The following is a 558,553-nucleotide window of genomic DNA, read 5'->3' on the forward strand; positions in this document are numbered from 1 at the left end:
GTAGCATTCACATATTGCCCGTATTGTTCGCGGGACGTATTTTTCGCGAATTCTTGGCGATTCGCGAAATTCGCAAAAATTAGATACCCGCGAAAATTTAGTCGTTTACAGTATATATATATATATATATATATATATATATATATATATATATATATATATATATATATATATATATATATATATATATATGCATACTGTCGGAGTTACTAATACGAAGATTATTACGACGTTTCGAGCAGAGACCGCTCTTCATCAGGTCCCTGCTCGAAACGTCGTAATAAACTTTGTATTAGTAACTCCGACAGTACGCATCTTGGACTTGTTAACTTTTCCCGGTTCAGTGTTTTATGTTTACTCCACTTCACCTATATACACGTGTGTATATATATATATATTGTTAGGAAAGACGACGACGTGGCGCGAGTGGCGCGCTGTTTGACATTAACCCCGGAAAGTTGCCGCAAACTTCGCTTATAGAGCACCGAATTGATACTGGCGATTCATCACCCGTTCGAAGCCGACCGTACAGAGTTTCCCCAGCCGAACGCCGAGTAATTCAGACACACATAGATGATATGCTCCAAAAGAAAGTAATCGAACCATCTTCTAGTCCATGGTCTTCACCCGTTGTTCTTGTTAAGAAGAAAGACGGCTCTTGGCGTTTCTGCATTGATTACCGCAAACTAAACAAAGTCACAAAAAAGGATGTTTATCCACTGCCCAGAATTGACGACACTCTTGATACGCTCCAAGGGTCTTCATATTTCTCTTCCATGGACCTCCGAAGTGGTTACTGGCAAATTCCTGTCGCCAGTCACGACAAGCCCAAAACCGCATTCACTACTTCAAATGGCCTGTATCACTTTAATGTGATGCCATTTGGACTTTGCAACGCTCCAGCCACCTTTGAGCGTATGATGGACTCTCTACTACGCGGCCTTACGTGGAACATCTGTCTGTGCTACCTCGACGACGTCGTCGTGTTCGCCCCGACTTTCGACGAGCACCTACACCGGCTGCGTATGGTCCTGCAGTGTTTCCGAGCCGCCGGTCTACAACTTAATTCCAAGAAATGTACGTTTGCGGCTCCACAAATCAAAGTACTGGGTCATCTCGTCAGTGCTTCCGGCATCAGCCCAGACCCCGACAAACTCCGAGCTGTGGCTGAATTTCCTGTACCACTGAAAGTGAAAGATGTCCGGGTCTTCCTAGGATTATGCACTTATTTTCGAAAATTTATTTGTGGTTTCTCTGACAGCGCGGAGCCTCTCAATAATTTACTAAGGAATGGTGTACGCTTTCAGTGGACCAAGGAACAGCAGGACTCGTTCGAGTCCTTAAAAATAGCGTTGACCTCTGCCCCCATTCTCGGACATTTCGTCGAAGGCGCAGATACAGAAATAAGAACAGACGCCAGCGGTCACGGTGTGGGAGCGGTTTTGGCCCAGACCATTCGAAATGAGCAGCGAGTAATAGCATATGCCAGTAGAACTTTGACTACCTCTGAACGAAATTTCTCAACGACTGAAAAAGAATGTTTAGCGGCTATATGGGCAATTACAAAGTTCCGCCCCTACCTATATGGTTCACCATTCCGCATTGTGACTGACCACCATGCCCTCTGCTGGCTAGCAAGCCTCAAAGATCCAATGGGCCGTCTTGGACGGTGGTCATTAAAGCTTCAACACTACACTTTCACGGTTGTCTACAAATCAGGTAAACGCCATCTCGACGCTGACGGTTTGTCCCGATGTCCACTTCCCACCGATCCTATACTCCCATCACGCATCGGCACAGCAGACCCAGCAGCAGTCCTCGGCAATGTCGACATACGATCGGCACAGCTGTCCGATGCGTTCTTGAAACCTATTATTGACACCCTCCACGGCACTCTGCGATTCCCAACCCGTCGTACAGAGCGCCGCGCCCGCCTATTCACTCTTCGTGAGGGTGTTCTTTACAGACGCAACTATGATCCCCAAGGACGACCGTGGCTGCTCGTCGTGCCACGTCATCTTTTGAAAGAACTCATTCGAATCCACCACGACGACCCTACAGCCGGACACCTCGGGTTCTCCAAAACATATTTCAAAATTCGGGGAAAATACTTCTGGAACGGAATGCAACGCACCATCACGCGATATGTTCGCGCGTGTCACCTATGCCAGACCAAGAAAAAGCCTACAACAAAACCGGCAGGAGCACTACGGCCCATCCCTCCGCCTAACCGCCCGTTCGAACGCATTGGTATTGACTTTCTTGGCCCATTTCCACTCTCGACCTCAAATAACCGTTGGGTAATCGTCGTCGTCGACTACTTCACACGCTATGCCGAAACAAAAGCCGTGCAAGCCGCCACAGCCTGCGAAGTAGCTACCTTCTTTCTGCACTCCATCGTGCTTCGTCACGGTGCCCCTCGGTACATAGTCACAGACCGCGGTACTCCATTCTTAGCTCACTTGCTTCAAGAACTCCTTCATCTCACTAAGTCCGTGCACAACATCACGAGTGCGTATCATCCACAAACAAATGGCCTCACCGAACGTTTCAATCAGACTCTAGCTCACATGATCTCCATGTACGTCGCAGACGATCACAAAAATTGGGACGCGTCATTCTTCCATACGTCACGTACGCCTATAACACCAGCCGCCAAGCCACCACAGAATACTCCCCTTTCTACCTCTTATACGCAAGAGAGCCACTCTCAACCTTGGATACCGTTCTACCCTATGTTGATGACACGGCACATGACGACCACACCGACGAAGTTCTTTACCGCGCAGAGGAAGCTAGACAACTGTCCAGGATTCATACACTACAGACGCAGCAACATCAAACCCTTCGTCATGCCGAAACCCACACTGATGTCGCGTACCAAGTAGGCGACGAAGTTCTTCTCTGGACGCCTCTACGATCTCCTGGGAAGAGCGAGAAACTTCAAAAACGCTTCACTGGCCCCTTCAAGATCTTACGACGCCTCTCGTCCACCAACTACGAAGTTGCTCCAGTTTCGGCCCCTCGTGATCAGCGTTCAAGATCAACCGACATAGTGCACGTCGCACGCATCAAGCCCTACTACCGCCAAGCACCATGAACACACGTGCCGGCGGTCCGGCACTTTCCTCACCGGGAGGGTAACTGTTAGGAAAGACGACGACGTGGCGCGAGTGGCGCGCTCAAGTGTCGGCCGCAGAGTGCCCACGCGATTCGATTCAGACTGACTTCGCCTGGCTGCGCTGCGGCACTGACCGTCATCTACAATCCTCCGATCATCTCATTAAACCTGCACATCGTTGCCTCACAATATATATATATATATACAGAGAGAGAGAGAGAAAACGTAGTGCGCGCAGGATGCCGAAAAGTATTGCCGAAAAGTATAAACGGCAGGAAAACGTACTTGAGACGATTGTTTGCAGTTTTATAACATATTATTCGTAAAGTCAGTCGACTTTTCGGCCTGAGACAGAACCTTTCCAAGTCTTGAAAAAGCTCTGTCTCAGGCCAAAACGTCGACTGACTGTACGAATAATATGTTAAATAAACTCCACACAACCGTCTCAAGTATATTTTTCTGTCGTATATATCTATATAAATGTATATATTTGTACACAATTTATCAAGACGAACACTCGCGTTTAGATCCCTACATAGAAGAGTGCACAGGAGAGTCCCCAAGTACTCAATTTCAAAGGAAACCTCTCAATAAATGACTAATAAAAAATAGAAAAAGTTACAATGGACAAAGATTTGAACATAACATAGGAAATAAAAGGTTCTGGGATATAAAGCAAATTCGACAGTGCAAGTGAATAACTTTCGTCTGTTTTCCCACTGCAGGCGCGTTCGTACAGCAAATTAACTTTTTAAAAATTGAGCTTCTCCTGATATTCTTTGCAATATTCATAATTTGAAGAATTACATTTACACGAGCTCGTTTACAAATGACGCACCAGTTTAAACAAAGGACGAGGATGTCTCTCCTCTCCCGAAGGAGCCGTTTGTGCTTGATACGTGATGATGGGAAGCTGAGAGCAGTAGTTGTTGCTGATGTTTATTTCTTTTTAAAAAAGTTGTCTGACATCAACCTGACTGGCTTACTTCATTTTCACAACATCGGAAGGTACCGGTGCACGTGGAGCATGAATTTACAGTCATTTGTCAAGCACAATGATTAAACAATGTGAAAGTCAGTCCTTGCACTCAACATGCGTGTAGATGTTATCCCTATCGAGCCTCCCGACCAGAGGATATCCCTCCCTCGCTCCCACCCCCCTTCCAATAAACAACTGTTGCAGAGTGTGCTCGAGCTGTCGCTTATATTTATTTATTTTTTCTCATTATTTTGCAAGAAAGGTCCTCTTTTCCTTCTTCTTAAAGTTCTGCAGGGGCACGATAGCTTTGTGTATTTTTTTTTTGTTTTGTTTTTACTTCCTGTATAAAAACTTGTTCTGTAGCGTTGTGCTGGGCTGACCCAGTCCTTAAAGCTCACTGGAAAAGTGCGCGGTACGAGTTCTTCCTTTCTCGTAACTTGGAAAATAGGTCGAAGGCTACGGCCTCAGCCAGCCAATCAGAGCGTTTAAAAACGACACATGTGACAGCGTAATGTATGAATGTGCTGCTCCTGTGCAGGTTTGGCACATACTTAGCTCTTTCGCTCAGATTGGTTCACCGGGGCCGTAACTTATGCTTTTTGTCAAGTTAAGCTGTGACTGAATTGAAAGACGAGGAAACTGTCGAAACATCCGCAATCTCGGGGCGTTATAACCTGCATCTCTGGATGCCGAGGTCAGGTCTTCAAGCCTTCTTACTTTTGCAATGCCATGTGCCGAGCCTCCCGCTACCTGCGAGCTTTCGGGCACTAATCTGGTTCTGTTTTGGGATAACCTTCAAGCCAGTCGAACATATATTCCGTCTCACTAAAACCGTGCAGTGCAGCCAAAGCTACAGGGGAGGGAGCATATGCCAACCTGTCCAAGAGGAGGGAAAGGAGGAACAGGAGAGAGAAGCTGGGAATCCCAGCCTCTCCTGTTCTTCCTTTTCCTCCTCTTGAAAAGGGTGGGACACGCCCTCTCCCTTGTGGCTTTGGCTGTACTGCACGGTTTTAGTGAGACGGAGTATGGGTCTCCCGTTTGGATCGCGTTATCTTTGGCATTTGAGTCAAAGCGTCTAGACTCTAAACGCGTGGAGGTTGACTGGTTTCGAAGAAGCTACGAGCCGAGGTATGGACAAAATAGCGAACGCCCCCCCCCCAAAAAAAAAATAAGCAGCGGCGGCGGGTGTCGGGCGGAGGATTGGGGGGGGGAGGCATGCAGTAAAAATGATGGGGGGGGGGGGGGGGTTCTGACACCTGAACCCCCCCCCCCCCCTCCCCCTCCCTGGCTATAACCCAGTACATGCTCCGCCTCGAGCGCAAGCTTTCTGCCTTTGATATCGCATCGCGCCTGGGCCAGTGCTTCAATCCTAGCATCCAGTGCCTGAATGTTAGGATTGGTGCTTCAAAGAAGTCAATCAGTGTAGGATATTTGTCTTCCTCATCTGGAAGCCCATTGGTAAAAACAATGTTGGAATGTGCAAATGATATGTCGAGTGTTTTTGGTGTGATGATGAGCGTAGCTCATTATTTCTAATGCACAGTAGTCTCAGATGATGGGCTATCTTTTTTTATAAATATGATGCGTGAACCGTGCTGTGATAATTTATTGTGCCCGATGAGAAGTCGCTTGTTAGTTGAAGCACAGTAGAACCTATGTAGAAGGACTTGTTTTATTCTGAGAAGTTGTTACAAGTACTGTGACCCTCCAGTAAATGTGATTTGATCACAGAATAAAACTATTCAGTGAGTTTCAATCCTATACAGCAGACTCTCATTAATTCAAACTCCAGGAAGCCACGAATTTAATTCGAGTTATCAAAAATCCATCTAAATATGAAGCAAGATAAAATTATGATTTGCTATATAAATGCCCACACATACAAAGATATTTTATTTCCTCTACATAGGCCTACTGATCATAAGCAGATGTGCCACACGTGAAACGTTTATGAAATATAGGACATAAGTTTATATTAACTCTCAAAAATGTTGTTTATCGTGGGCTGTTTACAGCACATGGCCACTCGGAACCAAATTAAAGGGCAACTCCACTCCATTTTTACAATTTTCGGGTTATGATCTGTTTAGTCGAAGCCGGCGACCCTGAATCACGAGATATAATTTGTTTTTCGGTAGTGTGTATAGTTTTGTAGATATCGCGAATGCAAGAATCGGTCCGGCGGCACGGCGAAACCGAAACTACCGGTTGAAGCAGCTTGGCAACACTGATACTAGTGGCGCGTCGTCGGCATGACATAGTTCTAGTCCCGCGCTTCTGAGCCGACGCGCCGACAAGGTCGGCTCAGTCGCAGGTGGAGTTTCAAAACAAAAGGTTAGATGCACATTTTCTTGTTTTACCGCTTCACTTTGTTAACATGCACCAAATGTAGTAATTTTTAGTGTGTATTTATAAATTTGCCGGCCGAAAAGCGAATTCGACTGCTATAAATATGACGCGGTCGGTGCCGGTGCAGCGTGACTGTATTTGTTTCTTGCGCGCGGACTGAGAAAACGAAATAATGGGAGTATATGGACAGATCTATCCACAAGTGGTCTAAGTTGTTAAAGCCAAGGTGCCTTTCTGTGCACGCTATACTTTGTCTCATCCTACGATGGACTAAAGGCCAAAGCCACGGGCCGCCAGGTCCAATCACGTTCCACGCTAATCTATAACATGCCTAACATTGATTAGGGGTAGACGAATAATGCTCTGAATCAAAGAGCGCTGCATCATTTCTATAGCTTCGGCACTGTAAAGAGCCTGTATATCGTGGCTTTCTCCGCAATGTAAAACTGATGAGTCACTCAGTGCTATTTGATAATAACCACAGTACGCCCATATCTCTCAGTGATGCACCGATACGTGCATCGAAGCGAAATACCGGGCGATTAAGTGACTCATGATTGGATCGGGCGGTTCGTAGCTTCTGCCTTTAGTCCAACGTAGGGTGAGACGAAGTATAGTTAGATCATCCGCGACATGCTGCGTCCGGCCGATCGTGCTGGAGCATCCGGCGGACGGTACGCGAACAGCGACGGCACCGCATCGTTCTTCAAAGACGCCTGTTTCGTGGTGAAACCCGCAACAGTCAGCAGCCGCAGATCCCGTGTGTAGGTGTCTGACGTAAAGTGCTGGGAGCAGAGCTTCGCATTGGAGCTCGGAGTCGACGGTCTTCCGAAGTCTATCCGGCGAACGGCACCGACCCACACCTTGTGCCTCTTCCGGTCTCTTGGGAACTGGTAGAACCGCAGCTCCGGGTTGCGCACCGGGTTGTTGGTGCAACCCACAGCACTATAAATCCTGCTCGTCATTGCCCAACGCGAGACCGGCAAATCTCTCCGGCTCCACGACGCGCGCGTGAGCGAGCAGCACCGCTTCGCTCTCTTCCGCGCTGTCGCGGAAGCAATGCGGGAATTAAAGGAACTGCCTGGACGCTAATAAAAATAGGAGAACACAGGATAATCTGGTAAACACCTCGTGCCGTCAGCAGAATCGCAGGATGCCACGGGAAACGAAGCGTTCGCGGCGTCCGTACGAGAGCGTAGGACTAGACCTACGTCATTGCCCAGTGTTGCTTCACTAGCTCACCCGGTGCCAGCGTTGCTCACCCGCTTTCGGGCCGCTAACCGAGCCGGGAGAACATTTTTAATATTGGTTTTAATCGGTAACGCGGCGTCGGTTTGACGTGATATTTTGGGTATGACCGCATTTTGACCTCCTAAAGCGATATCAGTCATTTCGATAGGGTCGACTTTTTGAGTGGAGTTGCCCTTTAAGTTTGTTCATCAGGCCAAAAAGTTGTCTAATGTGGACTATTAAGCAGGGTGCAGATGAGCGATGCGAGCGTGCACCGCGCGGCAGTTTTCATAGCAACTTGCGCGGACGCTGTGACGTACGTGGACCTAGGCATGCCGCCACGTCACAGCGTCCGCTCAAGTTGCTATGGAAATTGTTGCGTAGTGGGGTGCCCGTTTTTATAGCGCATATGTGCCCTGCCTGAGGCCTGTTGAGTGCGATTCTCACCGAGCACCGGTGCGCCACGGAAAAGAACCTCCTGCAGAAGCAAGTTCCGCGGGTGTTTCCTCTCTGCAGTGCACCGGCGCTCAGAAAGAAGCGCATTCTACGTGGCCGCGAGAACAAAATAATGAATTACTCGAAAACGCCGTTCGTATTCAGCGGCTTATCAATACATCAAAAACATAGCAGGACAACCAAAATTTGAAATTTGTTTGAATTAACCCGAAGTACGAAATACCATGGTTTGAATTATCGCGAGCCTACTGTAACTATTGTTGTATGTCAATACATTTGTTTCATTGGCGGTTTATTGTTGCCTCTTATTAATATTAGAAGTGTCAGAGGTCTCATAGTATGTTACTAATTCCTGAGCTTGCTATCAAAAAAGTCTTATATATCGGCAATTGACAATTAAAGCTGTTGTGAGAGTGACAGGATGCACAGCCAGTGGATGAATTAACATGACCATCTTATTATTCATTCCATAAACTATGAAGTGTCTGGCATTGTAACAATGGAGCATGTGGAGGGACATCACAAATGCAAAGAAGCTGTGTTCAGAGTTTTCTGTGTTCTGTCTTTCCCTGTCCTTCAGGGTTACAATGTCTGTTCTCAACCAGCTTGCTTGCATACTCCAGTGATGGAAGCGGCATTTGACCTTTTGGAGCAGGTTCTGTAGCAGGCAAAACATTGGCTTAGAGAGCAGCCACGGACACTTTTGGAGCAGATGCCAAAATCTGTTACCACATCACTTGAAAAAAAAAAAATAATTGCATCGTCAAGCGAGCTTACTAGGATAATGACACATGGCTCCTCTCTGACACTGGAGCATTACGCCTATTGTAATAATAGCAGAAAGGGTACAAAGGAACATGGGGCTTGACAAAAACCTCGAGACTGCGGTTCAAAACATCCCATACATTAAAAGATCCTTTTAGCATATGCCATTTTTTATTCCTTTTAGTGTCTTTGTTTTTTTTTTTTTTTTTTTTTTGTATGTGTCGTTTCTACCCGCAGTCTGGGGGATTTTGTTATGCTTAATAGAGAGTTTTAGAATAGGGGCCCCCAAAGCTTGGGGGCCCCAAAGAAATAGGGGCTCACCACTGCGCATGCGCAGAACCCAAAATCTGTTTGGGGCTTTGGGTTGACGCTTGGGGTCGGGTTGCGCCGGCAAACATGGCGGCGCCCTTTCTGCTCGCTTCGGAGCAAATTCGTCATGGTCGCTGCAGTATTAGCCTATTTAAATGCCAGTGAATAGTGCTACCGGCTTTCGCTTTGCTTGATCTGGCTCAAATCACAAAGAATGAGCGGTGGGCTCGCCCCATTTTAAAGATCGTCCCCGATTTTGGCCGTTTCTAAGCCTAAACATACGCGGTAACCGTTGACATGGCAACGTATTGCTACTCGGTGGCACGATACCTGCATCTTGAAAACAAGTATTTCAAGGCTTCAAAGTCGCTCCAGCTCAGATCTAAATAGTGCAACTGCCCGCAGAGTATGCGCGCTCGCGTTCGTCTCAGTCTCGGCATAGTTGAAGGCCAAAATATTTGGCTGCATATGGTCAAAGCGCACACCCAAAAATATCGAGAACGAGCCATACCTAAAACAGCGCGCAGGCAAAGGAGGAAGAAAATAGAACACAAGAAAGAGCGCTGACTCCCAACTTATATATTGTGAAAGAAAGAGAAAGAGGAAGCTTCAGACATGAAGCCCACGCGCACTAACAAGGTATAAAGAAGAAAGAATAAAAACATATAAATTACTAAATTGCAGTATAAAAGGAGAAAACTGACATTATAAGGTCACGAAGAAAAAAAAGATGAGAAAAAAGAAGAAAGAAAAACAACGTGGGCTTCATATCTAAAGCTTCCTCTTTCTTTTTCTTTCACAATACATAAGTTGGGAGTCAGCGCCCCTTCCTGTGTTTTGTTATCTTCCTTCTGTACTTGTGCGCTGTTTTAGGTATGTCTTCTATGTACAAGCTAGCTCAACTCTCTATGTTACTACCAGAACAAGCGCCAAATTAGAGCGCTACGGATTGGATTGTTTCGGCTACACCCGAAATGGGATGGCCGAACGAGTCGAAGCCGATCCAAGGCCAAAAGAAAATGGAGAAAGAGAAGGCTCCCGCGCGCGTTCGCTTCTCGATCGACGATGACATTTATGTGCTACGCGAAGTGTATGCCACTAACTCATTCCAGACTTCCAGGAGATGGACTTGAATGGCCGAAAGGGTCCCCGAAGCAATCGGAAGAAATTTCCCCACGCGGGCCATCCGCGACCGGGTCGACCTGCTGCTGGCACAGTTTAACACGAAGCACAGATTTCCCGGTTACTTTTCGTAACTTAACGTGAAAAAAAAAAAAAAAGAAAAAGAAAGAAACGGGTCTGTGTGAACGAGCCTTTAGCCGCGGAGTAGCAATACGTCACCATGTCAACAGTTACGACGTATGTTTAGGCTTAGGAACGGCCAGAATCAGGTACGATCTTTAAAATGGGGCGAGCCCACCGCTCATTCTTTGTGACTTGAGCGAGATTAAGCAAAGCGAAAGCCGGTTGCATTATTCATTGGCAATGAAATTGGCTAATACTGCAGCGACCATGACGAATTTGCACCGAAGCGAGCGAAAAGGGCGCCGCCATGTTTGCCGATATACAACCCGGCCCCAAGCAATTGGGGGCCCCACGTTATTTCTCGAATTTCACGTTGGGGGCGCGAGCCAACCCAAAACCCCAAACAGAGTTTGGGTTCTACGCATGCGCAGTGCTGAGCCCCTATTTCTTTGGGGCCCCAAAGCTTTGGGACCCCCGATTATAGAACTCTCTATAACTGTCTTGCTGCTTCAGCTACAGGATGAGCTAACAGCAAGCTACACCTACCAGCGTCGTGCCTGTGACCGGGGAATGGCCCGTCCAGTTCTCAGATAATTCCATTGGCTCACACGATAGCCTGGTGTTTGAGGGCGTGCACTCTCTTGTTGACCAGAGAAGTAAATCTTCTGATTCAGAGACGGTCGGCAGATGGGCCTTGCTATGCCGCTCCAACTGGTGTTACCCTCCCTATTATTTGAACCGCAAGCCACAATAAAGTGTCGTTTCGGCGGAAATGTTTTGCGTTTTAATAATTTTTTACTGTTAAGAAGTTCGTTCGTTGTCCACAATGGCGCTGCATGCGAAAAAGGCGAGCGTGCCGCGTTGCGTCGTCACAAACCCTATTCTATAAGCACGCTGCGTGAGGTGTCGTTGCGTTGGGTAACCCAAAGCTTTGGGTTACCCAAAGCGTTGGGGCCCCCTATTCTAAAACTCTCTAATATTCACCAGCTCGTTTGTACCCTTACACTGTTCATTTAAAGGGGTATTCACACGAGGGAGAAATCCCGGGGATTTCCCCTCGGCACGCGCATCCCACGACGAAAACGTCAGGCTTTGCGATGTGCAAAAGCCTCGCGTTTTCATCTCGTGATGCGCGCGTGCCGGGGAGAAATCCCCGGGATTTCTCCCTCGTGTGAATACCCCTTAATGTTCATTAAGCATTTTAATTTTCATTAAAAAGGGTCATTAAAAATGAGATGCGTTTACAAATCTGTAATGCGAAACTAGAGCGCAGCTCTTGAGGAGGAGGAGGGGAGGGTATGTCCCTCCTCTTTCCCTTCCTCCTTTCATCCGCTCCGCTGACCAAAGGTTCGCGGAGCGCACCTTCGGTCAGCGGGGAAATGATTTCACGTGACACGAAGTCATGTGACGTGATTTTCCCCGCTAAATTTAGCGGGGAAACTGAATTCGTGGAGTTCACGTGACGTAAATTTCCCTGCTAAATTTAGCGGGGAAAATCTGCCAAATCCAAATCTGCGATCGGGCACTCATGGCTCCGTCGTCGAACTGCCGGGCTTTGTCTGTATAGAGGAGGCTATGGTTAAGCGAACAGACAGGTCGTCCGTGTCTGTTGTGTTTTCTATTCTACATGACTGCGCTTTAAATATTCAAGATTATATCGACAAACTCTCCTGTTTAGTTTCAGAGGTGTTTTACAAACCTCGTTTACCGACACATGATCAAGTGTATAGAAATCGCCGCAAAGCAATGAGACTGTTTTCTGGCTTTCCAAGGTAAAATTATATATATATATATATATATATATATATATATATATATATATATATATATATATATATATATATATATATATATATATATGACATTAAAACGACGGATCTGTGGTACTTTCAGCTTTTGTTGTTCACTGTTAACCATACGCATCTTTAAATATAGTTGGTGGCGTAGATTATTAAAACTCAACTTTTAGCCTTGCTTAACAGCTTTGGTCTCGCGCACATACATTGAGCTGCTTGCGCTTCAAGAAAAACGCAAACCGACACTACAACGTGCATACCAAAAAAAAAAAAAAAAAAAAAATGTTCAGAAACAAATTTGGTACCATTTCGTGAAAAGATTAGGGCCCAGTTCAATAGTTGTAAATGGCTTCACGCCGCGCGATAACCTCCTCGTGCTTCTTTGCGTTATCCCCGATTGTTTTTGTCAAAAGCTGCGTCTCAAGTAAATAAAAATAAGAAAAAATTGTGAACCCGTTTCACGTTTGCGTGCACATCACGCACGAAGTGAAGGTTTATCGCTGCATCCGCAACGGAACGCAGCAACGCGTTGTATCGCATCTCTTGCACGAAGCGCTGTCGCTTGTTTACGTGGGTTCTTTGCCGATCGGGTCACTTGTTCCCTTTTCTCGCCGCTACCAAGATGGCGGACGTATTTCTCGGCGCGATACTAGATGGCGCTCTACCTTTCGCATATGGACTGCCACGGCATCGTTGCGATTGAGGCCATACATGGAGACATCGGGTGGTCGACGTTCGAGGCACGAGAGGCAACAAGCAAGCTAGCCTACCGGGGACGACTTCTCCATATAGACAGGCACCGGTGGGCCAGGCGAATGTTCGACTACATCAGTGTTAACTGCGTGCCGAGCCAGTGGACGAAGCGGATTAACCAGCTCCGTAAGAAGTACGGATTCTTCACAGAGCCAGTCATGGAGGCGACTGCGAGCAAGTGGGCAAGCGAGGTGAGGCAACGGGTCAAAGAGGCGGAGACGACCCATTGGGGTTGAGGAGGCGAACAAGAAATCCTCACTCCAAATATATACGCTCTCAAGGACACAATTTGACCGGAGGTCTACTATGATAAGTCTAGGCAGCCGTCTCCTTTTTGAGGCCCGAGCAGGAGCTCTGCGCACACGACTATATCGGCAGCGGTTCGATCCGGCAGTAGATTTAGTGCAGTGCAGGGCCTGCTGTCAGGAGAACGAAACCATCGCTCACCTAGTCCTGCACTGCACCGGCCTGACGCCAAAATGGGATGAGGCGCGGCGCGTGCACAACCAGGGGCCTAGCCAAAACAACAGGAGCCGGACCAGACAAACTGCCTGAATGCCCCGAGGATGTGCTGGCTGGTGTAGAGCGGGAACCAGCATCACTGGGAAGTCATAAGGACGCAAGCGCAGGTGCACCGCTACCTGACACATCGCTTATCCTGACAGAAGGCATAGCTCACACTGGGTTGCTCGACGACTGTGAAACGGGGTGTCCTAGGACCCCAGACCTACCATACGCAGTGTGCTATCGAGGTGAGCCAAGACAAGCTTTTTCTCACCGCTCCGGAGTCGACGACTGCGACGGTTCCTCTCGTTCGGCCAGCAGATGTAGACATCGACCAGAATATGAGAAGCGCTATCGAGACGATCACTGATTTGGAGGTCAAAGCGAACAGAGGTGATACAATAAATGACGCAGTAAACAGGACGTATGCGCAAAAATGAGAGGAACTAGAGAAAAGCATGAACGAAAGGATACAGCGGCTTGAAGACTGAGGAAGAAGGGATGACCCGAATCTGCGGGAGGAATCGTGTGTTCTTCGAGACAAGATAGGTGAGCTATAACTATGTACGGGTAGAAAAACCGGAGCAAATGTCGAGAAGCCCTATCGCTGAGATGGGGCTCAGCCAGCCTGCGGTCGAAGCAATATATGAGATCAGAAATTCTACAGATGCGGGGAAAGAAAGAGAAGATGAAGTTTCTGAGGGAATTCACACCGACTCAACTCATTAAGAATGGAATCCTCTCCGCACTCAAGAACACTGTGATACAGTGCAGCAATGACCGCACCCAAGAAAGCCCTCGAAATCCCGAAGCTTTCAGAGACGGCACGGTCAAGTTCGGCCCGGAGAAACATGTCCCCGGAGAAGAGAATGGACAGCATACAGCCGACAAATAAAGAACAGATAAGACCTCCGCTGAGGATACAACGAGAAATAATTATCACCGGAGATGGCAATGTCGCACAGATTGCTAGGGCGCTCATTGAAAAGATTAAAGCCCCCACTAAGCTTGGAGTTTGTAATGAGGAGATCCGCCACGACCACGGTGGCCACGACGCAAGTGCACGTGCATGAGCTGCTCGAGACGTATGAAGAACAGGCTAGGAACGTGCCACGTCTGTATATACTACATGTAGGCGCAAATGACATACTGAGGGGTGAACAACCGGACGCAATAGTGGAGCGTCTGAGGATGAAATAGACCAACCACGAGGCATCTTTGGCGATATGTTCAGTGCCGGAGAGCGACAGGAGAGGCAAACGAATACATGCGGCGACCATGCTACTGAACGCCAGGCTGAAGCAACTATGCAAGAGCATCAAAGCAACGTTAAATCGACCTAAGCCGTGAGCTGACAAGCAGTGGAGCAATGCAAACGCACGGACTCCAATATGGCGAAGAAGGTATCCGGGTGGTGACAGAACGACTATGGGGTTGTGGCAAGCCGTTTTTGAGTCTCACAAGTAGGGACAAAGTCGGACGCTAGTATCAGCGATCCGTGGAGATATGGGAACTATCCACGAATGGGACGCACAAAAATGTTGCCCAAAAAGCGCGTCACTTTTGACATCCCAGGGATGACTGTAGGACTCCCCCCCCCCCCCCCCCCCACACACACACACACACACACACACACACACACTATTGGAGAGCCTCACGTCAGGAATCTACGACTACAGATCGAGGTGAATGGACACCAACCTCCGCTGAGCAACCAACCGGAGTATAAAGCGAACACTGTCCCAGGTCCCTACATTTTTCCGAAATACGGGTACCCCCTGTTCCTGCACAACAGAGCGGTGGGATGACAGGGCCGAGGGTGGCCATGCAAGACAGAGAGAGTTCTCCAATGGCAATAATGAGTATGGGTCTACCTGCATACCAGGAGTCACACTTTTTCCCAGGCTACGTTCAGCACAGTTCATACGGAAATAATAAAAACACAGAATATATACAGACACACACAGTTCTTTCAACGAGCAACTAAATTTAAATGATGACCATTACACTATGATGAACCAGTCACAGAGAAAATTAAGTGAAGACGAAAATACTGAAAAGGAAGAAAAAGAAGAACCTGGAGGAAATGTGTTCTATGACAGCTCCGGCGCTAGGAAATCCATCTCTGATGTCGATAACGACATCGAGGGCTCGGGAACGCTGTCTGTGGCAGTTTTGATCTTAAATGCTTCGATTATCTTTCGGCCATACTTGTCCTTGTGTGAGCCTAGCACCGTAGTGTTTTCATAGCTAGGAGTGCAATCTTGGCAGGTGCGGGCACGGACAACAATCGGATGGTAGGAGTCGGATGACGCCTTGTTGACTTCGAGAAAGTGTTCCCTAAGGCGAACGTTCATTCATCGTCCCGTCTGGCCGATGTATTGGCTGCCACAACTGAGCGGAGTAGAATAAATTGGCTTCTCTTGGGATTTGCTTTGGTAGTTGCTCGTTGAAAGAACTGTGTATGTCTGTCCCTCGTATATATTCTGTGTTTTTATTCTTTCCATGTGAACTGTACTCCATCCAACGCGCTTTGCTACGCGTAAGTTCAGCATCATGCATGCATGACGCCGCTGGAGCTCGCGCAAATGTTGAATCGCATAGTCCGCCAACAATTGGGGGAAGGCAGTGTTAGGCGGTATGGGTAACAGGCAAACCGGGACTCCCGAACTACCGCTGCCTTCTGGTCAAACGAGACAAAAAGCTAATGTTATCGTTGGGTTTTTAATACCCCTGTCAGACGGGCTAGTTTAGTGTCACTACAAGCGAGTGCACTTAGACCCGTCGAAACACACTCCAAGTGTGTTGGTGCTACACGGGAGAACTTAGTGTCACTACGAAATGATGGCAATAACGATGGGTAAGTAATGGGCACGCAAAATATTACAGTGCATACACATTTCTTAATAAATAACTTCGTCGTCTTATTAGAAACACGTTACCACATATTGTTGCGATAAATTACGAGCATTAATCAAAAATTAAATCCAATTTGATCATTACGATCAGTCATTACAAGCCAGTGATACACGTCCGCACGCCGGTGCGATACTCTGTTTCACGATGTACTGCAGAAAAGGCTACAAGCGCGAGCTCCTTGCTCTAGGGCACATCAAGGCGGCACAAGCTCTCGTGCGTTAAGAGTAGCTCCCAACGCTATGAGCTCGCGCATCTAGCCTTGTCTGCGGTACAACATATGGTGAAACGGAGTACAGATCGAAACGAGCAGAAGTAGGGATTGAACCTAGGATTCCTGGGTTCTGCAGCGCGAGCTTTCGCTCCGCGTGCTCCGAGCTGGCGTGCGCGAGCCCACTCGCCACTCGCCACATTGAAACATCATGAAGTGTGTGGAGGACGAGCTGGAGGTCTAGTACACTGTACTGGAGGGCGATATCCGCGATGTTGGACAGTGGAGGCGCATGGTTGGGGCACTTTTCTCCCGTGAGAGCCCAACGCCTTTCAGATAAGAGGCAGCTGGACCTGGATGCCGACGCACAGACAAGAATTTCAAGTGACATCGATCAGCAGCTGCAGGCCAATGCCTTCACCATAGCCGCTCTCATGACCGACAACCTACCCGTGATCAGTCGACAACGGTGGACTTTTCAGAGGAACGAACGGTGGTTCGAAGACCTGTACCTTGCCCCATTTGGACGAGTTCTACTTCAAGCAAGCCTTTCGCGTCTTTCCTGCCACCTTCAGATTCCTGGTGGAGTCGTGCAGGTGCCTCCTGCAGCCGTCGCTGGCCGTCGCGCACGGGCCAAGGCTGGAAACTAGATTAGCCGCTTTTTTTTCCCACAATGCACTACTTTACTGACAACAGAAAACAAGCGCGCATCTAATATTACTCCTATCAAAATAATACTAATTTTACGCAGCGTTAATTTCTTCTATTATTTTAACTCCTTGAACACTGCTATCGAGATTACACACTTGGTCTACCGGAGCGAGCGCAGTGTGCTCCCCGAACTCACTTCATTGGAAGTGTGTTCTTCGGGCAGGGCTGGGGATTGAGCTCCTTCTCGAGCGCGAGCTTTCTCTCCACGTACTCCGATTAGGTGGGCGCTATACTCCGCGACAAATTTTCTTGGCAATGCAGTGGAAGGTACAGGCCCGCGTCCCCCCTTCCATTTTGAGTGTACGCAGGCTCTCCTCCTCCCCCATTTCCAAGGAGAGGAGGAGAGCCCGCGCACACTCAAAATGGGAGAGGGGACGCGGGCCTGTACCTTCCACAGCTTTGCCAAGAAAAGTTGTCGCGGAGTATAGCCCACTCGGCTTCGATACCCCTAATAAAGACACGTTAAAAAATTTGAAGTTTTTTTTGCAGCTTTTGAGGAGGGAGGAAGGGTGCGAAGGGGAGGGTATGCCAGCTGCTCCCCCACCGTACCCTCCCATCCCCTTCTCCTGTTCCCATCCCACTTAGCGTAAAAATTTCGCGAAATTTCCCGCTAAATTTAGTTGGGAAATTTTCCCGCTGAATTGACGTGTGACGTCACATAACACGCCATCTGAAATTTTAAGTGTGACGTCGCGTGACGTCACACGGGTAAAATGTTTCCTCTAAATTTAGCGGAAAGATTTTCCGCCAAACTTAGCAAAAACTTTTACCGCAAAATTTAGCGGGAAAATGTTACCCCCGTGACGTCACACGTGACGACACACGTGACGTCGCGTGTGACGTCATTTTGGGAAACAGCCCTTAATGCAACGCGCGGTTACGCCGACGCCGCTCAACCCAGAAACAGGTGCCTAGGAGCTGTGCTCTAAAATAACGTTACATTAATGAACGATTTTTATGCAAATTGGATGATTCTGATCGATCATCGCAAGCCAAGATAAAGAACGAAGCATATCCAACTTTGGCGTTCCGCTTCGTTCCACGGAAGTCTACGAGGAAGCCCTGACACTGCCTAATCATATCATATCGTGTTGTCTCGAATAGTTACATGCTGAAACAAAAGTAGGCTCTGTCATTCGCTGCTAACCAAGACAGCCATGAATGACTGACTTTGTCGTCGTCTTTTATCAATTCAGCGCTCCGCTAATCTTGATTCAGATCAACCTAAACTCCAAATCCACCCCACTATTTTTTTTTTTTTTTTTGCAATGCCACTCTTTTACATGTTGTCGCTTTTACGAATTTCTTTTTCTTTATAAAATAAAACTTACGCCACTCTTTTGGTTTCTGTGTTGTTACGGTCTACTGTTGAAACACTCCTATTGATGCTACGCACTCGATCGAGCGAAGTGAGTTCGTGAAACTCACTCGAAGCCAAGTGTGTTCCTCAGGAAGCAGCTGTGTGGCACACTACAGAAATGACACTAAGGGCGAAGTGCACTCGCTTGTAGTGACACTAAACTAGCCCGTCTGACAGGGGTATAAATGTGAATGGCGCAAGACGTCAATGGAAGCGGAATAAGTTATATATAATGCTCAATGAATAACAATTATCTTTGTTTGGGGTTGCTGAGACTCACTTGCGTGACGTTGAAGAGCCCCCAGTGGACCCTCCATGGTTCTGGGCTGGGTGAAACAGGGTTGAAGGCAACCGACGGGGAGGAGGTGTGGGCCTACTATGGCCTTGGGAAGGGCAAGCATGGCTCAGGAATTTAGAAACGTGTCGAGAGCACGGGTGCCAGGACAAGTCGGGAACGCACCGGTAGCGGTATGCGCCGTTTATCTTTCGGTGGGTAATAACAGGCAAGATGAAAACAAGGTCAAGCTGCGTTCGACACAATGTGCAAAGTTTGGACCGAAGCCATTCAGTGCTACTGATGGGAGACTTCAGTGGTCACCTGGTTGAGCTGGACAGGCGCGAAGACAAGAATGAACAAATGTTGAGACAACTCGCAGAATATTTGGAGCTGGAGGTTCTAAACGTCAGAGAAGAGTGCGAAGGAAAGCACGCATGGATAGTGCGGGGCAGAAAGACCTGCGTCGATTACGCCCTCGCCTCCAAGAGGCTGTCAAACTGCCTTCAAAAAATAGTTGTGGACGACATTGGTGAGCGGAGCGTTGTCAGCGATCATTGTACCGTACTACCACACTCTTAGAACTAGGGGGTGTATAGGGGTACATTCCTTGTCCCATATGTAACGCCCCAAAACTACATTTGGACGTTCAGTCCACCGACGTCGAGCTGGAGATACCAACTTTTACGAGCGGCTTGAGAGCTGTTGGATATAAGTTCATATGACGTACTAAATAGCCAAATTGCGTAAAAAAAGGTTTTTGCAGCAAAGCCAGAAAAAAACAAAACAAAAAAAAAAAAACGTAAATTAGTTATTTTAATAAGTTGTATCGGTCGACTATCAAGTCGCTCTTGAAAGTTGGTATCGTCGGTTCGACATCTGTGGACTGAACGTCGAATTATTGTCTTGGTGTGTTACCATAGCCTCCTCTATACGGAGAAAGCCTGGCACATCGACGACAAAGCCATAGGGCGCGCGGCCGCAGGAAAAAGGAGAGGAGGAGCGCGCCGAACGGTGACCAATATGGTAGCGCAGAGCAGAAAGGGCAGACCTAGACAGCGAGCGCTTGGGTTATGAGCGGCCGCTCCCCATACCACGCTTGTTTTTGTGTTTTCGTCACCGTCGTTTTCGTACTCCGGGAGAAACGGGTGCGGCGATTCGAAAGGGCGCAGGGAGAAACGGGAAAGGGTGGACGTTGAGTTTCTCCTCTCCACGATAGCGACAAGAAAAGAGAGAGAGAAAAAAAAAAGATTGTTTCTGCGTTTGGCCGTTCGCTCTTTTGTGGCGCTAGCAGGCAAGGTTCTCTCCGCTCCCGTTTCTCCGCCCCTCGTTTCCCATTTACGGCGGCCGTCTTTTCCCGCGACGCGCCAGGCTTTCTCCGTATAGAGGAGGCTATGGTGTTACATACGGGACAATGGGCGTACGGGCCCATTGTCCCGTACGCCCATTACCTCCTATTTCTTAAGTGTGCAATCCGGAGCAATCCGACGGCATTGCAGTCGGCCAAAGCGCGCTTTGACGTTTCGGCTGCGCGAGGGGGATATCGAGGCTGTATGCCAAGACTTCGAAGAAAGTGAACAACGTATGAACGCTCTAACGTATGAAGAATAGGCCACGGAACTCAGGCAGGCTGTTGCCAAGCGTTTGGTGGCAAGGAGCACGCAAGGAAAAGACGGCTTGTCCCGTGGTGGGACGCGGAAATCGGGAGAGCGATTCGGTGCAGACAGTACATAGACCGAGAACATACCAAGCACTAAAGTCGTTTTGGAAAAGTTCCAGAGACCTTGCAACTTTGGGAGGAGTGCCAAAGACGGCAATGCGCTAACACAAGCTATTAAAAAAAAAAAAAAAAAAGCGAGCTTATGATTGCAAGGGGATGGCAGACAAAAGGAAGGGCGGAAAAAAAGCCGGAGAGAAGTTTTGACACTGGATCACCAACCAACAGCAGAGGGAACGCGCCGAAGAGCTTCTTCAAGCGAGCATTCAAGGCCCTAACGGGAGCGTCATTAGCTTTGTCGAAGGTGTTCTTCAACTCAGCAACCGCGCCGATCCTCATGCCTCCGAAGCGAAGAAGCTGAGAATCTTGATGCGAGGTGTGAAGGAGAAACTTTTGGAGGCCTGGTGCGATGTCCTCTAGCTGCCACCGTCGAAACGTTTGTAACGAAGGCGACCAACTTTGAACGGGCCCTGCAAGCACGAGCCGCCCACTACCATCGAGTTCCTGGCGTCGCTGCATCAACGCCGTCCAGCTGCGCCCTTAGCCCCAATATCCCGGGGATGCGTTAAATCATCAGGGACATCGTCCATAAAGAACTGAAGAAGCTGGTACCTGTCGCCGAACGTCCAGCTTCACTCTCGATCGCCGAGATTGTTTGAGAGGAGGTCCAGCAAGCGTCCAGTCAGACGTTCTCGCCAGCGCCGCTCCGGAACCACCAACTTTAACCTACGCCGCTGTTGTTCGTCGTCCGCAGCCTCCTGTTCTTGGACATTTCGATCAGGATGCGGAAACCGAGATTCACATGGACACAAGTAACGCAGGACTTGGCGCGGTACTGGTACAAGTGCAAGAAGGCACCGAGCAAGTCATCGCCTACGCAAGTCGGACACTGTCCAAGGCGGAGAAAAATTACTCCACGACTGAGAAAGAATGCCTGGCGGTCGTCTGGGCAATTACGAAATTTCGTCCGTACTTGTATGGGAGCCCGCTCCGCGTAGTCACGGACCACCACTCGCCCTGCTGGCTTGCGAACCTCAAGGACCCGTCAGGACGCCTCGCTCGATGGAGTCTCCGACTACAAGAGTTCAACATTACTGTGGTCTACAAGTCAGGCCGCAAGCACAGTGACGCCGACTGCCTGCTTCGAGCGACCGTCGAAATACCTTCCGGCAGCAGCATCGACGACGATGACGGCAAGTGCTCCCTATAGCGCAGTGAACACCGACGGCATGGCACGACGTCAGCGAGACGATCCTGAGCTGCGCGCACTAATAGAGCACCTGAAAGGGCGCGGAAGTACCATGCCACGTGTCTCCTCACGAGCCCTGCCGACCCTCGCTAAGCGACAAGGTGTACTTTACAAAGAGAACTTCGGGGTCAACAGTTCGTTGTGGCTGCTGGTAATCCCGACCGACATTCGAGAGGAGATCATTCAAGCCTGCCACGATGACCCGACCTCCAGACACCTTGGTTACAGCCGGACGCTGGCCCGTAATTGTGAAGAGTATGCTCTTCAAAACCGGCGACGCAAGCAACCTTCGACGAGGCCAGCCGGACTCCTGCAGTCAATTCCTCCGCCAACTGCACCCTTCCAGCAGATCGAAATGAATCTACTTGGCCCTTTTCCGCCGTCGACGTTGAGAAACCGCTGGATCATCGTCGCCACAGATTATCTCACGCAGCACGCCGAAACGAAAGCCGTTCCTTCAGGGACCGCTGTGGACAGTGGAAGTCGCCAAGTTTTTCATCGAATCCATATCCTCCGGTACGGCGCTCCCGCAGTCGTGATCTCAGACCGTGGATCATCGTTCATGGCCCAGCTGACACAAGCTCTTCTCCTCTAGCCGTACATACGCGTGATAAGATGGTGAACTGTTTTCCCGTGCAACGCTTGATAAGACTGTGTTTTGCCAGACTCCGTATTTTCCTATTATTTTGTTTGCTTTGCTCTGTTTTTTTTTTTTTTTTTTTCACGTGGCATCGAGACGATGTTCTTTTTAAAGGGGGGGGGGGGGTGGGGGGAGTAATGCCACGCGCGTCGGCGAGCGAGCGCGTGCGTGGCCGAGTGGTTACCGCGCTTGACTTTCGTTCGGAGGCCCATGGTTCGATTCCTGGGAGTTACGCGTATTTTATTTATTATGACATGGATGAAGAAAGAATAAAACAATTAAAACAGGGACAGCACAAACCACATCCTTCAACCAGCAACAGACGAGTAAACTTTCAACAGCGAGCAGCCGACTATACCCAAGAGGAGAAGGGGGGGAGAAGGAAAGATAAGAAACGCGAAGTGCAAGTCAGGGTGGTGGGCTTATCTCAGATTTAAAAAAAATTCAACCTCAGTTTTCGTCAGCAGGAGGGAAGGATTTGACACGTTGTTTTTTTGCTGTGGTCAAGGTTATTCTTTCAGTTCACTGTTCCGGGAGAATTCGAGAACATTGTTGTTTATTCTAGGTCCGCATGTTCTAGGCGTCGAACCTTCTACGCCGATTATTCCAGAAGCCCACGCGTGTACATAAGGGGCTTCGCGTGGCGAGCCAGTCAGATTCGCCCCAGCGTTCGATCTCGCTCTTTCGCCGATATCGACGCCTGCGACGCTAACGTTCTTCTAGTTTATTTTGGACACAAGTTCGCCCCATTAAACGTTTAGTTTCTCCAGTTAACTCATTGCCTCACCCTTTGTCATTCGTGACAATAGATGCTCACATTTTAGAGTTATTTTGCACACCGCTTGTAACTTGATATGTACCCGTAACTTAAAATCCAGACGTCTCTAGAGAACACATTTGCGCCGCTAATTATCATCTGACGAACAAGCTTCATCTAATATTATAACTTACACAATTTGAAAAGGTTGGACGTCATTAGAGTAAATAGTTAGTGCGCCTCCAATCGACGCTCCAGTACCCTAGGCCTGGTAGTATCCACGTTTGAAAACAACTATAACCATGTACGACACATTGTCAACTTTAAAGGAAAAGAAACTCGATATTTATTACGAGAACGAACGAAGGACGTCCAATACGCCCGTCAAGTATGTCATATCTCAATCTCTGCGCAAGAAACAGACGAACTGCTCGCCGCATACCCCCGAGTTCATCAGTGTCATTCAATCGCATTATCTTCCAGCGTTACGCGTGCATAAAGTGTCCGATAGCCGTAACGTTAATGGCAGCGTTCCATACCACTCGAAAAGAAAGAAGAAAAACCCTAGAAAAAAAAAAGGTCTTTACACAAACAAGAAAAACTCGGTATCGGTGACAATTAACCGTGCATTGTTGCTTCCTAAGCCTCTCGCATCACAACACGAACGGTGCCCTATGTGCTACTACCCTCTCGGCCAATAATGTATGCGAGCGTGGCTCACTTCACTGTACTGCCTAGTAATCGTTTTCTTTTTTTTTTTTTTTTAATTCTGTCTTTACGCGGCACAGAGGGAGCGTCAGTCGGGGCCAATTTATGCCCCCATTGCTGCGGCTCCGATGTCCACTTAGAGCGGGCCCCATAACGACTTTACGCGGGCCCCAAACGGGAAAGCCCCGAGAGCCCGGCGGGGAGCCGGCGACGAGGGCCAGATTTACAGCCGCGGCAAACGGGATTTCATTCCGTCCTCTCCACTCGAGATGGTCGGTCGCCCTCCCTTCGCTACCATCGGAAATGAAGTGCGCCACCGCACAAAGAACTATGCTCCGTTTCACCTCACGCATGCATGGACCGCAGAGGACGTCAAGAACCGTATCCAAGCCAATCCAAAGTCGTGTGAGCGTTACGTGACCTTCGCGAGGGGCGAAGGTAAAGTTACGTGCCGGACCAACAAAGGCACCGGGCGCGTCCCGGCGAAAGACCGAGGATTCATTTCAACTACCGGTTTTCTTCTGGACGGGTAACCGAAATCTCGATTATACGGCGCGTTCTCCGCATTAATTAAGCCTCCAAAAAATGGCCAGTACCTCGTCCGGGACTCGAACCTTTACCAACTGGGGATTCGTAGGCCGGCGCTTTTACCTCGGAGTCACCGAGGCGGCTGAAGGATTCCTCTACTTCGTATCTGCTTAAAAGTACAGACGCAGCCGACCCTACCAGCTAATGGGACGAATCAGGCAGCTTGAAAAGTGCAAGTCACTGGGCCGTTTTCTGTTTCTGATTGCTTCAGCGATGATAAAACACGTACACAAACATGACGGTGCGCTTTTGACGCTGTCTGATTGGTCCCATCAGCTCGAAGAGTTGGCTGCGTCTGCAGGGTGCGTAGTCACGTGACTAGCTGGGACGTAGCCTTTGCTGCGGTCCAGCCTAAGGTTAAACGGAGTAAGTCCTCTGTCAACGTCCGAGAGCTTGGTTTCGGCAACGCATTCGTTCTTCCATTCCGCGCCGCCAGTTTTGATTGGAAGGGACATCGGGTCGACAGAAGATTATGGAGGGATTGGCGGCGTACCTCCGCCGAATTTTTCAGATTTGTCGGAATGGGCCGGTCACGTGTAAGCCGACTTGCCCTGGTATGACAGTGTGCGAGGGGTCCTTGCTTCAGGGGGCCCAACCGGAAAATTGTTTGAAAAGATTCGAGCTCGTGTAGTTTTGCTATAAAGGCAGGTTCACACATATGCGACTGCTTATAACTGATCGCATTAAAGTAATTAAAGCCTCTCATGATCTCTCACGACGAGGAAACCCTCTGGCGCCATCTATCGGTAGCCGTGAAACACTTGTGATTTTTGTGTATTTCCTACTTCGTTTTTCCTTTGTGCACATCACTCTTTTTTTTATTGGTCTAAAAACTGACAATGTTTTAAAGAACTATTTCTCATAGATAATAATAACATTTGATCTCGCAAATAATGCAAAACTGTCGCCCTAGCGAAATGCAGTTTCAGGGCCACACCATAGATGCCACCAGCGTGTCAGTGGAGACTCGGGTCGTAACTCGGGAACGCCGACAGAACAGCACGCGACAAAACAGCTTGTGTTAGAACGGTACGCGACAAAACAGCACGGTTTTAAAACAGTAGAGTGATAGAAGAGCACATGCAAGAACTGTACAGCAACAAAACAGCACGCACGTAAATGCAAACTGTTTTTTTTTTCGCTGTGACATTATTAGCAGCTCGCACCCAAATTAAAGGGGCCATGAAACGATTTTCCTACTTCCTCCTTAGCTTTAATCCTCAACTCAAACGCCAATTGTGAAATCACGTCGTCGTGACATTCTTTGGCACCGGTGCGATGACTCCTAGCTTCCACCGTGCTTTTTATGCACACCTCAGAACTTGTCATTCGCCAGTGACGATACGTTTCATCAGGGCACTCATTGGTCACGAACGCGAATCCAAATATTTATCGACCGATCGATTGTTGACGAGCGCATACGTCCCAGTGACGCAGTTCTCGTGTCCAATGCCTGAGCTGGGCTCGGCTGACGTCAGGTTGGCACCGATGAAGTGCTTTGGGAACAGCGGATGTATCATAGTGAAAAGGCGGAGAGCTTTCAAAGGAAAGGAGGTACAAAATAGTCCGCTATGTGTTCAAATGTTCGTACCGAAAAGCTGGCTTTTGACTTTCTAGCCTCTTCCTTTTGGCCAACTAAACGATATGCGATTAGTAAAGTCCCAATTTAAAATAATTTATGCCAGCCCAAAATTCGTTCCATGGCCCCTTTAAGTACTTGCTCCTAACTAAAGTCACAGGATCCTGGGAAAGTAGCGCCATTGCCTTCCCTGCCTGCTAGCCGAACACAAACAGATATTAACATACAGACTACCAAAACCTCGCAAGGCGATTGGCTAATGGTCTCAGTTGCCATGACAATCGCCATTTCAGTCGCTTCAAATCTTCAAAAGCTTCCAGAGGGTTGTTCCAACCTAGTCGCACCAAGATCACCATGGAGCATCATCGTACTGAAGGCGTTCCTCGCCGATAGAAGCGTCTTTGGCACTGTGCAAGCAATCAACTAATGAATCATGCCCATTCGCACGCATCTCTTACAATTATATTTTACTTGCGTATTTCAAAGCAGGGAAATTATTTTTCAATGCTACCAAGTCCCAACACCGCGTGTGGTGGCGGTACAAATATGCGCGCTTGTTTCGCCGGTGTGTGGATACCAAAATCTCGGTGTACAAGAAACGTGTCTATAAAGCTACCGTCACCAAAAACTTTAGGTCGGCTCCCCAAAAATGGAGGGGTCAATGAGAAATTGTTCATTTCAAGGTCCAAAATGGCGACCATACGTGGAGCTCGGCGCTACTTTCCCACGATCCAGTTACTTTACTGCTAGCGTGTTCCACAGAACACGTGTATTGCCGTAACGTTTCATTTTCTATTATTATATGACTTCATATTATGACCGGCGTCTTAATTTCTTTTTTACCTACTTATAACTTTCTGTGCATGTTCAGTCATATAAAACCTTTCCACCGAAAGTCTGAAGCTAAATTTCTTATCTTTTTGTAATGACTGATTGACTGTTAATCTGCAGTGTTTTATATCGATACAAACGCTACAACATATTTACCCAATTGAAGAATGAACATCACAATTGACGAGTTTGGTGAAACTGCTAAAGAAATAGTTTCTTTGACATACATTCTTGAATTAGCTTACGTGCAGTAAGGAAAGCGACAGCCCAAAAGAGTGTCAGTGAGAGTCCGTGTGCCATAATGTGACAGGACGTTCATTTGCCTTTGCGGAATTCTTGCGTATGGCTTTGAACTCGATAGGATTCAATTCAGGGATCTCAAACACGCGGCCCGCGAGCTACATGCGGCTCTTGACTTGCTGGGACGCGCCGCCCACAGGAAACCGAGTCCCTGTTTCCATGTCTCGAGCGCTAGAAATGGCATGCGCCGTCGTGATCTTATCTCGCCGATTCATTTTCGCTCGAAAAGTGGCTCTGCTCATTTAACCCATTCACATATTTTATACTTATCCGTGTTCATTTGCCCTTTGTTTCTCTTATTATTATTATTTTTTTTTAATGTATAACAATTTTGCTATTAGGCTGCTAGCGTGAGCGAGTTCTTCGTTCAAGGATGCATCTTGGCTGTTCGAACTCTCGAACAGCAGGAGAAACTGCCAAAGATAAAGTTACAACCTCTGGATTTTTGCCTTCAAAATATTTCACCATTAAATAACAAATATTATGGTGTGTGCGTCATAATCTATTTCAAACACTTGTCTTTATCTAAACAGTCAGGTTCTGCTCAGTTTATAGAGAACTCTAATAAATGAACTATTTTCTTAATTTTAGAACCAAAAGTTCATCTTCATCTTGTGCGCATTGCTTACAATAGATGACTGACGAGGCGCGTTTATTTGCCTACGAACACCCTCCCTACTAATGCTATATAATCCGCACATTGTCGTTGTCTCAGAAACGTGGCTCAACGCAGTCATAAAAGACGAGGAAATGCTACCACATGCTTACAAGATGGTACGAAAACACCGCCCAACGCGCGGGGGGGGGGGGGGGGGGGGGGCGGTGTTGCTGTAATTCTTAAAAATATCAGTCGTGTGTCTTGTGATTCCAGATACCGAAAGTGTGAGGGGCAAAATTACTTTCTGTGACAAAAAGTATGTAATAGGAGCTGTCTACAGAGCTCCTGATTCCCCACTGTCCACGATGGAAATAATTTACGATTTCACAATTGCTAACTTCAGTAACGAAGATAACTTTATACTTGCTGGTGATTTCAATCTGGCCAAAATAAATTGGAGCAACCTTGAGCTTGGCAACGTAGACGTTAAATCATCTGAATTGCTCCTTGGTATGATGTTTAACCTGAACCTAACACAAGTCGTAAATGAGGCTACCCGAGCGGAAAAAACTGCAAGCTACGTATTAATATTTGGTACAAATTTGAGTGACAGTTTTGTGTCTTTGCACGAGGGTATTTCAGACCATAAATTAGTCCTGATGTCTTGCAATGTTGTATCATCAATGGCGACCTCTAAGCGTCCGGTAGTCTATGTGAATGACTTTAACAACGCCGACGACATCGATATCTTGGATTATCTAGAATCATCGTTATCTAGATTCGATGACGCAAAGGAAGTAGATGACCTGTGGTGCCGTTTCAAAGACATTATCAACCACTGCTTAGAAAGATTTGTTCCTAAGGGGAAAAAAAACGTGTTTGTAGGCAACGTCCGTGGATTACAAGGGACATTATTCAATTACAGCGTAGAATAAAAAGAAGGCGAAAGCAAAAATGTACAAACCAAGGTGACTCTTCCCGTCTTTCAGGTGAATTAAAATGCAAATTAAATCGGTCTAGAAAGCATTATTTTACTTCCGTTTTACCACAGTTTCTGAGGACGGCACCACTGAAATTCTGGCGATACCTCGCACCTTCAAAAGTTAAAATAGAGTATATTACCTAAAATGGTAAAAAAACATTTCAGACCCGAACAGAACAGCCAGACGGTTCAACGAATATTTTGGCTCTGTATTTGTTGAAGCGAATATCACCGCGGATTTGAGCACGGGAGGTACCGACTCGCTTCGATCTATGCCGGTCATCACTATCACCGAATAAGGAGTATTTTCATTATTACTAAATATTGATTCCAAAAAGTCACCTGGACCGGACAATATTCGTAATGAATTTTTAAACGATATGCAGAGTGGATTTCTAAATACTTGACAATTATATTTCGGGTCTCTTTAGAACAGCACAGCGTTCCCAGGGATTGGTTGTGTGCCAAGGTTGTTCCAGTTCACGAATCGGGAGATAAGCGTAACAAACTACTGACCTATTTCATTAACATGCACTTCCTGTAAGCTTTTTGAGCACATAATTTCCAGAAGCCTTTACGACGTTTTTGAAAGTTTGAAAGTTTTTTTTTTGTAAAAGCCAACATGGATTTCGACGAGGATTGTCCATAGTAACGCAGCTGCTTGAAACGTTTCATGATTTTTCGTGCTCGTCAAACGAAAGAGGACAAATAGACGCTAGACTTATCAAATGATTCGATCGGGTATCTCCTGAAGGACTTATATAAAAACTAACTAGTTACAGGGGTAATTATCACGTCACTCAGTGGATGAGCGCATATCTTAGAAATAGGAAACAGTTTGTAGTTATTGATGGTGTTGCGTCGTCTGTCTGTCGGGTGCCGTCGGGAGTCCCCCAAGGGTCAGTTTTGGGACCAGTGTTATTGTTATGCTACGTCAACGATTTGACGGAAACAGTAAACTCCAATATTACACTTAGGTTATTCGCAGACGACTGCCTGCTCTACACTAAAGTTCGTAGCCCTGTAGACCAAGAAAACTTAAACTTGTCGCTCGCCTCACCAAAAAAAACTGGTGTCAAAAATGGGGAATGAAGCTGAACCCAGAAAATGAACATTCTTTCTTACAATTATAAAATAAGAGATGTGTCTTTAATAGTAGCTGATCATTTAAAGTACTTAAGGGTAACGATAGTCTCAGATTTAAGATGGAAACAGCACGTAGATAGTTTGTATCGTAAGGCTATAAAAAAAAGTTGTGGTTCTTGAAGCGCAATCTAAGGCATGCTCCGTTTAATGTAAAATTATCCGCATACACAACCCTGGTAAGGCCAACTCTGGAATACGCCTGTGCTGTGTGGGATCCGCATAGGAAGAACCAAATTCATAAGTTAGAAAAAATACAAAGATTGGCAGCCCGCTTTATTTGTTCGAGGTATGGTCGAACTGACTCGGTGGCGTCAATGCTCAAAGAACTAAACATCCCTTTATTGTCAAGTCGCAGAGAAATTGCCAGACTTAAGCTTCTTTTTAAGCTCTCTCGAAACGAGCTGAACATTGACACCTCCCTTTACTTGCTACCACGCTCGACTCGGCCATTGCGGGGTGCGCATAACAAGGCCTTTGAAATACAACGGGTAAACAATGACATTTTTAAGCATTCGTTTTTTGTTAGAACTGTTAAACAATGGAACGATCTACCAGAGGATACTGTAAATATAGAACATATTGTTGCCTTTGAGGAAGCGCTGGAGAAGCGAAGTTGTTTGGCGCTCTGAGTGTGTCTTCAAACCTTTCCAGAAAGTGTGTTAAAACTTGTGTGCTTGTATCCGCGTGGTTGTACTGTATACTCTCTTATACACTGTGAAATATATTGGTATGTCATTTTCTTCCACTCCGGTAACCGCCCTGAAAAAAAGGGGTGAACGATATTAATTTAATAAATAAAATAAAATCAAAATCAAAACAATGCTTCGGGTGATATACGTTTCGAACCCACGAATGGCATCTGGGATGTCTGCATGAAGGAGATCGAAATAGCTTAACCACCTTGATATTATATTTCCCAACTCTTTGTCCAAGATTACCTGCTCCAGGGTTCACTTCGTGTCTGTCAAACAAATGGAGGTATTTGCGAAGCTTCAGACCCCATCGTGCTTCAGACCGAAGAGTTACCGAATCCTCGCGAGGGTTCGGTTAAAAATCCGGATTATCCTTCCGCAGGGCCCAACGCGACAGGACACTAAGTCCCCTAAACGTGTCAGATGAATGTCCCGTGCACGCGGAAACCAAACAGTAATAGAAATCCAAAGTCGTTCATCTTCATAGCAGCTCAAGACAAGGGTGCCTAGCAGTGTTGCGGAGTTACCACTCCGGAGTTGGAATGATTCCGGAATCATTCCGCATTTTCGCGACCCCGGAATGGAATGGGAATGGAATGGCGGCAACGTTCAGGGGAATGGAATGGGAATGGAATTAGATGCCTTTTGCCCGGAATGGAATGGGAATAGAATGGGTCAGGTTCTTTATATTTTATTTATTTATTTATTTATTTATTTATTTATTTATTTATTTATTATGTTCAGCTATACCGAGCCAGTCAGGGAGTCGGTTGTTCAGAAATAAAACGAGCAGGAAACTGCGAACCCGCGTAAGGCCCTAGCAGACTTATGCGCAAAAGAAAAAGATGCAATACAAAAAACAAGTGTCAAAGCAAAGAACAGAGGGGGGGGGGGGGGAGGCGGCGGTGGCGCCTTTCACCAGTGAAGTTCAACACATATCTGAATGCGTCTGCGCCTGGCCTGTAATATTGCACGGCTGGTAGGTCATCAGCCGACGTGAACGTGACCTGCTGCTCTGGTGATCCGATACCCAGGAAGGAGGCCAGACGTGGCCTCGCTGTGCGGACCCAGACTTCGTACACTTTCGACTCGTCTCGAGCGCGCTGTTTCTCGAAGAGCTCGCACCTGTGCCGGCCATCTCAGGTCGCAATCCACGAGGTCTCTGTTTGAGTGATGCTAGGCGAAACTTGAAGACTGCCATTAATGCGTTGGAGGCGGAGAGTCGGCAGGAAGGATCGTCACAACAGGAATGCCACCATATCGATTTTTCAACCGTAACAGAAGATAATACATGTGCTTCAGGATGCTTCAGGTGGTCCACTTTTCTCGAAAATTCCAAATGCAACTTCCTGCATAGTCTTCAACGAGATCAGCGACCACGAAAGTATGCATTGTCTTTTGATACAGCAGCGTGGGTAAAGTTTCATGTTCAAGGCAACACCTACAGATTCAAGAATACTAGTTTATCCCACCGTGATGTCATGTGATCAGTGCTGACAGGGGCGCCCTTATTGGACAGGGAAGTGGTGATGTCTTGATGGAATTTATTTTAGAGGTCGAAGTCTTTTCGCATCACTGGGTCAGTCAGACAGGATGCCGGGGAAGGGGCCGCGGTCAATCCTTGATGGAACGTTTTTTAAACCCATTTAGGACTCTTGTCCGGAACCACTACCTTCAAAGCGAAGTGCCAAGCCTGCGGAAAAGTAATTTCGGGACGAAAAAAAATAAAGAAAGAAACTTCCACTTCAAACTTAAAGCCTCATTTCAGTTGGCGTCTCAAAGAAATTTGAAAAATGTATTGTATTATCAGTATTTGTATTTCTGCCCTCCCTAAAATGTATTCTTGTATTTGTATTTCCAAAGACTCTTTGCCTCTTTTTGAGATGTATTTCCGATACGTATCACGATACATTTTTATAGATATATTTGAGACTTGAGTATCAGTATCTTAGCAACTATTTTCATCTATCCCAGTATTTGTATTTCTAAATACATTTCTGAATATTTCTGCCCAACCCTGTAACGTAATGCAGCTGTCAAATTACACTTTTAGCGTTTAGGAATTGGAGGAATGGAATGGAGCGACTCAGCCATTCCAGGAGTGGGAATGGGCCCCGTGCCCCCATTCCTAGGAGTTGAAAGGAATTGAATTCTCGAAAACTCCAATTCCCCGGAATGGAATTGGAATGGAATGGGGGTGCCCATTCCGCAACACTGGTGCCTAGATCTGAGAGCGTTTCCGACATCTCGATCGGTGTCACAGGGTTTATGCTCCGAGTTTGTAGTACAAAGCAGACATGTACAAGTTACTCAAAAAAAGTAGTTAAGTTACTGAGTATTGACGTCAAAAGTAATTTGAGTAGAGTAGAAGTTACTCAGAGATAGTAATTGAGTAAATTACTAACTACCCTGACAAAGTAGCGAATTACTTTTGAAGTTACTTTTACATGTTTTCTTATGGTAAAAGAAAGTACAGACGTTTTGATACGTTAGCGAAATTGTGCTAGCCAAACATGAATTGGCTTTTTTTTTTTTTCACAGAAATGTTTAAATAGCTGGTTCTGCTTCTGCGTGCCTAATTGTTTTGTACCTTCTTGTTTGTTTGGTCAATGATGTACTGCGAATGTGTCCTTTCTACTTTGAGGTTTAGCACTGCCTGAGCTTGATTTTTTAGACAGTGCATGCTTGTTTACAGTGTTGCGTGAAGTACATCTTAAAATTACTTGAAGTAAAGTACAAAGTAAATGCGACGTTATGTACTTCAAGTAAAGCAGTAAGTACGCCGGGTGCAATGTACTTGAAGTAACGTACTATAAATACAATATATTTCAAGATAAAGTACAATCACTTTTAACACAATCTTTCATGATGCCCTTTCATTCCCTATACAGTCAGTGTTTTTTTAACTGGTATGGATTGCTCCGGGGGTAATCGGAGGTGCAACAGTTTTTTACGGAAATGGCAGCAAATATTGTATAAGGTCAAGTCGCCGCAGAGTAGTTGCTTTACTCTCGCTTGCAAACTATTTGACACAATCAAATTATAGGGCAGTTATTTCCATCGGTCTTACAGCCGCCATTACTTCACTCAGAGGAATGACCAGATGACGTCTCGAAAGAGCGCGTTTTCACACGACGGTTCCGCCATTTTTTGTTTTCAAATTCGGGGAATGTACATTGAAGTCGGGAGTTTTACTTTCCTCGAAAAATACCAAGTACATGTTCAAAGAATTCACTTCAAGTAAAGTAAAAATGTTCTAAACAGTAATACCTTAAGTACCATGTACTTAGAGTACTTCCCTACACTGCTTGTTTATTATTTCCCTACACTGCTTGTTTATTATTTCCCTACACTGCTTGTTTATTATTTTTTATATAAAAACGTTTGGGGAATTACTACAGGTTTCTCAAACGAATCTTTGATGATCTGCATATTCTGAGTTTTGGGAGGAAAGGCAACGTCAAAAAGGTAATCTTTGCGTTGCCCTTTAGCACGCGATTCTTTGAGTACAGCGCGAACTACGGATGGGTTTCAAAGCAGGTGCTACATGTTGCTTCTTTTGAGTGAGGATGCAGTGCCTGCACCTCCTGTAGTGGGCGAGAGTTTCTACGTTCGGGCAGAAGCAGGGACCAGCCCTTTCTTTAATTGGGTCAAGCCTCCTTGAGCTTCGGGACACAGATACAGTCTTCGGCGCTGATCCCGCAGTTACTCGGCCTCTCCCCCCGCGCCTCGTAGCAGTGTTGTGTCAGGGGGAAGGGGGGGGGGGGGGGGGGGGGTCTTGTGAAAATTATTTTTTTTAAATAATTTTCCAAACCATTGATTTTCAATGGTTTGGAGAATCCAAACCATTGAAAATGGTTTGGATTCTCCAGATCATTTTCTTGCCCCCCTTTCCTACGTCGCATACTTCCCCCTCTTTGCAAATACCAGCTGATCTTCCAACATCTTATCTCCTTTGTGCAGGAGTGTTTGTAGATAGGCAGAACAACCACTAAAATTCGAAAGTAATTTGTGACTTGAGTAGAAGTTACTCAAAAAAGTAATTAAACCACTAATTGCCGAAAAGAAAATGTAAATGAAAGTTACTAAACTACTCAGAAAAGTAGTTAAACTACAGTACCTTGAGTAGAGTAGTTGAACTACGTAGAAGTCTGGTACAAAGAACGAAGATGAGGTGAGAGCGTCGATCGTCTGGAAGCGTCTCCGCCTGTCCACCCGCTACCCTCGATGCCACGCGACGACTCATGCAATAGTTGTGACTCGTGAGCAACCTCGTTGCTCGTGAGTGGCAATCTCTCTCAAATCTAGGCTCTCTAGTCCAAAACACCGTCGCGTGGCGCCGTCTGGCGACGTATCGACACACCCAGGCCTTCCAGAGCGGACGCGCGCCGGTCGAGTGCGAGGCGAGGGGGTGCAGCCCCCCGAAAGGCGGGCGTTCCGAAAGCGACCGCCAGTCGTTGCCCGGCACGCGCGGACGACGATCGGAGAGGGCCCCACGCATGGCCGAGACGTCGGCGCCGAACCGTACCGCGATGACCACGCGCTCCTGAGCACCTCGCCTGCGCCGGCGGACCAGACGGAGCTTACCAGTCATGGGCACCTCGGACGTTCAGCTACCGTCGTCGAAGACGTCTCCGAGGTCGTCCTGGACGGCCAAGTCGACGTTGCATTTGGGACGCGACATGTCTCCGCCGCCGTTTCCTCCGCAGTCGTCGTACTCGGCGTGGAGCCGCGCGTCCAAAGTGGCCGCCCTGGCGGTGCAGTGGTTCCTCATGGCCGGCCTAGTGACAGTGACCGTGTTGTGCGTGGTGAGGCTGCACCGCCTCGAAGACAGAGTGAGCGTGCTCGAGGAAAAGCTCCGGGCGATGGATGACACGGCGCCCGCCCAGCAACAGGTGAGGTCCCGACCCCGGTGTCCACGCGGTGGAGTTGTCCGATGCGCGCTTGGTGTCTCCGTGATACCAGGCTGATTCTCGATCTTGTTAGCCCTGGCATACGTCACTGAATAGACCCCTTTCGAAAGTCACGTGCCGATTATTGGAATGTGGGAACCACTGCACAATGGTGGAGCAGCTGACTTCGTGGAACGTGCAAGTCATTCTATACACAGAGAACGCCGAAGCGCGGCCAATGCAAGGAGCCGACGAGCCAGTCAGACAGCGCCGATAGTTTAACGTCACTGCGCGCATCACCTTTTTCTGTGGGTGTGTCTTGCCTTCCATTCCAACCAAACGCAACAAGTGTGCCGTGACGTTGAGGTCTTAGCCCGCTATTGTGTAGGGATTCCACAGCTGCCGATACAGAGCAGTCTTTCGAAAAAAGGTCTATTGGTCACGATGCTACACCATATCTTCATGCATGAAGGCGGAGGGGAGACGTTGCGTCTTCTATACTCCGGACATTTGTTCTTCATAGCACGACCCCAAATTAACGCCCCCCCCCCCCCCCCCCCCCATCCCCCTGGTCGCGCCGTCATCTTCCAAACGCTTGTGATGACACTTATGCCGAAAATGCGATTACATATATATATCCATCTCCTGACGAAGCCGACCCTCTCCGCGAAAGTGTCGTAATACATACAATAAACTCCTAGCATACCAACTCTGAAAGTACGGATCTTTGACTTAATATATATATATATATATATCTTGAAGAAAGAAATCGCAGCCCTGGAATAAATGTTACACCTACTTCTAACGACCTCTTGGTGCCTTACCTGATTTTTGTCCGACCACGCTGACGCTTTTGCGTAAGTGCTATCAATTGTCTGTGTCTGAACGCTCGTCAGCGTTCACAACACTGGCAACGAGTTGTGTCGGCTCTGCCCACTTGAGCAGCCAATTGTCATTTTGTGCGTGCTTTCAACAAGTTGCAGTCAGCTGATCATATATCGACATGGTAGTCGCGGTGATCTAGATAAGTAAATAGAAGTAGATTGTCTGCAAAGCTCTACGTATACCCAAGTTTCTACAAAGGGGCACATTTAGAAGACCCTGACTCGCTGAACACATTATTGCTAAGCTTTGAAAAACAGTATACTAAAGATCATAAATAGTTACAGCACTTTCAGTAAGCGTGTGAAGTGCCTAAAACAAAACGTGAGGTTCTTGTCATAGAGGCACGCTTTGACCCGACTCAGTGTAACACTTTCAAAGATGTGGTTGTGTTGTCCCAGCGTTAATCGTTTATTCTTTCTTTATCTATAACAGCGAAGTCGAACCAAAAAGTAATATATATGAGAGTCTGGCATTCGCACCTGTCTACAATGCTACTGGAAACGTGTGCAGAGATGAAAACGTGCTCTATATATACAAATACACAATACAGATACACTAGACGGGGTAGCCTTGACGCTTCTGTCACACTATAATCGCGGACAGCAGGCTCGGATTAAAGTTAAGGCTGTTAGTTGAGCCGGGTGACATCGAATCCTCAAGAAACGATGACTCCGCACGTTCAGGTGCGGTGTTTTGCCACTATAGCTCTTGTTCCCTCTCGAACTTGAAACGAAGTGCCTACATCACATGCCGTCTTCGTTTATGCTTCGCTCTGAAACCTTTCGGCACAGCATTACGAAACTAATGAGGAGAAAAGGTTTATCGTGGAGAGCAAATATTCGCCACGCCAGTTACAATTTCTGCAACGAGAAGGCAATCCAGCTCAAAATAGCGTGAACCAAAACACGTGGAGCACACCAGCCGCCTCCGGCCGGGAACAAAAAAGTAAGATTATTTGTGCTATGCTCGCTCTATGGCTAAGCATTTTGAAGAAACTCCCCTTACGGCTTACCGGACAAGCCGTCCTCATGTATTCCATGATTATGTTCCTGGCCAATTTCACGTAGAAGATCGGTGTCTTTCATCTGAGCAAGAACTTCTGGGTTTCAACTACCTGGGTAATGGAACTGAAGGTTACTTTTTGTCTTTGCTTTTATTTTTTAGAGTTTAGAGACTCGAATTTATTTCGAAATATAAGACGCCAGCTGCTTAGCAGCGGGAGCCCGAGGTTTCTGGGACGTCTGGCATCATTTCGGCCTTTTCATATGTGTGCTAATTAATAGGATAGCTTACCACGTTGTATTAGTTTAAGAAGAACGTTCCACGTGATAAGAACTTGTACGCAATATTATAGAAATCCAAAGTGGCCGTTTTTTAGACTTTGCAATTGTTTTAGTAAATTTTTATTTAGTTTGAATATGGGCCCAATTGAGGCTGGCATTTTATGTTTGTTGCGCCTGCTTTTGCTTAACTCCCAAAGCTTTCTAGTTCCTAAATGTTAATGTATATATATATATATATATATATATATATATATATATATATATATATATATATATATATATATATATATATATATATATTCTCGTTGCTGCTTTGTTTATGTCCACCTTTGTTTTTATTTCATTTGCCTACTTCCCTTCTCCTTAAACGTTTTACAAGACAGTTGCAGAGTTAACTTGGCTCAAAACAAACATCCGCAAGGTATTCGCATCCAGACATGCGCGAACGGACTTCCACAAAACATACTGCTCGAGCAAAAAAAAAAAAAAAAAAGAAGAAAAAAAAAGAATTACCTTGGGCGTTTTTTGTGCCGCAGCTTCAAAGGGGCAAGCCGTGAATCCTGATTAAATTTTAAGGGGATAGCGCGGGCAATAAACGCAAATTAAATGAAAGCAGCATCGCTTTCTTTCAACACCGGCGAGCGTTAAACGAAACCCGACGGGCATCAAAATCTGATTACAAGGCTCACGTATCTATCCTGATTATTAGAGCGTTTTATTATGTATATATATATATATATATATATATATATATATATATATATATTTGTGTGTGTGTGTTTGTGTCTGCGCGTGCGTGCGTGTGTGTGTGCGTGCAATAAAGCTTAAAGACCTGCAACCAAAGACGCGGCAGCTATATACGCTTGATCCCTCGTTTGAAAAATTTGCGCGTTTCACGGCTGGCCTGCAACCGCGCTTCTCCGAAAAAGAAATTGCGCCAATGAATTACTTTAACACGTTTTTGGCGGCCGGCTTCGGTACGCCCTAATTAACGGTTCTTCTCACGCGTACCTATGCCCACTTTTTTAAATATTTTTTTATAAGTGTTATTTTTTATCAAAGGAAACAATAAACGAGATATTTAGTAACGTGCGACGGTTACTCCGTCTTGAATCATGCTCCTCTGGAGAATGTTCGTCCTGTTTTTTGTTTTCTGCCTTCGGCCTTGTCTTCTTGTGCCATTTTTATTTTGTCTGGCACTTCTTTTAGAGCAAGCTTCGCGCATGCTAACCGTGTTTTCGCGGTGGTTCTTTTGGTGAGGAAATAAAACGCGAACGCCAAGACGTGCAGGTGATTCAACTTTTTCGAGAAAGCGCTATAAAAGGAGTTCGGCTTCGCGTTTCCCATTAGAGTCTTTGTTAAGTAGTGCACGCACGAGCAATTACATTTGATTAAAATAAAGAAGAACGAGACAGGAATGCGCATAATGTAATAACCTGGCGGACCTCTTCTCTTGTAGCTTTAAATATTTAACAACGCACCTGCCTTCCTCCCGACGAAAACGTGGCGTTCTTGTATTTCTTTTTTACCAAATCGCAGCTACCATGTCTTTTAAGTAGTGTTGGCGGGAACGCGTTACAAGTAACGGTCTTACGGGCAGCGAGTTACTTTTTTTCGGTTATGTAGTAACGTGCATGTTACTTTTTCAAAACATAAAACGGGTAACGTACTTACGTTACTTATTTCAAGTGACGTGTAACGTAGTTACGTCACTCGTTACTTCTTCCAAATACGTAAAAAAGTTGCACTTATTTTTTTTTTTAGGCGCTTTCTGAGTTTTGGGGCTTTCTGAGTTTTCGGTGTTTTTTTTTTTTTTTTTTTTTTGCGCACTCGTAAGTATTTAGGTGAAGCTTTAGAAAAAAGAAAGTAATCTTTCTGCATGAACATAATGTTTATTGATCGCTTATGCATACCTGTACCGTCTAAACAGTAAAGCGTGGTAGTTGATAATTAAAACAAGTAACACAAAAGTAACGTGCGTTACTTTTTATTGTTAACAGTAATGATAACGCGTTCCTTTTTTTTTTATAGGTAACGTAAGTCCGTAACGCGTCACTTTTATTTGCAAGTAACGCTTAACGTATTTTGTTACTTTTTTCGGTAACGCCTAAAATACTGTTTTTAAGTTCCCGGACTTGTATAATATATAAACCAAAATTTTTTTTTTAATGTTATCTTACCTGAGGTGCTCTAAGAACATATACCTTGAATGTCTCTTCAAGTAACTGAAAACACCTAAACAAGTGTCGTAATATTATAGTATCAATATAATATATTCCCTTTCAAGACTGCATACAAATAATTCATTGATCTGATATTTTATCAGAAGTATAATTTATTAAAAAGAAATTAGATTACGATCCGTATAGTGTACGTATGAGATAGAACAGAGCGTTTTCGATGATAAGTTATGCTCAAACCGCAGCACCTGAGATGGGACAAAACAAATCCTATCAGGCAACATTGTCGGACCCCACGTTTTTGGCTTCGCTTCCAGCGCGAACGTGTGATTGGTCCCGAGTCCGCGACGAACGCTGACTCAATACTCGCGTCCAATACGTGCTCGCCGTGCCCCCTCAAGAGATAACTTTCGCAGCAGCTATTAGATGACAATAGGTGCAGTACACACTCTCGTAAACAGACTATTAGTTAACCTTGGAGAAACACGGGTCAAACTACTGTCATCGTGTAGAGTTTTAACTTCATACGGTTAGCTACTGCCCTGATGTTTCTAATTTGCTTCGTGTACTAATTTCGTTCTATTTGGCATGGCACACTGTCGTTTAAAAAGGTTATTTGAATGTTACCCGACGAATCCGAGCTACAGGCTGTGATACAATTATATAATCAAAATGAAAGTTTTTTTTTTTTTCGGTACGTGATCTTTTTGCGTTTTTAAAACAGTATATCAGGAGATGGGTACATAAAGAGAAGTAATGAGCGCGCATGGTGAATACGACGCAGGAAATAGCGAGGATGGAAACTGGCTCCTATCCCTCGCGGTACGATCAAAAAATGATGAGTGGCAGTGAGTGACAGGTTCAAGAGTGACTCAATAAACTCATAAACACTCACCTCGTATAAAATTAGATTGTATATTAAAACGTGTGTGTTTTACCATCAACCGAAAGGTAAGTATTTGGGAACTTATCTGGTTGTTTGCGGAGCGAAATGTATTAACCACTCACGCAGTCCCAAGTTTAACCTCACTTTACCGCTAAGCGGCGCAGACATTAAATATCCGGACAGTCTAGTTTTATGTATTTTTTGTCTTTAATGTTTACGTTCTGCAGTCGCAGTCAATTGCTATCGATTTTTTTTTCCCCTTCGTTTAATGTTGACATTACGTAGATCCGATGGCTGTTCACCTTAGTTTCTTGAGCCCGAATGTATATTCAGCGGCTCACAGCAGCCGTGGGGTCTGGTGAAGAACGGAGAGAGACCCAACGAAAAACTAAGAACTAAAGCTGGCGACAATCTCTCTTTCTTCGAATTTCTCCGACGGCCAGCCGCTCGGCCAATTAACCCTTTCCTCGCGGTGCCCGGAGGAGCCGGCCGCAGGGTCCGGACACTCTCGGCACGTTCCTGGACCAAACGAATAGCCTCCGTCCGAAATGAGAGACCAGGATCAAACAAACTACAGCGTCTCACCTAGAGAAAACAAACAAACAAACCGGGTTTTTCTTTTTGTTGCAAAAATAAAGGACGCACCGCCGAACGTTCAGTCTTCGCCCATATGTAGCGCAAGCGGTTCGGACCAGATGTCAAAGTTGTTTCAGAGTTTTCTGTTAACTAAATCAAAAAAGTTAAAAGCCATTTTCAGAAATTCTTCAACGCGAAAAGGCAATCCAAAAAAATCCCATAAAAAAAAAAGAAAGAAAGCGTGGGGTATAGCGGGAACAGGTTTCCCATTTTCCCATTGAAACATTCAAAAATCCTTTTTTTTTTTAATCTTTCGAATAAGAGAACGGCCATTTTTGAAACTTTGGCATCTGGTCCGGAACGCTATCGCTACGTTTGGGCAGAGACTGAGCGCGCGGCGGTCAATACATGTATATTCGCGGTAACTTTTTTGCTTATTTTTTTTAAGGAGACGTTGTACGGCAAATCACGTACGCGGACTATTTGTTGATTTTTTTTTTTAATTTTTTTTAAAGCATTATGTAGTCTGAAAACTCCGGTTGATATGATGAAAACACAATAATGGCTGCCGTAGAGTAAATATGTGTACCTTTTTTTTTCTGTCCGTCTTGGTTTGGGTTATATTTGTGCGGAAACCTTTGTACAGTTATAAATATGAAACTTGTAGCCGTATAGTGGGTATGGGACGCGTCTCTAACATAACCCCCCCCCCCCCCCCCCACACACACACACACACACACACACACTATTTACGAAGCCCATCCAGCGATCTGTTTCAGGTACCCTACACCCGCGTATGGCAATTGTGTGTAACTGCTTGCATAGAGGTTGAACTGTCCCGCGGGTCTAGATTTTCGAAGCCGTATCTAAACCGTTTAACTAACATTAGAAAAAAAATAATGTAAAAAAATAACGAGCAAATATTGCCTCCCCCCCGTCTGTTTCTTCTTTTGTTTAGCAACACCCTCAGCAGCGCCATCTTTCGGTTAGCCCCGGCAGTCTTCCGGTCCGCGTATATTTCCTAGTTTCTTGCTCTTCGTGCTTTCACCGTAAGAGTGAATTACGTCTTACATTGCTAGAAGCGACCATTCCCATAAGAGGGCGCGTAGATTGGAGTCCGAAAATGCTGCAAAAAGCCGCCGTCTAGTTCGGAACCGGAAGTGTACGCGAGAAAGGGCGAATACCAGAGGTTGAGCCACATTCGTAGTATTCATCAACGCCTTTCGGACGACCTGCTCTCACTTTTACATACAGTATTCTTCGTTCACTGAACCGCTCTATACACTCTTGAGTTTCCCTGGAGAAGCAGTTACTTCCGGTAGTGATGCAAAACTATCGAAAAATTGACTGTCGATACTATCGATAGGTGTTTCCGAAACTATCGATAGTTGGCTATCAATAGTACCATCGAAAGTATTATTGATAGTTTACTATCGATAGTACCATCGATAGTATTATCGATAATTGACTATCAATAGTACTTGCGATGGTGCAATCGATAGTTGGCTTTTAGCCGACTATCCATACTATCGAAAGTCAGTCATCCAAAAATGGAATGACGACGGATATGTAGGGGCAGACAACGCGTGGTTTTGGGAGAAACATGAAACTGAAAGGGAACCAAACATAGTCGCATTCGGTCTCCTAGTTTTCTTGCGAACATATTTTGCATATTCATGGGGTTCAGGTGAAAACACACTTTAGTACGCCCGCATTTGTAAAACTATTAAGTATATTCAGAATTTTTATTTTCGTCTTGGAGCTAAGGAAAACACTCGCTGAAGACATTTAGCATGAGGGTGTTCACATGTTTGTTTCACGCTTGTGTGACCAAAACCGCCTTGTCAGTCAGGTGGCTTTGGTCGCCTTTTGCGCCAGCATTCCGGACTTCTAGTCTAAAAGAAGAAACAGTAAACAATGATTCAGTGATATATATTCCTTTTCATAGCCTTGACCTCTGACAGGTGAAAATGAGTACTCTGCTGGGGATCATAATTAGTTTGTCTTCTGATTACGATTTTTAGCGAATTTCCGAAAATCGGAAATTAGCTGTTCACGAAAGCACTTACGTTGTATGCCATGATATGTTGCCACTCTTTGTTTGGTTCTATTTGGGCAAAGTTTATTAACAATGGCGCAAATATTTACCTGTTGGTATAAGAAAAAAATACAGAAGCCGTCACTTAATCTATAAATAAATATATTTGAATCAACAAATATAACGTAGATTTTTTGTGCAGACTTCAAATTGAACATTAGCAGATAAAACGCTTATATATATAAAAAAAAACATAGTTACTTATGCTTTTAGTTTTTCCATTCTTTAAATACTAACTTTGGGAACATAACGTTAACTGGATCAAAAATAAACGAAAAATAATTCTTGGGATCTAAGTAACGATATTGCTGGCAATGAGGCATTATTTCAGTGAAGAAGGCTTGCGAATCCGAAAGGCAATATTGTTTCTTTTCTTTCTCGCAACCTCTTTGTTTCGAACATACGCCACACCTATCTTTTTCTCGGGGTAAAAGTCATGTCCCCCATACTTGCGCTTTCGATCACCATCGCCACCATTACATTCAAGCAGGGTTATGGATTTATGCAAGACATATATAGTTCACTAATCAGGCACGACAGGGAAATCCATTTTTTTTAATTGAGCTCTTAGAAAGCAAAAAGCACATCTAAAAAAAAAAAAAAAAACATATAAAAAGTTTGTGAATGTATTGAGTTGATATCTTTTATTCATAGTTTTTTAATAACATACAATAAATATTTTAAATAGTTTACTGTCAATAGTTTTTCAGGAAGATTTCTACCGTTTTGTAATTGTTTTCCAATAGGTCGACTGTTCCTCGATCATTCCTTAACTGCAGTTGCGTTTTTCTCCGAGCTACACGACATTTCCTAGGCGTTCTTCGTACGTCACCTAATAAAACCCCATTGATAGCACTACGATAGTTGGATAATAGCAACTCCAACGGCCCCATAGATGGCGGGGCGGTAGTTTCAAAATGGCGGAAGAGACGGGGATTGATTCTCCAGGATTTCCCATGCCTACTCGCTGACGCCGGTCAGTGCGCTAAAAATAATTTATTTGCCTACAGATGCGAAATGGTCAGGGCAGAAGCGTATTAAGGGTGACGGAGATGTTGATATGCGTTAGGAAAACGAGCATGATATTTAAAAGTTGCCGTAAGCCTCAACTTGTGTAAGCTTTCTGGAAAGCGAGCGCGTTTCGGGCACCGGTCACGTCACTGTTTGTGGCGAATATTTTTGAGGGTGATGAAGACATCGGTGACGTTTGCGCTTTGTCTGGCCATTAGTGCTCTAAAGGTGAGCCGCGCATGTTGACCGTCCAGCGTGACCGTTCAGCTCCAGAAGAGCAGCGTTTACAGTATTGATGTCTTCTTGTCACAGGTTTACAAGTCGCTGTTCACCGTCGCGACGGTTTTTAGTGTATTGCAACACGACTGCGCTATGGTTACTAATAGGAAGTTTGAGGATAGCGTGACAGCAGGCTACCGTACGGTGCAGCATTGCAGCCGGAAGCTCGCGCTGCGCCTTTGAAGCATAATTTTCATCGCGCGCCAGGAGTGTTGCCGTGCTCACGGTAGCCTGAGGTAACGCTATGCTAAAACTGCCTATTAACGTCATCGGCGTGTTAAAGGGTTTTATTTATTGGTCTATTAAAATAAATACTTTAATATACTGTACATTTGTGTACCGTGTTGTTTGCAACGTTACGACCCACCTCGCCAAAACTGCTCGTTCTAAGTTCTCTTCACGGACGGCTGGCTAACACAGACGCGCTTAAAATGCTTCGAGCATTTCTTCATTTCCTTTTGCAGTTACCTGAAAGCAAGTACGCGGATTTCGTCTTTCCAAAGTGCTCGGAGGAAATGGTTATGTTCCTTGTAACGGCCTTAAAACGCGAACACATTCCCGATGTCTAATGCTGGACACACCGTTGCGCGACCAGTTTTCTTCTACTTAGGGCAAAGGATAGACCTTTCGTAGACTGTGCGCTAGAGCTCTACACTACTAGCGGGAGCGTGTGCCTTAACAGATTGCGCTGGCGACCACAAGATCCAGAAATCCTCAGCATATGCGATATACGAAAAGTCCCTAATGAAATTAGACATTCCGGTCCCTTCGTACAACGCTTTTGCGAGGCGAAACACAACAGTACCTATCTTAGCACACTCACTTTTTTTCATTAAAACTGCTTCACGCACGAGCACGCCGACGAGAGCCATGCGGTAATAGCAACACCGAGGCGCCAAGGTCGAAAATCCCTGCCACCGTCTCTGCGTCGCCGCCGCCGCCCATCCCGGCTCCTCTGGTTCTTTTTTCGTCCGCGAGAGGGCTAGCGGTGGGCTGGAGTTCCGAATAAACAATTTTGCGAAAGTCGGCTATTGATAGAACGCTATCGAGTTTCACGATAGTCGATTATCGATAGTTTTACGATATTGATTTTAGTATTGATTGTCTCAATAGCGCTATCGATAGTTAAATTTTGCTTCCCCTATATATCTATAGTTTTGCATCACTAACTTCCGGTGAAATACGCGTCTCTCTCCTTATTCTTTAATGTTGTTAAATAGTATACAGCACCTGACCGTTCTAGCCCACGGAAATCTCCCAAACCTGATTATATGCTTATTTATGAACTGTCTCTAGTTATAGTCTGCCGTGGCGGCCACTTCTTTCTTGCGAATTGCAATTCTTCCGTACGTACCGAAATGTTCGCACCCAGAAAAGCTTGGTCTGGTCCACGTACCCCGACATATGCATTTGCGAAGGCAACAATGGAAAATAGCAATAATTGTGCTGTATGTATGTTGACAGAGCCGGAAGCTAGTCAGCCCCAACGGGCGTCTGGTGTCGCGGCTGTAGATGATACATTTAGCCAGTGCAGGACAACCGGCAGCCTGGGGTTTTTAACGTGGTCCGCGCAGTAGCGACACACGACCTCACGCCGGCTGGTACGATGCTCATCCAGGTCGAAACGGGCAGGTGTACGGATTGAGCACAGGATCCCTGCGTTCTGCAGTACGAGCTTTCGCTACGCTTGCTCCGAGCTGAGGTGCGTTAACCCTTCCGACCACCGATGCACTAATGGACACATTTGTTCATTCATTCAGGCGAAAAAGGCCGACGTGATGTGATGTCCCCAAATCGCGTGAGTTTGTTCGACATGCCCGTCCAATTTACTCGGCCCGTCTGCGAGTGTGTGTGTGTGTGTGAATGTACGCGAGAGTGGAGAGAGAGGGGGGACAGGGGCGGGGGGGGGGGGGGGGGGGCGATTACGCTTCGCCAGTTCCCAAATTCAGACTGCGCCTGGCGCATGCAAATTGGTCTGTGGGACCGCGTCGTTTTAATGCAAAGCACGTTTCGCGGGGACTTCCCCAAATCCGTCGCTCACTACGGACCCTGACCAGGCACCCGAGTCGTCGCCCGACCGCACGGCGCTGCAGAAGTACGCCAGACGGCGGGAACTGTACTAATGGCCATACATACGATGCGGGAGTTCTGCGTTTAGTTTTATTATTTTTTTTTTCGTTTTATCCGTGTGTCATTTTGCAGGAACAATTGCAGTCCCGTTTGTGGTATATCGTAGCCAGGAGGTCGCCTATTGTTTAAGCGGTAACGCTATTCAGCCCCACCCCGCTCTCGCGCGCGAGTTGGGAGGAGACGGTTTCGGGATTTAAATTTCGTTCGCGATAAAGAGAACGAGTTTGGCCGCGATTCCGCGGGACGAGACGGATTCTTTAGGCCTTCCCTTTCACCTGACGGTGGACCGCAGCTGACGCCCTACGAGCCATCCAGTCGATCCAGTGCTGTGGGTGCATAGCACGTGACGACGCTTCCCGCTCGTCGCCGTGCCCTTCCCGTTGGGCACGTGACACTCACGCGGCATGGGATTGGCCTCGATGACTCGTATACGTCCTCTGCTGTTCATCGTAAGCTGGTGGCGAAGCGTAGGCGAGAAGACGCTGGTGATTTGAAGGCGTCTGTTCGCGCGTAAATCTTCCAATTATTCAAATGCTTTCGCAGAGTTCGAATAGTGCCGACCTCCGCGAGCGCCGAGAGCCACCCTTCTTCCTTTTGTCGTGGGTTTTATCTCGCTTTCTCGTCGGTGAATGTGCCCTCTTCCTATCGCAAAGGGAAGAAGCTCACCAAGCCACGGAACGCGGAAGGGCATAAAGACTTTCGCCGCGGCATCCGTTTACTGAACAAATGTAAGCGTTTTCTTCGAAGCTTCTCACAGTGGTGTTGCGATGAATCCTTTCTGTCTTCATTCTGGTCTCGCGTAATTTGATGACGTCTTTGAAGTGCCCTCCTCCGTCGCACAGAAAATGCTAACTTTCCTTTCCCGCTTGGTGGCTTAATGTTGAACCACTCCAATATGGTGAAACTCGATAGTTTGTTGACGAAGCCAATTTTCTGCATAAGACATTACACGAGGAACTGCCATTTGCATTCGAATGGAGTTCATGTTTCGCCTTCCATTAGTGTTCTTTCTTTTAGCAGCTTTTTTGGGCTCACTTTTTTTTTTTTTTTTTTTATATGCGGAGCATCTCTTGCTCGGGCCTATGTCCCGCGGCGTCGTAGTTCGCACTCACACTACGCATGCGCAACTCTCCTCCTTCCCTCTCTCCTACAGCTGCGCGTTACCCTCTCCGCTCTCTCTTTCTACCAGCTGCGTGCACTTCGCGTGCGTTCGCTTATATTTACACCGCGCGCGCGCATGCGCAACTCTCCTCCCCTAGTCTCCTCTCCTTCAAGTGTGAATATAGGCAGCGGTAGCGCGCTGCGCGCGTTCAGTTCACCGCTGTTGACTCCACTTCACTCCGTTCTTCCGATGAAGTGTGATGGAAGCAACAGTCCCGTCAGTTAGTGGGTTGGCGCAAGCAAGCGTCAGAACCACCCCACAAACTAACAGGAACGCTACGTCCACTGAAGACAAAGCTGCGCAGCGAAGGGCACGCGACGCTGAGCGCAAACGCTTGAGGCGAGCGGCAGACCCTGAACTACGACAACGTGAAGCAGCGGCGGTTCGAGAACGTCGAGCAGCAGAACCTGAGGTTCGGGACCGTGAAGTTCAACAACGTTACTAACACCGTTAATAACACCGTTAGTAACGATCCGCGATGCTCCGCATCACCTTACGGTTCCCCTCGGGAAGATGGTGTAATTTTTTTTCTGATCACTTTCTTATTTCTGAATGCTTCTCACTCCTGTACCTTCCCTCTCACACATTTGGATCACCTCCCTTTCGAACGTGCAACGAGCGGAGCCATATATTTTTTTTTCTCAGACATTTTTATTTTCTCTATAGCCTCGGTGTTTAGGACAGGTGGAATTCCTACCATGCAAAAGGTCGTCGTGGTACGTCAACCTTTAACGTCGACTCCCGGAATACAATTTTCTTTTATGTAAAAGCTACAGATACGCCGAGGCGCCTTCCCTCTGACAGCGACCCGTCACCGCACTCTTTCAAACTCGGTATGCCAATACCAAAAAAGCGAACTCGCGCGCCAAAGAAGACAAAATCCCACTCAAAAGACAAAAACAAACCCCATGGAACGTTGTAAATGTCGACCCGCGCAGTAGTCGCGTAATTTAGCCAGTGCTGTACTACTGCCCGGGGGTCTTTAGCACGCATCACCCAGGATAGCCGTTATACCACCGAAAGCCCGATGCTCATCCATATGGGCGAGACCACAGCCATTCGTCCTCTCGTGCCTCGGCGCTCTCTCTCCGAGGCAAGGCAGGAAGTCGGGGTTCTTGTGAATGGCCCTCGCGATGAATGGTCGCCGTCCACGAACTTCGCCATCGGGCCGAGGGGCTTTCATCATCATCCCCCGCGTCGGAAGCGAGGCTCCGTCTGCGCGTGAGACTCCAACCCGGCCACAAAGGAGGACCACGTGACAAGCGGGCTCTTCATTAGGGCCCCGCTGCGATTGGTCCTCGGACCCCAACGTCCCGGAAACCAATTGACTCCCGACGACGAGTCGATCATATAGGTCTTCGGTGACGGGAGACGCGATTGAAGTGTCCCGCAGGGGCTGGGGAAATATTGGTCGCGATGGTGGGGGTTTGAAGGGGTCGTCCGCGAACGTGTCGCCGCCGCTGGTTCGTCGTGGCCGTGGGAATTCTTTCCGCGCAGCTGATAGACTTGGGCTCTGTCAATCCGCCGCGGTTATGTTCCATCTCTTTTTTTTTGTCGCGCGAGGAAATAATGTGAGGTGCTTGGGTCATTGAGCAGGAGTCGCAGGACCTGGGCCGTCTTCAACGACCGCTTTCTTTGGTCGCGAGACGGGACCCGGCTTCTTCGAGTCTGTCTATCGAGATTGGACAGCTTCCAATTTTCCAAACTTCTGAATCGAAAAGTAAAAATAGTATACGTATCGGTTCTTTCACTACAAATTGAGAAGCAGAACCCGTCGTATTAGTTCTAGCGAGAAAAACACTTAAAAAAGAATATGCTTTTTTTATTTTATTTTTATGCCAGTTTTTTTTGTTGTGTTTTGTTGTTTAGAGAACACATTTTTGCGTTTAAGAAGCGTATAAGCGTAATTCTGACTTGTTTTTACAAGAGCTGTTTGTAAAAACGTGCCTGTCCGTGTTTTTCTTTTCTTTTTTTTTTGTAGAAAAGTGATTTATGTGGCTAAGGGACGGCTAATCTGCTCAGTCACGTTAGCGGAGGCTGAAGACATAGGGGTCGTACGCCTCAGAAGAAGCAAAATTGAAAAAGAGAAAAACAAATACCGCTGCAGCCAATAGCAGCCTCGCAACCGAATGTAGTCAAGAAAAATCCTGTAATGCCCTAGCTAAAATCATTAAAAAAAGTTTTGTTTTACATATTACAATTTTTTTTTTTGTATTGGTTTTCTTCATAATGAATTGGCCGGAGGAAGTTCCGAGGAATAAATATATTCGGACTTTTTTTTAAATACAGATTGTGTCAAATGGCTGGCATCTAACCGTATTACCCATATCCAGTATCCGTGCAACCAGTGACGGAAGTCGAAAGGCCGACTGCCGCCCGAGCGCTGAGGTAGCGCTCATCTCATTGATTCTGCACCTTGGCAACCGAACCCCTACCTCGAATGCCTCCGTGTTACCCCTGGCGAGAGGAAAACTCCACGTGTTTATACATATATAGCGGCGCTTTGCTTCGTAAAACGCGCGCACTCCGGCCTTCCCCAGAAAAAGAGCGCAAAAGAGAACGACAGAAAAGCAGAAACAACAAAAACCTTAGGCCATATGCTTAAGGCCCTCTCACACACTTGTGACTTCTTAGGACCGTGCGCTTTGAAACCTCTTAAAGGGGCCCTGCAAGGACTTTTTTACGGAGCCTGAGCGCACTGAACGTAGTAACCTAATGAAACTTGTATTTTCTCGAATTTCGCTTTATTTTAAAAGTTATTGTCAAATTAAAATTACAAAAACAGGCAAAAAATAACCTCCTTCATGACGTCCTTGATCGCTCGAGTGGCCGTGAACTAGAAGATTGGTAGTGAGCTCAGCGAGCGCTCACGGCTGCCGGACTCCGTGTCGACGGCTCGACAGGGCGCCACTAAAGCATGTTCTGGATCGGCTGTATGAAGCGGGCAGCCCGGGCGTCTCGCATTGCATTTGCTGCGCGATTAAACACTAATTCGGCATGACACTTCATTGGCCACAAACGACCGCAAACACGGGGTAAAGTTCAGTTCATAACGGGAGCCACTTCGCGTTGCCATACCGCCAAACGGCCAAACCGCAAGCCAAACGCTCGCCGAAGGCCTTCGGAACGCTCGGAACCGGTCAGATCCTCGAGCCCATATACGACTGCAGCGCCGCCACGTACATCGGGGACCTTTCTACGCTCGCCGCTTGTCGGTGCCTGATACCACTACCCCTTTCTAGCCTTTTCTACCGCTTGGTGGCGGGTATGTCGACGGGTCATTTCTTGTTTCTGTACTTTATAAACTGCATTTGTTTCTTTTCTGATCTAAAATACTGAACATAAACTACTTTCATAAATAACTGAAACGGTTTGCGCCACTTATATTTTGTATTTCGACTAAAAAGAAGCTTTTAGCAGCTCTGACCAGTAGTAAGCGCACGACCAAAGACTTCACATATCGCGCACTTTCGGCACTGCGGGTCGCCCCCGTAGGTGAAGGAGGTTTCCCCGTCGTCCGGTGAAAATATGACGCACTGATATTTAGTTACTCTCTCCGTGCCTGCTGGCTTGCTCGAACCCCAAGAGACGTGGAAACCGCAAAAAAGTAGACGCTTAAATATGATTGCAGGGCCCCTTTAAAATCTCTTACGACGCGACCAGAGCCATATATAGGGGAAGAGCCTGGACGTCTACTGTCTTGGGTGATCTCTGGGAGCACCTTCGCTCCTTCAAGAGTCCGTTTTTTAGAACCGACGTCAGGCCTAGCAACCGCCTAACAACTGAAAACACCGCGGGAATTAACGGCGCGGGCCTGTACACCATTACCGACCCCAGGACATCGCGGGCGCAAGCTGGATCGCATGGTATCCTGCATACAGACCCCTGTTTGTAGGTTTTCTGATGAGCAAATGGTCGGTTGTTATGTGGTTGGATGTTCCGATGACAGCTGTCACGGTTTTCGTTTTTTTTTTTTTTATTATTCTAAAAAAAAAAAAAAAAGGCGCAAAATATGTTTGAATAAAATCAAGCTCGACAATTGTGGACGCCCACGGAAGGCTCCCGTCTTTGTGAAGCCCATACATTTCACTGTCATCATAACCGCGAATGGAGGTCTGTGACGTCATTTTTGTTGCGTGTGCTCGCGCACATCGGCGGCTGCTGGCTGGGGGAAAGAACGTGCGCCACTTATTATGGACACTAAATTCCTTGGTTCAGTTAACAGCGCCGCTGTTAGATTTATAAACGACCATACCTCAAAGTACGTACACCCGTGAGCAAAATGAAGGTGAAAAACCCTCTTCTTGTTTCTGACGCTCCTGCAAGTTTTGGAACAAGCTCTGTTCCAGAAGAGGGCTAGAACGCAAAGTTTAAACCCCACGCCACGTACCATTTCAGACGTTGAGAGTTAATATAACTTTAGGGAGCCGCAAAACAGGCAAGAAACCAGGTAGGTGTTCACCTTCATATTGCCGGCGGGTGAACATCTGACCTCGCAAATACCGCGAAAACCTTCGCTCGAGTGAAATGCAGTTCCAGTATCACCGCATAGATGGCGCCAGCATGCCAGTCTATTCTCTCGTCGGAAGAAATTTAAAGGGGTTTAAAGGCACTCGGTCCTACGGAGTTACAAGTGTGGGAACGGACCTTTAGGCGTACTCAGTTTTGCGCGCTTCTCCACTAGGCGCCGTAAAGCACCTTGATTTAAGAAAGGGAGCAACTAAAACTAGAGAGAAAGAGGGGGAGAGAGAGAGAGAGAGTGTGAAAAAGAGAGAGATTGCAATTTCATGGCGGATGCCTCCTGAAATTCCTGGGCAAATTGCCGCAAGCGCGCATGCGTTGCATTGTCATGGGTCAAGGAGAAAAGCGGGCGAAGAGACAGAGACGCATGCTGACGATCATCAACGCTTTCATCCTCTTTACGCAGCTCATATTGCCAACACGGTCCACAAATAACGTGACCATGATCGAGGAGTTGGAAGAACTCTGCAACCCATAGGCACACCACGGCGATGCCGGGTTCTCATTGTTTGCTGCTTTCCTCACGCTCGGTCTATACTGCGTCTCACAGTCCGACATCCCCGGAGAACTTCGCATTTACGGAGTCACTGCAGAGGATCACACTCACAAATAAGACATCCACGAGCGCTCACGCGCTTATTGTTCACGACAAGAAGGCTGCGAGGTCAGCCGTTGGGGTGGCAGAGGAGTCATCTTCGAGTGCCGCTTGCGGCCGCGTCCACAACAACCCCCGGGCCGTCTACCTCGGCGGCCCTGCATAGTCCGTCCCAAACCGCAAACAAAGAGCCAACAATCGCGCGTCCACCTCAGCCAGGCAAGGTGCCGCTCTGAACGGGTGGAAGGATAGCAGGCACGACGCCGCTCGCGGACCGCGTTCTACGACTTCGGCCAGACTGATGCGGATAATACTTGCGTCATCAAGTCTCCACATATGTACACAGTTTCTACACACTAGCACGTCACATTTTGTGTTACCACTGCCTTTGCCACGCAAGTACTGAAACGGGGCTATATATATTTTAGTTATACTTAAAAAAGAAGGCACCGCCCCTCCCCCCCTACCATGGCCACCTGCCATTGCGGTCTCTCTAGAATCGCTTGGATGAAGAAATATTGTTTAGAAACATTACTTTCTAGTTATCTCTTCCTCCCTACATAAAATTCCTGATAAATTATATCACAGCCATTTTACCTTTTAGAATGGTTGACGTGATATTACGATAAAAAGTGTCACCAATAATGCAACGTACAAAAACTGTAGCACATACTTCGTTATAGATCGAGAACCCCATTTATGTGAAACATAATCGACAAGACTAGAAAAAACGGGAGCTTTTTTTTTTTTAACTTTCGTACGGACCTAATCAAGATGTAGGGCGCAAATTAATAGTCTTCCTTTGTTGAAAAGACGTCTACGCGGTGCAGGGTAAGAAACGGGTAGTCTTTCTTGTCCCTCAGAGTTCTTAACAAAACAAAGTCGATAAATATGAACCGTCCACAACTCTCAATTTTAAGAGAAATATTAACTGAGCATCGAGCGGACCCATTACGAATCCAGCTATAACGTCTTTAGACGAATGTTCCACTCCGAATGTGATCATTCGAACAAACGATATCCTCCAAAGCGCTCTGCACAAATGAAGTGACTTTCCCACGTGTATGCGGGCGCGTGCACTTATCTCGGTTGTCTCGATCGTTTCGCCATTCCGTGCCCGCGTCCCCGCCCCACCCTGCGATGGTACAGCCGTGAGAGATAGTCGGGTCTGCGGACAAGACGAACTCGAGGAGGGAGTGTGCAGCCGCGATGGAGCGAGCACCACTGAGAGCGGCTAACGACCGTCGACGAGATATCAAGCGCCCATCTCCGTGTAGTGTCACGAGAAGCGGGAGGCGCACAATGGCAGTTTTAGAGATTGGGTTATAAATCCTGGCCCGGGGTCCCGATAAGGAAGCGGGCTCAGACAATTTGGCCGAGGTGGACGGAGTTCTTGGGGGCGCGCGGGTGCTCAGGCGCTCGGCAGTCACACTTAGGGAGACCATTTCGGTCCACGATGGCGGTTCGTTAGGGTTTCTCCTGCATGGACGGCGATTAAGTTTCGTCCGATGATCTCTTTGGGAGGCAGTAATACGATTGGCAGTACCCGATTTCTACGACCACGGAATGAGAAACAAGGGGCGGTTATAACCTGACCGTGCTTTTTATGGAAGAAAAATGGATCATTATTTCTTAGTAGTTTCTCTTTATGCTGTCTGAAGTTTAACATGATTGGTAGGAGGGCACCTGATTATGTACATTAGCTCAAGACTTACGTGCTCTTTTTGCGCGAGTGTTCCTTTTTTTTTTTCCAGGCACCTTGAATGTATGCTTAAGCTCAAGACTTAACGTGTTTTCTTTAAGCCAGTTTTTCTCCGAGTAAAATACTCCGCTGACCTGTTGTATCGCACCCTCGAATTTGATAGCACAACGAATACCTTGAGCTTTCCACCTCAATTCTAGTGCTGCTACTTAGTATATAAAAAGAGGGGCCCATTATGGAAGCATTAACCGCCATTTCTCACTATTAAAAATGTCGTCCTGAATATAATAGGGTTCTTTGACCATACCTTTTATTCATCCAATAACAGCGTTTCATTATTTAATTTAAAAAAAAAGATTACTTTCTTGCAACTCTAGCTTCGATTCTTTCGCCATAGCGTTGTCACTTGCAGATCAGCACGCACCACACCAGGGGAGTAGCCGGGAAGGGGGGGGGGGGGCTTATCGGGATTCAGCCCCCCCTCCTTCCCGAAATCCAGCCGACCCTATAATATACACATGCGTTTTGACCCACCCCCTCTCCCTCTCCGCGCGCCAAGTCATGAACATCCCTGCCACCCCCCCCCCCCCCCTCAAAAAAAAAAAAAAATAATAATAATTTCTGGCTACGCCACTGCGCCCGAGTTCATTACATATCTAAATAGTTCTTCTCGGCGTATGAGAGTTTATTCAACTCAGAGCTTCTCATAATTACGACGTAGGCTTTAATTTAGTTCTTAGTATTTATTTCTACTCATACTGACAGCTTAAAAGCGACGGTGAGAAATGCTCTTTCAGTTGTTGCAGCTCAGGTAGGGGCTTTCTATTCCGGTTTATTCTGCGGCTTCGGCCGGAGGGTTACGCAGGATCGCGATACAAATGTATCGCGATACTGTTTTAGAAATACGTTTGGTATTTATATTTCTTTGGCGCGATACAATTTTTCGTGTTTATTTTGTATTTCTGTATTGAAACACATTTTCGGGTGTATTCCTGGTGTCGCGATACTATCAGGAGCCGATGTACCTCGTTAGCTTTTTCAATGAATCGTTGCCTTCCAATCAAAAGTTCAAACTCGCACTCTTTTTCATGAGCGGGGGAAGGGTGGTGTGAAGGAGACGCTGAGGCTTTAGATTGAGGAAACCAATGTTCGCAAAGAAAGTTTTGTCCCCGACTATACTGACTCGCTTGCGGATTGTTCAAATATAGCAAATGTTTTTTTTTTTTTTTTTAATTTGTTAAAAGACTGTTTGCTTTCTGATTGCTACGCAAAACGGGAAATGTTAATTCTGCGAGAAATCTATTTCGAGCGCAAAAACGTTAACGACGATATTCAGGCTGAACCTTGCAGCGAGTGCTCGTTCGTGGGTTTCAAAGATCTACCTTATTATCCTGAGAGATAGCTCACCTAGAATGGAAAGCAAAGCGGGGGAAATAAAGAGTAGGCTAACGTTTAGTGTGCGATAAAGAAAAGTTTAAAAGATGCTAGTTTTAGATTTTGTGAGCTGCGAAACTTCTGACTTGAGATCGCAGAGAGGGGCATTGAATCAAAGACGACTGTCCTTCTTAGTCAGCAATGTTTGCTTATATCCTGCCATGGCTATGTAACACCATTTCTGTCGAGGTCATCAATCGCTAGGACCCTGCAATTACTAGAAGTAATTGCGCGTTTAAAAAAAAAATAGCAAATCATGTCAAAAATGGGGGTAGGTTATCTTTCGGGCGTTATCTCTCGGGATATTACGGTAGTATAATTATTTAAAGTAGTGTGGATCATATATGTATGTTTTAAGTATACATTAGCGGGCGCACACAACAAGTTCTACGAAGTCAAATAGCATCGAAAATAGCAATTTTGTTAAAATATTTATTTCAGTATCTGTACTTCTGTCCCACCAGAATATATTTCTGTATTTGTATTTCCTAATACACTCTTAATTTTAGAATTATTCCTGGTAGATATCACGATACCTTATTATAAATGTATTTCAGTATCAGTATTTCAGCTTTCTTTATCAAGTATCCCTGCATTTGTACGTCCAAATACTTTTCAAAGTCTCTTCCCTACCCTGTTCGGCTGCAGTTTCAGTGTGCAGATGGGGTCAAGACATTGGATGCCATGATCGATAAGTTTCTTGCGTTTTTCCAGCGCTTTTTACTTTTCTAAAAGGGCGTGTGCAGTCTAAGATACCTTTTACCTAATCTATAATTGCAAGGTAGCACTTAGCACTAGGGAGGCAGATGTCAGGTGAATTGAGAAGTAAAAATATAATCCTAGCGATAAAGCTGGATAACTTGCATACAGACAACATTTTAGACCGTCGACACAATCAGAGTATGAAATAGGTGTTATAATTTGTTTTAAGCTGCTGTAATATGTAATCTGTGTTATAATGTTTGTTAAAATGTCATGTACATGTTAAGCGTAAATTCATGTAGGATTGGTAGTATGAAACCAAATGCAACTTGCGAGTTCATTTCATTAGGTGACCAACTAACAGGCTTACATTTTCAATACTCATATTTTCGGCATAGCATATTTTATAACTGGTGGAAAATAGTCTGCTATTGTAGAAAATCCTTAAAAGTATGGGAAGTTGGGCCAGTTGGTACAATAGCATAATGTAGGAAGTGAAAAAAGACAACGGAGGAGGAACATGAACTGATCGACCAAGCGCATACTATCAAGTGAATGTTCATCAGAAAGTCTATAACCCTGCTGGATCTAGCATAGAGGGCGCTTGAGGTCGAAAGTGTTTGTTTTGTATTGTGGAAAATTGGAATAGCCAATTGGTCAGAACAGGAGGGACGCGTTTTGTTTTTCTTATAGACATTCATTTGATAGTCAGCCCTTTGTCCTGTCAGTTCTCGTTTTTCGCCCGTTGTCTTTTCGCGCTGTCTTACATTATAGGAGACTTTGTTTTCATTTTGATTATGCTCTGTTTTGTTCAACGGAGAATAGACCAAAGACAAAAAGAATACTGATCTCTTCACGAACACGGCGAAATCTTGAGATCTTTATTTTTCCGTGTCCTGACAAACCAACTTCATGTTAAAAAAAATATATATATAAAAAAATTAAGAAAATAAAGAACGTTACACAGGGCATAAAAAAATTGAAAGACGCTCACAAATCTCTGTAATTCGAAATTAGAGTGCAGCTCTTAAGGTATTTTGATTTTGCAATATACCTTGCTAAAGAATTTGAGGAAGAAATATCTATATGTACAAGTATAGGCATATTACTCTTGCGTACATAATATAAATTATATATATTATATATAAACATATAAATTAATTATTTGATATAATAATATTTATACAAGGAGGAAGAGGGGAGGGTATGAATGAGGAGGAGAAGAAGGGGAAGGTACGGAGGACCCTTTCCCTCCACCTCCTCCATACCCTCCCCTTCTCCCACAGTTTCCAGAGCTAAATTTAACTAAAAAATTGACGCCACGTCACCGCAGCACCAATTCAGTTTCCCCGCTATATTTGACGGGGAAAATGACGTCACATGACTTCGTGTCACGTCACCTATAGGAACAAATTCAATTTCTCCGCTACATTTAGTGGGAAAATGGACGTCACGTGACCTAAACACCAATTCAATTTCCCGCTAAATTTATGGGAGAAAGTGAATTGGTGTTGAGGTCATGTGACGTAAATTTTACCGCTAAATTTAGTGGGGAAACTGAATGCGCAGTGTTGCAAGATGGGACGTCACAGACCTACAAACCAACTCAGTTTCTTCACTAAATTTAGCGGGGAACTGAATTGGTGTATAGGTGTGTGACGTCCCATAAGGCAACGTGCGCGGTTACGCCGACGGCGACGGCGACGCCGCGAAACACGAGGTTAACGAGCGCCTAAGAGCTGCGTTCTAAAAAATAACCTAATTTGACAATTTTAAAAATTGCCAAAAAATACAACGCTATTATTTATGCGCAAGAGCTCAAGCTACTTGGTGCGCCATACCTCATCAACTTCCACTTCTCCTTTTCCCGAGGTGTCTCGCGAAGCTTGCGTCTTGAAGGCACGATCAAAACGAATAGCCTTCAAGCTTCGAAAACCGGGATGAATATTTCCAAATTATTCATACAACTGCCTCGTTATATACTCGTACAAGCGAGCTCAAATGTACTCCCAAGGCCCCGAGGTGATAATTACCGGGATCAAGTTTCACCTGCCGCGAATGGTCCTCCAAGTGCCTGCCCACCGACGTCTTCCTGCCCAAAGTGAGAACGGCAGGAACAGTAAGAATGCCGAAGTTGGACCGGAGGAAGAGTACTGCACTCCGCGAATTCAGACACACGCCAAGGTTGTAGTCAGGGAGACAAAACTTCAGCAACGCAGTGTACAAAGTAAAAAAAGAAAAAAAAAAGAGTTGGCGTTGAATTTATATATTTTAAATGCATATGTCTAGCGCTGATGCTGCCACGCCCGAAGTGCGCCCTAAAAGAATGAGCGGTTTTGGCGATCCCCGCATTTCCCTTGGGTGAATGTACGCGGGCACCTATGAGGACCGTCTTTTGTAGATGGCCGAATTTAGAATGGGATTACCATTGGGGCGTACTCAACTGGCACCATTTGCAACAAGTGCATGGATCCTCCGGAGAAGTAACGGGGTTTGTGGTTTACGGGGTGTCCCTTTTAAAGCTCCGATTTGATGTTTTCTTTTCTTTAGTTGGGAAAATAAATGAGCAACCCATCGAAAAAAAAAAAAATGCGGGAGTACTCGCAACGAAAATAGACAACCTAAATTGGAGCTTTTTCGCATTTATTTTGACGAGGATATGTATTACTGTAGGGGGCCGGAGACTCGTCAAGCTGTTCTTTTCCAGCATTTTTCTCCGGCCTCTCCTTCATCATTGATGAGAAATAAAACTATTATTATTATTATTATTATAAGTCTGAGTACGCATTCAACTCTGCTCCGTTTCAAACTTGTGATGGACCGCAGCTGACGCTACGAGCCGTCCCAGCCAATCCAGTGCTGGTAATGTTTCAAATGACTACGTGTCTCGCGCGTGTATGCGTCGCTGCGCACCTACGGAAGGTCACGTGACACAGGACTGGACCTGTTTCGATGGCTCGTAGCGTTCTCTCCGGCTCACCGCAAAGGGGTACGTAATGTTGAGTTTATTAAAACACACACCCTCCCCCTCACACACACACCCACCCACACGCACGCATTAAGTTTTGATACGTGCGGTTCGTGGTTTGCATAAACAAAACATTGGCGAAATTGGCCCATCAGCTTTGGATGAGATGTCGAAACACAGGAGATGTAAGCTCACCATCTAAGGCCATTTCTATACACCTTTTTCACAAGGGCGCCGCCATCTTGGATTGTGGTCGCTTCCAGTATGGACGAAAACATTGTTTTGCCTTTGCCACGCCGATAGAAGACATTTGGGATATAAGCGTAACCGTCACCCATTCTCGTTTTGCCTCCCCACTATTTTTTTTTTTCCCTATTGACCCGTTGAAAACCTTTTATTATTTTTTGATGTCGCCCATACCGGCTATTCCTATTACGTGGCTGGAGACCCAATATTCCCGATGTTACTCCATGCGGAGACACAACTTGGAAACTGAAATAAGGGTACTAGCGCAGGCTAGCTGGTGTACCGTTGTACTTATAAAACCCCGAGACAAAAAGGGGATGACACAACGACGTCACAAAATTTGTTTTAATGCCCCTTTCTCTTTTACTTTTTTGTTTTGTTTTTCGTTTTGTGGCTTTATAAGTCTGACCTTTGGTCAGCGGGATCCGGCCAACTTGTTGAAAGTCAACTCGCCGACTGCCAACTCGTCAACCGCCTACTCGTCGACGGCCAATTTGTCGAGTAGGCCAATTTGTAATAGGGCAATTCGTCGGAGGGCAACTTGTCGAAAGGGCAATCTGTCAAAGGGCGATTCGTCGAATGAGTTGAGTGACGCTCCGAGGAGGAAGTTTGTGGTTTCTTTATCTTTTGACCTACATTTTTATTTCTGTTTTGACTAGGGACAGTGCCCTGGTTAGGTTACAAGACTGAAAGAAAAATCACAAGAGGGTGGAGACAAGACAGAACCTCGAGACAAGTTATGAAATGTGTCATCTCAGGATCGTCCTTTTGCTCGTTTTCTTTATTACATTTTGTAATAAGCCGCAGCAGACTGTCGCTGCGAAACGGTGTGAGCTACAGTTCCTTTATAGGTTCCCTACGGGAGCCAGAGTTGTGCGTCTGTTTTCCACGTGCCGCCGCGTCGCTATTCGCCGAAATCCGATGACGTGAAGAGCCGGACCAAGTGCTGTGCAGGTATGTAGACGTTGCACGCGCCCCGCCGTACGTATCCCTGCTTTTGAGCGCGCCGCGCGCCTCGAACGCGCAGCGCTGCTATTCGCCGAATCCCGTCACGTGAGGAGCAGGATCAAAATGCTGTGCAGGAAAGACGGCGTTACGAGAATGAACGCGCAACTCTGGCTTCCGTAGGAAGCTTGTACAGGAACTCTAGTGTGAGCGGGTGGGCCAGGTGGGTTAAGATCTTTCGTAATGAGCCGCCGCAGACTGTCGCCCCGAAGCGTCGTGAACGGGTGGGCCAGGTGGGTTAACATATTTTGTAATGAGCCGCCGCAGACAGTCGCTGTGAAGCGGTGTGAGCGGGTACGTCGGGGTTAACACGCGTCCCAGTGATACACGCGCGACGTAGTGACCGTCCTTTAGTGCACAGAGAGAGCGTCGGGAGCGGCAAGTTGTAATCTTCGACAAGAAACATCACACTGTAGGTCAATTACCGTACGGCGATTTTACAAATTACTATAGGTTTTAAGGATTAATATTATTATTGTCCAATTTTCTTTATTATTTTTTTTCTTCTAATTGATTTGGGGTTTTATAAGCATGAAAGCTTAGAAACACACTGCGGACGTGAAAACCAGCTGGAGATACGCGACAGGTAAGTTCGGCTATGTAGTTAGGCTTACTACAACTACTGCGTGTTAGTAAAAAAACAACAAAGGAAACGTACCTTAATCCTAAGGTTCCAGTCGGCAGAGACAAAATGTTCGGCGTGTTTTGACGTCATTAATTATTTGAGTTTTGAATTGATGTAGTTACACACCAATTCAATTCCCTAGCTAACTTAATGGGGAAAGAGCTTCCCTTTTTAATGTAGCCGAAACACATCCTTAATTCGGTGCATAATTAAACACCAATTCTATTTTCCCGCTAAATTTAGCGGGGAATTTGTATGTTACACGTTTGCGTTACATATCCGCTACGCGATTTCATTCGGGAGTTTTCGTTGCCCTTTTTTTTTCTCGCTCTCTCTTGCGCTACGCTCTTCGCCACGGAGACACTGCACAGCGCACGCGCGCTCTGTACCTCGTTTCGCTTAAAGTCCAGACGCAGACGACGCTACGAGCTCATGGGACCAATCAGACAGCACCAAAAAGGCACCATCATAGTGTCGTGTTTCTGCCCGTGTTCTATCATCGCTGAACATATCATAAACTGAAAAGGCCAAGTGACTTGACCTTTTGACGCTGCTCTGATTGGTCCCGTTAGCCAGCAGCGTCTGGACTTACGCTGAAACGAACTATAGCCTTGTCTGCATTGTTCCGTATCTCCTAGAGGGTAGGGGAGAGCAGGCTGGGAAGAAGGAAACGTCCTACGAAACTTCCGCATCCTCCACTTCATTTTTTTTTAACAAAGAGTTGCACATAAAAGACTATTTCGTGAAAAAATGTATGCGATCAACGCGCTCCGATAAAAGAAAAAAAAAGACAGTACCTATTTTATTTACACACTTTCCTAAAAGCGTTCGCTATGCTTTTGTTTGACTTTCTTGTGTGAAACCCTTGCCCTATACGCATACTGTATATATATATATATAAAAAAAAACGCTATACACGAACAAATAATTTAAAACAAAAACGCGTTTTTTTTTTTGTTTTTTTTTTTAATGCACTGTGAGCGAGTAGCATTCGGAGTGTCGACGAAGAATCCAACAGAACTGCCGGAGAACTCTTGGGAGATCAGCCCACGACTTTTGGGTGAACACGCAATGGAGGGACCGGCTCCCTTGCGCACCCTGCGAGGGCGAGAGAAGTTAATAGCGAAGAGGATTATATAAGAACCCCAAATACAAGTGAAGAAGAGCAGGTGCGCTCTTTGACTCAAGGGTAGAGGGGCACGCTAACAAGGCGGCCCACTATTATCCCATCCGCCGCCGCCAATTACTATCGCTACAAAGGTGGTCATTAAGAAGAATCGAACATTCGATAACTAAGCGACGCAGCGGTGCGGGGAGGAAGCAAGGGTCGGAAGTGGGAAGAAATTCGCTATTCATCTAGGCGGCCTGTCAACACCCCGCTACCGGATAACTTGCTCACGGCGGGATAATGGAATCGCAATTTCTTTGCGCCGGCGATTCTATTTTATATATATTTCTGTGTGTGTGTGTGGGGGGGGGGGGGGGGGGGGTTCAGGGGGGTTGGTGGAGTGAAAAGAATATTATAAGGTCATTGAAAGTCTTACTTTTTCAGCATTCTTGGCAACGCAACTGAATTTCTGAAATTTGTCGTGGCTGCGAAATACCACCGCGATTTCAGAGCTAGATTAAGCTTGCGCACACTGGTCGTTAACGCTTAGTGTCGCTGCATTCTTATCAGTCAGTGGGTCGCTTTATTTTAATAAAAAAAAGCACTGCCTAAATGTTTTTTCACGCTTTTAAACTTTTTTTTTGTATTTTTTATCAGGTATCCCCACCATTTAACCGCGGGGCGCATGAGTTTTGATGGCCGCATTTTATGTTTGAGATTTTGTTTCATTAAATCTAGACATGTCTGAACTTTTAAATAGGACGCGTTGCCTTTCGTGCAGTATATGTCATAACTAGGGTTCCGTGTTTTCCGCCAAATACTGATAAACCCCGATAAACAAACCCCAAAGTATATTTCTCAGAATCGAAAAAAAAACCCTAATTGGAGCTGCCCCTGAACAGTGAAATCCCCGGTTTTCAGGGGAAAAAATATTTATCTGCAGAATTTTGTTTTTGTGGTTGTTTAGCAGCATCTTGTCTCAGCCCTTCTATTATCAGAATCTACTTAATTTTTCAGGTTTGACCGAGTTAAAATTTATTCGAGAGAGTGGTTACCTAATATTTTTGTCCAAGTTCTTGCATGCATGCATAATATGACTGTTGAATTATCATATCTCACATCCCGATTTACGTTCCTGTGAGACATTTTCGCAGATTCTCCATTTACCCCATATATTGTTTGTCCCCGCTAGTTCGCATTCAGAACTTCTTTAATCATCTTGACGCATCGTTTGTTGACATTCACAGTGTGTTTTTGCAGATTTGTTTACTGAATATTTTTTGTGCACTACCGTAATAAGCTTCCCATGGCTGTTTGTAGGCAAAATAAGCAAATAAATGAATAAATAAATTTTGTGACCCTGAACACATGCTGTACTAAGTGTCGTTTTCGCTTCTTTCTTTAGTAACCACGTCCTTTTACCTCTATTTTCGCTACCGAGATGACGTTTCATAAACCGTAAAAGAAAACAACAATAACAAAAAAAAAAAAAAAAACTGAGGGTTTTTTTTTTTTTTTTTTGGCGGGGGGGTGGTTGGTGGAATAAGATTGACACATTTATATATATGCCGTCGTTTTATGACATTAAGCCCCTATAAACCCGGATTCCTTGCCCGTCTCTAGAAATAGACACATAAAAACACCGATTCTGGAAAAACAATAGTACCCGAAGAAACACTCCCGCATTTGAAGAAAAATAAGCCTTGAAAACTCGGAACCCCAGTCATAACGTACAAACGTTTGAAGAAGAAAAAAAAAAAAAATACGTATCAATTATCGTATCTCATAAACTCGAAGACGCAGAGTATATGTTGCGAATGCGCTGAAACAGACGCTGTGTATTGTGACGTCGTGCGATCACGTGACGTCGTGATGGCACGCGCGGTCACGGTGTCACGTGTATTTGACATTGTGTGACGTGACGTGACTTTGTGACCCCAAGGGACATGACGTCACGAGAGGTAACGAAATCACGTAAATATGTGACCCCACGTGACGTCATGGCGCATGATGTCACCTGACATCCGTGAAGCCACGTAACACCGTGACGTCACGTAACGTAACAAAGTGGGTGACCTCGCGAAGTCACATGTCTCTTTGTAACGCTGATACGTAACGCTGCAACATGGCGTTTTTGTTTTTCTCATGAAATTCGCATGATAAGACGCGTCTGCTTTAAAAATACGAATGTACCACATGTCTGAAATCCGAACAAAACCACCCGCCCTTACTTTTTGCGCCCTTACTTTTTGTTCAAAACCACCCCACTACTCCTAAAAAAAAAAAAAAAAAAAAAAAAAAAAAACTCTTTAGATGATTAGAACCCCTGAAGAAACAGGGCTACTCCCGCTTGAGCTTCGCTAAGTGAAAACGCCGACGGAAGAGGGGGTACAATGATTGAACCCCGTACCTCGTGACAGCCGCAGCTAGGCCCATAGATCCCGGCCAGTTAGCGAACGACAGGAACACAAGCCAGCAGCACTCGGAGGCTCTCGAGTTTCACGACCTCTTTCCCTCGTCAGTCAAGCGTCCTCCCCGCTCTTTCTTTCCGCGGCGTGGGTGGCGAACGTGTTTATTTGCTTCTGACGCGAGATATTAAGTCCGCCGGAGATTTTCGCAGCACGTCGGCGTCGCGTCCGATACCAGGCTGGAAAGAGAACTTTTACGCGTCGTGCTGCGTGGGCCGTGACAGCATGCGAGGATCTCGTGAATGACCTTCTTGGATCGACGCCGTTTTTTTTGACCCCGTTCGGAAAAATAAAAGAGGGCTTTCCTTCCATCGCACATGATAGCAATTTGAGCGGATCTTTCCCACAATCTCTACAGTCACTGACAGCTTTGGACATACGGGACGTGGCGATTTCCCGGCGTCTTATTCTCGCTCTGCGGCCAACGCTTTTGGGGAATTCGCCGATAAGAACGCCGAGGGACGGATCGCGAATCAAAAAGCGGGACCTAATAGGTCACGCGCCTGCGTTTCTGAAGCCTCGCTATAACTTTAGATATTCGTGTTTCAAGCAATAGGTGCTGTGTTTTTGTTTCCGGTATGAATTTGAACAGGAACACAACTCTACCAAAACGCAATTCTCAAGGACGCCAAGTCGGATTGTCATTCTTTGGACAAGTCACTGCTGTGGTCGGTGTCACAGCTGAAACTTACGGTACGCATAAAAGAGGCTCGAAAGTAATTTTAATCAATGCGAATAGTTAATACTTATAATAGCGGTAAACGTAACTCTTTCAAAGTAACTTATCCGCGGCTGCACAACATTGACTCCCGAAGCCGGTTTTCTTATTAAGTCGCATACCGTTGCGCTCCGTTGGATCACAGAGGTGTTGCGGGAGTGTGTAGCCTTGACTAGAACATGACTCTGCGAAGAAACAATTTTTTTTTCTATACAATGACGACAAGTCGGACTGTCATTATGTAAGACAAATAAAAAAATGTGCACCGATTTACTTGCGATAATAATTAGCACGAGTCTTCCGCAAAACCTCTACTGCACGTCTGATGCACGTTTTCTTACTTGTTTTTTTCTCTGATCAGGAAAACCCGAACAACCAACAGAAAAATAAGTCGTTCTTATGATTTCGAGTTCGTTGTGATAAATAAAATACAAACTTGTGCATGTCCTCTTTAGTCATTCCAAGAACAGGTGCTTCCTTTCGGCTTCTCGTGCGTTTACTTTGCGTTGTCGAGTGAGGATTGAGGTCGCCCTGTCAAGTACTTTTCGTGTTTTTAGTTCTCTCTCGCACAGCGGTTCCCTCACTGAACAAACCGAGAATCTGCCCCACGTGTTTTGGCTAAGAGAAGGTCGCTGATTCCTGGAAGACGCTGCATGCTGTTTACAGTTGGAGCTGTTTCCTAAGCTCGTTTCGGCGGAAAAAGGCGGGCAGATGTATTTGGAATCTTGCCATAGGTCTTGTCTTGTGTTTCTCTGCCTAGGAGACAACTACCAACGCTTCCATTCATTGTCTGGGCGCCTGCCAAAGGGTATCGTAGACGTACCGAGAATCGTTGCCGAAGAGTCATCGGCATCATCAGCGTATCTGAATAAGGCCGATCGGTGCGAAACTGCAATGAACGAACCGGCCGTTAAATTAAAGGTGAAAAATATATTGCCTGTTTTCTATCCAGTGAAATTGGATAACTGAAGTTTAAGGGTGTAATGCTAAAAAGCGGCGGGCTAGAAATAAATAATCAATACAAACGCCTCCTAATTATTATTCGTGCTACCAAGGAATAAACGATAACTGGAAGTGTTCTTTCTTCACTCTGAAGTAATACTCTGAATCTCTGCGAGATTCCTACTGTACTGCACAGCCTGTATACTGTGCTTTCGCCCTCAAAATGCTTGATCGGGTTCACTCCTCGGTCCTTATTTTTTTGCGTCGCTTCGTGTATAGGTTCCCCCCATCTTTGGTGCAATAGAATCCCAATTTTATATTTATCGGTGTTGTTCATTTTCTGCCTTGCTGGTTAAGAACTAACAAAAAAAAACAGGGTGCAAAAAAAAAAAAAAAAAACAGGGACAAAGTAGAAGAAAAGCACACAGGACAAGCGCTTGTTCATGTGTCACTTCTACTTCGCCGCGGTTTTTTAGAGCGCAGCTCTTAGGCCCCCCGTTTCGCGTATAACGGCGTCGGCGTCGCCGTCACCATCGGCGGCGGCTTAACCGCGTGCCGTGTATTGTGGGACGTCACGGACCTATACACCAATTCTATTCTTCGCTAAATTTAGCGAATAAACTGAATTGGTATGTAGGTCTGTGACGTCCCATAATGTAACACTGCGCATTCAGTTTCCCCGCTACATTTAGCGGCAAAACTGACGTTACATGACCTCAACACCAATTCAGTTTCCCCGCTAAATTAAGCGGGGAATTGAATTGGTGTTGAGGTCACGTGGCGTCAATTTTCCCGCTAAATCTAACGGGGAAACTTAATTTGTTCATGGGTGACGTGACTCAAAGTCGTGACGCCATTTTCCTTGCTAAACTTAGCGGGGAAACTAAATTGATGTTGAGGTCACGTGACGTCAATTTTTCAGCTAAATTTAGCGGGGAAACTGTCACGTCATGTGATGTCACAGGCCATGGCTTCACCGATATCAGGAGCAACTAGCCAAAAACGTTTCACCATGAAACAAACACCGCGTGCGTTGCATTAAGGGGCTCCCACCGTATCCTCCTTGCCCTCTCTGCCGCCCCTCAAACAAAGCAAAAAAAAAATATAAATATATGTAAACGAACATATGCAGATGAACGAACCGTATCTAATCCAATTAATCAAAGAATCAAAGTTTTACAAACCCACCGAAAGCCAAAATAAACGGCGGAGCCCAGGATGTTATATATATATATATATATATATATAGATCTATTTCTTTCTGAAATTCTCCACAACGGTATATCACAAAATCAACATACCTCAAGAGGTGCGCTCTAATTTTGCTTTCCAGAGAAGCGTAAACTTATTAATATATTTTTGGAGCGCTGTTTGCTTTTTTTGTTAACACGAACCAACGTATACCTCACACAGCGCCACCCTACTTGAAAACTATAGTCGGTGCCTCATTCAAGGAGGCGAATTCCTCCGAAATACCGGCTGTTCTTTTGCCGTTTCTTTCTCTCCCTCTCTCCTGTGTGGGACTTATTCTCAGACTGGGCGCGTGAGAAAAACAGAGTGCGGTCAATTATTTTCACGCCCCTCGCTTCGATGTTAGTTCTTCGGCGCTATATCGATAAATGCGGAAAACTTATTGGCTGCGGATAAATTGTAAGATTCCCCGGGCTTACCAAGCCCTGCGTTTCGTAGAGCTCACAATAGACAGTTTTAGTATAGCGTTGCTGGATCTTACGTACGCAATACGCAATAGTATAGCGTACGCTAAAAATGACCTGCTCGGACCGAATTTAGTTGTGCGTTATGTTTGCGAGTGAACACCGCGCATGTTCTTGGTTAGATTTGCTAGATCTGCAGAATTCTGCGTGCTTATAGCGCAACCATGCTCCTTGAAAGAAATATAGAAAATGAAAACGTGTCCAATCATTTTATTTCAAATTAAACCAAGCAGCATCTGCCTCGTCAAGCGCGCTCTTCTGCGGGGTATCAGAGGCTACGAGTAAAGGCCGGTTCGGACACTTGCGTTTGAGTGCGTTTGACTGCGTTGCGTCGAGAACCGAAAGCGAGTCACCGGCACATCTGTGCTCCGTATGAAGCGTGCAATACAATTCAAAGAATCATCTTAGCACGCAATATAAGTAGCAGAGATGTCCTGGTTTCTCGCTGCTGCAACGCAGTCAAACGCAGTCAAACGCAACTGTCTGAACCAGGCTTAAGAGTGCTTAGCCAAATTCGATCGCGGAGCCTCCGTCAATCTTCCCTTTGAAACGGCACCTTTTATCAATGCTATCGCGGAATGAAATTCATGACCTACTGATGTCTAGTACATAGCGAGAACTTCGGCGATTTCTTTCAGAGTCGCTCGTCCGTCGGCGATGAACTGTGCGAATAGGCTTAGCGTTGAGCAGATCGCAGCGTTGACGCGCATTCCAAGCGGCGAACATTTTCACTGTGCACTCCTTCAGCTGCACGGCGATCTGATTCGACCGCCGTAGGTCCCGGAAAGAATTGCAGAGCTGAACACCACGCAATTTCACGTAACACAGAACTTCGAAAACACCACGTCGCCTTTGCTGCGCCAGTCGAGGTAACCGCCATCTTGAAACTGGCGCTCTCGTTGGGTCCGAGATCTCTCGAGAACGTCCCGCAGAGCCCGCTAGCCCGCCACGCAAAATCCCCAGCGTTGCGTGCGTACGCAATACGCTAGCTCTTCTATTGCGTTCTGCGCACGCGCACTCCCGACCCGCAATTTTATTGCGTACGCAAGGCTTTAGCGTACGATCCACTAAAACTGTCTAATGACTACAGCGTACGGAATGACAGGTACTTAACTTTCCCTGACGTTGCCTTGATGAAGATTCCTCGGTTTTCTGCCAGGCAAATGGCGCGTGACATAATTTGAATACGTTAGGTCTTCTCCAAGTTGTGAAAAAGGGGCCGCTGGTGGCAGATCTCACGATCACTTCATAATATCAGAATACGGACTGTCAAAACAAGGAATCCCCGTCCTGTAAATGCAGGAGAGGCGTATATACAATGGGATTTAGCGGTCCTCCGGATATTGAATTTCTACCACTTGCGGTTAAAAGATGCGAACAAATGAAATCCTACACCACTGAGACGGCTCGGGAAAAAAAACGCAGTTTTCGCGCAAACGGACGTGGAACTTGCCATAAGTGGGAAATGCACTCTGAATTTTCGTGATCAGTGGTGAAAGTGTTGCGTTTGCGCCGAATTGCGCTATGAACGGATGTCTGCTAGATCTTGCGCTAAATGTTCATTTGTGCTAAGAACTGCACCTGCACCGTGATAAGCTAATGCGAAGCAAGAAATAAAAAAAAAAGTCGGCTTATTATTGGTAGACCTTCATATTCAGATAAGTAGGAGGAAAGGGAAACGGTACAAATGAATATTTCGCAGCGTTTAAGAAGTGAAAGCTCTCTTCCACCTCTTCCCATTTTAGCAGAGCGAACACTTTGAACCTGTCACCAACTATAGTTTGTTTCTCAGGTGAGATCATAGTGGAAGACTCGAACACATCAAACCAAGAACGCACATACTAAAAGCGCAAGTCACAGCTAGGACATAGCTGCGCTTGAGGAAGATGGACGAATGCCATGATTTCGCGCTTTGATCGCTGTTTGGTTGACCCCATTGACTCGTCGCACCGGCCGCGCTTTTAAGGTCAAACAAAGTATTAAGAGTATACTTGTCAACCGGCGTGCTGGCCGATTGATGCTCTGGAGGGTTGATTGCCGACATTGTCTAAATTTTCACACGATTTCGGCGATGTCATGAGCAAAAAGTCGAGAGAAAACAGTAGAAAATGGTAGGATGGCGGCTACTGTGATAAGACAAACCAGGGTCTTGTACTTCCGATGCACAAGCACTCGGTTATCTTGTCTGCCGCATGTCTCTGTGCCGCCTCTCACCAGCGCGTGCGCGTCGAGCTTCTCCGCTTTGCACCACGGAGTGCTAAGAGCAGCGGCTGACAGGGGTGAGTGACTGGGCTAGCGCGATAGGCTCGGAAATTACGCTCAGTATTATTCCAGGTTTACCTTTATGGTTTTGATTGTAGGCTGATCTCCAGTTCTGAAAAGCTCCACCGAAAGAGAGAGAGAGATAGAAACCACTGGTATATATTTGAAGAGATACGGAAGTCAAGGTTGTTCCCGCGCAGCTGTCGATCTCAAGATTACCGAACTTTGACTTCTCTCTGGTTCCTTCGCCGCTGTAGAGCAGTGCCAGTTTCAAAGCACAAACTTTTAGGGTACTTGTGGGTGATCCTTTTCGCAGTTTATAATATTAGAGTTTTCAGTTTTGGTAGGTTCACAAAACTTGGGGGACACATTTTTATTGATAGACGTATTAGCGGATATGCAGGTTTTTGCTGGCGTTTTACAGAAATTATATCTACGGGCTAAATAAACTACCGGGTGTAAAAGTAGGAGGGGAGAAAGGATTTATATCAACTGAAGTGTGACGCTATGGTTAATTTTCAGCCATTTTTTAGTAACCATTGTAAATGGAAACTACTCTGAGAATCTATTTACATTTGCGAGCTACCTCCAAAAAGAAGGTTCTGTGTTCCTTTCGCACCCTATCCATCATTACAAAAGGTAAAAAGTAATATGCTCCAATATCGAAGAGGAACCCTCAATCATTATCAGGGATGAATGCATGTAGCGATGCAGTCACTTTTTTTCATTTTCAAGTGATGTCCTATAGACCATAGTGTGCTGCCAAAGTTGCAAGCACGAGCTAGCCCGCACTCCCGGCTGTGAAACGTGCCGTTCTAGCACGAGAGCTCACCCTGCGGAAGAACGTTTCAAAGCCGCGATCGTGTGCTTGTTGCATTAGTCTCAGTCTTCCCTTCAGCGCGAGCTCGCTGGCTTCCGCAATGCTCTGGTTGCGCGTGCCTGCGCGTTGACACTTGTGTTAGCGAGGGCAGAAAGCTCGCGCTGAAGGCGGAGCTTTTAGTCTCAACGTAAGGGTGAATGGAGTATAGCAGATGTTGGCATCTGCTCCAAAAATGTCAGTGGCTCCCCCAAACCAATATTTTGCCTGTTACAGAGCTGCTACAAAAGGTCAGATGCCGGTTCCACCACTGCGTGCCGAGAGGACGGTACGCTAATAATGATAGTGCAGTAGCCCCTGAAGATGTTCAGTGCCCGAACTGATCGCTTCACAAGTTTACTGTGCTAGGTCCAAATTAGCGTTTCTAGCGTCTCCTACTCTCCTCGTGTATCACCGAGGAAACTAAACCTTTCAAGACTAGTAATTAAAAATGTACGTAGGGTCTATGTTGGTGAGAAGACCACTGTGGTGCCTTGAAATGCGACTGGCCACATTTCGTGGGACCTTGAGTTAACTGAGGGAAATAAAGTGGCGGCGAAAATGGCAAAGCAGTCAAAACTGACTTCATGCAGAGCTGATCAAAGGTGTCTGCGAATCACGTAAAATGACAAGTTTTCCTGATGAGCCATTAAGAAATCATAAGTCATACGGTCATTTTGTTTAAAAAGGTAAGTAGTGTGGTATAATGCATAAGCGTTTTCAAGCAGTTTGGTCTTATAGTACGCGTGCATCATGGTCGTACACAACTTCTTGTCTTGTTCTTCACACCAAAAAGCTCTCTTAAAAAGGGAAAGCATTGTGGAAGATTTTTTTTCTCGTTCTTGTATTTCTTTTTAACTCCACAACACTTTTCGCGCAATCGTTACCTTGATGCACAAAGGCTACGCAGAAATAAAAAAAATTGTACGTCTAGGAAAGCAGGAACTCTCGCTCAAATTCCTATTTAACAACGTACGAGCTGTTGGCAATTACCAAACTGATCCTATCCTCCCTTTCTATTTCATGTTCTCACTGCAAGCGTCGTTCCAAGACGCACACAATGGAGTCCTATCTCGTTGCGAAACTTTCCATAACAGTGCTTACAGTCGATAAGTTTAATTTTGCTATTTCTTTCTTTTTTCTACAATTTCTAACACTTTAGTCTTCGTAACTGAAGGAAGGAATGAGCTAAGCGCGAAACAAAGACATTCCTAATCCCAGCTCTTTCCGTATTTTTTATTCACTCATCTTGATCCGCGCGCAAGGAAGCTTTACGTACTGAACGTACAGTGAGAAGAAAAAAAAAAAAGAAAAACGGTAAAAGCACAACTTGCCACATCTCAAAGTCGAGGTTCGGCGGACCCCTCCGATAATTACTCGAGGGTTTCTCCTTTACGCAACGGAGCGCCTCGCGCCACAGGATGAGCGTCTCCTACCCACACAGCTACCCGTCGCCCTTCCTACGTTCTGTTCACCCCCTATGCCGACAGTGCCGTGGAAGCTACATGTTCGTTGGAGCCAGTCAGACGTCCATCTTTTTCCACGTGACCACGCTCCTAACTCTACACACGCGCAGAGAAAGCGGAGTCAGGTGAGGAAAGGGGGGGCGGTCGACTGGTCCCGGCGAACGCGTAGCTCCCATTGCACTGTCAGCTTAAGCGGGCGGCGAGGCTTCAGGGGTACGAGAGGAAGGCTATTACTGGACTCGTTACTCAGGGAGCGAGATCCCCCACTCGCCTAATATCTGGCTCGCCTCGCACCCCGTAAGGGCCGGCTGCTTAGCTATCGATGGATGCGGGATCTCAAGAGCTGTCCTCATCGTGACCCCTCCCCTCCGTCGCTTTGAGTGACAACATCCTGATAAAGTCTCGTTAGGTGGAGGGGAGAAACCTCCTCCCCTCCTTCCACCCTCTTTTAGTCTATATGGCTCTCCCTCACCCTTTGTCTCTTTTCTCTTCCGTTGGTCTCGCTAAAGGGTCAATATCCGCCCCCAATGTTCGGAGCCGTCTGGCCGCACTTGGACGGGTAGCGCCCGCCCGTGTGTGTACCATGCAGTGCTCTCAGGTGGTGGAAGTTGTCACCAGAGTTTGGAGATCTGGTGAAATAAACTTTTGGTGTCCTGGTTACGGACCTACGTTGGCCGCGCTGGGGCGGGTAGCGCACTTGCGTGTGTCCCGTGCAGTGTTGCCAGATAGCGAACTTCGTCACCAGATTTTGAAAACCTGGTGAAATTCGGAAGCCCTTGATGTCCTGGTCATTAAACCATGCCTGGTTTCACCTGGACAGGTACCGCGCCCGCGTTTGTCCCGAGCAGTGTGGCCAGATGGTGAATTTGTCACAAGACTTCGAAAATCTGATAAAATTCTTGAGCCTTCGGTGTCCTGTTTACTGAACCACGTCTGGATGCACTTGGACAGTTAGCGCACTCGTGTCTGCTCTTGCGATGTTCCCAGATGGTGAAATTTATCACCAGATTTGGGAAATCTGATGATTTCTTGGACCTTTGATGTCTGGGTCACTGAACCGCGTCTGGATGAACTTGAACGGTTAGCACGCCCGCGGGTGTACTGCGCAGTGTTGCCAGATGATAAAATTCGACACCGGATTTTTTAAATCTGGTGAAACTCTTCAGCCGTAATGTCCTGGTCACTGAACCACGCCTGGCCGCACATGGATGAGTAGCGCGCCCGCGTGTATTTTGTGCAGTGTCCGCCAGATTGTGAAATCACCAGATTTCCGAAATATGGTGAAATTCTTGAGCCTTCGTTGTCTTGGTCACTGAACCGCGTCTGGATGTACTTGGACGTGTAGTGTTGCCAGATGGTGAAATTCTTGAGCCTTTGGTGTCTTAGTCACTGACCCACGTTTGAATGCACTTGGACGGTTAGCGCGCCCGCGCGTTTTCCCTTGCGGTGTCCCCAGATGGTAAAGTTAGTCACTAGAATTTGGAAATCTGGTGAAATTCTTGGGCCGTTGATGTCTTGTCACTGAACCTCGTCTGGCCGTGCTTTGACGGGTAGCGCGCCCGCTTGTGTCCCGTGCAGTGTATCCAGATGGTAAAATTCTTCGCCAGATTTTGGAAATCTGGTGCAGTTCTTGAGCTTTTGGTGCCCTGGTTAGTGAACCTAGACACAAGACAAAATCTTATCATACTTAGGGGAAAATGACTTGTGTCACAAGACAATTAAATACGCGAGTGCTGCCGCGTTCAGGTAGCCATCGCTTGGTGGCACAAACCGCTGCTTGATTGAAGTAGAGCCATAGAGACACACACTGAGGAAGCCAGACTAAGATGAATAGTTTGCCTGGAAGATATCTTCAAGGGAGTACACATGATGGTCATTTGTTTTGTTTTTTTTTTTCATAAAAACGCACATGTTTCAATCCCAAGAAAGTATTTTTGTGCCCCTGACCACCGGAATTTGCTCCCCAGTCACAATTTTAGGGGTGTATAAATTATGCACAAAGCTTGTTTTCTTTTTTTTTTCCCCTTTTCTTGGCAGTCCATTTTGTGGTTGAAAATGTCTTTAATGTTTCATTGTCTAAAAATGTCTTGTTGCAATGCTGTGCCCTTGCAACGAACACAATGGCATTCGCACTCCGTAGTTTAGTTTTGTTTTACGGTAGCTTTCGTTTCATAGTGAACACGCTGGGAAATAAGCATATGCATTCCTGAAACTAATTCGGTTAGTGTGCGTTCTTCCTAAAACATGTTCAGAATTCGTAGGCTCAATCCTTTTTTTTTTTTTTTTTTTAACGTCAGTTTTGTTTGGTGAAGTTGGCAAAGTTTCAGAGTTCGGTGTCGCGACCACTTTTCCATTTGGCAACGCTGGTCCCGTGGGTTGTCAGCTCGAGACTGGCTGTGGCATTAGCTGTGGCTGCTCGCGCCGGCAAATCGTAGGTAGAGGGCCTAGATTTGAGAGAAAGAGACAGAGAGAGAGAGAGAGAGAAAGCAACTGAAATCGTGGTGTGCATTTGCAATTTAATGGTGGACGACTCCTGGGCAGACTACTTTTGGGCCGCAAGCTGCCAGGAGTCGTCTGCCCAGAAACTGCCTCGCGTGCCGAAAAAAAAAAAAAAAAAAAAGGGGGGGGGGGGGTTTAAAACACATGTAAGCAAGAAGCGCGTCGTGTCGCCAAGCGTCGTAACCATAGGAACGCTGTGACGTGTTCCAATGCCGTGCCGTCCCGTGATAGCGTCTCCGCGACGGTTGCTAGTGTCGCGCTGCTTGGCGGCGCGATGCGACGGGATTTTCGCTTATACGTGTTTCAGGCTTCAAAAGGAGGAGACGCTTCGAGACGATCAACGGTTTCGTCACCTCTTCGAAGGTCGTACTGTAAACGCGTCCCATAAACCACGTGACCAAGAGCGAGCAGTTGTAAAGCCTTTGAAACCTAGGCACACTCGTCGTAGGCCTTCCCTGCAGATCTCTGCTGGGAAACATCTGTCTGCCGACGGGTTCGGACTGCGCCAAAGTGTAGGAAAAAAAATACGGACGATTTGAAACAAAAGGAGTAGCGTATAAGACAAAAGCGGAAAGAAAGAAGCGGAATTCCGCGTGGCAAATATTGATCCATCGTATTGGATTGCCGATGTCGGTGAGAGTTCCGTTTTTTCTTTTTATTGTCTTCAAATGAATTTTACATTTGAAGAGAGCTTTTCGAGTCATAACGACGACGACGACGACCCTTGTCGCAAAAAAAAAAAAAAGAAAACAAGAACAAAAAAAAAAAAAAAAAGAACGAGCTCGCCGGCACTCTTTCCTTTTTTTTTCTTCGTTTTAGAAGATTCTATTTTCTTCTATTTTTTTTTTCTTTGTCGGAATCTCTTAAATTCGGCCTATTTGAATCGGTTACAACAGACAATGTACGGAGCGAATGCCTGCCTTTGCATGGATGCGATCGTAGCGTATCGAATCGAGATTTGGCGACAATGGTTAGGTGGAAGAGGAAGAGGGAGAAAGAAGACTTCGGCGCACACGATTGGTCCCCTTTCATTTCGATGCGCTTCGGTTGCATGTATGGATTTACATGGATGCGACCGTAGCGCATCGAATCTAGATTTGGTTATTTTAATTGGCAGTAGATGGATGGACGACGAAGAAGTAGAGAGACAGGGTGCGTGTGATTGGACCCTGCTCGATACGATGCTCTTCAATTGCATTCATGTAAACCCAACCTATGTAAACGTAGACAATGTCAAGTTTAGTTAGTGGTCTTCGCACTCGGTGTTTCACGCGCAACCCATGTTATAATATCTGTGTGTTTGCTCATCACCCGCTTCATCATGGGAAGTACGCAGTGACCGCGTACATAATAAGATTTTTTTCTATTCTTTTTTTTTGTTTTGCACATGATGGCATGTCATAATGTTTGTTATTGCTGTGGAATGGGCTCATTCTACGCACCCCTTAGATACCAAAATGTTGTATTTTCTTAATATTGTATCAATAAAATACGTAAAGGTTCCTATGTCGTGTTTGTGCTAGCTAACTGTGTCGCTCAGTGCACATGTTGAAATCAGCCTTCGGTTAAAGGCAACTCACAGCGTCGCGCAGCACAAGAACTCAACAAACTAAAGAAATAAGAAAGGAAATGTGATAGACAACAATAAAAAATAGAAATATTTGCTACCTCTCGCACGGTTGAAGCATGCGTATAACTAAAACTTTGACAATAGAAAGGAAAACACGAAAACCTAAAAACTTTCACAGTAGAGAGAAAGCCACGAAAACAGACCACATCAGCGATCGAATATGACAGTATGGCGTCACAAGTAAGAAACAAGTTTAAAAGTACACTGTGAGAGACCATGCACGGTTCTTTGACTCACAAAAGGGAATGCAGCAAGAACAAAAACACGTACAAAAATCTGTGAGGAACGCTAGAGCGTTAGAAGAATTGAAGGTTTGACTCACTCAATGATAAATTTTGAGTTAACAAAAACATGTACGACAATTGGACCTGACAAAAAAAAAAAATTATAACATATCATTATGATGATGCACGAGAGTTTTCATAGGTGATCTATCTTGGCCTGGCCTATTGCTGGAGTTCATGTTACCTGTCAAAGAAAACTATACTTGTCCTTTTGCTTGTGCGAGCCAATAACCGTTTTACAGGTTACAGACCCACGCTGGTCACTCCGGAGCAGTGGCCGTGCGAATTGTGAGAAAAAGTTGGATAGACTCAGTTCACACCTAAGCTGGCAGTGCGGTGGAAGGCACGTGCTGGTTGGAGCAGTGATACGTCTGTATTTCTCCACGTGACCCCGCTTCCACCCATACCCACGCGCCAATAGCACGGTCACGTGATGAAAGGAAAGCGGTTGATTGGTACGGCGAATGCACAGCCCCACCACACTCTCAGCCTGGAGGTGAATGGAGTACACTCTAAAAAAGTCCGTGAGTCTGCTTTCCCGTACAACACTCGGAGAACCAATCACCGCAACTTACGGAGGCAGCTCAGCGAATGACAATGCCAAAACATATGTTTAGACCGAAAAACGCAGTCTGAGTTGTGACATTAGGCAATGCAAAACGTCACGCTTGCATTGCCTAATGCCACAACTCAGACTGCGTATTTTGGTCTAAACATATGTTTCAGCACTGTCATTCGTTGAGCTGCCTCCGTAAGTTGCGGTGATTGGCTCTCCGAGTGTTGTGCGGGAAATCAGACTCACGGGCTTTTTTTTTTGGGTGTATAGCTCTGACAAGTTGTAAATAAATGCATACGTGCAAAAAAAAAAAAAAAAAAAAAATGTAGGCAGGAATAAATGAAGAAAAAGCGTATCTCTCTTCGCTGTCAACCGCCCCACCGAGCAGAGGATATTACGTACATACGCGCAAGACATCAAGTGCACGGGAAATGATCACGTCAAACGGGCGCACGTTTTAACCCGGTGCAGACTTGGGCCAGACAGTTATCGAGTCAGCTAGGGAATGCGTCGCCTGCTCGCGACTTTCGAGACCAGCAAATCAGATCTTCCAAGTCCCAGGCGCTCCAGCAATTCGATCAACGACGCCTTCGCGTTGCCTTATCGCATTACGTCGATACGGCGACTGCTGCGGAACAACTACTAGAAAGCTAGAAAAACTGAAGAGCTAATTCGACTGCGATATCTCCAACGGATTACTGAGAAAAAAAAAAAAAAAAAAAAACGCACACTGCAATTTTTGTGGCAGCTAAGAGGCAAACGGAGCAGGCCAATTATTTCCACGATGGAACAATAGGGACTCCGGGTGAAGGTGCATGCATAAAACGAAGAGCAGTTCGAAAAATGTCTGGTACGCGAACGAATATGAGGCGAAGTACGGAATTTAAAAGAAAAATATTAGCACGTTACAAATCAGGTAAAGTGAATTATCGCCAATAAAGCCCCCCCCCCCCCCCCCCCCCCCCCCGCTCTCCTCCTCCTTTACGTCTTAGTAAGAGTAGGCATGCAGAGCTCTTTTCCCTATAGGCTCGTATCTTCAGGCTTTCAGTTGACAGCTGCATCCTTTGGCTGCCGAGACATGCATACACATGGCCGATTAAAAACAAGAGCAAGGCTCTCGATTTACAGCTTTCTATTTCACATTTTTGGCGCTTTCGCTGGGCTACTTGTCCATAAACTGGTCAACAAGTTGAGGTTTAGCATGGTCAAGACCGGGTGTTTGATGAAGCCGAATCAACTGCGGCTATCACCTTTACCTGAAACTCCGGAGCAGGGGCACCTTAGCGATTAGTAAAGTTAGCTTTTTCTTCTCCTCTATTGTCTTCAGCGAACGCTAGGCAATGAATATGTCAATCCCAGCGGGCGGCGATTTACTGCGTCTGAAGAGATAAAATATTAATGGTGACCACCGCTGATCATAGCTGATCACATCACGTCCACCGGAGTGGACAATACTGAGTTTATTGAAGCTCAAATCATACTGATGAGTATGATTGGAGGGTGCTTCCAGCACCCTCCCTCTAAAAAACAAACAAAAAAAACACGGATGTCTTTGTTTTTGTTTTTTGCAAAGCATTTAGAAGACCCAGTTGCTGCAATTTACGGAGGCAAACAACGAGGCTGACAACCCGCTGAGACCTGAAGCCGGGGTGACACTGCTCATACATCACACAAAAGACAGTCGGCAAACACGAGTTACCGTAACATCCCTGGTTCCAATGCCCGCTCGCCAAGTTTTCTCCTTGAACTCGTTGCCACGCGGGATTGGCGGGAAAGTGAACGCGCCAGACTTCCTCAAGAGTGTAACTTCGATTGAAAATTTGGTACGTTTCTTCCTGACTTCTCGGTTTCCTAAGATGCCGCGCCAGGTTCAATCAACGACAGGGAACCGGCCATGCAGCTTTAGGCGGGAATGGAAGCCGTCGAGAATATAACGGAGGCTTCCCTCGTGCGACTGTCAGGTTAAAATAACAAGCCTCCTGTCGCCAAGCATCGGCCGCAGGTCGTTCCCCCCGCCGCCCGGGTTGCTCGTGGCGTCTCCGCGGCTGTCTGCCACTTGGCTGGCTGGCTGTCGGCTGTTTTGTCGGGTTCCATGAGAAGTTGGAACAACGGGTGCTGTCAGGCTTGGCGTCGCTGGTGCTCGCCCCCTCCCTCTATACGTGTGTGTGCACACTCCCTTGCACCGCCGACGACTCTGGGGGCAGAAACGAACAAGAGGAGATTGTTCTCGACGAGTCACGCTGACACCGAGGTTTAAAGTGGGAGCTTCGCTCGGCCCATTGTCCTTTTTAAATTCCCGCGTGTGGTCCTGAAGGAACGCGGCTGCAGGCTGCGATGAGCGCGACCGGAATTAATGGCGGCTATAAAAACTTCGTAAAATATTAGCCCCCCCCCCCTTTTTTTCCCCCCAAGATTTAGTGTTTTCTTTTTGTTTGTTTTAGTCTTAAAATAATTTTGAGATGGCTGGTCTTGTTTTTAAGAGCGTATTCACAACGAGCTCTTCACGATTGCCTATTTGGGGATAGGAGTTTATTCCAGAAATATAGTTTTGGCACTTATTTATGCTGTGACTCTGGTGTACGTAGACACAACTGAAATATCTAAAAATATAAAGGGCTCAAGAAACCGCTAGCACCGAAATAAAATAAAAAAATATTATAGGAAATTGGGGGCCACATCCCAGCAGTTAACGGGTCCCTACTGCGAACTCTTGTCTACCGGAGGCATTTATTCGATTGACCACTAATCAAGAGGTTTCTTTTTTTTTTTTTATATCAGAAAGGAAGACGGACCAAAAAAAAGAAAGACGTTTACAATTCTTTGTAATGCGAAATCGGAGCGCTGCTCTTGAGTAAGGGGAGGGCAGGGTACGGAAGGAAGGGTACGCCCCTCCTCTCCTTGCGTCCCCTCCCCTCCTCCTCTCCTCCCTTCCTCCCATTTAGCGGAAAATTTTCGTTCAATTTCCCGCTAAATTTTTCGTTAAATATAAAGGGAAATTTAGCCAAAATTTCCCTGATAAATTTAGCTGGTTAAGTTTTCCCGCTAAATTGACGTCACGTGATCTCGACACCGATTCAGTTTCCCCGCTAAATTTAACGGGGAAACTGACGTCCCAGCAACACGCGCGGTTACACCGATGCCGACGCCATTCTTCTCCATTTTTTTAAAACTAAACCCTAAAAAAAAAAAAAGAAATCTTTTGACATTGTCGCTTCAGAATGCTGCAGCTTACTTCTATTTTCAATCGAATACGAGCTGGACTCTGACTAGGTTCATTCAGCAGCCTGCGCTAACCAGCAAATTGCAGTGCGTATGTTTACACAGCCGGAAGTTAGTCTGCCTCGGTGGGCGTCTGGTGTCTCAGCTGTAGATGAGCAATTTAGCCAGTGCGGTACAACCGCTAGCCTGGGGTCTTTAACGTGGACCACGCAGTATATTTGACCGCCAGTACATTTGACGCGTTTGACGAGAACATATACGGGAGGAGCATTCAACAGTAGCTCTAGTCGAGCAGCCTCGTGTTTTTTCTCGATTTAAATCAATACGCGGGGGTGCAAAGACTAAAATAGCCGACACTTCCGCTAGTTCGCTGCCGCTTCGCGCTTCTGGTTCATCTCTTTTTTCTGTCTTTTTTTCTTTTCCCTCTTTTCTCGTGATGTAGCAGCTAGGCGTAACCTGCGGCAGCTGCACCGTTTTACCCCTTTGTACACAGTATATCACATTCTCCCGACACGATGTAACTTCTCAAACAAACACGCCTCTTCAATTTCGTGTATTTGGCGTATCGCGTTTGTCCGTGGGGTTCTTCGAGGGCCCGAGCGAAATCGCCTCAGTCCGCTTCTTTTTAGTAAATAGCTCTCTTGGGCGGTCGGAGGGGGTGAGCGGCTCACGACCCCAGAGCCGACGCACACGGCAGCAGGAGCAGCAGCACCCCAAAAACGGACTCGCAAGCAGCGCGGCTTCAAACCGCTTGCCACCAGAAAGAGCGAGGATTGAAGGAAAACACGAATGCCTTTCGCTCTTCCACTTGTTTTCTGCGGATTATCTTTTTTTTTTTTCCTTTCTTCTTGTTTGATTGTCGTCGTTGCGAAGTGCGGAGCGAGCGCGAGAAACGAGCCGGTCCTATTTATTTCTTCTTCGCTCTCATTTTGGGGGGGTCTCTCGTAGGAGAGGAAACCACTCTCGGTGTCGGGGAGTGAACTAAGGGCTAGGGTTCGCACCGCGTATTTGCACACACACGCACGCACAGACACACACTGGCCGAAGGATGCTAAACTGGGCTGTTTGTTTGGCTCGCGGTGGAGTTCTCTCGTTGCAACGAGTTTCTTCCCAGACACGCGCTCGCCGCCTATATTTCGTCCATCGATCTTCGGATCCCTGGAATGCTTTTAAGAAAGACAGCGTCGGCAATCGGGGTTGCAATCCATGTGTGCCGTATTTATTGGAAATAGGGACCTTTAGCAAACCGTTGTCGTGCTCCGCGTATACCGCACTACAGGAGCCTCTGAAGCATGCTTTTAAGCGCGCGGCCGGGTGGTACCGTGACCACGGGGTGCGCGCTTCAAAGCAAGCTTCGAAGGCTCCGGTAATGCGAAACGCGGAGCACGGTAACGGTTTGCTAGAGGTCCCTGTTGTCTCCTATAATCCGATAAAACTTGCTGCGTACACGGTTAGTCGGGCACATGGAAATCGATGACTACTCAAGAAACGCAGGGCGCGACAAGTCCTGACCATATCATTATCGCTTCCTCCCCCCCCCCCCCCCCCCCCCCCCCCCCGCTCATCCAACGGCATTCGGTATCAGACTATGCGGAGCGCAATTAAGTTCGTCTGCTTCTTGCGCTGGGGGCTGCAGTGACGTCAGAACGACGCCGAGCTCTGATTGGCTCCCATTGGAAGGATAGTGGGTAGACCTCGAGGCAGCTAGCATTGAGGTCTACCCACTATCCTTCCAATCAGAAGCATTCAGAGATTGGCGACGTCCTGACGTCATCGGAACGCCCCGCGCGATAAGCAGACGGACTTGCGCTCCGCATAAGGAAAGCCGCAGCACGAATCACGAAGTGAGAAGCGCCGAGAACAAGTCTCGTCTTGCGTTCCTTATATATGCAGGCAGTGACCAACTATGCACTCTAAAATATCCACTGCGTTTACTTTCTCGTAAGTCACTTGGGAGCTAGCCATTCGCGCTAAGTGCAATCTACGGAGGACGCTCGGCGAAGGACGAGAGCCTAAAAATGTGTATAAAACGAAGAAAAAAAAAGTGTCAGTTTGCACTGGGACACTTCCCGTGGTGTTCCACGTGCTTACATCGTATTCAAATTCACAACGCAAACAGCTTTTTTTTTTTTTAATTTTTATCATATTTCTTATTTCGTCGTTCGCCGAACTTATTTCGTATAGATCACAGCGAAGGAGTCTCCCAATTCATTCGCAAGAAAGTATAGACGTGGTGTTTTTTTGTTTTTTTTTGTTTTTTTTTTGTTTTTTTAGAGTCTATAGATGGAGCACACCAGAATGCGAAAATGAAAGCGAGATTATCGATCTTTTTTTTTTATCCTGAAAATCTAAGACAGGGAAACAGTCATCTATATAACTAACTGCAAAGAAAAAGGGACGAAACTTTTTTTTTATTATCCCAGTCTGTTTTCTTTACTTCGTGTCGTATACGAGCGTGACAGATCTGCGTTCTGTGTACTTTGGTGCGTCGTTCCGTACCATGTATGACGTATTGTGTAGTACAATGAAACCATACACGACGTAGAAGTACACTTACAGCGAGAGTGTGTACAGTGTGACCGGGTTTCCACGCCGGCTATCCAACTGAATCTATATAGATCGAGAGCCTTCTCCATATCACTTCCCGTCTGAGCAATCGCTCAAACAGGCTCAATCGCCGAAAATCTTTCCCGACTGTTCCGGCATTCCGCGCACGTTTCCGAGATTCGGTCCAGCCCCCGAAACGGGTGGCCGTTGTAACTCACTCAACTTCTATCGGTTTTCCGTTCTTCCCGCAAAAGCTTGTCTCGCGAGCGCCCCGACACAATTTCCTCCAGCCTCCCCTCCGCCTTTACCGGTGCGTCTATACTCCGTTTCACCTCACGAAGGAGCGCAGTGGACGCTACGAGCCATTCTAACCAATCCAACGTCGCGAACGTGTCACGTGACTGGGCACTGCACCCGTCGTTGTGCCCCTCCCGAACATCAGGTGGCACTCACGCGGCGTTGGATTAGCTTCGGTGGCCCGTAGGGTCCGCTTCGGTCCATCCCGAGGTGAAACCGCGTACAGATATCATCGCATCTCGTCTCCACGCCGAAACGTGCGCGATGCCGCCACCTTATATAGCTTGTGAAATCCTCTCAACTACAAATCTCGGAGGGGGTCTTGGCGTTCTGGAGCTACAGCCGCCTGCCCGTGAGGATCTGTGTACGACTAGCTCTGACCGGTACGACTCTATGGCTACTTCGTTCTTGCTGCGCTACTACTTATTTATAGTGTTCTCCTTCGAAGGAGCGCTCACCGCCTGCTACGCGGCTATCCCCTTGTTATCTCGGGGGCGCGTATTTGCCATTAAGAGCTTCGCTCGGATTTTATGGGCTGCTGAGTGGACAAGGCCATTCAGTGGACGGAGGCTTTCTTCTAATGGTCCAGATGGCACGGTGTGATGTACGGCCGCGGCTGCCGGCGGCCCTCCTCGCGGACGAGCTGAAGAATGGGATTCCAGAAGAGACGACCTGTTTTCATCCGTCTTGTCTCCATCCCTGTGCCGTATCACTCGCATCCTCTTCTTCGTCTTCTTTTTTCTTTTTTTTTTTTCTCCTTCGAGGAATGTGGATTAATATTTAGGTGAAAACAGATCAAAATCTTCGTGAGGCCCTTTTGTTCTTGAAAGCTTCTATAAGCGAGAGCATGATTGAATGCTTGAGATCTGGGAATCTAAATTTGTGAGGTATGTAATGGGCGACAGGTTTCATGCGCTCTGGGGCTCAAGGGAAAAGCAGATTAATAAAAAGAGACGTCGTTTTTTTTGTTTTTTTTTCGCTAGGGTTATTTTTTGGGACAAATCAGTGTCGTTTAAACTTGACTTCGATGGGTCCACGTGCGTAAGGTTTACAAGACTATGATTTTAAGGCGCCCCATGTTATCAACACCGTTCTATTTCGAAATGTCAATGTAACTGGCCCTGGTAAATAAAAAAACGGGAAATCCGTCAATTTATTAAAAAAAAAAAAAATGTCGGTTCAGTGGATTACAGCTCCGAAGTCTGTTTTACACGCACTTTTTTTTGTTTGTTCTATTTATTTACTTTTAATTACGCTCACGTTATAGTTAAGTATCACCTAAAATGTTAACCTCCGAGCCTTGAAGTCATACATATATTATCGTACCCATCTCTATGACCAGCTAGCTACAACGTTTTATCAGTCCGTTAGAGTTTCAATATTATTATTGTTTATCACTTCACAGCGGGCCATGCATAAAGCTCGTAAGGTACAGCCAATGAACTGAACCTTACCTGAGAGTCACCGAATCAACATCGACTTTGAGGTGACGCTCTGACAGCTGCTCGTTCTATGCGCGGGTGTGCAATCCCGTGAGATTTTCATTTGACCGAAGTTGCCTTCGCATGCTGATTTTACACATGAGGCACTAAGGTCGCAATTCAAGTGATGTGATTGCTGCGCCATTTGCTCCAAACTTCGCCGAGGGGCTTACCCTGCTACATCCTGCTACATTTAGCCCAAATGTGAGGGACTTGCGCCAACATTGCGCCAACTTTCACTTTATGAAATACTGAAAATGAAATGGCTGAGGCCCCGCTACAGATCCGGATCGTTATGGTGGGCTTGTTCGACTTTTCAGAACTTTCGATTTTAGCCGCAAACAACGTGCTATCGTATGTGATCTTTCTATGAGTTTCAAACGCTTACAGTGCTCGGAACTTTCGCAATATTTCTTACGTTCCATCTGCCTTGGCGTGTAGGCTAGCGTTGTTAAGTGCGCTTCTCACCAAGCTCTTGTGTACTGCAGGGAAGCGGTAACCGATAAGTGAGCATCGCGATTTCCCCCCAGAGCAGGACGTAGACCACGCAAGCGTCGGGTATATTAAAACAATAGAACTTCGTGAGCATAATGTAACAGCTCTTAGTTGTAGTGAAAATTTCTTAATTATACTGGGGCTATTATTTATTATAGGCTGCGGTATTCTGGCAATATCTTTTTTTTTTTTTCAGATTCGTGATTTAACTCGCAAGAAAATATATATGAATTGCTCTACAGGTTTGGTCTCACTTGAACTTCGTTCTTTAGTTGTCACCTTTATATATGTTTTATCAGCTCGAGGTACAGTTCATAGAATAAAGTAAAACTGAATTAGGTGAAGCAGTAGAAGGAAGCTTGGGAGTAACCTGCACAACTCTGGCTGGATTGTTTAAAGAAGGCATACTTGTCTTTCGCATGGTGATCGTTGTTATTATGAGGTTCTACATGAAAAAAATATCATTAATTTCCATAATTTATTTTCAAAAGTATTATTATTCTTTGCCTAAATCTGATTTTAAATCTGAATTAAGAATTCCTGATTTATTATAACCTTCAGAACTTAAATGAAACATCAATTTGCATGCTCAAGATTATTTTAACATTAATTTAGTAGAATATACTACTTGTACTACATTTTAGTCTGTACCTAAAATGACCATTCACGGCAGTCCATACCGTCCTTCATCTATTAGCATCTTGTTACCAAGTATAGTACTTCTATGTGAAACTAAACAGCTAGTTTTGTATATAAGGAAATCAAACCTGCCGTTGCACAGAAGTGTGAAGGCAAATCATGCACGTCTCTTTAGTTGGACAGGCCAACACACATATTTATTTATAGTGCCATTAATAAAAATGAAGTGTGTGCTTGTGCTCCAAAAGTACTTTTCTGTTGCTGCTCCATAATTGACTTTTGGCTGCTTCGAAAGGTGCTACAAAATGACTCGGGTCAATTGCATCACTGCAATTCAATATTGCAGTGCCACGGAGTTACTGTCACAGAACCTCCAACACTTCCGTACTGTAATGACGGCTATCGAAGTACTGTTCCTCGGAAACAATGCACCGTCAAAATCGTAAACCAACAATTTTCTTTCATGTAAGGACTGTGTCTCCTCAACGCATAAATGTGTGCAGCGAACTTTTCATGCCGCCATGAGTGCCAGTCGTCCAGCTCTGAACAACCTAGCTAGAGCAACTTCAAAATGAGGACCTACTGTAACCTAAACAGAACACTTTGGCGAGAGAAAGAATAGAGTATATAATTACAAGCGCTTCTTTCGCTTTCTCGTGGCTTCCTTTTTTTGTCCCCGTTGATATAACTTCACTCCCGCATGACTAAACTTTTTTTTTTCATGAAATATAAAATCTCTTTCGGGTTTGGCACGGTACATCGGTACAACAATAAACTACAACGCCCCCCCCCCCCCCCCTGTCCCCACAAATAAATTTAAAAAAAAAACACAAAAAAAACATAAAACAAATCGCAGTAACAGTCATCTTAAAAGATTGGATAGTTGCGGTAGTTCACGAAAATTCATCGTGGAAACACCGCAAAAACACGAGCATGTAGAAGAAACACACGGGACGAGCGCTATCAACTGACGAAGTTTGTTATGATGACACACGAAAACGACCCTTCATTCTATGGCAGTGCGATTTCGCGCAAGCGCATTACTTGGCTATTTTCAAAAACCGAAAGACAGGGATTAAAACAACAATTTTGTTTTGCCTTTTATCTCCTCTTATTACGCTTCTAGTAACAATCCTGTAATTCGCTCGCGCGGGATCGCACTGCCCTAGAATGAAGGGTCGTTTCTGTCAGCGCTCCTCGCGTGCGTTTTTTCTACGTCCCCATGTTTTTGCGCTGTTTCCACGATGAGTTATCTCACTCAAAAGTTGTAAGGGATCTTCTGAAACTTTCAGGGGGAAAAATGAGGCCGTTCCCGGGTGGTTGATGCCATTCATCCCCGTGTATCCGACGGCTTCGCCGGCCACCATTTTTCTAACAAAAAGACTCGGAACTCAGTTGCAAGCTTTAAACCAGATAACGGCAAGCACTGACACTTCCCCATCTCGCCCAGACCGCTAGCGTATATATTTATGCGGAAAAAGAGCATTCGGCGATCCGCAAGAAATTTTTGGGGTGAAGAAAACACCTTTTGGGGGACACTCCTTTCATATCTTATCAGGTACCTGCGCCACATACTAAGCCTACTGCCTACAGATCTCCTACAGCTCAGGTCACGGCCTGTCTGTTATAGCAAAGCTGATCTGGGGGCAGACCCATAGTCGCGGTATGGTAATCGAGTGACCTGAAAGCCTTACGAATCCCGCATTGGCGCAGTCAGTAATCAAAGGGGCGACTGCGAGCGCGTCGTCGACGTCTTCGTGGGCGGCTCGTCGGCGCTGCTCTGCGGGGTGCCGCCGGCGCCGTTGAGTGCGCGAACTCGGCGGTCGCTTGTTCAACGGAACCGTCCTGATACCGGAGACCCTAGCGTTGCGTAGATGGAAAAGACGTGTCCATGTATACGCAAACGCAGGCTGGTCGACCTACGCTGGAAACACGGGCAACGAACCTACAAACGTGTGTGGGAATAACGTATTATGTTGGTGAGTTTTTTTTTTGGCCATTTAGTAGACTTGTTCGCGCGGTGACCTCGGTCCGTACTTCTCTATCCAACAATCAATGTGCAGCGGTATCGACAGAAGGTGGTGGACTTTGTTAATTCTCGTCTTTATTTCTTTTTATTTCGTTTTTGCGTTTATTTTTTTGCTTAAATTTTTGCGGTAAGCTTTTACTCGCTAAATCTAGCAGGGAGGTTGATTGGGTAGTTAATTGTACAATAATTCCTGTTTTGCCGCTCAATCTAAAGGGGAAAATTACGTATTACGTTTTTGCGTTACACTTTTTAAAATTGTTTTGATAAAATTCGAACTTTAAACAGTATTTTTATAAAAAAAAAGATATTTAAAATATGGTGAGTATTGCACGTGATATAAAGCACAATAAATATCTGACCCAGTGCATTTTAACAAACCTCTATTCGCCCCTTCGAGTAAACGCGGAAAAAAACAATTATTAGCTAGAACAAAGAAAAGAAGAAGAAAAAAAAAAAAGAAAACACCAGTCAAAAGTATTGATACGAAACAAAACATATTTCTATTTTAAAAGGAATCTTGCCTCCATGACTGAACGTTAGTATCATGTAATATAGAAGCAAAATTAAATTGTCTTTCTTAAGACGGAAAAAAAGACAAGACAAAAAAAAGGTGAGAAAGGTGTGGTCTCAGATTAATTATATTTTATGATGTGCAACGCGAAACAGCAAGACAGGCACGATGAGAATTTTGGGGCGGTTTCCAACCCACTACCCATAAACCCCAGTTCGTATACCCTGCCTGAAAATTGACCGTAAGGGCCATACGATACGACCTTTCAACCACTTAAGAGGATGTGTTGGCACAGCATTTACAAAATCAAAATCTAGGACGCAGAAGGGAGAGGAACAGACGTACTGATCTTTCTAATTGCAAATATCCTCGGAGACGCAAAAACCGAGCTGTCTCTAGGTGTCTGCCATTGTTCGCTAGAGAGCGAACCATCCGCGAACACTACCCAACCTTCTCTGGTCTTCTCGCCTTGGTCGAAAGCCCTCGACGAAGAACGGGTCTACGGCTGCGGGGACTCCCCGGGGGTTTGCCGCTTCGCTCTTCCTCGAACGAGGACCCCAAACTACGCGGTATCAGATGCAGGTCCACGGGGGCAGATAATTCCGAGGCACTGGAGGAAAACAACGCCTCGATCGATACCCCGACCGGGGGAAGATAACCCCTTCGGGGAGACCGGGTGCGCACTGTCCGAAGAGCATGCAGCATTCCCAGAGGCCGTCTTGGGCCGTTGCTCGGAGGGGTAGCGAGGGTCCGGCTACGACGTGTTACTCGCGCACTAAGTGGAGACCCTTGACCGGGAGGGGAGAATGAACGGGGGATTACGGAAGGCATCCGACTCTTTTCGGGAGATCTACGGCCATTGAACGGCGGAGAAAATTGACCTGTATACGATTTCACGATTGTATACTCAAATTTCTTCTTCCCTTTGTTTACTGCATTTGTATATGTTTTTGGTTAGATGACGATTGGGAGTTTAGCTCAGCTAGATGGAATTCCTCGCATCTTACGCAGGCAACTGTGATCGGAAAATGTATAGAGGCGGCGGATCAGGGTTGCTTATTATATTGGCAGAGAGTATTTCTACCACCATGAATGATTGCTTCATCGGTTTTCATTGCATAAGCTGTCGGTGAGGATACAGTACAGGGATTTTATATTTTTGCACGAAGTAGTTTGCGGAAAGTGAATTCGACGGATACAATTATTATTATTTTCATGTTTCGACACATGTCAGCCGGAACAAGTAAAATGTTTACCCAGCTTTTACGTTCTACGCGTCACTTTTAGCGAGGGTAGAACTGGCATTTAATGGTGTTCCTGGACTTAACTTAGAATTTTTTTTTTAATTTCCCATGGGGATTTTATTTAACATGTACTCGAATGGATGTCTTCCTTATAAACGTCACGCTTATAACGAGTGTATACACCTAGTTATTTACTTCTTTGCTTTTTTTTTTTTTTTTGGTCTGAGACTTGTTAATGCCCCGTATATGTTGTATTTTTATATGTATTCATTCCAGTTTGTTTTGTGCACCACTCAGTACTAGACCTCGAGATTGGTTGTGGGCGCAGAACAAAATAAAGCTTAGTATTTATTTGGTACGTTCACATATCTCGCTCTGTGATTTGCCCTTCAGCCTTCCAATCAGCCGCAGTCTGATCGGCTGCGAGGCAATATTAAGATGTTGGGGACTCGTCACGCCCTGCGTTTCTTAAGTTGTCGGCGACTATGAGGTAAGCAAGATACACCGCGCAAATAACGAAGCATGGGGAATGAAGCCTCTCAGCCCTTTTCCGCGGGGTGAAGATTCCCGAAGCAGATCAGGTCACTTAGCATGTGCATGAAGGACGGCGGCCGCACAGGGCATGATGTAACATCTAGCAACCCCGGTGCAGTGGTGGACAGCGGGGATAGGGCGTACTTGGGACGTCGGCGGGGCGCCGCGAAGCGCGGCGTGTACGGGTGGCCAAGGGGGGTTTAATATTTTGTAATGGGGAGCCATCCGCTGACTGTCGCCGCGAAGCGGCCTGATCGGAGAGGCCGGGGTTGGTTAACGCCGTACCCAACTGCGCGTCGCCGAAATTGACGAAGGGGGACGTTGCCGGCGATCTTCGGTTGCTACGTGTTACGTCACGGCGTCGCTCCCTATAACCGGCCAATCCAGTGCGGCCTCCGTTGCTATGCATGGTAACGCCGGTGGGGCTGTGGCGCCATCCCGTGGCTGCGTTGCGAACTTTACATACGTGTGCTCCAAGCCAGTCCAAGGTCAGAACATGTATAGGGGCACTGGAGCCGGGGGTCACACTGCTTATACATCATACAAAAGGCAGTCTGCGAGTCACCGCGAGGTCCGTGCTTCGAGTGCCGCATGGCATTGAGTTTAATGAGGAAACTTGGCACGCGGCATTCGAACCACGGGTGTTGCGGTGACCCTTGTTTGTAGACTGTCTTTCGTACGATTCGTGAGCAGTGTGATCCCGGCTGAATATCACGCATTACAACAAAAACATTCAGGTCAACGTGCACTCACATTGCAGAAAACCGCGATTTTTAAAAGATACTCAGATATACACAGAAAAGGTCCGCTTTCCCGAAACCCCGAGCTGTCGAGAGGGTTTCCCACGATTGCTCGCGATGATAGGAACAAGAGAGGCCTTCGATTGTCTTTGTCGAAGACGAATGAAAGACCTCTTTTCTCCTCGCGGACTGGCCTTCCCTTTCTCTCAGTCGAGTATCTGTCGTCGCAACCCCCGAATAGAGCCGACTCTCCTCGTATGTTTATTTCATGAGCACACGCGAAGCGGATCAATCGCTTCCTATACCACTCCACCTCTCCGCGGCGTGGTACAGTGCCGGGTCTTTTTCATTCCGACCAGGGCGGGTTTATTGACCAAGGGAGAAGCTGTTTGCTGCCCTAAATTAACTGGAGAAATCGGGAAGGAAGGACGGACCGGACTTAGCGGGATCCTTCCTTGGCTCCAGTTTTGAGGTACCCAAGTCCAGGAGGGGTCTCCAAGGGGTCCGACGGAAGGGTCGAGAGCTTGGACTTAGACCTCCGTGTACACCTTTCATCCGCGCTTAGACTGCTATAGTACATCGTACAAAATACAGCCCGCAGACACTGTCTGAGCTGTGCCTCTCCCTCGTATGCCGTTTCTGTTACATTGGTCGTACTTAAACATTCGACTGGAAGCTTGGAACATGCGTTGACGCGTGTCCTCAGATGCCATCGAGTCCGCAGCGCACACCGCGTGTCTACTGTATTATGTACGAGCGGCGTGACTGCGGCGCCAAAAATCTAGAGGGTCTACTTTCTCGCAAAGCACGCGGGAGAGCCAATCGCTGCCATCTACGGAGGGGGGCCTCGGCCAATCACGAGACTGGAAATATGTTTGAGACGCACGATATATGAACAAGGCGTGCGCTATACACTTGTAATCTGTATCGCGGCAATTAAGCTGAAATAATTTTCACTCCCAGTGATATATTTTCTTTTAAGTTTTAATGCCAAATATGTTATTCAATGTGTCTACGATGAAAACATCAAAATTGACTGCAGCAGAACTCAATGAAGCAAACCAAAAGAACAAACACTGAATCTTTTTCGGCTTGTTTCCTGTGGATGCTTACTTGTAAAAACATGCTCTTACATAAATTTAGAATCCTATCTTTTCGTTTTTTCGACAGTTGCGAGTTGTAGGCTTTTTTCCTGGTATAACTTGTTTCACAAGAAAAAAAAAAAAAAACATTCACAGCAATTTTTTTTTTTGCATTGACACAGTTTGATTTGAAAATAATTACACTAATTTATTTTTCAGCTTTTGGCAATCAATATTATCTTGCAATACTTTTGCAACAAGGCGAGACGCACAACGGTGCATGCGCGTCGTTTCTCCTGCTGCAACGACGGTCGCTTCCCGCAATGCTAGGTTAGAAAATGGCGTACCGTTGGGATTCACACCATTAGCAGCGACCTCCACGCTTTCCCGTGCTCTGTTGTTCGGCAGCGCCATGATTTAAATTTTGAATTTTTCGACAGTGTGAAATGCGGGACATATTAAAAAAAAGAAAAAAAAAAGAAAACGTTTGTATATTTTGCGGGACGCGGTACACAAACCCTCAATGTGGGCAGTCCCGCGAGTCGAGAAACGGGTGGTGACCCTCGGTCAACTTGACCCGGGCAGTAAAAGCACCCGAATCAGTTCGTGTCGCGCACAATGCTTTCCACGTATTTTAACAATTGCGTTCCTTCGGTAAGCGGATGGCATTCTGCTGACCAACAAAGTTACTACCTCTAAAAAAAAAAAAAGGCTACGTGTGACATCTTTTCTGCAAATATTAAAAAAATAAGTTAAAAATATACCCGCGATGTTCATATTTGATTTGCAAGTACACAAATATACGTTCGATGCAAAGGTAAATCTGCAAAGGCTCTGCGCACTGAAACATTAGTGAACTTATGGTAATGGCAGCGTCCCGGCCCTCACTCTTTCATACTTTAACCGTCTTTTATTCGGAACCGCGTTTATTACAACCGTAAATCGACGACACTTTTCAGCTGTAAACGCAAAGCGACCACTGCTGGGGCGATGAGTGAACACCATCTGTGGACTCGAGTTAATACGATTTAATTTTCGTTCCTTTTAAATATTCGTATTTTCGTTATTTAACGTGTCTCGTGACATACAGCATTCCGATGCGCTTTAGGAGTGCGAGAGATCATTTGTGACAGATTCCCTTCATCTGCAGAGAGAGTTGAAAGCCGAGTTGGTCTCAGGACTATGTGTGATACAAGTCAACAGAAGTGGCTTGAAACAGGAAACACCGTTTAATTAAACGCTTCACTTGACGCTTGGGAGACATCTTCCTCGATGGAAAGGAAGATGCCTCCGGAACGCGAAATAAAACCGCGAAGTTTAGGAAATGACGAGACTGGTAGAGCACAGTTTAACGTTTGCGTTTTTCTTTTACGCTGGTGGAACAATTTACGAAGATTAAATATGTGGTAATACAAAAACCTATTTACAATCTCCTAGTTTTCTTTCTTTTTTTCTTTTTCAAAAATATATTTTATCAAATGAAAGCTTGGGGAGTTAGGGGAACCGTGACAACTTTTATTTGAATACGCGGGGATACCGGTAAATTATACGCATGTTTAACTAATCGTCCCATCATGCTTTCCCGTACAGTCACCGAGAACTTCAGAAACACGAGGTGTGGCCTATTATGATCAACACTTTTTTCTTTGTCACTCGCTCTCCAACGTTTTTTTTTATTATTATTGATTGTTGAGTAATAGTACGATGTTCCACCCTCGCCGCGCCTTCTGTTCATAATGCTCCCAGCGACTGTGTAGCCCCTCAAAGTGGTACCGAAGTGGCAACAAATGACGTCAGAAAAACTGGGGTGCCACGCTGTCGGATGTCGCGATCCTGGTGGTTGGTTCTAGAAGTTCCGGCAAATAGCAGGAGCGAACTAGAGTGTCGCTCTTGTTGCGACATCACGACTCCTGGCTGCCGAAGCTTCCGTCGTCTGACAACCTGAAGAGCGACCTTCGGGAGAACAGTCGTCTGCCGCATCCACCACCGCTGCTGTGACACCGCCAGGATCGCGGCCGTCGACAGCGACTTCTATGACGTCACGAGGAAAAAATTAAGGGACCACTTTTTTTGGAACGCGATAGACAGACCAGTTGGAGAAGCGTTCCAGCCACCGTTGTATCGTGGAAGAGCTAACAAATAACGACACACTGTCGTTTTTTTTTCTTTTTCTACGCGGAACCGTTTACTGTTAATGCCTACTTGGTTCACCAGCATATGTAAACAAGGTAACGCTGGAGCGAGACGCCAAAAATGGACGGGAAGACTCGAAGCTCCGAAAATGTAAACTGCTGCAGCTGCAAAAGTCGTACTCGTAGGTAAAATAACGAAACGAAACAAAAAATTGCACCTTGCAATTTGTTATATTCTTCTTCCGTTGGCAGCGCTGATGGGCTCTTCGCGCGCGCGCTGAGACTTAGGCGCAGTTTTTTAGATGATGCATGTAATCACGAAGTGTGAAGCTCCTACCGATCAAATCAGCCTTATTATTTATCCGCCAGGAAGTAGAAATAAAGGACAAGGAGAAGGCGTACCTGCTTGATGAACCGCTTCCTATACGCATCACTTCCGCAAATGAGGCCAGGTACGTGCGCGTTCTTCTGATTTAGTGTTCATTTAGAATAGTGAAAAGAGTAAAAAGCGGCGTCCCGCAAAGCAATCTCGTTAGAGTTCCGAGGTACGCGGCAGTAGCGTATATTCGTGGGCACCCTGACTTCTATGCAGCCACGCTTCTATATGCTGATAAATTGAAGTAAATTGGACAGACATTGGCGTGAATTTAATCTATGAGCCTTCATACCCGCGCGGTGAAATCAGACTCCTTTTTCTTTCCTACCAGTTTCTACGATATCAGACGCATTTTTTACTTATATTCTTTAGGCCCGCGAAGCCCTGTGCACGCAGTTGTCATATTGTTTACCTTTCTTTTTTTCTTTTTTTTTTTTTTTTGCGGGGGGGGGGGGGGGGGGGGGGGGGGAGTGTAGACAAATATAAGTTTTTATTCTTACTTCCGAGAAGATTTTAAGAACAGACTCACAAAGTGACCCCATGGGGTTCCTCAAGAACTAACTAATGTATAGAGCAGACCAACACGCGGCGAGGCTCTGTTTATCAAGACGGCCGGAAGTCCGCGCATGCGCTGAAGCTATATGGGCAGAAGCGACCAGGCTCTCCATGTTTTCGCCATTGTTGTTGTGAGGCGTGAGCTCGCTGTTGACGTTGCAGAGACACTTTTAGCTTTATTTGCGCGTCGTATTCCCTAGCAACATATGCCGTATGTTATGCCCGACTATTTGAGCTCGCTACCCAAGCCTGAACGGCAGTGGTATCGAGACAGACTGTGCCTGGACGGCGTTGCTTTCGACGATCCATACGCCGCAAACAACGCCTGCTGGAGTTCCGACGTGAAGTTGCTGGCACCGACGTCGATGGCTCACGTCGTCGTTTATTTAGTTTTCTTGCCAAGCCAGTTTACTGCCGACACGGTGCAGGCGTACAAGTCTCTCGTTGCGGTTTCCGCGCTGCCGGCGGGATCAGCTGACTGTGGGTCTGCGGAAGTGTGTTTATTAATTGATTAAATACACACAGCGTCCTTCAACGCCAAGGTAGGGCGTCTTTCGTACCCTTTACAAAGCAGAACGAGCGGTATCGTTTTACCGCCGATCTCCTTCCACTTGGTAGCACGGCCGAGGGTATAACCACCGACGAGCGCTTGGCCGGTGCTTTGTGCGCGAACACCGTGGGGAAAAAATCTGCGCAGCCTCGATCAGACGACGGTTTTCCTGCACATAAGCAAGCCTAGGGACAGAGATTGAAATGGAGGCCGCACTTGCCTTCAAGAAAGTGCTTGCCGCACAAACAGTTGTCCGCGCTAGATGACCATTCTTTTCGATCCACGGACACTATCCAACTTCTGCGCCTCTCGAATTCCCCCCGGAACTTGGGGAAACTCAATCCGCTATGTTCGCTGTACTTTCCGGTGCAATTAACGGCTGCACAGCTTTGCGGCATGCTAAAATTCTGTGACACCCATGCAAAACGTGCGCCCTTCTGCCCACACCAGCCGGCTCCGGCGCGATCGCAGCGCCGCGACATCAAGCCCGCCGTGTCGGTCTATATATCTATAAAAAAATTATAGATGCCGTTACAGTTCATCTTGAGGCGATTGGTTAAATGCGAATAATTAAGGCTCGGTTTCAAAAGAAGCCACGGTGTGACCGCCTCGAGCTCCGATGATAGCGTCATGCATAGAATACAAACATGACACCGTGACACGTTGCAACTAATATCTGCAGGGAGAGGAAGCTCGATGAGGGATATGTCCAGCAGAAGTTATGGCGATGATTTCTTGTACACGACAAATCTTGCAAGTTAAGTTTTTGTCCGGGGAGCGAAATTCGCGTATTGTGCCTTTAAACGTAATAACTCGTGCTGCCTACAAAAACTATATATATCATTATTTTTTTTTGTAATATGTTTTTGTAGCGTGAGCTACACTGGCCGAGGTTGAGCAGTTTCGCGTGGCTGTCAGAGTCGTGCTGTGCAAGCGCAAGGAGCAGTGACGTCACACGGCGCACAGCTGGCGCGCCGGAACCGCCGCCCCCGCGCGCTCCGCCGCCGCCGCGCACACCTCGCCGGTCTGCGCAAGCGTGAGGAGCAGTGAAGTCACACGGCGCACAGCTAGCGTGCCGGAGCCGCTGCCGCCGCGCGCTCCGCCGCCACCGCGCTTCAGAGCCGTATATGTAGAGAGTTTGGCCATTCGTTGGGAAGTATAGGAGACAAATCAGGAGGTGCCATTGGCCGAAAGTGGGCTGGGCGTGTTCCAGGGCGTCTTCAGAAATTCGAATGTGACCAACCAGAATCCGGAAATAATACCCTGGCGGTGGTCGCGAGAAACAAACCTGATAACTGCATCAGAGTAACTCTCGGTGACTGAAAATATGGTACACGTGATGTTTCAACCACGCTCATCCAGAATTATGGTGGAAGAGTGCGACTAGCGGAACGATCGACATAATCCGTACGCCAAGCGCCGAGGGCCGGAATCTGCCGTCCGAGCGGTCACACTCTGTCCGAGCAAAACAGAGTTGAGTGGCGCATTCGTTTCTTACATCTTTCTGCATGATCGTGATCAAAAACAACACGTGCATCATATTTTCAACCACGAAGAGTTACTGCACTTCACTCTTACGCGCTTATTAAAACCATATACGAACATATACCTTTGATTAGAACTGTTTCTCGCTACCACCGCTAGGGATTCTTTTCGGCTTCTGGTTGGTCATGAGGGCATGCCAAGCCCTCTTTCAGAGTCTGACGCACGCCCTAGCTCTGCCCGCGCCTCCCATTGACCAAACTCTCTGTAACACGGCTCTGCCGCGCGCGCCTCGCCGCTCTGCGCATTCCAGATAGTTTTACGTCATAGCCGCGGCGGACGCACTGGCGCCGCCGCGTGCCCAGCTGTGCGCCTCCGTTGCGCAGTAGCCAAGTCTGACGCTGCACCGGAGCCGCTTGATAGCGCCTCTCCATTTGTGCGCATAAGCTCACGCTACGTATATCCTGGCATAGCCGAGCTAAGCCACCGCATTTTTTTTTTTTTTTTTAGATTTTGTTTTTTACGTTTAATAGGTTCTCATCCTTGGCTGGGCTGGTCGCGTACGCGCCATAAATTTGAGTCCTATACCTGGTCACGATATAAAGAATCACGTACTAGTGAACAAATAAACGAACCAAGAATCCACCCCGTTTCACTTCGAGCGCAGCCGACGGTATAATAGAGCTTCGTTAAAATCGCCTTCTGTGCGCTGTCATCTTTGTCTGCTGGGCTGTGGAACGCCTTCTGAGCGTGCGCTGCTGCTCTGCTGTGCGGCATATTAGACACTGCGCATGCGTCCACAGCTCAGTGACTCGCCATTTTTCGTCCGGGTGCTAAGTGAGGCCGAGGTTTATTGGGCAGGAGATCGAACTATAGGAGGCGCTCTGGCCCGTTTGTTTTCCCCACGCTCGGTGTTTACTCAACACAAGGCCTGTGCACATGCCGACAGGCCTTGTGGGCATGTCCATGTCATTCTCTACAATAGAGCGCGGGGCACAGTTTAATGTAAAGAAAATGCTGGAAATCGACGAAGCGACGTTAAGTGCCAGATCTATCCTCAGAGAATGCGAGCTTGACCCACTTCAGCTTTTGTGCTGAGCTGGGACCGTGCATGCTGCATTGTTCATGCAGGCCGTAGTGGAAACAAAAGAGCCCCTCCTCCCTCTCACTGGAGAACACGAACTCCAGCCGAACGCTGACGCCGCGTTCGGTTATGTCGGCCGAGCGCTGAGTCATTGTATTTGTTTTCCCCATCCGTGCAGTTGTAAAGTTAAAGGGGCACTCAAGTGCTTTTTGGAGAAGCTTGTTTTTCGAAGCATATTGTTTGTTGGGCTTCAGTCAATAAAAATGACCAGTTCTAAATGGCAAGGCGCCCTAGTAAACTCACAGCAATAGAAATACACAGGCACTATGTCCTCTTGCGGGGTCCATCCCGTGTCTCCACCACCTCCATAGAATTCGACCAATAGAAATAGCGAACTCCGAAAAGATTGCTAAAGTTATTATTATTGCTCTTTTTAGGCACATGCACATTATATTTTGACAACAACGCCAAATCTTTGGCTGTAGGGGATGTAATACAGCTATTATTGTTTGAAAAAGAGCGAACTACGTTTTCTCCTCGCCTTGTTACGCGGGAGTGATGTGCCCACGCACATCACTCCCGGGTGTGCTACAGGCCAGCTGTAGCACACCCGGATCGAGGCACAGCCCCTCGAAATCCGGGTGGCTTGTCACGCAGCTCTGCCGGCCCTGCTGCTTGCGAACGGCGGCCGGGTAGTCACGGCAGCAGACACACTCTGCGACGGTTTCCATCGGCACGCAGCAACTGCATTGGCACCTTAAAACAGAAAACCAGCATCAGCTATACATATGAGAGGTATAATAAACAGCTCATCACCTACCAGTTGGTGTTCCCAAGCCGCTGGGTTGCGTCGTCGGTTTCGTCGTCTTCCTCCGGTGTCGACATTGAGCATCGCGAACTGTCGTCCGAGTCCGTCGCGTTCGAGGCATCGGCGTCGCGCGTAGGAGTGGCGTCGTAGGAGATTGAACTGATATCTGCCGTCCGCCGAAGAATTTCCACCTCCAACGGTGTTAGATTTGGCAGGTCCATCTCCGCACGATGCAAGACCCGAAGTAAACAAAATAAGTCCCAACGAGAATCCATCAAATACGCGCACATTCGGAAGATCACTCCGCCGGTTCCAAGGATCAATCCGCCGGGAAGCCGTCACTCGTGATTGGATGGCGCACGCCCTTCCCTGCTGCCTTCCCGTCCGACAGCGCCCCTGACGGCGTGCGCCTAGGCGCAGAACAGCAATCTTTGATTGGATTTTTAATAGGGAAATCGGCCGCCCTTGAATGTAATTTTGGGATTTCTAGGATGCTTAGAGCCCGCAGATTGAGTTATGATAATAAATAGACGATCTCAGAATCCACTTGAGTGCCCCTTTAACCGCTTGGGGCCGTCACGGTCTGTCCTCCTCCCCATACAATACCAAAAGTGCATTGTCACGGCGCTCCTTGTTTTCTAGCTTGGCTACCAACAGCTGAGCCAATCATGGGCTTGCTGTTTTCGGTTGCTGACCTTGCTGTACGAATGTTGTCAGGGAAGCAAGGTAAAACCTTCCAGGCGTGACCAATGTAGTGATATGTCCGGCTCATGTCATTACACTTAGTTAAAAGATGAGCTCCGTCAATCACAAGAAGGAAACTTTGTGCCGCTTTATTCGGTAAGGTAAAGCCCGATCAACGAAACATGATGCCATACGGCCGGGAACATGCTACATGTCACCGCTAACTTGGACTGCGCCCCGTTTACCGATACGCAGACGGGTGCCGATGGAAGCTGTTCTCGTTCGACAAGTCAGTCATCGGTCTCGCTACACGCGACGTTGTGTTAGAGTTACCGAAACGAAGTTACGATATAGACCCCTTTCGAAATTCGCGTGCCGATTATTCGAAGGTCGGAACCCCTGCACAATGGCGGAACAGCTGACATCGTGGAACGCGCAAGTCATTCCATGAGATAGCGAATGTCGGAGGGCCGCCAACGCTAAAAGCCGACGAGCCACTCAAATTCCGTCGAAAGTGCAACGTCACTGCGTTCATCACCTTTTTTTGTGGGTGTGTTTTTTCTTCTATTCCAACCCAACATTGTGCAGGGATTCCACAACTGCCAACAGACGGCAGTATTTCGAAAAGGGTCTATACTTCACTGGTTACTTGCGTGTGAAAGGAAAGCGTTACAGGCGTACGCCGCCTCAAGGTAAGAGTAACGCGTTATATTAACCTTTAACGACAAAAGGTCACACGTACTTTGCCATTACTTTTACAGGAAGATGGTCCGTGTGTGTAGGAACGTTCGTACTGATTACGGTTTTATTGTAGTGCCGGCTAGGAGTTCACATCATTACGTTGATTGAGCACGCATAGCGCATTTTATGCTCTTTCCTTCATCATAGTATACCTTGGTGTTACGAACAAAGCGGCTTCCATGAACGATTTGCCATTGAACCTTCTATCTGTACTTCTTTCACGAGTTATTTTATTACGCTTACCGGCGCGCTCGCCAAACTAATTTTACCCCTTTCCCCCTTTTCCTCACCTTCCCAATACATTTTGTCTCGATTAGATATGTTCACAAGGTTGGCATTTCATTGCGTAGAACTAATTTGTCCATTGAGTAATGTTTTCTCACCCGCATCGGAAGAGTGGAATTACCTTAACACATTTAGAGTATCGAACAAAAATATCACCTTCAAGAACCCTGTAGTTAATATTGTATAATCTGGAGCAATTTTACTATACTAATAATAACGGCACTTCGTTAATTTATTAGCGGAGTTTGTAACCACTCCCATCTTTAATGCCGTAGGCCCTGGGGGTACGCCGCAAAATACAGAAAATATATAAACGGAATTTGATGAATGACTGCACAAACTTAGTCGTACACAGAGCTCATCGAAAGAGACTACTTTGTCCTGAATAAGAGGCGCCAAAGGTCAGCTCACTTTGATACAGATGACCAACGCGGTTCTTAACATAATGTCCAACCGCAAAATTTACTACTTGTTCGATTTGCAGTGGCTCGGAGGTCGGAGGTCAATCTCTCCGGCGCAATCTGCGAGCAAACACCGCGCTCAGGCCAGACGTGACGGCAGTTCAAACGAAGGATGATCGATGGCCACTACACCGGAATTCGCCTTGCGGGGTGCGCTTATTTGGGGCAATTTTAGTCGCGTGCTCCGTCACCGAGTATAAAGTAAGAAAATATGAATACTGATGATATATATATATATAATAATAAGTGAGAAATACGCAATGCTCGGTTTGCTGAACAAGACAACTGTAAAAACTTCAGCCTTTACTTTTTTATTATTTTTTCTAGATACACAGAGTGGGGCTTTCAGTATTTACCGAAAACCATCGATAAATTTTCGCCTATTATTATTCCTGAGGGATCGGCGTAGTCAAATACCAACCTAAACGTAAATTTACCGTCCATGTTTTTTTTAGATACCATTTCTTTTTTTATATAGTGAACGCTAGTGGATTGATGTTAATGATCCCTTATGCCAACACCGCCTTCCTGCGATTTACTGTTCCGGCTTGAGCGACCGAATAAATGAGAGTGTATTTATCACGTTTTATTGCGCTGCACTTTCACTGTTCACTTCCTCCTTTTACCTCGCATGTTAAAGAAACCTCGCAAGTTGTTGATGCTGGTACGAAGAAATTGAAAACAAACCTGTAGGAAGCCTCAGAGTGGCAGCAGCCGACGTAAAAAGTTTAGTGTCTTCAGTTATATTTTCTAGCTGAAGAAGCTGAATAACGCTGCCAATCTAAAATTAACGCAAGATTTCTTTTTAGATTTACTGTTTTCCTGTTTAATTACTTTCTTAATACTTATGTTTTTAATTGTATGATTGTATTGAGGATCCTGCAGGAATTATGTAACCTAGTCCTTTTCACTTCCTCATATCAACTCCGCCCTAAAGAAAAATGGTTTGTTTCACCATCACATATATTATAACCACACGATAGATACCAATTAACTACTTTACGAAATGAATTATTTTTATAAGGTGTTGACATTCATGCAATGACTGTGGCAGAGATACGAGCAGTATTTTATGGTTTTCTTAGGTACGGCTAAGGCATACGGATCACTGTACCATTTTATACCAGAATGAATGTATTAATTTAAATTTTTTCTCTTGTTTTTGTTTGATCTGTGGTCTGTACATTTAAAATAGTGTTTTTTCTCTCAATGTAGCTATTTTTATTCGTTTCTGAAATTGCTTGGGAATCGCCTGCTGTAAAGGGGGCCAGGACCACCGTCAAGCTGCCGCAGCAGCTTTTTGCCTTGGTCTCCCGTTTCAGTGATGAAACAAAATAAAGATTTATTATCAATACAGGCTAGATACAGACAAAGGCCCATTAATATGACTAAAACGAAGCGCCGATTTAAAATACAGAATTTAACGCGAAATGAACGCCAAAAGTCAAAACGTACGGTTACATGCCACCATGACATCGACCTGTAGGCGCTATTGTTTTATGCTCTATACAGGATCTACCCAACTATTAAAAAAAAAAAATATATATATATATATAAAATCAATTTTTTGATTTTATATATACCCTCAACCCTCAATTTTTTTTTGTATTTTCGGGCACGAACACGTTTGATGTCTATGGCTCAAAACACGAATAGGCCTTGTTAACTGGTCAGCGTATACATCACCGCCTCAACGCTGTATTTTAAAAGGTAGAATTATTATGTTGGTTAGTGTGCTGATGCAGCAGAGTTTGATAATCTTCTACTAACCCATTTAAGCTATAGGTACGTGTATAATTTCTGCTTCTTTATATTCGCATTTTTTTTTCTTACTGTTATGTGTCACTATCTCATTGTTCGATATAATGTCATCCCCCCCCCCCCTTTTTTTCGCGTTATGTAAGGCCCTAACCTGGCCTTTCAGGGTGAACGAAATCAAATGAAATAAGTGGTTAATAGCTCACCGCCTTTCTCTGGCGTTCATTAGGGACTTTCAGCAAACCGTTACCGTGTTCCGCGTACCGCCTTTAAGCATGCTTGTAAGTGCGTGCCCGGATGATACCGTGACCGCGAGCTGTACGCGGAACACGGTAACGGTTTGCCAAACGTCCCCATTACCGTTGTACGAACGTATGAATTGAATGAATGAATGGTAGAAACACCCGCGCTCTTTGTAGTGAGCCATTGCGGTGGAGTGATGTTTAAATAAAATATACAAAGTAAGCTGTAATGAAGGGACAACAAGCTAAAATGTTACAGGTCGTTTATATGTACACACTAAAGAAACTTTGGAGAACGTCGAAAAGTGAATGCAGTGTATTTTTTTTCTTGCTTAGTGCTTTACCTTTGAAGCTGCAGGATAATGTGGCATTTCCTTCTATTAAACTACAGTCCCTCTGTAAAAATTGTAACTGTCTCAATTAAAAAAATAAGAACCGTATGGACCCCAAGAACGCATAAAACAAGTTTCTTGCGAAAGACAAAACAAAAGCGAAGGACCACAAAATTGGAGTATAAACGAAGCAAACTGGAAATTCCTTCGATAATTGTGTATTTCATTTAAATTATTCTCACAAAAAAAAAAAAATGAAGAATGAGCTAACAAAGCGATGAAGGTTAAAAATACTACCGCCAGTGCCAGAGCAGGCATCGGTCATTGTTTGATACGCACTACATGCATGCAAAGAGTCGCATCAATAAGATCCAACATCAAATTATCTCAAAGGCTCTCGAATGAGAAATTTGTATTCTTATTATCACTTTGTTTGCCTTAATATATATATATAGACAACCAGCGTTAAGCCCGGCCTTATTTGCTATGATTACGCTGAATCAAAATTTATATTTTGGTGTAGTTTTTCGACTCTAACTATTTCATGACTGAAAACTTTGTAAACCCACTCGAGCGGACGCATATTGCAGAAATCTTGCGGGTTGCGACTAACAGTCGCAACCCGCAAGATATATAGGGATCACCATACCATTGTATGGTATGGTGGTATGGTTATATATATATATATATATTGTTAGGGTGATGCTGTCGGCAGCAGAAGGGACAGGACAGTACACGATGATAGAACACACGAAGGATTTTTGGAGGCCGAGCCGGCCCGTGAGGCCTGGCGCGAGATGGTCGTGCGCGCCACTGCCCCGTCGTCGTCTTCACCTTCCTGACAGTACTCCCTCCGACGAAAACGGCCGACCCGGCCGGTGAATAAATGAAAGCATAAAGCACACTTACAAAACCACACACACAGAAGGACAAAGGACGGCTGCCGACAGCGAGGGTGACGATGAAGATGGAAACGTTGAATTTGGGCCTCCTCCGCAGCGTCACAAACCTCTGCACCAGCCACACGACGGCACGGTCCGGGCTGGGGGACTCATGTCACTTAGAAGCGTCGGAGCGTCGGGGGCTGGGGATAGGGGCGGGGGATAGTCTGTCGGCTTCGTCTGATGCGGCTTCGTCCGATTCGGCTTGTCATGGCGTCTGGGCGGGGGCTGGGCGACGGAGCATGGGCTGGTGCTTGGTCTGCTGCTGCGGATGACTGCCTCAACGAGGCGGGTTCATAGGATCACAGCGACGCCGATGTTGAATGAAGGAGATGAGGATGGCTCCGCACCTCCACCATACTGTTAGGGTGATGCTGTCGGCAGCAGAAGGGACAGGACAGTACACGATGATAGAACACACGAAGGATTTTTGGAGGCCGAGCCGGCCCGTGAGGCCTGGCGCGAGATGGTCGTGCGCGCCACTGCCCCGTCGTCGTCTTCACCTTCCTGACAATATATATATATATATATATATATATATATATTTCTAAAGTTCAAGCTGATATAACTACACACATATATATATATATATATATATATATATATGTGTGTGTGTGTGTGTGTGTGTGTGTGTGTGTGTGTGTGTGTGTGTGTGTGTGTGTGTGTGTGTGTGTGTGTGTGTAAACGAAGAGGGGAGGCAGTGATTATTGAATTTATTGCAGTAAAGTTGGGAGGAAAAAAAAAACTGTCGAAAAAAAATATTTCTATATACCATACTTTTTTTTTCTTCCTCGCAGCGCGATTTACATTTTAAGTCGAACTGCTCGACACCGTTAGCGCAAACACAGCTACGGCTCTTTTTTCCCGTTTTACTTTAGAAGCGTACTGGCTGGTATTACGATTCATCGCTTAGGTTTGCGCTTAAAATTAGCATTTTTCATCAGATTCGCAGTTTTGATGACAGCCTTTACGTTCTAAAAAAAATACAAAAAACGTCGATTGTTTGTTTCCACTAACAGTAGCGCGCAATGAGCGTACCGGTATATGTTAGGCATAGACACACTTCAGCGCCCACCTCAAACCGTCCAAAAGGCAAGAAAAAAGAACCCCAAATTACTGCGCTTCACGACTGACAACCAGAAATTGCGGAAGAGTCCCTAAATTTTTTAATCTTTTGTCTTTTTTGCCGTTCGTTTCCCCAAGGGGAAGTGCGGTCTGCTCCATTATTTCTCCGCGATGCGCGCGTCAGTTTTCATTTGAATATTTGACACTTTTGATGCCGCGTACTTGAGGCGATTACTCCATTTTTTTTTTCATTCATCCCTTTGCAACAGTTAGGGCTTCCTGTACTTTTTTGTGTTATTTTTGCAGCTTACACACGCAAAAGAAGGAACTATGCTAAAGTATTTAAATAACATGTAGAAGTACAAAATAACAATATGGGGGTGCAATATAATATTGTTTCGCGCCACATTTTATAGCGCGACAATGATGATAAAAGACAGGCAATACGGTGACCGTCAAGCCGGTTGGCTTTTGGTATTTTGTTTGGTCACGCTCGAGCAAATTTTTAACGACAGGCACAAAAAATAAGTAAAAGCCATCAACGTCAATCAGAATTTTCGCAACCGCACTCCGCGTGCTTCCATGGAAGTTTGTTCATCCCATTCTTGTTTCGCCTTTAGGGACAGCCAACCCTACCTTGTAAATACTAAATGAGCATCCATTTAAGCTATACATATTAATAAATATGAAATGTGGTTGCGATGAAAAGGACACGCCGTTGCTTCCAATTACCCATCAACCATTTTGCGGCCTTATGACGAAAATATATCTATTTCGTCAGGAACGAAACGTGATGCGCTGCGTTCGAAGAACAGTAACCCTAAAACAGCGGACGTACGTCTCTTAGTCATGTCGTTCAAGACTTCGTGTACGAACTGTAAGTCAGACCAGTTAATGTTCGTTTTTTCTTAAGCATACGCAGTAGTTTTGGGACAATGAGGAAAAGGAGATGGCGCACACCGGCTTGAAGCACGTGAAGCGAAAGCTCGCGCTGCAGAACCCAGGGATCCTGGCTTCAAACCCCATCCCTTCCTGTTTCGATCTGGATGAGATGAGCATCGTACCGTCGTGCGGTCGTGCATCACTACTGTGTATAGTGCACGTTAAAGGCCTCAGGCTAGCGGTTGTACCGCACTGGCTAAATTGCTCATCTACAGCCGAGACAACAGACGCCTATCGGAGCTGTATAAACATACACAAAACACAATATATTTCTATATATTTTGTATTACTACCGATTTGTAGAAATCAGTCAGTAATCTCAAATAAGATCATAACCAGAATTGCGAGGCATTTTGTTTTAGCTTCATGGCCAGGCCTGACGAGGCGTCTGAACGTTCATGGTGTTACTAACGCCATATTCGATCGGCACTTTGATCCTTTGTTAAGGTTGTTTGGTCTCAATGGGTCGGTGTACACGGCAGTGGTAACTTTACGGGGGCTATAACACTGTTGTTAACACGAAAAGGTTGCTAAGAAATGAAAAGTATTCATAGGATTCGTGGAAATGGAGCGTGCTGGTTAAATTGCGGTGTGTTACGGTGTGTCGTCCGGTTTTCGTTCTTTATATTATTCTCTAACATTCCTCTATTTATAGAATTAGAGGAATTTTCATTTTGGTACGTGCTGTGAATCTCATCCGAATAAAAGGCACGGGAACATCACGTTTCTTTAATATTGTTACGAAGGTGTGCGGCCGGCAGCCAACGACAATTTCGCGTCCACTCAACGAGATAGAAAGGACTTTATGGAAGCCGGGCCGTGAGTGCGGAGCTTGGCTCGTGATGGTCAGGCACGCCACTGCCCCAGCGTCATCGTCTCTTCATCACATTTCCCCCTTTTTTAAAGAGGACGACCCGGCCGATGAATGAAGGAAACACAAGAGTGTAGTAAAAACACCTGCGAAGACATAGAAGACAAAGCCAAAGACACGTGGATAGACGAATGACTGCTGCCGGCCGCGTAAAACGAAAATGTTCTTGAACCTTCAGCCAAACTCTTCTTCAGCCTCTCTCCACAGCATTGCCGACCCCTGTGCCAGCCACAGCACCACGACGTCACGATCCGGGCTGGGGAATTGACGATTTTCCAAAAAGCTGCTGCGCATGCGCGAGCAGAGTGTGTTGTTGCCAGCGCCCCCTGCTCGGTTGGAAAACAAATGGGCGTGACGGCTATTCCTAGGCGGCAACAGCGCGGAAGCGGGTACGATTAGTTTGTCGCCATGCCAGCCCACTGTGTTGCGCCGACACGACGTACACACCGCTCTTCATGGACGGTGCACACGTCGCTCGCACAAGACCGAGCTCCTTGTCTGCGGTGTCGAGGTTGAGCATGACGTTCTGAACGTATCCCTCTTCCTTGAACGCCCAACCACGATGTGCCTGACGGACTATATGTGTGACCGAGTTCAGGTAGCTCCAGACGCTATCACTTGAGATGCTACAGGGCGACACGTTTGACACCCAGCCCGTGGCCCGAAACGGGACACTGTCATTTTCCATCATTTCGAAGCACCGGGAAATGGAGAAGAGGAAGCACGGAGGACAGCTTGCGTGCACGAGCGCTAAGGCAAACCAAAACCATGCAGCACGAATTGTTTTCCAACCACCTTCTAGCCTCGCACCCAAGTTTCCGGCGTTGCGCGATAGGTGGCGCGCACTTTTTTGCAAATCGTCAATTCATCTAACCGTTATTAATGCAGACGGGGCTGGGGACAGGGCAGAGGAATATAAGCTTGCGTATGTCTCTCGATTTCGTCCCACCACGGCCTCACATCGCGTGTGAGGATGAAAATGTATGTGTATTTAATGAGGTGATGTATAGACCGACACCCTGTTTACAAACAAGCCCGCGTTTGCCCACACCAGGTGTGGGCACTTCGCTTGCGCAGAAACTTAATTCAGGAGAAGTTAAGCGTTTGCGCATGCGCAGTGCCGTCGGCAGCGCCACCGCAGCTTCGTGACGTCAGGGCCGCGTGTTGGTCTATAGACGCTTTGCAGCAGCTGTGCATGGACGCCGCCATAACTGACCTTCAGTTTTTGTTCCCTCTTATTTTGTCTATTTCACTCCATCATTACCATAGCAGGCCAGGTTATTGCCACATTAGATTCAACTGTGTCCTTTTCTAAAGCATCGGCCTTTGTAGAGGATCGTCAACTACTGTTTCAGTTGCTCGGCATTTCGGTAAGACAAGAGAAGGTCAGCAATGGCGGCTGTAATTTGGCGCGTGCGTAAAGCGTGTATAAATAAAATGCTGTGCCACCGTTATCAATGTTCTACGGGGAACAGACTGCGCGCGCCCGTTCTACTTGCGTGAGACTTCTTTGTCTTCCATTTCTTTGCCAACAGTAGGGAGTATTCACTGGACGCCATCTTTGTGGGTACTGTTTAGAGCGCATCCTCAGAACGAGCTCACATCTATAGGCTGCTTAGACCGGCAATCTTGATGGATGGTACACAGGTATGGCTGCCAGTATTCACTGGCGGCCATACCTGTGTGCGCGAATGCTGAGCGCGTGCTGACGGCGAGCTTCCACGGTTCTTTTGCAACGTGCATTCCGAACCATCACGCATGCCGATCTTAGCAGCCAATTAATATTAGCTCGTTCTGAGCATGCGCTTTAAACAGCACCCACAAATATGGCGCCCAGTGAATACGTCCTATATGGTGGGCAATAATTTAAAGTTTTTTCTAAAGTGATCTATTCGCGACTTCAGGGAACTATAGAGGGCGCGCTGCTCAGGCAAGATGGCGGACAAAAGGAGGTCGTTTTCGTCGTTCTGCACGCGGACCACCACAAATTCCTGCAGTGCAGCGTAAAATCACTGTTACATTCGAAAGCAAAGCGATTTTTCGACGATAGAAACCTTCTTCTAGTCAGTGCGTAGGAATGGCACCGGCGGAAGCATAAAATAATTACTGGAGACGATGTTTGTTTCTGTGCTGTCTACGAGAACCAAGCCGCGATAGCAGACGACAGAGTCGAACCGACCTCCTCTTCTGAGTTTCTAGGCGCTGCCGCTACGCGGCGTCGATTTTGCTGGAGTCGCGAATAGGGCCCATTGCGAACAAATATGTCAGACCTCGGACTAAAAAATATGAATTCACGAGTATCCAATTAGTATTAATTAATGTTTTTTTTTAAGTCTTGTCTTTTGTGATTCTTCCAAAGAATATTACGATTTTTTTTTTCGTTTATTTCTTACAGTTTTGTCTGATAACTTTTGAGGGAGAGCGCTAGGAACCAATGTACCAGAATTTTGGGGTTGGCAAAGTGAAAATTTCAAATTCACGGAGTGTGCTTCATATTTATAACTGCGCGTGTTCGTATTACACGCAATGAATTTATTTTACACGTAGGCAAGATGCGCGGTTTGATATTGCGCAGCAGCTAGAAACGGTCATGAATTTCGAATATAAGCATAATAAGGCTTCAGCCTTTTTCCATGTTACATCTAACATAAATAACTAGCCCAAAAGAAAAAAAGAAAATGCTATCATGAATGCATAAGGCTTCCAGGCATACTCCCGCTCCACCGACATTCGTGTGACAGAGAGATAACACGAGGCAGCCCCCTCGCGCCCGCACCTTTCATCGAATGTTTCAGCAAATCCGAAGCAAAACGAAGTAGCATGCCTGAAACTTTTCCGCTTGCGATTGTGCTGTCCAAACGACAACAGGAGAAACAATACTTCAAAGCTCGCCTGTCCCTGCCCCCTCCCCCCCTCCCCGGGGTAGAAAAAAAAAAAATAACACGTTAAAAAAAAAAAAAAAAAAAAAAAAAAACATACCGTGACGTGGCTTCCAACACAGCTCAAAGTACAGCTGTCTTTAGAACTACTTTGTATTTGTTTCACCCCTTAGAAAACCCTCAGTTTCGGGTAGATCCACCATGAGTAATCTATTGCAATCATGGAAAACGAATATTCGCGTGACCTCAAACACACCTCTGAGCACAGCTGTCTTAAAGGCATCTCTGTGTTTGTGTGCCTCATGTAAGCCGTGGTCAAACTGCTAATACAACATACACAATGCAGTGTGCAGACTCTGTCTGAGGCATGTGCTTCTGCTCCTTTGTATGACGGTCAAATTAGTCATGCAAATAACTGCCTTGTATACCGAGCATATTCACTCGAGGCCAACATGCTTTGAACATGCATGAGGCGTGCCCGCAGATAAATCTGTCATCATGTCTGCAGAAAAACTCTGCGTCTTTTATATTTTACTTGACGTATACCTCAAGTCGCCTGGTTGGGGCGACGTGATGTATGTGATTTGTATTTCTTCATTATTAACACTAATTAATGAGCGTTAAATATGTACGAGCAGTGTGACTGCGAATTTATAGACCGACACGCTGTTAGCAGACAAGCCCGCGTTTGCCCACACCAGGTGTGGGCACTGCGCATGCGCAGAAACCGAATTCGAGGGAACTGAAGCTTCTGCGCATGCGCAGTGCCGTCGACAGCGCCACCGCAGCTGCGTGACGCTGCAGGGACGCGGGTTGGTCTATAGATAATCTCAGTCTCCGGTAAAATTCATTGTGTGTGACCTGGTATTGCACTTTTTTTCTTCTTTTGCTCGAGAAAACAACGATTACGATTCGTGACAGCACAGCGGTCATGAGATCATGAGGCCAGAAGCTCAAAACCCTGCACCAAAAATATGAAAAACAAAAACAAAACAGAAAAGTAAAAGTAAAAAAACAGACTACGAATGCAAGTTTTCTAAGTTCACACAGCCCCGTTCGGCACAGAGAAGCCGCAGTCGTACATCCACCGCGGCAGGCGCCGTGCCTGACGCAACCAATTCTCGCCGCGTGACGTGCCATGTCACATCTTGCATCGCGGGTACGCGGGCACGTCTTCGGCGTGCGAGCCGTCTTTTAGCGGCTCTGACGGCTCGACGATTCGGGGGCTTGGAGGTCAAGGCAGCGCGTCGTCCTTAGCAGCAGACGCCTTCAGACATTCGGGGTCAGCTCGCCTCGTCGAGTGGCACGCTGCAGACGAAGAGGGCTTCTCGCCGCCTTTCACACGCCCTCCGTCTATCTTTTCCTACCACCGCGAAACGAGTGTCCACAACTCTTTTTCGCTGAAGCTCGAGATACCGGAGTGTATACCGCGAACGGACCGAGTTCTCGCGCCTGCAAGGAGCAAAGGGAGGCTTGCTCTCTCGACGCCGATTTTACGATAGGGGGTTTTCGCCCTCCGGAGTCTGAAAGGAAACCTGGTTGCTCCTGAATAATAATTGCGAGAAAATATAAAGAAAGAAAATAAATCGTATGGAACTACTTCTTTAGTGAAGAACATGGAGAGGCCAAAAAAAAAAAAACCTTTCCAAAGGTGCGCGTGGTTTATGTGGTATTTGAGAATACATATGGTAGCAGTCAAAGACCAGGACACCTTTCCAGAGGTGCCCGTGGTCTATCTGGTATTTGAGAATACATATGGTAGCAGTCAAAGACCAGGACAAAAGGAGAACATAGCTTCATAAACACACGCGTTTTTTGCTTAAGTATATCTCAGCCATTTCGCCCAATGGTTTCTTATTTTTATTTTTTATTTTAAGGTATTTTGAAGTGCGCGAAATTTTGTATGACTATAGCTGAGCGCGTAGCATTGGCTGATGCTTAGACACATTTCACCGCATAAGTCACGCACTGAGTGCACGACCGTATCATGCTCTGGCCCGTTCGCGGAACACAGAATGTCTTCACCCTGAGGCAGACAGACGTGTAGGCCTACTTAGTGCAAAGGCCCGTTCACGCATGCAGTGGAGCGCTAAGCGCTGACCTCGTCCTAAGCGCGTGCTGACGGGTGCGTTCACCAGCTTTGTATCGCACCGTCGTCAAAGCGTTTGCTCATGGCAGAGGATAAGTAGCTGACGACACGTGAGCAGCGCTACGTCAGCGCTTCGCTGCGTGTGAGAACGGGCCTCAAAACTCTGTCAAAACAGCTGGCACGAGCTTAGGGTTTGATCTCGCGGATCGTTTGCGCCCGCACTCGCGCGAACAAAACCAGGAAGGAAGCCACGCGCTCGCTCCAGTAGCTTTGACAGCGTTGTATACTAAGTATGAAACGGAGGGGTTCGAGCCCCACCCCTGCCCGTTTCGATCTGGATGAGCATCGTACCGGCATGCGGTCGTGTATCACTACTGCGTGATGCACGTTAAAGACCCCAGGCTAGCGGCTGTACCGCACTGGCTAAATTGCTCATCTACAGCTGGGAGACTCGTCGCCCCTGTGAGGCAGACCAAGTTCTAGGCTGTATAAACACACACACAACCCAATTTATTTATTTATGAAACGGAGCAAGGAACTCGACAGAGCCTTTTGGAACCGGACAGAACCGTTTTTATACTGAGAGAGTTTGGCCCATGGGCGGAGCTTGTTGCCCGCTAGAACCAGCGGATTTCGCGATAACGCAAAATGGTGTTACTTATTTCCCCGCTTTATTCCCAAGAAATCGCATAGAATTCCTACGAGTCAGAGCCTCAAAATGGCGGGCGAAAGTGGACATGCCCCGGTTGTCAGACTATACGCTTCTGTGGTTGCCAGACTGTCAATATGTTCTTAATAAGGCCAAACCCTTTCAGTATAAACGGGTCACCGGGACACCACTGTCCGCCATCTAGTATATCGCTGCTGAGCCAATTATTTGAATCCTCAAGTGTTTGGGCACTCGGAACGTATTGGGCACGTGGGCTACGTCAGGGTACGACGTGTGAACCCGGCTTGGCTCGCATCAAGGACGACCGCTGCTTCCGAGTTCGGCGAAGAATCGGACCACGCTTAAAGCCTAGTTCACATGCAGCGGTTTTGGCCCTAGAGCGGCGCGATTTCTGCCGTCGCGGCGCTCTGGCCAGCACCAGCAATTCTGCGGCACGAGCGCCGCGACGGCAGAAATCGCGCCGCTTTAAGCCTAGTTCACATGCAGCGGTTTTGGCCCTAGAGCGACGCGATTTCTGCCGTCGCGGCGCTCGTGCCGCTCAACCGCTGGTGCTGGCCAGAGCGCCGCGACGGCAGAAATCGCGCCGCTCTAGGGCCAAAACCGCTGCATGTGAACTAGGCTTTAAGGGCCAAAATCGTTGCATGTGAAACCCGCTTTAGGTCTAAAAAGTGACCGCCAACGTTGCTTGACGGGGTTTTGAAAGAGGGTCTATTCGGAAGCTTAAAGGAGCGGTGCAACGATATTCAATTGGAATGTTATTCACTTTACACGAGCTTACTGGCACTAGTGGGACTCGAGGATACTCGCACGTAACGCCACTGGCCAAGAAACGCCTTTGTTGCGGTGTAATTTCAAGGACAAAAGCGATCATTTTCGTTCAATCTCTCGTTTGCAAAGTTTGATGACGTAACGTGGGGATCGCAGTACACCCAAGTGACGATATTTGAATGCGGTTCATAGATTGGACCCGAGCGTTGCGTGGGCACTCGATTTGGGCTCGTAATAATCGATAGCTCGAGAAGCATTCGGGTAGTCGCCCGTGTCCAATCGCTGCAACGACGACAATAGCCGAGCTATAACAATGTCTGGAACTCAGCGCGCGTCCAGTGCACGCCAACCCCGGCGCGTGGCTATGATGAACATTGGCGGCATATAATCGGCTCCAGATCATGCGGCCGCTTGTTCTGGCTGCGAGTTGAGGGGGTGAACGCTGCTCGTTTTTTCTATAATTTTTTTTCTGTGACTTCTAATGCGTGGGGTGAGAAACGAACGCGTGTTTCATAGGTCGTTAACATCAGGGATCCGTTCTAAGCGGTATATGCGCAAAGTACAAAAATTGTTGCATCGCCCCTTTAATACGCTAAGCATGAAACAAAACAAGAATAAGCAAGACAACTTTAGCTGCTCGATCGTCTTCCTTTTTCTTCTGTGACGATGACGCAGACGGGCCCTGCAGTATAGTTGGAAGTTGGAAGGGAAGTCAGCCGCGAAGCTTATTTGCATGGTAGTTTTGATGTCAAGCAGTACAGAGCGGAGCTACGTGTGCATGATGAAATGGCTTTGAAAGGCGTTTCAAGTTTCCACTCAATGCGCGCTTGGGCGGAGGAAGCGCAGGCTAAAATTTCGCGCGCGTTCTTTGCAGTCGTGTGTTATGCACGTGGAAAAAAGGGTTGGAGAAGTTGTTATATTCAGACAGTTTTCTTACTAGACGGGTCTTTTTTTTTGTTTTTTTGACTAAATAGTGTGGTGGTGTTTACTCATCAGTTACCTATAGCTCCTCTGAAACACTTCGCAGATTAATTTTTCAGTATTTACTTACACGGTACATCAGCTGCCAAATGCAGTCGGCGCGCACAGCGCATTGCTGGCACAAAAAACACGCTGTTCACAGAAATTTAAAGCAATGTCTAGATACGTTAACTACATTGCAGTGAAATGAAAATTCACCTAAGTATATTTTCTCGTTCTATGAAATTACACTGTATTTAGGGGCCGAAGGTTGTTGGAATTGAAAGCATTAAAACTATTAGAGTTGCATTTGATATGTACTGCTTTGACCAAAGTCCATCCAAACTCTCAGATTGGGCGTGACACAAGCGGCTTGCTCGCAGATATTTGTTTTACTATTTTGAAAAGTAGAACTTCATAAAAAAAAAAAAGCAATACGTTCCCACCCTGACTCAATCTAACAAGAGAAGTGTGCATGCTGGAAGTACAGTGACTTCGGCGCTTTTTCTCATTTTACTTCAAAATGTACTCTGCCTGACATCGAAACTTACCGCTTAGGTTAGTACCTCAACTGAGCAATTTTCTACATCATAGTATCTTAATGACAGTCTTCCAACACTGAAAAAAAAAAAAACATAAAGAAAAAGAAAACTGGCAATATCTTGTTCGCGCTGACAGTTTCCCAAAGCAATACCCGAAAGAAAAAGAAAAAGGAAAAAAAGGGACGCGGTTACACGAAATCACTTTTTAAATGGTTCATATACTCTGAAGAAATCACAACCAGCCTACAGCGGGGGAAAAAAAAATAAGGAAGAAACCTCAAATTGAACTTAGCGTCTTCCGGGCTATTACCGACTACAAACTCGAAATGTATAGGCAGCAGCGGGAACCGAAGAAGATTAATTGACCGGCCCGCAGCGCCCTGATTTCTGCTGGTCCAAGCTTGTTCTCGATGAACTTTTTTTTTTTTTTTCTTGTTAGTTAGATGTAACGAGAAATAGTCGGTGTAATGGAATATTCGTGTTTCTTCTCACCGTTTATTCGATCCGTCGAAAGAGTACGGAATCGCGTTCGAAAACTGCGGCGACATTCCTCTTAATGTTCTTTCAACCCTTGCTGAACACCGTGGCAGCGCGGTAATAACGGCGCAGCAGAGCTTCTATATTGACGGAGTTTCTGTAAAAAGCCGCCGCGTCACGCCGCGAATACATCACACAAGAGCCAGCCAGTAGACGCTGCCTGGGGCATCTTACTTTCCGGTCTCGTCACATTCGTCGTAGAAAAGCTTTCTCCAGAGATGTTCGAAGCGTACACATGTGCGAAGCTTCGAAAAATTCTCGAGGCGTTTCCGCACATAATGCTCTCTTTGTGTCCGCAGTGCGAACACCGCGTCTTTTTGTAGGATGTATACGAGCAGAGTTGCTGCGGTTTAAAACTACACTCTAAAAAAAGCCCGTGCGTCTGCTTTCCCGCACAACACTCGGAGAGCCAATCACCGCAACTTACGGAGGAAGCTCAGAGAATAACGATGCCGAAACATATGTTTAGTCCAAAGAACGCAGTCTGAGTCGTGACATTAAGCGATGCAAGAGTGACGTTTTGCATTACTTAATGCCACAACCCAGACTGCGTTTTTGTGTATAAACATATGTTAATTCGTCATTTGCTGAGCTGCCTCCGTAAGTTGCGGTGATTGGCTCTCCGAGTGTTGTGCGGGAAAGCAGACGCACGGGCTTTTCTGAAGTGCGGAAAAGAGGAAAATAAATATGACTATTGTGTTCATCTTTCCCGCTTTGTGATTCGCTCTCGGGCGTCCTTATAGGCGAACGCCGATCTCTCATTGGCCGCGGAGCGACAATAAGGTGTTCAATACTCGCTATACCTGCCCTGCGTTTCATAGGTTGTCAGTGTCTCTTTCCCACCCCAAGAACCGCAGTAAAAGAAAAAGTCCTGCTCCTCGCCGAGCATTACTAGTTTCCACTTTTATGTATAAAATTGAGACGTCCGCCAGCCTGTTTTAGATTAGATCTGTGTTATCTTATCAACACGCACTTCAAACGCAAAAAGGGGCATCGCTTTTTCCTTCGTCAACCAAATGTTGTAAGAACTACTTAGCGCGGAGCATGAACAATGCGTAAACCTTACTTTTTTTCTTGAGTGAACAACAAATATAGTTGCTTGCTCTTTTTTTTTTTTTTTTTTTTCGGTAACGAAATAGCGATCTAGTTACTTTTTTGTTTTTGTTTTTGTTTACGAGAACAAGCAAGTGTTTTTTTTTTTTTTTTGCTACTTTTTGATAAAGCAACGAGTAACGACGTTTAGTTACTTCTGGAGGGCAACGCCTAAGCAACTCAAGTACACCCCAGCTCGAGTCTGTAATTTGTACGGCGAGAAAATGCTAGATAGACAAGAAAAAGATATGCACAAGGTATGTCAGTATAGCCACAGTTATCCCCGAATGAACGTGTTAAGAAAACTAGAATTTATTATCGACCACAAATATTGTAAGCGGCTACTTATTCATAAAAAAAAAAAAAAGAAACTCGACACATTCGGAGAAACGAGAAAATAACGCGTTATACTTTCAAGCGGAGCTGACGCGCTTCTTATGAGTAGCAGTAACGAGTAACGTACTTAGTTATATTGCGAGTAAAGAACGGGTAACTTTATCTCTTTACTCTATTTCGGTAACGTACGTGTACATGTCTGCTATCGGAGTTGTATTTATGTGAGAAATCGTCATATAGCCGTTGGTGGCCGCTGTGATAACTTCCTTTGCTTTCAATGCGAGATTCCACGTTTAAAGTTACCGTATACTTCCCTAGCTTACAGGACCGCGCAGACAGACCACGGGGGCGTTGACGCCGCTAAGCGGGTGCACGCAGAGCCCGTCTATCCTCCGTTTCTGTCTTCCCGATCAATCTATCGAAGCCACCAAAGTTACAGCAGCATGAACACAGCAAACCGCGGGGAGCCAGAGACTAAAACACAAGTGGGAACCGAGTCAACCAGTCCCGCTTTCGTTTTCCATACACGTCAACAGAAGCGAGTACCGCACCAACAGCCATATTTCCGCCCCCTTCCCCCTATGAGTGCCAATGCGGATAATGTTTCACTCTTTTTTTTTTTTTTTTTGCAGTCTGCTTCACGTCGTACGGTATAGCAATCTTCCGATTGGAAGCCTCTCTCAAAAAGAAATGTCGGGAAAAACAGGCACAAAAGCTTTGCATCGGCGGCGTCTACAAACAAAAGCTGTTTGTCGAAACGCAGCCCGTTTTCTCGTGTTCCCGAGCGACAGCCTAGGCATGCCTCCGGTTTGGTCTTTTTTTTTTATTTTATTTTTTTCTTCTGACAAACGAGCTTGGTGTAGGCGCCAGTACCGGCACTCCAATTAATCTTCGAGGCCTTCTTCATTAATCCACTACACGGGACCCGATTGCGTGAAACCAGCGCCGCCTTGTGATTTACGCGCTCGGCGTACGCCAGACGTGTACTGTGTCAGAGAACGTAAACAGCGAAACAAAACCGTCGTCTACTGCCGCGCCGAATGTAGCCTGTTGCGGCGACGTGCGCAATTGAAAGCGTTGCTGTGGTCGGCCTTCCGCGATTGGCCGATTGCTGACTATGACGTCAGCGAAGGTTTTCTCGTCGACGGAAATAAGAGTTATGGAAGAGCTTCAATTTTTTACGAGGTTGGCAGTGTTGGTTTCAAAGCGCTATGATTTCAAGCTTCCACCGTGCTCATTACAAACACCATCGAACTCGTTGTCCGCGAGGTATTCACGTCACGAGAGGGAACCGTAGGAGGGTGCCACCAAAATATTTGCTCTGGTATTCACTGGATTCCATATTTGAGGGCGATGTTCAGACCGCATCCTCAAAACGAGCTGATATTATTAAGCTGCTATGACCTTCAATGTTGATGGTGCGGAATGCACGTTACAACAGAACTACGGAAGCTCACCGTCCTCACGCGCTCGGCAGTCGCCCCCATCTCTAAAGCCGCATTGAGAATGGTCATAAGTCATATACAAGAGATACGGTGAGCGCTGCAGCCATCATGAAAGCGTTATCGGCGGACCCGCCTCACGCATCTTCGAATTATGCTTGCTTCATGCATATATGTCTCTTTCGAATTTGTTTGCGGACAGTGTTTGTATGACCAGTGTGACAGGTCGTCATACAAGGAACAAGCACGTCTCAGACCGTGCCTGCAGGCTGTCTTTTGGGTGATGTATTGGCAGTGTGACCGTAGCTTAAGAATCTCGCGGACCTGCATAAGTTCGAGTTCGATCAGGTTCGGGTATTTCAAACCTTGAATGGATGAAGCTCACCAAACATTCTACTGAAGCTCGGTTTGTGCGCTTGCGCGGAAAACCGTAAACACGAGCTGGCGCCACCTGGTGGAGGAGGGGAGCAATATTTTCGGGGTGTCTCGCTTCCAACGAGGTAGAGGGGCTTAGTTGGTATTCTGTTCATCAGGCAAAAGTGCCCGCCCCCCTCTCCCTGGCTGCCGCCATGTGAAGTACAATTTTGACCACTATAGACACGTGACCGTACCCAATCTTGAGGCTTTTTCGCAAAACTGAGATGAGACTTGTATTGCGATCACTGTAAAAAAACTTGATAAACTATTTTTTAGTACCGTTAGCCCCAGATATCAGTGTCTAGCTCCGATCAAAACCCAGAATACGGCACCGCGGCTGACGGCATGTTGCGGAGCCATTGCGAAGCTGCCCGAGTTTTTATTGTGAAAGCACATTTTGGGCTTAGAACAAACGAAACATAACTTATCTCGGTGTTATTATTAGTAAAGATCAATAAGCAACTATTTGTGCGCGGTACTTCGTTAAAATCTAGACGTAAAACTATAAGGCCACGTGTCTAGTGGCCGAAAATATTCATCATGGCGGCGGCCGGGTGGGGGTCACTTTCAGCTGCCAGTTTATCACTCTAAGCCCCTCAACCTTGTTACTCGCTTCGCATTAACGAACTAAGTAAGTCATGAAAAGTTTACATGTTTGCTTTATATTGTGTAAAATTTGAAACAAGACTACCCTAAAATATAATTCTCTGACAGTGAAATCTCATGAGTAGAGGTCGGACGACACTGTTCGAAAGTTGAACTTCGTCGTATTTTGCCAAACGTCCTAAAGTTCGCCGAACCAGTCAAACTTTGAGCTTTCGACGTCGAGCCTCAGGTTTTGGCTGAAGTCGATCACTTCTGATACTGAGGAACGTGTGAGGACACCGTCTCGCATTATCATAGACTGCGGCAACGGATACAAGCGCAAGCAGGTAGCTTTGGTTGGGGTTCAGACTGCACGTGCTTTCGTTCAAACTTATCCAGGATCAAGTGGCTTTCGTTAAGGGGCCATGAAATGAATTTTGGACTGGGATAAATGATTTTAGATTAGAATTTTACTAATCGCATATCGTTTTGTAGGTCAAAGGAAAGAGGACAGAAAATCAGAAGCCTGCTTTCGGTACGAAAATCTGAACATATAGCGGACTATTTCGTACCACCTTTCCTTCGAAAAAAATTCTTGCGGGTATTTTTATACAGCCGGAAGTCAGTGTCCCTTAGTGGGCGTCTGGTGTCTCAGCTGTAGAGGATAAATTTAGCCAGTGGAGTACAACCGCTAGCCTGGGGTCTTTAACGTGCACCACGCAGTAGTGGTACACGACCACACGCCGGTACGATGCTCATCCAGATCGAAACGGGCAGGTGTAGGGGCAGGGTCGATACCTCTCCGACTTTTCACTGTTACACATCCGCGGTACTGAAAGCGCGTCATCCGATCCCAGTTTACGCATTGGACACGAGCTCTACGTCACACCGACGTTTGCGCTTTCTCAGCAATCAATCCGTCGACAAGTATTTGGATTAACGTTCGTGGCCAATGTGTGCCGTGACGGCAGTTATCATCACTTGCGAATGGCAAGCTACATGGTGTTGTCACGTAGGTCGTGATTGAGAGATGTTAAGTAATCACACGGAGACAATTTGGATGCGTTATATAAGCTTTACTGGTCAACGAAAGAAAACTAAATAAAGAGAATATGTACAATCTTAATTACGTGAGAGTTATTCGGGCACAAAAAGTCTTACTTTACGCGCACGTACTGTCGTTGATTGGTAGAGGGATCAGACAGTCGTGCGTCAGCGAGATGGTCGGGTGGTCAGAGATTCGGAGGGCAGTCGGTCAGTCATTCGAGTCGAGCAGTCAGTCACTTGGGTAGCCGGGTGGTCAGCGAGTCGGACGGAGTCCGGGGCTTGAGGGTTCCGATTGTTGTCGCCGGTTGCTTTCCGCGCAGCTGAGTCAACCTCGTATACGCTCCGGCGGCTCGAGCGCTTGGAAGCAGCGCAATCGTATCTCTCGGGGTCTGGGCACACCGCCGGAGGTCGCTGCTGTGTCCTCGAGTCTCGGCCGATGCTTCACCTCTCATAGCCTGGGAACCCCGACGGAGGTCGATGGTGCTCGTCCCAGATGGTCTGCGACTCGACTTCGATTCTCCCGAGCCCTGCGATTCGCACCCTTTCACGAGCTGCTCATCCTCTTTTTTCTTCCCTTCCGTCCTGTTTTTCCTCTTCACTCTCTGTCCGCAATTACCATGACAGTGTGCTTAAAAAGGACAGTGGAAGCTTGGAGTCATCGTGCCGGTGCCCAAGCCTGCCACATCGACGTGATTTCTCAATTCGCTTTTGCATTGAGGATTAGATTTAAGGAACAAGTTGAAAAGTCATTTCATGGTCTCTTCAAGTCGAGGAGGATTGAGAAACACTACGGCAGTACTGAAGCCCCGTTATTGTCAGTTTCCAAGCTGCTTCTCACAGTGTTTTGTTAATTATATTTTTCCATTTTAATTTTGATTATTTTTTTATTCGGCGAAATCAAACGCACTCCAAGATTGTCTTCCTAAGTCCTACCACACATGCTTCTCAAGTATAAAGTACAACCTCACTAGTGCTTAAGATAACTTACGCCTGGAATGAGTCCCTTCTATGATTAAAATTGTTCCTTCTCCACCCACCACTGGAACGTACTGGCGTACTTCTACCCTTAGAAATGTCTGTTGTTTAGCCCTCATAGTACAACCGTAACTATCGTCTAAGCAATCGTATAGCCGCATCCGTGGCTAGCTCTCTTTTTGTTATCGTTACCCAAGAAAAATCAGTTCAGCATCCCTGCCAGAATAACCTTTCCCTTTTCTTCGCAATACCCCAACCCACCCCGACTTCGTCAGTAAGAAATATATTTTTTTTTTCATTCAAGTTTCGGTTTTGGGGCACCCACGTGACAAAGCCAGGCTTCATCTCGTTACAATGTAGAAAAAAACGTCGTCATTCTTTTTAGCGAGAGCATCACAGAACCTAAACTGCGATCGTAGTTAACGAGTCCTCGCACTCATAAAAATGGAGCAGGGGCGTTAAACTAAAGAGACAGCAGTGTAGCGGCGGTCGTTTGGGGCAGATCAAATCGGCTCGCGGAATGATCAAGAGAAAGAAGCCCCCGAACGTTTCTAATCAAGCGACGAGACCGAAGAGTGCTTTCGAGGCGGCGCTTAATCAGTCCCCAGAATAATGAGAAAAAAAGTAAGCGATGCAATGAGAAAAGGGAAACATAATCGTGCGGAACAAATCAGAGTGATGCTAGAGAAGCAGGGAGCAATAATGAAACCGCACCGCGTACGTGTCTCGCTCCCGCTTTCGCCACAAACCAAAACGACACTCAGCCGTGACATGAGCCCGTGACACGCCCCCAACATCCCAGCCACGCGGCGCGGCCCGGTTGGCTAGGATTTACTCGGCGAAAAAACAGCAACTTTACCACAACAAAAAAATATCGGGACAAAAAAAAAAAAAATTGGCTCTGACGTTTGCCTTTTTTTGTTGTGTAATCACCTCGTTTTATGTTGTGTGCGCTTGTGTGTGTGTGTGTGTGTGTGTGTGTGTGTGTGTGTGTGTGTGTGTGTGTGTGTGTGTGTGTGTGTGTGTGAGTGTGTGTGTGTGTGTGTGTGTGTGTTTGCTTTTCCGTTATGCGTGGAAAATTAATGTAACGTCGGAGGCTGTATCGATCAATGTACACAACTTTAAGAACGACTTCCGAGCTGAAGCACCGGATCGTCTCAAATAACCTGACGAAAATTACTATCCTTCCCTTGAGCAGATCTCTAAAATGTTGCAAACGACGAAACTTCTCGTCTAGTAAAGCACCGGACGTCGTGGATTTGATTTCTCGAAACGAAACGATCGTAAAGAAAGCAAGTTTTACTGCGGAACACACAAGAGGCAAACCCGGCGCTGGCAAGGTTCAGCTTTATAGCAAACCAGTTCTTATCGTTTCTTTTTTTTGCCTTCGCTGCCGGTCATATCCTTTCAAACGCTTGCCGCCCCCTCACCGGTGTTCCCCGTTCTCCAAGTCCCGTTTCAATATATCTGTCTCCGCGTTCGGATGTTCCTAGCGGAATCGAGCACTCCGTTATACACCAACCACCAGGTCCCATCCAGGCTGTGACTGCAAAGACATCCAATGAAACGACTGTAAGAGCCGACCCATCGGGACGGCAGCCTCGGCGTAGAAGATACAAATTGAACCAATACAAAACTAAAAAAAGAAAACGAAAAAAGAAAACGCTAGCAGAAAACTGTATTCGGCGTATGCTCGTGAACCGAGTTGCGAGCGAACGGCCTTTTTAGCGCCGCCCCTGACAACGGCACGGGGGTGGACAAACGAAAAAGTAAATATCAAAAGGGCGGCTTCGAATCTATTACAGATGCCGCAGATAAAAGGAAGATGGTCCCTATTATTTTCGAACCCACGCGTTTGGAGAACGCCAGCACGGGTCTGAAGCATAGTGGAAGGCTGGCCCAGCCCGTATGATCATGGGTATAAGGGGCGGACGCTATTGCGCGCCTACATGTTTGCTTGCTTGCTGCCTCGCCGGCATTCGGTCGCGGCGCGCGTTGCGGAGCATATGATAAACGAGATGGGTTTCGCAACAATCCTGGGACAACAGAGAGTCAATTGATCTAAGGACAAGAGTTCGAGGGAGTCAGGTTGCTCAGGTTGCTCTTCGTAGTCGTTAAGGTGCATCGCGGATGTTCTTGTCAATTCTATTGTTTGCCGGTTCCTAAATATCTGCCGCGAAAAATTAAATAAAAAAGGGGAAAAAATGACCAAAGACCGGCTTCTCGAGTGGGTTATGAGAGCAGAAACCCAGATTCGACAAAACGGTGGAATCGGGTATTTTCTTACTTGTTTCTTCAGATGAATATCGCAGCAACCCGTGAAATTTAACGTCTACCGCGAATTCCGGGAAGGAAATGTGTTGTCGTAACTTAATTTATTTTCTCTTCGAGAATATATACGAGAAAGCCCTGAGATTGCGAGAAAGGCGAAAGGTACTGCTGCGTGACCAGCTTCGAGGGAGAACAGCTCCATTTTAATTGTATGAAAATACGAGCATCGCCTGCTGTGTAAGCACTAAAAAGCATAAAAGTCCCTGCCCACAGAGATGAGTGTGGCGCCACTCGCGGTAGTAGTAGTAGTAAGTGGTGAGGGTAGCAGAAAGCCGGGAACATGTTGGATCACCACTCGCGGTAAATCTCAGAAATGTGATATGTTTCAAGGCATAGCCTCCGAGATTTTCCGCGCGCTGGCTGCGCGCCTCAGGCCATTGCATTCGCACGGCAGGAACAACGTTGGCTAGAGGCTGTTACTGCCGGGCGCTTGGTGGAGCTCGCAACCCAACCAAACAACACAAATAAATAACCGCGAATTATCAGCATCGCCATTATCGTCGGTCTACGGGATTCAGGAGCAGCGTAAAGTGTGCTATTCGCCTCTCGCCGCAACGCACAGACCTTTGGCATGGAAAAAGTTGATCGAAACTTGAAGGTTCATCTTTTCGAAGCTCAAAAGGTGTAGAACAAATTCCCACGATGTTGTTTTCAAACAAGCTGCGCATATAATCATTTCAGTAAAAAACAGAAAGTTGAACCAATCGAAATCAGGAAGGAGAGTCAGTATATAGATTCGCAGTAAACAGGGATAATGATAGCGATTTATTTCGGCTCAGGAGAGCCCCAGCGCCGCAGAAAGTCAAGTCGCCCCGACCATGAAGGCCCACGGCGCCGCGTCCAACGATGATGGCATGGTAACACACAGAGACATTTTTAAAAGAAATGATGATGATGGTTTAAATGGAACTTGTGAACGAGGGTGAGGGGTTGCGGTCAAAGAGGGTGGAGAGCGTGAGGCTTGCGGGGGTCTTCGCAACGGTAGTCTTTGTAGGGCTGCCATGGGCTGCTGACTTCTAGCAGGCTGGTCTGGAGCGCCTGCCGAGGACTCTCTGCGTGCACGGCTTGCAGACGAGCCGCCCGAACTTCCGGCAACGCAGGGAGTCCAGCATCCTGAGTGGCGGGTAGCAGGCGCACCCGCGTTCGGGCTCTAACCTTTCTGCACAGCCTTGCACGCCATCGAGGATAACAACTTTGTATGCAAATACAAAATGTTACTGCACAAGTGTTATGCCCTCGTTTAACCAGGGCATAAGACTTGTGCAGTAAGTCAAGCGGATTTTATTTTTCATTTCAGTGGTGAGCACGATACCGGTGCACTCCACCCGGGGGCAGCTTTGCATGGCGTACGTGAAGAAATAAAGACGGTACGCGCATAGGTTTGATCGGTACCCAGGGTGCGCGAGCTCAAGTACACCCATAGCTTTGACCGCATGTCCGAAAAACGATGTCCCTGAGTATCAGGAACCGGTTTATGCCGATTCTTAGTTTTATCATCACTTCACTTTATTGCGCCACCATTCTTTTAAACGTATTTATTACCGTCAACTTTTGTCACCAGGGTATTCTTCAGTCAAGCTCCGGTAACACGGTACGAGTTCCCGGTATGCTATAGCACTCTAAAAAAAACCCGTGCGTCTACTTTCCCGCACAACAGTCGAAGAGCCAATCAGCGCAACTTACGGAGGCAGCTCAGCGAATCACGATGCCGAACTATATGTTTAGACCAAAAAAACGCAGTCTGAGTTGTGACATTAAGCAATGCAAGCGTGACGTTTTGCATTGCTAAATGTCACAACTCAGACTGCGTTTTTTGGTCTAAACATATGTTTCGGCATCGTCATTCGCTGAGCTGCCTCCGTAAGTTGCGCTGATTGGCTCTCCGAGTGTTGTGCGGGAAAGTACACGCACGGGCTTTTTTTAGAGCGATAAAATACCTAAAACTTTACAAGATTTGAATGGTACGCGGTCGCGCATGCGCAGTCTGGCCCACGGTAACGGTGGTACGGTAGTGGTTTGCTAAAAGTCCCTAATGACGACGGACGAAAGTACTGGGTCAAGATGTGCACGTGACTCTTTTGGAGGCTTTTCTTTCATACTTCGTCTCACCCTACGATGGACTAAAGGCAAGAGCTACGGACCGCCAGATCCAATCACGAGCCACTCAGAAATTGTGCGGTATTTCGCTTCGATGCACCTATCGGTGCTCGCGTCTCGGATCACTGATGAGGGGACGAGTGGACAGTGGTTCGAATCGAAGAGCACTGAGTGACTCAACAATTTTACATCGCAAAGAAAGCCACGACATATAGGCTCTTTGCAGCGTCGAAGCTATAGAAATGATGCAGCGGTTTTGGATTCGAGCATTATATTCGTCCTCCCCTAATCAGTGTTAAGCGTGTCATAGTACAGCGCGGAACGTGATTGGACCTGGGCGGCCCGTGGCTTTGGCCTTTAGTCCATCGTAGAAAATCTCCTGCCCACAGCGGTGCCATCTGCGCACGCTTGTTGACAGCTTAACGAAACGCGGGACTCATTATAGGAATGCTTCGTGATTCGTTTTTCGACTTGCTTGCATGCTACAGTATGATTGGCTGCGGAGAGATAATTAGATGCCCAGTTTCTGCGCACGCGCAGTGCCCACATCTGTTGTGGGCAAACGCGGGCTCGTTTTGTACAGACTGCACATTGGTGCATTATAGGAGCACACCACGGACTGGGCGGAAGTCACGGGCGTCCTGAACAACGACGAACGTCGCTCGTAGAGACCACACGCATACGTCTACTCTAGCTATCTCGTACAACAAAATATGAAGAAAGAAAAAAAAAACTAAAAAAGGGGCTTGCAGTTTGGATTATAATTCACCTAGAAAATATTAAAATAACAAGAATTGTTTCAGTCGGTATTTTCATTTTGTTTTGGGTAAGCTGCGCAAACTTGGAAACGTTGTAGGGTGGCTTTGCACATTTTTGTCTGCGAAGTGTGCACACGAGGACGGTTCCTACTTTACAAATTGCTTCAACTGCGCCAATGCTCGCGCTAAGTGCGATGCATCTCAAACTTGCCTTCGCGTGACGAAGCACCTTTCATATCATGTACTGTCAAAGTGTCATTCAAGATGCGAAACACGAAAGAAACGAAAAAAAAAAAAAAAAGGCCCATAGGATTTGTAAGTTTACGCACACTGAATGGCGAGCCACGCAGTTCCAAATGTGAGTGCTTTCCGAAGATTCGGTTTGCAACATTCTGAGCTTGACAGAACGTGACTCTGAGCGCCGTAACATGTTAGGTGACGTAAAAGGGCAACGAAGAATACACTCATTGATTTCAAAACGTCCACGCTGTTTGTCGAAACGCCGTCTTCCCGGCGTTATTTCATCTCTTTCCACGCCTCCCAGAACTCTCCACACGCAAGAAAAACAACAAAATTAAAATTAAAATATAGAGAGAAAAAGAGCGCGACAAAAGACGGTGTCAAAATGTCGCGTCGAAGAGAGGCTGCGAAAACGTGAGTCAGGAATCCGTACTGAAGCAAACAAGAACGCAGCTTGACGCTTCTCAGAGCCCCCGGAGCCCCCCGCAAAATAGAGAATTCGACACCGGAGATGAGGGAGGAGGGGGACCGGGAAAGGTTCGCGCGAAGCTCGAGAGCGGGCAGACGAACAAACGTTCTCGACAGACGGGACACGCCGAGATACGGCTGGTGCGCGAAACTCCGACAATGATCCTTGGACAAAAGTGCAATTGCGCTGTCTATTCTCAAAGTGTCAGGCCGCTGTCTGCTGCCCACCCTCTTTCCGCCGCTCCTCCTCTGTTCCCAGCCTTCTTCCTACGTTTACCCCTAAGCTGACAATGCGGTTGAAGCTACGTGCTCGCAGGACCAATCAGCTGCATCCATTTCGTCACCTGACCCCGTTCTCTGCGTTTGGGTACGGGCGGGAGAGTGATGGCGTGGCGAAAGATAGGCGTACGATTGGTCCAGCGAGTACTGTGTGGCTTACACCGCAGTGTTGGCTTATGGGTGGTCGGAGTATAGCATCTCCTTCGCGAGTTTCGGAGGGAATTCAGGCTGGGATTCATGCAACCAACCTTGGTTGAGCGAAACCACATCAACTGCAGTCTTCGTGTTTCTATAAGAGATGAAGCAAAAAGAAAAAAATTAAATGTACCAGTCCTAGAGATAACGTCGGGAGACACGACGTGTGCAGCGCGTTGTGAGCGGCGCTAGGTGTTTATTAAACTTTGTGAAGTTCGGAGTGAGCGTAATTTGGCGGGCGAAGTCTCACCCGCCGATTTTAACGCCCGCATCGCTGTTTATTATATATTTTCTCTTTGCGTGCCGTCCTATGGTTACCCTCATCTAATAAAAACCAGCCCTGTTAGTTACCACGTTCTGCGTTTAAATTATGCGAGCATCGATATATTTAACATTGTAAACATAAATGGTCTTCACCTAGTGTGTAAGGTCACAAACAATGCCCTATGCTCCCTCGCCAGCGGTGGATAAGCAAAGCCGCGTCTCTATGCTACAGACTGTGTCGTGCGAGGTCATTATTAATGCAGAATTGCATTCCTATACTGAAGCAAACTCCCATCTAGCCGTGCAAAGAAGAGTGCCACGGTCGAATAGAGTTGGCCGGCTGCCAACTACCTGCGCCATGAGGCTATGCCGGCCACGCAACTCAGCCGCGAAAACACGCACACACGCACACGCACGCACGCGCGCACAAGTAAAACAAACAAAAAAAAAAAAGCAGGAGAGAGAATTTAGAGACGCTTTGAGAAGAATTCGGTGCAAAAGGAGGACGTGACGTAGCTTGACACGGCGTCGTGTGCCTGGAAGTCTGAGACTTGAGTTAGCGTCCTCTTCGTTCCTCGTAAAACGGAATTGTGCATATGACGGTTTCATCGACAAACCTAAATACAACTGCGAATTCTTCAGATATTGCTCCTTCGTATGTACAAACTGTGGCCATTGATGTTTAGCTTTTGTTTTCGTTAAATAGGCGTACAAAGGGTTATGTGTCCTACTGAGATCTAAAACAATGTCAGCGCAGGCCGCCCTCATATACACATGACCTGAGTGCTTTTTTACCTCGCCGCTGAACATGTATGTGGCATTCAGGCCCTCCTCGGATATCATTTCCAGCGCATGCTCCCGGCGGCCGCACCCGCTGCCTTAGCCTTCGGACGGGGTTACCGCGTGTCCATTCGCGACTCCAGCGAACTATAGAGGTCGCGCTGGTCAGCTAAAATGGCGGACGAAAGGGGGTCGTATTCCTCGTTCAGCACGAGGACCAGCACAAATTCCTGCACTGCAGCGTAAAATTTGTGTAACATATGAAAGCAAAGCGATTTTTGGACAGTAGAAACCTCCTTCTAGTCAGTGCGTAGGAATGACACGGCGGAATCATAAAAATAATTACTGGAGACGATGTTTGTTTCTATGCTGCCCACGAGAACCAAGCAGCGATAGCAGACGACAGAGCCGAAACGACCTCCTCTCCTGAGCTTCTCTGCGCTGCCGCTACGGGGCGTCGATTTCGCTGGAGTCGCGAATAGCTAACATCACTGTGCTGGTCATACCAAAAAGACAGCGACAGCCGTGACGATGCACTTTTAGCGCTAATTGATCGGCTCCATCCTATCGTATAGCGTCGGTTGCGGTCGTACTTAAAGGGCGCAGAGCCATCCTCCTCTATATTCACGAAGCCGCGCAGTTCAACGATGGAGCTATAGGGTGTCCCGTCGCAGATTTGGAGCGCGAAGATCTGGTAGCACAGAGCATCAAAGAGACATTTCTCGGGGAACCTGGACGTCAGCGCGCAGCTTTTGCAGCGGCGAGGACCCGAAACACGCTCTATAGGGTCCTCGCCCCTCGCCGCAGCGTCTCGCGGCAGTGGCGAGACGCTGCTTTTCCACGTCTCGCCGCAGCTGGGCGCCAGTCACGTGGCTCTCCTCTCATCCATTGTCTGCCGCTCCACCTTTTTTTCATTTCGGCGTCCGCTTCTCGTGGCGATCTGCCAGGCTTTTTCAGTATATAGGAGGATATGGCTGAGCAAATCTTGAAAACGCTTGAAGGCGATCGACGCTTTCGTACTTTCCTCGCACCTTGTCTCGCAAACGCGGCTCGTGAACCGCGCGACTCCGACCGTATAGTTGCACACACTCTTAGTTCGAGACACACCAAGAACAGGATCTGAATGTTCCCAGAGTACCGAAACTCCCAAGCTTCGTTTCAGAACCGAGTCGAGGCGCAGCAGTCGCGATTCCCATTATGGCGTTACCCTGTGCGGGAAGCGCGTACACTGTAGCTTTCGTTCTCACGTGAGCTTTTGAATTGACGTTTCTGGCCCTTAGAGACACTGTTTTTTTTTAGAGCGCAGCTCTTAGGGGCCCGTTTCCAGCCTGAGCGGCGTCGGCGTCGGCGTCGCCGTCGGCGTAACCGGGGGGGTCACGTGACCCCCCGTTCCGAGGTCACGTGACCCCCCCCTCGAGGTCACGTGACCCCTCGAGGTCACGTGATCCCCCAGGTCACGCGACCCCCCAGGTCACGTGACACCCCCCCCCCCCCCCCGAGGTCACGTGACCCCCCCTTCCCCGAGATCACGTGACCCCCCGGGGTCACGTGACTACCCGCAGGTAACGTGACCCCCGTCAGTACCCTTCCCTACTCCTCCTCAAGAGCTGCGCTCCAATTCGGCGTTACAGGGATTTGTAAACGGCTTTCATTTTTCTTTTTTTTTATTGAAAATTTTTCTTTGTTTTGAGCTGTGCGTGACTTTCTCCTCGCTGTCTCGTCTCTGTCTCTTTCACCTCGAAGCACATCGAAGTCGAGTGTGAGACTTAGCGTCTGCGGCGTACGCTATGAAACGCAGCTCCAGCGCCACCGGACCGATCAAACGAGCCGGCAATCTTTTTTTGGCAAACCAAACTAGCGACTACTTGATCTAAAAATAAGAAAAAATAAAAAATCTGGAGGAAATTAACGCATTTTCTGTTCGGTTCCTAATTCATCAATGTCCAGAGCTCCCACCGCGCGTACCCGCCGTAGCCACGCGGATACGTTTTATATACGTTTTCTCTCCTTTTTTCTTTTTCTGGCCGGGGGGGGGGGGGGGGGGGGGGGCGGAGGGGGGGGGGGGTTGATTCACAAAATGGCCGACTGATAATTTCCGCCACGGGCTCAACCAGTCAATCAGAACTGGATTCTGCGGGATTGACTTTCCGGTAAGTGGACGGAATGAAATTCGGTACTCTGGAAACATTCGGTGACTTGTGAGGCGCATGACAGCCACACCAGGCTCAAAGTTGTGTGGCCGTCACGCGCTTTGTAGCCTCGGCAAGACGTGTTCATTGAGCCACGGTTAGCGCGGACCATTAGAACGATGATGGCCACGCGCGAGAGACCGGTTTCTGACTTGCGCATGGTCAAGAGGGCTCGCGCAACAGGTCCGTGGTGAACGCGTTTGAAGCCATCAATTTACCCGGGGTTCGCATTATTTTCGTCCGACGTGTTAACGACCACACCGTGCTCACAGACGCGCGAACACTGCGGTGGCGAGCCCCGCAGCCACTCGATCTCCTTTTGGTGCAACCAGCCGTACATCACCCTGCGGTGGCGGCGGCGGTTTGTCGTGGTGGCGAGTAAGGCGAGTTCAGCATACGCTATGGAGCTTGTTGCCCTCGTTCACTAGGGAGGGAGAGTTCCAGTCGCATAACGTGAAAAAGAAAACGTGTTGGAAGCGTTGTTCTGGAGCATCGATAAAACTTAAACGTCTCGGTGCGCTGTAAAGTGTTTGTCCCCCCCCCCCCCCCCCCCCCCCCCCCCGCAAAGTACAAACGCCCTCGCGCTTGCTTTTTTTCTGAAGTGATTGTGTTGTTTGTATATATGTTTATGCAGGAGAAAGTTAATCAGGCGCAATGGGTACCTGGTGTCTCCGCTCCGCTGTAGATGAGAAACGTTGCCAGTGAAATACGAGGGCTATAGCCCAGCATCTTCAACGTGTATCACAGAGTAGTGATCACAGGACCACAGGCCGGTGTGGTGCTCATGCAGGTCGAAAAAAGCAGGGGTGGTGATAGAATCCAGGATCCCTTGGTACTGTGGCGCGAGCTTTAGATGCTTGTGGTGTTTTTCCAAATAGGGAGTATCACTGCTGGCCATAGCTGTGTCCGTGGCTGCTGAGCGCGTGCTGACCGCCCAGCTCCCGCAGTTCTTTTGCTACGTGCATTCCACACCATGCATCAAGATTGCCGGTCTTATTAAGCTATTAATGTGAGCGCGTTCTGAGCATGCGCTCTAAACATCGCCCTGAAATATGTCGTCCAGTGGATACCCCCTTTGCGGAGCGTGAGTACGTCTGCTTCTTGTACAAGGGTTGCATGCTGTCAGAACGCCGAGCTCTTATTGGCTGATTGGAAATAACTTGGGGAACGCTTAAGCTTCGCCTTTAGAGCCCCGTTCGCAACTTTGCGAGAAGGCTTTCCGAACTGGCCCCGTTCGCTAAGCCTTTTTATAAAAACCCGCGCTCGTTCCCAAGCCGTGCAAGCGTGTGTGCGTAGTCTAGTCGGTTGCGTCGCATGCCACGTGACGTCACATGACGTCAAGTGTGACGTCATGCAACGTGACGCGTGACGTCACAGTGGCTGTGACGTCATGACCCAGCGACCGGCAATATTTACCGCAAACTTTTCCGCTAAATTTGGCTGGTAAATTGTACGCTAAATTCGGCGGTAAAATTTTCCGGCCAAAGTTAGCGGATCAATAGGGTCATGACGTCACAGGCAGGTGTGACGTCACGCGTGGCTGCGCGCCTTGCATTATAGAATGTTTTGGTCTCCCCGACGCCGGCGCCGTATTTTCTATTGCACGAGCTTCTAAACGCTATCGCGTTAAAATAGTGGGTAAGACATCTAGCATTGAGGTCTACCCAGCATCCTTTCAATCAAAGCCAGTCACAGCTCGGCGTCAATCACCGTAGCCCCTGCGCAAAAGGCAGACGATTTGCTCTCCGCAGTGAGAACAGGACGACAGCCGACAGCAACTGAGTCCACATGTCGCGTGAGCGCGCAGAATGGTTTGCACTGACACCCAATTCAGAAATTATTACGACTGACGGAGGAAACCTTTGTGAATGACGACTCAGTAACCTTTCTTTCTCTAAAATCGCTATCTAATCTGGCCCACTAAGGGCCGGTTGCACCAACGTCGCTTAGCGCAAAGCGGAGCTTAGCCGGGAACTTAAGCTTAGTTTCGGTTTCGTTCGGTTGCACCAAACTCGCTTATCGCTAAACCTAGCACTAAACTACGCTTAACTTAAGCGCTCAACATTGGGCGCTTTGCTTCTGGTTGTTTCTTAATCCTGGATTAAAAGCATGGCGGCTGGTTTGTCACGGTCGACGCGGTGGACGAAATTGGTTGTGCAAAGTGTTTTAGGCTACATCAGCGTGAAAGTCTCGACAAAATGACTTTCGATTGTGACAAGGATGCAAAATATTGCCGTGTGAAGTGTTTATCGACCCCTGTTTTCAAGTTGGCTCTCCACTTTCAGGGCGTGTTAGCCCTAACCGAGAAACGTACGGAGCTGTGGGGCTCACGTCTGCATTCCCGTTGGTTCTTCTGTCAACGAGCTTATTCGTATGTACTTACTTATTTTTGCATAGCTGTAACGTATTGTTATTTACCACCTTGTTTATTTACACTTGCAGCGCGTATCCTTCAATCTGATCAGCGCGTTGAATAGTGGCAGTACATGATCTCGGCGATCAGCTGATTGTCGACACCTCTGCCGTTTGCATTAGATTGCGGCGCTTTTAAGTAATAAAACAGCGAAAATTCAATTTCTTTCGTTTTCTGAGTTTTGAGACGATCTTCAGTGAATTTTCCTTATCTCGCGAGTAGAATCTTGGCTTCAGAAAACTGTATCGTTCCATAACTGTAACTTTTTTGGTGATCGCATTTTTTTTTATATACTTTGCTTAATATCTTTCATTCGTTTCCCGAGAACGAGATACTGTTGTTTCCGAGTTGTGCTCTGTGATGGTGTTTTCCCTTTACTTTTGTCGTTTGTTGTCATTGTGACGATGGTTGAGACTATATACCGGAACACGTTTTCAATAAAATTCAGTTGAAAGTTGCGCCTTGTTGTGTCCTCCGTAACTTTTTTGGTGATCGCGATTTTTTAGGAATATTTTGCTTTATATCTTTCATTCCTGGTGACGACAAATCGTAACGACTACTAGGTTAGATTCGTTCATTGCTGTATCGGGGCAGGCTGGGGCAGGTGATGCGAAGAGACGACCGTTCTTATCGGCACGATGTGATGTACTAGTGGGAGTTTTTTTTTTTTTTTTTTTTTTTCTGAACTCGACAGTGTGAAACTGAAGTCCGTTTGAGGCTGCAGCGGATGTTCAACGACGGTACAGTGCAGTTCTGTCACCTTGCTGATAGCAACGAGTACCGTCGATGCAAGGACTCTTGACCTGACCTCTCGACGACTTCTATTCGAAGATTTCCGGGCATTTTCGCAGCTGCCGTGGCGAGTTCGTCACTGTTTTGAACTTCATCGGTCTCAGGCTTGACTTAGTTTTAGTGGTCATCTTACCTGCCTACTTATATCCATCATGTTTTGTCTTCAGCGATGTAGCGAGTAGAGTGTCCTTCTCGCGTTCGGTGAGATTTGGGGCCCCCGATGGCTCCTTCGCCTCAAAATGTGAGCACGAAAACTACTGCCACTGTCAAAATATCCTGTTATCAACCGATATTAAACACACAATCAAAGATGTGAAGAGCATTCGTGTTTATTTGAAGCTTTGACTTCTGTTATTGAAAGTTAAACGAAAAAATGATTGAATTTGGAGGCCTTTAATTTGTTACTCACCGAAGAAATACAGCGAAAAGCAGACGCCGACGACGACGACTACTACGGCAGTTTTTCTTTTTTTTTTTTTTTTGTTTACATCACGTGATTCCTCTCCGCCAATCGTATTCGTCGCTCTGAGCGTTCCCTAGTTTGCTCTGTTTGTCCCTAGATTCCCTACGCAAATCCAGCGTTTAGCTAGGGGCGCGTCTGTAAAGCCGGCTTAACGTTGGTGCAACCGGAATTTAAACCCGTGCTTACCTAAGCTCGGTTTAGGGCGCTAAGCCGGCTTAGAAAAGCGCCGCTTTGGGTTAAGGTAAGCGGCGTTGGTGCAACCGGCCCTAAGTGTGTAAAGCGTAGCAGTGGAGATCGCATTTATGTTATTAGGGAGTTTTAGCGAGTCGTTTTTGGAGAACATGGTTTCGAAATCATGGACGGTGCAGCTGGTCCGTCCTGTCAAACCGTGCATGAACTTTAACGCGTTTTCGAAAATCGTAAGACTGGCGCAAACCGTGTAAACGATGATGATGATTGCGTTCGACCGGCAGCGCCGTCTTCTAGTAAATATGGGAAACATTCTCGTTTTTCTGCCGTACGACGGATGTAAACGAGACGACCGACGTATCATTTACCGGTCGGAATTTTCAAGACCTGCGAAGCTAGATACAGCAAAAAGTGTCTGAACGACCGCAAAGGTAGGTGGTGTGTCTCCTTCATGGGGAATTTGAACGATAGTTCATGTTGTGTTCTGTCGAACCAAATAATTTCTTCTACTCGTGGTCGCCACAACAGCTAATCGACCCGCAGATCGCAAAAAAAAAAAAAAAAAAACTAATTTGCGTATTTTATAGCTTATGATTATAATGCAATTAAATGCAAAGGTGCAAGTGAGCTGGACAGTAATGATGAAAATAATCCCCGGAGAAGGGGAACAAGAGGGACAAAGGACAAGCACAAATCTCCAAACGCAGCTAGGTGACTGGTGCGTGACCGAAAAAATCCGCCTGGTCCGGGTATCGAACCCGGGACCTCTCCATTACAGGTGGAGCGCTCTACCAACTGAGCTAACCAGGGGTTAGACGTCAGTAGAGCAAACGGGTCTTATCAGCCCCACCAGTCTAACAACAACAAGGTTGAAGCTCGTTTTGGCTTCAACCCTTCAACTGCAAGCGAAACGGCCGCGTAACACCAGGAAAGGGGGGGGGGGGGGGGGGGGGGGAGGTGCACCCTCCTCAGAATTTACGGCGCTCCTTGGTGGCCGCCATATTAAAACTTTATACCAGTGTTGCTGCATCTGTAGGTCACCTTTAAGTTAGAATGACAAAGCAAATCTGGCCACGGCGCAACGCCGATGTACGCTGGAAGCTAGAGCCGGTTTGCTTTCGTTGTTTTTGTTTGACCGGAGAAAATCTGGCAACAACCAAGGGCGGGTCCAAGGGGGGAAGGGGGGGGGGGGGGCGACGGGAGCGACGGGGGCGGCCGCCCCAACCCCCCCCCCCCCCCCCTCAAACACAGTCGACCCTCCCCCTTCCCCCCTTCTCAGAGGGCAATTTGACATTGGTGGACCCCCCGGTGCACACGAAAGAATGGGAGAATATTATCCCGACAAATTTTCCGCCCCCCCCCCCCCCAAAAAAAAAAAAAAAACGGAGTTCTGGATCTGCCCCTGGCAAAAACGCATGTTTACCATGGCGCCGCTATTGTTTTGGTTTGACGGGACACGAGATGCTCCGCAGTTTGCGAGCACATAGCGAAGACGTGACCGGAGAAGTGCCCCTGTGATGTTCCCGGAAGAAGGAAAGTATCATTCGTAAACGTCGTTTGTGCTTTAAAAGCGAAGGGAGTCACAGGGTCCACGAGTGCGCAACCACAAGCCAAGGTTCACGACAGCGCTGCGTTCACTTCAGCGATCTCGTTCTGTTTGGTGCAATACGGGGATGCAACAAAGAGCCGAAACGTTCGTGGTGTGTGGTGCGGTGCCCCTTGGAGATAGAAACCCACACTAACACGGAGCTGAAATTGGTTGTAGGCTTGAGGTTCAAGGGGGTTCAGTCCCGTCGTCGTTAGCTGATCCGGTGCAGCTGATCCGGGAGGACGCAGCGAGCGCTTTTATAATTAAATCTTCCTTCGTTCCGTTTCAAAATGTTAAAGATTCCCGACGCATACCGGGAGTAAAAAGCTGCGGGCGTTCTCAACCAAATTACGTCGTTTTAATTGAACTATGGACTCCGGATTGTTGTCCTAAATCTGCCGTTTTTATGCTTCGTGTTGTTGGACTGTGTTTGCACAGCGACGTGTTTGCACAGCGACGCACACCGCTCGAGTAAATGATTCGGTCCTGCAAACGACCGGTTATGCAGAATTTCAGGGAAACTTAAGTCTTCACCGATATTTTCCTGTAAATCTCGTGTAAGTTTCTTGCGCTCATCATGCGGTGTTAATAAATTAGGGTAAGATTTCCTACCTGCCCACGGACGCATGAACTGGGACCATTCCTTTTTTACGTAGTGAACATGCATAGAGCTTTTTTTTTATTTTGGAAGGAGGCGTTGGTTTATTTATTATGGTACAATGCCTTGAGAGTTGAGAAATTGGGGAGGGCGAGCAAGCCTTCCCAATTTCGTCCCTTTTCTCTCTGGCACTGCCCCTAGTTTAAAGTTTCAGTTTCAGTAGGCATACCTACTAGCAGGTAAAAGGCAGGGGAGGTCAGGACGGTGCGGATTCCGAGTTTCGCAATTTTCGCAAGGTGACTGAGTAAATGCTTTTGCGAGGTATGCGGAATATGCAAACGATTTTGTTATGTCCGTCGTTTGCGTCTCCAGCAAAACGAACATGATCTACAAAGGCACAATCAGAAGCCAAGATTTACGATAACAGTGCGTTTGCTTCGGTGGTCCGTGTAGTTGTATTTTACCCTGCTCTCTGCAACACCGTGTAATGACGAAGAGCTGGAATGGTCATGGTTTGTGCTGGGCTACCGGTTGACAGAAACCCGTATCGCCCGCATTGGCACCGAGTGCACTCGGGCTGTTGATGCTCAAGCCTTTAATCCGCGGCTTGTCGCCAGCTGATCCTGCTGCTCGACGGTGAGGAAGCGGCAAGAGTGACCTCTGAAGTAAATGCAAATCCTCGTTTATCCAGTTATCCGATGTCAAAGTGTGGAAGATGTCCAACGTGTACTGAGGGCGGGAACTACGAGCGTTTTGCCTTGCTTTTATAACCGAAACCAGAGCAGCGAGATAACTGCCTTGCGTACTCCAAAATGACGGAAGCAATAACAGGTCGAGTACGTCACCGGTGATGTAGGCGAGACAGTGCACACTGTTTAAGCGCTTGCAGTATTCACGAGTGGTACCAGAAAAATGACGTCAACAGAGAAGGAGCTTGCGATTCAGCATAATTAAATGTCACGGGCCCGTGAATTTTCAGAGTTCACACGCACACACACACACACACACACACGCGCACACACACACGCACACGCACGCACACACACACACACACACACACACACACACACACACACACACACACACACACACACACACACACACACACACACACACACACACACACACACACACACACACATCAGCGTCACATATGTTATTACGAATGACACCGGTCACAAACTCCCAAGCCCCACCGCTCTACTCGGCACCGGCACGACATACGACAACAAACTGCATCAAAACGCCCCAAAAGTTAACGCTTCTGCTCCCGTACGCGTACTGCAACTAGCGGAAGTGAATTAAGTGTTGGGCGGATGTCCATCACAAGAATATACGAAAAATGCTTTGCGCAAGGCACACTTCCATTGAGCATGGAATACATAATGATGAAATCCCAATAACTTGTTTTTCTATCTGATTCAAGCTAGTCGGACTGCTCATAACACTGGTTGAGCATGAAAATAACAGAACTTTGAACTTCTTCATGCCGATTTAAGATTCATTGTTAATGCATCTTTATTTTTCGCAACGGACTAAGATTATAAATTTCGCCTTCATACTTTTAAATGCAAACAGTTCTTATATACGGCTGTCCATTTTGCCATGTTTTGTGTCTTCTTCTATAAATCTGTAACGGTCAACACCCAAATAGCTCACCCGCACATGTCAAGCTTATATGCGCCGCGGGGAGAAAAGTATGTTGAGTAGGAAGTGTTGGGCGCAGTGGTTGTTGTTGTGCTTGCGTATATGTCAGTGTCGGTGCTGTGTAATACACCACGTATTACACGTGGTGTATTACACATGGTGTGTGCGGTGTATGCAGGGTTGCTGTCTACTCGTGATCGTTCTCACACACTCCTGTTTTTTTTTCACGGGCTGCTAGAAATCTCACTAGATGGCGCAAGTTACCGCCCGATTCCAAATAGTGTGCTCGAGTTATTTATTCGTGTAAGTTCGGCATTCGTTTTTCCGTCTAGCGGTTCCGTCGTAGCTACCGATGCCACGGACCGCCGACGACGCACGTACGTACCTTTGCACGTAGCTGCGTCCGCCGCTTGGATACTGTTTACTTACACAGTAAACAGTATCCAAGCGGCGGACGCAGCTACGTGCAAAGGTACGTACGTGCGTCGTCGGCGAGAAGAAACGCGTCCTGTATGCTTTCAATTCGGCTGAAAGGCGCGCGGCTCGCTGGGTTCGTCTCTCGCCTGTTCTCGGCTGCTGGCCGCCATGTTACATAAGGAACACATTCAACCGTGTTTCGCGGAAGGCCGACACGGTGTAGCGTGTTAAGGTTACACGGCACTTCGTGTGTAGACGAATAAGGGTCCCTATCATTTCGTCGAAACTCGTTTCGTAGAATTACCTTTCGTGGACAACTTTTCGTGGACACATGTTTCATGGACACACGTTTCGTCGACAGTGTGACGTTTCGTCGACAATCGTTTCGTCGACAGCACCACCGTAAAACGTTTAGTCGACAAATTTTTTTTTTTTTTTTTTGCGGTTTTGAAAGGAAAGACGATGCCTAGCGCAGCTGCTCTCCATGGTGAGCAACTACGCTATCCTCTCGCTCTCACCCGTGTCAGATGGATAAGCAAGAGCGCGCAGGACTTCGCGCGCGGCCTATTCGGATATTTGCAAGTTCCAATGCCCGTTTATAGAACCGAAAGTTACTGGAAGAAGAAAAGCGGTGGAGAAAAATATGCGTAGGGACAAAGCTGCGGAAAGGGGCGTAAACACTGTTTTTTTCTTCTTCATATCGGTTATTTTTAAACAAAAATAAGCTTGCAGTCTTTTATTGCAACATTACAACCCTAATATTTCAATTGAAATTAAGCAAAAAGAAAAGTGATGCAGTGTTCTACTGGCTACTGCGGCTTATACGCGAAGAAACTGTTTAGTCACACTCGTTTCATCATCATCTATCCTTAAGGGCCGATTAAAAAGGACATTACACAATAAGGGGGCTGTAAACAATGTCAAATAAAAATAAATAACAAAAGCACGAAAACCAATAACACTCGCACTACCGGGAGCACGCTGTCCGCAAGTAAACCTAAAAAAAAACAAAAAAACTACATATTAATGCAGAAAATAAATAAATAAACACGAGAATTGGTAACAGATAAATAAAACAGTACACCAAGTTTAGTCGCATTACACAAAGTAAACCATAGTTGATATCGAATGTGCATCTTAATGCATTATATAGCTTCTCTCGAGCAGCCGCCACATGCAAGGCCTCGGAGGCGGTAGTACCACTAGACGAAATCTGTCGGCAGCAGCCGACTGGTCCTCACACGCGACATTAAATTGTTCTTTTATCGATGCCAGCAGACAGATACCTGGGGCAAGTTCGTAGCTCTTTTCATAAAAGAGCGGCTTCCAAATCTAATGTTCTTTGGTCACATATTGGTTCATCTGCTTGCAAAATTTCAGTACAGGCATAACACATGCAGAACTATTGTTTTATTCATTATCCAGAAGCTAAATATGCTAAAGACTAAAAATCGTATGCGGTCTGGTAAGTACAGTACGTTGAATAAATACCCAGTGTTTGGAAAAGAAAACAACCGTGTTTTATTACCGTTAAAGTGAACCACGCGCAGGAAAATGCTCAGTCTCCTTCAAAGTTTATTGCTAGTGGCTAAGACCAGATGCCAATTAGCTTGAAAACCGATTTTATGCCATTTTCAACGGAAGGAAGGCTCTCGAGGATTCTGCCAAAAGACGCGACGCGCGGAAAGATTCGCTTGCTCTGGAAATGACCCAGCCACTTTTTCAAAACAGTCGGAGTGCCGGCGGCCAGCTCGCGAAGGGTTGCATTCGATGACGTACAGACACCTTGATCACGTATGCTGCCGAATGCGTAGCCCTCAAGAGCAGCGCATATTGTTGAATGTTTTAAAAATCTAATTGAAAATTTGAAAAAGGACACTGGTCGATAACAAAACTTCCCGGCTTTGACAACGCTTCCCCAAAAGTTCGGGCAAAGACACGAGCGAAACCATTCAAATCGTAAGTTCCGAAATCAGTGCAATCAGCGAGCCCCCCCCCCCCCCCCCCATCCCCCCCGAAAAAACAAACAAAAAACAATTGCGATAGTTTAATCAATGATATTGAAGAGTGCGCAGGCGAGCTGGTGGAAATTAACCATTCTGATGTTAGCCTGAGACTGAGGCAGGAAAAGAGGAAGTTTCAAAGTAGAAAAAAAAAAGGAACAGTCGAGGATACGTCTCTAACATAGCTCTAACATAACATAGAGCTATGTTAGAGACGTACCCTCGACTGTTCCTTTTTTTTTCTTCTACTTTGAAACTTCCTCTTTTCCTGCCTCAGTCTCAGGCTAACATCAGAATGGTTGCGATAGTTTAAGTTGGTGAGGCAAGATGGCTGCGCACTGGTTCGCCATACTTGGCCCAGTCGGCCATCTTTCATCCATCCATCCATCCAACACAAGGCCGCGCGCCGCGCAGGCGCAGAGTTCGCGAGGAGGTGCAGCTGGCGGAGCCAGGAGCTGGCAGAGCGAGCTGTCGACGAAACGTCGCAACATCTGTCGATGAAACGAGCGGGTGCTCGTTTCCACGAAACGATCTGTCGATGAAACATCGCAGTGTCGACGAAACGATTTGTCCATGAAACGTGGTTCGACGAACTGATTGCCACCGGACGAATAACACTCATGGCTGCGTGTAAAACGAACAGGTTTTGACGTGTCTGCTATGAGACAACGGTTTACACGTCTGGGCGTGTTATTTTTTGCTAACAGCGTACGATAGAACGTTATAAGAATATCAGAGGGGATATAGGGGCTGTTACAAGCTCCAATATGCAAAACGAGAAAGCCCCATCCCCTCGCTCGATTCCCCGAGCGGAGTTTCGAGGGAGCTGTCACATCCTACGAATTCATGCCAGAGAATGTATACTACCGGCATCATTGCAGTATATAAGTCCGTTGCAACTCTAGAAGGTAGCGCCAGGGGAAGGAAGGCCGAGGAGGAGGAAGCAGACCGAACGTTGGAGAGGAGAAGGGGAAACCTCCTCCTCTCTCCAGCGTTCTGCCTGCTTCCTCTTTCCCGGCCTTCCTTTCCCTCTCCCTACCTTCTTGAGTCGCAACGAACTATAGAATGTCGCAAGTTTCGTTGTATTTGGAGTATATTGCGAAGACGTACCCATACGGAGCTTGCGAAAAGAATGAGAAATGACATCCGAGTCGCTTCCTTCTGCAAGTTGTTTTAGTCATCACCATCACGACGCATTTGAGCTGTATTAGCGGGCCAAAACCACATTGAGGTCCCCGATAGTGGGAAGGAACGCCATTTTCGGGTTCCCAGTTTGCTCTGATAGCCGGCAATTTTGACGGGTAGACAGCGACAGAAGTGAAAACCTCGGCAGCAGGAAAGCACAAGTTTCCTTCCGATGGCCAACACACAAACAACACCACACCGATTTTTCTCCCTTCCCCAAGCCGCCCAGGGGGAGAAGAAAAGAGGCACCCAAGATGGGGAAAGTCGGAAGGCCGCGAGGCGATGAGGCGAACCAACTTTCGGAAATCGGATCCGTGATCGCTCGTTTTCTCCCCACCACCGCCACCGGTCGAGATGAGATAGCGGGCTCTCGGTCCCCCACACAAAAGAACCGAACGCCCCCCCCCCCCCCCCCCCTGCAATCCACCAATCTCCAACCTGTAAACAAACAAACAAACGCGTACATAGTCTCACGCACCCTGCATTCCGAACGGGACGAATGCACCTACATCGAAAGACAACAAAACAAGCAGTAGGTAACTATGGCAGGAGGACTGCGAGATGCCTTGGAGTGGGCGTCGTGCAAACAAGAAGCCAGAAATGAAACCGCCACCTCGCACGTAGACTGGGGCCACCATTTTCACTCCCTCCTCTCTCCCCTCCTTTCGCTTTATTCTCCCGTTTAAACGTGCCACACCAGCCGATCCAGTGCTCTGAACATGTCACGTGATCACGCACCCTGCGTGTTGCTGCGCCAATCCTAAAGGTCAAGTGACCCCCACGCTTCATTGGATAGACTGGAATGGCTAGTATAGCGTCTGCTGCGGTCCATCACACACGGTGAAACGGGGTAGCGTGGTTCCCCCACCTTGGAGGCGAGAGAGCGTGCACCTTCGGCGGCGCCTGGCGGCATCGCGGCCAAGTGTTCCCACGGGAGGCCACACCTTTCATTCGGCGGCCTGTTGTGCGGCCCCGTAGCCCGTGTGCGAGCGCCTATAAGCACCAACGTGGTAAAGAGGCTTAAAGCGATAAACTTGGCAGCCGCCATGTTGTACAATTTTGACCACTAAACACGTGACCGTACCAAAGTGTGAGGCTTTAGCGGAAAACTGAGCCGAGATTTGTATTGCAATCACTATAGGAAACACGATGAACATTTTTTTTAATACTGTTAACCCCAAAGACGAGTGTCGAGCTCCGATAAAAACACAAAATACAGCACCTCGGCTGACGGCATCTAGTGGAGGCATCGCGAAGCTGCTCGTGTTTTTGTCGCAAGACCACATTTGGAACTTAAAACAAACGAAACATAACTTATTACGTCGGTATTGTAACTAAAGATCAATAAGCAATTATTTGTGCGCGGTACTTAGTTGAAATCTAGACGTAAAACTATCAGGTCACGGGCCTAGCGGTCAAAAATGTTTAACACGGTGGCGGCCAATTATTTGTGCGCGGTACTTAGTTAGAATCTAGACATAAAACTATCAGGTCATGTGCCTAGTGGTCAAAATAGTTCCACACGGCGGTGGCGGCCAACCACTTTCAGTTACCAGTTTATCTCTCTAAGCACCGATAAGCACCGACGAGACTGACCGCTCGAAAGACCGTTTCTTTTTGCCCTGCTACCTTCTTCACCGAATATGACGCGGCGCTGACGTCAAGCTGCTGCAGTGGCACTGCTAATGGCAGGGCGCATGCGCAGTAGCTCTACGCGAATCTAGTTCCTGCGCACGCGCAGTGCCCGTCACGTGACATTTCGGGTGGATCGCAGCGATGCCTGGGACGCGCGGTCACGTGATACGCTAACAGTGCTGGATAGGCGATGATGGCTGGTATAGAGCGCCCCCTGTTGTTAATCATAAGGCGAAACGGAGTATTGCGAGCGGATTCTGCGGGAGTTAGTCGCCTCAGTCATGCAGCGGCGATAAGAATAGGAGCAGAGGCTATACACGAACGGTGACCTGCATACCTCGAGAGTGGAAAAAGCTCGCTCGAAGTCCCTCCATGGCTTCTTCCTCGAACACGTTGCTTCAAATCGCATGCTGCGGAAGAAAAAACAAAGTGCATTTTTGGGATTGGGTTTTTCTTGCCTCTATAAAAACGTGCCGACGAATCACTTCAAGTGCACTTCAAGAAACGTTGAAATCAGCGCCCTAACCCGTGAGCTCTGTCGGTCTGTGACAGGCTTAGAGTGCAGAATGCTGCAGCAGCACGCCTTCGTTGCCTTCCTCCTGGCTTTGGCTGCGCATGCGCCGAAACCCCGTCCAAGGTATATAAAAAGCTCGCGTTCAGGGCGGAAAATCTGCTACATTCCTAACCTCTCAACGACTATACATACAGTCTCTGTATACTGGTGCGTTCGGCATGTGTACCATCTCGCTTCCCGTAGTGATAAGCTCCTGCAGATTTCACGGCCACGCGCGATTTATGAAATTGCAAAACGTATGCTTTTGTTCAGTTGGCGTGTGCACGTAGCGGCACGGTTAGGGGCCCGCGTTGGAGTCCTGGGTCGTTAGTGGACCGCACAAAACTCGAATTCCCTATCAACGCTGTGTCAGCGCGCTCCTGTCGTTCCGCTGTGTGGCATGTCAGAGCTGAGGATTACCTGTCTATATTTTTATTTTATTTTCTACCGAAGCGCAGGCACGTAAGTATTGTGCGCAATACATTTAAAGAACGGAAGTCTAATCTGATTTACCTTAGCTCGGGGCAAACCGAAAACGGCGGACGGGAGGTAAAATGTTCGAAAGGGGCTTATCCCATGCGGCGACCCGCAACGCAGGATTAACTTCCAAAGCCAAGCGCTCGAGTCCCAAAGTCCGTAGCGTGCGTACGCGTGTATTGTATGTTCGTTTGTGTCCTCGTTCATGTAAAGAGAACCCCGTGCTCACCCACCAAGCGAAAATCAGATATCCACACTACTGGAATTTATGGTGAACAGCGCGAGCTCTTCTTTTTTTTCCCCCTCCTTAGTCTATGCAACAAAATCACGCAAAAAAAAACACAAAAAAACAGAGGTACAGGTGCAATACACACTGCACCCGAATTTGCAGATTTCTGCCTGATCAGGAGCAAAAAGTGAGCTAAGAAGAACACTCGGAGATTTTATCCTCACACTGTCACATTTATTGTCCCACTTTATTCAAATAGGGAGTATATCCGAAACATTATCGATAGTCGTGAGTATAGTTTCTCTGGGACTCGTGTTCAACCAGTGAGAACTTGATTACCGACAGAAAACGCGGCGCTCGTTTTGTACCACGCTTTGGCCTCTAGTAGATGACGTAACGAATTCAGTACTAAGGCCTTGTTACCTATGGACCCGATGGAGCCAATCATGCGGCGCCAAAAGTGCATCGTCAAGGTCAACGAGGTAGAGGGGCTTTGAGCGATAAACTGGTACCCCGCTCACCAGGCAAAAGTGACCCCCACTTGGCTGCCATTATCTTGTACAATTTTGACCACTAGACACGTGACCGTACCAAATCCTGGGACTTTTAAGCAAAAACTGAGCCGAGATTTGTATTGCAATCGCTGTAACAAGCATGATAAACTATTTTTTTCAATGCTGTCAGCTTCAGAGATAAGTGGCTAAGTACTATAAAAAAACAATATACAGCACCGCGGCTGGTGGCATCTAGCGAAGGCATTGCGAAGCTGCCCGAGTTTTTGTTGTAAAAGCACATTTTGGACTTAAAACGAACGAAACATAACTTATCTCGTCGGCACTGTTATTGAAGATCAATAAACAATTATTCGTGCGCGGTACTTCGTTAAAATCTAGAAGTAAAACCATAAGGTCACGTGTCTAGTGGTCAACAATGTGCAACATGGTGGCGGCCAATCGCGGGTCACTTCCAGCTGCCAATTTATCGCACTTAGCCCTCTACCTCGTCGGTCACGGTCAGAGTGTCGAACCGAAATTTTTATCGGTTCGGTTCCGGTTCGGGTTCACGAATTTCGGTTCAGCTCCGGTTCAGTTCCGCGGAGCGAAAAATGACGGTTCGAACCGGTTTGAACCGGTTCAAACCGGTTCGAACCGCTAAACTGAGAATATATTTTCCGCGTTCCTTTGGCTATAGGCACTTTTCAGGAGTGAAACGAGTAACTATATAGCTTTTTTTTTTCATTTGTTCAAGCCACATTTATTTTCAGGTACCAAAAATAAATTGTGTTGTTTCATTTCGATGAAAGAGTAAATGAAAAGCTAGATTAACGTATATGACTGAACATCTATTTCTGTTTACCTGAGTCGCATATATTTTACCCGAATCTAAAGGTTATCAGTCTGGTGTGTCGCCTAAAATGCACGTGATCAGTAGACCTTTGCGTAGTCCTACTGTGCACTTGTAATTAAAAGTTAATTACAGTGCATACAATCATGAAATGGGCACCGTTCTTGCCATATATATCCTGAAATCTAGATTATAAAATATGTTTCACAATATATATGATGACGAAACAACTAAGCTAAACGAATAATATTTTCAACATGTCAGGAAAGTTTTAGGACAAACCCTCTCAGTCTACCTCTTATAGACACACTGAGCGGCAAGCACAACGCTTGCTTTCTTGAATAATATTGTTTTCACTCAGCACCATGATGCAGGCGAATAATCATGCAGAAAAGAGTGACCTTCGTATTCAGTTCGGATCTGGCCTAAAATAGAGCGCATTGAAGTACATATTTTCGACATAGCTTGGCGTTTGATGATTGTTCTTGACAAGATGCCGGTCAATTCAATTTGTAAATAAGCATCACCCATACTAATTAGTGATTTGTTGTTAAATAAAACAAAGTAGTATTTCATAGTCTACTCGACATTACAGCTACTTAATTGGTCACTTTCTGACGGTCGGCGTGCGCAATCGTCATAGTGCCGCCACGCGCCACTGTGTACTTTTTCATCCAGTCCACAGACACATAAAATCGTTGTTCATCAAATAAAAGAAGGAACAGACTTCTTTTTTGTTTGCGAAGTTGAATACTCGTTAGGAACACATGTTATTTAAATCAACTTCAAAATGAAAAAGAAAAGGCTTAAGTTTCTCTAAAATAACTTATGCAAGTGCCCCTCGAGGATAAAAACGCCGGAAAAGATTTTCAAAGCCTATTTCAGTTAATGTGTGGGTGCATTAACTTATGATGTCTATCTTTGGGGTGATCGGCCCTCTATCTATGTTGTTAAGTCTCCAGGTAGTGTATAAATATTTGTTATTGTCATCAATCAATTTGACTGTATGCAGTTCACATAACCGCTTGAGACCGACACGGGAGGACGATACTCATGGCAGTGTGAAACACCGGGTCGCGGGGTATGCCAAAAAGATTTGTGTGCTTACGTTATAGATTTGAAGCCAAATACACAAATTGGGAAGAAATAGAGATAATAAAGGATATTCTTCTAAATACTGCCATTCACGACGCCTTACTGTAATATATATATATATATATATATATATATATAGGAATGCATGTTTTAAACGTAAACACGTCTGGTTGGGTCAAAACGTTGAGAAATACAGACCTTCACAAACCAAGTCGTAAACATTTAGTGGCCCGACGTTTCAATAGGTCGGGCTCAATAGGTCAAAAGCCGCTTAACCCTCGGCGTGTGTCAACGGACTAGGGCACTTGAAGAAGAAGTGAAGCAAACGGCACACCGTAGATAGAAAAGGAGCTGCTGCTCTCCACGTGCAAATAGTCGTGCACTTGTTTTGGGGCCTAATTTTCCAACTCCGTGCTTTATCAGTCATGCGCGCTCTAACATTTTATTAGGCTGCACAACTTTACAATTTGGACGTCCCCTTTTGCTATACTTTGTTTCAGCTTGAAGGGGCAATGCAAAGGGACGAAGAAAACCAAATGATGCTTCGAACGGCGTGACTATCAGTGTCAAACACGAACGTTCAGTGCCGACATTGGCCTAGGACGTCGAATAATGATGACGTAGAATTCTAGAGGTAGGACTCGCTGAATAGGCGCAAGAGATCCCTTCTGATCCTTTCAAGCACGTGACTCTCACTCAAATATTTGCTTGGGACAACCGTAAATTGGTTTGGCGCTCACATCTTCATAACTGGATGTTAATTCTCAACACTTAGGAAGATCGCGTATGGTTGTGGCACGCTCTTGTCGTTTCGGTTTTCTCTTGGTTCAGACCAAGGACGTCATCAACAAAAGAAAATTTGCTCAAAATTCTGAATCTCTTTAACCTATTATGCTCCAAATACGCTAGATTTATTGTTTATTCTATATTTAATGTGTTGCTAGGGTCCAAGTCACTAATTCGAACGAAAGCAATGTAAATTAAAAAAAAAGGCCAAAAACGCTTTGCATGGCCTCTTCAAGTATAGATGCAGCCTATGCTACAAGCGCGAGCCTTTGGTCCCGAGCACTTGCACTGCAGGAACGCGCATGCTTGCGCTCTGCCAACCCGGAGCTCGCTTTTTCAGCTTCTGATGTACTTACACTTAAAGTGAAACGGAGTGTTGTGTTGAGAACATCACATTTCAACAGAAAACTGGACTGTTTAACATGGTTTGCATTTTGTAGAGAAAATCAAATCCCGAGGTGCAAAATGCACGCTGCAAAAAGGTTCGCGCTCAGCGCTTCCCATGTATTCAGAAATTGAAAATTTTTCTTCCTTGGCACAGCGTCGTGAGGAACGGCGCGAGCGTCTGGCACCCCGAAAACGCGCTTTCTGGCAGGAGTGATTTCGCGAACGAAGTATGTTTGTAGGATCACGCTGTCTGCTCTGTGCCGAAGATGCGGAGCAGAGGATCCTGTACAACACAGTAGGTTTTTAACCCCCCCTCCCCCCCCCCCCCCCCTTTTTTTTTTCATTTGATGGTGCTCTTCCACAGAATACTTTTTAGTTCTTAGACTCCCTCCTTTGTTTGGGAGTGCCAAGTCGACAATTATATTTCTGTCATTTGTTTGCAGTAATTCTCCATTTATTTTATTTTGCACCCAAAAACTGTGAAGTTTAAACAAAACTGCGAGAATCTGAGCTAGTGCCGACGTTTGGCTGTCCCTCAAAGGACACTAGAATCTTTCTTTTCAAGTATCCCTGCCGTACACACTTGTAGTTCTATTTATCGTCAGATTAATAAGTCATATTTAGTCCTTTCAATCCTTCTATTCTCGGGGACAACTTTCTGGGATTGTTCAGCAACAACGAAAACATGTCTGAGTGCCTCAATGATGTGAACATGTAGAATGATTCATGCAACAATTTTTGCACTTTCAGTAAATGCTGCTAAGAGGTAATCTCTGACGTTGATAGCTTGCAGAAACACCCATTAGTTTCAATCTCTGCTCAATGGCAGACGCGGAAAAAATAAAGAAAAGAACAGCTTTCCCTTCCTCACCTCGCAGTTGGAACAAGCGGCGATGTGATCTGACGCTAATTGTATACCGCCAGTGTTCATCATAGTCATGCTGGGGTTGGCAAGGAATAAAGCATGGGTTGGGCTTTAGGCATTATTAGAGTTCGGCTAGTCTTATCTTTGATTGAACACGAGGCAAAAAGAATGTTTGGCGATGCTGATTGTCAAAAACCCGAGCACTCGGCTCGGGCTCATTACTACCGAGTACGTCACGGTGTCGCATGACTCGCGGTGAGAAGTCGTGATGGCATGTGACGTCACGGTGTCAACAACGCTAATACATCTATATTTTTCTGCAACTCAAGAAGGTAGGGCGAGGGAAAGGAAGGCCGGGGAGGAAAAAGCATACGAAACGTTGTAGAAGAGAGGGGTAATTGACGTTCTGAATTTAAGTCGACTTGACGCGATGAGTCATGCGACCACGCCACGGAACCTCGTGACGTGACATTATTTGACAGCATGTCTTGAAACCATGACATCACGTGACCACGTGACACACGATTAATTGTAGTGCCAATACAAAAGCGCCACGAAAACCCGCAATTTCTTATACATTGCAATTCGGTAGATGACAATTTGATCACTACATAGAAATGCCAGCTGCCAATATTTACTTCTCCAACACTCACTTTGTAATACAAAAAAAATTACCGTGAACCGTTTTGAACCGGTTACCGTTATATTTTTTTTCGGTTCAGTTCCGGTTCAGTTCCAAGATGGCGGCGAAGATTTCGGTTCGGTTCAGTTCCGGTTCGGCTAAAAATAACGGTTCTGTTCCGGTTTTCGGTTCGGTTCGGTTCCGGTTCGACACTCTGGTCACGGTGCTCCTTGTCCTTGAGAGTTGGATATCACCGGCTAAATCAATCACGCACAAAGAAAAAAAAATGCGGGATTGCGGGCGGCGCATTTACCGTGAGATATAGGTTGCCCGTCGCTAAAGATCACGTGACACTCGCGCGGCATTGGATTGGCTCCGATGACTCGTAGCGTCCCTGGCGGTCCATCGTCTAAGTGAAACGGTGTATACATGGCGTGGTCCGCGCGCAAATCAAAAAGGGAAGTCGAGCCAGCGAGCTGCAGGGCCACTCGTATATACACGAGGCGGGTAAGGACGACCCTGTAATACAAAAAGTGAGGGGTCATTAAGTCATTATTTCAGAGTCGCACGCTGAGACCTGTACCGGTGGCCTCTTTTGTGTCTGTGCGGGCATCAGCTTGTATCCCGCGGACCGCAACAGATATACTTGGTCTAGCCTTACGTTGGACAGCGATGGACGTACTAAGTCGTATAAGCCAGTCTAATGCTGTGTGAATGTCACGTGAGCTTGGGGAGGGGGGCAGGGACGCGGGCGGCGCGCGTGTAGTTACGTGACAAGTTCGTAGCGTCGGATTGGCCCTTTATGGCTCGAAACGTTCGCTGCGGTCCGTCGTGAGGTCGGACGAACTGTAGAACGCGTACAGGGCCCGTAATTGCGTACGGAGAGATGACTCCAGAACGATTCCGGGCGGAGGGCGGTACTTGGGAGCCGCGCAGTGGACGAAACGCGAGCCGAAAATGTGTATCATTACGTTTGAAGAGGGTCGCCGACCAAGATGGACAGCATAATCCCGGCGCGAGCGAATTCCTGTCCGTGGATCAAACTTGCGGCCACAGAGGGACTCGCTGGCTAGAGGAGGTTTTTCGCTGAGCTCCTAAATGTACGAGTTTAGCGGTCGGACGGGTTTGTAGGGCGGTTGGGGTTTGTGGATGTGTACATTGCGGTCACGTCTTGTTGTAAGGTTCTTTTTTTTTTTTTTTTTTTTTCATGTTCGAAGGAGCATAGTGTGCGGGTCAATGACACCTACAATTCAGCTGCCGGAACACATCTTCGAGGAGGCATCTGTTTCCTGGGCCCATGCCCGCATTTCGTGTAGCGAAACATCAATCTGCCTTCAAGAAATAACGTCGCAGCTTCAGTGCTTGGAGGCCCAATTGAGCCGGGGCTGACCTTGTGATGACCTAAAGCCGAGGTGACACTGCTGATGCATGGTAAAAAAGACAGCCCTTGGACGCTGTTTGAGGCGTGTGTCTTCCTTTCACGACAGCCCTCTCACATTGGTCATAAAGAAACTGTCCGCAGAAATGTTCGAAGCTTACATAGATGTAAAAAAATACTTTCTTCGAACGTGTTTGAGGCCCGTCCGTAGATGTTTCTGTCATAAATGTCTGCGGAGGACTCCGTGTCTTATGTATGATGTATAAGCAGCTTCATGCATTCACAGTGAAAAAAAAAAAACAAAAAAAAAACATATCAAAGCAAATGTTTCCCCTTTTTGGTTATCCTCGACAGATTCTTGGGCGTAGATTAAGTTGTGAGGTCGTTAATGTCGGTGCGAACGTGCTAATGTCGAGATTTAATGTGGACCACAGTGGAAGATATACATCTAGGTGATCACTCTGGCCGCTGTTCCCGCGGGGAGCGAGCGACCACATCTGTGTTCGGAGCTAGCCTCGAACCAGGAGTAGTTTAGTAGCACCATGGGTATGAGGTCCCTCCTCGGCGGCCATGGTGTCGGCGGCGTAGCGAGCTCGCCTTTTTCGCGGTGTGGTGGTCTGGTGGTGGTTTGCAGCCAGTGGCTGGCTTCGTGTTTTGCTTTGGTGCTGTGTCGATGACAGGTGCCACCCTCGTGCACGAAGGTGAGCCTTAACCCGAACAAGAAGTTATGCTATGCTATAAGAATGGGAAAGACGTCCTTCGTTCGCAACTGCAATTCTGGGTATTTCTTCCACCTTGTAAATTTTCTCTATCCTGAAGCCTCCGAAGCTCGGCAACTGTAGAGTAGTTGAAGGGGAGAAGTCATTACTTGACTTGTCAGATCTCAGAGCCCTGATCAGAACGGATGATGAAAGCCCGTTGTCTCCTCATCTCGTTGACCAAGTGAAGAACAAGCTTGACCGTCTAATTTCTGTCAAAGACTGGGAATACGAAGATCTCTGGACAGAAAAGGTTGAAGGAGCCAAGACTGTGGACTGGATACTATATTATGTAACTGGGTTTTTGAGAGTGAAAATGAAAAAAAAAAGCTACAAACTGCCTTGTATGCCGATCCGCTTTCAGCATCGACAAGAACACTTATGCTGAAGCACCACTGACAAACGTGAAGCACAGAGGAGGTCTTAAGCACCCCAACAGGAACCTTTTCCAGCTACACACACACAGACAAAAAAAAAGAAACTGTTATTTGTGGGAAATAAAAGCTACCAGACTTTCTACTGGGACACAATGGACAGTGTTCTTGACACATGCAGAATAACGTTTCCATGCGCTGAACACAAAGAAGATATAATAGCCCAGTTGCTTCACCACTACATCAGCATGCGAATGCCACAACACTGTCAGCATATTACCACGAGTAGAGACTAACAAGCTCCAGAAAAGAAATCAGCGAAGCAGTGCTCGTCTTAGTTTAAGAGCGTGGGTGAGAAACACGGGATGTAGGAAATTGCGTTCTTTGATGGTATGCAGTGAATTCAGGCTTTGTGTACATTCTAAAGCAAAATATTTGTTGGGTATTTTTTTTGTGTAAAATGGGGTGCCACCATATTGTGAGCATATAGATGAAAAGTGATTGATGTCCTATAAAATGTCATCATAAATAAAAATGTTTTTTACTCACATGGTTTCTATATACCACAGTACCAGTTGACATTGTCTGTATATACCACTTGTAATGTTCATGCCGTTTTGCGCAGGTAAAGAATTATTTAGGCCCCACTATGAAACATTATTAGAATTTATTGTTTCAATAAGAAGGCAGGAGCAGGGTAGAAAAAAAATCCCCCGACCCCGATAAAGCCACGCAATGTGTGTAAACAATTTGCGGAACTGTTACCAAATATTGTCGGACAAAACATGCGAGCACGACCCAGCTGTTTAACGGAATTATTTTAAATTACTCTGAATTATTAAAACCCCAGCAGATTGCGTCGGGAAGCTTTATATTTATGCTAGTATTTTTGCCACGTTGAGTCACCATCGGAAGGTTCTCGTTTAAAAGAACTGCAACCGCATGGGGGAAAAGGCAATCAGTGCCAATTCGCCGACATAAATCCACCATTTCACCACTCAGTACACAGGGACCGAGTAAAGAATGCGTAATTTCCTTCACAGGCCCTCATGGAAGCCTTCACGAGCCCCTTTATACTTGAGCGCCATCTATCCCCGTGCGAGTGAAGCGCGCTCGGTGCGATCACCTAAGTGTATTTCTTCCACCGCGGTTTGACCTCATACTGCAGAACGTGACGGAATCCACGGGACGTCGTCACGTGACACGTCACGCTGCACAAAAGTCATGTCAAAAGACATGGCAGACGTGGCACAGGGTCACGCGGCGCTGATGAAGAGACACTATGCTCCGTTCGCCGTTAAGCTGAGTCTAGAAGCTTTGCCTTCAGCGCGAGCTTTCTGCCCTTGCTAACACAAATGTGAACGCGCACGCACGCGCAATTAAAGCGCTGCGGAAGTCAGCGAGCTCGCGCTGAAGGCGGAGCTTCTAGTCTCAGCTTAAGGGTGAACGAAGTACAGATGCTCCGCTTCGAGCGCAAGCTTCCTTTTTTTCTTTTCTTCTTCTTCTTCATAACCTCTCCTATATCATGTAATATATACGTTGAAATGCAGAAAATTTAGCGGTGTTTGCATCTTCAACCCACGCCCAGAACGAGCGGCCACTGCCACGCGTTCCGGTCAGTGGGCGCCGACACCGCGCTGGTGTTGAACCGGTGAGCCGCGGACCAGCTGCGATCTCTTCATATCGCAGTTCAATTCAAGATTTTCGCTCACCGTGTGGCATATCGCGAGCGTCACGTTCAGATAAACCTCTCATCAGTGAATTGATGCCTCGATTTTCAAATGTGAAATCCCCTCGCCCCCTTTCCCGCTCACTCAAACGCCCACAAAGAACCCGTGTCCTTCCATCCTTGCGGATGGCTTCGATAATAGTGTTTCTAGATTTACATCTTTTATTGCCTGACATTCAAGTTATGACTTCCTAATGATTCACCATAGCCACAACCTCCGTTTGTCAAGTCGCTTCCAAGTGCCATCGCACTTCGCTCGAGGACGAGACAGCCCACCGTCCCCTCGTCTCAAAACATCACCATCCCAACTCGGAGATTCTCAGATGACCGTCCTTCTCGGGCCCCGCCATCAACTCGGAGCAGGCGAGGTCAGAGGCGCCTATACATCGCGGCCGCACACCACTCATGTTGCGCAAACAATAAAGGAGACTCGACGGCGTGCGGCACCTGGGCTATCAAAATAGCGCCTCGGCACTTGTCTTATTTTTTTCCTTCCTCCGAATGATCCGTGAGACCCTATTCTTCACAGCGCGTTGGTATAAAGGTTCTCCCGGGGTGGCCGACCAGAAACAGTCGTTAAAAAGCACTTTCTACCGCGTGGGGCGGTCTATACAGTTGAGGGCGGCACCGTGTAACCTTTTGTGATCCGAGGAGGGCAGGCATGCAGTCCGGAAAAGAGAAGCGCTTCTTCACGAAGCCATTACGGCTTTGGCACCTCTTCTCGGGTCTCAGGTCCTTCGGCGACCGCGGGCTCCCTCCCGGTGTGGTGCTCACTGGTCATTTTAGTGCGGTGTGCGTCGTCCTTTATGTGACGGTTTATTAGTCGCTTCTTGTGGATCGGGGCGGCAGGGAGGAACCCCGCCGCGAGAGAGGGATGGACGAAACTGGAATCCCACGGTTTGACGCGTGCGTGGGACCGGCCTCGTGAGGCTCGTCGTGTGTATATGTGCATGGCGATTTGAAGGAACTTGACCTTTGGTTCGGTCGCTTCCTTCTCCCTTATTTTTTGAGTCGCTGCTGTGTTTTAGAAGTCACGAAGTGTGGCAGAGACGTGCGTGCTTTCTTTCTTGTTAACTGTTCGCATATAGTCAGCTATGCGGAGCGCTAGAGTTCGTCTGCTTCTTTTGCAGGGGTTGTGATGACGTCAGAGTGCCGAGCTCTGATTGGACCTCAAAGCAAGCTGCCTTGAGGTCTACCCACTATATCCTTCAATCGGAGCCAATCAGAGGTCGGTGTTCTGACGTCACCACAACCCCTGCAAAAGAAGAAGACGACGCTCCGCTCCGCATTAATATAGGATATTTTGTTTGAAAGAGAAAGAGAGTGAGAAAGAAATGTGAGTGCGGGTTGACAACTTCCAGCTGGAGAAAGGACAGAGTGGTCAGAATAATAGAGAACCTAAACAAAGGTCTGTGCACCTGCTTCCTATATAACACACTCGTTGAGCCGTTCACTTTGATCTTGGAAGGATACTTGGCTTTAGAGTAGTTGAAGGGTTTTGGTCTGAAATGCAGTCTACGTTGTTACAGTGAGCATTTGAGACGCCAGCCTCAATGTAGCAACCGAGGCCTTGCAAGAATGGCCATCAGACTGGTTGTAAAACAATTTAGACAGAAATAGGTGAAACGAATACGGCACGCAAATGCCAACGGTAGGTGTTGTACATGCCGTCTCGTTGACGTATAGAGAAGGTCTTTAGGGCATGACGGGAGTAGATGTATTTCCGAATGGCCCCAAAGCCATATATATATCATAAAAGGGAAATTGCCAGAATGCTTCATTCTACTAAGACGTAGAATGAATTGAGTGATGTGATTGCTGCGTCATTTGCGTCAAACTGCGCCATCGTGCTTACCCTGCTACATCTTGCTACATTTCATCACAGTCTGAGGAATTTGCGCCAACATTGAACCAAAACTTAATTTCAGCTTAGTTACTGAAAATATAATTGCTTAGGCCTCGCAGCTTGGCCGGAGTGTTACAATAGGATTGTGAAAATTTCCAGACCTTTAGATTATCGCGTCAAATAACGTACTATTCGATCTGATTTCGCACCAAACACTGACAGTACTCGGGAGTTATGCAATAATTCTCATGCTCGCGTTCTGTTCTGGCGGGTTTAGTTTCGCTTAGTGCGCTTCTCCCCGCACACTGGTGTATTGCAGTCGAGCGACTACCATGACGTAATCCATCGCGATCTCCACCCATAATTATTTATTCAAATGATTATGGGAGGAGATGTACCCAATAATTAGCAGCTAAGTAAAATGGTGTTGGCGGGCACTGCATTTTACCGCTTAGGTTCAGTGTTCCGAATGCGCACTTCAAGGTACACTAGTAGTTTTGATTACAGCTTTTTGATTTTAAAAGAAAACCATGAAAAATAAATACGAGCGACTGCTTGTTCACGCTAAGAGAGCCGCAGTGTGTGCGTGCATGCAAGTGGGGGAACAAAAGAGAGAGAGAGAAAGAGAGAATGTGTGTGTATGCGTGTGTGCGTGTGTGTGTGTGTGTGTGTGAGTGCGTATGTGTTTTTTTTTTTTTTTGCCCGATCCCCCGAAAGGTTATTCTGGTGATATCCCACATTGCCTGGTGATCGATAGGGGGAGAAAGTTTGCTTAGAAGAGCGTGAGGGATCACGTGTTTGTTTTTCTAGACTTAGGCTAGGTGGCGCACGCTACCGCGCGTTACAAAGGGTGTAGCCATTAACATCCATTCATCCATCCATCCTTCATAGCATGCTTCGGCGCAGCGCACCGGTGTTATAACTGGAAAACTTTTCTCCTGGGCGGGACGTGACAGTTTTTGAATAAAACTTAGGCTTGTTTATACGATAGGCTGACTGCGATACCTTGGTAATGTTTTTTTTTTCGAATTCTAGATTCAGCAAGGTTCGGTAAGGATATTGCGGTATGGCAAAATTATTTATATTGACTGTTCTTTAGGTTTATGTTTTATGTCAACTTTTTAGAGCACAACTCTTAGGCGTTCGTTTCCGGCTTGAGCGCAGTCGATGCATTATGGACGTCTCCCATAATGACGTCACGTGTGACGTCACGAGGGTAACTAGGGTCACGAGTGACGTCACAAAGGTCACTCGTAAAGGTCACGACCTTCACAGTGAAGGTTACGTGAATGTCACGACCTTCACAAGGCTTTCACGAGTGACGTAACGACGGTCACGAGTGACGTCACGTGGGAGGAGGTAGGGCGGGAGAGAGGGAGGGAAGGATGAGGAGGTGGGGAAGAGAATGGGAGGAAAAGGAGGGGGAGAGGAAGGAGGAGGGGAGGAGGACAAGGAGAGAAAGAGTAAGGAGGAGGAGGGGCATACCCTCCTCTCCGTACCTTCCTCTCCTCCTCAAGAGCTGCGCTCTAATTCGGCATTGCAGGGAATTGTAAACGTCTTTAATTTTTCGTTTAGTTGTCCCTTTTATGTAGGTGTAAGTAAATTACAACTAAATTAGCAGTAGTGGGTGCAAGCTAGGGAAGAATCTTAACACGTTTGGCGGGAGAGTTTTTAAGAAGGCGTATTAATCGTTCACAAACCAATTTTTTTTAGGAAGTTCTCTATATCAAACATACTTGATGTTTCATAATCAAACGAAAAGAGTTTTTTTTTTCTGAATTAAGAACTGCAGTTTTATTACAACCTCTAGAACTTGAAATAAATAAATTTAGGTACTCAATATTATTGTATTCCAAAATTATTTCACTGCCATTCCGTACCTACAAGAACCATTCACCGCAGTTCGTGCTGTCCTACATCAGACATCTTGTTACCGTGTCTGATGCTTCTACATGGAACTAAAAGGCTAGTTTGGTGTTTGAGGAAATCGATCCTGCTCTGCGATCGATGATAACAAAAAGTTTCACGTAAATGAGAAGGCAAGGTAGACACTGCCTAGTTGGACAGGTCAAGATATGAAGCTCAACGAAATATTAGCAGTGTTACGAATGCAAATGAAATGTGCGCGCATGTTCGAAAAGGTATTTTGCTGCTTCAAAATCGACTTTAGGCTGCTCCAAAACGACTCAGACCAATCACATTACTGCGAGTTACAAGTGACGGATTACTTGTAATGAATTGCATTTTATTGTGACTTTTTTAACTCTTCAATTACTTTTTTTCTGCGGTAACGTTCACTATAATTTAATTATTATTTTTCTGTAATCAATTAGAACTAATCAATTAAATGTTTCCTAAAGAGCTCAAATTATTCAGTCGAGTTTTTTACGTGAAAAATGGCTCTGTTTGCCCGTGCGTCACTCGTCTATTTCACCAACATTGGACGCTTAATTTTTTACCCCTAAACAACTATAGGAAAAGATAACAAGATACCAGAAGGAAGAGAATGTCAACGCGCTCAACGACGTTTTTGACTGTCCAGCTGTCGAAAGTGCCTCGTTTCCGCTTTGAACATAATATCCATTTTTGATTTCGTGATAAAAGCTTTAAACAAGTAACGTCAAAAGTAGTCAGTTACTTTATGGTAAGTTTTAATTACTTTTGAGAGGCAGTAATTGAATACTGTAATCAGTTACATTTAAATAAGTAATTGTAATTAAAATCGGTTACTTTTTGCAGGAACGCGTACACGACTAACTCTACACCACTTAAGTTTCTAATATATATATATATATATATATATATATATATATATATATATATATATATATATATATATATATATATATATATATATATATATATGTGCATGCAGAGCCTTTATACAATGATCTTAACAATAGAGCAGTTCTCATTTTCGACATTGAATGGGGTTAGCCCGACTGCTTACAATAGCCGTTTGGTTTTGACAAGCAATTCGTCAAGATCCCACTACTAAGTGCAGAGAATCAGTCAAGTTGCTACCAGTTTCTTTTTTTACCGGAAAAAGCGAAGGTGTTTATCTCCTGCGCCAAAGGTTAGTTTTCTTTTTTTTTACTGCAATTTTTATGCATTAAATGCAAATCGCACGGATTTACGTCGCTTTTAGAAGTCAGTGCATTAAACGGCCTCCTCTAAAACGACAAAAAAAAAAAAAAAAAGAAAGGGCGATTACCTCTCAACTACCGGGACCGACGTCAAAGGCGTCAATGGCGCCCCCCAGAAGAAGAATCTAATCTAAGTCCTACATCGCTCCTCCACCGCTTTCGTATAAATTTGGAGTTTGTCGAATATCGTCTCCTCAGCACATCACAATCGATGCCCCACAAGCAACCGAACAAAAAAAAAAAGAGTCCCTCATGCCAATAACTGCGGGAAAGTTCAACACACACACAAAAAAAAAAAAGAAACCTTCAAGCGCCTTCTGTCTCTCGACTCCCACCCAAGACCTTTCTCCCGGCAGAGGTCCTCCCGTATAATCCCTTTTTCAAGAACTCATACGGAGCACCGGCCGTTCTACAGCACCGCACCGCCCCAAAGACCCACCGGCGTTTCCTATACGAGGAATAGGGCGGGAACGCAGCTCGAAGAGAGAGAGAGAGGAGGAGAGAGGGGCGAAGTTTATTACATTACAGTACACGTGATCCATCGCATCCGCTGTCAGATTGCCTGTCAGACTTGGCTAACCCCGCTCCAACTTCCTCTATCCGCGCTTGAGGATCGGAACTCCCTTCGCCGGCGACTGCAGCGGTAATACCACCGCGTCTCCGCGCTTGGGCCTTCCCGATTTGCGAGGCAAGGCTCACCGGTGCTATCGCCTTGGCTGGGGGACTCGGGCGGCTGCCCGCGGTGTCCGCCGTCGCTTGCTGCCCGAGGGCTGAGCTCTTCTTGTCCGACGCCTGACGAGCTGTCGGGGTACGGAGTGCCTTCGGCTGTCTTTTATGCATGTCCGCCTCGGTCTCTCCGAACTCCGTGATGATGACCAGCGCTCTTTCTTTTCGTGACATATAGCTCGGACTTTTGGCTCGGGTTATGGTATATAGGCTGTAGACTTTTTGCTATTTTAGCCGAAAAACGCCGATGGAACATCCGTCCGTGTCAAAAATTCAAAATTGGTTAAAACGAAAAAAATACAAATAAGCGTCTAATGGTGTAAAAAAAATTAAGGTTGAAAAAACATTCATTTGCTGTAATTTTAACTCCAGCTAAATAAACGCCTTTTTGTCGGTCAGAATGTTTTTTAAAACTTTTTCGAATTAAATTTTTAATTTTTCATTAGATTTTTCTTTCCTTCACAAATATTTACTGTTTTTGTTTTTAGCGTCCGTCCGAAACAATTCGCGAAAATACACCATACTTAAAAAAAAGAAATTAAAGACCGAAAAAGATTTTCCAATTTTTTTTATAAATAAAAACCGGAAAACCTTGGTAGTACGTACGGGATGACTTTCCGCGGACCGAGTTCGGAGGCAAAAGCGAGAAAGTTGACTGGACTACGCCTCTTTGCTTCCATTCCAAGGCGAGTGGTGGGGCAAGAAATGAAATGAGAAGCCGGTGGCGTTTTGACACGGCGTGAGCGAAGACACCACCGTCTGCTCGCGCCCATGAAGGGGATTATTGGATTGTGGAGATATTAAAGAGGACGAAGAGAATGAAAAAAATATATCCCAGATCGGTCGCTTTGACCGTATATAACGTACGCACGCAAGGAAAGAGCGAGACAGATTTGTGTGAACGGCGGTCGAGGCCAGCAAATTGTTCGTGCGCGTGCCTTTTCAGTAATGAAAAGATGTGAAGTGTCCAGATTAAATTAGAACCTGATCCAAAATAATATGTTGCGAGCGCCGGATCTTTTAATCTGCCTTTTTACTTTCCTTTTTTTTTTCTTCCTTAGGAAATGGTATTTTAATCCGAAGGCGCTGAACCAGTAAGAAAATCACTAGAGAATATTTTCTTTATTAGAAACCAAACCACAGTGAAAAACACTGAGCATCATTATAACCAAAACACATACGAAGGTCGTATTAACAAAACCAATTTACCCCAGTTTTTTCGTTGTATTTTATTTGAACCTTGACAACCGCGTTATCCACTCATATACCTTCTTTCTTCCGCCACTACAGAAGCGTAACAGTTTGTGCATTGTAATGGACGGCTGCGAGCAGAATCGTCTGGCAAATGTCTCAGGCTGCCGCCTGCGCAGGAGGAATGCGGTACTTATCAAAGCTACGCTCCCGGAACCATGCTTTAGACTCGCAGCTAGGAAGTTTGTGAAATGGTATAGGTGTGTAGCGAGCGCACCATATTTCAATCTCGCCGGCCGCCTGCCTGACGCAGCAATGAAGGTCCGCAAGTCCCAGCGCATACAAAGGTCTCTCCGAGTTGCGCACACGCACGAGTAGACGGAACGCTTGTGCACACTCAAACGGAATCCAGACAGTTTTTTTTTTAAATACATGTATAACCCATTCATTGAATTACTATACTTCGTTTCATACTTGGTGTACAACCCTGTCAAAGCTGCTGGCGAGTACGCGCGGCTTCATCCTCTGTCTTTTTGGTGGCACTGCAGCTCTTGTGAACCATACATAAAGAAAGAACAAACAAACCTTGTTCTGTCAGTATTTTTTTTTTTTTTTGCTATACTTTTACTACTTGTCCACAACCATTCTCTGGAGGCTGGAAGCCCCGCTCGTGCTTCTTCATTTTGATTCGACGCTATGCGTTCGTGCATTACGTTCTCGCTCTGAACGGCGTGCGCGATGCATGGAGTGGCCAGGCCAACGTGCCTCGCACTCGATTCCTTTCCTTAGCCGTTACAGTCTACAGATACGCACATGTGAAAGCGCGCTTACATCAACCAATCGTTTGTTGCAGCCCCCCTCGAGGACTTACTTTGGCTTCCGACGCTTTGAAGAACCTTTTTAGCGAGCACACTGTGCTTGCGTTACCTGACGGTTCTTCGGGAACCTATTTAACGGTCGCCGCAGGAACGTATTGGGGAAGGAAGCTGTGTAGTGTGCTCAGGTACTAAGTGAATATTTGAAAGCGATCGGCGACTGAACAACTCAAGTTTAAACTCTATTTTAGTTTTCTTTCCTAATATTAGACTTCTAGTCAACATCTCGTGTCACTCACACGCATGGAGGGACGGAAAGTATATCAGTCCCATCACTTTCTTTTTTTTTTCTAGCATTGTGGCTTTTGGAATATTGGTCAATATTTTCGTAACAAAAACCCGCGTGTGGGTTGGCCACAGAGCAGGTGGAAAGCCAGATTTGTGGTCTGCTGGCACGAGAAAATTTGCAGGTCAAAAACATAAGCAAGAGACGACCTGTAATTGTGTTTCGTATGAAGAAAGGTTTCTTTCTTTTTTTTCTTGTCTTTTTTAGCGGGAGACACACATTCGTGGCTTTACTATTTCATGGTTTCTTCACAACGCTTGGCAGTGCCGCCCTGGAAATCAACCCAGCAGGCTAATAACAAGCGGTGTTTATCGCCGTTCCAGCAAATGCAGCAAGTTGGTTACAACGTCTTTGTAAAACAGTATATTAAAGCAAGAAATGCTTCGAACGATCTCCCCAATGCCAAAAATTTGTCCGTCTGTCCCTCCGACCGTCCTCCCGTTCATTTCCCCGCTAAAGTTAGCGGCAAATTGACATCACATCAATTTAGTTTCCCAGCTAAATCAGACAGGGTAATTGTCGTGATACTGCCTATGGACTCAGTCAGTTTCCTCCCTAAATGGGGCGGTGAAATCGATAACAATTTACGTCACTCTAAACAATATCTCCCTATTACCGCGATCTATTATTATAGGACTTTAGTACACCAATTATATTCTCTATCAATAGCTAACACTATACACCGCAACCTCGCTTCTCTTCATCCAGCGTGCCCCTCTAAATAATGCAGGTGAAAGCCGATTCCATCTTTTCTTCGGCTCTTCACCTTCACGCCGACACACTCAAAGGCGCCGCCTTTTGTCTACTTTCGTGGCACCTAAAAGCTTCGCAACGAAAGCCCATCTCCAGGTCATTAACGTAACACTAGGAGCACGTGAGGCCGCGCGGCGGCGTATTACCGGGAAACTTTCACTCTCGCTGCCGCCCCAACGAGTAGAGAAAGAAACCCATCTCCGGTTGCGGGGAGCCAGTTTTCTAAAAAACGCCGGCAGAGGAACTCTATACGGTAAAGCAAGAGACGAAACCCAACTAACCCAGCGGCCCCCGGTGTGCTGGGCAGTACTTAGAAGTGCCCATTAACGGTGGCCTCTCCGAAACACTTTCGCGCAGAGAGAGACGGAGGGAGAGAGACAAAAGATCGAAGGGCATGGCAGCGCTGCCCGACCGTCGTACGTGATCTTTGTCGGAATGAGTCCATCTCAACGCCGCGGCATGCCCCGCAGAGCCGGTGGGCGAGCAATGGTCGGATTAACGGGAGATGGGAGGAACCGACGTCTCAAGGAGGACGCGAGCGCGACGGACCGAGAACAATGCTTCAGATGGAGGGAAACGGGTGGGGAAGGGGCAGGGGGGTAGTTAGGTTGGGAATTAATTTGCGACGGAAGGAGGTGATGAGGCACTCCTCACCTCGTACAATTTAATCTGGAGCTTTCCCGTGGCCTCATTGCAGCGGGGATGAAGTTTGAGGAGTGGGAGCGGTGCGACGCCGGACAAATCCGTTCGAGAAAGTTGGCTTCGCGCACTTAACGATAATGTCATCGGATGCAGCAGGCAGGCGGCTCTTGTTGTATATGCATCGCGGAAGTTGAAAAGGGGGGGGGGGGGGGGGGGGGGGAGAACTGGAAAAGTTTGTCCAGTTTCGCTTTGAGGGGTGAGGACAGAAGTAGGGAGAGAGTAGAATATAAAAAAATACGCTAAATAGAATGACCGTGAAAAAACAAAGCAGTTAAACCAGCTGCGCCTGTACTGTGCCTCATCCTACGACGGACTTCAGCTAAAGCTGTGGGCCTCCAGCTCCAATCAGAAGCAAGTTAGACACCAGGTGGCATATTGCTTCAAAATGCGGTTAGTGCGACTATAGATGCACGTCGGTGCAATACACCACGTGATTTCTAAATGACTCATGATTGGACCAGGTGGCCCGTAGCTTTGGCTGTAGTCCGTCGTAGGGTGAGTGCAAGTTACTGAGGAGGGGATCTAACCGTCGAGCCCCTAAAATGGCTAAGTTTGAGAACTTAACCCACGGAAACAACATCAACGTGAATGATTTGTTTTATCTCTGACGCACCGCTCGGTTGGGTTGGTCTTCAATTAGTGAAGCTCCAATAAAACACGGGTCCCAGCCGAACGCTAAATCAGCTCTCTAGACCTATCTGCGCTCCGCGATCGATGGAGGAAGATGATGTAAAGAATCCAGTCAACAGGCCTTATGTTGGATAAAGCACCGAGCTATGTGGAAACCGTGAAGGACAGAGGGCCCGCCTACAGTTCGGTCTCGTCACCAATTGTTCCAGATGGTCACCTTTGCCACCGATGTCCCGTCTTTATGTATCAACTGCACGCACTGTCAGCCCAGCCGGTTAAATGGCACGATCGCGGTCAGAAGCGCCACGCCAAGCCGCGCCTGCCGCATTGGACCCTGCAACACAGCAGACCGATCATGAGAGCAGAATATGACCGGACCGGTGTCTTCCATTCACGACAGGAGCGCTGCGAATGTTGCTCGTAGTGAACTGGCCGGAACCGGGTGAAAATATTAGGCGTTCAAACCTTCGGCGTCTACCCCTGCCACACAGATATAACCTATCTGTGCGGCAGCGGTAGACGCCAAAGCTTTGAAGTTTGTTTTTAGCGGGATTCCTTTCTTCCCATCCTGTCTCATCTGCTCCGCCAAGACATATTCACGATAAAAAGACAAAAAGAAATCATGTAAATTAAAAACAGTTTTAATTAACCGATGAATTAACGAGCTTGAAGAACCGTTCACACACATGCAACCGAGTAAGACCGAGAGAGACCAGACCGGTTTTTAAGCCTTTTGCGACGTCTTAAAACCAGCTCCGCTGCAGTGTATCCGGTCCTAAGACGTTGCAAGAGGCTTTATTCTTGACAATTGACCTTCTTCCGGAAAAGTGTTTATCCACAATGTTTTTTTTTTTTTTTTGTTTGTTCAGCAGCGGACCGCGGAAGAGTGTTGTTTAGAAAAATAATTTGTAGCCGCTTTAACAACGTTGCATCTTTTTCTTAGGGCGGTAAAAAGAGTCAACAAACGCGTGTCCTTTTTTTTTTCTTTTTTTTTTTTTGATAGACGAGTTTGTAATTGAGTTTAGTAAGCACCTGAAACTTCCATTGTTAACATTGCAGGAGAGAATCCGAAAGGACCATTAACGCGTAAACACAACAACTTTATATTTGTACGAAGTGTGCGCATGTTTGATATTCGCTTTCTCCGTGAGTGTGCGTCTGCGTAAATGTAGCTGTGTGTGTGTGTGTGTGTGCGTGTGTGTGTGTGTGTGTGTGTGTGTGTGTGTGTGTGTGTGTGTGTGTGTGTGTGTGTGTGTGTGTGTGTGTGTGTGTAGGGAGGGGGATAACTAATTAAGATTCGTTGCGCCCTTGTGCTGCTGTACTTTCAGCGTAATTTTAGCCCAATTTTTAACGAACAAAAGCAGAGCTGCGTTGCCGGGTAAGCGTGTGTGCAGGCGCGTGTGTTCGTGTTTATATTGACTATAACGTATGTGTGCGAATGTGGAGAACCGGCGCCTGCACGAAGCAACCTTCTCAAATGCGTATTTTAGTGATAAATATTACCTCGCTAAATCAAAAGGCGTAGCTGCTTCTTCCCTACGAAAAATGAAACCAACTAACGACTCTTGGCGAGCATTGGCACACCTACACATGGCGCAAGGCGGAGAAGAATCTTCCACCCCGCTGCCAGCTTATCACCCCAGATATCGTGACCCCGTCCGAAAGAACAGTTGGTTCCCATAGGCTGCCACCACCCTCCTACGCAGCCTGCAGCCGACACACACGAAGCACTTCCCAGACTTGACTCCGCCAACTGTGTACCGCGAGAAACCCCGGTGCAACGCGGGACTGTCGAACTTCCCTGGAAAACCGCGGGGGATTCGCGTGCGAGCATTGACGCCGCCACCGCGTCCAACGTATAATAGGTACGCGGGCGCTGGGGTCTCGTGCCCGCCAAGAATGCTCACTATGCTGTGGTGGGGGCCACGCTTTTCCGAAAGCAACAGCGCCGGCGACGCGCAGCGTCGATCCGTCACCCTCGTCGGCGGTCTCGGCGCCGACGGTGCAAGACGAATGACACACTCGGTGGCGCGCAGGCTGCCGCCACCCTTTCGGCGTCTTGGGAGACCCAAGGGAGAGACCCCCCGACGACGACACGTTGAGAAGACCGTGACTCACGCTCGCTCGACACGGTGTCGTTGGGCTCTGCGAGCTGCCCGCCGTATATCGACCAACACGCTGTTTACAAACAAATCCGCTTTTGCCCACACCAGGTGTGGGCACTGCGCGTGCGCAGAAACCGAATTCGCGTTAAGCGAAGCGTCTGCGCATGCGCAGTGCCGTCGACAGCGCCACCGCAGCTGCGTGACGTCAGGGCCGCGTGTCGGTCTATACTCCGTTCACCTTCCGACGGACCGCGGAGGACGCTACGAGCCCCGCGAGCCAATCAAATGACGCGTGAGTGTCACGTGACCTTCATCGAGCGCCGCCAAAAGTGCGCCGTCATATCGCGCTCGTTGTCTTCTGGGGGTTCGCCATCGCCGACTATTTCGTCGTACGTCCGAGCGCTGTCGACGGCATTCGATCACCTATCACCACGAAGACGGCAGTAAGCACGAGTCACTCGGCCTTCCCTGCGCATGACCTTGCACCATGACGTTGCACTTTTGACGCTGCTTGGTTGGCCCCACCGGATCGCATATAGCGTTGGTTGTAGTCGGACTCGAAGTGAAACGGACTGTAGTCTCGAGATGCGCCCATCGCGCTGGATTGAGATGGGGTCTATCGCAAGATGAAGCGGAGTTGGACACGGCTGCTTTCGACCGCCATTTCCTGGGGCCTGGCTCGGCACTTTCTTCGGCCGCCGTGCGAATACGTCTCGAGTGACAGTGCCTCTGTTATCGTTGATTTGGTTCTAGTGTGCGTTAAGGGAGTAGCGACACTAATATGTTTGCGCCAACTAGTACCCCCTTTTTTTTCTCGCTAACCCCTCAAGTTTGATTACAGTTCTTAGTATTCTGTTATTTTTGCGTGCATATCTTTTTTTAAATATTAATATGCATGTCCGTTCCCTGGTGCAATACCCCTTGCGGGTCCTCGAGAAAAATAAATAGTGATTATGATGATTAAGAGCATTCTGTAAACGTGAAGTTTTATTTTAAAGATTTATAACTTTATTATTTTTTTCTTCATCTAAGCCGCAAAGTTTGGTGTTAGTACGCTGATGTTATAGCTTTTTAAAAATATATTTCTGGTTAGTTTGTTTAGCATTTTCTTTTTTTAATACGTGCAACTTTACCGCGGTGATCCGTAGAACACAGACTTTCAGGATGCTGCCCGTGTGCGAGCGATCGGGGTACGGCCATTTAGTGAGCTTTATGATGAAGAAATGTAAACGCTGGAGAGTAGATGACTTCCTCTCCAGCGTTCGCTCTGCTAAAGTGAAAAGACGTGAAAGGAGTTTTCCCTGTACTCTTAGCACACTTCGTGTCTTCTGTGATTCCCTTATTTTTTTATTAATAATTCCACTGAGTGACGTTGAATATGCAAAGAGAGAAAACAATTAAACAAAAAAAGGATACAATTATTTTAAACATCGACGCGCTAACTCGCTTTGAGTCCTCGAAAACGGTTTTTGCTGAGATTTCCGGACGGCATGCATGTAGGGGCGTCGCGTACAAAGCGCAAAGCCGGAACGCTGCGTGTCGCAAGAGGAGGGAGTACAAGAGGGAGAGGGTGAACAAATCCCTCAATGCCTGCGAACAATCCCGGAGCGGCGACAAAAGCGGCCCGCCCCTGGGCAGCCCAAACTGCGGATCTAATCAGTCGGGCTGTCACTTGGTTCCGGGTAGCGCACAAACGAGAAACACTTTCTCCTCTTCCCCAATTCCCCGTCCTCCACTTTGCGGAAAACGGTTCGGGACGACAAAGGAAAGCCTAAATGAATTTTCGTGGTGGGAGGAAGAAGCCCTTTGTCGCCCGTTCCTGCTATGATCCTCCCGCGGAACACGTTCACTGACTCTTGGTTCTTTCGGGTATCGTTTTTCTTTCGCCCATCTGGCAGGAAACAGTCGTGCGCGCACGATGGAATCGGAAAGTATCCGATTGCATAAATTTATTGAGAAGTGGTCTATGTATAATATCTCTTTTTTTGTTTTTTTTGTTTTTTGTTTTTTCATTTTGAACAGCAATGTTGCTCTGAGCAGTTATTCGTACTGTCCTTGAGCGAAATAGTACATACTCTGAATGCGCGATTGTGTCTATATTTTGATTTGTATCGAGAAAAACGAAATCTGCGATATTTCGCGGCTTTATAATAATAAAGAAACCCCAAATCTTGAGCCTTTGTATCGTACATTGTTATGGGCTGGGGGACGGACAGGCTGGAGACTGAGTTTCGGCTATAAGATGTTTAATGAGACATGATTTGATGAAAGGGTTCGATAATAAATCATATTCTGCCTCTGCCGCGCGTGTCCGCACGAGTCCCCCTTTTATAGCCGGGATGACGTCGCGATATTGCGTCACCAACGGGATCCTGACGTGATTAGAGATGGCTGTTGGTATCGATGAAAATGAGGTCCAGCAGCCCCTGGCTCGGAGGTTTATGGCTTCGCAGCAACAGCTCCTTCCGACGTTGGACAAAGAGGAAGACGAAGGCCCATTGACGCCGGTGTGACTTCGGCAGATGTTGAAAGGTCTTGGTTCCAGGCCTTCGACAAGTTTTCCTTCGACGAGTTGCCGTATGACGAATTGGCCTATTGGACGAATGGGCCGCCAACGAGTTGGCCGTCGACGAGTTGGCTTTCGACGAGTTGGCTATAGAGCCTTGCGAACCGTCCCTGTACGTGAACCGTTGCACGGCCTCGCCGGGGTTCGAAACATAACAACGTGGGGTCTAGGACATTTCGGTGTAGGACATTTCGGTGTAGGAACTTTCGGTGCGGACTTCTCGGTGTGCGGCCTTTTCGGTGTAGGGACTTTTCGGTGCATGGACATTTCGGTGTATGGATATTTCGGTGCATGGTCGTTGAACACAAAAGGGACACCCAAGATTTGGTTTTCTCGCCCTTGTAGTATTTATCTTTCGCCCCCAAGTTGATACGAAAAAGTAATTCTTCCTCTGTTCAGCTTTGTTTCCTCGAACGCTACAGAGAACGCTTCGGCATTCATAAGAAACTTTTCCCTCCTTTTGGTTCATTCTTTGTAGTTGACAGAACAATGGACCTTTCTGCTTCTCTAACTTTTTGTGTTCTGAAGAGAGCCATCTTTTTTTAGAAACGGGGATAAACGCTAGTCTTATCGCCTCCGACAAAGGTTGATAACCGTGCGCCTCTTTCGGGAAGCCGGGATCGGGGAACTTGTGACGAAAAGGGTCAACAATGCCAGAAACTTGCCTTACCTTAGCCTTACACTTTGAGAACTCGATGTTATATGATAAGCATCTGATATTTGCGTGTCGCCTCGTCGTATACCAACCGGTGTTGGTTAAAACGAACAAGGAGGTGACTTTGTTGGTCTGATTCGCCTTTAGCGGAAAGATGAAACTTTATACGGGCTTCAGGACAAAGCCATGGACGAAGCTCAACACGATGCTTCGAAGAACGGGGCCGCCGCCAGGAGTAGTTATAGGTAGGACTCCGTGTTTTCGGATATATCCGAAAAACTCTGAAAAGCACTCGCCGGCTAAAATTTTCGTTGATTCGGATTTATCTGAAAAACTCCAATATCGAAGTCAAAGCACAAAAAATATTAGTTCTAATATAAAACGGTACCAAGAGCGCTCACCAGTGCCCTTCCAAAACTTGTATAATTGCCAAAAGAGGCTCATCTCGTCAATATGCGTGCCACCAGCGACAATAGCTGACGAAATATGACGGCACCTATTACAGCAAGCTCTGAGATAGAGTTCCTAACAACCGTGATTGCACCAGCTGTAAAGTTCGTGCAATAAAAGTGAATTTCGTTGTCTTCATCCGTCGAAGTGTGAATAGCTTCTTTTTATTTTGTTCACCATTTTCGGAGATCTGGAAATTGACCAGAAATAAAATTCGATAAACTCGTAATTTCTGAGAATTCAGTATTTACCGAAAATAAACGCCGGTAAATGCCAGATTTTTGAGAAAAGAAAACACAAAAAAACCTCCAAATTTGACGAAAGCTAAACTCCGAAAGCATGGAATCCTAGTTATATGGTATTCGCGACTCCAGCGACCTATAGGGGGCGCTACCACCGAACAAACATGGCGGCTGAGTCCAGGTCGCGTCGGCTCGGCCGGGCCACCTGAACAGGTGGCGCGTTCAATTTAACAGATTTTCTTTTGTTTAATGCCCAATTTTATTGGTATTTGAACTGAGACGGTTAAGTGTAGCCGGTGCACATAAACTCGCAGACCATAGTTTTGTTTTCCCGGTGTTTTTTTTTTTGTTCTTTTCATGTCAAACTGCCGTTTCGGAGATTTCGTTCAAAACCGAAACTATATGGGCTCTGGAGAGTCGGTAATATACTAATCAGTTTTGATCATCTAAGAAAAGCGGCAATGACCGCAGAATTCTTCCGCCGACAGTAATTTTCAGCCAATTCGCATACCTCGACCATCCGACTAATCTGTCCGCGAAATCGAGCTTTTGTGCGTATTTGCGTTTAAGAAACAGCTCCCAGTCGTCTGCTCGGTCAACAACTCAGGCTGCACGAAAATTACGAAAATTAAGCAAGCGCTTCTTGAGCCAAGGATCATGTTAACCCGTCGGCACTTCACTAAGCCGCTGATACTCGTATTTCAATTCAGGTTTTGTCGCAATCGAGAAGTCATTTTGACGAGCGGGTATGTATTATATTACGTACTATGGGGGTACCACTGAAGCGGTATTAGTATATTCTTCGGGTTGAATTATGAGCTTAGTCTAGCTATTAGGTGAACTGCTGAATAAAAATATATTTGACAGGCAGAGAGATACTACTTAAACTTAGCCGAATAGTTCTAACCGGCAGCACGGAGACAAACTGAAGAGAGTCTTCACTGGAGTTCACGCAGAACCTCTCCGCATTGAACTTTGCTTCGGATCCTGAACGGAGAAAATAAGTATTTTTTGTGGCCGGTTAACCTGAGCAATGTAGACATATATTGCTGCTGGCTTCGACGGGGGATATAATATTTATATTGGAGGCTTGGTAGATCAAAATGCTGTAACAGCTTCTAACGTTGAGAGACGCGTCCCCCACCTTTTGAAAACAGAAAATTTCCGTCATTCATCATTTTCGGCGAGAAGGTTTTCCTGAATCAAGTAATGACGAAATAAGCCCAACTCCTTCAGTGTGGTCCAGAGGCTTTTTCGACTAAAAGCAGCCAAGATGAATAGCCAACGCACCGACCGGCGTGGGTGGCTCAAACTTGAAGCTAATCGAACACAACCAAACTCAAGAAAAGCAGCTATCGAACCTTCCCATTCACTTGACTGCAACATTGGTGTTCCCTCCAGTGAAAGGCCTCGTCTGTCGTCCTCCCACTGTTCTACATCCTTAGAAAGAAGCCCCTTATCAGTTACCAAGTAGTCGTCACTTTGAATGTGATTTGAGACAGAAAAGAAATCAAAACGTTTTTCCGCGATTCTTCCCCATCCAAGAAATCGAAAGCACGCGACCGTGTGTTGTGGAGTGAACGGGCTTTCAAACACTTGATGGAGAAAACAATGTACTGAGGCTTCACCACACTAATGAACACTTAGGCAAACTTGAGAAATTTTCGGACCTTCGTCAAATTACGTTGTTCGCCAGCACGCCGACAACACGTGTCCGCGAAAGCCACCAGAGACGCGGAGGGGCGCGGAGCGACCTGGACCGGCTGGTTCCCGGTTTTCCCGCTTGGTGGCGTCCGTTTTGCTGGAGTCGCGAATAAGTAGTTTTTGGTCTAAACCGAAAAGATCACTATTTTAGAGCGGGAAGAGTAGGGGCAGGGGAGGGAGGAGGTAAGTCTACCCTTTGTTCGGCTGCTATGTTATGCTCCTGCGGTGTCCAACAATCAACCCAAGATAGCTTGTCCGGATATAGGCTTATCACTGGAATTGCCTTTTGTAAAGCCGTTCCATTCAACAAACCTTTTTTCTCTCCTAGAAGAATTATGGAGAAATTGACAATACGGACAAACAAGGCAGGAATTCGTTTTCTTTTGTTTCGCCTTCAGCGGGTGAGGTGCGAAAAGGGGGGCACCCCTGCATTTGGTCTTATGTCACCAGTTATTTCTGCCCTTTCCAGTTAATTTTTCGCATTCTATCATAAAGGAAGGAAGGTCCAGGAGAGGACATAACGCCGCAGATGTGAAGCGGAGGGAGGGGGGAGAACTTCCGGTTTTAGAGGACACGCCCCTATTGGTGACTCACTTGTGTGTCGCGTCGTCGTATGCCAACCAGTGTTGGTGCAAACTAACTCGTCACTTCCCTGAAATGGCTGTGTACTTGCGAAGTAACCGCGGTGGGCTGAAACTTCTGCACGAAGGCTTCGAGTATGACAAGGAACGTTGCTTCAAAGAAAAGGTGAGCCTTTCACTGAGTTTGCGATTCAAATGCGATCTTTTTTTAATAGTACGAAGATTGTTACGCCGACTCTTCCTGTCTTTAGCTAAGTTATAATTTATAAAAACGCCTATTCCTCGCAGACATACTGGCAATGTAGCCGGAAACTGGAGTGTAAAGCAAGGGCTCACACTATTGACGAAGAAGTTGTCAAGCTGATCAACGAACACAGCCATGCTCCCAGCCGACTGGACCAAGAGGCCAAGTTGGCGTACTCATCAATGAAGGAAAGAGCACGGACGACTGAGGAACCCAATCAAGCCATCGTCGGACACCTGGTGGCCGAGATGACACCGGAAGCTTGCAGTTACTTACCGCCTCAGGACACTGTTAAGAGAACATTAAGGTAAGTGTTATACACGAATGTTACGAATTAACATCTTTGCTACCTTAGCAAAATATATGCCACCTCATATGCTATGGAGATGTCCAGTTTATCATCGGGCTAGCCTAAACATTTTTAAAATTGAAAATATAGTAAAATAATAATGAGTAACCGCCCTATAGTTGAAACGTGACAGCAATAATATTTCCAACTTTTTTGCATGCAGGAGGGCGCGGGCGATGGAGCAACGGCCGATGCCTCTCCCTTCACGCTTAGAAGACGTCGTCATCCCTGCGCAGTACGCGTCGAAGATTGACGGGTCCAGATTCCTGTTGCATGACTCCGGTGTGCAAGACCAGGACCGTTTCCTTATCTTCTGCAGCCCGCAGATGGTTGATGTTCTCCGAACATCTAAGAAGTGGTTCGCCGACGGGACGTTCAAGGTTGCGCCTGAGTTGTTTTACCAGGTTTACAGTCTACACTGCGAAGTGGGCGGCTCCATCCTGCCTGCGGCATACATTTTGCTAACGCGGAAAGACTGTGGGACGTACACGCGAGCCCTGAACACCCTTAACGCCGAGTGTGGGGGAGATTGCGAGCCAAGGACCGTCACAGTGGATTACGAACTGGCGGCTATCAACGCTTTCAGGGCGGTCTTCCCAAGCGCCGACGTGCGCGGGTGTTTTTTTCACCTGTCGCAATGTGTCTACCGCAGACTTCAGTCGGAAGGACTACAGGAGCTGTATGCTTTTGACCCCGACATAAACCTGGAAGCTCGCATGATCCCAGCTCTTGCAATTGTGCCCCAGGACGACGTGGAGGGGGCATTCACCGAGCTTGCGTCCAGCATCCGCGCAGAACTTCTCCCGGTGGTCGACTACTTCGAGGATGTGTTTATTGGGCGGCTAACGGCACGGGGCAGAAGAGATGCGCAGTTTCCAATTAAGCTATGGAACCACCACGACACCGTTCTCCAGGGCGGCTCCAAGACCACGAACTCAGTGGAAGCCTGGCACCGGAGCTTCCAAGCTCATGTTCAGTGCTCGCACCCAACTCTCTGGAGATTCTTGGAGGTGCTACAACGAGAAGACGCCCTGCAACTTCACCGGCTTGGAAGACTCGAGATGGGCCAGCGCTTCAAGCAGGCCTCGAAATACGCGAAGGCTGCAGAACGGTTAAAGACACTTGCTAGAGAATACGACGCTAGTGATGTGCGACGCTTCCTTAGGGGAGTTGCCCGCAACGTGTCGTTCTAGGTCCCGGGCCATGTGCCTTTTGTAAATAAAAGTGGTCCACATTACATTTTGTGTACTATTTTGCTTCTGAATGCATTTGGCTTCGGACTTTTGCTTGATAATGAAACCCACGACTAACCTATGATGTGTATCTTTACCTGTTTCTATAGTATTCAGAAGGCCTATAATCTCGAGCTACTTTCCAGAAAGAGCATTCCATCAGGAATAAAGTCAGACAAGCGAATAAGTTTGTGTTTAGCTATACACCTGCTAGCTAGGAAAATATCCTCGTAGTGTGAAAGAGGAAAGTAATTTAACTTGTTTAAGGTATGTATGTCTTAATAACGAGCAGAATCAACCGTGTTTGAATTGGGACAAGCTTTATGTCTTAATGAATACAACTGTTATATTTTATGCGTGAACATAAAATGTCCGAATAACTGCAAGTAAGTTCAACTTCCCGAACTTCAAATTTACACCGAAATTTCCGTGCACCGAAGCGACCGTACACCGAAAAGTCCGTACACCGAAATATCCGTGCACCGAAATTTCCGTGCACCGAAATGTCCGCACCGAAACGTCCTACACCGAAATGTCCTACACCGAAATGTCCGGATCCCAACAACGTGCTGCTTGAGGCGTCTCCGACTGCGCATGTGCGAACATGCGCAGCAGACATTGGAAAGCTCTCCAATGTCTGCTGTATAAATCTTTAGTTTTATTTTAATTTTGCCCCTCCTCCCCCCCCCCCCCCCCCCCCCCTTAAAAAAAAAGAAATGGAAACTTGTTTTAACAACTCAGTTGTTTCCATGACTTCGTAGTTTATGCGCCACGGCCTCAAGACCTCAAAGAAGCGCACAAAGGCAACTCATTTTCCGAGACGTCCAATTATAGCGCACGGCCTCACTTTTATTCCCTTTGTGACTTGCGCTTTGGCTGGAGTTGCGGATATTCGGCAGTGCATCGGGATCTTTCAATCACTTAGTGATCGTAACAAAACTCTCGTTTTTTTTTTTTTTTTTTTTTTTTTTTTAAGGAAGAGATAACTAAAGAAAAGGAATACCAGACTGAGGGCCAGTAACGCTGTGGAAATAGTTAAGAGGAGGGAAGACACCGAAATCCCAATTCCAGTTGATGTTTTCAGACAGTCCGCCGACCGGCGGCCGATGATAGTCTTCCTGGGGAAAATCTAATAACAACAACAGGAAGCTCGTTCAAACGTCTGTCTAGACCGGTGACGTGGGCCCTGTGTCACTGTCTTCTCTCGCTTTTTTACGCGGCCTTTTTTTTCTAACGAAAAAAATTCATTCGTCCCGACATCCCGTGTATTTTGGTCCCTTCTAAATCACGGCGCACCGAAGGGTCTGCTTTTGAAGACAAGCAGCGTAAGCGCCTCCAACGTTTAACGAGTTTCAAATCGGAAAATACAAGATGAAAAGAAAGTGTCTCCGGAGTATTTTGAGCGAGACGACGAAGGGACAACCGCCTCCAACCTCATACCGACAGACTCTCGCTTTGACTGACTGACGTTCGTGACGCAGTGCATCGTTAAGGCTAAACATATTTTAACTTTCCTTCTTCTTTTTTTTTTTTTTTTTTTTACAAGCGTTTTATCAACGGCAAAGAGGCTCAGGAAGCTAGGGTATACCAACAAAACACTTTAAAGGTAATTTTTCTTGAAAAACAAAATTCAAATTACGTTTAAAAATCCAACCAGCCAAAACGCGCGCACACAACACACACAAAAAAAGTTAATTTTTTTTTTTTTTTATCTGAGCATCTTAATGTTTGTTGGTATGACAAGTGGCGCTGAACTCTGGCAGACCAAGGTCACGCTGTCTGAAAATATAATTACAATTTGTGTTTCGTAATTCAAACAATTGGTACGCAAAATTTTCGGCAAAGAAAAGCGCGAAGCAGTAAATGTCAGCGTTACTTGACATATTTTTTTTTTACTCAGAATTGCATTAGTAATTAATATAGGCTTGCATAGATAAAAGGATGGATCGATGTGGATAGATGGACATGGCTGAAACCTTTTAGTCGGGCGGCTGCTTGCTCCACCCAACCAAAGTTTTTAGTATCAACCATTTACTCCGATTAAAAAAGAAAGCAGCATAATGCTTAATTTTTGCACAGTATATTTAAAAATTCAAAACTAAGGGACCACGGTAAAAAAAAAAAAAAAATAGTCCGATATTGCCGCTAAGCACGAGCGTATTCATGTACCATATTTTCCCTTCGTAACGAGCGTCATCTGGCGGTGCACTATAGAAGCCGCGAGCGTGTGAGCACGTGTCCGAATACGACGACGCGGCTCGGAAATCTTCGCGTATAGGTATCAACGAGGGAAGCAGTTCCGCCTCTTTAAATTCAGCGTAAGCGCGCCTTCAACTTTAGGCTATACGAAATATTTCGACAGCCCGGAGGGGAGCTTTGTTCGCCAGTGACCATCGATGTCATACCAAAAATCGACAAGTTCTTGTTTTGTTTTTGCGCTACGCGGTTCATTTGTTTCGGAGCTTGGCACGACGCTTAAGTGTCTGGGTAGAGACGCAGAGATAGCTTCGCCAGAGCTGCGGGCGCGCGTTCGCAGACAAACAGCGTCATCCTTTATTAATGATCATTATACGAGGCTGCACGTGGGCACGAAGCCATAGCTAACCTTGAAGCTGAGGTCGCACTTTTCATACACCGTGCAAAAGACAGTCTGCAGACAGGTCACACATATGCACGAAGCAAAACATGCTTGGAACACACTTGAGACCTGTCAGCAGAGAATTCTGTCGTCGTGACCCCAGCAAAACAGTGTTTTGTTTTGTTTTTGTGTGATGTATAAGCGGTGTGTCTGAAAAAGTATAGACTCACGAGAATTGTATTTTTGTTTGTTTATAGTGATATAACGGCGTATTTAGTCTATAGTGTGTCCATTATAGGCATTCGCCTTTGGCGCAATGATGACCACTCGAACGTTTTATCTTTCCATTGCTTTTCTTTCTTCTATTTTCGTTCGTTCGTTTTTTTACTTTGAAAATGAGACTATAATTGCGACGTTTTCGGGAACAACTTTTCTTGGCATTTCTAGGAAGAGGAAGAGAAAGAGCGCGCTCACACACACTTTTAATCGTCGCTCCAAACGGGAGAGGACACGGTTGCCCGCACCTTTGACAACATTGCCAAAAACGTTGACCCCGAGTGTGGGGAGCGCAAGTTCGTCTGCTTCTCATTGGACAGGGGCTGCGGTGATGTCAGAATGCCGAGCCCTTATTGACCCCCCCAATCGAAAAAATAAAATAATAACGGGTAGACCTCGAGGCATCTATTATTGAGGTCACCCACTATTCTTTCAGTTAAAGCCGATCGGAACTCGGCGTCTTTCTGACGTCACCGAGACTCCTGCGCAGCTAGCAGACGACTTGCTCTCCGCGTATCTCTGCACTTGTGCGGAGTTCAGAAGGTTGTCTCTTCGGCACGCGCTGGCAGTGCTGAATACAACACAGTTCGTGCTCAGCCCTTAGGCTGACAGATGCACTCGAGAGCCTGTTGAATAGCCCGTCTTCTATTTGAAACTTCAAAAATTGGCTAGCTATGGGCTCCTCACTTTCATATAGCCACACGTGTTGTTCACGTAATGTTCCCATCAAAGAGTGCTCCATCCAAGCTTGCTTGGCTTTGCGCGCGTTACTTTCTCGGATGCATCAGTGAAAAACGTCCTTTGGGTGTGAGATTTAAAAGAAAAGTTCACCAGAGGGCTATTTTTTTTTCGAATCCATCGACAAATTTATAATTGTTGTCCTTCAAAATTACCCGGATTCCGCTCTATAATGCCATCGTTGCAGTTATTAGGAGTTTTCGTGGACCGGCGCTGCCCCCTCCGCTAAGCGTTCCGCGACGAAGAAGTTGCTACTGCGTTTGCGCGCCGATAGCCTTGGCTGTGGAGTTCCCGCTATCGTAACGGGTTGCGGAGGGCCTTGCGGGACGTCGAAAACGATCTACGAAAACTCTTTATTAACTCGCATGGCCCGTTGAGCCGGCTCTTATATGCCATAGTCATGTTCGTTCAAAGGTTTCAACATCCCGCTGATGTCATGACCTTTCTTTTTTAGAGCAGTTGATCGACGCTACTAAGGTTTTGAACCACTCCTTGACTCGCGTCATGTGCAATCTGTCATGAAACGATTGCGCTCACCTACATGCTTGCGACCTTACTCACCCCTCGTTTGCAATATGGCCAACTTACGTAACAAATTAGTATGAAGTTTGCTCACACCGGCTCACTTCGATCGGCACAGTACTACCGAAATGTAAGTAAGCCACTTAATATTATTACTTAAGTGGTTTCTATTGGAATCCAGAGATGCACACACATCAACTTACAGTTGTTACGGGATGTGGTACTTTAATTTGGTTTTGTTTCGAAAATGATTTAGGTATCTTCTCTCTCTCTCTCTCTTTTTTTTGTCTCTCTCAGTATTTGTGTAAAACTAGTCGGTCCGTTTTTTATTGTTGTTTTTTTGCCCCCAGAGAAATATTGATGTTGTTCAGTGCCCGACTACAGTTCATGCGTCTACCACAACAAGCGAGATTGGGTACCGCGTGTCTCGCGTACTAGGAAGAAAATATGCGAATTACAAGAGAAAGAATTCTACCTTTCAATAAGAAAGCGCATTCATTTCCTGGCTTCGCCTTACGATATACAAATATAACTCGTTGGAAATACAAAAAGGGAAAAAAAAAGAAGAGAGGCGAGCTGGTAAACTTTCCATCTCGAGTTAACGTTATTATACCACTCGTACCTATATCTGCGTTGCACCGATAGCGCCAAGACGTATGGAAAAGGCAGCAATAAAAATGTTAAAGAAAGTTTTTATTTTGTAAAAAAAGAAAAAAAAATAGTGTGGTAAATAAAAACGAACGACACAGATCAATACAGCTACCAAATTTTCATGTAACCCCAAAAATGCGATTTTTTTCCTTTTTTTTTTTGCGCGCGAATAAGGTTTGTGCGTTTACTTTCTTGTAGGGTTCGCGAAGATTGAAGATTTAGAAACGAGGCCGGTTGTATACCCAGGATTAGATTACGCTTGTACCCTCGAAATATACCTCAGTTAGGGCAGTATGTTATAGGTAAGCATCCTCACGAGACAACGCTGAGATTGTGCTGTCATGTCCAAACGTAATTCTACGTTTTCTTCTCGTAAGTAAATAGGATTGGCTTTCCCGTGCCCCATATAGGAAAGCATACGCGCATAGAAGACACCTTTATCCACATCAAGGTTTACGATGATTTGCTTTTTTTTTTTTCTTTTCTCTCTCTCTTCAGATGAAGTTTATTTTGACTGCACTTCTTATGCGCATTGGGCGAATAGCGCTACACCAGGCTGTAATCCAACGTTAATAAGGCTTGCAACTCAGACATCGGGAAAGCCCTCTACCAAATACCTTCTATCACTGCATGACAGCTTATAGTGTTCCTGCTTCGTGGTTCCCGCTTCTTAGTTCAGCTAATGCCTCAACCCTAATGGCTGCGGAGCTTCAATAAGATGCACGGGGCTTGCCACGTTCTGCGTGGGTATACGACGTTGGCGACCCTTGCGCAGGTGGCACGCGTTCTTCCCAGAACTGTCCTTGGAGTGAAGGCGCGATTGACGATTAAGTCTGACCCTGTCCGACGATCCGATCCAACGGAGCCAATGGGCGCGTTAACTCCGTGCTCCGGACGGAGCGCGACAGTTTGACGCTCCCTTCACTAAACTTAGAGTTCCTGTATAGTTCCTGCATAGGCTCCCGTAGGCAGCCTATGCAGGAACTTTAACTAAATTAGGACAGGAGCGCCGCCGGCGGCGACTAACACTCGAGCGCGTTCTTTGTGGACGGGAGTATTTCTGGGAGCGCGAGTGACTTCTTCGCGCTCCGTGACGTCACATCCACAAACAAGGTGGCTGCGCCGACCTTGTCGAGACGAAGGGCGCTCCCGGACCGCTGCCCCTTTTCAGTTGAACGGTGCTTCATCCAGCAGGTAGAAACGACTTGATTTGACAGCCAAGACACCAGTTAGCGTTGCGGAAAAGGTTTCTTTATGCATCTCGTCTACAAATTTATCTATCGAATGGTAGCGTGGCGACAGCACAGCGAAAGAAAAGTTGTCGAGATGAGAAGACAGAAAGACCGCTGCCCTTTTTAGAATGCTTAGCCCAGCGAATAAAGATACCTGGATTGGAAAGCCGAAACACTAGTTAGCGTTGCGGAAAAAGTTTGTCCCTGCACCTCGCCTGAAAACGAATTGACGTGCTTTCTATCAAACGGTGATGTGCCCGTATCGGCTCAGCACATCAACGTGTTTTGTCTCGCGCTGCAAGACGGAACCACGGAGCATCTGACAAGTTTGACAGCTTCCTGTGTCGGCGAGCGAGTTCGAGAATGTTGTCTTTCATTTAAACCTCAACAGCATGCATGGTCAATAAATAGATCGGTCGAAGCAACGTTCTGCATATGTACTCGAAACGAGTCTTCAACCCTTTCACGATTATTCAAACATTCGAAATAACTTCCTAACGTCACCGTCTTTTTAATTTTTTTTTCTTTTAGTTTTTACTTTGCCGTTTTGCAGAGGCCTTAATTAATTTATCTTGGAAATAATTTCGACTTCTGCCGCACGTATCCACGAGATGCCGGGTTCGTCATAACCGTGCGGTCGGAAGTGGCTCATCCGGTTTGTCGTTAGTTTCGGCGTGGCGGCACTCGTCGTCGTTTGCGCGTGCGCTATCATCGATTGAAACGATTGCGCGCAAAAAATGCGCAGCAATCCTGCGCTTTTTTTTTTATATTGTGCGTGATCAGAATAGTCGTTGCTATCAAACGCAAAAAAAAAGTCGAGTGCTATGTCAGTGAACTTTTGGTGCACTGACATAGCACTCGACAGTGCACTGCACTTATGTCAGTGCACTGTCTCCGTCGGAAAAAGCGGAGTATGTATAGTTTTCCACGCCTTCGTGAATTCATCGTCCCCAAAAAATGGTTGCTGCTTTCGAAGGTGTTTCAAACTCGCACGATATACCGCAACGCGTTACTATTCGTTTCCAGCTCCGCGTTATATGCACACTCGCGAAGCGATCCGTGTCGAAATCCGATTAACGTTCTGCGTGGCGCGGAAGACTCCTTCCTCCGTTATAGTTGCTGACTCGAGGAAAGCGTTCAAAAGGCGTGAACGGGGTAGAGAGTGCCTCTTGCAACGCTGCAGGGAACGCTCGGTTCGCTTCAAAGTTGGCGCTTTAACCAAATTTTCGCGGATCGCGAAATGACCTCGTTAGTGGTTCGGCGTTCTAACGAGACTCGAAAGCGAGGAGTTGCTGATAGCATCGCGCTTCATTTCCGTAAAAATGCGTCGTCGTAAGGAAGGTTCTGACGAGCTCGAGGAAACGGGCATTCGATTTCGCTCTCTGTATAGTCACTGCTAAGAAACGCTGAGCTTCGCTTTTTCTATGTTGACGCTTTTTCTGATTGGTCCTTCGACGTACTTATCAGTTAATGGCGCTACCCCGTTGGCTGTGAAGCGAGTGCGAGACGATGTACGTACCTTCGCGTGAGGCCTGCCAATTTAATTACTTGTTTTCACGTTTTTGAGGCCACGCAGGCGGAATGTCTCAGCTGCACCGCTTGAGCACCGCCGCGGGCTGTTTTAAGACGATTTCTTTTTATGTTTCGGACGGGCGTTGGCAGATGCGTAGACAGGCGTGTATAGCATACACGACTTAAGTGTTTCTTATCCTGCACCTTTACGTAATATGTACGCGCTCCCAAAAACGTGATATTTTTACTCTTTTCTATATAAAACACTATAGCCTCTTAATACACCGATCTCACTAACCGTTCGGCGGCATGCGTGACGCCGCCATAACTTTTGTTCACAAGAGACCCACTGCCGTGCTTGCGAGGGCTCGTGCCTTATTGTGCTCTACAGAAGCAGAGCTCCAGCGAGGTTGTCGCAGGCATACCTCGGCAAACCTCACTTATGAGGGCCCTCACTCACCCTCATCTTCACGGGTGAGGTGAGGGTGAGTGAGTTTCTGAACCAGGAAAATTCACGAGTGTGAGGGTGAGTGAGGGCCGTGAGGGCTGTGAGGACCGTGAGTGCATGAGGGCCGTGAGGGCGGTGAGTGCGTGAGGGGTGTGAGGGCCATGAGTGCGTGAGGGGCGTGAGGGCGGTGAGTATCGTGAGGGCCATGAGTGCGTGAGGGGTATGAGGGCCGTGAGGGCGGTGAGTGCGTGAGGGCTGTGAGGGCCATGAGTGCGTGAGGGCCGTGAGGGCGGTGAGTGCGTGAGGGGTGTGAGGGCCATGAGTGCGTGAGGGGTATGAGGGCCGTGAGGGCGGTGAGTGCGTGAGGGGTGTGAGGGCCATGAGTGCGTGAGGGCCGTGAGGGCGGTGAGTGCGTGAGGGGTGGGAGGGCCATGAGTGCGTGAGGGGCGTGAGGGCGGTGAGTGCGTGAGGCCCCTTCAGACGGAACAACTTTCTCAGTAATTTGAGTGGTGCTGGCGAGTTGTTCCGTAGATTTTCTCGTGATGCCTCGTCATGGTGATGATGACAACAAAAGAATTGGTTTTGGTCTGAGATTGATCGTTTTTAGAAATAGACTGTTTCAGAAAGATGCATTAGTATTCTCAACGAGATTTAAATGCATAAAAACACGTTTATAGCGCGTAATTGTGTGTCCAAATAGTGCAAGAAAAATTTCACGATGATGGCAAATTGCAACAATTGGGTGCTGCGTGTGAACGCGGGCGGCCCGTGTTGCTGGTGTTGCGACGTCAAGCTTCTAGGCGAAATTGCCCCATCTGAAGCGGGCCTGAGTGGCGTGAGGGCCGTGAGGGGTTTGAGAGCCGTGAGGGCGGTGAATGTGTCAGGGGCGTGAGGGCCATGAGTGAGGGAGTGGCGTGAGGGCGGTGAGTGGCGTGTGGGCCATGAGTGCGTGAAGGGCGTGAGGGGTATGAGTGAGTGAGGGGCGTGAGGGTGGTGACTGGCGTGAGGGTCATGAGTGCGGGGGGGCGTGAGGGGCATGAGTGCGTGAGGGCGGTGAGGGGCGTGAGGGCCATGAGTGCGTGAGGGGCGTGAGGTTCAGTGAGGGTGAGTGAAGGGCTGAAGGCGAGTGTGACTGTGAGGATGAAGGTAAGTGAGGGGCTGAAGGTGAGTGTAGCTGTGAGAGTGAGGGTGAGTGAGGGGCTTAGGTGAGTGTGGCTGTGAGGGTGAGTGAGGGCGACCTAAACTGCCGACCTCTGGAGGTACAGAAATACTCTAAGAAATAGGGGGTGTACAAAAGTACTCTCCTTGCCCGATATGCAACTCCCCAAAACTACATTTCTTCGTTCTCTCCACTGACGTCGAGCTGACATTACCAACTTTTACAGGCGGCTTGATAGCTGTTGGATATAACGTAGTAAATAGCTAATGTGCGTATCGAAGACTACAAAAGAAAATTACTGAGATTTTGCAGCAGGGCCAAAAAAAACCTTGCTTGTCTTAATGTATAATTTAATGAGTACATTACCTATTTTAATAAGTTTTATTGCTGGACTATTAAGCCGCTCGTAAAAGTTGGTATCGCCAGCTTGACGTCAGTGGACAGAACGACAAAATTAAGTTTTGGGAAGTTACTTATGAGACAAGGGGAGTACCCGTGTACACCAGCTATTTCTTAGCGTGGCTGGTGTGATCGGTCTATTGTTTTCAAAAAGTGCAGCTTTTTGTGCTGTAGATTTCGCTCTGTTCCTTTTCTCCTCTAAAGGCCACGATCCGCCAATCTGATGCTTGAGGCCCATTAGTGCGACAAACGGAAACAGCCGACACCGACAAGCCTCAAACACAAGCATCATGTACGCGAGGGTCTCTTTGGCAGGCTTGCAAACACTCGTGCTTAATTCACAAGCACCGAGAGACTGAAAGCCTGCTAAAGGTACCATCGCATGCATGCTGCGCGAACTTGAGGCTTTTTTTTTTTTCGGATGTTTTCTCATTATTTTTTTTATTCGCTCCAGTAAAAATTGGGCATATCTCAGCAGTTTTTTTTTCTCTCTCCTTTGGTGATGGTACAGTGTAGTGATGGTGAGAATTATAGTCACTAAATGAGCTACGCTTAGAGTATCGGCATTCTGTTCCCCAATATTGTTGTGGGCGCCGCCATATTGGTGCTTGTGCAGAGCAGACGCAACTGCCAATCGTCATGATTCAAAAGTACGGCTTCTTCAGCATTTGATTCGATGTTAGGAAGCTCATGTAATATTGCTTTGGTCTGTCGCGAACTGTTTAAACATTCGTGGAGGGCGGAAAAGCGTTTCCTGTGATGTCAGATAAAGCTTCAGATAACTGGCAACCATGATTTTAAGCCACAAGGTGTGTAAGTGTGGTTATTCTGAAGCGTAGCTTATTTAGTGGCACTAGAACGGAAGATGTTAGCGCCAGATTAGGTATACTAATTTTACTATTTTATGACAACTCGGCACAAACAAAAAATAAACAAAAAACCGACACAAAAAGGAAACAAACAAAATAATATATATATATATATATATATATATATATATATATGGTGTTTCACGAAAGGTGGACAAATTCGATATTGCGAAAACTACGCGTCGCAACAAAAAGCGGCTTGTGTCGTTTTAATCCTGGGCCAGGGGCCTATTTAGGAAAATTAATGAAGTCGGGGATAATTAGAGTGTTAATTATTTTTGCGTAATTAACTTTTTTAATATTGTGTTTAAGGGCATGCTTTTAATTAGAAAATTGTTCAGCATCATCGACAAATACTAATTCAGCAAATTGCAGAACGATATACGGCACGCGCAGTTTCTTACGGCTTTCTGAAAAACCGCAAAAATTCGACGGGTTTTTAAGTTTCGGTTTGCTATCGGAACGCATCTCGGCCCCGACGGAACCGCGCCCGATGGAGAAATAGTGCAACCAACCTCTGCTGCACTTCAATTTGAACAGCGGGAATCTCGTGAAATTGTGGCCGCGGCTGGCCATATAGTATCACAATACTTATTTATAATAGCTTAAGGGCCTGGGCATGAGTTACCAACGTCTCCTGTCCAGCAAATAAATACCGCAGCAAACGCAAAAGATCGCACACACGAGCGCTTTTCTTCTTCTTCGTATTAACCTGCTTCGAATTTCATTTATTGATCTTCTTTTTCGATAAAACTTTACTCATCTGTGAAAAAGCGGTTCCTCTAGGTGACGACATCATTGTATTTATTCGCCCTGCGCATATATATAACAGCAACCATTCTAGCTCATAACGCCCCCTACCAACTAAAGAAAGGAATATTCCTCTCCCAAAAGAAGCGCGATTTCCAACGTGCCACAGCAATTACCGGGAGACGTTACCTGAGTAAGGTAATGAGATTTCGAAATATAAATGAGGCATAAAAATGCTGATTAACGCATGAACCAGTGCATTCGATTAAACTCGAGATCCTTTCTTCGCGCTTTCCAGTTTTCTTTTTGTTGCGCTTTTTTTTAAACACCTGTCGTGTTTCTTTGTTTCTGCTTTTTATTCGAATAATTTCGTCGCTGGATACAGGTCGTGCGTTAGCATTCGGCTGAAGCTCGTGTTCAATCAGCCAGAACACTATGTTCCAGCCGGACGTCGGCCCGGTACCTGTGTCCAGGCTGGGCCCTCTTGCCGGCGTTGGCCTTGCCCACCTCAAGTAAAAGTCGAGCGCGTCGGCCTTCTTATCTGGGCAGTGTTGGCGGAGCATGTAAACATCCTCTTTCTCATTCCCTTCTTTTCTTCCTTCACTGTGCTAGCATATGGAGAGATAAGACAGCGTCTGCCTTACAGAACTTGGGGTTTGCACGGCGGCCTTCGCCGAGGAACTCGGTCGGTGTTGTGCGCCACGCAAAAAAAAGTAGTGGCTCGACGGCGATAGGAATGTAATACCCGGCACTGCTGCGCGCCCCTCGCTTTAGCCTCGCGACTCCCAGAGGAGAACGAGATGAATTGAATCGATCCAACTTGCCCTGAACCGCTTGCGCCCTAACGCACTGTCCGGGAGTTAGCGCGAAAGGCATCGTCGTCCTATTACATTTCCGTCGCTCCAACTGCCAGCGCGTCGACTGTGTGTACTTTGCCTTGTCTTCTTCGGTGCGTAGAACTGCGCTGGCGTGGTGGACATCTATAATGGGTATTGGAGGCGGTCATCTACGGCAGAGCCATGCGTGGGCGTTCCGTTTTTTTCTCGTGCTCGAGTCCACTACGTCTATTCTTTTTAGAGTGCTGTAAACTCTATATGATAATAGGATCACGTGTCTTTTCTCGAAACGGGTGTCTGCGTACAAGTTAAGCACTGGAAAGGTTGTAAGATTGTACGCGCATGGTTTTGATGGAGTTATGAAATGTCACGTGTTTTTCAAAGACAATATCAACAATACGGTGCATGCTAACTCGCAAATTGGGTATAACTATTAGAATTAAGCGATAGTTGTTTGCGCCGAATTCTGTCCGACTATGTTTTCTCATTGTCTGATTGGACCGAAACTTCGGTTCTCTTTAGTTTCGTGCAATGGCATTCGTCGCACTCACCGAGGGACCATCTCAGATACGCCCGATAGTTTTTGCGAACCTTGAATTGCCGTCACTCTAGTCGCAGAGGTTATTATAAATTACTTACATACCTCAGAAAAAAATGCATTTATTTACGTTGGAATTATAAGACGCCGCGATACAGAACCTTTAGTGTGCGAATGTCTACATGACCTAATCGAATGCGATACTTTTGCATCAACTTTTTACAGTTGCGTACGTGTAATGAACGATGCTTTTATTTTTATTTCTGGAATTTATTGTATTAACTAAACGTTTGAAGTCTTCCACTGTTAAATCCAATGTTGAAATTCTGTCTCAATCATAGTGTGCGTGTGTTTTTTTTTTTTTTTTTTTTAGTTGACTGCTGCATTTCATATATTTGCTGGATCATCACCGTCGTCTAAATTGTAAAAACTATAATAGTAAAATCTGAATCGAGATGAATTGAATTAGGTTTCATTGGCTCTCGCCAATTACGTACTCCTGACAGAATTTGACCGCGCAATTTTGCTGTGGGCGCGCGTGGATGACCAGTAATTCCTTTCGACGTAGTGCTCTTGGTGAATTGCAAGAACAAAATTAGGTCAGGTTCCTGCGCTGTTCAATGCTGCATATCGTGTTTACGGATCAAAATATTAGGTGTGCTTTGTCATTCGCAAGTGATATATATCTTTCGAAAGCGTTCATTGGCTTTCCCTGTGCTCTGCAAAGATGCACCGCGTTTTTAAGTCCTGCTCTTGAGAACAATTGTGTCGGGCACGGCCCTTCACACGGCATGAGTGTGGGATGTTAGAAATTGCTTCTCCCATTACCCCCCCCCCCCCCCTTGAAAAAAATACTTTTTTTTTAGGTTTTAAATATACAGAAAACCAAAAATTAATCAACCCTAGGACAGCTTTTACAGCAGTACTGATTGCACTTTCGGTCACGATCTGAAATAAAACTCACGTATACAAAAAAAAAAAAAAAAAAAAAGAAATCAATCGCTTTATGCATATGTTTTGACTCACATTCGTCGGGTGCTGCAACTAGCGTGTCCAAACGGGTTAGGCATAGCCAAAAGACAATGAGGACGAGTTCTTTTTTCAGAACGGCATACATTTCCTCCATGGAGAAGTGGTTTCGAGTACAGGCACGCTAGGCGACGCAATTGTCGTGACGATACGCGTCTGAATGGTTGTAGCAACCATTACGCGCATCTATTAGTGAGATCGAAATATGTTTTTCCGCGGAGAAGGCCTTCAATATATGCCTTCGCGAGATGCGCAGCGACGAAACGCAATTAGCGTAATGGGTGACAATGCACCTAATGGGCGCCACGATATCATTTTCCAGGCAACGCATACAATAAAAATGACGGCTAACACTCCGCGCGGAGTGTTAACCATAGAAGAATGGACATATCCTGCAGTCTGTCCCGACAAAAAGCTTAAGATCTACAGTAGCCTTATGGACTATGAGTCTATGTCCATGAGGCGAACCTCTTTCCATATCTACAATTCCTCCTGCTTCTTCCCCCTTTATGCTCCCTCCCGCCCAGCTGGAGAACGGCATGGCACATCTTCTATCCCCTCTTAATAAAACTCTAAAATTAGAAAAGGGCGCGCATGCTAAAAGCGCGAGCTATTTGCTTTTGATAAAGCATCGGCGGCTGCTCGAGCGCTTGTCCAGCGAGTGCCTCCAGCATAGACTCTTCTATACTCACAAACCCGATTTGTCGTCAAATTAATAATTAACATAATTAATTTTACAACAAAAAGCTCTTAAACAAAAAACAACCAACTTCAACCTTTTGCTTCTACGATCCGAAGTTTTGGCAGGGATCTACGGAGCGCACCGCAGCACGGAGCGCTCCGAGCAGGGTTCAACGACAGTGCCTGCCCGGTCGCAGATTTGGAGCGCGAGGATCTGGTAGCACAGAGCATATTTCGGGGAACCTGGTCGTCAGTGCACAGCTTTTGCAGCGGTAAGGACCCGAAACATGGTTTTCAAACCCGACGAGAAAAGAAGCGCGAGGAACGCGAAGAGCACCAGCGGTCATTCCATCGCTCGGGAGAAGTGTGTTTCGGCGTCTCGCCGCAGCGTGGCGCCCGTCACGTGGCTCTCCTCTAGGGAGGCTGTAGTGAGGGTGGGCGCAACTCAAAACCTGGAGAGCGTTTGCAATTTAATGACGGCGCCTGAGGGAGAGGATTCGAGAAAGGATATGCGCCAGTGTTGCCTGCACGAGAGCAGGCGCCCGCTCTGTTGCAACTCTGTTGCTCCATGCGCCTTTCCTCCTCTCGCCTCCTATTGCAAGCAACGAGCGCCTTGGCGCAGCCTCTCTCGCTTCCTTCTCGCTGCGAGAATTGCAAACGTCGAGCGGAGAAAGCAAAGTTGCCAGACAAGCAGCAACGTTCAAGATGGCGGAATTTACCATTTTTCGCGTTAAAAAAATACTTAACCTATCGCAACAAAACTGGTGGCTATGGAAAAGTAATCATTTATACGTTGTGTAAATTATTCAAGCACCTTAATGGGCTTTTATCACCCGAGCTAGGAAAGAAAACGACCCTTTGCCCCATAGACTCCCAGCAAAATTTAGCAATTAAATGGCGTCCATGTCCCGTGATCGCCGAACTAGCAGTTGCACCCACCCTCACTTGAGCCTCCCTACTCTCCTCTCATTGGTTGTCTGCCGCTCTACCTTTTCAATTTCGGCGGCCGCTTTTCGTGGCGATCTGCCCGGCTTTGTCAGTATAGAGGAGGCTTTGTCTCCAGTGAAGGCAGACAATACCTGCTCGCGCTTGCACAGCTTTGCAGTTAGTACATGGTAAGGTGGGACGAAGTATAGTCTGGTGGAACGTGTCCATGCGTAGCACTAACCTAAATAGAAAAGTTTGGCGCCCGTCAATACCCTGTTGAAATAAAACGCAAAAAAAGTCAATGTCGTGTTTGCAATGACAGCGTGCACCGTTAGCACACTGTACAATAATACACACTGCAGTTAGCGCGAACAGCATATTGACGCTTTTTTTTTTGTTGTTGTCTAGATGGCGTCGCTGCAGACCCCCGCTGTCTGCGCGTGGGTATATGGACGGAGGCGTGATCACATCGCGAAAGAGAGACGCGCGACTTGTCCAACGAGCAGTTTCCACCGCGCTGTCAGCTTTCGGGTGGAGGGAGGTCCCTGCCCGTAGGGCCCACGAAAACCGCGACCCGAGGCCGAAACCGCGTACCCTGGGCGGATCAATAGCCGCTGTGGCGTCTGACAAACAACCTGGGAATAGAAGCGGGACCTCTTGACTGCCAACGAGGTCGTCCCGCGAAACGCGATCGTTGGGTCATTGATTTCGGCCGCACCGAAACCAGGCCGCTTTCTCCTCTGCACGCGTGGGCTTGTACTTGGGCGCACACACGCACGCTTCCGATCCCGCGGTCGATTGCACACGTATTGTCGGAGATGACATGCGGACACACGTCAACATGAATGCAGACGCACACTTATATATATATAAACACAGACACACACGCATCCACACACAAACACACGCACACACACGCGCACACACACACACTCTATCTTTCCCCCTCTCTCTCTCCCCCCCCTTTCCATGCACGTACACACTCCGGCCCTCTTAACGTGAACAATCAATCGCTGGTATTTTTTTTTCCATGGTGTTCTCCTAAAATCTAAGAGCTGTAATCAAAACTACTAGTGTAGCTTGAAGTGCTCATTTGGAACAGTGAACCTAAGCGGTAAAATATAGTGCCCGCCGAATACCTTTCCGAAATCAAATGTAAAAATGTGCCAATGTCGTGTTCCCGCTAACAGGGTCACGCAATGTATACCTTCACACAGGCGCCATCGTCTAAGCGCGCGCAGAAGTATGAACACGCACGTGTGCACACACGTGCAGACACACACACGCGCGCGCATGAACACAGAGGCGTACAGGCGCGAACACCCCGTAAAATTTGCGCAGGAAAAAAAAATACTTTGGACGGTGTGAATGTTTCTTTAGCGAAAGGTCGGTCTGCTCTTAAGAGTTTACGACACTGAATCATGCCTATCTTATCATTATCGCGATCATCTTGGTAAGATCATCATACGGTCTTCATTTCCGTGGCCATAAACAGCTTGTTCGCTCTAAAAAAAAGCCTGTGCGTCTCCTTTCCCGCACAACACTCGTAGAGCCAATCACCGAAACTTATAGAGGCAGCTCAGCGAATGACGATGCCGAAACATGTTTAGACCAAAAACGCAGTCTGAGTTGTGACATTAAGCTATGCAAAACGTCACGCTTGCACTGTCTAATGTCACAACTCAGGCTGTGTTTTCTTGGTCTAAACATATCTTTCGGCATCGTCATTCGCTGAGCTGCCTCCGTAAGTCGCGCTGATTGGCTTTCCGAGTGTTGTGCGGAATGGTAGACGCACTGGCTTTTTTAGAGTGTTGTGTGTTATGCACAACCGCATACACACTAATAAATACCTGTGCGACTACTTACCCGCAAAACACTCAAAGAGCCAATCTCTGCGATCTACGAAATCAGCTCATCGAATGATGAGGCGGAACATCTGTTTACATCTCAAAATGCAAGCATGAAGCTTTTGCATAGCGCAATGTTACAGCGCAAACCTCATTTTTAGTTCTAAACGGATGTTCCGCCTCATCATTCGCTGAGCTCATTTCGTAGATCGTAGAGATTAACTCTGAGTATTTGGCGGCTAAGTAGACGCCGCATTTCTTAGAGTGTCCATTTGTAAAACGCGTTGCAGTAGTCTAGTACAACCGCTACACTCCGTTTCCTATTCAGCTGAGACTGCAGCCAATGCACCATGCACGGGAGCTCGAGTTCGCTACTGTAAAGCGTTCTTCCGCAGAACGAACGCTCACGCTAGGAATGCATTGTCTCAAAGCCAGGAGCTCGGTCTAGCATGAAGCCACCCTAGGTCTAGCTTGCGCTTGTAGCTTTAGGCTGCAGTATATCCACTTAAGGGTGAACGGGCCCTTTCTAGTCACGGTAAGCAACGCTAATTGATACAAAAAAAAAACCAAAAAAACCTGCAGACACTGTTTGAGACGTGATTCCTAATCTTATTTGAATGACAATACCGCGACATCATAAGCCGGGGTCCCACACCGCTTATTCATCGTACAAAAGACAGCACACAGATTCGAACACGAGTCACCGCGAGATCCATGCTTCGAATGACGCATGGCAATGAGTTCAAGTGTTTGTCGTACGATGTACGGACACGACCGCACACCGCTATGATGCTGGCCGAAATCGAAACGGGCAATCTCGTCGGCATTTTTCGCTTCGTAACGCGCCACGCAATGCGTTTGCGGCCCCAACAGCGCTTGTCCTTTTCCGCGATCTGGTGGGGCCTTAGGCACGTTCACCCGTTTGCTCGTGCTAAGTTGTCTACCCAACTCGCCCAGCAACTCACTTTTGGCACGTTCACCCGTATGCTCGTGCCACAGCTCCCTGACTGGAAACGTCAAATGAATGTTCTAAACGCGTTTTTTTTTTTTGCTTGTTTTTGTTTGTTTTTTAACGTTGAATACTTTTTTGTGGGCTGATTGGTCCCACGGCGTTCTTTTTGGCTAATACCTGCATATCATTGACTGCTGGACGGTAAAAAGATTTTCAGGACTCGCCACGTGTCTCTTCAGCTGTCAGTCGCCATAGCCACTCTCTTCTTATCTTTATCCCGTATGGTTCGGGTCATGGGATGCTTGCATCTTCTATGGCTCTTAAGCACTCGGGGATAGTAAGTGATATTTATGTATATTGGCCGTTCAGAGGTTTTCCCCGAGTCCCGCCGGTACGATATAGATTTCACTTACGACCGCCGAGCGGCAGTTGATGCTGTCTTTCGTTGGCAGCTGTGAAGAATGTTCGTAGTAGCGTACTGTTTACTGGTGTTGCCTTTGAAGGTACGACTTTTCGGTGAGCCGAGAGGGCTCTTCCTATATATTAGGAATAAGGCAGTGGAAAACATAGAATGTGTTTTTTTGCCCTTGGCCGATTATCGCAGCGATGGTTTTGTGGACGGTTGAATTTTGACGGAAGACACAGGTGAGGAATGAACGAGGACACAGCAATTCAGCTGTCCATATTAACAAGTATGAGCCAACTAGCTCAAATCCGTAACGCAAATCCTGATGGTGTTAAACTTTTTTTTTAAACGTTACCATTGATCTTACCGGAGATTCGTATCAAAAGTGAGGAAGCATCAGTAAATACCAGTTTAGAAATTGCAAAACTAAACAAACTACAATTCTATAGCCAAAACGCCACAATTATGCAGAACTAAGGTAAACTAGAAGCAACATTGCTATAACCAATAATATACTACCTTTATCCACCCCATTCCGAAAACTACCCTGCCAATTTCACTAATATATATATATATATATATATATATATATATATAGTTCACGTGGGCATCATTCACTGTAATGATGGCTGTCGCTGCGAAAAGCACGCTATATCGAGCATGATACACACTAAGAAAAACGTAGATCACAAAAAAAAAATCTTACAACAGACAACTGTAGCGACCTATCTATTGATTCCCTCTCACGACGAGCTGTCACTAAAGACGTCTAGCATGCAACCGGGGGACAACGGAAACAGCATGTCTATAGCGCAAGACGCTAGAGTCGTTAACGGTTTAAGAAACACAGGGCGGGGCTCTTGCCTTGTGATTGGTCCTCTAGTGTTCTCATCTGCTAATGTCGCAGTCTGATTGGCCGAGGAGAGAAAATGAGATGCTCGGAAGTCGCCACTCCCCTGCGTTTCTTCAGCGGTCGGTGACTGCAGCGTACCTTGCACCGTCACCATGCATCCCGCAAGTGATGACCCGGAAGAAGAGACGCGAACAAAGAAAACCGCCTCAAAGCGGCTTCCTTGGGCTCCGGTATGGCTTCTAAACTTTTGACGCGGTCTGTGACGAGTCTAATGGCCTATCGAGACTCTGCCGGGCCCCGTCAGTTCGGATACGCGTCACAAACGAAGTAAGCCGTCAAGTTCACTCAATGCCGCCGCCTTTGTTGGAACACGAACTCTGCCGATCGAAGACCACTGCTGTCGACGTTTCTGGTTTTGCTTGTTGCGAGTATACCTTACAGTATACCGCTTCCGCCGTTAACTTCCTTATTTCGTGTCCTTCATCCTTTTTGTCTCCAACCTTTTTTCCTCACGATAATTCGTAGACGATACAGAACATACCACAGAAAGACTGTTGGGGCTGGTGTTTTACCTCCATGTTTAAAGCAATAAACACAGGCGCTGTACTACGCGTATCTGCTTCCTTTTATTAAAGTTGTCACGCAACGTAGGTTATAAGTATATATACGTTGGAACCTATCCACCTGTGATCGTATACTGCATGCTTTGCTCTACACCTCACATAGGTAACAAAGGAACTTGTTGAATCCGCTTACTTATTGCAGTCTGTGCGTGTGATATTAAATCCGGATAGTTATTGTCGGGCAAAACAAATAATAAGTCGTCACTAGTGTGCCGGGCTCGAAATAAGCGGGACAGGAAACGAGAAATAGTTGAAGAATAATTGCGATAACGGTGCGCGGGAGATAAAAGGTGTATGGTACACCGACTAGAGATCATCAAAGGAGACTGGGACAGAATGTAAGGACGCTATACAGACACGTGGGCTTGACTGACAAGGAAACGGATCTGGCAGTGTGGCAACCACGAAAGAACAAAACCAATAACAACAAAACAGTAAATGCAGTATAGGAAGTACACGTGGTCCTCGTAATCAGGATTATTATCCGATGAAAGCAAACATTAATTCTGAAGGTAGTATTACGAAGACAAATTTCTTTAGCATTCGAAGTGAAGAGTGCGCGTGCACGTCTCTGATCGGTGCCCAGGCGCCTAATAACGACATGAGCGATCAAAAGCGTCGCTGCAGTCGGCCTGCCACGACTGACCGAACGCTGAATAAAATGTCAGCAAAGGATTTCTCATCGACGGAAATAAGAGTGAGGGAGGAATCTCAAACTGGACGTTGTTGGCAGTGTTGCTTTCAGAGCACAATGATTTCAAGCTTCCACCATGCTAATTACAAACACCATCAAACTTGTTGTTCGCAAGGTAATGACGTCACGAGAGGAAACCATAGGAGAGCTCCACCAAAACATCTCGCCGGCAATAGCTTGGACTTCATTCTATACCAAGGAAAGTTTATTTTGCCCGGAGAAATATATTTTTAAAGAACCCGATGGGGGAATTATTGTTTGCTGAGCTAGTGACCAGGTAGGCTCTTTTTTACATTTAAACGCGACTGCGTTGAAGAGATCGGTGTCGAATAAAATCGGTGGCTTGGCAGAAAAGCCAGCGTCGGTGGCATGACGCGAAAATCCTGATTGGTCAATAGGGTTATGACGTCACATCCAGATGACCTCGTGTGGGAATTTGAAACAATTCAGATCGGCTTTGTGAAACGTGACGTCACGCGTGGAATGAGAGTGATTGAAGAGCATGACATGTAATCCGAAATAAAGGTCGCCGCATGTCTCAAACGATTTCACTCTATAAAGTAATTATCTTGCCTTAAAGAAATATTTGAAGAATTTTAGGCGGGACTCGAGCTTACGACCCTTCGGTCGCGAGCGGTACCGACTATAGGCCACGCAAGGCCTTTTGGCAAACTACTCTTGCACGGCTTGGAAACTAGCGGGAGTTTAAATGTTTATATGTTTCGCTATCGCGTTCTACTGTTAAAGGCAAAACTTAAACCTCCTTCAAGTCGTTTTTTTTCATCATTGTATTTATAAGTAATAGTGTTGCATGTATGCTTAGATAACGGGACGTTAGTTTGACTCAGGAAACACTTAGTGGCTCCGCTGTAGATGAGAAGCTTAGCCTGCAGAGTGCGACTGATAGCCTGAGGCCTTCCATCACGCAGTAGGCATACACGAGCTCACAGTGGTGCGATGCTCATGCGGATCGAAACAGGCACTAATGGGGATTGCGGCGAGTTATAGACACAAAGTTTAAAAGCTCGTGCTTTGCAAGCTCTCAATGGTCTGTGTATCGATTCATAAGTTGCCGACATTCCATCGAGGGAATATTCACTACGCAATGCCCTATTTTATTGTGATTATGCTGCGGTCGCTCGAGTGATCGCGACACAAGTGGCAGCTTGGACCTTCAGTTTAATGCTTTGAGGGATGGTCCACAACGCGCAATGCCTTCGCTTGGGCATTTGTGCATCTTGTATTTTGTCTTTCAAGGGACTGTGCAACGATATTGGGTAGGAATATTTTTTACTTTACACCAGCTTCCTAGCACTAGTGGGACTCAAGAATACTCGAACGCAACACCATTGACCAAGAAGCGTCTTCGTCGCGGCGGAATTCAAAGGATGAAAGCGGAGCTTTTCTTTCAGTCTTTCCTTCCAAAGCCGCCTTTTGCTCCTTCGCGAAATTTGATGACGGAGCTGTGGGGACAATGGGAACAGTACGATCCCCGGGAATGCGTCATCGAGCTTTGCGGTGACGATATTCAAATGCTGCTCACACAGTGGACGCGAAAACTGCGTACGCATTCGATCTGGGCTCCTGACAATCGAGGCCTCGGCATGCATTCGGGTAGTGGCCCGTGTCCAATCGCGGCAACGACGACAATAGCCGAGCCATAACAATGTCTGGAACTCAGCGCGTGCCCTGTGCTTTGCCAACCCAAGCGCGTGGCTATGATCTACATTGGCGGCATATAATCGGCTCCAGATCACGTGGCCGCTTGTTCTGGCTGCGAGTTGAGGGGGTGAACGTTGCTCATTTTTCTTTAATTTTTTTCTGGAACTTCTATTGCGTGGGGTGAAAAACGAACGCGTGTTTGACAGGTCATTAACGTCAGGGATCCGTTTTAATTTGCGCAAAGTACAAAAATTGTTGCATCGTCCCTTTAACTCATAAGTACGTAAATGGTAGCCCAAAATTTTGGCAGGAGTTCGCGTCTGTCATTGTCAAGCTTGCTTTCGGAAGTATCGCGATTGAAGTTCTCACAATAACTATTTTATAGCTCATCTCAGAATGGTGCTACTGACGAAATGAAACCGCTTTTTATCTTTTGCTCTTCTCTTCATACGTTATACCAGACTGCTTTTTTCTTCTCTGGTTGTTTAGTTGGTGTAGTCTTTGGTTCGCATAGACAATCGACATTTCTCAATTACTACACAATTTTAAAAAGTCCGCAAAAATAGTTTTTTTTTCCTTTTACAGAACACGTTTTGAGAAAGGCATTACGATTCACAAGATCCCAACGAAAGGTGAAGCACACAAAACATTTAAACTCATAAATGACATTTGCGCAAGTGCACCAAGTACGTAAAACGCGACGGTCGCTGGTGCAACGCAACTTGACAGGACAATGTTCAGAGCCGAAAGTACGCGTTCCACTTGTCCATTCGCAGCCGATCGCGCGGGGCAATCCTTATCCACGTCGCCTCTCTCAACTCGAAAAGAGCCCACTTGCTTCCCGCCCCGCGTGGAATCCATTCAAACGCGGGGACGCATACATTCCACGTCTACCATTTTTTTTCTTATTTTTTTCTAAGTACACCGACACTTTCCGCAGCTGGCAAATGCAAAGCAAAACAACACGAAGTAGAACCCCCTCCTAAAAAGTAAGAGAGTGTCAACTCGTGGGAAAGCCAAGAAGAGCAAACTCAGGCACGCTCACGTATTGCGAGCAAGCAACGGAATGCGCTGTAGCGCGAGGACAACCTACCTCCCCACGACTGAGTGCGAGAGTTCTCCGTGCGTAAGCGTGCGTGCTAAGTCGTGCGTGCCGCTGTTTGGCGGAAAACGAGCCTGCAGCTTGAATGTGCCCCGTTTCAATGTACGACGGTCCGCAGTAGACGCTAAACGAGCCATCTAAGCCAATCCAAAGTCGCATGACTATCACGTGACCCTTGGAGCTGCGACACGCGGAACGCGTAGTGACGTCATCCGTTTCTCAGCGTTGGATTGGCTGGGATTAGCTCGTAGAGTCTTCTGCGCCCCATCGTACGGTGAAATGGAGGATAAAACTGCTGGCGGCTGGCCCCGGCATTGCTGCTGCTGCGCGTCGCTTTCTCGGATGATGCCCAAAAGGCGAGATCGAGAGGGATCTTGAAGTCGTCGCGCGGGGCGGTGGGAGGGAGCGGGCACACGCGACCCCTATAGCTGCCGTGTTTACGATCGCCGAGGCGACCGAGCGATGATTTACAGTCGCCGACGGCCTCCTTTTACGCCATCCGGTGCTCGGCTCGAGCCGTCGCTGAAAAGTCGGAGACTCCGACTTTTCGAGAGAGGGAAAAAGAGAGAGGGGAGAGCAAAAGTGGCCACGCGCTAAGCTTTAAATTACTGAGGAGGGGTGGCTGCCGGCGTGGCCGAACCGCCGCGTCCGCTTTTATTAAGGCCTTCCATCTTGTTCGTTATGTATCGCCGTTTTTAAGCCTCAGCACCTTTTGGGGCAGGAAGCTGATGGAGGTGCCGGATGCGGGCTCTTCTCTTTATTTGTTGATCGCAGTTTTTTGTTTGTTATGCGAAGAAAACAATGTGAAAGCGCGTGAAGTGCTTACCACTACCATCTCGAGCAAAAGTACCGTAAAGTCCCGCTGTCATAAAACAGTGGCCATGAGACTGAACATAGCGGCCGAGTGGGACTTTTTTTTTTTTTTTTATCCGGTGCGCGTTCGGTTGTGTTGAGGAAGGGTAAGTGTGTTGGAGTTTTCGCGAGGGTTGGGCGATCGGCTGGAAATATCAAAGTGGGGTGACGAGAGAACTTCAACCGTGCTGACGGCGGGATGGTGCTCTCAGCTGCATCCACCAGGGGAGGAGATATAGTGACAAACGGACGACACTCTACATCGTGAGGGGATGATAAACTGAGTTATTTCACCCAAGTATCACAGTTGTCACATCAACGACCAAGAAAGGAGGTTCGAACATCAGCACAGCAATACCAACGGCATGCTCAGAAATAACGTATAATCGACAACCCTACATGGTAGCAGCGGTGGGATCTGTCAAGTCCCGGCAACGGAGCGTCGGCGGCACATGACTGAGACGAGGAGGACATCGCATTCGAGCATAAGAGGCCAGAGTGTGGGAACGTGAACGGCACGATTCGAGAACTGAAGAAACCTAAAAGAATCCGAAGGGTGAGCGACAGTTGTTGGCCGGTAATCATCGATGACACAGTAGTAATGGGGCTTCCGGGGCACCGGCATGTACGATTACGCTTGCCGACGAGTCGCTTGCGTCGCCAAGACAGCGGCACGAGTCGCAGACCAGCATCAACATGCTGGAAGGTACGGTGGTCCATCCCCTCGCGAGGGTTCATGTATCGGGGCGAGCCATATAGGAAGGAGGCAAGACGAAAAGCCCGAAGGTGGTAGCGGCACTGTGCAAAGGCGAACTACTCGGTGGAGCGAGAGTCGTCCTGGGGAACTCCCTTTTTTTTTTGGAAACTACGGAAGATTCACCGATCCTATTACCGCTGCCGCTGGAAGGGGGAAAGTGAACGCGTCAAGGGGAGTGTGGCCCGATGGTTAACCGCGGTGAGGTCCATGTGTCAAAAGGTACAGAAGTCGTATCTGGCCTTAGTAAAGCACCCGAGAAGAACTTGATGACAACTCACGGGCAGAGGTGTAAAGACTTAGCACAAGAGGTAGAAGATGAAAAACTAGAAAGACAAGAATAGCTGGCACAGTTGAGACGCAGTACAAGAACAAACGTCAAACGCTGGAAGAGGAGAATAAGAAGTTTACCGCCGGGAAGCTGAAGCGTAATCAAGAGAGCTTCCGGGAGATTCAGCAGAAGAATGCCCTCTGCCTGGAAAGCAAGAAAGCTCTCGAAGCTATGCAGACGAGCAAGAACCAGGGAATCTAAAAACTGAAGGAAATGATTCAGAGGCTGCAGGGACAGCTGACCAGTGCATTGCAGCAGTCGCAGCAAGATCACCAAACCGTTAGCGCCAGCACCATTCAGCAGCTGGAGAAAACAATGACCAAGCTGCAGACAAAGCTGAACAACGCTCCCGCCGAGCTGCTTCAGCAGGCTTTTGCTGAGAAAGTGTCGCTGGAGATACTGCTGCGAGACTCGCGCCAGAAAAGCGACGATTTCGACAAAGAGCGGAAGGCTCTGTTTAGAACGAACGAGGAAATGGCAGGGAAAATAACTTCAATGCAGAACACCATTGATGGTTTAGAAGACGCTTCCGGTAGTAGCACCATTGCTGCTTCCGAAGCAAACAATGTGACTGACAGGAGGAAAGCGCTTGTGGAAGAGATGGAGGCACACCTACTAGAGGAAGAAGAAAATCACCGGCCGGCCCCCGTGAAAATGCTGAGGGAGTTGAAGAGAAACTCCAACTGTCAAACGAAGCACTTATTGTTGAGCAAAAGCGCGCGGCAAAGGCGATAGAAAACGAAGCAGCGCTGCCACTGCACGAGCGTCTGCTGCACTCTCTATGGTAAAGGAGCTGAAGGGGCAGTTCCAGACGAAAATAAGACGAGCAGACAAGCTGCAGGAGAGGCTTTAGGAAGCTCTCCACGACACGAGTCTCGGGAGACCTGACGATCTGATTCAGCCCATTAGCTGCGAGGAGCGCCAGCGGAGCGACTCCAGTGGCATCGGTTCAAGAAGCTCTTTGTCTGGCAACGATTAGAACTACAACAGCATCAAGAACAGCGCGAACAACAGCACACAAAACCATGATCGTCCGTAAAGGTGGAGCCTGTTGCTGCAGGCTTACGATATTAAGGTTGAGTACAAACAGGGCCACCTGCAAGCGAATGCGGATGCTTTGTCTTGTATTTGAGAAAGAGAGTTCGTTGTCTTGACAGACTGTAAAGAAAGGGTTGCGATGTTTTCTTTTTTTTTTTTTGTATTTTCTTAGATGAATAAAAAAGTGAATCTGTGGGTGTGTTTCATTTGGGGGGGTTATATCTGACTTTGCGGTCCTAATATTGTATGACGTAAAATATGCTCATAAAGGATTGTGAAAACTACAAGTGTGGCGTGAGAATTCGGGCGCCAACCTCTTCCGGTATGGTTGTGATTGTGACGTCCGAACATCAGCACACCAATGCCAGCGGCGTGCCCAAGAAAGAACGTATTATCAACGACAACCTTACACCCGCTAGCAGTACGAGCTATTTATGAACAAAGTCTTCAGGTCCACGTTACTACAGATTGTGAGAGGAGCCAATGGGCAAGTGGTGAGGCGAACATTAGAATCATAACCCAGCGTAAATCGCCATTTGGAAGCCACACTCTGTAAAAAAACAGAATGTCGCGAATTTGCTTTCCCGCAGAACACAAACGTAGCCAGCCGCGACGAACAATAGAAATATCCCAACGAATGTTGAAATATAAAATACAATTAAACCTAAAAAAAAAAACAAAAAAAAAAACGACCCGCGCAGGGACAGTACGTTTGCTTCGCTAACTGTTTCTGGCCACATCGAATTTTTCAGATGTAATCGTATTCTGAGCTACGTCATTTGCTGGGATCCTTCTATTATTGCTTGGCTGTCTCCGTGTCTTGCAAAAAAAAATGAATTTTTTTTTTTTTTTTTAGGCTTTAGTTAGAGTGTTTATATTAAAGACACAGAGTTTCTTTGCGGACATGCTGGCAGACTTATCTGCAGACCCACCTCAAGCAAGTTACAAGCATGTTTGCTTCCTGCATGTATGTAAGCTTCGAACATGTCTGCGTAGAGTTTCTGTATGGCCAATGTGACAGGCCAGTCATATACAAGGAAGAAAATCGGCACACACGGTGGTGTCTGCACGCTGTATCTCGTACGATGGACCGCGGCTCCAGAGTGCCGAACACCATCAGCACCTCGTTATCCTCTGTTCTCCTTTTGTAAGCATGACATTCCTTATGCTCGGTGCGACAGGGCAGACTGCTTTTATAAATCTAACCATACGTGCAGCCTCGTGTCACTCGCCGTGCACTGTAGCGATTGGCCCTCCCAAGAGCTTTTGGGGGAAAGTGGATGCTCCAGATTTCTTGGAGAGTCATACACGAGTTCCACCTGTCCCCAAGTGGTCACATTCGCCGGCTATTCGCTCTCTTCGTATTCATGGGCGGTTTATCATTTGCTGCACAAATTATACGAGGAACAAGGTGCTTCTTCGTTTTAATGTCGTGTTTTGGGGAAAGAAGCGAGGACTTCACAGTAAAAGAGAGAGAGAGAGATGTTTACTTAGGGAATTGACATTTTCTTCCCAGTAAGCCTCTGCGCATTTGTACTCCTTCTCCTCTGGCCTTTCTTCACCGCTGTCGCCGTATTTTTGGAGGGCACTTCCCCGCACAACGAACATGCTCTACCCCCTATCTTTGCGCGTAGACCGTCTCTTTTGGCGATTCTTTTCCGAGTATATTTAGGATGGAGCGTGAGAGCAATGAATGTCGATACAACGACACGATGTCGATGTGGTCTGACGGGCGGAGGATTGTTTGTTTTGTTTGTTTCTTTTTGGGGTGACGGGAAAGGTGGACACCAGGAGATTTGTGGGCCTCCGTTTATGGGGCGAATCACTTCCTGGGGGATTAGGGAATTGAATGAAAAGGGCAATAGGAGAGAATAAAGAGAATGCGGGAAGGGGTGATCTTCGAATATCGTGAGTGCTATGCCGTATGCAGAGTGGCTCAAGAAGGGACATGAAAGGTTCAGCGCAGCGCCACCGCGATAACGTCACCGCCCCCGCCACGCCGAAAGCAGACCCTGAATCGCCTGCGAGGAAACGCTCCGGCCAGGAGGCACGTTGGGCTGCCCCTCATACTTTAAAGACATTCCCCCAGACGGCGCTTGTTACTAAAAAGAAAAAGTCCATTGTCTCGCTTGGCTACTCTGCGCAGAGGAATTAAAGGAAATAAAGATGTAGGTAAAGAAGGACAGGTTTAGAGGTAAGAAGGAGGAAAGGAAAAAAAATTGTTTTAACGTCGCTATTTTATTTTAACATCGCTGTAATCTTGCATGATTTCTCGATCAGGAAAGCAAATGTTCCCGGCTTGATTATTTAAGGCTAGCGCGACGTTTGTCTTTACACGGTTGCTCTTCCCCCAACTAAAAGAGTGAACAAAAAAATATATCTGACTGCCAAGCAATTGCCACGCCACACTGCTGATTTGATTTGCCAACAAGTGCAAGCACAATCCGATAACTTCGTTTGCGAGCGCAAGAAGACACAGTTTTTCCAAGCCCGTGTTCCGGAAAGCTGTCGGCGTACTTTGGGGTCTCCTGGGAACCGTGCTGCGGAGCTGAGAATAACAAAAATAACAAAGAAATTAAGCAGCAACGTTTTTCTAGACTGGCAAGGACAAGATAGCAAACAGGGGCTCTCGAAGTTTACCGATCCCAGCTGGCAGCAGATCTCAGCCTGTATATTGAAGCAAGCACCGCTGAATATGTGGGCAAACTTGAGTACACGAGTGAGACTGACGGCCAAACCCCGTATAAATCTTCTTCACATCCTCGGTTTACCAGGTTCCGAGTTACTAGAAACGTTTGAAAGTAGCAACTCTTCCGAGCCTAGTCCGGCCACCCTGGAGGGAAAATGCTTTGTTTGGGCGCCAGTGGGCATGCTCTAGCAATGCTCGAGTATCAGACCATCCACACCTATACCGTCTAGAATAATCAAAGGTTCTGACGTCATCAGTGCGAGATCGAGCGAGGACACAGATATGTACAGAGATTGGGTAATTGGCGTCTTGAAAAGAGTCTCTTGCAGAGCTCTCTCGAACTGGAACTCGGCAACGCACAAAATCCCAGGGAAGCTCTCGCTCGTTAGAAAAGTAGTACAGGTCTTAATATCGGCACCGTTTCGGCAGCCAGCTTGCAAACGGATTCGGCGCACGCACGGCACCGGCCCCCAGCCGCGCGGTACAAGTTACCTCGCCGTCCACAGACAAAGAGGGGGGCCTTCGGCGGGAGCCATAATTCACGCCGGCGGTCTCTGCGGGACTCCCCCAATACGAGGTTCGGATTTATGCCCCGCCGGTAAATAATGGTGTGTCAGCCGCAGCCAGCGTTCGAACACGGGGTCCCTTTCGACAACGTGCGTTCGGGAGGGAGGCCGCCGGAAGCACTCCGTGAACCCGAGTCACGTGACTCGGAAGCTTGCAACGCTGGTGCCCCTGCCTAAAGGCCGTGGAAGACGGCGGGAGAGGGACTGTAAGGGGGAGGGGGGGGGTCACATTTTATGACATCGATTGGGTGAAATCACGAATTCATTGGACGGTGAGACGTGCTTTCGCTTAGTATACGCTGGTTATGTATAGACCGTTTTTTTTTTTTTTTTTTCATATTTTTGTCACTAGTCCTTTATGGTTGGGATATAAAGTATCAGGGACGGTAGAGCGTATTATCGCAACGTTAGCGCAATACCCTTTCCGCTACCGCCGTGCTGGAAACACGGGGCCAGGACTGCAATGTAAACTTGCAAACGAAGGGTTGCGCCATTGACTATAGACAACGCTTTTTTTTCTTTTTGTTTCTGAGACTGAGCGTCACGATTGTCGGATAAAATTCTTCTTTCGTTGTGTTCCCAGCTCGGTTCCGAACCTCTGCTAAAACTTCCTGGTGCTACACGTATTAGGGCGCAGCTCTTAGGCGCTCGTTCCCGTCTTTCACGGAGTCTCCGTCGGCGTCGGCGTAAGCGCAGCGCTAAATTTAGCGGGAAATTGAATGGGTGTTGAGATCACGTGAATTTAATTTTTTCGCAAATCTAGCGAAGAAACTGAATTTGTTCATGGGTGACGTGACACGAAGTCATCTGACGTCATTTACCCCGCTATATTTAGCGGGGAAACTGAATTGCTGTTGAGGTCACGTGGCGTCAATTTTCCAGCTATATTTAGCGGGGACGCTGTGGGAGGAGGGGAGGGTACGGAGGAGGAGGAGGAGGGTGCGCGAGAGGAGGACGGGTGAGTATACAGGTGGAGGTGGAGGGGAGGATATGAAGAAGGAACAGGACACGGAATAGGAGGAGGGTGCAGAACCAGCATGTGAAGAGGATGATCTCTATAGATATATATATATATAAATATATTTCTCAAATTGTTTAGCACGGTATATCGCAATATCAAAATACTTCAAGAGCTGCGCTCTAATGTCGTATTATAGAGATTTGTAAACGTCTTTCATTTTTTTTTATTTATCGGCCAAGAGGAGATGGTAGCTGAATTCTGTATACTATTCACGTGGTGCTTGCTTTCCGCCTCTTACTGCTTTTGTTGTCGTCGCACTGAAATTCTTTATTTTGTTTAAGTTACTCGTATACAAATCACCCTAATGAGGCTGTAATTATAAAAAAAAAAGGCTATTCCATCAGTGAGGTAAGGGTTAGCGCGCACGGATTTGGCTCTCAAACGCGGTTCAGTTTAGCTAACGTTTGCTCTAAAGTGTAGCCTTCTCAAAGGCATACGAACCTTTCTTATCCATAACCACAGCAGCCGCTGGATCACTCTGGTTGCACTACGGTGCCTGCAAATTCCAGAACACCGTCGCAGGACTTTTTCGAAACTTTCGACGATTTGGAGCTGCTGAAAACTGAAAACCCGACCGCCCCTTGTGTATAGAGGGCGGAACAATGTTGCGTTTTACCTGAGCACGAAACACGTTAAAGGTAATTATCGTGGGACCGAGGCACCGAAGGACGCTGCTGTCGCGCAGCGGTGCGTGAAGTGAACACAGAGGACGGCAAAATGTTTTCTTTGCATAATTGAGAAAAGTTTACGCTTTTTTGCTGCGCGAGCGTTTCTAGAGTTTAAGAGCCTCTTTCGACAACGTGCATGCGCGCGTAATGCGACGAGAAATTGAGGGAGAGGAGAGGAAGGGGTGGGGGGGGGGGGGGGGGAAATGTTTTTGGAAAATAAAAAAAAACACAAAAAAACATGCAGCTTGTTTTTATAATGCAAAGTTACCGAGTCTCTCAGTGTCCCATTTGAGATTTCCTAGAGAAGTGACCTCGTAGATAGTGCGAAGATGTGATCTGGGAAATGCAGCGAAACCTTCAGTCTATAGTTCTAATACCCGTGCCACACGGGCAACTCAAATGCCATTTACAACGAATGACATTTGAGCGGACGGCCAATAAGCGCGCGACACTCCGGGCGTAGCGTATTCCACGCGCATCACACAAATGTCATTCGTTGTAAATGGCATTCGAGTTGCCCCTGTGGCACGGGTGTAAGGAAATGGGAAGTGTGCCAGAGCCTCCCGATAGACGGCGCCAGTGTTCCATTGTGTTTTTCAGAGAGCGTGTATTGCAGAGAGTTTTTAACTTTAATCGGCAAGTGGAAGCAACGCAGATCGTTACGATTAGCCCCTTATACTATGTCTCCCTGGCTGTATAAGACCGTATATTTGTGTTTGTTTTTTACTAGGCGAGACAATGAAAGTTAAGGACGGCTCTGCGGTTATTTTGTCTTGTACAACGCATCGGCAGGCCAGTTATCCAGATCACAAACGCTCCTAACTGATTGAGCTCACATCCCCTCGGGGGTTGTCTAGACTAGCGCTGGCCTACACACCAATAAACGCAGCACTCCTGGTGCGTTGCTGTGGTTTATAACTAAAGCGCCCCTGGTCAGTGGTCAGGACCTTCTTCTTTTTTTTTTTTTATTTTTGTTCAATTTCATGTTACGTGCGTCTCGACTGTTTATCATGAAATTTTACTTTCCCAATTCAATTATGTTTTTCGGTGGTAAGTGCGCTTCGCACCCAAAGGCCGTTTGTCGATTCTGCGAGTTTGCGCTCCAACTTTTTGCCGGTCTGTAGCTGATGTAAATGTTTACACATTTGTGTGATGTGTAATGCGATGTGATGTGCAATGATACAAGAATGCGTCGTTCCACCAGCGGGTATGTACAATGCGTTCGTCTCTCCGTTCGTCTTTGGTTCTGGAAAGTTTTCCCTCACCCTGCGCGCAATTTCTATGTTTAGAAGCATCTCGAGAACTTTTAAATGAACGCTATTACCGTTCCGAGCGTGTAAGAAAAGAGGCTATAAAAATAAACAAGGTGCGGTCGTTTTCTCGCGTCGAGGTTAGTAATCTGATTTTTACGAGCTTTACCGAAGCACAGTTGTTATGCAAAGTGCCGAGGGTCGCTGCTGAACCGGTTTCCTGACACGAGGAATCGACGATTACAGTTGAAGTAAAAGAAAAACAAGGGTGCATACATTATGCGTTCGGTCTGTAAATGTCCCGTTAAAAAATTTAAAATGCGATAAATTTTAAACGAAACAGTGAACATTTAAATTTCTTCTTTTTTAGGGCTTCCTTTGCATCGATCAATAAAGAGACTGTTTTGTGGCTAGGATTCTCATCTTCCTGTTTTCTTTGCCCTTCGACCTCTGTGCTTCTTTTTGTATCCAAACATTTCATGTTTTTTACGTATGCAGCCTTAACCCAGGCAGCACGCGTTAGAAAGGACTAACTTCGTGCAAGTTTGGCAATTTTGGGGGCCCAACTGAGACATAATAACGTTTTACACCAAAAGGCGTTAGTTTGTGCCAAAGTACTTTCCTGTACTAAAGTAATTCTGTCAATTGTTTGTCGCTTCAGGCCCTAAAAGTTACGAGGTCAAAACCGAACAACCATCGATTGAGCATAATTTTGGCATTTCCTTGGGAACTGAAGCTCAACGTTGTCAGGTGTCAACCGAACCACCAGGTAGTGAAACCTGGCACTTGTCTGGCAATCCCGGGCCCCTAGATTTCGGCCAAAGAGTATCAAGTTACGTTTATACCTTGGCTTTTGTGGGCTTTTATGGCCCTCATTCCTCAGATTAAAAAAAAAACAACAAATGTTTGGCCGAAATAACTGCGCTACCTGGGTTTGTCTCGGGCAGCAAGGACCTATAACATATTTCACTTAGCAAATCAGCTAATTAACTTTCGTTCTTTAGCAAGCAATGCACAGTCGTGACTCAGATGTGCTAGTCGATTCACATCTCCGTTGTCTTTTAAGTTATATACAATCGTTTCTTGTTATAATATTTATAATGAAAAAGTAATAATATATTTTTATTTCCTATGAACGCATGGTGGGGTTATTATATATATGCTCCATATGGACCACATGTTTTAGGACGAACTGGATAAAACGTACCTTTTTGCCTAGTTACAGCTCACATTATGTGCGATTTGGGAGGAACGGGGGTGCAAATATTAACGAGACATCACTGCATTTATGTCCCCATTTTCTTGGAAACCAAGTGCAGTGAGCTGAACCGGAACCAAAGTTTCTTCATTTCAGGAAGAAGCCCATCACGTCCCAAGCTGAAACGTTCCGAAAAACACCGATCGGTCACCGACCCCTGCTTAACTTCGTCAGGGCGTTTCTCTAAGGCTCTTAAAGAAACGCGGGCCGTCTTTCTTCAAAGAAGGTTTTATTTTGTGTCCTTCGTGTTACCTTCTGCTGTATAACTTTTTGCGTTCCTTGGAAATCCCGGATAACGACTGACCCTTAACTATATTCGTTTTAATTTGGTTGTATTTTGCCCGGCGCTTTAAACTTTGAATGAAAACCGATAGACAAGTTCAACAAATAGACGTGTCATACAAATATAAAAGCGCAAAAGTAAAAAATGAAGAAGAAATGTTTTAACACAGCATATTGCAATTGACGCGCTTCTTTCAATCCGCAGCTGCCGTTGACAGCTTTCTGAGGCGTGATACAAGGGACTCAACTTCCGACGCCAACAAGCAGCAGCAATGTAGCTTCGTGTCGCACTTTTTTTTACTAACAGATAGTTTAGAGCGGCGAAGTGCGGGAGGCTTCAAATTTTGTTTCGACTCAACCGAACTTAGAACACAACATGTCAGTTGATATTAAACACGAAATAAAAAAAAATAAAAAAGTTTTTTCTATGCAGGAAAGGGAGAAGAAAGTTTCAGCTCAACTTTATCGACTTAATATACGCCCCTTCGTCTCCACGTAAGTGTTAAAAGCAGTTGGAGAAGGGCTTGCAAGTAAAATGTGTGAAAGCAAAACGCCCTCTCTCGAGGCTTTCCTTTATAAGACGCCAACGGCACTTGTTGTCTCATACATCGTTGTGTTCACCCTTCAGACGCGAACCAATTTATTAACGCGGCCATTATTGATAACGCACTCTGGAGACATTGCTTTTCGTCTGGTCGAGAGAAAAGGTTATCATGAAATAAGAAAGCGTAACGCGTAGAAAGCCTTTGAATACTTTGGGAGACAAAGTGGATAAGCGAAAATTCCCCGCACCAAAGTGTACACATCTGAGCAATATTAGATCTCCAGTTGCCTTTCTGATGTTTTCCGTGCTTGTCTCGATCGTGACCATCAGTTTGGAGATTCAGCGAGCTCTCTCGTCGTTTACCACAAGCTCGAGCTTTCTTTCAAATTATCACGATCGAAAACAAAACCCCGAGTCGTGCGACATTTCGTTTCTGAAAAGCGAGCCGCGCAATCAACGTGATGCCCAGCTCTTGGGCCTGTTTCTCTTGTCCAGGACTGGTGCGAGTGCGTTCGTAAGACGCGACCATGTATTGCTATGGTGCCTGGAACGCGTCTCCGACTGGTGTGTTTACCACGTCCAAAAAAGTGGTCCCTCGATTACCTCTGATGACGTCATAGGAGTGTCATGTTGCCGCCGGTCGCGATCCTGGTGGCGTCTCAACAGCTGTGGTGTATGTGGCAAGCGCCTGTTGTGGTCGCTCTTCAATTCGATAGCCCACGGAAGCTTCGGCAGCCAGAAGTTGGGACGCCGTGACGACAGCGACACTCGCGTTCGGTTTGGCTACTCGTAGCTTCTCGTTGGCATTCTATGACCAACCGCCAGTATCGCGACATTCAAAAACATGACACTTCGATCACTTTGACGCCGTTTGTTGCCACTTCAGGACCAGTTTTGATGTATGGGCTGCATATAGGACGCTAAACACACCAGTCGAAGACGCGGTCCAGGCACCATAGTAATTCTGGCGTTGAGCATAAAGCGGGAATGCAGCGCTCAGTCATGAACCAGCCACGATCATCTACAAGCACCTGTCATCATCTGTCTACTCGCGGTAACAGAATCGCTGAAAGATCTAAAAAAGGTAATATAAACGCAAGAAAAATGTGTCTTGCACTTTCAGTGTATTAACAAAACGATAAAAAAGTTTTTCTCGTAGGATTTTTTTGTTTGTTTTTTTGTACTTATTATTTTATTTCCCAAATGTATTTACACCAGTGAAATTTTGCCAGCTTAGCTTCTGCGAGCAGCGTGAAAAAGCGTAATGACGTCCAACCTAAACGCGACCGACAAATGTTCGACTTTTCTCACCAGGGACACTGCCCAAACTTGAGAGCTAGAGGCCTATGCCGTTCAACGTGGTTTATAGCAGACTACGGAACCGAAATTGTTTTTCATATTCGATCCTCTGACTTCAAGTTTCGGAGCCACTACCTCGAAGAGTCGATCTTAAGGAGCGCTATTAGAGAAAAACTGAAGCGGTTCTGTATTTGAGTAAGAACACTTAAACCGTCTTCATTTTTCCTCCAAAATCTCAAAGATCGAGTTTTTTTTTTTTTTTTTAATTTGGTGAACGGAGGTTGCAAAACATTATTCTCAGGAGCGTTACATAAAAGGGGTTTTCAGAATCTCCGCTCTCACGCATCTTCAGAGCCTAATAAAGCTATGCACGCACACTCTCGTAATATAAAAAAAAGGGTTAGAAAAGACGTCACGACTTTTGGCAGTGCGGGGGAATATTAGGGAGGAGATCGAACAGTCACGCCTCTAGCGGTGCGCTTCAGCTTTGGGGAGAACAAACCGTATTTTCGTGTTAGCTTTTGATCAGAGAGGTTGAAGATAACGATTCGAAAGCCGGTCTTCGTGCGACCAAATGACTGGTGAGAGCGAAGCGCTCGTGCCCAGACCGTACTAGGCGAAGTTCAATTTCTTCCTTATGCTGTGTTGGTGAACACCGGGCTGTGGGGACAACAAGTAGAGTGCCTTCATACACACGCGCGCTTACAACAAGGTCGATAAAGCGCCCCCTATACAATACCTCGCAAGCCTGCAACTGCACATGCTGCCCACACAAGCGACATGCGCTTAGCGGCTGAAAGATCCTAGTATGACCCAACGACTGTTCTGAGGTTTTTTCGCGTTTTCTCACATCTAGTTATATCTCCGGGGAAAACGAACGTGATATTTGAATTCACGGGATAAAAATACTCTTGAATATCCCCTAACTCGTTTTCCTCAAGAACCTTTTCAGCTTCCCTTTAAAGGCCTGTTCACAGATACAGCGGAGCGCTAAGTTAGCGCTACGTGAGCGCTCCAAGGAGCGCTCATGTGGCGCATCCTCGCGCGTGACTTAGTTCTAACATAGCGCGCGATTAGCGCTTCTGTAGCGCCTTGTTAGCGCTCCAGTAGCGCCTTGTCAGCGCTTCAGTAGCGCCTTGTTAGCGCTTCAGCAGCGCCGTGTTAGCGTTTCAGTAGCGCTTCTTGCACCGCGGTGCTGCGGATTAGCGCGTGCACTGCTGATCCGGTTCTTGTGGTTGGTTGTGCATCAGCAGCACCATGGCGGACATGTGGGATGCAGAAATAGAAATGCGGCAAGTGCTCTTACATACGCGATTAGTGCATATGTGTGTGGACGGCTTAACGCCCAGAAGAGAGCCTTCTGGGTGCGCAGGGTCACGCATCTCGAATAGAAAGCGATGAGGTCGTACCCAATCAATTAGTCGCTCAGAGTCCATGACTCTGGATCGCCTGCCCGACCCCTTGATTGGAGAGCGACTGTTTTACTTCCTCTTCTTTCAATGCCAAAGGAAAAGCAACAACAAAGGAATCACCGTGCACGCGCTGTTCCGCAGCAGCAAGCACGGCACAAGGAGCTTGAGAGCGCTAACAGAGCGCTAACAGAGCGCTGCATAAGCGCTAACGGAGCGCTATATCACGCGCAGGAAGCTAAAGCCCCTCGATATGTTTTCGTTTGTCTTTGCAAGTAGCGCCAAATGAGCGAGCGCACGTGGCCCAGGTCTCGAGCGGCCCTTGGAAGCAAATGGCGGCGCAGCACTGAAATGAGCGGCCCTTGGAAGCGAATGGCGGCGGAGCACCCGCTCGTGGCACGTGTCTTGCGCATTTCCACAACAATGGTTGGCGGTACTTGTGAAAACACCTTTATGAAGGGGCTTTACAGGAAGCGCCACATGAGCGCTCCCTGGAGCGCTCACGTAGCGCTAACTTGGCGGTTCGCTGCATGTGTGAACCGGCCTTAAAGGGGCTGTGCAACGATATTCAATTGTAATGTTTTTCACTTTACACAAGCCTATACTGGCACTAGTGGGACTCAGGATACTCGCACGAAACGCCACTGGCCAAGAAACTCCTTTGTTGCGCTGTAATTTCGGAGACAAAACCGAGCGTTTTCATTCAATCTCTCCTTCGCAAAACCTGATGACATAGCTGGACGGTAGCAGTACCGCCCAGTGACGATATTTGAATGTGGTTCATAGATTGGACCCGAGCATTGCGTGAGCACTCGATTTGGGCTCGTGATAATCGATAGCTCAAGAAACATTCGGGTAGTGTCCTGTGTCCAATCGCTGCAATGACGACAGCAGCCGGACCGTAACAATGTCTGGAACGCAGCGCGTGTCCCGTGCCTTGCCAACCCCAGCGCCCCAGCGCATGGCTATGATCAGCATTGGCGGCATATAGACGCTTTGCAGCAGCTGTGCATGGGCACCGCCATATGCGACTTTCAGTTTTTGTTTCCTCTTATTCCGTTCGCTTCACGTCATCATTGCCACAGTAGAACAAGTTATTGCGACTTTAGGTGCTACTGCGTCCTTTTCCCCAGCATAGACCTCTGTGGAGGCTCATAAACTCCCGCTTAGGTGGCTCAGCATCTCGGTAAAACAGGAGAAGGTCGCCTATGGCGGCTCAATCTGGCGCGTGTGCAAAGCGTCTATAATCGGCTCCAGATCACGTGGCCGCTTGTTCTGGCTGCGAGTTGAGGGGGTGAACGCTGCTCGTTTTCCTTAATTTTTTTCTGCGACTTCGATTGCGTGTGGTGAAAAACGAACGGATATTTTACAGGTCATTAACGTCAGGGATCCGTTCTAAGCGGTATTTTCGCAAAATACTAAAATCGTTGCATCGCCCCTTTAAAGCTAATGGGCCAAAAACTACACTGGACCATCCAATGCTCACCCGGACAAATCTATACCCCAACTTAGTATTTACGTAACAAATGTCCATCTAAAACTCGTAAACTTCATGTACGCTTAGAACCCCCAATCATTGAATGACACTTTAAAAATGTCCAGAATCTACGCGTGAAACTATTCGTCTCTGCGGAATTTAATGTGAAAGGAAATAATGCCATTAGAGTGTTACAAGCGGCAATACAGAGATGCAACTATCTTGATCTATTTGCGCGAGCGAACTTTACAAAATAATTGACTAGGCTTGTTCGACTCACCTCTCTTTTTCTTCGACTTTGATAATTGCGTCGATGTCCCTGACAGTGCATGATGTCTATATGGTTACGGACGCCGACCCGATTCTCCATGTCGCGCTATATATATATATATATATATATATTGTTTGGAACTTTTAGAACGTCCTTGTACGAGTGTTACGTATTATGAAGGTGTATGACGTTCGCAACCTACGTTTGAAGGTGAGAAGATTCCAGGGGCTAATGGCACGCCAAAACTTCTCAACTCAAATTAGGTGTTATTCTAGAAAGATACGCTAATTCAGAGAATATTCTAGGACGTAACTAATAATAATAATAATCTTCACTGGCTCAGGAGAGCCGAGGCACCGCGGAAAGGCGATTAAAAATATCTAAAAGAAACTTTCTACACGAGTCGCGCACAACCCACCCAAAGCAGATACTTCTAAAACTTTTTTTGTTTTAATACAGGATGCGGAGGTTTATGTCTTGGGAGAGGAAGCGAAGTCGTGAAGCAGTTTTAGTGGCTGATAAAGCAAGCATAATTGGTTTACATTATCGACTGTCTCGCTTCCTCGGGATTGAGAGGATCATCGCAGTGATGGGATTGGTCCGAGTCATTTTGGAGCAGTTCTCGAAGCCGTCAAAAGCCAACTTTGGAGCAGCAAAAAAGAGGTTTTGGAGCACAAGCGCGCACTTTTCTTTTATTGATACCACTGCAAATATTATATTTAGGTTCACGCGTTGGCCTGTCCAGCTAAAAGACGGCGTCTACTTTGCCGTCTCGGTTATGTGTACCCTTTTGTTTGCGTCGATTGCACAGCAGGGGCGATTCCTTCAAAAACGGAACTAGCGTTTAGTAGCGCCTAGAAGCACCAGACGCGGTAGCAAGATGACTGATGAAGTACGACACAAAGCGGCCGTTAACGGTTATTTTAGGTACGAAATCCCACTGAAATGACGTTAAAATATGATAGCTTTAAGCAACTAAATTTATGTTTTTTTCGAGCACTTGAGGTTGTAATAAAACTGCAATTCTTAATCAGATAATACCAAAGCATAAAAATAAACTTACGGAAGAGTCCATATGAATCTCCTCGCAATACCGAAGCACCCTTGCGACATCTTGAATGAAAAAAATGGAGAAGATGCTGCCAGGATATTGCAGTCTATCGTATGGGAGTATTCGCTGGCAGCCATAGCTGTGTGCACGACTGCTGAATGCATGCCCACGGTGGGCATCCACAATCATTTTGCCACGTGCATTCCAACTCATCAAGATTGCCGGTCTTAGCAGCCTATTAATATGAGCTCATTCTGAGCATCCGCTAAAAATAGCGTATTCAAATATGTGGCGTTCAGACCGTTCCCATAAAGAGCTTCAGGGAGGCGCCATCTTCGGAGTTTGTGCGAATGGCGCGCGTTTTCCTCACTTTCCAAAAACGCGATCCCATGCCTGCAGGGCTGTGAAGATCGTACGTTGAGTTGTGGATTTGTATTCATCAAAAAGGTGTAGTATATAAGTAGAAGTTTTATTTTTAGAAATTGCGCCACGGTCTCGGTTTGGAGGAGTGCTTGCCCCTTTGCACCCGGGTGCGCTACGGCGACGCGAGACAGACAGAACCGCAATGCCCACATTACGGTTGCCGCTTCTCTGCTGTACAGCTGTGCGCGGTGAGAGGCGCACTCAACGAAACTAGCTAACCTGCCAGAATAGACCACGAACGTGAGAATTATTGTGGAACATTCGAGTCCTGTCAGTCTTTGACATGAAATGCAATCGAATAGTAATATTATTTGAGGCGATAATCAAAAGTTCTGCAAACTCGCGTAAGCCTATCGTAATTATCTGGCCGTGTAGCGAGGCCTAGTTTAGCTATTGTATTTTCGGAATTAATTGAAATGAAATTAAGTTTTGGTGCAGTGTTGGCGCAGATTCCTCGCATTATTTTAAAATGTAGCAGGGTAACCACTATGGCGCAGCTTGGCACTAATGGTACAGCAATCACATCACTGTCATTGTATTCACTAGGCGCTATACTTGAGAACGCTGTGGTAAAGGTCACGCCAAAAATGCAAAAAAAAAAAAAATGAAGCTTGTTTGCCACCACGCGCTCACCTGAGAGGAACTCAGCTATGAGGGTCTTCGTGTACCACTTACAGGGATACGCTTTTCGTTTTATTATACGGCTAGGTACTAGAACTTACCACTCTCCTGTATACGGTCGCAAAAACCGCTATTTATCAATGCGTTTTTTTTTTTTTTTTATGCCTTTATGTTTGCAAAATTGATGTAGTAGTCTAGAGAAGCGGGTGCATCTCGTTTGAGCAACCTCGGTTTTTGTTCATTTTAAACAAAACTTTGCTCTTTTAGTTTCGAAAGCAATTGTTCGCCCCAATCTTGCAATCTCGTACGTTCTTCTTGGTCCTTGAACTCTTGCGATTTTTTTTCACCGCCGAAACCCTGCTAGACAATCAGAAAATGAAAACAAGCGACAGCGAGATTTCAACCAAAGACGCCAGAACATGATGGAAAGCACAGACCGACGTTTCGTAATTTTTTTTTTTTTGACCCAAGACCGAGGACTGGCACATCAATCATTAGGAGTAACGCACAAATGCAGACCGAGGCATTCTATTAAACCCCGCAGTCAGTTGAGAAGACTGTCCGACAACAAAGATAGTTTGCTCCCTAGAGCTCGTGTCTGGATGTAGTACGTGCGTGCGTGGCTGTGCGTTTGTCTTTAACCTTCGAAGCGGTATAGTTATGAGATCCAATTGAATAATCGGAATATCTTTTGAGCCCTGACAAAATGATCTCGTTTTTATTACTAGGGCTTAGATGTTTCTCTATTCACTCGTATTCCTTGTTTTTTTCCTTTTCCTTCTTGCTTGAATTTTGGTGTAAAAAAAACCGTGAAAACTACACTTATGCGGTTTGTACGTGTGATATGGCAAGGGGGGCATAGTTAGGGGGACTATCGCAACGATCGGACGGCTAATTAAGTAAAACGTGTTCATTAACTTTTTAATTATTAGAAATAGACATATGGCTTCAATTAGAAACTTGCTGAGAGTTATCCAAAAGTACTGAACCATTTCATTTTAGAAAAATATAAGGGAGGGGTAGCATTTTACGGCGTTCCGTAAAAACGCTCACTTTGGACCCGTTTCTAGGTTTCGAGTTTTTATCGTAGCGCATCTCTGCGCCCGTAATCCTCCTCTCCAGTAGCCGAGACGAGCAACACACGTGCGCCATTCTTCCCTCCATCCTTCGTGGGAGGCGAGGCGGTGACTTTGCACCGCGGCCACCAGGGAGCAGGACCGCGGGCGCAAAGATGAGCTCCGATAAGAAACCGATACCTAGAAACGCGTCCAAACTGAGCGTTGATTTAGGACGCCATAAAATGCTGGCCCTGCCTTATATCTTTCTAAAAAAAAAGAAAGTTGATTTTGTAATTTTTGATGACGCTCAGTAAGTTACTAATGGGAGCCATATGTCTATTGTCACTATTTAAAATCAGTTAACAAATTTTACTTAAAAAGCGGACTGGAAGTTACGATTAGCCCTTTATACTATCTCCCCCTGGCCTTATACCTCACGTGCACAAACCGCATAAAGCGCGAAACACATGTTCGACGAAACCGTCCGATCCGACGTCCGATCAGGCAATACGACGGTCGGAGACGAGGGTTTTCAACGCTTTACGGTGCTACGAAAACCCTCGCCCGCAAGGTCATTCCGGCAGTTCGCACGTCGGATCGGACGGTTTCGTCGTGTGTGTGTTTCGCGCTTAACTGTAGCCTTCACTGTTTTTTTTAACACATCATTACAGTTTAAAAAACAAGAAAAAACACCCGGATCGGTATTTCCCTTAGCTTGGCGATGATGAAATCGGCGTGCATGGCTGCAGCTTCTAGAAACTGAAGCAATAAAAAAGAAACATATTTACCAGGCTTATTTTATCCTGATGCTACCGAAATGTTTATCATGGTCTATCTTTCTCGTGCCGAAATACAAACCGAGGAACAGTTCAAAGAGATTTGCTAAAGATTTACACACAAAAACAAAGTTGTGTAGTATATAAAAGTAAAACATATTCTCGGAATACTATAGTGTATACACCAGCACGGCTAATTCAGGTCTAAAAATTATACGTTAATCTTCAGAGGATATTCATAAAAATTCCCTGTTTTCTCTCATATGCATGTGTGCTGTCGTCGCCAAAACCGCTCCCATGAAATGTAAAAAAAAAAAAGAAACAGGAAAAAAGCTCACTCTGAGAAGAAATTTGGATTTAGTATGATCTTACTCTACGATTTTCAGTTATCCCCGATGAAATAACGCAAAACTTTGACTGAACAGTTTCTCATTTTTGACAGCCGATTACCTTTGTTTTAATGACGACGAAATTCCCCTCCCCCCTTCCCTCGCCCCCAACAAAAGCAATATGGACCGAGGTTTCTATGAGTGACTGTGAAGCAGAGCGCAAGGCATAAAAGTGGCGTCCTTTTTGTCGATACTTAATATGAAGTTCCGTCTTACAGTTACGGCGCGATAAGAGCTTGCGCACGCTTGATAAAAATAAAAATAATGAATAAAAAATGCTTACTAATTTGCGTTAACAATTCTCTCGCGCCACTGAACGCTGGCTCCTGCGATACCCTCGAGCGAATGCTTGCTTGCGATCAGACGCGGGAGGTGTGAACGCTGTCGTTTTGTATATGGCGCGCCCACAATGAACCGCTTCGGTGAACTGGCGGTGATCGCGGAACTCCGAGGCCTCTATTTTAGTTCATTCTAGCAAACATTCGTTCTTTCGATAAGCATGAGCCCCGTATTACATAAGCCACAGCGAAGCGAAAAAGAGGAAACAAAGACGTGTGTGCCCTAGTACCCAAAGTTCTATCTAAAAACAAAACAATGTGCAAAAAACACGGGTGCGCAGCGGCGTGAGAGCGTTTTGCAGCTTGTATTTTTCTTTAGTTTTTTTCTGAACTGTGAAAAAAGAGGGGAAGGGGGGTACTAACCGAAGCCATATTCGGCGTTCATGCGTGTGATGCGTTTTCTTGCTCGCTTTTTATTAAGCGATGAACTCACGCGTGCTTATAGAAACTGTCAAAGTGAGCAATACGTTTCCACGCCTGACTGTGGATCGGCAATTTAAAGTCCGGTGTATAAGTCCGGTCAGAATGCTACTATAGCGAAACATTCCCTATCTGCTTTCGCAGTTGCACGTTTTTACTTACAAAGACATTTTTTTTCTCTCACTTGCTTTACACCTATTTTAACATTAAAAAAAAAGTGTTTTTTTTTTTAATTTGAGATGTCGCAGCTTTGTGCAAGCCACCGCGCTAAAATGTTAAAGTCTGTACGGACGCTTAGACTGCGCCACAACTTCAAAGCCCCTCGTTGTCATTACTCAAACATCTTACAACATGGTTGCAGGAAGTTGCGCTTGACTGGCATATTTTTCGTGTCTCGACCTTGCGAGACAATATTTTTTTGCACAAACTGAGAACATTCTCTGGACACATTTGCATCGTGTCATTCTCTGCGCCTGCGCCGCGCACACAGCTTTTGTGTGCCGCAGACTTGTACGGTATACTCATTAGAAGTAATCAAATTACTGGTAATCGGTTACTGTTTGGAGTAACGTTGCAATCGTTTGAGTAGATTTATTAGGAAGTAATCACGAGAGTAATCCTATTAATTTTGGAAGTACTAAAATTACCCGTGACATTTACTATTTTTCTCTTCCCTTCCTAGTGGTACCTTTTGCTTGTACGAGTTTTCTACGAAGGAATCCTCTAACCAAGTCTCCGACAACAGGATGGGTTACCGAAATGAAAGAGTTTTAGGGAGTCGTTTTTACACATCCGATAGAGTATGGTGGGCCGTCCGGAACGAACTGCGCACGTGAGAGACTTCTGCTGTGGCGCATGCGCAATTTATACCGGAGGGCTCGTCGTACCATTTTGGATGTGCGAACACGGTTCTCTAAAACTTCCTATTGGTGGACTAAGAAGATAATGAGTTTCTAGTACAGCGATTCTAATCCAATCATGGACAGTCCGAACAACTCGGTCTTCGAACCGGCAGAAAAAAAAAAAAAAAATCGGTCGTTTTTGAAGATTTTAAAAAGGGAGAATGAACCGAAATTTGGAACTTACAGTGCTGGAGCAATAGGCAGGACGCTGCGAAACCTCAAAACACCACTCATACAGCGATATCTTTAGCGAATATCTGTTGTTTTGGAAAAGAAGTGCGCGACCGTACACGGCCGACGAGGCCGACGAGACATGTGACGTCACGATTCTCATTCCCTCTCCTCCTCGCTTCGTCCCGTCGAGCTGGTGAACCGAAGCGAGGAGGAGAGACGCGACGCCGCCTCCCCTCATTCTCAACTGTTCCAGGAGGATCCTGACGTCATAGTCCTCGCTCGATCGCCCCCTTCTTTTCCAGAAATATACGGCCATCTGTATGAGATATCAATGTAGGAGTGATCTTTTGGAGTTCGTAGCGTCCCATTCAACGCTTCTGTGGCCTTATTTTGCAAACACAACCGAAATTTGGATTTTGCAAAATAAGACCGCAGAAGCGTTGAACGGGAGACGCTACCAACTCCAAGACATCACTCATACATCGATATCTATATAACGGATGGCCGGATTTTCGGGAAAGAAGGGCACGATGAAGCGAGGACTATGACGTCACGATCCTCCTAGAACAATTGCGAATGAGGGGAGGCGGCCTCGCTCCTCTTTCCCGGCGCTTCGGTTCACCAGCTCGACGGGACGGAGCGATGAGGAGAAGTCATGGGAATCGTGACGTCACATGTCTTGTCGGCCTCATCGGCCGTGTTCAATCGCGCATTTCTTTTCCAAAAATACGGCCATCCGTTAAATATTTTGGAATACAAATGTTTTTTTTTCTTTCTTTCTTTCTTTTTTTTTTTTTTTTTTTTTTTTTTTATTAAGCGGAGCTGTCAAGGGCTAGGTTCCCCAGGATCGTGTCCGTGTATGTCGACGCAAACCAACCTGGACAGCTACCGCTATCAATAAGCGTCGGCGGCAAGCACACAACCAGTATGGTTTCCGTCGTCGCTCGTAGATGGCGGCAACGTTTCCAGCTATAATAGAAGAATGGATAGTTGGGCGCGTTGGTGGGAATTCATCGTAGCGAACAGCGCGAAAAACAGATGACGATGGAGAAGAAGCGCACAGTGTATCGAGTACAGCTCCTCTGCTCTTCCTTCTTCATGAAAGTGAAAAGGCTGAACGATTTTTCTTTTTTTTGCTTGCAGCGTTTTGCCCATTGCTCCAGCCTTGTTTTGTGAGCTCCATATTTCGGTTCGGTATCCCTTTGAGTAATCGTAAAAGTAACGGTTAATTTATTAATAACCTAATTACCAACTACTTTTCTTTTCGTATTAATCAAGTAATCTAATTGAATACCTTTTAATCAAGAGTAATTGTAGTTGTAATCAATCACTTGTTTTTTTTTTTTTTCTTCTTTTTAGTAACGTGTAAAAGAGTTATGTGACCGGAAGTGATCGGGAGAGAGAGGGATGATGATTTCGCTCCCCTTCCTCTGAATTATTCGAGAGAAACGTTGTAAATATCTGCACTTCAAGAAGTCATGAACGTATACCTTCGCGCAAACTCCTGGCATCTGCCGATTGCTACAATCAACAAAAAGAGGTCAGCGAGTAACAAGGCTGACTGTGAATGTATTGAATGTAAACCTAATTAAACGGCCTGAGCCGCGAAACTGAGCAGACTGGAACCTCTAACTCAGTGTAGTAATGCATAATTGTTTTTTTTTTTTTGTCCAGTCTTGTTGTTTACCGTGGTTCCTCCGTAGTTTGCGGTGATTGTTTTTCTCAAGTGCTCTGCGGGAAATTAAACGCTTGAGATTACTTAGAGCGTGCATCTGTGTCTAGGGAGCGATCACCCTTCCCCCTGTTCCGACGCAACTGTGCGACCACGCGCTCGTTCATAAACAACAATTTGGTGTGTATTTACTCTCCTCCTCTCGCTATCAATACCAACAACAATTGCTTCCTCAAACAAACACAGAATCAGCCCTCTGGCAATCCGAGCAGCCTTCCACAGTATTCCCTGTTCGCAAACATTGTCCTTTGGTATATATATACATATATATATTGCCAGCTAGTTGTAAGTTCTAACGGACATGTGTGTGAGCGGTGTTTGTCGTTTGTTTACCTGTGCTCATGGTCGACTATATTGTGCTGCATTGTCGAGGCTACCGTAGCTTCCACACGTGTTGCAGCTAAAGCCCCGCACTGCTGCGAGAGCACGTCTTTCCCCGTCTTCCCTCTCATGCGCACGCGCTCGCGGTACTAGCTTTGACGGGGTTGGATCATTGCTGAAGTTGCGGTAGTTTCGACAATGTGGCGCTGAAAGAAAAAAAAAGTAATAATTAGCTGTGCGGAGTATTGCGCGTGTTGTCAAAAGCTCACCCTGTTCCGCATCTTTTCTGTTTCAGAAGCCCCTTACTAGGAGTAAAAGGGATAGTCCAGAAGCCGAATGCATATGCCCCGCGGGTAAGTTCGTCACTTTTATTCGAATAATTTAGGTTGCGTGTGTACGTGGGACCCGGACAAGATCGGTCGAAGTGATGAGCATGAAATTAGAAGCTGCATGGTTTTGTGGTCGCAACCCGCATTTCTCGCCTTGCGCTTGAGTTCAATCAGATAGGGACCGAATGTGTCTTTTGCAGGTACAATCTGAGCAGTCGAGCTCTGTTTAAAACTGAATTACTTTTGCGGTGGAGGATTAAAAATTCGGATCTTGGGCGGATATGATATTCCTAAAAGCAATGACAATATAATTCTATTGTTTTCTGAAAGACAACATTTTACCGAACAATCCCTTTAACCCTTTAACCTCTTACCGACTATAGTTTTCAGATAAGTTCGTCCTGCAACGGGTTAGTCTCTTAAGATGCAAGGGAGAAAGCAACCAAAAATTGTAATTATACGAAAGGGACCACAAAATGATTTTTCAACCTCTTTCTTCTTAGCTTGAATCCTGAACTCAAAAGCTAAATGAGACATCACGTGGTCGTGACATGCTTGAACACCGAATGCAATCACTCGAAGCTTCCCCTATGCTTTCTAAGCACACCATGAAACTTGTCATTCGCGAGTGATGATAAGTGCCGTCACGGCACTCATTGGCCACGAACGGACATCCGCATATTCGTCGACGAATTGATTGTTGACGAGCGCCTACGTCCAGTGACGCAGCTTGCCAATGTGTGAGCTGAGTTCGGCTGACTTGCTTATGTACCACGGATGCATCACACTGGAAAGACGGAGAGTTTTTGAAGGAGAGGAGGTACGAAATAGTCCGCCATATTTTCAGATTTACGTAGCAAAAAGCAAGCCTTTGACTTTCTACCCTCTGTTTTGGAACGCCAAACCCATGTGCGGTTAGTAAAATCCCATCCTAAAGTCATTTATCCCAGCTCAAAATTAATTTCATTATCCCTGGAATATAAAAAAAAGAGAACATTAAATGTGTTTAGATTTGAGGTGCGAACGTGTTGCCATTGTCCTCGGTGCCTTCAAGTTATGTATTTTGTCTTTTTTTGACAGTGACTACGATCTATATTATTGCTAAAAAAATGATCGGTATATGAAGATTTAATTACATTTCCTATAGTGATCAGATGGCAAGCCGGTAAGAAAAAAAGAGAGCCTAAATAATGTTATACGGAGGATTCAGGAGCTCCGCACGAGTTCGTGCTGATATTAGCCGGAGTTTATAACTACTAAACGACGAAAGCCCTTTACGGCGTGTTACAAAATAAACTCGGGCAGAGCGCCTTTACGATGACGTAGCTTCTCCGAACCGTTTTCACCGACACTAGATATCGAGGGTTTTGTGCAGTACTGTCCGATGCGTGTTGACGAACGCGCGATTTCGTAAAACGAGATAAATAGTAACGTAGATAGATGTGGAAACGAGCAAGAAAAGAAAAAAAACTAACAGTGAAGCTTGCTCGAATGTGGTAGTCTGCTATTGAGGGAAGGGGAAGAAGTATCAAAAGATGAAGAGATAAAAATCAAAGCAAAGAGAGACGGAATCCTATGTTTGTTTCTTAAAGCTGCCTGTCCTTGAGTTTTGTTTGCAGATATATAGGCTCGCGCAAATGATGTCTGATAGGACTGGGCACGAGTTGCGGGATGAAATACATTCTGCCTTCTCCGGGTTTTCAACACCCGTTGTCTCCACTGCTATAGCCACCTCTATACTTACAAGGCCTGGCAGTTCGACGACGGAGCCATAAAGTACCTGGTCGCAGATTTGGAGCGCAAGGATCTGGTAGCACAAAGCATCAGAGAGCCATTTCTCGGGGAACCTGGACGTCAGCGCAATGCTTTTGCAGCGGCGAGGACCCGAAACACACTTGTTCTCTCGGGAGAAGTGCGTACCGGCGTCTCGCCGCAGCGGGGCGCCGGTCACGTGTCTGTCCTCTCGTCCGTTGTTTGCCGCTCCACCTTTCCCATTTCGGCGGCCGCTTTTCGTGGCAATCTGCCAGGCTTTGTCAGTAAAGAGGAGGCTATGCCACTCCTTTTCCGAAACCCGGCGTTTAACGCCGCCCTGTTCTTCGGTGTAATAGTGGAACAATGCTGTCTGATTGTAAAGGCGCAATCACGCTGCGCATGCACCATACAAAGGACACGCGGTTCCCTGCAGAGGCGACGACAAAATTATCCGCGGACAGGCCTCAAGTGCGTTCGAAGGCTGAATACACGCTTCGAAGGTGTCTGCAGACAGTTCTTGTATGGTGTACTAGCGGTGTAAACACAGCATTAGAAACTTTGACACCCATATACGGTCGCTTTCAGTATTATAATAGAGAGTTGTAGGGAACTGTTTTCTGCACATCCGGTACGGTACGGAAGGCACTCCGGTACGAACTGCGCATGCGCTACCGCGGAAGACTCGCACATGCGCAGTGCGTATACCGGAGGACCCACCGCGTACCGTATTGGATGTGCAACAAATTTCCAACGTACAGATTGAAGACCTTCCGCATAGCAAACTGGGAGCGTGTCCTATCCTTCCTTCAAGATCAAGGGCACCTCATCGCTTCCGGTTTTTCTATTGATGTGGAGGACATGTATTACTCCATCCCGCGCGCAGGCCTCGTGCAAAAAACGCTTTCCTAAAACTCTCTAAAATTGCGGACGCTCAGCGTCGAATGGTGGGCGCCAATCGCCGAGTTCGCGCCGTCGTGTATTGTGTGATGACGTTTCTCGAAAATAGAGAAGGAAGTACGAATTGGATCGAATGAGTCTATGTTTGCGTCGTACTTTCGCTGGGCATGCTCACGAGACCCGGAAGTGGTACGGTTGAGGGAAAGCTCACCCTTGAGGCCGGCGGACCTTCCGGCGCATTCTTGACTTGTCTCTGACTAGATGTTTGGTTGCCAAAGAGCGATGTCGGGCGTTTTGAAGGAATTTTGCTATGGATGGTACATCTATCATTCAGGTTTACGGGGTTTCTGCGTTTTTATCTGCGTGTGTGTGTGTGTGTGTGTGTGTGTGTGTGTGTGTACCTGTGTGTGTCTGTGTGTGTTTAACGCTTAATGTTTTATTTATCAGCCCATCGAATTCCAAGAGAAAATTCTCACGAAGAGCCGTCACGAAAGAGTGTTATGAGCAATCATCACGTAAACGCACCCGCTAAATTTAGTGGGAAAATTATTGTCACGTGACGTCAATTCCCTCGCTAAGTTTAGCGGCGAAATATAGGAGTTCAGGGACAACGTCGTTTGACCTGAACCTATATGATGTCAATTTCCCCGCTAAATTTAGCGGGGAAATTGGTGTCACGTTACGTGACCACGTCATGTGAGACCTGAAGTCACGTGACATTACTTTCTGCGAGGTGGTTGCTTGCGCTCAACGCAAACCGTCAGCATAATCAAGCTTGTTTATAGGATTTTCTTTATCTTTTCTTGGAGCCGGAGAGGGGAGGGGGGGCGGGGGCGTTTTGCAAAAATTAGATTAGGATATAACGTTTGAACTACTAAAACATTTAAAAGAATGAACGCGATTCCGGCAGTAGGCATCAGGCACCGTCCACCCGTTCTATGGGCAGCGCGGGACGGAAACATTAGCGAGGACCCTGCGTGGAGCGCGCCGCTAAATGCGTCGTTTGCAGTGGCCGCACGTCCTCTCGAGACAACCCCGAGAGGAGAATCCCCCGCTCCATCCCGCGACCCAAACGTTAAACAAACACTCAAAAGCGAGAGAAAAAATTGCTTTTATACGTAGATTGATATATAAATAGAAATAGACGGCTTGTTTTATAGCGTTTTATGGAAACAGCGATGTATCACGCGCGTCCTCCACTCCCGACGACACCAGCATACGGAACGTCCACGAAACTTCGTGTGCAACTCTGGTTTCGGATTCGCAATCAATTTCCCGTCTGCAGTCGTCGACGAGCCGCTGCAGGCGTTGACAGTTTAGTTGCATTACGGCCATCATTAGGTAACTTTTTTTCTTCTTTTTAAGGTTAGCCAGAAGTCACGTTAACGCTCGTATTTAACGTTGCGACAATTTAGACTAGTGCGGAGTTGCGTTTATATCGCATTTGTGCGGTAGCTGTCGTTAAAATCGAGGTTAATGTTCGTTTTGCCCTTTTGAGAAATGCAGTGTTGGGAAGACGTTTCTGCCCTTGTGGAGAATTTTGGTATTGTTCGACAATACGGCACGGCCTAGTCGAGCATCGACGAGAAAGGTCAGTTGAAGGCAAGACGGCTGGCCTGACTGCGATGTAATTAGGCGTACGTCATATTTCCTGTTATCGGACATTTGCTCACAAATGGCCCATGAAATAGAGGTTGCTTCACTGTGCTGCGAGAAGGAGGAGGCGGGGTAGGGGAAGGGGGAGAGGGTAGACAGTAGTAACTAAAAACGTTTTTTAGCTTGTCACTAATGCCAACCTGTGAATATTAACAGGCATCACAGATCGCACGAGGATGGCCTTCTCTAAAAACACTGTCCTTAGAAGAGTTTTCTTTCAAAGACCCGCAGTGGAATGGAATGTGAATGTTAATTGTTTCTTCTTTAAGTTATAATTCCATATTGCTGTCGGTCCTTAACGAAGGGCGAACGCCTAGCACTTTATGGACAGCTTTACGTTCATGGTGTCTTCCTAACCCTGTAAAATAACGCAGCACAAAGGACGCGTGGACGAGTGATACGAGGTTCCGGCATGGCCGTACGTATACGAGGTTCCCAACAAAAAGCACGACGTTATATTCACAACTTTATTGTGACTTGTAACGGCCACACAAAACGTTGTGTCCGTGTATAGAATCAGAATGTCCCTAGGATCTCGTATTTCACCTCTTTGGATTTTTAAGACCAAGTCAGAGGTCGCCGCACACGCGACGCGCGCTCCGTGACCATAGCGAAAAATCGTGCACTTTTGACGCTAAAAGAGGAGCTTGGCGTGCAAACATCGTCGCGACGGTAAACGCCAAAGAAGCCATTCGCAGGCAGGACATCCTCCGCGAGGCTGTGATTTCGTCTGCGATGTTTCGTGGCGATGACCGCACGAACGCGCCCAACGTCGTCTTGTTGTTTTGTGCGAGAAGTGTAAACCTTGTCGCGTCTCGCTCCGCTTGCAAATAACAGAGATAAAAAAAAAATAAAAAAGAAGACCCAGCTTATTTAAGCACAGGCCAGAAACACCACGCGAAGTCCGAGAATACTAAGCTCGGGACGGCTAAACACTTGAAGGAACTCGGAAGTAACACGAAGACTTGGATTAGGTACAGGGCTAGGTTACGTTAGAAGGCTTTATTTTTGTATAAATCATGTCAGTTTTTGTCGTGTTTTGTGAAGGTATAATTCCGTATAATATCAGCATTAACTGACAGGTAAGCTCTTGGACGCAGTTTTTTTATTTATTTTTATTTATTTGTTTACCCTAAGGGCCCTTTCGGGCATTACATAGGGGTTGTTGTTGTGGGGCACTTTGGTTGTATAGTATATTAGAGCTAGGTAAACAAATGTAGACTTTAGGCTTTCAGTTCTGTTGCAGGTTAAGCCATATTGTATTGTGTGCCCGTGCACTTCTAATCATTGCAACAACAACAAGAACAACAATAGCTGAGTTCTGCAAGTGTCTTTGCTTAGACTGTCTAGCAGTGCAGCCCCAATACGTGTATGCACGACTTCCTGCCAGTTGACCACAGCGAGCCTCGAATAATAAAGAACCCAGAGATTCTGGGTTCAACCCCCACCTTTGCTTGTTTCGATCTGGATGAGTATCGTACCGGCGTGCGGTCGTATATTACTGCTGCGTGGTGCACATTAAAAACCCCAGGATAGCGGCAGTACTCCACTGGCTAAATTCATCATCTACGGCTAAGACAGCAGACGCCAGGCATAGGCGGTATCGAAGATACATGTATCTTCGATACTATCTTTCGATACATTGTGTGTATCGGTATGGGGTATCGCTTGCCAGGAATGAAAGCACTGGTGTATCCGTGTCGAAAATACATTTTTATTGTACCGTTTATTTTCACGATACTCAATACTCGAAAATAGAAAAAAAAAAAAAGTATGTGCCGCAGATTTTGAAGTTGCTGTGTGTCAGACTTCCGACAAGCGGTGCTCGCTCAGGCGGTAGCACGCTGATCACGCACATTGTCCCTGCCCATATAGCATTTTTCAAGCCAAATCGTATTCTGAGCTTTGCCATTGGCTAGGATCCTGCCATTGTTTTCCGTCATTGACTGTCGCCTTGTTATAAAAAAGTACTCACAAAGGTTTTATTTTTTTTATTTTTATGGTTAAAGTTGTGTTTTTTTTTTTAGATCCAGGTAATTAAATTTTCGCGTACTTCATACATGATAATTTAATCAGCCAAGGGACGATTAAGTGTTACCGAGCGTCCGGTGGCTGATAGTCGCGAAGACTTCAAGTAAAAACTCCGAAGCTTTAGCCACGTGCTTTCTCAAAGGAATTTTGCTGAGGCAGCGAAGCATTTTAAGGTCACATTCACCGCATGATTATTCTGACCCCGCTGGACCACACTATGGAGTATCTTATCATCAGAAGCATCCCCTGACTTTACACAGGTAACCAGTGCCGAGTGGTGTCTCCTATTATTCGTGTCCTATACGGTAAAGCCGCAATTCCATTGCCCACGCACAAGAGGCACGCCGTTCGCCGCAGACATGATGACAGAACTGTCTGCGGACAAAACTTCAAGCACCGTTCCAAGCATGTTTACTTCACACACATGTGTATCCTCTGTGTATGTCTGCAGGCAATGTTTGTATGACCGTCATACAAGGAAGAGACATAACTCAGACAGTGTTATGCAGATTGTCTTTGTATGATGCGTGTGACCGTGGCTCCCACGAACAACGCTGCCCATCGTAGTGCAGAAAGCAAAGTTCAATCAGAATCCGAGCATGAAGTCGACGAAAAGCACTCCCCGCTTTTTCATTGCGTTTAGACGAATGAAAAGAGTGGTTATAATCATGGAAAATCAAGATCCTAAATGATCGACGCCAATCTTGTTTGTCCAGGGTTGTTTTTTTCTCTATGCTGTCATAAGGCTAAATAGCTCAAGTCAGTCGACACGCACTTAACGACGTCCACGAATTAATACGCCCTTGAACATAGCGCTGATAGGAGAAACGGAGGGAGGAGAGGTAGTGGGAAAGTGAAATGGCAAGAAGGCGTACTGAATTGACGGGCGCTGTATTTAAGGATAAAAACAAGAAGAAATCAAAACAGAACAGGGATAGTTCTTTTTTTTTTTATGCTCCAATTTGCGGAACAAGTGCACTCTATACCTCCCAAGTTTCAACGAGGCAAGAAGGGGGCATGCACTCGAGGAAGGGAGCGAGCGCGGGAAGCGCTTCCTTTGGCGTTCGTGCCACCTTCTTCAACAGTTTCAACTCCTGCTGTAAGAGCGCACTATAAAGCCCAGGTGCCCGACAGAGAGCTTCGTTCCTCTCTGCTCATTGATTTCCGTTCAAGACGCCGCGGAAACGACAGCGAGCGAGCGCAACCCAGGCACACCGGGTCGTCGTGCACGATTATCGGAAACAAATTTGCCACCGACGAAGAAGTTGCGGAGGCGAATTCGCCGACTATAAATTGCGAACTCGATAAAACACTTAACCGCCTGCGCTGGCGCTCGTTGGCGCTTTACGAGTATGACGTGCGCGTTTGAACGCCAGAGTATAGTTAAAATCCATTCGCGTGCTCCCCCATTTTCGCCATCCCCCGCCGGTCCCAGAGCGTGAAATTAGCCCGCGCTTCCCATTAGACCAGACGGTCCTAACGAGTCGGGCTGTTTCAAATGACAGTTGCCTTGCCAAGAAATCCGCATTTCTCGTCGGCAGCTCTCTTATTCTAACGACTCTGGGGCCGCCACTAACGAGGACTCCAGCTTTGCGGCGAGTGAAGACGACCCGACGAACGTAGGGCTGCGTTGAACGAGTGCGTCGTCGATCAGCCGAACCTGGGAACCTTCGCCACATGCCCGACCGCCTTCCCGCAGAAACGGATTCCCGCTGTATAGTGCCATAAATCATTGATCTGGTCTTATGGCGCGTTCACTACCGCATCTGCTGCGTACATTGTAAGGGGTAATTAAAATCGTCACGAGTAGCGATTCCTGATTACGTCTGTAAAAAAATAAAGAGTGGAATTTTTTCTTGTAGCGTCCAATGAAAAGACGGCGTTAGAAACTAGATTATGTATTTGTGTACATCATTGGGTGGTTTCGTCTCTTCTCCGCGGTAAGGTCGTGGGATTCGACGAAGATCCCGAAGGCGGAGCTTTCGAGGGCACAACAATTTCGGGGACAGAAAGGTGTCTGTCACTTTCCTTTTTTCCCGTCTAATATATCTTCAAGTTTTCCTCTCAGTCTCAGGGTTTAAAGATCACGGTGAGATATAGCATACTCGTCTATACTCCGTTGCAGCGTAATTTGGAAGTGAGCGAACGCTTCGGCCTTCTCGAGCCAATGCGACCTAGAGAATCACGTGACAGCTCTCCGCAGGAGGAGTGAACTTCGGCGATACGTCGTCACGTGCCTGGCTCAAAGACTCGGGTAGACTTACTTGGGCCGTAGCTATAGCCGCGTACAACTTTATGGTGAAACGGAGCACATCGACGGGTATATGCTTCGACAGATTTTTTAATATTTTTTTTTTTCAGATACTATTTGTCTTTACTAGGGCTCTCATTGTAGTGAGAAAAGGAAAGAACACTTTCAACAAGTGCACACTGGTACAACACCAATAGCAGACCCATTCATACGTATACAGATCACTTTTCTCTACATCTGAAGAGGAGCACTCAATGAAGAAATAAATTGCTCTGGCTCACTGGAAGAAACAACACTTTCGGGCAATACATTTCCCTTCCGTATTGTGCGCGGAAAAAAAAATTAACGTTTTTTTTATTATATTTGTATTTCAGTAGATATCGATTGCGTTTATTTCTTAAAATTCTGTAGTGGTGAAGTGTGACATAAGGTCATTTAGAACCATATAAAGAAGCTTTCGACGCTTCGCTTTTGGTCTACTGGTAAGTGACGGGAGATTGGTTGCGGAACAAAGCTGTGTAGGGGTCTCTAGTCAAAAAATGTACAAGAAAAAAAAAAAAAAGCGTACAGCAAGGCGTTAAATTCTTTCCAGTTCCTGTTTCCACACTTCTAAGCCATATTCGATTAAAGGTCTGGCAAGTGCTTTATACGTCATTAACCTCGTTTCAACGAAGACATGTTTCAGGGATTTTCGAAGATAATCCAACCTACTATTGGCCTTCTTAACTATATTGCGGACATACGTACCTCATCTGAAATAATTTGTTACATGATGCCAATATATTTGTATACGGTCTTTTTAAGATTTAGGGGCATTTGCCAAGTAGCACACCATTCACCTATTTTAGTCAAAGAACTTTTTAGTTTCTCCTGATCGGAGACCGTATTAATCTCAGTAAATACGAGACAATCGTCTGCAAACAGTCTTGCGTGCACATCTTCATCGCCTCTTAAGTCATTTATAAATATTTAAAACAGGAGTGGACCCAACTCGGATCCTTGGGGAACCCCTGATGTCACATCAAACACATTCGAGTTGTAGTTCCTAATGCTAACAACTTGCCTGCGATATTTTTTTAAAACGTCATCTAACTTAGCAGAAGCTGTTTTCCTTTCAAGATCGGTCGCAATTTAGTTATTAACTTTTGATGGCTTATTTTATCGAAGACTTTCTTGAAATTCAGAAAAAGGGCATCTACCTGACCCCTGGCGGCTAAAACACGAAAAAAATAATGTACAAATTCGGTTAGTTGTGTCACGGTGGAAAGGCCTCTTTTAAATCTAAGTTGCTTTATCGAATTGGTTTACTGAAAATAATATATTTGTAAATTTAAAAAAAAAAAAGAGAATTATTTAGGAATCTCCACAATCGTGTTTTATTGAACCGTTCTTTATTCTTTCCTGAAAACAAAGGCGTGCAGGATACTGAATTAAAATATGACGCTAGCACAAAATGTCCTCGGCTAAATCTTGATGAACACATGATTTGTGAATGTTACGTTGATTGCATTAAAAAATATTAAGAACTGTCTCATCATTCATCTATTGCATTGGTACTTCAGCAAGTGCTCATGTAAAGACAAAAATGTATCGTGTCTTAGGAGAGTCGATACTGAGATATGGCATTTTTCTCTATGGGTCCAGCTCAAATAACAGATTACGAACCGTAGATAAACAAATATATAGGATAGTAAACAATACTGGATATCGTACAGTATTTCAACATTTAGACCTCATCAACAATCTTGAAGCATTTAATATAATGTCGTTGAGTACTTAATTTAAATATATAGCTATAATAACAAATTAGTTCTCCAGAACAAAATACAAACATCCGGTAAAGAAAAGGCTTCTCAGAAATATAGACGGATATTATTTGCCAAGAATAAACACGCATTACGGAAAAAGAATGAGAAGTTTTTATGTCCCTTATATTTCCAATAAGATACCAGAAGAATTTATTAGTCTAGATTCTTTTAAATAAGTTAAAAACAAATTTAGAACACGGTGTTTGCAAAATCAAATGTAAACATTTTTATATACATTGATGTTCTCTTTTACAAATTACTTCACCTTGTTTTAAACGCTTACGGTCAGTTAAAAGTTGTCGTTTTATTGTTTGGTTCCGATAAAAAGAAAACGTTCCCGTTTTTTCGGTGGGCGTGATATTTTGCATGTCAACTGTTTGGTTCTGATAATAAAAAAATGAAGTATATTTTTCTTTTTTTTTTTCTTGCTGTATTTTTATATATATTTTATATATATATGAACTTCTCATTGATGTATTGTTGTTGTTTTGTTTGTTTTTCAACGCAAATGGCAGCATTGTATAGGTAACTATTCACGGCTGCCGGGCCACGTCGTACAAGCCTTTAGGCTTCGACAGACCCGATTTTCTGTATTGTAAAAGAGAACAATTAAATTAATAATAATATTATTATTATCAATCATGACGGAAAAAGATCTACATACGCTGCTATTTAGCTTCCGGCCTGACAAAACCCCTGGTCTAGATAATATAAAACTGAGCGATTTGCACCGCAATTTTCACGTTTTAAAAAATGTTCTTCTCCACATACTAAATGGAATCAATCTCACTCGAGTTTTCGCCCTAAATTTTAAAAGCGCAATCGTAAGGCCCCTTTATAAGAATGGCGCACGTGACGATGTAAAAGACTATCGTCCCATTTCTATTCTTCCGTGTTTGGCGTTTGTTCTGGAGAAACACATTTTAAAATCGATGAACGACTTTCTTGATAAATACAACCTTATATCGCCTAACCAATACGGTTTTATTGCCGGCCGCAGCACTCTATGCTTACTTGAGGACATGTCTGATATCTTGCACACGTCGTTCGACAATAATTAATTTACATGCGCCCTTTTTCTCGACGTATCCAAAGCATTTGATTCCATCAGTCTCCAAATAAATACTCTTGAACAAACTTTACAACTACGAATTTCGAGGTCCTTTTTTTTTTTTTTTTTTTTGCTCCTTCAAAACTTTTTGACAGACAGGTCGCAGTATAGGTAATGGTTTGCAACGAAAAAAGTGCTAAGGTATCTCTCAAGTCAGGTGTACCGCAAGGGTCAGTTTTGTCCCCCTTGTTGTTTAATATCTACGTCAACGATCTCGCTAGATTAACATCAAGATGCTCAGTTTTTCAATACGCAGATGACACATTGCTGTTATCCACTCATGTCAGCCTGCGCAGTGCAACAAATACACTACAAATAAATTCTACGAAAGTCATGGACTGGTTCGAAGCCAATCAAATCAGCGTGAATGCGCAAAAAACAAAGCTTATTTGTTTCCGCAATCCACTTAAACGACAGCGCATAGACATCCCTTTTATATTACATTCCTCGTCTTGTGTATCTTGCACCTGTACGCCCATTCCATATCACAATGCAGTCAAATACTTGGGACTTTTCTTCGATAGCGATCTCTCCTGGAACACACACCTTGATTATCTGGCTAAAAGACTACGAGGTGTATCTTGTCTGTTATACCATACAAAATCGTTCCTCCCAATCTCCGTCAGAAAGACAGTCGTGAATGCTCTTGCGTACGGAGTTCTTTGCTATGGAATTACTATCTTTACAAATTGCTCAACCCTCTGGAGAACGAAAATTGACGCCATTCTGAGGAACATCGCGAAAAACGTTGCATATAATCCGAATCTAAACCAGGACGATGATATATTCTCTTATGTGGGCTCGCCGTGTTTTCTACCCCTTTTTCATTGATGTGTCATCCTAAGACATTATTGGCTCAGTCAATTTAAAATACCTCGAACTGTCCAGCGCTCTATAAGAAACAGTGAACACTTTATAATTCCTCGTGTTTTCGGTCGTATTATGTTCCTCGTATATTTAACAAATTACCAGATTTTCTTGATCAAATCGACCCTCAGCGTGTTCTAAAAAAACGCATAAAACAATTGTGCTAGTAGCAGCCTATTGAATTATACACGACTGGAATCTCTCTAGAACCGACAGGAGGCTAGTTATTGTTACCATGTAAGTGACTGTTCGACCATCAGCCTATATATGTCCGCATGATGTTTAAGTGGATATATGTATTTAAGTGTATATTTACGTGTAGATCTAGGCATGCACGTCTATATGCGTCGTGATGCACTCGATGTTGTGTATAAGCCCAAGTGCTCATTTAGTTGTGTGTGTAAAGGCCCGTTCACACTCTTGCGACCGAGTACGACTGAGAGAGACGAGATCTCTTACAACTTCTTAAATGTTTCTAGAATGAGGGGACACACTGACATTGTGGCGCCATCTATGCGGTGACCCTGGAACTGCATTTCACAAGAGCGAAGGTTTTGCGGGATTTCCGAGGTCAAATGTGCGTAATAACCATAAAAAAGGCTCGTTTATAACATTGACAAAAGTTTTTCGAGCAAAAAAAGAAAGGATATTGCGCGAGAAATAAAAAAAAATATGCCGGACCGCCGAGTTTACACTGCTTCCCAATAGATGGCGCCAGTGTGTTCTCTGGTTTAAGAAGTTTTAAGGAACCCAGGTTTAAGAGGTCGCAAGCAGTCGCAGGAGTGTGAACGGGCCTTAACCCGTGAAACAACTTTAAATTGTGTATAACTGTCTTGTATTCGCGCCTGAGAACAATCAGTCTCATCACCACGGGGTCTAGTCGCACAAGCCGACCCTGGTTTCGACTGACCCGCCTCGTACGTGCTGAAGTAGGAACAAGCCGAATAAACTTTATTATTATTATTATTATTATTATTATTATTATTATTATTATTATTATTATTATTATTGAGTATGGAACGTTTAGCTAAAAAGGTAGCAATGTGCTTGGAAACTATGTTCTCTAGCACTTTACAGCAACTTGAGGTCAGTGGAATCGGCCGATAGTTGGACGCATTTCACGCATCACCTGATTTTAGCACAGGAATAACTTCGGCCGTTTTTCAGTCGTCTGGAATAGAAATTGAGCGTAAGGATGTATGAAAAAATAAGAAAAAAGTATTTGTCGGGCCAATCGGCGTACTTCATCAAAAACGAATTTGGAACAGGGTCAAGTGCATCTGACTCGGAAAGGTAACCGTTAAGTAAACCTAAAAAAATCCTTCGTAAGACAATCAAACATCTTCGATCGTCGGAATGTCGGCGTAAACACTAAACCGTCGTGATATTGCATTATCACTCGTAAATACAGTGGCAATAAAAGTGATTAAACGTGTTAGCTCTATCTACCTGTTCTATTACTGTTATTATCATTGTTGCTTGGAAGTTTCATTTCTCATACAGGAAAGATGCCGCCAAATCTCTCTTAGGCGCAATTAGTAGAGCATTAGACAATGTGATGTTATGAAATTTGCTCTTAGTGTTTTTGATAGCGATCTTTAAGTTGGTACTCAAAGTTATAATGGTTCCACGTATAGTTTCACGTATGGATCCGCTTCGCGTTTTGGCAAAAGACTTTCTGCACTAGAACGTACCATAATATATTATAACATTTTTTTATTATTATTCAATAATAAATGGAGAAGTGTCAGATATCGAAAGTACGTAGACAAAAGGAATATATATATAAAAAAAATCATAGGTCTGCTGCTAGCAAGTTGACCGCTCATTTTATTTTCTTACATTATATAAGTTTACTCTAAGGTTTTTCTTTTGTTTTATTTATTTTTTTGCGTTGAAAGTTTACTTTTGAGATATCTACGGGAGAGCCACGCACATCGGCACTGCTCCATTTTGCAATATGAGTCCGCACCTAACGGAGCCGGTACGACGCGATCGAACAGTCCACCGCAATACGTCTAAAAAAATATAGAACAACACACACACGAATAGAGCAACGTTTCATGGGTTGTGATCATTCCATTCAGCTGGGCAGCCCCGGAGAGCAACTGATATTGAAAAAGGAAAGAGATAGAGAGACAGAGAGAGAGAGATGAGCCCACGGAACTGCAGGAACGAACTTGGTGACACGTTCATCTCGACAGCTGCTCTTATCGGGCACCATATTGTCCGCCGTCGCGTTACATGCTCCGCGAACAGCCCGCCAAAACGGACCAAACCGAGCAACCAGCAAGAAGAAAAGTTCGCACGCAACTTAAAACACTGACACACACGGACACACACGCACACAGGCGCACACCCGCGCCAAAAGAAACAAGGGGCAGTCTCCCTTACAATTTGGCGCGCGTCGGCCCTTCGTCGCTTGCTCGTGTCAGCAAGTGGAGCGTGCCTAAAAGAAGCAACCGAGGATTCCTTTCTCGCGCAAGCCAGAACAAAAAACAACAAAAAACAACGCCCACATACGTGCATACCGCGCATACTCATACACAAAAGGCATAAAGCGGGAGGGGCGGCAACAGAGGCGACACAAACGCGACATAGCGCAGCGGCGTCGTCGTTCTATGGATGCTTTTCTTTCAACGGGGCCACAAGAACGGTACAAACACACATACAAAACAGAAAACAACACGAAGACGTTCGCTGAGTTAGCAGCGTGGCCCCGCAGAACAATGGGGTCCCCGTGTATTATATAGCCTCTGTCAACGGCGGCACACGCTAGGCCTGGGACGGACCGATGCATGGCGCAGGAAGCAGTGCCGTGTTCGACGACGTACCGCTCTTTGCAGCGCCGAAGCCGCTTCGCAAAATCGCAGTAAGAAAAAAAATGAAATAAAAACTAAAGCTAAAACACAGGCTCTTTGCTTCGCAACATGAAGGATCAAATCTTCTCTGTTGTGCTGCTGGCACCGCATTTTCTCCAGTTTTGAAGAACACGGCGCTCGTTGTAGTGACGAAAGTTCTTAGCGCGACCGCTCGTCCACATCGTCCTGTCCCAGTTGGAAAGTTAGGGGTGTTATAGGGGGTGCTGCGGAAATTAAGGATGGCGATCAAAAAGGTGATCGATCCGCCGTGGGCACTGCTCGTATACATCGTACGAAGGACAATGTACACACAATTAGCGCGACAGGGGACGAACACAGGAGAGAAAGAGAAGTCAGGCTCTGTCCTGTCTTCTCTTTCTTTCCTGTGTTCGTCCCCTATCGCGCTAATTGTGTGTACTATGTTCAACCAACTAGGCCATCAAATTGTTTTGAAGGACAATGTGTTTGCTGTAGACATGATGACAGTCATCTGCGGACACGCCCCAATCATGTTCGAAGCATATTTAATTCTTACATGTCCGCCGACAGTTTTCTTTTTTTTACTACTGTGGCATGAAGGAAGGAACACCTCTCAGTGTTTGCAGATGGTCTCTTGCAAGATGCATTGGCAGTCTGACCGCGGCTTTACGGTCCATCAAGATCGACGCGGTTTGTGACGCAAAATACTGCGCGATCGACTTCAACTTACGTGCCATTCCAACGTTTAAGAAGCGCGGGCATCCAATCAAACATCTGAAAACACCGAGTGACTGCTGCAGGCCGCTCGAAGTAAGAGTACAAATTTACAGTGTCATTCTACCAAACACGTTTAAATGCGGTGATTTTATAGGGTGGGTGGTGCTGTTAGTTCAGGTAGTGCCTATAGGCAAGGATGACCCTTAGTCTCTCCGTGCCTGGGGCTGCAGGTGGTGCTCTTCGTTCAAGCGGTGCCTAGGGTAGAGTTTTGTATCGAAGCACATTACGTTACACAATTGTCTCTTTGAGACGCTGCGCGCGCTTCCCTTTAGCGCCATCCGGATACAAAGCTTTCGAGCTGAATTTTCTGTGTCACCAAAAGTGGAGGAAGTGCGGCGCTTTGTTGCCCTTTCCACTCATCGTTCCCCGCACTGCTTCTACACCACCTGTTTTTGCTCCCCTATTTCTTGCCCTTTCCATCCCTCTTTGTTTCGCGCGCTTTCTTGCACCATCGATTTCTGCTCTTCCGTTCATGCCTTCTGGGTCAGCTGGGTTCGTAGTTCAATCAGCAGCGTACTTGGCTTCCAATCCGGTGACTGGAATTCAATCCCAAACACTGATTGCCGTTTTTTCTTTCTTAGTTTGTGGAGCGGTTACGGATGGACCAATCTACACATTTCGTGTTTACGCGACCCCTGAGGTTGGTTGGGGGCCCTATAGAACTACCGCTTAAAAAAAGATATCATAAGTAATAACCGGCGCGGTGCAAAGGTTGATAATTTCGCCCTGGGTGTTACGGTTCAGCAGGGTGGACTAGTCTTTCGACATGAAATACGTTGCAAAGGGACTGTCACGCTTTTACGATGCAGGTGCTGCCAAGCAACCTTTGAGTCCGGTTACCGGCTAACTGGACCTACAACGTGAAGAAAATCAGTACCGACTCCAAATTGATATGTAGCGGTACATGTTAAGTCGACACTAAACGAGGCACCGCTGCGTTTCATAATTTATTGAGTGTTTTGGGGCGTTGAGTGCCAACATACTGCAGTAGATGATGACGAGCGGTATAGTAGCCCTCTCACGAGACGAACGAACGAATCAGCCTAGTGTCTAGCCTAGTGTCGGAGCCAAAATCTCCGCCAGTTTGTGAACAGGATCCAATTATTACCTTTACATTTTATAAATACATATTGTGAATTATTACGTCGGATCAAACGTTTCTCGCAGCGGTGTTATGCTGTAAGAATAAACAGCTAAAAAAAATTCTGAATAATTCGCGCAAATAGTTGTTGATCCGTTTGGTTATCATTCTTGGCAAGCCGTACGCCAAAACATCGCACTCGTGGCCATTCCGCTCGCACTTAACCATAAAATATTGAGTAGACAATCTCTGAACTCAGAATACTCTATGTGACGTCAAACAGCATAATTTGAAGTTCCTAAAAAGTTATTTATTCGGTAATCGGCATAGCGAGCGAACTCAGGAGGATTACACCGCCTCAATTATCTAGTAGTCACTCCGACCAATATACTCCTGCACTATAGTGCTACACCATAGGTAACAACTGAACAACACGAAACAGTCAGCCGGGAATTGCATTCGAACAGACAAAGGCCTCTTGCAATAAAAAAGTTCCACTTCTCAAACGTTTGACCAAAGGTGTTCGATGCAGAGTCACACATAAGTGCGAAACACATGTGAGCAAAGACCGCGTCCAATCGCGTCGCTGACGCTCTGAAGTGGCCGCATATTGCGCTGCCACGTCGCAGCGTTAGCGGCGGTTGCTGTGGTTACGCCAGCGAATCGACGCGGTCGTAGCTCACATGTGTTCCACAATTTACATATACGCACTAAAGCTGCGATTAATCCTCCATATTGCATAAAGTATACTCGTGTTTTTTATATACAGAATGAAGCGAAATTCATGATTTAACCTTTTCGCCACCATAACTAATCCTCAAAATCTACACGGTGGTGCCTGTTGGCCATCAGTCAGCCGTCACGATTTTCGCAGCTTTCGTTTAGCGTGCCTATCTCGACAAGCAAACGGAATTCTGCCGCAAATCATGTCGGCTTTTTACGGTCTGCCATCCAACCACCGAACACGCAAGCGTCCAGTAAAAGACATTACCGAGTTTTAGAGTGGGAATCGTCCACTGTGCATGCGCAGCGCTACGTTGGGGCCCCCTATTCTAAAACTAAATAATTTTCAGTGCCAAGTATAGGGGCGAAACTTCTTGAAAGGGAAACCCGATGTTCCTACACCATTGCCAAGCGGGAAGTGTCGCTGACGTCGTGTGTCGGGTCCGACGGCGAGCCTATGGGTTTTGCATTCTTGATTCTTGGACCCCTCAAGTGTCGCAGTGGGGCCGTTACAGATCGCATAATTTCTGCTTATCGCGCAGCAGCCGCGTGTATTTTTTTTTTTTTTTCTCTCGATATTTATGTGTGTTCCGCCACCTACACAACCGAAACCGATCGCTCTCCGCGTTTCGGAGAGTGGCCACCAGGGAGGCGACATCGTAGCTGGAACTTGCCAATAGACCTCTTGGAGCGCTTTACAGTTGTTGATTTTCATCACCTTTAAAACGCTGAAACGGACAGAAAGCACTTCGTCGACAAAAACCCATAAAGCATAGCGCCTATTTTCTTTACTGTGAATTTTGATAATTACTGTAGGTAGTATTTTTTTCTTCTGAAACATATTGGCTGCAAAAGAGCTTTTGACAGAATTCAAGCTATCTTTTCTTAGTTAATAAATGATGGTGCGCTGCGCCACCCAGTAATAAAATATAGAGAGATAACTAATTAAAAGGAAAGAGGAAAGCGATGGAAAGATTAGTGAGTCTTAGTAGATCGTTCCGGGACCTCCCATAACAATACAATGCATGCGCAAAGGCGTCGGCGGTATATCGGGTATCGTTGTCAGTGTTATAGGAACGACCTACTAAAACTCCGTAATAAATACTATACTGATTGTTTGCTACACTGATTGTATGTTTGTGGGTATGTTTATACAGCCTGAAGTTAGTCTGCCTCAACTGGCGACTATTGCCTCTCAGCTGTAGATGATCAATCTAGCCAGTGTACAGGGTGTCACAAAAGAAAATTTACACGGTCTTTTTTACCGTAAAAATAAACTAGGCATCGCCGAACGCTCATTCTCCGCCCAAAGATAGAGCTAGAGGTCACAACCAGATGCCAAAGTTTCAGCCCGATCCGATAATTTAATCAAAAGTTATAAGTGATTTTCTGAAAATTTCAATGGGAAAATGGAGCCCATTTTTGCCCGTTTTCGGTTTCTGGTGCCATAGAGCCCCATGTGTTCGAAAACACCGTCGGGCACCATTTTCCCATTGAGATTTTCAGAAAATCACTTCTAACTTTTGAATAAGGTATCGGATCGGGCTGAAACTCTGGCATCTGGTTGTGACCTCTAGCTCTACCTTTGGGCGGAAAATGAGCGTTCGGCGATGCCTAGTTTATTTTTGCGGTAAAAAAGACCGTGTAAATTTTCTTTTGTGACACATTGTAGTACAACCGCTAGCCTGGGGTCTATGACGCAGTAGTGATACACGACCGCACGCCGGTAGGATGCTCGTCCAGATCGAAGCGGGCAAGGGTGGTGATTGAGCCCAGAATCCCCGGGTTCTGCAGCGCGAGCTTGCACTCCATGTGCTCCGAGCTGGTGTGCGCTAGCCCACTCGGCCACCGACCCCCCTCTACTATACTGCCTTTGACTTATTTTCGTATTATGCTCGTATTAAAAAGAAGTAATGAGTAATTTATGTAATTTGTTACCAAAGTTTTTTTTTAATAAATTAAAATACAAACTGCTCCTACAAAAATGTAACGTGGTGAAGACAAAATTACTGAAAGAATCAATGGATTACAAGTAATCCATTATTTTTAACGGATTACTTCGCAAGTCTGTATTTGTATTTTATACTGCATTTTATCTCATTCTCTTTTTTGCGTGTGCGAAATTGAAAACATTTTTGTATCAAAAATTCGTTTTTTTCCCTTCTCGATACAACAGGACGGCGACCGCCCCTCACGAAACAAACTCGAAAAGCGATAATATTAAAAAAAAAAAAAAATGTAATTCCTTTTGCGTTATTTTGTTCAAGCAGGCCGCGTTAGCTGTATACAATGCACTTTCTCTATTTTACGTAAGTTCACAAAAAAAAAATGGAAAACAAAAATTTGCATAGAATCGAACGAAGTCAAGACGGAGAGCCCTATTCTCGAAAAAGATTCAGGCGCTTAGACGCGCTCAGAAAAATGCCTAGAACGAAACACGCAAGCATCAAGAGCCACTCTTACAGAAGCACGCACACTGAAAACCCAAACATACGCCAACGTAGATGAACTACGCACCTCTAGCTCAGTTTCACCATAGCATGAACCACAGTACACTCTACGAACCATCGGAGCCGATCCAATGCCTCGGAAGTGACACGTGACTTCCGGAAAGGCGCAGCGGGACGCGAGGCGCCTAGCCACGTGATTCATTCACAACGCTCGATTGGCTCGAGAGTTGCTCGATAGCGTCCACTGCTGAAGAACGACGAGAAGGAGGGTGACTTTTTTTCTTTTCCCCCCATTCTGGCGTCGAGGGATTGGTCCCGGCCAAGAGGAGAGCAAATAAAATGGGCTCCCGTACCTCGCCCGCTAGTTGGCGTCTGAGGGTATGCAAACAGGACTCCTGCTCGCTGCCTGCTCGTCGCTCCCGAGGGCCTGCCGGCGTGTCCCGGAGTTGTAAGATCAGCAACCGGGCTGGGGCTGCTCCTTGCAAGGTCGAGCCCCGGAGCACACGCTCTTCTTGCTCGCAGGCGCACTTGACGCCGACAATGACTCGCCTAGTTCGGTCAGGAGGAAGGGCCGCCCTAACGCGCTCTTTATGGGCTCCCTCGTTTAATTATACGGACGCCGATACTGGTTTACGTCTCCTGTTGGCACGCTATTAACGTCGCTGCGTGTCGTTATGTGGACTAAGGTCAAAAGAAACGGGGAGGATACTTGGGGCTATGCGCGCACTTATCATACCTCGTTTGTATATAGTATAGCGCAGTGGGAGGTACGGCTGTTCGCGAGCGTAGCACGCAGCTTCGACACGTGTTATGTATGCGCTGTTTCGCGAACTAATGGGTAGGGCCAGCAACGTAAACAACAACAATCGAGTAATAAGGGTCGCTGGGCGGAAAATGTTGTTTTTGTATGCGCTCCGTCACCGAGTGTTCAGACACGTCTCGGAATATAAGCTTACGCTGATTGGAAAACTTCGGATACGGTCAATTCAAATTTCACTGGAGGCCCGAATTTATAGACCGTACGCACAATATATAAGTTATTGCATACAGTTCCTGTCGAAAGGGGTAGGACAAGAAAATTAAACAAGCAGATCCCTCTTGATATGAGATTTCTCATAGGCATACTAGACCAAGTTTTGCTATTTCTTAGAGTCGTCGTATAGTTACGATCATTTATTTTTTAATGTCGATCGTTTGCGTCTGGCGGCTAGGCAAACCTGGCAGAATTCGAACGTAACCTGTTCAAAGTAGTCACATCATACTGTCCATGAACCACGTAATTGCAGCCGCTGAACGCTCTCTCATGCTCGGCCCGCTCGCCAGGCTCTTACGCTACATGACGCGGTTATCTCTCATTCCCTCACTTCCCAGCCTGCTTCTCGTTCTCTGCCGAAACACAAGGTTCCGACGACGTGAGGGATGCCGCGGACATCATCGGCTGGAAGCGCGGTGGGAAAACGCGGAAGCTGAAGGCCGAAGCGCTGAAAGAGTCAAGCCTGCGAGTGCATGCAACAGACGGTCCGAGTTGCGTTCCCCAGCGGCGCTATAGGGACACGGGGCCAGACATATGCATTATATATAGTAAAGAGACAGTGGCACACCTCTACGACGGCCATTCAAACATGGCCGCCTTCCTGAGCGAGCGGATAAGAGGGTCAATCTCTCTGATCCCTCTGATAAAAAAAAAAGTCAGTTAAAATATACTGACAGTCGTTATCGCAATATTTTTTTTTGATTGTCCTAACTCCTTTAAGACGGAGACACACTGCTCATCCATACATCATTCAAAGGACACGGACTGCAGACATGATGACATAATTATTTGCATCATGGTAGTTACTCCCACTGTGATCTCTGTTCATGTTACGTTCAATGCGAGGCCCATCATCAAGGGTAACAGTAAAGGGCCGCTTCAGATCGAACAATTTTCTCCGCAATATCGGGGTTACTGACGCTTTGTTTCTCTCGGTCTTCGCGCTGGGACAGGCACTGCTGGTATCGGGTCTGGACCGTAGAGTTGATAGAAATAATCTAGGGGAAAAGGCCCTATAGACGCTTTACACACGCGCCAAATTACAGCCGCCATTGCTGGCCTTCTCTTGTCTTACCGAGATGCCGAGCAACTGAAACGGTAGTTGACGATCCTCTACAAAGGCCGATGCTTTAGAAAAGAACACAGTTGAATATAATGTGGCAATAACCTGGCCTGCTATGGTAATGATGAAGTGAAATAAACTGAATAAGAGGAAACAAAAACTGAAGGTCAGTTATGGCGGCGTCCATGCACAGCTGCTGCAACGCGTCTATACACTCAGTCCGCTTCCGAACGGTGGGGCATACACTCTAAAAAAAGCCCGTGAGTCTGCTTTCCCGCAGAACCCTCGGAGAGCCAATCACCGCAACTTACGGAGGCAGCTCAGCGAATGACGATGCGGAAACATCTGTTTAGACCAAAAAACGCAGTCTGAGTTGTGACATTAAGCACTGCAAAACGTCACGCTTGCATTGCTTAATGCCACAACTCAGATTGCGTTTTTTGGTCTCAACATATGTTTCGGCATTGCCATTCGCTGAGCTGCCTCCGTAAGCTGCGGCGATTGGCTCTCCGAGGGTTGTGCGGGAGAGCAGACGCACGGGCTTTTCTTAGAGTGATATAGTAGACGCAAACATCGGCGGTCCCAGTTGGTGGTCCGGATGGGCCGATATCGCTGGCGACGCCTTAATATGATCAAAGAAGCAGCCAAACATCACCCGTAAGGTCCGTACCTCGTTTTTTTTTTTTCTAGCTCACTTTGCCGGAAAACACCGGAATCGCGCATTGTATAAAACTAGATAAAGTTGACAGGCGCTGGAGCAACTTCAACTCGTCACGGCAAAACGAACGCGCCTAACCTTTCCGTCTGCTTTCTTTCAAGACTCTTCTGTCGCTCTCTTTCTGGTCCTTTTTCTTGGGGCCGCCGATGTCAGCGCCCATGGGATTGGCCGCGTTCTGCTCCCTGGTCTGGACAAGACCACCTAGAAATCGGAGCCCGTACACTAGCATTTCGACGTCATCTGAGTGAGATCGAGCGCAGACGCTGATTGGAGGACGAGTGCTAGCGTCAGCGTTCGGCTGGTCCTAGTGTCCAATCAATGCGTCGAACGACACTGGGCGTCCGAATCGGGCCCCATCCCTGAGTTTGCGCCATCCTGTGTGACGACGTTACGTGGAGGTAGAAGAATCTGTTCACGGGCTTTGATTACTCTATGTGGTGTTTGTCTGGATCGAAACGGGCGAACAACCTGAACAACTGGGAAGCGCTTGAAGCGGACATTCAAGGACGATACATTTTCACGCGATACCCCCTGTGACGATCCCCGGTGTGGTGATAAATGAAAAACGGGTTTGTTTCCCTTAGTTCTGGTTTACTATAAAACGGTTTTTGAGGCTAAACGATTTCCGAGAGATCAGTTAAGTGTCCTCAACGCATTTTAGAGCCTTAAAAACAGCTTAATAACGCGTATAGTCTCCGTCGAAAATTGTACGAGAAATTTATAATTTTGATAATGATGATGACAAAACGTAGTGGAGACAGTTTTTGAGATCGTTCCGCGTGAACGTTGGAGGCCAGTGTTGCTGGCAAGCATGCAACTTCAAGTAGGTGGGAAACGTGTTCCGCCTGAAGCCGGCGCCAACTACTACAACCTGCCCGATTTCTTCTTTTTTGCAGTTGTCGGCGGCAGTGTGCGTGGCTATAGCTAGTGACATCTAAAAAAAAACGCGGGGTGTTTCTTAGGGTGTCAGTGATTAAAGAACGAATGACAAAGCAAGGAGCGTGATGATTACACAGAGCGGAGGCGAAAGCGCGCGTGGACGTCAGAACGCCCAGCTCTGGTGGGAATGAATAGTGGGTCGACCTAAAGCTAGCCGCCTTCGTCTCCACTGCACTCGTGGAATGCGTTCGAATGCAAGAGCCAAACGCCGGACGCCGGCTTTCCACGTTCTAACGCGTTCAACGAGTGCAGTGGAGGCAAAGGCAGCTAGCTTCGGGTCTACCCACTATTTATTCTAATAAGAACTCAGCGTTCTCACGTCTCCGCGTGCTCTGGTCTCCTTCTCTCCCTGACCTTCTCGGAGCGTAGACTCTACACCGACCGTGAAGGCTCTCCCAGGACGGTAACGTGCTGTTTACGAGTCAAAAGCATCGAAAAGAAATTGCAAAGCGAGGAAATAATCAAAGGTGTAAACAAAGGAAAACATTCCAAGTAACAAACCATTAAACCTGCTCACGGATACATATTACTACGGTTGAACATATTAATTATATAATGTCCAGATAGTTCTACGCGCACAGTTATTATAGCCTTAGTACGTCTTGTTCTTAAGTATCCTGTTTTTCCATTAGTACAAAAAAAATCTAATTGATCGCTCAGATATTCAGGCAGTGAGAGATTTGTTGTCTTTCATTGTTGCACCTGAAATGCGTATACATGTCTCCGCTGTAAAGGGGCCTATAGCTTTCTGACCGGTGCAGAGCGACCGCTTTGCTGAGTTGTTCGACGCGCACAGGCTGCGGTACTTACCACTTAGAAAACTTATCACGTATGCCAGTGCTTGAACAATATATATAGTCACTGACAGCTGAAGAAACACATGACGTGGCATGACATCTTATTATCGCTCCGTGGCCAACGAGCTTGCCGCATTTAGAACGCCGAGAAACGGAGCACGAAGCGTGAACACACTATGCCAGGCCCAGCATGTATAGGGCGTGGAAAAGTTCGTCCGCTCTTTGCGCACCTCACGCGTTTGTTTACCCCATCGATGCGCCTACGTGCTTTTGTTTACCGCCGACCAATGATAGCCCCCTCTTGGCTGCACGCGCCTTCTTTCTGTCGTCCTCTAATCGCCCCCCGCCCCCTTTTTTTTACGTTTTAACGCGTTCAAGACGGATTTTGGAATATTTGTTCGCCCTATATGTTTTATTGTCACCCTCGCAAACGCCCACGTTTCTCCAGCGCCAGTTACATGCTCACCCCTTCGATGCCAATACTACTCAATGACATTGAAGCTCGCCCAACGGGCCGGGCAAATATTCGATGTCTGGGTGCTCGTTGTACTGCACAGGCTGGCACTCGTCGAGCTTGGACTCTGAGTAAGCAGCCCGTCTGTGTACACATCACGCGTTCAGTTGACTTCGGGCAGTCTCGGGAAAAAAATTGGGTTGTGTGTGTGTTTATACAGCCTAGAACTTGGTCTGCCTCACAGGGGCGACGAGTCTCCCAGCTGTAGATGAGAAATTTAGCCAGTGCGGTACAGCCGCTAGCCTGGGGTCTTTAACGTGCATCACGCAGTAGTGATACACGACCGCACGCCGGTACGATGCTCATCCAGATCGAAACGGGCAGGGGTGGGGCTCGAACCCAGGATCCCTGGGTTCTGCAGCGCGAGCTTTCGCTCCACGTGCTCCGAGCTGGTGTGCGCTAGACCACTCGGCCACCGATCCCCCATGGGCAGTCTCGGGAACGTCGCCCGTATAGTGTCGCGACAGTTCGGTATAAACGGACTGCTGTTGATCAACTATGGCCACTAAATGAGCTAAGGCTTAAAGCCTCGGCACCCTACATCCCCCCATTTACTCGTGAGCGCCGTCATTTTGGGGCGCAGTTTGTCGATCGTCGATCGGTACGAGATTCGAGACTTGCCCAGCCTGTCTAGGAAGCTTAGGCGGAATATGTTTCGCTTTGTCGCGAACTGCTTTTCAACATTTCTGGAAAACGGAAAATTCGTATTCCGTTTTTCTTTTTTTTTCGTTTTTTGTTTTTTTTAGATTAAGCCTTAGATAACAACTGGTAACAATTATTTTAAGCACCAGAATGGCTAAAATGTCGTTACTCTGAAGCGTTAGTTTATTTATAGTGACTCTCCTTTATAGTGACAATACTATGTATGTAAATGCTACAGGCTCGCAGCTCATCATCTCTTATCAGGGGACGTATCCCATCGCTAGCGCTGATTCAAATATGTAGTCTTGCTTTCATTCTTCTTCTTTTTCCCAGCAGACCGACTTCGCCAATCGATAGCCCGATTCGCGAAATCGGGCCTATCGATTTGCCCGACTTCGCGAATTGTTCGTCGTTGTTCCTCTGATTGCGCACAAGGAAGCCCCGAAGCTCAACCACAAATTTCCGGCTTTTTTCTTCGTAGTTCGTGATTCGTCGCGTCGATCTGACCCGCTGGGCGTACCAGCAGTCGCAGACAGACTGACGGGCTGTGCAAGATTTTCTTTGTAACCGTATCACGCAATCGCAAGTTCAAGTTATTGTGGGGGTATAAACTTGTACACTTGACTAACGTCGTATCGTCTTCCATACTTTTTTTTTTTTGGAAAACAAAATTGGCAAATAGGTTCATCTGCATAATTTCATAAATATTGAATTCCCACAGCACGTAATGAACCGGCTTAGTGCGTCTAATTTTGTCCACATCTTTGAACAGGTACCGTAGTCTTTTGAACGTGGTTCCCGCACGTGCGAGTCTCATAAAACGGATTTGTAATCCCTTTGTTCCACTATACCATTTAACGAATAACCAATAAAGTGCTCACCGCGGATTAACATAAAAGCTTTCTTCCTTTGGTCACCGAAAGAAATCTTCGGAAGTATACATATGGTGATTGAAATAACCAGGCTCGATCAAAATTGGGCCGTAAAATTCTAAACTTTTTGTCGAAGGTGTGTTTCTCAGGTCGGTTTTATCATGTAAAATTGCAAAGCGTAACTTCCTTTTTGTAAAAAAAATAGGGCCGAAAAACCTGTCAGGGTCAACGGCCGACGGCGACGCAGACGACCGAGTCGAGTGATGGGGCGCGTTTGGCGCACATATTAATAGATGGCGCTACCTACTTGTACCGGCTGGATTAAAAAAAAAAAAAATATTGAGAATGCCCGCAAGGATCATGGTTTATTAAAATGTACCAAACATTTTATGTTATGTGCCTTCGGTTTAAAATAAATTCAAACAATGAAATTAAAACTTGAAGAAGAAAAAAAAACGTGGTTGCATAACGGCAGCACTCTTGGTGACGGCGGATTTCGTCTGCGTGTCGTCTGCTTCCTTTCGCTGGTCGGCCACACGTTCGACGCTGCTCTCGACGCCATCTACTAATACGTGCGCCAAACGCTGCCCGCCACTCGACTCGGTCGTCTGCGTCGCCGCCCGCCATTCACCCTGGCAAGTGTTTTACCCTTATGTTTTTGCAAAAAGGTAGCGACGCTTTGTAATTTTACAGTATAAAATCGACCTGTGAAATACACATTTCACGAAAAATTTAGATTGCTACGTGCAAGCGCATATTTTTACGGTCCATTTTAGATTCAGCCTAGTGACTTCAGACGCCCTATATATATACCACTGGACTGGTTCGCAAATATGTTAGAATTAAGTCGCAGCCGTTTCGTGAATCTCAAACGCATAAAAAACAATGGTAACTCTATTCAGTGATAACTTAAGAAACGCAGGGCGTATCGAGTCTGCACAACTTCTTATCTCTCTGCTGGTAATGAGATCGGGTCATTATTCAGGTAAGAGTACCAAAGAACGAATCACGAAGCAAGGTCCGTGAACACAATAAGCCACACCTTATTGTCGCAAACTATCGACTTATTTCTGTGGTCTGATATAATCGAATATTCTTCTGTGGTCTGTTGCTACACCAGAACTTCAGAAGAGCAGTCACGAAAGGCCACTCGTACGAACGACCTATTTCCCTGACGCCGTGGGAAAAAAGGAGCGCCCTCCTCCATTTTATACAGCGGAGCTGTTAAGGGCTAGTTTCCGCAGGATCTTGCCCCCAATGAAATGAGGACACCGAACTCTGGACACTTACCGCCATCTATGAGCGACGGCGGCAAGCCACGTATCTGGTTGCCGCGGCGCCGTCGCTCATAGATGGCGGCAGCCTTTCCACTCTGGCTTGCCGACTTGCGGCCGGCCATTACTTTCCGTTCTACTGCTCCGCTGGTCTTTCTTCTTCACCGGAGCGGAAAGGGGGAAAGATTTTTTTCTTTACTGCATAATTATTGCTTACAAAATCAAAGTTCCGCGTAATACCCTATGTTCCTCGGTGAACTAAGCATTAAGTGGAACTCATTCTATTGTGTTTCGAGGCATAGTCTTTCCTGCAGTTCCAATGTTTCACAAGACTAAAGAGAGGGCGATAAGTGTTTAAAAAGTATAATGATCCGCTTTGTTGGAGAAGACACTTCGCTAGACGCTCGCTTTAAAACTACCCTTTGATTGTCCTTGTTTCCATTGTTCTTTAGCTTTCTAACTACCGCTATACAGTTTTATTTCTGTGCTAGGTCCTTTTATTTATTTTTTTTTTTTGTGTGTGTGTGTGTGGGGGGGGGGGGGGGGGGTTTGCTTGTGGGAGGACGAAGCAACGCTGGCACGCGTACGGTAATGCTTTTGTTCGATGCCCAGAAAATTTATGGTTCGCATTCTGGAGTGTGCTGCGAGGGAACGGAATTTATCGCTGCTTTGCACGAGGGCTGGTGGTACTCGGGAAATGCTTTTTTTCCTTCCTTTCTTTTTTTTTCACCTTTTATTTCGTACAAAAGGAGGAAACGCTTCTTCTCGATTGCTCCTGTAATGTCTGCTTTCGTGACAGCTAGCGAGCAAAGGAGCTGTACAAGAGGAACGCGAAACGATGTGAGCGTATACCTGCTGCCGGCACGCGGAGGTTGCGCGGGATGCCTATCTTGGGTGCCATCTGATCGCTTTACTCTTTTTAGTAGCGCTTACCGTAGTTCGCCGTCTTTAGTGCACGGAGAAATTGAAAGGGACGCCGGGCAACGAGACAGCGAATAGATGTTCCCATCCGGACGCAACAAACAGACACGGAGTAGGGCCTTGGAGCGTGAACCAGATCGTATCCACTCCCTTCCTTTCCGAGTAGCACGCCGTTTCTCAAAGTAAAATTCTTTCGCAGATGTAGACACGGTTCCCGGGTCGCAGCATTGTACGTCGCGATCCTATCACGACGTACGCTATCCCATGTTTCGAAAGGGCAGCTGTTCATCTTGCTGTCTGAGCTCTGTTATTTGTACGGGTTATTAGATGAGTCGGCCATGCGAGTGGCGGCAGTTGGTTTGGGAAATGCGCAAAAAGATCAGACGTAATGCTTCTCGGTCGCGCGCCTTTGGCAATAATAGGGAGTTTTTATAGTTTTAGTTCTAGGAACTCCGATAACTATAGCCGATAGCCCGTCGGTGCTTTTGCGCTTGCGTTTTATCGTTATCGGGTATCGCTATGGAGGTATTGGGACCATCTACTAAAACGTATAAGAAACGATATTTTCTGACAAAGCTTGGCTATATAGTACCTCTTCCTTTTTCCACCAAGACCGTGGTAAAGAAAGAAATATATATATATATATATATGTCTGTGTGTGTATATATATGGATCATGAAGAAGTCAACTCTCACGTTAATTTTCTTCGTCTACACTCGCCCTCGCGGCCACATCAGTTCGTCCAAGCGCAGACGGCGCAGAGTAGTAAACCTTCGCTTGGCAGCCCAAAACCCGAGTCCAACGACTGCGTGCACGAACCACGCTGTATCCACGTTTGGAGCCTCTCTCATTTCGTCTTTGCTATGGCCACCCCTCCCTCCTCCAGGCGCTTCCTTCTCCCTTTTCGCGCCCCCTGCCGAACCCTGCGTGGTAATGACCTCACCGCAATACGCAAGAAAAAAAAAATTGTCTTGATTTGTATGTTTATACGGCCTTGATGTTGGTACGCCTCAACGGATGACCGGTATCTTAGTTGGGGATGAGAAATTTAGCCAGTGCAGTACAACCGCTAACCCGGCGGTTTTAACGTGCATCATGCAGTAATGATTACACGAACGCGAGCCGGTACGAAATTCATCCAGATCGAAACGGGCAGGGGCGGTCGCCCCCAGCGCTCGCTTTTGTATACTCCATTTCGTCTTACGATGAACCGCGCAGGACTTGACGAGCCGTCCAAGCCAATCCCATTGCGCGTGGGTTCCACGTGACCATTCTAAGGGCGCAGCGACGCGTTGGGCACGTATTCAAGGGACACGTTTACAACGCCTGAATGGCAGGGATGCCTCGTAGCGTCCGCTGTGGTCCATCGTAAAATCGAGCTGAGTGTACATCCTTCCAGATTGACCTCTCTTTGAACGTGTACTTATTTCTTTTTTTTTTTTTCTTTCGACTTTTTTTTTTTTGTATCTTGTTGTATAATGGAATTTCTATATTCCGGAACGAGGTCGAACTTCGTACGCTCGTTCCAAACCGAGCACGGCGTTGACTGCTCTTCGAATATTTATCTCCATCTATACGAGTTTTGCGGGGAATAAAGATGGAGCACGGGAAACAAGAAAAAAGTAAGAAAACGAAAAGAAAATAGAAGAAATTGAAGACCAGACTGAATAAAGGACGAAAAGAGCACAGCGCGCGATCCCAGGATGAGGCGGGGGAAGGAAATAGACTAGAAAGTGAAAGGAATCAAAACCGGTGGACGCGAGGCCCACCAGTCACTTGATTTCCCCTAGTCTTGAGATACGAAATGAGAACGGGAGAAACACTCGAAAAAAGGCAACGACATTCTCGTTATTAGCGCCGAGATGTTTCGGTGGCGCCCTTTTTTTGGTTTCCATCCGTGACATCACGACTATGATTTGCCTCGCCGCGACGTATCGAGTTGTTATCCTGGCTGGTTATCATCAGTGACAACGACAAGTTTGGGGGTGTGTTAAAAGATCACAGTGCAAGCTGGGAGCCATCTGAAACTAACGCCGTCGAAGTTGACAGTCTCTAAGCTCGGGTTCAGCCAATCGTGGAAAGCATAGGAAAGACGACCAAGGCGACGCATTGGGTCACACACACACACAAACACACACGCAATTGCGGTGTTTCTTTTACCGCAAAAGTTATCTACAGCGCATTGCTTAACGCTCATTCTCCGCTCAAATGTAGCTCTATAGCGGTCCGAACCAGGTGCTAAAATCTCAGAACTACTCGTTATCTCATTCAAACTGTATAGGTGATTTTGTGAAATTTTGTAGGGGTAAAATGGGGGGGGGGGGGGGGGGGGGCCGCCATTTTTTCATTGAAAATCTCAGTAAAGCACTTGTGACTTTTGAATGAGGTAACGGTCAGTTCGGAAACTTTGTCATCTGGCTAAGACCGGTGGCGCTATGATTTTGGCGGAGCATAAGAGTTCGCCGGTTAATATTTTTTTGTGAATCTTTTTATCATATATATATATATATATATATATATATGAAGACCGTCCCCTATGCGGAACGTAAGTTCCCTAAATTAAAACACGGTAGTGTAACTGTGTGCAGCAATGTGCAAAAAGAACCGGGATTTTTTTTTTGCAGTTTAGTATATTGATGTCTAAAGAAAAGTTTGTGACAACTTGAAAGGGGTAAATTTAAATAAACTTGAAAGAATAAACATAGGGACGGACAGAACAGGACGAACGAAAGATGTGCGGTTCTGTCCGTCCCTATGTCTATTCTTTCAGTTTAATTTAACTTCCCCAACGCGCTCACGTCGAATTAAGCTTTAAAGGGGTACTCCGGCGGTTTTTATAGCTACCCCAATCAACTATATTTTCTGAATTCCTGGCCTTTTCCGGATGAATCCCCAGCTGAGTTTCGCGATGCTATTTAGCATCGCGAAATTCAGAATAGAGATTGGGAAATCGACGTATAAAAATGATTCCAAAACCAACATCCAAATATACTCGCGCTTTTCAGTGCCCTGACGTCGGTGGCAGGCATACAAAAAAATGTGACCCCGTAAGTGATGACGTCACAACATGGCGCTCCGCTCCAAACAAACCGTTGCTAGGGCGGTTGTTATGAACAAATGCATGGATTCTCGACGTTACGTTTGAAATTGTCTGAGAGAAAAAGTAAGTAATTTTTTGTAAGCATTGTATCTTCTCAATATATAATCATGAAGACTTTTTCTGGCGTCTCAGTACAATTAGGCGATGACGAAAGCGCGTAGTAAAGTTTCTCAACCGGTTTTGCTTTGCCAGCAGACGACACGATGACTTCTTGAGTTCAGTGCTTCTTTCTAAGGGAGCACGCGACTTCATTAAATGAAGTTGGTGACGATCGACGAAACTTCTATTCTCGGGGTCAACTTTCTGTGGGATCTCGGAAGCGAAGAGTGCCCGTACACAGCTTTGATCGACGCTCGAGGTGCGTGGAGCTCGCTTCCTGCGGTAGTTGAGAAGGTGAAAACACTGTGAAGCCGAATCACATACGACGACAACGTGAAGTGTATCAAAATCGAAGTGCAGGCCTGCTTACGTTTTAAAGGTTTCTGACAGCACAGTTCTTCAGTGCACATTTGTGCGATCAAACGAACTGTCCGTAACATATATAGTACGTCGCCGCGTGCATGACCGAGAAGGAACGCTTTCCCGTTCAACCCGCAACTTCGTCATAAATGTCGCGGATGGAAAAAGGCTTGACGAGTGTAAACTGAAAGTACAGGCTTAATCCGCGAACTTGTGCCAGAGACAAAAGGAGGAATGCGTCGATACAGCAGCAGCTTATGTCGCGGCATCGGCGTAACAGCTGGCTGGAACGAGAGTGAATGTGCCTCATCGTCGGGAAAATCTGAGCGAGTCGGCAAAGCTCACGCGTGATACATCTACTTCACTCGGCACCTCGAACATTGAACCTAGAATTCTCGAGGCCGACTAGGCATGGTCATTCTGGCCTCCTTATTTTTTGCACTTGGGGTAAGAGTAAACAAGAATCTTCGTGATGTAAGGAGATGCGTTCCTTCCCTTTCATGCACGCGGCAATAAACTTAGCCCACGTTAATATCCAGCTTCTTCGCTATTTTGGGTCTAAAAACGGCCCCACGCGGCAATAAACTTACACGACGTTATTATCCAGCTTCTTCGCTATTCGGGGTCTTAAAAACGGAAGACTCGGTAGGTTTTTTTCTCAGTGTGATGATCACGAGAAAGTACAAAACACACGCCCATATTGCGAGCCTCAAAAACAAAGGTTTGGGGTCTCAATTACCACTCACGTTAGAGTCAAAATAGTTCCTCTATGATTACAACGCAGGTAAACAGCAAAATAAAAAAATACGGCCCGACGCTGCTTTGAATTCATGTTCTAAACAGATGCTTTTTCCAGCTGTATTTTTAGCAGATGTCCATGCGTGTGACGATTTTCGTCAGACGGTATCGTACCGCACGCCAATACTATTCGTTTTCATAAACCTGGTGAGTTTTCTTAGGCTTGCCATGCTCCAAATATTTACAAAATAAAGATCCTATTATTGTGCAAACGATTCAAAGTGTTGCAGACGGCATACTTTAGTCATTCCGTGTGCGCTCGTCATGCGTTTGTCGTCTGCAGCAGGCCTCTCGAGACGTCTCGAGGACCGGAAGTTGTCGTCGCAAATATTTCAGAAACAGCCGATTCTCGGCAAACTTCTGCCGTGGTAACTGTGAAATCTAGGCTTCCTATATATATCTTTTCTCTCTTTCTTTTTATTTTTTTACACGTTTAAATTTCACGTTTTCTTTTTGACCAATCGTACTTTCGGAGCGCAACGCAGTCCATAACAACGCCCTTAGCAACTGTTTGTTTGGAGCGGTGACGTCACACCTACGATGTCAATTTGTTTGGTGCCGCTGCTCGGGGTGCTAGAGCGAGCTTCCAAAGCATTCATTTGACACCATGAAACTGTTTGGAATCAGTTGGGAAAAGATTCTACTGTCTCAAGAGTGAGCCCTTGCCTGCTGCTGGATGGATGGATGGATGGATGCTAATGGCTGTACCTTTTATAAGGGGAGGTAGCTTGCGCCACTTACCGCAGAAATGAAAAACTAAAAGTGTGCTTCCTGGCGTCGCCCTTCTAAGCCAATTTATTTACCCTCTGTAATTTTGTAACTATCACCAGGCGGTGTGGGGTATCGCCAGAATTACCTTTATAAGGGATTGGGCGAGAAAACTAAAAAGAAGCATCACCCTTCTCCCGCCTCTTCCCTCCGCGAGGGAGTCGCCAATTTTCCTCTGGTCAAACCGAGTCGGCGTTACCCCAGCACCGACCTCACAGGAAAACAAGGTCGAGACTTTGGGCCGGGGCCACGCGGGAGAGAGTCCCAATTTTCCCTTGTCCCGCCTGTCTCCAGCTGTATTAGTTATACGTCATTCGATTCTTCCTATATAATTTCCAACCAGTCTTTCAATTTCCCCTTCGTTATTAAAATTCCCTTATCATCCATTCTTCCATTCTCGTGTGCAAACCCCAGCGCTCCGTCTAGATCCGTCGCCCCCTCCGAGAGGGCGGCAGCGAGCACTATATACATACATTTCAACAGCACTTGTTCTCTCGTCTCGTCTTTCCTTTGGCATGCAATACACCGCGTATCCATTTACTCGTACCCTGTCCTATATGTTGTACGCTTTTTCATCGTTACCAGTAGAGACTTTCAGTTAAAAGAAATAAACACGATGAGGACGAAAATTTTAGATTCAATAACTTCGCGAAACAAAATATCATCTTTACCTATACTGCTTTAGCCGTGTTTCTCGGTGTTTTTAGACAATTTCTAGGCAAATCGGGGACCACGGGGAAAACGCCGCAATACCCCTTTACGGACGCTAATACGCGGCCTTCTACGCATCGTTTCGATCGGGCGGCCGGGGGCGATTTAAGCCCCGGTCGGGTTTGAGCACATGGTGGCCGGATGCTCCTCGGGTAAACTCGGTCGGGGTCCTCACCCGCGCGCTACATGTCGATCTCCTCCTGACGAGGCTGGCGGGGCTCAGGACGGCGGTGTGGAAGGCGCGCTATAGAAAGCCTTCGAAATCCGCGGATGCCTGACTGGGCCGTCTCCGGGCAGGCCCTTAGGCAACACCGCACAAGCTTGTTAGAGCGCCCCGAGCCTTCGTCCTGCACTTTGGCTCTTCCTGCTCATAACCTGTGAAATCGCGGCCCGCGACAGGCGTAGCGTGAAACGCCTGCGCTCCCCGCCAGAGAATGCTCGTCCGCTGTGGATAATACGCGTATGGAGAACACACATAGGCCTCGCAGGAGCACGGCGCGCTCACGCTGCTATTGCATCACGCATGGGACAGTCTGCAGATCCTGGGACGTGTCTCTTCCTCGTACGACAGCCCTCTCGCATTAATTGTAAGAAACTTTCCTGCTCTTTCGAACATGATTGAGGCGAACATGAGCAACGTGACTGTAACTAAACGTGAAAAAAACAAAAACAATTAAAGATATTAGAAAATGTTAGTATAGGGGGCTGGGCCCCAGGCTTTGAGTGTCGAAATAAAAGCTTCAGGCGTCGCAGAACGCATGTGCGGAAGTTCTGCACTTGCGCAGTGTGCCACCCCAAGCTTTGGGGAGGGGTGAGAGACCTAAAGCGTGGGGGTTTCCCCCTATTCCCTTTTCTAAAACACTTAAAGGGATACTGAACCAAGGAATTTGGTGTCCATAATAAGTGGCGCACGTTCTTTCCACGAGCCAGCAGCCGCCGGTGTGCGCGAGCACAGGCAACAAAAATGACGTCACAGACCTCCATTCGTGGTTGAGATGACAGTGAAATGTATGGGCTTCGGACCAAAGGAGAATAAAGACAAGTTTTTCATCTACACAGTGGTGCCTGGTGTAAAAAGTAAGCGATGAATTGGTCTAACAAGCACGTAGCTTTCACTTGTAGAGATGAAAAGCCTGTCTTTATTCTCCTTTAGTCCGAAGCCCATGCATTTCATTGTCCTCTCAACCGCGGATGGAGGTCTGTGACGTCATTTTTGTTGCGTGTGCTCGCGCACACCGGCGGCTGCTGGCTGGTGGAAAGAACGTGCGCCACTTATTACGGACACCAAATTCCTTGGTTCAGTATCCCTTTAAATGTTTTGCATAAAAATCTTTTTTTTTTTCTTTTTGCGGTGAAAGAAGTGTACGAACACGATTGGGTTGTATTCTTGTTACGTCAAAGTATTCAAGTTCTTCTTTCTGTGTCCGAGGCGTCATTCTTGAGACCGTGATAAGAAAGACCAGACCCGATTAGAAAACGCATAAACGAGTGGCTCCGAAAGCTGTTTCGGTTAAGTGAGCGCTCGTGCCACATTTTAGCGATAGGCACAGGTATAGTGTATTTCGAAAGTGCACAGCCTGCAGCACGTGCTCGTTGCCTTCCTTCGTGCTTTGCGCGCAAGTAAATGAAGATTCTAAACGAAAGAATCGAGACAATGGCAAATGCTAAGGTTTCCCGTCACCCGTTTACCATGCGTGGAAGCCTCGTCGTCGACGTGGCCAGTGAAGAGGCATTGCGAAATCTACTTCGTCTGGACAAGCTCGGCGGAATTCGGGTAGCGGTGTCTGTACCAGGCGTCCACCTCTAGAACCACAGCCTTTTTGAAGGAGTCGCTCGCTAGTATTCCGATTCTAAACTGTCGGAGTACCTTGTGCCAAAAGGTGTTATAGCAGTTGGGCGCCAGCGTTGCAGAACCGATTAACTTGGTGACGACGCAAAGACTAATAAACGGGGTTGTTCTGACTTCCAAGCCCAATACCGAGCTATAACCTAATGCGGAACTCTGCTTTCCAACGCACAAAATGTCCGAGCATGTGCATACCCCGTCTGAGTGCGTCAGATGCCAAGCTCGTGGGCATGTAGCAAATTACTCCAGGTTTGAAACACAATGATAAAAAGACGGAGAATCACGTCTTGCCAGTGTATGCCGCAAATCCGACAGCCGTACGTCCGTCAACTGTAGTAGCCAAGATCGATCGGTACAGTGTAGAGCCCCGTGCTAAAATTCACGCTTCGCATTTCTTCCAAGTATCCTAGTTTCGGTGTTTGCGGGCCTTTGGGTACGGGTTTTGATATTTCTGCGCTTCTTCCGACTCTCCGGAGCCAAATAAATTAAATGAAATAAAATTAAATGAAATAATTGTTTTGCCATAGCCTCCTCTTTACTTACAAAGCTTGGCTTTGATCGCCGCAAGAAACGGCCGCCGAAATTGAGAAGGTAAAGCGGCCGACAACAGATAAGAGAAGAGTCACGTGACGGGCGCCCCCGTTTCGGCGAGACGCCGAAACACACTTTTCCCGAGCGATGGAATGTCCGCTCGTGCTCCTCGCGTTCCTGAGGCTACCGCTTCTTTTGTCGTCGGGTTTGAAAACCATGTTTCGGGCAAACGTGAAAACAGCGCAAAAAATTTAACAAAGGACAAGTGAAAGAAGTGCACGGACAAAGCGCTGACTGTCAACTAAAGTTTAATTTTCAGGCGAACCAGAAAAATAAACACAGAGCAAAAATGTTCCAAAAGCCGGGTGAATTCATGATTGAAAAGGTTTACTCCGACTTAACATAACGAATTAATAACAAAAGGTACAGACGTTTCGCCACCTATGCAGGTGGCATCTTCAGTATACACTGACACAACTGAGGTGAGGTCGACCAGTCTACTTATCACACACGTCCCCGTAAACGTCCGGCAGGGGGCCACGGTTGGTGTTGCACACCGATAAGTCACGGCGAATGAATCAGGACAGAGCATAGGAATTTCTATGCTCTGTGTTTATTTTTCTTTAAAGAACCAATGAAGACACAAAAAATTATACAACCCAACCGACAGGATTTCTACCACGTCATCACCCTCACACATGCCTGCCATTCTCCTTTTTGCGCTGTTTTCACGTTTGACGATGTTAAACCAACTAGCCCAACTTACCGCCATGTTTCGGGCCCTCGCCGCTGCAAAAGCTGTGCGCTGACGTCCAGGTTCCCCGAGAAATGCTCTCTGCTTCCAGATCCTCGCGCTCCAAATCTGCGACCGGGCACTCTATGGCTCCGTCGTCGAACTGCCAGGCTTTTTAAGTATAGACGCTTTAAACACGCGCCGAATTGAACCGCCATAGCCGACCTTCTCTTGCTTTACCAAGATGCCAAGACATTGAAGCGGGCGTTGGCGAGCCTCCACAAAGGCCTAAGCTATAGGGACAAGGACACAGTTGCACCTAAAGTGGCAATGGCCTGTCCTGCTGCGGCACTGATGAAGTGGAGTGAACGCAATAAGGGGAAACAAAAACTGAAGGTCGGTTATGGCGTCGCCCATGCACAGCTCCTGCAAACTGTTTGTTAGCGGCGAGATGTTTCGGTGGCGCCCTCGTTCGGTTACCTTTCGTGACGTCATTACCTTGTGAAGAACAAGTTCGATGGTGTTATTAATGGGCATGGTGGAAGCCTGAAATCATAGCGCTCTCAAAGCAACACTGCCAACCCCGTCAAAATTGAAGTTCTTACATTCCTCTTATTTCCGTTGATGAGACATTCTTTGCTGACGTCATAGTCAGCATTCGGCCAATTGTGGTGGGCCGACCACAGCGACGCTTTGGATCGCTCACATCGCCAATAGAGGAGGCTATGATTTTGCGAACGCGCAAGGCACGTGCCTCGAGCGAGTGCCGCGCCACCGTTCGTTTCCAAAGACCGCTCATTGTAGTTGTGCGCCTCCATTTGCTTTCAAACGCTGCGCGAGGAGCGGTCCTCGTGCTCTGGTGCGTTTGACGTTACTTGCAAGGCAAACACAAACACATCAAGGGGCTTTAGTGCGATGCAGGCATCGTTCAGGCATGGACCCTGCAGGAACGCGCCTCTGTTTGGTGCATTTAGCGTCCTATGCCGCCCATGCATCCAACGGGGTCCCCGAAAAATGCAACAAATAACGTCACAAAAGTCGAAGTGTCAGTCACGCTGTCGGATGTCGTGATCCTGGGGGTTTGTCATGCAAGTTCCGGCAAACAGCGCAAGTAAACGCGAGTGCCGCTGTCGTCGCAGCGTCCCATCTCCTAATTGCCTAAACTTCCGCGGACTGTCAAGCTGGGGAGCGACCTGCAGCGGAACAGGCGTCTGCCACATCCACCCCCGCCGCTGCGACACCGCAGGGCCGCGGTCGGCGAGAGCGTGACACTTCCGTGACGACATCGGGCAGAAATCGGGGGAGCATTTTTTATAGGACGTGGTAAACACACCAGTCGGAGGCGCGTTCCAGAGACCACAGAGTTCAGGGCAGCACGATCAGACTTGTAGGCAGTTCAACTACTCTTCAGAGATAACTGTAGTTGAACTACTTTTTTGCATAGTTTATTAAGTTTAAATTACATTTTCATTTCGGTAACTAGTAGTTTGCTTTAATTACTTTTTCCGAGTAACTTCTACTTAAAATTACATATTACTTTCAAGTTTTAGTCGTACGTTTGCTTATCAAGAAACATTCCTTCTGCACAAAAAGAGATAAGATCTTGCAAAATTGGCTGATATTTGCAAATAGGAGGAAGCATGTGGCGTCGGCGAGAAGAGGGGGGGGGGGGGGAAGTTGTTTGGAGGGTCCAAAGCCCTCTAAGATATTCACGACCTTCCTACTGTAACAACCCTGCCACGAGGCGCGAGGAGGTGACAGACACATCGCGAACGAGGCCGAGTAACCGCGGGATTAGCGTCGAAGACTGGCATTTCTTTGCGTCCTGCAGCTCAAGGAGACTCGACGCATTAAAAGGAAGAGCTTTTTCGCGATTCTCCTCAACGTGGAACTCTCGGCCACTACAGGAGGTGTGCCCACTGCATTCCCACTCAAAGGAGGCAATAAAGTGCAGCACCCGCACTGAAGATCATCTGATGCTCCCGTAGTTTGTGCTGTATTTGAAGCATCGCGTGCTAAAAGGCAATGCAAAGGTGACATTTTTGCGTTGCCTTTCCTCACCAAACTCAGAATATGCAAGTCTTCTGAAATTCGATGATCTTTCGAGAAACCCCGATAATTTCCCGAATATTTCTATATAAATAAAAACAATAAACAAGCAGTGTTGGGAAGCACATTAAGTACGGGGTACTACTTCAAGTGGGTTTAGAAAACTTGTGCTTTACTTGAAGTACTTTCTCTGAACACGTACTTGTACTTTACTAAAGTATTTTTTCCGGTACTTTCCGGGGAAAGTACAACTTCTAATTTCAAAATACATCGCCCAAATGTGAAAAAAAAAAAGCGCATTGTCATGTGAAAACGCGCTATCGTTTTTCGAGACCTAATCTGATCATTTCTCTGAGTGAAGTACTATAAGACCAATACAAATAAGTGCCTTATAAGTTGATCGCGTTAAATTGTTCGTCTGCGACAGTATATAGTGCCTGGAGCATGTCTCAGACTGGTATGTTTGCGTCCTATGATGCCCATACATGAAAATTGGTCCCGAAGTGGCAACAAATGATGTCACAGAAGCCGGAGTGTCATGGTGTTGCCTGTCGTGATCCTGCCCGTTGGGCGTAGGAATGCTGGCGAAAAGCACGAGCGAAGGCTAGTGTCGCTGTCGTCACAGCGTCCCAACTCCTGGCTGCCGAAGCTTCCGTGGACTGTCACATTGGTGAGCCACCTGCAGCAGAACAGGCGTCTGCCACATAGACCATGCACAGCTATTGAGACGCTGCCAGGATTCCGACCGGCGGCAGCATGGCACTTCTGTGACGTCATCAGGGGGAAATCGAGGGGCAACTTTTTTGGACGCGGTAAACACACCCCTCGGAGACGCGTCCCAGGGTCCATAGCGAGAGTAAACTAACTACACTGTGGCGACTTGACTTTATCCAATATTTGCCGCCATTTTCAGAAAAAAATGGATGCACATCCGATTACGCCTGAAACAATGCTTACCAGTATAAAAATAAAACACTGTATAGGGGATGAAATGACATCTTGAAAGATTGTGTTAAAAAGTACGTTGCGTTTATAGCACTTTACTTCAAGTACTACATTGCACCCGGTGTACTCACTACTTTACTTGAAGTACATAACGTCCAATTGACTTTGCACTATGCTTAAGTAGTTTTTAGGAGTACTTTACGCCGACACTGTCCGCAAAATCAAGCTCAGGCTTTGCTAAAGCTCAACGTAAAAATTATACATCCGCAGCGCATCATTGACCAAAAAACAAAAAAAAAAAAGTACAAAACAATTAGGAACCCAGAAGCAGATAATTTCTGTGAAAACACAAGCCGCTTAATATTTGGCCAGCAGATTTTCCCTAACGGATCAAAACCTATCTATTTTCCTATTACCATAAAAAATATAAAAGTAACTTAAAATGTAATTCGCGACCTTTTTACGGTATTTAGTAAATTTCTCCATTACTTTCCATTTGAGTAATTTCTACTCTACTTACATTTGTTTAGGTGAATACTCGAAAACCTATTTTGATTACTTTTTTTTTTTGTTGAGTAACTTGTACATGTCTGAGTATGATCTTCCGTTCACCCTTAAAGGCCGACCTTCAGAATCGTCTTCTGCGAATGCAGAAAACCGGTTTCCAGTTCTCACCATTCCCTCCCCGCATAGCAGCGGGTCTCTCAGCTACTCCCCGCAGAAAGGAGGAGTGTATCCCTCTCTCTCGAGCGCAAAGCAGGAATTGAGAGAGAGTTTCCTTCTTTCTGCTTTCTGTCCGGCCTTTAAGCTGACACTGCAGCCAAAGCTACAACCGCGAGCTAGCCCCCACTCCTGGCCACGTGCTCCTGGCTTTCAGACGCGCCTTTCTGGAGTATAGTATTCACTGGACACCATAGTTGAGGGCGATGTTTAGGGCGCATGCTCAGAACGAGCAATAGTCTGCTAAGACCGACAATCCTGATGGTGCGGAATACACTTTTGCAAGAGAACTGCGGAAGCTCGCCGTCAAGCACGCGCCCAGCGGCCTCACACACAGCTATGGCCGCCAACGAATACTCCTTATAACTTCGGCTTCGCTCGCGCCATGTCGGGCGCTGAGTCACTGGCAGGATGAGAACGGCAGAAACGAGTTTCTGTTGTCCCGCCTCCGGCCCGAGCCAACCTTCGATAACGCTTCGGCGACCCGTGAGCCACAAGCGTGCACGTAGCCTTCCACAGTGCTTCGGTTGCGCGCGCACGCTCCAGGCTCACGGAAAGTCCAAGCGTTATCTTCGGTCGTGCGCGCACGCGCAATCGAAGCACTTTGGAAAACGACGAGCACATGTTGGAGGAAGGGTGTTAGAAAGAAACGCCCTGCCGATCCCTTCATGTCAGTCACTATGCTTATAACGCTACACACGAAAGGCGGATTTTACGGTGACTTGCTGTCATAAAAGCTGGTTCACACACACCACCGTTCTCTTACGTTAAGTATAAGTCACCTGAAACATTTGTGTCTCGAATGCTGCATGCCACGCTTAATATGAATCACAGATGTTCCGGTGGCTTATACGTAAGCTGAGGTAAGCTTTCCTAACGAAACGTAATGTAAAAAGAAAGAAATGTGCCGAAATGTGGCGAACTGGGCTGACTGGGTGACATCCGTGTAAATTTCTCGATGAGGAGGAAGTGACACAACTGAAGTGAATAAAAACGTCATATCGACCAAGGACGAGGTTGATCTAATTTTTTATTAATTCACGTGGCCCCGTTCAAACGAACGAGGCCATCCAAAAATTGGCCTATAGGCTCGTGGTGGCCCGTTCGCACGGTAACCTTTAGTAAAAGGCGAAGGGTTAGCTCGCTATGAGACCGGGCCCGAGCGTTGCTTTCTCTTGCCTGAAAATTAGTCGCCTATTCCCACATGCGCCCATTTTGCTCCAGTGACCTATACATTGGCGTCGAAGATGGTCGCTCGAACGTATGTCTCATGAAAAACGTGTCATGCGCGTCATCTGTGAACGCTGCTTCTGAATCTTTCTGCTATTTCACCATTATTACTTTTCCTCTTGTTAGAACTTTATTGGAACTATCGAGACAGATCTTCACACGAAAACTAAGTACGACAGCCGAGGCTTCAGCGACGGGGGGCCACCTCGTGGAGAACCATGATCGGTTCAATAAAAAGTAACACCCTTTCGGGTGGTACTTTTTATTGAACTTTTAAGTAACAGTTACTTTTACTGAAACACGTCTCTGACCGGTGTGTTTACCCCCCCCCCCCCTTTCCACACAAAAAAAAAAAAGAAAAAAAAAGTTATTTTACTTTTGCTTGATGACGTCATAGAAGTGTCATGCTTTCGCCGGCCGCGATCTTGGCGGCGTCTCAACAGCGGTTGTGGATGCGGCAGACGCCTGTTCTGCTGCAGGTCGCTCTCCAGCTTGACAGTCCACGGAAGCTTCGGCAGCCGGGAGTTGGGGCGCTGTGACGACAGCGACATCTTATGTTCGCTCGCACTTTTCTCCTCGGCATTTCTGCCCCCAACCGCCAGGATCGCGACATCCGGCAGCATGACACTCCGGCTTCTGTGACGTTATTTGTTGCCACTTTGGGACCACTTCGCGACCAGAACGGGGGTAGAAACGGGTTTTGTAGGAGCCGACGCAGCTGTTGCCATACCAACGCGTACGTCGCAGGCTGTTGTACTCGTACTCCGTCGGACTCACGCAATTAAGTGTGTGGACGCCCTTTACCTTGGACTAAGATCGAGTGAATTTTGGAAAATAGCCACTGAAAACAAATCGAGGCAGTCAATAAAGTAATACAAATATCGTGAAAAAAAAAAGGTTCTTTTACGGAAGAAACAAGAAGAAAGAAAAGGAAAAACAAACGCCGAGAAATGAGTGAGGGTGCGGGCTAGCCGGGGAAACATCGGGTGATTCCTGAATCCCCGGTGAAAATACGACGGGAAGTACTCGGAGGGCTGTATCAGTATTTGGCTGTAATGTTGAAAAGAACTCAATGTCTCACACTTGCGAATTAAAAAAAAAAAATGCCTATTAATATTTTGCATTTACGGGTTGCTATGGCAACCCGTAAAGGCATTGAAAGAATGAAGGGTCACGTAATTCTTAATCTTAAATAAACGCTGTAATAAGCTATGCTCTACACATTTGCGTCTCAGTAGACACGGGTCAGTGTATGCTGTCGTCGATATCCTACAGCCATGACTTAAACAGCACACTACTACAGATATAGGCCAACCAGTTCCGCGTCGACGGGTTTGCAATCACGATTTAGCGCCAGGAAAGGCTAAAAATTGTCACGGAGCGAGGTATCTAACAGATACTCGCGTAGCGTATACCTCTCTAAGCCGCAAGCGCACATCGCTCGTAGTGTTTGTACAAAGGACGCGGCGTTCCCTGCAAACACGATGGCCCATTTGTTTGGGAACACGTTTCAAGCATCTTCGAAGCATGTTTTGCTTCACGCATGCTTCGAACATGTTTGCAGGCAGTTTCTTGAGGATCAATGTGAGCGGCGTACAAGGAAGAAACCCGACTCGGACAGTAGAGCGTTTTAGGGAACCGCTTTGGCACATCCGATATGATAAAATGGGCCCCCCGGTACGAACGGCGCATATATGCGAGTCTTCTGCGATAGCGCATGCGCAGTGCGTATTGGAGGGCCCATCGTGCCGTATAAAGGATGTGCAAAAATGGTTCCCTAAAACTCTCTACTGTCTGCAGACTGACTTTTGCATGCTGTGTGACCGCGGGTTTTGCCCACACTAATGCTCTCCACGGTTGTCTCTTCGGCAACATGGCGACCGTCGTCCTTCGAGTTCGACCCTCCCTGGCCGATCGTGTCACGTCCTTGCCGATATGTCGGACCTGCTAAATATATACAGCGCAAAACGGACGCCCCGGAAGCTGCAGCCGGGTGTCGCTTGGAAAGTTTCCCCGCCTGATGCACAGCTGTATATGCCTCGGTTTTAGGGGAGGGGGGCGTCGGGTTTCTATAGAGTAAGGAGTCTCGCTACCGTATTTAGAACTGACGCGTGATGCGTTTGGGACATTCGATGTCTGCGCTAAGATTGATGTCCTAGGCGGTCACGCCCCCTTTTTGTGGTTGGCAACAAACTCAGTGGCGCTATCTATCGGATAGCCCTGGCACATTTCCAGTATGTTTCACGTAAGAGTGACAAAATTCCTACAATTAGTGTATTCCAGGTTAAAAGATCATTTTCTCGGGACCACATTACTCGCTTTGGCGGACGTCAGAAGATGCGCGATACTTACTAATTAGTTCGCTAAATAATTGAAGAAGAATAATAAACTTTTTTAATTAGTGGAAATAGACATATGGTTCCGATTGCAAACTCGCTCAGCGTCATCGAAAACCACTGAGTCAGCCATTTTGAAAAGGACTTCGAGCGCGTGAAAAGTGTAGTAGTGCACTAAAATTACCACTCGTAAAGCCGGTATACAAGGCTAGCGGTTGTGGTAAGGCGCCCGCGCGATTATTCCGTTCCTTACTAGAGACGATAAGACTGTGATGGCGCAGGCGAGTTGGTGTAGATTTACCATTTTCTTGAACCACAATGAAACTGGGTGGAGAACTAGAAGAACCACAGAGGAAGGGATAGGAACATCAAGACGCCTTCTGTCTATCTGTTCCTATTCCTTCCACTGTGCTTCTTCTAGCTCTCTAGCTCTCCAACCAGCCTCAGGTGCTTAAAATGGTCTTAAGAGAGACCCAGCCTTGTTCATGCTCTACGAGTGCTAACTTTAGCGCACTTCTAAGCTTCTCACGTGCTCAAAGTCATTAATTTAGTGGTTTTCAATGACGTTCAGCAAGTTTTTAATGGGAACCCTACGTCTATTTTCACTTCTTAAAAAGTCAATTAGTCATTTTAGTTAATTGGCGAACTAACTGGTGAGTTCCCGCATTTCCTGACGCCCCCCACCACAAGTAATGCGACCCGGAGAAAATTATCCTCTTACCTCGAATACACTAATTTTAGGAAGTCACTTTTACGTGAAACACCTGCAGCCATGACAAAATGCTGCATTAGGGGGAGAGGAGAAAGGAGGTCCCAGCAAAATGGGAGATTTCGAGGTTGGGGGGGGGGGGGGGGGCGGGCCCCATGCCCCCCCCCCCCCCCCCCTGGCTACGTGCCTGCCGCACCATCAAGATTGCCGGTCTTGGCAGCCTGTTAATGTGAGCTCGCTCTGAGCATGCGCTCTAAAGAGCACCCGCAAATACGGCGTCCTGTGAATACTCCCTATTCGGTCAGTGCCGTACGACTGCTAACCATAATACACCTATTGCTATATTACCCAAGCATGCAGGGATTGGTGTTCCACACTCCACAGGTGCTGGCCTCAGCAGTAGTAACTTTTCTAAAGCAAATACCTGCAACAAATGCCATCCTGCACGCGCGTTCGTCAATGCTTTATTTTGGTTATTTACTTCGAATCTTTTATACGGGGAAGGCGTGCGCGTGTGGCGCGTGGAACACCAATCCCTGCATACACTCTAAGAAAAAAGGGAGGAGAAAGGTAGCAAAAGCGACTGTTCCTCCTTGTTGCGGACAAGTTGCCCAGAGAAAGGAGGAACGGCAGTTCAGATGAAAGGAGGAGGGCGAGTTCCTCCTTGTTCAGTTGGCGCAGGGAGAAAGAAGAAGACGCCGCTGAGAACGGTCGTGTTCTCGATGTTCTCCAAGGAAAACATACCGGCCACCGGCCGGGGAACCGCTGAGGCTTCGGCCAGTACTACTGAAATGTTGACCAATGAATACCGGACCGTGCTACCTCGTCTACCCACAGGTAACTTGAGCCTGAACTCCGTCTTTCCTCATGGCGATCTCGCCGCACGACCCTACCGAGCCCCAGACTTCCGTGACGCCTTACGAGATGTTGTCGACGCCCAAGATATCATCGGAATAGGCCAATTTCAGATGAGCCATGTCTGGATGGTAACGTGCGCAAACGCCTTAAGTAAAACTAAGCTTGTAAACAAAATGGAGCTTACCGTGAAGGGACGCAGATGCCTCATCATCGATCCCGACACCAGAGATGTGAAGCTGAAACTTCTCTGGTTACCTGTACACATGGAAAACCAGAGAATCGAAGAGGCACTGGCGCCTTTTGGCACGGTCCGTTCCATTGTACGAGAAAAATGGAAGTGCTCTGGAATGGAGCAAATGGAAACGCTCAACAAAGAGGTGACCCTGACACTTAGAGAAGGAATGAATGCAACGAATATTCCACATCAGCTTACGGTCTTCGGCTGTCGAAGCCTGGTGCTCGTCCCTGGTCGGCCACCGCTGTGTCTTCGGTGTAACAGAATCGGTCACATCCGTCGTGAGTGCAGAGTCCCGAGATGCGGCGAGTGCCGACGCTACGGACACGACGCGAGTGAGTGCGTCACCACCTACGCAGACAAGCTGAGGCAGTCGAGAAGCCTAGCAGACGATGTTGTCCACGATCATCTTATGGACATCAGCGAAGTCGTTGATGCCACAGGGGACATCACCTCTTCCCTTATCAAGACACAAAGGACCGAGTCGGAAACGTCTACACAGCGACCAGAAGAACTTCGTTCTGACCCCGAGTCTGCCAGCACCTTGCCAGGACTGTCAACACCAACCGAGTGTGTCACGGAAACGAAGAGAGATTGGTCGGATAGCGAGTTTCCATCCCTTAACGCACCACCTGAGTTACCGTGCCAGCAAGCAATTGCCCGACGCGAACGCGCCACGACGTCCACTGGCACATCGGTGAAACGACCTGCTCCTACGACGACAAGTAACGCGCAGCTCTCCGCCTCAGGTATCATTGCCGAGAGCAAGAACGACGAGGGAAGTGAGGTGAAACGCAAGCCAACTGCGGTGCGAGAGTTCCTCTGCAACAAGACGTCGCAATCTGAAGCTCTGGACGTGAGGAATGATGACGATGTGCTCCCACCCTAACTAGAAACCTTCCTGACATCACCCCTCAGCTTCGCTACCATTAACGTGAGAGGACTGTGTTCACGTGCACGGCAGTCTCAATTGTACAAGCTCCTTTTAAAGGAACATCTTGACTTTGTTGCTGTTCAAGAGACAAAGATATCGTCTGACGAGGATACTGCTCGTGCACTGGACCCCTTCCTCTCACATTACGAGGTATGCGTCAGTCATGCTGATGGCTTGTCGGGAGGGTGTTTTTTGTTTTTGAACAAGAACTTAGGGTATTCATCACTTTCTCACACTGTCGACGATAAGGGAAGGTTCATATGTTGCGATTTTCTTTTATACGGTACCTACTGGCGATTAATTTGCATATATGCCTATAATGACGTTAGACAGCGTAGTTCTTTTTTTGAAAGCCTGATCCCATTTCTCAGCACCGACAAACATATTGTTTTATTTGGAGATTTCAACTGTGTGTGTAGCATAAAAGACAGGTCAGTGCCTTCTGCAAGGCCCGATAGAAGTTCCGACATACTAAACACCCTTGCATACGACTATCACCTTTTTGACGTCGGAGCTTCCCAAAATACTACTCTCCGATTCACTCACCTTCATGCTTCAAGTAATGCGAGACTCGATCGTATTTACGTCTCAAGCTCGCTTATTTCACACGTGACTGCTTATGACGTAAAACCAGTTTCTTTTTCGGACCACTGCCTTGTAAAGATCCGTTTTGGAACAGACGCACCGCGAAAGGCACAACCAAATTGGGCTTTATGGAAACTAAATACAAGACTGCTAGACAACCAAGACTTTCAGAAACGTGTCCGCGAATGTTTTAATCACGTGTCAACGAATCAGAAATTTGGCATATTTGCTCAGTGGGACTCCTTCAAACAGGAAGTTAAGAATGAAGCAATCGAATGCGCGTGCATTGCATCCTTTCATGCAAAGAAGGAAGAAGCTACACTTTTGAAAAATCTATGCATGCTTCACGAGTTGGAGTGCGAAACACCTGGTATGTTCCAAGAAGACATTCTCCGCGTAAAATGTCAGCTACAGCAATACGAGCACATTCGTTTACACGGTGCACTAGTACGGTCCCGGTGTAGGCGTTTCTTGTCCTCAGAGACACCCACGCGCCGTGCACTCGATGATGAGAGGCGTAACGGCCTTTCAAAGAAAATTAGAATTTTAGAATGTAATGGGACACTCTCAGACAACGAAGAAGTCATCATGAAGGCATTTGAGTTGCATTACAAAAGTCTCTTTGGAAAAACGCAACATTTAGACATCCAGTTGGCAAAAAACTTAGTTTCTTTAATGCCCAAGGTAAAGCAGCTTCAGCGAGATCTCCTCAGTGGACCAGTAACATTGGAAGAAGTTCGATGCGCGGTAGACGAGTTGCCAAATTCTAAAACACCAGGACCTGATGGGCTCCCTGCAGAGTTTTACAAGACATACAAGGACTTGCTATGTCCTTTCCTACTTGAGGTGTTTTTGGAGGCGTACGAAATGGGAACTTTACCGCCGTCATTTTATGAGAGCCATACTGTGTTGATCCCTAAAAGTCAAGACCCAGACAAATTACAGCGCATTGAAGGCTATCGACCAATTAGTTTATGCAACGTAGATTACAAAATTTTTGCTAAAATTTTGACAAAACGATTACAGTGTGTCACGTCATCTGTTGTTGGAGACCACCAAACCTGTGGGATTAGGGGGAGACGTATACAAACTAACATCCACGTTGCGCGTTCAGTGATAGAAAGCTGCGTTCTTCATGCCGGTCAAGTCGCCATGGTTCAGGTAGACTTGGCTAAGGCATTTGATCGCGTGTCCCATGCTTTCCTGTTTGCTATTTTACGTCATGTAAACCCAGGACCAACACTTTTAAAGGGTGTTAAGTTATGTTACCGTAACTGTGCCACCAGGCTCATAGTTAACGGTTCACTTTCAAATCGAATTAGTCTGGAATCGTCCGTCAAACAAGGATGTCCGCTATCACCGCTTTTATTTTCGCTTTATTTAGAACCCCTCTGTTTAAGTGTACTTAACAGCCCTATCGTGGAAGGTTTCCGTCTCTACTCTTCTGAAGTTAAAGTATTGGCATATGCAGACGATATAGCTTTCTTTTGTGCCGATAAACGCAGCGTCGACAATGTCCTTACAATAACACAAAACTTCTGTGACGCAACCGGCGCACTCGTTAATAAGGAGAAAAGCGTAGGTTTCTGGTGCGGGCAATGGGCCACAACACCATCAGAGTATGCTGAAATATCGTGGAGCTGCATTGCCCCTCAGTACTTAGGAGTTCCTCTTAACAGTATCCGTAACAATGGTCATTACTGGACTGAACGGGTGTCGAAAATCAAATGTCAAGCTGACAAGATGAAATCCAACCAGTGGTCAGTTTTCGGGCGAGCTAAGGCCTGTAATATGTTTCTCGCCGCCAAACTTTGGTATATACTTCAAGTGATTTGCTGTACCAGAAGCCATATTCAAAAATTCCACAGAGTGTTTGCTACTTTTATATGGAGTTCCAATTGGGAACCTACAAGACGTGATAACCTCTTTCGCCCCATCGATGTCGGCGGTCTCGGACTCATACACATCTTCCTAAAGCAAGTAATATCTCGATTTTTATTCTTCAAAACTGCATCTCATCATTTCCTTCGCACTTACTTACAGACGGAACTCGCGAGTGCATTACCTTATTTGGTGGTTACAACGATACCCGCAAGCACATCACGTCCTGTGGGGTACCTCAAAGAAGTAGTGAGCGCGATTGAGTTTCTAACAGCTCGTTTTTCTTTGGAGCATTTATTTACGGTTTCACGCAAAGTCTTATATGCTGATCTGATTGACATAACGTTCCCTGAACCTTTGTATCGAAGCATATATAGTGAAGGCCCTGGAAAAGATGTCCTCAGGCGTGTCCGAAAACTACATGTCTCGCCTACAGCAAAGTCATTCTTCTTTAAGCTCCATACTTCTACGTTACCTGTAAAACCCTGGCTTCGCGAACGTGGAATTTTTGTGCCGTGGTCAATCAATTGTCGCCTTTGTAACCAACCGGAAACTATAGAGCATTGTTTTATTTTCTGCACTGATGCTTACCTTTTCTGGGATGTCCTACAAAGGACACTGAAAAAAGACTTGAATATCAATGCTTACACAATACGTTTTTTGCCCTTAAAATTGAATGATAGCTTTCCTTACGATCTGTTTACATTAATGGGGTTGCATAGCCTCTGGAAAACAAGAATGATTGATAGGAATGCGGACCCTCCCCGATCTACCAAATCAAACTTCATTGAAACAGTAACGCATGTACGAAATGTATTTAACTACCTTGACGAGCGGCCAGATTGGTATGTTCTTTTTGATCGATGCATTCATCTACCTGACTTTTAGCACGTGAAATTTGTATTTATTTAATATTCCTTTCTGTTCCTTCTGTCTGTTCACGACAATGAGCCTATGAGAGTATAAGATAGAGAATCATATGTAATGGAAATTGGGATGTGATAACCTTACCATGTTTTTGTCTTGCAGTTGTCTAATATTTCCATGTAATAAAAAAAAAAAAAAAAAAAAAAAAATTTAGTTGGCGCAGGGGTAGAACATCGCGCTACTGACCAAGTGGTCAACGGTTCGATCCCCAGGAAAGTGTTTCTTTTTTTTTTTTTTTTTTTTGTAAAGTTTTTTTTTTTTTATTTGTGTTTACCAAAACACACATAAACAAACCCAGACCGATGAAAGGAAAATTAAAGTCCTTATTATTCTCCGAGACGTTTTCTCCTCCAGGCAGACCGGAGAAAGCTTTCGCCCTCCCGACCCATCTTCTTTCGGTTTCGTTTTTCGAGCACATCGCGCACGTTGTTTAATAAATTAATGTTGAGTTGATTGAGCTTCAGCGGCAGCGAAGGCCGCCTGTAATTCCGTCTTCTAGTCCAAACGTGCAGAACATTTCGGTTGCATTGACGTTTTTACCACTAATTTTATCAAATGAGCTAATGAAGCCGCTAGAAACAGCGAAGTTCCGGAGCAGTGCCAGCAGTGCTACATACACTGGGTAAGACGGCCGTCTCCAATTTACGGGACACACGCGGAACTACAGCAGCGAAACCACGAGGAACTGTGTCGACGTTTTCGACGTTATGGAAATCGCGGGAACTGCGTCCAAGGAAGGCAGGTTTTCCTGCCGGCTGCCTGGGTGCCTTCCGTGCTGAGTTCGGTTCCGTTGTCCCGAGCCGAGTGCCAACCGGCGTTCAACGTGATTGTTCTGCGTGTCAGCAACATCGTCAACGTGGTTCTGTATTTCTTCGTGTCAGCGACATCGTGATGGCAGTGTTGTGGGTTGTGAACAGAAGACTGGAATTATCGCCGATGTGACCGTGTGTTCGCGTATCAGTGGTGTAACAACAAGATGAGATGACGTAAACTGTCGGGCATTGATGCCGCTGGTCGGGCCGTTATCGGAGGGGCCGGGGTGTCGCAGGATGACATTCCGCTTTACATTAAAGAGTTTAAAACCACTTGAGGGATTAGGTGCAGTCGATCGACGTGTGGATAGTCATGTTGGAACGCTGGTCTGAACGGTAAGCTCCTATCGTACAGTGGCCAATGTGACTGTCGGTCCCCGAGAGCGATTGCGCTCTGGGGAAAAGACAACACTACGAAAGTATGACGGAAAGTACGTATATTTATAATGGAAGTTTAGCATAAAAAAAAAAAAAGACAGGCAAAATCGAAAAAAAAAAACGCTATCCTTTATTTTACTGTTTAAATATATTACGGTTCCTGTAGAAACTGCCCTCTAAGTGGCGCGCTGGGATGAGCGCTAGAAGTTTTCGAGCTCGCAACGGCGCAGCTCCGTACACTTCACAGTTGTCGGAAGTCGCGGCTTTGACTGCATTCAAGTTGATCGAAAAGCGATTTCTGTGCCCGTGAAGCATCACTTCCAGCTGAGTGGATATCCGCTCTACAGAGATTAATTCAAGACGGCAATTGCAGCTTTGCGCGAACAGCACAAATAGAAAAACGAACACTACAATATAAATACTGGCTACGAAGGGCCATGCGGGAAAACAAACTCATGGCTTGGAACCACATTGGAGCGGCTCGATTCATTGGCTTTCAAATAATTATGCCATGATTGAGCGTCTTCTTTTTAATAAGAGATTCATCCCCTGAGCCATTAAAAATAGCCTCAGATGTATGACATTGCTGGAAAAAAATGAACATGTTCGGAATATTTTTTTTTGCTTAGGGAGTCACCGAAAAATTCCGCACGTTCAAAACGACCACTATAAAAGACGGAAACGCAGGGCTCGCTAGTAGTGTTCGGGGTAGTGTGCTGTTGTATTGATGATTGTATGTGCGATGCCTGTGTATGCGTTAAATATATGTTGACCTGATGTTTGTAGTGTGCGCAACGTGTCTACATGTGTTAGAGATTCCGAAGAAAAGGAAATGCAATTGTGGCGTAAGAAAATAATAATATTTTTTTGTAAAACATGAATTGGGCGGTACCTAGCGCCACCTAGCCTAGCTACGTGCGATTACTCTGCTTGACCCTGCCATCTGGTGGCAAGCGATTTAACATCCTTTTACGCTACGCGGCTACGCCATAATTTCGTGTTACCGTGCTGAGATAAGCCAAGAGGTTGCTTCGGATTTGCTTTTTTTTGAGAGCGGCTTTTGGTTTTGCGGGCGAATGATTTTCACTCCTCCGTGATGTGCGGTCGACGCTACGGTTGACGAAGGAATTGTGGCTCGAGGAATAGCAAAGGTAGGACATAAAGTGCGCGAACTGAGTGCCGGTTGTCTCCGTTGAACATCGCAGTGCTGACGATGAGAAGACTGAGTGACTGCATGCTTTCGAAACGTAAGTTTCTTTACCTGCAGGGGTAAAGAAACTTCGGAAATAAATACAGTTCGCGGAAAGCTCGTGTTACGTTTTTATTTCCTGCTCCTCTCGCTTCGTGCAATAGACTTAGTGTTCTCGTTAAGCCTTACCGAGCTCGATTTGCTCGATTCGTGGCCGCCATAATGAGATGCAGTCGACGGAGGAACTTTTCCTCCCCTGCTTAAGGGACGAAAGTTTCTCCCTTTCTGAAGGAACATATGTGTCAAGAGCGTTCCTCCCTTTAGGGAGGACTATACTGACCCTTTTTTCTAAGAGTGTACTCATTGATGCTCGGGTAATATAGCACATGGTTTATTTACTAGCATTAATCACGCAGTAGTTACACGACCGCGGGTCGGTATTATGCCCATTCATACCTAACCTGAAAGGGTTGGTTGAACTCGACGCCACCGGTTGCCTTATTCTATGACAGATTGTGTCCTGGGACTATTTATAGATCCATTCCGTAAAACGCAGTTTGTCTTGAATTTGAACTCGACCTACCTCATTTAGGAATCGACTTTCTCAATAACGCTGCAGCTTCAAGTGATGTTCAATGTTCAGGCAAGCCACGAGCGTTCCGAATAAGGAGCCCTGAAAACTCCGAAAGGTTTGCCGATTTCTGTCCGAAATCTATGTCTAAATATGCTACGATAAGCTTTGACAGGCTTGCAATTGCAAGTGCTTGAAGATTACCTTTTGCAATTGAAAAAAAGATTACAATTGCAAAAAGATTACATTCCCTGCAGAGAACCGAAGGGTTTTCTGCAGGAAAGGTAATCTTCTTAGCGCATTCATCTCCCAAACTCGAAAATGTCGGGCCATCGTAAACAGTGGAGAAGTTGAAAGGAGGAGTCGCGAAAAAGTGGAAAACGTGAAGTGTGATTTGGGCCTTTAACGGAAGGCACACATAACTTTATTGTTTTACGTGCCCAGGTGGGTCATGTATGCAAGAAAATAAAGTTTTCACAAAAAAATATTTACCACCATATTTACGCTGCGAGACGCAATTTAGGTAGAGGTCACGACCTCTCGCTCCCTTTGCCCAAAGAGCGGTGACCCCGGCCCTTATTACTGGATTGGCTTGGCTGCTCGGCCGAACACGTATACGCAAGCCTTATGTCTCCATGTCGCGGCGTCCGGTGCGTCGAGTACGGCGTCTGACACCGTCTGCCAGTCGTGTGAACAGAAGCACTGTAGAGGCCGGCATCGTCCGCTATTCCACCCTCGTCTATACCAGCGTCGGCAACGCCCGCAAGACAATGAAGGCGGAGAAATGCAGGTAGAAACTGAGGTAGAGGACGAGTTGATGTCCTCTACCGGGGACTTCACAGAGCCAAACTCTGGTTAATCATTCCGTCTATTAGTTCTCAAAAATGTGGCACATGAATATATGCTCGGAAGTCTCCTTTTAGGTGATGTTATCGTGAGCTGTTGACTAGGCATCCGCGGCTACTTTACGGCTTTGTGAAGCGTTATTCTGTTACACGAGCAATCAACCCGCCGAAGTGCGCTTGAGAAGAGCAAGCATGTTTTACGGTACTTAGAGTTTGGAAAATGTGCATTTATACTCGTATTCACATCAAAAACCGTAGTAAAAAAAAGTTCGTTTTTTGGGGTTTTTTTTTTGCGGAACGCTACTAATTTTCTTTTTCATGTATTGATTGAATATGTATGTAGGTGCACCTTAGATTACCTTTGTGTAATTTTCGAATGCCAAAAACATATTTTCTTTCTTCTACAACCATATATTGTATGAACTACTAGCGTAGAGCATGAATAATGCGCAAATCTACTTTTATTTTTCTTAATCTAGAAACGATTATAGAAAAAGAAAGTGGTGCAAAGCCTCAATGATCGTATCTTGTGATGCCGCACTGCGTCTATGAAGCCAACACTAGCGCAGTGTGCCATGAACTTCAGAATAGATATATCTAGCATAAAAAATACCCAAACGCCGGCGACGCTGACAAATAGTATAACCATTCGTCACGATATCTGTCTGAGTGCCAAACTGTGTCCCGTCTGCCCTTTTCTCGGACCGAAAAGTGTGCTAGCAGGTTTCGTTTTTGTAGTATTGTTGTTTTTTTATGAGTTAACTTCATAAAATTACAGCGTGAAAGGCATCTTTGGAGAACACGCGAAGACAACAACACCGTTTTGGAGTGTGCGTGTACTTTTTCAGTAATAAAATTTGTACTGATGAAGCCATAATCATGTGGTTGTGAGTTCGTGGAGAAAAAAAAAATGAGCCAGGAAAGTGTTTTATATGGCATCATATCTTTACGCCGAGTCACCATTAAGCGCGAAACACATGTACGACGAAACCTTCCGATCCGACGTGCGGACTGCCGGAATGACCTTGGGGGGGAGAGGGTTTTCGTAGCATCGGAGAGCGTTGAAAACCCTCGCCCTCGACCGTCGTATTGCGCGGTCGGACGTCGGATCGGACGGTTTCGTCGTACATGTGTTTCGCGCTTTAGTCCAACAACAGACCTAAACGTTTCGCTTTAGGTTACTTCGCGCATGCGTCGAATCTGGAAACTGTCGTGCAAACTACGGCACAGAAAAGGAACCTTTCTCCCTGTGAAACTCACAAAGGGGGAGGGGGAACGGGGGGGGGGGGGGGATCCCTGCAAGATTCATTATTCTCAACAACTCACACACCCTGTACACGTTTTCCGTTTCCTTTCGTTCTCGGTCACCTGGGTTTCCTATCTGGTATGCGGACGACAAAAATAATAGGGCGTTTTAACCCGGAATTTGCGAGAAAATATATATGTGAGGCAAAAGAAGAATGTGTGACAATCACGAATTTTACGTGAACACCTTCCAACGGCGTAGAGAGATCAAAACGATGTTTTAACGCATACCAAAAGTGACGACATTCAAGATGGCTGCGCCCTCGCGTTATAGGATAAACCGGTCTAAGCGCTTCACAGAAGCGCAAACACACGTAGTTCTGTCGTCGCATCTGCGGTCGACTCGGGAGCTCGCAGGAGTACGCCGTGCCGCTGTCGAACGATCCAAAATAATCCGCCGCTCCGTAAACCTATCAGCGGAGTGGAGGGAACGACTACGAGCTTCCCCTACACTCGAGCGGAGTGGAACAAAACAAAAAATCATTGAGCGCCGGCACCGCTGCGTCGGGTTTGGGGGAGGAAGGAAGGAAGCAGTATAAATTGGTGTTCTTCCGTTGCCGAACGCAGGGTCAACGCGCGTTGTAGTACAAGGCAGCTCCGCGGCTTGTTCCGCTGCTCCGGGAAACCCCGGTGCAGTTTGTCTCTTCGGAGCGAGCATCAGCAGCAGCACCTCGTTGATGGACGGAAGTGGCGAAAACGTTTGCGTCGAAAAACGCCACGAATGGTACGACCGCCTTTCTCAAGAGGTGGAACACGTGCGAGAAAAAGACGATATGAAACGCTTGCAGAGACTGAAGGAGCCGAGTGACCTTGGTTGGGAGAGCCACACCTTCCAGACGGCGCGCTCCGAAAGTGTCGTTATGCACTTTGGGAGAGCGTCTGCGTGAAGTGTTTGAAGAGCTCGGCCGCCGCCTTTTTGCTTGCTTGCCTTCGCTTCATCCGTGCTACGATGGACCGCGGCCGACGCTCTACGAGCCATCGGAGCCACTCCAACGCAACGTGGGTATCACGTGACCTTCGGGATTAGCACAGCGATGCGTGGCCGGGGCGCGCTGTCACATGATCCGTTCAAAGCACTGGATTGGCTGGGGGTAACTCGTAGTGATGGTTGCGATTCATCTTAAGTTGAAACAGAGTGGAGGCGCCAGTGCGGCGGATCTTCACCACTCAAAGAGAGAAAAGAGAGAAGCTAAGCAACGCGAGAACAATCACGAAGAAAAGAAAAAAAGCTTGCCATTATTTTGTTGTGAACGTTTTATTGGGCTTATCGAGTCATTCCAGGTGCTGAAGAATGACTGATATGCCCTCTGCTTTTGTTCGGGCAACACAGGCACTCTCCGACGTTGGAACCACACATCCAGGACAGAAGATGTGGATGAGTGCGCTGCATCTCGGCAGCAGTGAGACATCTCGATCTCGGCACAGCGATGCCCAGAAGCTGTTTTTATATATATATATATATATCATGAATTGTTTGAGCTACCGTAGCTATCAGAAACTTGCCCCCGACGAATAAGGTTTCTGTATATTTCGAGGCACCTTATCACCCTCTTCGCGAACTTCGGGAATCTTGGAAATACTCACTTCGTGTAGCATGAAGCGTCGTCCAATGACTACCTCTGCTGGGTCCACCGACAAGTATTTTCCTTCTGTCAAGTTTCTTCGACGCAACGGGTGCCTAGATTGTCCGTGAGTAGTCGTGTGTTATTTGTGCCCTTAGAACATCCACTTGCAGGATCAGTTAAATTATGCTTACAGAGAATAGGAGCACCTGCGATTATGATGTCTTCAGGTTATCCTAGTATGAAACTTACTATTTATACCGATCCGGACGGTCGGTTCAACTATTGGAACCGATCCGGATGGTAACCTTTTTTTACTAGCCATGACATTTGTGAACTTGTTGAGACATGTATTAATACGATGAAAATGCTTGAGAACTGGTGAACAAATAATTCTCTACAGACACACACACAAAAAAAGGTTATATTCGAGCCAAAAGCTTGCCGTTTCTTCACATCAATATATCATTTTAAATTCATGTCGAAAAGAGGTAGAGCATTTCAAGCTTCTCTGCGTCATACTTTCCGCCAACATATTGTGGAATAATCATAATAGCCATTGTGATCTTTACGCTTGCGAATACAGTGAACATCGCGCAACGTATCAAATCATTGCAACTTTCCCCGCTAAATCAAATCATTGATTTAGCGGGGAAAGTTTTCCGCTAGATTTAGCGGGGAAATTTTTTCCGCTAGATTTAGCGGGGAATTTTTTTCCGCTAGATTTAGCGGGGAAATTTTTCCGCTAGATTTAGCGGGAAAATTTCCGCTAGATTTAGCGGGGAAAGTTTTCCGCTAGATTTAGCGGGGAAATTTTTTCCGCTACATTTAGCGGGGAAATTTTTTCCGCTAGGATTTAGCGGGGAAAGTTTTCCGCTAGATTTAGCGGGAAAATTTTTTCCGCTACATTCGACGGGGAAATTTTTCCGCTAGATTTAGCGGGGAAATTTTTTCCGCTAGATTTAGCGGGGAAATTTTTTCCGCTAGATTTAGCGGGGAAAGTTTTCCGCTAGATTTAGCGGGAAAATTGTTTCCGCTAGATTTGACGGGGAAATTTTTCCGCTAGATTTAGCGGGGAAATTTTTTCCGCTAGATTTAGCGGGGAAATTTTTTCCGCTAGATTTAGCGGGGAAATTTTTCCGCTAAATTTAGCGGAGAAATTTTTACGCTAGGTTTAGCGGAGAAATTTTTCCGCTAAATCTAGCGGGGAAATTTTTCCGCTAGATTTGGCGGGGAAATTTACCCATAATGCACCGCGCGGTTACGCCGACGCCGACGGCGACGCCGACGGCGACGGCGACGGCGACGCCGACGGCGACGCCGCTCAAGCCGGAAACGGGCCCCTAAGAGCTGCGCTCTAAAAAGGGAAACTGGAACGTTCGGCACATGCTCGCGGCTTATGGTCGTCGTATGCGGGCAAGGTGAAGCAGTGCTCGTGGAAAATAGCGCTAGTAGGCTCAACACGGCGCGGAGTCCGCCGCTTTTTGGGCTACTTAATGTTTTAGTTCACTGTAAGTGTGGACTCGTCAAGTTACCATTTGGCAGCGTCTTTTCTTTCTCCACAGTCTGTACTGCCGCCAGGTGGAAAGGTAAACCGATTTTCCCTATCACACCACGGGAGCAAGGAGAGTGAGACATTCGAAGGGCGGGGAAGCATCGCCTCCCTGACAATAAGATAAGGCCAATAAAGGAAAAATGACGCATAGCAATCCAATCTCCTTCTGAGCTTTTTTTTTATTTTTTATTGTGTACGCGCGTTCCGGAGATTAACGCACGAAACACGATCGTCCCAATCTGGGCTTTCAATCGAGTCCTCGCTAATCTCCACAAACGACCTCGTTGATCCTCTCGAGCGTCCCGAAAAACAAAGAGAGTCGCTCATCATTTACGCCTCCAGAAAACTTCGGGAACCCGAGGCGTTCCTGACAAAAGAAAGCTTAGCGCTGTAACTCGTCGCGTCGCTTAGAGAAGGATTACTTCCGGATTAGAAGGACTCGAAACGCCTGTACGTATTAAAAAAAAATTAATAAAAGGGGCAAGGAGTTCGAAACTTCTATATATAAACATAAAAAAAGAAGGCGTTTAAAAACATGTTTTGTGAAACACCACTTTCGCTGTCTTCTACTGTTGAGACCGTTGCCTCATCGCAGTGTATGCTCAGTGTCGTCATCCTCTTGATGTCTGCCGAGCGCGATGTCTTCGGCGATGTGAAACGCACGTCGAGGAAGAGTTGTGGAAGCTTTGAGGAAGCTCGTTGAGTGTATGTTTAAACAGCTGGAAGTTACTCAGCCCCAACCGGCTTCTGGTGTATCTACTGTAGATGATAAATTTATTCAGTGTACAGCCACTGCTCGCCTGGGTTCTTTAACGTGCGCCACGCAGTCGTGACATACGGCCTTACGCCCGTATGTTGCTCATTCAGATCGAAACGGGCTGGGGTTATCATTTAACCCACGATCCATCCAGGACAGCCCCGGCGTACACAGATATGGCGGACATTGGATGCCTCGTATTAGCCTAAGTCGCGATGCTCAACAGCATGGCTACACACCTTGTTTTTAGAGCGCAGCTCTTAGGGGCCCGTTTCCGGCTTGAGCGGCGTCGCCGTCGGCGTCGCCGTCGGCGTCGGCGTAACCGCGCGGTGCATTATGGGTAAATTTCCTCGCCAAATCTAGCGGAAAAATTTCCCCGCTAGATTTAGCGGAAAAATTTCTCCGCTAAACCTAGCGTAAAAATTTCTCCGCTAAATTTAGCGGAAAAATTTCCCCGCTAAATCTAGCGGAAAAAATTTCCCGCTAAATCTAGCGGAAAAAATTTCCCCGCTAAATCTAGCGGAAAAATTTCCCCGTCAAATCTAGCGGAAACAATTTTCCCGCTAAATCTAGCGGAAAACTTTCCCCGCTAAATCTAGCGGAAAAAATTTCCCCGCTAAATCTAGCGGAAAAATTTCCCCGTCGAATGTAGCGGAAAAAATTTTCCCGCTAAATCTAGCGGAAAACTTTCCCCGCTAAATCCTAGCGGAAAAAATTTCCCCGCTAAATGTAGCGGAAAAAATTTCCCCGCTAAATCTAGCGGAAAACTTTCCCCGCTAAATCTAGCGGAAATTTTCCCGCTAAATCTAGCGGAAAAATTTCCCCGCTAAATCTAGCGGAAAAAAATTCCCCGCTAAATCTAGCGGAAAAAATTTCCCCGCTAAATCTAGCGGAAAACTTTCCCCGCTAAATCTAGCGGAAAAAATTTCCCCGCTAAATCTAGCGGAAAAATTTTGGTCACGTGACCCGGGGGGTCACGTGACCTGGGGAGTCACGTGACCCCCTCCCGAGGTCACGTGACCTCTGAGGGGGCACGTGTTTGCCCCCACGTGACCCCACCAAGGTCACGTGCCCTCGGGGGGGGTCACGTGACCCCCCCCCCGAGAACACGTGGCCCTCAGTACCCTCCCCTCCTCCTCCTCAAGAGCTGCGCTCCAATTCGGCGTTACAGGGAGTGGTAAACGACTTTCACATTTTTTTTTTATCCATTGCTTGCTTTGGGAAATGTGCCGATTATGTTATGGTCACGCATCAGGTAAAGACCAAAGAACCACACTTCTGAAATAGAATGCAGGGAAGACACCGAGCGCACACTCCTTGCCCTGATACTTTATTTGCGGATCGGGCTAACCTCACCTCCGTGTCTTTCTCTTTGGTAAAAGACGTTGTCTAGGGTAGAGTAAGACTGACAGAAATTCCATTCTTTTAGAAAGGAATTTCAATTCTTTCACACATTGTGAATCTCGCAGTCGAATCTTGCGATAAAGAATTCTGAGGCTTTGTGAAGAGGAGACCGAGTAAACAATTCATTTTGCAGATGTACACGTTTTTGTGCGTTTACGTTATATAGAACCGTAGACGAGAGCATGATGCATGTAGTTTATAATGCCAAAACAGGCGCCAGCCATAGTGTTTCATAACTCAGCGCTAACTATGGTGCTGGACGTCAGATTTTGTCTTTCTGTTACCGTGTGAATTGCCGTGTGCTACAGGCGACAGGTTTGATGAGAATGCTCATCAGTAGTGGGTATTCAAAATTTAAATCAAGCTTGCCCGTTATGTCCTCTACACCCTCAATCTTGTTGCCAGCAATCGAGGGCAAGACACAATGGCCATAAGTATCTCGAAGCCTATAATTTCCTTATTGAAACAGTTATTAACGCGAAGGTCAGCTATAGAGGCATCTCCGAGGTAATAGAGTGAAAAGACGAGTTAATTTACACGCCGTAGTCAAGTTAACGCCAACATGTAGAGCAGCGTAGCTCATACCTTGCACAAACCAAAATATTGCACTCCCCCCCTCCCCCCCCCCCCCCCCCCCCCCAGGCCAAGGATAATACGTACAACCCTTCAAGATTATCGATCAAATAATTGCTAGCTAACAAAAACTCAAGTAGAAAAGTAAAAAGCGTCGTTTCTTTTGTGTGAACCCTTTCAACGCAAATGCACTCAAAGAGAACACCGAATATAATAAAACTCCGGGTGAATAAAAGCTTCCAGAATTCACCTTTTTGGAACCGAATCGTCGTGCCCCTGCCAGCAGCTGTCATGCTCTCGACCCAAATAGATTCGAATAAACTTGGAAATAAGAGAGAAACTCGCTCCAAGCGACGTCCTCCTCCCAGGAAAGTCGGGATCTCCCGAAACGACAAAATTTTCAAAAGCACAAAAAAAAAAACAAAAAAACACACACACACAAAAAAAAAAAAAACCGTTATAGACAGACGCAACACGACAAGAAAACCTCTCAAGATGGGGGCATAGCGGAGAGTACAAAGGAGCAGAAGACGAATCATGTCTGCCATGCATTCTGACGCGAGCCACGCTTGGCGCCGTGCACTTCGTTCTTGCTCATGGTCGAGACGGTTCCTGTCCATCGGAGTCCTCGTGCACTATACATCAAGCAGACAAATGTAGTCGCTGCCATTACGTCGCGTCCTAAGAGATGCATCTCCGGTGCGCGCAACGCTCACCAACGGTGGCCAGCTTCTTACAGCGTCATAACAGACGGAAAGAGCAACAAGAGATAGGATCAGTAGCGCAGAAACTAAAATAAATAAATAAATACTAACGTGTGCTAGTTGGAAAACTTGGAAAGGGGGGGGGGGGGGGGGAGGGGGGGTGTTGGAAAGAAGCTGTATAGGTTTTGAAAAATGCGGCCCTATTGTCAGGCTACAGCTGCTCAATTCTGGTTCCCGGCTCCACTGGGAACGGCCTGCCGAGTGGCTCTTTTTCGCCGGGGGAAACGAAAGTGCTCGAGATGGCCGCAGCTAATAGTATTGAACCTGGCGGCGCTGGATAACGGTCACAATTAAAGTCACTGGGTCCTGGGAGAGTAACGCCATTGCCTTTTCTGGCTGCTAGCCAGACACAAATAGATACTAACGTAGAATACGATCAAACCTTGCAAAGGTGATTGGCTGATCGGTCTCAGTTGCCATGGCAATCACCATTGCGGTCCATTCAATTATTCGAAGCTTTGTTCTGAATCAGTCGCGTCAAGATCGCTACGGAACATGATTGTACTGAAAGCGTTCCTTGCCGTTACCGCTTTTGGGCAGTGTGCATGCAATCAACTTATCAATAATGCACTTCTCCAAACATTTTCTTTTTGAGACAGGACATTAGACAGGAACATTATTTTTCAAAGACGCCAAGCACCGACGCTGCATGTGGTGGGTGGTGTGAAGACGTGCGTTCGTTTTCGCCGGTGTGTGGATGACGAATCTCGGCATTCCGGAAATGCCTTTATAAAGCAACCTGTCACCGGGAATTTGGATCTGCTGACCAAGAGGTCGAGAAGAAACTGCTCATTCCATGAACCAAAAAGGCGACCATACGGGGAGCTTGGCGCTACTTTCCTTTGATCCAGGGACTTTAGTCACATGCAGTAAAAGCCCCTTGATAAAATTCGTGCATCGAGAGGTTCAATAAAAAGATGTATAGGAAGTATTCACTGGCGGTCATAACTGTATGCGCGACTGCTGAGCGCGTGCTGATGGCTTGCTTCCAGAGTTCTTTTGCAACGTGCATTCTTAGCAGCCGGTCTTAGCAGCCTATTATTGGGGGCTCGTTCTGAGCATGCGCTCTAGACATCACCCGTAAATATGGCGCCCAGTGAATACTCCTTATAGACGCTTTACACACGCGCCAAATTACAGCCGCCATTGCTGACCTTCTCTTGTCTTACCGAGATGCCGAGCAACTGAACCGGTAGTTCACGATCCTCTACAAAGGCCGATGCTTTAGAAAAGGACACAGTTGAATCTAATGTGGAAAAAACCTGCAGCCTGCTATGGTAATTATGAAGTGGAATAAACGAAATAGGAGGAAACAAAAACTGAAGGTCAGTTATTTTCGGCGTCCATGCACAGCTGCTGCAAAGTGTCTATAGTCACAGTGGCTCGGCGAAGGAGCCGAAGTGGCGCGAGGCCCGAGCAACGCAAAAGCATTGCTCGTGTCTAAAACCGCTTGATTTGGTAGTCTTACAGGTAGCGTCAAATGCGCCAAAGCACGACAACCATGCCTCGTGCTGCCCGAAGCAAATGGCGGCGGAGCATTGAAAGGAGGAAGAGAGAGAGAGAGGTAATGAGCATTTAGTGAAAAGAAAACCGAGGTCAGCCAGCGTTTTGGGCCGGCTTGCTACGCTGTTAATGAAGATGAAAAAAGAAAAAGAAGTAGTATAGACAAAGGTAGCAAACAATATAAAGAAAGATAAACAAAAAAACACAAAGGCCCCCCCCCCCCCCCCCCCCCCCGGCCCAATGCATACAATACACACACGCACATTCATAGAACTGTTATGTTGGCAAGTGTCGTTTCACTTTGCAAGACACTGCAATGCCTTAAAATGTTCATTCAAGGTGCGTCTTCTTTATGAAATTTTAAAGAGCTTCCGTGGACTTGTAACTACCTGCGGCAGAAGGAAGACAGGGTCCAAACAGATGTTTCAAGTCCGCTGAGTCCCCTTTCTTGAATTTCAGGGGAGTCTACAGTGCTGTCCTTTCGTTACTGTAATCCCCGCAGGCACAAAGGTCGTGTTCGATGTTGGGAACTGTTCTACAGGATGAACATCCGGAAGATTCAGCATAGCCAATTTTATGAAGATAATATTTAGTATAGGCTACATTGAGCAAAACGATGTAACACCGTCTCAAGTTTCCTTGGTAGTCCTCGCGGTATCCGGAATTGGAGTAATTAGGATCAATACGCTGAAAGCTGTAATAGTGAAATTGTGGATTTTCCCATAAATATAGTTTATTTCATTTTCGATGCATTTGATTAAATGATTGGCATCAGATCTTGGAAACGTAATAGGTACCGAAATCGTGATCTGGTGGGCGTCTTTAGCAAGTCTATCAGCGCACACGTTTCCAGTAATCCCGGAGTGGCCCACAATCCACTGCAAAATGAAGTGATATCCCTGATTCGACGCATACTGAATAACATGTAAAATGTAAAGCACTAGTTGTGAGTTAAAGTTATTTTTTGTTATTAAAGAAAGAGGGTATACAGCGCAGGCCCGGGGTCGACAACTATTTCCCAGCAACGTGAGCTTTCAGAGCCCACGCGTACAAAAACTGCACGAATAGCTGCAAGTTCTGTTGCTGTTGATAAACTAGCACGGCTTAGTTTAGCCTTTATGGATGTGGCCGTGGATATAATGTATACCTTATAGCTCAAGATTCGGGTATTGTAGAACCATCGGTATAGATATGAGTCAACGACGCGTAAGTTATTTAAAGATATTCGAGAGATATCTGTGTAATTACCGGGAAAGGAGCTGAATTTTTTAAATTTTCTTTATTTGTGATTCTTGGTATGCTTTTTTTTTATTTCCAAATGAGGGTACTTTTATGGTGGATATTGTGGAATCGCAACTGCCTCAAATGAAATCGGCATATAGCCTTCTTGTACCGTAATAACTTGCTAAAAGCCAGACAATGGTCTATATTTTACAATGTCTACCAGGTGGGTCTTATCCACTTTCTTTGGGTCGAAGATGGGCTCGCAATGTTTTTTTTTGCGTCCTTAATATTGGAGGAGATTTTACTGGAGATTTTGTCAGAGTTCCAGAGATGGAGGTACACATTTTCCGATCGTAAACTGGCACGAAGTGCTTGTACTTGGGCGCTTTTAAGTTCTTTAAAACAAGACCGCGATACATTGCGCATGACGGGCAAATTGTAGCGCATGAGACCGACAACTACAGCGTTATACAGAGCTATCAGCACCGGCCCGATACAGAACATCCCCATCTGGTTCCACTGATCAACTTGATTATATTTGTAAACGTGGTGAGCTTTTTCTTTAGCAGTTTAATATTGGAACCCTACGTCATTTTCATATCGAGGGTCACGCCCAAAAATGCATGTTAAAGGACATATGTAATTGGGGTTCCTTCTAAGTTAAAGGGGTATCTTTACGTTTGTTTCATGGTAAACGCCATCGCCGCTGACTTCTCTAATGGTATATACAAGCCTCGACTGCTAAGGTGCCGCGCGGTAATGCCGAGGGCTTTTTGTAGCCTGGCTCTGTTTACATATAGGGTATCTGAAGTCACCAGGCTCGATCTAAAACGGATCGTAAAAATCGACGCTTGTACGAAACAGTCGAAACTTTTCGTCAAGGGTCGGCGTTACAGACGACTGAGTCGAGCGGCAGGGCGCGTTTAGCGCACGTATTGATAGATGGCGTCGGGAGCAGCGTCGGAAGGTGCAGCGAAAGAAAGCAGATATACGGACGAAATCCGTCGGCAGCAAAAACGGCGTCGTTACGCGACCGCGTTTTTTTTTTTTTTTCTTTTTTAACTTGAAGGTTTGATTTTATTGTCAGCCTTTATTTTTAAACCAAAGGCCCACTACAAAAAGATTATCTTCATTTTAGTAAATCACGGTCGTCGCGTGCAGTCTTGGTAAGGAGGTAGCGCCATCTATTAATACGTGCGCCAAACGCGCCCCGCCGCTCGACTCTGTCGTCTGCGTCGCCACCCGCCGTTGACCCTCTCAAGTTTTTTGGCCCTATTTCTTTAGAGAAAGGAAGCTACCCTTTGTAATTTTACAAGAAGAAACGTGCTTGTGAAATACACCTTTGACAAAAAGTTTAGATGGCTTTGTGCAGGCGTCGATTTTTACGGTCCATCTTAGATCGAGCCTGGTGATTTCAGACATCGTGTATAAAAACTTGCTCGATTCCCAGAAACATATATCGTCAGCGTATAAAAATAAATGTACCAAAAACAAAAACAAAAAAATAAAAAAAAATAGGGAGTATCTTCAGGAGGCCTTTAAGACATGCTAAACAGCATTGGGCTGAGAACTCCGCCTCGGCGACACCCTGTTCGACCTCATGCAAGTCAGTGTTGCCATCTTGTGTCGATATGTTCGTTCTTTAAGGTAACTGAAAATCCATGTAAATAGACGTCCTCCGAAACCATTCGCCTTCATGTAGCAAAGTAGGGATTCGTGTGCTACCGAATCGAAGCCTTCTTTTATGTCAACATATGCAGCAGTGGTGTCCTGCTTGACTGTTTTCGTTTGCTCTATGGTAGGGACTAGATCAATGCTGCATCTTTCACGTCGGAAACCAGTCATGAATGAAGGATAAATATATCTATTTTCAAGACCACACTCCATGCGTGCAAGCACCATGCGTTTCATTATTTTGCTTATATGTATATCTGGTTAATGCGATCGGGCGATATGAATTGACATCGAGCGATTGTTTCTCTGGTTTGAGAATCGGTATAACGCGAGTAATCGTCCAATCTTGGGGTATAACGCCAGTTTCTCATGAGGTATTGAATAAAGTGAGAAAGGCCATTTAAGCAATTTCTCCCAAGTGACGTGAGGCTGAATAGCGTATGCCACCTGGACCTGGACAGGACTTACTTAGTGTTGGATGTAGCGAGTGCTATGTTTTGTTCCTTTAAGTTGAAACGGTCATCCATACCATTACATGCACTTACAGGGACGTGGCCAGCTGGTGATCCTTTTCTGTGACCGTTACCGGAGGAGCAGCCTGTAATATTAATGTATATCACCCCTGCTACTACTGTTTCGTATATTTGGCGTCTTAAAGAGATGGCTCTGAAGGGGTGAATCTGCCTTGGTCTTACACTCAGGCTTTGCGTGATGTGCCATGTTTGGGTAGTTGGCTTTCTGGTATCAAGGATGGAACTCACACTCTAAGAAAAAAAAGGAGGAAAAAGGTAGCAACGGCGCGTTTTTCTCCCTTCTACTGACACGCCCCCAAGCGGACACGAGAAGAAGGGAGGTAGGAGACGTTTTTCTCCTTCTCCAGGAAGACGGGAGAAAGATTCCGCACTCCCGCCTCATCTTTTTTCGGTTTCGTTTTTCGAGCACGTCGCACGCGCTGTTTAATAAATGTTATTGAGTTGATTGAGCGTCAGCGGGTGCAAAGGTCGCCTGTAATTCCGTTTCCCAGTCCAAATGTGCGGAACATTTTGGTTGCATTGATCTTTTTACCGCTCATTTCAACATATCAGAAAACGAAACCATTGACCCCGTAAGTGACTACGTCACAACATGGCGTCTGGGTCCAATCAAACCGTTGCTAGGGACGTTGCTGTGGACTAATGCATGCAGACTGCACATGATGCTAACATTTTGTTTACAAGTAAGTAAATAATTTTTTGTACGCAACCTAACTTCTCGATATCTAATTATGAAAATGTTCTTGTCATCTCAGTGTCGTATTGCAACGATGAAAGTCATTTCCGAAGTATTTCTCTCCGTTTTGCTTTGGTAGCAGGCATACGACACGATAGATTTGCTGGCCTCTGTTGCAGCGGGCGTCTTCATTGAAATGCGTCGGTAAACGAGCAACAAAAGCAAGCGCACCATCATGGCCGTAGAGGCCTCCACAATGTGCGTTCCTTTTCTTTTTTTTTTTTCTTTTTTTCTGGGAAAAATTCAGTTTAGTTTAGAGAGGTGAAAATGCCGTAAAATCAAACCACGTCATGCAGATCAGTTACGACGACGACCTGAAGTGCATTACCGGGGTAGTGGAGGCCAGCATGAGAAACAGAGAAACAAATCGTACACCGTCGAGGTAAGTCGTTTGTTGTTATTATTATTGAGGTTGTCAGGAATTATTAAAGAATTGCGTGTCTATCGTAATTTCGCTATATTTTTTTTTTTTGTATACATCAAATCCCGTGGATGTGCTCTTTCGGTGCAGATCTCCATCGAAGCCGCGATAAGAGTACAATCTGTAATAAACTCGCCGTATGTTTTTTATTCAGTTCTTTCCACGTTTTGGGGTTTTGCAGAAATCTGAAGTAACTGCAAGAATCTTCCTCCTCGCGATGGTTACAACCAGGTACGAAGCACTCTCCCATAGCGCGAGTCCGCAAACAAAATTTGAGATTTCTACCGATCGCCTGAAGTGCTTTTCTCACAGGGGCAATGTGATCTTTTAGCAGACGATCATCTAGATCGACGCCCGGACTTTCGATAAACCGTATTTTGCATCGCATCCCACTATGAATTTTTATAAGTGTCTGAAACTCATTATATTTCAAACAAATGCAATATCAGAATATCATCTTTATTCACACGATTCAGAAGCCGGCGCCGGCTTGGCCGGCGGGCGTGTGGCAGACGGCATACTACTTGCGTTCGTCGTCTGCTGCAGGCATCTTGAGGACCGGAAGTTGCAGTCGTAAATATTTCAGAAACAAGCGATTACCGGCACAGTTCTGTCGAAACATATAAGACATTCAAGCTTCCTATATCTGTGATTTTTAGAAGTTTAAATCCTACTCCTGATTTTTGAACGGTCGGGTTTTCGTAGCGAAACCTAGCCACATGTATTTGTCCATAACAACGACCCTAGCAATGGTTTGTTTGGACCCATGACGTCACACTTACGGAGTCAATTAGAAACAGCGAACCTCCGGAGCAGTGCCAGCGGCGCTACGTACACATCGCGACACTGTTAGCGCGAACACGACATCGGCGCATTTTTGCACTTTACTTCTAAATAGTATTAGCGAGCACGAAATTTAATGCTTTCTTTATAGAACTAAATGAGCTCGTTTCGTAGAAATAATAACTTGGATGACAACCCTTGGTTTCAAAGAGAAAAACTGGAAAACCCGGCAATCGCTTGTTCGCGCTAACAGTGTTGCGCTCTGTACACTGGGCTAAGATGGCCGCCTCCGGATTCAGGAACGACGTGTCGAAGTTGACGACGTTAAGGAAACCGCGGAAACTGCGTCCAAGACAGGCAGGTTTTCCTGTCGGCTGCCTGGGTGCCCTCTGTGCCGAGTTGGGCTCTGTTTTCCGATGCCGAGTGCCAACCGGCAATCAACGCGCTTCTGCATTTCTGCGCGTCAGCAACAAAGCAGCAATATCGTAATGACAGTGTTGTGCTTTGTGAACGGAAGACCGGAATTTTCGCCGATGTGACCGTGTGTTCGCGTATCAGTGGTGTAACAATAAGATATGACGTGAACTGTCGGGCATTGAGGCCGATGGTCGGGCAGGGATCGGAGCGGTGGGGTGTTGCAGGTTGACATTCCGGTTTACATTAAAGAGTTTTAAGAGCGCTTGAGGGATTAGGGTACAATTGATCGACCTGCGGATAGTCATGTTGGAACGCTGGTCTGAACTGTACACTCTAAAAAATGCCTGAGCGTCTACTTACCCGCAAAACACTCAAAGAACCAATCTCTGCGATCTAGGAAATCAGCTCAGTGAATGATGAGTCGGAACATCTGTATAGACCTCAAAATGAAGTCTGCGGTGTGGAATTACGCAATGCAAGCTTGACACTTTGTATTGCGTAATGCCACAGCGCAGACTTCATTTTGAGGTTTAAACAGATGTTCCGCCTAATCATTTGCTGAGCTGATTTCGCAGATCGCAGGGATTGGTTCTTCGAGTGTTTTGTGGGTGAGTAGACGCGCTTGTATTTTTTAGAGTGTAAGTCCTATCGTATAGTGGCCAATGTGACTGCCGTCTGCGATGTCCTGTTGTCTCCAACCCGAGAGCGATTTCGCTGTGGGGAAAGGACTGAACAGACATATGTATCACACTTGTATGTCTGAAATAAACTATTCTCTTCTAAAATATGACGGGAAGTGCGTATATTTAGAGTTTGGAATTTTATCACTAAGGAAGGAGAATAGATAAAATCGGCAAACAAAGAAAAGCTATCCTTTATTTTGCTATTTAATTATACTACGATTCCTGGAGAAAGTGCCCTCCAAGTGACGCGCTGGGATGAGCGCTAGAAGTTTTCAAGCTCGCCACGGCATGGCTCCATACACATAGCACCGGCCACAAGTCACGGCTTTGACTGCATTCAAGTTGATCGAAAAGCGATTTCTCTGCACACGAGACATTGCTTCCAACTGAGCGAATATCCCCTTCACAGAGATTATGTCCAAGACGACAATTGCAGCCGCACGCAAACAGCGCAAATAGAGAACAAATGCTACAACAGAAAACTGGCTACGACGTGCCGTCCGGGGAAGCAAACACACGGCTTGGAACAACAGTGAAGCGGCTTGTTTTATTGGCTTTCAAATGATGACGGCATGAGCGTTTATTTTTTACTAAGAGATTGATCGCCTGAGCCGTTCGAAATACTGTCAGAGGTATGACATTACTGAAAAAAAAAAGCAACATGCTGGGAATATTTTTTATTGATTAGGTCGCCACCGAAAACATCCGTACCTTCAAAATGACGAGTATAAAAGGCGGAAACGCAGAGCTCCGAACTAGTTTTCGGGTTAGTGTGCTGTTGTATTGATGTTTGTATGTTTCATGTATGTGTATGATGCGCTGTAATGTATATGTTCAGCTGATGCTTGAAGTATACGTAGTGCATCTACACCTGTGTATAATGAAGGCACAATGGTGGCTTGAGCAAATAAAGATATATTTTGTGTCACATGAATTGGGCGGTACCTAGCGCCACCTATCCTAGCTACTAGTAATTGCTTTGCCTGACGCTGCTACCTGGGGGCGAGCGATTTAACCTTGTTTCGCACTTCGCGCGATAATTTCTGACTACCGTGCAACAATGAGCCAAGTAGGCTGCTTCAAATTTGCTCCTTTAAGAGCGGCTTTTGGTTTGGCGAATGGTTTACTATTCCTCCGTGATGTGCGGTTAACGAAGGAATTGTAAAGGCCCATACGCACATTCGCGTTTGAGCGCGGTGCGTTCCGTAGCGGCAAGCGGACGCGTTGCGTTGCGAAGACCGCTTGCGCCAAGCTTGTACGCACAGTTGCGTTGACACGCAGTCAACCGCAGTCAAGAGCCAATAAGAACGCGCTATCGTCGCTAGTGGCTCACCAATAGTAAGCGAAATCCAAGGCAACATGGCGGCGCACGGCGACGGCGTCGGTGTTCGATCTTGGGACAATCTCGCCGGCTTCCCCGACGTTTTGTCAAGCTTGAACCATCGCAGCCTTGGAAAATACAGTCCCCACCGCTCCCCAAAACGAAAAAGCAAGCACTGCGATTGGCGAACCGGATACGTCTCGCCGAGTCGGCCGGGTGGGGCGAGCGAACACGTCACCCTTCTCCTCTTTCGGCTTCTGATTGGTCGAACGCACCCGAACGCACCGCAACGCTTCGGAAAGTTGAGCGAGTCTCTACTCGCTTGCGTCGCGCTACCGAGCGTTGCGGGAAGGCGCGCGTCGCTCTGCAAGCGACCGCGCCTGGCCGCAAGGACTCCGCAACGCACTCAAACGCGTTCAAACGCGAATGTGCGTATGGCCCTTAACTCGGAGGGAAAGCAAAGGTAAGACGTAAAGTGCGCAAAGTAATTAGGTATCGGTTGCCTCCGTTGACATTGCAGTGCTTACGACGACAAGACTGAGTGACTGCTTTTGAAACGAAAGTTTCTGTACCTGCGGGAGGAGGCTTGCTTCGGAAATAAATACAGTTCACGGAAAGCTCGTGTTAAGCTTTTATTTGCTACTCCTCTCGCCCCGTAGAGTGGACGTATATAGCGTCCTCGTTAAGCTCGCTGCTTAACGAGGAATTGTGACTCAAGGAATAGCTAAAGGTAAGACGTGAAGTGCGCGAAGTAACCGGGTATCGGTTGTCTTCGTTTAACATCGCAGTGCTGACGACGAGAAGACTGAGTAACTGCTTTTGAAACGCAGGTTTCTTTACATGCGGGGGAAGCTGGTTTCGGAAATAAACACCGTTCGCGGAAAGCTCGTGTTACGCCTTTATTTGCTGCTCCTCTCGTCCCGTACAAGAGACTTAGCGTCCTCGTTAGGCCTTATTAAGCTCGATTTGCTCGATTCGGGGCCGCCATAATGAGATAGAGGCGACGGAGGAACTCACCTCCATTGCTTTCAGGACGAAACTTTCTCCCTTTCTGAAGGAAGATAGGTTATAAGAGCGTTTCTCCCTTTAGGGAGGACTGTAGAGAAACTTTTTTCTAAGAGTGCTTTGACTTCCAGCGTCTTCTTGAAAGTTTGTCTAAATGGCGTCGAACGCGTTTTTGCGCTAGTTTGGACGTCTGGATATCTTCAACTTCTTTTGTGATTCTTGCTTTTCGTTCAGCCCCTTAAAGGAGCTGTGCAACGATATTCAATTGGAATGTATCTCTCTATACACGAGCTTACTGGCACACCTGGGACTCAAGGATACTCACACGCAACGCCATTGGCCAAGAAACTCCTTTGTTGCGGTGTAATTTCAAGGACAAAAGCGATCCTTTTCATTCAATCTCTCCTTTGCAAAATTTGATGACGTAACTCGGGGGTCCCAGTACACCCAAGTGACGATATTTGAATGCGGTTCATAGATTGGACCCGAGCATTGCGTGGGCACTCGACTTGGGCTCGTGACAATTGCTAGCTCGAGAAGCATTCGGGTTTTGACCCGTGTCCAATCGCTGCAACGACGACAACAGCCGAGCCATAACAATGCCTGGAACTCAGCGCGTGTCCTGCGCTTTGCCAACCCCAGCGCGTGGCTATGATCAACACTGGCGGCATATAATCGGCTCCAGATCACGTGGCCGCTTGTTCTGGCTGCGAGTTGAGGGTGTGAACGCAGCTCGTTTTTCTTAAATTTTTTTCTGGAACTTCTATTGCGTGGGGTTAAAAACGAACGCGTGTTTCATAGGTCATTAACGTTAGGGATCCGTTTTAAGCGGTATTTGCGCAAAGTACAAATATTGTTGCATTGGTCCTTTAACGGATGGCGCAAAGGCGCTCATATCCTCTATCGACCGTTGTTTGTGAGTTTGTCATGTTTAAATATTTAGTTGCTTCTGAAGTGGAAGGTGTTATGGCATTCACAGAGGATTCTGTTCCAGTGAGCATGGAAGTGACTGATTTCATTTTATGTTGAAATATTACCCAGTCGGTATAAGGCACCGAGAAGTGTCGCTTGCAACAACGCACACCTCTCATTGTGGTGTATGTAGGAGCGTCGTCAGTTCCGTGAGTTTCAATGTCAGCGAACCATGCAGTTTCTTCAGCGAGAGCTGAAGATGCAAACGAAATATCTAAAGGGCTGTTTACTAATGTAACTTTAAGGAATATAGTACTTCCACCCTTGAGTATCACGAGATCATGACTTAGCGTAATTCTAAATAATGCCCTTCCTCGAGCATTATTCGTCGTACTTCGTTTGTTGAAAAATTCCTTCGAATCTCTCAGCGTCAAATTCTGCTAGAGGAGGTATATAACCAGTTATAACACTGAGTAGATGTCACCTTTTTTTGATAATCACAGCTATACACTCATTTGGCCTATGGGACGAAACATAGTGCTCAATAAAAGTGAAATTTTTTCTAATGCCGAATAGTACTCTGCTAAAACCGGTTTCTTTGTGGGAGTGAAGTAGGTTATAACCGGATAATCTGATGTTGGATCCTATTCTTGAATCCGAAATTGCTACTATATGAAAATTGCATTCGAAGAGGAATTGCCAAAAATTTTACAGCTTATTTCGAAAACCTCTTGCACTCCATTGAAGGATAGTGGCCTTACTTTGAGGTTTGTCTAGTGGCACCAGAGCATCACAAATGGAAGGACAGCATCAATCAACTTAATACGCGCTTTGGCTATAGGCGAATCCCTAGGGAAAACAAGTTTGCGGATGACATTGACAACTGTCTGAATCTTGGCCTCAGACACAGATAGTTGCTGTCGTGCAGGTTTCTTTTCGGGCTCTTTTGTTTCTTCCTTTGATTTATCAGTGGATTTTGAAACTTTTGTGGGAAGATTGGGAAACTCATCTTCACTGTTCAGCTAGAATCGGGAATTAATCGGGATTCTCTTCGCGTATTGTATTCAGATGTCTCGAGTAGGGCTGCTCTGTTTGTGGGGAGTTTTCGCTCGAGTGTCTACTGTCTGTGTTTCTTTTGATGCTAGTGAAGCCGCTTTCGCTGACGCATAGCCAACTTTAGCTTGGTTCTTGTACTTGTATATATTTCGTTCTCTTTGATATGCCGGACAGAAATGAGGTGTTGTGTGCAGATGGGGCTGTCTGCATCGCAGCCGGTGCGTTCATGTGGTCCCCTGCAGCGTGTGCAACGTGGCTCTTTTGTTAAAGCGGTTCGAATGTGTCCAGACGAATTGAATTTCGAGCATTGGCGAGGTTTTTCTACATACGGTTCCATCCTGCATCTTGTGTGCCCAATCGTGATGTATTCCGACAAAATTTCTGTGTTGAGGACAACCTTAACAACTTGGAACGTGTCTAGTCGACGAACGGAGATTGCAGGTGTCTACGCTCGTATAGCCACCTAAAGTTCCGCGTCGTTTATGCCTAACGGTACTCCGTATACAACTCCGATGGCCGATTCACGGGGGAAAAGTTCGTAGGCCTGGACAGCTATGCCTCCGATGGTGGTCAGTGAGAGTAGAGCTTTTGTCGCGACTCTGTATCTTGTGTCTATAGCAATAAGATTCAGCCTTCGGTTTGGCCTGACAAGGATGATTTCATCTGGAGCAGTCATCTCTAGTTTCTTGGTGATTTTCAGCGGATTGATTATGGCGATTATTTTGGATGGACCCTTAAGCTTCAGTACCATTACGAGGTGGGAATGTGCTTGTTTCGTATTCTTGACGGTCTTATTACTTGGCTCGGAGCTTTTGGAAGCTTTGCGTTTTTTTGCGGCTTTGAACCAGATTATATGGGTCGGAGTCGTCGCCGGGATCTTCGGAAATGCTTTCCTATTAGGAGGTTGTGCTGGAAGCCCGTGACATATCCATAGAGGATTCTGAATGTATGTCCTGACCGGAGAAAGGGCCGGCCTCAGCCATGAGAGATGACCGATTGGCTCAGTTCGAAGAAAATGTTGTTTAGCGGGCTAGGGTGAGGAGAGAACCTCGATTAAACGAGAAAAATATTGAAAGGAGCTCAGGATCAGCAACGATAGGTTCGACTTCTTCTCCCACTGAAATGAGCGGCCCTTGGAAGAGAATACACTACTCACAAAAATCCCTGCATCAGACACTGTGCGCGTTGCATTGTGGGACCTCTTTGGTCATGCAGAGGAGTGGCATGGTTTCGATTTCCATTGCACCATTGACGAACTAGTGCATCCCAGCACTGCAGGAAAATAAAGGTAGCGCTCGTTCGCAATGTACCCATTCATCCCCGCGGTAGCCGTCGTGAAACACGGACCTCCAGCGGCCGTCAGGAACTGCCTAGACTTAGCAAGGAGCAGGAGCAAGACCTGCCGCGTCCCATACCTTTCTGGTGGCCTGGGGTGCTATGTTGCGCTTTTTGGACTCCCAGGAGACTAGGAAAAGGGAAGTGACGTCAACGACACAGCAAACGCAGATTGGGTGTTGATTTCGTTTTCTTCTGTCAACATCCTATCTGCGTTTGCTGTGTCGTTGACGTCACTTCCCTCTTCCTAGTCTCCTGGGAGTCCAAAAAGCGCAACATAGTACCCCTGGTTGCCACTCCAGAGTGCAGCATGATCCTCTCTTCTCACGGATTCTTTGAGAAGTGGAGAACATTAAAGGGGTCATGAAACGATTTTCCTACTTCTTCCTTCCTAGCTTTAATCCTCAACTCAGATCCGAATTGTGAAATTGTGAAAAACATTCCTTCGGCACCGGTGCGATGACTCCTAGCTTCCACCCTGCTTTTTATGCACTCCATAGAACTTGTCATTCCCCAGTGACAATAAGTGCCGTCAGGGCACTCATTGGCCACGAACGCGAATCCAAATATTCATCGACGGATTGATTGTTGACGAGCGCATACGTCCGAGTGACGCAGTTCTCGTGTCCAATACGTGAGCTGCAGGCTCTGCTGACGTCAGTTTGGCGCCGGTGACGCGCTTTTGGAACCGCGGATGTATCATAGTGAAAAGGCGGAGAGCTTTCAAAGGCAAGGAGGTACAAAATAGTCGGCTATATTTTCAAATGTTCGTACCGAAAAGCTGGCTTTTGACTTTCTAGCCTCTTTCTTTTGGCCAACTAAACGATATGCGATTAGTAAAGTCCCAATTTAAAATCATTCATCCCAACCCAAAATTTGTTTCATGGCCCCTTTAAGGCGATGGACCAGAATGATCGTCCCAGTGCACTTCTTCTTATTCCTTTGTTTACTGCGCACAAACTCTGGGTATATTCAGAGTTTGTGCGCAAAATCCCCCTAAGAACGTGCCCCAGCATTATATCCGTATTGGTACTCAACATCTTCAATTATATATATATAAGGAAACTCACATATTCTAAAATTCAAGCACTGTATTTTGTTGTAACGGGATGTCGCGAATTGAGGTTGGCAAATCGAAACAGAAACAGTGACCAAATGGTTCCCTAGATGGTTTGCGCAGCACTACGTTGCTAGGATCGCTTCCATTTTGCAAGAGCTATATTCCTGGTTGACAAATAAAAATCTAAACAGTAAGCTCTCCAAACCGTGAACCCAAGATGGTTTGCGCGGCCCTAATGCCGCAACTAAATTATAATTTATGTCATTGTGATTTATTGCAAACGGCATTGATTTTAAATGCGCAAGTTTTTTATGATTTCTAGGTGAATGTTTTAGTAATTGTTTGCACATTTTCGTACATATTTTACAATTGTAGTACATACATTATAAATCTCATCTATTTCTTGAGTCTGAAATAGCCGGTTCGAGATTATGAGAACAAAGTCTTGACTTCATCAAATAGACACAAAGTTGAATTGAGTATAAGCCGTTAGAGAATGCGATGAAAAAAAATTGCTCCTACTGCCAGTTAAACCATCAAGATTAAATTAAAAATTTAACCGCCTCAAAATCACGTGTTTTTTTCTGTTTTTTTTTTTTTTTTTACACGGTTTGTTATAACACTTCAGACAAACAAACGAAAGGGCAACGGTATGGATGTAAAAAAAAAAAGTGTTCTCTCATAAGAGAGTGTAATGCATACTCGACTTGCGCTCTCAACTCTCTTAGTTAACCCCGACGTTTGTGTATCGATATTCACCAGGCACACTACCAATTGCGTTGATCATACACATGGAAGTCCTATCGTCGCGCCGCCAAGACCTGCTCCCTTTTAGTCCCTATAATGACTAAATTGGAAATGTACCCCAACCAAATGCGACTATATACTTATGTATTTGTTTATCTGTCTATACTGCCAGCATTCACTTTTGAACGCCAAAGCAGGGAGAGAAGAGAGAATAAAACTTTATTGTCCCAGCACTGTCAGTGTAACCGTGCACCATACCAAGGTGGCCATGTATAAATAACGAGACAGTGAATTAGCTAGTTACGCGAGAAAGTGCGTATACAGTATATAGTATTTGAACCCTGAAGAATAGGGTCATTCTTTTTTGCCTCCACAGCTAAGATTACAAGTGTATTCAATGGAAACTTCTCAATGTCCTCCGGTCTGGTATAGGAGGAGGAGGATTGGGCAAAAAGGGGAAAAAAAAAAGGGGGGGGGGGGGGGGGGGCAAAGCAATCTTAAGACGCTGGAAAGGAAACTAAGCTCGGGAGCTTTCAACAATGCGAACATCCGACACCGCGTTTGCTCGGTGGTATGGTTTGGGGTCTCCTTGAAGTGTACGGAAAAATATTTGCGACGCGACATGCTTTGCCAAAGACCTTTACTAAGCCTTTCAGCACGCAACGACGGTCTAAAAAGACGCGCAATTAAACTTTTCAAAGTTCATTCAAGCGAATAACGTCAGACATATATTCTCCCAAACTAAGCTTTTCAAAGCCCCGAATTAGCTGTCCCGTAGAGCAGTATTCCTGCTGTGTAACAGGATGACGTCAGCATCCAAAGCTTCAAGTATCTGCTATCTCTGCACCAGCAAACGCGTGTTCGTCTCTTTGCTGCTATGCGAATTCTCGGTTCTCTCGTTTGCTCTTTCGGGAGCACGCCTCTATTAACAGCTTTGAATGCTGCGGCAGTAATTTCTATGGGAAACCGTCGTCCCGGGATCCAAACACAGTTTCCTGAAGCTCGACGCGCCTTCTTTTACCTCCTACAGGTCCGCCGGGAAAACGAGGCAAGCGGGGCAAACACGGAGAACCAGGGGACCAGGGACTGCCCGTGAGTACACGCTCCCCCCCTTTTCCGCGACTCCCTCTCATTTTTGTTTTTTGCATCTTACACGACTCCTTCCTTTCCCTCCTTGTCGTCGCAACCACACCGTCCTTGCCCCCTTTTTTTTTTTTTTTTTCTTTCTCGTTAGCTCGTACCGACGGCAATCGCGACATTATTCAAATGAAGGTAAACACGCGCTTCTTTCTACCGACACGTTGTCTCCGTGGTATGCGCGTACTCGGAACAGCAGCCCATGCAGCGCCACCCCCTTTACCTGCCCTCTCTACTCCGGTCGACCTAGACCGTGGACTGCAGCCAAAGGTGTACGAGCCATCCCTGCCAGTCCAACCGTTGTATGAACGCACCACGTGGCTAATCACCCACAGCTTGAACGGTTTACCCATTATAAGTAATCGTATTACTTGTCATCGATTATTCTTTTTGGAGCGACTTTATAATCGTTCCAAGACATCTATTAACAAGTAAGCGCGAGAGTAATATGATTATTTTTGCAAGTAATAGAGTTTCAATTGGAACCGTTTTCCCTCCCGTTTTAATGGCGCCGTTTGTTCCTACGAGTTTCCTACCAAAGAATCCTCCAACCAATTAAGTGTCCAACAGGAAAGGGGGGGGGGGGGGGGGTTTACCGAAATCTGCGAATTAGAAGTTGCCAGCAGAAAGATCCATCGTTGGGAACATTTTTAGTAATCGGAAAACTATAACGGCGACTTTGTCAAGTAACGGCCAATCGCTTTTCTTCTCGAGTAATGGAATAATCTAATTGAATCCTTTTTTTTAAAGCTGGAGTCATTGTAATCGATAGCCTTTATCGAGTATGGTCTACGAAGCAGCTTCCCGGCGCGTTAGTGCGCCCTTCACGAAGACCAGGCGACACTCACGCGGCAAGGGACCGGCCGCAGCTTCGATGGCTCGTACAGTCCACTTCGGTCCATCGTACGAGCTAAAACGGTGCGTACGCGCCCCTCCGGTTCCGCAGTGTTGAAGCGCGGCGACATATTTGCGAGCTCGTTAGAAAAGGGCCTGTTGATCGCCACTGTTCACTCAAAACAGCAACAAGAACATCGACGCAGATTGCGATAGATTTGGGCGTATGCGCGGTCCTCTGCTCCTTCATATATTTTCTTTCTATGTTCTCATTTCTTGTTTTGTTTATTTTGTTATGCCCCTCGTTTTTCCTCGTCTCTCTCAGCTTTATAGTTTGTTTACTTTTCCCGCTTTCTTTACTTGTGCGTGTGTGTAAGCGCGCGCGCGCGCGTTTGTGTATGTGTGTGTGTGTCTCTCTGTGTGTGTGCGTGTGCGTGTCTGTGCGGGCGTGCGCTTGCGCGCGCGTTCTACTACCTGGGGGAGAGGGGGGGGGGGGGGCACTTTGATCGAGGAAACAACAGGGCTGGTTCTTTCGTCGCGAACTGTGTTTATAATCTTTCTTGTTAATTTCGTGCCGCATTATTAACGCCTAAAACGAGTTTACCGTACACGACGCGACGCGATATCATTACCGTAAGAGAGAGAAAGAGGAAAAAGAAATTCGCTGATTGGTCGCTGAAAGGGTGCAAGCTTTGCCAGCTTTGTAATAGGGGTGCGCGCGTAGGCATCTTACGCATTTCCCGCTATACGCGTGTAAATATTGGGAATCGACGCACACCTACGTGTCCCGCGTCGCCCTTGGGAAGCTGCCTTCTTGCTTTTGTATCTTGTTTTATGCGGGAGCTGTGCACCGGCCACGTCTTCCCTTAATTACACTGCGAGAAGCGTTCATTCGCGTTGAGGAGAGACGCGGGTCGAAAAACGGCAATATTTTGAAAAACAAAAATCGATTTTCGATTTCCTGATGTTTCCTTGTTTATGAGGCTTCATACTCTATGTATAAAAACAACGAGTGTCGTTTATGATCGCGAAATCAGTTGAATGCGCATTTGAAGACTTCCCGGCAGCACAAAACAACATAAATTTGAGTTTTGTTTTTGTTTTTGTCTTTTGTGCGTGCATGTTTTTTTAGGCTGTGACATCGCCCGCCACTACATTTACGTTGACAAGTAGGCCTAGATCTGCTCTGCATCGCGGTATTTTATAGCTTTAATTTCTCACGAAAAAGTATTAACAAACTATTTATTTTTTGCTGGCGCGAAAGACTATCGCTACAAATCATAATATCATTCGAACGCGTTTTCCTTTTTATGTTACTTTGAAGCATCTTCACAGTTTGCGCTCAAGACTTTTTTTTTTAATATTGCCCTGTCACAATCAAATTTGGCATGCATATAATTTAGAACACGTAGAATCGAACTATCTATATGTTTGGATTGAATATTCTTCTACAGCGGAGCTATTAAGGTGCAACCCCACCGTGCATCACGTTTTGGTGTTTTTTGACGGCTTATAACTTTCTTTCTATGTATCCTACGATTATAAAGTTAATTTCAGATTAAAGAGCTGTTTTTCAACAATACTTCAATGTCTCGATATTACTATTATTTTAGTTGTTAGTGAATTATTCAGTTCTTAATAGACCACAGTCTCTAATATTGAAAAAAAATTATTTCTCGAGTTATAACCTTTGATCGTCCACGATATTTTACGTGAGCGTTTAGTTGGATGCAATAAATTTAAAAAGTAAGCAACGGACTGTACAGATAATGTATATTTTAAAATAAAAAAATAAAGTTTAATATGGTATTATGTTATGGCGCTATAAAAACGGAATCACGTCAACTAATCAAAATAACGAGACATTAAATTATGAAGCATCCTTCGGCATTACATTTTACAGAACTTTTTTATTGGTATATTACACGTTAAGAACGTTATAAGACCTCAAACTTTTCCCATTCAGTTACTGCAAATTGTAGTTTCTTAATATAAAATACAGATGGCGACACGTGTTCAAGAACAGCTTGATGTGCATTTTCCGTCGTGTGCCGCTTGGAACGCCACGTGAAAGACAGAAAAAACGCCAGATGTCAGGATGTCAGATGCATGGATAGAGTGCCTTCATACACACGCGCTATGCATGGATGCTCGCAGTGAGCGAGCCAGAGATGTCAAAACAAGCGCGAGCCTGCGGGTACTTTACATCTACTTTTGCGCGCGTTCTACTGTGCGTCGGTACACATGCCCGACGCGATCCAAATGAAATGGGCGACATGAAATACATCCTGCCATTTCAGATTCTGCCACGTATGCGAAAACATTTTAATGTTTTTATCAGTTGCGAAAATCATTTTCGCAATCAAACTATGCTTGTCGGAATGGTTTGACTATAATTTGTTTCAAAAACCACCTCGGTGGCTCTTAAGTGGCAATGATATTAAAACAAAACACAAAACATTAAATCGTCTCAGTGTGTCTCAGCCAACGAGCCGCCCAGGAATCCATATTTGTCGGGTTTCAATATCGGCCGAGGTGCCCTCAATCCGGCGGAGGCCAATCTGAGATTTCGGTTGTACATCAAAGGATCTCCAGTTAGTCAAAATAAACCTGCAATATTTTTTTTTTTTTTTTTGGGGGGGGGGGGGGGGGGGCGTGTTAAGTGAGTTTTGTTGGTTTGCCTTATGAAACCCTAAGATCTGAATATTTGCTTTGCTTTAGTTCGGAGCACAGCCAACGCTACGGGCTGATGAAGCTACTGAAGCAGCGCCAACAGCGCGAGGTTAAGCTGTTCGTTACCTTTCTGCGCCTATACGGTCGAGCTAAACTAGAGCCACTAAATAAGCTACGCTTCATACACATCTTGCTGCTTAAAGGGAAACTCCTCTTTATTATCGATTGTTAGCAAACACAGCGACTCTGTTTAGTATCATCTAAAGAGACCGAATGTCAAATATTATAACGTAATACCACCTAAAAGATCACTAAACCGGCCGACATAAACTGAGATGCGCGAAGTCACCAAAATCCGCTAATTTAGCGGGCAACGTGCGGCGCAGCCAACGTTGTATTTCCGTTGTGGCTGACGTCTGTTGCATACGCAGTTTTTTTCTTGGTATTTTATTTTTCATGGAAAGCTTACCAGGTGGCGCTACGGACGCGCTCCACGTCTGAGCAAGCAAAGAAGCGAGACAGACAAAGAAAAAAAAATGAACGAGAACAAGAGAAACAAAAAGAGGGAGAGAGAGTTGTACGGGATGGGTTTCGCTCACATACGTGCCAACTATACTCCGTTTCAAACATCGCGTGCAACGCTGGGAAAGCTACTGAAGTAGTGCGCATGAAAAAACACACAAAATTGTGTTACTCCGCGAGATTTCGTGGACGAGCGGTACAAGGCGCTGCTCCGGCGATGCCGGCGGTGCCGACATCTCGGTGGCGGTGGTTCGAACCCACTTAGAGCGCAAAGTTTTTTTTTTTTTTTTTTTTTTTTTTCTCGACCGATTGTTTGTGCAGGATCGTGCGTATTGCGGAAGTGCATATTTCAATTCCTCTTTTCTTGTTGATTTTTATTTATAAGAAGGTAGACTGGGGGCTGGTGTTCCGCTCGAACTTGCGCCGGCCTCGTCAAAACGGAAGAACGGTCGAGATCCAGGGCGTCTCTATTTAAAGCCGTTTCTTTACATGGTAGCGTGAAAATCAGAGTATCTTGAAAGTGTGGTGGACGGTCCTTTATATAACGAATATTGTGATTAGGGGACCGCACTGCCATTGTTCAGATGGCTTGGCATTCCCTCACGTGATGTGACTTCATGGAAGTTTCCTTCAGAGTCAGAATACTCGCCGGTGTATGAAAGAAGTCATCCAGACGGCAGTATCTCGGTGCTCTGGTGCCGGCGCCCACATCAACCGGGAGTGATTCACAATAGACGCGTACACAACACACGGCACTCGAGATCAGGATCGAGTGTTGTTTCCTTTTCGAGGAAAGCAGGGGCCTCGGAATACAGGCACGGGCATGTGCGTCGTTTACTTAGCCGACCAAGGTTAAGGTGCCTCAGGCAGACGGAGCCGACCATGGTTACGGTCCCGCAGGCAGAAGAACCCAGACACTTCGGAATGCAATCACGGGCACCGCCTGCTGTAAGGTCCCGCAAGCAGACGGAGCCGTAGGCACGATTCATCACCGACACAGTTCCTTCTTGAGGCTTGTTTCACTTTGAAGCCATAAGGCCGATTTCAACACCAGAAATAACAGGTGGCAGTTCACAACACTGTCCGCGTGCTCGGAACTTTCACGTTGCGAGGTCTTCGCTTCGGGGACGCCACCTTGCCAGACACTCCGGTGTCGTTACTGACCGTCTCCAGGACCTCACGGACCGACGTCTCCGGGAAACACGTTCTTGAACTCGCGTACACGTTGGCGATCACCTGCTTGCACTTTTGCGAGATCTTCACACAACGAATCTTCGAAAATATCCGAGCAGGAAAAGAAAGCTTCCCGCGTAAGACGCCATCTTCACGAAACCGGCGAGGCAGGGGCAGCCGCACAACCCGAAAACCCGAAGCGAGTGCAAGTGCCGCACGAACGAAAACGGAAAATAATTTGGAGTAGTTTACATTATATTTTCCTTTTTATTGAAAAAGAATTGGTGTTCCCTCGAAATCATAACGCCACTATTAGTTACTAGCTCCAAAGATGTACACTTTTCGACTTTTTTTTTTTTCAGGGGCCGCACTATTTTGTGGAGCGAACGTAGTCGCGGTCGGCTGTGCGAACCGGCGCGCTAGCTTTGACTACATTGCACGCTATGTTTGAAACGGAGTATAGGGTGCCTACATGTTTCCGCACATGTAGGCACCCTAGTGCCAACCGGTGCCAACAGACTAACCGCAAATACTATTTGCTAACCGCCTCGGTTGCCGCCTACATAGCCTGCTTCGTCGCTGCTTGCGTTGCCTGTTCACCGCCGCAGCTAGGCCCGCCCTCCCTCCTCGCCCTTCCCATCGCATCCGCGTCCTTTCTGGGCTACCGCTGGTAGATCACGTGACCCATTGTATTCCACGTGGGCAAGGAGCGCGTGTGTGCGTATGCAACTGACGTTGGGGGTACAACGTTGCCCGGCTGTGCCGAAGTTTCAGTTTCGGTTGCGATTATGGTAAATAACAAATCGCACGAAAAATATTTTGCTTTTAATGAGACAAACGGTCTAGGGTTGTTTTGAAGCACTTTTCACGTTTATATCACCCACTATCTCAGAATTTCCGAAATCGAGCGGAGTTGCCCTTTAAAATGATAGTTGTCAGTTGTCTGAAGCTTTATCTGAAATCAAGGAAACGCTTCCCCGTCCTCCACAAATGTTTAAACAGTTCGCGACAAAGCAAAGCAATATTACGTGAGCTTCCTGACACCGAAACTAATGCTAAGGAAGTCGCACTTTTGAATCATGACGATCGGCAGTTGCGTTTGATTTGTTACTAACCACCACAATGGCGGCGCCTACAACAATATCGGGGGAAAAAGTGCCGATACTCTAAGCGTAGCTCATATGGTTTAGCTCACAGGCTAAACCTAGTGCGGTGGGGGATCGTTGGCCGAGTGTGTTGTGGCACCGCAGATCAGATCACGTGGAGAAATGCTTTAGTGCGAGCTCCGTTCAAAGTACGGAGCTCACGCTGCAGAACCTGTAGGGACTAAATTCCCTCGACCTGTTTGCGTTGGTCTTTCAGGTAACCTCAAAGGTGCCAGTGCACGATGCCCGTCTCTCGAGCGGCCCTTGGAGGCTAATGGCGTCGCAGCACTAAAATGACTGGCCCTTGAAAGCGAATGGCGGCCGAGCACCCGCTCGTGGCGTACGTCTGTAGCGAGTTTTCACAACAATGGTTGGCAATGCTTGTAAAAAACAAAAACAAAAAAAACACACTTTTATAAAGGGGCATTAGCAGGGACCCTGGGTTCAGTCGCCCATCTGCGTCGTACCGTCATGCGATCGTGTACCACATATACTGCGTAATGCACGTTAAAGACCCCAAGCTAACAGTTGTACTGCAATTTTTATTATCTTCAGCGGGTAATAATGTCGCCCTACGAAACTGCTGCGCTCTAAAAAAACTTACGACTAATTTTGAATGCGCCGTTCCATTGCAGTTTTAATGCGTGTTCGCGTTAATTTTTTTTTTTTTTTTTGTCTGCATCTTTGATTGTGCGGCTCTTGTGATGAAACAGACTATGGTTGTCGGGCGTCTGGAAAAATATTATATAACTAAGAAAGTAACACGTGAACGCGAAACACACACACACACACACACACACATAGGCGCACTAATAAAAATAATTGAAATAATATAATTGATTTTATTTCTGTTTTCAAAGGTTTCAGCGCACCAAAAGCTATAAAAGCGAGCTCGATGCTTTGGATGGTGCGCTTATTCACTGGAAGTGTAGTTCAGGGCAATATGCTCGCACTTGTATGTTCCGCTTCGCTCGCACGATGAAACCAAATACTTTACTGGTAATGTATTTAGTGAAACAAAACTTGCCTTCTGTATATGTGCAATGCCCTCAGTTTTCGCGTGATTACACGCTTGTTTATTCTTATTGTTTTCATTTCCCGCTGCGATTCATTTCGTACTATTTTGTGTGCTGCATGCATTAGGGACCAAGGTAACCCAGAAGCATTCTATTTCGCGGATTGTAAAAAAAAAAAAAAAAACCTATGCAACTTCCCACGTGTGCCACAATCAATATAAAATATTCTGAGCTTCGCGTGTGACCGCTTGCCTGAGTAAACATTGTTGTTTGTCAAGAACAATTGCGATTGTATTAAATCACGTGGGAAAAACTTGTTCTAAGCATGCGACCGTTGGCATGCAGTGAATACTCATAATCGGCGCCTAGATGATTGGTGGCCGTCAGCAGGTGGAGTTTTTCTACCAACCCAGACTTAGAATGTTTCCTTCTTTCTGTTGTAAGCAATCAGAAGACGACTTACACCAAGTCTGAGGGTAATAAAGTACTATGAGCATTCAAACATAACGGCCTGAGCAGTATACGTGTACAAGTTTTAGCTTTTGATGCACCCTTAACTTTCGATACGCTCAAGGCTAGTGTAAAATGTAGGGCTGTTTCATTCTTATTCAGCGTACCATAAGCGTGCGTACGCCTTACTTTATACAACGTCAAACTCTACCCGCTTGCATTTTTTTCCTCTAAGCACACCATTAAGGCCCGTTCACACTCTTGCGACCGAGTACGACTGAGAGAGACGAGATCTCTTACAACTTCTTAAATGTTTCTAGAATGAGGGAACACACTGACATTGTGGCGCCATCTATGCGGTGACCCTAGAACTGCATTTCACAAAAGCGAAGGTTTTGCAAGATTTCCGAGGTCAAATGTGCGTAATACCCATAGAAAGGCTCGTTTATAACATTGACAAAAGTGTTTCGAGCCAAAAAAGAAAGGATATTGCGCGAGAAATAAAAAAAAAAAATATGCCGGACCGCCGAGTTTACACTGCTTCCCAATAGATGGCGCCAGTGTGTTCTCTGGTTTAAAGGGACCATGAAATGATTTTAAAATCGAGTTTCATCCACCGCACGTCGTAAAAGGTGTGAAAAGAAACACAAAAACACAAAAATAGGGAGCCCAAAAAAATTATTTGCTATAGAACTTTTAAAAGAAAACTGGACTCTTTTGCGCCTTCCTTCCTTCGCCTGTTCACTACGATGCATACGCAGAATCGGTGCACGTCAGCCGAATCCACATCGCCTATTGGGTAAGAGCCTACCTCACCAGCACCGCGATCGTAAACAATAAATAGCCGGCGAATGTTTCCTAAAAGTTTTGTTAAATAATATTCAGATCCACATTTTGTAGCATAATTAGAGATGTGTGGCGAAAATTGCCGAATTTGATAATGCTGAGAGCCAAGCGCCATCTATCGTGTGGTAAACGAAGCAACTACTGCGCGTGCGCAGTAGGGCAGGGCCGCCAGTTACTTGGGTGACTGCGACCGACGAACATTTATTTTCTTTGTTTTCCTTCCTCTCAAAACTCTGACTGACTGAACGTTTATTTTTCTACGTGTTCTTCCCGCGCGTGCCGACTTCAAGCAGCAAGAAAACAGTACTTAAAACAGACCACGACGAACAAGAACGCTGGATTCACCGACTCCGACGAAGCGTATAGGCCTAGCAGGCATTCCGACTCGGCGCTGCGTTGCTTCGTCGCAAGACCGTCTGCCTACGACCGGCTGGCGTGCTAAATGGAATATGCCCGCGCGACCCTTGTGGACCCTTCCCGTATTATAGTTTGATCACTGACCTCAATTCTAGATTAAGAGGTGAGGAGGTCAATCTCTTCTCCTTGTTTTCCGAGGCAGTGTTGACGAACACTCGTCGAAAAGGGACTCTCGTCGATTCTATCTTCTTGTTTTGTGTGATATAGAGCTGAAATAAACGCCGTATGGATTGCCTTCGTAACACGGTATGTACACTTTGTTATTGGTATGCCATTTTTATTCTGACAGACTGCACGTCACTGTCGACCCCGGTCCAACCTTTCTTTGCCGAGTGTCGCGTCAGTATCGAGTTGCAATCGTAAAAGAACGGTCCCGAAGCGCTTACCAACAGCGCGAATACAAGACTTCCATCAAGCGCGCGCGTCCGCTCCGAGTGTAAGCAGGTATTTACGTGGCTCTTGCTGACACTCGTAGTTCAAACGTATCTTTTTTAACGTCGGCTCGCTCCTGCATCTCCGAGGCCGCGAAAAACGCCATCTACGTCGCTTTGCAAACGACTGACACGGGCCGGCCCTTCTGCCAACAATGACGGGGTGGTGACAAGACTCGCTGCACTTCCCAACAGGCATACCGGCGTATGGGACTAGTCCCATGCTGTCGCTGTAGCGCAACATATCTCGTTGAATTTCGCTCAGCTGCGATGCGGCGATGAGAGGCGCCGATTCAGGAAATACGTCGGTGACATCAGCGCAGTAAAACCTACCGGCGCACCCCAACTCGTTGCCGCTAACACTCCCATTCTCCTACTGCCGAGAGAACTTCCGGTTCCGGAAACGGTCTACGTCACGGCTTCTTTTGCGGTCAGTTGGAGAGAATGAAAAAGTCGATATTTCAATAATTTTTTGTGTAAAAGTTAATAAACCGAGACGAAAACGGATGCCTGTTCGGCATTCAGTGAACATTGACGGTTTAATGTAAAAGTTATCTGGAAAAAGTAAAAAGGTCATTTCATGGTCCCTTTAAGAAGTTCTAAGGAACCCAGGTTTAAGAGGTCGCAAGCAGTCGCAAGAGTGTGAACGGGCCTTTACTTGCGCACATAAATCATCAAATTAATACTCGTACAAAATGGCACAAAAAATTTGCAGGTTTTTTTTTTTCTTTTTTTTTTTTTTTTTTTTTACCGCAAAAATAAACTACGCTTCGCTTAACGCCCATTCTCCGCCCAAATGTAGCGCTAAGTCACAACCAGATGCCAAAGCTTCATCCCGAACGAACACATTATTCAAAAGTTAAAAGCGATTTTCTGAACATTTCAATGGGAAAAATGGAGCCCATTTTTCGCCCGTTTTCGGTTTCTAATGCCCATGGAGCCCCATGTATTTGAAAACTCCGTTGGCCGCCATGTTTCCGTTGAACTTTTCAGAAAATCACTTATAACTTTTGAATAAGGTATCGGATCGGACTGAAACTTTGACATCTGGTTGTGACCTCTTGCGCTACTTTTGGGCGGAGAATGAGCGTTCGGCGATGCTTAGTTTATTCATGCAATAAAAAAAAATGTAGTTTTTTTGTTTTTTTGTGACAACCTGTACATTGCCTAAACTATGTGCAAAAGCTATCCACAAACCCAGAATCTTTGCCTGCCAATCATTGCATTAATCATTCTTATCATTTATTGCTGCAAGTTAATTTTTAACCTCGGCATTTTTTTATTATTATTATGACTCCCGCACGAGTCCTACTATGGGTTTACCAAACTCAATATCTTAAACCTGAGTGTAATTTTTTTTGTGTTTTCCAGCCTCGTGGTTATGGTCAAAATAAATACACAGCTTCCCAAATGAGACACCTGACCACCCAAAAAATAGATCATTTGTTTTGATTTTTTAGGTAGTTAATTCCTCAAGTGAGAATTTTGGAAACCCAAGTCTATCACGTCGTCACGTTTTCCCGGAAATCCACAAAGAGCCAAACACATGCACGACAAAAGGGCCGGCCCGTCATATTGCCGCCCGCGCCCGCAGAGCCGAGAAAGCAACTCTCGGTCACGGACTTTAGAAGATTCGCGTTCATTCTTGCACCAAACTTAACTTTCGCCCTGCTTTCTTGTTCTCGAAAGTGCCAGTTCATCCTCGCCCCGAGCGCGTGACGCTCGAACCTTCTTTGCTCAACTTTCGAGATAGTGACGCACTGTAGATAAGAAGCTGCAAGCGACCTTGTCGAGTCAGTCTCGCGTTCGCTCTCTGTCACGCCGCCGAATTGACGCCTGCTTTTCTGCTGCCTCGACGCTCTTTCTTTACTTTTTTTTTGTTTGGCACAAATTGGCCGATTAAACCTTTATTTTTCAGTTCACTGTTCGTCCTCTCGTCACCTTCAGTCATGAGAATATAAATCTGATCACATTGAAATATGTGTAATTGGCTTCTAAAATCTCCGATAACGGCGCACAGGAAATTTTATATTCTTCAACGCGTCGGTGTTTTTGTTGTCCATCTGTCTCGCCATTTGGCTCAGGACGCTTCTCGCGTTTTGTTCTGCCCACATTTGCTGGAGGCGTGAGCTCGGAGCGTAAGCTACTGGCCCCCTTGCACGAGAACTGGCGCAGCCGTGCGCGTTTCAAAGAAAGCTCGTGCAGAGTAAAACAAGCAAGGCACCAGAGATGTAAAATTCAGGATATAGAAAAATACTCGACTGCATTAAAGAGCCTCCACACACACGATTTCTCGCATTGATGGCGAGAAATCGAGAAATTGATGTCTGATCCCACAGCCATCTGTTGGTTCAGAATCACACTAACCAAGGGTGGGGTTGCAACTTAAGGGCTAGTTTTCCCAGGGTCGTGTCCGCCAACGAACAAATAACGACACAAAACTCTGGACAGCTACCGCCCTCTGTGAGCGACAGCGGCAACTAGACAACCGCCTTGCTGGTTGTCTGGTTGCCGCCGTCGCTCATAGATGGCGGCAACCTTTCCAGCCTTTCCACTCTGACTTGCCGACTTGCGGTCGGCCATTACTTCATTCCCACCATACTACAGCTTCGCTGGTCTTATTTCTTCACCAAGGTGGAAAGGCCCGAAAAGTTTTATTATTTATTTATAAAAAAATTGAAGCAACTTTTGCTAGCCTCTTGAAAATTTTGTTTTGCGAGTTTGAATTAGTTTAAAATAAAATAAGTCTCGCGCACATTATTTTTGTTGTTCATTTCACTCAGTGGCTTAGAAAGAGCGGAACAAGTTTACTTTGCTAGACTCTTTTAAATGTGTTGCCATGCCCCACTTGTCCGCTAGAACATGTTTTTTTTTTCTTTTTTTTTTTCTGAATGTACATTGCATCTAGAACATAAAAAATAAAATACATTTACAAATCTCTGTAATGCAAAATTAAAGCGCAGCTTTTGAGGAGGAGAAGGAGGAGAGAGCACGGAGAGGAGGGTATGCCCCCCTTCCTCCCCTCCGTACCCTCCCCTCCTCCTCCTCCTCTATACCTTCCCCGCCTCCCACAGTTTTCCCGCTAAATTTAGCTGAAAAATTTACGCCACGTGATCTCAACACCAATTCAGTTTCCCTGCTAAATATAGTGGGGAAAATGACGTCACATGACTTGGTCTCACGCCACCTATGAACAAATCTTGTTTTTATGCTCGATATAGCGAGAAAATTCACGTCACGTGACCTCAACGCCATTTCAATTCCCCGCTAAATATAGCGGGGAATTGAATTGGTCTTGAGGTCATGGGACGTCAATTCTCCCGCTAAATCTAACGGAGAAACTGAATTCGTCCGATAAATCTAGCGGAGAAACTGAATTTCCCCGCTACATTTAGCGGGGAACTGAATTGGTGTTGAGGTTAGGTGACTTCAATTTTCTGGGTAAATTTAGCGCGGTTACGCCGACGCCGCGAAACCCGGAAACGGGCGCCTAAGAGCTGCGCTCTAAAAGGAAGCTATTCCAAACCTAACACCAGACCTATAAAGAGGAGATCAAGCTCTATACACTATAAATTTTTCATTTAATGATCGCAAATAAAAAAAAATTAAAAAGTTTTCCCCTGGTGTATGTCCCTTTTAGACGTGCTCATCCAACTAGACGGCGCGGCCACCCCCGCAAAAGAAAGCGGCTTTTTGATTTAGAATGTTTGCCACGTCGGTATTTTAAACGCTCGTATAATCTCGTTACTCGATTTCAGCATCGCGCCTCAGCCAACCTTAATTAAGGTGACACCAATTTCACCGAGTCTGGTTTTGCTCACTGAAAAGGCGCCATGTTTTTGTAATTAATCGCAACCACATTCGTGGCACAAACTCTTTTTTTTTTTTCACGGTGCAGAGGAAGGGTGGTTCTCAATGTCGCTCAGATAAGAAACAGAATTCGTTGCCAAGTACCGAACTGCGAAAACAATCTGCGAAAACTCCTCACGAGCTAGACAAGCCCTATATTGTAGTTCATTATATTTTGTTTGCGTCTTTCTGTTTTTTTTTTTTTATTTAAACATTAAAAACGGCACGAACTATGTAAATGCTCGGAATAATACGGCTTGCTTTTCAGCTTCCATATCACATCTGTGACCCTAAATTTAAAATAACGCTGAATTCCTAAAAATGACGGTACAGGTCTCAACACTCTAGACAAGCTCGCCAGTTTTTAATGAGATTACGTTCAATTCTATACAAGTTTGCAACGAATCGCATTCTTTATATCCTTAAAGTTAGAAAAGTGATAATCACATTTTCGTCTCGACTGGATTGAGTGTCGTGGTGGGTTTCCAATTTTAGTAATTTCACGCTTTTGCGTGTATTTCTCTCCGCCTATTCGAGAGAAGGCGCTGCTTTTCACAGTGTTTATAAGAAAACCAGCTTTACTTTTTTTATTTTTAAGTGAGGCATTAAAAACATTTGTCCGATTATGCGAGGCATTGTTATGCTCCCGAGCATTCGGAATTATCAAATGCATATTTAAAGAGCAATTCTTTTAATTTTTTTCTTCGACCTTCATAGATGGATATCCAAAGTGGTGGTGTTTACGACATGCCAGTTTTTCTTATACTTTTAAGCCTTACTGTCCCGTCTCACGCTCAATTAAAATTACCTTTTATGCCGGATCCTTCATTATATTTAAATGCCCTCAAGTCTGGCAACTGATGTGAACATGCTGGATATATATGTTATTATAATATTTTTAAACTAAACATAACATTTCGGTACACTTCCTAGAAAAAAAAGCTTCGCAGAACAAAATTCATTCATCCTTAGTGTGTCGTTGTTTCCCAAAAAGGCAGCTCGTTCCAAAAATGAGAAGCTACTTTCGTCCCTGATATTTGTGAAACGCGTACAACAGTGGCCACGAGCTACCATGATCCTTCCAGATCGCCTTCGAAATGCTTATTTACTGCTTCACAGAATCAGAACCCGAGCAACAGCAGATGTCCCCTTGCTGCCTTCTGTGGCCTCGCAACCAGACACCTGATGCCCAGAGTGCCACGTAACAAAAGATATCTGAGACGACGATCAGTGAAGACGAATCTATACGGAAGTCATCGAAGTGCCGTCATAGCACAAGGGAAGCACGTATAGAAGAATCGTTAGGGTAACGTAACCAGAGATGCGGTGTCGCTAACGAGGCATCGAAAGTCGCCTTCTATCGGCATCGGAAAAACACGCAGTCCGTCTAGGTTTTATCGTTGTTGTTTTCATATGTACGTGACCTCTTAGTGCATTGGTAAGACTTTATTTTCTTGTCCTTTCATTGTTCTTTTTTTTTCTTTACCTATTGGGAACTTTGGATACGTCTGTCTGTCTTTCCCTATAGCGAAGCTCGTGTGTCGGCGTTACCGGAAGCGACAGCGAAGCCAATTAACCACTTCCCCTGGCAAATTGAGATTGCACCGAGAGCACGAGTCGCGCAGCAAAGAAACGGGAAGCAAAAAAAGAAAAAAAAAAAAAAACCCTTTGGGACGAAGGGTCTCGGAAGCCTCGGTAATTTGTGTCCGGTCGCCGCTGACCGAATAAGAAATGCGACCGAATTGTGCCGGGCACCCGACCGCAATACTGCTTTTGTCGGTTTTTTGGGGGGGTTTGTTTTTTCCCTCAAATAACTGGTAGTCCGTTTTTCTGGCCGGGCTGAAAAATGCCTTTTCCTCTCTATAATCGGAGCTTAGATGAGAATATCCGCAGATGTTTCTGGTTTTATGGGCACCCTTCCTAAGAAAAATGACCGGGCTGTATGTCCCCGCAGCACAAAGTTTTGTCTTGCTGCATTCAGGGCGAAAGATGAGGTGCCACTTTAAGTGTATACGTTCGCTGAAATTGCCGGTTTTGAAATACTGCCAATTTAAGGTCCTTTACGGAGAAGCGACAATTCTAAGCAAACTTTAGTTTTCTCTCTTTCTTTCTTATTACTTATTTTTCGTGTGTGAAGGGCGTGAGTGCGCGTCTACACTCATTTCACCCTTAAGCTCATACTAGAAGCTCCGCCTTCAGCGCGAGCTTTCTGCCCTTGCTAACACAAATGTGAACGCGCAGGCACGCGCAACCAAAGCTCTGCGGAGGCCAGCGAGCTCGCGCTGAAGGCGGAGCTTCTAGTCTCAGTTTAAGGGTGATTGCATGCGTGTGCGTGTGTTTATGGGGCAGTGCGTGCGCACATGCGAACGCAGTATGTAGCGGCGAGAAGTCTGGGTATCGCCGCCCGGTGGAATGTTTTTCACAAACCAGAGTTGAGATACCTCAACTTCCTCTGCTGGTGCAAGCACGTGCAATGCCAAGCTCATATGCGCTACAAAAATTAAATCATAGCCACGTGGGCAGCACCTGCACTAGCCACAGTGAGGAAAACAGAAGCGCCCCTATCGAGATTCTCACCGCGAATATTCTTTAATACATTTTCGCGTTTAACCTGCAGCTCCAATGAACTTGCCGCGAAAGGCTCCACCTCCTTTAAAAAAGAATGATTGGAAATAAATAATTGCGATGCTCACATACCGTATGTTTAAAGTACTATGGGTAATAGGCACCAAGAAACCTAACCAGTATCGCCTCCTTTGACCAGACTTGAAAAGGCATCGGTGGCCCGCAGCCGTGGCACCCGTGCTATCGACATCATCGTTGGGTCGCGTGACGAGAGGTCTTCTGGCAATGTTCCTATAGTCACTCGCGGGGCTCGTTTCCTGCGTCGACTTGATGGCTTCGAGTTTGTCAACCCCGTTTGTTCTATCGAACTGTGTTTGCGGACGACTTCCCGGGGCTCTGTTCGATCTCGAGTTCAACGGCCAAAGAGGTCATTTCGACGTCAAGATGGTTGCACGGTCGAGAAAAATAAACGAAACAAGTTATATTGCACGCTTAGCTTCTACCATATAAGTACGGTTCCGTGTTTTCGGATAACTCCGAAAAACACCCGCCGATAAAATTTGGATGAATTCTGATTTATCAGATAAACTCCAAATTTCGGTGTGCGGATCCCCCCCACCCCCCCCCCCCCCCCCGCCCCGCTTCCCTACACACACACACACACATAATATTTTATAATGAATGATTGGATCAGCGCGTAGAGTCAATGGTCCGGGAAAAATGCCACCACGCTTTTGTTTCAAATTTCGGTCAGTACAGCAGGTCATTGTACTCTTTCGGGTCACTACAAAAGTCACTGATTATGTTTCTAGTTTGGGTTATACTCTTTGTGTTTTAGAGGAAGGAGAGGTTTTGTTTTTGTAACAGTGAAATCTATGGATTATAGAGATTACATGGAGTGGCGAAGAGGGACAGTTGAAACTTCCCTATTACATCCTTTACCGCTATACCTTGCGCAGTCGCGCGGTTGGTTCATGGAATACTATGGAAATACTACAAGCTTCCCTGCGACGACCTCCAGGAGTGTACTGATATTGAGATACCTCCATTTATCGAAGCAACACTTGTGTGCAACTTCGTCGTAAGACAAATTAGTATTGCCAGTAGTAATGGCACCAACACCAAATACAACTAAAGAAAATATGAATTAGTACAATCGCGTTTTTTTTCTTTTTTAGTATACGTTTACAACCGAATATTAGTTATTTATTTTTAATGCGAAACACTGCGAAATTAAACTCCGAATTTCTAAGAATTAGGAATCAAACAAAAATAAACTCCGATAAGCTCCGAATTTTCGGCAAAAACCCTCCAGAACACCCTCCGAACTTGACGAAAAATAAACTCCGAAAACACGGAACCCTACATATACACGCTGAAAAAAGCCCGCGCTTCTAGTTTCCCGCACAACGCTCGGAGAGCCAATGACTATAACTTACGGAGGCAGCTCAGCGAATGACGGTGCCGAAACATATGTTTAGACCAAAAAACGCAGTCTGAGTTGTGACATTAAGCAATGCAAAACGTCACGCTTGCATTGCTTAATGTCACAACTCAGACTGCGTTTTTTGGTCTACACATATGTCTCAGCATCGTCATTTGCTGAGCTGCCTCCGTAAGCTGTGGTGATTGGCTCTGCGAGCCTTGTGCGGGAAAGTAGACGCACGGGCTTTTCTTTAGAGTAGAGTTTTTACAAGAAGGTATGATCAAAACTTTTTTCATTTCAAGCCTTTCAACGTCATTTCCGGTTTCACAAAAGACTGCGTTTTCTCGTAAATTAGGTATAAGATAACTTTTTAACAAGTGGTCGCTTCGGTGAGGGCTGGCTTCCAATTTTTGTACACACAGCCTAAACTAAACGCACACATAAAAATCTAAAATTCTTGCTGGTTATGAATTGCTTCTTTCGGGCGCCCGCTTGGGTAATAACCGACTGCATTATCTCCGTGGGCGCCTGCTTCTTCTTCACCCTCCCCCCCCCTTTTTCCCGGGCCGCACACACACACACACACACACACACACACACACACACACACACACACACACACACACAGACAGGCGATTGGGCATCATTGCACTACCGGATGTGTATACATACTGTACGTTTGAGTTGGACGATGGCATTACGACGGAAAGACTAAAGCCTGGGTCACACTGCTCATACATCATACAAAAGTCAGTTTGCAGAAACGAGTCACCGCAATATCCGTGGTTCGAACGCCGCGTGCAAGGTTTTCTCCTTAAACTCATTTCCGTGCGGCATTCGAAGCACGGATCACGCGGTGACTCGCGTTCGAACCTGTATGCAGACTGTCTTTCGTATGATGTATGAGCAGCGTGACCCCGGCTTAAGACAAATGTGGGTGTATTTCTACGAGACACTAATCGCAAGATAAGAGCTGTTACATGTTTAAACCCCTTGTATAGACCGTAATGTGTATTCGTTTAAAACCACCAATAAAGGCTATACGGGTAGAAAGTGAGAGAGAGGAGAAGACGGCAACGCGCGCGGGGACGTTGAGGAGCCGAGCTCTGGCTGGAATGATTAGTGGGTAGATGTAAAGGTTTTCTCTCTCTACTCCCTCTTCAAACGAGTTCGAACACCGAACGCCGGCGTCCTCCTTTGTGCGTTTGAAAAGCTGGTAGAGACAAAGACAGCTAGCTTTGCGTCTACCCTGTAATCATTCCAGTCAGAGCTCGGCTTTTTCACACTCTGATCTCCCCCTCTCCCTCAGTTTCTGTTCGCATACCCTTGGCTATGGTGTACTAGAAGACTGGGCAGTGTAGCGAGCGCCGGCGGAAGGGGGGCTCTTTCTGCGATGACCGGATCGGTGGCCGCGAGAGGGCGCAACGTGTAGTAGGCGTGCTGCCGGTGTGCGGAGCGCAGGCAGCGGTAGCGCTTGGCTGGCTTGGCGTTCCGCACGAGTTCGATTGTTTCGTATTGTTTGGCTAACTCTTTACGGTATTCTTTATTTATGCTGTTTCACATATTATTTATCGCACTAATTCGTTGCCAAATGCTTTGCCCGAGACGTGCATCTTCGGGCAGGACGCCACAGTACACATCCCGACACTGCTAGCGCGAACAAGACATTGGCGTTTTCTCGGATTTACTTCGAAAGAGTATTAGTGAGGACGAACTTTTATCACCTGCATTATAGACCCGAATGAGCTTTTTCCCCAGCAATTAGAACTTTGCTGAGATCCTTTAGTTTCTCATAGTAAAACTGGCGATCGCTTGTTCGCGCTAACAATGTTGCGTTCTGAATAGGCGGGAAATCCATCCCACAGGGAAACGTTCGGGAAGTCTCTTGAAAGAGACGTCCCAAACGTGTGTAATCCCCTGGATAACGTAGGATAAGCATGCTGATGGCGTGATACCTAAACAAATGTGTGCTTTTGTGACCCTATAATTTCGCTGTCACTGTAGTTGTGATCAATGAATTCCGTGGTTCAAGAGCACTGACCGTAATTAATTGTTTCAACGTTTGGGAAAACAAAATGGGGCTTACAAAACGGATTATATCGTCTACTTCCGTAGGCTGCATGGAGGTGCCACTGTCGACTCTCGCAACTACTTCCACGGGCTTTCGAAGGAATTTCTAGTACTAGCCTTTATCGTGTTTGCTGTTACTACGTAGGGTCTTCAAGCAGGACTGTGCGAATAGTTAGAAAAATGTATCCACTCACCAGCTCTGGTAGTAACCATGCACAGTGGATAAATTCTTATTTATCCACTGAGCACCAGCTATATTGATATGTGTGGGCACCAGGGCGTACAGATATATTTTTAATTATGCACTGGGCACCAGCGCACTGATGAGATTAATGAGGTGCACCCAAGGATTCCGGAGGCGATGGTACTTGCTTTTCCCAAGAGCTCGGGAGAGGGGGGCTCCCGAGCTCCCCCGTAGTCGGCGCCTATGGCGTTTTGTACCTCTACATTCTCCAACGTGAGGTCATGATCTTGATGAGCTTCGAAATCTTCAGGATAAATGACTCAGTATCTTCCGCTGGGCCATAAGACCCTTCAATATTTTTTGCGGTAAAAAAAGAGGCCTCTTAACACCTCCTCATTGAAGAGACGGAGTGCTGGGCCAACGCTCATCTTTTTAAAGCTGTTAAAGAAAAAAATTTGCTGATGTGAGGCCATAACCTTTAACGTCACATTTTCACAGTCACTTCTCCAAGCCTTTCTAATGCAGTCAGCGTGCACAGGACCCTTCGGCGTGTCCAAACCAGTGTCTGTAAAACCAATTTAGCAGATACTTTAGAGTGCAAAAAGTCCGAAAAAAAAGATGTAGAGGACGACTGTCATGACTGCCTGCATTACATGAAGCAGAGTCTCCCTGTCACTCCTTTTAATGTTGCGGGACGACGACTGACGCCGATCGAACTCGCGAGGGGCACGAAAAAGGGAACGGGCTTCTTTGCAGGACCGGTAGCCACTGTTGCAACCCGGCACGGGCCCCAGGAATTGAGGTTAGGGAGGGGGAGGGGGGGGGGGGGGGGGGGAAGAGGGGGGCATTGAGAATATAAGTGTAGTTGCGAATTAAAGGGGTGCTTTCGGAAAAACAAGGGGGGACTACACCCCCATAGAGGGGTGTAGGGAAATCACTGCCCCGTTACAAAACGCGTCCCGTCTCTCTTGTCCCGCCGTTTTTCCGTAATTGCACGCGTTGTCTACATCCCACTGAACGGCGCCGATCACAATCCAATTCACTCACCCATTAAAAAAAAAAAAAAAAAAAAAAAAAAAAAAAACTTGCAGCAAAACAAGGCGACGACGCGAACCACGCGATCACAAGCAGTACGACCACGCTGCAATCGGAGCGGGAAGGAGCACGCCTGTTACCCGCAGCGCCCCCTGGCGTCCTGGCGCGCCGTCATCGCTGCGCCGACCTCCTCCCTCCGTTGCTTCTCGGCGCGGACGACACACTGCCCAGTTCTAGTACACCATAGCTTGGCGTTCTTGAATGAGTTTGATATATTGGGTAGAGCCATAGCCTCCTATATACTGACAAAGCAAGGCAGATCACCACGAGAAGCGGCTGCCGAAATGGAAAAGGTGAAGCTGCAGACAACGAATGAAAGGAGAGCCACGCGACTGGCGACCTGCTGCGGCGAGACGCCGAAACACACTTCTGCCCAACGAGCAAATGTGTTTCGGCTCCTCGCCGCTGCAAAAGCTCTGCGCTGACATCCAGGTTCCCAGAAAAATGGGTCTTTGATGCTCTGGGCTGCCAGATCTTCAAGCCCCAAATCTGCGACCGAGCATTCTGTGGCTCTGTCGTCGAGCTGCCAGGCTTTGTAAGTATAGAGGGGGCTATGGGGGAAACTCTATACCTTCAACCTAAATACAGCTCATGTTTCTTGATTTTGAGCAATGTACGCCTATTGGAATCCCCGCTTTTTAATTCGCTCTCGTCTTAATAAGCCGGGGTCACACTGCTTATAACACCATACAAAAGACAGTAAGCATACAAATTCGAACGCGAGTCACTGCGAGATGCGTGCTTCGAATGCCGCATGGCAACGAGTTTAAGGAGGAAACTTGGCAGGCGGCATTCGAACCACGGATATTGCGGTGACTCGTATATGCAGAATGTCTTTTGTATATAATGTATTTGAGCAGTGTGACCTCGGCTTTTGACTCGCCGATGCCACCAACTCACTTTTTTTATCGAAACCTATTAGTGTCAATGACAGCGTTACCAACCGCTCTAATCTCCTTATCACTTGGCTTGCAATAAGGTCGCAGCCTTGTCCGGTAACGAAAATCAGGGACCAAGTATCGATGGAAATAATTACATTGCATATGTTTGTCACGCAATGCTGTTCTTAAGTGGACAAGGAGTAAAATAAAAATTGCGGCGTCAGCTGGCGCTATATCCGGTTTGTGTTCGTATGAGGTCACTGTAAAGAGTGGTTTATAGTTCAGCCCGCAACGCACCAAACTTATACAAGCAGCTTGACTAGTTGACAGAACATCAAGTTCCTCCTCGACCCATGCGTCAGATCCAAAGTGCGCTTCAAAACGCCTTTCATAAAGCGTTCTTAAACTTAAATCGAACTCTTTTTTTGTGCTGATATTTACTCTGAGCCTCGCCTGGTTTGTGCCTGAAAGTTAATCACGCGAATGTATAGAAATGTCCCCTCGTATTCCGTGAAGGGGCGAACTAATTCGCACAAGGCAGGGAGGGCACAGCTCTTATTTGGCGCGATCCTATCTAACGCAGAGGTAATTAGGCTACTCAATTAGTGGATGTCACCCCAGCTTTTATCGGTTTGGGAACAATTTGCCCTAACTTTGACTATACTTTTTGTGTTTTATGTCTCTGTTTTTTTTTTCCGCACAGTATCTTTATCCTCGATCACAGCTCAAAAAGCATGTTGGAAATCACGTGGTAGGCTTTGTTGGTTTTACATACATCACTGCATCAATATTAAGCGTGTCCGCTAATTAAGTGCTGTAGCCTTTTCAATGTGTGAAAAAAAAAAGAAAGAAAAAAAGATAGGCCAGGATGCGATATGTTTATGTTCCGAGAAATTTTCAACACGCCTTTTGATTATCGGATGTATGACTCTCCGGCGGAGTTTCATCGAACACGATGCGTAGCTTGAGCGCAACCCTATATAACAACACCTTTTTTCTAATACTGAGGGTATGAGAACGGCAGGGCGTGTCTTTGAAACGCTCCATCTCCAGCACGCGCTCCATGCCTTCTGCCATAGCCTCCTCTAGAGCCCGAGGGTCTGGTAGCACAGAGCATCAAAGAGCTATTTCTCGGGGAGCCTGCACATCAGCGCACAGATTTTGCAGCGGCGTGGACTCGAAACACACTTTCTGGTCCTTGCGTCTCGCGGCAGCGTCCCGCGGCAGCGGCGAGACGCTGTGTATCGGCATCTCGCCGCAGCGGGGCGCCAGTCACGTGGCTCTCCTCTCATCCAATGTCTGCCGCACCACCTTTTTCGCTTCGGCGGCCGCGTCTCGTGGTGGTCTGCCAGGCTTTGTCAGTATACAGGAGGCTTTGGGTAATCGACTGCCGCACTTTGAATGCGCGTGCGTGGGCTGGATGTGCACGGGACGACGAAGCTCGCGCGGAAGGCGGGACAACCGAAGCGCCCCCTTGCCGGTCTCACCCTTTCAGTGACTATCGATGATTTCCATCATGTGGTTTGAAGCTGCTTTCACGGCTTCGTCTTTAGAACGCCAGACGCTGAGAATCATGCTGAAATACAAACTTGCCGCCATTTTTTTTCCCGCTAGTTGCCGTCGATCTGGCTGGATTCGACAATGGCTTGGTTTTTATTTTTATTTTATTTTTGTGGTGCACCTTTTATACGTCGATAATGTTCCAGCGCAAACACGACCGAGCAAAGCCGAATGACGCCTATGCAATCAATCCTTCGCAAGTTGGATTTACGTGGATCGAGCTTAAGTGGGGCCTCCGGGTCGACCCGATTGGCAGCTCGGGCCCCTTCGCGCTTATCGTTCCGGGCCAGCCGTCGTGCCTGAAACCATCACCAAGACCGAGCAGGAGTGCTCGGAACGACCGGGTAGAACAACAAAAGCCCGGAAAATCCGCGTATTCATGGCAATAATTGAGGTGGAAACCGGTACTAAACAGGGTAGGAGATTCTCGGCTTGTCAAGAAACAGAAAGTAGTCGATGAAGTCATTGAAATATCTTTTTTACGGGCGAACTACCGATGCTACGGCTTGCAACTTATCGTGTTTTTCCTCCTGCGTTTTGTCGCCCCTTAATTTAACCATGCATTTTAAGTGGTGCGTGGTGCACAGCGACGAGTCAGCTAAGGTGACAGTCCTCCAAGCACATTAACGTGCAGTCAGCGATCAGGTGTCAATACGTAAATCGGGAGTTGGAAAATTCAAGTAATTTAAACTTTTATCAATTTAAAATTGTCTCTGTACTAGTAACCTGGTAAGTCAGCAGTCCGACATCACCGGGAAATTGCATGGCGTCAAGCATGGAGAACGCTAGCAGTGATAAAGAACTAGACGGACATTTCAGAATTATCGCGCTGTTATTGTTTTGTTTCTAATTATTTATTTCTAATTTAGCTGTACAAGCGGGAGACAAACCGCTAGGCATGCGTGTTTTTAGCATCTAGCTTCTTTACTTTAGCCTAGCGCATATCGCAACGTGCCTCTTTATCGAGATATTTTACTGACATGAGGACACGAGACCGTCCCATTTTGCAAGAACGGAGTACTTCCAGCCGCGCACCCAGCTTCACGTTTGCTTCTATCGCGCAGAAATATTTAACAAAAAATAAATGTATAAAGGACAGCCCCCAATACCAGGACCTTCAGAAGTTCCTAACGGCAAGAGCCAGAGAAAACCGCGGCCTATTCTAACGACAGCTGTCAATCAACGCCTGCGCGCCCATCTCGGTACATTCGAGTCCACAGAGACTGCGGGTATCTCGGGGCCAAGAAAAAAAAAAAAGTAAAGAAGGTTCAAATACTCCGTCATACCTCGCATTTCCACTTCCAAAATACATTTCACTTGCGCGTTCTCTGCCGCATCCCCTTTATTTATTCATTTATTATTTTCGCGCGATTCTTATTCAACCTTCCTCAAAGAACACACATACTTGCGTCCGCCAAGTACGCGGAGCAAACACCTTCGAACGTATGACCTTCCGAGGAGGCAACCTCTCGGTAAACCGCCAAAAAAGCAACTCGAGAAGTGTGTATAGATGCACCTAGATGGACGGCGATGACGAACAGTCAAAAAGGAGGTGACGTCGGCTTCATGCCGCGACTGCCCTCACTTGCGCTGCTGCTGACGGTTTCGTGTCTGTCTGCTTCTTTCCAGGGGCTTGCGGGGCCGCCTGGCAAGCCTGGGTTTCCGGTGAGCGGCGCCCGGACCTTCGTTTTCCTTTCTGGCGAATAGCATGCGTTCCGATCGCGCCGCTCAAGTGGAGAAATTAAGCCCGTAAACCCTCGTTATCCGTGGATGCCTGCTGCAGCGTGCTACTTGAGGGATCCATCAAGATTACAACGAGCGAGGGCTTTCTTTTTGGTTTTGAGCCGAACAAATACGGCGTCTCCGTCTGCCCTTAGTGTTCAGCAAAGTTTCTTTTTTTTTTTTCAAAGGAGCGCTTTACTGCGCAAAACTATAAGACTGAGAGATTTGGCGAGGGGGTAAGAGAGTGAAATAGATTGAAAAGATAAGTGCTGCGAGTATGCCGGTCGCCTGCAGACCTCTAAATCTCGCCGTGCCGTTCTAATTAACGCTATTTCATCAACCGGCGTGCAATTAGATCGAAGAGACCTTCCGATGGTTCTGTATTTATTTGTGTTCTGCACCTCCTTGAAATTTAAGGGGTTCTTTTCTTTTTGTTTTTCCTCGTGAGATTCGCGCTTGAACGTGTTTCTTGTGTGTTCATGCGAATATATCTGCAAGTTCGTGAACAATGGCGAAACTGCCCAGTGTTGTAACCGAAATTGTTTCGTCGAGAATCTGAAGGATTGCACTAAACATTCATTAAACGAAAACGTCAGGCGCTTTTATAGTGTCTGTCTATAAAAACAAAGATCACCATCGCAGCCGTCTTTCTACAATGTACGCAGGCAAAAAAAAAAAAAAAAAAGCAACTGCAGTAACATTGCATCACATTCCAAGTTTGCGTAAGCCGGTGTGATCTCAGCGTGCTTTTGCGAACTTTTTTTTCACCTGGCGCAATGTGCTCTCACGACGATAGTTCGAGTTATCGATCTCCGATTTCTAGTATTGTTTCTCTAACGTTGACAATCTCTGTTAAGGGCTGTCCACATGTACGCATTCAACACGACACGCTAAACGAGCGCGGCGAATCTGACCGTCCAATGTAACATATTCAGCCCCTTTCGAAGGTTTCCGAATGTTCTTCAAGTACGGTAAACAAAAGGTCGCTGTGATCGACTTGCACGATTGGTCAAATGCTCACGATGGCGTCTCTGCTGGGAGAAGTTCAGTCGGAGGTCAGACTGTCAGCTTTGACGGTGTCGATTTAAGAATTCACTGAATTCAAGCTTCCTCCGTGATTTCTTTTAACATTATCGAACTTGTCGTTTACGAGTGATGATGAGTATGGAGGATTGAAACTCCTGACGTCCCAACAAGGCAAATCCTTGTCTTTACGTCACGGATGGAAACCCTGAAGATTGCGCCACCGAAACATCCCGGCGCAAATAAACAGTTTTGAACGGCGCAAGCAGACGCTAAAATACGTTCGCTAAAATACGTTCGGAAACGTATTTTAGCGAACGGACGCTAAAATACGTTCGGAAACGACTAGATGCGACGAAAACCTATAGGATAATCTGGCAGAGATACCTTTGTTTTCTACCGATATGCCGGGCTTGGGACACAAGACTAATAAAGAAAGGCGGTCTCAATCTGCGGTGCCTGTTTAGCGTGTCACATCTTGGCCCCTCTGTAATGCAGTGAACAGCAATACAGTTTGCGCAATCGAGCAACGTGACCCGAGGCACATCAGTTTGATGGTAGCCGCTAGATAATATGATGACTGTGTAAACGAATCGTTAATCCTTCATTAGCACTGCCCTTTCCGCACACTGTAAGGCTTGCCAGTAGCAGCGTGGAAGCGAAATCTAAACGCACGAGAGGTTTTCTTAGCTCCTATGCGTCGAGAAAGTCAGGGAGAGGAGGAGGCGAGTGCAAGCGGCGACGTCAGAACGCCGAACTCTGATTCGAACGCTTAGTGGGTAGAGCTAAAGCTAGCAGACTTTACCTCCACTGCACTCGTCGAATGCAATCGAAGGCGAAAGTCAAACGCCGGACGCCGGCGTTCGGTGTTCTAACGCATTCGACGAGTGCAGTGGAGACAAAGGCTGCCAGCTTTAGCTCTACCCACTAACCATTACAGCCAGAGCTCTGTATCCTGACGTTCCCGCACACTTCCGTTTCCTCCTCTCCCTCACTTTCTAGGCGCTTCGGTTACAGTGCCGAGGCGTGGCGTGTGCCCTTCCTCGCGTATTCGCTTCCTCTCACCAACCGTCGTTTTCCAGGGCGCAATAGGAATCGACGGCCCGAAAGGCGATACCGTAAGTATTCCGACTGTTCCTATCCCGGCCTGATGCTCCGGTCGATGTTCTGCCCCAATCGGGGAACCACTGAACAACTAAACGTCCCGTTCCACAGGGTGACAAGGGAGACAAAGGCGAAAAGGTGCGTTCACACACTAAAACCGATATGAAAACGAGCGATACGTCAGCTTTCGGGTGCTCGCATGTATCTCCATCTTTGTTGGTGGTGCGTAACGGATTAAGGCTTGTGATACAAATGTAAGGCCAGCCTGCAGGTGCAGAACCGGTTTGCACCGGGAGTCCATCCCGGGTGACTCGTATGGAATCGGCTACTGTAATTCGTCGCATGCTCGGTTCATTGGTGTCAACTAGACTCACTGACAAATTGAGAAACGCAGAAGAAAGTCAAAGCACAAATTTACGAAGCAAGAAACGTGATTCCAATAAGCCATGACCTGCGTCTCTTAAACTGTCAATCACTACACTGTCACGTCACGTTGTCTCTCATACTTCGCCACATCAGTCATCGCACGTCCACACGCGTGAGGGGAGCAAAGTAGGTCCAGAAACGTCAGACACCCATAAAAAAAAAAGAAAAAGTTATATAAAGCCACGTTAGTTTTGATCTCTGTATAAGCATGCTCCACGATCAGTCTAACAAACGGATTCTTAGGACACGTCTTTTTTTTTTCCCCCGAAAACACAATGAACGGGAAAGTGGTTTTCGTAAGAAAGGTCGGGGGAATAAAAATATTGGAAAAATATTATACTTCTAAAAACACGGGTAAAAAAAAAAAAAAAAAAAAAATCTGGTCCCAATTTTTTAATAGGAAAACTGCTTCCGAAATCTTGGCACCTCTTTTATATGCTATGCTCGACTAATCTGGTGTAACATATCCTCGAGATTATACTTGTTTTTGCTAGTAATTTCCTTGTCTGCGTTGAAATTTTGTGCTGCATTTTTTATTTTTATTTTTATTTTTATTTTGTCCAACGATAAGATCTGGATCAAAGGCACACACTATCTAGATTGAAGGCGAACGTAGCTTCGGGCATTGGTATTAACTTACTATACATGGATGGGCATATTGATACGATGAACCCTTTGAATCGAGCAATAGCCTGCGCAATCGAGCCAGTGTTCTTGTATTAGAGCGCAGCTCTTAGACGCTCGTTCTCATTTTTTGCGGCGTCGGCGTAACCGGAGATGGACGGGAGGGTACGCAGGAGGAGGAGGGGAGGGTACCGAGGAGGAAGGGAGGGTATGAAGGAGAAGAGAAGGTACGAAAACGAGGAAGGGGAGGGTACGCAAGAGGGGGAGGGGAGAATACAGAGGAGGAGGACGGTGCAGAAGGCATGGTATGTCGCAAAATCGAAATACCTCGAGAGCTGCGCTCTAATTTCGCATTACAGATGTGTAAGCGTCTTTCATTTTTTTACTCAATTCAACTCGTAGCACCATTTACCGGCAGACAGTGGTTATCCTGCCTATCTACAGGTTGTCTCAAGTGGCGGCCAGCCTCTCCAAAACCTATCGCGCTACGATCTTCTGCAGCGATACCCTCAGGTGGTGCAGCTTTCCTATAAAATTTGCGAAAAGCAAACCTACCTGAGGAAAAAGTAAAGAAAGAAAAAGGCTTAACTCACATGGAAATGCAGCGAAGCCACCGGTCTTCAAACCATAGGGCGCCCCACTGTTTGAAGGCCGGTGGCTTCGCTGCGTTTCTTTAGGAGTTAAGCTATTTCCTGTTCTTTAACTTTTTCCTCAGGTGAGTTCGCTCTTTGCAAATTTTATAGAAAAAATGCACCGCCTGTGGGCAACGCTGCACAAAGTCGTTTTGCGCGATAGGTTAAGAAACCGATTTTGCGGTTGATTTAAAGGGCCTGGCCGCTATTTGAGGCACCCTGTATATTGCACTTGCCCAGATACAGCAGTATCACATGCGATGGTATTAGTAACGTAGCATCGTTTTAAACATTTGAACGGTTCACGCTAATATAGTCGGATGCAAGTTAAAAATTCGCCAGATAAACACAACCACGTACCAGCTACGACATCGAATTGCTCCGTGGGAGAGTCAGTAAAGGAAGTCGTCGTGACGTGTCGTGCGACGTAGAACTACGTGCGCCTTGGTAGCGGACGATTTGTGCAACGCGGAGGGGCATTGACTGTCGGGAAATAAGGGAGTGGGAGGAGCTTCTGGCGCATTGTAATATTGTGTCTGACCACATTCCTTTCAAGAGCAGCTGTAGCACTAAAAGGGACATTGATGTTGCATGAAGCCCATACCTGTATTCTGCGTCAACTATTTTGTGCTACGTTGCCAAGGCCACATTCCGTGCATGACACTCGAACGTGTCAAAGCAACAGTTGCGCGAGCTCACGCAAATGAGGCGCAAGGCGGAGCCATGTGCTCTCGCAGCGATACGATGATGCAACTCTGTGGAAGCTACGCTAGCTTCGACAATGTAGTAGAAAACAGCTGACGCGAGTATGGCACGTAACCATCGTTCATGCCTGTCTCACGTATGGTATGCTTGTGCGGCCTCGAATGCCAACTGCAATCCAAAGCGGAAACTATAACAAGTTTCCGCTCTGCGTAGGCTGCCCTCGGTATAACACTCGCATTCGCTCAGCCCGCATCCCTCGAGTGCGTACGGACGCCGAGGAAATACGTTACCCGAAAAGAACCCAATCATCCGGACGCTTGCCTTAAGCACACACAGAAGGTGCGAGTAAATAATAAGCAAGAACCGCAGTCGCACCTGTTCAGACTCCGCGCGACCTCTCCATCCCAGTTCGGCGCGGCCGTTCAGGCGTCGGCTCAATTTCACACCGGACTGATTCCGCCCAATTTGTTTCCCCCTTTCCAGGGCGACTCGGGAATCGACCTAGTCTCCAACGTGAAGGTAAGAGAAGTGCACTCGAAGGAGCCTCGCTTCCGCTCTCTTGCGCCGGGGCGAGGCACAGCCGTCCTCAACTCTGCGGGAGCCTCCCTCGAGGGAGCCCTTTTGACCGTCAGCCATTTTGGCTGGCCAAATGAGTTCGCGTACTGTAAACGGTCTGATGTTCGCGGGCTCGATATTTCGCGCATTTTCGCTGACTGTGGGATTCGGGAATATTTCCTGGACACAAAACATTTTGCGACTGCGCGAAGGTAGTGTTATGTATACGTATTCGTAACCATGGAAGGATGTATTTGCGTGGTAAACGTTTTCGCAGTATTCTTAAGCAGTGAAATTCGTGAAACCTGGGTTATCGCGAAAGTTAAGTCATTTACAGTACCGCCTCGTCGTCCCCACATTTGGGGAAAGGGAAAGAGTCGGCATATCCTACCTTGCGGAGTAGAAATGCTTTATAGTGTATTTAATAAATAAAAAAAAAAAAACTTTAAAACAACATTTTTGTTGTAACGGATAATTTTTTTTTTTTTTTTTGAGAAGTAACGTTACGGACCATGCGTACATCTTACATTACGTGACGCCACGGTGTAGCCTAACGTGGTGACGTCAGCTGAACTGGTCAGTGACCACGTGGCGTCACCTGACCAGTCGACGTGACGCCACGTGGTCACGTCACGTCACATGGCCACGTCATGCCGTCTTGCCCCAGTTTGTCTCGTACTACTACAGCAAGACCTTGTCTTTGGAGTATCGAGTACCCTCTAATCACCGACACCACAAGAAACGCGGGCATGTCACAGATTGTGGCGTTTGCCGATGCCATCGTTCAAGGACCAATCACGGAGCGAGACACTCAATGAGCCGTGCGTTTCCTAAGCTGTCGGCGATCATGTATAGACGAGGGTTGATCTGGATGAGTTCTCCATTCACTAAAGTTAAGCCTCAGCCCCCAACATTTTTTTTTTTTTTTTTTTTTTGTAACAGGGGTAGATTTTTTTTTTTTTTTTTTGAGGAGTTGAGGTTTGCCCATGTTCCGAATGCGGGGGCGGCGCGGTGTTCGCGCGCGCGTCCAAACGGCGGGGCGTGTGCCCGCGTGGCCTCTGATGCCGCGCCCCTCCCCACCCCCTATGTTTCAGGGAGTAAAACGTTCAGTCAAGATGCCCCACGGGGGCATCGCTGACGCCGCCGATTTTAAGGTTAGTCCGACGCGCTGCCGTGCGTGTCTCCGGTGCCTCCGCCATTTCCCCCAGCACCTTGGCCCCGTAGAGAGCGCACCCCCCGACGGGCATCGCCCGCACTGCACACGGTTTTCGACACCGACAATCTCCAAATGACTGGCCTTTCCTTTGCCTTACGGATGTTTCTGTCCGTTTGACGGCTGCTTTGTTAAAAACTCGGTTTATAGCTTGAAATTTAAACGTTCAGATACGTAACTAACCCTACACTTCGATGTTTGTTTTTACTCTTAAGTATTAATTAAAAAGCGTAATATAAGACAAAAATTGTTTCCTTATTAACATAAGAATTTCTAATAAGAATACGAACGTATACTTCATGTAACTGCCTTCAACTAATCAGGTTGATACTGTTACCTTATTTTTGGCGAGTTACAAAGAACATGACGAAGAACTACAACATTACGTTGAATCAGTTAAATCTATGAGGTGAAAACTTTGTTGTGGGACAATGAAATGGTGTCCCGAAAACTCTAATGCAAATTTAAACCAATTTTTTCTCGGTTTCATCTCACGGAACTGAAAATAATAAAATAGAGAGAACAGATGTTAGCAACAAAGAAAGAAAGAGAGAGATGTGGAAAGAGAGCAATGAATAAAATACCTGTATTTAGAGAACTCAGCCATTTCAAACATAAAACAAACTGTACTCCTAAAAAAAAAAAAAAAAAAGACGAAAATGAAAGGAATAGCGCGCAAACTAAGCTATTAGCTCTATGTGCACGCTGCTTTTGTTAAAATGTACAAATAGCAAGATTACAAGTCCCGTTGGTGTCGTATCCGGAAAAGCATAAAAAGTTAAAGGAACACTCGATATCTTTTTTTTTTTTTTTATCTGCAGTATTCAAGTACTTTAGATGAACATTCCAACATTTACGAGCAGACTCGGTAATAGTGACGTTAAACACTTTTTTTAGGGCGTGTTCCTGATAATTTTATTGTCGTCTCAAGGATTCGGTGCAGCGTTGCGGGAAGCATGAGCGCGAGTGCCGCCACTCACTTCATTTTAAAATTACGTGAATCAAATAATATCAGCTCATGAGACCGGGGCGCGTCATGAGTAACGACACGAGCAAAGGACTTGAGCGGTTTCATCGAACAATCAGTCGACTAAAAGTCATTCAAAGCCACAATTATTATAGAGAAAGACAAGTTAAAGCCAAATGACAACTGTCATACAAGTTTTGATAATATCAAGCTATGAATGTTTGAAAAATGAGGCGAGCGTTTCGAGATTTGGATGTCGAAGAACCAGGTGTGGCAGTCTAGAGCTAGCGGAGACTTTTTCTTACCCTCCCTTGCACTGCTCATGAATTCTGGCATGTCGCACACTTAGACTCGAGTAGAACATCCGTTGGGTTGAATGCCTAAAGTATGACTTGTGCACTTAAGCACATAAATATTTGTTTTTGTTTTGTTCTTCTCTTTTTGACCGAGATTTTGCTCGGGTGCATTTTCCATGATCAATGTCGGATCCACCACTGCGTTTTACGGAATGGTTTGTGCAGTGGACGATCGTGCACTACGTGTGTGTAGCACTTCGGGAGCTTGTTGTAGCTTAGAAACTGACCTAATCCTTAGTTGACATTTTTTTTTTTTTTTTTGTAAATTTAATATAAGGATGAAATGTATCCGTATAACACTATAGAGCTTAAAACACTGATCGCTCGTTTACCCGATCTCTTGACCACGATTTCTCTGCCTGAACATAATAATCAATCGGAAGGTTGATTGCAAATCTCGCTATTTCATCTTTTCTAAAGGGAAGACTTAACTTCTCGGACGCCAAATATACATTATAATGTTACCTTCATAGCCTCGTTTAACCTCCCTTTCTTTCTTCTCTACTTCAGGAACTTGCTAATATTGGAGTCACCTTCTCCCCCGGAGACGTCTTTATGATGAAGGTTTGTAACCTTTTCATGTATCGTGTATCCTGTGATGCCGACCAACGACCCTTGTCGTCTACGAAGTACCGAAGCAAAGGACCGAATGCACTCGGAAGAGAGGCCGAGTGCCCTCTCAGCTCTCTGTATCTTTATAGAGGAAAACCTCCTAGGTCAGATAGTTTCGTCACTTGAACAGGACTCACTGCCAGCGTCCGGGTTACTAATGTTACACTGTCTACGAGGTGTCCCTAACATCCCTGACCCTTATGTTGTTAAATACTGACTTTTGGAAGTGGGCGTATTTGTCCAGATACCTCTAATATTCCCCGAACGCGTATTTTAATTGCGCCTCTTATCTGATCCTCGTTTAAAGCGCAACTGACTGTAAAATGAAGAAACTCCATGCCTATCTGAACGGCTTTGCTTACAGAGACGAAGTTTTGCTTCGAATGTTGCATGTTTGAAACTGCCAAGTACAATGCACCCCGGAGGGAGTTTTCATCTTACCTTGTTGCAAGTGCTCATTTTATCGAATTCAATTTTATAGTGTAAGATCGTTTCAATACTTGAAGAAGAAAAAAAAATGAAAGGTGAAACGCACATGTCGAGTAGACCGAGCGCGCATGTTGCAGTTGAAATTTTTCCTACTTTTATTGGGAGCTCATAACGTGGTACGCTTAGCTAAGTGAGCGTAAATCTTCGCACACATTATCAGAATATTGCAACTGTGACTTGTCTTCGGGAACAAAAATAACTAGGGCTGGGCGTCGATTAAAAGTTTTAACCCGATTAATCGCCACCTTTTAATCGATTAATTAATCGATTAATCGGTCTCGTTAATTTCCATTCATAATATTTTTAATAAGTAAAAAAATAATATTTGTTTTCTGTTTTTGCCTTTGATGAACATGAGGTAAAGGTCCTAATACACAAGTTTTATTATTAACCAACCTTGATGTGTAGTTAAGAACAGTTCGAAGGCACTGACACATTATTACTTCAGCTGCATGAGGCAAAAAGTTCAGTGATATTATCCGGCAAGAGCAACCTCCTTTGATTGTTCACACTATAGTCTCTCTCTGCTGCGCTAAACGAACACTCAAACGCTATTGAAGTGACCGGTAGACGTGTAACCTTTTGCACCTTGTTCAGGAGTTACAAATCTTCCCCCTACAGTTTACTTTAGGCTAAACTTTGACCTAAAGTTTGCCCTTCATAGAGGTGTTCCCGTCCTTATCTGTGTGGTGAAAGCGCTTACTTTTTACTTTATTTTGGTTCGTTAAAATATTATTGATTAACCGGTTAAAAGATTAATCACGATTAAAGCATTAATCGATTAATCGGTAGGTTAATCGATCAAATGTCCAGCCCTAAAAATAACCTCATTTTTTTTTATTTATGAACTGAATTAAAATTAACCGGTAGGCTAGTTCGTTACATATATACCGAAAACCGCTCGGCGCAAAAAGACAAGGACTGGCAGACGAAGTACACAGGACAAGCAATTGTTCTGTGTACGCCTACTAGTCCTCGTCTTATGCTCTGTGTGTTTTCTGTTATACTTTATTTAGGCACGTTATTGTTTGTTTTTGTCTGTGAAATGATAGACAAAAGCACACTGGGATGCACTAGTGCGTGTCGTAGCTGAAAGTATTTCTAGATGTAAGTAAACTAATTGAAATAGTTTGGTCAATTTGACAAAATAGCATTGCAAATTTCAAACTCCAACCGAGATAACAAAACAAACAAAAACTAATGTCCGCTATGTCTTAGCTTGTTACCCAGATGCGATGCAAAAGGCAACAAAATCTGGCGTCGTAATATTAACAATCCATATATTTATTTTCATTCCAATTCGATGGTATATCTATGGAGCCAAGCGCTTTCATCGTGCGATAGTCTACAAGCATTTGTTTTAAAGGTTTATTGATATTCAGCCTTTATTTCGTTTGATGCGAATTTTATTTCTCTCTTAAAAGACCCCCCCCCCCCCCCCCCCCCCCGGATATATTTGGAAACTAAGCCATTCTGAACACGAGCGTGTGATCACGCTCGTGTTCAGAATGGCTAGCGTGCCGAGATTTATCGCAGGAATGCAGACGTTTTTTTGTTTGTTTTGTTTTTCTTCGGCACGCTAGTCATAATACTCTATCACAGCTGGAAAGCCAAATGCAGGCTCTTCGCCGAAAGCAACTGAGTAGACGTGTCGCACTCAAACCTACAGCTCCAATCGCGCTGAAAAAAAGGGGGAAAAAAAAAAGAAAAGCTTTTGCGCTATCTTTTTTTTTTTTATGTTACATTGCGCAAACTTTAATATCCACTTTGCCGGGCTCACTGATCGAGCGGCTACCGAAACTTCTCGTTCGTCGACGCCGAAACGCGCGCACACAGAAGAGACGAAAGGAAGCGAGAAAGCGAGAGGTGTCGGGTATCAAGCGGGAGCCGCAGCACGATCACGATGTCTCGCTTCCCCAAAACCAGGGCCCCCCAGAAGAGGCTACCAGGGCCGCACGTCTTTTCTGCCGATACCACCTGCAAGGTCCTGCGCCTTCTCTCCTTCTCTCCCGCCCCCCTCCCCTTACAAACCTTCTTCGCTAGAGGTTCTGTCGCCTAGCTCGCGTCATCATCATCATCATAATCAACGATGACGTTATGCCCAGGCCTTGTCTTCTAGGTGGTATCGCTTGAGAGCTAGCTCGGGAGGCCGCTGCCCTCTTCTGTCACGGTTGTCGTGGTGGACAGCGAACCTGGGGAAATAATATAACGCCAGCGCTAAAAGCACCGGCGCACTTGGGCTGTCGTTGCACGTCGTTCAAAGCCCGCGCGATCCCCCCCTCGAGCATCGGGCGATTAACTTAAACTCGCGGCCTGTTCGCCCTTCTCGGCTCCCCAGCGGAGGACCCATCTTTTCATCCTCGAGGGAAAGCTGCCCAATCAAAGACGGTTTTGCTTGGATGGCTGAGACCGGGGTTTCCCTTCCTCTCTGGTGAAGTCCTCGTGTCCGGATAGATCTATATATATACGTTTTTTTTTTTTCTTTCATGACGTGGTTTATTCTTTCAGTTTCGTTTTCACAAAAAGGCCCGTCGAACCAACGGCTCCTAAAAAGCACAACAGTAGTGTGGAATTAGAGACGTCGGTTGAAAGAGGCCAACGCGGGGCATGGATTGGACACGAGTGCTTCGTCGTGGTTCTTCTGGTTCTCGTGTTTCCGCTGATTGGACACGAGCCCCGGCCGAACGCTGACTCAACACTCGTATCCAATCTGTGCCCCGCGTTGGCCACCTCTTGCTGACGCCGAAAGTTCAGCACTACGAGGAGTTGTTGATCGTATCTTTGTCGTTAGTGACCCTTTTTCGGTTACTCTTGTAGGTTCGATGTGTAGTTGCCTGTGGCGTTCTGCTTGTCTGCTCAATGAGGATATCTCTGAGCACGGAACGCGCAGAGATATCCAATCCTACTAACTCGCCACGTCTCCTCTTTTGACGAGGCTATATGGACACTCTCAAGTGGCCACGTCTTAAAACTTAGTCTGGCCACTCTGCGTAAAAAAACGCTTTGATTGGGCACCAGCCTGACAACCGTGGGCATGCCTCAGGAAAGCTTGCCAGTATATAAAAAGGTCTACATACGTCAGTTGCAAAATGGTCCGCGACCAAAGGCCGTACTCGCAAACGTCCGTTGACCAACGCGCGCCTTCGACGTCACGCCTCAGCGGTGGCGCTGCTGTTGGCATGGCGCATGCGCAGAAGCTTTACCTCACGCGAATCTGTGTTTTGCTAGGTTGTGCACATGCGTAATGCCACCCGGTGCGACCAAACGCGGGCTTGTTTGTAAACAGCGTGTTGATGTGTATTGAGTGTCTGGCGGACGTTCACTCTCTTTTTCTCTTTACCACTCTCCTTTTTTTCCCCCTTTTTTTTTAAGGGATCTCAAGGTGAACCCGGTCCACCAGGACCCCCTGGACCTCCGGGCCCACCGGGGCTTCCAGGCTTCGACGGCGGAACGGGACCCCCGGGGCCTATAGTGGGTCTCCCCTGCTTGCCGCGTTCCGTCCTTCCGGCGGCAAACTATAAGTGACAGCTGTGTTGTGTTAGGAAACCATTGCAAGAAGCGAAAGTGTGCATTCGAACTGGTTAGGAAACATCATGATCTTAGCCCTGAGACACAGAGAAATAAATTTCCGGGTGGGTTTGGCGCCGGGTGTCTTCTCTTTGTGCGGTGTATATAGGTTGGTGATCAGTCTGTCTCACTGGGTTCCATCAAATCTTTGCAGCGGTATGTGTTTTTTTGTTTTGTTTTTGTTTTGTTTTTTTACTGTTTGTATGGACGGTTATACATATTGCTGTTCTCTCGAAATACACCCAACTTTGTTTGAGATCGTGTGTTGCCTTTCTCCGTTATTTATTTTGCTTGTCTGTGCCTCAGGGTTTATATTATGATGGAAACCCATCTTTGTTTTATTTGATTATATCATCGCAGATATTATGGTACACAGGCTACGTCTGAACTAGACTACGCAAAAAGTCGTCCACGTCATCAGAGGTGAGTACTCGTAGTCCTACATGCCGTTTCTTGGGTGCTGGATTGTTTCTAAGCTTTTCTGTGACCACAATTGCACGGATGCGACCATAGCGCATTAAATCGAGATATGACGACAATGATCGTATAAAAGAGAAATAGAAAGGAGGATTCCGGGCACGTAGCGAGACACCTGGTGATTCGACACGCTTCAGCCGCATCCTTGAAAATCTAGAAGTTTGGTTAGCTGGGCGAATTCGCACGACATAGTGAGCAGAACAGCGCACAAAAACACAAGGAAAGAAAAAAGGAACACAGAGATTGTGTGTCGTGCAATGTTCTTTTTCTCTGTCCGTGTCTCTTTGTGCACGGTTCTGTTCCCTACAACATGCAAATGTAGTCGTAGAAAAGCTCGGAAACAATCCAGCACCCAAGAAACGGCCTGTAGGACTACGATTGCTCACATCTGATAACGTGGACGATTCTTCGCGACGGTATCCAGACGCTAACGAAGAGCGAGATGTGCAGAGCTACTTATTTAAAATATTCCGCACGGACCATATGTGTGGGGCTACTCAGCGTGAATCTAGTGATGCTTAGGCTAACCATTCCGATTTCTAAAATCACTTGTAGCTTAATCTTTTTTTTTCAGATGCAAGGTTCCTTCTATTCCATTACATCTGTTCGTCTTTTAAATTAGTTGCGTAGTAGTGAACGTGCGGTATTTTGAGTGTCCGTCATTTTTATATGGGTTACTAGGAAGCGCATCCTGAAAGCGAACTTTTACCATCTTTATTTAACGCTTCCCCTTCGGTAATGCTTATTAGACCATCATTTCTCTACCTCGAACTCGAGATAATGACCACGTTTGAATTCCCACTGGAGAAACCGTGACGAACGGTACGGGCATGGACACATCTTCAGAGCTTTCATGCTTCAGCGAACGTTCTACTGCTAGCCCTTCAAAGAATCAACATCGAATATATCTGGTTTGACCTAATTTCCCCCATTGCCACGCTTGCCAAGTCCTGCTCGTAAACGGTGTAGTCATGGTCGCCTAACGTATTTCCATTTCCACGTATGTGTAAACGAAACGGATGTTTTTTTTTTTTTTTTATTATTATTATTATTACGCGGTTTTCTCGGAATTTACAAACATTCCTTTTAATCAGGTTTATACTATATCTGGATGCGCTAATGTATCAATATATAAGATTTTCTGTTGCAATCTCGTAACGTTTATTTTAAAAAAAAATGTTGGGCTATTGTCCCTTTGTTTCTCAAGATCAAGGAACATTTATTGTAACCATGTTTTTGTTTTCCTAGGGCCCTCCAGGAGAGCTCGGTCCCGGTGGGCCACCCGGACTTCTTGTAAGCAAGTTTTATTATTATTAATTGTTTTAATAATATAGTTTACACTATTATTTTTATAATTAATACTTGGGAGACGCTTAAGCTTCGCCTTTAAGGGTGGAACGCGAAAGCGTTATCCGGCCCCGTTCGCAAAGTCGTTCCGAAGCCGTGCAAGCGTGTGTGCATGGTCTACTCAGTAGCGTCGCATGTCACGTGACGCGTCACGTCACACGTGGCTTTGACGTCATGAACCTATCGACCCGCTAAATTAAGTGGAAATTTCTCCCGACAAATTTAGCGGCTCGATAGGGTAGCGTGTGACGTCAGACATGGCTGCGCGCGTTGCACTATGGAACTTCTTGGTCTCATCGACGCCGATGCTGGAGTTTCTGCCACACGAGCTCCTAAACGCTATGGCGTTAATATATTTTATTACGTGAGACTGCGAATTTCGACCTGTTTGATGCTTCATGCTGGGTATGGTCCCACAATCCCCCGCTCCCCGCTGGCTTTGATCGAACCGCGACAATCAACTTGGAGATAGCTGCATTTTTAATAATAATATTAATAATAATAATAATTATTATTATTATTATTGTCGGTCGGTACGCATTTTAACAATTTTCTATTAACGAAGCAGTGAAAAAAGCCGTTGTAATTAAGTTACTGTTTTGCCCCCTTCTTGGCGCTAAAGTTTAATCGTTTTGCAAAATGTCGATATTCCTATCCCCCACTTGTCATCGCAGGTGTCGCCACTATGCAGGAAGTTCTGACCTCTTAAAGGGGTGGTGCAACGATTTTATGATTAAAAGAATTTGCATCTCGTAATTTTTACGTTGCTTATCGTGTCCCAGAGGATAGAGAAAACACTTCTTTCATTAAAAATGTCGCGATTTCGCTGCATAATCGCAAAGCAAAAGTCGAGCTTTTTCCCCCACCTGCAGCCCCAAGTGGCAGCCGAAGGAACTACCGCGGAAAGAATACGTGACCTCGCTCGGCTCTAAGCTGCAGCATAGCGCCCGCTAATTTACGCAGAGAGAGGGAGGGGAAGCGTCCTCCGAGATAACACACGGGAAGCTACACGGCACTCCGAATGACGTCACTGGGAGTGCGACCAGGTGTGACCCTGAAGGCTCGTTCACACATCTGCGTTCGGAGCGACCACTATGCTTACGAACGAATGCAACCGCTGCGACTTCAACGACAACTGTGCGCGACGTGTACACACATATGCAACCGCATGCAACCGCACGAATCAACAGCCAATAAGAAACGAGCTTCAGCTCTTGCTCCTAGCCTATAGGAAGCAACCCAGCTACGCTTACAAACATGGCAGACGGTTTCGTGCCAGACGTGGGGTAGCGGGTCCTCGCCGGAGCAGCCAGAGGTTTCGGCTACGGCGTACAGTCACGAAGATCTGCTGTGCGCCTACAATAGCTTTGTAAAGGCTGGTTCAGACATCTGAAACGAACCCGTTATCCGCGACTGCGTCCGTTGCGACTGGAGCGACCGGAACGATCGCTCTACGCCGCGCGTACACTCCTGCTACCACTGCAACAAGTGCAGCGGGTCGGCAGCACGGCGACCGCCTCTCCGTTGCCGTCAGCTGTTTCAGCGGTGCCTCGAAAAAGAAGGGGACGCGCTGCCACTCACTTGCGTAGCAGAAAATAGACAGACCGTCTTCTATGACCTCAAGCTGTATTACTCTTGTTTTCAGGATACACTTGCAGGGTAGTGCATTAAAAAAAGAAAAAGATGCAGTACGCCGTCTTGCACGATCATGACTTTAATACAAGACTTAGCCAACAGTGCACATCTCGCCACACGCCTTTTCTACGATTATAAACGACGATGTAATCTTAGCAACAATATAGGAACGTAGAAATATAATTTGACAGACGATGCGAGCGTTCAGGATTGCTAACACTAATCACCTTTTTCGGGCGATGAAAACGCGTGAAAAATCGCATCCTTCATACGGTACGCACCAGTAATACCTTGAACTTGAGCACATGCATGAAATGCGCCAAAAAAGAAATCCGGGTGATGTTCGAGGACACAAATGCCAAGAAAGCACCACTGTAGTCGAAGTAAACAAACACGACGGCACGGGCGTTTCTGCTGTCTTGAGAGTGCTGCCACGAGATCGCCGCACGAGTAGGTGGATCGTCCCTTCTAGTACGTGGTGGGTTATCATAACTACACACGACGAAAATTCACAGTCAAGGATAGCGCTATTACGGGGAACGATGCCGTCCACGTCGACGATCACCACCGACGCCATGTTCTCAGATCGAAGGAGCCAGGGACGACCGGCATGCAACGCGCGCGACCGAGCTCGCTTCGACTTGTGATTGGTCTGTCGCTCCCGTCGTTCCCGAACGTAACGAAAAAGTTCAGCCCGGCTCAACTCCTTGCGTTGCGAACGAACACGAACGAAACGACCGTTTGGCGCTTCGTTGCCATGGTAACTCGTCGTTCCAACCGGTTGCATTCGTTCGTAAGCGTAGTGGTCGCTCCGAACGCAACTGTGTGAACGGGCCTTGAAGGCTGGGAGTGAGTTGAGGGGTGCCCGAAATACCAATCTTTATCTTTTTTTTACGCAAAAACTAGGACACGCAGGCGAAATCGGTTTTCTGTTCTCTACTTCAGAAGTGTCAGGGGGCAACTTCCAGAAATCTTTGACCGAAGTCCGAAAATCGTTGCACCGCCCCTTTAACATTATTGATGTCACATGCGCTTGGTGTCCTTATGCCCAGTGAGTGTAAAACTTGTTGCACACGAGCTCCCTCAGTGACTAGAGCAACTAAGCCGTTGTACTTAAAGGAACTTAAAGGAAAGCTGAAGAGGTTCTTGAAGAAACAGGAGTTAGTGGTGAATTCTAAAGTATATTTATCCCGTGAATCTTAATATCACGTTCGCTTTCCCCGAAGATGTAACTAAACTCGAGAAAACACGAAAAACCTCTGACCAGTCGTTACGTCATAATAGTATCATTTGACCGCTAAGCAAGTGTCACGCGTCTGGGAAGCGCCTGCAATGATATTTGTGATCCTGGAAGCCAAATGAATACAATTTTAAGCAACGCTAACACGCACCCGAAAAAATAAATAAATATATATATATATTATGCCAGGCGATTTATTTTGCTGTCAGGAGACTACCCAATCAAACTTTCGCTACAGCATCAGGTGTATTTTTAATAAAGTAAAAGGAAGTAACTGCTCGGAACCGAAACCAAAACTGGACTGGGGAGGAAGAAGAAATATAAAAAAGGAGAGCGTTGCCGAAAGTCACGTGGCTGTGCAACTTGATTTTTTTTTAATCAACGTATTTGCAGCCTTTTAGAAGCTACAATAAAATGTGTATCCTATTTCTTTCTCTATTTTTAATATTGAGCGTGTGCCCTCGATGACCCACGACTTTGCTTATATGTGAGGGTTGTGTCTAAACCATATAGAACGAGACATGAGCACAGAGAAGAGAGTGAGCGCGACTCGAACCGGCCAGTTCTTGATCGGCGGTTTTCAGGCGGAATGAGAACCAAGTTCGAGCCGCAAATCGTGTTCTGGGCAGGTGGGTTGTATTGTGTCATGTATAAATAAAAAGCTTGGCGAGCATAAATATCCCCTCAGCATCCTTTTAAGTGTTTTTTTCTCAAATACAAAACCACTTCAGTTTTTCTTTAAATGTATCCAGGAGTGTTGAGGGGCAATCTAGGAGATCCCTGGCACACCCAAATGTTCATTCTATTTCTGTTAGGTGTTGCCTACAAGGAGGCGGACTCTCCGATACTTTATATTTCATTTATATGTATATCTGTGCTTTAACGTATACGTGTGTTAGTTTAAATCTCTTTAACCGGAAATCGAAAGAACAAATGTTTAAGCTTAGCGTTATCTCTTCCGCTTTGATCGATTTCGTAATATACAGGGTGTTCGCGCCACTTCCGGCCGCCTTAACAGAGGGAGAGAAATAGCGGTTTTCCTACGTCTACCTTTTGTCCGCGTGGGTGCACGACGACTCTTGGTTTACTAGCAAGCAATGGCTCGAGAGCTCCGCGCTAGAATTTAGAAATGTCCGAGTCTCGTGCTTTTATGTTGCCGATGCGCACCGGCACAAACAAAATGTTACAACTTAAGTTCTTCCGATTACTTCGAGACAAGGGACACCAACTGACGCCGTCCAGCTTCACTGACCGCAGCCAAGCAGACGGTGCTTGCCTACTTCGATGTGCTGCCGACAGATGGCGCAACGCGACAAACGCGAGGATGCGGCGCCAGCGACACCTCGACCGATCATCTCCGTAGACGGATAGGTGCCAACCGGGCCATTGCGACACGTATAAATACAATCTGACACGGTACTCTTGAAAAGAAACTTTGAACACCAAAGCAAGCGAGTCAAAACATTAGAAAATTAGTCGTTACAAAGACTCGCGTTGAGCTGAAGGAAGCGAATAAAAACTTTCGGAAGGTTGTCTGCTAAAACCAAGGCCCAGCTCGGCGGCCCCTGCGGGGAAGCTCGGCGCGCTTCTTCGGAGCCTGGGAGAGGTGCATGCCCATCGCCGATGCCTTGCCGTTCACGAAGTATAGTGGAGCGTGTTTAAGGACGTGTGGATTTTAAGCCGTTCTCAGGTATATGAACCAGGCGGCTCGAATAGGTAGTAGTGAAGATGCGGCCACGGTACCATCGGCAGATTTGTAATTCCTTTGCGGGACAAGTGCTCTTTTCTTCCAACCATGGGTTCAGGAAGGCATGTCGATCCCGTATAAGTAAATTTCAGGCTGTAGTACAGTTAGTCCTCGGCGGTGAGACCTTACTGACGGGGGTCTTCAAAAGCAAGCGAAAACAATAGCCAACCGGAAGTAACATACTCCCACCGGAAGTTTGGTCATGTTTGTGTTTGTTTGCCTGCGCACACAATTTATCGCTTGCGATGGTTTAGTCTCTGAACAATCTGCTATTTTCTTCCAGGGCCCTGTTGGCAAAGACGGCTTGCCAGGACCAAAGGTATGTTAGCTCCAACACCGTATTTTATAGCGGGCCATCCGATGGTATGGTAATATTTCTTAATTATATTTTTTTTTAATTAAGAGCAGTACGTTTTATTTTCTTTTCCTATTATGAATATCAATTATTGCTTTAAAAAATACTATCAATGTTACTTCTGAGATTCCGAGAGAAATATTCGCGCAACGGCCAGTCATATCCGGAAGCATGAAGCGAGATTTCATAGATTTCAAGCTTCCACACAGAAAACCCCCCAAAAAAACAAAGAACATCAAAAACGTAAAGGCACAAAACGTATTTTTTTCTTTATCCAGCAACTGTTATATATATATATATATATATATATATATATATATATATATATATATATATATATATATATATATATATATATATATATATATATATATATATATATATATATATATATATATATATATATATATATATATATATATATATATATATTATAATAACCTTGTTAGGCTGAGCTCAAACCACCGAGGACATTCTTTTCTACAATTCGCTCGAGTATTGAAAACTCTGGTTTTCACCGCGTTCTTATGGCGGCGCATTATTAATGTCAAAAAAGTAGTTGATCATTCCTGTTTTACCACTGAGACAATATGACCACTGGAGCGCGACATCGCTCCCCTTTTTCACCGGTTACGCTTGTTATCAAGAGGTCAATAGTCTCTTCCTTGAGTACGCCGTGGTAAAGTACGCACGAAGACAATCCCGGTACCGCGTGTCTCAAATCGAAAGCTATCTTTCTCTCGCGGATAGTCACTTATTTTAGAGATTCCTCCCGCGATTTGTAGTAAAAGCCCACTGGCATTTTTGAAAAATTACCTACGTACGTCTCTGTGTCAAGATTTTCCAAGCAGATATATGCGACTACGTTTCGACGTAAGCCACTAGTGATTTCCTTTTGGCGTGACGCGCACCGAAACACGCCGAGGTATATATTACGACGCTGTCCTGCATTTCTGGTCGCGTCGTTGCCATGGCGACATATTTTTCTCCTCTTAATTCTTCATGGCCTCCTGCGACGACCGGTCGCGTATTATTTATGATCGTTCGTTATTGCTCGAGGCGCCGCCACGAGCCCGTTATGTGGAGAATGGGGCTGCCCTGTATCATCTACATACGCAAGAAATCATTCATCATGTGCTTGCTGTGCTCGTTCGTCTCCCTCTCGCTGTTGTGTTCGCCTGCTAAGATCAGTAGGATACCCTTGCCCCAAGCCCCGTGTTCACGAACGAGCTAATGATCTTGGTATGTTTCACAGTGAGGGACGAAGTGCTTCCCTCCACCTGATAACACCAGGTTACCAACCACAAGAAAAAAAAATCAAGTAAAGCAAGCTTCACTCGGTAATTAACTGTACAGGGTGTTTCTTTTTACATGCACACGTTATATATACATATCTTGTAAGGTGGGTGACCCTTACATGTGTGCTGTTTTCACTGTGTATTTCACGGGCTTTGCGGATGATAGACTGGTAATATATCACGATCCGTCGGCTAATTAACTAAAATTGCTAAATGAACGTTTTAAGTATTGGTTTTATCGGTCATGTTCGAAATTGCAGTTTTAAGGCCAGTCACTAATAATGGTTAGACCAAATTTATAAAAAAAGTTTATGGAAGGCAATGGTCTTTGAGATATTTAACGATATGTTTCTGAATGTTTGTCGGAGATTCAGGAAGTGAACGCACGAAGCGCGCCTCATTACCAATACACAAGAGTGACATACCCATGCCGATCACCTTTTTATCTTGGCAGGACGTCGTTTGGGGAAGCGTCGACCGGACGCTGACTAGATAACGAAAAGGTGTCAGTCACTCTTCTCCGCAATATTTAGGGCGCCCTACCATAAATAATAGGGCGCGCTTCTTGTTTTTATGTTATTTTTTTTATTATAAACTAGAACATGTAACTTTCTAATTGACCCTGTAAGTGAGTACGTCAAACATGGCGTCTGGGTCAAAAGAAACCGTTGCTAGGGACGTTGCTATGGACTAATGCATGGAGACTCCACATGAGGCTAGATTTTTGCTTACGAGTAAGTAAATATTTTTTTGTAAGTGACGTAACTTCATGATATCTAATTATAAAGATGTTCTCGTCGTCTCAGTGTCGTATTGCAATGATGAAAGCTACACTCGCTTTGCTTTGGTAGCAGACAACACGATATATTTTCTGGCCTTTGTTGCAGCGGGCGTCTTCATTGAATTGTGTCGTTAAACGAGTGACAAAAACAAGTGCATCGCCATGACAGTAGAGGCCTCCGCAATGTGCGTTTTTTTTCTGTGAAGAACCCAGCTTAGTTCAGGAGGGTGAAAATGCCGTAAAATCAAACCACGTCATGCAGTTCAGTTACGACGACGACCTGAAGTGCATTACTGGCGTAGTGCAGGCTAGCATGAGAAACAAATCGTATGCCGTCGAGGTAAGTCGTTTGTTATTAATATGATTATTGAGGTTGTCAGGTTATTAAAAAATTACATGTTTATCGCGATTTCGCAGTATTTTTTTCCCCCTTGATATACATCAAATTCCGTGGATGTATTCTTTTGGTGAAGATCTCCATCGAAGCCACGATGCGAGTATAATCTGTAATAAACTCACCTTATGTTTTTTATCCAGTTCTTTCGCGCTTTGGGGTGTTGCAGAAATTTTAATAAACTGCTAGAATCTTTCTCCACGCGATGGTTACAACCAGGTACGAAGCACCCTCCCATAGCGCGAGTCCGCAAACAAAATTTGGGATCTCAGTCGACCGCCTGAAGTGCTTTTCTCACGGGTGCAATGCGATCTTTTAGCAGACGACCATCTCGATCGACGTCCGGACTTTCGATTAACCATATTTTACATTGCACCAAACTATGAATTCTTATATGCGTCTGAAAATTATTATATTTCAGACAAATGAGATATCAGAATATCGTTTTTATTCACACGATTCAGACGCCGGCGCCGGCTTGGCTGGCGGACGTGTGGCAGGCGTATTACTTCTTGCATTCGTCGTCTGCTGCAGGCATCTTCAGGACCGGAAGTTGCAGTCGTGAATACTTCAGAAACAATCGATCACCGGCACACTTTTGTCGAAACATATACGACAATCAAGCTTCCTATATCTGTGATTTTTAGAAGTTTAAATCCTACTCCTGATTTTTGAATGGTCGGGTTTTCGTAGCGAAACCTAGCCACATGTATTTGTCCATAACAACGACCCTAGCAACGGTTTGTTTGGACCCATGACGTCACACTTACGGAGTCAATTGTATAATTAGTTGGATAATATTGGAGCTATACACCCGATTGATCTATCTTCTCCGCTGGTGTCAGCTCGTTTTAAATCTCCCCGAACGCGCTTAAGAGTCGAACTTCAATCGAACGTTTGCTCAACTTTGCGTGAAAACTTTGCAAAAGTCGCACCTGGTCGACCTCGAACCTCGGCGAGTTCTCGACATATCTAATTAGGATAGGCCATTCTGTGGTTCCAGCTCCGAATTTTGTTCTCCTTCCTCCCTGGGTTTAGAAAAAATTTATGGCAAACTGTTAGGCAATTGTGTTCCATACGTGAAACGTTCTAGCATCGGAAACGTTTAGCGATACTCCTGAGTTTTCAGAGGCCAGACGCCTATGTTCACAGCGCTCTTCTTTTGATACTTTAACGCGAACCATGTGTACACTTGATAGTTGTTCTTTGATTGAAGCGATACTACCACCAATCGGGCTGACGAACCTGGCGATCTTTTAGAGCCTTTCATACTCTCGAGCTCTTCTTCCTTAGTGCTCACAGGTAATAGAGCTCCTCCTCGCCCACCTCACTCCTCCTCGCCCACCCTCTGGTCACGTGACCTCTACGTTAACCAATCAGCGTCGAGCACTTGACTCCTCCTCTCCCACCCGGCAACCAATCAGTGTCGAACCTCGCGGCCACGCTTTTATCTTGGCTTAACGAAATACCGAAAACCTAGCCAAAGAACGTTTCACGTTAAAATAGGTGAGGCGATTGTAGCGGTCGTTACGGTGTCGCAACTCCTGGCTGCCGAGGAGGCTTCCGTAGACCGACAAGCTGGACAGCGATCTACGGCACAACATGCGTCCGCTGCATCCACCGCCGCTGGTGTGACACCGCAAGGATCGCGGCCGTCGACAGCACATGACACTCCCATGACGTCATCAGGCCGAAATTGAGCAAGGACCACTTTTGAGTATGTGGTAGACACACAGGTCGAAGACGCGCTTCCGGACACCAGAGTACAACTTGGGGTGTAGTCTGCGACAAAATGAGCTAGCCCAGGCCAGCGCCCATTGAAAGGGGCGAAATGCCGCCTTGGGAGTCTCCGACATGCTAAACCAGAGGTCTCAAACAAGCGGTCTACGGGCCGCATGCGGCCCGCAACTCGCTAAAATGCAGAGCTGGCAGTAATGTAATTACTGTAATGAAATTACAGTAATTTAATTACTTGTTCCAGTAATTAGTAATGTAATTCATTACTTTTTGTAGCAGGTAATTTAGTAATGTAATGAATTGCTCCAGCGACGGTAATTGTAATTAAATTACCTAATTACTTTTTCGCACCAGGCATATTTTTTGTGTTCACAATACACAAGAGCGCTTTTCTTTTTATTTTACTTTTTTTTTCCTCTCCACCTTTCCAAAAAACGCTCTTTGGCCGCCGCTATGTTGCTGATGCTAATGCGGCTGGTGCGACTCTCGCGCCCGCTATCAGCTAGACATTTTCTGCCACTCTCTTGAACTGTGAAAACCCGCTCAGCGCGATTCTCTACCTATGTTTTGCGGTGTTGCATTCGACGTTTTCTGGCACCTCTTGAAAGTTTCCGCTTACTTTTTCTGATGCATACTGCGTACCCTCTCTGTGTTATCGTCCACTGTGAGAAATAGGGCTGGTAAGTGCCTTCCATTCGAGCTTTTCTGCTCGACATTCTCGGGGAACGAAGGAGGGGAGGTAGGTCGAACCAAGGCCCCTGGTGGAACGGCCCTCGACGCGATTTTGCGAACAATGACAAGTGTTCTCCCCCTCCCAGAGATAATCCGCGTTGGGTCCTCAGTCCCTTCCCAAAATAGTTGTCCGGGTTGGAGTGGGAAACGGATCAGTCGCGTGCGTTCCTCTGTCCATCGGTAAACATGCAACAGAGAGTTCTAGCTGTGTGCCATGAACTGTGTAAATAATGTAAATAAAGTTATCTGTAAAAGGAAGTTATCAATAATTCCTTTATATTTAAAAGTTTTCAAAAGTAATGCAAAAGTAATGTCATTACTTTTAAAAGTAATTTGTAATGGTAATTAATTACTTTCTGGCTGTGGTAATTTGTAATGTAATTTAATTACATTTAAGCAATTATCAGCAAAGTAATTAGTAATGTAATTTAATTACAAAATATGAGTAATTTGGCCAGCTCTGCTAAAATGAGGCCCGCATGAAGGAAGCCCCAAATGTCCGTGAGCTTTAGGAATGGCATGCGCCGTAATGATCTCCAATTGCCGATTCATTTCTGCTCGAAACGAAGCTCTGATCTTATAACGTATTCGGATAGTTTATTCTATTTCGTTTCTATTTGACTTCTTTTTTGTCTTAATATTTGCTTTCCAGCTTTCTGTGACGCTAACCATCTGTATTACAATACACCTTTCCGGAAAATTGCAGGAGACCTCGCGACGAGTGGAATTGTGGGGCTGTTCCGATGTACGCTCATGCAGATTCCAGCGCTTCGTATATCCTGGAAGCGACATGATTAATTGTCTCTTATCATCAGGAGCTCAGAACGCACAAAGGATAAAGCGAACACGAAAAGATTCATTCACACACTCTGCTTTGACTTCCTTCGGTCATATCCGCGTTTTAAAATCACAAGATGCTAAACCTACGTCAACTTCGTGTTCGATTCCTGGATGATCCCACATGACGTGCATCGGAACGTCATAATTGTTCGAGCAACCTGTCGGGGTGCCATGTACTTCCGGAAAGATGTATTCCGTTACTAGGCTGCAAGTACCTGCGAGTGCTACCTGTTTGCTCGACGGCGTACCTCGCTTCACTGACTCTCGTTCAGCGGGAACAACTCCCAGCGATAACGCTATGAGCTCGAGGCTCTCGCCTTTAGAAAATGTCATCATTAGAATTCTCAGACTGCTGTTGTAAATATCGTCAGGAAAGCAAGAACTGTTGTATGAAGATATTTTTTTCGAGACATGTAATTGAGCTCGATTACTTTCAGTGTGAAATGAGCAACTATGAGGACAGTGTACTTGCTCTCTTATTTTACAATATATATATATATATATATATTTATACGGTAAGAAGGTTCAACGTGCCGGTTGGACGTAAAACGAAAGTGGAGGAGATCCAGGAAAGGCCTTTCTTAACTGCACCCACGTTTCAAGCGTCGGTCCCCGCTTAAAACTTCGGTGCAGTTAAGAAAGGCCTTTCCTGGATCTCCTCCACTTTCGATATATATATGGGTGGTTTCATCTCAAATCGTGCAGGCAAAAAGGGTCGAATTTTTAATTTCGATGAAAAAAATATATGTTATGGCGCCGTTTCTAAAACCGCAGTCGACACAAACCGCAAGTTCGTCGGATTTTTCGTTCTCGACTTATGAATTTTTAAAGAGGCCACGGCGAAAAGCAGTGTTTTTCACACCCGTCGTGGGTCGGATGTTTCGCTTGATCTACCGCCATGGATTTTCAGTCCACATTATATTATCTTTTTTGAAGCACTCTGTGGACACATTTAAAAGGCTCCAGTACCGTGAAAAAATTTTAGACCTTTTGCTTTTTTTCTGAAAAAATGTCAAAAACGCCTCCCCGGTCAATTGTTGACGAACTTTGACAATTAATTACTGGCGATCTACTTGGGTTACACCGATATTTTTGATGTCCACGGAGAGCCCAAAACACGGTCTTTATATTTATTATAAAATGCCTTGGCTGTATAAAATATCCTTTTCGGTACGTTTACGTTAATAGTATGCGAAAACCAAAAAGTACCATTTTTGAAATTGATTTTCTCAAAAAACCCATTTTTTATTTTTTTTATTTTTTGTTCAAATGTAGATATGATAGTTGTCTACACGAAAATCAAGCCTAGAGAGTGTATATTTTGTTTGCATGTTTTATATTTAGGCCTCAATAACGGGAAAAAGACGTCTTTGTTTTGCAAGACTTAAGTCAGACATAGCGACCCATGCGTCTCTATGAATTGTAAAAAAGTTTTCTTGAATTTTCTTCTGCATTTTGTAATCAATTATAAACAGATTTTGTGGTATTAAATATTTATGTATGTTTGGATAAGAGCGGGAACCATGAGATACATATCTAACCAAATCAGCAGGCCTAGTAGACTTTCAATAACCAAAAGGCTCAGACGTTGTATTGTTTCGATTTATAAACCTTTCAAAGTAAACTAGTACGACTAGCTATTAGCTGTCATATTATTAAGACAAAGAAAGTCACCACATCGTCGATATATTATACACAATTCTTTACGAAACCAAACACTGGGGCTTGTTCACAGCACATCGCACAGGTCACCAGGGAATGTCCTTTCACTTCCGTAATACACAAAAGTGGTGACACAGAAACAGTCCTAAACACACAGAGAGTGTGTCATGGAGAGGGGTAGGAAATAAAGATAAATAAATAGGAATTAAATTGCCCAACTCCGATCTTAACGAAAATTGCGTTAAAAAAAAAAAAGTATTTAGGTTTGAGCGGTGGCAAGGCGATAGGTCCACGCCTGGTGGAGAGTCAGAAAAAGAAGTCGACGGCACGTAAAGGTAAAACAAAACAAAAAAATTAATAATTTAATAAAGACGGGAAAACTCAGCCGCACATGGCAAGAACAAAAACCAACTCCCCCGCGCATTCCCTAAACGGGGCGCAACCAAATGCGTGCGAACACGCTCTCTACATCACCGCCAGGCCGCTACGCCATAACGAAATAAACCTAACAACTGGACAGTGCTAACAAACAGTTAGTAAGAAAACATTGAAAAAAAAAAAAACGTTCAGAAAAAACCGCATTCGAGAAACAAAGTTCAGCGGGGCGAAGAAACACACACGAGTCGGTCCCACGACATAGAAGTCTGGCATGATGACGGCGTCCAGATGATGCTCGAATCTGTTCCTCCCTCTATTACGCACATCCACGACGGCTGTGCGGAACAGTGGCTGTACGAAAGAAAGTGAAGAATAGATTCGAGCAGGCGATGCGCGAGAAGGTAACCGAGACTATGCTTCAAGCTTCATATCGGGAGAGGAGCTTTCGAGGTAGTTTCTGCAGTTACTCAAATTTTCTCTTTCCCCTTCCCTTTTTTCAAAAGAACACGTCAGCCGGCGCTAACGTTTCATCTCGGGAGAAGCCCACTCTTCACAAACGGTTATAGTTGACAAGGAGGCTGACTTCGACCCAACTAGTCTCCAAGCAGAATACAAACACAAGTATACTTGCCAACACGCTCGTTTTAATGTCAGTCTCCGGGCTTTGCTGTTTCCAAAAGAGATAACCCTTTATAAGGACAGAACGAGCGGGTTGGTGGGGATAATTAAACTTAAACACTCCCTTCTCGTTTTCTTCCTCAAGTTTAATAGATAACCCTTCGGTGCTATCGGATCTCCCCGGAGAGAGAGAGAGCACGGCCGTTTCAAGGTAAGGATAGGGCGCTCGAAGCTAGGGCAAACATGCGGTATCGTTTCACGCGTGCACGGATGGCTGGTTTCAAATTTCCTTACATCCCTAACGAAACCGGCCCATCTTCGTGTGTGCGTCTGCGCGGTTTCTGTCCCGCGCCGCCGGTTTTAGCGCGCACGCGGCGTTGTTTTGGCTGGCGGAACAGTTGTTGACCGTCGACATTGTAAGGCCGTGGTGTCCTCATCCTTTCAGGCAACGATTCCTTTGCTTTCCCTTGTGCAATACTCTGACAGACTCCTCCTGGGTGGCTGTCACTGTTCGCCGCGTTTACGACACAATGGTACCATTTCACTTTTGGTGACACAGGGTGCTCTGCTCGCTTTACTGACACGGGCCATCTCATCTAACACAACGAGCGCGAAAGGTCGTGGTCATCTGCTGGCTCCGAAAGGGCGGGACGTTCATGCAGGCCAATGAGGGCCCCGAATCAATAAGACGTCTGCCGACTCCTACACGTTAAAAATTTACGACACCTGCTGGTGTGTTAAAAAGTGTTGCTTTCTCTTTTTGGAACTCCTCCGATGTAGCTTGCCGCCTACAATAAAATTTAAATAATAAATAAATATATCAGGGTGGAAATACTGTATTTCATTTTTATGTGGGAGCGTTGAAAAAAAGAAAAAAATCTATTTCCAAGCTTGTGAAGACGCGCAATTCGCAAGTCCACTGAAGCCGTAAAAAACACGTTTTTGTACGATATTGATGCTTAAATGTAGAACATACAAACAAAATATACACTTTCTAGGCTTGATTTTCGTGTAGACAACTATCATATCTACATTTGAACAAAAAATTAAAAAAATAAAAAATGGGTTTTTTGAGAAAATCAATTTCAAAAATGGTACTTTTTGGTTTTTGCATAATATTAACGTAAACGTACCGCAAAGGATATTTTATACAGCCAAGGAATTTTATAATAAATATAAAAAGCGTGTTTTGGGCTCTCCGTGGACATAAAAAATATCGGTGTAACCCAAGTAGATCGCCAGTAATTAATTGTCAAAGTTCGTCAACAACTGACCGAGGAGGCGTTTTTGACATTTTTTCAGAAAAAAAGCAAAATGCCTAAAATTTTTTCATGGTATTGGAACCTTTTAAATGTGTCCACAGAGTGCTTCAAAAAAGATAATATAATGTGGACTGAAAATCCATGGCGGTAGATCAAGCGAAACATCCGACCCACGACGGGTGTGAAAAACACTGCTTTTCGCCGCGGCCTCTTTAAAAATTCATAAGTCGAGAACAAAAAATCTGACGAACTTGCGGTTTGTGTCGACTGCGGTTTTAGAAACGGCGCCATAACATATATTTTTTTCATCGAAATTAAAAATTCGACCCTTTTTGCCTGCACGATTTGAGATGAAACCACCCATATATATATATATATAGGCACGGGTATCGAAGAAGAAAGGAACCCTTAGTGGGGGGAAAACAGCAACAACGGGCGATTTAATCTTCGACGTTTCGGCCGGGGTCCAGCCTCTGTCAACTTTCGAGCCCGTCTAGGTAGATGTTGCTTGAGCGGTGCGTCGCGGACGGAGGTCTGATTCGAACGTAGCCACGACTGTACGGAAGACCCGTGGTCGTATTTGATGTCGGCGTGCGTTTATTTTGCTCCTGCCGTTGGTTTCAGGGCGAGAAGGGCGACAAGGGCGAGCGAGGCCTGACGACGACGTTGGACGGCAACACGTTCCCAACGGGCTTCATTGAGGGACCGGCCGGACCCCCAGGACCTCCGGGCCCTGCGGGACCCCCGGGCAGAAAGGTGAGCCGCACATATTGACGCCTCCGAACATCAAAAGTCTGGAAACGAAGGCTCCCCCTGCACATACAGTCGCTCGAGGACGGCTGTTGGCATTTTGACATTCGACAAAAGCACTCTGGAACGCAGCATGGTATTCCAAGCGATAGCTTTACGTGGGCGCGCTCCACGGATTTTGCTTCCTCATGTTGGTCTGAGTGCGAGACGTCAAAGTGTCGTGACGTCAGGTTTCACGTGACGTCACTTTTTTCACGTGACGGCATGGTGTCACCTGACATCACGGCGTAACGTGACGTCATGGTATCACGTGACGTCAGTGTCACGCGACGTTACAGTGTCACTGACGTCAGAGTGCCACATGACGTCAATGTGTCACGTGACGGCACATGTCACGTGACGTAATGGTGCTACGTGACGTCACGGCGTTACGTGACGCCATGGTGGCCCGCGACGTCGCAGTGTCACGTGACGTGACGTCACAATTTTCCCGCTAAATCCTGTAGGGGATTTTCGATCTTCTACACTCAAGCTGAGTGAACGATAATAGTTTGCTTTTTTTTATTTCCCTCGTGGAATAAACAAATAGTCATTGTCATCAATTAGTTCTTTTTTTTTTATCGTCGAGGAAGCCAGCGGTCCTTTTTTGATTAGATCTTCGCGTTTTTAAAGAAAACTATAGGATTGCATTGGGGTTTCCAATTAGGCGAGATCTCGTATATAGAGAGCTGAAGCATACATTTCGAAAGTTAGAATAGGGCGCGTAAGTATGATGCTTTCTTTTTCTCGCGCGTCACAGGCACTGGTCTATAAATTCACGCTTTTATATTTGATGTAAGTTTGCTTTTTCTTTCAAGTATCTTGTATTTTGTTCGACATCGGGTGTTCCTTAAAGGGCTACTCCACCGATTTTTTCATTGTCTCCGATTTGCTTGAAATTTTGCTAAGCTAACCAACAAACATCGCGAAAATAGTATCCCAAATATTAGGTCAAAATATTGTTTTTTCGCGAAGTTATTGAATTTACAGTTTTGGTCCTCCCCGTGTTTTTCAAGCTCGAAGTCTCTACTGGCAACAATGAAAAAGTGACGTCAGTGGAAGGCAGGGGTTCACTCTTTGGGCTGTAGATTTTGTTTTAAACTGATTCGAAGCAGTTTCATGGTGTCAAATGAATGCTTGGGAAGCTCGCTGCAGTACCCGCGCTCCAGCACGGAACAAATGATTGGCATATTCTATTTTTTGGCTGCTTGCTCGACTGGCAAGCCTGCCTGCCACTGACGTCACGGCCCTGAAAAGCGCGCGTATATTTGAATGTTGGTTTTTGCATCATTTTCATTTGCCGATTTCGGAATAACTATTATGAATTTCGCGATTCTAAATAACATACCGGAGAGAGGAAAGCCCGGGGAGTCCGAAAATATAGTTAGTTGAGGTAGCTCAAAAAATCGGTGGAGTTCCCCTTTAAGGATCAATCCTGGGCCCCCTTTTGTTGTTGATATTTATTTATGATACAGTGTCTTGTGTAAGTAGTTGTAAACTGCAACTTTTTCCTGGTGATAATAGGTTATTAACGAGCATTCATACTATTTTAGACTGTGATATGCTACAAAAAGATGTGTCTTTAATGTTTTAGTGGTGGGAGCTAAATCAACTGTGTCTCAACCCCCGAAAAACAAAGGTGTTTCCTTTTTCCCGACGACATGCTTGTGTTGATTTTTGCATTTAATCTCGACAGAATACCAATAAAGCGTCTATTAATTATAAAATATCTTGGCGTGTACGTTGATAATTGTTTGACTTTTAGAAACCATATATCTTTTATCGTGGGCAATACCTATAAAATGTTAGGAATGGTATCTCGATTGACGAAGAATTTTAGGAACCCCCACTCTTTTATGCATCTTTGCAATTCCTTTGTAAGGTCACGACGTGAATAGATATCTAAAACGCGGGCTATGAGCATTGAAAATGTTAAGAAAAAGATTATTCGAATTTTATATGATAGATTGAGCGCCGTTTTTTATTCCCGTTCTGATGTTTTGTCGGTCCAAGACATACATCAAACTTCGTCGTTCTCTGGACGCTCTCCGTAAATCACAATGGTTAACCCAATGTATGTTCTACTGGAAAGTGGACATGTATGTATATTTGTTAAAATAATACTTTTTTTTTGTCGGGTGAAAACGAACCTAATTTGTGAAACTTTGCTTCTATGCGCCGTCCAACTCATCGGTTCAGTGCAACGTAATTCGAAACCCACGGGCGAGAAAGATTGTAGCTTCATAATGCTATTTGCATTATGCGCGCACTTGTTTTCACGAAGTATTTTGCTACTGATGAACATAACAGAATATCCCGCTAAAAACCAGTATCGTGTCTCTTTCGATTAATTTTTTTTTTTTTTTATTGCAGAATTGTTTCGGCGAATTACGACGCACAGATGCGCGTTGAATGCACTACGTAGGTCATGCTGATCGCAATTTCGGAACAACACGTAATCGGCTTTTCATTCCTCGCTAGGGCCTTTTTCGATCATAAAAGTCGACAGGATCATTTTATGCAATTCCAGAACGTAAACGCGCGAAGCTTATTTACGCAGTAAGGCTTCACAATTCCATTGGGCAACAGTAGCTTGCGATAAATTGCAGAACACGGATGATCGGAACGGGGGAATTTAAAGCGTCTTTCGTAAGTAAATAAAACTTCGGCAGGATCGGTCGCCGTAGCTAAATAAACTTATTTTGAAAAACCTCATTTCGAGATCTTGTTTGTTGGCAAACAAACGCGACCGACACAAAACCAAAAGCTCATTCTATAAAAAGAACCGAGACAAGCGCTTTTGCTTTTTTTTTTTTTTGTAATTGAAACGCACCCTTGCAGAAAATCAAAAAGCGCCGCCCCTTTAAAAGCATAAATGAGAAGACGAACAAAACCAAATGATGCCCCTATTCGTAAACTCCAGACTTCACAACTAAACAACCTTAGCAGCTCTGTTCTACCTCGCACCCCAAAAACAACGAAATAAAATCAGAAAAACGCCATTCCTTTGCAGGCTCTCTGGTTCTAAACATACCCCCGGATTCCTTCTATCAAAAACCGGGTTCAAATGTTGTCGCGCAATCTCGACCGCTCGACTTTTTTTTTTCTTTTTCATTTTGTCTTTTTGACGTACCAATTTATCCTTCTTACAGCTCTCTCCCTCTCTCCTCCTTAATCTTTGACTCCCTGTTCTTGCCGTGAACGCCTTTTTCACTCGCTGGATCCCCTCAAATCTCGCGAAATATTAACGACGGGGCGTTCTTCTCCCTGAGATCTCATATAAGAGTCGGCGAGGTCCCCTGGAAGTTAGAAGAGGAAAACGCGGAAGACAAGATACATGGCCGCGTGAGCGAGCGGCATCCGTCACTTTCCCACGTCGCGGTAGAGCTGGAGAAAGGAAGCGCGTGAGCGGCGCGTGCTCGCCTGTCCCGGCGGGATAATCGGTTTACCGCGCCCTCATCAACTCGTAATCCCGTGGCGAATTTCCCCATAACCCTTCCCGCCTAATCCGGACTGCGGCCCGACGAATAGTGTTTTTCACTCTCCTTATCCGCAAAATTTCGATGCACTCCAGAGCGACACACGCGCAACGTATTACGGGACACGCTCATATGGCGCTCCACGCGCGTCTCGCGGCTGTAGGCGAGGCACGTATATACAGCGGTACGTACGTAAAGCGGGTCGCACGTGCAGCGAGACGCGCTTTTTTCGAGACACGGGTACCCTGAAACATGCTTATAGCGAAATACGCGTACAGCGAGACAATTGCACTCTGACACCCGCGCACTTTGAGACGCGCGAACTCTGATGGTGAATTCCACTCGTAGATCCGGAGCGCTTTCCAAAATCCGCGAGGGAGATGAAATTCCGCTCCGCGCACTTTGAGACAGGCGAACTCTTAGACAGGCCACGGCCTGACTGGAAGCGCGCGCTGTCTTTCTCTTCTTAAGCCCTTGGAATTAGGGCAATCGCCACCTTCCGCCGCAATGCAAGGGGGGCGCTGTCACATCACCCCTGGGCCAGCCCTGGGGTACCCTTTACCGTTTGCACAGAGCGCGTATGACAGCGTATCTCAGTGCTGTCGCAACTTGCGGCCGAGATTTTTATAGCCTTTGACACCGGAGCCTTACGTTTAGACCCTCAGCCACTATCTAATACGCTTCTAATGAGCCCAAAACGGTGAATATTTGACGCACTTCTCCGAGAGATTCGGGAGTAAAACGTAGTAAGTAGAGACAGCGAATGCGATTGCGGAAAAACTATACTCGTCCTTACCTCCAGGACTTCCGTTGCAACTCAAGAACAGGAGGAGACGGAACCCTTCTACGCGGAGGAACTTTAAATGATAAATAATTCGTACACTCTCGTGAAATGTAAGCAGGCCCAATCGATCTATTTCCGTGGTCTGCATCATCATTTCATAGGCCGAACATGAAGTCTGTCACCTGCTGTAGTAGACGGTGTAGTAGTCTGTACAATTTTCCGAACAAGGGCACGCGAGGGGTCAGACAAAAACAGAGGTCCCGTCCATGTCACAGGGGAACGCAGTTTGCTGACGACACTGCCTTTCGGTAGAGTGACTTACATCGGAGCGAATTTCAATAAACCGTTGCCAAAGCAACAACCTACGAAGCTCGAACACCAGCGCAAAGCAGCTCGAAGGGACTCTCCGAGTGGGGTGAAGTGGGGTGATCTGGTTGCGCCCCTGGCGGGAAGCAAGTGAACTACATACGAAGCAAAAATGCCATTGACTCCCGGGCGATTGCAAAGGCCGTAAGAAAAGAAAGAGAGCGCGCGCCTCCAGTCCGGCCGTGGACAAGCGTACTCTGAGACACGGGTACCCTGAAACACGCTTGCAGCGAGGCAGGCGTATATCGGTGCACACGTGCAGTAGGACAGGCTTATAGGGAAATATTCGTTTACAGTGAGACCATTGCACTCTGACACCCGCGCACTTTGAGACACGCAAACTCTGAGACACGCGTACTCTGAGACACGGGTACCCTGAAACACGCTTGCAGCGAGGCAGGCGTAAATCGGTGCACACGTGCAGTAGGACACGCTTATAGGGAAATATTCGTTTACAGTGAGACCATTGCACTCTGACACCCGCGCACTTTGAAACACGCAAACTCTGAGACACGCGTACTCTGAGACACGGGTACCCTGAAACACGCTTGCAGCGAGGCAGGCGTATATCGGTGCACACGTACAGTAGGACACGCCTATAGCGAAATATTCGTTTACAGTGAGACCATTGCACTCTGACACCCGCGCACTTTGAGACACGCAAACTCTGAGACACGCGTACTCTGAGACACGGGTACCCTGAAACACGCTTGCAGCGAGGCAGGCGTATATCGGTGCACACGTGCAGTAGGACACGCTTATAGGGAAATATTCGTTTACAGTGAGACCATTGCACTCTGACACCCGCGCACTTTGAAACACGCAAACTCTGAGACACGCGTACTCTGAGACACGGGTACCCTGAAACACGCTTGCAGCGAGGCAGGCGAATATCGGTGCACACGTACAGTAGGACACGCTTATAGCGAAATATTCGTTTACAGTGAGACCATTGCACTCTGACACCCGCGCACTTTGAGACACGCAAACTCTGAGACACGCGTACTCTGAGACACGGGTACCCTGAAACACGCTTGCAGCGAGGCAGGCGAATATCGGTGCACACGTACAGTAGGACACGCTTATAGCGAAATATTCGTTTACAGTGAGACAATTGCACTCTGACACCCGCGCACTTTGAGACACGCAAACTCTGAGACACGCGTACTCTGAGACACGGGTACCCTGAAACACGCTTGCAGCGAGGCAGGCGAATATCGGCTCACACGTACAGTAGGACACGCTTATAGCGAAATATTCGTTTACAGTGAGACCATTGCACTCTGACACCCGCGCACTTTGAGACACGCAAACTCTGAGACACGCGTACTCTGAGACACGGGTACCCTGAAACACGCTTGCAGCGAGGCAGGCGAATATCGGTGCACACGTACAGTAGGACACGCTTATAGCGAAATATTCGTTTACAGTGAGACAATTGCACTCTGACACCCGCGCACTTTGAGACACGCAAACTCTGAGACACGCGTACTCTGAGACACGGGTACCCTGAAACACGCTTGCAGCGAGGCAGGCGAATATCGGTGCACACGTAGAGTAGGACACGCTTATAGCGAAATATTCGTTTACAGTGAGACAATTGCACTCTGACACCCGCGCACTTTGAGACACGCAAACTCTGAGACACGCGTACTCTGAGACACGGGTACCCTGAAACACGCTTGCAGCGAGGCAGGCGAATATCGGTGCACACGTACAGTAGGACACGCTTATAGCGAAATATTCGTTTACAGTGAGACCATTGCACTCTGACACCCGCGCACTTTGAGACACGCAAACTCTGAGACACGCGTACTCTGAGACACGGGTACCCTGAAACACGCTTGCAGCGAGGCAGGCGAATATCGGTACACACGTACAGTAGGACACGCTTATAGCGAAATATTCGTTTACAGTGAGACAATTGCACTCTGACACCCGCGCACTTTGAGACACGCAAACTCTGAGACACGCGTACTCTGAGACACGGGTACCCTGAAACACGCTTGCAGCGAGGCAGGCGTATATCGGTGCACACGTGCAGTAGGACACGCTTATAGGGAAATATTCGTTTACAGTGAGACCATTGCACTCTGACACCCGCGCACTTTGAGACACGCAAACTCTGAGACACGCGTACTCTGAGACACGGGTACCCTGAAACACGCTTGCAGCGAGGCAGGCGTATATCGGTGCACACGTACAGTAGGACACGCTTATAGCGAAATATTCGTTTACAGTGAGACAATTGCACTCTGACACCCGCGCACTTTGAGACACGCAAACTCTGAGACACGCGTACTCTGAGACACGGGTACCCTGAAACACGCTTGCAGCGAGGCAGGCGAATATCGGTGCACACGTACAGTAGGACACGCTTATAGCGAAATATTCGTTTACAGTGAGACCATTGCACTCTGACACCCGCGCACTTTGAGACACGCAAACTCTGAGACACGCGTACTCTGAGACACGGGTACCCTGAAACACGCTTGCAGCGAGGCAGGCGAATATCGGTGCACACGTACAGTAGGACACGCTTATAGCGAAATATTCGTTTACAGTGAGACAATTGCACTCTGACACCCGCGCACTTTGAGACACGCAAACTCTGAGACACGCGTACTCTGAGACACGGGTACCCTGAAACACGCTTGCAGCGAGGCAGGCGAATATCGGTGCACACGTACAGTAGGACACGCTTATAGCGAAATATTCGTTTACAGTGAGACCATTGCACTCTGACACTCGCGCACTTTGGGACACGCAAACTCTGAGACACGCGTACTCTGAGACACGGGTACCCTGAAATACGCTTGCAGCGAGGCAGGCGTATATCGGTGCACACGTACAGTAGGACACGCTTATAGCGAAATATTCGTTTACAGTGAGACCATTGCACTCTGACACCCGCGCACTTTGAGACACGCAAACTCTGAGACACGCGTACTCTGAGACACGGGTACCCTGAAACACGCTTGCAGCGAGGCAGGCGTATATCGGTGCACACGTACAGTAGGACACGCTTATAGCGAAATATTCGTTTACAGTGAGACCATTGCACTCTGACACCCGCGCACTTTGAGACACGCAAACTCTGAGACACGCGTACTCTGAGACACGGGTACCCTGAAACACGCTTGCAGCGAGGCAGGCGAATATCGGTGCACACGTACAGTAGGACACGCTTATAGCGAAATATTCGTTTACAGTGAGACAATTGCACTCTGACACCCGCGCACTTTGAGACACGCAAACTCTGAGACACGCGTACTCTGCGACACGGGTACCCTGAAACACGCTTGCAGCGAGGCAGGCGAATATCGGTGCACACGTACAGTAGGACACGCTTATAGCGAAATATTCGTTTACAGTGAGACCATTGCACTCTGACACCCGCGCACTTTGGGACACGCAAACTCTGAGACACGCGTACTCTGAGACACGGGTACCCTGAAACACGCTTGCAGCGAGGCAGGCGTATATCGAAGCACATGTACAGTCGGACACGGTTATAGCGAAATATTCGTTACAGTGAAACAATTGCACTTTGACACCCGCGCACTTTGAACACGCAAACTCTGAGACACGCGTACTCTGAGACACGGGTACCCTGAAACACGCTTGCAGCGAGGAAGGCGTATATCGGAGCACACGTACTGTAGGACACGCTTATACCGAAATATTCGTACAGCGAGACAATTGCACTCTGACACCCGCGCACTTTGAGACACGCAAACTCTGAGACACGCGTACTCTGAGACACGGGTACCCTGAAACACGCTTGCAGCGAGGCAGGCGTATATCGAAGCACACGTACAGTAGGACACGCTTATAGAAAAATATTCGTTACAGCGAGACAATTGCACTCTGACACCCGCGCACTTTGAGACACGCAAACTCTGAGACACGCGTACTCTGAGACACGGGTACCCTGAAACACGCTTGCAGCGAGGCAGGCGTATATCGAAGCACACGTAAAGTAGGACACGGTTATAGCGAAATATTCGTTACAGTGAAACAATTACACTTTGACACCCGCGCACTTTGAACACGCAAACTCTGAGACACGCGTACTCTGAGACACGGGTACCCTGAAACACGCTTGCAGCGAGGCAGGCATATATCGGAGCACACGTACAGTAGGCCACGCTTATAGCGAAATATTCGTTACAGCGAGACAATTGCACTCTGACACCCGCGCACTTTGAGACACGCGTACTCTGAGACACGCGTACTCTGAGACACGGGTACCCTGAAACACGCTTGCAGCGAGGCAGGCGTATATCGGAGCACACGTAAAGTAGGACACGGTTATAGCGAAATATTTGTTACAGTGAAACAATTACACTTTGACACCCGCGCACTTTGAACACGCAAACTCTGAGACACGCGTACTCTGAGACACGGGTACCCTGAAACACGCTTGCAGCGAGGCAGGCATGTATCGGAGCACACGTACAGTAAGACACGCTTATAGCAAAATATTCTTTACAGCGAGACAATTGCACTTTGACACCCGCGCACTTTGAAGACGCAAGCTCTGAGACACGCGTACTCTGAGACACGGGTACCCTGAAACACGCTTGCAGCGAGGCAGGCGTATATCGAAGCATACGTACAGTAGGACACGCTTATAGCAAAATATTCGTTACAGCGAGACAATTGCACTCTGACACTCGCGCACTTTGAGACACGCAAACTCTGAGACACGCGTACTCTGAGACACGGGTACCCTGAAACACGCTTGCAGCGAGGCAGGCGTATATCGAAGCACACGTAAAGTAGGACACGGTTATAGCGAAATATTCGTTACAGTGAAACAATTACACTTTGACACCCGCGCACTTTGAACACGCAAACTCTGAGACACGCGTACTCTGAGACACGGGTACCCTGAAACACGCTTGCAGCGAGGCAGGCATATATCGGAGCACACGTACAGTAGGACACGCTTATAGCGAAATATTCGTTACAGCGAGACAATTGCACTCTGACACCCGCGCACTTTGAGACACGCAAACTCTGAGACACGCGTACTCTGAGACACGGGTACCCTGAAACACGCTTGCAGCGAGGCAGGCGTATATCGAAGCACACGTAAAGTAGGACACGGTTATAGCGAAATATTCGTTACAGTGAAACAATTACACTTTGACACCCGCGCACTTTGAACACGCAAACTCTGAGACGCGCGTACTCTGAGACACGGGTACCCTGAAACACGCTTGCAGCGAGGCAGGCATATATCGGAGCACACGTACAGTAGGACACGCTTATAGCGAAATATTCGTACAGCGAGACAATTGCACTCTGACACCCGCGCACTTTGAGACACGCAAACTCTGAGACACGCGTACTCTGAGACACGGGTACCCTGAAACACGCTTTCAGCGAGACAGGCGTATATCGTAGCACACGTACAGTAGGACACGCTTATAGCGAAATATTCGTACAGCGAGACAATTGCACTCTGACACCCGCGCACTTTGAGACACGCATATTCTGAGACACGCGTACTCTGAGACACGGGTACCCTGAAACGCGCTTGCAGCGAGGCAGGCGTATACCGGGGCACACGTACAGTAGGACACGCTTATAGCGAAATATCCGTGCAGCGAAACAATCGTACTTTTAAGACACGCGAACGCTGAGACATGCATACTCTGAGACACGCGGACTCTGAAACACGCGCACTCTGAGAAACAGATGCTCTTAGACAGGCTTACAGCAAAATACACGTTCAGCGAAACACGCGTACAGTGAGACACAAGTGCAGCGAGACACCCGTACTCTGAGACACGCTAATTCTGAGGCACACGTGCTCTGAGACACGCGAATTTTGAAACACGGGTACTCTGAGACACGCGTACTCTGGTACGTGCTTACAACGAAATACGCGTTCAGCGAAACAGCAGGGCACAAGTAGAGCGAGACACGCGTACTATGAAACATATGCGTACTTTGGGACACGCGAACTCTGAGACAGGCGTATTCTGAGACACGCATACTCTAAGACATGCGCACTTTGAAAAACGCTTACAACAAAATATCCGTATAACGAATCATGCGTACAGCGGGGCACAGATACAACGAGACACGTGTACTCTGAACCACGGGAACTCTGACATATATACGTACTCAGACACGCGAACTCTGACGCGCGTACTCTGAGACATGCACACTTTGAGACACGCGTACTCTGAGAGGCGCTTATATTGAAATATGCGTACAGCGACTTATAGGTACGAAGGGAACAAGCACAGCGAGACAGGCTTCCTATGAACCATACATACTCTGAGACATGCTTACAGCAAAATATGCGTACAGCAAAACAAGCGTGTAGCGGGGCATGAGTACGAGACACGCGTACCCTGTGACACGCTTATATACAAATACGCGTAGAGCGAAACACTCGTACAGCGAGGCACGCGTGCAGCAGCGTGACCTTTGCACAGCGAAACACGCGTACGGGTGGACACACGTACAGAGAGACACATGCGCAGCGAGACACAGTAAAGACGCCTTCACACCGGCGATGCGATCTAGTCGCGCAATAACTTTCATCGCAAAAGTAACCATCGCGGGCAAAACGCGACGCGATTTGAGCAGTCGCTTGCTGACCCGACTTTGTGCGATGCGATCTAGTCGCGGAGCGGCTGAGCCAATCAACGGCGTCCAGAGCAAGAGTTTTCGAGAAACGACTCGGCAACGAAGGCGTTGGACTCGCTCATCGCGTACGCCAGTGTGACCGTCTAATTTTTTTGCGATGCGATCTAGTTCCATCGCGCGACTGCTTACATCGGCGGTGTCAATGTGCCTTAAGACACGTGTCACGGCCACTCGATAACAGGGGGATCGAGTGGCCGTGCACGTGTACTATGATTCACGCTTACATCGAAATATCCGTACAGAGAAACACGTCTACATTGAGACACGCACGTGTGAGATTATATGCGTCTGCATGTGCGCACGGACAACGTGTACATGCATGCGAATAAACGTGTAAGCGCTAAACACGAGTCACGTGATTAAGTGGAAGAGCACGCAAGCACCGACACGGCGTGTTGATGTGCTCAAAGAGGCCACGGTCAAAGTGCCAACGGTAACGTACAAAAATATATACGTGCAGCAGGACGGGAGCACTCTTCTTAGTACAGAAGTCGGTGAAGAGGCTCACACTCACGTACGTGCAACAAACTTTATCGCTCGAGACAACAACGCAAGATCTAAGTAATCGATAGAACACAGAAGGCCCTAAAACGTCGGGGAGCAATAAGTGTTCGTGGAGAAATCGTCCACGCTTCTCCTAAAAGCTGCTTGTCGTTAATTACGAAACTAATGGAAAGGAACACGCGAAAAGGAGCACGTTCGTTCGCTCGCTGGAAATGGAAGAAAAGCACGGTTTTGTTGGCTTGGGTACGTACAATAAATGTCGGATAATATGAAGCGTAATCGCTTTAAGCGGAACATTCTAGGAAACCAAAGGTTCCGCTGGGAGAAACGAGGGGATTCGTAAAGTAACGCCAAAAACCACCACTTCTTTTCTTTTTTTGGTGCAGCGATTTGCACAAGTGGTGTCGTGTATGAACGCCCTCCTTTTTTTTCTTTTTTAGTTCCACATTCATTTAATTTTAACGGTCAACCTAATGGCTTGGGTCGTAAAAATACAGCAAAAACAACACTGCTAAGTAAGCTGAAAGTAGTCCGGTTAAAAGGAACACACAAAACCAACCTTTCAGGATTGTCACCGAAGCACGCGTGCGACACTATACCATCCTTACTTGGGAAATAGAACACGTGAGACCGCACATTTAGACACTAAACGGAGATTTATTTTTTAACGATTTCTTACCAAGTTCGAGCCAGCTCTAGATACTACTTACAGTAAAGAAGGAAAGCACGTCAGAAGCAGTAATAAAAAAGAAAAAAAAATTGAAGCAAAAAACGGAGGTTTTAAAACTTAAATTTGTTCTCCTTTTTTTTCTTTTTTTTTTTTCTCTCTTTTGCTCTCACCTTACACCAAGAACTTCTTAAGAAGCTCTTCGCTCTCACGGCATTCCTGAGATACTCGGGTCCGCGACTTCCCAAACGCCACGAAATGTGAGGAGCAAACAAAACGAGGAACGAAAGCGACGGGTAAAACCCCGCTGGCCCGAGGCGAGGTAACGCATCAACGTGGTCCGGTTCTTCCGGTTCCTAATTTTATCTGACCGGCGCTCCCGTTACGTCATTAGCGCGACCCAACACCGGCATCACTTCATAAACAAAACGCCAGAGAAACATGAAAGAATGGTCAGTGAAAAAGTGAGAAAACTTACAATTCTGCTGCAAAGAAAAAGGGAAAAAAATCCTGGGGGAGAAAGACGGAGTTCAGAAACGAATACGGCGCCGGCGTCTGGAAGCCGAAGTTTCAACACCACCGGCTGCTTATTATTCCTCGCGTGCAGCAACCCCGAAATGGATGCGGGCACGCGACGGGTCGGTGTAAGTACTCCTAAGTTTCACCGCTAAGCTGTCAGTGCGGTGGAAGCTACGTGCTCGGTGGACCAGTCGTACGAGTTATCTTTCGCCGCGTTATCGTGCTCCCGCCCTCTACCTATGCTGAAGTGGTTTTAAGGAGGCGGCTGATTGGTCCGACGAGGGCGTAGCTCCCACCGCACTGTCAGCTTAGAGGTGAACGATGTGTATCACTGAATCATGCGCGCCGCCTGAACCGCCTGCTTTCCCGATAACGCGACGAGGTTTCGGTCCGTTTGAGTGTGAAATGAGGGAAGTACGATTGTGGCTCGTTTAGGTGTTCATTAAAGGCATTCTGCTCGGCAGAATGCCTAGCAGATAGACACTTTGATTGTCACACTGCAGAGCAGACAGTTCGTGAAATCCGAAAGTCAAATTTGGGGGTTGTGCGAGCCATACCAACGACGGGCATCTGGCACACGCAAGCGGAGGACTGAGGAATCATTTCGGCCACCTGGGGATCGTTTGACGTGGAGCCGAAAGCTCAGTTACACGGCGCTTTCTTCGCTATAAGGCTCCGTCAGATCGCGGGCACCTCGGTCGGGATTCGAACCCACATCCCGGGGATCCGTTTAGTCCGGCGCTTTGCCTCGCAGCCAATCTTATGAAATCCGAACACAAACTCATTTTCATATTATTGTGAGCAGAGTGAGTTGGAAATCATCTTCAGTGTCTCTTTTGACTTGCCTTAGCGCACAGATAGAGAACATAGTTTGCCATGATGTTACATTGATATTGTTTTAAGCATTTGAAACGTTTGCACTTTATTCTCTGGCTAACACTTTAATAATGGCTGTAAAAATGCTGACACGTAGGTCTGTCGCTTATTAGCCAGTTTTAGAATGGACTACGCAAAAGCTTTGACTGCTCCAAGGAATATCACCGTCTCCAGTGCATGCCACGAGCCCAAACCGCGTTTTGGATTGGTGCATGGCGACGACGCTATTTCTTCGCGCACGCATAGAAGACCAAGCTTTGTATTACATCTCGTGGAAAAGAAACCCTAACAGTTGGCGTCCCGTCGGGCCCCATGGAAAAGTATCTCCGTCAAAAAACACGCTGTGTGGAAGTTTTCTTCTTTTTTTTTTTTTAACGAAGTTGATATAGTTTTAATAGAAGTAGCTCAGCTTGTCAGAATTCTAGATAAAGGAATTCAAGCTATCATCAAATAAGAATAAAGTAAATCTTGTGGCCTCGCGTCACACTTGCTCGTAGCCTGAAAAGTCACTCACTCGTATGATATCTATCAAAATCATCGTTTGAAGCTCTTTTTCTTGAATTTGTGTTGTCCAATTTTCAGAAACTAAGACGTGAATGGAGTCTGTTCCTCGGGCATTAACGCGTCAGCTCCGGTTACGCAAGAGTCTTTCTAACCGTGTAAAATTTGAACTTAGTCGGGAAAAAATAGGATCTAGCTACGCAGCAAAGTTGGTCCCCGCTGATAAGAAAATCTGCTTAAATATTATAACAGTTTTCTAAAGGAATCCGAAAAAACCGTTGGACAATTGTCGATAAATGCGTCAGGTAATTGATAAGAGCGCTTGGGTGACGTGGGCTGATCCTTTGTAAGCCTCTCTTTATCTTTTATTTTCCACCTGGCTCGAACTTTCTTCGCCTCATCAGGAGAAGCTTAAGAACGAATCAATTCACTCGGGCATATCTTATAACAAGGGCTGATATTTGGGTTGAGTTTCTACATAAGACAGGCTCTGAAAAAAGACATACGTCGATAAATTATAATTTAGAAAAGAAACTGTAATTTTTTTTTTTTTTTTTTACGAAGCGTTGGATGATTGGAAGCTCTCTTTCCGAGTGGTAAAACTAGGCAACTTTTTTTTTTTTAATTAAACTTATTAGACTTCTGTTCAAATAAAACTTTTCCTCGTTGAAAGCGAGATTAAGACCAAATACTTTTATGGCAGATATATTTTAATTTTTATTTGTCAAGCAGCCTAGCTAAAGAAAAGCAGGATGGAATGTGGCATCAGTCATAACCAAATATCATTGATATTTCTTTTTTTAAGTTTACATTTTAGGAGGGAACTTGGAATTCTCCAGTATGAACGCAAAAGCGTTATTATTAACGCAAAAGCCGTAGGCGTTTCCGCGCCGCAGTCTTTTTTCGTACCTCCACAGGTCTTATTACCTGGAGTCAACTTTGCTGCACTCCTCTATCCATTAAGACTCCTAGCACGTAAGTATAGAAAACTTCACGTGTCACGAGCATTTTCGATTGTGAGGCAGCGTGCAAGGGATTTCCCAACTCTACGAACGCAAGCCGCACCAGCATGCACCGTAAAAGAAAAACTTTTCCAGCAAGAAATAATGCCCCGGGTAGGGTGTGCGCCAGGCTTTTCTTGCGTCAAATGTCTCATATGACTTTGTTATTTTTATATATTTTATTTCAAGAATATCGCGGCTTTGCATCGAATATTGACAACCCAAAAAAAGAAAAAAACGGTAATCCAGAAACAAAACAAAAAAAAATCTATGGCAAAGAATAAATCGAGCGGTCTGAGAATAGAAAGCGCCCCCATTTAAGGCGGATTAGGCGCAACTTTCCGAGTCAACGGGCGGCATTCTCCAAACGCCTAATCCCGTCGACGTGCCAGCATTATCGTTCCCGAGATGTTTCTCAAATCCCCGAGACAAAGCAGAAGCGCAACAAAGAAAGCCACTTACATTCGCACAAGGGCGGACATCAGAAGAAGGGACAGGTTCGTGATTTCTATGGAAAGAGGAAGAAGACGCGCGGAGATTCTTCGCTGCTCTTCCTCCGGGAGATTTCCTCTCCAAAGGACAGAGCGGGCACGTTTTCCGTATTCTCCGGCCGGGAAAAAGAAAAGGTCTTGAACCGGAAAAGCGCAGAGAGTCCAACCCCTCCCCACAGCCCATGCAGCCAGTCCCTAGCGTTGGCGAGCTCCTCGTGGCCGGAAAGTGCTCAAAGCAGGACTGTCGCTCTATAGAGCACATCCCCTGATCTGGTGTCTTTCCCTTGATACGTAATAACGTCGAGGCAAAGCAGGACTCCCGCCCCAGATGCTCTCGAAGCCGCAATCCCAAGTCTCCCCTCAATCCTTGAAATGCTGCAAGGTAAGGGCCCTTCTCTCCCTTCCCTTCCATTGCCGACGTGATCTTGGGGCTCTTTTTTGGAGGGCAGCCGCGTATGAGGGGCTTAGCGAAAGTCGGAGAGAGATCGTTCGGTTTTCTGCTTCTTGTTCTTCGGGAAAGAAAAAAACTAAAAAAAAAAAAAAGAAGGAAGGAATTGAAGACCTGCTGCTTTGTCAAGTTGGGTATACATGCTGTGAACGTTCGCGGTTTTCGGCACTCATCCCTGTCTGAGCTTATCGCCCGAGTGAGCACTATCTGCAGATTGAGAATTGCGAAAAAAAAATTTTTTTGTTGAGGTTTTTTTTAGCCTTTGCGTTTTTTTTTATCTAGAGATTTTTTCTTTTTTAAGTTATTAATATCACGTTTTTATTTTTTTATTTTATGTAACATAATGTTCTTATCAGTTCCTTCGTAAATGTTAAAGCTAGGTCAAGGAACACGCATTAAGGGAAACGCTCTTTTTTTTTCTTAATTTTCTTTTTTTTTTAATAAATTGCATTGTCTAACAAGTTATGTAATTGTAAATGCTCGGAAATATGCCCTTTAACTAAAACCGCGAACCTGATTCGATCTCAAATTTAATTATTATACAGGATCTCTTGCCCCGTTATCCTTGTAGTTTATTAAGGAGTATGGTTATTGCGGTGAAGGAAAGGACATCGTTAAGAAACTTATTATGGTTTCACTTTAGAACCACCTAATATTTCCGCCGAAGTGATATTGCTCGCTTTACAAGGCACGATATGTACTCTACGCTAAAATAAACTACCGAAATTTATTTGAACGAGTTTTCTATCTTGCTTGTCAAGAGTCAATGCCGCACTTCCTTATGTTTTTATAGACAAGATGAAGGCAAGAAGACCGAGTTGCAAGAACACCGTTCGATAACAGCGAGGTGCCGGTGTGAGGGTATCGTCGTAAATCTATGTCAACGACAGCGGGGAGTTAATAGGGCATAAACGATCAATTCGTCTTAGACAGGTAGACAGGTCGCTGGCGGTATAACCATTATGATTTATTATGTGAACCGTTTGGGCTCACTGGCTCTTTTTTTTTACCTCCCCCCCCCCCCCCAACAAAAAAAAAACATGTTTTTTTCACACCGTTGTTTTTATCTAGAGCTATCAATTTAACTACGCGTCAAACCGGCTACCGGCCATAACCATTATAAAAGCCACTCAGTGGCATAATCAACACTTCCGCATTAATTTTTAACGCCTCGTTCTCTCAGCAAGAAAGTGATTCGATAACCTTGCCGTCTAAAACAAAAAAAAAAAAAAAAAGAAGGAAAGAAAGCAAGCCGTGCAGGTGCGAACTGTTAACAAGTATCGTACCGGCGTGCGGTCGGGTTATCACCTTAAACTCGCAATGCGAGTTGAATATCCTAGGTTAGCTGTCGTACTGCACTGGCCAAATTGCCCAGCTATACAGAAAAAACGTCGAGGCAGGCATGCTTTTTATTCTTTTTTTGCTTGATGTGGGGGTGGGGGGGTTACTTTGTTTGTGCGCTAGCTTTGGCAGTACTTTTTTTCACGCAGTTTTAGCTAAGACTGTTCCTAGCAAGCCTTCCCTGAGGCCTTATTGAAGTAGGCTAAATTCCCTCTTTCGGGCGCGTTGGGACGATGCTTGATAAAGCTTTTCTCTCCCGAGGAAACTGGCGCCATTCATTGTTGTGGAAATGTTCGAGGCACGTGCCACGCGCCACTTGAAGAACAGAGTGTCTGAAATCTAGCTCAGGGCTGCGCTGTGCCGCCATAATCTTCCCAAGGGTTGCACATTGCACGTGCCTCTTATATCGACCCACCTTGCGCTACTTTTAAAACATGAAGTGTCTTAAAGGCTGGTTCACACAGACCCGTTTTTTTTACGTTACGTTACGAAAGCTTATGTCCAAGTCACCGGGAAATCTGTGATTTGTATTAAGCGTGGCTACCAATTCAAGGATCTAGCCTGGCACACGACATTCTTAACACGAATGTTTCGGTGACGACGAGCCTGGACGGTGAGTTACCGTGGCAACCAAGGACGTAAAGGCTGGTTCACACATTTGCAAAGGTTGCGTTCGCATGCAACCGAAATGACAAAACGATCAAAACACCGGAACAACCGTGGCTCATGGATTACTTCGCGAAGCTGCCCCTTGCATTGCTTGCCACGCTGCGTACGGCGAACACTTGTCTTAGTGACTCTGTCGTAGCGGTCGCTTCGGTTGCATGCGAACTCAACCGAAGCCAATGTGTGAACCAGCCTTGAGGCTCATCGCAACGTAACGTAAAAGCTGGTTCACACTGCCCCGTTTTCTTACGTTACGTTACGAAAAGTCACCGGGAAATTTGTGCTTCGTATTAAGCGTGGCTACCAATTCAAGGAGATAGTCTGGCACGCGACATTCGAGACACGAATGTTTTGGTGACTTTTACGTAACGTAAGAAAACGGTGCTGTGTGAAGAGTTGAAGCGAGCACAACTCCTTAAGTTACGTTGCGACGAGCCTTGTGTCCTTGGTTGCCACGGTAACTCATCGTCCTAGCTCGTCGTCACCGAAACAGTCGTGTTTAGAATGTCGCGTGCCAGGCTATCTCGCTGAATTGGTAGCCACGCTTAATGCGAAGCATAGGTTTCTCGGTTACTTTTCGTAACGTAACGTCAGAAAACGGGGCAGTGTGAACCAGCCTTTAGGAGTTGAGCTCGGTTCAACTTTTAAAACTGGTTTACACAGCACCGTTTTCTTACGTTACGTCTAGGGTTCCGTGTTTTCGGTTTTTATTTTTTCAAAATTCGGCGTTTTTTTCGGTATTTATTTTAAAATTAAATTTTCGGTGTATATTTATTCCCAAAAACGTTTACCGTTTTTTTTTTCGGTAAATATGAAAGAAACACCATCGGACACCGGATCAGATGATCCTTTAGCTGTGATATTTGTGATCACTCAAAGAATAACGGCACATATACGTGCGTGGTCTTCGTTACAACTTCCGTCAGGACACACCTCAAAATCGCGGAATTCGCGGGCATAACTTATTCAGCGCGCTTTTTTTTCCTTCCTATTCTGACGACGTGACCGTGTGAGGTGATGACCGTACAGAAACCAGCGGAATGGCAACAAAAAAGATCCATTGTATTTATGTTCTCAATTACAGGGAAGGTTGAGCGAGGGTGTTAAGAAAAGCCTTAATTGACGGCTTTCCTCGATGTCCCTTGAAGTGCAGGAAACGAAAAGCCTTACACTAACTCATATCCAACGTTTTTTTTTTTTTTTTTTTTTGAGGACCGGGAACTTGACACACTAAGCCCGATCACAGGAAGGACACAGATTCTCGCAAAGGCCAATCCAAGACCTCTTTTGTTGCATGTTAAAACTTGGAAGAGGGCAATAGCGAAGACGTCACACAATGTCGAACCTTGCAAAGATCTCTTTCTCTCTCCACCCCCCTCCCCCACCCACCTCGACGCGGCCCTCCTCCGCCCACAGCACATTTCGGGGATCTATTTCACGCAGCGGATAACGCGGGCCTTTTTACACTTTGATACTGGCGCCATCTAGAAGTCGTGCGTTCAACCACTTCACGAGCCGCGCGCCATCTGGTGTCTGAAACGGACGAAAAAATAGAGGTACCGCGCCCTCTTAAAATCGAATTTTAGAAAAAGATTAGATATATTCTATCAGTTTTTATCGGTTTAAACCGAAAACGCTGAACCTTCAAACTGACCTTTTTCGGTTAAAACCGAATTTCCGAAAATTGATTCGGCGTACTTTTATTGGTTTTTATCGGTTTAAACCGAAAATGTGAACCCTAGTTATGTCTAAGTCACCGAAACGTTCGTGTCTCGGATGTCGCGTGTCAGGTATTAGCGGCGAGATGTTTCGGTGGCGCCCTCGTTTCGTTACCTTTCGTGACTTCATTACCTTGTGAACAACAAGTTCGATGGTGTTTGTAACGGGCATGGTGGAAGCCTCAAATCATAGCGCTCTCAAAGCAACACTGCCAACACCGTCAAAACTGAAGTTCTTGCATTCCTCTTATTTCTGTCGATGAGACATCCTTTGCTGACGTCATAGTCAGCATTCGGCCAATTGTAGTGGGCCGACCACAGCGACGCTTTCGATCGCTCACGTCGCCAATACCTCCGTAAATTGGTAGCCACGCTTGATATGAAGCACAAATATCCCGGTGGCTTGTACGCGTACGTAACGTAACGTAAGGAATCGGGGCTGTGGGAACCAGCCTTTGATGCGTGCATGCATCGTCTGCTCCTCATGCACCTCGAGCGTCTGTTTACCAGACGAATGCGCTCGCGTGCTTCTGTTTTCCCGTGACCTTAACCACGTAGGTATGCGCTTAGCTACCTCATCATCGCGCATTCCGAGCACGTTATCTATCGTGTTCGGTGACTGGATGTGCCCCTCCTCGCATTCCGATGTACCAAACACGCATTTTAGAACACCAAGTCTCGCTGGCTGTATACAGAGTATTCAGGGGACGCTATTAGCGGCGAGATGTTTTGGTGCGCTCTCCCGTGGTTCCTTCTCGTGACGTCATTACCTTGCAAACACCAAGTTCGATGGTGTTTCTAATGAACATGGTGGAAACTTGAAATCATAGCGCTCTGGAACCAACGCTGCCAATACTGCCGAAATTCAAGTTCTTCCATTCCTCTTATTTCCGTCGATGAGAAATCCTTTGCTGACGTCATAGTCCGCATTCGGCCAATCGTTGAAGGCCGATCAGAGCGACGCTTTCGATCGCGCACGTCGCCAATAGGAGGTTTTCAGTAAACCAGGAATTTGAGGGCGATGTTTAGAGGGCATGCTCACAACAAGCTCACAATAATAACTTGCTAAAACCAGCAATCTTGACTTTGCGGAATGCACGTTACGAAAGAACTGTGGAAGCTCGCCGTCAGCATGCGCTCAGCAGTCGCGTATAGACGCTTTGCAGCAGCTGTGCATGGGTGCCGCCATAACTGACCTTCAGTTTTTGTTCCCTCTTATTCCGTTCGCTTCACTTCATCATTACCACAGCAGGACAGGTTATTGCCATTTTAGATGCTACTGTGTTCTTGTGCCCAGCATAGGCCCTTGTGAAGACCCGTCAACGCCCGCTTTAGTGGCTCGGCATCTCGGTAAGACAAGAGAAGGGCGGCTATGGCGGCTCAATCTGGCGCGTGTGTAAAGCGTCTATAGGAAGTATTCACTGGCGGCCATATCTGTGTGCGTGGTTGCCGAGCGCGTGCTGACGGCGAGCTTCCACAGTTCTTCTTCAACGTGCATTCCACACTATCAAGACTGCCGGTCTTAGTAGCCTATTGATGTGAGCTCGTTCTGAGCATGCGCCCTAAACATCGCCCTCAAATATGGCGTCCGGTGAATGCCCCCTATTGGCAACGTGAGCGATCGAAAGCGTCGCTGTGGTCGGCGCACCACAATAAGCCGTATGCTGACTATGACGTCAGCAAAGGATGTCTCATCGACGGAAATGAAAGGAATGTGAGAACTTCAATTTTGACGGTGTTGGCAGTGTTGCTTTGAGAGCGCTATGATTTCAGGCTTCCACCATGCTCTTTACAAACACCATCGAACTTGTTGTTCACAAGGTAATGACGTCACGAAAGGTAACCAAACGAGGGCGCCACCGAAACATCTCGCCGCTAAATGGCGACGTGAGCGATCGAAAACGTCGCTGTGGTCAGCCCACCACAATTGGCCAAATGCTGACTATGACGTCACAAAAGGATGTCTCATCGACGGAAATGAAAGGAATGTGAGAACTTCAATTTTGACGGTGTTGGCAGTGTTGCTTTGAGAGCGCTATGATTTCAGGCTTCCACCATGCTCTTTACAAACACCATCGAACTTGTTGTTCACAAGGTAATGACGTCACGAAAGGTAACCAAACGAGGGCGCCACCGAAACATCTCGCCGCTAAATGGCGACGTGAGCGATCGAAAACGTCGCTGGGGTCAGCCCACCACAATTGGCCAAATGCTGACTATGACGTCACAAAAGGATGTCTCATCGACGGAAATGAAAGGAATGTGAGAACTTCAATTTTGACGGTGTTGGCAGTGTTGCTTTGAGAGCGCTATGATTTCAGGCTTCCACCATGCTCTTTACAAACATCATCGAACTTGTTGTTCACAAGGTAATGACGTCACGAAAGGTAACCAAACGAGGGCGCCACCGAAACATCTCGCCGCTAAATGGCGACGTGAGCGATCGAAAACGTCGCTGTGGTCAGCCCACCACAATTGGCCAAATGCTGACTATGACGTCACAAAAGGATGTCTCATCGACGGAAATGAAAGGAATGTGAGAACTTCAATTTTGACGGTGTTGGCAGTGTTGCTTTGAGAGCGCTATGATTTCAGGCTTCCACCATGCTCTTTACAAACACCATCGAACTTGTTGTTCACAAGGTAATGACGTCACGAAAGGTAACCAAACGAGGGCGCCACCGAAACATCTCGCCGCTAAATGGCGACGTGAGCGATCGAAAACGTCGCTGTGGTCAGCCCACCACAATTGGCCAAATGCTGACTATGACGTCACAAAAGGATGTCTCATCGACGGAAATGAAAGGAATGTGAGAACTTCAATTTTGACGGTGTTGGCAGTGTTGCTTTGAGAGCGCTATGATTTCAGGCTTCCACCATGCTCTTTACAAACATCATCGAACTTGTTGTTCACAAGGTAATGACGTCACGAAAGGTAACCAAACGAGGGCGCCACCGAAACATCTCGCCGCTAAATGGCGACGTGAGCGATCGAAAACGTCGCTGTGGTCAGCCCACCACAATTGGCCAAATGCTGACTATGACGTCACAAAAGGATGTCTCATCGACGGAAATGAAAGGAATGTGAGAACTTCAATTTTGACGGTGTTGGCAGTGTTGCTTTGAGAGCGCTATGATTTCAGGCTTCCACCATGCTCTTTACAAACACCATCGAACTTGTTGTTCACAAGGTAATGACGTCACGAAAGGTAACCAAACGAGGGCGCCACCGAAACATCTCGCCGCTAAATGGCGACGTGAGCGATCGAAAACGTCGCTGTGGTCAGCCCACCACAATTGGCCAAATGCTGACTGTGACGTCACAAAAGGATGTCTCATCGACGGAAATTAGAGGAATGTAAGAACTTCAATTTTGACGGTGTTGGCAGTGTTCCTTTGAGAGCGCTATGATTTCAGGCTTCCACCATGCTCTTTACAAACACCATAGAACTTGTTGTTCACAAGGTAATGACGTCACGAAAGGTAACCAAACGAGGGCGCCACCGAAACATCTCGCCGCTAAATGGCGACGTGAGCGATCGAAAACGTCGCTGTGGTCAGCCCACCACAATTGGCCAAATGCTGACTATGACGTCACAAAAGGATGTCTCATCGACGGAAATGAAAGGAATGTGAGAACTTCAATTTTGACGGTGTTGGCAGTGTTGCTTTGAGAGCGCTATGATTTCAGGCTTCCACCATGCTCTTTACAAACACCATCGAACTTGTTGTTCACAAGGTAATGACGTCACGAAAGGAAACCAAACGAGGGCGCCACCGAAACATCTCGCCGCTAAATGGCGACGTGAGCGATCGAAAACGTCGCTGTGGTCAGCCCACCACAATTGGCCAAATGCTGACTGTGACGTCACAAAAGGATGTCTCATCGACGGAAATTAGAGGAATGTAAGAACTTCAATTTTGACGGTGTTGGCAGTGTTCCTTTGAGAGCGCTATGATTTCAGGCTTCCACCATGCTCTTTACAAACACCATAGAACTTGTTGTTCACAAGGTAATGACGTCACGAAAGGTAACCAAACGAGGGCGCCACCGAAACATCTCGCCGCTAAATGGCGACGTGAGCGATCGAAAACGTCGCTGTGGTCAGCCCACCACAATTGGCCAAATGCTGACTGTGACGTCACAAAAGGATGTCTCATCGACGGAAATGAAAGGAATGTGAGAACTTCAATTTTGACGGTGTTGGCAGTGTTGCTTTGAGAGCGCTATGATTTCAGGCTTCCACCATGCTCTTTACAAACACCATCGAACTTGTTGTTCACAAGGTAATGACGTCACGAAAGGAAACCAAACGAGGGCGCCACCGAAACATCTCGCCGCTAAATGGCGACGTGAGCGATCGAAAACGTCGCTGTGGTCAGCCCACCACAATTGGCCAAATGCTGACTGTGACGTCACAAAAGGATGTCTCATCGACGGAAATTAGAGGAATGTAAGAACTTCAATTTTGACGGTGTTGGCAGTGTTCCTTTGAGAGCGCTATGATTTCAGGCTTCCACCATGCTCTTTACAAACACCATAGAACTTGTTGTTCACAAGGTAATGACGTCACGAAAGGTAACCAAACGAGGGCGCCACCGAAACATCTCGCCGCTAAATGGCGACGTGAGCGATCGAAAACGTCGCTGTGGTCAGCCCACCACAATTGGCCAAATGCTGACTATGACGTCACAAAAGGATGTCTCATCGACGGAAATGAAAGGAATGTGAGAACTTCAATTTTGACGGTGTTGGCAGTGTTGCTTTGAGAGCGCTATGATTTCAGGCTTCCACCATGCTCTTTACAAACACCATCGAACTTGTTGTTCACAAGGTAATGACGTCACGAAAGGAAACCAAACGAGGGCGCCACCGAAACATCTCGCCGCTAAATGGCGACGTGAGCGATCGAAAACGTCGCTGTGGTCAGCCCACCACAATTGGCCAAATGCTGACTGTGACGTCACAAAAGGATGTCTCATCGACGGAAATTAGAGGAATGTAAGAACTTCAATTTTGACGGTGTTGGCAGTGTTCCTTTGAGAGCGCTATGATTTCAGGCTTCCACCATGCTCTTTACAAACACCATAGAACTTGTTGTTCACAAGGTAATGACGTCACGAAAGGTAACCAAACGAGGGCGCCACCGAAACATCTCGCCGCTAAATGGCGACGTGAGCGATCGAAAACGTCGCTGTGGTCAGCCCACCACAATTGGCCAAATGCTGACTGTGACGTCACAAAAGGATGTCTCATCGACGGAAATGAAAGGAATGTGAGAACTTCAATTTTGACGGTGTTGGCAGTGTTGCTTTGAGAGCGCTATGATTTCAGGCTTCCACCATGCTCTTTACAAACACCATAGAACTTGTTGTTCACAAGGTAATGACGTCACGAAAGGTAACCAAACGAGGGCGCCACCGAAACATCTCGCCGCTAAATGGCGACGTGAGCGATCGAAAACGTCGCTGTGGTCAGCCCACCACAATTGGCCAAATGCTGACTGTGACGTCACAAAAGGATGTCTCATCGACGGAAATTAGAGGAATGTAAGAACTTCAATTTTGACGGTGTTGGCAGTGTTCCTTTGAGAGCGCTATGATTTCAGGCTTCCACCATGCTCTTTACAAACACCATAGAACTTGTTGTTCACAAGGTAATGACGTCACGAAAGGTAACCAAACGAGGGCGCCACCGAAACATCTCGCCGCTAAATGGCGACGTGAGCGATCGAAAACGTCGCTGTGGTCAGCCCACCACAATTGGCCAAATGCTGACTATGACGTCACAAAAGGATGTCTCATCGACGGAAATGAAAGGAATGTGAGAACTTCAATTTTGACGGTGTTGGCAGTGTTGCTTTGAGAGCGCTATGATTTCAGGCTTCCACCATGCTCTTTACAAACACCATCGAACTTGTTGTTCACAAGGTAATGACGTCACGAAAGGAAACCAAACGAGGGCGCCACCGAAACATCTCGCCGCTAAATGGCGACGTGAGCGATCGAAAACGTCGCTGTGGTCAGCCCACCACAATTGGCCAAATGCTGACTGTGACGTCACAAAAGGATGTCTCATCGACGGAAATTAGAGGAATGTAAGAACTTCAATTTTGACGGTGTTGGCAGTGTTCCTTTGAGAGCGCTATGATTTCAGGCTTCCACCATGCTCTTTACAAACACCATAGAACTTGTTGTTCACAAGGTAATGACGTCACGAAAGGTAACCAAACGAGGGCGCCACCGAAACATCTCGCCGCTAAATGGCGACGTGAGCGATCGAAAACGTCGCTGTGGTCAGCCCACCACAATTGGCCAAATGCTGACTGTGACGTCACAAAAGGATGTCTCATCGACGGAAATGAAAGGAATGTGAGAACTTCAATTTTGACGGTGTTGGCAGTGTTGCTTTGAGAGCGCTATGATTTCAGGCTTCCACCATGCTCTTTACAAACACCATCGAACTTGTTGTTCACAAGGTAATGACGTCACGAAAGGAAACCAAACGAGGGCGCCACCGAAACATCTCGCCGCTAAATGGCGACGTGAGCGATCGAAAACGTCGCTGTGGTCAGCCCACCACAATTGGCCAAATGCTGACTGTGACGTCACAAAAGGATGTCTCATCGACGGAAATTAGAGGAATGTAAGAACTTCAATTTTGACGGTGTTGGCAGTGTTGCTTTGAGAGCGCTATGATTTCAGGCTTCCACCATGCTCTTTACAAACACCATCGAACTTGTTGTTCACAAGGTAATGACGTCACGAAAGGTAACCAAATGAGGGCGCCACCGAAACATCTCGCCGCTAAATGGCGACGTGAGCGATCGAAAACGTCGCTGTGGTCAGCCCACCACAATTGGCCAAATGCTGACTATGACGTCACAAAAGGATGTCTCATCGACGGAAATGAAAGGAATGTGAGAACTTCAATTTTGACGGTGTTGGCAGTGTTGCTTTGAGAGCGCTATGATTTCAGGCTTCCACCATGCTCTTTACAAACACCATCGAACTTGTTGTTCACAAGGTAATGACGTCACGAAAGGTAACCAAACGAGGGCGCCACCGAAACATCTCGCCGCTAAATGGCGACGTGAGCGATCGAAAACGTCGCTGTGGTCAGCCCACCACAATTGGCCAAATGCTGACTATGACGTCACAAAAGGATGTCTCATCGACGGAAATGAAAGGAATGTGAGAACTTCAATTTTGACGGTGTTGGCAGTGTTGCTTTGAGAGCGCTATGATTTCAGGCTTCCACCATGCTCTTTACAAACACCATCGAACTTGTTGTTCACAAGGTAATGACGTCACGAAAGGTAACCAAACGAGGGCGCCACCGAAACATCTCGCCGCTAAATGGCGACGTGAGCGATCGAAAACGTCGCTGTGGTCAGCCCACCACAATTGGCCAAATGCTGACTGTGACGTCACAAAAGGATGTCTCATCGACGGAAATTAGAGGAATGTAAGAACTTCAATTTTGACGGTGTTGGCAGTGTTCCTTTGAGAGCGCTATGATTTCAGGCTTCCACCATGCTCTTTACAAACACCATAGAACTTGTTGTTCACAAGGTAATGACGTCACGAAAGGTAACCAAACGAGGGCGCCACCGAAACATCTCGCCGCTAAATGGCGACGTGAGCGATCGAAAACGTCGCTGTGGTCAGCCCACCACAATTGGCCAAATGCTGACTGTGACGTCACAAAAGGATGTCTCATCGACGGAAATTAGAGGAATGTAAGAACTTCAATTTTGACGGTGTTGGCAGTGTTCCTTTGAGAGCGCTATGATTTCAGGCTTCCACCATGCTCTTTACAAACACCATAGAACTTGTTGTTCACAAGGTAATGACGTCACGAAAGGTAACCAAACGAGGGCGCCACCGAAACATCTCGCCGCTAAATGGCGACGTGAGCGATCGAAAACGTCGCTGTGGTCAGCCCACCACAATTGGCCAAATGCTGACTGTGACGTCACAAAAGGATGTCTCATCGACGGAAATGAAAGGAATGTGAGAACTTCAATTTTGACGGTGTTGGCAGTGTTCCTTTGAGAGCGCTATGATTTCAGGCTTCCACCATGCTCTTTACAAACACCATCGAACTTGTTGTTCACAAGGTAATGACGTCACGAAAGGAAACCAAACGAGGGCGCCACCGAAACATCTCGCCGCTAAATGGCGACGTGAGCGATCGAAAACGTCGCTGTGGTCAGCCCACCACAATTGGCCAAATGCTGACTGTGACGTCACAAAAGGATGTCTCATCGACGGAAATTAGAGGAATGTAAGAACTTCAATTTTGACGGTGTTGGCAGTGTTGCTTTGAGAGCGCTATGATTTCAGGCTTCCACCATGCTCTTTACAAACACCATCGAACTTGTTGTTCACAAGGTAATGACGTCACGAAAGGTAACCAAACGAGGGCGCCACCGAAACATCTCGCCGCTAAATGGCGACGTGAGCGATCGAAAACGTCGCTGTGGTCAGCCCACCACAATTGGCCAAATGCTGACTATGACGTCACAAAAGGATGTCTCATCGACGGAAATTAGAGGAATGTAAGAACTTCAATTTTGACGGTGTTGGCAGTGTTGCTTTGAGAGCGCTATGATTTCAGGCTTCCACCATGCTCTTTACAAACACCATCGAACTTGTTGTTCACAAGGTAATGACGTCACGAAAGGTAACCAAACGAGGGCGCCACCGAAACATCTCGCCGCTAAATGGCGACGTGAGCGATCGAAAACGTCGCTGTGGTCAGCCCACCACAATTGGCCAAATGCTGACTATGACGTCACAAAAGGATGTCTCATCGACGGAAATTAGAGGAATGTAAGAACTTCAATTTTGACGGTGTTGGCAGTGTTCCTTTGAGAGCGCTATGATTTCAGGCTTCCACCATGCTCTTTACAAACACCATCGAACTTGTTGTTCACAAGGTAATGACGTCACGAAAGGTAACCAAACGAGGGCGCCACCGAAACATCTCGCCGCTAAATGGCGACGTGAGCGATCGAAAACGTCGCTGTGGTCAGCCCACCACAATTGGCCAAATGCTGACTGTGACGTCACAAAAGGATGTCTCATCGACGGAAATTAGAGGAATGTAAGAACTTCAATTTTGACGGTGTTGGCAGTGTTCCTTTGAGAGCGCTATGATTTCAGACTTCCACCATGCTCTTTACAAACACCATAGAACTTGTTGTTCACAAGGTAATGACGTCACGAAAGGTAACCAAACGAGGGCGCCACCGAAACATCTCTCCGCTAACACTGTTTTTCGTTCTTGGCGGCGCATGCTCAAAACTAGCTTCGACTTATCGCCAGCCAGGTACAAGGATCCTGATTGGGTGGAACGCACACTACACGTGCACACTCGTGCACCCCTTCCTATCAAGGTATTTGTTCTTGGCAGAAGGTAACTGGGAGCTAGTTCTGAGCACGCGCTATGAACAGCGACCAAAAAGATGGCGTCTCATAAATACCCCCCTTAGTATCCGCGATAAAGAGTCGGAGAGCAATACGGTTTGCTTCACGCGGTCATGGAGCTTTGGTCGACCGTACGTTGCGGATGGCGGGCCATAACGGGCGCGTGCTCAAATCCATGCTTCAAAGTGACGACACGAGGTCCCGCTAGCAACACAAAGCTCTGGCGTGCTGACTGCTAAAATTTTATAATATTTGCAGTACTTTGGGCAGCGCTTCGAAATTCACACCAACGGCGATTAAAGTCCATATTCAATCATTCATATCGGATGTGGGGGTTGCACTGGGTGAAATCCGTCGACAGAAAACCTTTTGCATTTACTGTGTGAAACATTTATTTAAAGGGAAGCTGAAGCGGTTCTGTATTTGAGTAAAAAATACTTAAATCGTTTTCAGTTGACCTCCAGGATCATGAATATCGACATCATTTTTGTCTTCAATTTGTTGCACGGAGGCTGCAGAAATTAATTTTCAAAGTACCGTTGAAGCACCTCCTTCCCGGAGCTTTACGCCATATCGAATTTTCGGAATCTCCGCACTCGCGCATATTCAGTGCCTATCAAAGCTATGCACGCGCACTCCTGTTATTTCGAAAAAGGTAAAAAATATACGTCGCGACAGGTGTCTGTGCGAGGGAATATACCTGGCAAGCTTGCAATTGCACTCGCTGCCCGCACAAGCGACACGCACTTTGCGGCCGTAAGATCATTTTATGACGTAGCGACGGCTCGAAGGTTTTTCGTGTTTTCTCGCGTTTAGGTCCATATTTGTCTAAAACGAACCTGAGATTCACATTATAAAAATACTCTAAAACTCACGTCTAACTCGTTTTTTTTTTTAAAGATTTTTTTTAGCTTTTTTTTAAAGATTCTATTACAATGTGATAATACCACCCGCGCCCGAAAGGTTAGCATACTTCCAGACAACTTTTCTTGGCAATGAAGCCAAAGTTACCTGTATCCGTGCGCTTGCGAACATTGCGGGCCGATCACAGCTGTGCTCGCGTTGTCTTCAATTATTTGGATATGCCAGAGAAAGTTGCCCCCGAGCGCCAGCCGGTATTTCTCTAGCGATCTCTTGCGTGAATGTGCGAAACGTGGCACTCTTTAAGGGATGAATAGTGTGTCACCCTCTGATTTAGTGCCGAAAAGTGGCAGGGTCCGAGGAAAATAATCATTCATTTCATATAAATCTGAATGGGATATGATGTAGCAAAAAGCACCGGTTTGGAAACACGCGCTCGGATTTCCTGTGGAGTCGCTTGCTTGAAGACCGGTGATAAAAATCTAAGCCAACAATTGTGTTATTACCCTGAACGATATTCCGAGACATAAGATACATAGCAGAGTTAGCCTCGTGGGATTTTTATTAATTACCTGTTGAATGTTTTGCATTCGGTCCTTTTTAAGATGGCCAACCGAGAATCGCACACTTCTTGCAAAATAACTCTTTTTTTTTTTTTTTTTTGCGGGTGTTGTCAAAATTAAATTAGGACGCCTCAATGTTTTGCTTTTTCGGGACGTTCTACCCTTTGTACTACATGATCACGACAGCGCGTGATCAGAAAAAGAAAAAAACGTAAATAAAAATGTGTCATCGGGCTAAAGCTAAGAGCTCGAGCCGAAAAAGAACCTTTCGCGTTCTCTAGAGGAAAAGAATTAAATAATTATTTCACAAAGTGCAGGGCCGTACCCAGAAAAAAAAATTTCGGGGGGGGGGGGGGGGGGGGGGGGGGGGGTTTCGGGGACAACGGCGGACATTTTGAAAGTGTCTATTGTCTTATTTTCGCCTATGAATCATGTGCATCGGCGGCATATAATGGAGAGTTGCAGCAAACTGGAGAACCGGTCCCGCTTTGGTACCCGGTAGCCGACCGGCGCCACTGCGCGTGCGCAGAGGTGGAGATTAAAATCGGCTGGCTGCAAGTGCATCGACCAGGGCCGTACCCAGAAAAAAATTTCGGGGGGGTCAGAACCCCCTATCCCCCCCTGGTTACGGCCCTGACAAAGTGACGATATTACTACCGCACTGGAGCACGCTGGTGGATAGCTGCCTAATGTGCCTCGATAAAATAGACATCGTCTCGAGATTCGATCGGCACGGCTTATGTGGTGAAAAGCAGAACTATGCTTGGTTTTACACTCACTTGGAGCAAAACGAATGCTACGCACGTGAGGCTGAAGCCATGGAGGCTGCAAGGCAGCGCTCGCGCACTGGAATCAACTGCTAAGAGCTCGTGGTCTGTACCCTTGCCCAGGCTCTGTGCCGTTAGTGTGGATGTTTTGTGTCCTCCAGCATTGTGGACAGAGGTAATCACCACGCGCCTCATAGAGAAGCCTGGGTAAACAAGTGGCACGCTTCCCCTAAATTCAATCTGGGCTCGAGGCGAATAGCCGCCTGTCCCGTCGCAAAAACGCGGAATTCCTGTGCTGGTTGTTGTTGTTGTTTTTTTTTTTTTTTTTTTTTTTTTTTTTCAGCGCTTGTGTGATTTTGAGATTTCGCGCTACACACGATTTTTTTTTTTCGTCGTGTGTGTGTTTTGTACTCTTGGTTGTGTCTGTAGATGTAATTTCTGTGTGTGTAAATCTTGTAACCTCGCTAATCTAACTAACCCACTAACCACAACTAACAAGAAACGCAACTCAGGCAGTTGGCACTCGGTCTTCTATAATAAAATTACAACGCACACGTCCCAACAGAACACATCGGTAACGTGCAACATAAAGTCATTGTCTACCGCAACGTATGTGCCTAAGACAGCGATCGTCCGGTATTCAGAAAAAGAAACGGAACTGTACTAGAAACAGAAATCAAGAACGCCTTTGTCAGATCCTTTAGTAGTGTTTTAGAATTTCATTTTATTTCATTTTATTACCCTTAAATCGCCCATTTCTGAGCTTAAATGCAACACAATTCAACAACTGGCACACAGGTCGTGCGCTTTCAGCGCATCTTTGAAATCGTCCGTATTTGCTAGAATAACTATGCCATCAGGCAGCTTGTTCGACAGAGCGGTCGACAGTTGCAAGGGTGAGTACTTGAATAGATTCGTTCGTGGCGTGGATAGATGAAGTTTGCAACAATTATTGGTTCGCTGTGACATAGGATCCGCAAGTTTACAATATTTTTGCTTTGTCAACTCTGGGGAATGATAATACACAATCATTTTGTTAAAGTGGCGGTGCAACGATATTCAGTTGGAATCTCTTTCACTTTACTCGAGCTTATTGGCACTAGTGGGACTCAAGGATACTCACACGCAACGCCACTGGCCAAGAAACTCTTTTGATGCGGTGTAATTTCAAGGAAAAAAGCCAGCGTTTTCATTCAGTCTCTCCTTTGCAAAACTCGATGACGTAGCTAGGTGGTCGCAGTACCGCCCAGTGACGATATTTGAATGCGGCTCATACATTGGACCCGAGCATTGTGTGGACACTCGATTTGGCTCGCGATAATCGATAACTCGAGAAGCATTCCGGTAGTGGCCCGTGTCCAATCGCTCCAATGACGACAATAGCCGAGCCATAACAATGTCTGGAATTCAGCGTGTGTCTTGTGCCTTGCCAACCCCAGCATGTATCTATAATCACAACTGGCGGCATATAATCGGCTAGATCACGTGGCCGCTCTTCTGGCTGCCAGTTGAGGACTAGTAAACGCTGTTCGTTTTTCTTCAATTATTATTTTTTTTTTTTTGCGACTTCGATGTCGAATGGTGAAAAATGAAGGGGCGTTTTACAGATCATTAACGTCAGGGATCCGTTCTAATCGGTATCTGCGAAAAAAAAAAATCTTTGCATCGCCCCTTTAATCGGATGTGTTTTTTTTTTTTTTTTTTAATGTGCATTTTAGAAACCGCGTGAACGTGAAGCATGGATGATGTGTTGTTTTTATTCTCTAACAACGTCCGCCCAACGATTAATGTTTCCAATTAAGTGCTCGTGTTTTCATAGGTATATTACAGTAATACAATGCAGCATATAAGCTTAGTCATAGCAGCTGAAGCCCATGACATGTCCATTCCGTAAAGACAGTCATATTTAAAAGTGTGTTGTTTTAAATCCGCCGCAATGTTTCGTATCGCAGCAGATGTTTAACACCCACAACGGTTATACTCTGAGATTAACTCAATTCCAGCCAGAAAGTAAGAATCGAGTTTGAGAGTCCTTAGGTGAGCTCAGGCATTAACGGTTCGTTTAGGGGCCTATAGGTCGTAAATGATATTGGCTTTCGAAAATGAGAACCTAGGTCACGATAGAGGCCAATACTTTTGGTAGGAAAACTGTATATGAAGTTTAAAATATTATTCAACACTATGTTAGGGTGCATGGCGGTGTGCATATGATTCTAGTCAAACTGGTGGAATCTCTTTGATCCGAAAATACTCGAATAAATTATTTTTGTTGTATTCAGGATCGAACGCGATTTAAGCCGTACTGCAATTCAAAAACCGTCGACAGCAGGCCAGGAGACGCGACGCTGCAGTCTCAGGGTCGACCTAGTGCCGAAACCACGGGAGAAAAGAAGGCGAAAGGTCGCAATATGCGGGGTATAGCGAATCGGATCTTAAAATATCTCGAATAAAGACAATAATCAGGAGCGCTTAGGAATCACAGAAACGTTTAGAGACAAAAATGACACAACGACGGGCGTATACGTATAGCGGCACGCGGAGGGAACTAGCCGGCGCCTGGTTCCAGGGCGACGTGGGGATCCCGGGACCTCCCGGAGAAGACGGTGCCAAGGGGGACAAGGGAGAGCGAGGACGCAGGGGAAAGAAGGTAGGTGGCCACGCGCACGGTGGCCCCGCCACTAACAAGCATGCCCTCTCGTGACGCGAACTGAACGCGACCAGCAGCGCGCGAGTCCCTACTCCCTCGGCGTGCCGGGCTCTGAAACGCGTTGCTTCGAAGGACATTACCGATCAACGCTCACAATCGTTAACCCACGGCCGCACGTCTCGTATATATATCACACAAAAGACGCGACGGTGTTCGCAGCAGGCGCGATGACGCAAGTACCTGCGGACACGCCTAGGGCATTTTCGAAGCATGGTTGCTTCAAACAGCTTGAGGTATAGTCCCTGACAAGGGACTATCCCTATCCCTACCCTAGGCAGAGCGTCTCGAAGACCTCGAGCGCCCATTCAAAGCACGGCTGAAGGCATATGGAGCGACTCCTAAAGGCCGGGCCTTTGAAAGATCCGCGCTGTCGTTCTCGTTCCGTAAGTGACTATAAACTAGGTTACAAAAACATCAAGAATTAAAAAAAAAAAAGGAAGCTACGCCTTGTTTTCCGCGCGACGGGGATATGAACGAGCACAAAGTCGCCTGTACCTTTCGTGACCACACGTGACTATACTTGCGTGTCGCTTAGTTTTCCCGCTTACAGGGACAGTATATCGCGTGACGAGAAACACTGTCCCAACCGCTCGATGAAAAGGAGCTTTTGTGCCGCGAGAAAGGGATCGTAGGGACTCACGCGGTGCAGTTGAGGTTGTGTGTACTACACTACTATAGACTGCTGTTCGGTGCGTGTGGGCGTGCGTGCGTGATTGAGTGTGGATGCGTGTGATGCGCATTGTCGTTCTATATCGCCTATCTGCGTTTATGCTGTTTTTTTTCTTGTTTTTGTACCCGCCCCCAGCTCGTTGTGTATTGTATCCCCGCAACGCTTTTTATGTCGCTACGCTTTGCTTCTTCGCTTTCTGAGTTGTTGGGTGCACTTGTCTGGCAAGTAGGCACGTCCGGAATAAACGTTGAGTGCCAAACGAGATCATAAGCTTCCAGGTAACCTCGTCGCATTACCTATTACTAGCTACACCTATCGAGAGAACACACCGCTGTTCAGACGCAGGAGAATGATCTCTGTTATTATTAGAGCTATGGAAGACGGCGCCTTCAACGCAAGTGCATTCAGCGACTCGCTTGTCCACTGCTTGTTCAGCTGTTGGCCGCCAGATGCCCTCGCTCTTTGTCCCTGGGTTGTCACCTTTTTCCCGTTGCCTCCCTCGGCTTGACCTCACACCCTCCCATCCTCCCTCTTTGTTGTTATTATCTTTGTTTTTCTGGGTTGCCCAAATAACGACACCACAAAACAATTTCACCATCACCCGCTAACGTGCTCCCATCATCAACGAGACTACCGAAAGTTGCACCGTCATGCTGGTTCCAGGTGGGTGCCCGTCGGTTACCACGGCCTCCCAGAGCCACCAAGCGATGAAACTCTTGTCTTTTGTGGCGATCTCGTTAATGTCGCTGTTTCTCATGCTTCTACTTCAAATTCTATCTCTGCCTAGCAAGCGAAGCCACTCAGGGTCACGCTCAGTTGTTCAGGTACCATAGCAGATCGCGGGATATTCGTACCATAGAGACATCAAGACGCTACATCATCCTACTTTGGGTGATTACCTATAATCATTTACAGATGCCCCCCAGGATCTGTCAGTACATGAGCAATTGAAAGCTGACCTAAAGACAAAGAAACGACTTGGGGATGACGAGCGGTAACGCTCGATGGTCCCAGTTCCGGACCAGTCGAAGACCGCCACCAGTTCCGTGGCTTCCAGTCTCGCAACTCGCGCCGTGCTGCTCCTAACACATTCGCGCCACACGAAACAAGTGTCGAGCCTTCGAGACGTGTTAGAACGAGCAAATCATCCGCCCAAGGTAAGTTTGTACTTTTCTCGAAGCGATCCAGTTTGAAGTCGACCGAAGACAAAGAAACAAAATAAAGTAAAAAAAATTAATAACTTAGCCTGTCTTTTTGGTCCGCTCTCACTCTTGGTTTGCGTGTACGATTTGAGTTGCACTTCCTCTGTCCACCTTATCCTACTTTTTTGTTGTTGACTACATTCCATCGTTTTGTGTTTTTCGTTGCTGTGCTCTCTCACACACACACTCGTCTCCCGGTGTTCTCCACCCCACTGGGTTTGCGTTTCTTGGGTTTGGAGAGGTAAGCAGCGCATGATGCTTTCGCTCTCCCTCTATTTGATTACATTAACCCCCTACCACTACTAATTACCATCACGTGTAAATGTGTTCCGACCTGTACAAATGCTTCGAAAGAGAAAAATGAAGTGACACGGAAATAAAAAAAAAAAAAACGGCGTTTTTCGTTACATTCTAGCTGCTTCATTTTATACCTCTAGGTGCTATTCCCGAATCCCTTCTCTCGTCAAGGTGAAGACCACATCTAGCCTTCAAGCTGTATTCCTGTTTTCCTATTTTGTTTTGTTTTTTACCGCTGTATTTTTGTTTGTTTAGTTGTATTCCCAGTTGTTGCTAGCGGGAGCGGAATAGACCCTTTCCAAAAGCTGCGCCAATGTTCCGAATCCGCCAATGCTTGGCCACATATACCCTTGGATTCCGTCTGCGTTCAGCGCGAACTCGGCACGGTTCGTGTCGAGAACGAGCGCCGCGCCAGCATTCGGCAGGGACTCGGATCATGTCACACGCTTCGTGCCCCCAAAGAATGCCGACCGCCAATGTTTCTTGATGGAGTTTGAAAAAGGGTCCATTCTCGCCTCTGGGGTGTCTCGTGGTATTCCATCCCGTTGATAGTGTCAGAGATTACGACGAACTTTTTTTTTCTTTTTTTGTTTTGTTGCGCTTGTTGTTCTTGCTTTTAGAGTCGTATAGGCCGCGAAGGGTCGCCACCCACGGACGAAGAGACGTCATCTTTACTCCATGTTTTCTTCCGGACACCACGCCTTTTTCTCGTAGGGGAACACCGGTAGAGACGGTCGCTCCATCCGGGGCTTGCCTGGACAGAAGGGTGAACCCGGCACCAAGGGCATGAAGGGAGACTTCGGACTCCCGGGACCCAGGGTATGCATGCCAACCGGATCGCTGCTGTCTTCTTCCACTTGTTGTTCGCCTACTATATCTGCATCTAAGGTGGCCTCTGTTCAAGTCCTGAAGTAAAGAAAAAAAACTCCCTGCTTGCATTGAAAAAAAAAAAAAAATGTGTACAGGGTATTTCTGCGTAAGCTATCGAAAATCCCTAAAAGCATTTCGAGATAAAAAAAAAAAAGCTCTTTCCGGGAACAAACTACCTGCCTTGGCGGACGTCAAGTATTGCTCAAACATACTAATTAGCGAAAGAATTAGCTAAGATTTAGTAATTAATGTTTTAATGAGTGAGAACAAGCATATGGTTCCACTGAAAAATTTCTTAAGCATCGTCGAAAACCACTAAATCAACTCAAAAACGCTCAGTTTAAACGCGTTTCTAGGTTTCGGTTTCTTATCGGAGCGCATCTTTACGCCCGCGGTCCTGCTGCCCGGTGGTCGCGGCGCGAAACCACCGCCTCGCCTCTCTCGTAGGACGGAAAAAAGTATGGCGCACGAGCGTCGCGCGTCTTTGCCACCGGGGAGCAGGACCGCGGGCGCAGAGATGCGCTCCGATAAGAAACCGAAACCTCGAAACGCGTCCAAATTGAGCGTTTTTACGGAAGGAACGCCGTAAAATGCCGCTTCTGCCCTATATCTTTCTAAAATTAGTTGATTGAGTGGTTTTCGCTGACGCTTAGCAAGTTTCTCAGCGGAACCATATGTTTATTTTTACTAACTAAAAATTAATTAGTAAATCTTAGTTCATTATCTTGCTAATTAGTATTTTCCTGAAAACGTTGACCTCCGCCAAGACTGGTAGTTTGTTTCCGTAAAGTTCCTTTTTATTTTGAAAATCACATTTCTAGGGATTTTGAAAGCTTTCTCAGAAATACCCTATATGTAAGCAAGGACTGTAATGTGCTGATCGACCACAATGAAAGACCTTCACAAGGGTTCCCGGCCATTTCATCGAACGCCTTTCCGTCGAACGCCGTTTCATCGAAACAATGGACGTTTCATTGAACGCCGTTTCATCCAATCGCTGACGGCCGTTTCATCGAAGGTCTTTTAAATGAAAAAGTGTGAAAGATGCTCTTTTATGCACGGATCAAGTGCATTTTCGTGTAATTCACCCATTTCATCTTAAGTTTTTTAATGACCAAACTTGTAGCTGTTACAATTTATTTTAATGCAAGCAACCCATGATGATATTTGTACCGATTTTTATTTTTGTTTCGCACATTGTGCTTATCTGTTCACCCCTCTGTATTTACCCGATGGGCCTTGAGGGTATTGTAACAAATAAATAAAAAGTCGCACTCCCGGTAAGAGCGCACTCCAACTCATGGAGGCCAGAAGGCGACTTAGGTTTTTGCGCAGGCGCAACAACTTTAACCATGTGAGCCTCCTAGCCTCTCATGTTCCCAAAGCTTGCAGTAGCTAAAGCTGAGGTGCTATTTATGAAACTACAACGAAACATTTTTTTTCTTTTTTAGTTTTAAGACTCAGTGAAGTCAAAAGTAAGTACGTCACTTCAAATTTTATATGAAAACTTTGGGGGGTCCATATGTTCGTGCGACTGCCATTCACCGTTTGAAATGATGAGCGATTGCTCTCAAAAAGTCCCCCACAGCCATGGCCCGTCGGTTCGCATAAAAAAAGGCGGACCTTCTCATTTCTTGCCGCTATGGCCTTCTTCTGGCGAGGAGGCTCTTGGGAACTCAGCATCGCCTCCAGTTTGTCTTCCGTCTGTTGATGTTCTGCGGCGATGCAAGTCAAAAACTTCCAGAACCCGGGATGGGCACTTCCGACCAGCTTCAGGAAGCGGGAATGCCACCCTGGCGTTCTATAAGACGGCGTTCAATAAAACGGCGTTCGATGAAACGGCTTCGATGAAACGGTGTTCGATGAAACGGCGCTCGATGAAACGGCATTCGATGAAACGGCGTTCGATGAAACGGCGTCCGATGAAACGGCGTTCGATGAAATGTCCGGTCCCACTTCACAAGGCTTGCTCAAAGTTGCTCTATGAACTCGTGTAGGATAATTTTGTATAACCGTTGCTCTCGCTATGTCGCACATCAGTGGTGCTTAATTCATTGCCCACATGGCCAGTTGCTTATACGATAGCTTGATAACCAAATTATTTCAGTCGTTCTATACTAAGGTAGCGATTTGGGTGAGTTGGTATATGTTATTCATGGTGAAAAACAGCTCAAAGGCGAAAACGACAAGAAGGAACAAACACGACAGGACGAATCTGTACTAGCAACTGAATTTTAATTAGTGAAAAAGATTAAAGGAAAATAGCATATGCAAAACAGATAACAGATACCAACAACAACCACCTACTCATTTATCAAGAGCAACACTTGACATAAGGGCTGAACAACCTCAAAAACCACTTTTCATATTCGCTTGCAAAAAGCAAACCTCTTTATCTGACATAGCGACCGACGGAGCGCTGACACATAAATCCCCCAAGTTGGAAATTAAAAATGCTTCTATAATCTCTCTTGTTGTTTTGTTTCCTGTGTTTGGCCATGACAGCAACTTTACCGAAATCCGCACACACTCGCATCTACTGCAATGCGTTGCCAAATGCCCCACAACAGTGGCCCCCAGTGAATAGGAATGCTCTCTATGTCTGTCATTCAGACACCTCTCGTCCTGCCCCACATAAAACGTATAACAAGATAAGGGGATTTTGTTAACAACAGAAGAAACACACGTCAAAACCGTTTTCGGTGACATCTGCACTACAACCATCCTGTCGTTCATCGTGTGGGTGTGACACTCGGAATATGGTCTTGGATGCTTTCAGTAAGTGTGGTGGCGGACTTAGTTTCACGTTCGAAGAACCTAAAGAAGGTGTACTCCAATTTTTATACCTGTCGGTCAGTCGGGGGGAGAATCACATGTGTTGGTTTTACAGACCCCGTTTCAAGAAGCCTATTCTGGACTACGGGTCTTTACATTCCAATGTTGGGAAGAGAGGGATTGCTGTCGCGTGTCTCTCTTCAGCTCTTTGGAAGTCGTGCGCCCACACGATGGACAAGAGTTACAAAATGGAATCAGCGCGCAAACAACGAAGACACAAGGAAGAGAAATTGACAGGACAAGCGCTGGACTTCAACTGAACGTTTATTGAAAAAGAAACTAACGAGGAAAACAAACAAACCACCAAATCATCACCCCATCAAAACGTGCTCAAAAAAGCTACCTCTCTCTTAAGTAAAAAAATTGATGTTTGGCTGACGCATCGGTCACCTTCCTTTCCTATCTCAAATGCTTCGAGCAGCTCGCGTGCTGTCTTATCGGCCCCTCTTCCCAAAATCGAGATGCGATCAAATATCGGCTCGCACGAGCAAGTGCTGCAGTGTAAAGGCAAGTGACCGCCCGAGGTTGATCGCAGCGAAAGCGCGTGTTCACGTGCTCGGTCATTAACACATCGGCCAGTCTGGCCGATGTATACTCGACCACAGCTTAACGGGATCCTATAAACTACCCCCATCGCGCACTCGACGTACTTGTTTCTGTGCTTTACGGAACATCTATTCCTTCCCGTTCCCCTGTCCGCCACTCTGGGGCATAGCTGCAGCATCTTGCAGGGCGCCGAAAAGACAACCGGTACATCATAGCGCCCCGCAATCTTTTTTAGATTGTGGGATACCTTGTGTAAATATGGGATTACTTGCGGTCTCCTATTTGGCCGGTCTCTTGGTTGTTGGGGTCCCGTCTTTACCTTTCTTAGTAGCTTTTCTGCTACCGCCAACAGAACTGTCGCTGGGAAGCCCGCGGAGCTAAGCCGATCAATCTGCTTTTCAAAACTCTCCTGCAACGTGTGGGGGCAAGATTTTTCTAAGGCCGCCTGCAAACAAGATGACGCGATGCTCCTCTTAACCAACTTGGAGTGTGCGGAATCAAAGGGGAGGAGCCCTTTCTTTGTGCGTGGATGATAAAGCCAACACACGTGCCGCTCGGTGAACTTCATTTTCAAATCAAGAAACTGCAGAAACAAGCCGTTTTGGCGCTCATGCGTAAACTTCAATCCCCCAGAATGACGTAAACTTCAATCCCCCAGTTTACGCATGAGCGCCAAAACGGCTTGTTTCTGCAGTTTCTTGATTTGAAAATGAAGTTCACCGAGCGGCACGTGTGTTGGCTTTATCATCCACGCACAAAGAAAGGGCTCCTCCCCTTTGATTCCGCACACTCCAAGTTGGTTAAGAGGAGCATCGCGTCATCTTGTTTGCAGGCGGCCTTAGAAAAATCTTGCCCCCACACGTTGCAGGAGAGTTTTGAAAAGCAGATTGATCGGCTTAGCTCCGCGGGCTTCCCAGCGACAGTTCTGTTGGCGGTAGCAGAAAAGCTACTAAGAAAGGTAAAGACGGGACCCCAACAACCAAGAGACCGGCCAAATAGGAGACCGCAAGTAATCCCATATTTACACAAGGTATCCCACAATCTAAAAAAGATTGCGGGGCGCTATGATGTACCGGTTGTCTTTTCGGCGCCCTGCAAGATGCTGCAGCTATGCCCCAGAGTGGCGGACAGGGGAACGGGAAGGAATAGATGTTCCGTAAAGCACAGAAACAAGTACGTCGAGTGCGCGATGGGGGTAGTTTATAGGATCCCGTTAAGCTGTGGTCGAGTATACATCGGCCAGACTGGCCGATGTGTTAATGACCGAGCACGTGAACACGCGCTTTCGCTGCGATCAACCTCGGGCGGTCACTTGCCTTTACACTGCAGCACTTGCTCGTGCGAGCCGATATTTGATCGCATCTCGATTTTGGGAAGAGGGGCCGATAAGACAGCACGCGAGCTGCTTGAAGCATTTGAGATAGGAAAGGAAGGTGACCGATGCGTCAGCCAAACATCAATTTTTTTACTTAAGAGAGAGGTAGCTTTTTTGAGCACGTTTTGATGGGGTGATGATTTGGTGGTTTGTTTGTTTTCCTCGTTAGTTTCTTTTTCAATAAACGTTCAGTTGAAGTCCAGCGCTTGTCCTGTCAATTTCTCTTCCTTGTGTCTTCGTTGTTTGCGCGCTGATTCCATTTTGTAACGATGAACCAACTCGCCTGCATTGCCACTTTGATGGACAAGAGTTTCCGGGAGCAAGTAGGGAGACTAATGACGTCGGGGTTTCCGGTGAACCTTTTGACGGAGGTAGCAAGTTCCCTTTTGAAGAGGGCCAAAGGTGTGAAGGCTAAGGGAAAAAATTAACAGAAAACGCACGGTCATCGTTCCGTACCTACATCGAATCTCCCACAACCTGAAGAAAGTAGGAGAGAGGTACGTCATACCAGTAGTGTTCTCGGCATACCTCAAAAATACCCCAAGTGTGTTCTAGGATTGGTGACGGGAATAGGTGTCAAAAAGTCATCTGCTCTACAGCGCACCGAAAACTGTTCCTGACCTGTGTTTCTTCTGTTCTTTACAAAATCCCCTTATCTCGTAATACGTTTTATGTGGGGCAGGACTGGGGGCCACTGTTTGGGGGGGGGGGGGGGGGGGGGGGGGGAGGCATTTGGCAACGCATTGCAGTAGATAAGAGTTTGTGCCGGATTTCAGTAAAGTTGCTGTCCTGGTCAAACACAGGGAACAAACAACAAGAGAAATTATAGAAGCTTTTTTTTTTCATTTTTAATTTGGGGGTTCTATGTGTCAGCGCTCCGTCGGTGGCTTTGTCAGATAAAGAGGTTTGCCTTTTGAGAGCGAATATGAAAAGTGGTTGTGCGTGATATGAAAAGTTGCGCATGATAAATGAGTAGGTAATTGTTGTTGGTATCTGTTATCTGTTTTGCATATGCTATTTTCCTTTAACCTTTTTCACTAATAAAACTTCAGTTGCGAGTGCAGCGTCGTCCTGTCGTGTTTGTTCCTTCTCGTCGTCTTCGTTTTTTTACTTTTTTTTCACAATAAATAATTCAGTCGTTTGTTCATTCATTGATTTTTTTTATGGTTACCAACAGCCCGAGATTCTTCAGATAAACATAATGGCGTAAATATTTCAAATCAAATTATTACAAATATTGTAAACATTCAGTCGTACTGTCAGGTCTTAAAGGTCTAAAGATTATGTTAAAGCTCAAACACGAAAAAAAAATTGTTTTGCTATTTCAAATCTCATAATCCCCATATTGACTCGTTTGTGTTCCAGTCTAATTTGAATATGCCGCTGTGATACGTGAAATGCCACCTTGACTGAAATTCCAGATAATTTCGTGTCACACAGATTCTAAGTGGGCCATCATATGTGTTGTGGTTGTGGCTTTTAATGTGCCGTGTAGATCGTGCCTGTGTGACTGCTTGATGAAAACGTATGTAATAAACGTAATGACTACGGCAGACTTGGGCACAAGGTTCCCGTTACACCTGCAGCGCTTATTGAAATATGCAGTAATAAACCCAGCGTCATCTTTGACGGCTCTGGAATCTCTACATGTCACAGTCATATACATAGAACTTGTAACCTGGAAAGTACCTATATAGAACTTGTAACCTGGAAAGTATTAACATTTTTTGTTTCTTCGTCGGCTAGACGGTCATTTTCGCTCGCTATGAATTGTATTTGGCGATCACGGGAAGCAACAGTGGCATTGTAGAGCTCTGGATTCCTCTATATTTTACTGATTAAAAACTGTTTTTGCACTTAGGTGGTTCATTGAGACCGCAATCCTAAAGAGGCCAATTGCTATGCGAGTGCGTAAAACGGCCCCGCGTGGGTCTAAAGTAATCTTTAATTCCTAGCCGAGGCGTTATATGTTCCAAGCAAATAATTTCTTTTTTATTCATTTTTTTTGCACAACGAACATTACAGATTGCATACGCAATGAGTCGACGACCCTATTTGTAGAATAATTCGCGGCCTGTCCGACTGAGTTTTAGCCTGCTTTTAAAACACCTCGGGAGAGAACCTCCCAACGCTCTTCTAATATTGTAACGAAAAACAGTAATACGTTTCTTTTTCCGCATACAACACTTAGAGACGCGAATGCTTCAATCGGTGTGCACCATCTCGTCTCTCTCTAAGGGCGACAAGGGTACGGCTGGCCACCCTGGAAGGTCGGGCGAAGATGGCACACCAGGACGGCCTGGACTCCCGGTAAGTGTTGTGGGTCGTGCATACGGAAGCTGATATTTACTGAATTAACAATTCATCGGATACTTGATCTTTATGATACAGCTGACGTGCGCAGAATGTGGAATAGTATAATATTTTCGCGGTTGTTACGTTTTTGTTTACGTGTATAATAACACGTCAGTTCCTTTTTTTTATTTTCGTTAAATTTAGCGGAGCACTTACGTGTTACACCTTATAGAGTCATTTCTGTAAGAGACACGAACCCAAGACGTATTCTGTGTAGAAAGCAGCTTAATGTTATATATCAGTAATTATGTTGGCAAATAGATTAGTTAAAAAAAAGATGCGCCAGAAATTTACAAATTTGTGTTTATATTTCTGTTAATGTTTCAAATATAATGTGGGAAACTATCCTGGTGCTCCCAATGTGAGGTTGTGTGAACAGAAAGGCTCAAGCCACTGAGGAAAATGAAACACGTACCTTTACTGTTTTCTATATTGTCACACCTTTAATTCATATCAATTAAACGCGTATTTGATGATGCGAAGAATTTGTTTCCTTGAAGTAATGAATATCGTGAACCACGGTTAAAAGCGCTAAAAATACGAACACAAGAGAGAAGACAACCACGGGCGCTACTCACAACTGTATTTTTTTAAAAAGGTATATATATATATATATATATATATATATATATATATATATATATATATATATATATATATATATATATATATATATATATATATATATATATATATATATATATATATAGAGAGAGAGAGAGAGAGAGAGAGAGAGAGAGAGAGAGAGAGAAAGACACCTATCGTCACCTAGGCTACGCACGCTTTGGGATACAGGCGCTTCAACTCGTTAACATAAATTTATAAAAAAAAAAAAAAAAAAAACACGTATCTCGGCATTATACAATGCAAGCGACCTGTCGCTGGCCCATTGGGGCCCCCTCTTCCTGATAAAGTACGCCTCTTGCAGTTCGCGTGCTCTTTGATTCTTACTTCTACCTAGAAACTTGGTGTCACCGAAGCTTGGCTCACATTGGCAGGCCCTACAGTGCGTGGGCGAATGTGCCTTCATTTGTCTTTGAAATGTCGTGCACGCTCCCTCAAACGGTCATTAGTGCACCTTCCCGTTCGCCCAACGTAAGACTTTCCAGAGGTTAGGGGGATTTCACACATTTTTGTCTCTCTTGTGTTCGTCTTTTTAGCGCTTTTAATCATGGTTCAAAACGTTAGTTACCAACTGGCCCAACAACAAGTAATTTTAAAGTAGTGGATACTTTTCCCGTGCACCACTGTTGCCTATTTGTGTATTCCTCCGACAATTTTCATCTCTAGTATCTAGTCGTGCCAGACCAGAATGGGTATTAAAAAAAATCTCATATTAGTTCAGCAAAATAAGTGCCGTGCTGTATCCTTTTCTCTAACTTTGAGTTGAGCCTTGAAAACCTTTTGGTCAGTTTTAGTGGTGCACTAAAAGTGACAAGTGACAGAGCAAATGTAGCAAAACTAATTGGAAACATGGTTTTATAAATGCTGCACGAATTTCTGCGGAAAGTGAAAAACAGTTGTGCGTAACGCTAAAGTTTAAATTTAAATAAAAACGAGCACGGGAAATCTTTTCGAAACCGATTTCAGCATATTTTGAACTTATGTGTAATTCAACGTATCGTGGGAACGTCGAGGTGGAGTCCGAAATGGAGGTGCCTTATAGTAAAACACCATAAAGTAACCTCTCTTTGTTTGCATCTTTTTTTTAACGTCAAGGTCAAGGTCAAGGTCAAAATAAATAAAATCCCGTAGCATGTAACTTAGCCTACACATAACCCGTGTGCCCACATGGTGCTTCTTTTTGCCACTTCTTGCTAGTGCAACTTCTATAGAATAGCATTTTTAGCAACTATTTGCTATATATATTGCCAGGCGAATGTGAGCTAATGTGGGATCGCGTATTCACGTGACTCTAAACGCGCTTTTACCGAAAAATTTAAAAGAACTCACGGCGAAAACAAAGCGACAACGATCTATCAATCCCTTCGTACAACACACTTCTGTCCAGACACTCGAGTACTCGAAACACAGTACTATATTCAACATCGCATCATCCGAGACATTGTTAATATTATTACTGTGTAAAGCTCGCGCTCGATTTATTAAAAAAAAAATGAGGCACAACATACCGACTAATATAAACCGTACATCTTATTTTTTTTTTCCCTTTTCATGTAAAGCTTTGAAATAAAAGTCAACACTTCGCTTTGTTGAAAAATGGCCAGACTGCAACTCGTAAGAAGAAAAAAACACTTTTGTGTTAAACCTAGATCATAAAACAGGCGCCATCCTTGCCTACAAGTGGAATCAATGAAAAAAAACCGAGGATACACCGCTCGCTCGCATTAGCGAATGCAACCACGATCGATTCAGCCTCGGGCCACTAGACATGGAATCCGACTTTCCCCGTTTCCCCCGCCCCGCACAAAAAGAAAAAAAAAAGTTTTAGAAAATAAAAACGACAATGAGCAAGAACAAACGACTCCCCTTTCTTTTTTTGCGGTCGAATCGATTGCAACTAGATCTGTTTTAATCACCCTTAAACATTCCTTCCGTAAAATAAGCTGGTTCGGGGATCCCATTTTAACAGACGTACGTTTCCTCCCTCAAAGCCATTGCCAGTTTTTGTTTATTTATTTTTGCCGTTTACCGATCGAATTCAGCTTCATTTATCTTGTTGGTATCCTCGGCTTAAAAACGCCCTGTTCAAATCAGGGAAGGAAAAAAAAAAAGAAGAGCTATAGGACATTCCGGAGGCCGAACGAGACCAGGTTGGCGAGCACAAATCGTTCGCGACGGTTACACGACGACTGTGCCGGAATTCCTCGGGACCCGCCCGTTCCCTGTTCCACACTGCAGGGCGATCCGGGAGCCAAGGGGGAGAAAGGCAGCGTCGGGGAGACGAGCCCTCCCGGCATCATGGGACTACCTGGACTGCCTGGACCTCCCGTACGTTTCATCTGTGCGCGTCTATGCTGGTTAAGGGCGGGGCTTGTTGAAAGGGACGTTGAACTTTATAAAACGAAAAGTTTTAGTGCCTAGATAGGACGCGTATTGCAAAGCTAAGTATCACCGAAAAAAAAAAAAGGATATTTGTGCAATTTTCTTGGGCCCACGCCTCTAAATAGAAGCGTGTTTTGGAGTTGCCGCTAACTCAAAATCTGTCTCGCGACGTAAATGCTGAACTACGGTATTTTCGTTAAAAAAGAAAAAAAATTGTTTTGTGATCTTTTTTTATTTATTTATTTTTTTTTTTTTTTTTGAGGGGGGAGGGGGGAGAATTAAGGGAGTGGGAGGAGGTGTAAGGTGCCTTTCAGATTGAAGAAAAAAGAAGCGCTACATGAAAACTTGTAGCCTGCACTGCTGTAAGTGTTCTGAAGTGATTTGCGAAGTTTAATTTTTACGATTGTACTAGGTTGTAGGGATAATTGATTAAACATTCCATAAAAAAATGGTACTGGTTGCGCTGTGCGCGGCTCGAAGAATAAGAAACGCGCGAGCGTGGTGCGTTTGTCTCGTATGGTCGTCATCAAACGCTTCGTTTTGGATCATTTTACTGCGATAGCTGATAAGGGCTCTTCTCACCACTGAAATGACGTCCGTTGCTAATGTTGTGGTAGTTGTAGTTGGCGATGTAGGACGTCCGCCACAGCGTTAGTAAGGAGTTTTTGTAGACCGTCTTCCCACTTTCGGCTCTCTGGAACAAAGACGCGTCCCTACTGCGCCTGCGCGGTGGCGCTATAGCCTTGCTTGCAGAGTCACGGATCTCGAAGCGGGTTGCGGAGAACGTTTCCGGACAGCGGAAACGATCTACGACAACTCCCTAATTAGGGACTTTTAGCAAACCGTTACCGTGTTCCGCGTACTTGACATCAGAGCCTTTGAAGCATCCTCCGAGGGCTCCGGTAGCGTGGTTTGCGGAAGACGGTAACAGTTTGCTAAAAGCCCATAATAACCTGCTCTAAACTAAGAGTTTTTTGTAGTACGCAATGCCGACTGCGCGCGCCTTTAAAAAACAAAACAAATGGCCTATAAAGAAAAAAAAAAAAGGAGTCATACCACTGTCAATGCCACGAGCTCGTACCGGGATAAGCGTTTTCGCGCGCTCCGGAACAAAAAAAGGAACAAAATCGTTCGGAACAACATGGAATAGAACTGATGTTTGTTCGGACACCACACGGTGCGTGAACGCGGCGCCGATGTCCAACGACTTCGCCGTGACGTGTCGAAACTGTCGCATCTCTGTGGCTCTACTGCTCAACGTTTGTTTTGCTATTGTTTGTGTGATACGTATATTTTCGTTTCTTTTTCTAATACATGACAGCCGATGGAGATGCTACATCTGAGGCACTGAAACGTAGAAAAAAATAAAAAAAAATAAACAGAGAGGACAAACTGAATACTCAAACGCGGCCACGTTTTATTCACCAGGAGACAGACGGCAGTAAATCGCCATTGGACGAAAAAAGAAAGGATTAAAAAACGTTGACATTGCTGGGTACACTCCATTCTAATCTTCAGATAAAAAGTATTCGTTTAAAAAAATCAGAGTAAAGAGAGTCAAGGTAAGAGTAAGCGCAAAAACAATCAAGGTAAAAACAAAAATTAGGGTAAAAAGACGACTGTGCCTGTCCCTTGTCCCCTTTGTCGTCCGTCGTCTCCGGTTAGGATCATGTGCAACGTACAAAGCTCTCTGGTAAGGTCAGTCGAAGCCTCTATGGTAAAAAATGGACCATAATTTCAGTGGACACTCAAACGGCTAAAGTTTCAACCTCGATTATTATTCACCGACTTCGTTCTCGGCTTTCGCTCGATGTCTCCCACTTCTAGAAGTACCCCCTGGATGGCGAGGCCGCAGAATCACAATTTCTACGTCATCAACCGGGGGCCAGCGCGGCGGGGCCCTGGTTGGACACGAGTGCAGCGTCAGCGTTCGGTTGGGACTCGTGTTGTCGCGGATTGGACACGAATTCCAGCCGAAAGCTGACGTAACGCTTGTGTCCAGTCTGTAGCGCGCTGGCCTCCTGTAGCTGACGTAGTAACTCCAGCCCTCTCGTTATTTATACTCGTATTCACCCCAAAAATCGTAGTATAAAAAGAAAAAGAAAAAAAACGTCCGGCTCCTCGCGGAACTTGACTAGTTTCACCCTTCCTGCGTTTGGTAGGTTTTCCTTTCCAATAAAACGCTTACTACTACTACCACTAACGTAGGTGCGTCTTAGATTAGATTTATATTATTTGTATCGAGACGTACCCATTTCAAACACCATAAACGTCGTTTCTTCCATCGACAACCAAATCTTGTCAGAACAACTTCGTGCAAAACGTCCTTGTTTTTTTTTTGTTTTTTTTGATCTGAGAGCGTGTGTAGGAGGTGTAGCTTCTGGGACGGAGGTTGAATCGCTGTATCTGCTTAACTAATTGACCTCATACGTGTGACGTCACCGCTCGAAACAAACCGTTGCTAGGGGAGTTGCTATGGACGAATACATGGGACTGAATTTCTCTCTGAAAGAACGATCGGTCAGAAATCGGACCTTGAGTTTAGTCGCCTAAAAAGAATAGACATTGGGAGCCTAGATTTCACACTAACCAGGACGAAAGATTGTCGAAAATCGGTGGATTCTGATATATTTGCGACAACAACTTCCGGTCCTCGAGAAGTCTCGAGATGCCTGCATGCTGCAGACGACAAACGCATGATAAACGCAATGACGGAGTAAATATTTTGACTCTAACATGGGCGGTTTGAGACCCCAAACTTCCTTTTTGAGGCTCGCAATATCTGTGTGTTTTGTACCTGCTTATAATCATCGCAATGAGAAAAAATTCCAACTGATTCTTCAGTTTTAAGTAAGACCTCAAATAGCGAAGGAGCTGGATAAGCTCCTTCGTTTACCCGATGTATAACCTACATTGGACAAGTTATACTGCCGCGTGCATGACCGAGAAGGAACGCTTCTTCCTACTTCTAGAAGATTCGTGTTTAATTTTACTTCGGGGGTAAAAGAGAAAGACGCCAAAATGGCCTTTCCTATTCAGTCTCCAACATTCTATATCGATTGTTCGGGATGCCGAGTGTAGTACAGAGTGTCCCTAAAAACAATTTACAGCGTTTGTTTCACCGCAAAAATAAACTACGCATCGCCGAACATTCATTTTCCGCCGAAAGGTAGCGCTAGAGGTCCGAACCAGATGGCAGATTTTCAGCACGAACTGATTTTGTGTTAACTTATAAGTGATTTTCTGGAAATTTTAGGGGGAAATGGGGCCCATTTCCGCCCGTTTTCGGTTTTGGTGCCCATAGAGCTCTATGTATTCGAGAGCTCCGTCGACCACCATTTTTCCATTGACACTTTCAGAAAATCGCTTATCCCTTTTAAATAAAATATCGGTTCGTGCTAAAACTTTGACACCTGGTTCGAACCTCCAGCGCTACACAGTGGGCGGAGGTGAGCGTTCGGCGATAAATAATTTATTTTTGCGGTGAAAAAAAAAAAAACCTGTAAATTGTTTTCGGAGAAATTCTGTAGATAAAGAGTCAAGCGTGAGCTTTGCCGAGTCCCTCAGATTCTCCCGACGCCGAGGCACATTCACACTCTCTCGAGCCAGCTGTCACGCCGACGCGGCGACGCACGCTGCTGCTCTTTCGACGCATTCCTTCTTTTTGTTTCTTGCACAAGTTCGCCGATTAAACCTGAAATTTCAGTTTACGCTCATCGAGTCTTTTCCATCCGCGACATTTCTGGTGGAGGTGCGGGGTAAGTGGGAAAACTTTCGAAATCTAATCGAAAGTTGATCCCGAGAATGGAAGTTTTGTCGATGGTCACCAACTTCATTCAACGCAGTCGCGTACTCCCCCAGAAAGAACCACTGAACGCGCGAAGCCATCGTGTCGTCTGCAAGGCAAAACCGGATTTGAAACTTTATTACGGGCTTTTGTCGTCGCTTTATGCTTCTGAGAGAATGATTAGATGATTAAATATTGAGAAGACACAATGCTTACAAAAAAATTACTTTTTCTACCAGACAATTTCTAACATATTGTCGAGCCCCCAGCAGTTGTCCATAACAACGACCCTAGCGAAGGTTTGTTTGGAGCGGAGCACCGTGTTGTGACGTCATCACTTTTGGGGTCCGCTCCTCTTATGAACAAGGTCCTCGCATCTACCTTTCTACAGAACACGGGAACAGCCAATCCTCGCGTTCTGCAAAATGCAGCATAAAAAAAACGCAGCGAATAACGACCCCGAGAACACGATTCTCCGTAAATCGCTGCCATATTTTTGCCGATCGCGGTGATTCACTGTCCCCGTGTTCCGCGGGAAAGCAGACCCACGGGCTTTGTTTTCACATAACCAGCACGGCTATTACTCGAGCAAATACGGTATGTTATAGTTGTATCTGTCGTCGGAGAGACGTCGTCGAGGTTATGAGGTAAAATAGTTAGTTTTTAAAAAGATCCGTCCTTTGTCGGCAAACGATGGCCGATATTCGCTTCCCTACAATGTTGTGAGGTGTGTTGTAAGGGAAAATAAGATGGCGACGTCTCGTCCTTCGAGCAGACGGCTCGCCGTGACCGCAAAAAAAATTTAGATACTACGGACAGCAGCGTTTTAGACTCGCAGCGGTCGTAGAACGGTGCCTGAAGCCTGGTTCAGACAGTTGCGTTTGACTGCGTTTGACTGCGTTGCGGCGGCGACAAACCAAGACATCCCTGCTTTTGATGTCGCGTGCCAAGATGTTTCCTTGAATTGGATTCCACGCTTCATACGAAGCACAGATGTGCCGGTGATTCGCTTTCGGTTCTCAACGCAACGCAGTCAAGCGCACTCAAACACAAGCGTCTGAACCGGCCGGACCGCTCATTCACACTGGAAGCGGATCCGCGTTCGCAAAGCGGTTGCGAACGCGGTTGTATAAAGATCCAGTACAATTGCACGCGCACTTGATGTCATCGAGAGCGCGTGCAATTGTAGTGGATCTTTATACAACTGCGCTCGCAACCGCTTTGCGAACGCGGATCCGCTTCCAGTGTGAATGAGCGGTTAAAGCGTGTTTCACATGCAGCGATTTTGACCCTAGAGCGGCGCGACTTCTGCCGTCGCGGCGCTCGTGCTGCTCAACCGCTGGTGCTGGCCAGAGCGCCGCGACGGAAGAGATCGCGCCGCTCTAGGGCCAAAACCGCTGCATGTGAAACACGCTTAAGGCACATCTTCGGCTGCAGTAGTGCGTGCGGTCGAGCGTTTCGTATATACCTCGACGCACATTGGTGTGGGTGTTCCATAGAGCCAGGGTCACACCGGTTATACGTCGTACAAAAGACAGCCAGCAAACAGATTAGAACACAAGTCACCGTGAGATCTTTGAATCGAACGCCGCATGGAAATGGGTTGGAGTAGAAAACTCGGCAGGCGGCATTCGAACCACGGACATTGCGGTGACCCGTGTTTGTAGACTGTTGTTTGTATATGACAAGCTGGTGTGACCCAGACCCAGTACATGACACTGCAGACGTGATGACAAAACTATCCACGTACACACCTGGAGCATTTCCGAAACATGTTTGCCTCACACATATGTGTACCCCTAACATGTCTGTAGACGTGGTTTTTTTTTTGTTTTTTTTTTAGGGGCGAAGCTCCTTAGGGCTATTGGGGAGGAGATCGAACAGTCACGCCTCTGGCGGCACGCTTCAGCTGTGGGGACAACAAACCGAATTTTCTTGTTTGTTTTTCATCAGCGATATCAATGGTGACGATTCGAATGGCCGCTCCTCGTGCAACCAAAGCACTGGTAAGAGTGAAGCGCTCGCGTCCAGACCGTGCATGGCGAGGTTTAATTTCACTGTTATTCTGTGTTATACTCTGTTTCACCTTATGATGTACCGCAGAAAAGGCTACAAGCGCGAGCTCCTTGCTCTAGGGCACAACTCGGCGGAACAAGCTCTCGTGCGTTAACAGTAGCTCCCAATGCTATGAGCTCGCGCTTCTAGCCTTGTTTGCGGTACAACATAAGGTGAAACGGAGTATAATAAACACCGGGCTGTGGGGACGACAAGCTTGATAAAGCTCCCCCTATAGTTCGATCTCCTGCCCAATAGCCATGTCCGTATGTCCGTCCGCCGTCGGGTGCACGTGCTCCTGCTCGTGAGCTCACGTGCTCACGAGCATGTGAGCACGTGCTCCCGTGCTCGTGTAGGGAAAAAAAACGCATCTCCACGTGGTGAATGATGTTGATAAAGGCGAAGCTCTGGTGGTGCTTGTCTGCGTAGACGGTGAGCTGCAGCATGCCGAGCCTTTCGTTCGTTTTCATCCATGTCAGAAAGAGAATGTGTGGTATGGAACCTGGTTATATACGCATTTGAGCATTTGACCGCAGCTTGACATGGATGAAAACGAACGCAAAACTCGGCAGGTTGCGGCTGAGCGTCTACGCAGACAAGCACCACCAGAGCTGCGCCCCAATCAACATCATTCACCACGTAAAGATGCGTTTTTTTTTTTGCTTTTTTTTTTTGCATAATTACTCTGACAGAACGAAAAAGACACACGCCTCAGACAGTGTTTCCGGACTGTCTTCTGTACAATGTGTTAACTGTGTGACCGCCGATTAAAGAGCAGCGAAATGCGTCCTTAGAGCCGTCGAGTAATAACTCCGGGTTGTCGGAACCTGGCGGTCGATTGTCGAAGAGTCGTAAACAAAAAAGACACGCGGCCGTCGCTATAGCCTCAGGGCAGTGAGCTAGAGGCGCCTTGGTTGGCTGCTAGTCATTGCGGCTGGCGACCAAAGAGGGCAATTTTCGTGGGGAAAAAGCCGCGTCAACGAACCATTGGACTCAAACTCTGCGTCGGTGTTGGCGGCAAGGGCTCGAGATCGGGCCCGATATAAATGCGGCCACAGGGCGCTTCGGACTTGCGAATAGTTTCGCATCAGACGGCACCACCTGCTGTACCAAACTTCATGATCCGGTCGGTATTGCACCCGGCGTTCGACCACGTGACTCAGGGCCGTAACCAGGGGGGGGGGGGGGGGGGGCGGGTTAGGGGGTTCTGAGTCTCTGACCCCCCCCCCCCCACCCCCCCCGAAATTTTTTTCTGTGTACGGCCCTGGTCGGTGCACTTGCAGCCAGCCGATTTTAATCTCCACCTCTGCGCACGCGCAGTGGCGCCGGTCGGCTACCGGGTACCAAACCGGGACCGGTTCTCCGGTTTGCTATAACTCTCCATTATATGCCACCGATGCACATGATTCATAGGCGAAAATGAGACAATAGACATTTTCAAAATGACCAACGTTGTCCCCGAAACCCCCCCCCCCCCCCCCCCCCCGAAATTTTTTTCTGGGTACGGCCCTGCCGTGACTGCTAGAGTTTCTGTTGACTCGGCGGCAGAGCGAGTTGCAGCCGAACCAGGCGTCTGCCGTATTCATCTCCACTGCTCTACCACCGCCAGGAGCGCGGCGATCGAGAACGCTACGCAGCTATGACGTCACCAGCCGGAAGTCGAGAAGACAAATTAAAGACGCGATAAATCCACCAGTCGGAGTGGCGTGCCAGGCACCATAATTATAGATACTGTATACATAAAAAAGATTTTTTTTTATTGCTTAGGTTTAACCTTAATTTCGGTGATAAGGGTGTAGTTGATCGCCACTTGTACCGTTTCCTACCGAATTACCACTCCACAATAACATCGACATAAAAAACGAAACATGGTATATTACGAGCAAGCGCCACAAACAAGCAAGGACTCTGCTAAGGTAGGAATTAAAGAATAAAGAACACGCCGGCTAAATTATGTCGTTGCGAGCTACGATGTCGCCGCGCCTCTGTCATTAGCCCGAGAGGTCTCTCTCTGCGAAACGATATACCAGCCTTGTTTGGGAATCGAGTCTCTGGATGCTCTTCGGGGTGTCGCATTCCGTTGGCCGTGCTCAGGCCGAAACATAGACGTTTCTAGAGCTGAGCACATAAATACGATGAACCCGGAGAGCTGGGGCTCGAGAGCATAACTATTCAGGATGGGCGAAGTATGGTGTGCCGCAGAGCAGACGTGCTTGATACTGTTCATATCCTGCTAGCAGCTTCCGACACGTGCGAAAGTTTTGTGAAGTTTGCACTATACAGCTAATAACAAGAGGGCCACTGGAGAGCGGATTCAGTCGTGATGCTTGAAACGGGTACCAGTTACGCTAATAAAACACGATTAGAATGTCTAATTCCGCTGTATTCCTTCTCTGTTAAAGTGAGCGCGACGTACCAAAATCGAGACAACTGGCACGGCTCAGGCAGTGGTGTCAAATCTTCAAAAGTGCCCAGTGATGCGAATTTCGAATCATACACTAAGTCGTTGTTTTTTTAGCTTTTCAATCCTTCGGGCAAACAACGCAAACGACGCCTGCATTTTGTTAACGCGACAAGCTTCTTCTGTAGCCGTTACCACCGCTGTAAATAACTAAATGGTAGGGTCACGAATATTCGTATTCCAGCTCGCGCTTGGCATCAGGTTGTACTTAGCGCAACAGTTGTCAATAGGTTGTAACTGCGCTTTAGCCATCTATATATATAAGCAAGTTGACGCAGTTGACAACTGTATTAGGGGAGAAATTTTCCGACTGTGTTTTGTCATTATTCGTCTGATCCTCCAGAAAATAACCTTTTGATAACAACCATATGTGCTTTCGCACGGTTGTACCCAATGATGAGGGTCACGGCCTTACTAACATTGGGACACCTTTGTTTTAGGGAAGATTCATCGATGCGTTTTTGTTTTCCTCGCAGGGAAAGCTTGGTCCCCAAGGAGAAAAGGGAGACAAAGGAGACGGCGTAAGATATATTAATATAAGCTGCTATTGACTGCAATCGACTGTCGTGGACCTTTTCTTGACAATGCGGGCTCCTTGTATTTTTTCTTTCAGCCACCGGTACGCTACATGAAACAGGTACGTGCGAATTAAACATTTCTAGTGTAGGTATTTTTTATCGGCGAAGAGAACATTAAGTACAAGACGAGCGTGTTGGTAACAATAATTAAACATAAGGAAGATACATCTGTTTGTTTGATCATATACTTGCAGCGCGCACATCATATGTATTTATATGCCCTTGATAATCTGGACAGCGGAGTTAAAATTGAAATGAAACAAGAGTAACGAAAAAAAATGTAAATATGGGATCGAAAAACACAAAGTATAGTACCACGGACGTTTTATCAGGACGGTAAACAGGGCCCGCGTAAACGCTACTAAGGTTTTCTAAGAAAATTATATCTTGCTTATCACCCGACTTTTACAAATGCTACAATCATTTTATTGGAAGGTTACCACGCTAATTTTAGCTTAAAATAAACTTGCTATAAAAATTGGTACACCCGGTTCTTGCCAATACGGAGCACTTATTGAGTCTGGACCAAGAGCTTCGGTGCCCAGATACTAATTGTTTATCCGGATCAAAACTTACACGTAACCTATTTCAAGTGAGAAGTGCTATAGTAGAGGGACTGAAATCTTAATGAACTTAATAGGCGGAAACAAGCCGCTAAATATTAAGCACGAAAAATAAAAGTGATTACGGGTAAAAACAGCCCAAACACTAAAAATTCTCAATTTTGAAAGCGTGGGGACGTAACCAATCGTGACTTTCGATGCCTAATCTTGATTATCCTGCGGCAGGCAAGCTCGAAAGCGCTCGATCTGAACTTTCTCACAGCCGAAACAAGGTGGAACGATGCATCGAAAGAGAGAGAAAGAGAGAGACATTATAGTCACTCACGGCCTGAGAAACCCAGGGTGTGGCGAATTCCAAGCATCTCATTATCGCTCCGTAGCCAATAGAATTGCCACATTCACTCGATAAGAACTCCGAAGAACCAATCAGGAAGCAGGGAGCGTGAACGTCATAAGTCACACCCCGTCCTTCTTAAGTTGTCGGTGACCGTCAAAATCATCACGCACGGCGGAAGCGAGACCTTTTTATCTCTGGTGCGCGAATGAAGACGATAAGTATCTAAGATGACCAAAAAAAGGGGGGCTTCACCATTACGAGTCGATTGCTTTCTAACATATGTTCCCAAACATTCCAGTCGCTATGAAAAGAAAAAAAGAAGAGGATACGTCGTCGTTGTTTTTATTTCCCTCAAAAAACAAAAAAAAAACGACGTTGTTTTTAACAGGAAGGTAAAAAGAGGACACAACTCTGTCTAAGGGAATATTGTTAAAGCCCTGACCGATGTACAAAAAGAAAAAAAAAAATGCTGAGCATTTTTTTTTATGTTTTTTTTTTCAACTTTCTCGAAGGCACTGAACTAGAGCAAGGGTGCTTAGTTGTCTTCAGACACAAGTGCAAAAGCGAATGTGTCTACGTGTACGCAGACGCGGCGGCCCTACATGAATTACTGTGATTGGGATCGGTGAAACGGCATCTGAAGCGACTTTGTACCAGTCTCGTAAAACATGCGTGTGTTGTAGTGCTGTTTTTTCGTTTTTGTTTTTACCTTGGGTTAATTTCTTTTTTTTTTTTTTACATTTTCACACTGAATTTAAGCTTTTGTAATGCTCGTTAAGGTTTTTTTTCATCTTTTTTTTTCTCTCGCTTATTATGTACTCGCCAGTGTCATTCTTTCTTAAGTCTATCAGATTCTCTAGATACACGTACACTTAATTTTACCTCAAGTCAGAGCGCAGACAAAGCGTAGAATACACATAAACACAGACGTACAGACAAGAAACGCCAGTTCGCGACGCAGTCGGTGCATTTGATTGTTTTAGCCGCGGAGAGCAATTCGCACTCATAGACGACGAAGGCCGTGACATTGCAGTTTTAGCGCTGCTTGAATGGCCACATCGATTCGCTGCATCGGCTACGTTCCGAGTTATAGGAGAAACGAACTATAAAATATTTCTCTAATAACACGCTCACTGCTCAAGAATGCCCGAGGATCACTCATTGCTCATAAATGCGAGCAGACCTCGGAGAGCAGTTTCAAATCAGCACTCTAAGGGCGGTCCGCCGTCTGATGCACTTCCCGGGGTCACAAAGATCAAAGCCGTCTCCCTTCCAATGTGCCTGCAGTGCCTGCGCAAGTGGACGCCGCACGCACGTTGAGCTTCTGCCGGCCCAGCGACTGCTGCTCTCTCGCGATAATCGTGCCATCGTGCCCGGTGCGGATTGCACACTTTAGGAAGCACATCCTGTCAATCTTAGTCTGTGCAATGAGTGAGGGGCGCTTGTGGGGCGGAAGTTACGTATTATTCAGTTATTAAGCCAATACGGTAGAGTAAAACACGGACCCGTCAGTCTTCATCGGGATTCATGAGTGAGGTTCGTTAGTGGCTTGGAAGTTGCATATTAATAAATGATTAATGAGATACTCATTCCTGCACCTTTAATTATGTGTATCTATTAAACCTTTCGTTCCAAGAAGCACTGATTAGATATTTGACCAAATGACAGACTGGTAAGTATCTATCATTCGAGATAAAAACGAATCTCCGTGTGCTCAGGAGCCGTGAGGCCACAGCCTTTAAGGTTCAGTCCGGAACAATGCTCCGCATAAGGCCCGCTTCAGACGCGGGGAAATTTCCCCAGCAATCTTAGTGTTCTTGGCGAGTTGTTCCCTAGCTTTCCCCAGATTTTCGCGCTACAACACGAATGACTGTTATCGCGTCCGGCTTGATACGGACGAGCAATTCGGAGACATTTGAAGCGGCAACAGGCAATGAGGAACGCGATATCTTCACGTGACATCCCTGTGGTGGTAGTGATGACAACTAAAGACTTGGTTCTGGTTAGAAATGGATCAATTTTAGGAATATATCGTTTCATAAAAATTTACGCCACTTAAAGATATAAAAACATGTTTATAGCGCGTAACTGTGTGTCTTCCAAAGTATGTACCAGCTCGCCCAAGCCTCAACTTTAGTGTCTAGATAGATAGACAAAAATAATTAAATTGAATGATGAAGATGGCTTATATATCGAACTGTAAAAAATCAGTGATAGCCTTTTACACTGGCCCTTCCTCCTGACCCAGCCCAAGAACAAAACAACGAATAATTAAAAAAAACGTAGCAATTCGATCGCGGCGTGCGAATGCGAATGACTCGTGTTACTGGTGTTGCGACATCAAGTTGCTGGGAGAAATTACCCCGTCTGGAGCGGGCCCAAATAAGCTACGTTTAGCCGACGGCACTGTGTTTTGGTTGTGATTTCTGTGCGCAATATTGCCTTTATTTTTCTCCTTTCAATGGCTACCACAGATCAAGCATTGCTACCTTATGCTATGTAGAGTCTGCTATGTAGAGCGCAAGTTCGTCTGCTTGTTCCGCAGGGGTTGCAGTGACGTCAGAAAGAGCCCGAGCTCTGATTGGCTCCGATTGGAAGGATAGCGGATAAACCTGAATGCTAACTGCCTTGAGGTCTACCCACTATCCTTCGAATGGAGCCAATCAGAGATCGGCGTTCTGACGTCACTGTAACTCCTGCGGGAGGAGCAGACGAACTTGCGCTCCGTATAGCGTTATATCCGCGGAGACTAATACACCACTCACACGAACATAAAGGTAGCTTTAGCTGAGGGGCCGTTGTGACCGGTGGCGAATCAGTTCGCGATCCTCCGCCGCGCGTTGCATGAGCTCGCAATCCAAGAGCGCGTTCTGAATCGCCGATTACAAAAGGACTTGTGTTGAAGGTACCTTTATGCTGGCCATATGAATGGGATATAATAGCCCATTCACATGACCGTAAAGGTACCTTTAGCTAAAAGACCTTTATTCTCTGCAGTAAATCAATTAACGATCTTCCGCGCGTGGCGTGTGCTCGCGACCGAAGAACGCGGGCTGATTCGCCGATGGCAAAGGGACCTATGTAAAAGGTACCTTTATGTTGACCGTGTGAATGGGATATTAGACCACCAAATATTTCCTCCTCGTTCTTGTACGACGATTGCATGAAACCCTGAAATTGTAGAAAGCTTAGACAAGGGCAAACAAACAGAAAGACATTACCTTGCTTTTCCTTCGATTCATCTAAGGATTTTCCTAAGGCCGGAGTCACACTGCTTATACGTAATGCAGAAGACAGTCTGCCAAACATCAGTCAACGCGATACCCGTGGTTCGGATGCCGCGTTCCAAGTTTCTCCTTGAATTTGGACTGTGTTTGGTACGATGCATACGCAGTGTGACCCCGGCTTTAACAGTAAGCCGGGACGTGCCACTTAGGAGTATGCATCATACATTTAAAACAGCATCAGTGCCACTAAAGCCGGGCTCACACTGCTTATACATCACACAAAAGACAGTTTGCATGCACTTTCAAACGCGAGTCATCGCGAAGGGGGATCGGTGGCCGAGTGGGCTGAAGCGCACACCCAGCTCGACGCGCGTGGAGCGAAAGCTCGCGCTGCAGAACCCAGGGATCCTGGGTTCGAGCCCCACCCCTGCCCGTTTCGATCTGGATGAGCATCGTACCGGCGTGCGGTCGTGTATCACTACTGCGTGGTGCACGTTAAAGACCCCAGGCTAGCGGTTGTACTGCACTGGCTAAATTGCTCATCTACAGTGTAAACCAGTGTCGCCCCTACTGGCAGACCAACCTTACGCTGTATAAATCACTCAAACGTCCAATTTGACTTTGATTTGTCATCGCGAAGCACGTATTCATTGCCATGCGTGCTTCGAATGCCGCATGGCAATGAGTTCGAGGAGAAAACGTGGTACACGGCATTCGAACCACGGATACTGCGGTGACTCGTTTTTACAGACTGTATTTTGCATAATATATGAGCAGTGTGACCCTGGCTTAACATGAATCTACTCAGAACACTATGAGTATGTGTTTCTATCTCGTTTGTATTTCTATTGGATTTCAGCAGTGATTAAAAGAATGGTTAATCATTTTGTACAAAATGCCCCAGCACGGCGTCGCCTCTCAGACCCTCGGAGCGAACTAACCTACTCCCTTTCGTACCACAAAACGTGACATACAAAACGGTCTATTTCTCAGGGGCCGTTTAAAGGCACAGACCCTCCGTTTGCGCACTGTTTCCTTGCAGAAGTCGAAGCGCAGGCCTCAGGAGCACCACCACCACTTCGCCTCCGACCAGGGTGGAACGCAGGTCGGGCACCGGCTTCCTTTGCTCCCTTTAGCGTCGCTTCTGCGCGCCACTAACGACCAGCCGGATTCCAATGTGCTCTTTCTTTTGCCTCTTCCCTAACCCGCTGGCAGCCGCAGGGAGACAGCGCATTCGAAAGCTCCTACGACTTTGTAAGCATCGCACATCTTTGTCCAGACAAACGTCGCGATTTTCGAAATCTGGCATGTCACTGTTCCGAGTGTTGAGCGGTTCGAGGCAATAACCGGAGTATTTGCTAACCGCTGCAATTTGCTTTTGTACAGCTGTGGACACAAGGAACTAGCTTATTTCGAAAGAAGTAAGCGCTGATAAAGCACCAGGATTAAAAGAAGACTATTCCGTCTTTTTGGTGCTTGTCTTGCTTTGGTGCTCGTTTTTCGGAGCAAACTAAACTGTGGGCAAACTGTATGGATTTTCCTTCTGTATGGGTCCCCAATGGCCTACAGCATTGATAAATACGCAGTGCCAAAGTGTCCATCTTCTTTTTAATATTTTCGCGTTCTTATATAACGTGGTGGGCGATAAAGGTTGATACAAATAATCCCTTACATTCCTTCTCAACATTCGCCTACATAAACCTTGCATACAAGCTTCCAGTACATGTTCTAGTTACTGTTGTCCAAGACTGTACTTTGCAATAACCTTAATAACCGCGTGCTACTTTCGGCTTGTCTTTGTGTCATCAGTCACGCTTATCACCCTCATCCGAGGCACGAGTAGACACCGACGTTAGTTTGGGGCTACAAAAAGCCTCTGCATAGTGCTTGCAGTCCGACACGTTGCTGCTGAGGTCGCTTTGCCGCCACACTATGTAGACTAGAAATCGCGCAAAGAACAAAGACGAGTAGAAGAAGGGGATAGGACATGCGCGAACTGGCAACTGGCAGCTTTATGCAGACGGAAGAAAGACCATGAAGTCAAAGATGTTAAGAACAAAGACTAAGGGAGAAAAACATTTAAATGAATCGTCAGTAACTATAGTGAACGCTTGTCGTGTCTCCTTCTTCTACATGTCGTCTTCCCCTGTGATGTTTCTGTCTTATAATAAAAAAAAACAAAAAAACGTCATGTAATTTCGGAACAGACTTCGGCGACGGAGGAGGGCATGCATATAACAACGAACCGATTCCATACCGTCCTTACCCTAATAGCCTGTTCAGGGGTGCTATGTTGCGCTTTTTGCACTCCCAGGAGACTTGGAAGAGGGAAGTGACGTCAACGACTAGAGCAAATGCAGATTGGATGTTGACAGAAGAAAACAAAATCAACATCCAATCTGCATTTGCTGCGTTGTTGACGTCACTTCCCTCTCCCTAGTCTCCTGGGAGGGCAAAAAGCGCAACATAGCCCCCCAGGTACACCCCAGGGCTACCTCAGAGCTGCTGGTCAGTGCTGGAAATAACAGTGACCTTGCTGACGCAGCGCTGACTTTGTGCTATGTTTGTGAAACAGCGCTAATAGGGCGCTGCATGAGTGCAGATTTCCATTCGAGTCATCGCTGCATCAGCGCTGTGTTAATAGACCGATCTCACCAGCCTAGGGTGCCTGCATGTCTGTCTGTCTCAGGGTGAAGACATTCATTGTTGACCTGAATGTGACAGCGCGTGACGCTCTCGCGCACTCGGTGCTAGACTTGGGCTGTAAAATGGCGTCTATGCATTAGCCAAAGCTACGCGCTCGAGCTGAGTGACACCGTATTGCGTGCACTTCAAAATACATAAAAAAACGATTGGGCGGAAAAATGGCTGAGATGTCACCACTCAAGCAAAAGCGCGCGTGTGTATGAAGGCACTCTACACCATCCAGTTTGACTACGCCACCGCTGCCGCAGTGCATCGAGGGAGCTTTAGTCTTTCTGCACAAGCGACAACCTCCCAGGAGCTCTGCGCGTGCGGAGCATGAGAAGGCACGAGCCGTCTTGTGCACTACTGCCTGCCTCCTGCGAACTAAAGTTATGGCGGCGTCACGCATGCGCCGAACGCTTGGTGAGATCGGTCTATTTAGCGGTGCACTGTATGTGTGAACTGGCCTTAAAACCGGGGTCACACTGCTTACACGTTATACAAAAGACAGTCTGCATACGGCTTCGAACGCAAGTCACCACGAGATTTGTACTTCGAATGCCGCGTGACAATGAGTTCAAGTAAAAAACTTGGCACGCGGTATTCAAACCAAGGATGGTTTGACTTAAATGAATGATGTGAGTACTTGGCGTCTCGGAAAAGATCACATTATATCGGCCCCGCCGGGTTCCTTTCAAAAAACAAAATGATTGGAAATCCGTGTGCTTACAGTCGCGCTCAAGTAAATCGGCCGTGGCTCAGCGTTCATCGTGCACATAAAACATAGTAGAAAACAATCAGTTACCTCATTTAAGCTTTGCATTATTCGCAATCTTTTCCGGGAAGAATTCGTAAGCTATATGCAGATAATTTCAAGGTTCAATTTAACGATGGTAGCTAGCATAAAATAGATCCCGGAAACTGCAGCCCTCGATTCGAGGAGGCGAAAGTACACGGGGACGTCGTAGTTCCGAGCTCTCATTGGGTAGTCTCGAAGGTGCCTTTTTCTACTCACCCTTCGAACGCGTTCGAACGCCGGCGTTCTGCGTTCAAACGCGAAACACCGCGCCAAGAGTAGGCGATGCTGTTATTCACTCTGATTGGAGAGAGACAACGGGTAGAGACGAAGGAAGGTAGCCTTTGGCGCCCACGCAACAATCATTGCAATCAGTTGAAGTCTCTGGGAAGTAGCGCCAAGGTTCCCGGTAAGGTAGCCATTTTGGTCCGCGGAATGGGTAGTTTCTTTTTGCCCTCTGTATTCTTGATGAGCCGATCCATATACAGGCTGAAAGATTTCTTTAAAAGAGATTTTTTTGTATACCGAGATTTTTTTATCCACACGCCGGCGAAACAAGCGCGCATCTCACTTGCGACATTAGTGCTTCGCGATTTTAAAAATATCTTTCCTGTCTTGAAATACGGAGGAAGAACAATAACGTTGTAAAAGATGTGTGGATATCATCATGATTGTTAAGTTGATTGCATACACAGTGGCAAAGATATTGGCGCGGCTGATTCAAAACTTTTTTTTTTTTTTTTTTAAGATTTGAAGATTTGGAGGGACCGCGCTGGCGATTGCCGTTGCAAGAGATACCGATCAGCCAATCATCTTGCGAGGTTTCGATCGTCTGTATATTCGTATCTGTTTGTGTCCTGCTAGCAAGTAGGGAATGGAATGACGCTACATTCCTAGGATCCAGCGAATTTATGTCGAGTGGCTCGCGACCAGACTCGAACGGTATTCGTTACAAGTAATCAAATTACTTGTAATCAATTACTTGTTTTAATCTTGTAATCATTTGATTACATTTATTAGGAAGTAATCGCGACGGTAATTTGATTAATCTTGGAAGTACTAACTTTGCTCGTAACCGTTACTTTTTGTTTCCCCCTCCCGTTTCTAATATCGCTCTTTGTTCGTACAAGTTTCCTACCACAGAATATTCAAAGCGAATTTCCGAGAGGAGTTTGGTTTACAAAATTAATTGTTGGATCGAGAAGATAAGTAGTTCGTCATTCGGTGATTATAAATCAATAATGGGTAGTACGAAAAAACCCATTTTCGAACCAGCAGAAAACTGTCGTCTTAAAATTCTGCAGTAATCCGAGAGGTAACGGTTACCTTTTTCTAGTAACGACCAATTACTTCTCGTCTCTAGTAATCAAGTAGTCTAACTGAAAACTCTTTAAGCAAAAGTAATTGTAATGTCAATCGATTAATACGTTTTTTTCTTCGAGTAACGTGTTCAAGACTGCTTGCGACCGACTAATCCCAGACAAGAAAGAGTGCGGGCAAAGATTCTGGTATGGGCTTGGCTCTTTTTGGCCCGTGATTGTTTCTCTCGGCTATTCTTTGGATCGGTTGCCTCGCGGTGTACGGCGCATGGTTGTTCCAACGATGGCCTCCGTTACTGAAAGGGTGGCCGACGCAGATGTACGAACCGGGTGTTACTCTTGTCACTCACAGCTCCAGAAACGCATGGCGTGGGTCGTTGCGTTCTTCCTTCTTCTTGCTTCGTGTTTCTGCGTTCTTAACGCGTACCTAAAGCTGCAACCTCGTCGGCCGCGGAGCGCTTTACCAAAACACAGACTCGCGTCTCTTCACGCTGCGCGTTTCTTGAGCTGCGAATGACCACAGCGTGAGGTCCGGCCGCTCTTTCCTCCTACACATGGGCAGTATTGTTTTCGTGCTTTCCTGTCGATCGGGGCAACAACTCTTCCGTCTTCCTAGACCGCCAGCCATGTGAGGGCGCGTGGAGTGCCCCCGAATATTGACATAACTCGGTAATCTTTCGCAGGTCATCGGACCGCCGGGACCCCCAGGCATACCGGTGAGTGAACGCAAGTTTTTTTTGTTTTTTTTTTATTCATTGCTTTCTTTTTCTTTTTTTCTTGGCTAGCTCGCTCATTTTGGTCGGGTGTCTATTTAAAAAAGAAAGAAACGAGGTGATTAGTATCGATTTCCTTAAAAGCAATCACGACGGAAGTCATTTTACGTGCAATGGTTCGAAGGTCTGTGGTCGTTAAATGCGGTCGCGGGCATCGGCCAGAAGAAGGAACACTGGCCAAAACAACACAAAAAGAAAACTGCCTAACCTAAAGCGAAGAAAGAAAGGGCGATATTCGGCGATGCTTTGTGAGGCAAGCCCCGCGAGCCCTTGGCAATCGACCCGCCGGCGTTTTCGATAATGCACCGCCGGGAAAATGCGAACGCACACTCGAAATCTGAAGGGACGTTTCCGTTTCGTCGCTCTATTTCATTCTTCCGAGCTGAGTGCTTTTTACTCTGGTGATGACGATTAGTACTTGCTTCGCATCGCTGGCAGTAATTTGAAAACACATCGAGCAATTGATTTTATTGATGGGCGCATACCCGTCAATAATACGTGCATTTTTTTTTTTTTTTTGGAGGGGGGGGGGGGGGGGGGTTGAGGCCTGGTTTTTTCAGGTTGCATTATAAAGGTATTGAATCGGCAATCGGCGACGTGTGTGTGTATGTATATGTGCACAGTGCATCTCGGATTTGTGGAGAGTCGGGCTATCTCGAGCACAAATCAAATGCGTCGGAAGAAGTTTAATCATACCGCTAGAAAATTAATTCCTCGAGAACGACAATCGGATATTCGGAACCCTTCAGCGTTTTCTCATTTTGAACATTTATCAACTTACAAAAATATACGTTTTCTTTTATTCTACGTTCAATAGGGTCAGTTGCTTTTTTAACCACTAGCGTTCCCTTGCAGTACTAAAACCGGTCCTGTAGATATGCTCGTTTTGGTCATGCAAAGCATAAACCGACCACACTGTGTTGTCTCGGGTCGTGGTTATGGGATGCGCACTTAATGTGTGAAGCAGATTTCGAAGCTAAGCTCTCCACGTCTGCACATACATATGTTTTATATTACCTAAATACTCTTGATGTATAATTCATTCATTCATTGTTTATTTTCTTTGCTCGTGAACTTCTGCTGCCTTGGCAATGATGCATGAGAACGTCATCAGCAGACATACTACATGCTGTCAGTTTCCATTGACGCGACGCGGTGTTGTTTATTTATTTATTTTTTCTCTAAAAGTAATTAGTACGTGAAGAAGTCACATAAAGAAAAACAAGGGCCGGATTTCTGAAAATGTCTGGAGCCAGTGACTTGGATACTCAACCATTCGAGGTCAAATAAAGCGAAATTATTGTTAAAGCTTTCATGAGAGAGCAGCAGGCAGACAAGAGCTGTAGAAATACCGGGTGATTCAAGGAGACGGCAGGCTTTTTAAATCCACCGGAAAATTCGGTTTCTTAACCTATCGCGCTACGACTTTGTGCAGCGTTGCCCACAGATGGTGCATTTTTTTTTTTTTTTTGTAAAATTTGCAAAGAGCGAACTTACCTGAGGAAAAAGTGAAGAAAAAAAAAAAGCTTAGCTCCTATGAAAACGCAGCGACGCCACCGGTCTTCAAACGACACGGCGCCGTTTCGCACGGGACACAAGAGACGGCGCAACAAACGCCGCCAACGAACGAGCAAACGGCGCCGAGAGCGGGCCTTTTTAGCAGACAATCTTTTCGACTCAAAAGCGGCGCGCGTTCCGCAGGCGGCGACAGTCGCAGAAACGAAAAAGACAGGCGCGGTAACAATATGGTGCCTGGATCGCGTCTTTGACTGGTGTGTTTACCGCGGCCAAAAAAGTGGTCCCTCGATTTCCGCCTGATGACGTCATAGAAGTGTCATGCTGTCGCCGGTCGCGACCCTGGTGGTGTCTCAACAGTTCATTTATTTCATTTATTGAACCTTAAGGGCCCGTGAGGGCATTACATAAGGGGGGGATCATTCATATTATACATTGAAAAAACAGACAAAAAATAATACATTCAGGAAAAGGTTGGTAAACAGTTAACAACATAAAAAGTGCGATTGAAGACTTGATTTAAAGGCGTTTGGTTCTACGATGGTGACGATGGAGGATGGGAGGCTGTTCCAGTCTTTGATAGCTTGTGGGAGAAAAGATCGGTTGAAAGCGTTTGTTGAGCCAGAGATCCTTTTGATGGTACAGTCATTGTTGAGGCGAGATGATGTTCGATCGGGAGGTGATAATAATGCTGTTTTAAGTTCAAGACAGTCATAATAAATTTTGTGAAGGAGGCAGAGCTGAGAGATGTTCCTACGAAGCTGCAAAGAAGAAAGGTTGAGTTGACTTTTTAGGGAAGAGACACTGATGGAGTTATCGTACGTGGAGAGGATGAAACGAGTAGCCCTGTTTTGAATTGCTTCCAGATGATTGATAAGGTAGCCTTGATGGGGGTTCCAGATGGAGGCAGCATATTCTAATTTAGGTCGGATAAGTGTGTCGTGTGTGTGGTGTATGTGGCAGATGCCTGTTCTGCTGCAGGTCGCTTTCCACTGTGACAGTTCACGGAAGTTGGGATGCCTAACGGGACGCCGTGACGACAGCGACACTCACGTTCGCTCGTGCTTTTGCCAACATTTCTACGGCCAACCGTCAGGATCGCGACAGGCAACAGCATGACACTCGCGTCATTTGTTGCCACATCGGGACCACTTTTGATGTATGGGCGGGATAGGACGCTAAACACACTAGTCGAAGACGCGCTCCAGGCACCATAGTAACAACAAGAAACTGCAGTTCCTTGTCTGCCAAAGGGCTGGCTCTCGGCGTCGTCTACTCGTTCATTTGCCGCAGTTGGCGTCGCGACCGCTTGCGCCATCTCTTGTCTCCCGTGCGAAACGGCGCCGTGCTGTTCGAAGACCGGTGGCGTCGCTGCGTTTCCATAGGAGCTAAGCCTTTTTCTTTCTTTACTTTTTCCTCAGGTAAGTTCGCTCTTCGCAAATTTCACAAAAAAAAAAATGCACCCCGTGTGGGCAACGCTGCACAAAGTCGTACCGCGATAGGTTAGGAAACAGAATTTTCCGGTCGATTTAAAGAGCCTGCCGTCTCCTTAAATCACCCTGTAGATATTCCCGATATACACTGCGCGATAGTGTCAGCGAGAACATGACTCTGGCGCGTTTGCTCATTTTAGTTCAAAAGGCTAATGGCGTGAATAAAAAAAAATTACCACTTAGGTTTGTTGTACTCCAACTGACCACTTCCCACCCCTATAGTAGTTTTGATGACAGTCCTGCAGTACTGAGAGAAAAACGGAGAAAACCAGCGATGGCTTGTTCGCTCTAACAGTGTCGCGGCATCTGTGTACACGACTGTTTTCTCTGTTGTCGAACTAGCTGTGGGCGAATCCTGCTGGTCCTTTTTTCTGAAGGTCTTTCTTTTCTAAACTGCCGACAGGGCCTGCCCGGAGTGCCCGGACCCCCTGGCATCAAGGGGGGCAAAGGGATTGACGGACAAAAAGGCGAACCGGTGAGGGTACTTGACCCCTTTCTCTATCTCGTTCTTTCTTGTTCTTACAGCCTCTCGCACTCCTTCCGAAACTTTCTGCTCCCCGAAAAGTCTGTTCCGAGCAAATCTTTACGTAAATTGAGTCCTAGATAACGTCTTAAGAATGTTTATTTTTATTCCTCAAAGGTTGTTCTTTGGGAACCACTCTTGATGAAGACCCCGTCCTACGCTCACCGTTATGGCCCTTTGTAACAGTCAGAAAGGTTGTGATGGACAGACTGTGCGTCGTCACCACTTTGATGAGGCCGACTTTGTAGCAAGTGCAGGCCCATGGTGACAGTTTGAACAGATAAAATGTAACACGCCTTCGCAAATACATTAAATATTTGCCTTGCGTGGTGTCACGAAAAAGCTTATAGTCCACCGGCATCGTCGTTAAGGTATACCATGAAAACACGTTATTTCTTTAGAGAACTCTTGTCTATTTCATTTAAAGATGTTCGTACCGCTGGCCAACGTTGGTTCTGTCTGTCTTCAAGATATAGATGTCAAAGCCATAAACTATTCTTTTTATGGATTACACAGTTATCAGGGTTAGGTTAAGAATTCATAAAGTTATTCAAGTTAAGAATTCAAAAGAAGCTCAGCATACATGCGTTCTACCCCCGCTTGTAGTCCATGGCCTGTCGAGAAAATAGTTCCGCAGAAAAGCCGCCGCGCGTCGTCTGCTTCGTGGCGTCGACTTCAGGTGGGAACGGAGGAAGCGAAGATCGCTACTAATCGAACGGGCCATCAGAAAATTTTCTACCTCAACATGATCTGGCACACTGTTACAGTGCTCTAGAAGGGGGAGTAGTGGCAAAAGCAAGACCACCGTCAATGGGAGGCGCAGTGCCCCCAAAAAAAAAAAAAAAGCGAATGGCCGCTTGTGGAGTTGCGGTGACAACTGGAGGGGGAAACGGCTGCATCGGTTGCTTCCTCTCGCGTTAGCAGCCATCGAGTGCTCTTGGAGGACGCCGCTTGTCCAAAAGGTTGGATGTGCTAATCACTCCCAAGCATTAAAAGCTGAGGTGATGGCATTTTATGTTGCCGCTACCCTGGATTTTTTTGTTAACTGACTCAATCGTGCCAGAGTAGAAAAGCATGAAGCGGCAAAATACCTGGAGCTCGATCAGTCGATTCGCGTAGCTTTTTCGCCCAGTTTTGCCATCAGAAGTATATGTTACTTTCAGTGCCTTCAGGAAATTCTACCTTTGTAATTGTATTATGCCTTTTTGTGCTGTGCAATCAATTATGTTAGTTCCCTAAATGCTTCCATGCGAACAACTTTATTTGTGTGTGTGTGCTTTTTGTGTATTGCTATGGTGTTCGCCTGACGTAACGTTTTTTTTCACTTCGTTCGGTTTTATAGGGTGCATAAAATGGGATGCCGCTCCGAGTGTACATCTTTTCAAGCTAATTTTTTTAAGGGTGCATGCGTGGCTCAATATCATCTTCATGTAGAATTGAGCCATTTTCTTGAGTTGTTGGAAATTGAAATTGTCGGAACTTTTTCTCCTCATTTATTTGGTCGTGTTCTTAGCAGCATTCATTTCTAAGTTGAAATAAATGTACTGAAAAAAATCAGGATATTTTTTAATCAAATTAATTGTTTTTTTTATTTGAATCAAACTTACGTTATATATTAGTGACTTTTATATCACTACATACATTTTTAATGACTGTCTGATATAAATATTTACTGCGCGATCATTCTTTACTTCAATTACAAAATAAATACCCATGGGAAGCACACTGATAGGCACACGACAAATAAAAAAAATGTTTTCAGTATTGTTTTGGGGAAAAGTGTTTGATTGATTTCAATATAGCCAAATCAGTGCGACTTAAATCCTTATAACAAAATCGATCCTATTTAAAATATGATTTAAATCATAATTTAAATTATGTTGATTGTTATTACCTACCTTGTTGTTATACAATCATATCAAAGCATGTAATAGAGTTCGTTGTGGTCTTGCTGTGGCAAAACAACGAAGGAAGTGTTTTCATTGTGAGTTACCAGTCAAATACCAAGCATTTAAGAACACATTCGTTAAGCATCTTTAGCATATATGAACAGTGAGCAGCTGAGAAAACCAGCCATAGCTTGAATTTTTTTCCCCAACGTGCAAACAAGTTCGCCAGTAAAGAACAGGACATTAAAATAATTTTGGTGGTTCAGTAGTTTTCGTTTATCGGGCGGAAGTAAGCTGAAAACAAATACCAACCGTGTTTCTCTCGTTGCGATAATAAACTACTCATCACCAAACCCACAATCTACGTCGGAATGGAAAGCTAGCCGTTGGGATCCGAATTAATGAATGAGCGTGAATAGCGTCTGCTTCAAGAAGCGGGCCCATTTTTTTTTTCTTTTTCATAGACAATTTTTGGATGTTTTTTAATCTTAGTACCTTATCCGAATCTTTATAGCTACATTCGAGTGGAGACTGAGCTGACTGAGCATTCCCCTATAGCTTATTTTTGTTGTAGCCGCAGAGGGATGGAGTGTTTCAAGCTTGCCACTTGTGTCGTGCTGAACACAAAGGAACACATCGCCACTTCATGGCACCTCCCAAGCATGTGAAAAACTCTTTCGTTCAGTCAGACACCGCAGAGCTGATAAAATGGTGTGTAAAATGGTGCGCTGTCGTAAAAACATCTCTAGATAGGGCCGGGAGCAAGCAGCCGACTCCCCATCTTGCCAGCGCTACTGCTCGGGGAAACTACGCTAGCGCCCCACAGCGGCATCCGCTTCGAAGGCCTCGCAAAGCACGCGCCACATTTGCCACTACACCGTCTCGAAGGTGTCGGTGGAAAAGACTGACTTCGCCCAATGATACTTTCGTGGGGCGATGTCGATTTAGCGTAGTGCTCTTTTAGATCACTGCTCATTATGTGACTGATTGCGACGATGAGACTTGGCATGGGTGCCAATTTCCGCGGGTGAATCGCAGCTTTGAAGTCGTCGTTCAGAGTCAGCTGAGATGGCGCTTCGATCCCAATTTGGACGGTCCGCGAAAAATGGGGTTCTCAACTCATCGCGCTGGTTTTTACTACAGAGGTGCCCGAAGCTGGGGCGTTCTTTAATTGTGAGTTCGAATACATGAAACTTCTGGAGACAAAAGAAAAGAAAAAAAAGAAAAAAGCTGGTCTATTATATGAAATAATTATCGCTAAGCCTTTTCTTTTTTTTTTTTTTTTTCTTAAAATCGTCAAAAAATCGTTTTGTCCTATTCTGGCGTTTATTACAACAAAAAACAATACGTTATGAAAAAATCACCATACCTATTTTTTCTTTTATTTGGCCAAAATAAGCGCCACAGTGACACAAAATATTATATAAGTGTACAAACAAAGTATAGGGAAAGCATTGTGGTTTTTTTTTTTTTTTTTTGTGTGTAATTTATTTAGGTGAGCCAATCCTTCCTGAATTCTAGTGAAAGCTTCCACTACCTTCGGTCACCTCTGAAGTGAATCCTAGCGCGACATGTTAAGAATTCGATTTATGCTGACCTTCCAACGTCAGTGTACAGGCCGTAAAACAGGCATGTGGCGGGGAACGCGTCGATGGTGAAGGCTGCGTCATTTTCACGTCGCCCCAAGAAACCACCGTGCAATTTTGCGGTGTAACTTGATGCACAAACTACAAGAAAACAATATAAAAAAAGGCAGACGGTGACTGGCGAAGTGTTACGGCGGTTGCTAAGCCAAATAGGCCTGTTTCTCCCGGCCATAGGGCACTATAGATGAGTACACGAGACGCAACTGCAAAAGGGGCGAGACGTGGCCATTTAATGCTGGCGTGAAGCGGCGTCCTAGCGTCCCATCATGCAGGATCCACGAACGTAAACTAGCGTCTCTCAGCGTCCTTAGGCGTCTGCCCACGAGCACTTACAGAAAGATTTGAAAGGACGCAACGCGACGCACAACTAAAATGTGACCTAAAAATATCTGATTTTGCTCGCAAGGGCTGCCCCTCAAAACTCGAGAGCTTCAAGTCTATCGCTGGCACACGTGTAAGGGCGCCAAACGAATAATTCTATGGCAGTTCGATCGCTGGATTTTCATGCCGTGACGCAGAAGCTACCCCAAACAAAAGCGGATACCGACCCGACTGCGACGTAACTCCGGGCTGGTAAAGAACAGGAAAAGCACTCAAGAAGGTGGCGCTCTCGGTAGTCCCGATGCGAGACGTGCTGCCATATTGAAAAGCGTTCGCCGATAAAGCCGTGACTGCAAGAAAACGAGTGGACTCGGTTTTTTTGCAGATATGAATTCCTTTGAGGAGCGTTTAACGCCCCATTGTTTACTCGTTAACGACTATAATGGACGTAAAGGGGGACATCATTGATGTCACTACACTCTAAAAAAAGCCCGTGCGTCTGCTTTCCCGCACAACACTCGGAGAGCCAATCACCGCAACTTACAAAGGCAGCTCAGTGAATGACGATGCCGAAACATATGTTTATACCAAAAAACGCAGTCTGAGTTAGCAATGCAAAACGTCACGCTTGCATTGCTTAATGTCACAACTCAGACTGCGTTTTTTGGTCTAAACATATGTTTCGGCATCGTCATTCGCTGAGCTGCCTTTGTAAGTTGCGGTGATTGGCTCTTCGAGTGTTGTGCGGGAAAGCGGACACAAGTGCTTTCTTTAGAGTGATGAACACTCGATCCACTCACAATATTCTGAACCCAATTATCTCCTCACTATTTATTAAAAAAAATTCAGTCATGTTTTATATTGTGGGGTCAATGATACCGCTATTGAACGGCTTTCAAAACAATGGTAAAACGTTCCCCCACAGCCACACACACACCCACGCACACAAACAAACAAAGCTGCTGAAGTCCAAAATGGCTGACGAGACACATTGTTGGCGGTAACGCGTTACAAGTAACGGCGTTATCGTTACCTTTTCGGTAACGTAGTAACGTACTCGTTACTTTTTCGAAACAGTAACGGGCGACGTACTTACGTTACGTAACGGGTAACCTATGTTACCCGTTAACGTTGCTAAAGTACGTTGCTAACGTACGTTAAAAACGTTTAACGTATGTTACGCCTTACTTATTAATTCTTCCCAAGATCTGAAAAGAAGTACACTTACATTTTTTTCGCGTTCCTAGACAACAAAAGCGCCAAGTCATTAATTATTACACTCGTTCCACTTACCTTAAGAATTTCGCCCGTAGCTTCCCCACGCAAAAAGTCCCACTTTAGAAAAAACACCAACGCCCACGCCCTTCGTCTCAGTGTCAAAAATGCTGTTACCTTCAAGTAATAAAAAAGAATCAACGCCAGAGTAACCTGTGTTCCTCTCTTATCGGTAACGCGTTCCTTTTAGTTTAATATAACGTAGGTCCGTCAACCCGTTTCTTTATTTTGCGAGTAACAAGTGACGCATTTATTTATTTTCTTTTCGGTAACGCCTACTACACTGGCTAAGAATCAAAAGTCGAAATATCTAAGTGGAGCCTTGCGTGAAATATGGAAGGGATCGTATGTTTTAAACAAGCGCGTCGCTCACCATCCGTATAACCGGGAATTAACGAGCAAGGTGCAGGTTTCTGTGTCACCTTCTTGTTTTATTGTTTTTTTCGTGCCTTCTCCTCGCCATACATTGAACTAATAAAAATAACAAATAAAATGCAAAAAAATATATATATAACAGCGAGCGCCATTTTAAGTTTTAAAAGCTTCAGGAAGCTCCGAAGCCCGCTATAAATTCTCGAAGTCGGAGACAACCTGGCACACATTCTGTTACTCGAGCAACGAAACACTACAAACACCGAACAAATAATAATAAATAACATCATCTAAACCCGCGAAGAAGAACAAAAACCCAAAGACCCGCGGTGTGCTCCCAACTCTGAACGCCGTCCGACGACGACCTCTCGGTCGTTTCGCACGGACAAGACTCTGACGCGGGATTTCGGAGGGGGCCCTTTGAAACAACTGCGCCGTCTCGGGGCCCTAACCCGTGAACAACGAACGACCGGGGAACTAAGGCGTATAACCTCCGCCCCGTCTCCTCTCTCTGACTCTCTCTCTCTTTCTTCCACACAGGGCGACAAGGGAGATAGGGGAGTCATGGGATCCATGGGCCTACCGGTGAGTTGGCTTCGAAAGTGGGGCGAACAAATGGGGTTCTTGGGAAGAAGACGCTCCAAAACCCCAACGTCGCGCTGTTTCATTCGTTCGTTTGTTTGCTTGCTCGATCTTTATTAGGGTCCCATGGGACCAGTGGGGCCGAAGGGACTGACTGGCAGGGAAGGGAGGCCTGGCCTCTTGGTAAGAGCATCACTTCTCGTCTCCCCTGTAAACGGAATAGACGTCGTCCGGTCTCCCCCGTAAAATGTTTGAGAAGTTTTCGGAAATCTACCTTCCCTTTAGTGGCGCCCTTTCAAAGAGCCGAGGTCTCCGAGCGGTCCTAGTGTAAAGACGACGTCCTCCGCCCACGTAGCAACAACTTTTAATCCGGGCGAGGGCTGAAACCTCAAAAGCCTGTGCCCGAACGCAACCCCGTTTTACCCAAAAGCCCCTCAATAATTGAAAAGTTTCGCCATTCATTGTTGTGGAAATGCTAGAAACACGTGCCGCGCGCCACTTCTGGGAAGACCATGCCGTCTGAAATCTAGCTCAGTGCTGCGCTGTGCCGTCATGATCTTCCCAAGGGCTGCAGTTGCACGTGCTTCTTGCGTCGACGCACCTTGCGCCACTTTCAAAAGAGGAATGGGCTTTAGTCATATTAACCTCAGACCCGAAAACCAGGGTCACACTGCTCCTACATCATACCAAAGACAGCCTGCAAACACGGAGATCTGTGGTTCGAATGCCGCGTGCCCAAGTTTCTCCTTGAATTCATTGTCATGCAGCATTCGGTGCACGGGTCTCGCGATGACTCGCATTCGAATGTTTGCAGAGTGTCTATTGTATGATGTATAAACAGTGTGACCCCTGCGTTAATCTTCTTCTTGTGCAAGAATTGGCATCAGCGCTCAGCTGCAATGCCAAAACGTTTGTCCCAAAAACCACCTGTACCGCGCCGCCGCATTTCAAGTCTCGTTCCTTTATTTTATCTTTATACAAGAAGAGAGGGAATAGGGGAAAAGGCAGTGTATTTCCCTCTCTTCTCCCAACAGTAGCAGCAAAGGAAGATCTCAAAGGATAAATGAACTAAGCTCTCAAGAATGAGTAATCAGATTTCTGACAAAACCAGTAGAGATAATATGCGTTTGCTGGAAGCATTCTTGATTTTAATATTCAGTGATAAAAAATAGTTCAACATTTTGGGCAGCTGGTATTTTATCGTCCAATTTCCGTGGTTTGTTCTCAAGCGCGGCACTGTCCAGGCGTCGGCACGGCGGGTGGCGGTGTGGCATACGAGGTGTTTGTTGAGCGAAGGGGAGAAAGAGAAAAAAAAAACTATTTCCTGGGTGGTTTAATGCTGCTTTACATGGTAGGGTAAGTCTATATTCATAATAATGTGTGATTTGAACGATTCCTAATTTATTGAAAAACGGTGCCGCGTGGCTGTCATATGTTTTTGCATAGAATACGAATTACCTTTTTTTGAAGTGAAGGAATACCATGAATATTTTCAGAAATCGTATTTCTTCATACAAAAAAAAAAAAAGAAACGTAATTAAAACAAGAGTAGAGTAAGAGTTTGAAGAAATCGTAATACAGAGTGGGGTAATTTTTTAATATATATATATATATATATATATATATATATATATATATATATATATATATATATATATATATATATATATATATATATATATATATATATATATATATATATATATATATATATATATAATTATAGCTACCACACGGAGAACTTTTTATTCATAAAAAAAGAAACGTTTGTCGTAAAATCTTTAAGACATTCGTTAAAAAGAAAATCGCTTTGACCTTGTAACTAACGTTAACGTTGGTTTGAAGCTCTCAAAATTTTATATCTTGTGAACTTCCCATCTTGTCGAATCATCTAGGATAAAAAAAAACTAGCTTTTCTAGTTTTTTTCAAATAACCATAACATATGTAACACAACATACCAACAATACAAACTTCAAGAAAGACCTCAGATTTAACGGTGATTATGGTGAATCAATTTTGGTTGCACTTGCCAGGCTCGAGTGGAGGGTGTTATATAGCGTCCTAGCCTATATGAATCAACATAAACAAAAAAGCTCCCGCGCTGCCTGCACCTTCTCCTTATAACTTTTTTCCCCCTTAGTGTGTCATTTGGTCCTCGATTGGTCAGTGACGTGTGCGGCTTCTTGTTTGTTAAGCACTATCGAAGGTCTGCGTTCTTTTGGACATCCAGCATCGATTCAGGCGAAGAGTCAATTCCGCTCATTTATTTTATTTTATTTCAAGTTTCTCCGCGACTCACCTCTGCGCTCCTTTGATTCCCGGTGATCAGGCTCTATATTTGAGTAAGGCTTACTCATTACGACCCCAATTTTTTCTTGCGAATGGAAGTTTTACTTTAGATAAAGCCTAAATAATTGAATAAGATTAATTTACGCGGGATTATAGTTTTATTTTCATACGCTATCGACAGATTTCAATCGCCTCCCCTTTTATACTCACACATACATATATACACACGCACGCACACACACGCACACCCCTCGCGGGTGCCAGGAATTTTGAGCCGTAACTCGAGTGTTCGATTTGGCTGAAAGTTATAGCAGCGTTATGAAATGTCGTTCTGAGCTTAACTAAGTAAATATGCGATTCTAGTTTTCAGTTATAATACTACAGCCTGGCGGTTGTTAACCGCGTTGTGGAGGCCATGGGTTACAGGGGGAAAGAACCTCTTTTCTAGGATTTGTTTCTTTTTTTTTTTTTTTGGAAAAGGGGGGGACACAATAAATGCTTAAATGTATTCTCACCGGTGTCCTAAAGCCGGCTTCCCTGTCTCTTGCTATGCGATGGAAACATAATTCTCCATTTACCTATTTTTGTCTCTCGCACCTGTGCCTTGAATAACCATGCACGCCGCTTGCGAGATGGGGGTATAGCTGTAACCACTGACGCAATGAGATCGGCAGGGCATGGTCTTCTAGGGCCCGGCCTGCAGCTCGCGCTCCCTGCCTTCCGTCGTGCTTTGGCTGCGTGCTCGGGGTGCACGAAACGCACAAGCGTTGCCGAAGGCAAAAAGCTCGCGCTGGAGGCGGGAGCCGAAGCCCCCCCCCCCCCCCCCCCCCCCCTCTAAAGCCCCTCGATGTGTTTGCGCTTGTCGTGCAAGTAGCGCCAAATGCGCGAGTGCACGAGGCCCATGTCTCGAGCGGCCCTTGGAAGCAAATGGCGGCGCAGTACTGAAATGAGCCGGCCTTGGAAGCGAATGGCGGCGGAGTACCCGCTCATGGCACGTGTCTCGCGCGCTTCCACAACAATGGTTGGCGGTACTTGTAAAAACGCTTTTATCAAGGGGCTTTACCCCCCCCCCCCCCCCCTTCCTGCCGTTCTCGCCTTGTGAGTGACTACCGAATTCTTCGTCATAGTCTTTTTTTTTTTTTTTTTTAGATTTGACGAGCGGCTTGTTTTTGCTAATGCGTTTGGCACTTTTCGGTGTTTATTTTTTGCTAACGAGATAACTTTCCAGTTTGTCAGCATCTATGAACGTTTCCAGTAGCTTAGTTCAATTTACCTGCTCGTCCTGCACAGGTGCAGAAGTTGCAGGTAAATTGAAGGAATCTGCTGTTTGCAAAAGTCGCGGTCCACACGTGCTAAATCACAGTCAAGCCAGCGCTCGCTCGCAATCGTGCATAGCACACAAAACAACAATGTACGCACCCTCATGCGCTTTCATGGAAAGGTGTATAGAAACAATGCTTCGTTGAATAAAAAAAAATTAAAATTGAACAATTATGGATTGAAGTAGACAGTGTCGACTGCAGTGCTCCAGTGCCTAACATTAAATGTCCCAAGCGGACCTTCCGCTGTAAAAAGAGCCGCAAAAATCGGCGTCTGTGCATAGAAAGCTCGAACTTTCACCGAATTTGCACTGAGCAGGACAGCTTTACCCTGTGAAATTTCTAGAAGCAGTTCTCTTCCTGTAAAAAAAAGAAAACAAATGAGAGCAAAAGTTGGAGGACGCTTAAGCTTCGCCTTTAAGAGTGGAACGCAATAGCGTCATCGAATCCTCTGCCCGCTTGTGGCGCATTGCCTGTGCACGCCTAGCTTTTTCTTGTCCGCCTTCTCGGCTTCAGTCTTACGTGGCCGACCCCGACCCCGTCACCGAGCAGGAGCAGACGTAGATGCGGCATCCGCACTCGTAGAAGACGACGACTCAGAAGGGCGCCCCGCACTGGTAGACGGCACCGCATCCATCGCTCACTTCTCTCCCGACGGCCTAGTGGCGGCCCCGCGGCGGGGTACGCATTAGTGTTACGGAATGGGCACCCCCTTATCATTCTAATTCCATTCCGGGAAATTAGAGCTTCCGACAGCTCCATTTTTTTCAGCTCCTCGGAATGGAGACACTGAGCCCATTCCCACTCCTGGAATGGCTAAACTCTACAATTCCATTCCTCTAAGTCCTAAGCGTGAAAAAAAGTCCATTGACAGCCACATTGTGTTACAAGAAAAAAGCAGCGTAAAGCTGCTGACATCAAACGCGGAGGCGACTGAAAAAGTACGCAAAAGCTTCATCGAAGCCCTCATTCTACTAAGCTGAAGGGTGGTCTCACAAAGCGCTTCGTGGCACTCGGTGTGTAACTGCAGACATCGATCGCGCGGTCACGCGTAAAAAGCTCGCGAGTCGTAACAAACGCTAAAAGTTCAAACCACCGATTTTCTTCGCAAACAGACTGTATACCCTCTGCAGATACATGTATACAAGTTGCATGTTTGGTAAGGACTTAAAAATGTCTAGCTCGTGCGTGGCGCAGGTAGCTAGCTATCTTGCTCTCTGCTTCGAGTGCTTCCGCAATAGGACCACTAGTGCGCTGTTAGAAGCGACGCCGCGTATAGACGCTTTACACACGCGCCAGACTACAGCCGCCATTGCTGACCTTCTTTTGTCTTATGGAGATACCGAGTCACTGAAACGGCTCTTGACGAGCCTCCAGAAACGCCAATGCTGGGTAGAAGGACGCAATAGAATTTAAGATGGCAATAACCTGGCCTGCTATGGTAATGATGAAGTGAAGAAAATTCAATAAGAGGAAACAAAAACTGAAGGTCAGTTATGGCGGCGTCCATGCACAGCTGCTGCAAAGCGTCTATACCTGCCGCAAATGACCGCGGCAAGAACAGAAAGCTGCTGCCGAAGTGCAATCGGTACACGGCGCCAGCACAAGCGACTGTAGCACCAAACAATGGAACCTACCTTAAAACGTAAACATTTACGTTTGCTGTACGATTCTTGCGATTTCTTAACATATTCATTTCAATTCTTTATTTATATTCCACGCAAACACTAGAAGAACAGCTGGGTTACAACTTAAAAGCAGGGAGTCGAACCGGTCAATATTCTGGTTCGGTTTGGGCTCTGGTACAGTAGCTTTGCATTTTGTTACGTTTAGGTTCTGCGGGTTTATGATGCCTTTGAAATAACAATTCGGTTACCGGTTCTACCAAGCGCGAACCAGTTGAAACCGACTGTTAAAAAAATATCCATACCTCCCATTCGTTAACAAGAAAATTTCAGTTCAACACAGTGCCATATGCATTAAAAAAAAATATGTCATCAGAAGCCGTGCTGCGGAAGCGAAGACAGCAAAAGAAATATATGCTTAGTTTCGTTCTGTGTTCTTGACTTTTAACACAAACACCGTTTTATAAAAATTAAGTGGTTATGCAGGTGCTTGGAAACTACGAGAGTACAGTACTCGCACGTAAAGTCAATCAGCCAGCACGCACAGTGGCAATTGTTACCCAGGGTAGATGAGAAATTTAGCCCATGGAGTAGGACTGCTAGCACGCAGTCCTGATACATGACCGCACGCCGGTACGATGCTCATCCAGATCGAAACGACAAACTACCCACGCCACATGCCCGAACGAATTGCTCGAACGACATAGTTGAAGAGGAGAAAGACAGCGAAGGCCAATCGAAAGACGGTTAAAATCAAACAACAAATTACAAAATATACAACGGGCAACTTGCCGTTTCTAGAAAACGCGCGCACACAAAAAATTTCTTCAAGCAGCGTCCAGGGCACTGGGCGACTGGCGACCGGCGCAGCAGTGGCGTGCACGTCGGGGCTTCGCCTCTTGGCGCCTTCAGATCTCGCCACAGCGGAAAAGCGCCGACAGCCGTCAACTTTTTGTTTTTATTTTGAAGTTTATGTTCGCTTTCTTCTTTCTTGAGGAATATTGCTTAGCAGCAAGAAAAAAAAATACACTCACGCACACAAAGAATACCTGTTTAGTTTTCCAGGATGGGCAGATATATCACGACTTACACGAGCAAATCCATAGTTTATAGCCTGTCTCGTGACTTCGCGCTCCCCGCGTCGCTCCGCCCAACCGGAAGGACACGTGACACCCTCCGAGCTATGAATTGGTTCCGGTGGCTCGTAGCGTCCTTTGCGGTTCATGGTAAGGTGAACAAAATATATATATGGAAATGTGTACCTCCCCACCGACGGCCATTCGTGCTGGACATAGACATGAAATATACCACTTTGTTTCATTATTTTAGCTGTCTCCGTGTCGTCGCTGCCGTTTGATTAATCAAAACTGGGCCAGTGATGCCACCGTGGCGAATATTTAATTGACTTGTCACCACCACCGGCAAGAAAACGCGGCTCGCGTTTTATTGCGCCAAACTGTTTCATATAAACCGCTAACCGCCACGTGAAATTACGGTTTTGTTCCGGTTGGGGTTCAATATCAAATGTTTGATCTGGGTAACAGTTTTGTTCCGGTTCAGTTAAAAATAACGGTTTTGCTCCGATTTTCGGTTTGGGTTCGGTTCGACACCCTGGTTAAAAGCTTCATGCTAATCGCGCATGATTACAACAGCCGCTTTGTCGCGTCTCGCGGCGCCAGGAACCACACCTTGTCTGTCTACAACTATTCAGTTTTGGTTGATTCAACGAGGGCGCGCCATTTTCATCCTCGAGGGAGCATAAGCCAGTGAGATAATCAAGCCGTCAGTCACCTCCTGCGCAATGATGCTGTTCCAAGAGCCACTTACCATGCGCTAGCGAATTACGCCATCAGCCCATAGTTTCCAGGTGATAATCGACACAGCTCACATAAGAACCGAGCCCATTCCATTCCCACTCCATTCCAGGCACTCCGTATCCAATTCCATTCCGTTTCCATTCCTCCCAGTGCTGCGGAAATGCGGAATTATTCCTGAATCAATCCGATTCCGGAGTGGCAACTCCGCAACACTCTTCTCCACAGACGAACGATGACGGCAGGATCGCAGCACCACTGGGCGGACTTGACGACGGACGGAAACTTTCCGCTCCTCCGCGACAGATGAAAACTGTACGCCCCTCCAAACAGACGAGCCTGGGTCATGTGGCTGTGACATCATAACCCTATCGACCAATCAGGATTTTCACGCGCCAGATTTTCTGGCACGCCACAGAAGCCGGTGCACCACAAGCTCCTTAACGCTATCGAGTTAAAAACAAAAGTTGCCAAGGTTAACGTTGGCCGCGTTCACAGACGACCGAGTTATGGTGGCCATAAGGGGAGGAGTGCCGAGCAGAAAATCGAATGCATGCGACTTATTCATGACGGCCGCGCGATGCTGATAGTACCACACGCAGTAGCCCGGTAGTTTGTTTGCAGGTGAGATAGATAAGCACTGCGGTTCCGCAGGTCTAAAAAATCGCCCTGATGATGCAGAAATGTAGTATTTTACTCAATGGCGTAACTAACACTTCCGGTCAATATACAGGGTGTCAGAAAAGAAAATTTGCACGGTCTTTTTTAGCGCAAAAATAAACTATGCATTGCCGAACACTCATTCTCCGCCCAAAGGTAGAGCTAGAGGTCACAACCAGTTGCCAAAGTTTCAGCACGATGCGATTACTTAATCAAAAGTTATAAGTAATTTTCTGAAAAGTTCAATGGGAAAATGGAGCCCATTTTTGCCTGTTTTCGGCTTCTGGTGCCATAGAGCCCCATGTGTTTGAAAACTCCGTCGGTCGCCATTTTCCCATTGAAATTTTCAGAAAATCATTTATAACTTTTGATTAAGTTATCGGATCGGGCTGAAACTTTGGCATCTGGTTGTGACCTCTAGCTCTACCTTTGGGCGGAGAATGAGCGTTCGGCGATGCCTAGTTTATTTTTGCGCTAAAAAAGACCGTGTAAATTTTCTTTTGTGACAAATTGTACTAAAGTTTGAAAAGACATTTAACTGAATATGAAATAATAACTTAAAATTAGCTCTGCGCCATTACGCACGCATTGTGGTTTTCACTGCATTTTTATGCATTTTTTCTTCTATATGTAGTTCTCAAACAACCAATGGATGCAGAGGTTCTTTGTCCTACGGTCAAAGGGTGATCATTTCTAAAAAGATTAGGACCTGTGGGAACAGAAAATATTAACACTTTCAATCCTTTCCTCGCGGATTTATAGCCTCTCTCCCAGTGAGGTGCGAAGCAGCCGGTATACTTTTTGCTCTTCACGTAGAGTTATTACATCAAACGCTAGAGGTTCAGGTGGCGCTAGTGTGCTGTTGCACATTGAAGCAGACAGCAAACATTCTAAATTTGACATCCAGTAATGTATTCCTATAGGAAAACGCACTTCGCGCTCGATTATAAGAGCGAGTATTGCTTAGTGTTGTGACAGAATAAAACGTTTGGAACGTTTTACAATCGGATGCACAAACGTATGTGTCAGAACATTTTTCTTTGAATTTCATGGCGTTGGACACTGCGCTAAAATAGCCCGATGCACATGTATAATACGTGTTGACGTTGCAGACTGCTATTGTAGTCAATGCTGTGGAGCACACAGAGTGAATCAGCTTGACAAAACACCAAAAGGATGCTAATATATGCCAAATCAAACAATCAAAACCGACAACAAGAACGAAGCATGGACTTATGGAACGAAGAACACATACTGGATTAGTAACAAACCGCGTTTCCGTCATCTGAATGCTATTACAGCTTGAATAAACCTTACACACTTTTTATTTGTTCTTTTAGAGTGCAGCTCTTAGGCGCCCGTTTGCGGGTTGCGCGGCGTCAACGTCGGCGTAACCACGCGTTTCATTATGGGACGTGTGACGTCACACATGACGTCACGACGGTGAGGGTCACCCCTGTGAGAGTAACCTCCGTGAGGGCTACCGTTGAGGGTTACCTTCACCCTCGGGGTTACCCCCGTGGGAGTAACTCCCGTGAGGGTTACCCTCCTGACGACACGTGTGACGTCTTGTAAGAAACACGTGACGTGTGACGTCATACGTGACGTCACGTGATGTCTACGCATCTATTATTGGCAATATTCCCGCTAAATTTAGCGGGAAAGGAAGCGCATATCAATCCCTCAGTACCCTTCCCTCCTCTTCAACTGCTGCGCTCCAGTTCGGCGTTACAGAGAATTGTAAACGTCTTTCATGTTTTTGCTTGAATCGATAGCTTGTACTGACATATCACGCTTTTCAACATAGACCTGGGCCCCAATTTTTGCTAACTTAAACGTCGCTCAGTAATAAAATAAAACATTTCCTAAATAAATTACACTTGTATAATGTGAATAAAGCTACATAGTACCCGTTACGAGTAAAGAAACTCTGCTGATTTCTATTATTCCCTGGCGAAGAGAAAAATATCACGTACGTTTTCCGATAGGAATACACAGGAAGACTGGAAAATTAGACTGTTTGCCGTCTGCTTCAGTTTGCAACACGAAGTCCCGTAGACACTAGCGCCAGCTGAGCCTCTAGCGTTTATTGTAATAGCTCTATGGATCTTCATTTATAAACGATAGGGCCCCACCAATAGACAGATCTCACCAACCAGTTGGACTGCGCCACCACTGCCGCAATGCATCGAGGGAACTTTTAGTATTTCTGCACACGCTACACCACAACCTTGCTGAAACTTTGTTCGTGTGGAGCACGAGACGCACGAGCCCTCGCATTCACGGCCGTCTGCCTCCGTGAACTAAAGGTATGGCGGCGTCACGCATGCGCCGAACGCTTGGCAAGATCGATCTATTGTAGCAGGCAAGTGATGTTGAATACTGAGCGAGAAAGAACACAAGCGATAAGCTGGGGTCATACTGCTTATACACCTTTTCCACAAGGGCGCAGCCATCTTGAATGTCGCCACTTCTAGTATCCGTTCAAACATCGCTTTGATCTCTCCACGCCGGTGGAAGGTGTTCACTAAAACGCGTGATTGTCACACATTCTTGTTTTGCCTCACTTATATTTTCTCGCATATGCCAAGTTTAAATGTCTTCTTTTTTCGTCCCGCATACCAGATATGGAACTCACGTGACTGAGAACGAAAGAAGACGAAAGCCGTCTTTAGGAAGTATTCACTGTCGGCCATATCTGTGTGCGCGACTGCTGAGCGCGCACTGATGGCGATGTTCCGCAGTTCTTTTGCAACGTGCATTTCGCACCATCAAGATTGCCGGTCTTAGCAGGCTATTGATGTGAACTCGTTCTGAGCATGCGCTCTCAACATCGCCTTCAAATATGACGTCCAGTGAATAGCCCCTATACATCATACAAAAGACAGTCTGCATACAAATCCGAACGCGAGTCACCGCGACATCTGTGCTTCGAATGCAGCATGGCATTGTGTTCAAGGAGAAACTTATCACGCAGCATTCGAACCATGGATATTGCAGTCACTCGTGTTTGAAGACTCTCTTTTGTATGATGAATGAGCAGTGAGACCCCGGCTTAACGCGATGCCAAAAAAAAAGTCAAATTTGGGGGTTTTACGTGCCAAACCTACGACGGGCATCTGGCACGCCCCAGCGGAGGACTGAGGATTAATTTCGACCACTTGGGGATCTTTTGACGTGCAACCGAAAGCTCGGTTACACGGCGCCTTCTCCGCAATAAGCCTCCGTCATATTGAGGGCACCTCGGTCGGGTTTAACGCGATGCGACGTGCATGTTAACTAATGGGCGTGTTAACTAATGGAGTTCCACTCGAGGAGGCTCGGCGCAGAAGGGCGTCCTGCATGACCACGTGGAGTAGAAGACGCTCTCGTGCGCTGTGCGCTCGCGCACAACACTTCACTGCACAGCCATGGCACAACGAATACCGAGGAGACACTTCACGCCACGCACCTTCGAGCAGAAATGCACCGGTATCCTGACCACAGCACCGCTTTTGTCATCATGAAGCTGTGGCATGTGGGTGGAACTAAAGTCACTAGATCCTGGGATCCAGTGTCTTTAGGTGGAAATACCCAAGAATTTACTTGTGGCGCCATCTCCCGAGAGGCACAGCTAACATACAACAAAGTGCGTCGCCTGCGCTATGCCCCTATCCGGAGATGGCGCCACAAGTAAATAGCGTCGCTAACTCGGTCGTTTGCCAACGTGACCAACCATGACTTTGACAAGTTTCTTTGCTCTCATTTTTTTACAGGAAGAAAACTGCGCCTTGAAATTTCATAGCGTGTAATTGACCTGCTCAGTACACATTCGGTGAAAGTCTGAATTGTTTTTTGCGCAGGCGCCGATATTCTTTGGCTCGTTTTCATCGGAAGGTCCGCTTGGGACACCCTATAGATGTGTGAGCCTCGCACATCTATTAAACATCTATTTAGACTGACCGTATCAAAATGTCATTTAGCAAGAACAACTTATAGATCAGCACCCTCTCTGCTTTGCGACGTGTTTGCCTGGGCTTCTTTTGGAAACGTTGCCGCGGTCCCTGCTGAGTAACAAAAGTGAACTCCGAATGATCGGTACTTATATTATTTAAAACTTTTTTTTTTTTTTTGCTTTTTGGGAAACACCAGAAAAATATTTAATAAACCAACTTTGGGCGTCTTTATATATATAGTATCGAAAACGCGGAACCCTGAGTAGAGCATGAAAGTGGAGAAATCTTGTGTGCATGGGCTTCCCGCTTCGCTGCTTCGCGCAGCGCGCCTGAGCTTTAGGAAAAGCCCTCCTTCCAGGCGCACTAACCCGTGCGCGTTGTTAGGGTCGCGCCTTCCTTCTGTGTAAATCTCGCACGCCTAGATTATCGGTTGTTTCTTTAGCTACAGCGGGGACAACAGCTCACAACAGCCACGCTTGAGAGGGTGGATAAGTACTGTAGGTACCTACGGTACGAAATAGTGAGGATGCAGAAGAAATACGAAAATGCTGGAGGCAACTGAGACGCAGCTGTTATAGGCCACATGTCAACGTGGAATTACAAAGGGTATAAATTAGTGCATAAAATTTGCAAAGAGGTAATGGTGTCTGCTTTTCCTTTTATGCATGCAGTCCTATGCGTGAAACTGGATGTTTATGCGAAGTTAAAAAGGGAACACCATATGTTGCATACATAGGCTGGCTCTTGGAGCATACTGTAATACACTGATTCAGAAGGTAGGAGATATTTGGTACGCATCATTCAGGAAAAAGAAAGAAATACGTTTTTATACTGCGTTCATTAGACATTAAGAATATAAACACCACGAAAGCCAGAAACGAGTAGACTTGCAGCTGGCATTTCACTGCAGAAAAGAAACGAAGTTTAAAATTTAGATTTACCGATATGAAAAAGGAAATACAAACTTAAAAACTTAATGAACAATAGGAAAGGAGGAAAAGAAAATGAAGAAAGTCAATTTGATTCAAAATAAATGCAAGGCAGAGCATTAAACCTTATCACGTGTGCTTCTTCTTCTATAATGATAGACAAACCAATTTGCATATAATGACGTGGAGCTAAGCTAACCATCATTCCTGTTAAAAAGTATCACCCTTCTATCTTCCGATATGATGCCGAAATACATCCGTGAATTTGCCGCTTGCAAGAGGGCTGAAGTAAGGAAGCACCTATTCCCTAAAGTGTAGTGGCGTAGCCAGGAAAATTTTTCGGGGAAGGGGGGGGGAAGAGGGCGCTGAATTTCAGGGGAGGGCTGAAGCCCCATAAGCCCCTCCCCTGGCTACGCCACTGCTAAAGTGGTTTCCTTTCTTCGTCGAACAAGTGTCATTAAAAGTAGTAAATATAGACTCTTTAAATGTCACAGCTGTATTTTTGTGCCGAGAACAGGCTAGAAAGGGTCTCTACAGGAGAAGCTTGACACGGCAGGCCAAGCTCCACGACACTGTAAAAGCTCCTTGACGAATTGTCTGTGGCCGTTCAAGTCGCCCGAGTATCATAAGGATACTTCCAGACCTGTACAGTTTTCTTGTAACGAGCCCTAGGCCGATCCCGGGTCCTTTACGACATTCCCTCGCTACCCTGACACTAATCCATTGTTTGTTGCGAGCAACGCGTCTTTGCAGGGCCCGAGGGTGCGCGGACACAAAACTCACTGGTGATGGGAGCACATGTAACGTTCTCACACGCTTGCTGCCGAGGTGCATGGTGTGATTGCTTGTGGTATGGTTGACCCCCGGCTCGCCTCGCTAAGCACCCCAACCCAGATTCTTTTTTTTTTCAATTTTGTTTCGTTATTATTTTTTATCCCGCTGTTGCCCTCTTTTCTTTGCCCGGTGGATTTGCACAGGTGTCAGTGATGTCCACGTCTTCTTTTCTGTCTATAGGGACCTCCAGGACTGGACGGGATGAAGGTGACTTGGCCACACAGCTTCCCCGCTCTTCGCCACAGCCGTGTCATAAAGCTCTTTCTTCGCGACGTGCCACGTGATGTTTTCTTACGATGAGTTTATTGTGTTGTCCGCAGGGAGAGCGTGGTACTCAAGGTAACATAGGGGAAAAAGGAGAGCCCGGCCTTCCCGTAAGTAAAGGACATTTTGAGGTTGACGGTTCACAGTCAAGAAAAAGGCAGACTAGGAGCGCCTAGTGTTTCTGACCTTACCCACCTTAGTTTTTCTTTTCTTTTTTTTATGCAACTCGTTCGATTCGTCTTTTTTTTCCGCGCGCGTAATTCGTGCTATCTAGTTTGTTTGTTTGTTTTTTCCTCAAGTGTTCTGTGTCGAACTTGCAACATGACAACAAACAAAGAAACGACTTTCGTTCATTTTTTTTATTTCTTTGCGTGATCAAACGACGGACGACGGGTAGAGCAGATGGGCCGAGATTCATCATGCGTAGGGAATACAGACAGTCCAGCACTGTTTCTTGCACTAACAGCTTGCTTCGTAACCAAAGTCCCCAATTTCCCGCAGTGTCATACTGCTGGCAAAGCGTCGGTCGTGCCTCCCTAGGCACCGATACGCGGTGGTTAGTTCAACCACTGACGTGAGTCTGTTGAAACAAAGAGTAACCCTTTCCTCCCTTTTTCCCCACTCCCGTTTTCTCACCTACCACTTATCAGGGCACCGACGGCATCCCCGGGTTACCGGTAATTATGAAGCGCCGCTTCTCTCCCTCTCTCTACTTCTCTTGTAGCGTGTCCCTAAGGACACTGTCCCCATGGGCTAACCTCTTCCTCCTCCGCCGTATCCTCTCTCTTCCCTATGCCCGCTTTCCATCCCCGTGTGTCCCTAGCCGCGCATGCTAGAGCTGCTTGCTGCTGCCGTGCAAAGTGTCGCCTTTGTGTTCGGTGTGCGTGCGTGACTGTGTGCGTTGATTTCTTGGAAATCCCGGAGGGTACGTGCTGTCTTCGGCGCGGTCCTGGTGCTCTTACCGGAGTCGTCGACGCTATGCCTAATGCACCGTCTTCTTGCATCGTTTTGTTTTTCTCCTTTTTTTTTCTTTTCTCCCGTTCTAGGGACCCAAGGGAGATCGAGGAGAGACGGGGATACTGGTAAGTGCTATCCCCCTCAAGGTTCCATCCAACCCGATTCCCCAAGCCCTGCTTATGGTCCTTGCGGTCCCGGGGGTTCCGGAGGCACGTCTTGGGGAACCGCACTTTTGGACTTACGCGTATGGGTATACGCTAATAAACGAGGCGTTCTCGCGTCGGGTTCGCATTGATCCGGCATCGTTTGTTGGGACTATCTGCTACCCTTGGCTTGCGGGGAAATTTGATTATACTGGGCAAAGGGGTCTTGCTAGCTTCGTCGCCACAAACGTCTGCCGTTATGTTTTTTTGTTTTGTTTTTGTTAGCTTTTAAACGATAATTGTTTTTTTTTTTATATAATTTAGCGTCTTCAAGTCTGACGCTTGTACGTTTCATCTGCACTGTATGCATATCTTTAAAAATGTATAGATGGCGTGATCTTTTTTTTTATGGTTTGGATTTGCTTAATTCTTGTCACATTATAGGTTACTTAATGGGACAGAAACAAAGACGTTATAAGGATAATTATGATCAAGACTGACGACCCAGAATCAAGCACGTTAATTAGTTTATTAAAAAAAAAAAAAAAAAAAAAAAAGCTCTTGTTCTGAAAAAATTAACCCAAACAAAATTTTCGGGTGACCGTCTTTTCTTTTCTTTTTTTTGCCATTGATCGTTGTTTGTCGACCCTTTAAAACAATACGTTATAGGAATGGTATCCGCGAGATTAACATAACGTGCCGAAATAACATCACGAAACCCCGACACATGGCCACTAAATTTGGTGGGCACCCGCCAAAGTGAGTGGCTCCCAAACTCACGAAAAATCACAAATGAACTCAGTGCAGCTCAAAACACGTTTCGCATTATGTCTTCTAAGTTTATCCATCATATTAAGAGGTATTTAAATTATTTATTTATTTATGTAGGAAACATTTACGTGACACGCTTCTTGTACCTGGTACTTACACTACTAGTTTATAGGAAATAAATGAATAAAGGTTGCAATAAAAAAGCACTGAAGGCAGCGACAAAACAATCCGTTGCTGGGCAGTTTTTTGTTTGTTTGTTTTTGAACAGGAAATTTGTATTTATGAGTCCTCACAAACTGACCACTTACAGATATTTTTCTTGTGCTACAATTAAGTGCAATAAAAAAAAAATATTTTTATTTTTGTGGAAAGAAATGTTTTGCACACCGACGAAAATTACTTTTCAATCTCTGTTCCCAGAGCTGCGCACAGTCCTGACATTTGTAATATCAACTGTCCGAGCATTCATATAGAACAAATTTTAGCGAGAACGTGTTGTAAACGAATGAATTACTCAGGGCGCAGCAATTGTGTGACGTCTGTTCCAGGGACCCAGGGGGAAACGCGGCAAGAAAGGTGACAAAGGAGACAAAGGCGATCAGGTGACAGTAAATATATTTTCGCTTATGAATATTAAGCTATCGAGGCCCTGGGCCACATACTATATTCCAGTAAACAAAGTTTTCGAAAACATTGCCGCCAGCCAGAAAATAAAAGAAGCAGATTAACGTGTCATACGTTCGATTACATTTTTGTTTTCAAACTGCCATGAGCGATGTACGTTAAATCAAATTTTTTTTATCGGTATTTAAACTGCGATATAATCATACTCAGTTTCGGGTGTCTTTTACTAATGTAAGTGACAATAAGAAAATCGATTGTGCCTTGAATCACGATTTTAGGACCCAAAATGTGCGCTGTTTCTTGTATTTGACCCAGAGATAAACATCGTGGCCTAGATTTGAAATGTCAACTGGTGTCGCACAGAGGACTGGTGGTCTGTTCACGCTCATATCGTTTGTGTGCTCACATTCACATAAGTCTTAAATTGACCTCTCTCAGAGCGGTGCAAAGTATTTCTGGTCTCAAGTTCTCAGCTAAAGGTCACCGAGTTAACGGCAGGTATTAGGCGTTTTTCAACGTTTCATTGAGTACTCCATTCTTAGAACACTTTGTCCGTATTCTTCGACTTTTGCTGACTCTAGGTTCGGCTCCTGAAAGAAGGACGGGCCCCTCTTGAAATGGAGCCATGAGCTACAGAGTGGCCCCGATGGCGCCTTGACCCTTTGAAGAGACCGTATAAATGTGTTTCTTAATTGCCATATAATTGAACAATGAGGTGTCGCCGAATGGCGGATGTTGTTGTTGTTGTTTTTTTTTTAGCGAAAAATTACAAAGACTAGTTCTCCTGACCAAAAAAAGAAAAACAAACATGCTACGGGTCACGCTTAGCTTGCGTGAAACCATTAAACGACATCGTGGGTCACTGTGGCGTCTATTTTGGAGGTGATAACTGTAATTCAATTTTATTCGCTTTTCTTTCCACATGTTCTTCTATCATAGAAAATGACAGAGTGAACCGCAATTCTGATGGACGGCTTTGTAACAACAAGACTTAGCTAAACCTTCATCCAAAGGGGGAAAAAAAAATTCTTTCGTTTCTCTTAACTTAGGTGAGCTTACATTTTAGTACTTTCAAGTATATTCCCTACGGTCACCTGTGTAGTAAATGTTAGCACGACGCGTTAAGAAATCGATGAATACTCTATTTATACAAAGGGCCAACGCTCCATCGGGGCCGCCCCGTATATCTGCACGGGTGCACGTCACTGTTTTCCCGGAAGCAGGCCCGAGAGCGCCCTTCTTTCCGACAGGGTGTCCCCGGACTAGACGCCCCGTGTCCTCTAGGTCCCGACGGGTTGCCTCTGCCAGGCTGTGGCTGGAAACCGCCCAACACGTTAGCTGTAAGACCAAAACGTTCTGTCCTGCCTGATCTTGTTTCATTCCTGGATGGTAATGCAATATGAACACTTTGGCTTTAAAATACCATAGCATTTCTCGCCCGGCTTCGATACGCTATACTAGTCGATGTAGCGGTAATCGGTTAAACGAAAAAAAAAAAAAAAGCATAAAGGCATAACTTTACATTCTGTCGTTTTCGAACAATAACGTATAGTTGCTGAAAATGCAACGTAACAATAAATTAAATCCGTTATATTTCGAACAACTACTGCACTCAAAAGCTACAGTTCCAAAGCCGTAGTATCTGAACATGATCATTTAGAGCTTCAAGCTCAAACTTGCCCCTTGATAACAACTTTTTTCGCGATAATTAGCGTTAGCACGCCAGTTTGCTAGTATTGCATCGAGTTATCAACCCTCTAACTTTTGACGCTTTGTGTGCGCTGTTCCGTTTTCTTGGCAGGGTCCCATCCCTCCAGGAGAGCCAGAGACGCCGACCGATTCTTAAGATACCACCCATCGAGGACCAGAGAACGACATCTCGCAACACCAGCCGCGTAAGCAGTGTGCCACCAAAGAAGTCTGTGCCTTAGCTTGTCCTTTCATCATATGCTGCGGAGTCGGCATCAAATTCGTAATTTGTTCAATATCAACGTTATGGGAGATTGTTTAATGGACAATGGATGGAACCGTCGTTGGGTAAGAAGACATTACTGGGCACATTCTGAGTCAACAGATGAACTCAAATGGCTTCTTACCAATGTCCTGGGCATGTATTACTCAACGTTCAGAAGACGGTGTCCTCAAACTTTCTCATGTGGCCACTGTCAGTGTGTGCTAAGAGGAAGCATAATTTACGTTAATCGTTTGTGTCAGATCCGCGTGTCTGCCTCCCATAAATAGAGCAACCCTCTTTTGTTAATAAATCGTTATCAATCGATGACCTGAACTTTGTCTAAGACATTTTGAGCGCGTTGCCAATGCGCAGCTTCTATTTTGATGAGGGCTTCGATTAACCTCCTGCCGTTTTGGAACACGCTGCGTATGTTTTCCTGTGCATATGTGTGTGTCTTCTGGAAACACAGAGAACCGCCCTTTACAGGGTACCGTCTAATTCCTTGTCTTAGTAATTTGTCTTAGTAATCCTCATTGGCTTTCAATATTTTAAAACTATATCTGATCGGACAAGCCTGCTTTTGCTGGGCAATCTTTCGTTGGTGCTGTAAGGAGTGCATTATGCAGTTAGCGTGCGGGACACCTCAGAAGCTGTTGACACGACACTCGCCTTCTCTGTCCTCCGACAGGTGTCGCGACGGGACACTGGAGGCGGCACAAGTGTGGAGATCTCGATGTCGACAGCATCCGGCCATGGACATGACGAGTTTCACTTTACGGGTTCCTCTACTTTGATCGTTCAGTGCGAGCGGCCCCATAACAGCGTCCCAAGGAACACAAGAAATGTCGCCGCGTAAAGGAAGGACTGATGTGATTTTTTTTCCCCGATAAACGTCGTAGACCCTTCCTCAGTAATGGATACACGTGTGAAAAAAAAGAAAAAAAAAAAGCAATCGCCAACCACGAGGTTGTGAAAATGCCCACACATCCGTGGCGCCACACTTCTTTTGTAACAGAAGCGAGGTTTCAAAGCTTTCAGAAGTGTCACTTTGGACCTCTCTGCGTGAATAAAAAACCGAGTGTCGTATACGTTGATGCGCGAGCCGCCGCAACGTCGACAAAGTTTTATCGTGGCGTTGTGAAAAGCTGTATGTGTTGCGTGTACACGGGATCGAATTAGATTACACTGCCTCATTTTTCATAAACAATCTAGCAATCAGAAGTGGAAAGATTCTTAATGTGCGTTGAAACCAAATCGCACATCCCAGTATCAGAGCTAGTTCAAACTTTTCCGACTGAAGTATTCCAACTGGTAGAAATACATCAGTTCTTTCCTTAATTAAACTGCAATAACTGTGTGCTAGACGATAACAACGTCAAGCTCATTGTACATGAATTGAACGGAACATGCATTATCTTTTGTTTAATCACGAAAGCTTTGTGGCAGTGATGAGTATTCGCTCATGCAGTGTGCGCGTTTCCACGATGGGGTGTGTAATGGTCGTCCTTTATAATATTTTCAACAAAATTTTTCACGAACCGAGTTTATCTTGATCTGTTAATTTTGTGTGTTCTTAAACGAAAGGGTCTACAGATACAGAAAGCGTGTCGTATCTGATGTCGGGTTAGCGCGGACAGAAATTTTCGCCTTACTGCATTTTTTTTTCCTTTGTGGAGAGATCATTGTATATGTCATCACCTCACCGCCCCCGAAACTCATCATCTCTCAGTGTGTTGGAGAGAGAAAGAGTAGGAGAGAAAGAGAGAATGAACGAGGTAGTCTTGTGTACGTTTGTAATGACAAACACATTTAATGAGACGCCCTCCATCCCTCCCATGTAAATCATATCGCATCTGTTGTCCCACAGCAAAGAATCATGTCCCCGTGATATCCGGATTTGGCTCTAGCACACGCGTCAACTAAAGGAATTATAAATGACGGCAATAATCAAGGCACAAATCAGGAAATGCCCGTTTGGCAACGTGCGGTGTTGGATTATAAAGTGTAATCAAAGGACATAAGGCTCATATTCCTCGCAATAATGGAAGTGGTGCAAGGGTTCTCACGCGGTCTCCAGCTAGACACTTTATGTCCGAGCTTGAAAATTATCTCAGAAAGTTCAATATACGACCGGATGTGCGTAAAAAACAAGGCGGGCGTGCCCCATTTTTCAGACGAGGCGGGCACCGCTCAACCGGTCTCAAAAGGAGAACAACTCAGTACTTGGGACAGTACTACCAGAGTATTGAATGGCGTGCCACGGTAGGTATAGCCGCATTGGCATCTCAGTTGCCACCTTTTATTTCTGTATGTTATCGTCACAACTGGTTCTCGATCAACGCCAGCATGGTGCGGATAAACCTAACCTGGTATTCGCTGGCTTTCAGTCATCTGCAAAGCCTGCGGTCAACAAAAACTGAGAACTGAGGTCATAGAAGCAAAAACTGAACGTGGGGCATTCTCGGTACCAACAACTTAACATCTGCTGTTGATAGGCTTTTTATAAAAAGCCTACCAACAGTAGAAAGAGGCCAATTGACGAGTGAATGTCGACGCCAACATTCTCCATGGCCTCTAGTCCTCGAAACCGCAGTGGTCGAGTGGTCGCCACGAAACAACGTTCGGCACGTGCTCAAGATACCTTTGCAGAAGAATAAATGGTCGAACATTCGACAGCGCAATTACGCCAAAGACGGTAGGATTTTTCTAGCGCTTTTAAGCAGAAAAACACTTTGATGATAACTCACCATTTCGCTTGTGGTCTTTATCAGTTCAGCTATGCAGGAACTCTGAAGCAAATGCCTCCTAAATTATCTTTCAGCTGAACGTGGCACATCGTCTTCCTGTAAAAATAAGGTTCCTATAACAATAGACAGAGGCGACGCCGGATTGCCTGTGGGTTCTCAAACTTCTCAAAGTAACAAACAGAAGACATTTTTGTTGCTTTTTCAAGCCGTTTGTCTTGGTCAGAATCTCCGTTGACGCAACCGATTTCGCCCCTTAAGAAAACAATCCAACTATAAAATCGTAGATTTCCTTTTTTTTTTACCCCAAATGCCGGCATCAGGATTTATTCGAGTAGAAAAACCCACGCGTCGATTTTTTGTTTCGCCACTGTTTATCAACCGACCGAGTTCCCCGCGACTTTTTCGATTCGTTGAACTTGGGCCGAAACAAAGACGCCAAATCCGCGAATATCACGCCGACGTGGTTCTCGAGTGCCGAGGTGCGAATTACTTACTTTTCTGTCGAAGTGCGAGACCCAAGTTCCTCATTGTTTGAATAACGTCATGGCCAGCAAGCGGCGTGTATCTCGTAGACGTCTGTACGCCCGTCATCCCGTCTCGGTGGGCCGACGCGCACGCGTCGAGGTCCCGCTCCTTATAGAGTCTATTAAATGTGTTTGTGTGAACTCAGGTGGCCACGACTGTTGGAAGCTAAATTATTTGTTTGCTGTCACATACGTACCTATAGAGTGTAATAATAAAAACAACGCTTTTTACTCTTTACCGGTTTTCGTTCGCTGTTTTAATTCCACGGTGGCCGAGTGGATTTTTTGCTCGAGTATCGAATCCCTTGTGCTTCTATATCATGGCCCCTTCTGATACGTACGCACAGAAAAAAAAAAAAAAGACGGAATTTCATGGTGCAGATGAAGCTTAAGTTTAGTAGCATACCCACATCAGGGGCAGCGCTGATTGTGGTTGTTCTTTGTTCTGTAGTTTATAGAGAAACGAATAGTTGGGAAGAATCTGTGCCGATTCTCGCGTGCAGAGAGCCCCATGGCTCCACGGATTTCCTTCTCTCACTGTTGCGCTTTTCTCCTATGGCCATTAGTAACGGCTCGCGTGTGGCGTGAGCCATTCAGAACATCGGGGTGAGGCACCTGGCAATAACGTAACGTCAGATAGTCCGAGGCAGAGTAAAAATAAAATAAAAAACGCAATATACATATTGTTTTTATTTGCATAATAATAAAGACGGCGTTAAAAACAATGTGCCGCCTGCCCGCGTTCAACATACGTGCACAACGCTTGATCAATGCGTGGATGCCTCGAAAGAAAACGTTTTGCTGATAACGCAGGAAGCCAGAGTTGCACCGCCGCTTTCAACTCATTCCGTCGAGAACGGTGCCAGGTCCTTTCAGTATGGTGGATGCGGAACGCTCTGAAAACGTAGACTTTCAATTGATTTTTTTTTTCTCGTCGCACGTGTTATTGGGGGGGGGGGGGGGGACTTCATGACTGCAGAATGCTGTAAGTAGTAGGGTGCACTTAGCCATGACTAATGTTAAATTCTTCAGCAATAAGTACAAGGCGGTCTTCGTGTACAAACCGTTCAAGTTATGATATTGAGTGCGGCGTCGTCTAAGTGTAAGCCCGACCGAAGCGAGGTCAGACTTGACTCTCCACTCCGAAGACCTGTTTAAGTGACATACAGGCACTGCCATATTGCTTCAACACCCTGCGATGAATATCCGTGGGCTTTTCACTCTGTGCACCCAAAAACCGGATTACTGAGTGCTTCCTGCAGGCTTTCAAGGGGGCGGCCATTTTAGGAGTGCTGTGGTCACGTGACATTTTTCCGCAGTCCGCGCGTACAGCTCCCTATGGTGAGGGGCAACACAGTCTTCGAAACGCAGCTGTCCATTGCGAGATTTCGATTTTTTTGTAAGTCAAATGCGGTTACTCTTTGACTCTGCCTACTTCTCTCGCGGAAAGCCGTCATGTCCGTGCCTCGCTACGTCGCTGTGATTGGCTGAAGTGGGTCGTAGCTTCCGCGTTCCGCCAAGTTGCGCTGAAATGGAGTAAAAAGAAAAATTGACCGCAGCCACGCGATTTTCTTGAGATCGCGTGCTGGTGGTAGTAGCGACGTTGGTGCTGTGTTTGGCTCAAAGCTTGTTGTAACGGGTAAAGCACTTTAGCTATAAACCGTCTAGATAGCAAGCAATTGCTTCGGTGGTGTTCTTTGCGCATGTTCGGAATCCAGGTACGAAACATGAACAGGTGCCATCAAAACCACCCTCCATTATGGCATTGTTCCTCCTCTCATTGCCGGGTTTTCCTTCTCACCTCGGAGCGAACTAATCTAAAAATCAGCGCTGCATCCTATTTAAATTGACGCTAAGTCAGTCTTCTAAGAGAATGCAGCGCTGCAGAGGCCAGGAGCGCTTCGTGTGTCTACGCATGTGCAACTGATACAACGCGACAGGGCAGTGATCTCCCCTTCCGCGTCTGCTTTCAAACAGGTAGCTCGATGACAGCGCAGAAACCAGCGCACGTTAGAGTTCCTGTATATTGCTACCTAGGGTAGAAGAGTTGAGCGTTCATCCTCGGCGGGTGGCTTAGCGCCGACTTTCCTGCACAGCCATGAATGCTTTGCTCGTCACGTGACTGAATTCGGCGAATAGCCGCGCCGCGCATGGAAAACAAGAAAGGAGGAGAATGAGGCGAAATCAGGGGAACATACTCCAACGTGCACGGCGCTGGATGCTTTGCTGTTCACGTGACCGATTGTGGCGAATAGCGGCGTGGCGGCTCAGGGAAAACAAAGGCGCAACTCTGCTACCCTTTTGGGGGGAGCATATCGAGGAACTATAGCGCACGGTACACTCTAAAAAAAAATTCTGTGCGTCTACTTTCACGCACAACACTCGGAGAGCCAGTCACCGCAACTTACGGAGGCAGCTCAGTGAATGACAATGCCGAAAGATATGTTTTGACCAGTGGTTCTCAACCGTTCTTGTTTCGCGGACCCCTTGAGGATTGGCGGAGATGACGAAGGACCCCGTTCGTGGTGAAGGGAGAGGAAAGGTATAGGTAAATTATGGCAATGATCAATTAAGTGAATATAACTAATGGCTAGTGTGAAGTAGACTTCGCTTATTGAGACAAAAAGGAGAAAACTCGCCCAAAATTTTGAGCGTTTCTCTTCAATCTGAGAAGAAAAGAACTTTCATTGCCGGGCTTAAGAGGGCGCGGTACCTCTATTTATTCGTCCGTTTCAGCCACCAGATGGCGCGCGGCTCGAAACGTGGTTGAACGCGCAACTTCTAGATGGCGCCAGTATCGAGGTGTGAAAAGGCCCGCGTTATCCGCTGCGTGAAATAGATCCCGAAATGTGCCGTGTTCTCCCGGCGGAGGAAGTTTCTCCCTCCCACGCGCGCGCTTGGTATGTACGCGCGGTGGCCGAGTCCGGCCTCTGCGCTGTGTGATGCAGTGGGTGGCGCTCGTTTCTGTTCGGAGGTAGGAATAAAAATGCCGGTCCCCTTTTTTGCGACGCTCGTTTCTATAGCTTGTTTTTCTTCTTTTTTTTTTTTTTTTTTTTCTATCTCAAGTGACCTACAGTACTGCCTGTTCGAAATCGTCCTTTGCGGTGAGTGATTGAGAGTCAGGTTAGCATTTTATTTGGGTCAGCACTACACGTTCAATGGAGACCTCGGGCGGCGATGTAAATATGCATTGCTCCCCAAAGTGTGTCCGAGGTGCGCAATGACAATTGGAAAGGGTATTGAAGGCGCGCGACCGTCGGTTGGTAAAATACGTGCGTTAGATTCACTTATTCAGTCTAATCATTTTTGCCAACGTCTTTTATCTGTTTCGACAAATGACATGGTCGAGTCTATTGATAGCCTTAGCTAGATTGGACGTACGGAGTGTCCGGGCTTTAAATAAATTTGCTTCGTTTATGTGAATGAATAACTGTTTTCTCTTTTCCGTGCTCGGTGCTATGCAAAAATCGCTGAGATGTTATGGTCGCTCAGTGTGGCGGCGTTTTGCACGCTGACTCGCTATTGCATTCGCTGTGCACAATATGTGTTCAGATGGAATGTGCCAAATCGTATTTCCGATCGATATGATAGATTTACTTTGCTACAGTGTTAATTATATTTTCCTTATTTAAACTGGTTCGTCCCTGATCTGAGCCTAAGTTCAAATTCGAAGGGCAGACAGACTTAGCGTCGTAACAGCCGTAATGCGCAGAAAGAAATTAGTACCATGAAAGAAAAACAAAAGGATACGAGGTGGCTCAGTGTTATAGAAGTAATGAGTGTGCAAAGGATGCCATCGTACGTGTTTTTTTTTTTTTTTTTTTAACTCTCCGCATCGCTGGGAAACGCTCAAGGTACGAGCAAAGACAGCGAGCTTATGTGAAATTTCCATCGAGCGGAAAACGAGTGTCATTTTTATTTCATCATGCGCTTTCATTTTGATATGGCTCAAAATGGGCGCGAAATAGTAACAGGGAAGGCAACAAAATTTAGATGTTAGGTCTGGAGCACCGCCATACTCAGCCGTGTTGGGGGCATCTCTCGCGAGTCAATACGGCAAAGGTATTGCGCGTCGAACTGTACGTGAGAGTTATCCATTTCAGCGAAACCTTGATTTCGCAAAACTATTGTGGCTCGAGTCGTGGCTTCCAGTACTTGGAAGCCACGAGCGAGAAATAAATGACAGTTGATTTTGAAGGACAATCGCGACGTGGAAACCCATAAAAGAGAGTCCAGATAAGACGAGAGCTTCCCCTTCTCTTCAAGTGCGTGGGTTACGCTCTCAATCCTGCACCTGTGGTAACACTGCAGGCTCCTAAAATCGATTTTGAAAACGTTCCTGATCGCAACAACTTTTTTTTTTTTTTGTCGAGGCGCTATTTTATTTTATTTTATTTTTTTTATTTTTGTCTACCTTGATACCCCATCAGCGCAAAAACTACCATAAACTAAAAAAAAATAGTGGGCATACAACGACAACGCACCCACTGGGACCCGAGTCAAGGCAAGAACAACTAACTACTAAAAGGGGAAACAAATCATGTTCGCATACACAGACAGAACGCCTCCATCGAAAGAAATGAATCATGCGCTTGTTCTGCCAGTCTCGTTGTGCGTCTGTCAAAAGCCACAAAGGAGGAACACAATCAGCGCCTACACCACTCCCCTCCCCCCCCCCCCCCCCCCCCCCCCCCCCAACCCTAAAAAGAAGAAAAAAAAGGTTTCTTGGGCGCGCGCGCGGTCGCCCAAGCGATGACCTTGGAAGGGTATGCGATTGTAGCACGTTTGTCCCCCGGTTGTGCCCCTGTCTCAAATGCCACGGTCCGTTTCTCCCAAGTGCCCGTCTTATCTTCCCGAGTATCAACTCCACAGTGATTCTGAATCATTCCGATGCTTTCCAACGTTGCAAAACTGTTAGACGAATATCTGCACAGAAGTATACACTGCTCGCAGAACTATCTACAGCGCTAAGATTCAAAAGCGCCGTGTTGGATTCGGGAACTCGTGTAGGTTTAGCTCATTGTTGGAACATTCTTATTCGCTCGATGAACTCCACAAAACGTGTAAATATTAGAATGAACTTTCCAGAGAACGATAGTTGTTGTCGGGGTTCCAGGCGACCGGATAGGTCGCAATTATTGACTGATTAAAAATTTTATTTCATAATCCCAATCGTATCATCAAGGGCACACCATTTCCTCATCACTTCTTCTACGAAAAGAGTTGCTGTATTCGTAGCACACACAGACGGAAACGGTTGAGACTGCCCAAATAATATCTTCTTTTGGCAGGTACTGCGCAGCGATTACACACAATGCCTCTAACATAAACATGCTGCTCCACATGTCTATTCACAAGATGCAATACATCGTTCTCCCAACTTCGTTGAAATGGGCATGAAAGCGCGTAACCGTCACTTTTTTGAAGTTCTACTTAGAGGTGAAATGTTTACCGTAAAAAGTCGTTAATTATTTATTTTTTTCCGTTCCACTACAAAGCTCGATTCACTTAAATTTTTGTTTTTATATCGTCTCTACAGCACTTTTACGTCGGTACTTTCGTGTTAGAGGACATCACATAATGTGCGAAAAAAAACAACAAAAAAAACGGTAGGATCGATGCTGCATAGCCTTTTTTTTTTTTTTTTTTTGTGGACATCAAGAAAAATAAAAGATAGTAGTTGTCTTCACTTCGCACTGCATGTTTTAGCACGGAAGTTCCTATTTGGTTATGATGTCTTTATTTTCTTAAAAATTGTATACAGTAATTTAAATTACCGAATTACAAAAACGTCGAAATTGTATAATTGCTTTTCGTTGGGACGCCATGACGACAGCGACACTCGTGTTCCCTCGTGGTTTTCGCCAGCATTTCTACGATGAATGGCCAGGATCGCGAGATGCAGCAGCGTGACACTCCGTCTTCTGTGACGTCATTTGTTGCACTTCGGGACCACTTTTGATGTATGGCCAGCATAAGACGCTAAAAACACCAGTCGGAGACGCGCTGCAGGCGCCATAGTACTGCTCCTAAAAGTAGCTGTCACGTGCTTTGCTCCGCGACTGTGATTCCCTCACAGCAGCTCTGACTGAGGGTTGCCAAAATACGGTGAAACGGAGTAGAGACAAAACAGACCGGAAACGAGCTGCCAGCATACGATAGTCAAACTCCAACAAAAAGGATTAGTTTCTTCCCAAGCTGGACGACATTTACCGGGCATCTTTAGAGCTGCGAAGCTCAAAATCACGCGTACTCATAAGATTTTTTTTTTCTCGCGTGTTTGTGATTTTTATGATGTCCTGCAAGCAAGAAAAAAAATATATATGGTGAAGTCACTCCGAGGGGGTACCGATAACTGCGAGCCACGAACATGAAGGATTCGCTAACATCCGTCAGGAGTGTGAACGGTAAATCGTCACGCAAACATATTCTCACAAGCTGCAAATATTTATTTGGCTTAGCAAGTAGAATACTAGTATACTAACGACATGTGATTATTGTACACAAGATACCATTTCTCGGTTCTTCAAAACCATTTCCCTAGTCTGAACGGTCGCGCTACGGGCCGCGGCTAGCCGTGCCCTCGATAGACTACGGAGCTGCGTTGTGTCGTCTGCTACTGTACCGCCAACAGGAGAGCGATAGCTCTGTGTGCTCCACAGATGCGTGTTGCGGTATAACTCTGTACGTCTGTCCTACAGGAAGACAAAAAGATAGGCTCTGTGACCCCCTCCTAAGCTAACAAAAACAAACAGAAGTATACTCGTTTGGACTGAAAGGTTTACAAAATAGTGACCAGACATTGGAAAAGCATATGTCACAGAACTTGGTTTATGAAATGGCATCATTGTTTCGAGCAAGAAATCACCTGCTCACCACTGGGACGATGAAATCGTCACTATTTATTGCCTCAGGTATATGTGCGCTCATGAAGAAAAATCTGAACACATCCTTCTCCCAAAGTCCTATGTCGAATAATAAACACTTTTTTAAACATCTATGCACAAATAACTCATTTTTTTCTACACTTGTATATACACGTTAATTAAACGAAGTCAAACCGCATTTTTGATTAGATCTTGATGTCTACACCAACTACATTCATATTTTTTAGGGCTTTATTGAACGATAACTTCAACTATAGTTAATGGAACACGATGGCTCGATCTCAACAAAAACCTCAACGTGCGAAGCTTCCACAGACGGTCTTCTCAATGTGAGATTTCAGAAGCTTTCGCTTGCCATAGGGAGCTTGCTTTCGACTACAGCACTGCACGGGCCCGGAAAGCGCGGAGCGCGCTGCTGTGAGGAGAGGTTGACTTACAAGATGACGTGTTACGTGGTCACGTAAGATGGCGTCATTTCGTGCAGCGTGATCACGTAAGATGACGTCATTTCGTATGAACTGACGTCATCTTACGACAACACCAACAACATTAGTGCCGTCCGGAACCATTGACTTTAGAAACGCGCCTCTTCGCTTGAAGAGCTGACATGCGTTGATTGTTATTTGTTTCTTTTGCCTACTACAGACCATTCAAAAACTCGCCTTCTGGGTGCCACCAACTTCGTCTACTGGGCTGTGAAGCGCGTTCGAGCGTGCGCAATACCTCTCTAGGCCGAAAGATTGTACACTGAGTATGCGTTCACAGCTCAATGACTTAGGCATTTTTCGTCAGGATAGATGCTCCCACGAGAAGAGCGTAATGGATATGTGAATAGAATTGGAAATTTGAAATGTTCTTGTCCAATCGCATTTTTCTTTGGTTATCAACGCTTTTTAGCGTCATCACAAGACGTTCAACCCATAATACACTGGTGATTAAAAAATAAGCACCGAAAAACATGCACCGATTTTCGCTCAAAAATAAACACCGGAAAAAACATACCGTAATCATTACCCATGTCACCTTTTTGGGTGATATGTGAATTTCCAGAAGAACAGCGAGTTATCACCCTCCCCTAGGATTACCCTGACTACAGAGCAGGCGACCCGTTTTTCCCCGCGTTAGATTGCGGTGACCACGAACCGTACGGAGGTCAGAGGACGTCCGTGAAAAATAAAAAGGGGGCAAAGAACGATCTACTCTGTGCACGCTTCATCCCCGATTTCCACGGCCCCAAGGCCGAAGGACGTTTGTGTGAAGGATAACGATAAAATAAAACTTTGCGTCAAAAAAAAAAGCCCGTTTTTAAAAGAAAAAAAAAGTAGAAACAAGCACAACGCTTTGACGGACCGCGAGGTTGTGGAACACCTCGCGGTCCGCTTGCCACAGGACGGTTGTCTTCGACCCATAGCTCCAAGGTGAATTTGCCACTTGCGAAAACACGGAGACCTACCCAGCGAGAACCAGGAAAGCAAGACACGCACACTGACGCCTCGGCGTGCAGAATGAAACAGGATACGGGCAATACGGGCGCGGAATGCGGCCGCGGAAGAACACCTCGCACAGTGCCGATCCGGCCGATCTCCGGACGGACGATTTCGCATGGATGGATGGATGGATGAATACGGCTGAGCCCTTTGGATCGGGCGGTAGCTTACGCCACCTAGCCATTTTGTTTTACCATTTAAGCTTAGAATATTTAAATGTGAAATCTATATTCACTCCGCAGTGCAAAGAAAGTGAGGCTATGAAACCCCCTTGCCATCAGTGATTAAGAAAATACCTAGTTTTCTCTCGATTTCTGCCACCATTCACTTAATCTTTGCTTGGTAATCTCTACAGTCTTGAAATCCACTCTCCCTTCGCTGTCTCTAAAACCCAATGACTTTATTAAATCTATGTTGTCTTCGGTAGGCATAGGGTGAAGCCCTTTACAGTAGAGTATCAAGTGCTCAGCCGTCTCGTCCTCCTCTCCACAAGCAGTGCACACTGTATCAATTTCCTGGTACTTCACTCTGTATGTTCTGGTTCGCAGAACACCCGTTCTTGCCTCAAACAGCAATGAGCTTCCCCTAGAATTGTCATAAATGCTTTCTTTGGCAATAACTCTTTTGTTTAATCTATAGCTTTCCAGAGCAGCCTTTGTCTGCATTCCCTCTAGCCACCGATCTCTTTCTGTGGCCTTAACTTTCTTCTTAACTGAGACTTGCTCTTCCGTATCTTCGCTATAGCCCAAAAACCTTCCTCTTAATTTCCTAGTGCGCTGTCTCCACTTTGTGTCTACACTCCTCATGTATAAATAGCTGAAAACCTTTCGTGCCCATTGCTCCCCATCCATTAGCCTCAACCTATCCTCAAATTCTACCTTGCTCACCGCTTCCCTCCTCTCAAATGATGCCCATCCCATGTCTCCTTGTACTCCCTGGTTTGGCGTTTTGCAATGCGCCCCCAAAGCCAGTCTACCTACTCCGCGCTGTTTTATTTCTAGTTTCGCATGCACTTCGGATTTCATGCATAGCACTGCGTTTCCAAAAGTCAAGCCAGGCACCATGACCCCTTTCCAAATCTCTCTCACCACCTCATACCTGTTGTAATTCCAAAGTGCTCTATTTTTCATTACAGCTGCATTTCTGTTGCCCTTACCTATTATATACTTTTCATGGTCTCTGAGATATTCTGCACCATCACATATCCATACTCCTAGATACTTGTATTTACTAGCTCTCTCAATTGTAATATTCTGTATCTTCAGCCTCTCAACTTCATCCTCGTTAAAAATCATGACTGCCGATTTTTCGCTACTGAATTCTAAACCTAATTCCTCTCCTTCCCTACCACAGATGCTCATTAATTCCTGCAACTCTGTCCTGTTGTTAGCCATTAGTACAATATCGTCCGCATACATCAATCCCGGTAAGGATTGCTGAATTTTTTGGCCTAGCTTACTGTAAGAAAGGTTGAACCCAAGCCCACTCTTCTCTAGTCTATCCTCCAATCCTCTCAGATACAACATAAACAGCAAAGGCGATAACGGGCACCCCTGCCTAAGGCCTCGTCTTATCTCTATTTTCCCTGTCGCCTTTCCTTCCCATGTTATAATCACCTTGTTATCTTTGTAAATGTTCCTTAATAGTGCTGTTAGTCCTTCATCTAGGTTTAAGTTCTCCATTATGTCCCACAGGTTTCTTTGGTTCACATTGTCATAGGCACCCTTGATATCCAGAAATGCCAGCCAGAGCTGTCTGTTTTCTTTTTGCGCTATTTCTATACACTGTGTTAGAGAAAATAAGTTGTCCTCCAACCTTCTTTGTTTTCGAAACCCATTCTGTAACTCGCCCAGTATGCCCTCGCAATCTACCCATTCCTCCAGTCTGTTCTTTATAATCTGCATTACCAACCTGTAAATAACCGGTGTCACGGTTATAGGACGATAATTCCTAATATCAGACTTATCTCCCTTTCCCTTATATATCATACTCATCCTACTAAGCCTCCATTCATCTGGAATATTTCCTTTTGTTATCATGGTACTCACTACCTCCCTTAGTTTTGCCTTAGATTTAGGACCCAAATTCTTCACCAGCTTGATAGGGATACCATCTGTGCCTGTCGACGTGCCACTAGGGACTCTTCGTTCCGCCTTTTCCCATTCTCTTTGTCCAAAATCCGCGATGTCACAAACTGGACTGCTACTTCCTTCGGTTCTCCTATCTTCCACATGTACCCGTTCCCGAAATTTCTCCTCCATCACTGCTCCTATATATTGTATCGCATCATCTCCCTCTAATTGATCTCCCTGATGCGAGAGTATAAACCTCTGTCTAGCTTGCGTTGTTTCACCGAGTGAGTTCAAGTGCTCCCAAAACTTCTTGGCAGCATTTCTATCTTTCTTACTTACATTACTCATCCATTCCTCACCCTTTCTCTGAATTTTTGCATTGATCAAACTGGATGCCTCTCGGCGACATGTTACAAAATTGTCCCATTTTCTTTTTACTTCCGTTTCGGACTCCCCACTACGCTTGGAATACCTGTGTTCTCTAGAGGCTTCCTGACGTTTTTGTATCGCTTGCTTCACTTCTTTGTCCCACCAACTTTGGTCTATGTCCTTGCTTCCCCTTTCGTTTACTCTTAACTTTGTCTAGTTCTAGAGAAAAAAGCCTAGTTAGGCTCTCATAGGTCCAATCTGTATGCCGTTGCCCTGAAACTGCTGCCTCTATTCTTTCAACAACTATTTCCAACTCTTTGTCGCTGCAGAAAGTTTGCTTTGAATTATGTTGTCTAGTTTCAGCATTTACTTCTCTGGCAAAATTCAGCTTAATACGTTTGTGATCACTACCAAGACTTTTGGAACCTTCTTCATCTATTTTCATTACTTGTAACTTACCATATATTTTGTGTGACATGAGTACGTAATCTATAGTTGAATGCAGATTGCCAGTTTCCCAAGTTATGTGCCCGTCACACTTCTGACTGGTATTACATAAAACTAAGTCATGTTTTTCCACCAGTTCTAGTAATATGCTTCCAGTTGAGTCCGTATACCCATCCAGACCCTCAATATGGGCATTCATGTCTCCCATAATAATTATTTCGGAGCCTTCCCCTAGTTCACTAATGTCTCTTGATATGCAATCAATCATTTTTCTGTTTTCCTCTTTAGCACCTGTCCCTGTCCATAAGTAAACCACTCCAAGGACTGTTGATTCCCCAGCGACTTTTCCTTTCAGCCACAAATGTTCGGCGCACTCCTTTCTGATCCTTTGAAAGTTCATATTCTTCTTAATGAATGCTCCAATTCCACCTCCCTTCCTCGTTCCCTCCATTCTGTTGCATTCTTCCCACACATAGTCAGGGTTGCAAGGTGGCTGCTCCATGTCTCTGAGATGTGTTTCCACAAACCCATACACCATTAAATCCTCCTTTCTTAGTTGCTCCTCTACCTCTTCCCATTTTAACCTATTTCTACCACCCTGCATGTTAATATATCCAATGTCTGATTGTGCTGATTTTTTATACCTGTTCTTACGTTTTCTCCTCTTTTTAACCCTGGGTGCCTCTCCTGACTTTGTTGGGTTTTCAGTTACTTCAGTGCCCCCAGGGCCCTCGGTCCCCCCAAAAAAGCAGTCACCGTGCGGCCCATCCTATCCCACACCCTGTAACCCGTGGCCTCACTGTAGTGAATGCCATCTGCAAAAGGGCGGGAGCCAGCCTCGTACACTTCTCTGTTTACTTCCATTACGTCGTACCGAAGCTGTCGACTCATACCCTTAATTACTCCGTTGGCTTCGACAACCCTCCTCTCCGTTAACCCGGACTGCCCCCGAACTTCTGGAATGGTGCACACAACCACATGCACATTCTCAGACACGTCCCTCAGCTTACGTATTCCCACGTTTAGCTGCTTTCCGAGGTTCTGGCTCCTACCCTTCAGCACATCATTAAGCCCCGCATGAACTATTACGAGGTTCCTTCCCTCCCGGTTATCCCACACCCCCTCACGTGCTGCGGTCATAGCATCCACCATACACTTCCCTGGCTGGACCTCTACGGTTACCCTCTGGTCTCCCTTCACCCTGTTATGTACACCCCTCCTAACCCGTGCTACGTTAGAGCTCCCCACTACCAGTACCCTAGATCCCCCTGGTGCCTGCGCGCCTTTGTCCTGCGACTTATCTCCTGTCACCTGACTGCCCGACGCCTGCTGCTCGAAGGCGCCATTGAGCTGAGGTTCAATCAGCTCTCCAGCGTCGTCGAGCCCGCCTGCCAACAGGCCGGACTCCCGACCACCAGGGACCCCAGCCTGCAGACTGGTGGTTCGTCCCGCTAGAACTGACACTTCCTCCTTTCTTCCCTCGCTACTCTCACTCGCTCGAATTACCCCTTCCAGGCGCTCTACCCTACTGTCACACTCCCTCTTACGCTCCTCTAAACCCGCCTTCCATACTTCCCCCAGCTCTTCCGCCTGCTTCTCGAGGCCGACCCGCTGCTCCCTCTCATGATTAAGCTGCCTAGTCAGCTCCTCTACCTGGGCCTCGAGACCCACCCGCTTCTCTCCTTCTGCCTTAAGCTGGGCCTCAATCTCCCGAACTCTACCCTCCCATTCCCCAGTTACCTGCTGAAGCTTCACACAAAGCCGACACTCGAAACTCACCTCCGCCGCCACCTCCAGGCTCCCGAAACCCGTCTCCTCCAGGTAACACCACCTCCCACACCCCTCGCACTGCACCAACTCGTCCCCACCCTTGTCATGCCGACCCAAATCTAGACCCATGTCTAGACCGGGAACAAACCGTCCCTTCCCGCCAAAAATTCAAACAGAGCCTACTTTGCGAAACTAACGTTAACTGCTGCTGTTCAAACCTAATACTGCTACCGCATAGTCACTTCCAATCAACTCTCAAAAAAAGAGAGAGAAAAGAAGAAAAACTGGCACTTAGCTTCGGATGCTCGAGGAGAACCAGGAAACACGTCCGCTCACCGCAACTCAGTCGAGAGACTGAGTTGGTGCATTTCGTGGACAGCGAGCGCCACCGCACGGGAGAGAGAGGTACCTTAAAAACGACGAAAACAAGCACCGACACCTTGGTTCTTTATATTTGTTGTAGTTATGGAACAAATCGACTTACATGAAAAATTTGAATATTATTCGATTCCGTAATAAATTTAGAAGACATTAAGCGCAATACTGCTTATGTTTGAATTTAGATAATTTTGTAAATTCGCTCCGAACGCAAGAGTGCCGAATTAGCCGATTTTGACCATTTTCACGATTTTTTAAAGACTATAATTAAATTTATGATGAAACATTTGTTGCGCTTAGTGTCTCGATAATGACTCAATGTCTTTAAAGCCGAAATTTTCAAGAAGATCCGCGCAGCCGTTATTATGTGAGAATTTTTTTAATTTGGTGAAAAACCTCATGTATTCTCTATGGGGCTCTGAGGTGCGCCCCCTCTTAACTGATAAGACTGGGCTTCGCGGACCGCTAGAATGTCTTCGCGGACTCCAAATGGTCCGCGGACCCCCGTTTGAGAAGTACTGGTTTAGACCAAAAAAACGCAGTCTGAGTTGTGACATTAAGTAATGCAAGACGTCACGCTTGCATTGCGTAATATCACAACTCGGACTGCGTTTTTTGGTCTTAACATGTGTTTCGGCATTGTCATTCGCTGAACTGCCTCCGCAAGTTGCGGTGATTGGCTCTCCGAGTGTTGTGCGGGAAAGCAGACGCACATACTTTTTTTAGAGTGTATACGGCTTCTAAAGCACGATCAACGTGCCTGCGCTGGGCCGTCGTCGTGGGGTCTTGTCTCGACATCCATTTATCAGAAGGTTTGGAGCGCAAAAAGGCGCCGGCACCACGGTTATACAGAGCGACTCCAAAGGTCTTCATACATAAGGAATGCCCATTCCACCTAGAAATTTCACACACCTTGCTCAACGTGGCGGCCTTCAAGAGCCAGGCACAGGATACTGCGTTCCCGCCATTCCCGAAAGGGGCTGTGTGGTCTCCAACATGCTCGGTCTTTTGTAACTTTGCGCACTTTGCCGGTGGACAATGTATGTAAATTAAATGAACCTTGGGAAAGGGAAAGGGGGGGGGGGGCGAAGAAAAGTAGAAAGTTCACACTTGAGCGCTGTAAATTTGTCTTCGTGTAAAAAGAAAAAAAAAAAAAGAAACAAACAGCAAGCCTCGCAGACGGCCAATAACTTCCGGATGAGTGAACTCTCCCCCTCGCCCTCTCCCTGCTGCCCCCTGTGACGCGTATGCAGCATTTCCTCGCAAACGGCGGTAGCCGGGCTAAAACGGTAAGGGATGAGGCCGAAAAGATGCATGCGAGATAAGGTTAATGTTTTCGAAATATAAAACTATAAACAAAGCTCAATATAGCTTTCAAAAGCATAAATCTTCAGATCAAGCTTTACTCCACATCAAAACAAATTAATTGACAAAGTTCAAGAAAAGTTTTACAGATTAGGTTTATTTTGGGGCATCACGAAAGCACTTGACATAGAGCATGTCTTGATAAAACTTCAATATTATTTATACCTGAATTAACTGCATAAAAAGGATGATATCAATATGTATATGACTGAAATAGCCTCTGAAAAATTAGTAGTAAAACAGGGAGTGCCTCAAGGATGTATTCTTGGCCCTTTCTTATTTATGTGAAAAATAAAACGCGCCGAAAACAGTTACAAACTCACGTACACTCTAAAAAAAGTCTGTGCGTCTACTTTCCCACACAACACTCGGAGAGCCAATCACCGCAACTTACGGAGGCAGCTCAGCGAATGACAATGCCGAAACATATATTTAGACCAAAAAACGCAGTCCGAGTTGTGACATTAAGCAATGCAAAACCTCACGCTTGCACTTAATGTCACAACTCAGACTGCGTTTTTTGGTCTAAACATATGTTTCGGCATCGTCACTGGCTGAGCTGCCTTTGTAAGTTGCGGTGATTGGCTCTCCGAGTGTTGTGCGGGAAAGCAGACTCACGGGCTCTTTTTAGAGTGTATCACGGGAATCGATATCGCGCTTGCGAATCGCGGGCAAAAAATCGAGAGAGCGAGCTACGAACTTGCATGTCACGGAAACTGATACCGCAAATCACGAACACAGCAGATTCGCGTGTCACGGTGCGATAAACGCGAGGTACCCACTGCGAACGCGACTGTCACATGGTACCCCGCAGATCGAAAGCTTGATGCGACTCCAGTCGGACATCCCGTAATCGATATCCAGCGGGAATCGAATGTTTCAGAATTTTTTAATGCTAAAACTATAACTAAAAAAAAAAAAAAAAAAAAAAGAAAAAAAAAACGAGGCGCGTTTTTTTGGGGGCGAGCGTTGATACGGGATTTTACGGCACTGATAATTTTCAGTCGTTTGCAAAACATATAAAAAAAAAAAAAAAATCAATGTTAGAGTTTAGGGTAATAAAACTTTTTTTTTTTTTTTTTTATGGAGTAAATCAGGTTTATTTTATTTAAATAAAAACGCCGCTGAGAACAGAAGCAGCGATGTGACCGGCGCCGGCGGGCCAACGCCACGGACGACGATCGTGTCACGGAAGCCAAGCGCAAGCGCGAGGCCCGGCGACGCCAGGACGCCACGCCGGCCCCTGAACATTTTTAATAAATACTTCAATCCCACCATAGTACAGCTTCGCTGGTCTTCCATCTTCACCAAGTCGAAAGGCTGAAAGTTTTCATTTGGGGTGGGCGTTCTTACGATATTTCACGCACAGAAAATAGAAACTAACTTGATTCCATAAGAGTGATGTTTTTAATGCGATCAGGAAACATTTACATAATGACGACCACAGTGCACAAGCGTGCCCAGACACCAAAGCATATTTGAGAGCATCGTGAGAGTATGAACTAAATAAACATACTCAAGGAGTCAGAAATAGTGCACAACATTAAATAAGACCCACAGGTCTGAATGAAAACATTTACAAAATTTACTAATGTTATGTTGCAAGCTTATCTAATGTATCTATATTTCAGTGGGAACTTTCATGCTGTGCAGAAGCGGTGAGATGGTTGTTTGCTGGAAAAGCATTAGAACATTTGGGCAAATAATGCTTCATGGTCTGTAACTTAGTCAAGTGGTAATGCAGCTTTTCGAAATAGGAACAGGCACACACACTCGAATTAGAAGAGCACAGCCACCCACAAACAATGGCTTCGATATTGTAGGCTACTCAAATAAACAAAGAAGTGTGTTGGAAAAGATTAGCACAGAAACAGGTATCAGAAACAGAAAGTGCCAATTTTTTGCATCAGAAGAACAAAAAACAATAGCTGCATTCAATTTAATTACACCACCTGCACCAGTGCAAAAAGTGTAGGGCAGTGTACCTTCTGGTATGCGTATTGAGATACCAACTGGAAGTACACTGCCCTACAATTTTCTGAACCGGTTCAGGAGGTGCAGACAAATCGAACGCAGCTAATCTTTATCAGAGCTCCATTTACATACAAAGGTATCTTACACAAATGTCTGTCAGCTTTTTGTGCAAATTAACAAAAGTCCCGACACTAGGAAAACGTCAATACAGAGTCATCAGAAGTGGGCTCCAGAAAACTGATTTGCCTCCTACTACATAGTCAGTGGACAACCAAGCTACGAACAAATCATAAAAGCATGATATAAAAAATTACAGCACCCACCAATAGCCTACTCTATGAGGAAAATGACCCATCCCTGCTCCAAATGTCCATCTCAAAGTTTGCTGACAAACTCGCAACGTTACATTCCACACTTGTTCCAGCCAAGCCATATTTTATTGTCTCATCTACCTTACCAGAGCAAAAACTGTGAGAAAGACGACAGACTCTATGAATAACCCCAACTCACATGTGCTTGCACAAAGGGAGCATCTCAATAAAGCCAGGGGCTCTAGCCAGCAGCATTCACTATTAGTTGGACTGAATGGCCGATGGAAAGTAGACACATTTTCCTGCAACCTCCACCCAAACCGAACAAGGAAGAACCAGAATGATAGTTACGATGAAAGGTGCACGTTGGGAAAGGTAGTAAAAACTGAAAGAATAGGACGCTCCCGACGGATGGGAAATACTCGTTGCTACTGAAAAAGTTGCAAATCCGTTTTCTCTCTTGCGTGTTTCATTCTCTCGGTTTTCGCTACCGGAACGACGCTTTCGCCAAGTCACGCCAAAGGAAGCTTTACAAAGTGTGCATTCTTCTACTGCCTCCGAACTTATTGCCCCGCTCACTCGTTCCTAATGTGCACATAAAAGCATCGCTCGGACCCTGCTCAAGTCTACAGGCACACTTTTTCCAACTGAACTGGAACCCCCCTGCCACGGCCCTTGTCTCAAACTCAAAACAGACACAAAACAGAACACAATGTCTCGAGCTACGCGACGCAAACGGTGTCCATCGCGACCCCTCAACTTGGAGGGGGCGGGGGTGGAGGGGCGGCTAGCACGCCGGAGAGGGCGGCGAGGGTGCTCAGGTCCACCATGGTGGTCGTGGTGGTGCTGGTGCCGGTGGCCGTGATGGCGCTTGCGGCGGTCGTCGTGCTGTCTCCGCCACCCGTCGTGGCCCCCATCGGGGGAGGGGGCGGAGGGGGCATGGGCATGCCCATGTTCATGAAGGGGCCCCCGGGTCCGCCCCAGGGGAACATCTGCGGCGGCGGGGGCACCCCTCCGATCGGCGACTGCCAGGGGCCGCCTGTCGAGAGGGCGGGCAGGCGCATTTAGAATAATAGAAAAAGAAAGGATAGAAAAGGTTTTTGGATTCTGGGCAAGGAGGTACTCTGATAACATAAGCTGTTCTCCCCAGATATTTAGTTCCATGCAAATAACGGAGGCCAACGGTCGATCGGGCTGCCTGAAGAAGGCTAGAGGCAAGTTCCTTTCCCTGTTTGATAGCTTTACAGATTCAACGCTAATACAGTTCCTGTCCTCACAAAGGATGTAGAAGGCCTCTAATACCTCGCGAGTCAATGTGTCTTTGTTCTTCCCCAAGATGTTGGTCTCACGGAATAATGGTCTACACGTGCAATGGGGAGGAAGATTTCCGCCCACTGTAAATTTCAGATGCCTCACTGACCGACTCCGGGGGCATGATTACTCCTTGAAAGCTACAGTGGGCAGAAATCTTCCTCTCCATTGCAGGGAATGCACGTGCAGACCATTATTCCGTGAGACCAACATCTTGGAGAAGAACAAGGACACATTGACCCGCGAGGTATTGGAGGCCTTCTACATCCTTTGTGAGGACAGGAACTGTATTAGCGTTGGATCTGTAACGCTATCAAACAAGGAAGGGAACTAGCCGCTATCATTCACGGGGCTGTGGTAGATGCACGAGTCCGTGGCGGATTATTTGGGTTTTTTCTTTCTCTTCCTTTCTTGTCAGTAAACATAGTTGTGAGTAGCGCTCTTTTCTGTCCTGTCCTTCTCTCTACCTTGTGCGCTAAATATATCAATATGTCCTTCAGTCGTTTATCATAATTCCGGCAGCTGAAGAATAAAATTAGTTAGTTCATTGCTAGCTCTAACAATTGATAACCAGGCACGTTGATGGGCACTAGTAAATTGAAATTGAGCACGTGGCTATGTTTTGGACACAACTGAAGGAGCACACAAGTCAAGCCAAAACCCAGAGGTGATGAACAAGTGTGTGGTTATGAGACGGTACCCTAACGCAACAGCCCTTTTCCCAGCTAGCATAGCACGGCGACCGCGTGAACCTATCTTTCGTAATATTATTACATCCATTTGTACAATTACCGTATTTACTCGAGTAATAGCCGCTCAATTTATAAACAAGGCCCTTTCGTCTGCTTTTCCACAGAATGCATATACAGCCAATCATCGCATTGTGCATAAATAACATAGCGAATAACTAGATCGAGAACACGATTCTCCATACGAATGCAATCTTCACAGGTGGTAGCTTTGCGCGAAGACGTTACCTCTGTCCTCTAAATCGCTAGAATCATGCTGCCGATTGTGGTGATTGGCTAGTCGCATGCTCCGCGGAAAGCGAACCCTCAGATTTTCTTCATGAACAGTCCGGCTATTACTCCAGTAAATAGGGTACAAGCCAAGTTACAAAAAATATTATGTGTAAACAAGTCTGGCAAAAAGAGAAAACCCAGAAAAATTACGCTGGCATTTCAGAAGCCCAGTTATGGTAACCCATACATACTTTGGCCCCAATAAAAACACATTGTGTTATAGAACAAAGACTATTCCATCACTGCTCTCTAACAGATGGAGGTTTTCTCTCTTTGCATTTGAACTCCGAGATGTTTCACCATGCAGAACAAAGTGCAAGGCAGCAGTGTCGGTTCGCAACAAAGGAAAACGCTGAGGGCATCTCGCTGGTTCCGGCTTGCGCCAAAGGTCACACCAGGAGTTCTCCTTTTTGGTCTCACGGAACCCCAGGAAGCCTCAAAAACTGCCGTGGAACCCCTATCCTCCCCCCCCCCCCCCCCCTCCCTCCGTCCATATTTGCCTACTGAGATACAACAGATGCACAATTGTAGGCAATTTCGCTTGTGTTGCTTCCCATATATCCCCACCATATCAATCGCGATGTCAGTAACAGTGAGATGAAGGCGCTTTGCATAGTCCTTCCGCGCAGCCTGCGGCGTGGGGACGGAGGTGGGGGGTTGCAATTTGGGTGTTCGCGGAACCCATGAGACCAGCTCGTGGAACCCGTGCTCCCGGAACCCAGTTTGAGAACCCTGGGTCACACTATGAACGACACCAGCACTTTCAAAATGCACAAAAAGGACAAAGGAGAAAGGTCGGTCCCTACCTGGTCCCGAGGGAGGTCCTCCCATCCACGGGGGCATGCCCGCTCCGGTTGGGGGCGGGGGTCCCATCATCGGGGGAGGGGGCACACCACCACCCATCGGCATCCCACCCTGCGTTGGGACACAAAACAGAAGAACGCCATTCACTTTTCATCACCGGAAGGAGGTCACGCAGGAGGCAGTCGAGGTTGACAGCAGCTTGCCTAGCTCGACCGCCAACAGCATGTTTTGCTAACAGGCAAAGGTCGTGGCCTTCTGGATGGTTGTGTTGCATTAGATCATTAAGCTCCAGTTTTCTGTCTCATTTTTCCTTTCCGGGAAAAAATATAGAAAGAAAGAACCGAATCCTAGAAATCACCGTGTCAGTCGGTTTGTGAAATGCAACAAAAGGAAATATGAATTCTTAGGGAAACGACTTTGACAACTTTGAAGGCATGAAAATAATAGTGCTTTCTTCATTTTTCAAACTACAATCGAATCTCGTTATTTTAACCTGAGGGAGACCAAAACTTTCTTTGAATAATGCAAAGTTTGAATTACTGGGAGTTCCTTAGGAACACACAAGACAGGACCTGCATGTTAGTTTGAAGTAACGAGATCCCACTGTAACATCACGAGGCACATCGTAAGGTCCAGGGCATCTAAGGGCGGCATGTCAGGAAGAAAGTCAAGTTTTAATTTCACACAATTTACCTTCTGGGATGTTACGGTAAACACTTCCGAGCAGTAAACCATAATTCAGGAAGATGTGCAAGAACAAAGGTGAGGACCAACATGCCCAACAAACAGTTGCCCAGATAACAAAAACAGAATGCAGCTATAAGCAAAGAGACACAGTGAAAGCCCATTCATTTGCATTTGCACCTCATTAATTTTGGGTAATTCGAACAGCCTGACATGGTTCGACCACACTGCATAGAGGTCAACGTAGTAAACCGCAGTTTAATTCGCTCGCAAATCGGCCACGGGTTCGACACAAACCTCCAACTCCAAAATTTCCTTTTTGTAACATTCAATGTAACTGAATCGATGCTTAACCCTAAAATACTCAAGTGGTTCGTCCCCTCTGATATGAACCTAGACAATATTTTTGCCGTCGACAAAAGCAACTATGTCTGCTGTCCGAATATTCGGTGTTACGTGAGGAGGTATGCAAGACCTCACGCACAGCAAAACTGCGTGTCAGGGTGAGGGTGGCTCATTTGACGCACCTGTCCAGATCCCATGGGCTGCCAGTTCATCCCACCACCCATGTGCGGAGGGGGCCCCATCATGGAAGGGGGACCCGAGCGGGGTCCACCCTGGAGCATCATACCCTTTGAAGGTGGTCCTCCACCCCACTGCGGGGGGCCCATGCGATCCTGCGCAGCGAGAGGACAGAGAGCGGCCAATGGGACCAACGAAAGACTCTGGCAGTCTTCAACAACTCTAAAGGTGTCTGCAGCCACATGGCAAGTGTGCAATGCCAGAATTCAACCACCAAGACGTTGATCTTGCAGGCTGAACTTCCAGTTCGTAGCACCCATAATGTAGCAGTTCAATGTTAGCGCAAAGACACTTTTAGACAGGACGAATGGCTGCTTCCACCTGAATGGACAGCAACTTGCAAACCTAGGCACCTGGCGTGAGAGTTGAAAAAAATCCGACTGGTCCAAGCCTCGATCCTGGCACCTCTTCAATACCAAAGGAGCACTCCACCAACCACACTAACCAGGCATTAGGCATCGGATGTGAACAATTGACACCATTCATAAACCAAAACACAAAGGTGATCAGCCAATATTAAATCACTGTACCTAAAGAAACTTTCTAAACAAAGTGCTAACATCTTATAAGAGGTTAGGACACTGACAAGCAGGATGTTTTGAATGTTAGACCTCCAAATATTGATTCGTGCTCAAAACGTGCAACTTTGCATGATGTGCACATGACACGGCTGAAGAGCAGGAAGTGGCACAGCTCACCATGCTCATGCTGCCGCTGTTGCTGTTGATCCCTCCGAGAGGAGGGGGTGCCATGATCGCTCTGGGAGGACCTTGGGGTGGCCCCAGGGCACCCTGGGGTGCCCCACCGCCGCCTCCCCGGCTTCCTCCGTCACCGTCCCGCTTGGATGGGGGAGGTGGTCCCTCTCCCAGCTCGGCCATGAGAGACATGTACTGTGGAGAGACACGGATAAGCGATGAGTCCTACCGGTGGCATCGATAAAAGACTGCAAAGATAAACCCTCTCATCACAAACTATTTTTTTAAGAGAATTCACAAACTCTACAGTTAAGACAGAACCAACAGCAACGAAAGGTGCGGTTCATAGTTGTGCTTTTGTTGTGGGGTTGTTTTAGCCTTAGAGAATGAGCATCCGTTGCATCTGCTACTATGGCATGACTGCTGCGGAGGGTAACGTGTTTTAAAGCGGAAGGCACGCCACACCAAGGTGCTGGTAACAGCCCTTCCTTCAAGGAACCGCATGCAGTTGAGTACAGAACAAATATTCATCCCAAAACTGCCCGCTTCATGAAATTTGTGCGACGTGCAATGGGACTTGCTCAAACTGCTACATTCCCATCAAGAGGAAATGTAGCTGAAAACTAGGCAGGTCAGGGGGAAATGCTGAGCCATGCCTCTAATGGCAGTAAGTGCATAGCAATAACTGCAATAAACACATGCAAAACAAACAGCTACAGTCATGTCTCGATAATAACCCCGCAGTCTGAACTATGGACAGCTATATTGTCACGGGTGGTGAGGGTGGTGAGTCGTGACCAATAAACAAGAAATAAACAGAAATAAACGTTTAATGTGGCGAACTTGTGCCAAAAATAAAGAAGGAAACAGAAGAAAGCAGGGCGTTGCGGGCGTCGAAGTCGGCGTGTCAGCAGAATCGAGCGCTAGGGCGAGACTGACTCGACAAGGTCGCGGGCGGCCTCTTATCTAGAGTGCGCCGCTATCTCGAAGATTCGGCGAAAGTGGTTCGAGCGTCGCGTGATCGGGCGAGAATGAACACGCACTTTCTAGAAAACAAAAGCAGGGATAAATGATAGAAGTTACGTGCGGTACATGAATAAACGGGAACTTTCTGGAGGACCGTGACCGAGCGTTGCTTTCTCAGCCTTGAGCGCGGCAATATTGGGAACAAATTGGGTAAATGCAGGCATTCTTGTCTCGTTATTATGGACACCAGTACCCCAGTTTAAAAAAATATAGGTCAGAAAACAACCCCTAAGATATTAGTGAACCCAAGAGGTCACAGTGTGCACCCGGAGGTTCGTTGCCGGTCTTGCAATGAAAACTGTACACCACAAGATAGATTTTTTTTTTTTTTTTCCCTTCACGTAGCATGGGTTGGTACCGATTGCAGTCTATTGTTGCTTGAGATTGTGTATGACTTTCAGCCGAGAACAAAGAATAATGAGCCCTAAAGCAGCTAGGCCCCTTACTGTACACCCCATCACAGTTTGGGAAATGGAAGAGAAGGACCCGTAAACTTAATTTCTCTGTGGTCAGTGACAGGTCAAGAATGAAGTGAAAGCTCCTTCCACCTCTTCCCATTTTAGCAGAGTAAACGCTAAAGAGGAGATCACCTCCATCCAACATTTGCTCTGCTAACATACTTTATGCATCTCGATTGTAACTCCAACGACTCAAGCGAGAATCTTGGCACTCTCCGCCGGTGTCCTCAGCTGTTGATGGTTAGCGTCTACACCGCTTCGTCGGCTTACTAACCGGTCGTAACAGCTTGTCCATCTGATGCTGTCATTCATTTCCCTCTCGTCAAGTGCTACCGATGGCAAAAGTGGCGCAAATGCTGTCATAACAAGCAACTGAACCAGCAGCATAAGAATTGAAACCCAAATACAGTTGTCTACCAAGCAAGCTTCGCTCGTGCAAGTGCATGTTCACTTCAGTTGTCAACACTGGAGCAGTACATCAAGTATGTTCGCTTGTGGCTTTTCAAGTTTCCAAAGTAGACACGTGATTATGGGTCACCCTCGGTAACTCAAGCAAGCACTTATCTGTCTGTGGCGTCGGAATATAAACAAGCTATTGTCAACACCAAGCACACTTTTTTTAATAACACGCTTCCATCTTTGTTATCCACCGACCCACGCAAGTTCTGGAATGTCATCAGTATGCGTGAACGTAAAGACGTCCGTCTAAAATCCGAAAGTGGCCTGTTGGTACCACGTCATGAGAGCTGTGTTCTTTTGAATATTACCTTCACATTGTTCTTCACGAATTGTGCACCTACTGCATTACCTGTTATTCGAAATTCAGATTTTACACGCATGGAGCCTATTTTCATTGACTCGGTTGGTATTTCTAAGCTGATTGGAAATGCGAAAGTTTCATCTTCAGTAGGTATTGATGGCATCAGTTACAAGTTTTTGAAGAGTACTCTGACTTATTCATCTGTCATCTTGTCTCAGATTTTTTCACAGTCTCTGCAGTGTATCACCCCACCCGGCGACTGGAAGGTTGGCACGGTGGTTCCGGAGCACAAATCTGGTGATGTTTTTAACCCTAGTAATTACAGACCAATTTCCTTGACATCCATTCCATGCAAGATACTTGAACATGTGATATACTCCAATCTTGTTCTTTTCCTTGAATCAAATTCCTTCTTTACATCTTGCCAGCATGGTTTTCGTAAACATTACTCCCGTGAAACCCAACTACTCGATTTTACTAATGACTTGTTTTCTGTGTTAGACCGTTCATCTACCGTTGATTGTGTTTTTCTTGACTTCGCTAAAGCCTTTGATACACTTCCGCATCATCTACTACTTTACAAACTTAGCAAACTTAACCTCGATAGCAATATTTTAGGATGGATTGAGTGTTTTTTGCATGATCGCACCCAGTATGTATCAACAAACGATTATGATTCTCAACTTTCTTCTGTGTCATCAGGCGTCCCTCAAGGGTCTGTCCTAGGACCCCTCCTTTTCCTCATCAACATCAATGACCTTCCTGACTCTATTGTCTCATCTGTTAAACTTTTTGCTGATGATTGTGTTTTATATAGAGAAATTTCTAACTCCTCTGATGAATCTATCTTTCAAACCGATCTTAACAGCATTTCCGTGTGGCCCGACACTTGGCTAATGAAACTCAATGTTAACAAATGCAAGGTAATGAGAGTCACAACTAATCAACTAATCAATCCAATCCGCCTTCTTATCTTCTTAATTCTTCCCCCTTGTCTTCCGTTTCTACCTATAAATAGATCTGGGTGTTCACATTACCTATAATCTTTCCTGGCAAACACATATTGAATACATTGCTAATAATGTTAACCGCATGCTCGGTTTCCTTCGTCGTAATTTCTCTCTCGCTCAGATTTCTTTGAAACTGTTATTATATAATACACTTGTGCGCTCCAAAATTGAGTATGCTTCGTCTCTATGGGATCCACATATCAACTCGCTTGTTCTAATCCTTGAATCTATCCAGAATCGCTCTGCCCGTTTTATTTTGTCCAACTATTCCCGTTTAGCTAGCGTCTTTCAAATGAAACAAACTTTAAATCTCCCCGATCTCTCTATCCGACGTCGCATCTCCAGACTATGCCTCTTTCATAAAATATATTTCACCAACGACAGCCTTTGTCAGTCACTTTTTACAGCCCCCTTTTATGTGTCATCCCATTCTGATCGACTTAAGGTTGGCGTACCCAGTTGTAGGACTAACCTCTACTTCGACTCCTTTGTCCCCAAGACCAGCGTGGACTGGAACCACCTTCCTGCCTCAGTCGTCTCCATCAGCGACCACATTACCTTCAAGTCTGCCGTGTTTCATCACTTGACATCGTAACTATTCTTTGCTCTACATGGTTTTGTTTTCCACCACTCCCCTCTGTAATGCCTAATAGCCATGAGAGTAAATAAATAAATAAATAAATTGTATGGAGGGTTGAAAGCACTGATTGCAAGAGTGCACAAGAGTAGCCTTAGACTAGGACAAGGGAGTAGTAGCGGTAGTAGTAAATGAACTAATCTAGCATTTCTTTGTTTGTTTCTTTGCAATGGTTCAGCTCTGGATGCTTTATCAAGTTTCGCCAACGCTTTGCCGGCTCTGGTTTCGCGTTCCATCCCAAGCCCGTGCCATCCCATTTCACCATTTTTCCTGGGCCGTCTAAGCTCCTTTCGTTCTGCGATTTCGTGACGCCATAGCAGAACTGCTGATTTCTGAACAATTGCTTTTTTTTTTTTTGTGTGTGTGTGTGTGTGTGTGTATCTGTATGCGTGTGTGTGTGCAAGGGGGGGGGGGGGATGGATGGTAAGTTTGGATTGTATGTTTCCTCAGGTAACACGTTTTTTTGCTTGCGGTTTCTTCAAGACGTATCAATGAGGTTCCACTATAACTAGTCGATGCACATAAATATATTACGCTCCATCTTTGGCACAACATCATGTGTGCAAAAAGAAACCCCTGCCGAGCTAACTGCCGCCCCAATTCACATGAGAAAGACAGAACACGACGGGGAAAAAGGCACTCGATTCGCACACTGTAGAGCAAACATGAGAGGGTGAAAAGTTTGACGCCTGGCCAACCCACCTCTTCGTCGATCTTGGACTGGGGTCCGCCGCCTCCTCCTCCTCCGTCTCCCCCAAAGCCCCCTCCTCTCCCATAGCCCCCTCCTCCTCCTCCTCCTCCTCCCTTGCCCCTCTCCCGGCAGTCCCTGGCGATGTGGCCCGTTCCGCCGCAGCAGGCGCAGATCACGTTGTTGGTGATGTTGGGCCGGTCAGGGCACTGCCAAGCCTTGTGCCCCGGGGCCCCGCAGTTGGAGCAGCGAGGTCCCCCGAGCAGGTCGTTCTCCCGCAGGGTCCCGTTGAGCAGGGCTAGCTCGCGCAGCTGCATGCGCCGCAGATCGTTCTGGCCCTCGGGAACTTCCACTCCCTGCCGGATTATCTCCTTGATCTGCGGGACGGATTAAGGGAAGAGAGAGGGAATGGTTCGCCTAGAGCCGTTTGTAGGAGCCCGCAACAATGGCCGCAGCACGGAGCTCGGGTCACGAGCTCCGTGACGCGGGTCACGCGCAAATTAAAAACGTGCGGGCAGTCGGAGCCCGCGCACCAATCGATTCGGTCGTGTTCTTTTCCCCATAAATGGTGACCTGGAATCTGAAGGCTCCCCGTCGCCTTCTCTAGCAGCCTCAACCAACATGGATCAAGGCAACGCTCACACCGGCGACGGCGCGCCACTTCAGTCCTCTGACGCCAACCTCGCAGCGGTCAACTTGCGCCTTCCCCCTTTTTGGCCGAAGAACCCGCGAGTTTGGTTCACCCAAGTCGAGGCGCAGTTTCATCTTCGCCGCATCACTACCCAGCTCTCACGATTCTACCACGTCGTTGCCTCTCTGCCGCCAAACGTGGCCGACGAAATCGACGACGTGCTGACGGAGCCACCGCGTGAGGACGCATATGATCACTTGAAAAGCATTCTGCTCGAACGAACAACGGCATCGGAGCGGTCACGAATCCAGCAACTTCTGACAGCCCAGGAGCTAGGAGATCGCCGCCCATCACAACTTCTCCACCAAATGCGACAGTTGCTGGGTCCCCAAGCCACCGATTCCCAAGACCGTATACTGCCGGAGCTCTTTCTTCAAAAACTTCCGCAAGGAATGCGCATGGATCTTGCAGCTGCTGACGACATGCCGCTAGATCGTTTCGCCACGCTGGCGGATCGGACTGCTGAATATTCAGCCCCTTCTATTGCTGCTGTGGCATCTCACGAGCCTCACGAGCCCCAGCCCTGGCAAGCAACAGTCGCCGAGATCAAGGCAAGCATAGCAGAGCTTTCCTGCGCTGTGGCCGCCATGAAGGCGTCAGACGAAAGACCTCGACAATCCAGGCGCGGCTCCCCTCACGCCCGTTCAGCCTCGCGACGAGCCTCGCGGTCAAGCAGCAGAGCCCTGTGCTGGTACCACCGGCGTTACGCGGAACGGGCCACACACTGCCATCAACCATGCTCCTGGTCGGAAAACACCGAGGCCCGGCACTAGCAGCGGCGAGTGACGATGGCCAACACACAAGCCGCCTTTTCTACGTTGTTGACCAAATCTCTGGTCACCGCTTCTTAGTGGACACCGGGGCCGAGGTGAGCGTCTTGCCTGCGTCACGACTTGACCGTCAGCAAGTGCAACATACCGCGCCCCTACGAGCCGTCAACAGCTCGGTAATTGCCACTTTTGGCCAGAGATCCCTAACCATCGACATAGGACTAAGGCGACTTTTCCGGTGGGTCTTCATTGTCGCGGATCTCCGTCAAGCCATACTGGGAGCGGACTTCCTGGCAAACTTTGGCCTTGCCGTCAACATCCGTGGCAGAAGCCTCACCGATGCCACCACATCCTTGACCATCCAGGGTATCCTGTCGTCATTCAACGCTTCCCTGATGCGTCCCCTGGCGACGACGTCGAGGTATGAAGCCCTCCTCACAGAATACCCTGCCATAACCCGGCCCTGCAATGCGGAGGTACCAACCAAGCACGGTGTGACACATCACATCATCACCAGTGGCCCGCCCATCTCCGCGCGTCCTCGCCGCCTATTTGGCGAGCGACTAAACATCGCGCGTCGAGAGTTCGAACATATGCTGGAGCTCGGATTCGTCCGCCCGTCTTCCAGCAACTGGGCGTCGCCACTACATATGGTCCCGAAAAAAGACCCGAATGATTGGAGACCATGCGGAGATTATCGAGCTTTGAATGCACGCATGGTACCTGATTGGTACCCTTTGCCGAACATTCACGATTTCTCCGCTGGGCTTGCTGGTACCAACATCTACAGCAAGGTAGACCTGATAAAGGCCTACCACCAGATTCCCGTAGAGCCAGCGGACGTGGCCAAGACTGCCATCACTACTCCGTTCGGACTTTTCGAATACGTAAGAATGCCCTTTGGCCTGCGAAACTCCGCTCAGACGTTCCAACGCCTTATCAACGAAGTGACCAGAGGACTTCACTTCATTTTCGCGTACGTTGACGATATCCTCGTGGCCAGCACCTCTCCGGAAGAACACGAGCAACACCTGCGACTGTTGTTCGACCGGCTGCAGGAGTACGGTCTCGTCATCAACGCGAAGAAGTGCGTTTTCGGCGTTGATGCGCTGGACTTTCTGGGCCACCGCGTGACGAAAAGGGGCATCTTACCACTCGCAGACAAAGTCCGGGCAATCCGCGAGTTTCCCCAACCCACGTCACTTCGCAAGCTTCGCGAGTTTCTGGGCTTGATAAATTTCCATCGAAGATTCATTCCGCACTGTGCTGAAATGATTCAGCCCATGACGGATCTTCTTAGAACCAAGAAAGGGCCATCATCAGCAGTTCCATGGAACGCAGAAGCTGCGTCTGCTTTTTCCAACGTTAAAGAAGCCTTGGCCAATGCAGCCCTGCTTTTCTATCCGCAACCTGGAGCCCCCACCCGTCTCATGACTGACGCCTCCAGCACTGCTGCCGGCGCTGTCCTGCAACAGATGCTTGACGGCGAGTGGCGAACACTTGTATTTTTTTCCCAGAAACTGAAGCCCGCCGAAACACGTTACAGCACGTTCGGACGTGAACTTCTTGCAGTGTACCTGGCTGTCAAACATTTCAGGTATATCCTTGAGGGTCACGAGTTTCACATCCTGACGGACCATAAGCCTCTAACGTATGCTTTCCATGGCAACCACACCGCCTACTGCTCCCGAGAGATACGACAACTTGCTTTCATTTCCGAGTTCACGGTTGATCTCCGCCACGTAAAAGGCAAAGACAACTCAGCGGCGGACGCGCTCTCCCGTGTCGACGCCGTCTCGGCAAGTCATGGAGCTGTCGATTTTGAGAGCATTGCTGCCGCACAACGAGATGATCCGGAGTTGCTTGCCCATCCCGACATGCTGAAGTCCTTGGTACTCAGGGAAATTCCTCTCCCTCATTCTAACGGTACCATCCTCTGCGACATGTCTACCAGTAGTCCTCGACCTCTTGTTCCGCTAGCTCTTCGTCGGAAAGTTTTCGACCACCAGCATTTCGACTGTAATGTTCTGCCAAACTTAGAAGAACAATAAACATGGTTCCCACTCACACTGACTCCTGGCAACGAGAATGTCACAAAATTGTCTAGTTCTGAGACATGCTTACATTGGTCCTCTAGGACACACAGCCACTTAGATATACTCCACTACACCTTATGACAAACTGCAGTGGATGCTACGAGCCATTGCAGCCGATTCAGAGCTGTGGACGCTTCACCTGACTACACAGCCCGCGCTTAGTTGTGCATCTCCCAAAAGAAACGTGACACATGCATTGCATTGGATTGACTTACGATGAACTGTGCTGCAGTTCATCGAAAGAGGAAGCAGAGTATAGCATGTTTGTGCCCTTCACAATTCTGCACATAGTTTGTGTGCTGAAGCACTCGCATGATTCAAGAGGGAAAAATCCTGCAGCATAGGCAGTGATGTGTTTGGTACGAGCCATTTTGGTGCAGCAAGAAGAACTTTTGAAGCACGAGCACACACTTCATTATCATTCATACCATTGCCAACATATACGTTAAGATTTGTGTGTTGGCCTGTCAAACTATAATACAATGTCTGTTTGCCTTACCACTCGTGTACAACCTTTTTTTAGCCTCGACTACATGCTAGGCTTGACTCCCTCAAACACAGAACTAGCTGTTTAATTCCATGTAGAAGCACTAGACACAGCAACAATATGCTGATTGGTGAAGGACAGTATGAACTGATGTGTATGGTTATTTTAGACACAAAATCAAAGATAAGCCAAACAGTACATTCCACTGAAATAATGTTACAATAATATAATTTTGAACACCCAAATTAATGTTTTTGGTCAAGTCCTAAAAGTTGTTATAAAACAGCCATTCTTGATTCAGATTAAAAAAAAAAAATGTCTTTTGCTTATGATCAATGACATTTTATATGTAGAATATCATGATAACAAACATGAGCAAGTGGGTGTAAATAAGCTTTTAAAAAACCCATCCAGCCAAATTTGCTAGTCATTCCTACGCTTCCAGCCACTCCTCCAGCTAATTTAGCTTTAAACTACTGTATCGACTGTGCCATCAAACAGATAAAACCTATATCACATGATAACTAAACAGAGTTGACATAAAAATAAACATAGAGCAGTCCTTAAAAATCTTCTAGAAATACTTAAAGGAGCGGTGCAACGATATTCAATTGGAATGTTTTTCGCTTGACACGAGCTTACTGGCACACCTGGGACTTAAGGATACTCACACGCAACGCCACTAGCCAAGAAACTCCTTTGTTGCGGTGTAATTTCAAGGACAAAAGCGATCATTTTCATTCAATCTCTCCTTTGCAAAATTTGATGCCATAACGTGAGGATCGCAGTACACCCAAGTGACGATATTTGAATACGGTTCATAGATTAAACCCGAGCATTGCGTGGGCACTCGACTTGGGCTCGTGATAATTGCTAGCTCGAGAAGCATTGGGGTGGTGACCCGTGTCCAATCGCTGCAACGACGACAACAGCCGAGCCATAACAATGTCTGGAACTCAGCGCGTGTCCTGCGCTTTGCCAACCCCAGCGCGTGGCTATGATCAACACTGGCGGCATATAATCGGCTCCAGATCACGTGGCCGCTTGTTCTGGCTGCGAGTTGAGGGGGTGAACACTGCTCGTTTTTCTCTAATTTTTTTCTGGGACTTCTACTGCATGGGATGAAAAACGAAAGCATGTTTCATAGGTCATTAACGTTAGGGATCTGTTTTAAGCGGTATTTGCGCAAAGTACAAAAATTGTTGCATCGCTCCTTAAGTATACGTGCTAAATCTCTTAGTGTAAGCGTGAGCAGTGGCGAAGCAGGATGCACAAAATCGCAATGCCTCCTCCACAATTGTCGCTTCACTGCAGTGCACTAGTGCGCAATGAGACGTGCACTCGACCAAGCGTCTAAAGCGCCGTTTACACACTTGCAACCGATTACAACCGAGAGAGACAAGACAGGGGTGCTATGTTGCGCTTTTTGGACTCCCAGGAGACTAGGGAGAAGGAAGTGACGTCAACAACGCAGCAAATGCAGATTGGATGTTGATTTTGTTTTCTTCTGTCAACATCCAATCTGTGTTAGCTGTATCGTTCACGTCACTTCCTTCTCCCTAGTCTCCTGGGAGTCAAAAAAGCGCAACATAGCACCCCTGGATGCACTGCTGCAGAGCAGGTCCTTTGCCGCCGTAAGAGGCTTAAAAACCGGTCTTGTCCCTCTCGGTCGTACTCTGTTCAAGTGTGTGAACGGCCATTTACCCGTCAAGACCGACCACGAACGCGCCCAAAATATTGTTAAACTTCCAAATGCTTTCAGTGTTAGCTACAGAGAGAAAATCAAGATGGCATGTTATTTGAGGCGATATTCAACAGTTTTCCAAACTTGCACCAGCCTGCTGCGACGATTTGCCAGTGTAGCGAAGCCCGGGCAGCTATATTTACACCATTAATAAAGTGCAATCAAGCTTTCGCACAACGTTGGCACAAATTTATCATATTTCGGCAAAATAAATGGAGCAGGGTAAGTACTTAAGCGCAAATGGCGCAGCAATCGCATCACTGCACGAGGCACACAACGAATAAATATACTTTATATTCTTAGCCCCGAAGCAGATAACTATAAATAAAAATATATTAATAAAGCTGGAAATAAAACAATGTCAACAGGCAGGTAACTCATGATGTTTGTATTTTCATTATACAAATAATAAATTACTATAAGCAACAAACTAGATTTAAAAAAGAAATTATGATAGTCGAGATTTGTGGCTGCCCTAAAATGGCACCAGCTACTTTTCACCTATTCAATTGCAGAAGGTTAGTGATTAACAAGTTTGTACATTCTCATCATCAATGCGTCGCAAAGGGGCAACTCCTTGTGCAAACCCTCCCATGCTATAAATAAGGCTACCTCACTACTCCACGATATGAACCCGCTCTTTTGCCACTTACGCATGTTGGCAATGTTACGTATATCGAGGAGGGGGAAACGACCACCCCCACACTGAATAAAAGCTCCCGAGAACAGGTTGCACAGTGTCAACAAAAAACACTTCCCACACCAATAAATGCCCCCCAGTGATGTTTCACTGTTCTTGCCCACTGAGCAATGTAGATGGGTAACAGCCTTGTCAGGCAGAGCAAATCTGCCTGTTGCCTTGCTACACTAGACCTTCTGCCTCAACAAATAAAGGCAAAGAGGCCGAGGGGTCGAGTGCCCCGCTCACCCTGTCGACAGCCTTGCGCACGTTGTCCTGGTTGGAGGCGGTGACAAAGGCGTGGAGCGGCTCGTCCTCGCCAGGCAGGGGCTGGCCGTCCTTGCGTCCCACCTTGCCCTCCTTCACAGAGCCCTTGCCCCGGATGATAATCTTGGCCCCGGTCTCCTTCTCCAGGGACTTGAGCGTGTTGCCCCGAGGCCCAATGAGCAGCCCCACAAAGTTGATGTCTGGGTGCTCTTCTTGCGGGATCATCACTTTCTCGCTCACGCGGATCAGCGGGGGCCTGAAACACATGGGAGGACCTTTTCTCCATCTGTCACACTCTCTACACTTGGGTCTAGGAGGCGACAAAGCCGGTCACGGGCGGACTACGCCACCATCGTTACCAGAAGGAGTGCAAGAATACTCTTTGGTCGAAACAACCCTCCTCCTTCTTTTCCTCTTCCACGTCATTTTCTTATCCTCCTCCCCCTCCCCCTATAAATACACTAACAGTGCCTGGTGGAACCCCACCTTCTTACCAAATACCATGTAAGCCAATACTGGCAACTCCCGCGGATCGCGGGCGAAAAGTGATCGCAGCGCCCCTGGCGAGCTCGGAGTCTCCGCTTGCAGACGAATTCTCCACAACGCATTGGTTTTGCCTATCTCCGTGCGAGGTGACCAATGAAAAAAAATTGTCACTAGTATTCGCTGCTTTGAATGTTAAAAAATAAGTGCCACCTCATGAGTCGAGGACATTTTCTTCGTGCGGGAAAGATGTTACAGCTTGTAGGGTGAAATTTTCGGGTTCTCCTGAAGAAAAAACTCTGCCAGAATTGATGTAAGCCAGGCAAAACACGAATGCGCCTTTGCCCTGTTTCTTGAAAGAGGGCAGTGTAAAAAAGTTTTAGAACATTGCTACGATTCAACTTTACTGTTCATATCGATTAATTTGTTTTGTAATTCCAATTTCTCATGAATGTATTGCTTAAAACCGTTTCGTCGAATACGCGAGCTGGCTAATCCCGATCGTTCCGGATCAAGAAGAAAAAGACAATTTCAAACCACGTACCTTACTGCGATGCGAACATGCTCTGGAAATAGTTGATTGTGCACATGCAAAGCTGAAGCTATTACTAAAACTAATAAAAGCGGAGTTACAAAAAAAAAAAAAAAAAAACACCCGTCGGAGGGTTGTGCATTTCCTTCCATTTTTCTAAGTTTACTTTCTCTTTATGTTTGAGGCAATGCTACGCCGCCGTGGTCTTTCCTCCTCCTGCGTTTACGTTTTTTGTTTGATTTTTTATTTCTTGTGTCTACTTGAGGTTTGAACCATCACGTATTTTGCTTTGCCTTGTTCGGCTTAGTTTTTACTTCCTTTCCTTCGCTTCGTCGCTTACTACCACCGGTTCGTCTGCTACGCTATGCCCGGAGATAAGGAAGGCCGTCTGCAACTTTGTTTCTACTTGTTTTTTGCTTTTTTGGTGGTAAACATTAACGGCGAGCATCATTTGCTAATTTTCAATGCTCCTGCCGACGCCTCGTGCGTTCGTCGTCGTTGAAGGAGGTCTTTGCTGGGTGATTTGTATCTTTGTATCGTCTGCTAACTTCTTCGTTTCGGTGTTTGTGGAGAATAAACCTATGTTATTCTCCACAAACACCGTAACCTAACCAGCACGCTCCATTTTCACAAGAATTCTTCGTTTCATTCGCCCTTGTTCGCGGCTTTTCCACATTTCTTTTAATTGTCGTCTGAGATGGGGACCCTATCTTTTCTGCAAAGTTCGGAAAGTGTTTGCATGGTCTTTTTGTTTCGTTGCTTTTTTTTTTTTTTTTTTTTTTGTACTGCTGCAGAGGCTGGTGCGCTTGCTCTGGTAATTCTAACATGTTTGTGCGCGTTTTAATAATCACTTCTTTAGGTAAGAAATTGTGAAAACGCAGTTTGTAACGGATAAACAGTAACCTCTTACGACGTAGTTCGAATAGCTAAACGCCTTTTTTCCGCTTCCCTGATGCACTTCAAAGGCGAGTGATCCCCTGAGTGGCGTTTGAGACATAGAAACAAACTGCTCTATCTTTGTTTATGTGCGTGCTGTTATTTGTTTGCCGTTGCAGTTGCGATCAGTGGACATCCGCTTTCCAAGCGGACTGACCGTAATAACAGTTTTCTGCTGTTGCGGTGACAAAACGGGGCACGCAAAGGTCGAGGATGTCGCAGGGCCTACACTTTTCCATTGCGACGTCTGCTTCCGTAGACTCCGAGTCCGCTAGAGGCGCCACTGTCACGCAACAGGGGGGGGGGGGGGGGGGGGTAAGAGGAGGACGGTATTTCCACGACTCAAGAAATAAGTATTAAGGGAAATTCACCAACGCGCACACCCCGAAATCCTGTGATGTCCGAAAGCGCAAGTTTCACTCACAGTGATATACTTTTGTTTATTTGTAATGTTAAATATTTTATTAAAAGTATCTAAGTTGAAAACATAAAGATCGACTGCAAAAGACCCCAATGCATCAAAAGGATATGAAAAACAGTAAATATTTTTCGGCTTATTGTTCCCTGTCGATACTTACTCTTATATTAACATGCTCCTACACAAAAATAAAACCTTATGTTGTATTTTTTTGACCGTTGTGAGTTGCAGGTTTTTTGCCTTCTGTAACCGTCTTCACTAAAAAAAAAAAAGAATCTTTCCACAACAACTTTTTCGCATGATACAGTATGATTTCCAACTAATTACAATAGTTGATTTTCAGCTTTTGGTGATAAATTTTCGCTTGCAATATTTTGCCATCAAGGGGAGAGGCACAACGGCGCATGTGCGTCAGTCTCCCGCAAGAACGACGGTTGCTTCCCGCAGTGCTTGGCAAGAAAATGACATACCAGCGAGATTCACACATTTATCAGCGACCTCCGCGGTTCCCCGTTGTTCGGAAGCGCCATAATTTGCGCAGTGAATGTTACGACAATGTGAAATACGGGACATTTTGAAGATTTTGGAATTTCTTGCGGGACGCGGGACACAAGCCCTCAATGCGGGACAGTCCCGCGAGTCGCGGGACGGGTGTGTTGAAACTTATTGTATGGAAGTGGGCATCCCGACAAAGAGGAAGAAGAAGCGGGAGGTCGAGAAATAGAATGCACGAGAGGGATCGAGGCCTGGCCATGAGCGGACGATGCCGGACATTTTAATGTAAATATTTGTATATAAATGCTGTTGTTGACTTCATCTAGCTACTAACGACTAGTCAGCCGTTATTACAACATGGTGCCGAAACCCGGGAGAGGGCTTAACAAAACGGTGAGAATCTGACTGGACCCATCAACGGAAGGTCACAACAGCCAACCTATAGCAACGATTGACCGGCAAGATGAGCAAGATTTTAGCCAATGCAACGGATGCCCAAGACAATATCACCCTCAACGATGTCGACATCGAGCACCTTCTGCAACAAAGATCTGCGTTACGCAACAAGGTAACGACACTCTTTGATTTTCTGGAGAAAGCAATGCCAGAAACAACGACAGCCGGACAATTTAACGAAATCATCGAGATGCTAACAAACTATGAATCTCAACTTAAGTACCTGGATGATGCTATCGAACCATTCATACCCACTGAAGAACTTGAAGAAGAATACACTCACGTCATAGAACTAAACGACCACATCGTAGGACATCTATGAATGCTGAAGATTAAAGCCCAACTAGTCGATCAGCAGGTGACGAAACTGGAAAAAGTAGAGAGAGAAAAGCCACAATTATCTAAACAACGTAATATATCAGATATGAGTTCCATCAGACCACATCTCGTGAGACAAACTCAGCCTTACAGCAACAATTATGAACTCGGAACTGTCATCGGTGTGACAACAGACTACGCTGACGATCGTCTAGTCACAGAACATAAATCAGAGCAGCAGACGAAGGACAGATGCGCATCAACTGGAACGACAAAGGTGACCAATACGCTACTGGACGACAACCCCGTACAGGCTACTTCATCGAAGAACATAGTCTACATGCTAACTGGAGAAGAAGTCATGTCTGGTTTCAAGAAAGAGTATGAAGCCGGCACTCACAGAGGTCATCACAGTCAAAACGAAGGCGAGTTGGAAACAAAGAAGAATAGACTCAGAAAAGCACAAAAAGACAGGAAAAAACGGAACCGTGCCAAAGCAACTAAACAAATAAATGGAACCTTCTTGAACAGGAATGTCAAACGACCTCCTCAACGAAACAAGCAATTTAAGAAACAAGGGAGACTATACAAGCAACGAAGCACAAAACAAAGAATCGGCATACATCAGCGCCTAACAAGAGCTATAAAGGAGATTAGGAAAAGAGTGTATCGTACACTTCGCGCCTTGTCCCGTCCCCGTGGTTTTAACACACGTGGCTGCACGATCGACTTCCAGATTCAATGGAATGAAGGATGGAAGACTAAATCGCTCGCTCAAACAAGGCAAGACATCGTCCCTGGATTCTATGCAAATGACAGACATGACGTGACACAGAACGACCTAAACGGCAATGATAAAATAATCACCGGGCTACCAACGCGACCTTCCGGGAAGCATAGACGTCCAGAGAAGGTCAGAATTATCTTTCTTCCAACTTTCAACTTTAATGCAACAGCGCATCAGCTATTTCTTCTTCTAGCGGGGGGGAGTGTGTTGAAACTTATTGTATGGAAGTGGGCATCCCGACAAAGAGGAAGAAGAAGCGGGAGCTCGAGAAATAGAATGCACGAGAGGGATCGAGGCCTGGCCATGAGCGGACGATGCCGGACATTTTAATGTAAATATTTGTATATAAATGCTGTTGTTGACTTCATCTAGCTACTAACGACTAGTCAGCCGTTATTACAACATGCCCTAGTGCCAATTGTTATGCTTGGAAAAAGAGTTTCGAGAAAGAAACTAGGGCAGCACGAACAAAGTTTGGCGGCAAGCTACTGCACGTCGCGGCCAGGTTGTCCGGGCACTGCACAGCCACTCCCACAGGACGTCCGGGGGCAACTAACTTGTAGTCGGAAGGCGGCTTGTAGTCCGGATTGATGGTGAACATCTCCGTGATGTGCATGTGGCGCTCGTCTTCCAACCTCTTCCGCACCCGGTACTCTCGCGTGTTCAGCCTCTTGCCCGCGCTGTTGTAGATGGGCTCCGGGGACGGAGACCTGAGCACACAAAGGGAGGCCCGCGGCCGTGTAGGTCCCAACCCACTCGTCCACTCGCTGGGGAAATGCTCAACCCGCTAGCTGCCAACAAAAGCCTATCCAAAGAATGTGAGGCTTTCCGCCATTTCTTTTACGACCCAACCACGCGGGACGTTTTTCACGCGCTTCGTCCGCGTCGGCATTGCCTTGCGTCGATCTGTGCCGCTGTCCGTCCCGGCCAGACCTCAGCGTTGGCCCGCGCGTCATTTTGTTGCAGGTGGTTTCGAGCGACGTGCACCAACGCCGATGCGGGCAAAGCACGTGAAAAAATGCCTCGCGTGGTTGGGGCTTTAATGTGCCATATACTCGACAGAGTAAAACGCAAAAAAGAAAGAATGGCAATTGGTCGGCGCATCCGCTTTAAAAGAGGTAACAACAAACGGCGTTAAAAGTGCAGTTGGATGCACAGGTGTCGTTTCCGCCGACAAAAAGCCTTCCGTCATGGCGAACAGAAGCTTCATGAAGCTATCCCCTTGGCAGAAATAAACGCCCGTGATGCATATTAAATTCTCCACATATCGGATGCTATTAGCGCGGCCGGGTCCCTCGGCCCTTGCAACGCCGGCATCCGGACCTGCATTATCTAAAAGGGATGCCCATGCTGGAGACCCGTCGACTAAGACCCTTTTAGCCCCACCCTCGTTTGACGTGAAAGCTGCAAGCACAAAAAAACATGTTTTAAGAGTGTTAAGGTTAAAGCAATCTGGAACAAAAGGTGTGATTAAATGGCCTGCAAAAACGTATCAAGGATGAGATGGATTAAGCAACGTCCTGCGAGGGAAGCAACCAGCTTCGTCTAGACGTCCCAGCCCCGACGCTGCCTCATCCGGCTGTCTCGGCGAGGCGGTCGCAGAGGCAGCGGGGGCCAAGTCGGCACGTTATATAGGCCACAATGCCGGCAAGGTGGTTCCAAACCCGGCACAGGTTGCGACTGCCTCGAGGGGACCTGACTGCACTATGTGCACAGAGTTGGACTCCATGGACTTATCACTAAAGCTAGATGGTCCGCTAAAGGTGAGGACTGGCGGGGAGCTTTTTAACTTTCCATTTCCAGGCTTTCGTGAAGTTCAGTACAGCGTGCTTAAGGGCTGCACAACCAAAGAGAGTTTGCCATAGTTTGTCCAGCAGTTACTGCAATCTAAAGAAGTGATCTCAATGTTTAATGGGTGATATGCTAAGAATGCAGTAGAAACGTTGCCTTCAGCACGAAGTTGTTGCGTTCCGTTGTGCTTGGACTGCAAAAGCAACGAAGTGCAATAAAAGGTAGAACGCTCCCGCTGAAGGCGAAGCATCCACTACATTCCTAATTTGTCCCGACTATAGTGCTAAGACGGTTACACTTCTAAATGCCTACGTATGAGGCTCCTAGGACGTTCGTTAGCTGAAATATAGTAACTTGATTATGAAAGCCAAAGTGGTGTCAAGGGTTGTCAAACATCGAGTCAAGAGACGCTGGAGAAGTTTGCGAGTTTCTTCTCTTATGGCAATAAATTAACCTATCTGTTATAAGTTAGCTGAAAAACCCAAAATTGTGATCATGCAAAATCTATTTTAATATCAAAGGCTCAACTGAGTAAAATAGCTGCCGATTACCATAGGTTGGTTTTCTGTAGGACAGTTGGAGAGCATAGACTGAGTTACCGCAATAAAAATATCAATTCAAAGACTTTCTTGGAGGACGGTCCTGCTGTCCAGGATATGCATGCCCAAGTAATTCCAAGTTAAATCGTTTCTGTTTCTGGCCAGGTTCTAAGGCTAATGCAGCACAGCTGGCATTAGTTGGCTAGGAGCAATGCATCAATGCCTAGTTTATGGAGGTTTAAGCCAAACTTCAAGTAGAGAAGTGCTTTAGCTTCTGCAGAACAATAGAGAGACTTCAGGTGTACTATGAACCCCTATAGCTACATGCTAGAAAATTCCTAGATTTCCAGGAACCGGGTTGTGAACCCTTCCCTCATACAAGGCTCAATACAACCCTGGTGAGAGTCTACTCTTGAAATTACCGAGGTGCCGTACCGCCTCGCAGAACAGTTAAACCCCCAGCTACCGGCGAGCCCCCACAAAGGCACCAAGTTACGCAACCGGCAACACCGCCGAACTGGCCCTGCCCCGAACAGACTAGCTCGCGCGAAACCGGGCAAGTCCCAAAAAACGACGAAGAGAAAGGAGAGTGTGTTTAGCCTTTTGGGTCCACGGCGGGGGAGGGGGAGAAAAGATTGCGTTAGGCGGTGCAGCCCGGGGAGGCGGCGGCCCGTTGTCCAAACCTTTCCTCTGGGTTGTATGGGATGCCAAGGTCCTCAGTGCGCAGCCTCCGGCTGAGCTCTTCGATCTGGAGTTGAACTGGAAGAGACGGGGTTAGAGAAGAAGAGAGGAGGGGCGGGGCCCCCCACCAATTAACACTGGCCCCTCGCACCGTCCGCGGCGGCAGAGGCAAACACTTGCGAGAGAGAGAGCCACCCGTGGCCTGCCTACAAGCGGAGGCACGCCAGCACGCCGGGTCCGCTAGGAAAGCACCTAGGCACGAGGAGGAAGACGGCAGCCGCCGGCAAGTCCCAAACTCTGCCGCTGGCTTGGCCTGAGAGTCAGTCGTTAGCGGCCACTGTTAGCTGGTCGTCACCCTCCCGCTCGACTCCAGACGGGATTTCCCTTGTCTAACCTAGCCCCAAATGCCCGTAATCTGAGAGACAAAGTTCTGGAAGGCTATCTCAAGGCGTGAAAACTCTACGAGCAGTAAATAATGTTATGGATTGCTGATACAACATATATAATGTCAACAGATAAACTAGTCCACCCAACCTCAATGGCTGGGGTCAGCAGAGAAAGCATTTAACATTACCTGCTACTCCCAACACGCATGAAACTGTATTCAGATCTACATTAGTACAGGTTTTAGTGCGGAACAGCATAATGACCAGATGCGCGACATTAGATGACAAGTTCTCTGCGGCCAAAGACGGCGAGTGTTACATTTAAATGAGTCAGTCTTCTCTATCAGCCATATAGTTCTTCCTCCTCATGTGAAACAAAATGGTTAATCAAATACAAAGTGTTGATTAATAACATACTGCTGTTTCGTCATTCAGCAGTGAATGCTATACTCGTGATGCTAAATAGAACTCTATGTGTGCAAGAGCACTCTATTAATTCTGATTACATGAACAAAGAAAAACTCTTGTCGCAGTATCTGGCTGGGCAACTCGGAGCATTATCAGTGGAGCACATGTCCATATTGACGTAGGTAAGCTCGTTTGCAAACAGCGAGGCTCAGCTACCGAGACAAGAATAACACAGTCCTATGTGCACCAGACTCTGATTCACCACAGTAAGCCAACCAAATGTGCTAGGGCATTACTTCACTGGATCCCCCAAAACACCTTTGACAATTGAATTGCACTTACAACTCAATGCCGTTCTCAAAATAATCTAGCCATTTTAGAAGATTCTATGACTACAGAGAAAGCCCCTCAGGCACACAGCTGCAGTGAGAGAACCTTGCTTTAAAAAGCAATAAAAATGACCGTGTGCAAAAACTCCAAATTGAAGTAAAAAAAAACATTACCAATTACAGTGGAATCTTGTTAATTTGAACCCAAGGGGGTCCAAAAACCAGCATGACACCCAACTTAGCGAGCAAAGTTCGAAGCACAAAATTCCAGCCTTACTGCTTTAAAACTAGACTTTTGGATTCAGATACTGTATGCCAATGAAGGGACATATGGTTCTAACAAAAGGTACATAGAATACGACAAGCACTCGTTTGAACCTGTAAACATTAATGACGAAGTTAATTAGGTCCCCAGGGTTGCAGGAATTGCCTTTCAATGGCTTGCACGAGAGGACAGTACACCAGCAAGGGCAGCCCATTTCACTGCCAGATGCTGCAAGATAACATTCTGGCAGACTTGTTTCAGGTATAAGTACACATCCAAATAACTGCATAACTGATATCCTGGGGAAGACAATGACAGGAGCATACACCCACACATAATTAATGTGTTAACACAGCTCAACACCACCCCAGAAAACGATGAATCAGCCCAACTTACCTGCGCTGCAACATAAAGATAGTGCAACAGTGTCGCAGGGAGCTAGCGAATCGAGCATTTGGGAGCTGTTTCATTCTGGTACCAGATGAGAACCACATAAATGCTCGAACTTCCTAAAGGTAAGACTAAAAAAGTGCCAATGCTAAAACTTCTGATGCATTTAGCAACCAGCCACAACTAGGTAATCCACAATCCCCATTTCAAACACTCTTTGCAACTAGCGCCCTACGACAAAGAGACACGAAAATTCCGATCAAAGGCCCATACGTCACCAGGCTCCAGGACGCAGTCCGGATTCTTAGGACTAACAGCCTCCACGACATCGGCCACAGTAAACTAAGCCCAAACACTGAAACCATACGATACACTCAAACCAGGGGAAAGAGCACAGCGGTGGCCGAACTAGAACAACAAGAAGAGTGAATGGACGGAGAAGAGACTTACGCAGATAGGCCCTCTCCTGGTTAGGGTCCAGATTGGTCGGGAGCACAGTCGGCATCCCCGGAATGAACACCTTCTCTTTCTCGTCGCAGCACCAGCGACTGCGCCTCTTGCGACGGCGCTCGGAGTTCTCCTGCGAGCCGAGGCTCGTGTTGCTGTTCTCGTCTTGGCTGGCCCACGAGGGCAGCATTGAGACCACCGGAGGTGCTGCAGTCATGGCAGCTGGAAAGACAAAAAAAGAAAAAGAATACTTGTCGACATGACTTGCACCTGGCATGCTTCAGAGACTGGAAGTGCAGTGCCATTACGGCAAAGATAACGAATATTTAAGGAAAGCCTTCTGCAAAACCCTTTTCGTGTTAGAGAGTGGCCATCGAAGCGCTTCTCAGTTGTCCCACTCCAACTGCAAACAAGGTGACATCGAAGGGCTTGCACTCTAGATGGGGGCACCCAAAAGGAATACCCTACCCTCCTTGGTCAGACCATGACCTTAACAAAATTTTACACACTTCTTGACTCCACAGTTTATTTGAATCGATAGTCACTGACAGGACAATGGCAGGGAAGTCCTTCAGCTGCGTTGCATCCAGCACGAACCATCTACCTTCAGCAACACTGCAACGCCTTGTGAGCTTATAATGCGCATCCGCCGCCAAAGCACAACAGAAGCAACGAGCACGTGCTGGAGGACAGGCAACCAAAAGAGACACCTCTCACTTCTTGTCATGTCGACGACGATAAACGGCACTACAGCAGCGGCTCTTAAACTCTTGGCCATAATGGGCTTCTCTGACCCACTCGGAGACCGTTCGAGGGCTCCAAAAGCATTCTTGTAAAATACCACAATTTTTTTTTTTTTTTTTTTGAGTGTCAAGTTTTTTAGAGCTTTAAAGGTCTATTTACAGGATGCATCTTGTTGGCGAATCTTGTGTCGCGAAACTAAGTTTCGGGAAACAGATTCTCCGTCCGAACGCAACCGAAAAGGTGTCGCGCTTCCTTGCATCTGGAGCAATTTTTCGCTGAAACCTCACCGAGGCCTGTCAACCACCTGAAGGAGAAACGTGGACACTGCCAATGGCCGCTCGACTTCGCCATGACGTCTGACCTTTGAGGAGGACCGAAATTTTGGAGGAGTCTGATTTTTGGCCGATTCCGTATCCAAACAAAGGCCGAAAAAAGAAAAAACATGGCGAGTAACAAGCAGAAAAGCGATGCATACGGGCGATGATTCTTGGTCCTACTTGGTTGCAAATGCGTGAACGGCGCTTTAGCAGTACGGGTTGGTGATGCGGTGAAGATTTGTTAACAGTCGCGACGAGTGCAAGCACCACATATAAACATGACGGCGGGGGATAACTTTCTGTTAGCGGTGAAAAAATGTCCAAAATGCTTCGAGATCATCCACCTGTTTTTTGACGTTCACGAACATTCCCGGGTTTGGCAAAACTAGTAAACCCAGTGAGCCGAATCTGACGAAGTTTATTGAGTGATATTAATAGAACAGCCTGTCTCTTCACATTATGCATACTTCATATCATTTTGATGCGGAACGCTTGATATTCCCAGTGCAAATTCCAACGTTTGGCGTCACAGGCTTCGCGCGTCAATACGTCACAGGTTTCGCGCGTCAAACTCCACATGTAAACAGGTCGATTTTGCGATATCTCGGTTTCGCTAAACTGTGGAGTGTTTAAAAGATGCATCGTGTGAACAAGCCTCAAGTTTGTGAGCTCTAAAAATGCTTTTGGAGCTCAAGAACACTCTCAAGGAGCTTAGGGGCCCACAAAGTTGAGAACCACTCTCCTACAGTATTGTTATTCTGATAAGATGATTACTCTGGTATGCTATCAAGTAATGAATGGGAGACTTTGCTAATACACAACTTTCCTTTAATGAGCAAGGGAAACGAGTCATGAAACCCGGGTTCCCTCTATAACCTTGGACAGCCGCCTCAATCAAAGATGCATATGATTTGGTTCCAATAAGGAAGTCTGCCCAATTTCAATGCCCTAATTCAGGGGTGGCCAGGCTGGCCTGGCCTGGCCTAAAAGTAGCAAACAAAACCACGGAACTTCTAACCGCCAAATTTAGAAACCTCACTCAAGCTACACTCAAACTGAAGGGCCCCTCCACTTCCTCGAGGGAGGCGCGAGGGCCAGCGCTGGCCAATCGCGACGGCGGATCCGTCCTCGCGATTGGCCAGCGCCAGCCCTCGCGCCTTCCTCGAGGAAGTGGAGGCGCCGTTCAGTTTGAGTGTAGTTTGAGTGAGGTTTCTGAATTTGGCGGTAAGAGCTGCGGGCGGGGGGGGGGGGGGGCTTAATTTAATTTTATTTGTTTAGAGTCTGACCGTACGTATGGGGGCACAAGGCTGTATGACTGTATGTATGGGAGTACAAGGCTGTCAAACTGCAAGCCGCAGTGTGCTTCATTCTGAAATCCTTTCTTTTTTTTTCCTGGGGAGACGCGGAAAGGAGCGAAGGGGGGGGGTCCCCTCACGAGGGATCCGCGAGCCGCACTTGGACCAGCAAAGAGCCGTGGTTTGGCCACCCCTGCTCTAGTTGAAAGTCCAAAGCAAAACATGATGCAAATATCCTTGCAAAACTTGACATATTTGTTTCGTCACAAAAAATACGTTGCGAACAAAGTGGCTGGTCCTGACCCAAACACGAGACATCTTTAGCAGTTCGTAGCTCATTCCTAAGCTTGGAACACACTCTGCTCACTTACACGAGTGGAGTGGCCCTTCAGAGGTTTAGAAACACCAGCAATCTCCAAAGTCCACCGGAGGCAAAAGGTGGTAAAAGGCAGAACTTTGCACCACCTATAGTCTGTTGCAACTCAAAGAGGTAGGGAGAGGGCAAGACGGGTTGGGGAGGAGGAAGCAGACGAAACGCTGGATATGGGAGGGGGAAACCTCCTTCCAGGCCACGTAGCCAGGGGGGGGCCATGGTGCCCGGCCCCCCCCCCCCCAAAATCGTCCATTTTGCTGGGGCCTCCTCTCCTCCCTCCCCCCCATACAGCAAATTGTCATGGGTGGGCCGGGCCCCCCACCCCGAAACAAAATCCTGGCTACATAGCTGCCTCCTTCTCCCTTTAGCATGCCGACTGCTTCCTCCTCTCCGGTCCCTCTCACCCTCGCCCTACCTTCTTGAGTTGCAATGGACTATAGTTGTAGTCCATTAAAAGAAACAATTTTCATGGTTCCTTTTCCAAAATAGTTCGTAGAGTGCTTGTTGTACCCCTAGGCATTTTACATCTAAGGGGATGTAGGCACAAGTTAGTATAGAATTAGAAAATGGTTAATTGCAGCTCTCAGAGACGGCAGGTAACTTTTCAAGCACTGAAATCTGTGAAACTGTTAATGACAACTATGTAGTCAGAGAATGCACTGTAACGCAGTCTAAAAATTTTGTGTTGCAGTACTTGCACAAAGACGAAGACTAATAATAATAAGCTGCACTCAGAAAGTCTCTCACTACTTGCAGATCACAAATAATGAGAGCCACAAACACTGGTATACTTCAATGCTTCTAAGCACAGCAGCGGAGTTGCAGCACCAGTTTTAAAGTCAGCAATGATCATTTGTTAAATTTTTAAAAACTGAGTGAACCTATGGATGTACTTAGCTTTTCTCAACCACAGCCCTCTCGCATTACAATCTTACATAAGAGGCTGCAGTTGTGTCCTACTCCTACAGCACCTTACTTCAGCTGTTCACGATAGTGGCGTAGCCAGAGGGGAGCATATGGGGCTTCAGAACCCCCCCCCCCCTCTTGTCGAAATTCAGTAGACCCTATAATTTAGATGTATTTTGAACCGAAACCCTACGCCCTGAAAAAAAATTCCTGGCTACATCACTGGTTCACAGCTCTGAAAGGGTTCTTCACAACCCAAAAATGGCATAAAAGATGCAAACTATGTTTCGTCGAAGTCGTACAGAATCAATATCTTTAAGACTAATGTTGCAGATTGGGTTTTACAATGCAGCTAAACCGCTCTGCTCCCATAACTGTGCTGCCGACTCAATCTGTTCGAGGCATCGCGCCTTACATAGTGATTTGCTTCATCTTCTTACTGGAAAACAGGCAATCAGGTGCTCTTGAATCAAAGAGCCCAAATCATCTCACTTGCTTGAGAGCATAGGTTGACTTTGCAAGTTTCCTTACAATAACTACAAGGTATCCTCCGACGTCCCTATTGAGGACTCGCCATTCGCCGAAACGTTTCGTATTAAGCTTCCTTCCGCAAACCACCACTCGCCAACATATATACCACCTTTCCAGCTTCAAAGTGTGTTCCAACCCCTCCCATGCCTCTATGTAGTAGAGTGCACTTAACAAAACAAACAGCCTGCATATCACGCCTGTGCTCTGTGCAGTGCCTATGCTATGCTGTCAGTACTGAACCCGATTGAACGCGCTGTGCGCCTGTTCTAAACTGTCAGTATTGAGATTGAGCCTACCAGCCAGAGAGAAACCAGGAACAGAGCCCACAAAGCGTGCCATGCCAAGCCTTTTAATACCACACCGTGTTCCTACCAAGCCAAGAGAAGACAGAAGGCACGCAGAGGGGCCGTAGTAGACACAGAACCATCACCAAGAGACGCGAGAAAGAGAAAGGGCAAAGCTGGACACAAGCAGGGAAAGGAATCATTCAAGAGTACCACTTACGGAGCGCAGGCTCCCGTTCTTTCTCTCGATCCCGGTCTTTGTCCCGATCCCGGTCTTTGTCCCGATCACGGTCTTTATCCCGATCACGGTCCTTATCCCGATCCCGGTCACGCTCACGGTCCTTGTCTCGGTCGCGGTCCCGGCGGTCGCGACTCTTATCCCTACTCTTGTCGCGACTTTTGTCGCGGCTCTTATCACGACTGCGGTTGCGGTCGCGACTCCTGCTCCGGTTCCGACTGCGGTCTTTGCCGCTGCGATCCCGCGAGGAGCGGTCTTTGTCCCGGTCTCGGTCTCGGTCCTTTCGGCTGTCCCTGTCGCGGTCACGTTCGCGGTCACGTTCGCGTTCACGATCACGATCCCGGTCCTTCTCGCGGTCGTCGTGGTCCTTCTCGTACTTGAGGGGGGGCACAGTCAGCAGCGTTGGCGGTGGCGGCGGCGGCGCAGGCAACGTCGGGGGCGCCGGCGGGGGTGCGAGCACTGCGCTGACGCCGCCGGTGCCATTGGGCTGCGTTGCGGCGGGGGGCAGAACGCCAGCCATGTAGCTCGGCTTCAACAAAGACACGCCGGGGCCCGCGGTGGGTCTCGAGCCCGGGAACGATATGCGTCCTAGCGGAGTCGTGTTCGCACCGGTGGCCATAATCGAAAACTCTTAGAACAAATGGTCAGGTATACTTAGGGCTGGGTTTCTGTAACGAGTCCGTGCGAATGCGTAAGATTTCTCAACAAGTTCCACCACAGTCCTGGCACCCGAACATGGCGTCGATGAAAGAATCGCAGAGCGGCATGTCACGTGACTTTTTATCGATACGTCATTTAGCTCTTTATTTTGTGCAATATATGTAAACTAAAGTAAATATAAACGCATTTTTAATGTTTATACAAAAACATTGAATTATAAATAAGGTAACTATTTGTTATAGAGGACGCTAGTAAAGAGTCTTAAAAGTACTTAAAAGCATAGAGTTATTACAATAAACGCTAGAGGCTCAGCTGGCGCTAGTGTCTAGGGGACTTCCGGTTGCAAATTGAAGCAGACAGCATGCAGTCTACATTTCTAGCCTCCCTATGGGAAAACGCGCGTGAATTATGTCTCTTCGCCGGAAAATAGCATGAATAACTTTTGTCACTTCAGTTGTACCGGATAGTATGCACCTTTATTGGTATTGTGAAAGTGTAATTGCTTTAGTTACAGCATTTTTCTCTACCACTGAACGATGTTAAACTTCGCTCTATATCAGGTCCAAACCTCTCTTTCAAGGGTTTCAAGGATGGTATGTGAAAACGAGCGACGATTCTAAGCAAACTAACGATCGCAAGGAATGTAGAGTGTGTTCAAGGCTTGCTAGCATTTTGGTGGTAATATGCCCGTCCTGTCATTGGATGAAAATTACTCCGTCGTGCGCACCTTTACGATATCGGTTAAAGAAACATTTGAACTAAAAAAAAAAAATAATAATAATAATAAATAAAGCACATGAGCTACGAACGGTGTCTTTTTATTATCTTCTATGTCGGGCAGTTTTTATCGGGCACCTGCTCTCTCGCTCCCCCTATTTGCAAAGATTCGGAGCGTGTGGGTGATGATTTGAACCCAGAACAAGCATCTTCGCACATATTCATGAGCAGAAAGAATAAAGCAGTACTTATTTATTGCAAATCTGACTATATTACGTGACTTTCAATTTATTTTGATCGTCTGCGTGCACAAGGACTTACTTATCCAGTGTTACTGCGTAGTTCTTGCAGTCTGTTTTGGTTTTCCACATGTCCTTCGATCGTTTGGCACGTATAGACCGTTCCATTAGGGTCATAGCAGAGAGGGTAAAAGAGAAAAAAATGAACTCTCCCTCTCACCCCGCATGTCGTTCGCTCCCCCGAGTGGGCTGTAGCTAGCGTCCGGCTGGCCTGGAAACTCTGTTTAAAATCACGTTATTTTGGAACTTTCAAGCGCAGATGCGCAGATTTTGGTATGCCAGTTGTCGTGTAATATTACGCTAGATAAAAAGACTCACAGGGTCCAATTGCGCTGTTACCTGCGAGCAAATAAAAAAAAAATAGGGAAAACTGTGTCAGATTGGCCGGTCTCTTTGGCGAAAAGTAAATCCGGTGGCTGTACCTTTTTTACTATACAAAAGTTCGTACTGGTGTAGGGCCTTTAGCGACCATAAATGGAAGAATGAAATAATAAATAAAACGTGCTCTCCTGCCGCAATACAAGCAGTAGTTGGGGGTAGTACTGCCGGCTGACTCAACTGCTATTTAAGTAACGGAAAAAAGATATGCTAGTTGATCATTTAGCAAAATAGAACAACAGAGAGCTATAGGTTGATTTTGGAGTAGCCACAACTATTCTAAGAACGCGAACCACTTCACAACGGTAGCCACGAGCGAGAGTTCGATGTTCGGTAGAGCCCGCCGATACAGCCCAAAGATGGAGGATGGCAACCTCCCGGTTTGTCGTCTGCTAGCGGAGTCTGGCGCGTGCCCTCTCTCTCGTTTTACCCCGCCGAACCCGCTGAACTTCCCGGATGTGTGGAGAGGGCGCTGCGGTCGAACAAAATGGTGCCGCCCAGAGAGCGCTAAATGGAATGGTTTATATCCCCCATGCTGGAAAGCGTCGACGCCGTGTTCGCGCTAACAGTGTCCGACAGTGCACATGTAATTGGTCAGTTACACAAAATGCTGTAACTAACCAATTATTTCGTCTGCGTGACTGTGAAATGTTACAATGTGCCTAGTACGTACCAATTATTAGTGATATTTGCTCTTATAATCGAGCGCAGAGAGAAAATGCATTCGCTTTTTCCCATAGAAATGCATTACCGGAAGCCAATTTCTGACTGCATGCTGTCTGCTTCAAAATCTTCAAAATGCAGCAGCACAATAGTTGAGCACAATTTACATAGGTAAGTGGACAAATGAATGTTTAGAAACTGTTGAAATTAGAAGGCCTTTTGCGCCATGTAGCGAGTTTATAATTTTAACATTTGTTTTTACAGGAAAATCAGACCGTTTATATGCTACAGATGATAGACCTGTGGCTTGATTTCATTAATCAACAATGTATGCAGAATTTTTTTTTTTTTTTTTTTTTTGCACCTTGTCCTGTTTCCTTTCGTCTGTGTCCCTGTGTCTTTTCGGCGCTGTTTTAGGGCGCCGCCATCTTGCTCGATAAGGGTGCGCTCGGGCGCGTCCGTAATCGGACTCTGACGCGCCAAGCGCTCCCGAATGGAAAAGATGGCGGCGTCCTGAGGTCAGACTTGTAAACGTGTATACTCGGCGTCAACTGTTCTGTGCTACGTTGTAAAAGCTAGCTTAACTTTCACACTGCTCCAACTCTGTCAAAGTTAATTGCCCGAGCGCATGCAAATGATACGCAAAAGATAAAGCCACGCACTGTTAGAAAATTCCATCAATCTACGTGGAAAAACCGAGTGGAACATGTCCCGTTTTCTGGAAATGCACATAATGTGCTGTTTGCTTTCAAAAACGGGATCTGTACCATATGCATTGAAATGTGCTATTTAAGCAATAAGTATGAGCTTATCTGTATCAATAAAAAAAGCCTTACTAGATTACAGTTTATAGTCTGTTCAACTGGTATAAGCGGATTGAACGCGCCCAAAAGTGCCGGATATCCAGGAATTCTTATGGAACTCAATCAGACCGCGGAAGTACAGCGCCCGTGAGCCGAGTTACGCCGCGCGAAGGAAGACATCTCTCTCCCGCGCATGCGCAAGCCGCTGCCGGCTGGCTTGAGCCCGGGGGGCGTATTGTGAGACCCCCCACGGCAAAGCCCCGCGAGAGAGAAAAGAAGGAGGGAGAGGAGGAAAGGGAGGAGAGATGAATACCGCGATTGGCTGGCGCAGTCACGTGGTACGCGCGCGCTACGGGCTGTTCTAAGCTGCGTGCAGCCCCCCTCCCCCCCGCTACCGCCGACGCGAGCAGACGTCCTGCCGTTTTGTTTTGGAGTACTCCACGCCCCAGTCGAAAAAGTGCATTGGTGCAGTCCTAGATATTGGAAGGTATCGTTAGTGTGAAACTGGATAACATACGCGCACAGGTCTCAATGCTGACTGGGCAGCTACGCTACGGCCGTTTTATGCTTTCTGCCGTAACGTTCGCGTACTCCTGGGGGGCTATGTTGCGCTTTTTGCACTCCCAGGAGACTTGGAAGAGGGAAGTGACGTCAACGACACAGCAAACGCAGATTGCATGTTGACAGAAGAGAACGAAATCAACACCCAATCTGCGCTTGCTGTGTCGTTGACGTCACTTCCCTCTCCCTAGTCTCCTGGGAGTGCAAAAAGCGCAACATAGCCCCCCAGGGCGGAAGGGTGAGTTTAGGCCTAAGGACCCGTGACCGCTGCCAGCGTTCCGAAGTCATTTACGGCCTGGAAATAAACCCAGCTCGTTTGGCTTTCGCTAAAACGTCCAGTGTAGCTAATGTTTTATTTCATTCGAACGACGCGCCGCTGCGGTGTTGTGTAGTCTGCCCTACAGCGATGCCCAACTCGCCGCTTGGCAGCATTATTCACGGGGGTAACATCATTCGCCCGTTGCTGGCCTCAACAGGAATCGCGCCAGGTACGTATGAGACGCCAACATAGCACAAGCGGTGATCTGGACCGCGAGTGCACGTCTGAATTGTGCTTTGCATATACACTGTCACGCCTCTGCAAGAATCAATCGCGCTCCCCGCAGCTAGTCGAAATGGAGAAGTGCATTGTCAAGCCTGTAACCCTGCGGCGAAATTGATCTATACCCGATGTCAGCTTTTTTGTGCTCCACTGGAAACGGTACTAAAGCGTGAACGCAGCTGCTTCGACCAGTGCTTTTTTTTTTTTTTTTGCGCGATCACTCGAGGGGCTGAAGCATGTCCGCGGGCAGCGTGCACGCACTCGTACACCCACAGTGGAGTGACGCGAAGTGACGTAGCGATTGTTACAAATTTAGCGAAGGAAGCGGGCAGTGAGAAAATATTCCACAAGCCGACTGGCCATCTACTGTCATCGTCCTCGCCTGCAGCGACGACTGGGCACGTGTGTGAACGAATTGGTTGATGTCAAGGGTCGTCCTCGCTGTGCTTACCAATTAGCCTCTGCAATGTGATATGCCCACATGCCCACTGTTATGCGTACGCATGCTGCAGACAGCAGGTGTCAGATTTGTCCTAGCTATGCTTACCTCAGAATATCTTCAAAGGATTGTATTCACACATGTCCGCAAGCCTCGGATAGTTTTGCCCGAGTGACTTGGAGCCTGTGCTCGACACAGGGGGGCTATGTTGCACGTTTTGGACTCCCAGAAGACTAGGGAGAAGGAAGTGACGTAGGTGTGAATGAACGTGTCTTGGCAACTTCTGCAGATACTGTCATCAGCGACTACACCAATCAACATCCAGCGAGCATCGTTGACGTCACTTCCTTCTCCCTAGTCTCCTGGGAGTCCAAAACGTGCAACATAGCCCCCCGGTGCGAGGGCTGGCTTTGCCTGCCTGACCTCCATCTTTCTTTGCGACTACAAAAAGCTGGCCAAACTGGCACCTGGCATTGGTGAATAGGTAGTCTAGACATAAAGGGAAACCGAGGTCAGCCAGCGTGAACTTTGCTTCAGCAACAGGGTTTCAAAATGCAGCCGCAAAAAGATGCACTACATGTTGGGCACATTGCCATTGACGTTTCTGTTTCCAGCAGCTACAAAAATAAGCACTCTCATCTCAGTTTGTCCTCTTTTCCAAACTTGGTGATGTTAACCACTTGCGAGGTTCCATCAACCCAAATTTCCACTACAGAATACTGACACTTCTGGCTGCATGACCTCCACTGGGCCATGTGCAGTCAAATCATGGAATGCCTAATTTTTCTGAAACCAGTAGGGAAAATATACGAGGCAAGACATTCTCAGATGATCAGCATGGTCGACTATATATGCAGCAGACCCGACAACAAAACTCCCTGCACACAACTTTAGAAATCCATCCATTTATTTCAGGCACATTGCACTTGCGAGCACGAAAGCAAATTTACATCACGAGCACTGGCAGTGCAACACAAGGCGCGCAAATATGCCCAACAAAAAATATGAAGCATAACGAAAAAATAATGGTTATCTCATTATTGAAGACTGCAATAGAAACAAGGTTGTCGTGATTCATGTATGTGCACTACACAGTAAACAGCGTCGTGACAACAGGAAGGGCACAAAAAGTGCATTAAAAACAAATCGCAATAAGGAAACCTTGCACTCTGTGCAACAAAAAAAAAAAGAAGAAAGCCTAATTCCTACCAATAAAATCATACTATTTTAAAATAAAATAAAATACTATTTTCTATCAAAAGAACAGATGCGATGCGAATACACGAGTCTTGGTCAGTCATGTATCGGAGCCGCTTCTAGCATCTCCCTTTCCACTTCCTTTCCTACGCCTTGCCACTTGCACACCGTTCAATGCAGATGAACATCCATAAGCTTTGCAGTGCATTGGCAGGTGTGATCCATAACCACTGATAAGTGAGGCCGCACTGATTACCATGCCTCTTACCACAAACCAGCAACTTAACCTTTGGTCCCGAGCATTGCAGATATTGGAGAACTTGCAAAGGGTCGTAATGATGACAACCACACAGAATTTGGCTGCTACTCTTTTCAAGCTGTGCAATATTTTATGTACATAAGGCATGACTTCAATTTTTTTGTGATGTTTCTTGAGTACAGTATTATGGCTTTTAAGTTCTGAAAGGGACAGTGACACCCCCCAAAAATTGCTTTTATTTTTTGCCAGGCAATACATTATGGTGTCGGAAGACTACCCTATCAATATTTTGCGACAGCGTCACATATATTTTTTATAAAGTAAAAAAATGCAACTGCTTGAAACCGAAACTGGACTGGGGAAGAAGAAATATAGAGAAAGTTACCAAAAATCACATGGTTTCGCAACTTTTTTTTTTTCATTCAACATAGTTGCAGCTTTTTACAAGCCACGAAAAATGGGCATCATATTTTTAGTCTATATTTAGCATCGGGTGTGTGCCTTCGATTACCCACGACTTTGATTATCTTTGGTGATTGTGTCTCAACCATAGAAATCGGCACGTGACCATGGAGAAGAGGGTGAGTGCGACTCAAACCGTCCAGTTTTCGAGCGGAAAGAAAACGAATTTCGAGCCGCAAATTGTGTTGTGTAGCCGCCGCATTTGTTCATTTAATGGAAAGAGTATGATTTTATCAAGAGGGATTAGGCTTTTTTCTGTTTTGGTTGCGTCGAGTACAGGCAGTTTCCTTGTTCTGGTCTTTTTAATGCTCATTTTGCGCCCTTCCTGTTACATCATGACGCTGTATTTAGTGCACATACATGGATCACGACAATTGTTTCTATTGCCACCTTGAATCACAAAGATAACTTTGTTGTTGTTTATTTTTTTTTTTTTCCGAATGGGCTGTGTTGTTGTTATTCATCAAGATAGCTATGGCATTGTGCCACGTGTGTGTGCACTAGATATGTTTGCTCGGCAGAATTTTTCAGTAAACCTTTTAGTTGCAAGTTAGCGCTCGTTTTGCGTTCTGCTTCTTCTGTGTCCCGTCTTTCTTGTGCTACTTGTCAGCGATCCGGAAAAACGTGATGCCGCGCTCCTTTCACTCTTTGCGCACCATCTCAGGACTCTGTGAACGAGAGTATGACTCTTTTACTCTGGAGCAGCGTGCACAGAAAGTCGCTTTTTGCTGTCTAGTGGAAAGAGCGCAAGCTCGTTGACTCCCGGAGCCGCTACTGAGCGCATCTAATCATCATCTGCACTGGGGTTTTGCACCAAAAGTAGTATAGCCTCATTTCACTAGGGCAATAAACAATTGTTCCACTAGTGCAACAAAACAGCAGCCGTTCCACTAGTGCAACAAACAGCAACCAACGAAAACAAGCAAAAGAGTTAACTGGATAGATTACCTGTTTGTCGGAGCTCACCAACCCATCTGGCGCACACGACGTAGAGCACACTGAATGCATATTTGTTTCTCTAGAGGGACCTAAGCTGGCAACAAGACTATGAAATAGACAAACAAGCAGTGTCGGATGACACGGCTTTCGTGTTTAACTCCCTGGGCGAAATGCACACTGACAAACGCAGTATCGGTAGAGGGAGTTGGTTTTCTTGAGTAAGGATTTTAAATCAACCACTTCTTTATGTGTTGTTGACTCTTCGCGTGACCAGTGTGTTCACAACGCTATTTTACTCGCACCCCAAGGTATCTCTACCGCCAGTGTTTGCAGACATAATGGTATGAAAGATGAAGAGGATAAACCATAGCAAATGGGATCATTGTCACTTACAGGTCTGCAATGTTACTAGAACACTCAGTTGGGAAACTCGCCGTCGAAACTTGGGCCGCTGGGGTCCACCGAGACCGAGCTAAATACGACAACAGCGCCACTCTTTATCATTTGTCTGTACTGTGGTCACCTTGAGCTTTTAGAAAGCATGTTTTTGCATAAAAACAAACGGAAAAGACTCTTTTTGTATGAAATTTATTGGAGTTTAGTACCAAATGATGGGCGCGTGATGTTTTTAAAATCTTTAGGTTGCAGGGTTTTGCAGCACAATTAATATTGTTTTTATACAACCATGCCTCACCGGTGCTTTCAGGTAGCGCGTCCCGACCTAGGTGCATTTTAACTTCAGTAGTAAGTCGCGGTGCGTTCGCTGGGGAGACGGGGGTGGCACCCCTGTAACCTCTTCCGCTGTATTTGTTTTGGCTCAGCAACGGCCGATTAAAGCCAAAATAGAAGTAACGTACAGTTCCTCCAGTGGCCGCTGCGGGAGAAATGGCGGCGTTGTGTTCGTCATTAGCTCGGTTCTTGAGGACAGATCGGGGCCACTTTTTCAGATTAGTCTCTGTGGCAGTTTTCCAACTGAGTGTTTTATGGCGAATTCCACTGGTCGTTTTGGAGCGCGCCGGGATCGACTTTTCTGGAGTGAGCCTATTTCACTGGGCGATCGAAATCGAGGCGACCCCGTTCGGATCGTGTGCTCCAGTCCGGATTTGGTCAACTGATCCCGGCGCGCTCCAAAACGCCCAGTGGAATTCGCCATTAGTAACGTTGCAGGTCTGGTTGTGGAAGGGTTGAGAGGCTAGTCATTTTTTGTGGCTTGTGACATAACTGGACACTGGAGTATCTACAAATGGAAGCTGACTGGAGTCATTGTCAGCACAATAAGTAATTGATCTCACGTTTCATTGTATGAATATTTAATATTAAAAAAAAAAAGTTTAATAGAGTATTAATAGTCTCATCGTGGTCCTCAGTACAAGTTAAGGGAAAATAAACTTATCGTCATATATAAGCCAGCCACAGTTCTGAGTGCGAAAATATTGTGCCCAAACCTCGCTGTCGGCGTTCTTTGGTGGGACTGCCGCTCTGCGATTGCGACAATAAAAGTCAGATGGGCCTATTTTGTGCCGGTCAGGCAATTGCCGTCCTTTTTATGTTGCCTCTCTCTCTTGTGACAGCACGGCGCTATGAGGTTTTAAAATTAATACAACACGACAAACAAGGACTTGTTCGTCGTCAACCGTTGATCGGAGTTTGTGGTGATACGTCAATGTCTGAGGTGTCCAGGAAAAAATCGCTGTTGGGCGTTCCAGTAGTACGATACAATTAGAAACGACCAAGGACATACTGACTTTTGGTTTGCAGCTAATTAACATGTATAATTCCTGAGCAGAACGTAAGACTATCAAGGGGAATAACAGTGAATAACCTTAATAAAAACATCAGCGCGATATCCACCACAATGAAAAGCGATCAGACTGTACCAAAACTCCAGAAGGACAAAAAACAGGACCAGTACCTCTTTTTTTGTGTGTAGAGCATGTAGAAGTTAAAAGAGACGGACAACGCGAGAACGAACCCGAAGACTGTTCGAAGAGCACCGACTCCGAGCCAAGGAGGATTCTCCGAAGATAACGGCGCCATTTTGTCCATATGGTGGTGGTGGTGATGATGATGATGATGATGATGATGGTGGTGGTGGTGGTCGTGTGTGTCGTTAGCGTCGTATTTGCGTGTTCCAAAATGCACTCGATCTTACTCTAGTGTTAGGTGTTTTTTTTTACTTAGGCGTTCTAAAACCTGACCACGTCCCACCGTTACTAGACCCGCGTCCAACGTTTTTAATTGGTTTTTGTCAATTTGTGATGTCACGTGACACAACCCGCCAGAGCACTAGTGCGCCAGAGTAACTCGAATTCATTTGGAATACGGCCTTGGTTTCGTTGTTTCGTAACCATAGCGTAATTAATTATTTAAAAAACTAAAACATTTAAATTTAATTACTAACACTGTTTACAAGCGTTTATTTGATTTTGAAATCTACTTAGGCGCCTTCCAATCCACAGAAAACTGCACGCACATCGACATTATCAATGGCGGCCGTCGACGGTTAAGCTGCAGCTGCGCTCCTCTTCTGCACTATAAGGTTTGGAGTGTGTCTTCTACATATACGGTTTAATCGCCTAGTCGTAAAGTTTGCTCTGGGGAAGGTAAGAGTGGGTGCCCATTGTCCAGGCAGGTGTTTCCGCTTCTCGAGTGCTCGCGCAACGAAAGCAGTGGACGTAGCTTCATGTACGTACATGACCATTAGAGAGTTTTAGGGAACCGGAACAAAATACGATCGATAAACAAAAACGATCGATACCTCGGATCGGGCGTGTGGACCGATCGTGTGCCCTGAAACGGCTTTGGGGGAACCGTAATTGCAGACGATAGCAGACGATCGGTACAGGTCGCGCCCCCTGGCAACAGAAACTTGCATCCGCCTCATCGAGAAAAGGCAAATTGGCGTGTGGTTGTACAAATCGCAGAAACTCAAGTAAATAAAGATCGCACCCTAAATATATAAAGAACCTAAAATATTGTATACCTACTTATAGTTCGTCTCGTTTTTTTGCAGGAATGAATGCGCTTCCGTAATGCAAAACCTGGCGCCCCATGGCGTGTCGCCACTGGCACTGCGAAGTTCTAAAATGTTCGTCTGCTAAAGGAGCAGACGAGCTTTCCGACAAGAATGGCGCTCGATCTTTTTGACGATGACTTGGAATTGGCTCTATTCGGCGAAAATAATTTAGAAAAAGTTCTTTTATACGACGGTCTGCGCACTAAGAGAAGGCGCTTGTTGGCGGCAAGGCATGGAACGTTTAACTTGGCCTCGATGGACGAGGAGGACGTCGTACGGCAGTTCAGGTTTACGAAGGAGGATCTGCCCCATCTCCGATCGGCGCTGCGCATCCCGGAGACGTTGACAACTAACGGCTGGGTCCGGGTGTCAGGGGACGAGGCCCTCGCGATCGGGCTGAGGAGGCTGGCCTACCCCAACCGCCTCTGCGACCTTGAGCTGATGTTCGGCCGCCACTCCTCGACGCTGTCCATCGTATCCAACCAGGTGCATCGTCACATCGCGCACACGTTCGGTCACCTGCTGAGAGATCTTACCGCACACAGCTGGCTCGACCCTGACCAGCTTGACGTTTTTGCGGAGGTGAGCAACACTATTTCTTCTATATAAGAAGGCAGCTCTAACTGCAAAACACCTATATCCGCGCGTGCATGCATGAGTGCTGCAAAACGTTTGAAAACTTGCGAAAACAAAACCACACGTCCTTAGAATGTTTAGGCACTATAAAAATTGTAACAATTGGCACGACATCCTCCGGGAAAAAGTTCTCCGCGAGAAAACATCCTCCGGAAACACAAGACTACAAATGTTTTGGAATATCGAATCCACGATTTGAACTTAAAATAGCTATCCCATAAGATCCCTCTAAAACCAGAATTGGTGAAAAGAGAACAGGCAGGATGATATATCACAAAGAGAACTGCTCAGAACGTTTAATCAAAATTATTCACGTGAGAATGATGGGTTTTTAATTAGAAGCGGATAGTGGTTTTGGGCGAAGAGTTTTTAAATGAATATCGAATAGTTTCTTTGAGCCTTTCACTACTGCACAGTGTAAAACAAAAACCCAGCTGAACTTGTGAAGGAATCGAACCCAAGCTTCCGCTTGTTTCTGCCTAAACGAAGTTATTTTTATTTAACTCCAATGTTGATCGCGGCGGTTTAGTCCCGTTAAGTGTGCTTCTTTTCGAGCATCCGTGTACTGCGAAAAAGCAACATCCGTAAAAGCTAGCTTCGCAGTTGTGCTTCTCCGCAGTGCACCGATGCTCGGTAAGAAGCGCGCTCAACTGGGCGAACCCGCCGCAATGAATGCTTGAAAATGAGGAATATCGCAGTTCATATCGAAGGAAATATCGAATAGCGTAATATTTAGAACTACTATTCGAAAAGTTGAATACTGGCACAATCATAGTCACAAGACGACTTCTAGTCAAAAGCTCTTTTGGCCGGTCTTTTAAATGCATAAATCGCTTGACTATCACCAGTATCCCATTTAGTAGTCGGCTATCTTTCAGTGTTCACTTTAAGTGCAGCAAACTGAATGAAAATGAGGGGCTAATTTTTCGCACTCGGGTATCGCTTATAGCATAATGTTATAGGTCTACTGCAAATGTAATCATTATAAGTTGAATAAGAAAATGTATGTAACCAATAGAAAAATTGTGCTGCTAAAATTTCAGGGTTGTATTTTTACACTCGTCATTAGGTCAAGTAAATTATGTGATAGGACGTCTTTGTCACATTTTGTTTCTGTGATCTGTCTAGATTCCTTAGTAAGCACAACGAAATATCAGCAAAAATATTTTTAACCAATCACTTTATTTATTTTTTTTTTTCAGGCCGTCCACAACCAGGGAGCTCCATTAACGAACTGCTGGGGGTTCGTCGATGGTACTGCCAGGGCCATGTGTCGGCCGACGTGGCACCAGCGGAAGTTTTTCTCGGGGCACAAGAGGTACCACTGCACCAAATACCAAGCAGTCATGTGCCCCAATGGCATCATTGCCAGGCTGGATGGGCCATATGAGGGATGCAGGCACGACGCGGGTGAGGATTTTCTGCCACTGTTTTAGTTCCACTCATTGTGGTTTTCTGTGGAACTGACATTTTCTAAGACAGCTCAAAAGTCATTCAATATGTTTGTGTGCCAGTACAAAGAATGTGGCACAATTTAAGTGAAATTATTTTTTTAAACTAATACATAGATATTATGAATGGGATACAACACAATGAACTCCCTAGAAAGTACAGAGCAAAATCATCAACACTAAAATAACCGAACATATGTGTACTGTGGTGGAATCATCATTTATTTTGGGAAATATTTTAAATAACAAATCTTGGAGGACTACAGTGTGCATATGAGCATGTGCTTCTTGATAGTGTATGCGGTCCTCCAAAACTTCTCAAGTAATTAATGACATTTAATACAACAAAAGTGACGCAGCGTGAGCATGTAACATATTATATCAGCCTAACATATAGACATTACACTCCCCGGAGAGGTCATGATTAGGTTCGTGCTGCACGCCGCCCAAGGAATCTTGTGACAGATAGAAGAATTAAGCTTGTCGTAAGCGTGAAATTACCTCAACTTGGAGATTCTAATCCTAAAAACATAATAAGAGATGCCATAGTACCATGGTACAAAAACTTACATTATCCTTATGATATAATTTAACTATAATTTTCGTTATTCTGCAGGCATCTTGAGGGAGAGTGGGTTGTACGCAGACTTGGAGGTGCTGATGAACCCAAAGCCCTTCGTTCTCTACGGGGACCCCGCCTACCCTCACCGAGAGCTGCTGCAACGCCCCTTTGGGGGTGCGAGCCTCACTGTGGGGCAGGCTACATTTAATTACAAGATGAGCCGAGTCCGCCAATCAGTTGAGTGGGGCTTTGGGAAAGTGGCCACTGAATTCGCTTTTCTTGATTACAAAAAAAATCAAAAGTTGTTTCTTCAGCAGTTGCCCATCATGTACAAGGTAGGCGTAATCTTGACAAACTGCCACACCTGTTTGTACGAGAGCCAAACTTCGAAGTTCTTTTCTGTCGCTCCTCCAACACTGGAGGAGTACCTAACCGTATAACACATTTTACACTGTATTTTTAATACTATAAGGCAATATTTGATTTCATGATGATTTATTTAGAAGCTACTACTCACAATGTACTATATATTTTCCAAACTGACTTTCCAGTGACCTGGGATGACCTGACAAACTGCCATAGTTCTTTATATGGCAGTGAAACTTGCATATTTGATTTTTGTTTTGCTTCTTCTATGACACTGCAGGAGTACTGTGTAATGTCTTTTGACATATTCAGTTTTATTATTTGGAAAACGAGTCTTTTTGAAGATGATTTATTTCATTATTTTTTACCATTGACATTGTACATATTTTTCAAACTGACTTCCCAGTACACTGAACTCTAACCTGGCAAACTGCCGTGCCTCTTAGTATATGACAGTGAAACTTCCAGGTTCTTCTCCGGTAATCCTTCAACACTAAAGGACTGTAAGGTAGTATAGCATATTCCAACACATTTGTTTTTGTTACTGCAAAAAAAGTTTTTTTAAAGATGCTTTAGTTTTGGTGCTGTTAACCATTGGCCAGGTATGAGTTCATTCAAACTTAGAATATAAGAACCTTGGATCAGCATGGGCAGTACAGGCATGTTACTAGGAAATGCAGCGCTTCTCCAGAATAGAAAAAGCCTGGCATGTCTATGCCATGATATTTGAAAAATTGTTTTGAACCAAACACGGAATGCCTTGAGAAATGGTGTCTGTAAAATATTCCAGGATTGGTTTACATCCGTTACGTTCAGAGGGTGTGATGGAGCCGCAAATCACAGGTAAAAAAAGATATTGGGCATAACGATTAGATAAATGTTACCACACCTCAACGAAGTTCAAGTTTATATACTTTGATGGCCCTACAAGCATCGTCAGTTTAAATGTGGTAAATGCTGCAGGATGCAGGTCCCTGCATTAGTAGCAGTGCTGCATTTTTCTTGATTTCCCACAACAAATATATAGAATGTCCATAGCAGTTCAAACCAACTTGTGGCTGCCAGAAATATCCATGGAACTGATTGCCTTTTATTATGATAGAAGTACTGGTTGTGCCCTTCATGGTGGCTGAGAGTTTCACGAGTCGAACTATCCTTCTGGCATGTGCATGTGTAAGGGCAATTATTTTTTGTCTTGTTTATATGCATATGTATGTTTCCCTGAATGCTGTGCAATATGTGGTTTACCTTATTACCCTGTGTTGAGAAACAAGCTCAAATTTTTTTACTCATTCATTGAGTCAAAGGGCCTAGAAAGCAAGAGCAAACATTATAGAGACAGAGTGTAATTACAATTGCAAGCAAGAAAATTTATGGCTATGATATTTTTCTTTGTATTTACAATTCTTAGGTTCTTCCTTTTTGTTGGGTTAAAAATATTCTACATAAAAAGGAGTACTATCTAGATCCTCAGACAGCTTGCTTTGATCAATTTGTGGTTGTCGCAACATAAATGCCACACTGTTCTTCAATAAACCTGTGTTCAAAACATGTTTCCTTACTGACTCACCCTTTTCATTTCTGTTTATCTATAGATGTGACTCAGAATATGTCATAGACATGACATAAATTTTGCCAGACATATTTGTTCAACTTGTTTGTCAAGTGCCACAAATAGGAATGGTTTCATGTCTGAAAAGTTTGCAAGGAGGACAGTTACGTCAGAAGTAAACTTGAGGATAAGAACTTTAAAAGACGGCAGCTATAGGAGTAATTGTTGTCTTTTTTTAAATAGACTGCCACAAGAAACACAGGACCCCATGTCCTTTGGGGTCACACAAAATGAGGGTGATTAGAAATAGAACACACAAGGACAAAACAAGTCTTTGAGAGATTTTATGCAGAATTACCGTATTTGCACGAATATAACGCGACCACGAATATAACGCGAGGGCAGGTTTTGATGCCCCCAAAAAGAAAAAAAAATATTATTACTATTATAACGCGAGCCGAGGCCGCGTCAATTTTTCGCACTGGGGGGCATAGCAGAAGTGAAGTCAATGGAAATAGAAGAAATATCAGTTTATGTTTTGACTGCACTCATCCTCACTGCTCAGGTCCTTCCGTTTACAATCCACTTGGCCACTACGCAGATAAGCAGCAGCACGGCACCTGCTTGTCTAGTAGTTACTTTTTCTTCAGCGTGAGCTCCTCGGCAGCTCACAATCGAAACAAGGCACGAAGCAGAAGCACCAACACACAAACACCAGACCACTGTGGAGCAGAAACTAAACAATGCGCCGGCAGAAAAAAAGACTGCTCAACCCGATACACGATCACACTTCTTGTTCTGGATCCTCTGCATAAACAAATGCCTCGTGTTGCACGATTGCGTAAACGCGGTTGGTGGTCTTGGCTAGAGCACTATCTTGGCTTGGCTCGTGTTTGACTTGGCCCGGCTTGGCTTGGCTCGAATTGGCCGGTGCCCGCATTCCCGCATGGCGCGTGCGCCCGCGCCGAGTTCTTGCGGCGTGCGCGCATTGTAAAAACACAACAGCGATATAAATGTTTTTTTTTTTTTTATGTTTTCTTTTCGCCCCTTCACGTGGCCCAATAGCTAATAAATTCCCCTCCACACTCCCACTTCTTTTGCCACCGGATATTTTGCATTGAGCCAGAGGGATGGCTTACTCCTCTGGCTTTCTCCAGACTCGCGCGCCTCGTGGCTGAACTCGATTCCGAATATAACGCGAGGTGGGTTTTGGAGCACGTAATTTCGAAAAAAAACTCGCGTTATATTCGTGCAAATACGGTATGTCAAAGCACGTTTGACTGTATTCGTGAGAGGCACATGCAGCATGTGCATATAATAAGGCACCTGTTTATCTCACTATATAGAAAAGAGCATACTAGGTATTCAGCTTTGCATGGACAAACTACTTTTTTCTCCTGAGAAGATGGCTTTTCCTTTTGTGCATTGCGGTGAAACCATAGAGTAAGTAATTTGCATGCAAATAATAAATAGCTTTTCCAAAGCCATAAGCTTCAGGAGTCAGGTGAACATTTCAATGTTTATTTCCTTATCTCAATGGTCACATCACACTATCACTATTAGGGAAAGCTATCTTTTCAATGCAACCACAGCCTGCTAACAAGTTGTATGCAGCTGTATGGCAAATCCAGGTGAGTGAGCATAATGTTCCTTGTGGCGTCTACGGCTCTTTTTTAGACTTTATTTCAGGCTTATGCCAAGAATGTGATTAAGTGTCCTGCCAATGCTGGATGAGGCTACAAATTCAACCTTAATGAAATATAGCAAAACCCAAATTGAAATCCGGTTAGAAACGGATCCGTTATCACAATATTTTAGACTATTTCAATTAAAAACGTCCCAGTCTACAGCGTATTCTTTATTCAGTTAGGTTTTTTGCCCCTAGTTTGCTCATAAACTAAAAACTACTTTTCAATATACTGAACTGAGGCACATTTTCTTCTTTGCAACTACTTCAACTACTTCTTTGCAACTACTTCAAGATAAGAGGGGTTGTGAGGTCAAAGAATGTTTCTTCGGCCGATGTTTTGATGCGTGTGTACCTTTTGTTAGTTCAAAGTGATTCATTGTTGTTGTTGTTGTTTTTTTTGTTTTTTTTTAAGATTAGCGTGGTTGCGAAGTCAAGGCGTGTCCCCTTGGTGCCATTGTTTGGAGTGTTTTTTATGGTGACGATTTTGGGTTCAGGACGTATAAAAGGAGGGAGCACTGAATAAAGTGGTTAGCTGTGTTTGAGACGTCATTGTGTTTCTTCCACCCAGTCTCAGGTGGTCTAAAAAATGGTACACTTACACCAGCTCGCCTGCGCCCTAACCGTTTTTTCATTACTTCAAGCACTTTGAAAATATTTGAACACATAGCTGTAATACATGCATCCCGATTGAAAAGACCAACAGACTTTCCTGATGGACCATCAAGAAAGTCTGATGGACCATCAGTCCATTCCTGACGGACCATCCGACTTTCCCGATGGACCATCAAACTTCTTTGATGGCCCATCAGGCTTCCTGATGGACCATCAAGAAAGTCTGATATGGACCATCGAAAAGTCTGATGAACCATCAGATGCGTCTAGATGGTCCGTCAGAAGTTCCTGACGGCGCCTAATGGTCTGTTGGACATTCTTGGTGGGCCATCAGAAGTTTCATGTTTTACTTCGGGTTCATCAAAAGCGTCTTATTGCCCGGCCGTCGGGACTTTCTTTGCGCACAATGTTTATCAAAAGTGCTTGATTAATTGTTGCTCACGGTATTCTGACGGCGCTGTCAGAGGCGTTTCATAACATTTGATATATGGGTCGCGACATATTTGCCAGCATGTGATGAGTAGCGGGCTCGCTAGGTGCTGACACAACTAATATATGTCACGCGATTTCTCTTTACACATTGAGCCCCCGATTCACTGGCAACTGTGCGTTCGTCTGCAGCGGCGTAGACTTTCCATTTTCTGGGGGGGGGGGGATAATTTTCTGCGCAATTTGTTCTACACCGGCAATTATCAGTAGTTTATTTTAGCATACATGCATTTTACAGCGTATGTATATCGCCATGTGTCCGTGGCTGTGTGCGTTATTTTGTTTACATGCCACTACTAGAAGCTCGTTACATGGCACGTAAACAGCCTCTCGGTAAAGATCATGGCCCGGGGGAGGCTCTGCCCCCCCCCCCGGATCGCACCAGGGGGGGCGCGAGCCCCGATGCCCCCCCCCCCCCCCCCCCCTGCAGTCAACGCCTATATGTTTGTCTGAATGAATCATGCACACCATGGAAGCCCATATTTACGGTAGGGTCCATCGTTTCGCATATGCTTCATCACGCGCCTTTCATTACCAACGAAAAGTCGACACTTTATGTTTTATCGACACCGCACCCCCGAGCCCCGCGACCGTTGTAGTGCGCATCGGATGGTCGTGGCGGCAATTAAGTTCAGCTTCCAAACAGACCGCGCGGCTGTGCTTTACTTTGCTTTACTTCGCTCAAAGGTTAAATAGTCGGGGGAATGGGCCACCGCCTAGCTGAATAAGCAGCCCAAAGTCGAGGAGGCTCCGCAACTTTGCATGCTACAAAATAGGCGATTTGAGGCTATGTTGCGAAAAAAAAGCTGTCGTTGAATCTCGCGTATGATATATATGATGGGCGGCAGCCATGTGGTCAATGGGTTGATGTGATTTTTTTTATTAAGGGGAAAGCATATGTCTCATCGTTCAGTAGACCTTCAAAGTTATTGAGCGAAAACACATAGTCACGAAAGTTACTAAAACCGGCAACACGAAAGGTAGAAGACCCACATTATTCAGTATTCAGCTGCACCAGAACCCTTTTTGACCAGGCCATTTGTTAGCGAAGGAGCATCGCAGGCGTTGTAGACTCAATGGACCTTTTGTAGAAACATCGGTTCGAGAGTAAATGGTTCCAGTACCCTCTCTCTCTTCCTTCTGGCCGAGCAGAGAGGGAAGATGGTTTCGTTGTGTCGACTTCGGGGCGGAAGATTATGCACGATGGGGACAAAGGCGAGTTTGGGGGAGCCGTACCTAGGTCACAGCGCCCCAATGGGTGAACAAAGTGTAGCCGACGTTTTGGGTGTGGAACGGGTGGGAGAGGCCTTGCGTGCGCGTTGTTTCTCGACACTTAGCCTCGAACCCAGTCGTGTGTCTAGGTGGCAGCATATATTTGCCAAGAGGTCCATTAAAGTCTTTACTAGGGGTGTCGCGAAGCGGCCGGGGTTCGAGTTCGACCAGGTTCAACTTTTTTGAACTTTTAGTGGAAAGTTCGACAAACCTTCTATTCAGGTTCGACTCGTGTGCGCATGCGCGACAGGCTGACCAGTTGGCTTCAGATTGGATGATAATGGCTAAGAGATGAATTAAGTGCAGCACTGATTGGCTATTTCAGTTAATAGAGTACTAACAATAAAGTTATTAACTTCTTCATTGATTAGAATTAGTTTCTTTTATTTGCAGGTGTTCACAATATAAAATAACCCTCTGCATAAAAAAAACTTTCCAAACAATAGACATGCTTGCATTAAGGTCTGGCCACACTGTCCACAAAGTCAAACGTCGAACCCAAGGAGGTTAGAAGTACTAGGAGAGGGCACGTTGCTGTACTGGTGAAGCCTAGTCATAAAAAGTTTAAACGATTTTGTGCCCAGCGTTACCGCAGATCTCTCTGGCGATTGGTGCGCGTGACATGTCACGTGTGAGATGGATGGTTGATTCTAGGAGGTTCCCTTGCAGGCTTGCGCGCGCTCCGTCCGGTAAGTTTTATCAGATCGAAGGCTAGGCTGTGGTGTATTCTAGTACACCATAGCTAGACGAAGGCTAGCTACGGTCACGTGACGTGGTTACGTTCGCCTGAAAAGTGAGGAAAGTGAGGAGAAAAATGAGAAAGAGGCGAGGCGTCAAGGGGGCATGGCTTGTGGAGCCTCGCGGTTGACGTCATGCCCTCTCCTACCCTCCTTGCTCGAACCGGTCGAATCTGGTGAAAAGTTTGAAGGTTCGTCGAACCGGTTCAACCCAGTCGAACCCCGAAAGTTTGACCAAAAAATCTGGTTCGACAAAAGTTCGCGACACCCCTAGTCTTTACCACCACCACCACCATAGATATAATAAAAATGCAAAAAAAATAGATATTTATTTTTTGTCTTTTGGTAGGCCTTTCGTTCACCAGCCCGACGCGGTACCACTCCGCCACTCGCGTAGTTCAGAGCCGTATATGTAGAGAGTTTGGCCATTTGTTGGGAGGTATAGGAGACAAATGAGGAGGCGCCATTGGCCGAGAGCGGGCTGGGCGTGTTCCAGGGCGTCTTCAGAAATTCGAACGTGACCAACCAGAAGCCGGAAATAATACCCTGGCGGTGGTCGCGAGAAACAAACCTGATAACTGCATTGGAGTAACTCTCGGTGGCTGAAAATATGGTACACGTGATATTTCAATTACGCGCATCCAAAATGATGGTGGAAGAGTGCGACTAGCGGAACGATCGACGCAATCCGTACGCCAAGCGCCGAGGGCCGGAATCTGTCGTCCGAGCGGTCACCTCTGTCCGCGCAAAACAGAGTTGAGCGGCGCATCGTTTCTTACATCTTTCTGCATTATCATGATCAAAACAACACGTGCACCCTTTTTTCAACCACAAAGAGTTACTACACTTCACTCTTACGCGCTTATTAAAACCATATACGAACATAGACCTTTGATTAGAACTGTTTCTTGCTACCACCGCTAGGGAACTCTTTTCGGCTTCTGGTTGGTCAAGAGAGCATGCCAAGCCCACTTTCTGAGTCTGCCGCACGCCCTGGTTCTGCTTGCGCCTCCCATTGACCAAACTCTCTACATATACAGCTCTGGCGTAGTTGTGCCAACGCACTTGTAAATCATGAACTAATCTTTAATGTATCGGCTGCTGACGGCGCTGTCGGAGCCGCTTGGATGCATGGATGGATGGATGGTAATGGCTATACCCAGAGCCGTATATGGCTATATATACACCAACTCATGTTTACAAACAAACCGGAGCGCCCGGAGCGCCCCTAGCAGACGCCACCGGCGCCGCGCATGCGCGATGGGGGTGTGGGCAAGAAGCTCGCCGTCGCCCATAAACAAACCATTGAAATGCGATGTTGTCGGCGTCGGTGTGAGTCCCCACGCTCTTTTTGACGTTGCAATTGTTGATTCTACGTCCTCCTAACAATGTCTGACTACTGGAGCGGCGTCAGCGAAATTACCGAGGCTCGTTACACCGCAAAACTTTGCGTGAATCATCTGACATGTGGCGATTCATTCCACGTGGACGCCGCAGAATGTACGCTAAAGCCTGATTCACATGATGAAATTTCGCTCGCAATTTTCAGTAGCGACGTCACTCGGACTGCAAAAGCGTGAACCGTAGCTGGAATGTCGACGTCAAAACTGAAAATCGCAAGCAGATTCTAACCAAGTGAATCAGGCATAACAATGGCCACTGGTAACAATGATCAACATCTCCTTGTATCTACTGTTTACGTCCAGCCTGCTTACCAACCTTCAAACTTAAGTCTTTTGAGGCCTCCACTTACTTCTTATCGCAAGTAACAGGCCCACGTTTCATCTACGGGCCGGCGTCATCTAAGGGAGCAGACGACAAGCAGAAACGTTTGAAAGAGCAGACGACAGTTCGAACAATCAGGCGGCCGTTTGAACTTGAAGACGCACTGAACGTAGTCCGCAAGTGGTCCGTACAACTTGACGATTTTCCGGCGCTCATTTTGAAACAAAACAAATGAATTTGATGACCAGAAGTATCCGTGAATTCAACCCAAAATGCCTCCCGCCCAAGCAATCGTGGTCCGACGGCGTCTGGTTTTCCCTTTTCACGGCACATATCCGCGTTCTCGGACGAACCGAGCACATGAAAAATGACCTTCAAATCTTTCTCGACACTTTCGGTACAGCCCCAGTCGCAGCATTTTGACGAGAAGGCAGGTTTCTGTCTGGTTCCTTTCAAAACAACGCAGGAATACACGTCTCACATGAGCACTTCCGCCCACAGCCCCGGACCGGAAGTGCGTCCGACGCGCCACCACTGCGGCGTGACGTAACAGAGATGAGTTCGTGTATGTATAGACGCTTTACACACGTGCCAAATTACAGCCGCCATTGCTGACCTTCTCTAGTCTTACTGAGATGCCGAGCAACTGAAACGGTAGTTGACGATCCCCTACAAAGGCCGATGCTTTATAGCGAGTTCGTTTCACACGCACTGGCACGGTTCGAGTTCTCTCCCAGAATGCATCGCACTCACAGAGTGTTGCACGGAAAACTGGACTCAAACGAACTCGCCAAATGCACCGAGTGCAGAAGACTGACGCTGCCGCCATCTATGTTGTAGAAAAGGTACCGACTTCAAACCGAAACTAGCGCCTTTCTGTTCAGAGTGATGCGTGGGAATGCGAGAATGCAGTCGCTACCAACGTTTATCTACGAACGTTGGTCGCTGCAACCTGTAGTTTATAGTTGCGATGGCTTCAAGCAGCTAGGCTGCCGTAGAGATAATTACAGACGGCGTAAATTTCCGCAACCAGCTGTCTACAAAGCAGCTGGTTGCGATCTTTCAATTCTTATAACCGTTTACACTGAAGAAAACTGATGATGCTGTCCGAGCGGAAGCTTGATCCGTTTGAGCATGGTATTATTCGTGAACCACTGAAAGGGTACGGCTTAAAACTAGCCTGTTGGAATATCCAGCAAAACTGGGACTTTCAATTTGGATCGTCATTATAGGTGGATTAGATATTAGCCTTGGTGAGGGCATCGAGAACGAGAGCTTTCTCGAACAAAATACGACGGGGCAAGTTAGCTGACGTAGGTAAATGTTAAACATGATGATGTTGCCCAATCCTCGGGTAAAGTCTCCATCTTTAGCTTTCTCTGATGCTTATTGGGTAGTCAGAGGTTTCTGCTGGGGGAGTTTTGTCGACAAATGTTAAATTTTTCACCCGCACACGGATGGTGATAGACATCTCGGGGGCCGCTGTTACGTTTGTTTTTAGCATTTCTTTACACACTGGTATATTTCAGCGTTTGTACGGCAACAGAGCGATTTAAAACCTGCAAATAAATCACGGGTTGTCAATTGCTTTCTTCGGGAAATAGCAGACGCTCACAATTCAAGCTCGCGTTTGATTTCGTGGCCCGCGGGACCCGATTTTTATCAGAAAATCTACTTTTTTTCCCGTTCGGTTCCGCGACACATCGTAGCAGACGAACCCTCGTCGTCTGCTCCCGCTCCTCGCCGGCCCCGCCGGAGCTAGGCATGACGGGATTGCATTTTGGCGCACTCCCGATTTTCTCGGTGCAGCGAGTGCATGCAAGCGTGGGGTGTCAGCGCTGAAACGAACTCGGAGAGTGCAACCACTCGTGGAGTGCCGGCCGAAACGAACCCGTTCCACGCTGCGAGTGGGTACGCGTGGGCACGAGTGCCGTGAAAAGAACTCGCTATTAGAAAAGGACACAGTTGAGTCCAATATGGCAATAACCTGGCCTGCTATTGTAATGATGAAGTTAAATAAACGAAATAAGAGGAAACAAAAACTGAAGGTCAGTTATGGCGGTGTCCATGCACAGCTGCTGCAAAGCGTCTATACCCTTTGAACGGGCTCAGCTTGCGCCACCTAGCCTAACATTTCGTCATCCCTTCTATTTTTTTTTAATTTGTATGCATTTAGTTATAACAGACCCCCCTCTCTTTTAAATTAAATTAATGGCCTATTTTTATATGTATCTTTTTTTATCCTTCCCTAGATTTTTTTTACCAATCTTCCAATTTCCTTTTAGTTACCGCCAGCTTCTTTATATGCAGTGTTGACACTTGATTAATTTCTGTCAAAAATGTTCCCAATCAAGTTTATACGCAGTGTTTGACACTCGACAATCCGTTCATTTTAATCTATACTTTACGTACATTTTGAAAACCGTTCGCCGCTTATATCCGTTCGAGCAACTGCGTCTTCAAAAGCTTTGAATCCAAATCCAAATCCAGGTGTTTCATGCGTCTTGTTACCTTGGCAGCCTCGCCCATCGTCGTGGAGTGTTTTCGAGGTTTTTGATATTTAGGTAGGTTTCACTCGATTTTGCGAGAACGGAAAAATAAGCGGCGTCCATAAGGCCTTATTTAGGAACTGCAATCCTTCGAATGTGGCCGACTTCGAGCGTAGGACGGTGTACAAGGTGTTTTGGAGGCTATTACGACGCCGAGATCCCCAAACTGACGGGTGAGTGTGTATTTTTACCATCCCAAAGTGCGACGTAGCCACAAGCAATCGCCGTTTTCTTTAATTTTTATTGCGACTGTGGTGAAAATGGAGTATTGTGGACTGTGCTTATTTGGGGCACCAAGCTAGGCAGATGATTGCATGGGCTGTCTAAAACTTCAGTTGAAAACGTGGGGACTTAACTGCCTTGCACGTGACATCATATGGGCACAGCTGCCTTAACTGCCTTGCACAGACAAGGCAGCCTAACTGCCTTGCACAGATATCATATCATATGAGCGCAGCAACTAAACGGAGCATAGCGTACGGTGTCGCAACACGCCGAAACTGTCGACGAGCTGTATGAGCCACTTCAGACCGCATGTTTATGACGAATCCAGCATCTCGCGGATGCCGAAATTATTTTGAAGATAAATTGATTAAGGGCTCTGTAAAACAGCAGAGTAAAAGAAAAAAAAATGCGCTGCGACGTTAGGAAATTTTTACGAATGTTTCCATATTTCTGAAAGCTCTGAAGACTCGCTTCGACCACTTATGCTGAATGTTACTTTGACCGATCTATTTATTGACCATGCATGTTGTTCAGATTTAAATGAAAGACAACGTTCTTGAACTCGCTTGTCAAATCAAGAAACTCTCAATCTTGTCAGATATCTTGGGTTTCCGTCTTGCAGCGCGAGATGGAACCTGTCGATGGGCTACTCCCATACTGGCGCACCACCGTTTAATGAATAGCACATTATTAGTTTTCAGGCGAGATGCATGAACAAACCTTTTCCGCAATGTTTTCGCTTTCCAATCGAAGTATCTTATTTGCAGGGCTGTGCATTCTACAAAGGGCAGCGATACGACGGTCTTTTCATCCCGGCAACTTTTCTGTCGCTGTACTATTATAACGCTACTGTTCGATAGATTAATTTGTTTTCAGGCGAGATTCAGGAACAAACCTTTTCCGTAATGCCAATTGCTGTCTTGGCTTTCAAATCAAATCATAATTATTTGCTGGATTAAGCTTTCTTTAACTGAAATGAGGCAGCGGTCCACTGCACTCCTCGTCTTGACAATGTTTCTGTCAGCGCGAAGAAGTCACTTGCATTTTGAGAAATACTCGGTGCAGGAAGAGCGCGCTCGAGTGTCAGTCTCTGGTGGCGCTTCTTTCCATTTAATGAATAGAGCGCCAAACTCTTGCGCTCCGCAGCACGAACTTAAGGTGCACAATCGTGGCTCATTCAACGTCAATCCATGCAAGTAATTTAATACATGGCTTGCATTGATGTTGCATCAGCTGCCATTGCTTCCTAACCAATTTATTTATTCATGATCACAAATGTACCTACTAGGAACCCAAGAGGAAATGGCAACTGAGCTGCCCAGGCGGGAACATGCAGCTGAGGCATCTGCAAGTTCACACAAAGCTGCACCTCCCAAAAAGGTCAGCCCTTGTGCCCTCTAATGCAAAGTGTTTTTTTGCGGAAATTCTGTCACCAGAATATGTAATGTCACCTGTCTATGTAAATGTGGTGCAGCCTATTTTGCTGGGAGTGACCGAAAGATAAATCTTAGCGCTAAATAAATTTTTAGTTGCGGTCTATGTCAGGACAGAGGCTGAAAGTGACGATATTGCGGGGCTCTCAAAAGCAGCGCCAGCCACATATGGCTAGCAGCGACCAAAACGGGCACACAACTAACCGGTCCAACTGATGCAGAACGAGAGCCGATCATGCACAAAATGTGAGTGTTGAAAGCAGCTTGGGAATCCCAACACTCAGCGTAATGTCATGCCGAGTCCTTAACATTTATACTTCCTTGGGATTGCTCTGTTTCACCACTCACGCAAAGCTTTGCAGTTTACCAAGCCTTCTCTATTTCCTAAAGGCCACTAAAGCAGTCGGGAGTTACAAGGGAGACCAAAGAATCAACTGTATCACAAGGAATAGCACAAGGACCCAATTTGACACTCGCAACAATGTGTTGTCATGATTTGTTGATGAGGAATGTTGTGCTTGAGTACTCACGCAACAATGTGCATACTCACGCAGCAGTACTCACGCAACAATGTGCGTGAGTACTGCTGCTAGGGGGCACACATGCATAGCTGCTAGAAACACCTTTCTCTGACCCACCCTGCTCTATCAATTGCAGGACTATACTGCAGCCCAGCTTCCAGTTGATGCGGGAGGCACTATAGGGCCCTACTGCCTAACACGTAAGTCATTTATGGCCTTACCTTTGAGTACTCGTATGTTTACCATACTAACAGAACCCATGCTTTAGCAATGAAAAGGGAACTTTTTTAATGTGCCTGCAATATATGAAAGAAGTTCACTGTGCGGTGATAGAGCCAAACATGTCATATATCACGAATGACAAGTGATGAGGCGATAATAACTGAAAAAACGAAACGTTTCATGGGGCGAACTTGTGCCCAAAAATAAAAGGGAACAGAAGATAACAGCAGAGCGTCGCGGGTGTTGAAGTCGGCATGACAGCAGAGTCAAACGCTGGGGCGAAACTGACTGCGGCTTGCCACGCGGAGCCCCTTTTGTACATGCGTGGGCTTCTCGAACAATCGGCGTAGAAGGTTCGCGCATAGAACATTCTAACCTCGAACATGCAACAGAGTTCTCGAATTTACCAGAACAGTAAATTGCAAGAATATAAAAGATGTGTCGCGTCCAAGAATCGAACCCTGGCTCTTCGCGTGTGAGGCAAGCACAATAACCGTCAGGCCACGGCCGTGCTGCCCACTTGGCCAGCTATGCGTGCAGCAATATGCAACACATCATCACTTATATCTTGCATAGAGGATATTTATTCATAAAGGGTGGAAAAAAATAATGTTGAGAAAGAAGGCATATACGGCAAAGAGCTCTCTACTCTACTGTTGTGGCTGCGCTCTGTTGCTGAGCAGGATGGCCGAGGAATGTCCTTCCAACGCCATGACTACGTAGCAAGTTCCCCAATGTTGCTAGATGACCTCCCAGATAGGCTCCACATGCATCCACCAGGTGCACATAGAAAGATTGTATAATTAGCTTTAAAATTAGTTTGCTTTTGCCTTTCAACGAAAGACTGGTATTTTTGAGGTTATGTTGCAACATGCAACACATTAAAGCTTAAACCTGAGCGCTGGAATTTGGTTTCTGTACTCCTTTAATGTGAAATTGTTTTTCAGTTGCTGACGAGGACACCCTTGCGAAGAATGAGATTGTGGATCCTACCATCGGCCTCCAGAATAAGGGTGGAATGGTAAAATAAAAAAATTTGCACTTTCATGCAGTGTATGATATACATTAAAGGGGTTAGGGTAGTGCAGGGGTGGCCAGAGTGACATGGAGTTAGAGCCGCAGGAAAAAAAGAAAGGGGGGGGGGGGGCAATTTTTAACAAGAAACGATATGGAGCAAACAGTTCTTTCCAAAGAGGAGAAGTATAATTGGCGACTACAACAAATAACACTAGGTATCAGGAGGTCTTTTCCACCGCTAAGCAAAAATTAATACACGATTCACTAGCCAGTCACTGCCCCTGACAACCATTATGCGTATACGGTTGAAAGTCTTTTTAGAACAATATAGAAAACAGGGTCACTGGATGCATCTGTGGCAAAAACCATTCAAGCTGTATGTATTTAGTGTGTTGCAAGGCTGCCAAGACTGTGAGCTCTTTTTAAATTCTAGAACTCTTTTCGTCTAGGGGACACGCGTCATAGGGACACGTTTTCCAGGGAGCCGCGAGCCGCACATGGACTTGCAAAGAGCCACGTGCGGTTCGCGAGCCTCAGTTTGGCCACTCCTGGGATAGTGTAAGCACATTAAATTGAATCGATTGCAACCAGAAGTCATTAAAACATTATTGTTGCCGCGCTCTTAATTGTAGTTATAGCCAGGGCCTGGAAAACATTCTATAGTCACGCTCACCTGATGCAACTAAGGGATTACATACCTGTTTCATGCAAATGCCATGAAGCTTTGTAGGCCCATCAGCTTTGCAGATGCCCACGAAGATAGGAATTCATAGGTAGCGCTGTTTTAAATTTAAAGGCCTCAATTCCATGCATGTAATTATTTTAGTGCATTTTAAATGCATCTTGGAGTATACAGTACCACTCTGCATCAACGATTGGTATGTGTGAAGCTGTTTCTCGTTTTTGTTTATCCATGTCAGACAAGGTGTGCACGTCAACCAGGAATCCGGGCATCATGCAGAAGGCAGAGTGCGACTCCATGTTTTGCAAGATTGCTGCTGCTCCCATACGGCCAGTGGAAGTGCTTTTGGAGAGGTCGGTGACCGGCACCCTCTCCAACAAGGCAAAGGCAGCGGGGCAAGAGAAGGTGTTTGCCTCACTCACTCCTCACAAGGTGCAGGGTCTCTCATTAAGCAAACATTTTGTTTAAAAGCTTGATACGAATCTCGCGTAGTCGCGTAAAATATTTCATGTTAAATTCGCATCAATGAAAGCGAAACAAAATTTATATTTTGAAGCACAAGGAATGCATGAATGTGCATTTATTTATGGCAGAAATATCTTGTATGCAATTTGCACGATTCTGACATGTCCCCGATAGTAACACGCAGTTATATTCAACCCACGAATGTTAAAAAAATTGATTAATGGCGATTCTACCGCGCAGATAAAATAATGACGGCTGAACAACATACATTTCGTGAAAAGCATTTTATCAAATGCACATACTCGGGAAGTGCACACACTAAGTGCTGGTGAAGCCCTACATCGAAAACTTGCGAGCGAAAATTCGGCTCTTTTATATTTCCAACCAAGCTCGCATGCCACTGTGGACCACACCGAACACACCACCAACATCACTTTGTTTTCTGTTTTTGCCTACGCAATCTTTTTTTTTTAGAGGTAACCTTATAGTAAAATCGGTTTTGCTTCTCCAAGGTTGAAACACCATTCCACAAAATCGCAAAAACAAAACAGTGAATTCGGATTCAGGTTGGATTGGACTTGAAACACGTGTTGGTGGTGCTGGGGCTGGCCACTTTGCAGAGTTTTTTTAGCATTTTGTTTAGTTTTGGTTTTTGGGTCCGATTCTAACACATGTAATTTTGAGCTCAAGTCTTTGGGTAAACAAAGTATGGCTGATCCCTGGCAGCAGCAGGCAATCAGCCGCTTGGAGCCTTGGGAGCTTACAGTCGCCGATCGTGGCCTCCTCGCCACCGTAGGTTGTGGAGCACGCATTCGTATCAGCCATCGCAGCGCGTCGAGGTATTCGGAACATTAAAAAATTTGCACGTTGTATACAATGCGCTTCAGCTGGGGAATTTGCGAATTTGTTTTATTCCGAAATTCATACCAATTAGTATCACCGAGATTTTACTCTAGTAGGTTGTCTGCTAACCCCTGGACGTGTGACAAGGGTACCCTGCCAAGGATGAAAGTCAAGCATAACAAATAATAACCGTAAATAATAATCGCACCTTTGTATTTTGAACAGATGATTTTATTTTTCGTTCTAAGCAGCGAACTCGAGCAAGTGCTCAAAGAGAAGTCAACGGAGAGCTCGATGCGTTGTGGGGTATCTGGCAAAGCTGGCGTGGTTACGAGCTGTGCCGTTCAGGTGCATAGTGGTGGCGTAGACGTGTTACCGCCTAGCCATTTGAAACACCTGTGGGCTTTACGTGGACCAACGCGGACTAAGCAGACTAAGCGTCCATGTGTGAGATAAGTCATGTCAAGGTCATCGCGTTCAGGGCAAGATTACTCCAACAGTTGAGTATACCTCTAGGAAGCGGCGCTGCTCCGATGTTTTAGTGCAGCTACATAGCGGTTTTTGCTATGTCACGACTATGTTTCAAGATCCCCAACGAAGCTTCGGAGGCATCCACCAGGTTCACATTGAAAGACTGTATAATTAGCTTTAAATTTAGTTTTCTTGTGCCTTTCAACGAAAGTTTGTTGTTTTTGAGGTGATGCTGCAACATAGCCCACATCCAAGCTAGGAAATGAGTGCAGGAATTCCGTTTTCGTGCCCCTTTAAAATCTGCTGTAAGCTACTTTCTGGCATTTGTGTAACTTCTTGTGGAAGCACACTTCTTCGAAAAGCACCAATTAATGCCTGGAGGAAATTAATTTCGGCATTAGGAAAACTTTTTTGTTTTGCTTTGTTTATCTACTTATTTTTTCTTAGTGGGGATAAAAATGCATCGGATTAAACATTAAAGCAGCATATTGAAGTAAAAGAGAAATGTGCAACAATGCAGGAACAAACACCTCATTGTTTTTAACAGCCCACGCTGTGAAAGGCATTCAATTCTATTGGCTATTAGTTTCAGGGAAGAAAGGCAATGTAAACTGATCCTCTTAGCATTTGCATTTAATTTTCTTATGGTCATAATCTGCTTGCTGACATGTATATTGCAGGATTGAAATGCACCTTTCATGATGTATGCCTACTGTAGGTAGGTAAATGTTCTGAATTCATTTTAACCACCAATTTCTCTTCTTTCTTCAGGTGACTCCCAACCTAAGGATTACTTTGTTATGGAGATCTCAGATTGTTATATCAGATATGGGCATACTTATGACTACTGCCGTGAGTGTTCTAGAAGCAAACATCACTTTATGCAATAAGTAAAGAAATAATGGCTTGGAGACTTTTAGAAGGTTAACTAAAAACGAGCATTGCTCTAATATCCTGAGGGTAGCCTCACCTAAAATTGAGAAATTTGGTGAAAATGTAAGTTAGTCTACCTCGTAGAGTGCTACCAAAAAGGGTTATAAATATTGTAGCCAGGCCATGAATGGAAGATCTTTCAAGGAATGTGAGATTGTTTTTATATAGAACTGCATTGTTCTTTGTGCTGTTCATGATGCTATGTTTAAATTCTGTGGCCTGTCTAAGCTGTTACCACAGTGAGGGATGACAACCAAATGTAGGCGGTTTCCAATGTTCATTGTCTACTTATCTACAGCTGGAGCTCCTATTTCTTACAAAGTCACTGGCCTAGCAGTGAGATTTATAGACATGGGCTACCTGTTTTGTGCTTAAAAGAATCTAACAAAAGCCAGGGTGGGCTGTCTATTGGGAGTGGAACATGAATCAGGATACTGCAGTACTTTTCTTTTTATGGTAATCTCTGAACACTGTAAATACTAAGAAACTTTGAAGGTTTGTTAGGTGCCAGCTGCCATTTAACTACTTCCATTGAGACTAATTTACACTTGGTCTTCTTAAACTATGACCCTCCAGCCTGTATGTATGATGTTCTATATTTGAAGTCTGAGCACTGCAAAAAATTATTACCCTGGATTTTCAATATTCCAGGCTGCTTTTGGCTACACCTGAGGGAGAAGAGGTACCGCCAGGCTGAAAGGGCAGCCCGGCACCAGAAGATACGGCGGTACTTGTCAGAAAAGCTGTCCGATCTCAGGAGAAATCGTTAAAAAGGTATGTGCGTCTATACTATAACTTCCTTAATTAAGTAACATACTATTTTGGATCTCAAGTTTACAAGCAGTTAATTTAAATAATGGTATAGATAAATTATTTAGGGGTTAATATATTGCTGCAAGCGCAGCTGACAAGGCAGGCAGCCCGCTCGTGGCCTAGTGGTTATCGCGCGTGCCTTCCACGCAGAAAGCCAGGGTTCGATTCCTGGCCGCAAGGACGCATTTTTGTTGACTCTAACATAATGTTCTGGTAAATTCGAGAACCGTGTTGGGCTTGTTCGAGGTCAGAATGTTCTACACGCCGAACCTTCTACGCCGATTATTCCAGAAGCCCACGCGTGTACATAAGGGGCTCCGCACGGCGAGCCGCAGTTAGTCTCGCCCCAGCGTTCGACTCTGCTCTTACGCCGACTTCGACGCCCGCAACGCTCTGCTGTTATCTTCCGTTCCCTTTTAGTTTTGGGGACAAGTTTGCCCCATTAAACGTTCAGTTTACTCAGTCATTCGCCGCTTCATCACTTGCCATTTGTGACAATATCTCTAAATGTTTATGCAAACAGCTTTAAAGTAGTGTGTTGATCAGCTGACCACTTGAAGAAGGCTGTGGGTGGCTTGGTCGCTACTGCCATCCCATCAGGCCGTGCTCGCTCACTCCAAAAAGTTGCATGGTCACACAATTACAATGAAGCATGTCACTCTTACTGTCCCTTAGTCGTCTCTAGGCAGACTTAGATGTAGTTCAACTACTCAACTCAAACTACTGTAGTTTAACTACTTTTCCGAGTAACCTGGTAACTTTCAATTACAACTTCATTTGGGTAATTAGTAGTTTAATTTAATTACGTTTTTCAGGTAACTTCTACTCAAATTACTAACTACTTTCGAAATCTAATCCTAATTTTTTTATAACAAATGTTTGAGCGCAGAAATAAATAAGACTGGCAGATGAAGTGGCATTCCCGAACAAGGGGCCCCCTCACATTGCGTTCCCACCCACTTATACTCGGCAGACGTAGAAACTGCATCACAGGCGTCCTTGGGTCAAGGTGGCGACGAGCAGCCAAAATATAACACAGGCGCACACGAACGCAGGCAGAGATGCTTAACAAGCCTTGGTCTGGTATTGACCTAATCCGGTAATGCACGTAGGCGCCACGCCTCCAGCTGCAACCGTGAAAGACGGGGACACTCTGAGGATTGTTATTGTTTTCATGTTGTGTGCCTTTAGTGAGTTCTGACTCAAGTGGTAGGCTCCACGGTAGGGGCCACTGGAATGACCTCACAGCTGGGCGCCTGTTCTCATGGTCGCCTCGTAGTCAGCGCATACTCCCTTCCGAAGCCGGACTCCCCCGCGCACAAATGCAAACACGGATAATCCGTTCATGGGAGCACGTTCCCGCTTCCTGCTTGGTCACGTAATCCTTCGCGTCCTTCCGACCTTCCACGCCAGGGAGACCTCCTCTTTGTTGAAAACGTTGTACTTGTTACCCTTGGGAGATCCTTTTCTTAAACCTAAAGTTAGCGGCGAAAAGCAATTTTTTTTCTTTAGTGGCGTAGCATTAACATTGCAACGAGATGCACAGTCTTTCAGATGATCCCATCGTCGTGGCGCAAGACTTGATCCCTTGTCGGTCAGGTGCACTCGCTCGGCGAACTCTCCAAACGTCGTGAGAATAAAGAGCGGCCAGTCATAAAAATCTCAACTTGCCAAATAAAAAAAAGGAAAAAGGAGGAGAGTTTGTTATAAAAGACCCTCTAGCCGAGGGAAGCCTCACACGCAGCCTGCTTCTGAAATTGAACGCTGCCTTTGCATCCAGCGCCACGGTGGAACGTCTTTTAGCTTGACTGGGGACGTCATTAGAAGGAAAAGGGGAAAACTTTCCGATAACAACTCTGAACGACAACTGCTTCTGCTAGCGAATAAACTATATTGGAAGTCATAAAATTACTGCATTTATTTCAGGCTCGCAGGGTTTTTCACTGATCAAAACTGCTGTTCCTTATGCTGCCACAATAATATAAAAAGTAACTTTGAAAGTAACCTCAAAGTAACTCGCTACTTTTTTGCAGTAGTTAGTAGTTTACTCAATTACTATTACAAATGCGTAATTTCTACTCTACTCCAACTACTTTTGGCCTCGATACTCAGTAACCTAACTACCTTTTTTGAGTAATTTGTACATGTCTGTCTCTAGGCCCACGCTGCTGTTGACGTATGTCAATGGCCGTCCTGTGTTTGGTCTCTTCGCTGATCACTGAATTGCCCTTGATATGTCCAGGCTCATCCCTTTACTGCCTGTCCTCCCTCGATGCGCGGTCCCACCACGGACTGCCCATGCTGTTGCAGGGCTGCCATCACTTGCACCCCATGTTGTAGCCTTTTTACCCTTTTCTTTATATTAATTTAGCTTAATTTATATATTGCAAATACTATTGAAATCGAACAAAGGTACTATTGCAGCCAATACAAGCTGAAATGCCACTACGCGTGGCACGCAATAATATGAGAGTAGTCTCTCAGATTGTTCAGCAAACCGCGGTATGCGCTGAGGTAGAGAGAAATCGCTTCTTGTGCTCGTTGGACCGCTATGCCGTTCCGTGTCAATTTCCAGCTCATAGCGGCGCAATGAGTGCAAGAAGCAACCTGCCTAAACCTCAGCAAACACAGGTTCGCTGAAAAATCCAACAGGGGGCTGTGATAGTACCACATGCCATGCGTCATGGCATTTCAACTAATATTGGACACGATAGTACGTCCTCAAATGTTTCCGGTTTTTCTGTACCACCTTGCCATTCCTCCCAGCGAAACAATGTATGATTTCATAACTTCATAATAAAATATCAAAGCAACGCAGTTTGTTTGATTTTCTTCTTATTAGTAGCTGCATTTGCCGTACTCAAATGTCAGGCTGGCAATTACCAATGTGCAGTGGACAATATAAATCAATTCTAAGTGGGATATGCACCTCGTCAGGCTCCAGACATGGCGTAATTTAGTTTCCACATTATGCATTCACATATTGTCATGCTTTGCACTCAACCATTTGTTTAAGTGGTGGCCAACTCGAACTGTTTCAAATTAGCCATGAAACCACCATAATCAAACCATAAAATAAATGGACGTCCCAAAATATGACAGGTCATTCAACCATCAGACATCCCAAAATATGACTCCATCAGACCATCAGGATTCTCGTGATGGTCTTTTTGATACATCATATTTGAGCTTGGTGAAATAGAGTACTTCAAATTTGTGAGAACTGAAGCCAATACTACGAACGCTTGTCATGGAGATGAGAAGGAGCCTGATCTCGAAGCTCGACAGATAACAGGTAATAGTAATCGTCCTGGTAACTCTTGTTCAACATGTGATAAAAAAGAAGCAGTATGCCTCTAATACCCCTGTCAGACGGGCACGTTAAATGACATTTAAGCGAAATGGCACAGCTTAAAGTACTTTTTTTTACTGCTTTTTATACTTAAGAAACAGCTTGCATTGTGACACTCAGCATAATGTTTTGTGTGCTTACATGATGCTCAGCGTCACAGCACAGACTCTTTTTTTAGCTCTTCAAGATATTTTCATGACTGGCTCGCTCTCCCCAGTGCTTTGCCGGAGAGTAGATGCACGGGATAGTTTGCGAATTTATACAGTGGCATAGCCAGCACCTTTTTTTTTGGGGGGGGGAGACATGCGGAGATGCTTATGATTTGGTGAGTGATGGGGGTCACTTCAGCCCCATAAGCACGCCTCTCCTGGCTGCTCTGCAGCTCCCATAAAGGAGAATTTGGAACTCTCTATGGTTACATATCTGCTGAAACATTTTGTTAACTAAGACGTCTTCATTGCTTAAAAATGGGGAAGAAAGACACTTAAATTCTTGACCAAGAAATCTGAAAATTGTTTTTACATTACGCTGAATACTAGTTTTCGAACTGAACTTTATTTAGAGAAGGATACCAAACAAAGTTTTCAAACAGGGAGCCTTTCTTTCTGCTTCCCTTCCCCCCTCTCCGCAATGTCCTGTTTGCTACTCTAGAGTGCACAGTCCTGACAAAAAAAAAGCTTATTAATCGGACTTTTTGGAGAGGAGCTGGTGGAGCAGCTGGTTTGTTTCCACCATCTGATCCACCATTTTTTCTATTATCTCGGCCTGTTGAGTCATCAGCTGCCGCTGGTGGAGCCTGTCCTCTTCCTCCATGATGAGCTTTCGGTGGGCCAGCTCGCCATCTGTCGTCTGCCTTTCTCTCTCCAGGCTGACTCGTGCCTCTTCTAAGTCGATACGGCGATTTTCGATTTTCTGCTGCTCCTTTCTTAGCTTTTGCTCTTCAATCATGACACGGTTCTTGGCCTGAAACTTCATATCAAGAAACTCAAGCCCCCGGCTGAGCTTTCTTTTTCTACCACCTGCACAGAACATAAAGCAATAAATTAATATTGATACATATACATAACTACAGTATTAAGGCATCTTGAGGGTGAATAACACATTATCTACACTCTGGCAGCAGAATTTATTTTAATCAAAACATTTTCAAACCCATACCTCTCATGGAGTATTGCTTAGACAATGCCCTGACTGATTTGTAAATGATTTGTTACATCATCGACTGTCGCTCGTCTATCCGACAAAATCATTTCACGTGAACGTTCACTGTCATCATCAGCTGTGAACGCAGATGGGCGTCCGGCTCCTTGCTTATGGCTACTATTCCGTGTTTTCTGAGTTTATTCTTAGCTAAAAATTCGGTGTCTATCAAAGTTTATAATTGTTAAATTTCCAATTTTTTGAAATTCGGGGTTTAAATTTCCTGTGTTTTAAATTTGTCAAACTTCAAAATTAAAATAAATAATTACTGGACAAAAACATACCCTAAGGTGATAAAAGCTCCCAGAATCGAAATATATTTCTGCAAGGGCATTTGACAATAACACGCCCTTGCAATTGGGAGTACCAACTATCCCACGAGAACTTTTGCAAAATGTGTTGCTTCAATAATCATCAGTACTTTGAAATATCCAAACTCCTGAACGTACTCATTGGGAAGCTTAAAAGCTTCAGCTGCCGTTTTATACACTCTACAAGTTTTTTTACTGTTATAACAATACAGCCCTCTTCCTCTATCGAAGAACCACATGTAGTATAGTCCAAACTGGAAACTAGAAAAGTTACTTGTCACGACCCAAAAATACAATGACTTGTACTCTACGAACCTTGACAGGATAAAAGTGGAACTTCATTTTGTTAATAACTCAAGATGAAAAAAAATGAAGTGGCCTCATTTCAGAAGTGCCAACTCTGTGCTTGACAAACTTTATAAGTAAAATGTCTTTTTTGCTTTCCATTTTGCCATCGTCACCTCTAAGTTGTGAGCTTTTAGGATAAATCCAAAAAGACAAAACTGTTCCAGCGAGCATTTGTCGAAGTTTTTAGGATATATTGCAAAAATCTGAACCCTACTTATGGCTGACAATTGTGCGTCCTTCATTAAACTTCTGTACCCGTTCAACATACTTCGCAACGAAACACTTCCTTTGTGCAGTGCCAAAGTATTCGATAAATATCTTCGCCAGACAGATCCTCAGATCACAAAAACTGTCTCCCCCGCTGGTGTGAACTAAGATTAAAGCAGTCACACTTTATCGCACCTCACACACAGCTGAATTGACTGTACACGTTCAAACCTACACAGCAGCAACTTGTGACACAGAAAGCTTGTATGAAAAGCACTGATAATAAGCTACTGTGACCAGCAAAGTTTTAAGATAACCGAGGTGAGAATAATTTTTAATCACTTCTATAATACCAATGGGTACACCCTAAAACCATAGATGGGTTGTTTAAAGAATATAATGTTTCGTATTACTATTCATGCAGAAAGCTGCGAGAATATGGGCTTCCGTAACAAACTGTCAAAAATTAAGGTGCACAATAATGTTCCTAAACCCATGAAACAGCTGTAGGCTGCCTTTCAAACAACAAAAATTGCCACATGGTAGTCCAGAGCTCTCAGAAATTCTACCATATAGATTCGTATAGGGTATGTTTATATATGCCACACAATACCGAGCAAGTACCCACAGAAACGTTGGAGATAATCTTGAAAAACTGGGAGGTCGGTTTGACAAGAAAATTCCTAAAGGAAGACATGATAGGGTAAGTTTCACTGCTTCGCACCAGTGTGCTAGGAGAAGCGGCTGATATGGCGGAGTGTCTTGGTTAGCTATAGCTAGGGCTCCGTGTTTTCGGAGTTTATTTTTCGTGAAATTCGGAGGGTGTTTTTAGGAGTTTATTTTTTAGCGAAAATTGGGTGTTTATCAGGGTTTGTTTCGTAAACCCCCAATTTTCAAAAATTCGGAGATTAATTTCGCAGTGTTTCCCATCAAAAAATAATAACTAATAACCGGATGCAAACATATGCCAGATAAAAAATAAAACGCGCTTGTATCAATTAGGTAACATTTCTTCAGTTGAATTTGGCATTGTTGTCATTGGAAATACTAATTGGTCCCACGAAAAAATTCGCACACAAGTGTGGCTTCGATCAACATCGATAGCTTAAAATCAATAAACTGCCGGAAGTAGCCGCAAGAAGCTCGTAGTCATCCCATCAATCTATCCCGCGGCCGTGCAAGGTGGAGTGTAATAGAGAAGTTTCAACTGCCCCTCTTCCCTATACAATCTCGATGGTCCATAGCTTTCACTGTTACCCCCAGAAACATATCCTCTGCTTTCTCTAAATCCCAAATCCCATGGCCCAAACTGAAAACCAAGAGAGTGGCTTTTGTCGTGACACGAATGGTACGATGACCTGTTTCCCTGAACCAACCTTGACGAGGCAAGCCGTAAGACCACCTTTTGGCAACGGTCCGAGGCTTCAAACATAATTAGGGAGGGTGTCATTTACCCAGGACCATTAATCCTGCGCTGCTCAAATTGTTCAAAAAAACATATTTTTTTTGTTGCTGTTGGGGGAGGGGGGGAGGGGACGGGAGGGGGGGGGGGGCTGGCATGGGCACATAACAATTGGGAGTTTATCGGATAAATCCGAATTGACAGAAATTTTACCGGCGGGTGTTTTTTGGATTTATCCGAAAACATGGAGCCCTAGCTATAGCCTATACTTCGTCTCACTAAGGCAGTGCAACATATCCCAACCTATTCAAAAGAAGTGAAAGGAGGAACAGAAGAGAAAGGCTGGGATTCCCAGCTTCTCTCCTGTTGTTTTTTCCCTCCTCTTGAACAGGTTCGGATACGCTGTCGCCACTGTAGCCTTGGCCGTACTGCACAGCTTTAGTGAGGCGGTGTACAGGTGGACTCTGAGGTCTGTGCTGGGCACCTGACGTGCCTTTTGCATATTTTTCTTTCATCCGTAGGTAGCAGAAAGGCACTTATTGGGATAGGGGTTCATGCTTGGTATTTTACAGTACCCTCTTAAGAAATCACGAATAATATCCTTTTTTTAGAACCTGAAAACACGTTTGACAACTGCAGTTCATAAAACATTTTGGGGTTGAATATATGCGCTTTTTGGCTTCCCAGAGCATTTGTGCATCCTTGTGCTCCCCTCATTTCATTACGAATCCCAGTGCGGCACTGGCAATGTAGCTGACCCTCAGCCACATTCCTAGAAAGGTTCTACATACCTGCAGAGTGGTCAAATCCCACACCAATTTAGTTTACGCTTTATCTAGGGTCTGATAACAGCATTATTCTGGTTTAGGGCACCTAAACAGAGGTTTTTTGTGCACATGACATGGCCAAAATGCACATGTAAACCAAGGATAAGGCATTATATGTTGCATACAATATAAAAAGTACAAGGTTATATCTACAAAACATATTATTTTACACATTATTGCATGTTGCAGTGATTGACACTGATAGTTTATATTAAAAATGAATACCTATACATTCACATCATCATTTGCAAGTCGTCATAACTCAGTAGCTTGGATGCAGGTGTGATTTTAGTTAATTGCATGGCGATATGCGAGATGGAATTAGACATACCCCTTGTGCCTGGGAATTGTATTGTAAGCCAATAAATAATGCACACATAACTATAACTTGGGACTGCTCGGTTAAGATTCTCTCTGTCCTCCCTAATATTTGCCTCATAATAGTTTCTTCGTGCCTTCTTTAGCAACCAAATGATTTAATATTAGACCATGCTATCATAAAAAAACTTGTTTTCTTTATGAAGTTATAAGCTATCAATTATTGATTGTACTATTAAAATCAGCCTTTGTTTTTCTTTTTTTAGAAAGGGTTCTCTGCATGTGCTCGATGTAATTTCTATGCATTGCTAGCAAGAGAGAGCTCCCCTAATACATATCAGTTATGGCATTTCTTTAGGCTCACATACTGGCTGATACTAAATCATTTCAGATTATTAGGAAAATACTACATTCGTATGTTTTTCAAATGCACTTGTTTTTGTGAAAGAGTTATGGGTCTATCGTATAAATATTTCAAGCACAATTTCACCACAAGAACATTTTTTGGTAGTAGGTTTGCCCACGTGGGACAAAACTCGCAACAAAATGGATTTCATGCTGTGCTGCAGTTACTTAAATTTGTGACCAATGGCAGTGAAGTGTATTGGACCTACTCTGTCTACATGACAGCGATACAGGGGGAGTTAAAATCATTATCATAAAAGCCTAACTTGTATCTCTAGACAGTTTAGGGTCTATCTGTGCAATATGACTTTCGACTGCATGGTTGCTGAACGTCATGCCTTGCAGTGTTGGCCTAGTGGCAGGTGCTGGATGTTTTTCAGCTGAGGTCAGGCCGTTCGACCGCAAGATCCCTGAGAAGGTAGGCTCCTGGCTGCAGGGTTCGGTTGGTGCCATCCCCTCCTCTTCTCCATCTGAGGGCACCGCATAGATTTCTTCCAGCAGTGCAGTGGCACTTTGGTCACCTTCATCAGCTGCACAATAATGCCACAATGCAAGGCTTTCTCACAAACTTTAACTAAAAAGCAGCAATGAAGTTCATGCTACACATATGCTATCATTTATTAGTAAACAGTCCTATGGTTCTTTCAATCATCCTACATTCCCTCCGTTTTGTTCTGAGATGGCAGCCATTTAACACTTAGTGGGATATACTATTGCAAACAATATGAGCTGAAACAGTCATTTATGTTTCTTTGGCATACCTGCCAGTTTTTGGGTAAGTTGTGGCCCGAACCAGGAATGAAATGCAAAGTTAAGCTCCTATACTTACGACTGTTTGACAGATTGAACGAAAAGGAAGCTTGTGAGGACCACACAAGAAAATTGCGGATCAGGTGTTTCGGTTCATATTGTCTTTGGGGGTACATCAAGATCCTACAACTTGTATGAGTGTCGATCATCTCATGAAGTCGCAAGCCATGCTACAACAGCCTTGGCACAAGTGAATGCAGAATGGTTTTTTCTGCAATCAAATGTTTTTTTTTTCTTTTAATGAACATAAAGATATTTTGCGTGACATATTTCCGACTTGGAATTCTTACCAAAATCCATGCTGGGATCCTTTGCCTTATTTGATTTATGCACAGAGGCAGTGTTTTTCAGATAGTTCGAGCTCGCTTGTGTTGTGATCCACTGAATCACCCAGGGCAGTGAGGAACATTAAGGACCATCGGTCAGTCCTCGAGAAGTCGACTCCTCAGTGGCCAAAATGAGTCCAGTAAATAATGGCGGGGCGGCAACGAAGAAAAAAACAAGCTACACTAACTATAGGTTTATGTGATCCAAACAAGTACTTTACTTCTTCAGTTCTGTCACTGGTGAAAGCACTCACCATGCCTCTGAATTTCACCGAAAAAAAAAAACAAAAAAACTGGGATGTCTTGATCATATCTGATAAACTCAAGAGACACACCGAATGTGTAGTGAATGAGCTGGGCACATGCTATGTGTGTTTATGATGCCACATACATCGCAGTGTCACATGACGTCGTAGTGTCAAGCGACGTCACAATTTCATGTGATTTCAGGTTGTAGAAGGGTTGAAAACTGAGTTAGTTGGCAACTGTTCATTCTGGTTTAAAAGTGCACAACAGACGAGGACAAAGTCATCGGCTTTTGTGCACTTTTAATTCATGTCAGGGTATCACGTGACACCTTGATACGGGTCATAGAATATAGCCTCTATAGGGATATATTCCTTATATAACCTTGACCTAGATGTCAGTCGAGCGCACCACTCGTGCGTAATGTGTCTCTTTTCGCATTAAACCAGACCTATAACACATTTTTGTTAAAACGACACCAATGAAAAATCTCTAACAAGTGAAGGAATAAGGCAGGTTGCAGAAAACATTCAACATCATGGCCGCACATGACTTAGCAGAATGAAAACTTGTTTCGTGAAGCTGACCTATATCGTGGTTTCCTCGTTTTTTAACTCCCTAATATAGCGCAGTTCTTCAGAGCATGGGGAAACAATTGATGTTCAAACCTTATATTAACATTGCCAATATTTAAAGGATCATAATCATAAAAAATAAGTTTCATAAAACAAAAATGTCATTGTAGAGAAACACCATGGGCTAAAGGCAACTACCTCCTCCTGTGCTCTCTTGCATGATCCAACTCACTGCCTCCTCCCGTTGTTGGCTGGCTGCATTACTTGTTGGCCTTTTACCCTTCAATGTTTTTGCTGCCAATATAAAATAGAATCAACAAAGTTGGCAAAAGTTAGTACAATAATTAGGGTTTACAGTACGCTCACGATAATTCAAACTCAAATATTTCATACTTTTGATTAAATAATATTCAAACAAATTGGGAACATTTGGTTATCCCGCTATGTTTTTAATAGGCCGCTTAATTCAAACGGTGTTTTCGTGTAATTCATACTTTTTCTTCATGCGGCCCCGTTGAGCGTGCTTCTTTCCGAGCATCTGGTGCACTGCGGAAAAACAACACTCGCGGAGCTCGCTTTCGCGGGTGTTGCTTCCGGCAGTGAATCTTTGCTCGAAGCACGCTCAATGGTGCTAAAACAGGGGACACATGAGCGATGAAAACGGGTGCCGCGTGGTAGTTTCTATAGCACCTTACGCAGTCCTAGGTCTACGTCACAGCAGCCGCGCAAGTTGCTATGGGAGCTGCCGCGCGGCACCCGTTTTTATCGCTCATCCGTCTCCTGCTTAATAGTCCACAATAGATAACTTTATTCTTAGATAAAACAACTTAATTTTGTTTTGAGGTGTCGTATGCTGTCTAAACAGTAAATGAAAAACAACATTTCTTTAGGGATGAATAAGCCTATGTCATACATTTGATAAGCATAGATAACTAGGCAGGTTAATTGATAAGAGTTTGTGCTGAAAAAACATGAACTCTTATCTTCGTCTTTTTGTCCTCATCTCAGTCGCGCCGTTTTTTCAACATGAGCTATGTCATACCTTTTGCCAATGTTCCTTGTGTGGCATACCTGCTTATGATATTAGTAAAGCTTTGTAGAAGAAGTCATCAAATATCTGCTTTGTATGTGTAGCCAACCATAGAGCAAATCATAATTTTATCTTGCATTAAGTTTAGATGGCTCTTTAATAAATTAAGCTTATAATAGTTGAAACAAAACTCTTCCTGGGGTTTGAGTAAATGATTCTGCCTACTGGAAATGGCTTCTCTTCTGAAGTGTAAGATATGATAAATTATGAGCATTGTTAGTTAATTGCAACAGCCTAAACATATATGACAGAGGAGACATAGCTTGCAAGATGAACACTGTGTCAGTCTGAGCTCGACCGCCCCAATCATGAAGCACCAAACAATGCACTCTACAACAGTGAGGATAAGCTGTGCAGTAGACCGACAAACACTTGCAATAATATGTGCATACAAAGTTGCATGAATAACTTGAAAGAATAACAGTGCCAAGAGACAATGGACAAGTAAGACAGCAACAAAGCTAGCGCGTTCCACTTACAAAATGTCTCTTGGTGCTCTTACTCTTTCCAGGTTTGACATACCTAGAAAGGATAGTCATCTACCTGTTTCGTAGGCAGCTGAAGGTTATTACTTCACAGAAAGTAAACAAACAGAATACAAAATATGATATATGGTGCAAAAGCAAAAACAAAAAAAAAATGGTTGCCAAATGTACACACCTTAACGAAATTAATGAAACAAATTAATCATCAAACACAAGTCAATTCACACACAAGAGTAAAAAAATATGGTGCTACACAACTTAATTTCAATTAAAAAGGTAGCTTTAGAAATTGTCTTGCCTCTTTGGATTGTTTTGTCAGCAGCATGGCCTCGGAATATGAAGCTTAAATACACTCGGACTGAATAGCCTGAGGCCACATAATTACATAATTGCAATATCTGCAGGAATAACTCGTAAGCTTTTTTGTTTTCAAGCACAAACATTCTTGTGGTATATAAGGACCTCCTCAGACAAACAACCTTGAGAATCAAAGCTGCACGGAACAAACCTGGCTTTCGTCCAAACTCATCATAAAGTGCTACGCACTCAAGCAGAAGGCGTGCCTTTTCGTCAAATTGTTCTTCAGTTCCTGATCTGGAAGTGAAATACATGCCTGCTGCTTTAGAATATTCAAAAAAAGCTTTTTGTTAGCAATAGAAACATCATTGTACCTAAAAGTACGCTGAAACTTTTTGCCTTTCTTATGATAAAAACATTTGGTGTCACTAAAACAAAGTAAACTATTTCGGCCTAAACCTTTTATTAAAACATGTCTCCAGACCCTAGGCTTGGTGAGTTAAGCACGAGTAGCACAAGTTTTACCTTCAGAGAATGTGTGGCAGTACACATGCAACTTTTTCCATCTAGCCTCTTTGCAGTGTCTAACTCAACATGTTATGAAAAAGCCCATATGTCTACTTTTCTCGAAATCATGCATAAAGTGCTTCAGCATATACGTAAACGATGTGTCAGATCAAATTTGTGGCAAAATGAGGAGTCCGAGGCTGAATATCTTAAATACAGTTCACAGATCTAATCTAGGAAATGTTTCAACTCCAAATTTTGATCTGTGCTATTTTCTTTGCTTATTTCCACAAATTGTCATATCTGACTCTCCACATACTCATATCATATTCAGATATGAGGAAGTACTTATTAACAAAAGATTATGTAGAGTTTTTACCTTACCCATTTTACCCACCACGAGTCAATTTTTTTACAAGTGTTTAGATCAAACATTTACGTTCTCGTGGTAAGGTTTTGTTAAGAGCTTGTGAAATGCTGATGAGATCAGCTATAAAAAACATCATGAAGCACATTCTAGACTAAGAATTTGATGTGCAGGTATAGGAAACAAAGAAACAATTGGAGGTTCACTACAAAACACCATAACCAAGCAATAAATGTAATTACAGTATAGAACCATGATTTGCTGAATATCTATGTGAAGCACTGGTATCACATGTAGTATACAGGCAGCTTGCACAGTGCGATTTTTAATGTATCGTATAAAGTGTAATTTGCAGGCATTCCTCTGTACGCTCGCTTGTAGGAGCACGAATACCAGAAGTGAAAAAGAAAAATATAGATCTCACCTAACCTTTTATATATTGAGTTTAGACATTACTTAAAACTGTAATTGTTGAGGAGACAAAATATATAGTAAAAGTAAGGCTGTAAAGGTCTGACACATATGCGGAGTGCAAGTTCGTCTGCTTCTTTTGCAGGGGTTGTGGTGATGTCACAACGCTGAGCTCTGGTTGGCTCTGGCTGAAGATTAGTAGGTAGTCCTGAAAGCAAGCTGCCTTGAGGTCTAACCACTATTCTTCAATCAGGGCCAATCAGAGATGGGCGTTCTGACATCACCACAACCCCTGCAAAAGAAGCAGACGAACTTGTGATTTGCGTATGACACAGATAGTTGTTGCTAAAACTTCTAGCTAATACTCTCGGTGTGGTGGCAGTCAAAGTGTACTAGTCAATCATGCAATGTACTTGGAAGCACAGTTCATTGGATGCTCTGGCAGCAAACGCTGTTTTATTTGTGGATACTGGCGTGAAAGCTTTGGTTAAAGCAGATTTATTCTTACATAAACGCTGCTTGCCTGCCTGCCTGTAAGTGGTGCTTCTCTGCATCTATATTGCAGAGAAGCCACTGATAAGGAGGAAGGCACGGAAGGGTTCTGTTGCTGAAAGCTTTTAAGTAAATAAAAAAAAGTTGTGATACCACGAATGATGTGCGGCTCGTTTTCCACCGTATTTTTTTTCTTTTGGTTTACCTGATTTATATACTCGGGGAATAAAATAATGCCTCGACCGTACATGGTAACTTGTTTTCTAATACGTCATGAGTTTTCAGCGGGCAAGCTTTGGTGTTTTACATCAACCAAATATGATGTTTACACCAACCACGTCCCGATATGCTGAAAAGTTGCCGACAGCAAACTTGATTTGGCACAAGAACACGCTCGCGCGCGCTTATCATCAACATTCGAAGTCGTCTGCTAGCGATCCTGTCTCTTTCCCTCGAGGCCCACTGCAGGGCCGAGTATTAAGAAAGCTATGGACAAATAAAACTAGAAATATTAAATCGTGAAGAAAGTACAAAAATAACCAAAATATACTCACTTTCTCAAGTTGATGCGGTCATTTTTCTTGTACAAAGTTACGAGGAGGTCGATCCGTTCCCTCGCTCCTCGCAACGAGAAGTTCTTTTTCGACGCGGCGTTTAAGCCTTTGAGGACGTCATTCCAAAGAGCTGGAGTCAAAAAAGGATTGGCGCCTAGCACCTCCCGAAGTAGAAAGATATCGTCTACTGCTGTAAATCGCTTGCGAGCAGGAGGCGGAGGGACGGAGGTAGATGCGGCGCTCATGTTGCTCTCTAAAGGGCCGCCCACACTAGCGAGAAAACGCGCCCGGCGCGCCGATAAATCGGTTAAGCGGCAAGATAAAGGGCGTGTGTCTGCACGCGCTCGTGGCGCTGACTGTGCTTCGGCGACATTTTGTTACTTGCCGCGATCGGCGTGCCACGCGCGTTTTCTCGCTAGTGTGGGCGGCCCTTTACGGTACAGATAGCAGACGATCACGGTCGTACGCCCGCGTACCGATCGTTGCGCCATGTACGGTACGACCACGAAGAAAACATAAAGGGAAACCTGTAACTTTACTGCTGTGCACTCATTAGAACTATCACCCAATATTCAAAGGGCTCGTTTTATAGGATATATGTGATTAGCATTTGTACAGAAATTTTTAATTCATGCTACATTTTTTAAACTAAAAAGTATCCAGAGCCTTGATGCACAAGGCTGTTGCTCACTCTGTTGCCACTACAGATAATCCTCAGTCATAACAGCAGCTGTAAAAAACGGGTGATAAGTGCTCAAAATGCACATCCAATGTGTGTATAAAAAGAACAAAAAAAAAAAACTTAATATTTAATATGTAAAAAAAAAAAAAAAAAAAGTGTTTGAGCCAGCGGGATTCGAACTCTCCACCACTGGTCCTCTACGAACACAAGTAATCGGCGCTCTTACCCACTGTGCTACCGAGCACACGATTTTTGGTTGCGCTAAACACCAATTAATTTCTATTGAAAAAGTCCTATTGCGTTTTGTTCTTTATTCTTTTTCTTTTTTGCTGACTCAAACTTTATGAACTTGCTGTCACACATGGCGCTCCCGCCAGGCATTGCCACGATTTATTTTCTTCATGTTTGGAGCCACGGCACGCTCTCTCCGCCAGCGAAATCGCCGTTTTGCTAACCAAGCGAGACTGTCCATGTCGGCCATTGGTCGTGCCGGTCGTGCCTTACGGTTCCACCAGCGCATTACGGTAAGATCGCAGAAGGCAGGCGCATGCGCAGTTCGTACCGGAGGGCCCATCGTACCGTATCGGATGTGCAAAAACGGTTCCCTAAAACTCTCTATTATCAATGGCGGCCGTCGACGGTTAAGCTGCAGCTGCGCTCCTCTTCTGCACTATAAGGTTTGGAGTGTGTCTTCTACATATACGGTTTAATCGCCTAGTCGTAAAGTTTGCTCTGGGGAAGGTAAGAGTGGGTGCCCATTGTCCAGGCAGGTGTTTCCGCTTCTCGAGTGCTCGCGCAACGAAAGCAGTGGACGTAGCTTCATGTACGTACGTATGACACCTTCCCCAATAAAGCTCGCGCGCACGGACGCACACAATGTTTTGTTTGAATTTCTAAAAAGCTTTGAACTCGCGCCAAGGGGTGGGGGATCATGGTAGCTAGCGTGAGCAACGCAAAAGGAATAAGTCTCTTAGCGGAACCTTATATCCCTTTTTTAGGCTTCTACGAATTTCCTTTACAATTTTAGCGCTCTGCCTACTACAAGAAAAAAAAAAAAAAAAAGAAGAAGAGAGAGAGAGAAGACATCTGAACAGTTGAACAAATGAGTCAGTAAAGAAGAGTGTGACATAATTTTGTTGACATTAAGGGCTTCAAACTGGGAGAGGCAAGAGTTGATAGTACACTGAGTATACTGAGCACCTCTGCAGTTTTAAGCGTTAAACGTGTGGTGTAATGAACAACCTGACAGCACTTGAGCACCTGCTGTGCACCTGCAGCTCCCACATAGCTCGCAAGTGTCGCCATTGCTGGTTACTGACAGATTGTTCCAGTTAGTGGTTTCTTCAAACTACAACTTATGTGGTGTGAAGCTAACACGACGAACCGAACGCTCGCGGCGCATAAAATATTGGCATGGCTGAGAATGACGTCACATGCAAGCTGTGTACCGTAACCACAGAAACATCCCAGGTACAGTCAGCATCAAAATGAGGTGGAGCGACGGCCAGATTCAGCTTACCCCTGACGGGATAAGCCGTGTAGAGCAAGACTGGAACAGGCTGCTGTGATTTTATGCAAGGGGGAGGTTAATGGTAATGATAAGCTGTGCATTTAGCCAACAACAACTGATTGTAAACAAAGAAAACATGACAGGCGTGATGATGCATCAAAACCAACAGCTGGCCCTGCAACGAGTTCTCCCAACCTTGGAGCCTCGCCCATGCATGAAATCTCGGTGGTCCGTTCCAGCCTCGCTCTCAGTGCTATCGCGACAGTGGCACCACATGTGAGATTTTTGCCACTCCGGCCGGTGTGGCGACAAGCCAGCTCATTTTGATGCCGCCTGTACAAGAGCGAATCCAGCCAACGTGTTGAAAGCCCATTGAACAAGCTGACCTAGCAGAGACGATTGTTGCACCTTTAGCAACAAATACAAAAATCGCACAACCGAATATGCTTACTCTTTGGCCTCCCATCAGCAGGAGGATGGTAGGACTCTTTGCTAAAAAATCACACTTCATTAATGTTACGCCCTCGCTAGCCCACACAAAAGCTGGTTACATTTTGAACAACATATTACTCTGATCATATCTAACAAAACTGATGTACACTGACTATTTACACCTCCACCCGCCCGCTAAATTTACCAGCCATGTTTATTGTTTTTATCATGCCCTAGACTTGGAAGCAAGCCCTATAACACCTTCCATGTTAAGACCCGAAATCACAGCATGTGTGTGCTTACGCTAACTTCCTACCAGTCCAGACGAAAGATAGTTGCACTCTTAAAGGGGCCCTGCAAGGACTTTTTTTACTGGTTTTTAATTTGCACCGAACCTGAGCGCATTGAACGTAGTAACTCGAATTTCGCTTTATTTTAGAAGTTATAGGCAAATTAAAATTACAAAAACAAGCAAAAAATAACCTCCTTCATGACGTCCTTGGTCGCTTGAGTGGCCGTGAACTAGAGAAGGGGTAGCGAGCTCAGCGAGCGCTCACGGCTGCCGCACTCCGTTTTGACGGCTCAAGAGGACGCCACTAAAGCATGTTCTGGATATGAAGCGGGCAGCCAGGGTGGCTCGCAATACATGTGCTGCGCAATTAAACACCAATTCGGCATGACATTTCATTGGCCACAAACGACAGCAAACATACGGTAAAGATCAGTTCAGAACAAGAGCCACTTCGCGCTGCCATACCGCGCAACGGCCAAACCGCAAGCGAAACCTGCTTCGAAGGCCTTCAGAACGCTCGGAACCGGTTGTATCCTCGAGCCGGTATACAACCACAGCGCCGCCGCGTACATCCGGGACCTTTGTAACTCACTGCTCGTTCGTGCCTCATCCCACTACCCTTTTCTAGTATGCGCAGCCTTTTCCACTGCTTGGTGGCGGGTATGTCGACGGGTCATTTCTTGTTTCCGTACTTTATAAACTGCATTTGTTTCTTTTCTGATCTAAAATACTGAACAAAAGCTACTTTCATAAGTGATTGAAACAGTTGTCAAGATGTGGAAACCACAAAAAAGGTAGATGCTTAAATATGATCGCCGGGCCCCTTTAACAAACCACAAACTCTTACAATAGGTGAAGAATTCATTAGATACCTCTGCCACAAGTGTTATGCACAGGCTTAAAGTCGCTGGTGCAAAAATGATTTCATAGAGATGCCCCTGTGCATTGTCTGTTTCATGACATTGGCTGAGGTGGGGGGAGGGGGCATACCATTTTGGATGGTAAGAGCGACAACCTCTTCTGTCACCCCACACAAACCCTTGCGAAGGAAAGCAGATAGCGCTATGACTTTGCTGCGTAACTTGAGGCAGGGGCTTGTAGAGAAGCAGAGAGTGAAGTGTCTTCCAATACCAGCTATGACACTACCGTAAAACACTGATAAGAAACTACAGCAAACAAAACCACATATAGGCATGACTTGCCAACATAAACCCGTGTACCGTAAAATCCTGAGCAAGTGCCCACTCAAAATTTCTAGACATTTCCTCAGAATTTAGGGATGGGTGCTTCATAGGTCATCAATATGCAAAAAATATGTGTCCAACATATGGAAGGTTACTTAAAGAAGGGGATGGACAACAATGACTTCCAATAGACAATATGCGAAATTGTTTGAACGCCTGGCAACACTCTGTGCGCTGCCATCTTTGTTGCGTCGAGATTTCTCTGCTGTTTGTCACTTTCATAGCGTTGTCGGTAGCGATTGCGGCCTACTGCTCATTCTCATCGCTCCTCATTCACACCTGCGAGCTAAGGGTTAGTATTGTTTGACGCCTTTCTTGCGCATGTACATGCTTATTGCCACACCGGTCGCTGGTTTCTCGCCGCAACCAACATGGCAGACATAAACTTCAGCTTGAAATTTGGCTTTGAGTGCCGGCAAAGGCGCGGGCTTGGGCTTCTGGTTTTCGAAAGCGCTTTCTCTGCGCGAATGTTTGTGCGAGTAAAGGATTTTTCAGAACTACGCTTTTGCACCCTGGCCTTTGCCAGCACCGAAACCAGCTAGTGAGACAGAGCATGCTCTTCGGCGCCTCACTAGATGGCACTATGCATTTCGCATATTGTCTATTGGCAAATGCATTTACTGACCCGAAGTTCACATATATAGGTGAAGGAGGGAAAAGGGGGAAGTGAAAGCTGCCACAGTGACAAGAGAAAAAAAAAGTAATGTTTCACCCTCACCTCTTTTTCCTTCTCCTATATATGGTAAGTTCAGGCCAATAAATGTTGTTGCAAGTTAGAAGTCATTGTTGTTGTCTGTCCCCTTCTCTGTGTTACCTTCCTTATGTTGGATACTGTTATCAAATCGCTTATTTTGTACTTAAAGGGGCCCTGCAATCATATTTAAGCGTCTACCTTTTTTGCGGTTTCTAAGTCTCTTGGAGTTCGGGCAAGCCAGCGGGCACGGGGAGAGTAACTAAATATCAGTGCGCCATATTTTAACCGGACGACGCGGAAACCTCCTTCGCCGAAGGGAGCGACCCACAGTACCGAAAGCGCGCAAAATGTGACGTCTTTGGTCCTGGGCTTACTACTGGTCAGAGCCGCTAAAAGCTTCTTTTTAGTCGAAATACAAAATGTAAGTGGCGCGAACCATTTTAATTATTTATAAAAATAGTTTTTGTTCAGTATTTTAGGTCAGAAAAGAAACGAATGCAGTTTATAAAGTACGGAAACAAGAAATGACCTGTTGACATACCCGCCACCAAGCAGTGGCACCGACACGGAAAGGTCCCGGATGTACGAGGCGGCGCTGCGGTCGTATGGACAGGAGGATCCGACCGGCTCCGAGCGTTTCGAAGGCCTTCGGCGAGAAGCTCTGTCTTGCGGTTTGGCTGTTTGGCGGTATTGCAGTGCGAAGTGGCTCCCATTCTGAACTGATCCTTACCCCATGTTGCTGTCATTTGTAGCCAATGAAGTGTCATGCCGAATTAGTGTTTAATCACGCAGCAAGTGCAATGAGAGCCGCTCTGGCTGCCTGCTGCGTACAACCTATTCAGAACGTGCTTTGGTGGCGCCCTCGCGCTGTCGACACGGAGTGCGGCAGCCGTGAGCGCTCGCCGAGCTCACTACCCCTCCTCTAGTTCACGGCCACTCAAGCAGCCAAGGACATCATGAGGAACGTTATTGTTTGCTTGTTTTTGTCATTTTAATTTTCCTTTAACTATTAAAATAAAGTGCATTTTGATAAAAATAAAGTTGAACTAAGTTACTACATTCAGTGTGCTCAGGTTTGGTGCAAATTAAAAACCAGTAAAAAAGTCCTTGCAGGGCCCCTTTAACTTTGTACAAAAATATCCTTAGCCTATTTTGCAAATGTTGCAAAAAGTGGGGGTGGGGGGTTATTGTTGCATGGGCAGATTCTTAATATTTCAGAGAAAAAAAAAAAAGTGTCTGTGAGAAGTTGAGGCAGCTATGGTCGGAGGTGACAACAGTGTTCTTGCCAATCTCCTGTTTAGTGTCCGGTTCCGTGGTACTTGACGTGAGGCACCCACTCTTGATGCGGAAGTGCAGATCATGTACCTGCTTGCTCCTCTTGGTGCCGGAGCCTTTGGAAGGGCTGCCGGCGGACACTGGACCTGCGCCTCTAGTGATGTCCGGTCGACACCTGGCAATCTCTGTGGGCTGCACCTTGATGCATCGCCCGTGCTTCCTGGCACTGCTGTAGGCCGCTTCCAAACCAGGTGCAAAGGAATCGCCTGCAGCTCCTTGTGCGCTTCATTTCTAACAGCACCTGCTCCAGGCAATGGTACCGCCACTGTTCTTATTGAATCTGCTGCAGTACGTCAGCAGCATCCTTTGAAAGAAAGTATCATGGTGTATCTTTTACTAACAACCCGTTCAGGACCAGCTAATATTCATCCTTTCTTTGTTCCTCATGTGTCACTACTTTCCTCTCCTTGCAAAGTTCCATCCTCTTTTTCAACTACTGCCTGTTAAAGAGACTGTAACAGATATGTAGATAGATAATTGACAGTTGCCAAGGTGCTGCAGAACAAAAACATTGTGCAAGTTTTAGCATGTACAGAGAATATCATCCCATGAGTCGACTATGCCACGCTTTCATACGATCCGAGGGCCGTTTTGAGGGGGTGCAGCAACCGCAGACGAGCCTGGAGGGGCCTCATCACGACCAGCATGTGTCAAAGGAACCAATTAGAAGTTCCTAATGGTGGCCGTGTAACCCATTAACATTCATACAATATTAACACAAAGTATGGTCTGTGACATATGAGCAGGGAAAGTAGGCAAAGTTTTTCCATTACCTTGTTGGGTTAGGAAGTTCCCAGTCCATGATCCATGACATATTCGTAGCTTGGAGGTAGCTTTCCAGCCACTGGTAAGTATCTCGGTCACTAGTGAGAGTGACGCGAAGCACGTCGATGTTGTCAATGCAGTTCTCGGTGTCTCATATCTGTCCACCTCGCACGTAAAAAATCTCAAAGTCCATTATCATCACAGGTAGAACGAATAACGGAATTCAGCTGCTGTAATGCAAAACCTTGCAATTTTCACGCCCTCGTGTCGGTAGGCACGAGTGTGTTCGCTGCTTGTAGCGCGCATGTTTAAATTTGCAAAAATAAAAATGCATGTGAGCTTATTAGTTGTAAAGGCTGAACTGCAAATTGTGCTAGAACTCGGATTGTATAATCTGTTTTCTTTAATTGAGAAGTTCTACTGAGGGGCGTCTGCTTTTTATAAATGGCGGGGCGTGCTGGCTGTAGCATGTAAGACCTTGCTGCGCAATCACGTAGAAATACAAGTTGAACAACATATTTGGACTTGCTTTGGTGTTGTATGATATGCTTTACTGGTGCGTTATCATAAATTATGAAACAATGCTTCCCACACTTGCGGGAACAGAATCTGCTCTAGAATCTGGTTAAATAATGCATACTCATCGATATCAGTAATGGTAACAACTATGAAAATAGCAAGAAATAGGAGGCGACATACCAACTCAAGGCGGCCAAACAAGAAAATCCCAAGTGAAGCCAAAAGTAGAGCTCGCGGTCGGTGGGAACGCCCCTGTGGAATTAGGGAAAGGACTCATTGTTTTTTAGTGTAACAGAACATGGTTTATTTCGAGTGAAAACTGATTTCAGTAAAGCAAGCGAAGGCACGTCCACCTTCGACCGTCGTTTGAACAAGAAGGGAGAAGTGGCCCCCAAGCGTGGGTAAAGAGGGGGGCTCGTCATTTATGACCCCGCGGTGGGGCGCGCTCTCCCTGCGGCTCCCCGTCCCTCTTCGCAGTTTCCTGAAAAGGGGCCGGTGCCTCAATCTCGGGTCGTCCTGGTCGTTTGCCGCCCTTTCTTCCCTGCTCGGGCATCTCCAAGTTCTCTTCTTTTTATTTTACAACACGTTCCCCCCAAAATGACAGCGTAATTTTTTTTTTTTGTCCCGTTATGCGATCTCAAGAGGGTGCAATAACTGTACTATAGGTTTTTTGAGCGTTGACCCTCTGGGCATCTTGAGCAGGCATGATCATACTTTGCCGTCTCTTCCCGGAAACACCTGCTGGATCCTAGCGAGTCCCCACTGCTGTCGGGGTCGCAGGCCGTTGCGAAGAAGAACCAGATCACCCCCTTCCAGCAGTTTTTCTTGGCGTTGTTTCTGGCTTTGCAAATTCCTCAGTTCCGCCATGTACTCTTGGGTCCATCGGCGCCAGAAGGCTTCCGTTGTCATCTGTCGGTGGGTCCAAAACCTGCGAAGGTTGGTGTGAACACCTTAGACATCTTTCCTCCCTATGCTTGGCTGCGTCGTCAGTCGTCTGCCCGTTAAAAAGAAAGACGGACAGAGTGGCACGGGCTCTTTGGGTTCAGCAGGGCAGGCAGCTGTTGCACGGTTTTTTCTTTGCAGAAGAAACAGCTATCAAGTTTCGTTCATTGATGCAGTAATGCTGCGGAGGATTGATAGCGTTCTTCAGGACTTCCCTTCTTCTCGTTTTTCTTCTCTGCCCTTAATCCACGTGGCTGTTGCCTCGTGCCTATAGCTTGTTGTGTAGCTAGGTTCCCGCGGTTCTGGACTTCGACTCTCAAAAAGGCAAGCAGTCGTGAGGTTAGTGGCACGATACCTCGTTCAATGGTGCTTGTCTCCATCGGCCGTTCCCGAGAGTCCTCAAATCTCGTGGACATCCCACCAGCTGAAGCGTCCAGCGTCGACACGTCTGATGCCTGCTCGTTCACGATCGTTCTGTTAAAATTCAGCAAGATTTCTTTTGTCAGTGCACGGTAAACCATTGGAAACAGAGGAGCACCAAAGGTCTGATGCTTCTGTCCGAGTGCC

General features: G+C 46.1%; 4 protein-coding genes and 2 non-coding genes across 16 annotated transcripts; 3 read left to right on the plus strand and 3 right to left on the minus strand.

Annotated features, from left to right (window-relative positions):
• Window positions 1-35,217: 35,217 nt before the first annotated feature.
• LOC8028448 (collagen alpha chain CG42342) lies at window positions 35,218-455,257 on the plus strand. 10 transcript variants are annotated; one of them, XM_042292410.1, is made up of 33 exons: window positions 35,235-35,661; window positions 223,821-223,878; window positions 303,382-303,443; window positions 328,255-328,290; window positions 330,453-330,488; window positions 330,586-330,612; window positions 333,345-333,380; window positions 334,511-334,570; window positions 336,463-336,516; window positions 340,426-340,524; window positions 342,346-342,390; window positions 347,350-347,385; window positions 357,748-357,879; window positions 392,138-392,218; window positions 395,162-395,266; window positions 402,312-402,383; window positions 405,291-405,380; window positions 414,214-414,258; window positions 414,351-414,374; window positions 419,485-419,547; window positions 419,658-419,696; window positions 423,926-423,958; window positions 427,427-427,498; window positions 433,590-433,634; window positions 433,752-433,814; window positions 447,218-447,244; window positions 447,358-447,411; window positions 447,952-447,978; window positions 448,348-448,383; window positions 449,721-449,774; window positions 451,047-451,136; window positions 451,598-451,691; window positions 452,439-455,257. In XM_042292410.1, the coding sequence occupies exons 1-32, from the start codon at window positions 35,359-35,361 to the stop codon at window positions 451,640-451,642; spliced, it is 2,049 nt and encodes a 682-aa protein (XP_042148344.1). In that variant the 5' UTR covers window positions 35,235-35,358; the 3' UTR covers window positions 451,643-451,691; window positions 452,439-455,257. The 10 variants fall into 10 exon arrangements, with proteins under 10 accessions (XP_040359792.1, XP_040359786.1, XP_040359788.1 ...); XM_040503852.2 differs by lacking the exon at window positions 419,658-419,696 and having other exon boundaries at window positions 35,219-35,661; XM_040503851.2 differs by lacking the exon at window positions 330,586-330,612 and having other exon boundaries at window positions 35,223-35,661.
• LOC120843782 lies at window positions 174,073-176,881 on the plus strand. Its single transcript, XM_040502709.2, has one exon. It carries the CDS (start codon window positions 175,272-175,274, stop codon window positions 176,286-176,288), a length of 1,017 nt encoding a protein of 338 aa, XP_040358643.1. The 5' UTR covers window positions 174,073-175,271; the 3' UTR covers window positions 176,289-176,881.
• LOC120846590 lies at window positions 266,578-266,697 on the minus strand. Its single transcript, XR_003920256.2, has one exon. It is a non-coding gene; the product is annotated as a U5 spliceosomal RNA (small nuclear RNA).
• Window positions 455,258-471,180: 15,923 nt separating the features above from the next.
• Window positions 471,181-503,606, minus strand: LOC120835943 (splicing factor 1). Of its 2 annotated transcripts, none has more exons than XM_040218409.3 (10): window positions 502,824-503,606; window positions 498,157-498,375; window positions 495,931-496,006; window positions 493,475-493,627; window positions 488,475-488,748; window positions 481,773-482,135; window positions 477,183-477,374; window positions 476,430-476,579; window positions 475,221-475,329; window positions 471,181-473,120 (listed from the first exon to the last, which is right to left on the minus strand). In XM_040218409.3, exons 1-10 carry the CDS (start codon window positions 503,458-503,460, stop codon window positions 472,837-472,839), a joined length of 2,457 nt encoding a protein of 818 aa, XP_040074343.2. In that variant the 5' UTR covers window positions 503,461-503,606; the 3' UTR covers window positions 471,181-472,836. The 2 variants fall into 2 exon arrangements, with proteins under 2 accessions (XP_040074343.2, XP_040074344.2); XM_040218410.2 differs by having other exon boundaries at window positions 503,496-503,596.
• Window positions 503,607-516,141: 12,535 nt separating this feature from the next.
• On the plus strand, window positions 516,142-537,807 carry LOC115325226. Its single transcript, XR_005717068.3, has 11 exons — window positions 516,142-516,184; window positions 516,479-516,759; window positions 527,432-527,589; window positions 528,788-528,837; window positions 528,930-529,021; window positions 529,732-529,795; window positions 530,765-530,838; window positions 531,755-531,955; window positions 532,741-532,749; window positions 534,880-535,002; window positions 537,284-537,807. It is a non-coding gene; the product is annotated as an uncharacterized LOC115325226 (transcript).
• A 1,119-nt stretch (window positions 537,808-538,926) lies between these two features.
• LOC115312274 lies at window positions 538,927-549,840 on the minus strand. Its single transcript, XM_040218407.3, has 5 exons — window positions 549,572-549,840; window positions 547,452-547,537; window positions 545,567-545,662; window positions 543,750-543,941; window positions 538,927-539,412 (listed from the first exon to the last, which is right to left on the minus strand). The coding sequence occupies exons 1-5, from the start codon at window positions 549,814-549,816 to the stop codon at window positions 539,075-539,077; spliced, it is 957 nt and encodes a 318-aa protein (XP_040074341.2). The 5' UTR covers window positions 549,817-549,840; the 3' UTR covers window positions 538,927-539,074.
• Between the last annotated feature and the right edge of the window lie 8,713 nt (window positions 549,841-558,553).

The sequence above is a fragment of the Ixodes scapularis genome, unplaced genomic scaffold, assembly GCF_016920785.2.
Source record: "Ixodes scapularis isolate PalLabHiFi unplaced genomic scaffold, ASM1692078v2 PGA_scaffold3__209_contigs__length_174095766, whole genome shotgun sequence".
In the NCBI taxonomy this organism is placed as follows: domain Eukaryota; kingdom Metazoa; phylum Arthropoda; class Arachnida; order Ixodida; family Ixodidae; genus Ixodes; species Ixodes scapularis.

Coding starts and splice junctions, on each gene's coding strand:
- LOC8028448 (XM_042292410.1), top strand. CDS start 35,359: ATGGGCACCTCGGACGTTCAGCTACCGTCGTCGAAGACGTCTCCGAGG. Junction 423,959..427,426: donor CGGGACCCCCAGGCATACCG/GTGAGTGAACGC, acceptor AACTGCCGACAG/GGCCTGCCCGGAGTGCCCGG. Junction 427,499..433,589: donor ACGGACAAAAAGGCGAACCG/GTGAGGGTACTT, acceptor TCTTCCACACAG/GGCGACAAGGGAGATAGGGG.
- LOC120843782 (XM_040502709.2), top strand. CDS start 175,272: ATGGAGCAACGGCCGATGCCTCTCCCTTCACGCTTAGAAGACGTCGTC.
- LOC120835943 (XM_040218409.3), bottom strand. CDS start 503,460: ATGGCCACCGGTGCGAACACGACTCCGCTAGGACGCATATCGTTCCCG. Junction 488,749..493,474: donor AAGCCGCCTTCCGACTACAA/GTTAGTTGCCCC, acceptor CATGTGTTTCAG/GCCCCCGCTGATCCGCGTGA. Junction 473,121..475,220: donor AGGACCTCCCTCGGGACCAG/GTAGGGACCGAC, acceptor CCCTCTCGACAG/GCGGCCCCTGGCAGTCGCCG.
- LOC115312274 (XM_040218407.3), bottom strand. CDS start 549,816: ATGAGCGCCGCATCTACCTCCGTCCCTCCGCCTCCTGCTCGCAAGCGA. Junction 543,942..545,566: donor GCAAGAGAGCACAGGAGGAG/GTAGTTGCCTTT, acceptor ATTATTGTGCAG/CTGATGAAGGTGACCAAAGT. Junction 539,413..543,749: donor CACTAGGCCAACACTGCAAG/GCATGACGTTCA, acceptor TGTTCTGTGCAG/GTGGTAGAAAAAGAAAGCTC.